The sequence below is a fragment of the Ammospiza caudacuta genome, chromosome 8, assembly GCF_027887145.1.
Source record: "Ammospiza caudacuta isolate bAmmCau1 chromosome 8, bAmmCau1.pri, whole genome shotgun sequence".
NCBI classification, from domain to species: Eukaryota; Metazoa; Chordata; class Aves; order Passeriformes; family Passerellidae; genus Ammospiza; species Ammospiza caudacuta.
In genome coordinates, this window is record NC_080600.1 from 28108499 (window position 1) to 28589537 (window position 481039).

Consider the following 481039-nt stretch of genomic DNA (forward strand, 5'->3'; position numbering starts at 1 on the left):
ATATTACATTATACAAAATGTGAAACACTAATTCTATTTTTAATGATTTGTTTTTAGTTTAGGTGGGTTTTTTTAAACTGCTTAAGTCACTCTAAACACTTTAGTACCCTGGACTTTCTTTGCTGTAGGAGATACATCTATAGGCCAATTTCCAGTCCTCCCCAATAAAAGATCTGGGTTTAATGACATTAAAAAGGTGTACATAGTTCTAGCTTTACTGCTGCGCTCTGGTCTAGAGTTTGAAGCAGATTAATCTTCCCTCACCAAGTGAACGAAAAGCACCATTGCATCTGATCAGCACCTAAACCCATGGATGGTCTGCAGAGATCATCCTCATGGCCAGTGAACAACAGCAATAGAAAAAAATGGAATCTTACATTACAGATTTGAGATCCCAGAGCACTGGTGTGGACAGTACATCACACACAGATTTTGAGGAACTATACAGAGGATTTGTTACATCCTCTTGGATTTTCCGAAATTCTGGATGCTTGAAATAAAGTGTCCTGAGGCATCTGGGCAAGACATTGCTGTTGAGAAATCATCAATTTCCCAAATCACATTCTGACTAGTGTGCATAAACATATGCACATCAACATATGTTTAAAGACTTTTTTGCTACTTTCACCAGACTCCTATTACCGCCATGATAGAAAGCAAAGAGTCAGAAAACAGGAAGGTTGTGTCTCCAAACAGTGGAATGAAAGAAAGCCTTTTATAAGACACTAAGTGTAAACATCCCCAACAGTGCATTTCAATGCCTTCAGACACCAGTAACCCAGGGTGGCAGGGATGAGAGCCTGAGTCAAGTGCAGTTTAATCAGAAGACAAGTCTGCACCCCGCCATGCACACTGTGCCCCAGTGCCACAGCACACACACCCTGTGTATGGCAGTGTGCCACCACCACAGCACCCTACACACTGCCCCTGGAGACCAGGGCATCCAGGTTACGCAGACTTCCCACTCCCTGAGCTCAGAAATTAACTTGGAGCTACAGGCAGTTGATAATCTGACACAGAATAGACAATCCATGGGCATGAATACTGTTATTTAATAGGTACTACTCAGAAGGGAAAAGGGAAGATAGGCAGTGGGATCACTCAGCTATCTTCAACACATAGAAATTATCTAAAAGTCCAGACTGATTCAGACCCCTTTCCCAGCAGAAGTCCATGTGCAAAAGTATTAACAAATACTCCTCCAAGGAGACACAGCTCTTTTGTACAACACCACACAAGCTTATGGCAGGTTCTTCTGTGAGCTGCTAAGGAATAGAAGGCAACTGAAATGCTGAAACTCCCAGGCCCTGTGATATTCCAGCTGCCCAGAATGACTTACTTCAGTTTACTCTGATGTTGTAGCTGTTTGTACAACAGCAATTGCCTCTGCACAGCAGAGTAACTGCACCCAGTTATGCTGTTTCCAAAAGGAATATTGTGCTGAGACAGCCAGAAAAGGAACCACAGAGCAAATAATTATTTTAACTTCTGCCCAGCATAGCCATAGCCCCATTTCCTGAAAGGCAGAGTTTGTTTTAGTGCATCTCCTTCCACCAGCCCTTTTCTCTAAACATGAAATTCCCCAAGGAGCCTTGACTAAATACGGGAGCAGATGGTGACACCAAAGAGACTGCCCCACTTTACTCCCCTGTCCCCCAATGCCACACATCTCATTGATCAGCTGAAAAGATTAAATTGAGAAGAAAACTTCCAAAAACTGCCAGGCAGCAAGGCTGAACTTCCATAGGAGGAGCAAGGTGAGCAGGACTGAGCAGTGCCCAGCAGTGATGTGCCAGCTCTGGGGCTGCAGGTCCCACAAGCACCATGATTGAAACCCTGCTCTTCTAGGACAAGAGAAAAAACCCTTCAATTTCCATTCTGAGATACAAAAGGTCCACCCTCACCCACAGACAAAACAGTTTAACAATGTGAAGCAACAAGCAACACCAATTTGAGAACACCTTGTAAGACAGAGGAGGAACAACAGTGATTTTGTGTAACCACTTTCCATCAAATAAAGCTGGCTGAATACTGATCATACAGTTAACTCAAGCCCCTTATATAATAGGCTCATCCCCACCCAATTATTCTTTTACTAGGAGTTTATTAGGTTGGTCTGCTGCTTTGGTTTTAAAGGGAACAAGGGCAGGAACAGAAAGGAAGAATGAAACAGTAATGTACCAGTTCCTATATTGAGGGCAGGTCACTCACATGTTAAACAAACTCTGAGACCAACATCCTCATTCCTATGGCCTCAGTAACAATCTGTCCATGAACTTGCCTTGCCACAAAGTGCACAGCAAAGCACAATCCTGAAAAGTGATCTTGTACCATGGGGTTGTGATTTAGAAAACAATGTTGCTTGCATACAGAGAGCAGTGTTTCATCAGTACTGGCCCAGGTCACACCATCATGCCTTCCACTGTGGACAGTAAACTCTAAGCTGCCATTTCTCAGTTCAAATAACACATGGCACTTTGGATCCTAGACTCAGAAATAAATAAAATTTCCTGCTATTCACGATATCAAAATTCAATTGAAGCCACAGATTTCTTGGCCTTCTATGCCTTTATTTTTTTTAAGAGTGACTGAAACCGGAAGTTCTCCCTTGCATTCACATGCCTGTATCTGATCTCAGGAGATGCACTATGGTGTGTCAGCAGGGAAAGAATAAGGGAGATCTTGTGTGCTGCACCCAGGGAATGGCAGAGAGGCAGAAAGGCAGCACACAGCCCTTACTGCAGCAGCAAGGCACCCACACATTAGAGTGTGTAGCCAGCAGCTACATCCTCATCAGTTGTCAGCTGTTGAAGGCAGCAAGGTAAGCTCCAGAGCACAAGACACAAAACCCTGCACATGCAGGTGCCTTGGCCTCTCCAGGGCCTCCCAGCCCAGCAGGAGACCCATTCATGGACTGACATGAAGGAAGCAATTCCACAGCTGTATCAGTCCTCAGAAACAAGTCTTCCTATTCTGTTCTCCTTACTCCATGTTCTGGACTACCTTTGGATCTTCACGTTTTCCCAGGACATCCTCTGTCGTCTGGGAACTGCTTCTTCCCAGGCACAAGCAAGAATGAGCTGTCCCACTGAACTTCAGGACACAGCAGGGTTGCCCCTCTCTGAGTGCACTTAGACATCCCACTCCTCCTTGTGCACAAACCTACACAACTGCCAGGAGTAACATGCTCAGGAGGGGCTAAACCAGGCTGGCTGCATCAATTGTCCAGGGTTATTCACAGAGGAAAAGTGGTTTTGTTTAAAAGACACCTTTCAGTGTGTGAAAGGTACATACAATTGTCTGCTTTTTCCCGTACAGGATGTTGTTAATGTTTTCTTTGTGTTTGAACTTGACTGTCTCAGCCTCCAGATCTACCTACAAACACAATACTACAAGAGGTTCTTGCAGTGCCTTCCTTGATTTAGGTAATTATACCAAATCACCCATTCTGCAAGGGGCAGGGATGTCTCAAAAATGTACACCCCTGCACTGAGAGTCTGAGACAAAAACCTCTGTGGGTGCAACAAATTTTCAACTACAAGTACTACCTACATAACTTACCTTTGTCCTCCTAGCACACTGAGGCTGTTCAGTGGGTATTGGGCATCCAAGCCTTGTGTTTCTCCTGGCAATGGATCCATATGCTCCCAGGCTTAGGAAAGGCTCTCCTGGCAGCACAGTGCTGAGCCAGCTCTTTTCCCAGCCCCAGTGGCTTTGTGGCTGCAAACCACGAGGCAGAGACTGGGCCAGAAAGGCCCTTGCGATTCAGACAAAGCCGGAATCAGGTTTCAATAAATGCACTTTCCAAGAGATTGATCTGGATGATCATGAATAAGTGATAGGACAAATATAAAGAGCCTTAGCTAATGGATGTAGGATTGGTGGGGAGGGGGAGTCCCTGGCAGCCTAGCCCCATATGGTAAGGAATGCAACTGTGCTGTTTTTCTGATGGCAGGCTGAAATTAAGCCATGGGCTGTGTCTGATCAGCAAAACCAGGACCAGCTCCTGGAAGGGAGGGGCAGCCCAGAGATCACAGGTAAGAGAGACAGAAGGAACAGCTCAGCTGGCAGCAGCCAGCATGGAGCAGCTGGCAAGAGGGACAATACCTGCAACAGCAGTAGGGACAACAGAAACTAAAGCCTGCTTCTTGTCAGGCATGAGGGAGACACAGTGCAGAGCAAAAAGGGGCTGGATTGTACCTGTCTGGTCCCACAATTCCCACAGAGCAGCTCACTGAGCTCGGGCAGCCCCTGCAAGCCAGCAGGGCTCAGAGCTGGACACAAACTGCAGCTGCGGGTCCTGCTGCTCCAGAGCTGCAGCCCAGGCTGAGCCCAGGACTCATCCTAGTTCTGCCAATTAGCAGCCCCATTCCCCACTAATTAAGGAGCAGAGCCCTCAGTCTGCCAGCAGCTTTGCCGAATAGCAGTATCAGGAAAAGGTTTGTGCATTTTAAATAATCTAAGAGCACTAAGAGTTTGTCACTTCTGGTCACTGATGTATATGCACTGCTTCCCACTCCCCTTTTGCCTCCCCCTCCCATCTGTTCTGTTCCTGTCTCCTCCCCCAGTTTGGCTGCTGCACAGCTTCTCTTCTCATTCTCCAGAACATCTCCAAATATTTCCTAGGAAATGCCTGGTTTGTGGAGGTAATTTTTAACCTTCTCAAAGAAGCAGCTACACACCACAGGAACCACACAAACTGCTTGTCATGGGCAGGGAGGGAACGAGTCCCCAGCTGTTTTCCACATACTTCAGAGCTGCCCTTTGCCATGAGCACAAGGTGCACAAAAGGAGGCAGGTGTGAATCCTTCCAGACTCCACTGTACACCCTCTCCAAGCTCAGTTTAAGATGAGCTGCCCCCTGCAATTCCACCATGGGCAGTGGAGTCACTCTCCTCAGATGAAGTAATAATCCTACAGAGTGTGCAACCACCTGAGCAATTCTCACCAGTCATGAAAATGCATACTGAATCTCATTATGTCCATAAAAATACACACCACTTCCATGCCTTCATTACAAGCTCTTCCCTGCCTAAAACTTCAGTTAGGAACTGAATTAAAATTAGTTGTTCCCTAAGCACATTAATCACACAGGTATCTACAGATGTATATTACCTGTCACATCAGAGCAGCACTGGCCTTCCTACAACCCTTCTGTAGCCCTGAAAGGAAGGAGGTAACGTGGCATCTGCTAAAGCCCAGCTTGGCCCCAGCAAAACTTCCCCTGACCAGCCTGCAGCTCCAAACTGAGCAAGTAAAAGGTATTCCTGCCTGCTCTCAACTTGGGCAGTGCTTCTCAAAGAAGCCTCTCCCCCTCGCCACCAAATACACAGTGAGGCGGCTCCCTTGCAGTTCCCTCCCTCTCTCAAATTCAGCCAATGGCTTCAAGGGTGAGGCTGGGCTGAGGGACAGTGTTTGAGGTGCACAGAATAGAGCCCAGGGCCTCAGGCAGCCACAAGGATACAGCGGTCTGTCACTGGGCAGCCACATGTTTTGTAAAAATCTCAGACAAAAGCCCTGAAACAGTATTTCTTCTGCAATGTTTATGATGCATAATTTGGGATTATGCCCAATAACTTTTTGCATCTTGCCACATCCTTGACTTTCCCTACCTTGTGGAGTTCTACCACCTACTCACACATTGTACAGAAACGTATGTTTTTAAACCAGTGTGAAGCACAAAATCCCTTTTTCTAGCAGAGGTAGAGACACAGAGGAATTCAATCCACCTTCTCTGTCTCATCCATTATTTTCTGCTCTTTTGCCATGTCTCCCTCTATTTGTCATTTCACTAATAAAGTAATCTCAGGTTTTTAAACTCTCCATGTGAGACATTTTCCTGGTTCTTGCTCGTCCTCTGTGTCCTTCCTTCAAATACCACTCAGAAAGCAAGTGGAGTGCCTCTGAGCTGGGATGCAGTGTTTCGATCTGAAATAGGAGTGGAAATAGGGAAAATTGGGGCAAACAACCCATGTAAGAAAGAAGCTGGGAGACAGGAAAGACAGTAGAGTCTGTTTCACTCTTTTCTAAAATAACTGGGTACAAAGACATGTGCTAGTAGCAGCTTCCAACTACTAGATGTGGATGGCAGCACTGGGATTTATCATAGAATCACAGAATAAGTTGAGTTGGAGGGAGCCTACAAAGGTTATCAAGTTCAACTCCTGGCCCTCCACAGGACCAAGAGTCACACCATGTGCTCCAGAGCATTGTCCAAACACTTCCTGAACTCTGGCAGGCTTGGTGCTGTGGTGATGGAGACAGACAGAAGTTTCTAATAAACATCCCTGGAAAGCACCCATCTTGCATCACATTGTGGTGCTGAAGTGCTTTCAGTAAATGGAAAGGACACAAAACATTTTAAAAATCAACAGGTCCAAGAGTTCCCAGAGATCTATCCAATAAAGTTTCTCAACAGTTGCTATTAGTTTTTTCTAAGTCTGGTAATGATGAGGAAATTCCAAGAGATTGAAAGAGTCAGAGTCTAAATGATAGCAGGATTATCCCTGGCAACCATGGGTTTCTGAGTCTGAGAACCCAAGGGAAAATACAGAGGTTTTGCTCTCTGCTGTTCCATCTTAAGGATACTCTGGCTTTAACTGCTGTCCAGTGCCAGTTAACATGGGTAAAGAAGTCTAGTCAAAAAGGCTTCTTCTTCCTTAGCATCCAAGCACATGAGATAAATAGGATCATGATTGACTCTCGTGGTGTTGCCCATGTAGAACACAGAATTTCAGTAAAAGTCAGCTCTTGAGGAGCAAACAGCAGCAAAGGGATCTCAAAACCGTTGTAATGATGGGGAAGATCACTACTAATTGAGGGAGTTTCCAACAAATGTCTGCAGTGACAGGGTCAGTAGTATTTTATATTCTCATCAAGGACCTAAAGTCTCATGTAATTCTGACAGTACTAGCAGATGCCAACATCTGGCAGATAAGTAAGTCCCCACAAGGGAGTGACCATCAGAGGAGCGTGGATTCCACAGCCCCCTGTTAGAACAAAACAGGATTAAAGTACAGCCAAACAGAAAGGTCATCATCAGGAGAGAAGGAATGCAAGGAGTACTTCAAACAGAGGAATGCCTTCTGGAAAGTCACAGACCCAAAGAAGATTGCAAATTGCTGAGCAGAAACTCCCAGGACATTTGGTGGTAACAAGAGTTGATGCATGTCTGGGATGTATAAACAGGAGTAAGGAAGTTTACTGCTTACTTATGCTTTGAGGTGTGAGAAAGAAGCCTTCCAGAGACAACATAAAAGGCTCAGTCATTTTTGCTATTCAGAAGGATCCCTTGTAGTGCAAAAGTATTTGTGAAGATGTTAATGTCATTATGTAGATTTGCCAGAGCTAGGGCTGACCTATCTAGCCCAGACAGTGATAGTGGGGGATCAGAGCAGCATGTGGCCCAGCATGGGCTGCAAACCTCATCTCTGCCCCTGCATCCTCACTGACTCAACCCTGCTGGGAGCACACGACAGACAGTAGCACTGAGACCCCTCTCTGCTACCTGCTGGCTCACCTTTGCCAGCAACCCAGAGGCAACCTGGTGCCAGAAAATCATTTTTTGCAGACAGAGAAGTTATTTGGGACAAAGCAAGTCTCATGAAGCAGAAGAAAAGTAGGACCCGAAAACGGATGGATCTGCCAGACACCTCAGAAATGAAGAAGGATTTATTTTAAAACAAGGTTGTGTAACCACTTGAAGAAACTGCAAAAAGCAAGGGATTTTCCAGAAATAAGAAGCCCTTCTAGAAAGTGTGATTCAGCCAAATCTTCATCATTGGCTCAAGATGCAAGTAACTGAAATAAACAGCACTAATACACCCCCCATCATCCTAACCCTAATTTCCACCTTCTCATCAAATAGACTGATGACTGGATCTGTGAGAGGCCCCACCACCAGTTCAGTTGCTGTGATAATTATTGCATTTGTATGACACGACCCTTCAGTCCCCTGGGCACTGTGCCAAGTGAGGCATAACAGGCCCTCCATAGGTGTTTTTCCTGAGACTTGGCTCTACATCACCACTGAACTGTGGGTGATCTCAGATGGAAATGAGGAGGCAGAACTGCAGAGTTTAGGGTAACTGCAAGATAACCAGGAAATCCAGACACTCACAAGTTTCAGTCTTAATAATCACATTTAGATAGTTCACATATTCTCCTTACAGCAAAACAGGAAAAAGAAATTGCAAAACATTTGTGATCATTCTGTTAAATGTAAGTGTGGCAAGAAGTGAAACCAGAGCAGAACAAGGTGGCTTTGGAGGCCACAGTGGGGCAGCTGCATGCTGGCCCAGGGCAGCCTGGCTTCCCTTCATGTGGGGCTCTCACTGAGAGCCTGTGCCAGCCCACCCTCTTGCTGCTGATGGGATGTGACAAGGTCACGGCTCACGCAGCCTGGCTCCAGATGAATGCCCTGAGGAGGGAGCTAGCAGGACTCCCTCTCTTCCGCCAGACACTTCTTCATGTCACCTTTGGCACAAGAGCTTTCTTCCTTGCAATTGCTGCTCCAAAACAGGGCAGTCAAACCCTTTTGTCCTATATCTGCCTCTTTATCACTCTGAATGGTTCAGGGGAGACACAGCTTGCATGGAGGATCCCGTGTGTAGGAACATCCATGCTACACCAGCTGCATGGGTATCTTCAAGGACTGTGGTACTGCTCTTCAGCTGCACTATACAGGCTAATTAAACAGAGACGGGGTGCTCTGTGTGGTATTGATACAGAGAGCATTACATATACAAGATGGATGTAACAGTCAGCATTTCTCTGTCTCTTCTTAATCCCTACAGGTCCTCTTTCTGAGAGGTCACAATATTCTGAGTAGACTGAGAGGAGGTTGTCAGGGGAAGCTGGCAAAGCACGTGTTCCTGAGAGGTGGAGACAGGCTTGGCCAGAATACTCCCTCGAAGAGCAGCCTCACTGCTAAAGAAGATGATGTTCTTGTACCTTTTCTTTCCAAGATGGCATTTTCCTAAGACAATGGTTGTTAACCCATGGGCACTCTGCTTACTGTTATCTGTAAAGACAGCCCATCACTCATGGTCAGCATCATCCACGTCAGCTGAACCATTTCCCTTATCTCAGACAAGAGTCTCTGGATAGATTCTCCTGGACATCTGGCCATGTTCCTCTCTCACAGGAGCTCCTCCTTCTCCCAACTGCAGGGAGCATGGGAAGGGCAAACCAAGCTATTGAGAAACCTAATCCAGCCATGTGCAAACCCTTCCCACCCAGCACAACCTGGGCTCCCTGGGGACACAGGTCTCTGGATGATGCATCCAAACAGCTTCAAGAGAGCCCAAAGGTGGTAAGAATTGCATGTGCAACCAAAAATCAGACCAGTCCTGTACCTGCTGCACCCATGAATCAGGCAGGCTCCACACTGCAAAGGTGCATTCACAGTCAAATCCTTTCAGTTGTTCTCCTTACCCATGTTCCCCATCTGCCTGCAGATGTTTATGCACATGACTTCACACCATGAGATGCCCAAAGCACAGCAAATTTAGTTGAGCGTCTTGTGGCCAGTAAAGGACCAAGCTCTGTAGATTCCCTGATGGCTTTCTGGAGCAGTCAGGCATTTTCCACTTGCATCAGGGAGTCAGCAGTCAGGGCAAAGCTGCCAGAGCAAAAGAAACCTGGCAGAGGTAGCTGCTTCCACCTCAGTTTGGGTCAAGAAAGCAGCTCAGGGCATGCATGATGCTAACTTCAGTAGCCTTAGTACTCCTTCACAGCCTTGACTCTGAGGCTTCTCCCTGATCTGCGTGCATTCCCCAGAGAGATGGATCCTCTCCCTGTCTCCATGGCAGATGTCTCAGGCCACAAAGAAGAGAAGGGCTGTGGCCAGGAAAGGATGGGGAACATGGGGAAGAGTAAGTGAAGACCATGACAGCTGTAGAGAGGACAATTCCAATCACCACAGCCATGCAGGAAATGAACACAGAATTACCCCGCCTTTCCCCATGTCAGAAAGCTTAAGAATTTCAGGGGATTTATTTTACAACACAGATGAAAAGCTTTGGATTTCACCACAAGAGCAATGAGGAAAACTGTTTAACACTTTAAATGCCAGCATTTCTAGGCCAGTGGCACATGAGAAGGAGAGCAGCATCTGTGACTCCACTGGATGCTGCTCCTCAGTGCTGACTGACTATGGGACCCAGCTAACTGGTCACTCCAACTGGAGTGCAGAAGGACAGGATGGGAGAAGTGTCTCCTTTAACCCTGTCCATAACATTCCTGCTCCTTAGGGGGAATTGGAGAGCGAGTCACATCCTCTGTGTCAACCCCACATCCTGCCCACACTCCAGACACACAGGCAAACCATCATCTGTCACCGTGCCACAGCCCGGGCCTCCAGGGCCCTCCTCCTGCCTGGGCACAGGACTCCCTGCAGCAGCCAAGCAAGGATGGCAGAGCACACACACATGGCTCCTCCACTCACACCCTGCTGCAGCAAAGGCCTCATCTATCACATACATCTCTGAGCCATGCTGCGCAGTAGAGCTCCCATGGCACAGGCACACACACATCTTAGTGCTGTACCACTCACTGAGGATGAAGGTTTTCTAATCTGACCCGCTTGGGACATTGTGGGAGAAGAGCAGCAGCACCCACCACCCCAGCAGCTCACTGCCCCTGGGGTCTGCATGCAGAGGAGGGCACAGCACATGGGAAATCCTCCCACAGTGTCGAGCTGGCACACCTGGCCAAAACTATTCCTCCCTTGCAGAACCAGGATGGCAAGCGGGTTGAACCCTCACAAAGCCATTTTGGTCTCCAGCATGCCAAAGGGGGAGCTAGGGGAGCTGTGCACACCCATGGCATCCCCACCTAATCCCAGATACTGATCCACAGCTGAGTGTGATAATCTAAATGCTGCAAGCACAGCATGGGAGCCTGCTAAGGCAGGACCAAGAGCACACTGGGGTTTAAGCTATTCACTCGAAGACATGACACGCATCTCCTGGGACGAGCTTGTATTCTGCTGCTGCAGAAAAAAGTGAGGCAACTCCTTTCTACTCAGGCTTTCCCTCCCACTAAGAACCCCCCATGGAGAAGGAGGAAGAGTGGCTGGGGTGCAGCAAATGCCAAACATTCCGGCTTTGGGGAAGTCACATTCCCTCTCTCCCACCCCCACTGCCTTTCCTGCAAAGCAGAGTCTGATGCTTTCCTGCACACACTCACCCCAGTTCTCCAGCCTTGCCTACCTTGCTTCATCAGGATTAGAGTCTGTGATTTACCAGAGATGTGTGACACTTAGAGAGACTCTGGCTCCAGGACTGCCCCTTAGCCCTCTCCTGGCAATCCCTGTTTCTTCAGATAATGGCAGAATCATGCCTGGAGAGCGTCCTGGAGCTGGACAAAGCAGGCAGTTCTCTGAAGGGTGCTACTTGCTGAGGCGTGCACCTCTGGGCGTCCCCTTTCCAGCCTCTCATTCCCATCGGTTCCTTCAGGCTCCTCAGTGGCTACTCCTGTTGCAAGAGGCCTGGAGGTTCCTCTTGACAGAGGGGTGGGCATAAAGGCTGTGGTGAAATGGCCCTTTGGGAAACTCTGTCCTCCATCTGATTAGCTACAGACGGCCCAGACTTCCAGGAGCAGCAGGTTAATCAGTTAATGGCTGAGGGATGCTGGCGATGCGCTGCGGGGCAGCCCCAGCCGCACAGCCCGGGGGCAGCCACTCCCTCCTCTCTGGGGCCAGATCTGGGAAAACATCTGCTCTGATAAAGAAAGCGCTTCGCCAGGGAGGGGGCAGGCCCGAGCCCATCATCAGCTGCTCCAGCCCAGCGACCACGGGCTGCCCCGAGCGCTGCTAGCTCCCCCTCCGTACCCGCGGCTCGCAGGGCCAGACACTGGGGTTAATGGCCTGGAAACCATCTGGGGCTGGAGGGGGCACATGTGTCATGCCCCAAACAGGAGGCTTTCAGACCTCAGCCGCAGACCTCCAGAAGGCCCCGTCACCCCACAGTGTCTGCCATGCCCACTGCCAATGCCACGGGCACCCACTGTCACCATGGGTCCAGAATGGGCTGCCCTGGCCTTGCACCCACCTGTCCCTCACAACCAAAGGCATCACCAGGCTGGGCTGGAGACCTGTGTTTGCTCGGACAAGAAAAACGGCACAGAGAATTTCGGAGCGCCTGGGCTGTGCCCGGCACCTGGCCCCGCGCACTCTGTGACTCGCTCCCCACGGCAGCACCGTGTCCGCACGGCCGTGTGCTCAGCCGGGGAGGGCACCGCGGCCAGGCGGGACCAGAGCCGCGGGTAACAGCACGGGTCCGGCCTCGGGAGCCGCTCTGCCCGCCGCCGTGACGGTGACTGGGCAGCGGCACGGAAGGGCAGGGCGCTCCCGCCGCACGCTGCCCACCGGCCCGGTGCCCCGAGGCCAGCCGCTCTGAGACACACACACGCAGGAAGGAGCAGGCTCCGGACCCTCAAGTCGTTCCAGAGCATTAAGGAGCCGGCACCGGGCAGCCATGACTATCATGCGACAAACCTCTCCTCCCGCAAGCAGCCCCGGTCGGCATTGCCGACACCGCACATCGGCCGGGCTCCGGCTCCCGCAGCCCCTTCAGCCCCTCGCTGGGTTGCGCGGTGCCGCGCCGGGCTGGGGAGCGCTCGGGGACAAAACCCTCCGCATCCCATCGCTCCAGAGAAAGTGCAACCGGGACCGTCTCGGCGAGGGGGCAGCGGGGGCGCGGCCCGCGGGGAGCGCACGTCCCACGGCCCCGGGGCGCTCCTGGCCCGGGCACGGCACCCCGATGCCCGGCTGAGACCCAATCCTGCCGGCCCCCGCCCGGCCCCCGCCTGTGCCGGCCCCGAGCGGGCCGAGCCCCCCGCCGCGCCCGTGCCGCCGCTGCCCACCTGGCGCAGAGAGGCGTCCATCAGCGGAGCCCCGCGGAGCGCAGCCCCGGCTCTGAGCGCCGCACCGCCGCGGCCGGGCGGGCACGGCTCCCGGCCCCGCTGGCTCCGCCTCGCCGGCCGCGGGCAGCGGGGAGCGGCCGGGCCGCCCGCTCCGCCCCGCTCCGCCCGCCCCGGAGCGCGGCTGCTGCGGCAGCGGAGGGGCCGTGCCGGGGCCGGAGCGCTCAGCAGCAGCGGGGTGAGAGTGGCGAGGAAGAGGAGCGCATCTCGAGAGGAGGTGGCTGAGAAGGGCTGGGGTGGGGGAGGCCCGAGCGGCCGGTGCCACCCACGGACACGCGGCGGGGACGGGGGACACCGGTGGACAGGGCACAGGAGCCAAGTGCGCACCTTTGTAAGGGCAACTGATGTCACCCAGAACAGCAAACGTTTCGGGTTTGGGGCTCCTTCAGCAGACCATCATAGCGTGATGCAGGGAGAGGAACCGCTAACAGGAATCCTGATAGAGCTTCGAAATGATGTATCTCAGGTTTGGAACAGGTGGCAAAGAGCAGTACTCTGAGCAAAGTTTCTCCAAATCATAGTTCAAAGATAGAACTCGATCACAGATTGAAGTGTAGCCAGAGCATGATTCACAAGTGCTCTGTGAAGGTGTTTCTTTCCATCAGAAATTATTTCTTTTTTCTGAAAGAAAGGAAATCTAATGGAGGGGTGTGGGGGAAGGGTTTTTAAATTTTTTATTATTATTATAGTCAATAATGGGAAGGTTTTAAACTGCTTAAAACACGGAGAGGGTTCTGAGGTAGATTGGCAGTATCTTGTTTGACATCTGCCACTGGACAGAGTCACACTGAGGCCACTGCCTAACCTGTGATGACACCCCCACCACTCTTCCACCCTCACTCTCTGGGCCTTTTGGTAATTTCCTGATATATGAGTCACTGTCACTGTGTCCTTCCATTTTAACACCAAGTTATTGAGAGCTATCCTGAGTGTGACTATGCAGGCTCTTTTGTACTTGTGCTGGATTAGTTTAATCTACACCACTTTCCCTGTCTTATGAAAGCACCATGCAATATGGCACCAGAAGCCCAACTGCAGTTCTTATCTCACATCTAATACCTCTATCCACAAGGCCAATCACTGTGTCAGACAAGGGGATAGATCTACTCACAGTGTCATTGACAGTCCTTACAGCCACACATTTGTCACCTGGCTGTTTCTGCCACAGCCAGCCTTCTCCTCACGGGAGGAGAGGGGATTCCTGCTGATGCTGTTTCTGCAGACAATTTTGGCTGCTAAGCTTCTCAGTTCTGGCTGGTCACCATGGGGCCGTGGAGCTCCTCACAACCAAGGGAAAGTTGAGGAGCACACTTCTTTCTCCTCTATCTGCCTGCCAGCCAGCAGTCTCCACCAGCAAGCGTCTCTGCCGCCAGACATCCCCTCCCAGACTTCTCAGGAGAAACTCTGGCCATGGTTCCTATCATGATTCCTGTCATCCAGGGTAGAAGGGAAGGGTAGAACCTTTCAAAAGGGCAAAGTTTTTAGCGTTTACACTATTGTTGACTGACACTTTCCAAGAGGAAATGGAAGATGCCTTGACCCAGTCCTTAGAACAAAGTAACTTTCCAGCTCTTCAGTCAATAAACATTGGATTCCCCAAATGGGACATCAGTGACAGACACTGTAAGCCCTATATCAGCTGAGTAGAAAAGGTGGGAAGTATCTTGACAAGAAACTTACACCTGAAATTTGTTCCTTTCTGCTACAGGATTAAAGCACTAGTCCTGCATTCATACAGCCCACTTGGAAACTGCAATCTCCGAACTGTTTCCTAGCTGGCTTTAGGTGCTGCTCCTGGCAAGGGGTGGCCGTGACCACCTACTTCTTCACAGAGCTTTGATAAGCAGTGATTGCTGACTCACTATCACATGAGCCCCACTGTGCAGGAAAAGCCCAGGACCTCTCCAGCCCATCAGCCCCCATCTCCTCCCCCCAGCCTTGGGGCTGCCTCCTTCCCCAGGCCTGGCACAGCAGTGCTCACTGAGTGTTTGGCAGCAGTGGCAGCGACCCAAGGAGCTCCCAACCCTCCTCTCAGCCCAGCACAAGAACCAGGATGCCATGGCTGTTCTCTGCCTGTCAGCAGAGTTCTGGGCTCGGGGAGAGGACAGCCAGGGCAGGCAGGTGCTGGTGGGTCTGAGCAGTGAGCAATCCCTGCATCCATGAAAGGAGCAGCCCTCAGGCAGCCGGCCCCGCACCCAGCGTGGCAGCAGCAGACAGTGAGTCAGCTTCCTGCTGGGCTTTCCATGTCGAGGGAAGGTCGGCAGAGGACTGGCAGGAACAAGCTGAGGCAGGAATTCCTCCTGGACTCCAGACAATATCTTAATTTCCTCTTCTGCCACGGGTCTGGCACATTCCTGGGAGGCAGGCAGGCTGGCATGCCCCACTGTGGGTGGGAAGAATCTGACAGACTTGCTCTCCCATCAGCTGTGAGGGGACAAGCTGTGACACCTTGGCTGCAGGTCCTCAATGGCTCATCAGAACTGTGCTCGTAGGGTGGAGGGCTGATTTCCTCCCCTGTCATTCCTGGCATGATCTCATTTGGGAGAGTCAGCAGCAGAGACAGGATACCTTGAACCAGACAAAGGCATAGGGAGGCACAGATGCAGAAAGAGGGCAGCAATTCTCTGCTGTGCATTGCCACCATCACAGCCCCCCTGCCAGGCCCTGCTGCTTCACTGAGGCAAATCCCCCCTCGCACAAAGCACAGGACAGCCAGGAATGTGTTCACCAAAGATGGAGAACTACTGAGAACAGCAGCCAAAAATCAAGCATGCCACCCACTGCCAGACCCTGATGCCAAAGCACTCTCCTAACACAGCCTGCATGCATGCAAGAGGAAGGCGACACACAGACCATGCAGTAGGGTGCAAACTGATCCCACACTTCTGGCCCTTTCCTTGTTCTAGTTTCACAATTCCTTGAAATCAGCTTATAAATCAACATTAGAAAAGTGCAGGTTCTCCCTTCTCCCACTCCCACACTGTGGGTAGCCCAGCCACCCCTCAGACTTGGTCAGTCTGGCCAGGCCAGCTCAGGCTTGGGCTTCTTGAGCTCAGCTGATGAAGCTGTGGATCCCTGCTGCAGCCCCATCCCCTGCAAAGTGACAGTGGTGATGATCAAAGCTCTGCCGAAGCTCTCCCTGCCCGGGGCTGCTCCGAGGCTCTGTGACAGGAATTAGCCTGAGCTCCTTGGGGACAGGATCATGTTTGTACCAGATGTGTCCCTGTTCCAGAGGAATGTGATTAAGGATGTCTGGAGAGGCTTTCACAGGGTCACACCAAGTACTGTGGCACCTGCTCCCCCAGAGAGCAGAGCATGAGGGGGAGTCCTGCTCCTAAGGGAGCACGGTGTGGGCTGGGAGGGTTTATTTGTCCTGGGCACCCTGCCGGCTCCTGTATCACTTCAGCCACCAGCAGTGAGCCCGTCTCACTGCAATGCACAGTGCTGCCTTGGCACACTACAGAGCTCAGGTCAAGGGTGGCTACACCCTTGCTTAGTCTGATCACAGTGGGAAAAGCTTCTTATCCCATCCAGGCACAGGAATGCCCTCCAGGGCTGCCCTTTCTCTAGGGTCAGGAAAACAGGATGTTGTCTTCATTTTCAGCCAGAGCACAAAAGCAGAGCACTGGAGCAGATGGGCCCAGAGGGTGGATGGTGGGCACACCCACGCCCCTGTGACCATGTGCCATCCCCATGTCCCTCTGAAGCAGCCTCCTGAGCTGCATCACTGGCACCAGCACCACAGCTGGGACTTTCTACCAGCCCCTTCTGCACTTGGCCATGCTGACAAACCAAACCCATAATCAGGTATCTCCAGCTTTCTCTGCAGATAGCAGTCCTGCTCCTGTTCCTTCAGCCCAACCCTTCCTTCCTTTCCCTTCCACATCCCAGGCCACACATCCAGCTCCTGGCAGTGAGGAGCTGAGGTTCCCTGCCACTGCTCCCTTTGTGCTGCTGCCACTTTGCTTGGGGCCACAACAAATCTGTGTGTGGCTTTTACACCTTGGCCACGAGAAATGCAGCCTCAGTGATGAGACTTGTGAATGAGGGAGCTGAATAGCACCAGCTATAATTACAGTAGAAGCATGTGGGGAGAGGCCAGCCGAGCGCATCCATCTCATTTCCTCTCCTATTAAGTCTGCCCTGCTTTTGTTTGACCCAGACCAAACCTTGCTATTAATGGCACAATGCTGTGGAGGTCACAGCTGATTCTGCTACAAGCAGCTTTGTGGATTCTGCTCGACTAAATGCATAAGCAGGGCTTTGCTTGCAGATACCATTACTCTGTGATTCATGCTGTAGAAAGTACGTCAGGCAGCTGTGGTGGAAGCAATTCCAGACTGGGCTGTTTTGCCAGAGGAGCTCTTTGTCTCCTTCACAACCAGCAACCCAGGCGAGCAAGCAAGGAGGTTAAATGGTGTCATATCACTACCCCTAGCTGTGGCTGAATTCTGCTGATGGGTGCTGGTAGCCTGAGCCATGCACGTTTCCTCTTCCTGATCTTCCCTGCACAGTTTCAGCTTGCAAAATCATTTTTGTGCTGAAGGAGAGAGCTCTTCTTGCTGTGCACCTGCAGCCAAACTCATGCCAATCCCTGTCCTGTTTTGTGCTCGTCCCTTATAAGTCCTGGGAGCCAACCTGAAATGGATTAGTGAAGGAAAAAAGCAGGCATGGCTGTGCTAACACCTCCAGGGCCAAAAAGAGAGTGCAGCCCCAGTTCACAGCACCAGTAGCTGGCCCCAGCCTCTGGCCAGGTGTCTGTGCTGAGGAAGAGAGCCTGGCACAGCACGAGGCAGCCCCAGCCTGTCCCAGCCCCAGTGAGGCTGCTGTACTCTGTGTGCTGGAGGGGGGGACATCCTCCAGGGACACTGGGCTGATGGATGAAGGAAATCATCCAGCTGGGCTCTTGCAGCAGGGATCACAAAGTCCCCCCTTCTCTGCAGAAATCACATGAGGAGGATTATTCTCCCATCCTGCTCAATGACAAGATCACATCTGGCAGCCCAGGGGGTCACAGAACAAAGTGGCAGCAGAGATGGGGGATGTTGTGCAGCACTGATGCTCAGCACTTCTCCTTGTTCTGACTCCTGCATGGCCCCCTCTGAGCCACGCAGGACACTCATGGGTGCCAGCCCACCTCCTTGCTGCTCCCTGCAGGGAGGAAGCTTTGGCAGTCATATTTCAGAGCTCAGGCTGAACCTTCCCTGTCCACACCTCACAGCAGCATTGCCCCCTCTCTGCATGGGAACTCATGAGAGCCATCTCTGCTGAGCAAGACACAGCAGCTTGTGACCAGGTATATCCCAGCCAAAAGTATGCACCTGGACAGGGGAACCTTACACAGGCACAGATTTGTCCCAGAAGTGCCTCAATCACTTCTGCAAAGTGTCCCAGCACAGGCACCTCAGAGAGCCGGAGGGCTGGAGAGCCTTGAGGGGATGATGAGCTGGGAGGGATGGGGCAGGGGCACAGGGCAGCAGCCAGGAAGCAAACCTCCCAGGGAAAGGAGTGAAGGCCAGACAAATTACAGGAGCACTCACCTGTACTGAAGAAACGTGCTGTCCGAGCCTGCACCCAGGATTCAGACATCCCTGCTAGGAAAATATCCTTTGCTAAGACCTGTGTGAGGGAGAAGAGCTCGATGGAGCTTCATCTCTGCCCTGTTGTTCTGTGGCAATGTCTGTGCAACTGGCTCTGGGAAAGGCTGGCTGCAGCACAAGGGACATGTCCAAACTTGCTGTTCCCATGGGAAAGAAGGTTTGTGTCCATGCTTGGAGAGGGCAGGTTCTTCCCCTGGTGGTCAGCAGGGCCCTGCTCAGCTCTTTCTTCTCTTCCTGGTGCTTCTCCTGGGGCTGGTGAGTCCCTTCTTTTGCAGGGACAAAGGGGAGGTGAATGGAGGGCACGAGACGAAGAGCATTGGGCTGGGGCAGTGGCAGGGATGTACAAGGTCCCCAGTGTTCAGCAGCACTTGCTGAGGGTGGTCCTTGGCATCTGCAACAGCCAGCAGGACCCCAGCACCGCTCAGCTGGGGCTGCTCTTGGAGCTTCACACACTGTCCTGCATCAGCTCTGCCCTCCCCAAAATGGAGAATTCACATCTGAACAAACCCACTTGTGTTGGGGATTGCAAACCAGAGCCACTCTCACTCCTGCCAGTGTGAGGAATGGACTGTGCTGCCACCTCCTGCCACCATTACCTGCCCCACACCCCCCAAACCCCTCCTCATGGGGAAGAGGAAACAAGGTTTTCACATTTTATTGTAATGAAGATTGAGTGTCTGAAAAGCAGAGACAAAACCCTCTGCAAGGACTTTCAGACACACAAGGGAAAGGGGAAACTTTGCCACTGGCCCTTCTTCATAGTTTTGTTGTAGAAATGGCTTTAGCTAGCAGTTTCCTTAACTTCCCAGCCACACAGCCATGTGAATGGCTGCCAGTGGTATCTGACAGAGGTGTGCCAGTCCCTCCTGGCTGCAGAGAACAAAAATAACTGCAGAAGATAACTTGAGTGTACTTGAACCCAGGTGGCAGAAACCCAAACAGTTTACTTAAACAATACAATTATTTGAAATAATAAGGTTGATAATTTTGGGAAAAGAACTTCTATTTTTAAGTCTCTGGACAGGTTTACTTTTGTAAATATAAACCCCTTCTCATACAGCAAAGAGGGAGAAACTTCTGGTAGAAGTGCAGTCCTGGACTGGCATGAGTCCCCTATGAGGGAGAAAGTGAACACTGGCCCAATCCCAGATCACTCCCTGGAGAATTGGTGGCAAACAGGCAGGAGAATGTGTTTCTTGTGGTTCATATGGTGAAACATGGGGCTCAGCCTCCTGTTTCCAGCAGCCAGTGTGGAGGCTGAGTCCACAGTAACCAGTCTGCTCAGTGATGGTAACAGAAAGCCCACCTCCATGCTGGGAACATGGAGACAGTCCCTGCTCCAGCTGGGGCCTGCTGCCTTGCTGGCTGTGGTGGGCAAGGAAGTTTTGTGCTGAGGAATTTCAATCCATTTAATTTATTGCCATTGGTGATAAAACCAGAAGCGCAGAGCCAGAGGCACAGTTCCTGTGAAGAGTTTATTGGTGTAGCTGTTTCCACTACAATCAGAAGAGTCACAATGCACAGAAACAACAGGCCTCCTACACTACACAGGGAGGACAGGACACACACGGCCACAGACACACAGAGACACTCGTCTCTCTGCCCCGGGCCCTGTAGGGGCCAGGCTGTGGGCAGGACCTGCTGTGGGGAGGCTTCTTTCTCTGATGGGATATTTCTGCAGCCTCCCGAGGAAGGCATTGGACCCTCCCGGTAATGAAGCACCCACCATCTCTCGCAGGAGCCAGGCTGGTACATGGGAATGGGGGCAGCATCTTCTCCCAAGTCCAATGGTGAAGTGAGCATCCCAGCTTCCTCTGGAAGAACAGTCCAGCTCTGACCATCAGGAAGAGGCTGAGCTGCCTTTCTCTCCTGGCACTAACCTTGGAGTTTCCAGGGGCAGCAAGGGCACCATCAAACAGTTCCTGGACCAGCTCTGCACAAAGGCTGCCAGCTCGGGGACACCCCAGGGAACAGGTCTGTCAGGTGGGAAGGTGTGATGCACAGCAAGTCCCACCTGAACATGAGGAAGAACTTTACTGTGCAGTGACTGAGCACTGGAACAAGTTGCCCAGAGAGACTGTGGAGTGTCCCTCCCTAGAGATATTGCAGAACTGTCTGGATACGATCCTGTGCTCTGGGATGACTTGGCTTGGGCAGGGAGGTTGGACCAGATGATCCACTGTGGTGTCTTCCAACCTGAGCCATTCTGTGATTCTGTGGAGCTGCCCAGAGGTGATGGGGGCTGAGTGCTGGGCACCCTGAGTGCAGCTCCTTCCTACCTGGAGGGCACCACTGGATGTGAAAGGCGATCTCAGTATGGCAGCAAAACTGGGGCTGGGGTTTCAGTGACTTCCTTGCAGGCTTGCAGGGAGCCAGACTCAGTGGATCACTGCACAGGGAAAAGGAGGGGACCCAAAGGACTGGTTTGTGCTCCAGCACTATATTTCATGTGTAGCTTCTTAAACATTGTTTGTTTTCAGAGACAGGAATGTGGGGATCAGGAACTGGGACACAGCCCTGTGATGAGTGTTTACTCCTGTAACTTCTGTGGAGGTGCAGAACGGCAGAGGGCTCCTCTTAATTCCTGCAAGAGGGCAAGCATTCAAGGCTTCTGAATACCTGTTTGTCTCCAGCCTTCCCTCCCTGTGCAGTTTGCCTTTGGAAATAAGGTTAGGAAAATTGAGAGGGAGAGGAGCCAAACAGCCTCTTCCATGTCAAGCAAGAGCTGAAAACAGTCAGTTGGGAAGGCGACTGGACAGAAAATGGTCTGGAGGACTGGCTAGGGTGCCAGTCCCTCTTTGCCTGTCTGCCAGGCTGCAGCAGCCTCATGGACCAGAAGCTGTGGCAGAGGCTCGGTGTGAGCACTCCTAGAAGTGCAGAGAGAAGGGTGCAGAGAGAGCAGGAGCAAGGCATCTGCCAGCTGAGTAAGGAGGTTGATGGCCTGGGAGAAGAGGCAGCTTCTGGCCCATTCCTGTGAGTGCTCAGTGTCGCGTGCTGAGATGCCCAAGCTACCCAAGCATCATGGTAGTGGAGGGGAATGCAGTGGCACCAGCTGGCATTGTTCCCCCTCACCGCCTGGAGACCAGGCACAGGCTGCCTCCAGCAGGGAGGGGACAGACCCCTGACCCAGGGGCACTCAAGACCCACACAGCTTTGGGATGTGAGAGGCATCTCTCAGCACACCAGGTCCAAGAGGAGAGAGACTCACAGCCTCTGCTGAGCGAGAGATGGGGCAGCCAGAGCCGGGCTGCATCCTGCAGGGCTATGGAACAGCCATTCATTGGTCCAGGCAAGAGACAGTGTGACTCATGGCAAGTCTCCAGTTAGTTCTTGGGAGGGGTGAGCAGGCCTGAGCCGCCTGTCTCACGAGCAGGGAGGGCAACTCCCAGCTCACACAGGCATGTGCAGCTCGTTGTACTCATCCCGGCCATCCTCGTCGAAATTTGGCTCCGCATCTTCCGAGTCCAACTGAGAAGAGGCAGAGACCAGGCTATGAAGGCCACAGCTGCCCCCACTGTGGGGTTAAGCCTGGCACAGAGGGATCAGTACACAGCCACCCAGTCAGCTGAGCTGTGCTGGGAAAAGCAAAGCTCTTGCTCCTTCCCCTCCCAACAGGCTCCTTCTTTAAACCCTCATGCCCATCCATGCATCCCCAGCCCAATGCCCTTTCTATTCTAAAGCCTGGGGCTTTGGTCCAGCACTGCAGCTCCTTCCTCTCCCCCTGCTGGCAGCACTCACTTCTGGGTGCTGCTCCAGGCTCTCCTCCAACAAAAGCTCAGGATGTTGACAGCAGCAGAGGAGCTGCCAGCTCTTGAAGAGCTGCCAGCACCCTGGCACTGTGGTTACATGCTGAAGTGCCTACAGCCATAGGCTCTGATGTGCTGCTGGGCTGTTCTTGCTACTGGTTCAGTAGCAAGGGAATTGGTGTGTTTCTTGATGAATGAGCCACAAGATGGAAGGGGAAATCCTTATTCCAGGCCTCTGCCTGGTAGGAACCTGTTTCCTTGCCCCAGGCTGCCCATCCATCTGTTACTGCACTCCCAGGGCTACAAGATCCAAGGAAGCAATCCACCCACTTACTGCTATTGAGCAAACACCTTCAAGACTTCGCTGGCCCACGATCTCCCAGCCTTTCAGGCTGCCAAATCTCCTCAACCTTATTCCAGTGTTGCAAGCTAGACTGAGGACAGCTCACCGCTTTGAGCTCCCTGTCGTGGAAGAAGCGGGGCAGCACGAAGCGTCGCAATGGCACTGTCATGATCAGGACAAAGGGGAAGGCCAGCGATGCCACTGTAGATTTCACCACCCAGAGCAGTACAATGCAGGCCAGTTGAATGCAGGTGAAGAGATTCATTCTCCAGGTCTTCACCTAGTAGGTAAATCCAGTCTAAGAACACATTATCTTTCCACACAGATTAACAAAGACCCAACTGGCAAAACAAAACTCTTCTGCATAGCATAGTACAGCAGAGTACTGCTGCTGCAGAGTCCATCCTCCTTTACTCTACAGCCAGGTAGAACTCCATAACACATCAGCCTCTGTGCTACCTGGCAGCATACCCACCTGGCAAGGCAGTGTCCCTCTACCCTCTCAAGCAGTGCATCAATCCTACAAATTATCTGTCAAATCCATACAATATCCTGGCAACACACTCCTGGGTGCAGCCTGCCAGCATTGTACCACCCCTCTGCATGCCTTGCACTTCTCAGCACAAACTTGCAGCCAAGCAGGATCACTAAGCCAAGTATCACTCTAACAAAATGCCATCCTCCCCTCACCTGTTTCTTCTTCCTCTTCTCCTCATTACCTCGTTCTGTGCAACCTGCCTTTGCTCACCTTGACAACGTAGATGTGGTCAGGGTGGTGCTTGGATGGCATGAAGATCAGGAGCAGGCGCTCGTAGAGCTGGATGCCGGTGAGCGATGTAACCCCCATGTAGAGGAAGATGCCGAAGAGCACGGCCAGGGGGATCTGCCTCAGCATGTTCCCCATCACAATGGACAGACCTGCACAGACAGAGCTCAGGGCATGCGTGTCCCACACCAGCCCCTCCACAAGGCACCTCAGCCTCCCCACCTCCTCTGTGCCCTGGAGCACAAGGGAAAGGAAGCTCAGTATGGGTAGGTGTGGGCACTCCTGCAGTGAGCAGGCAGAGCATGGACAGGCCCACGGGGCAGGGACACTGCCAGGAGATTCCAGTGCTCGGTGTTGACCTCTCCCCTCCCTTGCTCCCTGAGCAGAGGCTCACCGACAAGGGCAGCAATGAGCACTCCGGTGACACGCTGCTCCTTCACCTCCTCGATCCTGGGCTTCTCCCCGGGTGCGATGGCCTTGCTCATGACGGTCAGGGCATTGACGTGCGTGACGGAGCGCACCGTGGCCGCCGTCAGCCAGGGCAGCCCGAAGAGAGCGCACAGGCCCCCCATAGTGCCAATGAGCAGAAGGTCCAGGTGGAAGCCAGAGCCTTTCAGCAACTTCCTCTCCTTCTTGCTAACAATTAGCCTGGAAGAAAATAGAGCCTGGGTCAGTGCAAGGCCCAGGTCAGGGCCCAGGGACAGCACTGCAGCTGGGGACAACTCGCTCTCTGGAGGCAGCACACATGGGGATAACAAGAAGATGGCTGAGGAGGGGGATGGTGGCTGCTAGCCTCAGGTTAGCAGTTTCCTCCTGTGCCTGGCTGAGGCAGTCTCCACCACAGCATTCGCCAAGAGGGGAACCAAAGGATGATGGGAGAAGCCAAGGTACAGTCTGAAATGGCCAGAATCCTGCTCTTGCTGTTCCTCTGGGATGTCCGTTGCATTTCCAAGTGAACCAGCACCCATCCTGGCCTTGCCTGTCTAGGGGTTAGCAGTGGTTGAGGTTGGAGGGGGAGGTACTCACGTAGTGATCTGTGTCTCCATGAAGATAAGAATGAAGACCAGGAGGGCAGGGATGGCAGAGGCAAACATCATCCACAGTGGAAAGGTCCCACTACTGCCCATGGGGTGGATGAACCAGCCACGCTTGTGAGGGGATGTGACCGACAGGCCGGAGGGGACATTCAGCTTCTGGTGGTGTAGTTGCAAAATCCAGCAGTTACTCATTAATACAAACAAGCCCACAGCCTCACACAGCTTTGATCCTCCTGCTCTCCCTATTCTGAACGCCTCCGATGATGGGATAAGCCACCCTGAACTGAGCAGAACTTTCTCATGGATAATCCCCTTCAGTATAAAAAACCCCATGTTCCTTAACATAGACGTCTGTCATTTCCTTTTAGCTACATAAATTCCCTTCATTTTTTCCAAGAGACCAAGGAAATTTCTCTCAGGAACGTCGCTCCCATGTCAGTCCTTGCAGACCATGGTTCAAATGCTTCCTTGACCTCTGCTTGGACAAATTAAATGTTCTGAACTGCCTACCATTTTCTGAGGTGGCTTTCTAGACTTTCCAAGGCTTTTCTGAGATGTTTTACAGCATTGTTTTTGAAGTGCAAACCCCAGAAGTGGCCACATTCTGTGGAAATGACCTCACCCTGACCATGTTCAGAGGGAATATCATGTTTGTGCTCCCATCAGACCACACAGACTCCTAGCTGTACATCATCCTGACCCTGCGTTCATCAGCATTTGAACCCTTGGCTCTGTGCGGCTCTACAGCAATTTCTGCTATCTGCACTGCAGGCAGAGTTTATGATTTGCATTTATGTTAATAAGCATAAGTATGAATAATATTTCTGGAATGTTTGTCCTTGAGTTAAGCTGTGTAACTAAGTACCATTTTCTCGGAAAGCTTTGTACATTTGCTGAGTTAATACTAAAATGATAATGCTTTTGATATTAACTGGAGAAGTGTAGAAGGGTATGAAAAGAATGCAACAAAGTGCATGATTTTACTAATGTCTGATAGACTGAAATTTTTCATTGAAATTCAAATGAATAAAAATGCATTTGGATTCCACCAAGCCTTGGGCTGTTTTGATAAAAAGCTTGCATGATGAACAGGAAATACTTTTCACCCTCTTCCCAATCTTAGTGCAAAAAAAAACCCCAAAAAAACCAGAAAAACAAAAACCCAACCCAATATATAATTCCATATCTACTGAAAAAGGAGAAAAAAAATAAAACCTGTGAGATATGTTTGTTCGATAACATTAAGTTATGAAACTTAAGTTTGTGCATAAACTGGGAAAAAAATTGTATTTGAGATAAAGTTATCAAAATATTAGTATCCTACCATCAAGGAAAGAATAAGTACATTGAGTACTAAACTCATAACAAATACCCCATTGAAGCTATTCTACATGCCACCTTCTTCAGGGTGCATAAACAGTTTATGTCTTGTTGATTGAATGCAAGTGTTTAGTGTTGCAAAGAAGGAACGAGCTGCATTGAATCTCCCTAAAGCCCCTAAACTTTCTCCTACTAGCAGCTAGAAGAGCAGAAGGATACCGGGGCACTCCAGTCCCTGTAGCTCTGGCCTCAGCCTCAGCAAGACCCTTGGAGCTTCCCTTCAGCGTGGGAGTGAGGATGAGGGGAATGTTTCTGTTTGCTTTGTGCTGTTATGACTAAAGAGGCAGGAAATACAAATTCCCCTTTGCACAAGAGTAGGCCAGTGCCACAGGGATCACTGCTGGGCTGCAGGAAAGGCTCGGCTGGCACCTACCTGTGTGTATGTGTCAGTGATGGTGTAATCCACCAGCACCATGACCAGGATGGAGATGGGGATCCCAAAGTCTCCGATGATCCGCCGCGCCTGCAGAACACACACCTGTCATTAGCAAAGGAGCAGGGCAGCTCCGTGCATGCACAGGGAGCCTACGGCAGAGAGAAGCCCCAAATGGGGCCAACACCACTGCAAACCTGAGCACTGCTGATGGGCACAGCAAGGAAACCCAGCCTTAACCCCTGGGGCTGTGCATCCCACTGCCCACACAACATGCTCCTGTATGACTGGCTAATTGCTCCTGCTGGCCTATTTACACAGTGCTCCAGGTACTACACAGGTACCCTGCATGTAGAGAGATGTCCAAAGAGAAAAAGTTGTAAGCTCTTCTTCTTATATTCTAGTTTAACAGACTTGTATCCAATCCAAGGAGCTTTCCCAAGGTCCAGAGGACTTTCCAGCAGCCTCACTGGAGCAGGACAGTCCAGATACCATCATCAACAGTCAGCTCTTGTCTGCACCCTAGGGTGGACTACCATCCCTCCTGCAAGGTATTTAAAGGGTTTCTGGTGTTTCTTTGGGGGACGTCCAAGTGTTCTGGACAATAAAGATCTGTAGCCAGAAGCATTATTTGTTTGGTGTGTCCCTTGTCCTTGACATGTGAATCCCACACACTTCTCACCTTTCCTCCTAAGAAGCGGCTGTTCTTGAACTTGCGCATAAAGAAGGCAATGAAGAAGGTGCCCAGCATGAGGATGAGGGAGAGCAGAGCAGTGTTGGGCTGCATCCTGGTTCCCAGTGACATCGCATCCGTAGAGAGCACGCTGGCATTCACGCTGTTCTGCACGTTTGGTGGGTAGAACTTCAACAAAGGATGTTCTGCAAACACCTGAGCAGGTGAGAGAAGCAGCAGACAAATTACCACAAGGAGGGGCAGGGGGCACTGTCACTACTGGGGCAGGGGGAAGCGGAGCTGTCCTGCTCTGTGGAGAGGTGAGGGCAGTAGATGGTGGGCACGAACAATCCCAGCATCCGTCACCTTGCCTCGCAACCTACCCAGCTGGAGAGGGTTGGGGAGAGAAAAGTGGCCCCTCTTTAATGCCTCCTGCTGGAAGAGAAGGGGAGAGAGACATTAGGGCTCTTCCTGCCACTCTCTGTGGTGGCACAGGAGCCAGCTGGGCTGAGGCATGAGACCAGCAAAGAACTGCTCTGCAGAATGTCTAGGAAAGTTGTGGCTGAGCTGGCCCTGTTCCCTTGCCTCCTGTGTGCTAAAGCAGCAGGTTCCTAAGGGATTAAGAGATGCAGCAACCCATCTCCCCAGGGAAGGTTCACCTTGTACAGTTTGTAGAAGGTCTCATAGATAAAGATGAGGGAGATGAGGAAAGCAAAGATCTCCTGGGTGAAGGGCGAGATGTAGCGCACCAAGAAGCTTCCTTCTGCTGCCACGATAATGAAGATGAAGACGATGAGCCACAAACCAATCCACACTCTGCCTGTGAGATACTCAATGCCTTGTGTCTGGCAGAACTGAAATGGAAAGGGGAAGGAGTTACTCATGTCTCCTCAGGCTGCCTCCTGCATCCACTCCCCATTAAGATCAAAGACTGTCCTGGAAAAAAGCATCTACATCTGCTTGGGCATCCAGCACAGAAACAGTCAATTCATGGCTAGAATCACAGGTAAATTTGCAGACTTTGCATTAACACCTGACAGCTCACACCAAGCAGTCTTTGTAACAGTACCTCCTCCTTCATGCTCTGCTGAAGCCAGCCCAGCATAACACTCTCCATCCCACCCATATGGAGGTGCCATTGCTCAAACACAGCTCTCCGCTGTTCAATGCACTCAACAGCACAAGCCTGTTCCCTACAAAGGAGAGCCTGAGCATCCTGCTACATCCCAGTGCATAAAGGCCACAATCTCACACAGCACCCTGTGTACAGACAGTTGTATGTGTGTGGAGAAAAGGCCCAGGCTGCCACCACAGAGGAGACCATCTCCACTGCATCTTCTCATCTACACACCCCAGCTGTTTCCAGGACAAATCATACCCCTCCCTTTGCAGCCTCCCTCAGTACCACCACAGGCAGAGGTACTCCTCTGTTCACAGTGACTGGACAAAGCAAAAGTGGTCAGTGAGAAGTGCAGTCACAGGAGAGCAGAGAAATTCCCACTCTGCAATAGCATCACCAGCTCCAAACTCTTGACAAGGTGAAAATCCAGCTGTAGAAAAAAACATGCTTTTTCAAAGACACAGACATGCTGGGAGTCAAAGAAAAGGAGAAGAATTAGATCCTCTGCTTGAAGGTACAGTGATACAGGGATGCTTTCAAGAGCAAAGAGGTCATGCTACTTGAGAAAGAAACATATGCATCCTGGCTGGCCAGGATACCCCTCCACACACCCCATGGCTAATCCTTAGAGGTGGGAGTAATATATGTGGCACGTCTCAAATGGGTGGTAAACTCAATGTTATTGAGCTCCCATATAAGGAAACCTGGACACAGATAAAAGTGGTGAAATGGACTTCAAAGGAAGCCCCAAGAACAATAAAGTTTTAGGATGCAGCTACAAGTGCTCATTATCCCAATGAGCTGCAGCACCGGGCTGGGAGACAGTGCTCTCCTCACAATCAGCATGTAGAGGAGTGCTGTTATCAGTGTCACACCTCAAGGGATTATGGATACAATGGATACAGCAATGGGAGGTAGAAGTCCCTGTAGTGGGACTTGCCAAGGGTCAGCAGAGCCAAGGGCAGCCCTGGCTGAGCTGAGAGCAGCCTGGAAGGACTCAAAGAGTTCACAGTAACAAAGATCCTTTGTATAGCTGAGAAATGCCAGCTGCCCTCTCCAGAGCAAGGACACAGTGAGCAGGTGCCAAGCATAGACACTGTCTCACATTTACCTTGTAAAAAGCTTCTTCAAACACCAGCAGAGGCCCTGAGAAGCCAATGACCAGGAGTGGCTGGGCTCCAAGCAGGGAGAAGAGGATCCCTAAAACCGAGGTGGAGATTATCAGCTCGGAGACCCCCATGAGACCCTCAGTTTTCTCTCCTGGGAAAGAGAACAATGTATGAGTGTTACAGCCCGGACACAGGCACCATCACCACAGACAGGCAGTTCTGGACAGAGGAGGCAGGTCCCCATCCCATCAGTCAGAGGTGCCCTGTGTTAGGCAGGGAGCATGGAGGGAGCCCTGGCAGCCGAGGCTGGAGAGGCCAAATGGCAGGGAGGGAACAAGGCAGCAGCTGAGGCACAGCACTACCACTCTCCCTGAGTGAACAGCACCAAAGCCCACCCCAGAACAGCATCACACAGACACAGCCAGTGTCCCAGAGTGCAAAGAGCAGACCAGAAAGCAGGCCCATTACCTAGGAGTCCCCCGAAGGTGATGGCAGGAGAGAGAGCAGCAAAGTAGATGAAGAGAACGGCTGCGAGACACTGGCTGTGCAAGGCGTCTCTGATGTCACTGAGGTATTTGGGGTACCTGCGCTTTATGTCCCGAACCAGACCTCCAAAAAAGATCCCGGTTCGCTTCAAAGGGTCATCCTCAGCTTCCTCCTCTTCTTCCTCAGCTTTCACTTCACACAGCTCTGGAGGTGCATGGAGGGCAAGGCTTCAGCAAGGAACACAGCTGGGCCCTTGGGCTGTCCCTCTCCCCAGTACCTCACAGAGCAGCACTAGCCTGGTGGGCCTCTGCAACAGCACATCCCACTGCCTCCAGCTGTCCCCAGCCACCAGGGCTACCCACACTGTCCTGCTCCCCTTTCCTACTTCCCACTCCCCACTGCAGGAGCCAGGCCCTGCTCACCCTTCTGCCAGGCTCTGGGAGGGGAGGGCCCATTGGTGCACACAGGGCACTAGGCACAAACTTGCCCAAATGTGAATGGAGAGACCTTTGGCTTCCTGAGCAGTGCCCTCCTTCATGGACTTCTGCTCTCTCTCCTTCCTCTTCTTCAGCAGCAACTTCTGGAAGGTGGCAATGGATTTGAGCAAGTCTTTCCCCTCCACCTCTGATGGGGGAATGACAATGCTGCAGTCCAAGAACTCGTTGATTGCATTGAGGAGGTCTTGACGGTCATCTGCCATGTATGCAGCCTCATGGAAGTGCTGGAAGGGGCAGGGAAAAAGAGAGAGGGAGAAGGGGAGAAGGGTCATACCAAGGCTAGACCCAGCTACTACAGCCAGGAAAGACAATGCTTGCTGTGATCTTTAGAGGAACATTCTCCCCCTCCATCCACTACTCATCTCACTACTGCCACTCTGTGACCCACACTCCTGAATCCCACCTCCTGTTTTGAGGGAGAAGCTGGTAGAGCCCTAAAGCATCACAGTTAGAAAGCACAAGAACCACAAACTGAGCAGGGAGCATAAGAGATTCTTGGGAGTGTCCACATGGGAGACAGAAAGAGAGCAAGAAAATAGGCATCTACAGCATGAGGGAAGCCATGCAAAGGAAACTAGGCAGAAAAGGGGAAATATTTCTGACAGCAAGAGCAAGCTAGCAAGGAAGGACTAAGGAGACCAGGCAGGGAGCTGCTGGCAAACAGGTGGAAGTGCTGCAGTGCCTCTGGAACATGCCTCCAGAGAAAAGGCTGGAGGATGATGAATGAGTGAACAGCCTGTAAAGGAGGTAGGGGACAGCTAAGGTCCCTGCAGCACACAGACTCCCTGGAGCCACAGCTTCAATGTAAATGATACTGTGCTCTCTCCACGGCGCCAGGACTGTGTAACCTTGCTGTGGCCAGCCCTGGCTGCAGCAGCTGGCTCTGCTCTTCCAGCAGGAGCACCAGAGACTCAAATGAATGAGCTCAGCCCACAAACACAGCACTGGAGCTGGAATGGCACCTCACCTCTTCCGGCTAAAAACACATTCTCAGCTGAGCCCCACACAACTTCAGGGAAGGAATCTTTCAGTCTTGCTGCCTCTAATGCACTTTTTCTGATTGAGCCTTTTAGTCTCCAGTTCAGTGAAAGTTGTGCAATAGAGGCAGTACAGGAAGGTTTGTTACTTGCTTATAGTTACATGGCACCAGCAGGAAGGACCTGTGAACCTCTGATCCTCTTGTGCTGGATGTATGCAGCAGATGCTCAGATTGTCTTTCCTTTCTAAGGTAATCAATTTCAATTTCTGCCATCTAGACAGATGGGGGACTTGTAGCAGTGCACTTGCTTGGGTGAAAAACCTTCCTGTCTCCTCATCTCTCCTGTATGGATATGCTCCTCTGCATGGATGCCCCAGCCATGGGACTCAGCTAAAAAAGCTCCATCTAAACACCTGAAAACAGTCCCCAGGAACTGCTGGGTTTTTGTTAGTGTAGTCCAGGCCAGGTGCCATGGTCACAGGCACCACTCAGCCTCCCCACCTCTCTGTGAAATGTCAACTGAACACCACTCCTCTAACCCTGGGACATCCTTTTCTCCTGCTTTTACTCAGGGTCCCTTTCTTCACCCAGCCTAGCACACTCTGTCCCAGCCAAATAAGTGTCTGTCCTACTCTTTCCTCTCCACTGGAGCATTCTACCTTGGCCAAGCCAGGCTGATCTTAAAAATCCCAGGTGCTCACACCTGCCTACCCCACCTGAGCCATTCCGCAGCTCTCATCTAAGGGCTGTCTTCTGAGGAGCCAGCAAAGCTCCCTCACAGCATCACTGCCCACCAGCTCCTCACCTTGTCAGACATGAGGGTGGAGATTGAGCGGCCAATTTCGTGGTAGTCCATGTTGGTCTGGCTAGGTCCCAGCAGCACAAAGATGAATCTGACAGGAATTGGGACCTCCAAGACAGATTCCAGGAAGACAGCCTCATTCAGTCGGACGAAGGCCATGGTTGGCTGCTCCAGAAACTGCACACAACCTACCAGGGGGCAATGTTTGGAGCAGAGTTAATCATTGGAGTGGGCTGTACTGGGCTGCCTTTAACAGCAGACAGGGGTTTTGGAGGTTCCTACAAGCCCTGCAGTCATGTACTTTCTCCAGACCACAGACACAGCACTGAACTTCACACTGAGGACTGCTCCAAGCGCTTCACTGATCATTCAAAAGCAGTGCTACTTTGTTTAGCCTCCCAGTTAGCCCATTCTCAATCCCTACAGACGGGCTCTATTTACACTATAAGGGTCTAAGTTTAAATCAGAAGGTTTTTTTCCCACTTATGGAAGGAAACTTTCACATGTTACTTTTATCAAACAAACTTCTAATCTCATCAAAGAATGAAATCAGGTTTGTTTGACATGACCTATTTCCCATAAACCTTACTGCTTGGCAATAATTACATTCATATTCTTTAGCTCTTTAGTAATTGAATCCCATATTAGCTCTGCCACTATGCTGGCCGAGAAGGATGTCAGGTTAAACAGCCTATAGGAACTGGCTCACTGTTCTCCCCTCCTTGAGCTATGAGTTTTCTCTGTTAACTGGTACCTTCCCTGTATTCCTAAAGTTGTTTTTTTTTCGGAGAAAAGTAAGTCAGTGGTCTAAAGACTCATAGGTGCAAACTGCACATTTTGTTTTACAATGTCTGCATCTCATCAGTGCTTGGCAGTCTCCTTGGTTCCTAACAGATTGAGAAGTACTCCTGCATCCTCCAGCACACCAGCCACTTCCTTCACATACCCAGCACAAATGTTTATTGAATACTGGTATTTCACTGGCATTATTACTGATCTTTCTGCCATCTGTGTCCAGCAAAGAGCTGTGCTCTATGTCAGGCTGGCAAATGTGGGCCTTCTGAGAGTCAAAGCAAATCCCAAGACACAGCCTTAGCTCAGAAACAAGCCAATGTTTAGTTATTTGAGTACTCAAAAGTGCACTTATGAACCTGAGTTGGCCTCATCGTGATTAAGCATCAGTTAGGTTGAGCTGCCAAGCCTCTTTGCCTGAGCTTTTAATCTACTGGGTAGACAATGACATTTATTTTGCTTATAGTGTAGTTTGCTGAGAAGTTAATGCCAGCAAAGTGCCAAGAGGAATACTCTTGCAATCAGAAGGCACCAAGCCCACTGATGCTCAGGCCTGTCTGCTCACAGCCCTCCTGTACAGGGAAATACGTCCTGGTAGTGCTACAGTCATTACCTGAGACCTTGCCACCAGCCAGGCCCTGCTTCTGTCAGCTCAAAGCTTGCTGGCACACACAGCCAGCAGCCAACACTCATCAGGAACAGGGCCCAGCTGCTTGCAAGGTGTTAAGAGGCCAGACAAGAGAGCAGCAATGGTCAAGGGGCGGGGTGATGGCTTGGCCATCAGTCCCTCAGGCACCACTCACCTACTTCTGAGCTGCAAAACCAGACATACTGTGAGCCTGGCAGGACTTCCACCCCTAAGTTGGGCCCCAGCTCCCAGGAGCAACATCAGTCAACCTCTTTTTTAATTTAGGAAAAGAACTAGCCTGGCAGGCCATATATCTGCTATACACAAACAGAAGATGAACCATCACCAAAGGAGGGAGTGTACCAGGCTCACTCCCCAGCTGAAAACGTATGAGAGAACCAAATATCCCAGGGGAGTGAGGGCACACCAGGATCTGCACTAGTCACTGGGGGACTCTACATGCCACCTCTTACCCACAAGCACCACTGTGGCCTCTGCATCTTCAGGGATTTTCTCCATTAGCTTCAAGTATTTACGATGGCCCTCAGAGTTATGAAGATGTGGGTTTTTCTGCCAGGAAAGAACACAAATAAGTAAGGGTGAAGTCCCCATGCTTTGGTCTCCCTACACAGCCTCGTACCCCACTGGCACAAATGCAGCTGGGCTTGCCTTGGCTGCACACCCAATGCCTGCTTCACAGCAAGGCACCCTCACAGCAAAGGCCACCCCGCAAGTGCCAGGGCTGCTGCTGCCACTACATGCTCAAGCAGACATCTGCACACAGTGCAAAGCCATAACTAGGTACCAAAATCATAATGCAGCAACCCGATGTCCAGTGCTCCAGGTGATCCAGTCCTTGCATTACAAAGTTTCCCCACAAAGGGACTCAGAGGTGGGCACCATGGCCTGCCAACAGCTGTCCCCAGAGTGTGGAAAAAACACAGTAACCCCCCCAGGTCACCCTCACCTCCTTGCACTCGGTCTCATTGGCCTTGGGGTCAGCCATCTCAATGCGCTCCTCCCCCATGAGGGGCACACATGTGTCCGTGGTGTGGTTGTGATGGTGGTTCCCCACGATGGAGTTCATGCTGGAGCTGGAGTGGTTCCTCGGGAAGAAGCCCTCTTTCTCATCATTGGGATGGCTGAGGGGAGAGTGGTGGCCATGAGGCGACGTGCCTCCCTTGCCACCTGGGGCTCACAGGTAACCCCCAGCCCTGAGAGCCCGCACCCACATGCACCCACCTGTGCTTCAGCAGCAGGGCACGCAGCACGTTGGCTCGATCTTCTGCCCTGATCTGGTCAGAGATGATCATGGTCTCCACCATGAGGTGAGCAATGCCAGGCAGAGTGGTCTGCTCCAAGTCAAGGAGGACAGCACCTGCCAGCATGAGGGGAAGAGCCCTGCTCCTAGAGTGCAACACCCCCCATTGCATTCACACTCTGGAGACACAGCTGTTCCACCAGGAGCCAGGCTTTGGCTGGGGTACAGATTCAGCTGAGAGATTCCCAAGTGCCCCATGTCCTTTCTGTAAACCCTTGCCCCAAGAGAAACCAAAAGCTCCAAGATGCAGTTGTCATTCTGGTATCTCCTTTCATTTCAGTCTCCCACTCTGACCAAATTTACTGACCTCATCAAAGATGGGTCCAAGGCCTGCTGGCCAAGGCACAGCTGGGGGTTGCAGCTTCCATGTGCCTGAGACCAGTGAAGCAGAGTGTGGAACTAACACAGGCACCCTTGAGCTAATGCAAACCCTGAAAACAGACTGCAGAGTGTGTCTCCACAGACCCTACATGAAGCCTGGACACAGATGTTGTTTCATGCCTCCAGTGAGGCACCTAACAGTGGCAGAAGCTATCCAACAAAACCTGTTCTAGAGCAAGAGATAAACCCTGGTCTGCTCTTCCTCACTCACCGTGGGCAATAGTCTTCCTGAGCTCCAACAGACTGCGGAAGGACAGTGAAGCCACGTGGGGCTTCCCCCACCTTGCTGTATCCTCCTCCACATCCTCCTCAAACTTGATCCAGCGGGCTGTCTCCCTCCAGTGCATCTCCTGGTTCTTATCCACCACCAGCTCATTCAGCTCCACAAACACCTAATGTGGACCACAAGGACATGAGATGCATACAGCTCTACCAGCAGCACACAGAAAGCCTCAGCTCTCTTCTCAAGGTACTGCCTGGTCTGACAGGATACTGGAACAGACCTGCCATGGTTTAACCAGAGGTGTACTGCACAGAAGCAGCCAGGATAAATATCACTGACAGCATGGCAGGAGCTTCCATCAGCACATGGAGCACCAGAAAGCTCCAAGTCACGTGATGTGGGCAGAAAGGAGAGAATAATTCAATGCAGCATCCCTTTCTACCAAACTGCTGCAATTTTGTCCTCTGCCTTCCTCTTGGTGTCCCCCTAATTTTCCCACACTTACCAAAGATAGCGATGTTACTGTGCTGCCAATTGCCACAATAACATCACAATTTCTGTGACTTTTAAATGTCTTTCCTAAAGTCAGAGCTTTGTGGTTTCAGGGAAATCTCCTCTTATATTGAAAAAAGTGTATTTTCAGCTCTCATGGTAATGGATAACAGCATGAAATGTCACCCTCAAGGTCATGTAAACAATTAATTATATTGAAACACATCACTTTATAAATTGCATGTTTCTAGTCCTGATTTATGGCTTCTGAACAAATGTGGGAGGACAGCACATGGATACCTCGTGGGGCTTTCTATCCAACTTCTTCTTCTTCTTCTTTTTCTTGACAGATGGAGTTGATGCTAATTTTTTGCTTGTCCTGGTGACCTGACTCCGAGATGGTTTTTTCATCAGATGCCTCCTCACACCTGGGTTATCTTCAAAGCGGTGGCCTGAAGACATAGGAAAGGAAAAAAGCCACCAATTTGTCTAGTGGATATACACTGTCTGGCAGGGAAACACATCCAAGCACGTCCTTCTCTCATTAACTTAGGCTATCAAAGCCCTGGCAGCTGTAGAACTCACCATCCTCCGCCAGAATTCTGAAGATCCTTTCTGCTTCATTTGCCTACTTTCATCTCTTCCAGAGATGTGAGCTAACCTCTTCACAGAGAAGGCTTCCTCCTAGGCTGTGCTTACTCTTGGGGCTTCATCACAAATGCTTTTACTCGTGGCACTCAAACAAGTGGTGTGGGAATCCTCCCCATAATCTCCCAAAAAAAAGCAACCTGCAGCCTTGCCTGCACAGTTCTGCACCCACCCAGCAAAGGCAGGCACCTAGCTGGGCCTCACCCCTTGCACCAGGGAAGGTCTGGTGCTCAGCAAGCATGAAGGGCAATGAAAGGGAAGGCTATTTAGCTGCTGGTCTGGGAGACATAAGGAAATATCAATGTCTGTTTTATTTAATTGTGTGACGAGACTGTAGGATAACACTGCAGCCTGGGGCTGGCTCAGAGGCTGGCAGTGAAGTTGAGCTATCGCTGCTTCTAAATGATCCGCAGTGCTGCTGTAATGCCCTCAAAAAGGTCTGAGTTAGAGACTGGCTGGCTGAGGCAAAGCCTCACAAAGGCTGTTAAGGCTGCTCCACAGACCCATCACTGTGCTGCTGGCTAGCCAGTGCCCACCAAAATGCAGCCACAACCATGCCAGCCTTTTTGCAATGCCAGAGAAACAGCACCAGGCAACAGCCTGCCAGGGAGGATTTCCCTGGACACTACCCAGGGACAGCAAGTGTATCTTTCTCAGCACAGACAACCCACAGGAATGTGGAAACCCTCAGAGCCTCATTACAGGATGGGCAGGCTCACCCAACTAGATTATGGAGTCAGGGCTCTTGCTCAGCTTTGGTCAATTGAGGTTTGCTGGCTGTGCTTGTAAGACAATGCCAAGGGCAGCTCTCCATTGGCTGGGGTGAATGTTCTACTTGCATACAGCTTTCTGCACCTAGCTTCAAGACCTGCAGCTTCAGGGTATGAGAGACAGTAAAAAGCACAGGGTTTTAAGTCTGAGTGGCCTCTTTGATGTTGCAGAAAAATATCTGTACACCTCTGGCATGGAAAGACACACCCAACATCAGGCCAGGCATACCATGGCCTTGCACCTTGGAAATCTGGGTCGCTAAATTAAATATAAAAGGAATCAATGCTGAGCCTGAGGACATTTTCCCCCATTGGCTGCCCTGCTGATGCACGTCCTGCTGATGGTGGGACTCCTCCCTGCTCCACTTACTGCCCTGCAATGTCGATAGGAGCCAATACCAGCCCAATAACCACCACAAACGTTTCTGGGAGCCGGGCACGTGTGGGGCTTCCATTGAGTTTCACATGGATTTCTCCGTTCCTGCACGCACAGCAGCCACTTCAGCACACTCAGTATGAGCTCATGCATGAAACAAGCAGTCCAGCATGCTGATGATCTTGGTATCTGGCACCTTTGCTCCAATCCCTGCAGCTTCTGATTCTCCTATGCACCCTGGGACTCCTTCTCTCTGTGTCCCTGGAAAACCAGGCCCCAGGCACACTCTACTCAGCAAGACAAAGGACAGCAAGTTTTCCTCTCAGCAATGACAACTTATTACACAGTGCTCTTTAACAACAGCCCTAGAAAGCATCCACAGTCTTAGCCAGACAATGGCTGGAGGACAGATAAAAAGCAAGGAGCCACGTTTCCTGACAGCACCTCCAGTGACTCCCACACTCAGTGACAGGGACAGGAATCAGAGTGCTGCAGGGTCAGAGAGCATCAGTGAATGTATATCTCCAGAGCCCTACCTACAGCAGACTAAGGAGAGATCTACTTTGCTGCTCTTCCTTGGTAGTGTTTGTGGATATTGAGATGCCAGCTGGGGGATACAACTCATAGGAGCAGTGTGGGCACCTGGTCTTAATTTAGGAGAACCACTGGCTTAGGGAGTCCCAAGCAGAACCCAGCTGAAATGCTCCAGGCTGCTCTACAGAGACCATTTCTGGTGCATTCCCCAATGAAAGTCAAGCTCAAGAGAGCACCTAAAATTCCTTATTCAGGACAGGATCTTAGACTGAGACCAAAGGGTGATATGCTCAGGGCATACATCTGTCATTTTTGCTTGAAGCCAAACTCCCCAAGGAGTGCTGCTCTTGCTGTAGCTCCTCTCCAATGCTCCCCAGGATCTGAGTGTGAAGACAGTGACGTCAGAGGACAGAGAGCAATTCCTGTGGTAGCTCCACTACAATGAACTGGTATGTCACCCTCCCACACAGCATCTCCTACAGTCTCTTCCAGAAGATGATCTCGTCACATTAGCTTCCACAGTCAGATTTCTTCAGATGAACATCTGAATATGACAAATATGACTGCACTGGTTAAAGTCTTCCCCAAGAATGCCTTCGCTAGCAGGCAATTGCCTTCAATTTACACCTTCAATAGCTCCTGCTCCCCTCCTCTCATTTCCCTCAATCCACAAGAAGGAAGACCAGAAAGAGGCATCCAAGTATTTGTATCAGTACTAGACAGCAACCTGCTATCCTGGCATCACAAGGATAATGCACACTGCCCATTCACCCTAATGCTTAAGCTATAGCAAGAAAAAGGACTTTAAACGCAGACTCTTGAAATATATAAAAAAGATACTTAAAACTCAGATTCTTGAAATATTTGAAACTAGACTTAATGAAATGCTAATCAACATACTGTAAGACACAGCTGGCTTCTGGAAAAAGCTACTGCCCTGTCATGCACAGAGCCCAAGTCTCTCCTGGCTGATGCTGAGTTCAGTGTGATAGGGATAGCTCATCCCTGCTGCCAACCAGGTGCCAGGTCCAGCACTCTCCACACTCAAAACACTTAAAAGAATGCAAGGAGACCAAGGACTCCATTCTGTTCAAAATATATTCCTCCTGGATCTGAGCTGGTTCTGGAAGAGACATTGCCATGGAGTAAATAGGTGGGCAAGTGGCACTGGCTGAAAGTGAGCTGGCTCTACACTAAACAGACTCTGGTGTCTCAGCCATGTCTGACTCTGCCATACCTCTCTGCAGGATTGATCCACAATGTGGATTCATTATACAATTAAGAGTTTACTGTACAGAGCACCTACAGTATTAGCTGTAGCAATCAATGAATGTGTTAACTACTAGAAAGCCCATCTTCCCCACTTTGTAAGTGATGCATTATCACACTTTGCAGGGTGATCTGCCCCTTTTACCTTCCCAAGAATATCCATGTTTTCCAAGCTGAACCTGGAACAATTTATTCACACTTTTAATTTACAGCTCATTCAGCTTGGGACAGCTGATGGGACCAATTTGCTCCAGGTTTCTATTTTGAACTTTGCTACTATTATATGCCCTATCAATTTACAGTAACAAGTAGCAGAGTTGTTAATGTAACAGCCAGAAGCTGATCCCACTAGCTGGTCCCTGCAGAAGCACACAGGCAGACATTTTTTCCTGAAGGCTTATAAGGATGGAACAGATGACAAAGAGAACACAATATTGGGACTGAAAGGCAGGGCAAATTAAGTTTTTTGCCTGAGATCAAACAGTCTGTGGCAGAGGCAGAAGCTGAACCGAGGCATCCTGAGCTCCAGTTACAATCACACTGCTTTCCCACTCTTCTGTGTATAACTGTTTAGTGGGCTAGTTCTGGGACACCACCCTCTCATGTGCACTCCTAAAATCCCTTGAAAAATTAACACATGATCCAGATGAGGACACCCATGAGCCATGGCTATGAATAGTACCACTCCCAAGGTGGGCTACCTTTTAGCAACAGGTACCAAGGAAGGAGCCCTGTGAGAGATGGGAGTGAGGCTCTGGTTTCTGCATGGTCTCTGAAAGAGCTCAGAGATTGCTCTGCAGGGGATGTGAAGGTACAGAAACAGATGCAGAGAACAGGAAGACATTATTGACTCTCAAGATTCCTATTCTCTCCTTCCCTGCTTTTCCCACTCTTGCTTCCTTTCTTCCTCTTTTCTCCAGGCACACCAGCCAGCCTGCCATCAGCTAGTTTCACAGCCATGTTCAAGCATGCAGATACAAAGACTAGGTTATTTTTTTTCCTTTGGGCAATTAGGCTACGGTGCAGAGTTAGAACCTGATACCACCTCTGCTGTCAGATCTGCACCTCAACTCAAATTCCAGGAAAAAGAGCAGCAGCACACTGTCACCTTGTGCTACAAATGGAAGGGGAAATCTCTTTGTCTTTACACACCTCAGAGCAGCTGCTTTTTCTCTGCCCACGGCATGGGCCACATCCTGACAAGCACAAACAGCAAGATGCAGCTGCCTCTGGAGCTGCTCGAGCAAGACACACAGGGGAAAGCACCTCAGCACTACAACACAGATTGGTACCAAGACCTCACACAGACACACAGGCATCAGGCAGCTCCTCTGGTGTCCCCAGACACACAGTGGGGCAGACTGTACTTCCTCTAAACCAGAAGACCAACCTGACATGGAGAGGGTACAGACAACAAACACAGGAGGGGGTTATGCACTGTAGCAGGGGGCTCTGATCTACAGTTGCAATCATGGGGTCACTGCTCTGGTACTTACAGGTGGGCTCCCCGCCTGGGTAGCCCAGATGGTTTCTGATGGCCTCCCATAAATCATAGTCTTCAAAATTGAAGGCAAATTCATCAAAGTCTTCATAGCCGAGTGAGTTGCGAATACAGGTGCTTATCACTACCTCCGGGCTGCTGCCCCCTTCTGATTCCTTTGCTGGCTCCTCTCTCTCTTGAAGGGTTGTCATGTTGTCCTTGTGAAGGTCAGGGGTCAGGTGTCATGAATGACACGCCTTCAGATGAGGAGCCAGGACAGGCAGGCTGACGTGTGGGAAGCAAGCTGCCCCCTCTGGGGGATTCAGCACAGCCCTGGGGCCAGCCCCGGTGCCTCACTCCCCCGCTCACGGGGCATGAAGATGCTGGCTGCAGCAGCCCCGGGGACTGATGAGGTTCCAGGAAGCCTGGCTCCACCCAGGGATGCTTCTGTGGGGGGCTGCCCACCAGCTCCTCCAGAGCAGGGTCCTCGCTTTTCCGTGGGGTCTTGTGCCAGATGCCCAGGGATGCAGCACCCGTGGCCCAGGCACAGCCAGGCTGCATGTGCAGCACCGCTTTTCTCCCTCACTCCCCTCTGGTGTCTCCCTCCCTCTCCAGCCTGCAGAGCAACCTATTGAATTCTCCATGTCCTCAGGCCCGGAGCGTGCATTTCCATGACGTCTCTGTCTCTGTCCTCGTGCCACGCACAGGGGCAGTCCCCCTCTGAGGCGCTCCAGAGGAGGCAGCTGCCTCTGCCAGTAGAGCAGAGGAGAGGGGCGGCTCCTCACCTCAGGTTTTTGCAATAGCAGAGCTGGCAGTGTGTCATACAGAGGGCTGATCGCTGGGAAAGTGTGTCAGGAGAGGAGAGAGCGGGTCTCAGGGAAATGCTGGGAACCCTGAACTGGAGAGGACAGGGGGGTGGGTGGTGGAGCAGGCATCCATGGGGTAGGTGGAAGTAGAGATGCTGAAAACATAAAGATCAGCACTCTGGACAATGCAAAGCTGACAGAGATGAGACACTGATGGAAAAGAAGGATGTGGGGAGCAGGAAGGTGAGGACCAGGTCCTGTGGCAGGCTGAAGACCATGCCTGCAGCTGCTAGGGGAGAGCCAGAGAAGCATGGGACAAAGGGACACCAAGAGAAGCACAGGACAAAGGGACACAGGCACTGGTAAGACAAGTAGTGTTGTAAAGCCTCACTTTTCATGCCATCCAAGTCAGCAGATGCCAGCATCTGGGCCTCGGCCTCGTCAGTGGGGACGCGCTGGTAGGCCGCGCTCTCCAGGGTGGTCATGCTGCCGATGCACATCCTCTCCTTCAAGTCATAGGTACCCCTGGGGCCGCTCGCCACCTGGCCCCAGGCCTTGCGCTTCTCCCACCCACGGGACAGACGCTCTCGAGGCCCGGGGGGGCTGTAGGAACCAAAGAGACTGACAGTAGTAAGCAGGGTGAATGACAATGGCCAGTGGCCTCAGGGGTTGGGGTCCCATGGCCCAGCCCTGACTGGCAAGCCCCTGAGAAGGAGCAGGGCCAGGAGTCATCTCCTGCTAAACCTGAAGGCTGCTCCTTCTGCTCCTTCTCTTCCCTACCACAGAGTGGGATCAGCTTGTGCACAGTGTCAGGGACCTACCCCTGAGTCAATGGCCTCATGGTCCCCTCCTGGGGCTTCCCAGCTTGCAGCTCAGCATGACAGCACAAGTTAGCTGGGAGGAAGGGTACTCCAGGTGTGCAGCCCAGTGCCTCTAACCCTGCACTATGGGGATCCCATGGAGGTTGCAGGAGTCCCATGGAATCATCATCCCTCCAGAGAGCAGCCCTCTTGCTCACAGATGCTCTCCCTCTGGGGCGCATCCATGTCCATTCTGACTCAGCAGGCAAGTTTGGGCTAAGCACAGCCACCTCCCCTGGGGACAGACTCTGTGCAGTGACCTTGAGCCAGGGAGAGCAGCAGGGCAGCTTGGCACTGCTCACCTACCTGTGGAGAGAGGCAGGGCCCTTGTCCTGCAGCAGGTCAGCAAAGCGAGGCATGGGGGACAGGATGCCACACTCCTCCTCCACGTAGAACTGCGCGGGGGCCACAGTGCTGCTGGGCTCCTCCTCATCGCTGCCAACGGTGAACTGCAGAGACAACAGCCCTGACAGCAGGAGGTGGGCAGGCAGCCTTCACCCCAATCCTTGGCACACGCATCCTCCCCAAAATGGGCCACAGTGGCTCTCCCCACATGCCCCATACCCTGAGACTGCTCATATTGAGCCCTCCACTGTACTATAAAACTTAAGAACAAGACACACTGATCTTCCCTCATGGGTCTTACAGCCCCAAAATGCTCATGCACACCCACCCCTGCATCCATACCAAGCAATGACTTACCTGTCACTGTCCTTTGGCAGCCATCTCTACCAGACCAACTCTACTAGGCAAGGACAAAAACACTCTTCCCACAATACTGCACAGCTACAACTTCTTATCCCCGAGCAGCAACTTGCTGGCACCCTCCTACCACCTCCCTCCAGACTCCAAGCCCCATCCAGATAGGCACATCCTGGCCTTGCCTTTGGTTTGCTTGGGGACTCCAGCTTAGGGGATGTGTCCTTCCCACGAGCTTCGGCCTCAGATTTTACAGAGATTTCTTTCTCCTGGACCTCCTCTGCCTCAGACTCTCCTTCTTCCTCTTCTTCTTCTTCTTCCTCTTCTTCCTCCTCTTCTCCTCCCTCCTCGTCCTCTTCCTGGATGGTGGGGGTCACCTCTGAGGGAGGTATTGAGGTTTTCTTCTTTTTCCTCCTCCTTTTTTTCCTCCTGCTGGCACGGGGTGGCCTCTTTTGGAACTTGAGGGCAGAAGGGAGGTGAGTGGAAAGGGGATGATGGATGTGGTGCGAGGTTTGGCGGTGGACTGAGAGAGAAAAAGAGAGTCAGGGGCAGGAAGAGGCTGGGAGGAACCTGCCAGGCGCCCCTCCAGGAAACAGCATGGTCTGAAGATCAAGGGCCAGGAAGGGCAAGGAGAGCCACCAGCCCACAGGGACATAGCAAAGCTCTTTCACTGATGTGGCAGGCTGTGTCCAGCCTGGGATAGCTGGGGATAGAGCCCCTGTGCAATCCCAAACCACCCCAACACAGCTCCACTGCCCAGGGGAAGGCAGCACTCTCCCTGTGCTGCCAAAAGCCATCTGCATGGCTGTGCAGAGCTGCAGTGACCTGCCATGGGCAACATCCTCTTCCTAAACATGGGGAAATGTTTCTTGCATCCTCAAACAAGCATAATTTGGGCCCTTTACAAACTTTTTAGGGACATTAGTTATTGGTTAGGCCATGGCTTAGTGGTGGACTTGGTGTTAGGTTTACAGTTGAACTTGGTGATCTTAAAGGTCTTTTCCATCCTAAATGGTAATGATTTCTTTTCTGCATAATGTTTCTTTGAGTTGAATAGATGTAGCTTATTTATCCCCCAGGCTTTGACAAAAAACTCCTCCTACACAGCCACAGGAACAACAGTGCAGAAGTAACCTAAGTCCAAATCCCAGGTACTTTGAGAGTATGTGTTGTACCAGCCTCTGAAATTCAGGTTCAGTTAGGAGGCTGTCTTTTAAAAACCAGGGTAAAGAAACAGGGCAGAAGGACTTTTCTTTAAACTAATCTACAAAGAGAAATTCATACAGGTTTGACCTGGGTGTCATGGGAATTACAGAATGAGAAGAAATTAAGGACATTTCTGAGCCTTCATTCCAAAACAAAGGCAACACACCAGGCAAGGAAGAGGGTAAGTTCAGCACCCCACTGTGAGAGAAAGAGAAGCCATTGCTGCCAGGGCTAGCTGCAGGCACAAAGCCTCCCACGGACAGTCTACAGGACGCACAGGTCCTGGGGCTGCACCCAGAGAGGCTGAAATCAGGGGGCACCAGCCACTTGGCAAGGGGGTGTTGCTTGGCAGCTCTTCCTGAGCAATTGTTTCCAGACGGTTTAGGTTTGGTTCCTTCCCAGCTTTCCTGTGACATGGCAGCAAAATCTGTTTATAGTGAAAACTACCTTCAAAGGACATTTTCAATGTAGGCTGTAACCTTCTCCCTGGGAGAGCCAGGCAGGTTCATTGTTCTGCTGTCATGTTTCCTTTCCTTTGGTTTCTCAAGTCTTTTCTTCCTTGTTTCCCCCCTTGGGAACAGCAGGGATATTTCACACATCCCCCTGTTTCAGAAGAAGCAGCTTGTGGCAAGATTTGAGGAGATTTAGAATGGTCAGACGTCTGCACACTGGAAAGAGTTTGGGCTCTTTAGAAACACTTTTCTCTCAAAAGTGTTTTTTTCTTTGACTTAACTGGGTGTACCCTATTTCATTCACAAGATGTGGAAGATAAATCCTCCTGTCCTGCTGCTGTACTTCCATAGCATGCCACAGGTAGGTCAGGCACAAATTTCTAATGTAAGAAGCAAGGAAGACCCCAACTATACACATGTTACTCCTTCAATAGCACAAAGCTGCTTATGAGGACACAGCCCATCTTTCCCTTCTGGCTTGTTCACTTCAGTCCAAGACAGAAACATTTATGTTTTGGATCAGAAGGAAACTGAAGTCTTGGGCTGCAGAGAAGGGTAGTGATGGTGTGTGACCTGGCACAGAAGAGGGGAGCACTGCTCTCCTCTTCACCCCTGCACTCAGCCTTCCTCAGGTCAACTGATCACATCTCCACAGAGGTGGTCTGCAGGTAGGAAAAACACACCTCTCCCAAACACAAAAGGATTCATACCTCCCTCTTCTTCCTCCTTGTCCTCCTGTGCACCCAGTCCCTGCCCTCCCTCCCAGCTCCCTTCCTTGCACTGCCTGCCTGTATGGAAAGTTACTGCCAAACTAGTGTCCCAGATGTTTGATTACATCTCTTGGTGAACTTGATACAAGAGATATGAAAAAATAATTTAGACAAGGAGCCCAGAAGGAAGAGCCTACATATTAGGAATTCCTGGCTTCGACTGAGGCAGGAAACATTTCTAAGCCTAGAGAACATTCATCTCTCTGGGCTGGTAGGTTATCGTTAAAAGTCTAATGACCTAACCAGATATTCCAGCTTTATGAATACAAACTGCATAAAACTTTTGATAACCAAGGTTGATGTAGCCCTAGACAACAGAAATACATCAGGAGTTCAGAGGAAAACAAGCTTGATTCTGACAAAAGAAAAATTATTCTCCTATTAATAAGGGGGAAAAACCCAACCCCAAACAGTACAAATCTCTAGTTAAAATTTTCAAAAAGCTTCTGCCATGCATGCTCAAGCAGATCATCCATGTCCTCCAAGCCACCTGCACACCTGTGCACACAGGCAGAGCTTCTGAGCAGGTAGGTCCTACAGGACAGGAATTCAACCCACAGCAAAGCTATCAGCACCTTGCAGCCATGTGCACAAGTGACTGTGAGCCCAGATGGGAAGTGTTATTTAAATGGAGCCTCTGTAGAGAAATGACACAGGCAAAAAAACAGCAGCTGAGGTGCACTACAGTAATAGACTTTTACCAGCAAGCTTCTATAACAGCCATTGGAAATGAGTGGCCAAGCAGAAAACAGCCTGGTGATGTACTTGGGACATAATGTTCCCAAGGTTGTAGCTCATCAAAGCCAAGCTGGAAAAGAAGCAATATGTGACTGTGCAGAGCCACAGACTGGGAAAATCTCCCAACCACTGCTACGTGTCTGCCACACAAACAGGCTGCTGGATGGGGGCCTCTTCCTGCCCTTCACTGCTGTTACTACAAAGTAACATCACCCACCTACACCAGGCAACAGCTTATGGTCATTCTTGTCAGTACATTCTCATCTAACACACAAAGTGACTTTGGGCAGGCCAGTTGCCTTCATCATGAAAGAGCAGACAGAGGAATAGATATGCTGCTCAGATGAATTCAGGTGAGATAACTACAGCACTTTAAATTCACACTCCATTTTTATTTTGCAGTTCCTTTCTTTGATCAGATAAGCCCAATGGATTCTCGAGTGCTATTTAGAAATACACAGGCATGTCTGACTGGAGCCATCTGCTTTCAGACTGGGGAGGACAGCCTGGCTTCTGGTCATGTTTGGTTGTTTCTTTGCAGCCACATGGAAGAAAAATTGTTTCAAAACTGGAAAATTCAACTTGGAGAAGTAGCTGCAGAGGTCTCAGAGACTGGTCTAGAAGGTGAACAAACACCCTGGGCTGAGCTACGGCTGCTGGGTGGGCTGTGCAGCAGCTATGCCTATGGAGACAGAGAAAACAGGAACAGACTGGAAACAGGCCATGGGCACTGGTGCTAAACTGTGTGTACACAGCACCTTGGGAACGCTCTGGAGGAAGGAAGTGAATAGCAGGCTAATACAATCTGCAGTCCTGGCACAAGGCTGCAGAGCACATGGGACTGAGAGAGAGCTGGTGGTGAGGGTAGAAGGGGGTACAACGTTTCGAAACCTACATACATTCAAAATCTCTCTCACTGTAGCTGCGACTTTGCTTCTCCAGATTGCTCGATGCTGACTTGCTTATCAGGTCCCCAAATCTCTCGATTGACAAAGTCTTATCCAAGTCCTCATCGTCCTCGGCACCAGGAGAGGCTTTCTCTGCGTCATCTCTGCCCTGCACAGAAACCGCCAGGTAAGAATCAAACACGGCAGACCCCTAAAGCCCTCTGGATCCTCCTGCCCTTCCAACAGCACCAGACTCCATACAACAGGCCTGGGGCACAATGTCTCACATAGAGGCACAGCTCTGGTCAAAATCAAGTGCCAGAACGGACCATCAAGCTCCAAGGCACACTCTGCAGGGATACCTTAGTGGTCCTCCACACCTCTCTTGAGTGGCAGGTATCAAGGGAATATGCCAGCGCCAGTTTTCCCGTTACAGGAAATGCATAGCTTTTGTTTGGCTGGAATTGCTCTCTCCTGACATTTAACTGCTGCTCTCTGGTCTTCCCTTTGCCCAGTCTGCCATCTCTCTCATTCTTAGACCTCCTCTGTATTTCCCCTTGGGAGACAGCATTCCTGCTCTGGTAAGTTGCCCTTGGGTCAGTGACTACCCTGTGCCTTCCCACCTCCCCTCCACAATCTAGAGACTCCCCATTCCTCTTGGATGCCTTCTTCAGGCTTTTCTGCCCATTTTCCTCTAGTTTCAGACAATGGGAACTTCTCTGCCTTTTGCTGGTGGAAGTGCCCTGACATGAGCATCACCAGGTGCCTGCTGGCCTGCCTTTCTTTCTTTCTTTCTTTCTTTCTTTCTTTCTTTCTTTCTTTCTTTCTTTCTTTCTTTCTTTCTTTCTTTCTTTCTTTCTCTCTTTCTCTCTCTCTCTCTCTCTCTCTTTCTTTCTTTCTTTCTTTCTTTCTTTCTCCTGAGCAGCTGCAGCTGGTAAAATTTTCCATCAATATAGCCGAAATGCCAGCATGGAGCTGTTGTGGACTCCCGTGTTTCCATGGAAACAGAGGGAGGCCCAACTGTGACAAATCTGCTAGGCAGAAAGAGGGAGCAAGGTAGCTTTAGCTGAGAGATCCCTCTCCTCGCATCACTGTTCTTAGCTGTGGCCTAGGAGCAGCTTTGTGTCTGTGGGTGAGACTGCTTCTTCTCTCACCTTAGCACAGGTGTCCCAAGCCCAGCCTAAAGAGGGACAGTCTGTTTTCAAGCTGCTCAGCCCCTCTGTCACTTGTGTAGCCTACCCACTGGCATGTGGAGGCACAGGGACCTCAGAGAGCAATCTCTGGCCTTTCCTGGGCTGCAGTTTGTGGTCTGTGTGCTGAGGATCGAGGCTCATGGGCAGCTCGGTGCAGCCTGTCCCGGTAAGCACAGCTGTGTCTCCTGCCCTGCTGCAGCACGCTGCCAGGACACCCAGGACACCGGCCCTGCTCTCAGCCAGCAGGAGCACAGCCCCCGGGGAAGAGACAGCCCCACTGCTGCTGCTGCTGCTGCTGCTGGATTCCCAGCTCACCTGCTGCAAGTTGATGAAGACATCTCCTACGGGAGGGGACTCTCCAGCTGCCATTTTGGTTCAGGACCTAAGGGCCTGGGCAAAATATCAACCCTTCTCTTTCACCGGCAGGCACCCAGCAAACCTGGAGAGTGGCATAACCTGTGGAGAGAGGGCAGGACAAGGGAATGTCGTGGGAGACTGCTGGCCACTGCCCTCAAGCCCCTGGCTCCTGATCCAGAGGTCACCTCAGCAGCCCCTGGAGAACCTCCCTGGCATCACTAGGACAGGCCTGTCCCCGGCAGTGTGCAGGGACAAGTGGCCCAGCCCATGCTGCTTTGGCCACCAGCTCCAGCTGATCAAGGATAAATGGGATCCTGTCCTTCTCTGAAAGGTCACAGGGGCCAATGGAGACATCAGCTACATATAGCTCCTGCATGGGCTGTGCAAGGGAAGGGAAAGCTTCCTGCTCAGCCATCTCTACAGCAGCACACCAGTGCAAAGCTGGGGCGTGACTGACCACCAGGGAAAGAAAAAGTGGGAGAGATCAGGTGCTGGGGGTACATGCCAGGAGCAGGCAGCAGAGTGGTCCTGTGGCACCTAGCTTTAACTGGACAGATCCCAAAAAAGGCCAGAAGGAACCACAGAGAGAGCTGTGCAGACCACAGAGATAGGACAAGGACAAACAGTTCATCATTCAAACGCCACACACAAAACAATACATGTTACAAGGAGACCAAGGCTGCAGATCTGTGCTCTGTCAGCACTGGCAGGGCTAAAGGACACACAAGTCCCTGAGGACAGCACAAATGAACAATCTGCTCAATACACAACTGCAGGTGAGGAAGGCAAAGAGGTGCTATGCTTGACAAGGACAGCGATACAGACTAACACAGAAACACCTCAGGTCAAACCATCTACAGCAGCAGCACAGCCTAAACAGCATGGGCTGCACTCCAGGAAGAACTGGAGATGATACAGAAGCTGGCACTGGGAAGATCCCAAAAAACTCATCTGAAACAGAGAAGATGTAAGCATATACACAGTGATTTGGGCACAGGGAGAAGCAAAGTGTCCTCAGCTCACAGCACAAGAAAAGGGACATTCGTTAAAACTACAAGGGTAGAATACAAATGAATTCAAAATTGACAAAATGTTTTTTTTTCAGTGATGTCATCAAGAAGCAAAACACTGCAAGGTCAGAGGATAGCTTGGCCATCTCTCTGGTAACAACTTGTATTTATGGCAAATAAAATTAAGAGAAATTAAACCCATCTTTCAGAACAAGCTATTCTCCAGCTATGAAAGCTTTGGAGTAAGTACTACAGTCCATGTCCTGGCTATCTGCTGAGGGGCTTCTTACTATCTCATCTGAAGTACCTAGCATGGGACACTGTTCAAGACAGATGACCAAAACACTAAAGATTGTCTAAGGAGGAAACCAGTAAGGTCACTTCATCATTCCTTCTATCTTTGAAGATCTCCAGAACGTCTACAGTCTGCTTACTCTGCCGACATGAAGAGCTTATTCAAATCAAAAATCCCAGGGCCATCTGTAAGGCAAGATTTTGAGGAGCTAATCTGACCACTGGTGAACGATGGTCCTTTGCTCTACCTTCCTAATTATCAGGAATGAGGCAAAACATAATGGAAGAAACCCCTGAAACACACTTCATTGGACTCATCACTAATTTCATCCTCAGTAAGACATCAACAGCTCAAGAGAAATAGGCTGCCAAGACAGACATCTAAACAGCAAATTCAGCAACCAGGCCATCCTTTTAGTAGGAGACATGATAGAGAAAAGGTTAATACCTGTCCTTTTTTTTAGCTTTATTTTTTTTTTTTTAATTTAATTCAAGAAAAGGGTATAATTCCATGAAAACAAACAGCAGTACTTTTGGAACTGAAGGCAGGGAACATTTTATTCCAGTGGGAAGAGCTGGCAGGGGAGCCTCACTTTGCAGGGCCATGGCATCACCATGGTTAAAGAAAGGATTAGACATTTTTAAGGAACAGAACAGTCACAGCTACAGAATGACTGAAAAAAACATGTTGCAAGGACTATAACTTAGGGAGTAAAAAGATAATGGAGCTTTGGACAGCAGGTCCTGTAGAGGCAGAATCCTTAATACTTAGCAAAATGGTAAGGGTAATTTAACAAAAGAAATGCTAATGCTCAGCTTCACCTCTGTGCCACTAACATGCCTTGTGGGGCCTTTGAAGTAAACTAAAACTATCAGCAGGGCTGTGAAGTAATGTGCTTTGTTTCAGGGCAACTTTAGGTATGTCTGAAGCAAGGCAGAGGCTTCAGGGGCATTTTGTGCTCTGGGAGGGAGGAAACTCACATCCTGGAGAACTACTGGGTGCAACATATTTTGCTGACACCAGATTTCTAAGATGTTATACTGAGTTTAAAACTACAGCCCGACTGCCTAAGTGGAGTTAAAAGGGAGGGAAAATCCAGCACCTAGCCTTTCTTTACCCATCATAGCAGCACATTCAGAATTATGTTGAAGCCATCACTCTAATGAGGCTGAACAGCTAAAAGCCAGACAGTTGTAGTAGCAGTAAGAGAGCCCTGGGGACTTGCTTTGAAATTTCAGAGGGACTGGGAGATACCCATGGGGTTTCCATCAATGAAAGCACGATGCAGTGTGTGGGCACCTCAATCTGACAGGACTTGGGGCTGGAAGGCTCTGACGCTTTGGGGACGAGAGAGGAGGTGAGGACGAGAGGTGTGTTCTCTGATTCTAACCCTACCAGCTCTCCTGGTCCTGAAGAATGGAGAGCCCACAGCCTGAAACACTGCTGCTCCCATTCAGCACATTCACGGCTGTCCACGGCCACTAGAGGCCACTTGCCCCTCACTTTGTGACACCTCTGGAGGAAGGTGGGATGGAAACCTTCAGGATCCTGCCTGGCGTTTCTACCACCCTCAACAGATGGAGTTCAGAGAAGAGCAAAATTTTGCCAGTGGGCCAGAGGGATTGATTTATAAGGAAAGGTTAGGAGCTAATTTTATCTAGCACAATATGGGATGACTAAGATGGGGATGGAACAAACCAGCAGTCTGGAAAGATCTCAAGGATGTAAAACACAACTGAAGATTATTTTTTGTCAGGCAGCCCTTCATAAAGAGACTTAAGAATAGGTTAAAATTGAAAATAGAAACTTAAAAGAAGTATCAGGGAGAATTCTGCTAATAAGCACCATGCTGAAGTGCCCAGCCTGCTGGCATCACTGCCTGGGTTGCCATAAGAAGAGCACAAGATAAAATGGGAAAATAAAAAACCAAACACCACTAAAGAAAAGCAAATGACTGATACCTTCATCCTACTGTATCTCCTGGTTATGGGGAGTACATGATTCAGCATTCCCGCTAGAAGTAATTTTCAGTAATAGAAGCGTCATGCCAGCAGGCCAGATTCAAAGGGAGGCCAGAAAAATCCACAGCCTGCCAACCTGCGTGCACTCACACATCCCTGCTCTCTCCAGGAGCACATCAGTAAACAGAACTGGCTCACAAAAACCACCATACCTTGTACTGACCATTGTACCAACCACCTAGGCTTAAGGGATTCTGAAGGAAAGTGAGCAGGCACATCCCTGCGATGCTGGCAGCTACAGCATCTCCCACATGTTGATCACAGGGACTCCAGTGGGGCTCCCCCTCATCCCCAAAGGCTGCTTCACAGTGCCAGTGCTTCCCTGTTTTGCTGAGAAAAACAAAATTTGGCACATCTTTGAGGGCCAAGGCGAGCAGTTCACGCTGTCCCTTTGTAACAAAGATGAGTCAGTAACGCTGCAGGCAGGCTGCCCCAGCTCCGTGGGCAAGCGGCTGCATGGAGACAGCCATCAGGTCCCACATCCATCCCCTCAGCTCTTCCTTAATCCCTTGGCCATTGGCTGAAAATAATTTAGCTGTGGAGTGTCTAGACTAGGAGTGGATGTTAAGATAGGGATAAAGCCACAGGGGCAAAGCTGTTTTGAGGATAGGGGAGGAGAAGGGACTCTGGCTGATAGGCACAGACTGGAAGAGCTCACAAAGGAGAAGGATTAGAGGCCTTGGAAGATTTTCCTGGGAAGAAATACTGATGCGCGTGTCCACAGAGAAAAGGAGCAGGAGGGGTGCTGCTGCATACATCAAAGCATTTGGATGCTACTGTGACACTCACAGCCTCAAAGCCAAACAAAACAGGAGTGGGCTGCGCTGCCCCTACCTCTCCTCTGTCATGGCCGAGGAACAGGACACACATACCAGAATGAAAAGGCAACACATAAGACAGTAAAGGCACAAAGTTTTGTGGCACGAAGGTTTTAACCTGTAGATCTCTCTCCCACATGGCTATGTTGAAATCTGTATTATTACACAAACACTTTAGAAGGCTTAAATATTTCAATGAATCCTCTACTCCACTGAACTACCCTGGAACCATCACAGCCATTCACTCCTAAAGCACTGTCTGTTGCGTGACTCTCCCTCTCAACAGGCCCTTCACAGGGTACCAGACGAGACGGAGCCTGCACGGTCCACAGACACATAAACGAACACACGGAACAAAATTCACTCCAGAACGAAGTGCCAACACCAGACAGTAACAATAAGCCACCCCTCCACTGGACGTACGGACGGGTCTGACAGACACACGTACAGTCGGGGAAGGAAAGGGACACAGACAGCCACCGGGGTCACTGCACCACCTCCGTGCCGTGCCGTGCCGTGCAAGCCCGTACGGTGCGGAGCGCGGGACTGCTCCAAGCCGCGCCGCATCCAGCCCCGAGCACCGCGCTGCGTGCCGTACCGTGCCGTGCCCCGTGCCATGCACCGCCCCGCACCGTGCCGTGCCATGCACCATGCCCCGCACCGGCAGCCACCCGCACCGCGCCACGCACCGTGCAGCACCGGAGCGCTCCGCAGACGGGCCGGGGCAGGGCAGCCAGGCGGAGCTGCTGCAGCCGGGGCAGCAGCGCAGGTACAACCCACCCCCCGACCCCCTCCCTCCGGCCCGTACCTCGCACCGCCGGAGCAGGAGAGCCGCCCGCCGCCGCCGCCGCGCCGCGCCCCGGCCCCGCCGCCGCCGCGCTCCGCCCGACACGTGCCGTGCCGCGCCGCGCTGGCGGCGGGCGGCGCTGCTCCCCGGCCTCCCGCCGGCCCGGCCCGCTCCGCGCCGAGCGCCGCCGCTGCCGGGCCTCCGCCGCTTACCGGGAGGGCTGCGAGGCGGCGGCGCGGGGCGGCGGCGGGGCGGGGGCCGGGGGGCGAGGGCCCCGCCGAGCGGGAGGGGGACGCTGGGGCGGGCTCCATGGCAACCGGATGTGAGCGGCAGCCGCCTCGCTGGTGCGGCGGAAGGGCGCGCCTCGGCGGCAACGCGGAAGAGCGGCGGAGCGGCGGCGGGACCGGCCGGGCCGTGCCGAACCGGGCCGGGCCGGGGTCGCCTCGGCCTCCCCGCTGCAGATGGCGGCGGCCGAGACGCTGGTGCGCGGCCTGGCGCGGCTGCTGCAGGACGCGGGTGAGTGGCGGCCGCCGCGGGCCGGGCCGGGCCGGGTCGCGTCAGTGCCCCCGGCGTGTGGGCACTCACGGCCTGTCCTGTCCCTTCCCTGTCCTGCAGGGGACCTCGTCCTGGACGGCTCCAGCACGCTGACGCTGCTCACCTCCACCCTGCAGCACCTCACGCAGGTCTTCGAACAGCACCTGGGCTCCCGCAACCAGAACCGGGGCTTCGTGGCGCTGCCCTCGCACCCCGCCGAGACCGCCGCCATCCTCCAGGCGCAGTTCCTTTTCGATGTCCTGCAGAAGACTCACTCTCTGAAGGTCCGTACCCAGCGGGGCCGGGGCGGCCAGGGGAGGTGGCAGGCACAGCCTCAGAGCAGCCTCCTCTGGTGCCCATTGTCCCCGTGTGACCTGCGGGCCCCGTGGGTCACAGGGCTCCCCCAGGGCTCTTGAGTGGAGTCGTCGCTTAGCACGATAGTCTATAGCTGCTTACCTAGGGTCAGCCGTGCAACTCAGCAGAAAGTTTCTCGGAGTTAAAAACGGGGGCAACAGGAGTTAATTAAGTTCTGTCCTTGGTAAGGTGTTGTCATTGTTGGGGAAATTATTTCCTGAAGGGCTTGAGCAATTCAGGCAGCATCTGGCACCTGAGGACAGCTGAGTGCTCCTGGAGTGGTGATTGATGTGCCCAAGGCAGTGGAGCCAGGGAACTTGAGCAGATGGTCAGATGCTGTGCACACTCTGAGTCTGCTGCTTACTTCGGCAGCTTGGGCAGTGGTTCTGGTTGATGAGTTTCACAGCACAGGGATATGTCTAGTAACGTATCTTCATTAATTTTAACAGTAAATAGGCTGTAGTAAAGAGGCTGTAATAAAGATATAACTGCAGATCAAGAAATTCTTCCGAGAGGTTTTCGAAAGGTGGCATGTGCATTGATGCTGCACATGATTCTGCTCAGCACTGAGACATGCTGGGTGGGTAGCAGAGGTGAAAGGAGCCTGAAAGGGGGAAGAGGCATTAGCAACTGTTTTGGGCTCTGCCATGGGGCTCAAAAGGTATTGTGGCTGAGCACTAAAATCTATGGTGTCTTTAAAAACTTGTTTTCCCTGTGAGAGTGGAGCAGTATCAGAATGTTGTTGGGAGGATTTTGTAACAGTGTAGTAAAGAGGGGCACAGAGTCTGGGGAGAAACATGGGTCTCCTGGCAGGAGGGGGCAGGGAGGGACGCTGCAATCAGAGGGATGTTGTGGTGAGCTCATGTTGTTTGGAAAATGTGCTCTGTCTGGAACAAGCCTCTAAAGAAGCCCCTGCCCATTGATGTCTGGTAACTCATTTACTTGGAGAAGCTAATAATTTATATCAGCCTGACAGATTTTTAAGACGGTGGAGGGAGAGGAGATGATCAAGACACAGCAAGAATGGCATCTGAAATAAACTTTGCTAGACCTGGTCATTAAAGCTTGCCAGTGCAAGCTCCACTTACAAATGCTCTTGTTCAACGCGCAGCATTAGTGCTGGCAGGCAGTGGGCAGTGATTCATTCCTGGCAGGGCTGTAGCTGTGGGTGCAGTAGTGGTAATGAGACCTTAGGATGTCAGTTCTGCATCTGATGAGTTACTTCTATGTGAATGTATATGTAACTGGCAGAGATGGTCTTTCTGGTTGTACTTTGCTGTCCACAGTGGAAGTGGTAACTGTTTCATTACTCACTTTCAGTAGCAGCCAGAAATACTGTTTATGTCCTAGAAGGTTAGAAGGTGGTTTTAATAGGCTGCTTTATGGTGTATGAACACAGCCTAACTGCCCTGTGCTGAAAGGACCTCTGGCTGCACTACAGAATGCAAAGAGGAGGTTTGCAGGCACCTCAGTCTAACACTAACAGTTTCTTGGAGACCAACTCTGTTTTCCATTGTATCTGCTTGTGATTTGCCTTATTTGGCCTCTTGTGGTGAAATGTACATGCACACCTCCCACCAGAGTGCTAGTTCTACTCAGCTGCTTGATAAACATACCTCCAGCAGTTAGTTTTGTCTTTAGTAGATTTGCTGGTTGTGGCTGATGAGGAATCCAGCTGTCAGACCTCCCAGTGGCGCTGAAAGTGGCATAGCCATGTAGGCAGGGGAGATGAAGAGGAGCTCTGTGGGCTGGCAGACCACACTAACTAACATGCTATTCTCTGTGACCTCTACTGTACTATGGATCCAGGGAGACAGTGCCACTACCAGCACTGGGAGAGGGCTTTTAAGGGATCACCTGAGCTGGAGGGACAGCCTGTTCAAGGTGCTGCAGTTGGTGCATCAGGAAGGTGATAATGCAGCACAAATCAAGCTTGACATGAGACTTCTTTTCTAATTTCTCCAGCTTGTTCATGTTCCAAACTGTGTTTTGCAATCTGCTGTGAAGATCTTCCCTTTCAAGTCCCTCCGGCATCTGGAAGTAAGTATAGATGGCAAGAGTGATTTTGAGTCTTGCTGTTTGGGTTTTCTTGGCTAGTTTTGTGGCTGCAGAATGCCTCTGCTCCTAAAAACTGGGTAGGCTTTTGTGGCTTCCCTGGGAGGCTAAGATTAAGCAAGACTTGCTTGGGGTAAAACTTGGACCTGCTTCACCACTGTAATATTTTGATGTATGTTGTTCTTACTTTCTCATCACTGCTGCAGTTGAAGTCTGTCCCTCCACACTGCCTCCGGGGACTGCGATTTGTCTATTCTCAGCTGGAATCTCTAACCTGCTGCAAATGTATCAGTACACTGGAGGTGAGTGTCTACACAGCTTATGGGTCAATTGCAAGAGAAAGGCTGTCTTTATCCTACAGCTCCTATAGCTCTTCACACAGGGAAAATGTAGGAAACTGTGTCACTCCTTTTATTCATTCATTCATGTTGTGTATGGTTTCATCTCCCTTCCCTGTTCTGGGGTCCTACTCCTGTCTCAAGCAGTGTTGAAGGATTCCCTGCTTGCAAGCACATGTGCTCTGTAATCTTCTCTTTAGCTTCTTGAGAATTTCTGGCTCTAGATTACATTTGTGCCAGCTCTGTGTATCTGACTGTTTCCACATTCAAGGACTGCAGCTGGTCAAGGTTTATTTCATTATACCTCAGCAGCCTTCTTAGAGCTTATTGTCAGAGGAAATACTGTGCCACAGTGTCTTACCTGCACTGCTGCCCAGCACATTTCTGAGATGTGAAGGCAAGCTCCAGCCATGAAGAGCTGAGTAGCATGGGCTGTGCTGGCCATGGGCCTCTGGGCTTCTCTCTGGGATGTAGAAGCAGACACCTGCTGGAGAGCAGGGGCTCAGGGTAGGGAGTGCTTTCAGAGCTCTTTATCTGTTAGGATACAAGTGTGTATCTTGCTTTTATTTGAGGGAGACCTGGAAATGATTTTGTTAGCATGAATCTTTGTGCTCAGTGTTCTGAGCCTAAGAAATTTAACAGATTAGGTTAACTATTGCCACTTCAGAGGAAACAAAAGCATCTTCCTTCTTTCTAAATATCTGGCCATGGGATTCGCATCACCTCCAAATACTTGAATTAGGGACATAAAAGTCACTGCCTCTCTAAGCAAAACAAGTATGTCAGCCACCTTCTAGACTGTTCTCCTGTGTTCATCTGCTTTTACTATAGCAGCTAGTACTCACCAAGGTATGGCTCCTCTCTTCCTCCTAGGAAATAATTTCAGCATGCGGTGGAGATCTGAGCTGTGCTCTCCCGTGGTTGGAACTGCAGACTGTGAACTTCAGCTATAACTCAATCACTGCCTTGGATGACTCACTGGTGAGTGGGGCATCCTTCCTGCATGGCTGAGGAGAAGAGAGGAGGTGATCACAGCCAAGAGCCAGGCCTTCTGTTACTGATGCTGCTAGGTCTGGGTGGGAGGGAGCAGGCAGTGTTAATTTTGCTGGCCTCTCCCAGCAGGAGAGGCTTTTCATGCTGTAACAGAGACAGTTGTAGGATCTGATATAGTATCTTTTTGTCCCTCAGCAATTACTGAATGCTCTGAGGGTCTTGGATTTGAGTCACAACAAGATCCAGGATTGTGAGCACTATTTAACGGTGAGTATTTTGGGCTGACCAGCAGAGCTTCCTCCTATGCAGAGGATGCTGCTAAAATTCTGTAATCATTGACATCACTTTCCTACTAGGTGAGGTACAGTAAAAGAAGTTACAGATGTGATGTGACTTAGAGCTAGTGCTTGCAGCCTGAAAACCATTGCCCTGTGTGTGCAGTCTGAGTGCCACTGAGGCAGAGAACGCTGTGTTCCTCACCTCTAAGACAGAGAGTTAGCTCTAGTTGTCACTTGGCAGCCCAGCATGGCTGAGTGGTAAATGCACTGGTACACACAGGGTACTCTGGGTGTACAGCCCCCCCACAGGGTGGGCACTCCACTGTGACCAAGGCTTTGCTGTAATCTGTGCAGCCGGTGAGAATTATGTAGCCAGGCATGGGGCTGTAGTTCAGTTTGTCCAAACTGCCAGCAGCATTTACTTCCTGCTCTGAGAAACTGGTCAGTTACTCTAGAAAAGGAATAGTCCATCACAATGGCATGTGTGTTTGTGGGGAACAGCAGTGAAATCCATGCTTTGCTGGGCTGGTTCTGCTTCTTTGAAGGAAAGCTATGAAACACTCTTTTTGTGGAGTTGGTGGGCTCACAATGTATCATTCCCCATCATCTTTACAAAGGTAAGAAAGGGTTTATTTTGGTAATTCACTCCTTTTGCTGAGGCAGGATGTGCAGTCCTTTCCTATGCTCCGTCAGAGTTGGTGAGGAAAGAGAAAGGTGCTCCTGGTAAATTTTGTAAAGCAGTCAGATGATGCTGAGTGCCCCTAAACAAACCACTCCCAATGTGAACACCGAACTCTTTCTACAGAAACAGTCTAAAGAAACTCACTTGTTGGTTCACCTTGTTGGGATGAAAAAAAATGGTAGAAGCTAGTGCCCTGCCTTGAGTTCAGGGCCAGGCTTTGAGATAAGGTCCCAACTGATCCAATGCTGCTCTTCTCTCTGAACAGACCCTTACAGAGCTAGAATACCTCAATCTGGCATACAACTTCCTGTCCAAGGTGCCAGCCCTTGGCATCTTCAGCCGATCCAAGCTGGTGACTCTGATCCTGCGCAACAATGAGCTCGACAGCATCAATGGTGAGCCCACAGGGGAGAAGCATTTCTGAGTTTGAAGCCTTTCTGTCGTCCTTGGGAATGAACAGAACTTGGAATCTTGGGCACAACTATTTTTACTAGGGTTCAGTTTTGGGGAAGGTTATGCTGATGGCTTCTTGCTTTGTTCACAGGGGTGGAACAGCTTGTGAATCTACAGCACCTGGATGTGGCCTATAACCTGCTGCTGGAACATGCCCAGCTGGCACCATTGTCCACTCTGCACTGTTTAAAAAAAGTAAGCATAAAGCCTGATGATTTGGTAAATTAGGGATTTCATGGTCAGGGTGTGCAAGATGGAGACTTTGTAGTAACCAGAGAGTTTTGAAAGATAGGTTCAACTCTTGAGCATTTAATTTTATTGCAGGAAACTGATGGGGCAGCCTTACAGAGACACCTGTGTTTCAGCCTTCATTTTTAGTGACCCTTCCTCAAGCTAACCTTTTTTCATATATTCACCGCCATTTCCTTGCTCGCCCTTTCTGATTTTAACATTGCCAAGTTCAGTTAAGATCCTCCCATAATCCTGTTGTCGATTTGTGTGTTCAGAGAAGTCTGAAGGAGCATGGCAGTCACTATAGTGCTTGTGAAAGAAGATCATAGAATCAGAGAGTGGTTTTGGTTGGTAGGGACCTCAAAGGTCTAGTTCCAACCCTCCTGCCATGGGCAGGGACACACCTCCCACTAGACCAGGTTGCTCAAAGCCACATCCAGTCTGGCCTTGAACACATCCAGGGATGGGACATCTACAGCTTCTCTGGGCCTGCAAAGGACTGTTTTTTCAACACTTCTCAGAGTCAGTACTGAAAAAACTCATAATGATTTAGGTAATGAATAGGAGGTACTTTAATCTGCTTCTCTATTTGCTGAACTAATTTCAAGAAGAATTTTAAAAGCCTGGTCCTCTCCTGGCTTGATAACTGTTCCACTGCAAGGATATTTCTTGAAGCAGAGAGAAAGACTGGAGCCTGCAGGCAGGATAGACTGGGGTAGAGAATATTGCTTCTAATAACAACTTGTGTGTTTCCCTCACCCAGCTATATTTGGAGGGAAACCCAATATGGTTCCATCAAAATCACCGATCTGCAGCCCTTGTCCATGTGTCTCCCAGGGCAGCCTTCTCCAATGTGAGTATTAGCCACCTGCCTTCTGCCCCTGCTGTTGAAGGCATAGGGTGTTCTAACACTTGGGGCAAATGAGGGAAAAGAAACTTGTAGATTTATTCCAGCTGTGTAACAGTGGTGATTCTTTTGTGGTTGCTTCTTTTTCTTTTTTTTTACCTGCAGTAGAGTAGTTTAACCTTACATTTTTATGTCATGTGCTGGCCAGCACAGAGTTGAATACTGATCTCAGGTTTGCAACACCTCAAATCTTAATATGGTTTCACTGTCTACCTCTTCAGTTTTGCTCACTGATGGAACTTTACTCTGCTCATGCTAGATAGTAATGATGTAGCTGGACTGTGCAAAGAAGGAGCTCACGTCTTTGCCCACCTGACCAAAGTATGTACTGCTTTGGCAGCCATGGCCACCTCTTTGTCTCCTTCACTCTGCTCTCAGTCAGGTGTCATTACTGTTCCCTTACACTCCAGTGCTTAGGTCAGTTCTTGGTAATCTGATTTCAAATAAAGAAGCCAGCAAATCCAGTGTTTGGCAGTTTAGCAGAATAAACTTACTTGCTAAGGGTCAAAGGTGTTCCAGAGCTGGTCTGCCCTTCATATTAGTGGCAAATGGCTGGATTCATTGTCTTCAAACTGCATCTTGGAAAAAGCTCAAATTACTGGAAGCTATGTGAAGTCAGGCTAGAAGTAGGATAAAGGCTTTGAGGTGAAAGTGAATACCTTTCAAAACAATTTGAGTTGTTGTAGAATAATCCATTGTACCTCTTCCGTGAACTGTCTTGGATACGTCTCTGGAAGTTATAAAGTCTGTAAACAGGAAAACCACAACGGTCCCTTCTGGCCTTACATGCTGTTAGGTAGCTACAGCTAAAGGAGTGGTGGATAGGCAGGAACAGGGTTGTTTCTTTGCAGTTTTTTTGCCAGGGATCCCAACCCTAGGGTGGCCTGAAGGGATGTAGGAGTCAGCAGAAGTTGTCCTGAGTATGTGCCAGCCAAATGGAATCTGACTGCAAATGGGTCTCTAATTACAGTTCTTCTTGGACGGGGAGCCACTCTCTTCCTCAGACCTAATGGTAAGTATAATTGTTAAAAACTGATCTTACTGGCTTTGGGACTGGGAACTCTGACAGGTTTTTGCATTGTCATGTGTCCTATTAAATCTTTATGGGCTACCTTGACTTTGACACAGATCATTTTGTCTCAGTTCATGCTGATTCCTAATAATTGCTGGAACTGGCCAGTGTGATTTATTCTGGCTTATGTAGCCTTGCAGGACTTGGAGCCTTGCCTGTTTTCTCTTCAGGTACTGTATGGTACTTGACACTTGAGCTACATGTCAGCAAAATACTTATCAGTTTCCCATCTGCTATTTTTAAGAAAGGCAGAGATTGAGGTAAATGAGACTGGTTGTGATAAACAATCCAATCAATCAGGCAGGATCTGTTGTCAGTGCTTAGAGATGGTGAAAGCTTGAGGTGAGGAGCAGGAAAGCTGTCAGCCTGAATTGTGGCTCGGTTACCTTGTCTGCCCTTTGCACTCAGCTGGAAATACTCTCTTTTTCTTGTTTTAGCACCTTCCAAGACTTGTGCAAAGTGTGTCCCAGTCCATCCACACTTCTACCTCAGAGAAGACTGCACTGGACCGCAGTGCACTGGAGAGCTCCTGTGCTGCAGACTTCAGCGACAGCCAGTCCCCATCAGAGAATGTGGCTGTCAAGGTCTCTCGAAAGAAAAGCAAGGTCAGGGACTGACATAGCTTCTTAGCCATGTAGCTGGTGTGTTGGGTGAAGTGGATGCCTTGATGTGAAAGCCTTCTGCACTGAGATGTGGTCTGGTACTGACTGCGTGGTTAGTGAGCCTCTACATTGCTGTGTGTTAGGAAAGGGCTTTAATGTTAATCTTCATATACCCTCACAAGTGTTTCAGGGTGTGTCCCTATACTGTAACAGCTATAAACCCTTCAGCTTGGCAGAGCCCCTCATCAGGTGCTGTTTTCATTGTTCTAGTTTCACAACTACTTTTATCCTGTTTTTTTCCAGGGAAAAGTCAAAGTGCGCAGAGCAAGTATTTCGGAGCCAAGTGACACAGAACATGAGCCCCAGGCATTACCCCTCTCTGCTGGTGAGCCTTGTTGTCTCCTTAATAACATAGCAGCTAAAGTGCCCACAGTAAGAGTGTTCTGGCCTGGTGACTACCTTCATACTTCCCAAGTTTTCTCTTTGCAGGTCTGGTCCTAGAGCATCAGAAGGAGATGAAGCGCCTGGCCAGCTTCAGGGATCGCTTTGGTGCTGACTGGCTGCAGTACAAGAGACACCTGGAGGAGCATGACCAAGTGCCTGTCATGTCCCACAGCCACTCTGCAGAGGAGATCACAGGCACACCTGCTGCAATGGACCAGCAGAGTGAGAGCTCTGACCCAGAGCAAGGAAAGCCCCAGGTATCCCAGGAAGAAGGATCCTCTCCTCCTTTGGATGACACTGCAAAGGAGGAAGAGCCTGAAGTACAGCTGGATGAGCCTATGGAAGGAGAACAGAGAGAGGAGGAGGTAGATGAGCTAATGCTTGGAGAGGAAGAAGACGAGAAGGTAGAAGGTAAACAGGTCCTTTCACTGCTGTTTTTAAGGACTTGGATGAGAACAAAATAGATTAATCAAATGTGTTTTGTCTCTGAAGCTGTACCATGGTGCCCAGTATTGTGGGAATGCTAAGGACCTAGGTCCAGCAGGACTGAAGGCCTACTGCATGTACTGACCTGTATTGTGTCTTGTTTGGCAGTGGACCTGTGCCAGCCAGTGCTGGTGAGCCAAATAGAAGGAGAAGGGGACCCAGAGCCAGAGTGGATCTTCCTGCGAGTCACAGCTAAGCATGTGATTGAGGTGGAACTGAAGGCTGCCAGAGTCCTCCACAAGCTGGAGCTGAAATGCCTGAAGAATGTGGAGACCTCTGAGTTGACCTGGAAGAGGATGGTGAGTTACACTTCTCTGTGAGCCTTTGTCTTACTCCCTGTGTATGGCAGCATTCTAGATTTGGGCTCCTGTCGAGAATCCTGCAGGTCTTTCCCTAGCTCCTGCAAAGCCTGATTGAGCATCCCTTCAACCCAATGCATGTGTATCTAATGGCATCTCTATTGCTTAGACTAACTGTGATAATGCAGCAGAAGCCAGCATCAAATCTGTTCCAAAGATGGAATTTAAAGACAATGGCTGGAGTTGTTCTGGTGTGGAGGAATGAGAGACTTCTCAAGAGGAACTTAAACGAAATGGAGATCTCCTTCCCATCCATTCCTCACTGGGATATCACCCTGGTCTTGGAGGACTCTTTGTGGATTGCATTGTCTCTAGAGCAGCACAGAGGCTAGTTTGGCAGCTCAGTGGGCAGTGTGCCATCTGCTCTAGGTGCACACTTTAGCATTACCAGCCCTATTTGGCTTTTGTGGTTCTTTAGAAAGGGAGTCTGGAAATCCCTTTTTCCATGTGGTAAGATTTTAACATTCAGTCTGCATACAGACATGTTCACAGGTTTCTCTAATTCTGTTTTCTCTAAAAGCTCCAACTCATTTTTAAACCCTGCCCTTGTGCCTTTTTGAATGTTTGTGGTTTGATATTCTTCTGAAATACCTTTATGAAAAAGATGTTTTGTTTGAAACGCTTTGTTCTAGGCCTTGAGAGTTACTGTTGTAAGTTTCAAGCGCTCATGCAATTTTTCAAGCACTCAATGCAAGTCTTGTCAGCACTTAATAGCTTTATATTTGTTTATTTATTTCTGCCCATTTTACCAGACTCCCAAATGCTATCAGCTGTGGAGGGATGCTTAGGACTCACTAAATTAAGTGCTTGTATGGCCATGTTTCAGCCCTTTGCAAGCAAATGTAGTGTGTGAAAGCTTCTCCCTCATCCTAGAAAGGGTGTTTTCTGTCTCCTGCAGGACCTGGAGCGAGTTTTCCCTGTCCTCACGTTGCACTTCAGCTACATCCGCAAGGACCGGCAGAAGCGCAGATACGTGGTGCTTGACGACTGCCCCGAGCAGTGTCTGCAGGTGGGGGCCTTGGGGAGGGGCCACTGTCACTGCAAGGCACTGAATTATTCCAGCCAGCATAGGGCTGCTGTTCTCAGAGCACACGAGCACCTGCTGCCCATGTCTGGCTTGTAGGGATTTCTTCTTCTGCACAGGTGACCTGTGGAGGGCCCTGTGAGCATGGCTTGGGCAGTGGAGCTCCTGTAGCATAAACATTGCTCTCAAGGAGAGAGTCTTGCAGTTTCCTCCCTCTTGGGATGAAAAGTTTGTAGTCAAGCTAGTGATCATTACTTGTACACATGCAATGTAATGTTTTGTGGGTGCTAAGTGATGTGCTGGCCTGTGTTTGGTCCTCTGGACAGTGAATGTCAGTGCTATGTCCACACAGCTGCTGTAGGGACTCTGGTCTCTCATTCAGTAATTTCTCTCAAAATTTAAGTACATTTGAACAAGTTGTTAGAGACAAGGCACAAATAGATGGGACCCTTGTGATCAGAGTTCCAGAGGGAGCCTGTCAGTATGCAGCTATCGGGCACAGACCTGCAAAAACAGGTTGTCTTGGTCTTCTGCAGTGAAGCTCCATGCCCTTGGCAAGTCTTGCACAGCTGGGAAATATTCTTGCACCCCTTACACTCTGAAATGCTATAGTGAGGCATGTGAAAAGACTTGCTGGTGTCAGAAGCTTGATTTTATTAGTACAATCATAGCTACCTGACAGAACCCTTTTCCCTGTGCTGCTATTTATAGTGTATCCTTGAAGTGTTGTCCCCAGCTGTTGAGGAGAATCGGCGAAATCAGGACCAAGAGAAGGGGTCCATGAAGCTCCAGTGCCTGAAATGCAAGCAGGAGTTTTCACAGTCCCTGCCCCCCTGGCATCAAGGTTCCTATTCTTCAGAGCTTGGAGACACCAAAATCCTGGAGACTCTAGTTGCCACAGGTCAAGGTAGGCTGTAGTGCCAAGAAGAAGGATGTTTGCTAATTAATGCCCAGGCAGACTTCCAGGGTGGCAGTTGTGGTGCAGAGCATGGAATGTATAGGAGATGTGTTGTCTGTACTGGAATTTAAAACCTATTTGGGATGAATTCTCACTTGGCCTACTTGGACTGGGAAAAGCCTTGTTTCCTAGCAGGAATAAACCACTGGTTTAAGGTTAAGTAAACACCACTCCTGTGCTGAGTGGCCTGGGGGAGCACAAGGGTGCTGGAAACTGAAGTCTGGGAGAGGACTTAAAGGTCATGTAGTCAGTTCTGCCACAGAGACTTTATTTGTTCTAAAGAGCTTTTGCTAATGGAAGCTTCCAGGGAATCTGCATCAGTATTTCAGGTAAAACTTTGGCTGTTAGACATCAGAAAAACAACCAGAACCCTAATCTAAGTCTCCCTGTCTGTGATCTTAAGCCCACTCTTGCTGCCACTTCGGAGGAGCAATTTATTTTTTTCTTTGTACTTGAGGGCCATTGTTCTCCCCTGGCAACTTTTCCTAGTTTCTGTCCTCTAGACTAAATAAGCTCAATTATCTAGATAATTTACTTGTCAGTCATATCTCATACATTCAGTTTCTTGCTGGTCTTTGTACTTTTTCCCATTTGTCCACGCTTTTCTTTGGCTGTTTAAAACTAAATGTGGTATTTCAGCTGAGATGTGGCTATTCCTGTGTAGGCATCTTGTGATTGCTGTGTTTTTTGAAGCTCAGTTTATATTCCAAGTGGGGAGTGCCATAGCTGAGAAGATGCTGTTTTGAGAAAGTATCCTGGGATTGAAGTACTGCAATGAACACAGAAGTGCTGTCCTGACTGCAACACTTTTCTCCACCCCAGGATACTTTCTTGTCCCTGCCACAGTAATGGGAATCCCATGATCCAGCTGGGAGTCTGTTCTGGTGTGGGTGAAGGGAGCAACAGGAATCAGTGTCAGAAGGGATGAGGGCAGCTGGGAAAGGGACACAGCATGCTGGGGATGGAGATGGCTAAGGAAGATTGGATTGACTGGTCATGAGCTTGGGCTTCTGAGGTTCTGTGGGCACTTGCAGATGTGAAGTGAAGGAAAGTCACGAGACAAAGCCCTGGTACAGTTTCAGTTGCAACCACAGCACACACTGGGCAACCCTAAATCTGAGCAGAACTATTTCATGTGGCACTGATCCAGAATTTCTGGTTGATTTGTGTGGGGAGGTATGTAGGATATGCTTCTGAACAAGTTGCTTAACAAGCTGCTCAAGTCAGACTGTAACTATTCTCTACTTTGAAAAGGGAGGTTTCTGTTAACTATTCTCTACTTTGAAAAGGGAGGTTTCTTGGTTTGCAGAGGGGGTGGGGGGAAGTAAAATCCTGCCTTTTCTTTATACCTGACAAACTCTTTCACACGTCCTGCAGCAGCTGGTGAGCCCATAGCCTGTCCCAGTTGTTCCAGTGACCATGTGGTCATTCTGCCTTCAGAGGAGTGCTCCAGCACGCCTCTGCTGCCCGGTGCCGACAGCACGAGTGAGGACCTGTCAGACTCCGTGCTGGAGGGAGGCAGCCAGCAGGAGGGCCCAGAGGAAATGTCTGTCCTGGCCACTGGGAGCGGGCAGTTCTACATTGGTGGGGAGGACAGCTCGGAGATAGACACCAGCAACAGCGCCAGGAGCCCGGAGCTGAGTGCTGAACCTGAGCCTGGCAGCACTCTTCATCCCACCTGCCGTGGATCAGAGGGTGGCTCTGGGAAGGAGCAGGGTGTGAAGAGCCAATCCTTGTCCCTCAGCCACCCGGACACCAGCGGGGGCAGCCTGGTGGGAAGCTGCCGTCACAGCGCTTCTCGAGGGCCCACGCCTTCCCCGCTCTCTGTGAACTCTGAGTCCGAGGAAACATGGAATCTCAGTCCTTGTGAGTATGAGGAAGCTGTGCAGGGTTTAGGGGTGTTGGCAGCTTGTTGCTGGTTTTATCACTGGTGCTTGCATGCTATACTTTCTCCTGTTTAATGGGGAAGGGGGACATCAAGTGTGAGCATCCATAAACATGTGGTTCTTATAAGCAGAGATTTTCATTCCCCTCTCTGTTAAATCCTCATGCCTGAAGGTAGGAAAGTGAGTCAGCTCCTAATACCTATTATTGCTTAGACTCTGAGTAATAGGGTCTTGTTCTAGAAGCTGCATTGCTCAGTTATGGACACACTGGGTTCCTGTGGCATCCATGAGCTGCCAGCTGGAGCATTACCTTTGGAGAGTAGTATGCACAATTACTCTCTATTTATTCTTGGCTTAAGTGCAGTGTGAGGCTGGTGTGCTAGTAGGAGGCTCTGGTTTGTGGATCTACAGTTCTTGTGCTTTCCTCACTTTTTTTTGTGAGCTTCAGATGACAAAACCTGTCCAATAGACTGCATGCTGGCTGTGTGTAAGTCTTACATGACTGAGTGCTGTCATGTAAGACAGGAGGTCCACAAATTATTTTTCTGAAGGACCTTGGATTTCTGATGTATCAGATTGCTTTTGGCTGGGTAGCAGGTTGTGATTTACAGAATAACAAGTTGGAAAGGAGCTGTGGAGGTTATCTGGTCTAGCCCAGCAAATGACTCTACTGCAGCTGAGTGTAGTTCTGATTTATAACCTGTTGTTTTATTGATCTATAGAGGTCTCCCCCAGCCCTTCAAGACTGCTGTGCCTCAGAAGAGGAGTCAGTGTAGAATCAAAGTTTTAAGGTTGCTAGGTTCAGTCTTGTACAGTTGAAGTATGAGAAATAAGGCAGTCTCTTTTCTGGGGTCAAATTGCGAGGTCCCAATTTAAAACGGAGCCTATGGAAAGTTCCTGGTGAGGAGTGGTTGATTAGTGCAGCATTTCTGGTGGAGAACAGGCTCTGCTGGGAAGTGTGAACTCTCGGGCAGTACTATGGCTGTTGTGTAAATTTTTTGGTTATACAATTTCATGACAAACCTAATTATACTCTTTAGCAGTTTTATTGGTGTCTTCCTCAGGCCTCTTTAACCTTGCCACGATCAAAGCCAGTTAAAAAGTTGACCTGAGCTGACACCAGCTGAAATAAGAAATATCTTTCTGGCTTTGTGATAAAGAATTGTCTTCCTGCCAAATCCAGCAGCAAAGCAGTGTCCTTCTGTGACTAAACAGCCAAGAACAGTTTGAATCTGACTTAGACCAAAGCTTTGTATATCTGAAAAAAAAAGCAAGTGTTGGAGCAATGAATTCCTCTTTTATCTCCACATGGAGACCTGTGGCCTGTAAAACCCACAGGTTTGGCCCTTTGTCTTGAGGAGAGACCTGATGGAAGCAGGTGTGCAGAGGGGGTGACACTGTGCCCTGGTGCCTGTGTGCATGCTCAGGCAGCCCCTGGCCAGGGGACAGTGTCATTGCTGCCCTCTGCTCTCCTCAGCTCTAAACAGCGTCCTGAACACGAGGGACTTTCACGCAGTGGATCATCGCCTGAAGCTCTACCTGGACATGGAAGTGTTTGAGGAGAATGCTGAGGAGTTCCAGTGCTTCCTCAAGGTGAGCTCCCACAGCACCACTCCTACAGCTCTTCTGCTGTCCCTCTTGCCACCCTGCAAGTTCTGCACCGAGGTGGCATCTCAGAGACTATGGGGTGCGAAGGGAGCTGAAGTGTCTTTGAGTCTGGCCTTTCTGTGGATGAGCTGTCAAGGGGCAGGCCAAAGCTGTGACCCACCCTCTGTGTGCTCTAGGTGGTCATAGTGAAGTTTGGCCGGCCAGGAGAGTTCCTCTCAATCCTGGTTGCTTCTGACCTCAAGATTTATGTGCTGGAAGTCACTGGAGCTATCAGGTGAGGACCCTGCAGCAAGTCTGTGAGTGGTGGGTAGTGCCAGCCTGTGCCAGCCTTGCTGCCCTTACCCTGCAGGGGTGGTGACATGCACAGGGCCTGCTGGCAAACCCCTTGCTGCAGTGGGAGAGAAGATGGGGCAGCCTGCTGCAGCTGGGGGCTGTGCTCTGTGATTAGGGGACAACCTGCAGACTGGCTGAAGAAGAATGACTCTCATTACCTGTCTGATATTTCTCATCTGGAAGTGGGACTCTGCCACCAGACCTTGAGAATGGAGTTTGAGAACCCAAAAACTTCCTACAATCTGCTGATCCGGAACCAAAGCTGCTGTGACCAGTTCCTGCAGACCCTGACAGGTAAGAGTAGAGCTGTAGGGGCGTTGGGCAGAGGATTTGAAAGATTTCTTCTTGGGGAACTATCAGGACAGCTATTGTTGGATAGATGTTGGAAATAAACTTCCTGACAGGTCAGAAAAAGAGTTGGGAGAGAATCTCACTGCCATTATAACTTGGAACACCTCTCTGAACAGTAGAGAAGTGTCCTGAGCTGTTTTGTGCTGCCCTTGGGTTTGCAATGAAAGACACCTGCCTTCTCCCCCTCTTTAGATCTCATGCAAGAACTGCCTGCTAAGCACAGGAGTAAGGTGAAGGAAATCCCCACTGTGGAAATGAATCCCCAGCACTGGTTATGGTAAGAGCCTGTGAGAGGTTTGGATTTCAGGTAGGAAGGGATGTCTGCTTGTCCAGCAGACCCTGGGAAGCATTGGGGGTAGCACAGAAGGAGGCACCACTGGAGTTGCAGCCAGGCCTGTGTTAGTGGTTTAGGGCAGCTGTCTCAAGTGCCTGCTGCACAGAGGGTGAGCAGGCAAAGGGTGTCATGGGCTGAGCCAGGCAGGGCAACTTCAGCTCTTCTGGAGGAGCCAGACTATAATGGAGGGAGTAGAAGTGGGAGGCATAGGGCAGCCTTCTTGCAAGAAACATTTGGCTCCTGGCTGTCAAGGTGGTAGTCAGAGGACCAGGAGAAGGAGGACTTTGCATTATCTGGGAGGCATGGGTCCTTCCCTTCACTGGGAGGACTGGGAATAGTAGCTAGTTCACAGCAAGCCTAGACTGGAAACAGATTGCTTCCTTATCAGCCCAATGTTGTATCTCCTCCAGGCCTCTGCTGGACTCCAAGAGCACAGATTCTGCAGCTGCAGATGACACTTGTTTCTTCTACCTGCTGGCATACCTGATCCAAGGTACAGGAGATCTCAGCAGCCAGATGTCCTGCACATTGTGCTGTCTGCTTACATGCTTGTGATTTTAGTGCACAGTCTGGGGGAAAAGAGCTGTGCCTTTTTTCCAGCAGTGAAATGGGTTAGGGGCATGGGTGAGGGCTCTTTTCTAATGTTGGGCTGTGTATAATAGCAGCATACTTCTGTTCATCCAGCAAATCTCCCAGTCCTTTTCTACATGGAAGTCTAAGCTCTAGGGAGCAGCTGGTCCTGCACACCAGTTTTGGTGACAGCTTGAGAAGCTGGAGATTATGTGAGGGCTGGATCATTGCCTTGATCTGAGGGAAAGATGAGGAGTCATAAAAACAGATGGTTTGTCTGAGTTGCTGAAAGGCTTCTTCATTTGGGAAAACAGAAGTAGGTGACCAGAACCTGAGATGATAGTACAGGAGGAGCCTGCTTGGAGCCCTTCAGGTTTTGTTCCAGGCCTTGCTGAGGGACAGATGTGTTAAACTTGAGGTTTGAGTGAATAATTCCAGTGTTGTCATAGCTTGGGACACTGAAAAAAAGCAACCTAACTCTTAATCACATTCTGACCAATCTGCTAAGCTTTTGCACCCCTGATCACCATTGACCATCGGGGAGGCATGGGAGTGTGAGAATCAGAAGGAACCTGTGGGAAGTATGTTTATTGCTATCCTTAAGCTGAACAAATAGTATGTGAGAGGGAGAACTTAAAGTGTGTTTTTCTTACTCTAAAGTTTTCTCCTCTTTTAGAGTATGGTGCCCAAAACTGGACACAGTTCCAGCTGAGATCTCATTACCAAGTAGACAGGATTAATTAAACATCCCCTTTCTGATAGTCCTACTAATTCCCAAGAGTGAGATGTGATGAGAAAAGCAACATACTGCTGCATCAGCTTGTGATCCCCTGTGACCTCAGCCAGTTTTGCTAATGGTTTCTATTACTGTGCATCTAACTTATTCCCAAGTTGTAGTGCTTTTAATTTGCATCAACTGAAAGAGCTGGATTATATTTATGTTGCCTAAAGTTTATCAAAACTACTTTACTTCCTGTCGTATTTATGATGCATCCCAGCTTGGTATTAAACTTTATGTGTGTGCTCTCTGTTCCACCCATCAGATATCTGCAGCCAGAGAAATTCAGGCCAAAAAAGGCAGGCTTTGAGCTGCAGCTATCAAATTTTAACTAAGGAGTAGTAAAATGTTGTTTAAGAGGTCAAAGGACTCAGATGACTCTTCCTGCCTCACTTGAGGGCATGAGCTGGACAAGCCTTGCTGGGCAGTGGTCTTTCATGTGCATGCTCCTGCAACAACCTTGGATAAGCTGGTCAAGCCCAGCCACATTTCAGTACCCTGGTCCCCTCTTCACTCAGGAAACTGGATAAAGTCATTCACCCAAGTTATTGCTGCTGTAAAGGATTTCCCTAGGGGAGGAATGGAGAGCAAAGCTGGTTCTGTGGTGACTCAGGCTCTCAGCAAAGCATTTCTTATTCCCTCATATCCTTTTAGGGGCATCTGCTTTTCCTGTGACCCTGCTGAGTACCCGAAGCATGCTATTTCTGCTGGAGGAGAATCACCAGTGGCAGGTGCAGCCCTCCTTGGATGAAGACCATGAGGCAGAAATGCCTCCCAGGAGCAACATGCAGTTGAAGGAGAAGCAGCCAATCACCAGTATCAGCAATATCATCACCTATCGCCTCTGTCCTTGTGACATCAAGCTGATGCTTTACGATGAGGTAAGCGGGAGGTGCTCATGGGCTCAGGGTGCTGGGGGCTGACTGTGCTCAGATCCTGTTCCTGCAGGAGTGTCTTGGAGCTGTCATCTCCCATCCTAACCCAGGGCCTTGTACCACAGAGCCAGGGGAGCACACTGGAAAGTCTTGCAAGGGACACTCAGCTGCTGGCAGCAGAGAGGGTCGAGGAGGTCACAGAGGAATTAGGAGGAGCCGGCAGCTGTGCTGGGGGATGGTGGCTCAGGCTGATTGGTGCCTGTCGGGCCAGTCTGCTCATTCACCTGCCTGCCTTTCCTCCCTGCCAGGTGCTGAAGCTAGAGAGCACGTGGCACATCCGCACAGAGTGCCCGGAGCTCCTGGTGGAGCTGGTGGAGTGGATCCGCGGGCCCTGGGAGGAGATGTTCTCCATCGAGCTCCGGAAGGCTGTGCATGAGGCACTGGAGTGAGCCTGGGGGCTGGAGCAGCCGGGGCCTGCAGCCAAGTGCTGCTGTGCCAGCAGTGGTGCGCAAGTGTCTCCCATTCCATCTGGCCTTGCTGTCCTGTGGCCTCTGTTTTCCACTCTACTCTTGCCCCTGGCCCCTTCTGGTGGGTAAGAGGGGAGCACACGATGGTTCAGGCTGCACAGTCAGTTATTTGCACTGGATTGGACACCCAAGGAGAAGGTGGAGAGTGTTCCTTGTAATAAATAGTGTGTAAGGTACCCAAAGGCAGTCAGGTGCCGTTTCTGGCAGATGCATTTGCTGCCTTCTTAGCTGTTTCAGGACAGCTATCATCATATGCTGATGATTTTTTTTTTCCTCTCCCTCCTTCTTGTCCATGGTTTCCCTAAAGCTACCTGCTTCAAACTGGAGCCTGATTGCACAAGGGGATGAAGCATGTTGTACACAACCCCACAGAGAGCCCTTGCCTCTGTGCCTGATGGGGCATGGCTCAGTCTGCTGCTGTAGTCTTTCACTGTCACTGGGAGGAAGGAGCCTCGAGGTTCTCAGAAATGTGTTGCTCGTTGCTTAGGGGTCAGGACCTTGATGGGCACCAACAAGAATAAGCAAGGCTTAGGCTTTTTCTGAGAAGTCCAAAAGCAAGAGTCTATTTTAACATGAGTTTTACTATTTTCTATTGTAATAAAAGCTTATATTTATTGAATTGTCATTATTTCCTTGTTTCATTCTTTTGCAGTGGTGTAATGTCTTTCTAAGGGCTTCCATACTGCTGCCTCAAGGGTTCCCTAACATCTCACTGGATTTAGGCCATTCTCCCTGTCCTGTTCAGGGTGGGTGTGAATGGGATGCTAGGCTAATCTTCTCCACTTTCTTCCAAGGAGCAACAAAGGAACAATTTTAAACAGGATTAGACTGACACTAGGTACAGGTTGTGGTGTTCTCCTTTGACTGTTGCCCTTATGTGGGCATCCTTTCAGCCCCAGCTGCTTACTGGCTGCACAGGCCCTCAGAGGCCTGCCTGTCTCAGGAGCTGTTGTTGGTGTGGCTGTAGAGGTGGGAGGGCCTGCCTCTATGTTTTCCCCAAATAGAGGTTTACCTTGTCTCAACTTCTCCTACAGAGTTAAATGTGCCTCAAAAAATGCTGCTGCCTGGCCAGGGCTTTGCTAATTTCACAGTCTCTGCCCTTGCCCAGTGAAGAGCAAAGATAGAACTGTGTGTGATGTTTGATGCAGTTGAAGCTCCCTGTGGGGGTGGGCAGAAATGGACCTGTTACATTAGGTGCTGATAGTGGGATCTGATACCCTAAGTAGGGACCTTTACTGATGGTAGCTTTTCCCAGAACAGCTTCTGTTTTCCTATGAATGTTCAGTCTGCAGCTTCAGGGCAAGTTTTCTGACTGTTCAGTCCTTAGTGACAAACCTGTATTTTATGTCAATGTGATCTTGATTTTTATGAAGATGTGCATTTGACATTCAGTGACCTGATGCCTGTATTCTTTGGATATTGAATATAGCCGCTATTCACAGTAGTCTGTATGACATTTAAACTTTCCACATGTCCAAATTTGGTGTCAGTGGCTTCAGTTTCTGTCATCGAGAAAACAGCAGGGACTTGGCCCCACTGCATCCTGCTGCTTCCCTGAAAAGATGCAATAAAGTTTCCCTTCCTGCTCAAACCCATCTATGCCATTCTCATAGCCTTAGGAGAGCAGGAAGTTCAGTTTCCATCCTGGGTCTGAAGGCCACTCTTTCTTGGGGTCACTGTACTATTGGATGTTTTTCTGTCACTTCCAGAGGCAGTTGAGTTGCTGAAGGCCCACAGTGGCCAATATTTTTATCTAGCCATCTATAGACTTGATAAGATCTGTACTGTCTGGAGGCAGATGTCACAATTCATCCCACTTTCTTCCCTCTTCCTCAATCGGCTGCTGCTCTCTGTTCCTTTGGGGATCTCAGACTGAGTGAGCTCAGTCCCCAGCTTTGTCTGGGGGAAGGACTCTGGGAGAGCTGAGCCAGTAAACACCAGTAGGGTTTTATGTCTTCATCTTGCCATTTAAGGAGCTTGTGTAAGTTCTGCCTTCACCTTCTATAGCTGCGTTTTTCACGAAGGGCAAGAGTCAAATTTGGAGTTACTGGACCAGTTCGTTGATGTCTCTTCTGCTCCAGCTGATTCCCTGAGAAAACTCATCCCGAACTTGCTTTTCTGGTGCTAGCCAAGCTGCACCTTTGCTACTCCAGTATCTGGGTGTGTGTTGAGGGGCCTGACAAAGTGTGGACTGCCAGAACCAAAGGTTTTGGTTGTGTGCCTGTCCACAGCTCTTCTCACGTTTTATTTCAGAGGTGACTACTTATTTGCCGCTCTTCTTTGCCATGTCTGTCGTAGTCTGTGCTCCCAGCTCAGCACCAGCCTCTTGGTCCCCTTAACAGCACCCTGCTTTTCTGCATTCCTTTGGCTGCTGCACTGACAGGAAAGCTCACATGCACTGCTGCAACCTGTCTCTCCTCTTCATGAAACACTTGCTTTGTTTTCACTTAGCGTGTTCTCCTGGTTATTACAGATTAACCCCTTTTTGGTTACTCCATAATCACAATGCTTTGCTGTAGAGCTCCTGCACCTGGTGCAGTGATTACATTAACTGGTCTCCTTGCATCAGCTGGGTGTGTGCAAGGGCTCCCCTAACACATTCCACCATCCAGCACTGCAGGCATCCCACTGATGGCTGTGTGGGAGCTGGGGCTGTATAGGACAGCTGGGGTTTGCAGAAAGGTGGAATAGACATTGAACCAGCTGCAGGTACCTTCTGCCTGTCTCAGTTTTGATTATGCCATCCCCTAGCTGTGCTCTTAAACAATCTGGATTTTGCTCCTTCTTCTCCTTTTCTGGGTACACTGTGCTCCAGCACTCAGCTGCTAGCACAGAGCAAGGCTGGTCTGACCCTCTGTTTCCCTGCCTGTGCTTGCCTGTAGCAGTCTCTTCTCGAGGTGTATGTAGCTGCAAGGATTCCCAGGCCGGGGTGGCCACAGGGCTCTGGAGACAGGCTGCAGGCAGCCGTGGGCTCAGGCAGCCAATGCCACCAGCCTGAAGCTACCACCACTGCTCCATGGGCATGTACCAGCCCTGCTTTGCTCTGCTGTTATCAATGAAAATGATGCCTTCAGTCGTGGGCTTGGCTATTTCAGTGCTTCTTGCTGCATCTCTGCCCTCTAAAGCAGTGCTGCCTTGAGCATATGTAGTTTGTATGCTCATAGCCCCCTTGCACTGTGCTGAACTAGAGAAGCCTGGTGACTGGAGTGACTGGTCATTTACTTCTAGCAGAATATCCCTGCTGCCTCATCTCCAGGGGATGTGAGATGTACCAGCAAAGGGCACATGTTCCTCATTTGTCATGGACCTGTCTGGGCAGCTTCATCTCTCCAAGGTGCCAGTGATCCTTACCCAGCACACAGAGCAGTGTCCAGGGCCTGTGTAAAGCCCTTCCCTGTGGGCTGCCCTTCAGTTTGGCAGGCAGGGGAAGAGCAGCCAACGCAGGCTGGGCTCAGTGCTGTGCATGATGCTGGCAGAAGTCACCAGAAGCACCCAGGAACTGTGAAGGACACTGTAGCATGAGAGAGGAGAGCAGGGGCTGTGCCCCCACTGTGCTGCATAATCAAGTGGGGGGATAAAAGGGAAGGAAACTATTTTAAAGCCATCTTAGCCTTTGCCCAGCCTCTGATGGAGGGCATGGTCATTGCCCTTCGTGCTGCTGCAATGGAGTGTGCCTCTGCCCCTTATCAGAGGAAGGGTATTAAGCTAGTTATGGAGCTGTCCTGTGTCAGGACAAACAATCCCTAATAGAATTGTCTGCTCCCTGTCCCAGTGCCAGAGAAGTTGTTTAATCTGGGAAGAGTGTGTTTGCTGCCAGGGCTACGTGCTGCCTACCTGCAGTGCTACCTACCTGTAGTGCTGCCTGCTCGGCCCTGCTTGGAGATGGTGGAACTGGCTTCCTCAGCCTGCTGCCAAGCACCAGCCAGGCATTGTCCATGTCACCCCACAGCAAACACACCCAGGGCGCCCAGCCCCACCATCTGCTTACTGCCACTGTCCCCAAAATCAGAGGCAGTCATAGCAGGGCCCAGCCCATCCTGCTGTATTGATCAGAGCAGAAACTGAGGCTGCTATCAAGAGCCAGGCTGGGCCCTGCATGCTGTGTCTGGTGGCCAAAGCAGGGGCTGGCACTGGCATCTCAGAGGGTGCCTCTCTTGCAGCACTGTGCCTAAACAGAGAGGGAGTTCCTGCACCAGCTCTTGCCAATGTCCATCCTGAGCTGCAGCACTTGTCCAAGAAGTGGATGTTCTTCTTATCCCTCTGCTTACACTCCCCCTCAGCCACTATGTCCTCTTTTGCCAGCTCCCCTTGCTCTCGCTGGGCTGTGCAGCTGCCCTTCCGTGGCTCTGCCCCACAGACTCAGTGGTTTGGAGCTGATCCTGGTTTTTGCAGTTAGTGACAGTGCCCGTTTCCTCTGCAAAGCTGGTCTTTGGCCAGAGCCCACAAAAATGCTGCTCTGTACATCCTTCCTGCCCACAATGCTCAGCCTCAGCTGATGTGGAAAGGGATGAGGGTGGGCAACACCCTTCGTCCCCCGTCTTCCCTTCTCAGATGATGTGGGTTTTCCCTCTGCCCCAAGCTGAAAGAACGATGCCTCCGCAGGCATTTGGATTATGCAAGCTTAAGAAAAGGGTAGAGTGCAGGAACACCCAGGGCAACAGCACAGGGGAAGCTGGAGGGCTCTGACACCAATGCTCGGATGCTGACAAGCACAGTAATGCTGTCCGTGGGCTGTGTGACACCAGCCCCAGGCCTGGCCTGCCAAGGCCATCCCCACCCTGCAGCCCAGGCTTGGGCTGAGCTGTGCTGTACAAAAATGCTGCAGCAGTGGTGCCTGACCCCAGTGCAACAAGCACCTTCTCTCTGGGCACAAGGGCTTCATTTTGCAGCGCCCCAGAGGTCACACTCCCGGTTTAACATGAGGCTGGTGAAACAGGGGCTTGTTTTTAATGCACTGAGCACCAGAGTCAAGGGGTCACATCGGTCCCTTACCCCTGGCAAACTGCTCGGCTGCCTGGGGTTGAAGCCAGGCTGGAGGCAAGCTTTCCAGGCTGGAAGCACTTGAAAACAAGTGGTTACAGTGGGAAAGCCACAAGTCACTTCAACTGCCAGGCAAGAGCAGGAGGTTGAACATGTGCTGCTTGACCTCTCCAGCATGCTGGAATGCCATCCTCATGCTGGCAGCCCACTGCCCTGTTCCCATCTCTCCATGCTGCACTGCAGGTGTCACTTTCCTGCAGCTCTGGGTTCCATTTCTGGAGCTGAAAGCTTCCCTACATCCCTCCAAAAACAAAGCTTGAGTTTCCATGCACAGCTTGATGTCTCCTTGCGTCCACCTCTTCCGTTTCTCCTGGCCTGGGATGGAGATTGTGACCAGAGTGTTTGTGCTGAATCTGGAACACACTTTTCCCTTACAGAAATGTTAATGCCACGGTTGCATGCATGAGAATGGAATTCAATGGAAACTATTTCTTCACGCCCTGGTCAAATTCCTCTCCATTTGCTGCAGCTCTCCCTCCACAGAACTTAATGTGTTACCTGGGACTGACCCATCCATGAGCTGGGCAGAAGGAAGGAGTGAGCAAGAGCCCAAAGCAGGGCCCTTTCCCCCAACCTGTTGTGCACACACCTGCATCTCTGTCAGGGTACAGAGCACTGCTCTGGGGGGCTCCAGCTGCCCTCCCATGTCAGAGCACTAAGCCCGTGTCCAGGCTCTGTGAATGCTGATGCAATGCCCTGGTGGCTTTGCTGATTTACGGAAGAATAACCAAGACCCCACACTGGATGTGATGGCCACAGTCCCCATAACTCTCCTTGCCCCAGCCTCTTGGCCTTAGCCCTGCCCCAGCCAGCCCCAGTGCTGCACCAGAGTGCCAGTTCATAGAAACCCTTCAGCAGAAGGAGCAGGTGTTTCAGTAAGGAGAAGCAGTGCTTCATGAGCTTATGCAGACACCAGCTTTGGCATGACAATTCGGGTTGTGCAAGACTGCTCAGTATCCCTTTTCATCCCCACACAACGGGGCCCAGGATGTCAAGGGTGTGGTTGGCCCAGTGTGGAGACTCAGCCCCAACAAAATTCCCACAGAGCCAATTTTAGCAATGCAGAAGTTCAGTGGCCAGGGTCCCTCGGTGAAAGGACGGGGCACGTCTCCAGGGTGGTGACTCAAAGCCACTGCTGCCTCTATGCTGGCCTTGGCGGTGCAGTAGGCGACTCTAAGGGCACATCTCGAGGTGCTGCATGCTCAGCCCGGTGCTGCTGCAGGAACTTGGCCTGGGACACCAGAAGAAGCACGGGCTTCAAAAAGCTTGAGGCACTTTATCACCACACAGGCACGTCTTGTTCTGCGTTCCCACCATGTGTGCGGCCACCTCTCCTCTGTGCCACCAGATCTCTCCTTTCTTCCATCCTCGCTCTCCACTGGGCGGGGAAGAACGCTATTAGGAACAGGAGGTTATTGTGCAGAAGCCTCTCAGGCCGGAGCGGGGGCTCCCTCCTCTGACCCTGCGGCCGGACTCACCCCTGAAAATCCCGCGGGCTGAGCCGCACCTGCGGTTCGCAGCGAGCAGCGGGCAGGGAGGCTCCGCTTCGCCCAGGGAGGGAGCGGCCTCCCGGGAGCGCAGGGCTGCGCTGGGCGCGGACACAGAGCCGGTCAGCGGCGCCGGGCGGAACTGCTGGGGCGGGAGGCGCCTCTGGGAGAGTTTTGGCCGGCGCCGGTCCCGCCCGCAGCCCAGCGCGGCCTCCCGAGCCGCGGACCGGCAGCACCGAGGGCGGCACGGCCCGACGGGCGCAGGAGGCGCGGAGCGGAGCGGGGCGGGCCGGGGCCGCCGCTCGGGCCGCGTGGCGCGGGCGCTGCCGCCGCGGAGCGGGACCCGCGGGGCGGGGATGCAGCGGGGCGGTCGGTGCGCACCGGCGGGAGCGGGGCGGGAGCGGGGCGGGGCGGCCCCGGGCCCCTTTGTTCGGCGGGAGGCGGCGGCGCGCCGCCCCACCGCTTTGTCCGCCCTGCCGGCGGGAGCCGCTCGTCCCGGTGCGCCGTGAGTGGGGCCGGGGGGCTGCGGGAGGGAGCGGGGCGGCGGGGCAGGGCAGGCGGGCAGGGCACGGTCCCCGGGCGGCGGGAGCCCCAGGAGTGCGCTGGGGCCGCGGGCGGGCGGGATCGGACAGGCGGGGCCAGCTGGGCTGGAGGCCCTCGGGGCGCTGGAGTCGGTGGGAGCGGGGACCCGGGGAGGGCTGGGGTTGAGGGCTGGGTCCCCAGGGTAGCAGGGGTCAGTGGGACAGCGACCCCGGATGGGCAGGGGCCGGTGAGCCCCAGGGGAGGATGCTGCTGCTGTGCCCCGGGCAGGGGAAACTGGGGGTCTCCGGCAGGGCAGAGGGGACTGGGAGCCCCTCGCGGGGGGACTGGGGTCGGTAGGACTGAGGGGTGGGCGTGGGGCCCAGCCAAGGTATGTGGTGCTAGTCCTGACGCCCAGCGTGGCCGGGAGGCCCTGGGTGGCTGTGCTGCTTTGGAAACTGGCCTCTGGACACCTGCCCCGGCTGGGGGACAGCCTGCAGGTAGTTGTGCCCCGGCTGCCATCCCACGTTGCCAGCCATTCCCATGCCACACTTCCATAGTGTGCCATTGCCATCACAGCAATGACACCCTATTTTTGATTTCCTTGGGCTTGGTACCTGTCATGGTTTGACATAGCTTGGGTTTTAGTTCCTGGAACTGTCCTCCTGCCTCATCCTCTCACCTTGTTCTTCACCCCGGTGCCAGGGTGGTGTGCTGCTAGAGACTGGGGTAAAGGCAGACACAAAGCACCCACCTTCCAGGGAGGTGCTGGGGGAGAGGGGCTCACACCTGGGAGACAGGGCAGCACTGAAACCTTGCAGGGCATATCACCACAGGAGGATGGTGGCCCTGATGTGCTGAATTTGGGCCCCTGGTGCCGCCAGCCTGTGCCACCTTCTGCAGCAAGAGCATGTCCCCAGCACAGATGCTTGTGCTGGAGGGACTGTTCTGCTTAGGTGAGGTTGGTCAGGAGGCTGGCTGAGCTTGGTGTTAGAGATCCTCTTGTTCTGGACAATAATGGAATCAGTGCAGCATCAATCATCATCTGCAGGGACATGCCCTGGCCAGAGGTGATGGGATGGGGCTGGCAGGGGCTGCTGGGGGCTCTGTGCAGACACATACCTTCTGCTCCCCCTGGGCCATCCCTGCCACCTGCTGCCCTGGCTTGCATCATCTCATCCACAAGCTGCTGAAACCAGGGTGGGCAGTGGGTGTGGGTGTCTTGTGTCTTCTTTGGTCGGGAGATGTGACATGGTCCTTGTAATTTCCTCCCCAATCTCTAGTGTCAGCTGTTTTGCCAGGGTTTTGTGCAATTCCTTGGCTACCCCACACTGCCCCTTGCTATCACTGTCCTGTTCCCTGTTCCACCCCTCACCAGCCCTTTCCATTGAGCTGCAGGGTGCTGTGAGCACTGGCCACTGCAGGCTCTGGGGGCTGGGGTCCTGCAGGAGAGAGGGTGCAGTATGGAGGTTTGGTGGGAGAGTGATGCTGCATCTCTACTGGCCCTCGGAGGAGAGCTCTGTGGAGTGAAGGGGACCTGGCTGGTTAGCACATGGTGGGGGGGATGCTGCCCTGGGGACCTGCCCCCCTCAGCCAGGGCTCAGGGCTGGCAGCTGCAGTTGGCCAGTGGAGCTGCCATGTGTTGCCTTCCTCCAGTGGCCCATGGACCCCCGTGGGAGGGTGTGAGTGCTTTCACAGGGTGTGACGCTGGTTAGGGACCTGTTCAGTGCCAGGTGATAAAAGGGTGTTGTGTCACTAGGGGAAAAGGAAGTGGTTCTGCTCCTGCTTGTCCCCTCACAGTCCCCAGCTGGTGCTGCCCTACCCTGGCATGTTTGCTCTGGTTGTGACTGTGCTCACTCTTCCCCTAGATATGTCCCTGCAGGCAATCAGGATGTCCCAGCCTTTCCCCATCCCTCCACCCACCTGGCTGGTGGCAGGATGGGAGCAGGATGCAGACGGGAGCACAGGGAGGCGGTGCTGAGCAGGGAATAAAGTTTTGGGGAGGCAGCTTCCTGAGTAGGGCTGTGTTTATGGATCTGTGGGTAAGGGAAGGGACAGTGGTGCTGGAAGAGGGAGCGGGACAGAGCTGGGCTAACGGCTGGCAGACTTCAGGGTCACGGTGAGATGTGAGATGCCTGTGAAATTACTCAGTGCCTCTTTGCCTGCCCCTTCCTTGCAGGATTTGAGTCAACTGCCTGGTCAGGATGAGCTGGAGTTTCCTGACGCGGCTCCTGGAGGAGATCAACAACCACTCGACCTTCGTGGGCAAGATCTGGCTGACCGTCCTCATCGTCTTCCGCATTGTGCTGACGGCCGTGGGGGGAGAGTCCATCTACTACGACGAGCAGAGCAAGTTTGTGTGCAACACGCAGCAGCCGGGCTGTGAGAACGTCTGCTACGACGCCTTCGCGCCCCTGTCCCACGTGCGCTTCTGGATCTTCCAGATCATCATGGTGGCGACGCCGTCGGTGCTCTACCTGGGCTTTGCCATGCACCGCATCGCCCGCATGCCCGAGGCCTCGCGGCGCCGGCCGCCGGCAGCCCGGCGGGCGCGCATGCCCGTGGTGCGCCGGGGAGCCGGGCGAGACTACGAGGAGGCGGAAGATGACAATGAAGAAGATCCCATGATCTTTGAGGAGATCGAGGTGGAGAAGGAGAAGAGCCCAGAGGGCGGAGAGAAGCACGATGGCCGGCGCCGTATCAAGCAGGACGGGCTGATGCGTGCCTATGTGCTGCACCTGCTGTGCCGCTCCGTGCTGGAGATGGTGTTCCTCTTCGGGCAGTACCTGCTCTACCGCTTCGAGGTGAGCCCCTCCTACGTGTGCAGCCGCAGCCCCTGCCCACACACTGTCGACTGTTTTGTCTCCCGCCCCACTGAGAAGACCATCTTCCTCCTCATCATGTACGCTGTCAGCGGGCTCTGCCTCTTCCTCAACCTCTGCGAGCTCTTGCATCTTGGCGTGGGGCGTATCCGTGATGCCCTGAGCCGAGCCGATGGCCCCCCACTCCCAGCTGGCGACAGCCCTGCACCACAATACCCCAAGAAAGCGCCCAGCGCCCCCCCCACCTACCACTCCCTGAAGAAGGAGCTGCCGCAAGCCCCGCTGACCAACAGCAAGCTGGACTACCGGGAGAGCCTGGCCCAGGGGCGCTTCGCCCTGGCTGGAGCTCCCCCGGTGCACGAGCTGGACCGGCTGCGTGAGCACCTGCGCCTGGCCCAGGAGCACCTGGAGGTGGCCTTCCACCTGCAGCCCCCGCCACGGCCCCCCAGCCCTGCCCGCAGCAGCAGCCCCGAGGCCAACGGCATCGCCGCCGAGCAGAACCGCCTCAACCTGGCCCACGAGAAGGGGACCGCCGCCTGCGACAGGACCACGGGTGAGCCGGGACGGGGGATGGATCCCGCCCACTGGGGTGGAGGAATGGGTGGCTGCCCCGAGGCTCCCCTGGAGAGAGGATGCTGTTCCCCCTGGAGTGGGTGCTAACCTGCTTTTTGCTCCCCACAGGGCTGTGAGTGTCGCCAGGGACGACAGCGGTGTCTGCCGGAGTGGCTGCCACTGCCACCATGGGATAGGCGTCCTGCCAGGAGCACAGGGCAAAGGATGCCACACACCTGCCCAGCGGGGCAGTCTGGACAGCCCTGTCCCGGTGGGCAGCAGAGGGGTCGGGGGCCATGGGGTTCATTCCTACTTAATTTTCAAAAAGGGAATATCTTATTTTTGTATGTTTTATAAACTCATCAACATGTGTACCCTGACATTTTTATACTCCATCCCAATCTCCACTCTGGCCCTGTGCCCCCCCATCTCCTGTTTCACCCACTTTTCCTCCTCCCACACCCATTTTCCCCAGCATGTTGTTTTCACACCTCCCTGTGCCCCCCATGCCCTCTGCCACCCGTGGCAGCACTGGCTGGTGCTGTGCATGTGCTGGTGATTTTGGTACTGTTCCCTGAGGTGTGGGGGACTTAGGGGAGCAAGCTAGGGGTCTGGCTGGCCGGGCCAAGCTGTGGGACAGAGGGCTGGGCTGCCATTACTTTTGGAGGCGGTGGGAGAGGTTCTGGTGGCACTGCACTGCCAGAAAGTGACTTTGTACCCTGGGGGTCCGTGCTGCGCAGCATCCTGGCACGGGGCTGTGAGTTGCGTGGCTGGCCTGCTTGGAAATGTCTGTGCAGAGGTCAGGGGCTGTTGTTCCCACTGCCTCCGCCCTGTCCTGGCAGGCTGCCCTTGGACCAAAACTTGTCTCCTCCCACTCTGGCTGCAGGGCTGGGACCCCCTGCACGGAGCCAGACCCTGGCCTCACAGTGGGGACGTGGTGCCCCGAGCTGGGCTCGGCCGGGAGCCAGTGGAGCATTCCTCATCATCTCAGCCTGGGTCACATGGGGACTTTTGTAGCGTTGTTTTTTACTCAGAAATGATTGTCACTCTGTTTTTCTTTTTTTTTTTTTTTTAATATCTATATTAGTAAAGGCTGAAGACGTTTTGTACTGAACTGCTGCATCCGCTCATTTGGGAGGAAGGGGTGGGAAGGGAATCCTGTGCGTCTGGGCCGGCGCTGCCGTGCGTGCCTTGGGACCTCCCTGCTGCCCTGGGTGACTCAGTCGTTCCTGCCGTGAGGAGGCGGCTGCGGCCAGCCAGGGCAGCCGTCATCATCCTTCTGGAGAGGGATTGCACTGGCCACGTTCCCATTTGGCCCTATCCCTGTCAGGGGGCCAGGCGAGGGGCTTTCCTCTGCCTCCCCATCCTCCCACCATGCCCGTGTCTCCCCAGCCCTCCGCTGCCCCTGTTCCTGCACAACCTGCTGCCCAGAGCAGAAGGGATGTTGCTCTGCTCTGCACACCCCTGCCTGGGGCAGGATCAAACCCAGCCACACCATGCCCATTTTGGCCAGCATACTCCAGTCCTCACTCTGGTACCCCAAATCAGAGCTAGATTCCTCTCACAGTATTTGCCCCTCCCCTCATTTCTCCCTCTAGATAGAAGCTGGCACTTCTAGGCTGCTTTAGTAAAGGGAACAGGTTTATTTCACTCATCCCATGAAGCTTTCCAACAAGCTGTGCTGCTGGAAGAGGGCTCACTTGTAGTGCCATGTGTGCTACCAGCCCTGCCCACCAGTGTGAGGTTCATGGGCTCACCCAGGCACCTCCTGATTTTGCTGCAGCAGCCTGGCCCTGCCTGGAGCACGGGGGATGCTGTTGAACTCTGCAGCATCAGGAAGACACTGATCTTTGTGGAGGTGCAGAACTGCAGGAGGGAAGCAGGTGGGAGAGATGAGGGCTAATCTGGTTGCAGACGGCAGCCTGGCTTTGGCAGGACAGCGATGCCTTTGCCATAGGCTGTGCCTATCTATGCCCAGCCATGCCCTGATTTGCTCTGAACTGGGACTGGCCCTAGGCCAAGTCTGCCAGTGTGATGGTACCAGGGCCAGCCCAAAAATCCGGCGTGTGCAAGGGAGGGTGGTACAGCCAAACTGCCCCATCCCAGCAGCCAGGGTTCCACTGGGCAAGCAACTCCTCCTGGGTGGGCTCACGGTCCGGGGCTGGGCTGCAGGGTGCCCTAGACACAGGTGCAGTCCTGGGCCAGGATGTTGGGCACCGTCTCGTACTTGAAGGAGTATCCGCCGTCGGAGGTGGTGCGGACGCGCAGGGAGCGCATGGTGCCGGGCAGGGCGGCGCAGCACAGCTGCACACCCAGCCGGTGGCTCAGCCCGTGGCCTGCGGCGCAGCTCCCGTGGCAGTAGTGGAACACAAAGCTGCTGGGATGCACGATCCACTTGTCCCAGCCCAGCTCCTCGAAGGAGATGTTGAGGGAAGCCCGGCGGCAGTTGGTGTGGGCAGCAAGCTCCTCGGATGGACGCTGCAGCAGGCTCAGGGCGGCTGGGGACCAGGGCATGGCAGAGCGACGAGCCCTCTCGCTGCCCTTGGCCCGGGTGGTGGCCACCAGGAAAGGCATCTTGTCCCCATCAGCCAGGCAGGGGCAGCCAGGGCAGCGCACCAGGAGCACGAAGAGCGGCTGCCAGAGCTGGGGCAGCAGCACCGGGGCCAGGTGAAACACGGTCCAGTGCTCGGGCGTCTGCTCCACCATGGCCGGCACCGGCACCCGGCCCTGAGGTGACAGGGTCAGCACGTCAGGGGTGGAGTGGTTGGGGGTGGCCGAGGGGCCTGTGTAAAACCAGAGCTGGGCAGAAGTCACCACACGGCTCAGAGTGTGTGCCGAGGGCTGGAAGAGGTAGGTAAAAATCCCTTCTTCCTCCAGCAGCTTGTCTGGCTGTGTGGGCTCACAGGGAACATCTGTGGGGTGGGAAAACATGATCAGGGTGTGCAGCCAAACCTGGGGAGAATCCCCAATGCCAGATGGCAAGTGGGATGTTGCAGAGGTCCCTGGAGTGCTAGCAGGGCACCTGGCTGCTGGCACAGGCGGTGGCAGGGTGCAGGGCAGCTGATGTGCTGTGCAGCAGCTTCTGTGCTGTGCCCCACAGCTGATCCCTGCTATGCCCTAGGCTGGTCCATTACTGTCCCCTATGTCCCCTAGTATCCTGCCCCACAGCTGGTTAGCTTGCCCCTTTCCCCCAGAGTCCATATCATGCCCTGTCCTCCAGCATTCAGCCCCATAGCATTCAGCCCCATTCAGCCCCATTGCTGGTCATCCTGTCCCCGTGTCCCATCCTCTGCATCCTGACCATCTTCCCAGCATCCTGGCCCATCTCCCAGTCCTGTCCCATACCTGGTCATCCTGCTCCTTTCCCCCAGCATGTACATGCCATGCCATGCCATGCCATGCCATCCCATCCCATCCCCCAGCGTTCTGCCCCATCCCTGCTGTTATAGCTGATCAACCTGCTCCATGCTTTAGCATCCTGCCCTGTCCCTTAGTATCCCAACCCACCTTCCAGTATCCCGCCCCATTCCCTAGCATCCCACCCTATTCCACCCTGCTCCTCAGCCCTCCCCATGTCTCTGCATCCTGCCTGGCCAGCTGTTTCCCAGCCTCTCAGCACCCTCTTGTGCTGCCTCTCCCTCTGCTGTCTGTCCTGAGCTGTTCTGCGTGTCCCTGCCTGCCATACCTTTCCATCTCCGGGTCTCCACCAAATCTCACTTGTGCCCATGTCCCAGCCTGGCACACCTTCCTCCCCTTCTCCCCCAGACCACCACATCAGCCTCTCCATCCTTCAGCATCTGCCTTGCTCCAACCCTCCACTCTGCTTCACCCTTTCATCAGGATGTCCTCACCTGTGGCAGGGAACAAGATCACCTGGGAGGTGTCCTCCAGCTCCTCTGGCTCCACTTCGGTGCTTTCAAGGACGTCTCTCCGGTGCACCCTCCTGGCTTCCATCTGCGGCTCCTCCTGGAGCAGCGGGGGGCTCAGGTGTTCCAGCACCCGGGCCCGCACCTTGGCCAGGACGAGCTGCCGGTCGGGGCCGGCCGCGGTGCAGCTGGCCAGGGCGGCGCTGGGCAGCATGGCAGGCAGCAGGTGCAGCAGCAGCAGCATGGCCGTGGGGCGCAGGGCTGGCAGGCTGGCAGCTCGGGGGGCTCCTCTGCCGCGGCCTTCTGCCTGCCCGCCCGGCCCGTCTGCCCGCGGCGCTCCCCCCGGGGCAGGGTGGCATTGAGATCTATCTGACACTGACGCAAACGTCTGCTCGCCGTGAATATTATCTCTGAGCTGCGAAAGCGCTGAGACGTCTGGAATGCGAGGACTGCAAGGACAGTGTGGTCTGGGGGGGCCGGCGCCCGGGCAGGGGGGTGTGTGTGGGGGATGCTGCCGGGGCTGTGTGTGTGTGGGGCTGGGGTGGTGCCAGGAGCCAAAGCTGGCAGGGATGCAGGGGGGTACCTTGGGTAGCTCTGCAGCTGCTGATGCTGGGCGCCCCCCAGGCAGAGGAGTTGAAGGTCTAGGGCTTCTGGGGAGCTGGTGGGAAGTGACAGCAGTTGTGCACAGCAGGGATATCCGGGCAAGGACCTGGTGGGGATCAGAGACCTGTGAGGATCTGGCATGGGGGAGGCACTTTGCAGGTGGCAGTGCCCAGGGCAGCCAAAATGTGAGGATGGGGCCTTGAAAAGGGCGAGGTGAGGGGCAGGGTGGTTGTGGCATCTCCATGTCAGTCAGGCGATTGGCAAGGTCCTGGGGACATGAAGCAGGAGGGATGGCAAAAGGTTCGTGCTCTACCTGGGGCTGCAGAAGGCTGGCCCAGCTTCAGGGGGAGAAGAACAGATGAGACAGAGGCAGGCCCAGCTGGAGACCCTACAGCAGGTCCAGGAGAAGGATCCTAGGGTGCTGTTTGGCTGTCTAGCCACAGGCTGGCTCACAGGGTGGGAGCTGCAGGAGAGGCATGGGCTGTAAGGAGACCAAGTGCCCTTCCTCTCATCACTGCCTGAGGGGACAGTGCCAGGTGTTCCCTATCCACTAACCCTGCCTGCCCTGTGGATTGTGGGCAGCCTGTGCATCCCCTCCGTGCCTCTGACAGCTCAGTGTCCTGCACATCCCTGGCACCTCATGCAGCACCCAGTGCAGCACATCCCCCCGTGCAGCATGTCCCGGGTGACACGTCCTGTCCCACTGCAGTCTGGTGTCCAGCTCAGGGTACAGCACACCCTGCACACCATGCCATGCTCTCCACAGGGCACGCTGTCCCTCGCTGCTGGCTGGGGCAGCACAGAGGCACAGCCAGGCCTGCAGCACCCCTGCAGCTCCCTGGGGTGGCTGCTATACATAGGTAGGCCAGCCCAGCCTCGGCGAGGCGCTGAACGGAGCAGGCTCACTCTTATCAAGCCCGCGTGTCATCAGAGGGTATTTTTGGGGACAGCAGCTGCAGGCATTTGTAACATTTGGTCCCTGCGCACTGACACCCCAGAGGGGAGCTGGGGGAAGCAGCAGGAGCTAGGTGCCGGCACTGAGACGCAGGGAGACGCGGCACAGCGAGGTACCTGAGAGGGGCAGGGGCTGGGCTGGGGGCTGCCTGGGGCAGGGGGGCCGGGGAAGGAGGGGTTGTAGGGTGCAATGGCGTGGCTGAGCCATCAGAGCCGTCCCTTTATGTCCGAAGGAGCTACTGTGGGGTGGCCCACGGGTAAGGGCCGTGTGGATGGAGAGGTGGCTCTGGATGGGTGCACTGTCCCAGGGGTAGGGCTCTGGGAGGAGAAGCTGGCCGCAGTCCCTGTGGCTCCTTGGGGACCAGCCCTCTCCTACCCTCTGGCTCATTCAATAAGTATTTTTGTTTCCCCTCCCCCTGCCTGAGCAAGTCACAGACGACCCTGCCCCTGTCCTGGCCATGGTGTGAGCAGAGGGTGAGGTGCACTAACCGGGGGGTGCCACAGAGCACCTTGCCCCACTCCTGCTCCTGATGGTGGGCACGGTTACCCACAAAGCCGGGATGGAGGCAGTGCCCTGCAAAAGCAGGACCCACCTCCCCGGCTTTCATTTATTCTGCCTGGGACTGATGATTTCCAGCTGTAGTTTTGAGTGCACAAGGGCTGGATCCTGCCTGTGGGACCACTCTCTGGAAGGGGCACCCTTTCCGGAGCCCCATTTTGTCCCAGGGCACTGCCCCGAGGGGTGGCACAGGGGGTCCCCTGCCCACCCAAGTCTGGGAGGAAGTCCCAGCCCGGGTCCAGCCGGGGCCTCGGGCCCGTGACAGCCCCGTGTCAGCACCTGCCCGCTGAGCCGGCCCAGATGCTGCAGGAATGCGGCTCTGCCACCACCCGATACTGCAGGAATGTGAATGCCCGGCGGGTGGGGAAGGGGCGGGCGGGGGCCCTTTCGCCTCTGCTGTCCCCCAGCCCCAGCACCCAGCAAGCAGCTGCCCATGCTCCCTGTCTAGACAGGGGTCCCCCATCTCTGGAACTGGAGTCCCCTCTGCAACCCTGGGATAAGCTCCAAGTGTCTCAGCCCCCCGGGGTGCAAAGAGCCACCTTTTGTCACCTCTCCTATTGCCTTGGGCTGGGAAATGCATGATTTGGGTGACTCGGGGGCAAATCCAGTGGGGCTGTGCTGCTCTGAATGAGGGTGATGCCCCTGAAGCAGGGCAGGGGGTCCATGATGGGGATTTGGCTCCAGGTGTGGGTCCCTCCTGGCTGGGGGCTCCACACTGGTCCATCTCTTTGGTGAAGCCCAAGCCTCCAGTCTGGTCTGTGTGTACATCCCCCCAGGCTGATGGTCCCCACTGCTGCTCCAGCCAGCTGCCTGCTGTGACCCTGGGGAGCTGGTGATGGAGGGGTTTGGGGGAGCCCCCAGGTTCCTGGCCTATCCACGCGCCTTCACGGTCCAAAGCGGCACCGATGCGGTCCTGAGCTGCCAGATTATGGGTGATCCCCAGCCGAGCATCCTCTGGGAAAAGGACAAGAATGCCATCGAGCCCTCGGGCCGTTTCCACATGGAGTCCAAAGGGGACCTGTACAGCCTGCTGGTGTCCTGTGCCACCCCCAAGGACAGTGGACTCTACGTCTGCAGGGCCAAGAATAGCGTTGGCGAGACTTACGCTGCCACCATGCTCAGGGTGGAGCCAGCGGAGCGGCGAGAGGAGGAGGGATGCTCAGGCAGCGTCGCGCCTGCCTTCCTCATTGCCCCCTCGTCCCTGCGGGTGTGCCGGGGGGAGGACGTGATGTTCACCTGCAGGGTGTCTGGGCAGCCCTGCCCTGTGCTGGAGTGGGAGAAGGATGGGCACAAGCTCTCCGAACTCTTTGAGAGCAGCCACTTTGCAGTGGGGCAGAAACCAGAGGACTGGCACTTCCTGAAGCTGTTCAGTGCCCGGCCCCAGGATGGAGGAGTGTACGTCTGCCGGGCACGCAGCGGCTCCCAGGAGGCCCTGGCTGCTGCTGTGCTCCTGGTTGAGCCCCGGGCGCTGCCGGACGGGCTCCCCAATGGCTGCCCCCCGGCCGATGGTGCCGAGGCGCTGGTGGAGCGGCAGCGGTGGCGGCGACATGCAGCGGGACGGCGCCTGGCAGCGGAGACCTGGGTGCCCAATGGAGTAGTGCCAGCCAGGGTGCCAGGGGCCAAGGCATTTGCCGTGAGCGCAGGGAAGCACGCCAAGTTTCGCTGTTACGTTACTGGCAAGCCCAAGCCAGAGATCATCTGGCAGAAAGATGGTGAGCCCCTCGCCCCCGGCCGCAGGCATCTCATCTACGAGGACCGGGAGGGCTATTTCATCCTCAAGGTGCTGTACTGCAAACCTCAGGACCAGGGGCTGTACATGTGCACCGCTTCCAACACTGCTGGCCAGACCCTGAGCGCAGTGCAGCTCCAGGTGAAAGGTAGGAACACGCCCAAGGAGTGCCAGAGGTGGCCGGGCCCTGGGGGCTCAGGGAAGTTTCTGGCAGGGGTGTGTCTGTGTGGGAGCCCAGCATCCCTGGGCTCTTCCTGCCCCGTGCAGCCAGGGTCACCCCAGGCTCCTCAGGACAGAGCTGTGGGCTTCTCCAGGAGCTGTGTCCTGCTCCATGTCTCTCTCCTTGCAAACAGAGGTGTGGCTTCTCGAGATGACTGCAGGTGTCCAGCCACAAACAGGGAAGAGGGAGAGTGCCTTGGTGACAAATTCCCCTGGAAGTGCTGAGTGATTTTGGCAGCCACCCCTGCAGGGCACGGCTCCAACATTCTGCGCTGGCAGCTGCCCAATTCCCCCCGAGCCATCCAGCCAGCTGGGGACAGCCCGTGGCTGGGGTTACCCAGAACTGGTGCAGCCCCTGCCTGCACCCCACTGCTCCCCTCCACTGAGATGCCTGCTACAGCATGCTGGCTTCCATGCTCCTGCATCCCCCAGAACTCCCTGCTGAGATACTGGAGGCATCCCTGTGTCTCCCCAGGCTGTGCCCTGGTCCTCCCTGCTCTGGGGGATGTCCTTGTCAGGGCAGTGTCTGTCTCTTGCAAGCCAAAGGAGAGGGCAAAGGAGGGACAAGGGTTTGCTGCTCTTTGTGAGCTGGGAGCACCTTGAGCGAAGGGCTGACAGTGGATGCTGTACACCACATGCCCTAAGCTCCTGTCTCTTCTGTGGCAGAGCACCAGCTGCGGTTCCAGGTGCAGCTGGCAGACGTGGAGGTCGCAGAGCGGGAGGACGCAGTGCTGGAGTGCCAGGTGCCCTTGGAGACCATCCCCACCTCCTGGTACCTGGAGGACAGGGAGCTGCAGCCCAGCCACAAGTACGTGATGGAGGAGCAGGGGGTGGTGCGGCGCCTGACCATCCGCGATGCCCGCATCGACGACGACGGCATCTACCTCTGCCAGATGAAGGACAAAGGACGCAGCATCGCCGAGGTCTCTGTCCGAGGTGGGGTCAGGCCTCCGGTAGCACAGCTTTGCCTTCCTATTCCCCTTGCCCGGGGAATCCACTGCCCCCTGCAGTCGCCTTCCCTCCATTTGGCTGGTGCCTGCTGCTGCCCCTCCTCCTCCTCCTCCTCCTCCTCCTCCTCCTCCTCCTCCTCCTCCTCCTCTCCCACCTCAAAGAGCCTATCCTGGTCCCCAGAATTCCTCCCTCATATATCTCTTCTCATAGGGGTGATTGCGAAGCGGCTGCCACGGAAGCTGGATGTGATGGAGGGGGAGAATGCAGTTTTCTGTGTGGAGACACGGGATGTGGTGGAGGGCAGCTGCTGGAGCCGGGACGGGCTGCAGCTGCGGGAGTCACCCCGTACCGTGCTCAAGAGCTTCGGCAGGACACACCTCCTGGTGCTGGTGCACGTCACCCGCCAGGACGCGGGCATCATCTCCTTCACTGTCGGGGAGTCGCAGACATCCTCTCAGCTCCGAGTCAAGTGTAAGCTCCAGCTTTGAAGGGGTCATGAGCCCTCTCTCCTGCCTGTTTGAGAGGGATGATGCAGAAGGGGGGATGGAATAGGCACCCAATATGCTGGGGGGGTGATGCTGCGATGTGTTTTCTGGGGAGGGGGCTTTGAGCAGGGGTCCAGGATCCCAGCTTTACAGGCACTCACAAACCCCTGTAGCCAGCTACATGAGAGCAAGACTGTCCTCTCCACCAGAGAGAGAATCCCCAAAGAAACAGGCTGTGTATCCCCACTTAGCCCTTCTGCCGTCCCACCTAGAGCCTCCCCAAGCAGGCAACCTGGGCTGTGACTTGCAGGTGTGAAGCACGACCCTCCGAGCGCACCTGTGGCAGCTGAGATAAGCGTGGTGGAGACTAACACGGCTCTGCTGACTTGGTGTCCCGCACCCGATTCCCACCTCCACCCCGCCAGCCACTACCTGCTGGAGCGCCGGGAGGTGGCGGGAGGGGAGTGGGTGCAGTGCCTTGCCACCGACCTGCCCAGCAGCGTGCGGGTGCTGGGCGACAGCGTGCCCCGCGAGGCCGACTACTGCTTCCGCATCTCTGCCGCCAACAAGCACGGCAGGAGCAGCCCCGTGGAGTTCCCGGGATCCGTGCATCTTGGTGAGGAGACAGGCAAAAGCTGGGATGTCGTGCCACAGTGTGCTGGTAGTCAGTGCCACTGGGGCTGAATACAACTGTGCTCCAGCCCCAGCAGCTCGTGTGGAGAGGGGTCTGCAGGACGCGTGGGTGAGGGATGGCGAGGATGCACAGTTCTCCCTGGAGCTGTCGGCTGCGGTTCATGGGTCCTGGTTCCTCAACGGTGCCAGGCTGCCTGAGGAGGACACGGGCGGCCGATGGAGTGTACAGCGCCATGGGATGGAGCACTCGCTGCTGATCCAAGGAGCACGGCTGGTTGACAGTGGGGCCCAGGTCACCTTTGTGTCTGGTGGTGTGAGGGACTCGGCTATCCTGCATGTGCAAGGTGATCAGGGCACTCATCCTGGGGTCCTACCAGGACCCCAGCAGCAGGGGCTGTCATGCTGGAGGATGCTTCTCACCGCTCCTCAATGTCTCTCAGCCCCACAGGTCCACATCGCCCCAGTGTCTGAGGCTGAACGGCTCCGAAAAGTGCCAGCAGGGATGCCTGTGCTGCTGGAATGCCAGGTGTCCACCCCAGATGCCCCTGTCTGCTGGCTGAAGGATGGCAAGGCTGTGCCCCTGGATGACGTTATGGCAGTGCAGGCAGAAGGCTGCGTGCGGAGGCTGCTGCTCCGCTCAGCGTGTCCCTCAGACACTGGGGTGTACACCTGTGACACCGGGGATGATGCCGTGAGCTTCGTGGTGACCGTGACCGGTGAGCTGGGGACCGTGTGTGGGAGCCTGGCCCTTACCTCCTGATAGCGCTCCTGCCCTGCTTCTTGCCCCATCATGTGGCTGACAGCTGCAGCCAGTCATGCTGAGGCCCACGTTATCCCCGGCAGAGATGCCAGTCAGGATCATCAGCTCCAACGAGGAAGCCCCCCACACCTACACGGCCGGACAGTGTGTGGAGCTGTGGTGCCAGCTGTCCCGCCCAGCAGCCCCCGTGCGCTGGTACAAGGATGGAGAGGAGGTGGAGGTGGGCCAGAGCCTGGTGCTGGAGCAGGAGGGGCCACGGTGCAAGCTTGTGCTGCCCTGCGCTCAGACACAAGACACAGGGGAGTTCGTCTGTGATGCTGGTGGGGACTCTGCCTTCTACACCATCACTGTGGCAGGTGAGTGTGATGCAGGAGGGCTGGTAGGGTCTCAGGGGGCTTTCTTTGCTGGTGCAGGATGCCACAACACATGTGCTGGTGTCAGTACTACTGTCACCCGCTGTGATGGGATACTTGTCAGACTTGATCTTGCCAGGTGCTCACCAGCAGTTTGGTTGGTTGCTCAGTTGGGGTCCTTGTGGGACTCAGGGGCCAGAGGGAACAGCTCACTCAGCCTGTCTGAAACACTAGAGCACACGAGAGCACCCAGCACCTGCACACCAGGGTGTTTGCCGGACTTCTGCCATGGCTAGTAACCAAGCCCTCCTCCAAGGTCCTAAAAATAGTGGGCCTGGCACCTGGCATGGGGTGACTCATGGTTGGTCATTGCTCTGATGGACAGCGTTAATTGCTGACCTGAAAATGAGCAGTTGCCTGGAGACCGATGGCTGGGAGGTGTTTGCTGGATGGGAGCAGGGCTCAGCACCTGGGGCGGCTGCCCCGGCTGTGGAGCGGCTGCTGGCGTCACCGCCTGGCACAGGATAATGAAAGCTAAAAGCAAACTAAAGGCTTCCCCTTGCTGGCCCCAAAACCCACATCCCACAACCACAGGAAGGCAAGCAGGGGCAGAGCTCAAGCCCAGTTGAAAGGTGATGTGACCACAGTGGTAAAGCCTTGCTGTGATATTAACACACGGCAAAGGGCCAAAGTTGATGGCCAAGGACGTAGGAGTGAAGATAGGATGAGTGATAAGAGAAGCTGAAGAGTCAGTAGAGTGGTAACTGCTGGGAGGGTGAGGAAGGGAGGGGGTTCTAGTGAGATAAAGGTTAAATTGCCAGTGGGAAGGACAGGCAGCATGGGCTTTGGGAAGAGGCAGGAGTTGTGTGCTGTGTGGGAGTGTGGGGCATGGAGAGCTCTGCTTCCCTAGGCTGGGAGAGGGAACACCATCTGCTGAAGCTCAGCCTTTTGGCTGAGCAGCTTTGCATAACTTTGACAGAAGGGTCTTAGGGAGGTTGTCTTGGTTCAATCTGGATTTGGACATCAATGTCACTGCAGGGTTGGGGGTGGGTGCCTGGAGGCTCAGGCTGACACCTCTCTGGCACAAGTGCCAGGCTGGCTGCTGCAGTCAAGCACTGCTGTGGCACGCTTGGGTTTCCCTGAGGCATCTCAGCTATCAGGCTGTTATGGCATGTAGCCTGCCTGCCTCAAGTTCTGCCATCCCCAGCATCCTCTGGGTTTTCTGTCAGCTGTTGAGCACTGGAGCTCCCTCAGAACTAGCGAGAGGCTGAGGCCAGAGCGATGCTGCCCACTGCGGGCTGGCACATTATCCATCCCCTCACTTCAGCGCTGCTCAACATCTCCAGCTGCACTCCAGCAATGTAATTGCTTTTAGCAGGTCCTGGCAGGGAGGCGGCCGGCAGTGCTTTGATCAGGGGCTGGGCGGATGCAGGCTCAGCGTGCTGCAGGTTAATCGCTGCGAAGCGGCGCCGCACCGCTCCGCACTCTGCGGGGCAGCGCTGTGCTGCTGAGCCTGGGCAGCGCAGCTGGGAGCTGTCTGGGAAGCTTCCACCCGGACACCCAGCACGGAGCAGATGAGGGCTGTAGAGGGGCAGGTTGTGCTTGTCCACCATTGTGGCCCAGAGCTGGCTGTGCCTTGTGCCCGCATGGAGCCGTGGGCTCTGTGCGCACCAGAGTCGAGACCAGCTACGGCTGTCTGCAATGTGCAAGGCCAGGCAGGCAGTGCTGGCTCTAGATGGCATCCTGAACTTTCCCAGGAGAGAGGAGGGCTGGTCAGATAAAATTTGTGCTGGGAGCCCCTCTGTCTTTAGAGCTCTGACTCAATTCAGAGGGGCGGTGCGAGCAGTGGCACACATTTTATATAGCAAATTAATGGTGATTTTAGTGATTACTGCAATCTGGAATTGGGTCCTGGGTCCTGGTAAGCTGGAGGGATGGGGCTGCTGGCTGCAAGCAAACCACGTTCCTGTGCCACAGTATAAGCAAATGTCAAGGCTGAGCCAGGACAGAAGCACTGGCTGGCACTTGAATGGGGAGATAGGCAGAGGGGAGGGCAGCCCCTGGAAGAGCAGCTGCAGGGGCTGGTGCTGGCACCACAGACAGTGGTTATCAGTGCTGGGGCTTGCCTATATGCATCCTCCCTCCACAACCTTCAGCTCCACCACAGGGCAAAGCAGGGCAGGTACCGTGGGAGCAAGGGCACTGCAGCAATTTACAGCCAGTTCAAAGCTTGGTGCTCCTCCTGGTTGTAGTGTGTGAGGAGAAGAGGGAGACTTAGGCACGATGGTGCAGAAGCTTGTGCTATGTAGAATGTAGATGATTGGTGTCTTCCAGCCTTAAAGCCAACAAGTGGTGAAGCCATCACTCCACACAGGGCTGTGATGGCCACCATCACTAGCTCTGGTGCTTATGTCCTGGCTGAGCCCCACGTCTCTCCATGACAGAGGAGCCGGTGAGGATTGTCAGCTCCAACGAGGGGGCCTCCCACGCCTACATGGCCGGACAGCGTGTGGAGCTGTGGTGCCAGCTGTCCCGCCCGGCAGCCCCCGTGCACTGGTACAAGGATGGGGAGGAGGTGGAGGCAAGTGAGAGCCTGGTGCTGGAGCAGGAGGGGCTGCAGTGCCAGCTGGTGCTGCCCTGCACCCGGCCACAGGACACAGGGGAGTTCGTCTGTGATGCTGGTGGGGACTCTGTCTTCTACACAGTCACCGTGGCAGGTGGGTACAACAGACACCTACATCCCTCTGCCCCTTCTCCCTCTGCCCCAGCTCCTTGCTCACGCTGTGGCTTCAGCACCTCAGCTGCCTGTCATCTCCTTGAGAGCAGTTCCTTGCCCATGCCCCTGGGCTGGAAGGGGATGTGGGCAGGAGCATACAAGCTGGTCTGTCTCCTCCCAGAGCTCTGTGTCACACTGCCCCCCCTACACTCCAGAGCACAACCATCTGCCTGCCTCTGGGTGATGCCACCTCACACCCCAGCCCTGCTGTTCCCTCAGCTTGCAGCACTGCAGGGCTGGGATATCCATGGCCACAGCCGCCAGGGCAGGTAGGATGGGAGGCCAAGTGACACAAGGTCTTGGTCCTCTCAGCCCTGAGGGTCTGCCTCACCCCAGTGCTGGAGGCAGAGCAGCTCTGGGAGGTGTTAGCAGGGCGGCCCTTGGTGTTGGAGTGCCAGGTATCCCCTGCAGATGCCCCTGTCCACTGGCTGAAGGACAGGGAGGCTGTGGTCCCCATGCAGGTCCTGGCCATCTGCTCAGAGGGACATTCACAGATGCTGCACATTGCTGCAGCTGCACTGCCTGACTCAGGGGGTACCTGTGCCATGCTGGGGACAATGCTGCCAGCTTTGGGCTGACCGTGAGCTGTGAGCTGCCCAGGGGATTCCTGTCCTCACGTGAGACTCACTCAGGAGCACAGCTGAGCCCTGCCATGTCCCCAGCAGAGGTACCAGTGAGGATTGTCAGTTCCAACAAGGAGGCCTCTCACTCCTACATGGTCGGGCAGCGCGTGGAGCTGTGGTGCCAGCTGTCCCGCCCAGTGTCCCCGGTGCGCTGGTACAAGGATGGCAAAGAAGTGGAGGTGGGCGAGAGACTGGTGCTGGAGCAGGAAGGGCTGCAGTGCCGCCTGGTGCTGCCCTGTGCCCGGATACAAGACACAGGGGAGTTCCTCTGCAATGCCAGCGATGCATCTGTCTCCTACTCCATCTTGGTGGCAGGTTGGTGGCACAGCAGGGACATCCTGGAAAGGGTAGCACTGCCCCATCTCTGTGCTCTGGGGTCCCCAGCCCTGCTCCCTGCCCTCAGCATTGTGGAGGAGGGCATGCAGTTCCATCTCTGTGCCTGCTGCCCCTGCTCTGAGCAGTTCCATCCTCTTTGCCCTGGGGTGAGAGGATGTAGCATCCATACAGCCACGTGGGCACAGGGATACAGGTGACAGCAAATAGACACAGCAGAGCAGGAAGCAGAGCACTGAACAGGTCACACACTCTTCCTCTACACCCCCAACAGAGCCACCAGTGAGAATCCTGCAGCCTCCACAGCGCTCACTGGAGCTGCTGGTTCAGGCGCCGGGGTGTGTGGAACTGCGGTGCGAGCTCTCCGTGCCGGATGCTCCGGTGCACTGGTTCAAGGACGGCTTGGAGGTGGACGAGACTGACAACCTGCAGCTGCTGGTGGAAGGGGCCTGGCGCTGCCTCTTCATCCCCACGAGCAGTGCAGAGGATGCAGGCGAGTACATCTGCGAGACCAAGGACGAGGCCGTCTCCTTCGATGTCAAGGTGTCAGGTCAGTGCTGATGTGGTTCTGGCCACAGTGGGTGCCCATCCTCTGGGTCACCCAGCACAGGGGCTTACCTGGGGCTGGCAGCAGAGGGGTGCCCAAGGCTGTGCTGTCCCTGGGCTGCTCTGTATCACAGATATGCCATACCTGCAGAGCCCCCGGTGAGGATCCTGCAGCCCTGCAGACCTGTCCCTGTCATGACGGTGTCCCCGGGGGAGACAGTGACACTGTGCTGTGAGCTGTCCCGTGCAGATACACCCGTGTGCTGGGCAAAGGAGGGTGTCAGGCTCGAGGCTGGGGGTGGCCTGGTCCTGGAGGAGGAGGGTGTCCATCGCCGGCTGCTCATCCCCGCTGCCCAAGCTGAGCACTCTGGAAAATACACCTGTGACACCGCCAATGACACAGTGACTTTCACCATCCAAGTGTTGAGTGAGCATGAGGGTAGGGAAGAGCCTGGTGTGGGTGTTGGGTGCACAAACCCCAGAGACCTCAGCCCTATTGGTGCTGGATGCTGCAGATCCACTGATCAGGATCCTGGAGAAGGATGTCCTGCCTACCCACCGGCGTTGCCAGGCCATGGAGGACCTGGTGCTGGAGGTGCAGCTCTCACACACCCACGGGGAGGTGAAGTGGTACAAGGACGGGGAGAAGCTGCAGGACACGGGGCGTGTGCGGCTGGAGGAGGACGGGGTGCGCCGATCCCTCGTGATCCTGGGTGCTACGGGCAAGGATGCTGGGGAGTATCTCTGTGACACTGGTGATGACAGCATCGTCTTCTTCATCACTGTAGAAGGTGAGCAGGAGGTCCTGGTGGGGATGGTCGGGGGAACAGGAGTGAGGTGGGTCTGTGGCTGCTGGCAGGGTGGTGTGAGGCTGGGCTGGGTGGCAGTGAGCACAGGGAGGCTGGTGGGGGGCACATGGGGAGTGGGCTGCATCTGTATGGTGGCCCTGTGGAAACCCCTGCGCTGCTCAGCTGCAGCCAGAGGAGTCTGGACAGGGTGTGGCTATTGTGCCACCCAGCACAGGCTGCTGTTGGGCTGACAGCCCATCTCTCCAGCCCCAGAGCCACCGGTGACCATTGTGGGCAGCACGGGTGCCGTGGCACATCGCTGCCTGGTGGCTGGGGAAGACCTGGTGCTGGCTTGTGAGCTCTCTCGGCCCGACGCCGTGGTGCGCTGGCTCCGGAATGGCCAGGAGGTGCACCCAGGTGAGCGGGTGCAGCTGGAGGCCCGCGGGGTGCTGCGGCAGCTCACCATCACTGGGGCACAGCCCAGCGACGCGGGGTGCTACATCTGTGATGCTGCCAGCGACCGCATGGTGACAAACGTGGAGGTGTCGGGTGAGCTGGCTCAGAACCCAGGGACCCCCAGAATGGTGGGGTCGTGCCACAGACACAAGGGGAGGGGAAGCCTTTGTGACCCTGCTGATGCAGAGGCCGGGGTGGCAGCATGGCAGGGAAGGGTGGGAGCCCTGTCCCCAACCCTCCAGGAGCCGTTGGTTAGAAAGAGACACGTCAGGGTCGTGGCGAGACATGTCCCTGCTGCCTCCCCCAGCCAGGGGCTGTTTAAATTTAGCCTTGGCTGGCTCCCAGGCGCCTCTCCTCCTGCTTCAGCTGCCAAAGGCTGAGCTCAGCCTGGACCCTTATCAGCTGGAGATGGAGGGCTGTGCAGGGTGGGAGGGGGCCTGTTGCAGGCGGGTGTCCTGGCTTCCCAGAAAGGTGTTCTGGGTGGGCAGTACAATTAAATTAATGGTCTCAACATGGCAGCGGTGCTGCCTGTACAGGGAGTGCTGTGGGAGTGATGGGCTCTGCGGCTGTCCCTTCCCTGAGGGAACCCTGAGCTGCCAGACCTCTCTATCCTGCATGCCTGCCCCTTGGGACCCCTGTCTAGTCCCACTATGACCCCTAGCCAGCCCCATAGCCCTTCTGCCCCATGGTGACCCACTGAAGGATCACCTCTCCTCTTGAAGCATTGCTATCCCTGCACTGCCCCACACTGTGGGGACATCCCTGAACCCTGTCTTGTCCCCTGCACCCCTCAGCCCGGCCTGTGTGCATTGTCAACAAGGAGGAGGCGCAGAGCCCGCTGGAGGTGCAGGAGGGGGACAGTGTGACACTGGTGGCTCGGCTGTCCCTGGAGACAGCGGCAGTGCAGTGGCAGAAGGATGGACAGACGCTGTGCTCAGGTGGGCGGCTGCTGGTGTGCAGCGAGGGTCCCACACGCAGCCTCACCATCAAGCAAGCGGAACTGGGTGACGGTGGCATCTTCCTCTGCGACGCCGGTGATGATGAGGTGCATTTCACACTGCGTGTGAAAGGTGAGCCTGGAGGTGTCCCTCGCCCATGTCAGGGGCAGGTGCAGTCTCATCCTGCCTCACGCCGGGATGCTTGGCATCCCCATGCCATGCTGTGCCGCTGGCAGGGCCACAGCTGAGCGCAGTGCTCCTCCGGCAGAGGCACCCGTGCTGTTCGTGAACAAACGAGAGGAGCAGGAGAAGCTGCTGGTGCTGGAGGGCGGCAGTGCCGTGCTCTCTGCCGTCACCTCCACGGAGCGCTGCGATGTCACCTGGCTGGGCCCGCGGCAGGCGGCGGTGGCCGGGGAGCGCTGCGAGCTGCGCCGGGACGGCCGCGTGCACAGCCTCATCATCCTCAACGTGGCCATGGAGGACGCGGGCACCTACACCTGCCTCTCACCGCACGACCAGATGCAGTTCGACATGACCGTCCGAGGTGGGGGCAGGGGGGCAGTGGGGGTGCCCGGGGATCCCCCTGCGGTGCCAGCGGGTGCTGATCTGGGGGGTTTGACTGTGCAGAGCTGCGGGTGAAGTTCCTGCGCGGGCTGTCGGACGTGCGGGCGCGGCAGGGCGAGCGGGTGGTGCTGTGGTGCGAGCTCTGCAAGGCGCGGGGCGACGTGGTGTGGCGGAAGGACGGGCGGGTGCTGGCGCCTGGCCCCCGCCGGCAGATGACGGCGGAGGGACGGGAGCGGTCGCTGGTGCTGAGCCGCGTGGAGCCCGGGGATGCCGGCGAGTACTGCTGCGAGTCCAACGACGACCAGACCCTGGCGACGCTGACGGTGCAGGGTGAGCCCAAGGCATCCCCACCACCTGGGGGACGCCTATTCCATGGGGGTGGTGGGGATGCTGGCACAGCGATGTCAGGATTGCAGAAATGCTCAGCGTCTCCACATGACGGGGGGTCCCTTATGCTGTGCCCTGACAACCTGGCTGTAGTCCCCAGGGTGGTGGAGATCATCATGGAACTGCAGAACCTGACAGTGCTGGAGGGTGAGGATGCCACCTTCAAGTGTCTGGTATCCCCCGAAGATGTGGCTGTGACATGGCAGCTGAATGGCCAGCCCGTGGTCCCCAGTGAGCGTCTGCTGGTGACAAGGTGTGGACTGTGCCACAGCCTCACTCTCCGGCAGTGCCAGACAGGTGATGCAGGCACTGTGACAGCCAATGCCGAGGGGCTGGTGAGCACAGCTCGGCTGAGTGTGCAAGGTGAGGGGGAAGGACAAAGCTGGGGCTCAGCCCAGGACACAGCCCTGGGGCCGGCTGCTGACCCAGCACACGGGCCATGCAGAGGCACAGGTGCTGTTTGTGCGGAAGCTGCAGGATGTGGTGGCAGAGGAGCAGGGGGACGTGTGCCTGGAGGTGGAGGTGAGCCACGAGGCTGCCGAGGTGCAGTGGCTGAAGCAGGGCATCCTCCTTCAGCCGGGCAGCAAGTACCAGCTGCGGGAGTCGGGGTGCCGGCGCACCCTCACCATCTGCTGCCTCGGCCCTGCTGACCGCGGCACCTACCGCTGCGAGAGCCTGCATGACCGCACGCAGGCCAAGCTCCACGTGGAGCGTGAGTACCGGGATGGGGGTGGAAGGCGATGGGGACAGGGAGGGTACCCAACTGCTGCAATGGGAGCATGTGGGCAGAGCTGGTACTTGGCTGGAAGGGGTGCTCAGAGAGGTGGGTGCATGGGCAGGGGTGGGAGTCCTGTACAAACAACTGGATTTAGATGATCACTCCAGCAAGCACAGACTGGGAGCTGGGGTTCTGCAGTGGAGCAGACACCTACTCACAGACATGGGTCCCTCACAGCCCGGAAGGTGTCGATCCGGACACCGCTGACAGATGTGGAGACCTTTGAGAAGGAGACAGCCACCTTTCACCTGGAACTGTCTCACCCTGGCGTGACCGGGGTGTGGACACGGGACGGCATCCGGGTCAAGCCCAGTAGTACGTGCCAGATCAGTGCCACAGGCTGCGGGCACAGCCTGACGCTGGAGAGGCTCACACTGGAAGACTCAGGCACCGTCACCTTCACTGCTGACACTCTGCGCTGCAGTGCCCACCTGCGTGTGCGGGGTACGGTCCCTGGGGCAGGCTGGGGGTGGGTGGCACTGGCGCTGTCTGACCTGCTGCTGTTCTGCACTGGGACACACTGAGGCTGAGCTGGGCCACACTGGGCACATGCATTCCCCTGTCCTCAGCAGGGGTGATAGAGTGCTGGCAAGTGTTCCCCTGTCCTCAGGGAGGAGATGTGAACTGAGCAGTGGGGACACCCAGCCAGGGTCTGGGTCCAGAGCCAGCTGGAACACCACTGATGAGTGCTTGCCCATGGGTGGTGCCACTCTCACCCCATGCTGAAATGCTGCAGGCACAGCTACTCTTCCCTGCAGCCCCAAATCCATGCCTTGTCCAATCAAGCCTTCCTGTCCTGTGTCCTGACTCCTCAGAGCCTCCAGTCACCATGGTGAGGGTCCCACGAGACCTGGGGGTCCCAGAGACGGGGGTCGCCAGCTTTGAGTGTGAGCTGTCTCGCCCCAATGCAGAGGTGAAATGGTTCAAGGTGAGGGCTCACCCTTGTCCCCTCCACCAGCACCTGGCCATGTCCTCCTCCTTGTTTTGTCCCCTGGCCGCTGCCCTCCCTGCCAGGGCTGCAGGCAGAGAAGAGGGGCCAAAGCAGTGGGGTGCTGCCTGTTTGCTTCCGTGCAGGACGGGCAGGAGCTGCGGCCAGGGCCCAACTGCCGCATCCACTCGGCGGGACGGCGCCGCATCCTGCAGCTGAGCCGCTGCGAGCTGAGCGACGCCGGCAGCTACACCTGCGATGCAGGTGACTGCCAGGCCTCCGCCGTGCTGCACGTACAGGGTACGGTCACCCAGCTCCCAGCAGGGTGTACACCCCTAAACCCTGCGCTGCCTGCTCCCCCCATCCTTGGCTGCCCTGGCACCCTGTCCATTACTTGCAGAGCGCCAGGTCCACATTGTGCAGGAGCTGCAGGACGTCCAGGTCCGGGAAGGTGACAATGCAGTCTTCACCTGCGAGGTGTCACACGGGGATGTGAAGGGCGAGTGGTTTCGGGACGGGGAGAAGATCAAGCTCTCCAGCACACTGAAGATACGGCAAGAAGGTAGGGATGCAGGTGGCTCCACACCCGGTTTGGGGCTGGGATAGGGCAAATTCAAGCAAGGGGAGTTTGTGTAGACAAAGGGAGGTCCCTGTCCCCCTGCTTCCTATGGGTGTGCATTGCTGTTGCCTTGAGCCAGCCTCTCCCTCCCCAGGGACCCGGCATTTCCTGCTGTTCTGTGGTGTGCGCCCTGAGGACCAGGGACTCATCCGCTTCACAGCCAGGACAGTCACCTCGGAGGCCAGTCTGCAGGTGGAAGGTACCAGTGCAGGCTGCAAGGTCTGGCTGGGCTCCAGCACCAGGGCTGGGGTGTACCAGATCAGCTTGTGGTGTGCCCATGGAAGCCTGCTCACCCCATAGTGCTGACACCCTGTCCCCACCTCCAGCACTGCCAATCCGGATTGTGAAGCCACTGCGGGACAAGACAGTGCTGGCGAGGCACAAGGCGACACTGGAGTGCACCGTGTCCCACGCCCGGGGCCGCGTGCGCTGGCTCCGTGGGGACACCGAGATCTTTGCTGGTGACAAGTATGAGATCTGCAACCTGGACTGCTACCGCACACTCATCATTCACCACGTGGGCCCCGAGGACGAGGACTCGTACACCTGCGACGCCTTCGACGACCGCTCCACTGCCCGGCTCCTTGTGGAGGGTGAGTGGGCACCTAAGGGACACCCACTGACAGCTGCCAGTGCTGCTGTGCCTTACAGTAAAGGGACACCAGAACCCGTGTCCCTGTCCCCCATTGCTTGTGAGAGTCTGAGTGCTGGGCTGGAGGCAGCAGGTTGATACAGGGTCAGGGTTCTGATCCTCCTTGTCTGGGATACAACTTTTGGGTGGCACAGCTGCTCTGGCAATGCCCCAGCTCACTCTGACTCCCATTGTTCCCACAGGGAGCTAGAAGCCAGGATGCAGTTCTCAGGGCCTGCACGGACTGACAGATGCCACTGCTGAGAGATGGGGTCATGCTCCCCCTGGCATACACAGACACATGGACACCATCCCCAGCCTGCTTCAACCTCAGGGCTCTGCATTAAACAGCCTTTTTTTCTGACATGGCTTCCTCCACACCAGCAAGCTGGGGTCTCATTAAGAGAAAAGGTTGTGGCACCACTCTACATCCTGCTCAGCACCCCTGGAAGCCCGGCCCTCTGGGCCCCCTCACCCCTGCCCCCCGCTCCCCACAGTCCTTGGCTTTGCACGCCAGACTCCGAAAGGCTCTTTACTGTGTGGCCGAGGCCTCAACAGCGTTTGGCACATTTACAAAAGAGACTGAAAAGGGGTATGGCAGCACAATGCTGCGGGAAGGGGGTGCCTGGCAGAAACATGCAGTTCCTGGGGCAGCGGGGCCAGCTGGGCTGGGCTGGGGGGGCTCCCAAAGCCGAGGGCTCCCTGGTCCAGTCTCACCACCATCCTGCCTGCCTGGCCATGGGGAAATCCTGGCTCACTCCATAATAAGTTAATACAAATCACAGCAAGAGAAATATATACAAGGCGTGAGCCTCTGCCCGCAGCAGTGCTCTGGGCAGGGGCTCCTGCCCTGCCCTGCCCCAGGGTCCCCCGGCCACTATAAAAATCCAGTCGCCAGCAAAACAGCGACGGTCTCTGATGCTGCAGGGGTCCCTGCATCCCTGAGGCAGCCCAGCCTTTGCCCAAAGGCTGGAGCCAGTGTCCTGTCTCCCATCAAAACATTTTGTGGGGGATGCACCCTGCCAGCGCAGCTCCCGCTGGGCAGGCACCGATTGCCAGCATCACCTTGGGAACCACCTGGCCGTGGCAGTCTCTGCCCCAGGACCACCCCGGTCCAGCTTGGGAAAAAGGAGTGGCAAGCTGCTCTGAGGTGTAGGGAGGGTGGCTAGGGCAGGAGGATCTTCTGAGGAGGCAGATTTTGGGAAACACTGCCTGGGAGCTGCTCTTGGGGACAGGGTGGGACAGGGCTCACATGCTCAGGGGATTCCCTGCTGGGAAAAGGGCCATGGGACCTACTCTTTGAGGAAGGGACATAGGGGACAGGCACTTGGGGAGTTGCTGGGGGTGCAATGGGGTGGGGAGCTGCTCCTGGTAAGGGGAGGGACTCAAATATGGGGAAACGTTAAGATGCAGGATGAGCGTGCCCGGGCCATAGGGTAATGCACAGCAGTGGGGGCTCGGGGACCCACCACCCCAGCAGAGCCACTCGCACTGCACGTCCATGGGTTCTGGTCCTTGGGCTGAGTCCCTGCCAAAGGGCTTTCCCAGCACCTTTGGGCCCCACTGGCAGCTGGGGCTTCCCCAGACAAGTCCCATGTGTCTCCAAGAAGGGTTTCCATCTGCAGCCCCAAGCTGCATGTGGCCACTTGGGGCCGAGGACAAAGCCCTGCCTGTCTCAGGGGTTCTGTCAGAGCAGGCTGGGGTGCTGGTGTTGCTCGAGGTCACTGGGTTGGCTTATACCCTCACAGCAGGGCCAGAGCCCGAGGTGAGGGGCACAGTGGAGCTGCAGTCATAGTCCAGGTCCACCACGGCATGGGAGCTGGCAATGAGGCTGTTCAGAGACGGTCCTGTCTGCCGCTCTCGGAAACTCTGGATGTAGCTCTGTGAGAGAGGAACAGAAAGTGAGGGGGGCTCTGCTCCTGGACCACTCCACCCCATCCTAAATGCTGCTGAAGCCCCTCCCTGCCCCCCCCCTCAAAAACAGCCCAGTGAAATTCCCAGCACTCAGGCCCTCCACTAGCTGGCCACAGCAGGGAGCACAGTCTTATCCCTCCCCTGGGCATTTTGCACCTTGCCTACTGCTTATTTCTGCTATGCCAACAGTGCTCTTGGCCAGCAGTTTCCATTTGCTTGCAAAGGCTGAAATGCTCCATGGTAGGAATGGCCCATTCCAACCTGAGTTGCTCAATCCCTGGGACACCCCAATCCCCAGTCTCATCCCTCGAGAAGCTCAGATGTTGGCTGGTGCCTGGGCACCTCTCCATGCCCCAACCCCCAGTGTGGAGAAGGAATGAGTGTGGAGACTGGGGGAGATCTCTACCCTGGCTGCGGGACTCACGGGGGAGAGCACGTCCCCATCAAAGCGGCGCACAGGGTTGGGCTTGCGGCGGTAAGCAGGCTCGGGGGGGTGGGCCTTGTGCTGGTGGGGTGGGGGGTGGTGGGGTCTCCGCTTCTTCTTCTTCTCCTTTCGGTCCTCCCGCTGCTTGATGCGCATCAGCTGCACGCGGCGCTGCTGCCGGCTGATGATCACTGTGGAGCAAAGCGGCCTGTGAGCACTGGGGAGCACATCCAAACGATCCCCACAGCCAAACCAGCACCAGCTTTGTGCAACCAGGTCTCCCTTGGGTAGTGTGCCACCACAGAGTCCTGAACCCCGTATCTGATCTTGTGAACTGCATGCTGGAAACATCCACCCCAGTCCCCAGGTTCCCAGTTCCTACACTCCCCCTGTGCCATGCCCATCTGCCACACTCCCCACACACCTTCTGTATGGGAGTAGCCCTCAGCTGTGACCTTCCACTGGACCAGGACACCCAGTGTGGTGAGGAGCGGCCAGATGCCCAGGATGACCCAGCTGTACCAGCACACGGGGCGAGCAGGGGCCACCTTGATGCGCTCATAGATGTACTGCACCAGGAGGAAGAGCTCGATGAAGTAGTCGACAGTGACGGTCATGATGGCACTGCCGAAGACGGCGGTGGAGAGGGTGGTGAAGAAGCGCTGCCACTGCAGTGTGAGGACAGCAAAGAGCATGCCCACCCCCAAGAGCAGTGCGATGGGGATCCACACCGTTGGTGGGTGGTAGAATTGCTCCATCACCACCAGTGTGGCCACCGCCAGCAGCAGCCCCAGGAGCAGCCCCACCATGAAGAGGCCAACGCTGCGCACCAGCATGGTGACCAGCCCACACAAGACCCCAATGCCCAACCCAATGCCCACTGAGGCCTCCACGCTCAGCTGTGTGTCCAGCACCCGCTCCTTGTAGCACAGCATGAAGATGATGATAGAGCCGAACATCAGCCCCGTCAGGAACATGACAGCCTTGAAGCACCGGTAGCCTGTGGAGAGACCACCATAGTCAGGGAGGGGATGGCCAGCACCCCCCAGCTCCCCTCTGCCCTCCTCCCCACTTGCCCCACCAGCTGTTGGGCTGGCCTGGCTCACCGAAGAAGCAGTAGATGATGCCAAAAAGGCAGCACATGGCGCACACCACTGAGGGCACCACCTGGTAGCGACGCTCAATTTCCTGCTGGCAGCTGTGCCCCCACTCCTGGCCTGGCTCGTGCGGCAGCAGCTTGAACCGCAGTGTCTGCACAGTTGCAGTCATGGCTCTGGAGACTCCTGGGAGAGGCATCAGAATCTCCACTCCTGCCTCATAGCCCGCCAGCAGAACTGTGTCCCGGCACCCGCCCCACCTGGCGGGAGAGAGACAAGGAGAATGGAGGAACTGGTGGCACATGCCCGGCAGCCATCCCACCACTCACCACTGGCTACCAGAAATCCTGCTCTGTCCCCCCACTGTGTGGGTAGGAACAGAGGGAATGGGGGAACAGCCTCATCAGTGGGGGTGCAGACAGTCACCCAACCTGTGGCTGAAGGGATGTGCTGTCCCCAGAGAATCTGCCTGTGTCCCTGGGAGCTTCGTGTCGCTTAATAATTTGTCTGTGACTTCAATTTCCTGCCCATGCCTCTCCGGCACCCTTTCCCTGTTCGATTACCAGGAGACTTCCACAACTTGGTATTTTCTGCCTGTGAAGTAATTATGCTCAGTAATTAAGTCACCCCTCAGTCTTCTATTTTTATAGGCTAAACAGATTGAGCTCTTTAAGCTTGTACTCCAAGGCATTTTCTCCAATCCTCTAATCATATTTCTGGCTATTTTTCATCTCTTCTCCAGCTCCCACTGTCCTTGTAAAAACAAATTGGGCCTTCATGCTAGATCCAGCCCTCCCATGCCAATCCATGGGGCTGGAAAGGCACCAGCTGTAGCTGGCACTGCCCCTTACCCAGGGCTCACCCGTAACACTGTGGCTACGCCGGGATGCTGAGCAAACAGTTACCGGGCCCCCTGCAGCGCCTACACAGATGGAGGGGTCATAATCCCCTGCAAAGACTGATCCAGCTTCAGTTTAAACCTAATTACAGCGTCCGTCTGCCTGCTCCCACCTGGAGCCAGTTCCATCACCCCTTCACTCCCCTAGTCCCTTTATAGGCTCAGTTGGTTTAGAATGGGTTTATTGTCACAAATTGTCCCCAGGCCAACATCACTCCTTTCAAGTGCCAAGTTTATGCGGCCAGTTCAGGACAGCTCACAAAAACAGCACTCTGGGAAGGAGCTGGGAAGAGGGCAAAGGCTGTAGGCATGGCTTCCTGTTGCCCAGCATCTTGCTGCTGCCCAGACGGGCTCCACTGGCATCTCATCCCTTGCCGACAACCTCCTTCCTCCCTTTGGCTGGAGAAGGCAACACCAGCCCCGGCAAATCCCCGTGGGGAAGCCGAGCAGAGCCTAATCCCAAGGAAGCAGGCGGGCAGGGAGTGGGCAGCCAAGCGCCGGGCCCCTTGTCGAGCCCGCGGGGGGACGCTAAGCAGGATTGGACTTTACCCGCAGAGCCCAGACGCGACGCTCGGGCCCTCCTGGGGATGGGCGATAGTGTGAGGAGCGCGAGCAGGGCTCTGCCGGCCCGGGGGCCCGGGGATGCGGCATGGCAGGGCTGGCCGGCCGATGCGGGGATGGCACGGGCCGGCACGGGCTGCGGGGCCGGGCTGCGGGCAGCGGTGCGGGCGGCTCGCGGCGCCCATTGGCGCGGGCACTGTTGCTAGGGGAGCCCAGCGCCTGCTCATTGGCGCCGGGACTTACCCACCTGCTGCCGCCCGCCCCGGGCCCCCGAGCCCCCTCCCTTTCCCGCAGACCACGGCGCAGCGGGGGCCGGGAGCGGCGCCCGGGGCTCAGCCCCGCCGCGGCGCCCCCACCGCCGCCCCCCGGCCGGGCCCCGCTGCACCCGCCGGGCCCCGGGCCGGGCGCGGCGTTGCCGAGCGACGGCCGCAAAGGCCGCCGGGGCGCGGGGCCGCTCCGCCCCTCTCTTTGTTCGGGGCGGGGGTCCCGGGGGCGCTACGGCGGGTTCCCCGCGCGCCCATCCTGGGCTCCGCGCTCGCTCCGCCGGACGACGGAAGGATCGGGAACCGAGTGCCCCAGCCCTTCCCCCGAGGGGTCCGGCGCGTCACCCGCCGGCCGGATCCCCTCGTGCTGCCCCCCCTCTGCCGCTCCGCCCGCTCCCACCTGCGCTCCCGGCGCGGCAGCGGCGGCGGCCCCGCGGCGCCCGGCGCTCCCGGCGCTCCCGGCGCTCCCGGCCGCGGACCCCGCGCATGGTGGCGGCGCGGCCGCCGCGCGGTGCTGAGCGGACAGCTCCGCTGACGTCACCGCGCCGTCACCGCGCGCCGGCGGCGGGGCCTCGGTGGCCGGGGCGGGGCCTCTGCAGGGGGCGGGGCTGAGGTGGGGTAAATTGGGGGTGCACTGGGGTGCCCATTGGGGGTATATAGGAGTGCGCATTGGGGGTACACCGGGGTGCCCATTGGGGGTACACTGGGGTGCCATGGCCTGTGCCGGGGCCGCAGCCCAAGGCTGTGTGTGCAGTGTGGCACAGCACACCCTGCGCTGGGCCATGTGTGCCGTGCAGCTGCTGCGAGAGCTGCAAGCTCCTCGGCACAGTGTGCGGGGACAGAGCAGTACACGGTGCCGGGGTGTGGATGTGAGAGCTGCAGGATAATCTTGTGTCAGGTGGGACCTGATGGTGCACTGTGCCAGGGCCATGGGGACTGGAGTGCCTGCGTTCAAGAGGGCCAAACACACATGTCAGGAGCATCTAGAGCAGCTGCCCACCTGTCCCCCATGAGAGGATGGGAGATACGGCCATGGCAAGCAGGTGGGGGGACATGGTGCTCTGCAGAGGCAGAGCTCTCTGGAGCTGGCACCTCCTGGCTGTAGCGCCTAGGGACCCCCAGGAAATCCTGGCACACAGAAGACTGTTGGCAGCAGCTGCCGTTCCCTCTGGCAACCCCTTCTTAGCCCCTGCCAGCACTGGGGAGACAAAGGCGGGAGCTGCAGCTGGCAGGGGGCTGAGAAGGGGCTGCTGGAGGAACGGCACTGCTGCCTTCCCGCTGCTTCCCTACAGAATCTTCCAAGGCTGCTAGGCATGGGGGCCCTGGGCTCAGCCACTGCCAGGCAAGCCATGGGGAGGTGTGTGCTCTGCTCTCAGCTTCCCATGCATGTTTCCTGAGCTCAGACTCTGGAAACTTCTTTACTTTCTCTGATCAACACCTCTGTCTGAATATAAGTTTAGATCAACAGGGTCATTTCAGAATGAAACATCTCATCCCTCACATGAAATGATCTGGGTTTGTGTAAGGTGGCTAAAGTTAAATATTCCAACCCATAAAGGAAATCAAATACATCTATTTCTAATGCATTTTGCTATGTACAGAAAACAGGATACTTTGGGGGTTTTTTTATCATCACGGCTGTTTTTTGACCTCTGTGCATGGAAGATCTCTGTTCCTTTCTTAGCTCTGCATCTTTTTTTCCTTGTGGTATCTCCTCATCCCTTCGCATTCTCTCTGATTCTACTTTTTATATGTTCTTCATTAAACTGCCATCCACGTGACTGCTTTTGCCTATTGCTTGTCTTGGTCTATTCAAGAGTAAAAAGGCCTATGAAAAGCAGCCAGGCTTGGATGATGGTCTAGTATCTCAGGGGGGTGGGATGCTGCCAACTGCTTTCCGATGAAAACAGGCTGCTTTGTTTTAGAAAATGAAAGAGATCCTGGAGCTGAGTAGGCCCCCACATGCCCTCAGTGCCCTGCAGTGCTCCGTGGCTGCTGGTGCTCCCCGGGGCAAGTGGGCTGTGTTTCATGGGGAGAGTGGAATGGTCTGCCCGCCTAAAGTAAATCCAGAGGCGCTTGAGAGTCCCAACAGCTGCAAGGCTGTGGAAGTGAAGCCATGGGCTGGGAATGGGCAGAAAGGCCAGGTCCTCCTTCTTGCCCTTATTCAGCAATGCCTGGCACCGAGCAGCCATGTAGGGCTGCTTGCCTTGCAGCTTCTGGGTTGGATCATTCCTGTGCTGGAAGCTCCATTTGTGCAGCAAACTCTGCCCTGATACGGTTCTTTCAGCTCTGTCTGCCCCAGGGGCTCTTTCTGGCGGCCGGTGCGATGGTGCATGTATGCTGCAAGACAGCTCACACTGGGATGGTGACCCGACCCCAGCTGGAGGAGCTCCTTTCGCTCCCGTTTGAAACACATGATAAAGGCCCCTGCTGCTGGGATCTCCTGGTGTCTGCCTGCCCTCCGACTGCCCAGGATGGTTTGCTTCTGTGCATCCAAAGGACTTCTAGCCGCCGTTCCTTTGCTGCTATGCCTGCTCCACAGGCACCCGGCGTGCCCAGCTGCCTCCTGCAGCCCGCACTATGCTGCTCTGACCTCAAACACTCAGCCCCCGCTAGTCCCCCCGACGACTCAGCCACCAGCCACACCGAGGGGACGACCCTCGAGCAGCGGTCTGGGGAACCGAGCGCCGTGGCTTGGGCTGTCCCGGGGAGGGGACACACGGCCCTGCGGAGGCTCTCGTGTTCCAGGCACTAAAGGCCGGGGAAATGCTCCCTGAAGCCCTCTCAGGTGCCGGTTCCCGGCGGATGCGCTTTCCGCTCTGTGAGCCGGCAGCCGGGGCCTGAGGCTCTGCCCTGCTGGCCCGCAGCACCGGGGGCGCTCCCGGCGGCCCAGCCGGCGGGGCGCGGGGTACGGGGTGCGGGGCGCGGGATGCGGGGCACGGAGTGCAGGGCACGGAGCAGTCCCGCGGCTTGCGGGGCGCGGGATGCGGGGCACGGAGTGCAGGGCACGGAGTGCAGGGCACGGAGCAGTCCCGCGGGTTGCGGGGTGCGGGGTGCGGAGTGCGGGATGCGGGGCACGGAGCAGCCCCGCGCGCCGTCCCCGGCCCGGCCGCTGCCCCGCGGTCTCCCGGCAACCTGACCCGGCCCCCACGCTTGCCCCCTCCCCCGATTGGCCGCCCCGCCCCGTGACACGTCGGTCGCAGCGCGGGCCATTGGTCGGGGCGAGTGACGCGCGGCAGGGCGGGGCCCGCGGGTGACACGTCGGACGGCGGCGCCGCCAGCGGCAGCGGCAGCCGGCCCCGGTCGCGGTCCCTTCCCGGCCATGCGGCTGTCGCTGGTGTTGTCGGTGCTGCGGCCCGCCGGGCCCGTCGCCATCGGCGTCTCGCTGGGCTTCACCCTCAGCCTGCTCAGCGTCACTTGGGTGGAGGAGCCCTGCGGGCCGCCGCCGCGCCCCGCCACCCGCCCGCACCCCGACGGCGGCCCCGCGCCGCCCCCCGGCCCCGCCAACGGCAACGCGGCGCGCAGGCCCAACGCCGTGCCCGCCGCGCTGGGCGCTGACAGCTGGGAGCCCCGCGTCGTGCCCTACCGACCGCCCAGCCCCGGCAGGGCCGCCAAGAAGGCCGTCAGGTGCGGGGGGCCGGGCCGGGCCGGGCTGGGGACTTGGGCCGCCGCTCACCGGGGTTTATCTGGGGGTAGCTGCCGGCGAGCTTCCGGTCCCTGCCTTGGCGGGGCTGGGAGGCTTCAAAGGGGGCTTTACAGAAGGCTTAGCGTTAGGCTGTGCCCTCCTTTCAGCCACCGAGACGGGTTTTTCTCACTGAGAGTGCCTTTCCCAGCTGCTTCCTTTCCTCCTCTGTGCCCGACTTCACGTTGATCCCAGCCCGCAGCGAAGAGCCTCCCGCCCATGCTGGTGCCCGCTGTGCGAAGGTTGCCTGCTGCAGCACGTGCTGCCGGGCACCCTGCGACGGTCCCCTCCTGTCTGAGCAGGGACCCCTGCCGTGGTGGCACGTCCCCAGCCAGTGCTGCAAACGCCAGCCGCTCCGGAGTCGGCTGCAGCCCCATCCCAGCGTCCCCTGGATGACAGGGAGCAGGCAGTGAAAGGGCCTCCTTGTCCTGGCGAGGTGGTGGGCGGATGAAGGGGGCTGAATGGGGCCACTGTGTACCAGGCGGCGGTGGGGGGACGTGCTGGGGGGGGTCGCTTCCTGCTACTGCGCCAGACTGTGAGAATTAAACCTGAAAGTCATTGTGAGTGCGACGGCTGGGGGCCGTGCTGGGGAGGGGGACACAACCGGCCCCCTTGCTGGCTTCAGCAACCTGTGTGGGGCCTGGCTTTCCCCGGGAGGGCAGTACAGGCTCTCCTGCCTGCCTGCTTTAGAGTAGTATGACTGGCATGGATGGCAGGAAGGTGCTTCCCAGTTCAGACCTTTCTGGGGCTAGCTTCATGGTTGGGGTGTCTGGTGGGTCATGTCCCTGCTACAGCTGGGTTGTGCAGCCCTGTTTCCTGCTTTGAGCTGTGATCAGCCTTTTGAGAGCATCTGTTTTGAGCTGCACTGGCCAACTTGTGTGAAAGTAGGGTCCCCTTTGATGTCATGTTGACAGGGGACCTCATCAAAGTGCTCTGCAGTGCCTCTGAGGCAGGTGTAGTGGCAGCTGGTGACACTGGGTGATGTCTTATGTGCGTGGCTGAAGCCTGGGAACAGTTCCTGTAGAGGAACCGAGGTCAATGCCATTAGTTACAGCAGGGAGGTGCAGGCTGGGGTGGGTTGTAGTGCCCTAGGGGCCATACATTGTCTTCTTCTTGCAGGACCCGGTACATTAGCACCGAGCTGGGGATGCGGCAGCGGCTCTTGGTGGGCGTGCTGACCTCCAAGAGCACACTGAACACGCTGGGGGTGGCTGTCAACCGCACGCTGGCCCACCGCCTGGAGCGCCTGGTGTACTTCACTGGCACGCGGGGCCGCAAGGTGCCCCATGGCATGACGGTGGTGACACACAGCGACGAGCGGCCCATCTGGAACATGTACCAGACCGTCAGGTACCTTCTGGACCACTACGTGAACGATTTCGACTGGTTCTTCCTGGTGCAGGACGATACCTACACGGAGGCGCACCGCATCAGCCGCCTGGTTGCCCACCTCAGCATTGACACCCACCTCTACCTGGGCCGTCCTGAGGAGTTCATTGGCGGGGACACTGAGGGACGTTATTGCTATGGAGGGTTTGGCTACTTGCTGTCCCGCAGCCTCCTCCTGCTCCTGCAGCAGCACCTGGAGAGCTGCCGCAATGACATCCTCAGTGCCCGGCCTGATGAGTGGCTGGGCCGCTGCATCATTGATTACACAGATGTCAACTGTGTTGAGGAACATGAGGTAGGTCCTGAAGCAGAGGTGTCTGGATCCATTCCCAGTGTTCTCCCTGCTCCCTGTGGGCTCTCTCAACCCTGGGAGGACTAGCTGTTGCACCCTGACATCCTTTGAGCTTGCTGTGCTGGCATCTGGTGGTGTGGGAGTACAGGTTGGGGCTGGCTGTGACCTATCTTTCCTGGCTGGCACAGGGTCTGCATTACCACTATTTTGAGCTGGGGAAGAACGCAGACCCCGAACGGGAGACCGACCTCCGCTTCCAGAGCGCCTTCACTGTCCACCCTGTGCTGGATCCCCTCCAGATGTACCGGCTGCACAAGTACTTTGCACAGGTGGAGCTCGAGAGAACCTACCAGGAGATCCAGCAGCTCCAGGTGAGACCTGGCTTGGCTGGGAGGGTCTTGGTTCTGTTTGTCATCCCTGTGGGCTTTCTGGTTTCTCTGATCCTGCTGTTGGACAGGATCAGCCGAGCTCATGTGGCTACAGAGGCAGTGGTGCTGTCTGGAAAGCAGCTTTGGACCTAGATGGGTCCTGGAGATGCAGTGGTGGTTCAGGGTGATGAGGACAGAAGGCTGCAGAGGTCTGTCACAAAGGCTGGGTAGGGTGGGGGAGAAAATCTGAGGTGCTGGACAGGAGTCTGGTTGACAGCAGAGTTGTTCTGGCACTGCTTTTTGAGCCAGCTCTGGGTAATCTCTGTGTATCAGAAATCAGTTTGAGTGCTGCCAGAGCTGGAAGACCTGCTTGTGCCTGCCTTGGCTCTCACTCATCCATCTCTTGTCTTGCAGATGGAGATCCAGAACGCCAGCAGCCTGTCTGCGGATGGGGACCACATCGCCACATGGCCCATTGGCATCCCACCCCCATTCCAGCCCAAAACTCGCTTTGAGGTGCTGCGCTGGGACTACTTCACAGAGGAGCAGGTCTATGCCTGTGTGGATGGCTCCCCCAAGTGTGAGCTGCATGGTGCGGATCTGGCGGACGTGGCCGACGTGGTGGCCACGGCCATGGAGGAGCTGAACCGCAAGTACCAGCCGGTGCTCCACGTCCGCAAGCAGCAGCTGGTGAACGGCTACCGGCGCTTCGACCCCACACGTGGCATGGAGTACACGCTGGACCTTCAGGTGGAGGTGGTCACCCAGAAGGGACACAGCCGCTCCGTCACTAAGCGAGTGCACCTGGTGCGGCCCCTCAGCGAGGTGGAGATCATCCCCATGCCCTATGTGACAGAGGCCAGTCGCATCAATGTCATCCTGCCGCTGACAGCCCACGACCGGGACTACGCCGCCCGCTTTCTCGAGGCTTATGCGGCAGCTGCTTTTGAGAGCAGTGAGAACGCAGTGCTCACCTTCCTCTTCATCTATGACCCCTTTGAGGCCCAGCAGGTCACCCAGAATGACATCTTTGCCTCTGTGAAGTCCCAGATCACCGAGTATGAGCGCAAGTATGCAGAGGTAAAGATCCCCTGGATCAGTGTTAAGACAGACGCACCCTCCCAAATCAAGGTCATGGACATTATCTCCAAGAAGCATCCTGTGGACACACTTTTCTTTGTGGCTGGCGTGGGGACAGAGATCACCATCGACTTCCTTAACCGCTGCCGGATGAACACCATAAACAACTGGCAGGTTTTCTTCCCCATCCACTTCCAGGGCTACAACCCAGCCATTGCTTACCACAACCAGGTGCCACCCACCACACTGGACCTGCTGAGGGACATGGGGCGCTTTGACCGTGACGTCTTCCACGAAGCCTGCTTCTACAACGCTGACTACATGGCCGCACGCACCCGCATGGCGGGGGATGTGCAGGAGAATGAGGACATCCTGGAGACCCTGGACATCTATGACATGTTCATCAAATACTCCAACCTCCACGTCTTCCGGGCTGTGGAGCCTGCCCTGCTGCAGCGCTACCGGCACCAGGCCTGCAACCCCCGGCTCAGCGAGGACATCTACCACCGCTGTGTGCAAAGCAGCCTGGAGGGCATAGGCTCTCGCTCCCAGCTGGCCATGGTCCTTTTTGAGCAGGAGCAGGGGAACAGCACCTGAACCCTGGATGGTGGAGGGGCTGGCCCTACCATGTTATGCCTGCCTGCCCGCTCCACTTCTTCTTCTGCCCTAATCTGTCTTCCTTCTGCAGTGGCTGCAGAGAGTGCTGGTGTCCAAGCTTGTGACCTGCCCCACTGGGGCTCCCCAGGCCGGGGTCTGCCAGCCCAGGGTGCCTGGGTCTTTCTCAAGCAGCCATGGCTGTGCAGACCCCGGGCAAGATGGGGTCAGAGTCACTGAGCTGCAAGCTGGAACACCTGGCTCCTCACTCAGAGCTGGTGGCTGCTGGCCCCATCTGTCTGTCCTGGCCCTGCTGCTGAGCACTGGGGAGATGGGCTACTGTGTCTCTTGTTGTCCCCCCTTAACTGGGGGAATGTAGAGCCCAAAGTCCCCCTTCTGCAGGGCTGTGACTGCCACAGGGCCTGGAGTGATCCCTCGTAGTTCTCCCAGTGTCCTAGGACGGGAATGTGCTCCTTGCTCCTTTGGAGCATTGGCCTGGTTGTACAGGGAGGATGATGTCCCTGTGCCCGCCACAAGCTTGGACAGTGGAATGGGGCACATCCCATCCCAAAAGAGCAATAAGGATGTTGGTTTTGGGGTTTTGCCACTTGGCAATGAGCTGGAGTGCTCCTGGCCGGTTAGGGTGTGAGGAACTTGGGCCCCTGAGGCCGGTGGGTGTAGGGGGTGCTGGAGGGGATCCTGCTGATTTCATGTACCGTGAGCTGCTCCCCATGGGAACCATGACCCAGGCCGCTTCGGCCTTCGCAGTATTGATAGGACGTCGGAGGTCACAGCCCTCAGACGAGAGCCTCCTGACAGAGGTGGGATCCCTCCCTGCTGTGGGGCTGCCCTCAGGGTCGAGGGACATTGTGCCTGACACTGATGGGCATGGCAGAGGGTTTGGCTGTGCATCTCCTAAGGAGAAAGCGACTGAGGAGCTGCTCACTGCTCCTGGTTTGTATTTAATAGGGGGGAGAGGAGGGGGGATGGGGTGCATTTACACTAATAAAATGGAGAGATGTACTTGTGGGTCTGGCTGATTCTCTCATGAGGCAACTGTGGGTGTTGTGCTGTGGGTCTTTGTGGTGGTAGGTGCTGGCTGCTTGTATAAGTTCTGTCTGCAGCTGGCTGGACAGATTCCTTACAGAGATGCCTCTTTCCCTGAATACCTGCAACATCCTTTACCTGAGCAGGGAGATGCCTGCTTCTTAAGGAGGCTGTGGGAGCCCATTGCCTTATGGACAGGCTGGCAGATGTGCCAAGCAGACACTTGGAAATACCTGCTTGAACCCCTGCAGCTTGCAGTAAGAGTCCTGTGCTTCCTCTGATGCTCACAGTCTCTGGGGCTGTCCTGCTGGAGCTGCCTGTTGCCATCACTAGTGGTGTGGCAGGATGCTGAGCTCCTTGATGTGGGAAGTCCAGTGCAGTGTCCAGTGCCCTGTCTTTCCTGTTGCTGTAAACTTGTGGTCCCACTGACCAGTTCTCCTCAGCCCTGTCTGTGGGTGGAAAAGCACCAGTAAAGGGCTGGTGGAGCTGTGTGTCCTCCCACATCTGCTATCTCTGTAACAGCCTTCGTGGTCTGTATGTGAGTCATGGGGGACTCCTGGCCCATGTCAGAGCAGACTGAGCTGGCTGTTCAAGTGAGGTGAACTCTGCCCTCCAGGATCTGGGATCAGCTCTCAAGAAAGCTCCCAGGCTAGAAACTTGATCTGAGCACTGTGTTGGATCACTGGTGCTGGATCTGCTCTCTGCATTGTTCTCACTCTTTTTTTAGCTGTTTTACATCTCAGGGCTTCTCAGCACTTGTGTTTTCCAGTTCTTAGTTGGGTAGAGCACTGTGGTACTGTCCTGGACTGTTTCATCACCTAACACTCCTATTTGCATTATGAGGTGTGGGGACTGTGTCCCCTGCCTGTGCTTCCTGCTCCAGGCATGATTTTCATAACTCCATGTGCCCTTCCCACCAGCCCTTTACTCATCATGTTTTACTGCTCCATGAAACACACGTATCAAAGAGACACCCTCAAGAAAATCAACTGAACCTACTCACTATTACTTATCAAAGCTGCTAGTGCTCAGCAAAACTCATGGAGGACCCTGGGCTGTGTGGTATGCCTTTTCCAAGGATACCTCATTAATCTCTTCCTGCTCCAGTCTCTGTATCCATGGTGTAGGAGTGTATATGTTTAAATATAATTTTATTATATTTCAGACAGTAGTTGTTAGCTTGTTCTGAGGATTTCTATTTTTGATCTTCCCTGAGCAGATCCTTAATTCCCTTCAAGTGGAAATCTGGGGCAGAGGGAGTGAGGCAGATGCAGGTGTGTTACAGATAGATTTATCCTTTGAAAAGTGGACCAAGTAGTAAGATGTGATTAGGCATTAGAAGAGTATCCAAATGGTAATAAAGCAGCTTCAAATCAAGTTGGCTGTAAAAAGAAACCCAGAATTGTCATTTAATTATCATGAGACTGTCAAGATAAAGTTGCTGTTGCCTCACTGCTGTTCACCCAGACTGAGTTAGAGGTATTTGCATACTTAATGCTTTGCACTGTCAATACCAGCAGAGGCTCCCTCCTCTGGCATATGTATGAGCAAATGACTGCTTGTGGCACTCCCAGCACAGTTACTTCTCCCTTTCCAAGGGAGCTTGCAAGGTTTGAAGCTGTTTTAGTGTTTGCCAGGCTATCTGCAGCATCATAACATGTTGAAACCCCAAAGAAGGATGTGCAAAACTTTGGGAAGGGGGTTGGTGACGCAGGCAAGGTGAGCGCTGGCTGTGAAGTGAGCGCTGGCTGTGCTCACTGGGACGTGGCAGAGACCTGTGGCAACAGGGGCAAGGGCACAGGTGCACTGCCCCTCTCCTGCCCTCATAGGGCTAGCATGTGCAGGCAGGGTGCCAGATTGGGACAGTGACACCTTTGAAAGGGGCGGAAGGAACAGGTGATGTGGGCAGATGAGAAAACAGAGACATCTGTGATCCCTTTTCAGGCTTGACCTGTGCTTTCATGCAATGTGTGGATTTTTGCACTTATCCAGTTGCAGAGGCAGGGCAGTGAAAGGTCAATTTTACAAATGAGGCAGGAGAAAACTTGTCTCCTGCATTGCAGACTTCTGCTTCCCTTGCGGAAATGTTCTAAGTGTTACTGGCTCACCACAGCAATCAACAGAGACAGAGCAATGTTCCCTTGGGAACTATTTCAGAAGAGAGAGTGAAGAGGTGGTTCAGAGCACTCTGAAGCACAAGGGCATGTCTGAATACACTGGGCCTGGGTGGGCACCTGACTTCCCTCCTGCCTCCTCTCATTTTTGCACTGTGGCAAGGAAAGAGACTCAAACTAGGGAATACCCAAGCTACTGCTATTCTCCCCTCCCCATGGTTTGTTTTCCTGTGTATGCAAACACAACAGTGAGCCTGTGAGCAGGGAAGGCAAAACCTACTTCTCTAGCCTTGCTTGGGTCACTTCAGGCTGTGCTCAACTCTGTGGCAAAGCTACTTCAGGCCCAGCAGTATTAATTGGTTTGATGGCTGACCTTTGGGAGGATATGGGAATTGAGAGGATTGGGAATTGCAGCCGTGCCGCGAAAGGGCTGGAGGGCAAGGGGAAATGCAATGCCCTTTCTTCCCTGTGCTTTCTTTGGGAAGGGGCCAGGGGTGCCTGCCATACAGGAGCAGCTCTACCGACCATGGGCCAGGACCCAATTCCAGCAAACATTTCCTCCTCTCTCTAAGTGAAGGCAGAGGAACCTGATCTGCTTGAGGAGGAGCGGACAGGGAGGTACCAAGCTGTGCCTGCATCCAATACCTTGGATGTCCAACCTACTGCTAAGGCCCTCTGAAGGGTGAGAGGGGCTTTGGTTAGGGGGTTTTCTGGCCAAGCTCAGGGAAATCAGAGCATTTCAATGAAGAAAGAATGCTGTAGGTGCAGGCACAGCTGCTGTTGGTGTGTGCCTGCCTGCAGGGGTTTCCTTCCACAGGGTGTTGGCATATCTGGCTATGCCCAGGGATGTCCCTTCTGGGGCCACACCGCCCCAGCATTGGCAGAATGCAAGACCCTGAAACTCTGGCACTGGGAGAAGAGGCAGGCAGCTTGCTTGGACTTTTTTTTTAAATTGCCTCCTTAGTTTTTCCAGCCTCCTTGCCCACTGTCAGGAGCTGAGTACTGGAAAGTGGATGCTGTGTGTCCCTTACCTGGCCCAACTGATTGGCACCACCAGTCCATTTTTCCAGCAAGGGCGTCATGGGCAAATGATCAAACATCAAAGCAGTGAGCTTTGCACGTCATACAGACATGCTGAGAGTCACTCCTTTCTCCAGGTGCTGCCTGTCACCATCAGCATCTCCATGCTTGGGGAGGAGGTGACAGCAGTGAGGCCACATGTCCCATTGCATTTCAGGGCTTACTTTCAAACCCTCTGCTCCCAAGCTTTTTCTTTCATTGAAATGCAGCTTTTCTATGAGAACAGCTGTAATTACTGTTTGTGGCAGTGGAGGCATGTTGGAAAGTGCCCAGAGGAGATGCCTGCTCCATCCTGGTGCCTACTCCCTGCTGTGTCTTCTGGGGTTGTCACCTCTACGGTGACAGAAGCTGTTGCCAGTACAGCCGGTCCTGCTGTGATCAGGTACTTGGCATTTGTCCAGAGCACTGTGCTCATTAAAATTAAGGGCCTGTTTCATTGTAGTGGATCTCCTTCTAATTATGCCCCAGCTATTTCATGTGGTTCATTACAGGTGTTTCAAGCAGTGCTGTGCTGGGTGAGCCCCAGGTGGCAGCATCTCCATCTCTGGGCAGGACTAAGCCCCTGCTGGCCCTTGAACAGGCACAGCATGGGAGGGGGCACCCAGGAGCCAAAGCATTGGGGTTTGTGGTTGACCCTGGGGTGCTAAACCTGGATTGTCTCACTGGCCCTCCTCAGCCCAGTGCCATCTGTGCTGGGACATGAGGCATATCACAGGCGGGAGGTGGTGCTGGGTTCATGTCATCTGCCTGTCCTGTTTGGAGAAGTGGAAGTGACAGGAGCTGTCACTTCCAGATAGCACCTGGAAGTTGTCAAATTAAAGAATAAAGGTGCTGAGAGCAACAGAGAAAAATACCTGTCAAATCTTCATTAGGTTATCACTACAGGGCTCCTGGGAATGGTCCTGAGGCTGCTTTGTTGGCATAGAAGCCAGGATGGGCCATGCATGAAGCTCAGCCTTTCCTTCTGCCATGCTTCACTCCTGTGCATGGTGCTGGAGGAGCTGGAGGACATCGTGAGGAAGGACCTTGTGGGCCCACCACACAATCCTGCTCTCCTTAGCTCCTGTGACACGTCTTCACTGTAGAGCAGGAAGAACCATGAGGCTCCCAGTTACTGTCTTGGTGCAGGTGAAATGATGGGGCATCGTGGAGGGGCAGATGGGTCAGAATCTGGTGGCAGGGACAGTCTCATCCCAAAGGGATCCAGTCTTCTTACTTGATGATAACAAGATGTGGAACATGTAGCTATTTCCCTGCTTTTCCCTTTAGCACCCAAGCTCAATGCTCTTCTCACAGGGCATGGTGTGATCTGTGGGATGTGGCCCTGTGTCCCAGCTGCACCTAGGTAACTCAGGCTTTTTCAGCCCTCACTGCTTTAGAAGGAAACCTGTGGTGCCTGGTGCTGGCAGCCTTCTCCAAGAGGTCAGCTTCTGTTGAAGCTGGGGCAGATGGATAAATTTTTGGAGAAGGCAGGAACAGGAAGAGCATTTCTGCTGGGGGAACCCTCAGCAGGGCCCCCTTCCCCTCCACCCATCCTCTGTCTCCCCTGTTTCAGTTCCACCCTGCACCCCTCATACATGAGCACAAGGCTGTGAAGTGTTCCCTGGGTCCCACCACCATGTCCTCTAGGGTGGTGTCTCACCCATCTCTCTGCCCCATCAGCCCTCACAGGCATCTCTGGACCTACTTGTGCCTCTTTATTAGGGAGTATTTGTACATTTATAAAACAGTGACGCACATCTCTCACGTTCACCAGCACGAGGGCGGTTTGTGCTGGCCTTCCCACCATGGTGTCCGTGCCCACCCCGCTCAGGGCCTGCTGCTCCCACTGGCAAGAAGGGGACACATCCTGCACCCCCCTTGTCGCAGGAGACCTTGGTGTAAGGCTGGCTGGCATGGCCGTGGCACATTCCTGGGATAACATGTGGCGCCCCTGTGGGAACCCTCCTGCTTGCAGGTTGGCACATGGGAACCCCATGGGGAGCTGGCACAGGGTGCTCTGGAGGGCTCCCTGGGGAGCACCAGTGTGGCTGGCCTGCTGGGAGGCTCGCTGTGTATCCCCCACACAGGGGAACGTGGAACACCACGCAGCTGGGTGCTTGCACCCACGGGAACATGCTTACTGTGGGTGCATACTTCAGGGGAGCTGTTGGACCATGCAGACCCAGAGCCAGGGCTGCTGTGCCCCGGTCCCTGCCCTGCGCCTCCCATCTGTGGGGCCTTGAGGGCTGCAGGGATGATGGCTCCTCCTGCGTCTATGGCTTTGGGCACGGCACAACATGGCCGTGATCCATCTGTGGGCACCAGGGACGGGGACCAAACCAGCAGGGCCAGAGGCTGCCTGGCTCAGCCCCAGCCTTCCCCAGAGGTCCCAAATTCCTGCCCTGGGGTCCCCCTCTGCCAAGTGTGTGTATTGAGGGGGGCTTTGCCAGCTCGCCCCCCCTCCTGAGATATTTTGGGGCAGTTTGCCCTGCGCTGGTGTCTGCTGCTACAGTGGAGGGGGTGGAGGCAATGTACAACAGGACAGGGGAAGCGCTGCGGGTCCTGCCGTGAGTCCTGCCGTGCGTCCTGCCATCTCAGGGCAGGCAGGAGGGCTGTGGGTGCCAGTTTGGGCCAAGGCTCCAGCCAGTGGGCTGGACTGTGGCTGTCTGGATAGGGCTGGGCACGGAGCACCCTCCTAACCATGTGCAGTCTGGGGGAGGCACAGAGGGTGCTCAGCACCTGGGGCCGGGAGCATGGCAAGGGGTACGTGCACGGTGCAAAAGAGCAGCGACAGGCAGGGGAGGGAGGGCAGGACCCGCCACGCTGCCTGGGCTATGCCAGGCAGCTACACCAAGGGATGAGCCACTCTGGGCAATAGCTGGGTAAGGAGAGGATGGGTTCACAACAGATTGGGGCAGGAGATGGGGGAGGCAGTAGGTTTGCAGTGCTGAAATGACTGAGGATTATTGGGGGCCAACACTGGAGTGGCAGGGGGAGTCACAGTGCAGGGGTCTGGCTGGGAACAGTGATGGTGGGGCTGCAGCCCTGAGAGACTGCATGAGGTTGGGCAAGGGTGGGCAGATGTTTAGGGGAGTGTCACAGTGGTGGTGGTGGTGCCAGGGGTCAGGGTGGTGCCATGCAGGTGTGGCTGCAGTTGGGGTGTCCCTGGGCTGGCCATGGGGGCCATGCTGCTCAGAGGGGTGCCCTGCAATGCTGCCCTGCCCTGCAGCAGGAAGGGAAGGAGGTGGTTCCCAGGCAGAGGGAAGCTGTTCCAGGCACGTCTCTCTCCTAGGGAAAACCATGCAGGGCAGAGACCACCACCCAGGAGGGGTCAGCAAGGGAAGGCTTGGAGGGGCTCACAGGAACCTCAGCTTCCCCCTTCATGCGCTGCAGCACCAGGGCCTCTCTGGCCCACACCTGCTGCTCCCCCAAACCCCCCTGGCATGCCCATCGCCCTCCACGCTGTGTGCTTGAAACTGGGCTGAGCCCACGTGCTAGGGGCAAGCAGAGGGGACAGGCAAAAGGGCCAGGGGGCTGCTCCAGTGCCGGGGCTGAGGCAGCTCCAGTGGCATCAACTGGGGGTGAACGGTGTGGCTGGTCCTGGCAGTGGGGTGGGGGAGGCAGGGGCCTGTGCCCACCGCACCCAGTGCCACGGTCCCTCTCCATAACGCTGGGGAGGGGGGTGACAGGTGGCTGCCCCCCAAACCCAATCTTGCCTAGCAGGCGAAGTCCTCGAAGACTCCCTGGTGAGGGTAGTGGTGGCGGTGGTGGTGGTTGGGCAGGATGCCCGCGTTGTAGGCGCCCTCCACGTGCCGACCCATTGTCTCACAGGGGCTCTGTGGGGAAGGCGGGCAGTAGGATGGGCACAGATTCCATGCATCCTGCCACCTCCCTAGTCCTCCCACCCATCACAGCCTGTCCGCAGGAGCTCCCCAGGGGACACCCAGCTCCCTGCCCCCCTGGGACTGTTCTGACTCTGCAGCCTAAAGGCACCAAATACAGAGCCACACAGACCCTCGATCTTGGGATGATGTGCCCTCCCCAAGGAGTGGGGGCAGACACATGGCCAGGCCCTGTTCTCACAACCTCCAGACAGCCCAGCCCTGCAGGGGTACCTGGTCCTTCATCTCCTCCAATCCCAGTGTGGCGATGCTGCCCGAGGGCTTCTTCAGAGGTGGCTTGGAGCGGCGCAGGACCCGGCTCACCTTATCTCGGATCACCTGGGTGTAGATGGGGGGTCAGACCTAGACCTGCACACAGGTAGCACCCTGTCTACACAGAACTGCTGCCTGCTCCTCTCTCACCCAGGGATAGTGGGACAGTACCTTGGCACACCACCCTCCCTGTCCTTGGGTCACTGAGGAATGCAGAGGGACCCATTCTCCTCCCACTGCCTTCCTCCAGGTGTTCCCTAATTTGGGGGCTGCTACAGCCCTCTGGGGTGGCAACATGTTTTACGCCCTTCCCAGGAAGCGTGTCTCTGTACCCACTGCTGAGACACATCCCTGAAGGCTAACACACCTCATAGATGTAGTCCAGGATCTCCAAGATGGTGAGGATGCTGGCACCGATGAACAGGCCCATCTGCCCCCCGATGTCCCCTGGGGAGGAGGATGGGAAGATCGTCATCAGGAGATGCTGTGCAGCCCACTGGAAGCCTGGGGTGGGCCAGCAGGGCAGAGCCAAGGCTGCCAGATTGTGGGGTACAGAGCAGTCATGGGGGCAGGGTCAGCAGGATCAAGGGCATGGGGAACATGCAGGATAGGGGACAGTCAGCAGTGTTCCACCCTTCAGCCACCCTGTGTCTGGCTGCTGCTCTGTGTGATCTCTTCCCCTCCAGACCCTCATCTTCCCAGGGCTGGGACCCAGAGCTCCGCGCCTTAGGGCCCCAGAGGAAGGGGAGGGGAGTCACCGAGAAGCCCAGCAAGGTCATAGGCTTTCTTCTGCTCAATGGCTTCGTAGTTGAGCGCCTCAAAGAAGATGTCCAGCACCAGGAAGTTCTCCCTGTGGGGACACCATTGTGCTGAGCAAAAAGGGCTGATCTGGACCCTCCTTCATCACTTCCCACAAACCTCCCATGTCCCCCAGCCCTCCAGCTCTCAGGTGCTCCCAGATGCTCCCATGGCCCTCATGAATATTTGGGCTGGTGCAGTGGGGACATGGATGGGGCATGTCCCAGGCCAGGAGAGACAGTGGGGTGGGCAGGTGCTGGCAGGAGGGCTGGGAAGATTGGAAAAGTTGGGAAGAAGCTCTAGTGAAAACACCCGCGCACAGAGGATGCTGCAGCAACCAAGTATGCCAGGACCCTCTCTCTGCATGCTGCCAGGAGTGGAGTGGAAGTTCCCAGGGTCCCCAGCCCCCTGCCCATTCCCCTGGAATACCCCAGTGCTGGCAACTCACCGAATGTAGGTCTCGTTCTTGTTGTACTTGCGGGCAAGGTAGCGCGCTGAGCCCTTGTTGGGGATGCGGACCATGGAGATCTCCTTGCCATAGCGTGTCAGGTTGCACGGTGTGGGGCAGCTGCAGCGCTCCTGGCTGTCCTCCACTGCTGCATCTGGGGGCAGACACCCATTGGCACAGGCACAATCTCCAGCCACCTCCCTGGGGCACTCAGCCAGCCCCTAGATGCCCACCCACTGCCTCACCTACCCAGTGTGTGGTCAGCACACTCGATGTACACATTAGGGGAGCAGATGGACTCATTGCCTGTGGAGAAGCAGTGGTTGGGAGGGGGGGAGTCCAGTCAGATTCTGCCCCCCCACTCTTAACTCACTCCCTTGGAGGTAGTGCAGAGGGCAGGGTGCAAAGAGGATGGGGAGGAGTGACCCTTGGGTGCAGGTTAGTTGAGGAAGATGTGGCCCAGGTACAAGGCAAACAGGGAAGGTGCTGACCTGTGGTGTAAGGAGGGTAGGACAGGGGCTGAGCCAGCATGTGGAGAGGATGGGGTGGTCCCTGGGTAGAGAGAGATGGGGCCAGGGGAATCCTTGGGTACAGAGGTGATCTTTGGGTGCAGACTGCAGGGAGTTGGAGCAACCCCAGCAGGACTGTTGGGGCAGTGGGGCACCCCTCACACCATCATGCACACCCCTCACCTGGCATATGGACCATGCGGCAGTGGCAGCTCTGCACCACGGCCTCCTTCTCACACTGGAGGCGGCAGGCAGCGATGCTGTATGTGTCATAGCCGGGCAGCAGCTGCTCCCCCTGCATGCTGGCCCGGCAGTTCCCCCATGGCTGTGGCAGGTAGGTGAGCTGTTAGGGTGAGAAGGGCATTGCTACAGGGCTGTGCTGGGCTGAGTGCCAGCAGGCACTACCCCGGGGCTGTGGGGCATCCCGCCTTACCCGCTGCTCCTGGCAGGACACAAAGGTCTGGAAGCCAGGCGAGACACCAAAGCCCAGCTGATGGATATAGGGTGGCTCGTCCTGGCTGTGGATCTGGACCCGGATGCCAGCTTCAAATGATGTCTCATCTATGCGAGTACAGAGGTGCTGCATGCCTGCACTGACCCAGCACCTGCACCCCTCTGATGCCCTGCTTCATCCGTAGTCCCCTCACAGGGTGCTCTGCTTGCTCAGCAACCTGCATCCTTGCACCCATCACCTGTGCCCTGCCTGAGCCATAGCCCCACTTACTGGTCTCTCTCCAGATGGGCAGGTACTCTTCCTGCTGGATGTCCAGCATGATCTCCAGCCCGTTGCCCATGCCACCCTGGCGGGTCACACGTGGATTCCTCCGATCCCCATTGAAGGTGTAGCACTTCCCATAGCGTGTGTAGACCTGGGGATGGAGAGAGCAGTGGTAAGGGAGCAGGCAGGGATCTGGTCGAGTATTCTGCAAGCAGGATGAGGTCCAGAAACTCCTTTTTGATTCCATGGAGGTGATGGAAGGAAGGTACAGTCTTTCATGACCTTTGGAAAGGCTCATCACAGCCTGACTTCCTACTATACCACTCCTCCACCCTGGCAGGACGGGGGGTGAAGCATCATTCCCAGTACCCATGGGGCAGCCCAGCTGTCCTGCACCTTCCAGCAGGGAACTCACGGGAGTGAAGTGCTGGGGCCCACAGCGCTCTCCCTGAAAGCGACACTCCACCAGCATGTCCTCGATCTGGTGGCCCAGGCGGTGAAAGAAGCTCTGCATGGTGCGCTCGGAGCGGCGGGGTGGCAGGAAGCGCGAGTAGTTGGCCAGACGCGTCAGCCAGGCACGCTGGTCCTCCCCCAGCACGGCCAGCATCTCGGGCACCAGCGAGTGGTTCTCCCGGGCCAGCCCCAGCCACTCTCCCACCGAGTAGAGGTCGGGCTTGGTGAGGTGCAGGAAGCGTGCCCGGTTGGGGTTGCAGAGGGTGACAGCCGGGAAGCGGAGCTGGGGTGCCCAGGCGAGGCGTGCGCGGGTGTGCACGGGCCGCGAGAGCAGGTGGTGCAAGCGGTCGGCGGCGCCGGTAGCCAGCAGCCCGGCGGAGGCCAGGAAGGCCAGGCTCCAGAGCAGGCGGCGCAGGCGGGACTGGGGCCGGGTACACATGTAGTGCAGCCCGGGGATCCGGGTGGCTCGCAGGATGCCGACAACGAGCTGGGGCGCGCTGCTGTCCTGGGGTCGTGTCAGAACTTCCCCGTCCTGGCAGCAGGCAAGGGGCAGCGGCATGGCTGCATTCAGGGTGGCTCCTCTGAGGGTGGAAAGTGGGCTGCAGACTGCCCCTGAAGCTGTCCAGGGTCCCTGCTCCCCTCCAGGGATCTCTCCCTCCTGGGAGGCTTTTGCTCTGCACCTTCCTGGAGATGAACAAGGCAGGCGCCTTCCTGAGCTGCTTCGGTGATGGGTGAGGGGAGGGAGAGGAGGGGGTTGCTGCAAACACGCCTTTCCCCAACCTGCATTCAGGAATGGAAAATTCCTTCTCAAGCTGGGTCGGGACAGGGGTGTGTGTTGTCTTACCCCAGGCAAGCTGAACTGGCAGCCCCCAGTGTCCCAGCATGGTGGGCATCTCTGGATAGCAATGACCTGTCTCAGGCACACTGTGTGAACCCTGTGCCTAGGAATGTCATGCTTCAGCTCTTCCTCCTTGTCCCTTGCCATGCATTTCAGTGTCACCACAAAATATTGTCTGGACCTCAAGGGTTCCCAGTTGTGTCTGCTCAGCAGCTGGGTACTCTGCCCCATGGAGGCAGGACAGTGACAGCACTGGGAGGCCATCACCTGCTGCGAGTTCTGCTTGGGACCTTGTCTACCTTGTACCTTGGTCTCCCTGTCTCTGAAGCTGGGGTCCTCAGTGCATCTGGGCCAGGTGGGGCGGGAGAAGCGAGACTGTGGGTCAGGAGGAGCGGAACCATGGGGTAGGAGGCTGCACGACAGCCCACCTGCGCCTGGCGGGTGCTTTGAAGTGATGGGAGGCTGTGATCAGAGCGCAGCAGTGGCGGGGAGGGGGGGTGGGTGTCTGTACCCAGCTGTCAGCGTGGCTGGCAGCGCCCCGACAGCCTGTCAGCTGCCTTCAAAGCTCAGCACTGTACTCTCCTCAGCCTCTCATCTCCTGCTGCTGCTGCTTCTAGGCACCCACCTTCAGCGCTCACCCGGCGTGGGCTGGCATGGGGAGGGGGTGTCCCTCATGCTCCACAGCTCCAGGAGAAGTCAGGGCTACTGGGCCCAATCAAGAGCAGCATCACGGCAGAAAAAGGCCAGTGGTAGCAGAAGAGATTGGAACAAAGGGAACTCCTGATGACCTCAGCAGTGACTCCCCAGCACCATCCCTGCCACAGGCCTTGATGCCTGAGCAGCACGTAACTATAGCCACGATGGGGACACGGCCAGGATCCCATCTGGCAGCTTGGTTACAGGTGCAGGAGGACTTCAGGCCGGTCAGAAGCAGGACAGGCACCGAGGGGGGTGAGCGGAGGCAGCGGGCAGCACCCAAGGGCAGCAGGGCCGCCCATGCCATCCCTCGCAGGCCGCGCCCGCTGTCCCTCACAGGCCGTGCCTGCCGTCCCTCGCAGGCCGCGCCCGCTGTCCCTCACAGGCCGTGCCTGCCGTCCCTCGCAGGCCGTGCCCGCTGTCCCTCGCAGGCCGTGCCCGCCGTCCCACACAGGCCGTGCCCGCGGTGCCAGGTGCTCGGCGGGCGCTGCCCGGCAGGGGGCAGCAGCGCCCCGCGCTCCGCGGCCCCGCGCCCACGCCACCCCCGGGCCCGGCCCGGCCCAGCCCCAGGGCAGCCCCTGAGCCGCACCGGGCGGCCGCTGAGCTCTCCGGGTCCTGCTGTACACCCGCCGCCCAGTCCAGCGCTGGCACCATCCCCGGCGCGGACGCTCCGCTCCCTGCACGCTCGGGACCCTGCGGTACCCGCCCTGAGCTGTCCCCTCAAGCGCTGTATCACCGCAGCAGCGCCAGGACACGGCTCAGCCCCTCGCTGTGGGGCGGCTGCAGCCGGCTCGGCTCTTCTCTGAGATTTATCGCGGCTGTGAGCGCCGGCGGCTGCCAGCCTGATACCATCAGCCACGGCACACCAGGGCAGCTTCTATATTAGTTTTCTTTAAACGGAGGATAAGCTCTCCAGGCTGGAGAAAATGTCATTTCTGTGAACGCTTCCATCTCGTGTCAGTTCAGACATCTCCGGGCGGCATGGCAATCACCCTGGAGGGGGTGAGGGATGGGGATGGGATGCAGAGGCTGGGGCATATGGGGACAGATCTTAGGGACAGGGACCAGTGTTGGGCAGGATTGGAGGCCCAGGTCCAGCTGTGGTGGTGGCCGTGTTCCAGGCAGGTGGGCGCAGCTGTCGGGGAGGGTGAGGAGCAGGGGTGCCCATGGCGTCCAGCTGAGTTACTCACTTGTCGGCTACTGGGGTACTGAGGCCAGCTGTGAAATCATACTGGCGAGAGCACAGCGCAGTCCTGAAGGGCTTTGCCTTTCCAGCATGACAAATCCAATTAGATAACAGGGAGCGCATGAGGAGGAGGAGGAAGAAGAGCAGAGGAGAGCCTGCCTGTACCAGGAACAGAATTTTCTTCCCGCAGCTGACCCAGAAAAATACCTTGCAGGACTGAAGTGCACATGTCCAGCCAAGGATAGCAACTGAGATACGGGCCCTTGGGCACCCAGCTCTGCGTGTTGCAGTCTTAGGGCCAGAGACACAGGGTTCCCATGTTACATGCTGGTCTCCTTGCCCAGCCAGTGCATGCCAGCATCCCCACACCATGCTCACATGCAGGGGAGACCCCATTAGGGAGGTAATTTCTTGACATGATTCCTCATTTTCTTCTCTCTCCCATGGAGACACGCTGACCTTGACAGAAATAGCTGCCTGCGCCTCGGCAGGCAGATCCCAGTCAGTTATTGCTGGGGCCCCCGGCATCTTCTTCCCCAATCCACACAATTCTGGGGGCCCCCAAGTGCCCCCCATGCTCCCAAGACTTGCCTCCCAGCCCCCTTGCTGTGGGGAGCCTTTTGGGAGCAAGATGCTGACTGCCAGCATCCTCATCCTGGCTCACGGCAGCCCACCCGTGAGCACTGGGGGCACAAGGACCAACATCAGGCATTCCCAGTCCCCCATCCCCAGTGCTGCCAGCCCATTGTGCCAGCCTCGGGCTGATCCCAGCTCGTGCAGGTATTTCCACGGCTTACACGGCTCCCCATGGTATTTAGCCTCTGGAAGACGACGTTAAACATTGCAGGCAGTGACAAATCCTGATTGCTCTGAGGAGACAAGAGGCTGCACTAAGCTTCCAGCCAAATGTTTTCATGCAAGGGGAACGAGCTGCAACATGTGTGGTGCCAGCGGGGCCTGCTGCTGTGTGCCTGGGCCACCCAGCCCTGCTCCCACATCCCCACGGGGACAGCCAGCCCTGCTCCCACATCCTCACGGGGACAGCCAGCCCTGTTCTCACATTCCCACTGGGACATGCAGCTGACGGGCAGGCCCTGGGCATGGGCACATCACACAGGAGCAATCACCCCAGCATAGAAGCACCCCTGAGAACAGTCATCATTGGGGCCTAGTGGGGATGGAGACAGGAATGGGGGGACACCAGAGTGCTCCCCACCTGGATTTGGTGGGGATGCTAGCCCAGGGGTAACCTTGAGGGGCATGTCCAGGTACTTGAGCCCAGAGAGCAAATTAGCATGGGCAAGGCTGTGACACAAAGGAAAGCAGCCTCCAAAACCTGAAGTGCTTTTTCCTGCATGAGTGCAGGCAGCTGGAGCACAGGGATGTTCCTGGACAGGACACATGGCACAGGAACTGGGGCCAAAATGGGATGACACTGGTAGAGCTGGGGCAATGGCACACCCAGGCACCCTGCCTCCTGCTCTGCCCCTGCCTCACACTGTGGCCATCCCAGCTCTGCTGGAGCCCCTCCCCATGCCAGAGGCCCCCCCCGAGGCAGCCCCCATCCCCACCAGCCTGCTCCCCCCGCACAGCACAGCCAGCCCCGCCTGGGTGCCCCGGGAGGGAAGCCGCAGCGCTGACGCCAGCATTACAACTGCCCGGGATATGAGATCCGCTTGGATTCAGCAATTTCAACTCATTTCAAGCCCGATTCTGCAGCAATTTTCTGAGCCAGTGGGATGTTTTTGCCACTGCAAACGTCCCTTCTCATGCATGGTCGCACCATTTCCTTTCCCCGCTCCCAGGAGGATTTGGGGAACGGTGCCAGTTTGGCTCGACCCCAGCTCTGGCAGTAGCACAACCATCTCCCACACTAGCAGCCCCTCAGTGCAGCCCCTGCCCCACACGGAGCTGCTGGGATGCCTCCTGCAGGACACACAGCCCTGCACATGGGCTCTGGGGCTGCTGCCTCCATGGGGCACCAGGCTCTGCATCCTCAGCCCAAACAGAGCAGGGCACCTTAGGCACAGCACACACAAGTGATGGTTTAAAGCTTTTTGTTTCCCCTGTCCTGTGAAGAACTAAGCTCTGGAATATCTCCTGCAGCTCCCTGATCTACCTCCAAAGGAAGAGGGAAAACAGTGTGGGGCAAGGGGGCCAGAGGCTGCTGCAGGCATATCCCAGAAAGGCCAGGACCCCTCTGCCACTGCAGCTGTGCCTCTCTCTGTGCTACAGAACAGCCCTTGCCAGCTGAGTCCCCTTGGCTAGGCCTGAGCCAGCAGTGGAGCTGTGGGCGTGTGGGGCTGGCAGAGCCCCTTTCATGCCAAGCAGGCTCGCTGCTGGAATACCAATATCTCAGCTGTGCTGCAGGCTGTGCTGCTGGCCAGCCAGAGCAGGGGGAGACACCCCAGCCCCAGCACTGGGCAGGGCAAGCATGTCACAACCAGGCTGCTGCCTCAGGGACAGTGTGTAACCCATGTCCTCAGGAACAGGTAGGATCTAGACCAGGGCATCCTGCTCCTGGTGGCTTAGGAGAGTAGGGATGCAATGCAAGGCAGAGGGGTGCACATGGGCAAGGACACCCTCCCAGAATATCTGCCCACTACTGCCAGTGGCTGTTAAAGCAGGGGGACGTTGGCACCATCCAGCTTTCAGGATCAGCACCTGTGACAGCATGCCCAAATTCATGTGCCAGAGAAAGACCCTTCCCTGCAAACCATTGCCTCAGGAGTCCTGCTCTGGCCAAGCCAGAAGCTGCAGGGAGCTGTGCTGTTTATGCCACATGGAGCCAGGGTGGCTGTGACACAGAGGGGAGTAGCTGGGGACCCCAGCTCTTCATCTCTTGACTTCACTGCACAGACATGGCAGCACACTGCACACACATGACAGCCTGTTGTAGCAGGGGAAAGTGCCATCATGTGGTTGTGCTTTCTACTCCTGCTGCTCCTGGGGGGAATTTGTCCCAGAATCTCACTCATTTCCAACCTAAATTTATTCACGGCCAGTTTTTACCATTTGTTCTCATGCCAGCATTGTCCCTTAGCTTAAATAGCTCTCTTTCCTCCCTTGTGTTTACTCCCTTGATGTATTTATAAACAGCAATCCTATCCCCTCGCAGTCTCCAGCCTGCCAGCCTTCACGTGCCAATCGCTTCTGGTTTCCTCTCCTGATTCAGCCTCTGCCTGCCTGCACAGCCCGGCTGCCCAGCACAGCTTCAGCTCCAGCTCCTCAGCCCTGCCTGCCCAGGGCTCGCACACAGCTCTGCCCCTCATTCCACAGCAGCCTGCCTGCCCAGGGCTCGCACACAGCTCTGCCTCTCATTCCACAGCAGCCATGGGGCAGCATCCCACGCCATTCCGGACTGCTGCCCCAGCCAGGGGTAACCTGCTCCCTGCAGATTTCTCGGCAGCTTGTGCTTTCATACAGCTTGTTTTCATTGTAAGAATCCACCAAAAGTGACACCTGGGCAGGTGAAGGAGCCAACGCCAAGGGAATTGCAGAAGATGAAGTGACAGTGGCCAAGACATGCTGCAGTGCAGGGCAGGGATATGAGGAGGAGGGCGGGCAGGAGCAGTGAAATGAGGGGGCAGGGGCTGGGGAAGTCCAGTTCATCCTGTTGGCAGCCAGAAAACCCCTCTGAGTTGCTGAGCATGCTGCCCACCTACCCTGGTCTCCCCCGTAGTACGAGTGGGGTGCTGGAGCTGCAGAAGGTTTCTGAATGATGTTTCTACCTCCTGCTTCAGGAGGAGCTCAGGGTCCCCACGGGAAAGACTGCACCAAAGCTGCACCCCCAAAATGCCACAACGAGTTTGTCAAACTGCCAAGACACTCCCTAGCTTGGATTTGGAGTGTGCTGATTTGGAGTGTGCTGAGCAGCAATCCTGCCATCCCTCTGTGCACCCTCCGGCGCTCTCCAGCCGGCTTCCCACCCTCAGACACCCCCACGCCGGGCACGCCGCTCCCGGGCACACAGCACAGCACGCTAGGGATAAGCGCTGGAATGGGCTGCAGCTCAGGCCCCCTGCTGCAAACCCAACAAAACACTCACATACATAGACGGCAATAATGATGGGTTTGGGTAGCGGGCTCCCCTTGGCACTTGGAGGAGATCCAGCACCACGCACGGTACTGTGCAGACACAGCTGGCCCGTGCCACTTGTCCTCAGGACCAGAGAAGGATCCCCAGCCCTGTGGTTTCACAGAGATGTAGCACTGAGCCCACACGTCTTGCGGGCTGGAGGAAGCAGGGAACATCAAGGATACCGGAAAGCGGGGTATGCAATGTCCCCGGGGCTCCTTTGTGGAGTTTAGGCAGCCTCTGTTCTTCGGCTGTTGTCACCTCGCAGGAGCCCCAGTGCCTCTGCATGGTGCTGGTTGGGCGCTGGTGGCTTTTGGCTGCAGATCCTGGGCATCCCCGGCCCTGTCTTGCTGTCCTTCGCATGCGGGGCCCTGCGGGGATGTGGCCCCGCGTCCCCCTTGGCTCCCGGGCAGCGCATCCCCCGGGGACCGCTTCTCTTTGAAAGCAGCCGTACAGGGAGCTCTGCCGCCCGTCCCCAAAGGGTTAACAAGCAATTTCCTTTGCTGACAGCTCGGAGACCGTTCTCTATCGACTGCGGGAGAATAAGAGGGGAGAAGCAGCGAGATAAAAAGGCAGCAGAGCTGGCACCGCCTGCTTAATCCCAGCGTTTAATCTGCTGGGGCAGCGCAGGCAGCCTTATCTCGCCGTCCTTCTGCTGCTCCATCTCATTACTGCTCCCAAGGCTGCCGGGAGATGGGGGAGCTGAGCCGAGGAGCGGGGCCCGGGGCAGGGATGCCGCCTGCCGCCCCGCTCAGCAGCCCGCGCTCCTGGCACCGCCGCACCCCCCGGAGCCCGGCCGGAGCGGGGGGAGCCCACGCGGGGATGGGCACACAGCCTGCGCCCACAAAGCATGCTGCTCGCGCCAGGCGCTGTCACACGGCCTCGGGGACACGCTGCCAGTGTCGCACATTCAGTCACACGTTTCCCAATCACTGAGCTCCGGTGGGCCAACCAGCATGATGCCCAAGGCCCCCTGGGCTCATGAAGGATGCAGGGCTCCATGGGACAGTGCGTGTAGAGCACCCTAGGGCCAGGACAGCAGCCAGGGCAACGCCATCTTGTTCTGCATGTGCCCTTCCCTCCACCCTCACCCATCCAGGTATCCCCCTGCCGTGTCCCAGACCAGATCCGCTCTTCCCACCACGCACACCATGGCCACTGTCCCTGGGACACACCGGCCTGGACCTGGCAGCTCCCGCAGCCTCAGGGCAGGGTTAGGCGGGGGGGGAGGGGGTCCCTCCAGCCGTGGCATTTATCTGTAAATCCACAGCACTGACACGGTGAAGATGAAGCTCTGCTCTTGCCGGGTTGTCACGGGGGTTATCCTCCTGCCTACGGATGGGTTTGCACTGATAAGATTTATTGTCACCCTGGCGGAGGTGCCAGCACCTCACTGCATGCTGCTCTCGCAGGGCTGTGCTGCCTGCCGGGGGCTGTTGTGAGGGGGATGAGCAGCACCTCAAGGAGCAGTTGCCAGTAGAGAGGGTCCCCAAACAAAAGGACAGCCAGACATGACCCTCTGCTCCCTGCTGGTGGGGCTGCTGGGCTCCCTGCCCACCTGTCGCAAGGTGCCTCACACACTCTCTGACCATTTCAGCAGGATGCAGGGGATACTGGTCCCTGAGCTGGACCATGCAGAGCAGAGCACACATCTGAGCTTCCACAGATCTGCTGACAGTGCTGGCATTGCAGCTCCTGTCAGCTCGGCAGCTTCGCGGCACTCCTGCACAGTGTGGAGTGATTGGGACTCGTGGGGCTGCTGGGGCAGCCACCACAGGCAATATGGCCTTAGTGGGCAGCGGGGGACAGACAGCATCCTGCAGCCTCAATTCAGCACCAGAAGCTGGCAGGGTGGCTATGGGAACCAGGGCTTCATGCACCCCTGTACTCCAGGGTGACATGGGACGAGCAGGAATACCCTCAAAAGAGGAACTTGGCTCCAAAACACTCTGCTGTGCCATGATCCCTCAGCTGCTCTCTCCTGCCTGCCCCCAGACCACAGTCCCCACCACTGATTTCCCTGGGGCCAGCAGGGATTGCCCTAAGCCACCTGGTGCAACCAGGCAGGGGCTGAACCAGGCTAAATCCCCGAGTAGAAGGAGGGGCAGCCACCTGCCAGCATCCTCCCCTTCTCTGAAGGCACCACATCAGCCTCACACAGCTCTCCCACCACCCTGCCCCATCCAAACCCCCACCTCCTCCCTTTCTCCTCCCCTCCAGCCGCTGACCCCCGACACTGCTGTGGGCTTTGCTCTCTCTGACAACACGAATTTGACTCCAATATGTCAGAACTGAAGGAAACAACATGCAAGCAAACAGCCTGAGTGAGCCCTGGATGCAGCCTCCTCCCCAGGGCCAGGAGGCCAGTGGGGATGATGGTGCAACCCGACAGCACACAGGGAGTCCTAGTGAAGTGGGGTGATCACAGCTCAGTGGGAAAGGGCTCCTTAATAGCTGAGCCCTTTTAGCAGAGATTAGGGAGCTGCACGGCTTTGATCTTTGATTGCCAATTTGCATCTTGAAGGCGCTGGGACCTCATCCAGCCTCAGCACAGCCCTTTGTGGTTATCTCGTGGCTAATGGATTTGTTCTTAATGCCGGAGCGTGCAGGCTAAAGGCTGATTAAACCCTCTCCGCGGCGCTAAATCAATGGAACAAACATGATAGGGGTTGGCTTTCCCCAGCCTGGGTGCTCCCGGGCAGAGGGGCTGATGGAGAGAGCCCCCGCACCCGGGCACTGACAGGGGATCCCTCCTCGGGGCTGCCGGCAAGGGCAAGAGCTGCGGATGCTGGCAGGCAGGGACAGCCCTGCAGCCCATGTCCTTCTGTCCCCATTGTCTGCTCTCCATGGAGGTGATGGACAGCCCTGCAGCCCATGTCCTTCTGTCCCCATTGTCCGCTCTCCATGGAGGTGACGGGCTGGGTGTGTCAGGACTCCCAAGGCATCTGCTTCTCCTGCGTGTTTGGGCCACATTGCCCATTTGCTGGTCCTTGGCACCTGCAGGAGCTCCTCAGCTGTCCTCTTCAGCTCCTCCCAGCTCCCAGGGCTTGCTGTGGGAGCAGGGACAGGAATGGGGTCAGGCAACCTGCCCCTGCAGCTGGGGACCTCCTTCTCCCCTCTTTATACCACTTTGCCTCCCACATAAAGGGGAGCAGCACTGGCAGCTCCCACCTCCTTTCTTCAGACCATTTCCCCTTGCTTCTGCTTGGATCCAGTGCCTCATTCCCAGGACTGTATGCTGCTCCCAGCATTCCATACATCACATGCTGGGAGCAGGTATGTCTGTGCACACTTTCCATAATGCCTGAGGTGTCCATTGCATGGCCAGCTTCAGAAAAATACAATTCCCATTGTGTCTGCAGGCAGCGTGAACAGAGGGCTCAAAATGCACCCTGCTCACTCATGCCTCAGGAACAGCTGGTCCTTCATCCTAATCGCTGCCTGGGCTGTGGGCCTGGGGATGGGAGCTGAGCACCTGAGACAGGCTGGACTAAAGTTTTGGGGACGAGGAGCTGTGGGGAATAGGAGTGAAGATGAGGGTTGTGTGGCTGCAAGCTGGGAGGAGTCTGAGAGCATTTTGCAATTTTGCTTTTTGCAGGGCTCATGGCATTGGCCCAGCTGCTGCCAGGTCAAAGCTACCTGCAGGTGAGAGGAGCCCTGATCAGGGACCTTACTCCAGAGCCCCGCTCCTATGCTGGAGGGTGACACGTGATCTGCAACACAGGTAAGCTCAGAACAGCACCCTGCTGGGCACCAGTCCGTGGGGAAAAGGTGTTGGAAGCCCCCCATGGGCCCCAGACTGTGCCCATGCCAGGCTCAATCCTGGTGAGCAGCTGCCTCAGAGGCAGCTGAGTACAGCATGGAGCTGGTGGGATCACACACCGAGATTCCCATCGGCAAACCACTCTATTGAAACATCTCCTCTTTGCCAATATTTGCCAAGTACGGGAGATAAAGTGGCTACAAGTCATCAATGCCGGCATTTCAGTCCACTAAGGCTGGCAGTGGAGGAGCAGCCGGGCAGTCAGGCAGCTGCCAGGGTGGGGGGTCCTGCCAGCTCAGCCCCCCAAGCCCCCTGCAGCAGAGCAAGGAGAGCCAGGATCCCTCCACACTGGTGCACAGCACCTCTGGAACCTGGGATGGATGCTGCTGCCATGGGCACCACTGCCTCTGCCACCCTGCCCCGGGCATCAGCACAGCCCGCCTCCTGCCAGGACCCCCACCTCTGCACCATGAGAGCCATCTCCTGCAGGTCAGCATCTCCCTGAAAGTCTCTCTGCAGCACCAGTGCCCTGCCTCCAGCGCTGGGCATCCTCTCCATGTCATCCCAGTGACCTCAGTATCTCTGCCCTGCCCTGCCCTGCCTGCACCACACACTCTTTCCCCCCCTTGCTCCAGGCTGCCTGTGCAGTCTCTGCAGCGGTCCATATGAGGATGAGACAGGACACAATGCTGAGATACAGCTCCTGGAGGAGAAGCCCAGAGCATTATCAGCACAGGGAGTTAATTAAGGTCATGTCAGGCGATAAGGAAACAGGATGTCAGAGCAGCCGCAGCAGCACAGGGGGGTCAGATCCTGAAAAACTCCCTCTGAAAAGCAGCTCCACTGAGATGTGATCAGCCAGGTGCTCGGGGACAGAGCAGCTGTCATGGCCACGCAGGCAGGGCTCCATGTATGGCACTGTACATGCCGTACCATGCCCAGTACAGGATAGAATGGGATGGGCTGAAATGGGATGGGGATGGGGATGGGGATGGGCAGGAGGCCTGGTAATACACCATTTCCTGGGCCAGGAGAGCCTGCTGAACAGCCTGGTTACTTCCTCCTGTCCTTATGGAGAAGCAATGCATCTTGGTGTGACCAGTGTCATGCCAATAGGGCAGGAATTACTGTGAACCCCTGCCCATAATTAGCACATGTAATTGCAGACACTCTCTAATTAGCGGGATCTCAGAGCTGGGTATGGCAGACTACTTGACAGCGCTTGCATTGCTCCTGCCTCAGACTGTTCCCCCTCCTGCTCAGTGACGACTTCACCCCTGAGCCAGGCAGTGCCATGGGGCTGGGAGAGCCAGGCTGACCTGGCATGGCACACCAGTCACAGCAGGGTGGTGGGAGCAGGCTGTGGACAGGGAGATAGGCATGGGGGACACACTGCTAGTGCAAATCCATCTTTCCTGCACAAATTGCAGCACGACCTGTAGCCCTGCCTTGCTGGGCAAGTGCTGAGCTGATGGGACATAATTAATACTTGCATCAATCTCAGCTGGATTTGCATAGTGCCCTCAGTCCTGCGCTGTTCAGGAAGGCAGGCTGCTCCCAGCCTTTCCCAGGGGCAGCAGCACCAGATGCTGGGCTGGCCCTGCCTCCTCTGCAGGAGTCACAGTGCCAGCATGGCCCCTGACTTGCCCCCACATGCACCCTAGCCCTCCTTGCCCCACTGCAGTGGGGACACCTGCAGGCCCCTTCCCTGCCCTGCTCCAGCCACTGGAGCATTGAAGACAGATGGAAATGCTTCTCTGTGCTGTGGTCTCTCCCGCACTCCTTGTGCTATGAAGAAATTGTGGAGACAGCAGCTTGGGAGTGAAGGACGCAGCAAGCTTTGGAGGGCAAAGGGATAAGGCTGAGCTGCAAACACCCCCAGGCAGCTGGAAGGCACAGCAGTGCCCACCTCTGCATGACCAGATGGAGTTAAAGGTCCATGAGAGAAAGGCAGCATCCACAGACAGTGCCTCTTTCCTGGAACACTCAGCTCCCTCCTGCCCCTGTGCTGCTCCCATGGCCCAGGTGAATCCCCCATCCCACCAGTGAAGGGGTCTGGGAGGAAGAAGATCCAGGGGAGAAAAGACCCTGGAGTGGTGGCAGGAATGCCAGGATGCAGGCAGGGACCACAGCCCTCACCTTGCTGCCCTGTGGGTGCACAGGCAGGTGGAAGAGGGACGGGGCAGTACAGGGATGTGCAGGGTGTCACTGACCCCAGAGATGACAGGCTGATGACATATCCTCGTGCAGCTGAGCACAGTGCCTCTGCATGGCTGCTGACACCACTGACAGCTGCTCCCAGCCCCGTGACACCGCAGGGACCGCCACACTCCAGGCACAGCCGGACTATCGATGGATACAGGGTGAGACACAGGCACATCTCCAGCCCCTGGCCCTGCTCACAAGCTCTCTGCAGCCCCTGCCACCGATGTGTTCCACCCCTGCCTGGCCAGAGGACCCAGAGCACCTGCAGCACCTGTGGTACCTGCAGCACCTGCTATCCAGCCCACCCTGCACACGGGGATGTGGCCACTGATTGTGACTGTGACCAGAGTGAGGGTCACACTGATTGCAGCTGCCCAGATGAGTGCATCCAGCTCAATCAGAGCTGCACAGCCCTCCTGCATGCCGGGCACTGGGAATTAAACTGCTAATGAGCTGCTGGCTGGAGGGCCGGCAGTTAGTGATTAATCAGAGGCTCTGCTCTGACAAGGCTGTGCCTCCTCTCCCTTCCTGCCCTGCACATCCAAGAGCAAGTGGCCAGCAGTGACCAGGGTGTCCCTCAGACCCTACTCCCTGCCTGACTCAGCTCTCCAACACAAGGAGGGGTCCCCAACCCCCATGCCACTGGGACACAGGTTCTTCCAGCCACTAGCTTTCCTGTCCCCCAGCTCCTCCTGCACTCACCTCCCCCAGGCTGCCATCAGGTGAGAACCTTTTGTTCTGCTGGAAGAAAACCTGTTGAGCCCAGCTGAGCTCAGCTGATGCTCATCATGTGCAGAGTGTGCTCAGCTTCTGTCTGAGAGCCCAGAGATGAGCAAAGTGATCTGGAGAGCATCTGCAGAGGGGCTTCACGAGGGTGGCAGGGGAGGAGCAGCCATGCAGCCAGTGACATCTCCTGGGGACAGAGCGGGCACATGCAGCAGCCCTGAGCCCAGTGCATCAGGGTATGGGTCCAGTCCCCTGACCCAATCCAGCAGCGCCATTTTCCACCCTCACCTCCTGCCTTCTGCTGGCACAATGGTGGCATGGTGGGTGATGGGGCTGGCAGAGCCCAGCCTGTGCCTGGCACAGCGCAGAGGGCATGGTGGGGGAAGGCTTTGCAATGTGAGCAGGGGACAGCCATTCACAGAACAGTGCAGGGAGCTGCAGGGAAGCTACATGACCTGGAGCCTGCCTGCTCCCTGCTCGAACCCTTCATGGTCATGGCAGAGTCAGGACAGGGCAGGACAGGGCAGAGGTGTCAGCACCCTCCTGTCCTCACACCCTCCCTTGGCTGTGTGTTGGGGCAGTGCCTGGGAGAAAAGGCCAGGAACCGGCAAGGAGCAGGTTAGAGATGCATGTTTTCCTCTATTGCACAATTAATCATGAGAACTTTTTCCTCCTTTCGTGCATGAAACAGAATTTGGCAGGGCGCTCTGACCACAGGGACTGGCTGCATGCTCTCCAGTAAAAACCCAGCCACATCTGGCTAAGAAACAACCTCAGAGCATCCCTGTGTGTACAGGTGGAGAGAGACAGTGCTGGGCCAGGCAGAAAAATCCAGCAGGGTTTGGTTCACAGCCCCTCATGTAGTGAGCATCTTCAGCTCCCAGTGTTTGTGTCCCCCACCCCCATCCCCCAGCACACACATGGCCATGTTGAGTTGTTGGTGCCTTCATCCCTGCCTGCAGGCCCTGTTATTCCAGTCGTGGACATAAAAATGCCTAGGCAGGGACATCCACCCTGTGGCAGCATCCCCTGTCTGAGCTCTCATCCCACCCTGCTGCCTCCCCCTGCCCACTCCATCCACAGCCTGACTGGAGCCTCAGCCCATCCTTTCCCAGAGGGAAAGCGAGCTGAAGCCTCCCCAACAGCGTTCCAGTTATTTGTTATTGGAAAAAGGGGGAAATACGTTTTTCTACAATTATTGTTTTTTCCACCTGACTGGCTGCAAACTTGTTAATTTTTTTCTTTAATGTGTGAACAGTGTCGACAGCAGCTGCATGTCAAATGACTCTACGCCCTATCTGCGGGTCCCTGGCTGGCTTTCAGCACTCGCACCGCAAACATTGCCTTCTATAAATAAAGGCCTATATCTCATCAATGGCAGAACAGCAGAGCTTTATATAGTCGTCTTACATAAAACCGTCTCTCTTTATGGGCTTCAAACCATTTGCGTCACTTAGTGCAGCTCCGTAAACCTCCTTCTCCAGACACTCCCTCATGGAGGGAGACCCGGCAGGCTGCCCCATGCCCCAGGGAGGAGCTGGGATCCCCTCTCTGCCTGGGGCTGTCCCCTGGTGCCTTCGCAGGGCCAGGTGGCAGCTGAGTCCTTGTTCCCCTGCCCCACAGCCTTGGCACCAAGTGCCAGAATGGCAGCCGGCACTGCCAGGCACTCCAGAGCTTGGGGATGGCTGGCCAAGGGCCAACATCACTCACCCTGTCCTTGTGACCCTGTCCCTTACGCCTGCCCTGGGGCAGCACAGTCATGGATGCTGGGAGGTGCTGTTCTGTCCTCTGTCACTTGGGAATCAGGGACCTGAGGGTGCAGGGTGACTGGGGACACGGTGCCAGGTGGGGGGACAGACCAGCTCACAGCAGCTCTAACTCTGACATGCAGAGAGCACAAGTCTGGCCATGGCTTTCAACCCCACTGCCCAGTGAGTGCAGGATCCTGGGGGCTGCCCCCATGGCCACAGGTCCCAGCCCCAGGCTCCTGCAGTCCCCAGGGCCCCCGGCTCCATATGGCAGAGCCTTCCCTCCGGCTCGCCGCAGGCGCCTCCTGCACGCAGCGATGGATCGTGGGGGGGTGGCCAGGGGGTGGGGGTGCCGAGACTCCTGCTGGGGCTGCAGCAATGCCGGCCTGCAGGAGGCAGCCCACACCCCTTTGGGACTCTAGGAGCTCGGGGGTGTACGGGGGGGAGTGACAGAGCTGCAGAGACCGTGGTGACAAGCCTTCCTTTACCTCCATGACATCCCAGCTGACTACCCCAGGTGGCTGGAGCCAGAAGGAGACAGGGATATAACAGCATCATGGCACTGGAGCCTGTGGTGCACTCTGACCCATGGCTGTCCCCAGTGCTGTCCATGGGACCCCTGCCACAGCAGGCACTGGCAGAAAGGACAGAGCCACAGCAATGCCCTTCAGCACTGGGGCCACATGGCATCCGACCATACCGCTGGAACAGGGCACCTGCACCCAGCCAGCCCTGCCCCATGCCCAGCCAGCCATGCAGCACCCCATGAACCCCCCTGCCCCATCTGCCAACCTCCCCCCTGTCAGCCCCACTGCCCTGTGTCCCCACTGCCCCATGGTCCCACAGGCACCAGCCAGCACCAGCTCCTGGAGCCAATCCCCTCTGCTGTCTTGTTCCCATTCCTCTCACAGCCATCCGAGGGGCCCAGCCCCCTCTGCAGCCAGCAGTGCCCCACAGTCACCCCACGGGTGCCCTGGCCCCAGCAGTGTCCCCCCTCCCCTCAGCCTGGCACGTGGGCCCAGCCTCACGGCACGTCCCACATCCCTGGGGAGACACACCAGGCGCGGGCGTCCTGGCCGCTGGCTCCCCCCGTATCACAGACAGGCTTATTAAGTGTGTGATATTAAATTACCCAGATAAGAGCATAAGAGCTTTTAAAGTCAATTCATTAAATATAATTATGAAGAGAGCTTTTTTATGCTCACGGTGATCCGATCTCAATCAGGGAGACGGTGGGAAAGCCGTCGGCTCCTCCAGCATCTCTGCTCCCCCGCTGCGTCGCCTCCGCACCCCTCTGCTCCCCCGCCTCACCCCCTCCTGCATGGAGCTGGCACCCACCACCATGGCCCTTGATGCCCGCCCCACTGCCCTGGCACCCTCTCTGCAGTGCTGCTGCTGGTGTCAGTGCCACCCCACATGGATGGAGGCAGGGGGGGATGGTGGCACGGGGGTTTGCTCCTCAAAGGGAGGGGAAGGGGAGGGAATGGGTGTGAGATGGCTGGGGCAGTGGCAGAGGGGTGGAGGGCAGCAGGGTGTGGAGATGCTCAAGTGCAAGAGGCAGGGGTCTGGGAGCTCAGTATGGGTTCTTCCCAGCCATGGATCCCCTTGTCCCCATGATCCAGCCCCCTCGCTGTCCCCTGCAGACCAGCCTCCTCAGACACCTAATGATGCATTCCCACTACCCTGGCGGGAGGGGTGCATGCTTGCCTCCCATCCCACATTCATTAACGGCACTTTGTGACCAATTAGTACCTGGCGACCAGGTGGCACCTGCCCTGACCCACTGCTGGATTCCTCATGTGCAGCCCAGGTGGCTGCATGCCAGGCCTTTGCACCAGGCACCCCTCTTGCTCCATCCACCCACAGCCACAGCCCAGGGAGCAGCTGCCCTTGGGGCTGTTCCCGGATTTATTGGGGGAATCCATGAGGAAGCAGTGGTCCCAAAGACACCTAATGACCCCCCCAGCAAGAATATCTTCCCAACCATCTGAAAGAGAGATTGCCAAGATGCCTGCTTGTCCCCTTGTCACCCCTCCCCACTGTCATGAGGGACCTTGCAGTGACATCCCTAGGTGCAGCCAACCCCTTGCTCTCCCACCACAGTGTCCCAAAATCCCATTATCCCCAAATCCACACGCTTGCTGCCAGAGCCCGAGCACCTGGGACAACAAGGAGCAGCAGCATGGCTGGCAGGGAGCGAGGTGGGCTCCACACTGGGGTCCCTGCAGAAGACTTCGGTGGGGGCTGGTGGGAGCAGCTACCCGCTGCTGGGAGCTGCTGGACTGACATTTATTTTTAGACGTGAATTGTATAAATTAGCATTTCTCAGCGGATTAAGCAGCAGGAATTGTGTAAAATTAAATGGCAACGAATTGCATTAAAGTCCCCCGTTTTCTGGCACAAACAGCGCCTCGAGCCGTGCCCAGGCGGCTCATGTGTAACAACGCCGGAGATGGCGCTGCGCTGCTCCGGACAGCAGCCTGCACTGCCCGGGACACAGGGCTGGAAATGCACAGGCACAGTGGCCAGACTGCGAGGATGGAGGGCTCCAGATGGGCTGTGAGCCCCTGGGTAGCTGGTTCAGGAGCTGGGCTGGGACTGCAGGATGTGGATGCAGTGAGTGGAGTGCTGTGACCCAGATGGGCACAAATGGGCTCAGCTGAGCAGCTCACGGGCATGGGATCTGTGAGGTGCTCCAGTCTCTCCTGGGCACTGACAACACCAGCCCCAGCCCAGCCAGTCCCTGCCAGGCATGGCAGGACACTCATCAGGGTCACAGCCGTGTCACCCTCCAAAGGAGGTGATGCTGTGCTGGGACCTGTATGGCACAGCCTGGCCCAAGAGCCACTCTGTGCCCCAGCCAGAGCAGTTTCTGCAGTACCTGGAGCCCACTGGGCAGCTGTGGGGGGCACAGCCCTGCACAGGAGTACAGGGAAAATGGAGTGGCTGAATGCCAGGGGCTGAGCAGGCACCAGGCAGGGCAGGGCAGGTGAAAAACAATCAGTCCATCGCTTTTACCCAGTAAAAATAGGTTGAAAATGTGACATTTATTAAGTACGATTCTGGTGGAAAGGTCAGAGAGTTCCCATGTCAGGAACAGTGGGAGAGCCTTGTTGGAGGAGGCGACAGCCTGCTGCCCCCGCCCACCCCCAGCCCCAGGATCTCCTGTGTGCATGTGGAATGCAGCTGGGGATGTTGCCCGTCTCAGCACAGGGCTTCCCCCTCTGGGGTCTGCATGGGGCGCTGGGGACATCCCTCTCACAGCCCGAATCCCGGGCAGGCAGGAGGCCGAGCATGGAGCGCCGGGGCCGCTGCCAGCTCCGAGAGGCACTGCCAGCTCTCAGCAACCTCCCTGCTCCCCCCCAGCTTCCAGCCCCGGCACAACTGGCTTCGGCAGCCACACATCACAAACAAAAGGCTTTTGACAACGAATGAGGTTTTGAGAAAGGCACTGGGCTCCTTCCCGGCCGCGAGAGCGGAGGCTCCTGCTGCAGCCACTGCCGGCAAACAGGCGGGATGCTGCTGCCAGCTGAGGGGGCCCCTCCATGCGCTTCTTCCCACAGCCCCCAGACTCCTGCACACCCCATCTGGCTGTACCCCATCTCCAGAGCACTGCCGGGAAGGCTCTCCCTTGCCTCAGTGCCACCTGACGTGGCCAGAGCTGGCCTCGGGCTGTGGCTGTAGCAGGGTGCCAGGCAGGGAGGATAGGGGGATGCAAGCCACCCATGGCAGCTCAGCCCCAGCCCCGTGGGGACACTTCCCAGCCTGCTGGTGAATGGCATGTAAAGAGCACCATGGATTTCCTGCACCAGCACCCTCAGCTCTGCAGCCGCACTGCACAGCCAGCAGTGCTCCCCACCAAGGCACCCATGGCACAGCGTGTGAGCGGGCACCGGGCAGTGCCCAAGCCCTGCAGGGCCTGGGGGCTGTGCAGCACGGTGGGCACGGCTCTGTGGGTCACAAGAGGCTCTCCAAGGCTCCAGCACGGCCCTCCAGCAGCCGGCACGGGGCACATTTGTCAGCGGGGCTGCAGGGAGCCTCGCTGCGGCTCAGGGTTGTCCCTGCCGCTGGGGAGATTTACAGCCCAGTCGGGCTTTATTACATGGAAGATGCTTACGCTGGGGATTTTTTTTTTCCCGATAGTTTCTTAATTTGCTGTCCCATAAAGAATGTGGATTTGTGACGTTGAATAGGGGAAGATCATTTAGCACTCACGGCTCTTACTTAAAGGATCCGCATGAGTTATTTATTGCATGAGCACGGGCTGCAAGCAGCAGTGTGAGGGGACATGCTCCAGCCCTGGCACTGCTCCTGCTCCTGGACAGGCAGTCAGCGGCAGCCCCACAGCTTGGCCACTCTCGTGCTGAAAAACTTCCAGCCTCTGGACAAAGTGCACCTCGTGCCAGGAGGTAAGGAAAGACTCCAGCACTCCTGCAAGCATGGCTGCAGGGAAAGCTCCTTCCCTTCTCCAGTGTCATCAGGGGGACAGCCTCTGCTACACAAGCTGCTCACTGTGGGCTCGGTGCCCTGGGATCCCAAGCAATTTGCCCTGCTGGGATGTGCTGCAGTCTGGGAGCCCCCCATCACTGCTAGGACATGCTGTGACTCACACTCGCCCACAACAGAGCAGATACAAAAGCTTTCTGAACATGAAGGCTCACATGGGGACCCAGAAATGGGACCAACAAAGCTTGGAGCTCCCCACCACATGAGCAGCCTTCACTGGGGCCACAGCTACGAGGCACAGGAGTACCCAAGCCCACACAGCACAGCTGGGACTCAACCCGCCTGCCAAGAAGCCTGTGTTGTGTTTCAGTCATTCCCAGGAGGCACAAGGGACCGATTTGGCTTAGGGAATGGGAGTAGAAGGTTCCAGCTGCAAATGGTATGATGCCTTGACAGGTCCCACTGTTGGCAAGGCTTTGGGACATGTTATGTGGCAGAGAGTTGTATCACATCTTCACCATCTCACCCCACACTCATGTCTGCAGCCTCTCCTGCCCCAGATTCACCCCTTTGCTGCAGGCAAGTGAGAGGTGACAGGTACACCCCTTTCTGCTGACAGCCTCTGATGCCTCAAAGGCCAGAAATGTTGAGCTGTGGACAGGGTGGGTGGAGGCTTTAGGAGCTCTATACTCCCCTTCTTTGGCCATAAGCCCATGGATCAGCTGGAACTGGCCATGCTTACACCTGAAACCTGCTCCGGTGCAGGGTGCCAGCACACCAGAGCCTGGCTGCCTGGGCATCCCCAGGGCATTCTCGTGAGCAGATGAGGCAGGCAGGCCAGCTGGTCCTGCACAGCCACATGCTGAGAAACTGGGTCCCAGTGACTGTCCTGGTGGTCACCCTGCACTGCCACACAGCTCAGCACGTCACACACTCTGTCCATGCTGTGGGGAGCCTGCACCGCTCCATCCACCCGAGCTCTGCCCTGCCAACATCACAGTGCGGCTCAGCACACACCAAATCCCATTGCTACACTGCGCCTCTGCCCAGCACAAGGCTGGGCTCGCTGCCTCCCCCGCAAACCAAAGCTGTGCAGGATCCTACAGGAGGATCCCAGGGCTGGAGTCAGCATGGCCAAGCCACGTGCAGGACGGTCCAGCACCAGAGCTTCCTGCTCCAAGCGCTGCTGAACCACACTGCTCCCCGGCAAACTCCAGCAGCTGGCGTGGAGCAGGCACAGAGCCCAGCAAATCCCCAGGAGGAGGAGTGGGGCTGCCCGCCCGCTGTCCCCCGCTCCTTCTTCCCCCTCCACTGCAGTGTCCCCTGCCACCACCAGACCCCCGCACAGGGCAGCCCCCCCCCGCAAAGTCTCTTTCTCAGGGACAGCATCACTCTGCACATTGAGCAGGCTTTGTACCGATGGGCACGAAGTGAAACGGAACATGCTGCATCAGCCATTTCCAGCCCCACGGAGCCTCCTCTCTTCCCCAGGATCCTGCACAGCCCATGGCATCCCACCCCGCTCCCCGGAACGAGCGGGTCCGGCTGGCAGCGCAGCTCCTGAGAAGGCGGGAGCCAGCTGAGCAGTAGCCCCTGGCAGCCGTAGGAGAGAGGCGGCTCATTTCCAGAGTCATTAAGGTCTGAAAAGGGTCCCATCAGGTATTCCGCCCGTTCAGCACATTTATTTTCCCAAACCACAGCGGGGATTTATGATTCCAGGCTCAATATTGGTGAGAGCTGCACACTGGCGGCGGTCGGCCAGGGGGTCTGTGCCTGGGCAGGCTGGGCGCTGCTCGGAAGAGGCCGTGCTGCCAGTCCCGGGCAGCGAGTGGGCAGCCCCGGGCATCCCCTGCTCGCCCGGCTGTGGCCGTGCCTCCAGAGCGGAGCGTTTGTGCTCGCCATGTGCACACGTGCGTGTGCAAAGCCTGCAGTCCCCACATTTACACACACCCCAGCGCTAATCCCGCAAAGGCAGGAGGGTTCCCCTGTGTGCAAAGGGTCTCAGCCTGCCCCCCTGTTCCAGCCCCTCTCGCTGAGTGAAGCACCCCGTGTCAGAGCACTTCGATCCGGGGTAAGGGCAGGCTGGAGCAGGACTCTGTGCCACAGCTTTCCCCCTGGCCGCCGCACACCCACCCTGGGGACCGCTGAACCCTGCTGCTCACCCAGCGCGGCTCCTGCCCGTGAGCCCCTCAGTGACAGACCTGCGACAGCCCAGTCCTGTGGCGCAGAGCCCTGCTGAGAGCTCCCACGGAGGATCCTCTCCCTCTCTCCATGTGAAACTTGGAGGGAAACTCAAACAGAGAGAGATGCAAACTTCAGCAGCCGGAGTGAGCCAGAGAGCCCCGCTCCGGTGCGACGCGGCCGGGTGGGTGCCCCCCGTGCCGGTAGGGGCCCCTAGGGAAGCTGAGCCAGGTGTGCACTCACCACAGTGAAATCGCGGGATGAGCAGTTCTCGCCGCTGAAGTTGCAGCTCTTGAGCATATCGTCGAGTTGGTGGCCGGTGCGGTTGACAATGTCAGCCATGTCGGGGTCAGGGTAGAGCAAGTCCGTGGCCTTGTGACCGTCCCGGTCCTTGGGGGGCAGCCCGGTCATGTTGGCCAAGTGGAAGATGTCGGCGTCGGTGAGTGCCGAGTGGCGGTAGCGGTTGATGTTGCAGATGGTGATGGCCGGGAACACCATCTCACGGATGGCCTCCTCGTCCAGGGCCACGACGTGGGGGTGCTCCAAGTAGAGCAGCGCCGACTTGGCCGCCTGGTAGAGGAAGAAGGCGAGGGAGGCCAGGAAGGCAAATGCCCAGAGGGTCTGGCGCACGCCCAGCCGTCCCGACCGGCAGATGTGTCCCAAGCCATGCAGCGTGCTGGTGCTGGCAAAGGTGGCCAGATCCCGGGAGCGGGGCCGGGCAGGCTCCTCGATCAGGCTCTCCTTGTCCCCTTCTTCTTTCTCCTTCTGCTTCTCATCCTCTTCAGCAAATTTGATTTTACACACGATCTCAATCGGCATCTGCCCCGTGCAGCTGGTGTGCCCAGCCAGCGAGCTGTCCCCTGGCACAGGCACCGGCCGAGAGCCCGGCCAGGCGCTGGGAGGGGGTTCGGGTCCCCCCCAAGCCCCAGCACGGCACCGGGAGGGCCGAGCCGTCTCGGGAGGGAAGCGCAGCCCCTCTCAGCAGCTCCGAGCCGCCGCTTCCCTCTTGTCTCACTAGTCGATCGTCTCCTTGTGCCTTCGCTTATCAGCACAAATACAGCTGTCAAAAACCCCTCTCTCTCCTCTCCCTTGCTCTGTCTCTCTGCCTCTCTCCTTCGCTCCTCTCTGGTTAAGACCCCAGCAGATACAGGCAGCATTTAGGCATCATGTGCTAATAAAATCCAGGGAATACTTAATAATTCAAGACATGTCAACATTATTTCATCGTCAAATAAAGAGCAAGCGTCAGAGAAAAGAGGCAGTGTGAAGGGCCCGGCGCCTCCGGGGCAGGGAGCCACGCTGCGCCCTCTCCCCAGCTCCGGCCCCGAAGTGCTGCCGGAGCCACTTGTTTGAATGGCTCGGGAGCCGCCGGAGCCGAGCCGTGCCGAGCGGAACCGAGCCGTGCCGCGCGATGCCGAGTCGTTCGTGCCGCGCCGCGCCGCGCGATGCCGAGCCGTGCCGAGCCGTGCCGTGGCGGGCGGGGCACGGAGCCTGTCCCCCGCCGTCGCCGCTGCCGCCGCGCTCTCCGCCTGGCCCCGCCGTGCCCCGCCGGCCCGTGCGCCCCGGGGCAGAGCGCGGCAGGCTCGGCGGGGGCGGGCAGCCTGCGGGCAGCTCGCCCGGCGGCCCCCTCCTGCTCGCCCGCCTGCGGACTCCTCCTGCCTCGGCGGCTCCCTGGCCGTTAACCGCCTCCCTGCCGCGGCCCGCCGCGACCCACGGCGGCCAGCGCCGAGTCACGGCCGGCCCGGCCCCGGCTGTCCCGGCGGGATCCGGCCGGCGGGACGCCTCCGGAGTGGGGCTGAACGCGGGGCGCCAGGGGTGCGCTTTGCCGTGCCTCCCCCCGGCCCCGCCGTGCTCCTCGGTGCCCCGGAGCCAGGAGGGCGGCAGTGTCGCCTCCCGCGCCCCGTGTCCGCCGCCCCCCTCTCCACAGCGCTCGCTGTGCTCCCGGGATGGGCTCCCCCGGCTTCATTTCTGCCCCCCTTCCCTCCCTCCCTCCCTCGCTGCTCCTCATTGTTCCACGGCAGCGCACAAGTGGGGGGCACCACAGGCAGGGACCAACTCTGCTAGAAAGGCTGAGCCGGGGTAGCCCTCACCCTGTCCTGCCCTGCCGAGCCCTTGCTCCTCCCGGGGTCTGCTCCCTCCAGGGCACGCTGCCGTCGACCCTCGCACAGCCCCATCAGCACCCAGCCCCGAGGCAGCGTTGCCCTGCAGGCAGCGTGACAAGCAGCGTGTCCTCCTGCCCCGTCCTGTCCTGCCCGCGGCAGTGGGGCTCTGCCAGCCTGGCTCGGTCATGAGGTGATGGGTTCAACCTTGAGGCACCACCCACATGGCACCTGGTCTGTCTCTTCCCAATGCACAACACCTCTGCCAGGAAGTTTCGATCTCTCCCAGCTTCCTGCCTTGGTTTCACCAGCTGGTGATGGAGGGTTTGCTGAACCAACCAACTCACTCACAAGTCAAGCAACCCTCCGTGACAGTGCCTTGTGGCACAGTGGTGGGGGAAACACCATGTCCCTGTCCCCAGAGCGAGCCCAGTGCTGGGTACCCCCCCCAGCAGACAGGGCTCTGCTGAGAAGGTGCGTGCCTGGCAGGGAATCCAGGGTCTCCGGAGGACAAGTGATGAGACAGCCGCCCATGAGCGCGACAGAGGCCTCGCCTCTCCTCGGGGACTGCGCCGCAGGTCAGCGTGACCTTCACTGTGCTGCCAATGCCAACGGCAAAGCTTTCCCCAGCCGTCCGGCAAGCGCACATGCATCTTCAATCTTCCCATCGATCTGTGCATGGCACACATGTTTCTGCCTCTCTGTGGGTCAATACAGCATGATAGGCTGCCTCCGGCAAGGAGCACGCACAGCCCCAGCCGCCTGTTTCTCCCTGCCCAGGGGATGCAGCATGCACGTGCCAGCCCTGCACCTCCAGCTCCCAAGGATGTGGTGGGAGCAGGCTGGGCGGGTGCCCCAAGCGCTGCTGCCACCACAGGTGTCCCAGCCACACAGCCACCAGAGCCCAGGTGCTTCCACAGGGACCCTTGGCCCCCTGGGGGCTGCTTGGCCCAGCAGGGACCATGGGTGGAAAGAGCCTGATCCTGTGGAGCCAGCAATGGCCAGCCCTGTGTCTTTGGTCTGCAGAGCTGGATGTGTAGTCCCTGCCTGCACCTCTCAGATGCTGTGGTGGCGAGGGACATGAGGGCATGGAGGCTCTGCCAGGCAGGTTATCCCATAAGCACAGACCCTGAGGTACAGGGCAAGCTGAGCTGTGTGAGTGTGGGACCAGCTGGAGCCCAGGGTCCTGTGTGCTGGACAGTCATGGCACAGGAGCAGGACTGTCCCTTGGCTCTCCCCAGGACCCCCCCATACCAAGGGGATCACACACCCCTATTTTCTCTGTCCCCCATAGCAGGGAGACCACATACCCCTATTTTCTCTGTCCCCCATACTAAGGGGATCACATATCCCTGCTTTCCCTGTCCCCATACCAAGGGGATCACACCCCCCTGCTTTCTCTGTTCCCCATACCAAGGGGATCACATACCCCTGCTTTCTCTGTTCCCCATACCAAGGGGATCACATACCCCTGCTTTCTCTGGGCGTCTTCAGCTCCATTAACTGCCACGTGGACTGGGGACATGTTTCAGCCATCTCCACAGCATGATCCCCTCCTTTGTGGCCAAAGAGGTAAGTCCTCTCCCAGCTTTCCTGCCTCTCCTCTCCTCTCCTCTCCTCTCCTCTCCTCTCCTCTCCTCTCCTCTCCTCTCCTCTCCTCTCCTCTCCTCTCCTCTCCTCTCCTCTCCTCTCCTCTCCTCTCCTCTCCTCTCCTATCCTGTTGTACTCTGCTCCTGCCTGTCCACCCAGCAAGGGCAAAGGAGTCTTGGGGACTCATCCCCCTGCAGGATTACCCAAGGCTAGAGTGCAGCCAGGGTGGGTTGGGATCAAGCTGTGCCCCAGTGAGTGGCATGCACAGCACAAGCCCCATGCCCAGCTGCAGCTGCAGGCCTGTTACAAGCCATGGAGAGGGGAGGACTATGGCTTCACACCCAGGGAGCTCTGGGAGAGAGAGCATGCTGGGAGAGACAGTGGGATGGAGGTGCAGGGAATGGGGAAGCAACATGGCTTGGGAAGCTGGGCAGTAGGGCTTAGGGACTGCTTTCTACCCAGACAAGCAAAGAACAAAGCATGAGCTAGGAATGGCTGGTGCTGTCTGCAGTGTGTCAGTGTTTGCTGACACGTCTGCAGGTCCCCAAGGTTCCACACCAGAGCCTCTCACCTGTGGCTGAGTGCCTGCACATGGAGGCATGAGGCCACATGGGGGGACTCTGTGGTGTGTAGTGGGGCTCATCTGCCCCTTCACCCAGCCACATGCAGCTACAGAGTCTGTTCACCCCCCAGTAGTCCCTCATCCAGTGCTTGGATATGATGCTAACAGTCAGGAGAAGCACAATGCCCTGAGCTCCCATGCTGACTTCACTAGCCACCGTGCAAGCCAACAGGATGGGAGAGCCAGCCAAGGGCTTGCCAGCACACTGGGAGAGTGGAGTCTCTCCTGGTTACCCCTGTGCCCCCCAGCCAGGGGAATGCTGATTGTGAGGGACTTGGCACAGGGCCCATGTACTACACTCAGATGATGGGGGGAGGCTGCGGGTGCCAGGGAAGACAGGACTGGAATTCGAAATGATGTTGACAAATCGGAGAAATGGCCTGAAAACAATCAGATACAATTCAAAAGGACAAGAGCTGGGCTGGGGTGGGAAGCAAATCTGCCCGGAAAGCAGAGGGCGAGCGGCTGGAGGGCAGGGCTGCCAAGAGGGCAGGGGGGCAGGACAGAGCCTGGCCCAGCAGTGGGCAGCAACATCAGCTTGTCTGAGTTTAACACCAGACCTCGGGACAATCCCAGGTGGATAAACAAGGCATGCAGAGGGTTGGAACCCTCAGGCAGGACATGTTCTGTAGGTGCTGTTATCTGTGAGAGCAGGAGCTGTTTCCAGACGCCCAGCAGCCAGGCAGATGCTTGGAAAAGCAGCTGGGAGTTAGGAGAAAATAGGAGAAACCTCCTTCATTTGGGATATGGGATCGATCAGTTTAATATGGGATCTCTGGCAGCCCTGCAACTGCACTGAACTCAGTGAAAAGGACAATGTTGCTCAGGGCTGCGTGAGAAGGAGAATCATCGTGAGGCATCTGAGGCATTTGCTGGCGCCACGGCCTTACTGGGAGCCCTGTGTCAGGTCTGGGACACACATCAAGAACAATCCAAACTAACTGTAAAGAGTTTAGAGGATGGCAGTAACAGAGAGCAGTGATGGAGACTGGCTGGAGACACTGGAGCTTTGGGTGAGAGCAGAGGAGGTTAAGAGGCTGTATCCATGGACAAAATAACAGCAGAGAAGGACGGGGCTTTCTACAACATCAGGGCTCTGACACACCCACAGAACACAGCAGGAGACAGGTGAAGCCTACACATGGGAGAAGCTGGCCCCACAGTCTGCAGGGATGCTTGGTGAACCTAACCCTGCTGTGGTGCCCTCCATCACCCTCATGGTGATTCATCCCCTCCAAGACACAGGCACTGGCTGTTTCTATTCTTAGCCCAGTTCAGATGAGGATTTGGATGTGATTTCCCTCTCCTGTCACCCAGCCAAGGGATTGGATCTTCCATACCAAGACCCAAACTCCCACTGCGCTCCAGCCCTGGTGCTGTGCCCCTGCAGTGAGCTCACCCTCCCAGCCAGCCTGAGGGACTGCAGCTGTCACGAGGGATGCAGGGGATCAGCTCAGGGCACCACGAGTGAGGTGGCAGGGGCAGCCCTGGAGGGTGGGGACATGGGTGACCAGACTGTTGCAGACCTGGGTGGTCAGCAGGCAGGTGTCCAATGGGAGACCCCCATCAGGGAGCTCCCACCTGATACCCTGCTGGCCAAACTGGCCAGGATATGGAAGCAGCTTGCTGAGTGCTTTACTGCCAGCCCAAGCCATGAGCTGGCTGCTACATCTTCCTCGCCAGCTCCTCACACTCCAGAGCTGGCGCTGGCCACGGCCCTACGCCCAGAGGGAAGTGGATCTGGGGCAATCATTACTTTTGATCTAATTGAAGGGAACGTGACTGCGGAGCCCAGCTGGCCGCAGCACTCAGCTCTGCCTCATGCAAGTTGCATCCTCTGAGACCCTTGCAAGCACGTTGGCTTAACAAGAACAGCCTCCTTCCATGGCCTCTCCGGCATGCTGCCGGCGCCTGCCCAGCAGGTCAGTCTGTGCAGCAAGGACGGCAAGTGCCTTGGCTGTGGGGAGATGTGGGATGACAAGATGTCCACTCCAATTACAGGACAGCAGGGCTGGCGACAGTGTGATGAGCATGCCAGGCATCAGTGCCTGCTGTGGAACTGGCTGGGGGGAGGCACAGGAGCAGTAATGCTGCCTGCACCCCACTTGCTGAAGCCTCTGCAGCATCCTCCTGCACCCACTGGGAGTGGTGGGGCTGGGAGTGGTGGGAGGGAGCTGGACACACCAGGGTAGGAGCGGAGCCATTGATGTGAGTGCTGTTACCACCTGCATCGTGCTGGGATGGGGAAGATGGCAGCTCCAGTGCTGCACACCAGCCTCATCGGTGGTCCTGGTCCCCAGTTTGGCCCACTGTGACAGATGAAGGGTCCGCCAGGGTCAGCAGACACATGGGAGATGCAGCACCCCATTAATGCACTGACCCTGTTTACGTAAACTACCCCCATTAAACACAATACCTTATTAAATGCTTTACCCCAATTAAGTGCAATACCTTAATTAATGCAACACCCCAATTAAAGACAACACTCCCATTCAATTTATTCCTTCATTAAGCACAAAACCTCAATTACAAAGTCTCTTTTGTAAGCTGTGTGCATGAGCTCGCACAAGGTGCCCTGGACACCTTTTGCTGCTGCCAGGAAAGCTGCACTGAGTTTATGTGGCTTTTGAGGTCCTGCCTCCAGAAATTTAGGAGTGGGTTTCAGTAGGATCTGGGTGTAGGAACTTCTGTTTGATGGCTGAGAGGACAATGCATCAAAGCTGGGTTAAATCCCATGGACTCTCAATGAGATGATGGGTCCAATCCCTGCCTGATCATGGGAGAAAAGGGTTGAGCCCAGGCTGATTCCATGGTGTTTAACCCTGGTGAGTGGTGAGATCTCACTTGTCACCCTCCTGAATTCCTCTTCCCAAAAATGCTCACCCAGCCAGCTCTTGCCCCTGTGCCCAGGAAGAGGCAGCAGGCAGTGGACACTGTGGAGTTCCCACCCATGTGCAGCAGCTCCTGCTTCTGGTCTCCACCTGAGACACCCCACATGCCACAGACCTGTGCTGCCCTGGCTCTGCGAGGCTGAAAGCCAGCACCCCCTGTCTATGATTTTCTTTGACCCTGTCAGTGCAAACCACCCCCAAACTGAACCATTCACTTGATCACACTGCACAAATATTCTCACAGAGAGAAAACAAATCTAAAAGCCTCCAAATCTATGCAGAGGAACAAAACAGTATCCTCCCCAGGAGGATGCCCAGATGTCAGCACAGAGGGTGTTCAGCTTCCCCAGGAGGATGCTGAACCCAGCACCCATCTCCTGGCTCCGGATCTGGCAATGCTCGCTGGCCCGTGACCAGCAGGAGGTCAGGCTCGGCTGGCGCTGCCCTCCAATCCTGCGTGGGAGGAGTGAGGAAATGGCCTCACCACCCTCAGAGCATCCCCCACGGCTGGAAAGGCTGGGGCAGACGTGACCGGGGAGCGGCTGCATGGCAGCAGGAGCCCTGGCTCTGTGCATGGGCAATGGATGTGCACAGTCCCTCCTGCCCTCAGCACTGTGAGGAAGGGGAAGGCACCCTGGGAGCCATCGCTGCAGTGTGCAGAGACAGCCATTTGGTTTTACAGTCTTTTACTGCTGCAGCTGTTGGTGCTCCCTTGTCCCTGCCATCCTGAGGAGGGCAGCGGGGCAGGCTGGCACAGGGCCACACTGTGCTGAGCAGCTCGGCAGTGCTGCACCCTCCTGGGGTGCCACTGGGCTTCCACTGCTGGCAAAAACACCAGCACAGCAGGGAAACAGGCTCAGCACCCTGCCGGGACAGTCCCCAGCACTATTTCCCTCACAGCCCCTCTGTCCACAGCCTGAGACCCCCCACCTCCACCACTTGTCACCTGCCTGGCGGTTTATAAAATTTTAAAGTTAATGGTGTAATAAACGCCAATAATTATATTGCAGCTGCAGCAGGGCATCCTGGGATGAATACATTATGGGAGCTGCAGCAGTTGGGCAGAGAGGGCAGCACTGGAGATGCTCCAGCCAGGCAGATACAGATGGACAAGCTTCACCCAGGTCCTGCTGTGAGCAGGGCAACCCCTTGCTTAACTCCCTCCCAAGCGACAGCTGAGCAAAGGTGGCTGGAGGTTGGCAGAGTGGAAGGGTGATGAACGCTGCAGGGCTGAAGGCCAACACAGCAGTGTCAGGAAGCCCAGCACCAGGTTCTTCACGGGAGAAGTGCAGCCTGCAAGTAGCCCCAGTGCAGGGCACAGGAAATGCTGGCATTCCAGGAGCACACACACTGGGCAGCAGGACTGCACCCCACTCCTCCATCCCATCTCTGCCCCTGAGGGATGGGAGAAGCTGGATGGGAGTGTGCCCAGCCAGTGGAGCATGCCCTGAGAGACATCCTTCAGCTGCTCCCTCACACTCAGCTGTGCCCGCAGGCCCCATCCTGCCCCAACACCTGCAGTCATCGGTACACAGTCCTGGGTCAAGCACTCTGTGGCTCCTCCTGGCCCTGGACTGCTCCTCCTGCACCATCTGCTGCACTTCACCAAGGCAGCTCCTGCTTCCCATTTGGCTTTCCTAAAAACAACAGAGTCATAAACTGCCAGCAGAGCTGCCTCAGCACAGCAATAGGGCTGAGGTTTTAAATGCACCCAAGTCAGGAGGCTGGGAGTTATGGCTCCCCAGACAGCCATAGCTCAGCTGCATGGTGCCCATGACGGTCCTGCGCGTGCACAGCCGCGCGCCACGGGCAAGGGGCAGAGTTAGTGTTACCATGGGAACCATCGCTCCCCATTTCCAACATTTTGTGATTAAAACCTCAACCTTAATGCCACAGCTTCACTGATGGCGTATATGGTGGGGGCACCCTGCCTGCCCTCTCCAGGCTGCTGGGCAAAGGGGCTGGGAGCCCAGGAGTGCCCCTGCCCCCTGATGGCTGATGGAGATGTGGTGGGCAGACTGGGTCTGCAAGGTGAGTGGGAAACTGGAGACAGTCCCTGGGAAGGGGACCCTGGACTGAGTACAGCATGGGCACAGCACACACGTGGCCACCAAGCACACTGCATGGGCCCCTACTTTGGCCATGAGTGCTGAGGGCAAGGCAAGTGCCCACCTGGCTGAAGAGCACATGGCAAACACAGCACACATGCTGTGCCAGGGATTGAGGAACTGGTGCCTTCATCACCCTGTGTGCTGCAAACCCCAGGCACGCTGCTGGCACCAAGTGCATGTTGCAAACTCCAAACATCTCACTGCTCTTCATCTGTAGCACACTGCAAATAGGGAAAACATCCAACTGTGGAGCATCCTGGAAACATTGACCTCAAAGGTGAGCTGGGCCATTGCAAACATGTCACCATCAGGCACCAAGTGCCATCTCCCTGCAGACTCGCAGCTGGTGCTGAGCATGGAGGGCACTGCTGGTGCCATACGTGCCACAGACACTGAAAACTGTGCTGTAAGCATGGGATGCATGATGGACTGTGAGCTCTGAGTGCACTGGAGTGAGCCTCAACAGGGACAGCACAGGCTGCTGGCACTGCTAATGCAAGAGCTGGTGCTAGCAGTGCTCACAGACTGTGCAGCTGCTCCAAAGCAGGCGCCAAACACAGGCTGGACAGCAGGAGCACCTCTAACACTGTGCAGCAAGCTCTGTACATGGCAAAAGCATCGGGAACCTTGTGCTGACCACATCATGGGCTGCACTTACAGAGCACACTGCGAGTGAGCAGTACACTGGGCACTGGGGAGGGATGCAGGGCATGAGCTCACACCAGCGGGAGTGTGTGGGCAGCAGGAGCAGGCTGTGGGCACCCCACTGCAGGCACCAAGGCTGAGCCCTCTGCGGGCACCAAGGCTGAGCCCACTGCAAGCACTGCACATGCACTGGCACTGGGCACCAAGCTCAGCGCCAGCAGTGTGCTATGAACACTGATCACACCACAGGAACTAAAACACTGAGCACAGCACTGAGAGCTGGCTGGTGTGAGCATGGGCTGTGCTGCAAATGCCAAATTGAACAGACGCAGGGCACACCTTGAATGGAGAGATTGCTGAGCGCTTGGCAAACACAAACCACTGCTGACACCAGATACTGAAGGTGCTGCAAACATCATCAGCGGTGGGGTGCACACCCTGAGCACACTGTGTGTGCCGAGAGCTGCTGACACTGAGTGCAAGGGCTGTGTAAATAACAATGATGCCACAGGTATTAAGTGCTGAGCACTCTGCAATTATCAAGCAAACTGTGGGCATCAAGCGCCGCACACGCCATGACTGCAAACACACTGCAGGCACCAATTTGACAAATACACTCCTGATAACAAGCACATGGCTGGTGCTGAGGGCACTGAAGAGCGTGTGAGTGTGGGTACAGAGTGCTGCGGGCTATTGCAAACACCAGATCTAGCACAGGCAGAATGCCTGGGAAGGCTGCACACATCAGCTCAGGCATTGTGTGCGTTGCAAACACCCAATATAGCACGGGCACTGAATGCCAACCAAATCCTTCACTGGTTCCCAGCTATGTGCTGTGCTATAAGAAACGTGCCAAGTCACCACCCTCTAATGCTAATGCAAACACCAAGAGGATGCAGACACCATGCAGTCTCATGCTGACCATCGAGAACTGGTCATGCTGCAGCCAGACCTCCTCCTGTGCCATCCTCAATGCCCACTGAAAGGAGCAGCTTCTCTAAGTGCTGTGAACACCAGAGTTGGTGGCACCTAGTGCTGACACAGCACAAGTCACAAACCCACCCCAGGTGAGCCCCAGCAACTACACGGAAGGCAGTTCAGCCTAGAGGCTGCCAGCCCTGTGGTTCTCCCTCACCAGGGTGCGTGGGGTCCTGCCTGTCTCTTGGGGAGCGACAGCCACGCAGTAGTGCCAACAGTGCGGCGTGTGCCGGTGTGCTCAGGGCCTGTTATTTCATTTTCACTTGTCCCATCCCATTAGCACAGCTGTCTGCCACCAGAGAAGGGAAAATTGATGCTAAACGGGATATCAATTTATCATGGAGTGTGTCACCCGCCGCACGGCTCTGCCAGCCGAGCAGCAGCAACGCGCTGCACCAGCCAAGCAGCACCTGTAATTAACAGCTCGTCAGCCTCCCCCTCTCCTGCAGCCTGGGCACCAGCTGGCGGGTGTGGTACGGGGAATCCCAGCTGTGGTGCCACCCTCCACCCCTGCTAGGACCCTGGCACCACTCCTCAGGGCCATGTGTGCCTGCCTTCCAGCCAGGGACAGAGGCAGCCAGCAGGTTGCATGTGGGTGTACCGGGGATGCCAGCCTGAGGAATGGCTTGGAGAGAGAGGTTTGCCCCCTGCCCCAGCCCTGCCTCAGCCGTTTTCACCCCTGCCCTGATCCCTCCCAGCTGAGGTGCCCCAGCACCAGGCAGAGCTGCAACTCAAGTGGTGACAGTGCCCAGTGAGCAACGAGCCAGAGCCCGGCTCCCGGGCATGAGTTACAGTCGCTGCCTGTGCTCAGTGAGACATCAATCCCGTCAGGTGGCGGGGACAGAAATGGAGAGTTCAGCGTGCCGGGAAGGGGCAGCAGGATGGGCCATCAATCCTGGGCAGGAGGGTGAGATGCCAGCACAAGCAAGGCTGGAGGGCATCCACTGAAACAGCCCCTGCCCACATCCCCATGTTCACACCTGGTGCCCCTGGGTGCCCTCAGCCCCAAGAGAATGCAGGCTGTTGTGACCAGTCCGCACTGCCATACAGGGGTGCTGCAATCACACAGCCCCTTCCCCACTGGGGATGGCAGGAACAGGACTGAACCCCACCCAGCCTCAGCCGGGCACTACCACCCCTGCCCTGCACCCCGCGTGCCCGAGCGGCGCAGCGGTGGCCGTGGCAGTGGCCCTGGCAATGGTCGTGGCTGTGACAGTGGCTGTGGCAGTGGTATGGTGGGAGGCAGCAGGGGAGCACGGAGGCCAGCTGAGCTGAAGCTGTTTGCAGCTTTGATGTTAAACAGCCAGAGATGAAATGCATGGCCCGGGGCTGGGTCCCTTGCAGCCAGCCGCTGGCCAGCCTCTGGCTGCGGAGCCGCGCCAGCAGCGCTGGGGCCGATAATTGGATGCATGTTTCTTCCAATGAGTTTGTATCATTTTTATGTAAATTTGACATTTTCCTGATGTTCTGTAATGTGCACAAAGCAAGTGCCGCTCCTGCCGTCGGCAAAGCCTATTTCCTTCCTGTCTGAAGTGCTGTGTTGATTTAAGGGCCTGCTAATACGCACAGCCAGGGCCCCCCCGTGCACACACACGTGCTCACACGTGGCTCGCTGGCTCCGATCTGTCTCCACCAGTCTCACGTGCTGCTCCCAAGCACCTTACCCCATGTCCTGCACCGGGACACCATGGAGCTGGGCTCCCCAGGAAAGCAAAGTACCTTTATCCATCTCACGTGCCACCAAATGATGCTGCTTAGATGCTCAGCTCATCCTCATGGAGGTGAAGAGGTTCCCCCATGCCTTCCATTCCATGGAAGGAATGCTGCCAGCAGTCCCTCAGGGTTCCTTCATCTCCTATTGGAAAGTAGGAGGAATTCAGAGCCCAGGAGCCAGAGCAGGAAGAGAGGAAACAGTGACCAAGAGTCACCTTTCTGGCAGCACAAGGAGGTGCTGCCAATTAACCACTTTCAGGGGACCGTGCAGTGGGAGCTTTGGACACTGCTGCCTGGGAGCTGCCAGAGGGGCTGGGTGCATCTGCCCAGGCATTCCGTGGCACTTCTGGGCAGGGCTGCCGTGTCCTGGCCACAGACCATGTGCCTATGGGCAGCAGCTGTGGCACTGGGGTGCCTTCCTGGGGTAGGGGGCACCCCAGCTCCCACATCCCGGTTTCTCGTGCCGCACGCCTTTCCCGGGCTGTGTCTGTGGCGCAGGCGAGTGGGTTTCAAAGGCAGTGCTGCTATTTAAAGCCCTTATTGTTCGTGTCCTTGACACCGACAGCTACATCCTGCTGTCGTTCGATGTGAGCGCATCCTGGCCCGGCCAGCCAGAGGAAGGCAGCTAATGAAGAGCAAGTGCAAAGACGCCTCTTCTTTGTCCTGTTCACAAAGCAGCTTCCCAAACAGTCCCCCTCCGCCCTTCACTGAGCAGCTATTTATAGTTCCCCTTCCCCAGGGCATGCCGGGAGTTTCCTCCAGACAGTGATGCCCTGGGATCCCTTCAATGGGCCACAGGGACGAGGATTTGTGCCCCCTCAGCCCTGAGAGCTGGCAGCAAATCCCATCCCATCCTCGCATGCTCCCCTTCCAGAGGCAGCCATGAGGACAGCTGGGTCAGTCAGGGCCAGGGAGAGAGTGGGCTTCCCACAGGGTCATCTCCCTACCCAGCCCTGGCAGCCAGTGGTCCTGGGGGAGCTTCTCCATCTGGGCAGCAGAGCTGCCTCTCTCCTCCTCACTCCTGCAGGCAAGCACACATCTGCTGCTGCTGCTCCCCTGCCCGCCTCAGGCCCAGGGCTGCACAGCTGTGGGACCCAGCGGAGGGCTGAGTGCCCCATCTGAACCCTGCGTGCCCGGGGCAGCCTGTCTCCTGCCCCCCATCACAGCGGGCATCTGCTGTACCCCCGTGCCAGGTGCTGCTCTCTCCAGCAAGAGGCTCTGACAGGAAATTAAAGATTAATGTTCCCCGCGGCACCTGTGCCAGCAGCACCCACGGCGCTGAGAACGTGCCCAGCATGGCAACCTGGGGGCTGGGGGGGTGCTGGGCAGGCAGGGGTGCCTGGGGCATTTGACCAGAGAGCAGTGGGGCTAAGCAGGGGGCAGAGTGGCATGAGGAGGGAAAGGATGTGCCCTGTGCCCTGTCACTGCACTGGGAGCCAGTGCCAGGCAGGGAAATGCCCCTCTGCAGGCAGGGCTGCGTAGGGTTTGAAGGGGCTAGAGAGGCAGCTGCAGAGGCTCATAGATCTGGAAGTTCTGTGCAGAGCCCTCAGCCCCTTCCCTACCTCCTTCAGAGTGGGGAGCCACCAGTGCCTTGAGGGGACACCTCAGGGCAGGCCAGGGGATCCAGCATGTGGCTAACAGGCCACCTGGCACAGTGAGCAGGCCATGCAGCTGAGCAGGCAGCACCATGCCAGGAGCATTTCCTCCCTCCCACTGGGAGGCGATTAAACTCAGCCAAGCTCAGGCTGGCAGTGGCCATGCCCACACAGCTGCATGTGTGGCTGCAGCTGCCTCCTCCACTCCCGGTGCAGCCAGGTATTGCACCCTGCTGCACCACCGCCTGCTCCTGGGGCAAGGCCCCGCTGCTCCCAAGGCACAGGTCTGTGCCAGATCCCCTTGCACCCTGTACCACTCCCAGGGGCACATACTGAGGCCCACGAGGGTGGTGGCACCTGGTCCCCCACTGCCTGCCCTGGACACGCACCCACCACAACCACGGGTCTCTCCCCACAAACACCGGGCACCTTGGTGTGCAGGGCTATGGTTTTGTGAAATATGGCCCCTATAAATCCCGTCGTGTGCGTGCCATAATTCTAAATATATTTTCAAATATAGTTCAATTATTTTTCCCATATATCATGGGGAAATTGCATTGGCGAGTGGCGGCACTAAGCAGGGAGCGCGTGGCGGGGCGGCATTAATAGGATTGTGCATGGTATTATGCATGAGGTCGTTCAGGACACAGTGGGGAACCTCCCGTGCTCCAGAGAGACGGGAAGGAATAAATCAGGCTATTAGCCCAGCACCTTGCTCAGGTCTGCAGGGGATTAATCTCTACAGCGTGTAGAGATCCCAGCTGGGCTCTCTCCCTGGGAAGTCTCCCTGGGCTGTTCTCAGAAGCTCTGTCCCACTCTCTGCCCAAAGCACCAGAGAGCAGAGGCAGTGCTCAACGTGCCAGACTCACCCAAGTGGATGTGACAATCTCTCTGGGGAGCCATTTACCATGACCACACGCAGGGCCGTCCCTGGGCTATGTTTGGAGACACTCTGGGAAAACCCTGAGTATCTTGGCCCTTCTCTGGAAAAGCCTCATCCTTGGCTCGAGCTCACAGCCCTCGTCCAGCCCTGTGTGAGGCTCTAGCAGCCTCGTGCCCCACGCTGCAGGTGGGCACCATGGGCACTCTTGCTGCACCTCTCTGTGAGACAGCAGCTGGGCCAGCAGCACCTGAGAGAAGCCGCAGCCCTCAGGACAGGCGCGTATAATCAGCCAGGACAGTCACATTTCCTTCAGCTCGCCATGAATATTTATGCAATTTGTGCAGAGCTGCCAGAGCCGATCTGCTGAGCCAGAGGGGAGATGGCAGCCTGGGCCCCTGGGTCCCCTGGGGAGCTCCCTGGGGCTGGTCCCTCCTGTCTGGGCTGCTGCACACCCCTCCAGGACACCACTGCCAGCAGTGAGGTGGGATGTGAAGGTCCTGGGAGCAGTGTCCTTTGGAATGGATGTAAGGAACCTCTGTGTCCAAGGTGAGGCTGGAATCTGCTGTACTGGGTCTGCAGAGGGAACATTTGGACTAGCCACTAACCCCATGAACAGCACCAAAAGCAGGTCCTGGAAACTGGGCCTGTGGACTGCTCGCCTCCTGCCTGTTCATCTGGGAGACCCTGGAAGCATTAGCACCACGTGAGCTGCTGCCAGCTGAGGGGAGCCCAGCATGCAAGCAGCAGGAGAACTTGGTTCTGTCTCTCCAGGGTGTCTCTGTGTGAGGACAACTGGAATTCCTACAGAGGCCAGACATCCAGGGCTGCCTGTACTCTGGTAGCACACAGGATATTCATTCCCATGCACAGGGCTTGGACCTCTAAGAACAATGAAGAGGTTCCTAGTGCTTGGCAGATGCCAGCCTGGTTCCTGGTGCTTGGCAGATGCCACCCTGGCTGGGTCCTGGGGTGTGCCTGTCCCTGCAGTGGTGCCCCAGAGCAGGCAGGGGGTGAGGGACCTGCAGGGCCAGGGCATGGGTGCTTCCCAGCAGCAGAGCTGGCACTGCCAGAGCAAGCAGCGAGTGCAGGTGAGGTTTACAGTAAAGGGAAAAACAAATTATTAATCATGAGAGCAGCCCCAGCCGGGCTGTCAGGGCCGCATGGGCTCATGAATATTCAGCATCGGGCTGAGCACTAAATCTCATTTAAATGTCAGGGACCATTAGGCAGACAGTGAGGGGGCTGGGATGGCAGCTCCCCACTCTGTGCCAAGCCCTGCATCAGACAGAGGGGCTGGGACTGGGGTGCTGGCACCCTGCTGGCATGGCTCACAATAGTGCTCTGTGTGTCCTTAGGCCAGCACCTGGGTGCTCCTTGGGGGTGTCTGAGACCCCCTGACACCTCTGTTTACCCCAAATATCTCCTGATTTCTGATGGGGGCTGAAAACCCACACCAAACACCCTACAGATGCTGTGAACTGCATGCTTGGTTCCCATCTGGCAGAGGAACAAACCCTAAAGGATCACCAAAGGATCACGTTCAGCCTGGCAGGACAGTTTCCTGGCCCCTGGCATCCCAGCCAATCCTCCTTACTCCTCAAAGCACACACAGGAGCAGCTCCACATTCTTCCCTGGACACAGAGCTGGAGGGATGCCAGAGGGGCATGCAGAGGGATGTCTGGGAGGACTGAAGCCATGCCAGGGGGGTACAGGCAGCACACTTAGGGCTCTGCACTCTTGGAATTCTCCTTTGGAGCCCATTCTTGGTCAGTGCCCGGGCACCATCTCTGTTGAGCCACCTGCCATCCATGCTTGGGGTGGCTGGTGGCTCTCAATGGTGCCCACAGTGGGGCAATGGCAGGAGGCAGCAGCAGGCAGCAGGAAGGAGCAGGCACGCCTGGGCACTGCCTCCCTGTGCTGGCACTCACACTCTCTCCAGCTCAGCAGGGGCCTGGCAATTACACGGATACGTTTAAGCTCTTAATCCTACTGAAGATTATTCCAAGGTCGGGGCACCAGACAGGTCCCCATGCGCTGCAGGCTGTGGCGCATCCTTGCTGCCATCTGCCGGGACAGCCCAGCTCAGGGCATGCTGGCACCTGGCATACAGCGGCCCTTGACATGCCTGGGCCACCAGCATCCCTCCATCCATGGAGCTGGCCAAAGCCTTGAGCCTGCTGGCATCTCCTGAAGGCTGGACTGGGTGACCCTGCTGGCATCTCCTGAAGGCTGGGCTGGGTGACCCTGCTGCCAGGCTCTCCCAGGTGCCACTGGTACCTCCCCTGGCTCTCCAGCCTCCCAGCTCCATCAGCTACCTGGTTTTGTCTCATGGTGCTCCATGGGAAGCATGGGTGGCCTGAAGAAGAGATCACTCCAGCAGGGCACAGGAAACATCTTGGAATTGTCATGGATGTGGCTGGGGATCCAGAGCTGCTGTGTGCCCATCCAGGGTAACACTGAAGCTCAGAGCTGCAGAACAGTGCCTTAGCCTGGGTCTGAAGAACCTTGGCAGCCACAGAGATGGCTCACAAGCTCTAAAACTTTTATAAGTGCTGGCATTGGCAGGTGATGATCTGAGAGCAACAAGTGGCTCGAAGATGATGCAAGCCAACCTGGGAGCAGATCTGAAGCCCACTGCAGAGCACGGCCATTCACTGCAGCAGCTCATGCCCTGGGCCATGCTGGGTCTCCCCCAGACCCCTCCAGGTGAGCAGGGATGCTTTATGGGGCCATGGCCCCAGCCCCAGGCAGGCAGTGTGATTGATTATAACTAAAAGGAGGGAACATGCCCAAGACAGGCAATAGGTGCTCAGCCTGGGCAGTGGCACACGGGATTCCCCCTCCTGCCCTCTGCATTGCTCATTGGAAACCAGCACCCACTCCTCAGCATGGCCTCGGTTCCTCCCTGCCCGTGCTGACAGCTGATGGAGCCCTGCAGGACCTCGCATTTCCTCCCTGGGAAGATGTGTAAATGCTGCAATCCATCACTGTCCCATCTCCTGTGGCAGGCCAGCTGGCCAAGGACGGGGCTCTGGGATGGGTGTGGTGTCTGGCATTACCAGCTGGAGACAGTGGGACTCCCAGGAGTCTGGGAGAGAATGATGCATGCTGTGTCTTTGTGTGCTGTGTGTGACCACACTGCACCATTTGGATCCACAGCTGACATCAGGCTCACCCTGCTGGGCAGGGCAGAGCCCAGAGCAGCATTTTGTCCGATCATCACCTCCAGAACCCCAAAATCCCGTCAGCAAGGTGCTTCTCCAGCTTGGCACCCCATTCCTCCCGCTGCAGGGTGTGCTGGTGACCAGCGCTGGGCTGCCCTGCTCTCCCCTCCCAGCAGTGCAGCCACCCCACACAGCACACACAGACACAGCAGGGCACACACGCTGCACCCCCTCCTCCCACACGCCAGCCCTGCAGCTGCTGCGCCCCAAACCCCTGCACCTCCTCCTACCACTGCTTGGGAAGGTAGAAGAAAATATTAATGATTATTAGGAAGAGCTAAAACAGAATTGCAAATGTTATTTCTCTGGTAGATGGATGATAGCAGGATGGATGATAGATAGCTGGATGGATGGATCTCTTTCCCTCCAAGCTGTAACCCCCTTCCAATCGCTCCCTCCGGAGCACTGCTGTCACCTTGTCTCTGCTCAGAAGGGCTTTTACTGGCTCACTGGGGGATGCACGAGAACAGGTTATTAATACATGGAGAGGGGGATGGAATCCATTTGACTTGAAAATAGCTGAGAAACTGAACGGCACTTCTAAAATCTGCTTTTAATCAGAAGGAAAAGAAGAGAAGTTTGAACAATTAGGGAGTAATGAAGAGCTTTGGAAAAAAAAAAAAAGGCAGCTCTCTGAAGATTAGCTAAGATTTTTACAGCACTTCAAGCATTTAAAGAGCTATGCTGGTATTGAGCAAAACGATGCAAATATTCCCTGCGAAAATCAGAGGTGGTGGGATTGACAGTGAGTGCCAGAGCCTGGATGTCCACAAGCAGGCACAGCTCTGGTTTGCTGCAAGCAGCGATGCTGTGCTGTCTGCAAGGCATTCAGAGCAGGCCAGCAGCCGGTGACAGCAGCAGGTGACAGCAGCAGGGCTCACCTGTGCCCCTGCCCGTGAGGGCAGTGGGAGTGTGGCCAGGAGGCAGCCCCAGCTTGGCTGTGGGTGGTGGAATCTCAAGGAGAAGTGCAGCCACCACGCAAGGCTGGACCCATCCCAACCCTTGGCAAGAGCAGGAGGGGTGATTCCCTATGGGTTTGGCTCTTGTGAGTCCAAGGATGCCCAGCATGGGCAGGGACTGCTGACAGCACATCCCTGAAGGAGAGCACATGGAAAAGCTTCCTCAGGTGCTCCCTGAGGCTCAGAGAGGGGCTGGGCAGCCGTGACACGGGCATTCCCTGCCCCGAGCCGAGCCGGTCCGTCCGTCCCAGCCGAGCTGGCGGCTGCTCCGCGGTGCCAGTACCTGCCAAGGGCCCGTCACCAGGAGGTGAGCGCGGGGGCTGCACAGCCGTGCTCAGCAGCAGCTGGGTAATTTTCATGCTAAGTGAAAAGTAAAGTGCACAGACTCTTTATTAGAGCGAGCACGGTGCGGGGAACAATGAAGGCAGTGATGATCGTTAACTTTCTAATCGGAGGAGAAAAGTCCTCAATGCAATTTTTATGGTAATAACATCGACACTAAAGATAATTGCTCCCCGCGTCGCGCTTAGCGCCAGGAAACTGTTTGGGAAAAAAACATTAATTTGCAGGAACTGAGCCAAAGTTTCCTTAAGGCAGCTGTTCCCTGTGCCACCCCGTCCCCAGCCTATGCCGGCACTGGCCGCTGGCCGACCCCTTGCCCTTCCAGCTCTGCCTACCCCTCATCCCTTGTGCCAGCCGGGCTGGGTTTGCACCGTGCCGGTGCTGCCTTTCCCAGCATCGGCTCCTGGGGCTCAGCTCGGCAGGAAACGCTGGAGACGGTGCAGCCCATCTCTGCGGTGGTGGAAGAGGGCCAGGAACATTTTGGGTGATGTGATGGAGCAGCGCTCATGCCGCAGAGAAGGGAACGGGCAGGGCTGCCCCGTGCGCCGGGACCACCGCGAGCAGGGCGGAATGGGAGCTCGCCCTCCCTGGGGAATAATAAACACAGGAGGAATTACAGCCAGGTGACATTTTAACGAGCTGGCGTCCTGTGTGGCATTAATATTCCAGGGGCTGCAATTCCCTCGTGGGTGTTTGAGAGATGAAAAAAAAATCCCAGCCCAGTAAAATCAAATAAATAAATCTCTGCCTAAGCGTGGCGTCTCCCCCGCCCCCGGCGCGGAGCGGGTGGCACGCGGTGTGATTTCCCCTGTGATCCCCTGCCGCCGAGCAGGCAATCGGCTCATCTCCGAGCGTGGCGGCAGGATGGATGATTTATCCCGGCTCCCGGCGCCCCGGCTGGGGCGAGAGCGCGGGGCCGGGGATGATGCATTGGGCAGGAGCAGAGGTGGCGGCGGGGGGGAGGCAGGGGAGCAGGGTGGGCGCACAGGCCACCGCTCAATTCTAAATTAATTTTAATATTTGACAAATCAAATCTACTTAGGTGAGCCGTGGGCCATGCAAAGGAGATTTATGAGGGTTTGGGGCTGTGGGTTGCACGTGCAGCCCTCATTGGCCGCTGCCTGATGGGGCTCCAGCACTCACAGCGTCACCGGCTCCCCCTCCCCAGGAGCAGGGATGCACACAGTGAAACAGCACAGCAGAGGCCAGAAAAATGTCCCAGAATCTAAGTCCTGGTTATTAGGCTGGCAAGAGTGACAGACCCATTGCCTGCCCCAGCTCTAAACAGAGCTGGCAGCCAGGGCGCAGTCCTGGCTATAGCTGGATGTGGTACCTGATGCCCAGGATGTCCCTGGGAACTCCAGCTAACCTAGGGAAGAGCAGCCAGCTCCAGGCTGGTGGAGCAGTTTCCCATGGGCTGGGGGGATTTTAGGCCTGTGGAGGGAAGAGCCATGCGGGGAGCAGGTGGTGGTGTGCAGGCTGTGCAGAGCCATTTGCCTGCAGGACCATTTCAGTGCCAGCTACATCAGGCCCACAGATTCATGGGCCCTGGGAGGTGACAGGAAACCTGATAGGTTTTAAGACAGCAACATGCCCTGAATCTGCAAGGTGCCTGAGCACGCGAGGCAGGGAATCCAAAATGTTTACAGCCTCAAGGGACTGCGGAGCAGTGAAGGCAGGCTGGGCTGCCTGGGATGAGATTTCCACGCTGGGGACAGACTGCTGCCATCCCTAATGTGCTGCTGGAAATCTCTCCCTCCACATGGGCGTCCCCTCAGCAGCTCTGCAGAACTGGTAGGGGAGACTCAGGGAAGTCCACTGCCCCTGAGCTAAACCCTCTCCTGTGGCAAAGCCCCGGCATGGGGGCTCTCCTGGATTGCAGAGGTCTCTCACAGTGATGCTAGAGAGGGTCTTTAGTGCTTTCTGCCTCAGAGCCCCTCACACCTGTCTGTGGGTGAGGACCAGCCTGCACTTGTTTCTTCTTGCTGATTATTTGGCACAGTCGGGCAGCCATGCCCCAGTGCTCAGGCAGGGAGACCAGGGCTGCCCTCCACCAGCCCTCTCCTGCAGGATGCTATTACCGAGATGCAGACCAGCCCCATGTGTGGCTGCAGCCTCAAGCTGAAATATCTCAAGGGACCTGCAGCATATCCCTGTATTGAGGGACACACAGTGGTCCAGAGCCCGTGGCAGGGCAGGCAGCCTCTCCAGCTCCTCCAGCAGCAAACAGGCAAGGGGTGCACAAAGCTCAGGCCAGCCCAGAAGCCCAGGTGGCTCCATTTCCTGTTCTGCCTGAGCCTCCCCCAACTCCCACTCTAACAATGGCAGAGCCCTCAAGCTGCCCCAGGTCTGCCAGGGAACAGCCAAGGGCCAGAGATGTGAGGTAGAGCAGATCCAGCCTGTATGCAGGGATGACATGTACACCTACACCTTGCAAGCCTTACAGTATAAAACAGAGACCACAAAGGTCTCAGAAGACTTTAAGAAATCTCTGCAAGTTGCCTGGACCAGTAGGGACCAGCTTTCAGAGGTGATGGATGTAAGGAGAAGGCAGTTTCCAGCCCCTGCCTGGCCCTGTGCTTGGTCAGGCTCCCAGCTGGGCATGGGTGGCAGCTGCTGCATCCCAGCATGTCCCTGCACAGTGGGATGAAGAAGGATGGATGGAGGACCATGCCTCTGGGCTGTGAGCTTCATCCCCACAATGGCACACAGCTCCTGACAGCCCTCTCCAGCCCACCTTCAGCCCTACAGCTGCCCCATCCACAGCAAACAGTGCCAGCCCTAGTGATGCACAGCCCATGGGAAAGTGGGCACTGTGTTACATCTCCAGCTCTTAGCAAAGCGTATGTTCCCATAAAATATCTACATTTGGATGCAGAGATTTTCGGGTTTGGAGAACGCTGTGCTGATAATTAAACATCTGCTCTGCATTTGTCTGTCTTCCTGCCACGATGTCGCTCCAGCCCTCATTCTCCCTTCCCTGTCCTCTGGCAATCAGTCTGGACAGCATTCCCTGCTCAGTGCTCTGTGCTGGCCCTGAGCCACAGCATGCTGGGCCATGGGTGCTGGAAGAGAGATGGCAGCTCTGGGCACCCTCGGAGCAAACAGCAGCTCCACTGCCAGCACCCACAGTCTCTGAGAGGCTGCAGAGTCAACAGCCTTCTCTGTGGCTTGCACCAGCCCAAACAGTTCCTCCGAGCCCCACCAAGCACTGCCAGCCAGTGCTTGTCCATGCACTGTCCCCTGGGCTGAGCAGGCGGCTGCCACCGCCATGCTGCAACAGGAGAGCATCAAAACAATCTCCAAATTGATCCCAGAGACTCTCCTGTGAGCCCCAGCCGTGTCCTGCTAGGAGCAAGCGTCTGCTCTAGTTACTGTCTCCTAGGAGAGCACCGAGGCCTTCAGGCTGTCACAGGAGGAGCAGACCCAAACATGACATCTCCATGGAGCCCAGGCATGGCAGGCAGGGCCACAGCACCACTGAGCAGATGGCACCAGGACCTGGATCGATGGGAGCTGGCTGGGGCCCAGGGGGGCTCTACCAGCTCCTCCAGGGCTGGGCTGGTGCTGGGACGAGCTCAGCAAGGGGCTGGGTCCCTTTCCTAGCTGTGGTACCTGACCCCAGCTGTGCCCCTGCCTCTGGCCAAATACCCAGCAGGGCTGAGCTGGGGCAGACATCCCTGCCCACACTGCCTGCCCTGAGGAGCTGATTCCTGCTTGCCCTGAGAGCTGCACTCCCTGCCCTGAGAGCTGCACTCCCTGCCCTGAGAGCTGCATCCTGCCTGCCCTGAGAGCTGCATCCTGCCTGCCCTGAGAGCTGCACTCCCTGCCCTGAGAGCTGCACTCCCTGCCCTGAGAGCTGCACTCCCTGCCCTGAGAGCTGCATCCTGCCTGCCCTGAGAGCTGCACTCCCTGCCCTGAGAACTGCACTCCCTGCCTGATCAACAGTGGCAAGCTGGGGCACCTGCAGTGCTGTGCCACATGGGCACTGCCAGCAGCCACATGCCCACCTCTGCCCTGGGACCCAGAGCCCTGCAGGGTGCCAGCATCCTTGGGGACAGCACCCTGCTCAGGGTGGGGTTCCAGAGCCCAGCTGGGCACAAGGATGGGGAGGCTGTGTGGGGAGCACTGCAAAGCACCTGGTGCAGCACTCCAGCCTGTCCAGCAGCATGCCCCCCCTTCACCAGGGCTGCCCTTCCTGCCATCCCTTGTCCCCTGCCTGCTCCCTGTCCTGCCTCCAGGCCCACACACTGTTTGTCACACTTGTCACCATGGCAAGGGAGAGATTAGCCGTAGACCCTCCGCTCCTGCCCCAAGCCACTGATTCATATTCATGAGACTTCAAAGCATCTCTCTGGCTCTCCTGCACCAAACCTAATCCTCTACTGCAGCACGGTGCCAGCAGCCCCAGCCCTCCCCGCTCTCAGCTCCAGGCTGGGAGCTGGCAGCCCCACAGCCCTCCTGCCCTGGCTGGCCAAGGCCATGCAGCCACACACCCATCAGGTCATAGGGAATGCTCTGCACCGTGGGGTGGCTGCCGTGGGAGCCACAAAAACAGGGGTTAGGAGCACAGAGACGATGGCTTTTGTGTCCTCACCTGCACCTGCCCATCCCTCCAGCCCTCAGGGCTGTCCCTGCAGTGCCCTGCCTGGACTGTCAGCCCAGCAGCTCCACCAGGAATCACCAGCCCAGTCCCTGCAGGGATTGCAGTCATACCAACAGTCCTCTGTAGGGGATGGTTGATACAGGTGCCCCACAGCCCCCTACAACCCTGCCACAGTCAGCCAGCAGGCCTTGGAGGAGCAGTGCTGAGGGCAGCTGGGTATTCAGAGCACAGCCTTGCTGGGCACTCTTCCTGTGCCCACCTGTGACAAATCCTGCAGCACTGTACCAGCAGAGGAGTGACAGGGAATGTGCTGGAAGCATTTGGAGGTGCAGGCAGGACCACAGTGAGCTCCCAGCCTGCCCCTGCAGAGTTGTGGGGCAGAGGATGGGAGGAAAAGGCACCCAGGAGTGTTCTCCCACAGCCCATTGCAGTGTGGGGCCACCCCAGGGCCACCTGCAGGTACAGCTCAGTGCCCCACAGCAGGATCACATCGGGGCCAAACACAGGCAGCCCCACACACACAGCCAGTGGTACTGTGCCACCTGCAGGTGCTGGCAGCCCCGTGCCAGTCCTGGTGCAGGGAAGGTTCTGGTTCTGCGTGCAGGCCCTGGCCGTGGGCGGGCAGCGGGCGGCAGGTCCCCCACGGAGCCATCTCCTCCAGATGGCGAAGGCCATTAGAGCCGCTCTCATGCGCGTGGAGCCATAAAGTTTATGGGGCTCATCATTTAGCTGTAATGGAAATAGTTAAATCTGTCTCTCTTTAAGCAAACTCTGCCCTCGTGGGAGCGCTCGGCGCAGGCAGGCAGAAGCCTCCAGTGGCCAGCGGGCGCCTCCGCTCGCCATCCGTCACCCACACGCCTGGCACATCCAACCTGGCACTCCCTCCTGGGACATCCAACCCTGGCACTCCCACCTGGGACATCCAACCCTGGCACTCCCACCTGGGACATTCAACCTGGCACTCCCACCTGGCACCTGGGACATCGCTTCCATGTCAGGATGGGCACAGGCAGTGATCCCTGCACTACCAGCCCCGGTGCCTCAGTTTCTCCTCAGTACAGACAATGCTAGAACCAAATTTGGGACGACCAGGCAAGATTGGGACTGCATAAATTCCCTGGGAGCAGAGGCTGAGAGGTAATGTGCAGAGAGGCGGGCAGAGAGGGCAGGGAGCTGCAAGAAGGATGGTGCCTGTCTGCTTCAGGCAGAGCACCTGCAGCTGTGTAGGGGTGAGGTGGATTTGGGCAATGCAGAGCTGCCCCGCAGGGCTTTGGCCCAGCAGCCCCAGCAGGACCCAGCCTGGAGCCTGCCGGAGCACTCTGCACAGGGCAGAAGAGCAGGTGATACACCAAAAGCCACTTTCCATTCCTCACAGGCACCCTCAGAGTGGGTAAGGAGGTATGATCCCAGCACAGCCCAGGTTGTGAGCCTTGCAGCAGGATCTGGTCAGGGAGAAGGGTTAGAGCAGCCCCTCAGTGCCTCAGCACCCCTCAGCCCTGGCCTGGGAGTGTGGGGCTGAGTGCCCAAATGCAAGCTGCCAGTGTGTTTATGGAGGGCCAGATTCACCCATGGGGTGGGTGGGGGTGCTGGCCTGGGATGGGGTGAGACCCTGGGGCTGCTGCCTCTGCTGGAGACACCCATACTTAGCCAAGGTGGTGCTAGGAGCTGCCCCCCAGCATGCAAAGCATGATTAATTACAGAGTAAGTCATTAATATTCACAGCTAATTAAAGATCCTTATCATGAATAATGGAAATCACTCTCCAAATTATGGGACAAAGTTGGAGGAGGGGGGAAAAAGCCCTTTGAGAGGGGTCTACAGAGGGGCAAAGCTCTTGGACAGGGGCATATAGGGTAGGGGTCACACCCTCCTTGTGGGATGCACGGGTCTGGCAGTGTCCTGCTTGGGGTGCAGTGGTGGGCAGAAGCCAAGGCAGTGGGCATTGGAGCTGGCAGAGGGCTCAGCCACACTGGAACAGGTTAGACACGCAACCCTGCCTGTGGGTCTCCAACCTGCCACCCCATCATGTGCAGGACCCAGTCTCGCACACTTTGTGCTGACCCAGTGTTGCACATCCCCTCCTGGAGCAGGGATTGTCCTAATCCTGTGTCACACAGTCTCCAAGCCAGCTGGCCCCAGCAGGGTGAAGCTGGGATGGGGCTGCCTGGTCCTGGAGGGGCAGGTGGGAAGGGAGGGCATCAGCACTTTGCCTGAGCTCCTGTTATACAAATGAAAGGTTTTTAGTGGGAAAGTCTCTGGGAGAGTAATACATCTCCCATATTGATCGCAGGCCAGGGACCAAGGCACGGCTTAAACAGTAATTGATTTCTAGCCGCCGAGATGTGTTGGGGAGCATTGATTTAACAGCACTGCAGACACACTGCTACTAATCTGATTAAAGTATTTAGCAGAAATGTTATTCTTTTAAAAAAAAACAGAGGGAGGTGACGGTGCTGCCTGGGGCTGAGGCAGGCCTGTGGAGCAGGGACAGCCCAGCACCCTGCCAGCGGGGAGCTGGGGACACCTCTGTGCCCGTGCCCTGGTGAGGGTGGCACTGCCCAGGCACACATCCCCAGCCAGTTGTGCTTGCAGCCATTCCTGACGGGGCTGCCAAGGATTCCTGTGAGCCTGGCAGGATGCAGGCAAGGCAGAGCCAAGGATGTGTGCTGGGAGTGTGGACAACACGTGGAGGAGCGCCAAGGCAGTGACCCTGCCAGTGCAGCCACCAGCTGTGCTGGGGACAGGGCAGCAGTGGAGGCAGCCTGCAGAGGCAGCCCTGGGTGCAGGCATGCTTGGCTGGTGAGGCAAACACATGGGCCACACCAGAGCTGCAGCAGCCAGGGAGGTGCAGGAGCCAAGGCCTAGCAGTGCCTGTACTTGGAGGAAATACTGAGCAAGGGGACCGTGCAGGAACCATGTGCACTGCTGGCCTACAGGCCATGCAGCACCCCCATGTTCAGCCTTCCCCACATTGTGCCCTGCCACAGCTGGTCAGGCCATCTCCAAGAGCTCTGGCACGCTGTCCCCTCCTGGCCCTGTCCTGTGGGTGGTGATGGATGCTGGCCTACTGAGAATGGAACTCCCCCATGCCATTCCCAGCCCTTGTGGAAAGGTACCAAATGAGCAGGTGGAAGGGTTCCTGCCACTCCCCATCACACTCATCAGCCCAGTTAATTAACAGGCGATGTCAAACAAATAAATTATTCCTGCTTCCTATTGATTCTAATTTACTGGCCCCTGGAGAACCCAGGATCGTTTATCCCACCTGTCACCCCTGTACAGCAGCTGCACTAACATCTGCCCTGCTCCCTTCACCTCTCCTGCCCATCTAGCTTCAGGGCAGAGCTGGGCACAGCCATGGGGCCCACAGTGCCCCACATCGCCTGTTGTACCCCAGAATGCAGCTGAAGCCAGGTCTGCTTCTTCTGCTGGGAATGGCAGAAACACTGCTGCCAGCAGACGGGAGAGAAGCTGTCTGTCCATTGTTGTGGCACCCCTGCTTGCCTGGGGTTCAGCATCATTTAGGGGTTCCCTGGCTCCTGCCAGCCCTTTCCCCTCCCCAGCAGCACCAGAAAAGGTGTGGGTGTGAGTTGTGGCTACCTGAGCATCCAGGCCCCCAGCCCAGGCCATGCCCACCGAGACAGCAGCCGGGTTTCCCCGTTGTCCCAGAGCGGGGCCCCTGCTGCCCAGTCATCAGCCCTTGATGCCTGTCTCCTCTGCAGGAGGCTGATCAAAGCCTGAGCCCCTCCCAGCTGCCACCCCTATGGATGCTGGATCAATAAATCAATGCCAGCTCAGCTGCTGACTGCACAGTAAGCTCGGTTGGGAGATCCTGGTGAGGAACCTCCTGGCATCCACCCCTGCCTGCTCCAGGGCCTCAGCCATGGCTGATGTCACACTGGGCTAGAGATGCACCACACCAATCCAGGCTCTCAGGCAGGATGGGGATGGCTGCCAGCCCTCAGCAGCCAATCCTGTCCTCTGCTGGGGCCTGGGCAGCACCCAGTGCCACGTCCTGCTCCTGCCCTGGCCAGGGCACCACTGCCCAGTGCTGCCTGCACTGTAGGCTGGAGGCTGCAAGAGCCTCTGGGCTCACAGGCACTGGTGCGGGTGACAGCATATATGCCTTTCTCTGGCCATAGGGTCATCAGCTGGCTCATCTGAGGGATGCTCTGGGCTGCAGCCTGCCAGCACACAGCAGCCCTGGCCTCGCCACAGCTCCCATAAATGACAGACCTGGGGCAGCTGGAGCCTGGCCAGGGTCATGGAATGGGGTTGTGGGTGCAGCCTGCCTACCTGCCCACCTGCCTGCCTGCTGCTCCAGGCACTGGTGCTTTCCAGCTCTGGATAAACTGGATTTCCTTGGATTGGAGAGATTAAATTGATCCCGGCCAGATGCCAGTAGCAGGCTGCTTGCTACATGCCTGTAGTGCGAGCCTGCCTGGAGCATTCGCTGCTTGGATGGGGGTCACCTGGCATCTGGCTTGGGAGGGGACACACAGAGCACTGGAATCACTATTGGCAACCCTGCCATGTGTCTTGTGCTGTCTGTTCTTCCCCAAGCCCTTGGATATCTCCTCAGGGCCCTTCCCCTGCAGAAAGGGGAGCAGCCCTTGGATATCTCCTCAGGGCCCTTCCCCTGCAGAAAGGGGAGCAGCAAGAGCCCTGCTGCTGTGCCAAGGGGAGGGTGAGGAGGTGCAGGGGGTGCTGCTGCCAGGCCCTGCTGCCAGTGTGGCCAAGGCCAGGGAGCCAGCAGGTGACTCACTCGCCCTGGGTCATTCATCCCAGGTGGCTGGCAGGAGCAGCCAGAGAGCCAGGGGGGCTTCAGCTGCTTCAGGATGTCTGCCCAGAGCCGGTCCATCATCCTGGCCTCCAGGATAAATCCGCATGCCTGCTCCCACAAAAGTGCTCCTCATGGATGCAACCGGGCTGTACCAACCCTGGGAGGTGCCAGCCTCCCACCCCTGACCCAGCCCTCAGTGTGAGGACCGTGGGGTGCCCGGTGGGGCAGGGACACAGCTCCCACCGGGCCGGGTGTGCAGCTCCCACCGGGCCGGGTGTGCAGCTCCCACCGGGCCGGGTGTGCAGCTCCCACCGGGCCGGGTGTGCAGCTCTCACCGGGCCGGGTGTGCTCTCCCGGCAGCGCCTGTCGGAGGAGCGGCCCCGCAGCCGGGAGATGAGCTCCCTGCTCATCCTCATCGCATGTGACGGGAGCGAGATTTATGGCTCCGAGGCGCGATTTGTGCGCGGCTCCAGCACACCGTATTGATCACTGCTGGTGGCTCCTGCTGCTCCCTCACCCCCCAGCCCCTGCCTGTTAACCCTTGCGGACCCGCGGGCCCCGGGGGCCAGGCACCCTTCGGTGCTGCAGCAGCTGGTGCAGCAAGGAGCGCCCCGGGTCCAGGCTGGCGGGGATGCCAGGGCCCATCTCCTGGGAGAAAAGCAGAATTTTTCCTGGCTGGGGCTCAGAGCAGAGCAGGCAGGGGGAGTCTGGCTGGGTTGGCACCTAGGAGCACCCCTTGGAAAGGAGAAGGGCCAAGGGGGCAGAGAGGGGCTGGAGGAGCCAAGGGCACAGGGATGGCAGTCAGTGATAAGGGAGCGGTGCGGAGGGGATGAGGCACCGTGCCAAGGATTAGCGCTGAGCGGAGGGGGACGGCAGGTGGTGACAAAGGAGCGGGTCCCAGGGGACAGCGTGCGATGGCCATGGGCAGTGCCAAGGGCACACGGACAGCAGCGTGCAGCAGCAGTCCCAGGGCCAGCTGGGGGCTGATGCCAAGGGGATGGGGATGGGGCAGCCGGGGGGGGACGGGGATGGGGCTGCAGGTGGCTCTGCAGCAGCAGCAGGAAATGATGTGTGAAATGAAGAGTTCCTGCCCAGTGCCCAGAGGGAGCGTGCAGCATACTGAGCAGGGCCGGGGCTGGGGAGGGGGCTGCAGGGGGCGCACGGCTGAGGGGTCCCCAGCCCTGTGGGGACAGACAGAGGGGGCTGCTCTGCAGCACGGGGCTGCGTCCTTCCTACAGGAGGAGCGGGCAGGGGGCTCCTGGCATGGCGCTGCTGAGGAGCCGCTGTGGGGCTGGAGGCGGCGTGGGGCACACACAGCCGTGCCAGATCAAGCCCTCAGTGCTCCCCTGCTGCGCCGCCCCAGCGCCGTGTCCCCGCACCCCCTCCCTGCTCGCTGGTTTCCCGCTGCTCCGCGGAGATAATTAAATCCGCTATTTCGGCAGGTTCCGCATCCCCTGCCAGGCGGATCTGCAATCAGCCTCGAGAGGGCCGGGGGCCACCCACCTGCGCCCTCCGCCTCACCGCCCCCACGCTGGGGCACCTTGGCTGCCCCGACACCTCTGCCTGCCTCGGGTCCCTGCCTGCACCCTCGGGGACAGTCCTGGCTGCTGTGGCAAGGGTAACACACGCCTCTCCTGTGCTGTCATGTCTCCTCTCCAGCTCCAGGGTCACAGTCCCATGCCAGCTGCTCCTGAGAGGTGACTCCTGTCCCCAAGGCCAGCCTGGCCGCAAAGGGACGCTGCCACAGACCCTAAGGATGGGCAGGAGCTGCTCCCCACCAGCTGCCCAATGCCTCCAGCTTCCCATTCTTCCCCAGTTCCGATGTTATCATCTTCCTGCAGCACCCGGGGAAGATGTAAATAATTCAGAGAGGTGAGCTGGGGCACAGGTGCTCCCGCAGGCACGGCTGGGTGGCAGAGATAGCGCTGCTGTCCCCCCCGGCTGCCCAGGGCCCGCTGGCACTGCCAGCTGGGAGGGAAGGGCTTGGGTTGTTCACGGAGGAGAAGCACTGAGCACGTCATTCTGAGAGAGTTGAGCAGAGTCAGGAGGTGAGCAGGGCTCCCAGGGCCCCACACCGTGCTGCCCCCCTGCCCAGCCCCACACCATCCCTGGCCTGCCCAGCTGTCTCTCCTGCCTCCCTTCTGCCCCCAATCCACTATGCAGGGTGCCACATTGATCCCTGAAGCTGGCAGCTCTGGCTGTAAATTTTGATCAATAATTTAAGGGGGTAAAACTATTAATAGAATATTAAACTATCTGCTCTTGTGTGATGCATGAAGGTGGGAGTGAAGCTGAGGCTACCTGGAAGACCTGCACAGATACCTCCTGCTCCAGCCAAAACCCCCACCAGGCCCTTTCCAGCGCAGAGGGGAGAGTGGCAAGCACTGCTGTAGCTAATTGTGGGCTGTGCCAGGAGAGGGAAGGGCGGCATCCATCAGATAGTGCATTATTGATGGACTCCCAGGCTGCTATTACCTGCCAGCCCTGCTATTACACACACCATCACTCAGAGCGGGGCTCGGCCACCACGCCCGCCCCTCGGCGTGCCTTGCACCCTGCTGGCCGAGAAAACCACTGGAAGCAGCTATAATTACAACAGGAGTGTTCCAGATGCAGCTCCACTACCTGTCCTGCTGGCTACACGATGCATTGGTGCCGTTCAGTGCTGCCTGAGTTTTCCTCTAGGTGTTGTGTGCCCAGCCCCACCAGCGCTGTGCAAATCCCACGGCACATATCTGCCCCACCCCAGTGCCGTCTCCACTTTTTGCAACCAGGTTGGCCCCACACAGCCTGGCTGAGCCACGAGAGGAGGCAGCCCTGCCATCCTGGAGGGGGAGCCGGCTGTCACCAAGCAGGTGCTGCCCTTGGGAGCCGCCGTGCTGTGCTGCCGAGAGCCCAGCGCAGCCTGACTCATTCCGGGAGGATTAGCCCCTGATCCCCGCTGCCCGGAGCCAGGGAGGGCAGCTCCAGGAAGCGTGGAAGGGAAATCAGGGAGATTAACCTTGTTCCCCAGTGGGATGGAAAATGGAGGCACATCTGCTCATCTGGATGGAAGGAACAGCTGCCTTATGGGGGAGCAGATAAAAATAGGCTGACATTTACCTGCCAGCCCCAAGCAGGGCAGGCAGAGGGCACCACGACCAGCCTGTGTCCACAGAGGATGCAGGCATCCGCTCGAGTGCCAGGCACTCGTCACCCTCTGTCCTGCTCAGGCTGCAGTGTCACAGACACATTTTATGAAAAATCCTTTTGTTAGGATTTTTTCTCCTGAGAAGCTGAGAGGCCTCAGGAACAAAATGTAAACAATGATTATCTGCTGCTGTGGAATGCAACAGGTGGACCTTTGAATAGTCCATGTTGGATGTTTCTAATTAATGGCCAATCACAGTCAGCTGGCTCGGACTGTCTGAGAGTCACGAGCTTTTGTCATTCCACTCCTTTCAAGCCTTCTGATGAAATCCTTTCCTCTATTGTTTTCGTATAGTTTTAATATAATATATATCATAAAATAATAAATCAGCCATCAGAAACATGGAGTCAGATTCTCGTCTCTTCCCTTACTCTGGGACCCCTGCAAACACCACACTGCAGAGAGAGCCTGGGGCATTCAGCAGTGTGGCTGTGACAGCAGGACAGTGTCACAGGGCAGCACCAGTGATGGGAAGTCCTGCCAAGGCAGGAGTGCCTCTGGGCACACACAAGCACGGATGCTGGGCAATGGCACACAGGTTGTGAGAAGGGGATTTGGTGTGTTCAGGGCTGCCTGTGTGTGGAGGTGGGCAGCAGGGCAGCTGGCAGTGAGCTGTGGCATGGGAAGGGCAGTGAGCTCAGACTGGTCTGGGGCCTGAGCCTGGGGCCAGTTGGGTGCTATTGCTCCTGGAGGGGTGGTGGTGAGAAGGGCAGGCAGAGCTGAGATCCACAGTAGAGGTGCTCAGGCAGATGCTCGAGGATGTCGAAAGAAACCTTTTACCTGGGCATCCTTCCCTGCAAGCAGCAGGAGGAAACCTTTTCACCTGTCCAAAGCGCTGCAGTCTGGGCTGCCAAGAAGGGCTGATGGCACTCTCTGCTCTCCTACGCACCCAGGGGATGCTACAGCTGCTCTGAGCACCTCTGCACTTACCTGTAGCAGCTTTGCTTTCCCATGCACAGATCAGAGCTGGGCATCCTTCTACAATGGCTTTAACATTTCCAAGCAGTGCTGGAAGCATTTCCTTGGGATGACACTTGCCTCTTCACAGGCATCTGCAAGCAGCAGGGCCCAGCCATAGTCACAGAGGTCAGGCTGCCTCCTCCAATACTGCCAGATTGGCATCACACTTCTGACAGGGTTTACCATGAGTGCCTGCCCAAGCCAAGGCACCGTCCAGCCCAGCCACAGTGATCCCAGCCGAGGCACCAAGAAGCCAGTGCAGGGGTGGGAAGGGTTAATGCTGAGAGAGCAGAGCCTCCCCTTCCTCCCCCTGCGCTGTGTTTTACAGGCCGGAGCTATTACCAGGAAATGTTCCCATCAGCACCATTGATCCCCTTGTTTACAGCCCAGTAATCCTCCGATGTTGACTCAGGAGCAAAGAGGAAAGAAGGGAAGGGAAGGGATGGTTCCCACTGGGGCATTGCCCCTGCCCTGCCTGCGTCCCACCCAAGCCTGCCTGACGCCCTGGGCTCACCCAGCCACACCCGCTGGGCACCAGAGTCTCTCAGCCCGTGGGAAGGCTGTGGAGGGTGGCACAGTGGCGGGAGTCCTGTGGGAGCAGCCACGGCCCCCATGGCTCACCCAGGTCCCCCCTGCCCAGCCCTGCCCTCCTGCACACGGCTGTGTCCCCGCTAGCTGCCTGACACCTGCTGGAAGGGCCCACTGTGACAGCCCCGCTTTGTTCTCATTAGGGCGATGAGCAGAGGCGTCATGCTAGATTAGAGACCCTCCCAGCTCACAGCCCTGCATGTGCCAAGCTGGAGCAGCTGCCAGCAGGGACAGCCAGTGGCAGTGGGCACTCCTGCTCTGCCGGGAGAGGCTGCAGCCCCCAGGGTGCCCGCCGGGCAGTGGGATGGCAGGGCTGGCAGGATCATTGGTGTGGGCACTGGCCTGGCAGAGTCCTGCCCGCTACTCCCCTGTGTGTCAGCTGTCCCCAGCCCAGGAGGGCTCAGAGCCCTGGGCCAGGGCTGTAGCTCTCCCTAACCCTCGGCCCTACTGAGATCCCACAAACCTATGCCAAGAGCACTTGTGTGGTGTCCATCAGTGGGACTTCCATGAGCTTTTTACCTCTTCTGGCTCTGATAACACCAGGGGCTCAGCTACCTCCCTGTGCCCACATCCCAGGTTTGTCCCCATGCTGACTGGAAGGGCAGGATTGTGCCTTCCTCTGCTCACTTACTCTACTGCCTGGATTCATCTCCTGGTACCTGCTCTGCCAGGAGGGAATATGCTTTGTTCCCTACTAAAACCCTCCAGGCCCGGATTTACCTCCCCTCCCTTTGCAAGCCCTCAGGAGCCTGGCTCTCCCCCAGAGCCCACGGCAGAGGTGAGGAGCCAGGCTTGCCAGACAGGCTGGTGAAGGCCGCGGGTCACAGCCTGCCTCTGCTGGGGCTGATCCAGTTTATGCCAATCCCAAGGCTGGGCCCCCAGCCCACCCTTTCTCAGTGCCTCTCAGCCTGGCTTCACAGCACAAGCACTGCCAGAGCCCCCCCCAGCCCAGCCTCGTGCACCCCATCTCTGCATGGGCTCTGCCCCAGCCCCAGCAAACCCAAGGTCTTACAGTCCACCAGAACTGGTGCCTGACATCTTTCCCCTTCCCTGATCCCTAGTCACTGGGGGCTGGGATCTCCTTATCAGCACCACAGCAGTGCACTAGGCTGTAGTGCCAGCCCAGGGGCCATGCCTAGCCCTCCCTGCCCCCAGCATGTCCCACTCACTGTCTGGAAGTCGCTGCTGTTGCAGTCCCCCTTGGCGAACGTGCAGCGGACGAGCATCTCGCCCAGCTCCAGCTGGTGGCCCGCACGCTCATAAAACTCCTCCAGGTGGAAGGGATGGCTCTTCTCCTCCTCACTCGTGGCCAGCGTCCCCAGCAGAGCCTCCAGCCTGCTCCTCTCGGGGCTCTCTGGCACCAGGGGCCGGCCAGCGCTATCCAGGAGCCCCAGCATCTCCCCTGCCCAGTACAGGTCGTGGCTGGAGAGCTGCGAGAGGCGGACAGGGTTGAGGTTGCAGATGGTGACGGCGGGGAAGATCTTGTTGTGCTCCGTCTCCTCCTCCAGCTGGGTGCTGTGGGGGTACTGGAAGTACAAGCCCACACAGTTGGCATAGGCGTGGATCAGGAGGGCCAGCGAGCCCAGGAAGGCCAGCAGCCACAGCAAGTTGCGGGCGGTGTAGCGCCGGTGCCGGAAGATGTGATGGATGCCGTGGAGGGTGGAACGGCTGGCAAACTCCTCCAGGCTGCACGGGGGCTGCCGTGGGGCTGGGGCACTGCGTGCCGGCTGCCTGTCCCGGCAGTGCCCCGCGGGAAGGGCTGCAGAGGGCCAGGGGTGAGCCCAGATGCGTGCGGGAGGCCGCTGAGCCTCCTCCAGCCACATGCTGCCGGCCGGCTCTGCTCTCCGCGCCGAGCCCGAGGTGCCGGAGCAGGTTCCAGGCGTGGGGGACCGTGCCGGCCCCGGGCGGGGCGGCTGCGATGTGCGGCACAGCCGGGCGGGACCGGTGCCGCCCGCACCCTGCCCCGAGCGGGAAGCTCGCTGAGTGCCGAGATCGCAGATGTACTTAGCGATCACCACATCCTGCAGGAGCTGCAGCCAGCGCCAGAAACATCCTGCAAAGCTCAGGGCACTCTCACTGCCTGTCCCCCGGGATTGTGGGCAATTACTTGGAGTTCTGCTTCCACTTCCACCCCCTCCGTGCACTTAGTGTGGGTTCCCCAGGGAAGGGGGAGACAGGCAAATTCCTCATTTTCCCCCGCCAGGACATGTAGATGCCACCTGGGCAGGGCTGCATGGCCCTGGGCTCAGGAAAGATGCCTGGCCAAGCTTGTGTTGGGGGTCAGCCTGCCTTTGGCATGGAGATGTGGGAGAGCCCCAAGCTCTGCACCAGCTCTGAAGCACAGCTCATCAAGCTGGCCAAGGGGCCAAGATGTCAGGTGTCCCTCTTGCCACAGCTCCTGTGCCCTTGGACTCAAACACCTCCTCTGGGATCCCCAAAAGCTGAAAGAGCACAGGCAAAAGTGAGGGGTGGCAGAGCACATGGGAGCAGTGACACAGACCTCAGGGGCATGCCAGGTGCTGGCACCACCTGCATGCCACTACAGGACAATGCCAGGCTCTCTAGTATGGTGCTACCTCAAGGCCAGGACGTCTGACATGGTGGAGAGGCCAGCCCCACTCAGCATCCCTCACCTTCACAGTGCACAGGAAGATGCAAAATCTTTTATGAGGCCAGCGCTGAAACTGAAAGAAACAGTTGCTTGTGAGTGCTGAGAAGCCTTGTGTACCCAAAAGCTTGTGTCCCTTTCTGAACAATCTCAGTTGCTCTGGTAAAAGATGCTGCTTTCTCTTACTGGGCTCGCCATTCAGGACCTGTGTGAGCAGATCCCCCAGCCCCAGTTTGCTGTCAGGAGCAGAGCAGAGGCGCAGAGCAGAGCTGTGTCTGTGAGGCCAGGGAGGGCACACCAGCTGGGACAGCAGGCTGTGCTCTCCAGCCTCCCAGGAGAGGTGGTGGGGAAATCAGAGGTAAGGATGCTCAGATTCAGGGAAGAGGAGTTTCCCAGGCCCAGTGGGGCTGGAGGGGAGCAGGAGAACTGGGCTCTCTCCTGCAGATGTTTGGCCCTGGCTGGGCACCCACAGAGCCTCAGAGTGCAGCAAAAGGCACTGCAGGACGCTGGCGGTGTCTGTAGCCATGGGCAGGCAACACTGGCCCTGCCCAGCTGTGCTCCCCTGGCCTGTGCTCCCCAGCACAGCTTTAAATCCATTAGCTTTGCATAATTAGATTTTTCTCAATTACCAGATTATGATAATTAACAGCTCATTTGTAGGAGGCAGTGCCTAATCCCGGCATCATGCCTGGCTGGATGCCAGCCTGGCTCTTGGCTGCTGGTACTGGGACAGTGGGCAGCAAAGCAAACACCAGGACAGAGCAGCCTCAGGAACGCTCCCAGGACCCCCCCAAAACCTCTCAACCACTGCTGACCTCGACCTCCCCTTCACTGTCTGGGCAGCACAGCCTGCATGGAGGGATTGGTTCCTAAAAACAAGGGGAGTGAGAGCCCAGGCAGGGACAGCATCCTCTGGCAAAGGGAATCAGCAGGGTTTTAGAAATGGCTCAGTTGCCCACATGGCTCCAAAGATGCAGAAAACATCTAGAAAACATCCTGCAATGCCTCCTCCTACAAGCAGCCACCAAGGCAAAACATGGGAGAGGTTAGCATTGTGGGCTGGGCTGGCACGGCTGCAGTCATTAGGAGTCTCATTAATGAACTTTCCTAGTCAATAATGTTGTGATGAAGGACAGGAGAGCAGGGAGGCAGCTGCTGGTAAGGTACCAATCTTCATCACAGGAAGGCAGGGTAGTTCAGGCAATTACTGCCCATCAACAGAGCTTCATCCCTGGTAACATAATAGAGCAAATATTAAGAGAAAAATGCTGCTGAGGACCTCGAGGGCAAGGGAACAGGGAGCAATAAAGATATGCTTGGAGCTCACACAGAATAAATCTACCCAGTCCATCTTCGTAGCATTTTTTTGGGTAAAATTGCTAAATAAATAGATAGTGAAGAGACAAGAGGTATGAAATATCAGGCTTTTATTAAAGCATTTGATATAGCATCTCAGGGAACTAATTCCAGTTGGTGGGGACAGCCATCCCCGACTTGGGCTGGGTGCAGCTGAGGAGGTGAGGCAGATGGGGTGGCCCTGGGCACAAGGGGAGCATGGTGCATCCTGTGCCACCAGAGATGGCAGTGCCAGCAGGGCAGCCCCTCTTCTCCCATCCTGGTGAATGTGCTGCAGCTTCTGCTCCATGCTCTGCCTCCAGGGGTGGCTGTGACAGGAGCACCAGTGTTACACATGGATAATCCGGATGCATCCCTATGGAACAGTGCCCATAGCCAGCCCAGTGTCCCCATTGCACTGGTTTGGGGCCACTATGTCCCCATGCCTGAGGCTGCTTCAGGGCTCATCCGCCCCTGCCATGGGCTCTGCTTGCAGAGCTCTGGCTGGGAGGAGGCACTGAGCGTGGGTAGCAGTCATGCCCAGCCAGGCATGACTGGATGGGATGTCTCAAGCTGTTCCCATGTGCCTACTAAGCGTGGCATTTCTGCTGCTCTGCAATGAGCCTCTCTAGGCAGGGGCTCTGGTCCTGCCTCTCCCCCCAGCATGGGCTGCAATTTTGGCTCATGCAGGCAATAAATCAGCCTGCTTGCCCTGAGGTGGCTGTGTGGCCCCTGCTGCTCCAGCTCACATTTCCCAGCCTCAAATTACTCCAGGCTGCCATAGAGCTGGATGATTTTGTGCCGCTCCTTCAAACACCTCCTGCTCTGTTTGTGTTGCCAGATTTTGCCAAAGCCCCTGGAGTATGTGCGTGTCCAGGCACAGCGTATTCCAGCACATGATCCCAACTGGCAGCTCTTCTGGGGAGCAGAGCTGCACCAGCCCCGACTGCTCAACACCTCAGGGAGTAAGATGAGCCTCAGCAAGGCAGCTTCATTCAACCACAATGGCATTTGCTTCTAGACTAGATCAGGGTCAGAGGTCTCCTGCCAAATTTTGACATGTTTTTCTCAGTGGGGGAGCAGCCCAGAGTGTGTTTTTTGCTGGAAACCACCTGGAGCTTTTTTCTTTAAGATAGTTTTTCTCAATGGGGTTCCTTTGATGCTCACACTGGGAGCGCCACATGCAGCAGTTACACTCCCAGCTGGAGTCTCCTCTCCCCTCACTGACGATGGGAGGCAATGGCAAGCTCTCTGATGGAAAAGCCCTGCCACGGGCAGCGAGTGAGGGAATCCTTCCACTGGCAGCACTCACAAAGTGTTGGGGATCATGAGATGCTGGGGTAAGCTTGCAGAGAAAGGGCTCATGACAGCACAGCTCACCTCAGTGTCAGGCTGCCCCATAAGAAAAGCACTAAATCCATGAAACTAGTCAGACATCTCAAGTGGGTGTGATGAACAAAGCACAGTGATTCAGGGGCCAAGCAGAGAGAGGAGATCTGTGTTTGTGCAGCATCAGCAGATTTCCTCACAGCCCCCATTTTTGGGGCAGCAGAGGAAGCTACTAAATGAGGCGAATCCACAGTGGTCCCAGCAGGATCTGCTCCCTTGCATGCTATCTCCTCTCTCTACAGCCTGGCTTCTTCCCACACCAGCCTCTTTCCAGCTCCTTGCACTGGTGCTAATCCCCTAATCTGTGCAAAGCAATAATTTTCTGCATGGCACAGTGGCTGCTTTTAGATCTGCACCCCTCCTCCTCCAACAGCCAGTTCTCTTATCAGGAGCAGGTATCAGGTGAGCCAGGCACCATCTACTTCCGATAAACCCATGTTTTATTTTGCCCTATTTCCATTTATCTCCGAGCTCGTAATTATCCCTCATCTGGCGGCGCATTGTGCTGCCTTGCGTGCCGAGGCGCGGAGGTGACGCCTGCTCTGCCGGGCAGCCCTGAGCCAGAGCCTCCTGCCAGCGGGGTGCAGGGACCCCGTGGGATGGTACAGGGGGATGGGACCTGCCCACCATGCTGGCTGCAGAGCTGTGCTTCCCTTTCTCTGTTCCTGAGCTGCGTTGCCTTTAATCTCGCGCAGCGGTGGAGATGGATTTTCTCCCCGTGAGCCAGATGTGTTGCACGGAGCATAAACACCCGCGACAGTTGTTGTGCTCCTCGGTGTGAAGGCATCAGATGTCTGCATTAAAACAAAGCTCTCCACTTAATTACTCAGGCTGATAATTCAGCGCGTGGAGGCGGCTCTGGCTGAGAGCAGAGGGCTGGATCACAGCTGGGACTGGAGAGCCTTGGAGTGCACATTAATCCTGGCTCTTGCAGCCCTGATTAACGGTGCTGGAAACCTGCCCGCCCCATTCATTCCCAGGGGAAGGGTCTGTCACTGCCCCACCAGAGAGGGCCCAGAGTCGTGCCCAAGAGGCCCTGCTGGCCCTTCACTAGCCAAGACACCGTCTTCCCAGTGTCTTCAGGGTGAGGTGGCTGAGGATGTGAGGCACCATTGCTCTGAGGGTACTGTGCTGCCCTGGGAACACCCACCCACTACCTCTGAAGGCCACAGGAGCTGGGTCCAGGACAGTGAAGTTCAGGCAGGACCCGAGGATCACCTTGTGCAGGAACTGCTGCCAGAGCACAGCTGGAGAGAGCTGGAGACAGACCACGGCCGGGCTTAGAGAAAGTCAGGAAGACCATGCAAGGCTTTCTCTTTGCAGCCAAGGCTGCTTGCTCCTGCTAACCTGAATTTCTCCTTCCAGGTCCAGCAAACACCTTCTGCAAGTTATCTTTGCTCCCCTCAATGATCACCAGGGCCTAGGGGGACTCCTGGGGGAGTCCTTCCCTCAACCATGTGCCCCTGGCCCATGAGCACCCACCTGGCTCTGCCAGTCTGTCTGGATGTGATGCTCCCTTGGACCTCTCTCCCTCCTGCCTATTCCCCAGCCCAGCCCCTCCCTCCTTCCCTCTCATCATCCCTCTCTCTCAGTGCCTGAACATCCCTCTCCCAGCAGAGAGAACCCCAACCCCAGAGCACCCCGTGGATCTGCCTGTGGGGTCCTGCCTCTCCAGGGAGACTGATTTCTTCCAGCCCAGCTCCAGCCCTCTTATCTCTCCTCCCAGGTGTGCATGCTTTGCTCTGTGGCTGGGCTGAGTGGGAGTGACAGACGGCATCCTGCCAGGGCCGAGCACCCATGCTGGTGTGGGCACGCAGGGCACAGGGGCGCAAAGCAGCAGCAGGCAGCTGCAGGCAGCACCTCCCAGCGGGGCTCCAGGAGTTAAATTGTCATGTATTCAGGGCCACGCGCTGGCCAGGAATTACGCTTTTATCGGCATGCGGTGCTGCCGCCACTTGAATTGGGACTGGGAACTCTATTTCCGAGCTCACCCAAATTATTCTCCAAGAGATAAAGCGCGGTGCAGAGCAGCGCCAGCGCTTCATTAACATTCCCCAACCCATTCAGCTTTAAACGAAGATTGCCTGCCTTGGAAAATGATAAAATTGAACATGTGAAGCAGGGCATTATGTTCCATCAGCCGATATTATTTCCCACGCAGGGGCCGAGTGGAGACACAAACAGCTATTTATGCAGTACCTGGCCAAGCCAGGGTGGCTTAGGAGGGGGTAGCAGGCGGTGATGGGGACACAGGATAGGTGGCAAGTGCCCCCCACCCATCCCTGCGCATAGGAGGGGATGTCTGCTTGTTGCCAAGGCCACTCTGCCCTTCTGAGGGTTCTTGTGCCCAGGGTCAAGGTGGTCCAGGACCACAGACCTGCTCCATGCATTCAGTATGGAAAAGGGTTCAGGGGTGTGTGTGTGTGTTCTCATGGGCAGCACTGGCAAGGCTGGGGTATCTCCACCTGCTGCCCTGCTCCAGGAATGCATGTCCCCTGCTAGGGCTGAGCAGGCCCAGTGCTGGCTGCATATGCAGGATGGGGTCTTACCCCCTTGGCTGGGTGCTGGGCCAGTGGGATTGAGGAGCATCCACAGGGAGGGAGCACGTGCCTCCCCAGAGGCAGGCAGGGAGGGCTGAGTGGGCAGGAAGGGCTGAGCAGGCAGGCCCCCGGGGTTGCAATTGGATTTTGCTCGGCCATGCTGAGCCTATCGATCCAGTAGTAATTAAAGTCGCTCCAAAACCTGACTCATATTCAACCTTGGGAGGAAGGAGCTTTGCAGAGAGGCACCCTCTGTTCCCCATGGTCTGGCACAGGATGGAGCAAAGCCTTGCCAGGGTGCTCCCAGCCTGTCGCAGCCCCCAGTGGTCTCTGTCCCAAAGGGGGACCGTGCCTTGGCACTGTCTGGAGCCCAGGCAGCAGCACCCATCCAGCAGCATCGTGGCCAGTGTCCCCAGTGCCACATAACCTTGGTCACAAATGCTGATTAGGTTCAGCCCTTGGAGTGACACGAGCCCTATAGTTATTGTAGAGATCCCAGCTATTTTCTCACTGAGTGCCTGAGACACATCCCTGGCATGCAATAGTACTCTCCCATACCCCTTTCTTGTCACTATCTAGGCTCTCATTGAGGGACTGGCATAGACAGAGGAGCCTGCTGAGCCCACAGCCACTCCCAAGAGTCACCGAGGTGCTGGGATGGACCTGGTGCTGTGCTGTGTGTCCACAGGGTGCAAAACCTCTTCTCCAGCTCAGTGTCAGCTGGGGGGAGTGAAGGCCCGAGAGGATTCTGCGAGCTGTTCATGAATATTTCTGTGTGTGTGTGTGTGTGTGTGTGTGTGTGCAGGGACTTGCACGCCCAGCCCTGCCGCCTGCCCCGCTGCTATTCCCGGTATTCGTAGCAGGTCGGGACAGGCACCGGGGAGGGGGAGCTGCCTTTCACCGGCGCCCCCCGCACCCTGCCCCGACTCTCCTGCGAGAAAGCAGCGCCGCCAGGGCCCGGGGCTGCGGCAGGGAGGGGCACGGGCCGGGGGCAGCCCTGGCACCGCCGGGCAAGGGACCCCGGGCAGAGCACGGGCAAGGCGTGCAGCGACGGGGCTGTGCTGCGGGGAGGTGGCTCCATCTGCAGGACACGGGCCAGGCCGGGAGAGCCGGCGCGGGGGATCTCCGCCCGCCGCTCGGTGTGCGGGACACAGCGCGGGGGACAGCGGACAAGGACATCGGCTCCTCTGGCATACCCGCGCCGGTCCCGGGATGCGGGCGTGGCAAAGCGGTGCCCCCTCCAGCATCCCTGTACCCCCAGCGCCTCTCACGCCCCCTGGTCCCCCCGATGCCGCTGCACGCCCCGAGCTCCCCGCACCCACTGCCTGTGCACCCCTTAAGTGCTCTCATCAGGTACACCCAGAGCCTGGGCATCCCCTGCCCCCAAAGGCAACCCTCACCCTGCCCCGCAGCCCTGCAGCCAGTGCTGCGCCCGCACCCCGGGGCATCCCCCGCCTTGGGATCCCGGGAATGCTGCCCCAGGCCGGTGGGTGGGAGCCCTGTGGCGGCGGGAGGCGGAGGCGGGGCCGGGACGGGCTCCACCCCGGACCCCGGCCCACATAGGCCGGCCGGGAGGGCCCCTCGCCCCCTCGCCTGCGCCGTCCCGAGGCCCCACGGGGTATCCCGGCGGAAAGCGTGGGGCCGGAGCTGCGGCTGGAGACGTGCAAAGGGGGTGCCGGCTGCGGGGCCCCGATCCCGGCCCGGGCGGCGGGATGCTGCGGCAGCGTTGCGGGCAGCTCCTGGCCCGGCTGGAGCACGGGCTGCAGCTCCTGGAGCTCGGCGGCAGCGTGGAGGAAGGTGGGTGTGTGTAACCCTTCGTCCCGGGGCACACCGGCACCCTCGTCTCTGCCGCCGGGGCGGTCTGGGGAAGCTGGGGGCTGGCCCCCCGTCCCGAGTGACCACCCGCCGCTGTTGTGCCCAGACTGCATCCGGATCGCTCGGTGCTTTGAGGCGACACGCCAGAGATGCTGCCGGCTGGAGCAGGACGGGCGCCGTGCCCGCGAGCAGCTGGCCCGTGTGGAGGCCGAGCGGGCAGCGCTGGAGGTGAAGCTCAAGCACGCCCGAAACCAGGTGGAGGTGGAGATGAAGAAGCGGCACCGGGCAGAGGCTGAGCTGGAGAAGCAGGTCGGGGACTGGCCGCAGGGGAACCATGCGGGGCTGGCTGCGGGGCCCTCAGCCTGCTCACCACCACCCCGTTTCACTTGCAGGAGCGAAAACTTCAGCTGGTCCTCGAGTTGCTGATGCGGGAACCATGGGGCAGCGAGGCACTGAGCAGGGAGCAGTGCTCTGTTCTCAGTGCCCTGGCTGGCCGGCGCCTTGGGGCAGCCTTGGCACCCGGCAGGAGGTGAGCAGGTCCTCACCCCAAGCCCTCGGGCAGCCCTGGGGTCGGCTGTGCCCCTCTCCCCCTCATCCCTGCTGGGCTTGAGGAGCTGGCTGGGCAAGGAAGTGCCTGGACTCTGCAGAGGCATCAGCTGTGGGCTCCCAGCAGTGAGGGGGGAATTGCTCCAGCTGAACTCACTCTGCAGGTCATCTGCAGTGGACGAGTCGTGCCAGTCCCTCCTGTCCCACTCGGATATCAGCTATGACCGCACTGAGGATGACGTGGTAAGAAGTGTTTGGCTGTCAGTCTCAGGGCTTACCCCAATAGTGAGGGGGTCCTTTTGCCCCACTTCTGCAGTGGCACAGCTCCTTTGTATATCCATGGTTAGGGGTGGGCTGCTATCAGAGCTGGAGATGAATGCTGGGGATGCCCCTGGCCTGATGCAGCCCCAGACTCCCTGCTGCCTTTCAGGATGTTGATATGACACTGGTGCGGACCCTGAAGCGCAAAGCTCCGGACAGGCAGGTATGAGGAGATGCTGGGATGTGGCAGTTTTGAGGGCTGGTGTTGAGGTGGTATCTGTGCCTCTGTGTGGGTGAGGATCCCCCAGCTCTGATCACGCTCCCTCAATGTGCCCTTTGGGTCCCTCAGTGTGCATCCCAGGCTGGGGTGCTGGCCCTGTGCCATGCAAGGTGAGGACACCCAGATACTCCTCCGTCCCAGTACAGGAGGCTGCAAGGAGTCTGGCAGGGAATTTAATTTATTGATGCTGTGCTGGGAGCATCGTCTCTCGGCAAACCTCCCACGATCAATAGAAACTCCATTACGCTCCACCGTCACCCAGCTGGGCTCCTCAATAATTCATCACCATGTGCGGGCATCCCGCACCCCGCTCTGCTCACACCTCTGCATTGCAGGCCTGACCTGGCTTTCCCCAACCCCAGCGCTGGCTCTCACCTGGTGGGGAAGCCTCAGTCCCCACCCTGCCTGGTGTGGGGTAGGCAGTGCTTGGGGAGTAGCTGAGACTGGGACTTTTTGCTAGGCTGAGGCCACTTGGCTTGGGTACTCTGGGGAGTATGTCAGGGAGGGGAGCATCTCTGCCTGCTCTTCACACTGTCTTCTGTTTTCAGCGTGTGTCCCTGGCCCCTCAGGTGGGCCCTGTGGTGATGGCAAAGCGGCATCGTTCTTCTGTGGTACCCCATAATGCCGTGAGTAGAGACCCCAGCGTGCCCTGGGCAGGGATGGGGTGCAGGGGCTTTCCCAGTGCCAGAAGGCAATGCTGCAGCCCTCAGCCCTGTGGATGCTGTGGGGACAGAGCTCAGCTGTCTCCTCTGGGTGCCTGTGTCCTTCAGCCTGTATCACCTTGGTCTCAGTGGGGACAGCATCCCTGGCTATGCTGGACCACTGTCCTGAAGCCTGCATCCCCCTGTTCCCATGGTGGCAGCATCACTGGCTATGCAGGAGCACAGGGATGGGGATCAGGTGGACCAGTGATCATGTGGGAGATGTTGGAGAACTGTGGGGCTGCAGTCACATGTCTTATTGGTGTCCCATTCTGGCAGGTGAGTGTCCTCTCTGTGCCCCCTCCTGCTGAGGTCCCAGGCCCTGCTGACAACCTCCTGCCTGCTGTTCTGGTGCCTCAACGCTGCTCTCGCCAGGGACATCGTGTCTCTGCACATGCAGGTCACAGGAAGGGCTGAGGAGGGGTTTGATGGGTGGTATGGGACCAGCCTCAAGGTGCTGCTGTCACAGGAGAGGGAGGGGATCTGTTGGGGATGCTTGTCCCCACCATGGAGGTACTGGGGCCCTCTGGACATGCCAGATGCCACTCTCTCGTGCAGAGATTCCCTGGGAGGTGGGAAGCCTCCTCACATCCTAACTGGTAGATGGAGTGGCTTGCCTTTCAGGTGTCCCCCCACAGCCTCCTCCCTCTGCAGAGCTGACCACAGTTTGGGGCACCAGTGAAGATCCGGTTTCCCGTGCTGCGGGGCAGGAGAGGCACACTGAGGGCAGCTCAGTGGGACAGCCAGCACCAGCCCCCTTCCCCTCACCCCCACGGAGTCTCCCAGCAGTCCAGCACAAGTTCACCTCCAAAACGGTGCGTGACCCAGCCTTTCTCTCCTCTGGGGAGGTGGGCAGGGGGGACAGTTATGAGGTGGGAGGGCAAAGCTGTCCTACATTCCCCAACCCCTTAGCTCCACCTGCCAGGGAATGGATGGAGACAGTGGGACCTGGCTGGGGGAAGTTAAAGGAGTGTTACTGGGTATCTGCAAGAAGGGGAGCCCCTGATCCTGTTCCCCCTCTCCAGGTGATCCGCCCTGAGCCGTGTGGTGTCTGTGGTTCCCGTATCCGCTTTGGGAAGACTGCCATCAAGTGCTGCCAGTGCCAGCTGCTGCTGCACACCAAGTGTCGGGAGCAGTGCCCCAGCCTCTGCACGCCCAGGCCTCAGCACCACACCTGGCCCCAGGAGGTGAGGGGGCATCACACCAGTGCTTGGGGGGCCTCTCCACATCCTTATGAGGCTTCAGGGCTACTGGCCCTAGGATGCTGAGCCTCTGCCCACCGTGGCTGCAGGCCTGGCTGGTGGGCACAGCGCAGGTTGGCATTGTTCTCCCCAGGGTGTGCTGGCTGACTTCGCGCCCTCCACGCCGCCCCTGGTGCCCACGCTGGTGGTGCAGTGTGTGACCGAGGTGGAGAAACGAGGCTTGACAGAGGTAGGGGCTGGGATGGTGAAGGTGGCAGTGCTGTGGTTCCCAGGGGCTGAGCCCTTCTCCTTGTGCCCCAGACAGGGCTGTACCGGGTGCCAGGTGCCGAGCAGCTGGTGCGGGAGTGGAAGCAGAAGCTGCTGCGGGCCGGGGGAGCGCTGCCTGCCCTCGGCACTGTGACTGACATCCACGTGGTGTGCGGGGTGCTCAAGGACTTTCTGCGGGGACTCAAGGAACCGCTGGTCACCTTCAGCCTCCACCCTGCCTTCCTGAAGGCTGCTGGTGAGCAGGGGTCCCAAGGTGAGGGAGGGGAAAGGGACTGCTTCTCCCCTGACACTGCTCCCTGGCACCGCCACAGACATCCCGGATGATGCTGCCAGTGACACAGCCCTGCGCCATGTGGTGAGCAAGCTGCCCCCAGCCAACAGGGATACCCTGGCCTTCCTCATGCTGCACCTGCTCAGGTGAGTGTCTCATCCAGGCACAGGTCTGTCCCCATCTCCCCATCTCTCTGCCCCTCACCCAGGCTTTGTGACTTAGAGCAGGGAAGCTGCGGATGAGGAGCCCCTGAGCTGGGCAGCATGCACACACCCTCTGTTCCCCCATTGTAGGGTGTCACACAGCCCTGACTGCAAGATGGATGTGCTCAACCTGTCCCGTGTGTTTGGCCCTACACTGGTGGGATACAGCTCAGCCAACCCCACACCACATGCCATCATGGAGGACACGCCTCGGCAGTGCAAGGTGAGGGGGCCCTGAGGTGTGGGGTGCACCCTGGGCACTGCCAGTGTCCCCATCCTACACCTTTCTCTGCCCAGGTGGTGGCTCAACTCCTTTCACTGCCACCCAGCTTCTGGAGAGGCTTTGTGGAGACAGAGCAGGAGAACCTGGTGCCAGTGGCAGTCCTGGGAGGTAGTGAACGTGGTGAGCACAGGAGCCCCAGCCCCCATCCATCATGGCCTTCGGCTTCCTTGAAAGGTGTTGGTGTCCATGGCTGGGGTGAGATAGCTGTCCCCAATCTGTCCTGCAGGACCCTTCTTCCAGCCCATTGGCTCTCCGGAGCGCAGGTCAGACCAGCTGAGCCCAGCTGGCACCTGCTGCCTCCCCAGCACCCTGAGGAGCTGTGTGGGCAAGGCCAGCCGGCCCCCGTGAGTGCTGTCGGGCGTGGGTGGGGCCCAGGGGAGCTCGCTTTGTACCCCTGACTCATCTCTCCCCACGCAGGCAGGGGCCAACCCCGAGGAAGGTGGGCCGGTTCTTCCCTTCTCTTGTGTAGCCTGCAGCAGTGGCTCCCTCGGGACACGGAGCTGGCACTGGAAGAGGAGCAAACGCTGCAGGACCAGACAGCTGCCTGTGGGGTGACAGTGCCGGGCTCAATGCTCTGCTCTGCTTCCCTGGGGACTGGGGAGCAGAGCTGGCTCTGTCCAGCTGTGGTGGCAGGGACACTACACTAGTGCTTGTACTTTGAATCAGGTTTGTATTAAATCTTTGCAGCAAAACACACCTGGCTGTGGCTGCTGTCTGTCCTGCCCTGCTGCTGCAGGGTTGGGCTCACTGGAGCCTGGCTGTGCAGCAGACAGGAGCTGAGCAATGCTCCACAGAACCCGTGCTTTGGGAGGGCAGGCAGAGCCCCCTCCCACCCTGCTGAAGCCCTATTCTCCTGCTCTGGAGCCCTGGATGTGGGAGGCCCCTCTTTGAGCCCAGATTACTTGGCCTCAAGTAATTGGAGCTGCTGCCGCTCAGGGCAGGACAACCTTAAAGTGTTTCCAGACTTCCTGGCACCTCGGTGGAGGCCTCTTTAACTCCTTCCTCCCCTCCAACTCAGGCAGTGCTAGAGGTGCACAAAGCCCAAGCAGGGCTGGGCTGCACAGCTCCTTCCCTCCAAGAGGGGGAAGCAGGATCATGCTGTAACGGAGCAATGTCCCAGGCAGGGCTTGTCCCCCAGATAACTCTGCAGAAGGGGCAGCCAGGCAGAGGGAGTTTAGGGAAAAGAGGCATTACACAACAGGGATAAGAAATGCCCCTGTGCCACATCAAGCAGCCAATAAACCTTTGTCCCTGCTGGAAGCCAGACCAGATGGGGCACATGAGAGAAAATTCATGTGCAACCCTGAAAGCAAGTACTTTGGCTCAGTTTTCTCCAGTGCAGGAGTGTACACCAGAGAGCAAGGAAATTAACACATCCAAGGCAGAGGCAAAACTGAAGGAGTTTAATGTTATTAAAGCAAAGGAAACAGCTAATCCCTGCCCAGGACAACAGGAGAACTGGCACAGGAAGGCACAGGGCTAGGAGCAAGGATTTACTCCAAATCCATCAAACTGGGATGGTACTGGATGGATGGAGAATACCTAATACAGTGCCTTGCTGAAAATGAGAGGCATGATAATGGGGCCCTTGGTGGAGTGCAGGGCTTTAGCACAGAGTTCAAAACCAGGGAGGTAAAAGGACAAAGGGCAGCATTGGTTACTGTAGACAATCTATGCCAGGCTCAGGAGGAAACTGCCTTCCATAAAATCAGGTTTTTGAGGCAAGTTGAGTTCTAAATCTGTGCCACTTGCTCATATGTAAGTTGATTGCTCTGGTGCCCAGAGGATGTGGCTAGTGACAAGGGGAGATATGCAGTGAGCCCCCCCAAGCTCCAGCCATGCTGGTGTGAAGGAGGCTGTTGGCCCACCAGGGTAGCAGGGGCTTGCTGCCCTCACTCTGAACCCTGCCTAGGCAGCAGGCACAGGTCTCAGCCTGACAAGAGCAGGCTTGGTAGGGCTGGCAGCTCTCCTGGCACGCACTGAGCCCAGGGGACAGAGGTGGTACTGGGGGAAGGGGGTGTTCTTGCAGCTCCCCCCAGGGCCAGCAGGCCCCCAGTCCGACCCAGCCCTCATGTGTGTGTGCCAGTGCCCTTAGGACAGCCTGGCACTGCTGTTTTCCCAGCAACAGGCAGGAGCCCAGCTCAGGCTGTTGCAATCATGCTGAAATCGTGAGCCTCAATCTGTTACTGTGGGGTGAGCTGCCTACACATGACAGGCACATTCAAAGCTCCCAGGTCTTAGAGATGGGCCAAGACCTTCCAGGGAGTTGCAGACAGCAAATAGTGTAGGGATAGCCTGGTGAGGAGTGGCATGGTGGTGCTGGTAGTGCCCTTTGGTGGAGAAATACACAAAGTTGGACCCAAGACACTGCAGGCAGCAAGTACTCCCTGCATACACACACAGGCTTGTACCAGGGCAACGTACTGTCCCTAAAGCCTTCACCCTGGCCCAGGGCTGGTCCCTGGGCTGCAAGAGAAGCAGCATGCAAGGCTGATGCTCATCAGCTTTAATGTCTGTCTGGAGCAGTAGTCAGGCACTTGCAGGGCTCCTGGCCTGCACCTACCCTTCTGGGGGTGCTGAGAACCTCCCAGGATGTGAGGCCTCAGTGCAGGCTCTTGTTGTGGGGCACAGCAGGGAGTAGGGGGCTGGTGCTGCCCATGACTCACAGGATAATCTGGTTTTTGTAGCTTCGGCTCAGCTCCTTGTGAGGAAGGACAATGGAGTTGAGAATAACGACCTCAGCCGGGATGGTGACACTGCAGCCTGGGAGGGGAAGGCAAAGGCTTTAGCTGGAGGGGAGCAGCTGCCTCGGTGAGCAGGCCCAGGGTGATTCCGCACAGCAGCAACATACCCAGGATTGTGATGGACGGCGTGAGGCGCCCGTCCCGGAACAGGGTCTCGCTGTCGATCTTGGCATAGGGATCGTTGGGGTTGGGGTCGCTGGGCGTCCCCTCCACCCGCGCCCAGCGCCCAATCGTGCTGTCCCAGCCCACAATGGTATTCAGGACACAGGTGTGGTCCTGCGGTGAAGGAGAGGGGAATGCAGGGTGCTGCTGGCTCCCTGCACGGGGAGGGGGTCAGCACCGACTCCCTCAGGCAAACCCCACTTACATGGAGCGAGGCGCCGTGCAGGACGATGGACTCTCGCACGCGCACCCCGGCGCCCACCGTCACACCCTCCCCTATGGAGACGTTGGGGCCCAGCTGTGAGGACAGAGGCAGGTGATGAGGACAAGCACAGTGATGCCCTTGGCACCCCTGAGCCTGTCCCAGCCCCAGGGTCCCCCCAGCCTGCACTCACCACTGCAGTGCTGTCGATGGAGGCTGTCGGGTGGATGTACACGTTCCCTGCAACACAAGGCAGTGGATTCAGGGGAGGCAGCCCACAGGAGCCCCTGCCTCTCAGATAAAGGGAGGTCCCACTCGTGGGTCCCACTGCCTCCCCAGGCAGCCCCAAAAGTGTTAGTGTGTCAGAATGGTACCTCGGATGACAGGGCCTCCAGGTTTGTTCTGGGCCAGTCTCTCTGGGTGGCTTTTGCTGTACTGGTTCAGGTAAAGGCGGCTGGCATAGATAGCAGAGCTGGAGGAGGAAAAGCAGAAGATTGTTATTGTCACTCTGGTGCTACCAGGGCAGAGGAGGATCCAAAATCAGCACCACCCACCCGCCCCCACGGCTCTGCCTGAGCACCCTGCACTCCCAGCCCTGGTACAGATCACTCAATGCTCCTGCTACAGCAGCTCCAGCACTTACCCAGCTGACTTGATCTGGCTCCAGAAGCCATCAGTTTTGTAGACATAGAGTTTGCCACTCCCAGCCAGGGCAGTGAAAACGTCCTGCTCTAGTCGGATCACTTCTGCACGCTGCCAGCCATTGGAATTTTCCTCTCTGGAAGCAAAAGCCATGTTAGACACTCACCCCAGCCATGGCCTCACCCAAGGACCCCAGCAGACCTACCCTCCCCAAATTCAGGGACTCTGACAATCCCAGATTCCCACCTAGCCACGTGCTTCTTCTCGAAAGTGGGGAGAAGGCCGGCTGCCAGGCTGGGTTGGGACAGCCCCACTGAGCCCCAGAGCAGCAGAGGGACAGCCAAAATAAGCTCTGAGCCAGAAGCTGATGGTGCAAGAGCCCCACCTAGTCCAGGTGGGTGTATGATCCTGTCCCCAGTCCAGAGCCTGCACAGCTGGATTTTAACTTGGGTGGTGGCAGAGGGGTGAGGTGACAGGCTGGCTGGTGCAAAGAGCTGGAGAGGGGAGGAGAGCATTCCCAGGTGAAAGGATTGCTCAGCCTCTAGTCTAGAGCTGAATGAGAATGGGGTGGGAAGAGACGAAGGGAGAGGGAAAGTCTCAAGCTGACCAGGAGCAGAGCAGAGGAAACAGCAGCCTAGAGAAGGGAGGGAAAGCATGCATTACCACTAGGATCAATCCAGCCCAGAGAGCAGCGAGTGCAGACACAGAGGGAGACTTACCCAAGGTAAGGACAGCTGGTGCAGGACCAGGAAACAAGTGAGTGATGGCAGAGGAGGAGAAAAGATAGAGAAAGTATGGAGGATGAGTGTGCTGCTGCAGCCCCAGGAAGCAGGGGGTGGGAGGGACACAGAGCAGGGTGAGGCACTCACAGTGCTAGCTCCTGTTGGTTCCTCTGGAAGACTTCACCAATGTGCTGGAAGATTGCAGGTGTGAAGAGGTAGATGCCACAGTTAATAATCTCACTGACAAACGTGCTGGGCTTCTCCACATAGTGCTGAACCTGGAGGGGAGGGAAGAGACATGAATCCCAGGGTGCAGCCCCTCCATCTGGCACCACACCCTCTGTGGCACCACAGACACAGCACCTGCCACCCACACTGAGCTCCACTCCCCAAGGCCCTCCAGTACCTCCTGTGTGCTTGCATTTGCCACAATACAGCCATAATTCAGTGCCTGTGTCCTGTTGGCCTAGGAAACAAGGACAGTGTTAGCAGTGGTGGAGCAGGAGGCACAGGGAGGCAGAGCAGATGAAACCCAGACCTCTGGGACCCACCCACCACAGGAGCTGCTGGCTTCTAAGCCCACGGCAGAGCACTGCAGCTCTTCTGCTCCCCAGCACTGCCACTCACTGTGGTACCCAGAATGACAAAGCTGTGCATGTCCCCATGCTGCTGCCGAAACTCCAGCATCTCCTGTAAGGGGAACTCTGAGCACACGTCTGCGTTGAGGACAAAGAAGGCCTCAGCACCACCTGACAGGATCTGGTCTCTGAAGTGATAGATGCCACCACCTGTGCCCAGGGCTGCGTACTCCTGCAGATACCTACAAGCCAAGCAGGAAAAAGGGAGGGCTTAGGGAAGCAGGTGTCTAGTGGTACCAACCAGCAGCAGGGCTGGGAATGATTGGAGAGACATAATCCTGCCATCCAGTGATGGGTTTCATGCAGGCATTGCACAGAAGGAGACTCTGGCAGCTTAGAGCTGTGCTAGAGAGGCATCTCTGGAGCAGGAACCATTCAGGGCAGGGAACAAGGCAAAGGTGGTGGAACTAATGGGGGAGTCAGGCTGTGCTCATCCACGGTGGGACAGAGCCCACCTGACCAACGCCAAAGCGCTGACTGGGGGCTGCCAGGCTGGGGCAAGCAGGTGAGGGCTGAGCCAGGCTGTGCCACCGTGGGTGCCCCAGGGGTGAGAGAGCTCCTGCCCACCTGATGGGAACCTTGAACTCCTGCTGCGCCGATACGAGAAAGCGGCTGAGGGCCTCGTTGGGCTGGTAGAAGCCCATGAGCAGGATCTCCTTCATGCCGGGCACCTGGGGAGGGACGGAGGAAGGGATCAGAAAGGAAAGGAATGGCACTTCTCTCTTGGTTCTACAGTCCCAGCCCCCGAGTTCCGTACCTTGGCGCAGGCCTCGATGTGGTGCTGCACCATGGGCACTCCGGCCACGGGGAACAGCGGCTTGGGCACCTCGAAGGACAGCGGCCGGAACCGGGTCCCTGCGGAGCACAGCGGGGTCGGCCGGGCACTGCGCCGGCGGGGCACCCCGCGGGCCCGGCGCACTTACCCTTCTGCGGGCCCCCGATGAGGATGACGGCCTTGAGCGGCATCGCGGCTCCGCTCCGCTCCGGCGGTTCCGCACGGAGCCCCACCTCCACCACCGAGCCCCGCGGCCCGGCCCGGCCCGGCCCCGCCGCCACTTCCGCGCACGTGGCTGGGACACGTCAGCGCCGCGCCGGGCCCTGCGCCGCCGCCCGCCCGCCGCCAGGGGGCGGCCGCGCTCGCTGTGAGGCGCCGGGGCCTGCGGGGCGGCTGTGCCGGGCGGGGGCGATGGTCAGTGAGGGGCCGTGGTCAGTGTGGGGATGGTGGTCAGTGAGGGGCCATGGTCAGTGTGGGGATGATGGTCAGTGCGGGGGCGGTGGTCAGTGCGAGGGCCATGGTCAGTGCGGGGGCCATGCTCAGTGCGGGGTGCCATGATCCATTCGGGTGTGCGGGTAGCGGCTGTGGCCGTGTGCGGCTGTGCAGGGCAGCGTGAGGGTGCAGGGCAGGTGCTGCGGCTGTGTGTGTGCCCCAGCGCTTCGGCGCGACCTGCGGGGACACCACGAGCTCTGACACGCCCTTGGACACAGGCGTGCGGCAGGCACAGGTCTGCAGCCACGTGTGTGTGTGTGTGTGTGTGTGTGTGTGTGTGTGTGTGTGTGTGTGTGTGTCGGGAGCGTGTGACTGCCCGCAGGCACCGGGCGGTACGCGTGTGCCCCTGCCCGCCGAGGCCGGCACAGCACCGAGGGGCTGGGGGGACAGCGGGCTGTAACCGGAGCGGTCCCTGCCGGCACGGCACGGCCTCTTATGGGTAGCGGATATTTATAGCCAGGCATCAGGTCCCTCAGCGGCACCTGCCGTGCCCGCAGCAGGAGCCCTGCCCTGCTGTCCCGCTGTCCCAGCCACCATCGGGCCCTCTGGCACTCCGTATATTCACTCCATGACGTGAGGGCCATGTGAATCAGCCCCGTTGTGCTCGCCCCAGTGCTTCACAGCTTCTCTTTTTCACCAGGTTTCCAACATGGAAGTCCAGCCTCAATGGAATCCTTTCTGGACTCAGGTCCTTAGGTTTTGGGGCATGGACCCTCCCGAGATACCAGGGCCTGCACTTCACACTCATTCCCTCCCAGGAAGGCACTGAAACTGGAGGGGCTGCTCAGAGTCTTTATTGCTGCTCTGGCATGTTGCTTGCTCCAAACCATGGGGACATTGGCAACTCCAGAGCCCGGCAGAGAGGAGGGGACAGGAATGGGGACTGGAATGAGCAGACGCCTTCTCCCCAAAATCAATAAATAAAGCCCTATCACTACAGCAGCATGAGGAAGGTGAGTGCCCAGCCGCTGTTCCTGTGCCCCTGCTCAGGGCACCCCACATCGTGCCACCGGCCAGGGAGGGCTGAGGAGAGGGCACAGGGCAGGGCAAGGCACCTTGGGGTCAGGTGACGGGTCTGGGACAGGCAGGTGGGCTGGTACTGGGGTACAGAGCAAGGTCTGGAGCTGGGTGGGCAGAGCACGAGCAGCGTGGGCCTGAGCAGACACAGGAGATGTGCATGGCACCTGGGTGCCCCCCTGCAAAGAGGGAGGGCCTGCCAGTCCCCCACCCTGGCATGGAGCACAGCCGACAGCCCCAGGGAAGGCACCGGCATCGGTCCTGGAGCCACAAACCCACTTGCCAGGACCAGGGCTGGGAGGAGCAGAAGGTGGGGGGCTGGCAGCCCCCCCTCCCAGCTGTAAGGACTGGGGCTGTGCTGGCTGGCAGGGGATTGTGAGCAAGCCCCTCTCTGCAGGAACCGCTGGAGCAACCTCCGTCTTCTGGTGCTGGTGTGCAAACCAGGGGGAGCACGAGGACTGGCACACCGTGGCCAGGGACAGCTGCGGGCTGCAGTGTAAGGCACACGGCTGATGGGACCCATGTGGCCAGGGCTGGCTAGCAAACTGGCAGCTCTTCCCCTCCCACCCGGGGCTTCCCGTGCCTCTCTATCTGCATCCCATTCTTCCCCCGACCCTCTGCCACATTCTCTGTTCCTTGCAGCAAGGCTTCCCACCACCCTCCCACTGCCGGACCCCACTGCTGGTCTGGCTGCGGCAGTGCCTCCTCTTCATCAGCACTGCCAAAATGACGCCGCTGGCCACCATCACCCCTGACAGCAGCACGTGAGGTCCATGGACTCATCCTGGCGCGTCCCGGCTCCTCCTCAGCCGCCCCGTACTGCGGCCCATGGAATGTTCCTCTGGCTCCCCGGCCCCTGGTGGCCGCGGCCAGGGCAGCAGTTACTGTGGCCCTGGTGGCTGGCCGCCCTGGTAGGAGCGCAGTAAGACCTTGTGCTTTGTGACGGCTTCGCCGCGGCGCCTCTGGTGATCCACCAGGAATTCCTTGAGGCGGTTGGTGGTGAAAGTCAGGGTCTGGCGGCGCAGCTTCATCAGGTAGGCGTCCTGGAGCCAGGCATTGGCGAAGCAGTCCTTCACCGTGGGGCGGCTCCTGGGGCAGAGCCAGCTCTGCATCAGGGACTGCCAGGGGTGCCCTCTGCTGCTCCACCCCCCAAAGCCAGCCACCACCCTTGCCCTGCAAAACCCGGGGGTCCCAGCCCTCTCCAAGAGCAGTGATGGACTCCAGGCTCCCACTGAGGATATCTGGAGGGGTCCCATGTGGCAGGGGCTGGCTCAGTCACACACACAGTCCTGTGCCATGTGTCCTCCCTGGCTGGGCTGGGCACTCACCAGGGGTGGACAGTGAGGACCTTGCGGATGAAGAGGGCAGCAGTCTGCGAGACGTTGGGGTACAGCTTGAAGGCATCAAAGCGCCCTGCCAGGATGCGGTTCTCCGTCTCTATGGGGTCCAGTTCAAAGAATGGGGACCGCCCGCTGAGCCTGTGGTGATGGAGGGGGTGATGGGCTGGGGGGACAGCGATGGGAGGGTACTTGCTGTCCCACTTCCCCCCCATCCCTGGTTTGAAAAGCCACAGCTACCCAGGGTGTCTTCATCTCCCCATGTCCAGCTGGGAAGGGTCTAGTGGATTACAGCATCCCTCAGCCCTCCGTTAGCTTGGTGTCCTCTGTGGCGCCGAGCCCTGGGTGGGGCTGACTACACTTCAATGTTCTCATCCCCCTGACCCTTTGTCTTACATGATGTAGGTGAGGACGCCAACACCCCAGACATCTGCTGCAGAGCCCACCGGGTCTCCCTTCACCACCTCTGGCGCTGTGGGCAGGGGAGCAGGTCTGTCATATACACAGAGACACCGGCCCCAGCATCCCAGCACACATAGCATCCACAGTATCCCCAGCACTTACAGAAGTCCCAGATCCCCAGGATCCCAAACACCCACAGCATTCCCAACACCCATACAGCCAAGCACCCCCAGCAGCCACAGCACTCCACTACTGCACCCTCCAACACCCTCCCGACACTGCAGCACCCTGACAGAGCCCAGTCAGCCTCCAAGGATACCCCAACTGCCCCACAGCACCCAGATTCTCCCACTGACCCCAGCGATGCTAAAGAAATTCACAGACACACCCAGCACCCCAAAGGCCTCCCACCACCCCCAAGGACACAGTTCCTCCCCATTCCCAAGTCCCCCAGAGCATAGGCATACATGCACCCCTTTGGCAATAAGCATGCCCCAGTTCTGTCCCTGTCCTCCAGGCCACTACACCCGTGGTGCCCCACTCACACATGTACTCCAGGGTGCCAGCACGCCGCCCCAGCTGCCGCAGCACAAGTGGGTTGTAGGTCTGGGCACTGCCAAAATCAATGATCTTGAGGGCATTTGAGCCTGAGACGATAATGTTGTCTGGCTTGATGTCGAGGTGCACAATGCGGCGGCCGTGCAGGTACTCGAGGCCCTGCAGCAGCTGCAGTACGTAGCTCACCACATCATCCTCCGAGTAGCGGAACCTGGAGGCAGGTGCCATCAGCAGGTAGCCCCATACCAGCCACTGTCCCCGGTGGCCCTGTGCCCCCCTGTACCTGTCCACAATGCTGTAGAGGATCTCCTTGCCAGCACAGTTCTCGCAGATGAGCACCAGGTAGCGGGGGGTGATGTACGCCTCGTGCAGGGCCATGATGCGCTCATGGTGCAGCGCCTTGAGGATCTCATACTCCTGCAGCACGCTCTGCTTCCGCTCCGCCTCGTAGGGCACAATCTTGGCCATGAAGTGCTTCCCTGTGGCATTCTCCTTGCAGAGCCGGATCACCCCGAAACGGCCTCTGCGGCACAGGGCAGGATTCAGCATCCCTGGTGTGGGGTGCTGCAAGAACACCCCTGGCAGAGCATCTTGTCCTACCGCTACTCACCGTGCTTTCTCATCCAAGAAGGTGTATGGCTTCTGGGGGACACCCTGCCGCAGTGATGTGCTGTCTTTTGCCCCTGGGACCCCACTAGCAGCTGGGGGCTCCTTGGAGGGTGGGGGAGTGGTGGTGGCCTCCTGCGCAGGGGGTGATGTGGGGGGCATGGAGATGAAGGAGGTTACCATGTAGGGAGGCATCTTCCGTGAAGGCGTGGTGTTGGGGATGGGAGATGGTGTGGGGGCTGAGCTGGGCGTGGTTGACACTGGGGAAACGGCGGGGGTCTTGGAAGGAGACGGAGCCTGGGGCGGGGGGGAAGTGTCCATGGGGGGTGCAGGGGAGCCCGGAGTGGGGGTGTCTGTATGGGGAGAGGCAGCAGTCCGAGGAGGGGTGAACATCAGCTCAGGAGGCACATAGACAGTGATGTTGGGTGGAAGCTCAAGATCTGGTGGCACTCCCTCTTCATGGGGGGCAGGAGGTGGAAGGACCCCTGTGGGGGCACCCTCCTGTTCTGCTGCAGCTGCCTTCTGTACCACTCCCTTGTGCTTGCGTGGCGGTGTGGTGGGAGGGGCCCCTGCAGCCACAGGCTCCACGTGCTTCTCGGGTGTCTGGGTTGACCGGCTGGAAGCCACCTTCTCAGGAATGGGGACAGAAACATCCTTGGCTGGGGCAGCTCCGGCATCTACAGGGAGCAAAGGGAGGTGTGAGCCAGGTGGGGGTAAGCTAGGAGTGGGCTGTAAGTGGCACCTCATTTCCCAGAGCCCTGAGGGGAAGATGCCATGGGACTCAAGGATCCCCAAAGCACCCCAGAGGCCACAAGCAGCCCCATAGCCACCCCACGCCCATGGGACAGGGCTTGCTCACCTGCTGCCTCAAGATGCACCTTTACTGAGGGGTTGCTGTAGGGTCCCTGCCCAGCCTTGTTGACACAGGCCACACGAAACTTGGCAGTGCTCCCTGGAGGCAGCTCAGTCACATTGAAGTAGCAGTCAGTGATACCAGTGCTGACAATCTTCCACTCGTGCTCCCCTGCCAAAGCAGAAGTAAGGTAAGGGGAGGGCAGACCAGGGACAGGGGCAGCCCACTGTCCCCTGCCGTTGATTTGGCCAAGCCACAGGGGACAGCGAGGATATTGGGCACTTTTTTCCTAGGTGCCCCTCCGTGAGCCCATATTCCTGGCTGTGGCTCCCAGGGGATGGGAGGCAGCCCCACATACCTTCCAGTCTGCGCTCCAGTGTGTAGGTGCAGGGGGCTTTGCTCTCAGCAGGCTTCCAGAGCACCAGCACCGTGTTCTTGTACTTCTGGGGGATCTCCGGGGTGCCTGGCCGCCCAGGGAGCCCTGCAAGGGTACACACAGGGTGGGCTGGCTGTCCAGTCAGGGGCAGAGCAGAGCTGCTGCAGTGAGAGGGCATAACAACACATGGGTTCAGAGACGTTGGAAACACTCATGTAAAACCAGCCTGTCCTATTTCAAAAGCTCCAGTCTCTTGCACGCCCCAAGAGAGCAGTACTCTAGTGACCTGCACCAACTGATCCCCAGCCATGTGCCCGACTTGTGCCCTTCCTGTCTCCCGAGGACCCCCAGCCTCCTTACGTGCCACAGCCAGCGTGCAGGAGCTGATGGCTGTGCCCAGGATGTTGGCAGCTGCACACTCGTACAGCCCTGCATCCTTCCTGGAGACCTTAGCAATGGTGAGCATCTGACGTCCGTCCTTGCAGGAGACGACGTTCAGCCCACTGTCGGGCTGCAGGGACCTCTTGTCTGTAGGGGGAGAAGAGGAGTGGGATGATACGGTGTCTGTCAGAGCCCACCCACCGAGGCAGTGCGGGCAGCGCCCCACCTTTCATCCAGAGGATCCGTGGGGTTGGGCTGCCAGCAGGAAGGCAGCAGAGGGTCAGTGCCTCGCCCTCCAGCAGCACCTGGTCCTTCAGCTTGATGTGGAAAATAGGGGGGAAATCTGGAAAGCAGAGTAGGGGGTTAGGCTGGGGTGGGGATACACACCCGCCATCCCGTCCTGGGGCTGCACCTACCCGATTCACTGGGTGTGTGTGGCCGGCCGGCGGCGAGTCCCTCCTCCCGCAGAAGGCTGGAGGGGATGCTGGGCTGTGAGGCCATCTTCTCCTTCTTGCCCCGGGAGAGCCCCCAGCGCTCCCAGCGGGACCTCTTCTGAGTGTCACCCCCACCTGTGGGCACCCAGGGCAGGTGAGAGCGGGGCCAGGCCAGGGCGGCCACGCCTGCCGTACCCACAGCGACTGAGCCGTGGGCTGCCCGCAGGAGAGCCCCGCGGGATCGCCCTCATCGCTCACCTTTGACAGAGGCAGCGGAGCCGGTGCTGGCCTCGGAGCGCAGGGACTCGGAGGAGGGCGCCGGGGCAGGGGCAGGCCCCGGCCGCAAGCTCTCACCCTCGGAGCTGGCGCGACGGAGCTGCCGGGAGCCCTCGCCCTCCGGCCGTTCATCCGACACGCTGCGGAGCCGCGCCGAGACCCGCTCCATGGTGGCACTGATCTTCCTCCGCACGGCCACCGCCGGTGACTCGCTCTCCCCACCACCCCCCGGCTCTGACTTGAGGCTCTCTGAGTCCCTCCGCTCCCTGGAGCTGGCCAGAGCCATGCTCCAGGAGAAGCGGCGCCCACCAGGTGGGGGGGTCTCAGTGCCTCCGTCCTCCCCCATGCTCTTCTTCCTCTCAGCCGGCGGGGTCCGCTTGAGGAGTATGGACATCCTCCGAAAGAAGCCCCCGTCCTTCTCCACCTCATGCAGGTCCTGCACCGACTTGGACTTGGCTGCCAGCCCGGTGGGCCGCTCCCTGCGCAGCTCCAGGGGCACGCCGGCTGGTGTAGGACGGTAGATGCCCTCGTCAGAGGCTGGGGGGCCGGCCAGGTGCCGGTCCTCGGAGCGGGAACGGGTGAGGCGCTTCAGCCCCCGGGTGAGGGATGATTCGCGGCTCCGCTTGAACTTGGCCTCAAAGACCTCCTCCGAATCGATGTCCTGGATGACCAAGGAGCTGGAGGAGCCGGTGGGTTTCACCTCCCTCCTTGCTGCTGGTGCTGGTGTAGGGGGCTTTGCAGGGCTGGCTGGTGGGGTCTCCTTGATGGTTGGTGGAGGCTCGTTGGTGGTTGGTGGGAGCTCCTCTGTGGCTGTCTCCTCACCTTGAATACCTCCCATGACTTGCATCATCTTAGCATAGGAAGATTTTATGTGGGTTAGGGGAACAGGGGTTGTGGACTTTGGTGGGGTGGGAGCTCCTGTCCTGGCAGCCCCCTCCCCACTGGCTCCAGCAGCCTTGGTGGGTGTCTTGTCCTCCTGTCCCCTGTCCGTGGGCTTCTTCCCTGTGGTGGTGGCAGCCTTGCTGGCCCCAGGTGGGCCATGTTCCTCAGGGATGCGCCTCCTCCCTGAGGCGGCCTTTGCAGGGCCGGCCTGGGGAGCAGCGATCTCTGCTGGAGGGGGTGTTGGTGTGCTTGGGGTGTCTGGTGACGCTGTGGGCCGAGCATCAGAGAGGGCAGAGAGAGAGGGGGACTCCTTGAGCCGTTGGGCCTCCAGGCAGGCCACTGGGATCTCCAGGGGTGCACCAGAACGTCGGTGCCGGACGACAGGCTCGGCATCCCCGTGGCTGAAGGAGCTGCTCTTCTGCAGCCGGCACTCAGCGGGGAGGAGGCGCGGCGAGGTGGCTTCGCTGGAGGCTGCCCGCACCAGCCGTGGCACTGCTGGAGGCTCCAGGCGGGCTGACCGTGAGACTTTCTTATCAGGGCTGACCCCCAGGGTCTCCAGGAGGGGACCCCGCAGGCCACTGACCTTGCTGTCCCCAGAGCTTCCCCGCAGCAGCCGCTGGCGCATCAGCTCCAGGCGCTGGGCATGATCATCCTCCCCCCAGACCATCTTTCTCCTTGGCAACTCCATGGAGGCTGCCTTGGCTAGGGCCCCACGAGGGTCCCGGGCTGCCACAGCCCCCTCCTCAGTCCCTGGGAGCTGTTGAAGCAGCAGGGCGCTGTCAGCAGAGCTGCCCCTCTTCAGCTCTCCCCGATGGGCACTCCCTGGGGACTCCAGGCTGGAGCCCTTCCTCATGGCTTTGCGAGGATACTCCGGCCGCTTCTGGGCTTCGGCGGCTTCCTCATCAGAGGAACCAGCTGCCTCCACCTCTGCACATGATCGTCGTGGCCCAGCACTCCTTGGCCGCTTCCCTAGGGCCACCCCAGGCTTCCCTGTGCCCTGGCTCTGCCACTCCATGGCAGAGGCATCCCCCTCCGGCAGCAGCCCTTCGGATGTCCCAATGGTCTCATCGTCTGTGGGGATCTCATTGAGGGACATGCGGGAGCCAGAGAACTCCACCTGGTGTGGCATGGGGATGAAGGGCAGCTCATCCAGGTCATCTGAGTCTGAGGAGGATGACAGCGCTGGTGACTCCTTGAGATGCCGGGGCACAGCGATGGAGAGGTGGTTGGACGTGTCCTCCAGCAGCTCTGGGATCGGCCGCAGCACCATGTTGCACTTGTAGCTGATCTGTGAGCGCTGCAGCCAGCAGAGAGGGCTGGGTCAGGCTCAGGTGCGTGGCATGGCATCATCCTGCCATTACACATCCCCCCATCCTGCCCAAGACACAGTCCCACCTGCCCCCTCCCTGCCTCCCCAGCCCCTGCCTTCACCTGCCATTTCCGACGGGAGATGAAGAGCTTGAGGTGGTCGGTGCTGATGACCTTTCCTTTTGCCAGTGTCTGTGGGGTGAGGGAAGAACGGTGTCCCTTGGAGCCTGCAGCAGGCTCAGGGAATCCCATGGCCTCTTAGTTCTGAGCCCAGGCTCACCTTAAACCAGGGATGCTCCAGGGTCTGTTCTGCATTGGGTCTCCTGTGAACCGACACCATTGGGTAAGAACACCCAGGATCACAGGCTTTGGCCAGGGGAAAAAGGGCAGGAGAGTCTGGCTGCCCATGGTGCATCCCAGCAGAGCTGTGCAGCTAGCCTTGCCCTTGGGTACCCTGATGCATGGGGGTCCCCACCCTCCCTTGAGCACAAAGCTCATGCTGAAGGTGCAGGGGATGGGGAAGGGGACCCTGCAGTACTCACAGCTTGTCGTTGACCAGCACTTTGATGACAAAGCCCTTGGCTTCCCGGGTGAGCCCCTGGAACATCCTCTCCTCAAAGGCCACGTTGTAGTTGCGGATGTTCATCAGTGTTGTCTTGTCATTCTCCCCCACGAAGGGGGAGATCCCTGTCAAGCTGCCATGGAGGAGACACTGTCACTGGGCCATGTGGCCATGAAAAACAGCATGGAAAATACAGAGAACTGAGGACATGACCCCAGACCCCATCTCTGCAGTCATGGGGACAGCATGGGAAACAGCATGGAAAGTATGGAGACTGAGGACAGGACCTCAGACCACAGCCCTGGTGCCATGGGGAGGGCAGAGGTAGGAGCAGCTGGAAAGGAGGCTGAGTCTGTAAGGAGTCATGTGCATGGTCACAGCCTCAGCTCTGCAACTGGTGAAGGGGTGGAAAGGGTGTCCCTTCTGTGAAGACACACCAGGGCACTTACCAGAGGTATGCGATAACCCCCACAGGCCTGCAGAGAGGAGAGCACAGTTACTGCACATCACAAGCCCTCCAGGGTGCCCAGTCTCTCCTGGCATAGCAGGGAGCCCACCGACCACCCAAGGGCCACCCTTACCAGATGTCGGTGACGCTGGAGACAGGGGTCTGGTTGACAATCTCAGGGCCCACGAACTCAGGGGTGCCATACTTGCAGTACTGTGGCTCCTCAGACGTCAGCTCCTGTGCATTGCCGAAGTCACAGATCCGGATCTGCTCGCTGCTCAAATCTGCCATCAGGAGGTTTTCTGGCTACAGGACAGTGCAGAGCAAAGGGGAGCTTGGCAGGACGCAGGGGCTTTACCCAGGGCATGAATGTTCCCTCTCAGAGGACCACTCTCACCCAGTGCACCAGGAGCCCTTCACTAGAAGCACCGGGCAGGAGGAGTCTGTAAAGACTCTCACTCACTTTGATGTCCAGGTGCAGGACACTGTGCTGGTGCAGGTAGCAGATCCCTTCCAGGACCTGCCGCATGTAGGAGCGGACCTGCAAGAGATGGGGTGAGGAGAGTGGGCAGCCTAAACAGGAGTCAGCCACACACTGACCCTGTGCAGAGGAGAATGTGGGCTGTGGCCCCCTTAGTAGCCTGATACAATGAGTACTACACATATCTAGGCTGGGACAGACACTACTGTCCCCAGGATCCCTCTCTTCCACATCACTTTGCTCCCACAGTGTTCACTCACCTCTGACTCACATACTGAAGGCTTCCTCACCATCCTGTCCAGCAGCTCTTCTTCAGAGCAGCTGGGCCCCAGTCAAGGAGCATAAAAATTCCGTGCTCCATTGTGCCCCACACCCAGCTCCTCTGCACCCACTCTGCCCACCTGTCCCATGCAAAGGCCTCCCCTCCTCCCCTCTGCTGTGCACCCATGGAGCAGTGCCCAGAGGATACAGCTCCATGACCATGATGACGGCATTCTTCTTCTCAAAGGCATCGTGGAAGAAGACAATGCGCTCATGGTCCAGCTGAGAGAGAATGTGCAGCTCCCGCCGCGCCGACTGCTTGGCCTTGGTCCTCCCGGGGATGAACTTGGCGGCGAAATCCAGCCGGGTGCTCTTCTCTGTCACCCTCCTCAGATAGGAGAAAGCCCCCCTGCAATTCAGCAGCAGGGGTAAGGGAGGATAAGAACGTGCGTGAGCAGGAGACCTCCCCCTTCCCTGAGCAGCTGGCACAGGCACCCACTCTGCAAGGAGCTGCTTGCAGCCTCAGCTGCCTCTGTTACAGAGGCACAGAGAGCCCAAGCCTGGCTTTTCTCTGACCATGCCAGGTCCCCAGCCTAAGCTGGCACAGGAGCATCCCCTGACAGCTGAGAGGAGCCCCAGCACACCAGGATCAGGCATATAATGGAGCTTAGTGCCCTATGTTGGCGCCCCAGGGTGCAGCCTGGCTCCAGTGCCCCCATCCCTGCAGTGCCCAGGGTGCCCCATCATGCCAGGCCCACCTACCTCCCGATCTCCTCGTGCACATCATAGTAGTCAGTCAGGCGTCGTGCCTTGTGCAGCGCATCCTCCTCCATGCTGGCATCAGCAGTGGGCTGGGCTGGGAGAAGGAAAGGCGCTGGCAAGGGGCAAGCCAGACATCCAGACTCTACCCCCAGGGGCTGGGGAGCCAGTCAGCCGTACCTGCCCGCACCACCAGCTCTGCTTTGCAGGAGACCTCCCCAGCCAGATTCTTGGCTGTGCAGGTGTAGACGCCACTGTCAGGCTCGGCAGCACCCAGCACCACCAGTGAGCACTCATTGTCCTCATACACGAAGCTCAGGTGGCTGCTCTCCTCCAGCAGCTCCCCATCCTGGGGGAAACAGGGGTATTGGGGGCGTCCTGTCCCACCCCTGACCAACTCCCACCACCCTTTCCCCATGGGCAGGGCATGGGACACATCCTTTATCACCAGTGCAACAACCCCAGTGATGCTGTGAAATTTGTGGGTCTCGTGGGAATATGGTTCAGAAAGGGGATGGGGACTCCCAGCCCACCTTGTACCACATGATGTCCGGCAGTGGTTTCCCCTCCACCACCACAGCGAATCGTGGTGTCTCCCCTTCCTGGGCATCAATGTCCTCCATGATGGACTCAAAGCGTGGTGCCTCTGCCAAGAGATGGGGCATGGGGCACCATGGGGCAGTGCCAGTCCCCTGCCAGTGGCACAGAGCATACAGCTGTGAGGTGCTGCAAGTAGGGGTAGAGGCATGGAGTGACATGGGGCAGTGCCACTCCAATGCACATGGAAGTGGGAGGGCAAACCACTAATGGCATGTGTCTGCAGCAGTATTCAGCAATTCCCCTTTGGAGTGGCGCACTGTGGGGCAGTGCCACCCTCAGGACACAGGCATGGGGCACTGTGGTAATGCATCTCTCGTTACATATGGATGTGGGGCACTGTGGGGCACTGTGGAGGTGTCCCTTATGGTTCTTGCCTGTAGGGCACTGGGAGCAGTGCCTCCCAATTACATGCAGGGATGGGACACCCTGCAGCAGTGCCACCCATGGCATCCATGGCTAAGGGACACCATGAGGCACTGCCTCCCCATGTACACAGTTATAGGACACCTCTGCCCAGGTCAGACATGGGTATGGGACACCGAGCAGCAGTGCCAATGCATGGTTCATGGTTTATCATCCCCATGATTGCCACCCTACAGGTCAGCATTGCCACAACATACGAGTGTGAAGGACTGAGGACCAGTGTCACTCTGTGGGCCAGTGCCCCCATGGCATACAGGCATGGGGCACCATGGGGCAATGGCCCCCCCAGCCTATGGGCTTGGAGCAGCACCATAGGGTGGCACCCCCCAGCAGAGAGACACCCTCCCCGTGCAGGGGCACGTACCTGCGAGGCGGAGGCGCAGGGTGCAGTGGGCAGTGCCGTGGCGGTTGCTCACCTCACAGGCCAGCAGCCCCCCAGCCCCCCGGCCCACACGCAGCAGCCGCAGGCAGTGCTGGTCGTCATCTGGCATCATCATCTCACACGTGCCCTCCAGTTCCCCCAGCACCTGCCCAGCCCTGCAAGCACAGCGGCTGTCACATCATAGCTCCACAGGCAGAACCGCTGCCCCGTTGACAGATCCCACCCCACAGCCCAGGACCACCTCCTTACCCACAGTCAGCCCCAGTTCCCACCCCACAGCCTCCACAAGGGCTCACATTCTGTTGCTAATTCTGCCTCCCCAATGCCTCTTGCCCCTTAATACCCTACAGATAGCACCCCACAACTCCTCAGAGCCCTGGACATCATCCCTGTGTGCATACCCAGACCAGCCCCAGGGAAGGAGCCCCCCACCCACACACAGTGGGATGCATGGAGAGGTGGAAATCCCTCTATGTGCATCCTGTGGGGCGATGCTAGGCACGGGGCAGGCAACAAGGCACAGTGCCGTGTCGTACCTCTTCCAGGTGACAGTGGCCTCCACATGGTTGAGGGTGATGATGATGGACGCTGGCTGGCCTTCTACCACATACACCACATCTGGTTTGTCCAGGATGACTGGGGCCTCCTCCAGGTAGGGACCTGCCAAATGCATTTTCACCAACCCCTGCCCACTCCATGCCACCCAGCCCTGGGCAGCTTGTCACCCAACAAGGGACAGAGACCTCTAGCCCAGCTACCCACTCCCTCCCCACTGCCCTTCTCACCCCGGTCCAGGAGCTGCACGGGCCCCACAGGTGGGGAGGGCTTGCTGTTGCTCTTGGGAGTGGCAGTGATGACACGGAAGAGGTATTGGGCACCCTTGGTCAGCCTGTGCACTGTGTAGGTGGTGTCCTGCACATCAGTCACCAGCACCACCCACTGCATCGTGCCCAGCACTTGCATTTGCACCACGTAGGTCACCGAGTTAGGGTCTGAAAGGGGAGAGGGTCAGTGCATGGAGCTCCCTGGCATGGAGCTACCTCATGCACCCCATCATGGCACTGCCCACGCCCTGCCAGCTTCCTGCCCATAGCCTGCCCCCTTACCTATGGCAGCGTCCAGCCACTTGGGCTTGTTCCAGGTCAGCGTGATGGCTCTGCCAGTCACTGAGGCCACAGTGGGGGGCCCGTCTGGGGGGGTTGGCACCACATCTGCAGGGGGAGGTGGGCAGGGATGTAAGCATAGGAACTGCCCCAGCTTATCAGGGCATCTGCCTTACGCTCTGGGAGATACTGACTGCGGGGATGGATGAGACCAGTAATTCTTTCTGGCTTCCTGGTGTGGACTCAGCCTGCCAGACCCTGCAGGACTGGCACTGCCAGCAAGCTTCATGCAGAACCTAGTGGTCCAGGGATGGCTCCTGACCACACAAGATGAGAACTGCACTGCTGGCCCCACTTTTATGTTGGATTAGAGAACTCCTGAGGTCCTCTCCATCCAACCTAAGCTGCCCTGTGATCCTATTCCTCTAGGACCTCATGACAATCCTGGGTCACAGCCTGGCAGGGTGGCTGCAAGTGGCCACACATCCCAGGTGGTGTCTGCTCCTGCTTACCGGTGACATAGAGGTGTGCATAGCACGTGGCCTTCCCCACTTTGTTGGCAATGACACTTTTGTAGACACCAGCGTGTGCGTGGCTCACAGCCGTGAATACCAGACGATGGATGTCTTTATCTGGTGGAGAACAGGGGGACACAGGTAAGACCCTACCAGCTAATAAGCAGCACAGAGCTCCCCTTCCTGCCTCATGGGGTGAAAAGGTCTGGGGGGTGATGCCTCCTATAAAGGTATTCCCCTTTCTCCCACCCCATGTAGAGGGACCCCAGGGGGTGGGGAAGGCAACGAGGAGTCCTACATTGCATCATCTTGCGGTCATCGGTGCTGTCAATTCGGGAGCCATTGTGGTACCAGGTGATGGAGGGGTAGGGCATCCCGGCCACCTGGCACTCCAGCACGGCCTCTTTCGACTCCACCACGTCCAGGTTGTGCAGTGGCTTCAGGAAATCAGGCATGGTGAAGCACTCTGTCTCTGTCTCCACCTGCTCTGGCTCCTCTGGGATGGATGGCATCTTCTCCAGCTTAGAGCTGCAAGAGCCCACAGATGCTCACAATGGGAGCATGGTGCAATGCCCCCAGCTCAGCCCAGCCCTAGGCTTTGCATAAGCCTGTTGGATACCAGCTCCCAGAGGGGAGCGAGCATGGGGAAGCAGGTTTCAGTGACCATCCAGCTCTTACATCTGGGAGGCTGCAGATGGCCGTGGCTCCTCCACATAGAGCTCAGCAGAGCACTCCACATGGCCATGGATGTTCCTGGCAGTTGCCTTGTATTGCCCTTCATCTTCACTGCCCACGTGCACAATGACCAGTGAGTGCAGCCCTCCGTCCTGCTGAATCCGCACGTTCTCCCCCTCCTGCACTGGCAGGCCTGTGCAGAAACACACACCACCATCAGGAGCAGCATCCCCTCCAGCCTCAGCCAGCTGCAGCCTTTGGGTGCAGCCCCAAGGGAGATGAGGTCTCCCTGCAGGGCCCTTGGCAAGCCCTCTGAGCTTGGGGGTTACCAAAGTGAGTCCAAGTAACCGTCGGAGGGGGAGTCCCACTGATCATGCAGACAAAGCGCGCTGTCCGCCCTTCCACCACGTCCACATCCTCCAGCTTGCGGGTGAAGAGTGGCTGCACAGAGGGCTGCACCGTCAGCCGGGCACTGCAGGTCAGCTCATCTGCGAGGAGAGCAGGCCCTGTGAGCCACACAGCACGTGCCTGTGCAGGGCAGGAGCAGCCTGTGACACCCCCTGGCTGCAGCCCAGCACCCAGTATGCTGTGGGTGAGCATACCCCACACATGGTGTGGGCTGAGCCTGGGTGTGTGGGGTTCCAGGCTCTGTCCCTGTGCAGGGCAGGGGGCACAAATGTGTGCAAGGTCCCCATGCCCAGGGCTAGGGCTCTGATGGCAGCAGACTCCTCTTTCCCTTCTGCACAGCAGTACAGTTGCCAGAGCAAGGTGGGGTGGGAGGATGCCCTGTCCTCCTCGCAGGGCAGGAGATCACAGCTGGCCTATCCCCTTGGGAATGGGGAAGCAATGCTTGAGCAGGTAGTGCCAGCACATGCAGCATCCAAGGAGCAGCATGGGGACACGAGCAGGCTTGATGCTCCAGGGGAGGGGATCTCCAGCAGGGACCACTTTGCCATGATGGTATTGTCACCCACCCTGGGTAAGGATGGGCAACACCATTCTCAGGCACTCCCTCACCTGCCTGAGCCCCAAACTGCTGCTGCCTTCAAAGCCCCATGGGAATACAGCGCCTTCATGGAGGATTGCACAAGCACCAACCACAGGGTGCAGGGATTGCTGCTTCTCCCTGCAATGCCCTCCCAGCCCTGCTGCCTAGATGGGCAGGAGAGTGGATTCTGTGTGGGTCAGAGCTGTGGGCAGCATGCATAGGCACAGCTGTGCCAGAGCCATGGGACAGAGGCCCATGCAGCTCTTGCTGAGCTGTCATCAGTGATGGTTTGGTGGGAGAGGCTGGGAAGCTCTGACTCCTTGCCCATTTCCCCACCACCTCCCAAGCCAGCAGAGACACTTCAGTACTGGAGCAGCATGCCCACAAGCTCTGAAGCCAGGGGACAGGGACAGCTGGACTCCAGGTCTCCACTGGGTGCACCCATGGAACAAATGCATCTTCCCATGTCTCAGGGAGCCACATGCATGCTGGCAGAGGAGCTGAGTGGAGTGGGGTGGGACAGAGCTGCAGGGCTCAGGGTACTGGAGTCCAAGAACTGACACACACCAGGTTTCCCTGAGAAATCTTCCCAGCACCTGGGGCACCACCCACTCCCTATCCCCCTGTCTCCCTGTACCCTATCTCCAGCACTCACAGCTACATCCCTGGGAACAAGAGCCCTGAGCCCAAGGTAGGGGGGTCTTTCCCCCTGCTAGGGTCAAGCCCTGAGTGAGAAACCCCTGGGGGAGCTGCATGCCCACCGCTTACCTTTGGCAGTGCTGAGCTTGCAGGTGTAGATTCCGCTGTCATCTTCATGCACAGAGGTGAGCAGCAGCTTGCACTTGCGCCCATCAAAATGCATCTTGCATTTGAGCAGTGCAGGCTGGAGCAGCCGGCCCCGGGACAGCCAGTCCACGTCCATGTCTGGCGGGCCGGCCACCATGCACTCAAAGACCGCCAGCTCCCCCGCCCCGACCACCAAGTCCTGCAGGGGAACCACGATGGCCAGGGACTGGCACTCGGGGCGAGCTGCCCGGGGAGGGGGGAGAGAGAGAAAGAAAGAGAGAGATGCATCTCAGCAACTGAAAAGCAACCATGAGAGGTAGCAGGGATGGAGTGGGAGTACATGCAGGGCAGTGGTTCATGCGGGGAGGGGGCCTGGTGCAGCGGGCAGGAAGTGCAGCAGGGAAGGGTGGGATGGGAGGCGAGATGTGGAAAGCAGAGCTGAGCAGGGAGGGGGCTGGGGGTGAGGGGAGGTGTCCGTGCCAGGAACACACCACACAGCGCTTTACCAAACAGATTTTATTAGAGCTACAAAAAAAAAAGGGTCACGGCCTCGCAGCCCGCCCCCCCATCAAGCCCCCTCCCTGGGAAGATGAGACCCACAGCCAGGGGATGCTCCTGAGGGACCCAAGCCCTGGGGCTACAAGGGACGTGTCTTGGCGGCCAAGCTGGCACCTGAGTGGCCACCGTGAGCCAAAGGGGCCAATGATCTCCCTCCCGCCTGCACCTCACGCAGAGTGTTCCCCTGTGGGGTCCCTGGGGTCTCCTGTCTCCCGTGCCCCAAGGTGACTGTCACAGAGCTGCCACCGCCCTGCAGCTCCTTCCCTACAGCCCTGGCCGGCACGGCGGCAACCGCAGGCTCAGCTCCCTGCTCCCTTTCCCTGGGCAGCAAGAGAGAGGCAGCAGAACACACAGACAGGGACAAACGGATGGAGCAAGAGACAAGACAGCATCATATGGGCACCCTGGCCCGGCTGAGGGGCGCCTGCTGCTCCCCTGCTGCTCCCCCCGCCCGCCTCAGTGCCGCCTGCCCCGGCCATCTGGCGAGCCCCGGCCCGCAGTTGAGGCCCGCGCGTCCCCGCGGTGCGTCCAGGACGAGGCGGCGGATGGAGAAGGAGGTAATAACACAAGGTGAGGTCCACTGCCTAAGAGGTGTCCAACTAAGAGCCCCGCAGCCGCGGCTCTGAGAGATGCACCCCCTTATCGTACTCCCCCTGCGTACAGACAAAAACCGCAGTCAGCAAGCGGAAGGGTTAGTGCAGCGGCACGGACACACATACCAGCGCCAGCACGAGGGGTGCAAGTGGGCAGCAAGGCACGGAGCCATCTGCTGAGCCCCCCAAGAAGGGACGGGGTTCGACATCACCCCTCCAGCCCGGCTCCTGCCCGTCGTGGGACACTGGGACAGCTTCCGCTCCCGCCCCGTGCCGCCGCGCTTTGCTGGGGGCTGGGAGCGCTGTCCCGGCAGGCAGCGTGCAAGCAGCGCAGCCAAGGCTGGGCTGGGATCGGCACAGCTCAGGGGGCTCAGGCAGCCATCAGCGGGGAGGGCTGGGGGAGCAGGGCACACACAGCAAAGGGCAAGAGGAGGGCAGCAGCATCACTCATCCCTACAGGCCCCTTCCCTGGCCTTGGGGATACCAGGCCAGGTAGAGCCTGGCTATCAGTTCCAACTCCCCCCTCACCCCCTCAAAACTGCACACATACTTTGGGGTCCTAGGAGGATCACAGCAGGGCTGGGGAGCGATAGCGAGGAAAGGGGAGTGGACAGTTAAGTCCCGTGAGTATGGGACATTGCTGGAAATGGGCAGGGAGGGACCCCCTGCAATTGCCCTGTGCCTGGCACAGAGCTTGCAGGTAGCCTGGGGCAAGGAGGGAGCAAGCTGCAGGGCATGAGGACATGTTTCCTACAGAGCCCCCAAGGCCAAAAGCCCTCCCTGGTGAGCCAGGGGCAGCACTTCACCCCATAAGTGTGTGTGTGGGGTGAAGCTGGGCTGTGAGAAGCAGTTGGGTCTGGGTCAGATCAGTGGGGCTCTGGAACAGCAGGCAACAGGTGGGACCCAGGGCTGCACATCTGGGTCCCATATGGAGGAGACAGCAAGGCAGACTGCCTTCTGCTGCAGGGCCAGCCTCTGCGGACAGCCCCAGGCACGCAGCTCCACTTTCCTGTTCCCCACCTGTGCCACCACAGGGGGAGATGGCTTGTCCCCTTCTTATGTCACACCACCAAGTGGGGGGCCTGCAGTGGTGCCTTCCCCACAGCTCATGCAGGGCACTAGAGCCAGCTGGATTCTCACATTCTTGGGTGACATACTCAGGGAGTTTTACCTCTGACCTCCAGCTTGGCCTCGCACTGCTTGGTGCCATACTCGTTGACGGCCTTGCAGGTGTAGAAGCCGGTGTCGGTGTGCTCCGCCGCCAGGATGTGCAGCGTGAAGAGCCCCCGCACGCCCTCTGCCTCCTCCGCGTGGTGCCGGCGCCCATACTTCACCGGCTGCCTGTTTCTCAGCCTGCTCCAGACAGAGGCAGAGCATCGCGGTCACACCTGGCCCTGCACACACAGCCTGCCTGTCCCCAGAAAAACCCTTCTCCAACACTCCTTGCTCAGGATCAGAGCTCCATGCAACCATCCCCAAATGGAGGGGTCACTGTTCCTGTCCCCTCCTTTTCTGCCCAGCTGTGATCCCAGAGAGCAGCAGGACTCACCAGTAAATGATGGGCTTGGGCTCCCCACGGACGCGGACACTCATGCTAACATCCTGCCCCTCCAGCACCGACTGGTCCGACAAGGATACCTGGGGAAAGAGGGGTCAGAAAGCAGCAAGCACCATCTGCACCCCACCACTGCACCCAGGGCTGTCTGTCTGTCCCCTATCACAACAGGAGTACCAGGGAAGATGGTGGGGTGGAGCCTGCCCAGGTGCTGGCAGGACCCCACATCAGACCAAGGGCTAGGAAGCTCTGACTCAGCACCTCCAGGCACCGAGGACCATGGTACCGGAGTCACAGGGCACTGCACCCCTCTACCAGTCCTGGGGGATTTGCTATCTCACCTCGAAGGTGGGTGAAGCCTTGAAGGTGGTCTCAGGGGAGCCGCGCGCAGCCCCATGCTCGGCTCTTGGCTGCAGCTTCATGGCCGGTCGGTGCTGGGGGGTGCCGGACTCTGGGAACTCCTCCAGTGGGCTCAGGTACTCCTCGTCCGATGTGATGGGGCTGACCTGGCCGACGGCGGGGGGCAAGCTCCCATGCCGCTCCACAGCGGGTGCTAGCACAGGAGAGGCTGGATAAGGAGCTGGCAGAAACCGGGGCCGGACAGGCGGGGTAGGGCACCCCTTTCCTCTACCCTGCATTACAGGCGTGGACACGCACCCCGCGGCCCATCCCGGCTCGGCAGGGGCCGGCAGCGAAGGGGTGCGTGGCCGCGCCGGGGGAGGGGGTGAGCAGCAAGCACGCCGCGGGATGATAAGGGGACGCGATATTCCGCAAGGCGACAGCAGGGCTCAAGTGGCTCTTACGCAGCAGCCCGCGCTCCCATCCTTAAGCCGCCCGGATTCCCGGGATGGCTGTCCCTGCCCGGGCCGGCACGGCTGAAGGTGACATTGGCAGCTGCGCTCCCTCCTGCAGCCCGCCCGCCATCGAGGGCCGCACTGGGGGACTCGCGGGGTGCGGGCCACGGGGGCCGGCGGGGACGGGATGGGGAGCGGCGACCGGCACGGGGGACCGACAGAGCCCAGTCGCCACCATGGGGATTCCGGCCCCCTCCGGCCGCCCGCTCTCAAACTCCCTGCCCTGCGCCGGGAGTAGCGGGCGGCCTTCCCGGTACGGGGCAAGGGCTGTGTCCCCGCGGGTCCGTGCTACCCGCAGGCAGCTTCCAATGGAGAGCTGCGAGCCTGAGCCCGACTTCCCCCTGTCCGCACCCTCCCCTCGCCCCCGAAGCACCCCGCACTCACCGGGGCCACGGCGGCCCCGCGAGCCGCGCCGCGCCACGCCGTCGAACCACCCTCGCTCGGTGCCCGCGGCGCTGCCGGTGCCGGGCGCTCCCGCCCGCAGCGCCGTCGGCCCGCTGAGCCCTCCCCGCCCCAGCGCCGGCCGGCCCCCGGGGCTGGGCCAGCAGCTGGGGGAGGGCCCGCGGCGGGTCGGGGTCTGCGGGCCCCTCCCGGCCCCCACCGCTGTGCCCTGCCCGGCCGCGGCTGCCCCTGGGTGCCCTGTCCCGCCTAACCACGGAGCGGGGGAGTTTGGGGTCCTTCCAGCCGTCGGGCGGCTCTGAGCCTCTGCCGGCCGCCCAGAAACACTCTCTTGGAATGGGGAGGGCTTTGGGGCCGCAGCTGGCTGGGTATCCCCATGGCCAGCGCCGGGGGTTCTCCCCGGCCAGCAGCTCGGTGGGCGGGCAGGGTGTCTGTCCCCACAGGTTTGTGGGGCGGGGGTCTCCCCGCGGCTAGCGGAGTGGAGCACAGGGATATACCCACAATTTGCGGGGCGGGGAGCCGGCTGGGATATCCCCATGGTGCACATGCTGGAGGCAGCAGTACCCACAGGGTTTGCAGGCTGGGGACCGGGGTACCCACATGGTCTGCGGGTTGCAGAGCAGGCTGAGGTACCCCCATGTGTAGCGGGACACGGGGCAGGTGTGGGGGCCGGACACCGGGCTGCTTGCTGGGCGCCAGGGGATGCTCACAGCCTGACCCCGCTCCCCCCACGGCAGGATCCTGCCATGGCTGCCGGGAGCACGTCAGCTGCTTTGGTTCAGACCGAGCCTTGTAGGGTAAGGAAGCCGGTTTCTTCCCAGTGACAGCAGCGGCAGAGCTGGCATCCTGCCTGCCGCGGCGCCAGCCCTCGCTCCCTCCCTGTCTGCCTCCCTCCTTGCCTCCCGGGGTCCCTCCGGCCGCGCTACTCACCGGGCCGCACGCTGAGGATGGCGCTGCAGCAGGTGGCGCCCACCTCGTTGGCCGCGGTGACCGTGTAGAGCCCAGCGTCCGCCACCCGGGCGCTACGCACCAGCAGCGTGTGGCGCTCGCCCTCCGCCTTGATGGGGCGCGTCGTGCTGCTCCGCAGCGGGACCCCGTCCTTCCTCCAGGACACTGCCGGCAGAGGCGCGGGTCACGCGTGGGCAGCAGAGCCCGAGCTTTCCCGGGGCCCGCGCAGGGGCCCGGGGAGGCCAGGCGCTCCTTTGCCTGGCCTGAGAACCCATTTGCTATGGGGAGCAGCCCCGGGATCCCACGGCCCTCCGACGGAGAGACCGTGGCTGGTCCCTATCTGCTTCCTGACATCCTCCGGCTCTCCAGCGGAGGCTGGAAGAGGGAATTAGAGCGGCTTGGCTTCTGCCTGGCTTTGGCGACTGGCACCGGTCCTGGATGCCCAGCTGCCCCCGCGCACTTCCGGGATACAGCGTGCCCGGAGGCCATCAGCCCTAAGCTCCTGGCCCCGGGAAACCACAGGGTTTGAAGACACCCTGGTGTCTTCAAGACATGACGAAGAAACCATCAGGGTTGGAAGATACCCTGATGATCTTCTGGTTCCAACACGATCCCCCCCCCACCCCCACCATGGGCAGGGACGCCACCCACTAGATCAGGTTGCGTCACTCACAGCGCTCAGTAGCCCTTCTCCCACTTTCCCAACAGCCCTGCCCAGCACTGGGGGACAGCAGGCACCCTGTCCTCTGACCCCTGTCCTGGCAGGCAGCACTCAAGCACTTCACTCCTGTCTGAGAAGGGGTGCTCCCAGGGCGGGCACATCACCTCTCCTGAGACACCTAGCTCAGCCTGGGTGTCCCACTCACGCCTCACAGGTGGGACATGGGCATGCAGAGAGTCCCTTTGCCACACCGTGACCTTGACACCCCGCTCCAGGGCAGCTCACCTTCTGGCTGGGGATTGGCCGTGACAATGCACTTGAGCAGCACCTCTGCCCCCACGACAACGGACATGTCCTGGATGGGGATCTCAAAGATGGGGGCTTCCAGGGGGTCTTCACCCGCTGAGACATAGGAGTCATCTGAGGACTCTGCGCAGGGAGAGAGGGGCCCCGTGGCTGTCAGCAGGGTGAACTGGGTGGGTGCTGTGCCATGTGGGGCTGCATGCAGGCAGAGCATGGGTCTCCCAACCCACTGCTCAACCCTCTCTGGGGCTTGAGCAGGTACTCAGGCCATGCAGTGGATGGAATGGACACATCAGGATCCACCATGGCTCAGAGCAGGCACTGGGGACAAGACAGGGGACCGGGAAGGGGCAGGAAGCATACAGCTTGTTGTACATCCCCATAGGGCATAAGAAATGAGGTGACAGTGGGGTGTGGAAGAAGGAGGGTCATATAGCCTGCTGCATCCCCCACCCTGAACTTCCCCCAGTCCCTCATGGGATGGTGCCTGCTGCACCCCAATACATCAGCAAGCATCTCCCAGCTCCCTCCCCTCTCATGGCCCCAGCACACGGACAAAAGTCCTGGGGCTGTGCCAGGAGCCTCAGACACATGGGCCTGACACTTCTCTGGCTAGAGCAGAGCCTAAAAGCTGCCAGCCCAGGTATAGTCCGGTCTAACATGCTGGGATGGGCAGGACACCTCTCGCCCAGCCAAGCCACCTTCCCCTGGGGAAGCTTGGGCTGCATGCCCTGCCTGGACCACCGAGCATGGCCCAGACAGGACAAGTTGCAGTGGGTCCTTTGTGTCCCAGACCACAATTCAGTGTGCTGTATCTTTCCTGTGCCAGACAAGAGGTATGGAGAAGATAGCAAGCGTTGTAACCTCAAGGCCCAGCAAACTGGCAGCCAGGCTGGTCTGTCTTATGGCACTGCTTGGTGCCAACTACCCCAGAGTCTCATCCCTCCACCCCTGGGCTCACCACACCTCCCAGGGGCAGGATGAAGGTTCCCCAACCCACCCAGGGGCTGGCCAGGCCAGCTCTGTGCCTGCAGGAGGGCAGAAGGCCATGCCCATACCTAGCTCTGGAGAGGTGGGCCTGGCTCGGCGTCCCTTCCCCTTGCTCCGTGTGCTCCTGCCTTCTTGAGCCATCCGGCCACTCTCTTTCTTCTCTGACACTTTCATCTGCCTTCTCTCCACATCCCTGCCCACACCGTGCTGTCCTGCCCAGCTTCGCTCCAGACGAGCTTCCTGCTCCATGCCTGGCTTTGCCCAGGGCAGGAACCGCACTTCTGAGGGCGTCTCTGGCCGCCGGTACAGTCCGTGGGGCACGGCCAGCCGGGCAGCCAGAGCCTCGTTCAGTGCCCCGGGGCCACGGGCGGGGCCTCCATCGGGGTACAGACTGCCTTCGGCGGGCCCCGCCTGCGAGAGGGCCACCCTTCCCTGCGGACTGGCTTGTTTCAATGGCCACTGCTCCTTCTTCTTCACTTCCCCAACGCCTTCTTGCTGCAGGCCCCTCCTGGCATCCTCCGCTGAGCTGGGCTGTCCAGTCGCCCCACCTCCCCCCACCGGGGCTCTCTTCCCGCGCTGCCCCCCCGGCAGCGGCTCCCCGTCAGGTCCCACCAAGGCCACGCTGGAAAGCGCCAGGTGCTGGATGACGTGTGTGCTCTCTGCCGGCGGGCAGCTCTTGGGGGGCAGTGCCTTGCGTCCGCCGGCGCCCTGAGAGGAGGGGGCGCGGGGGGTGCGGGGGGCGCGGGGTGCGGGGGGCTCGCTGGCCGCTGGGGGTGAGGGTGCCGGGGGCGACCCGGCTTTGCAGAGCTCCTGGGAGCGCCGCAGCTGCTGCTTGGAGACCGTCCGCTTGATGCGGCTCAGCTCCTCCGCAAACTTGTGCTCGATGGCGTAGACGCGGTTGGCGAACTTGCCTCGCTCGTCGAAGGAGGCGGCTTTCTGCCGGAAGGCCAGGCGCCGGCACGCTGCCGTGCTGCCCGGCTCCCAGCGGCCGCCGTCCCGCAGCTCCTCCCGCGAGCCGCCCGGAGTGCTGGCGCGGCGGGGCCCGCTGCTGGGCTGTTCCAGGGAGCGCGTCTTGCGCAGCGGCAGGTGGGGCCGCGCGGGAAAGGGACTGTCCTGCTCCAGGCTCCTCTGCCGCTCCTCAAAGTACTGCAGCCGCTCGAAGATCCTGGAGCCGGCACGCACCAGCTTGGGCGATGCCCGCACGGAGATGCGGCCGGAGGTGTCGCTCATGGGTGTCTGCGGGCGGGAGTCCTGTGTGCTTCCCTGTGAGTACCCAGAGGACTTGGGCTTCTTGATCTTCTCCTCGTACTCCTCAGGAACGATGTCCTGGTACTCTACCGGCACCGAGGACTTCTTGCGGGGGGTCACGGGTGTGAAGGAGGGGACGCCAGGGCCACGGGCAGCGGGCTGGGATGCGGCGCCAGCGGGCAGTTGCAGACCTGTGCCAGCACGAGGAGATGGCGAGCGGACGATGGGTGGCTTGGCAGTCAGTGGCAGAGCAGCGGGGGATCTTGGGGCCTCTGCACCAGGCTTTGGAGAGACAGGGCCTCTGTGGAGGTCATCTCTCCGGTAGCCTCCCTGGGGGATGCTGCTGCAAGGGCAGAGACAGAGGAGCATGACTTAGAGACCACCCTTGTACCTGCTTGGCTGCATTCCAGCTTCCAGTCTGAACCACAGTGTCCAATGGGGCATGGCAAAGGGGTCAAACAGTCAGGGCAGCCTGGGGAGACCCAAGGGGTCCCAGCAATGGCGTCTGGTCACCCTCAGACCACTGGGAGCTGGCTGGGTGAGGTGAGAGTCCTGGGCTGCTGGGACCCCTTGCCCAGGGGTACTCATGTGGAACAGCAGGGTGATGCTGGGTTACCCAGTGAGTCCCTCCCCAGGGCCACCATGCAGACAGGACCAGGGGCTGGGGGGTGACTCAGTTTGCTGGGATGTCCTGGTGTGCTGAGGCAGTGCAGCCTGGCCAGAAGGGGTCCCCAAGGCTGCAAGCCCTGCCTGTGCACATGCTGCTGTGGGCACATCTTCCTATCCCACTGCCCCCAGAGGGGCTCAGCAAACGCAGAGTGGAAATCATAAGGTGGAGATGAGGTTCTGGTGGAAGAAGCAGCCTTAAACAAAAAAAAGAGCAAGATGGAGGTCAAAGGAGCAGGCCTGCAGGTATGGGAACCAAAGGCGGCAGGGAGGGACGGGGGCTCTGAGCACATCAGCAGGATCTGGGGAGGCAGCACCCCTGCACCATGAGCAGATGCCTATGTGTGTCCCAGGCTACTGTGCACCTCCAGTTCCCCACACTGTGGGCTGCACCCCACCATGGTGGGGTGGAAGAGGAAAATGCCCATGGTATAGTCTGCAGGTGGGGTACTGCACCTCAAACAGTGGCACAGGAGATACACCCAGCCTCAACCTGGCCACAGCAGAAAGGGACCCCACTCTACATCACCCCCAGGCTGCATTGCTCCCACCTTCTCACCGAGAACAGGCTGCCTACTGCTCAGAGTCCCCACTCCTCGTCGGGGAAGGTGAAGGCAAAGAAAGGCCGGGTGGAGGGAAGGAGATGGCTGCAGGGGTTGGAAGGAGATGGCCCCAGCGTGATGTCCCCTCCGTGTGCTCCCGCTGGCTACTTACACGTGGAGCGAGAGCGCCCGTCCTCGGTACAGGCTGAAGGCGCTGCCGTACGGGTCGCTGGCCACCGACAGGCTATCCTCTGACCCCCAGCTCGTGCCCACCAGATTAGCCCGTGATGCCCGCACCAGCGGCTCCACGCCCAGGTGCCGCACCTCGGCGCCACGCGGGGCCGGCGTGTTTGCTTGCCTTGGGGTTCCCTGCGGCTGCGGCCAAGCAGCGGGACGGAGGTAGGGTCCCCGTGCAGAGAGGCTGGCATCCGTCTCCTTCTCCACCACGGTCTGCTGGCTGCCTGACCAGCTGGAGCGCTCCTCTGCCTGTGACAGGGCCAGCACCGAGGTTGGCGTTGTGTTCATGGAGGCGTCCACGAGGGTGTCAGACCCACCTGAGAGAAGAGGTATGAGCCAAGACTGGGTGCCTGTGGGACAAGCTCAGCCTCCTCCTCAGAGAGGGCTGAACCACTGTGAGGTGTCCCAGCATGTCCTGAGCAGCACCCTGCTGCCTCAAGCCCTCCCCGCTTTGTATGGGTGGATCACATCTCCCTCTCCATGGACACCCCTAGAGCCTGGCCAGCAGAGGCCTTGTGGGGAGTCATGGCCAGCAGCCAGTGTCAGGGCTCAGTGCCAGCCAGGTGTCCCTGCTCACCTGTGGGGGTGCTGAAGGCCGTCTCATCCTGGAGATCACTGCGCTGTGTCACCTGGGGGTCGCCGGATTCATCCTCACCTGTCTCCGAGTCTGGGGTGGGAGGGGAGAGTAGGGAGTGAGGGTACAGACAGATAGACAGCAGACCACACTGGTACTGCCTGTTTCAGACCCATTGGCTCCAGGAGCACGACAGCAGTGCCCAGGCAGCTCCAGGGCAGGAGGAATGCCTGTGACCTGCAGGGACAAGCTGCCAGGAGGGAAAGGCAGGACTAGGAGCGGGAAAGTCCAGCAGGGCAAGGGCAGGCAGGAACAGTGTTAGATGATGGGAGGAAGGGAGGCAGTGCCAGCAGTGCGAACACAGCTGGCAGAGGTGGCACGGGGACAAAAAAGCAGAGCAAGGGGACAGTGGAAGTGACAGAGCAGGGTGGCAGGCTGGGGCACAGGGTCCACTATAGGGACAGTGATGGCATTGGGAAGGCGTCTTCCTACCGTAGCTTTGTTTCCTGCAGGAGCGGAAAACTTCGCTTCCATAGGGGCAGCAAGAGAGAGAGAGACATCAACACCCGGTTATCGGCCCGGCCTGCGGAGACGCGGGGGCAGCCGGGGGGGGCCTTGTCCCCAGCCCTTCCCCACCACGTCTCCACTCTGCATCACAGTCACTGCACACCGCTCCAGCGCTGCACACAGACCCTCTCCTCGCACACACCGTCCCACCGGTGAGTGCACAGCACCATTCCCTCCCCGTGCCACAGCCACATCCCTCCCAGCAGGACAGCCACCCCTACCCCTGGAGCTGTGCCCTCACCACTGCAGTATCCATGCATCCCTCTGTGCCTGCAAGGCATCTCAGCCTGGGGCTGACCCTCCCAGTCTGTGCCCAGCTGGGCACTCCTGGGGGTGCTGGGGCACACGGACATGTGTCCATGTGACACAGCCTCCCCTGGCATGTACAAGTCCATCCTCTGCCCCACCAGAGCAAGTGCTGTACAACACAGCTGTGCTCCACAGCACAACAGCGGTTGATAAAGCCAAAATTCTCAGGGCAGGGCATCACTAAGAGCTGCCCCCCACCAGGCAGGATGTGGCAAGGCCATTTCAATATCACCCTAATGTGCCATTCCAGAAAAAATAGTGCCATGCTTCCAGGGAAGGACTGACTTTCCTCCTTGCCACTGCCCAAGCCCTCACAAGCTGCAGCAAACAACTCCTGCAGTGAGAAACACATTCCCAGACCCACCACTGCTCCTGTCCATTGCACTCTCAAGGTGTGTGGGGAGCCACACTGCTTCCCCCCACTCCAAGCTACCCCTCTGCAGCCCAGCACTCGACCAACTGCTTCGTGCCCTGCTAGTGCATCAGATTCCCAATCCTAGCCACAACAGTCTGGCAGCCCCTGAGCAAGGAGAGCTGCAGGCCCAGTAGCAGACCAGCTGCATGGGGGACACTGTGAGCTCCTGGCTGACTGGGACCCTATTTTGTGGCTGGTAAGATGCAATTCAGCCCTGCCCAGCCTCTGCTTGCTGCATGGTGGTGGGCTTCATCCTGGCACACTCGGGGCAGCGGGGGGAGTCAGGTCCTGGTAACTCAACGCACCATGCGTGAAGCGCCCGAAGCGCCGCGAGTGGCCGGTCTTCTGCAAAGGAAAAGAGAACAGAGCATTACCCGTGGCACGGTGATAGATACCTGCCCTGCACTCACACTGCTGCCACACCACACACACACACACACACACACACACCCCATCCCAGCACACGCAGTTCCACTCACACCCACAACCTCTCACACGCACTCTGGCATGACAAATGTCGCCCCACTCACGCCCTCCCACAGGCAGGGCACACCTGGCAGCGCTGACATGCACCCCCGCTGCACACCCACGGCCCCACAGGCACACGCCCCCACGCACACGCAGAGATGGATGGCTGTAGGTGGGCACGTGCGGCGCATGCCCAGCCACGCACGCTCACACACCTGAGCGCACATGCGTACACGGGGTCCCCTCGGTGATGGCACTGTGCCCCCCAGCCCTCTGCTCCAGCCCAAGCTCGAGAGTGACAGTGGGGCACCCCAGATGCCCCAGAACTGCTGCCTGCAGCTGGCATAGCCTGCAGAGAAGTCTTTGCCTGGGCTGCTGCCCAAGCGCTCTACAGCCCCTTCAAAGCCACCCAGCCAGCATGGGGATTTGGCCAGCAAAATGTCTTCCAGGCACTGGCCCAGACTCCACCATGGCCACTGTCCCAGCACGGGGACAGCATCCTTCTTCCCCTGCCGAGGCCATGCCAGTTGAGAGAGGCTGCCTGGCAGCAGGGCACCAGCCTGTCGGTGCAGGGGCTGTGCTCACCCATGCCGTCTGTGCGGGCAGGTGGGAACTGAGCACGGGCTGGAAGCACCAGGAGCTCCGTGCCAACTTGGCTGCCCTCTGTGCTGCAGCCCAGGCCTGGGCACCTGCGTGCCTGGGAAGGGACCAGCTGAGGGCAGCCTGTCTGCCAGACCCAGTGTGCACTGACGCCATATCCCAGGAAAGCAGAGGGACGGGGTGATCTCCAAGGCAGGCAGGAGTGGGAATGTGGAGTGCAGACAGGCAGGCTTGGGCTGCCAGGACTGAGCATCCTTCCCAGCCAGTCTGGGTGACAGGGTCTCCGCAGGACACTGATGGCCCATGCCCTGTCTCCTTGGCAGTGGGGAGCCCAGGGCTGGACACCCCGCTGTCTCAAAGCTCTTTGCTCCACCAGCCCCTCCTGCCCCACCATCCCTCCACCTCCAAAGCAGGTCACAGACAGCCAGACCCCAGGGACAGCCAGACACCAGGGACGGACAGCCAAGCATGGCAAGCAGCTAGTTGCCCTTGAAGGGCAGCAGGCTCATTTCACAATGCCCAAAGCTGCTACCATTGCTGTGGCAGCCCCTGCACATGGGCAGCACTCAGGTTCTCACCAACCCCCTGCCTGCATGCAGTGCTGGCCAGAGGGCAGCGGCTGCACGAGACACATTTGTATTCAGGCTGAGCCAGGCTTCACCTCCCCTTCTCGGCTGACTCTGCTGGTTCTGGCTGGCAGCCCATCTTCCAGGCCAGGGAAAGATGAGTGATTAACTGCACCATCGGCGGATAATTCCCCCATTAAAAAATGAAAATGCAATTGAGTGCCATTATTGGCTACTCTCGTGGCTTCCCCAGGGACAGGCGCCATCGGCTCCCCCTCAGATATGGTGAGTGTACCCAGAGAGCTGGGCTGCATTGCCCAGAGCTGCAGAGGGGCTGAGCCCCTTCCCCTTCATCTCTCAACAGGTCCCTACAGGATCAGGGCACCCTGAGGGATCAGGGCACCTTGCAGGATCAGGGCACCCCAAAGACTGGACCGACCTCAAGCACAGCACCCACCTGCAGCCCAGTAGGGAGCAAGTAAGTGCTGGGTGATGCAGGGCCAGCCCCAGGCCAGGAGATGGAAAGGGGGCAGAAACAGCTTAGGGCTTGGTGTGGGATCAGAGTCTGCACAAAGGGGACAGACAGAGAGTGGGGGTAATCCTCCTGTGTGGGATTTCATTTGCATGTTGGGAAAAGGGGTGGAGGAGTCCCAGGAGCACACACTGTGCCACCCAGCCTGGAGCAGAGAGAGGAGCTGGCTGGGATCCACACCCAGCTTTGGCCCTGCGCTACGAGGCAGCTGGGTGAGACCTGGAGGTGTTTCCTTCCCCTGTGCCAAGCATGGATCCACCTGGCCAGGCTGGGGGTCTGTGCTGGCCCAGGCATGGGGCATCCCTCACCATGGCCATGGGGCCTGCAGGGAGAGAAGGATCTCCTGGGACTGTGGAGCTTGTCACCACCTAGCACGTGGAGCCCAGCACCACATGGCACTGCTGCCTATTGTGTGAGACAGGCAGACAGGGAGCAGGGATGGAATGAGGTGGGCAGGGAGTGAGTAACTTGCCTGGTGCAGAGGGACGGCGCTGTGGCTGTTGTGATACCCCTCCCGTGCTCAGCCAGCGCTGCAGGACCCTGCCCTGCCACACGGGCAAGCCCCTGGCCTTGCTGCCCCCAAATGCAGATGGGGCAGCCAGGCTGTGCGAACCAGCCTGCCCCACAGGGACCCTCAGCACCTGCTCTCCCTGGGGACCTGTGTCCCATCGTGCATCTCCCACCCCGGGAAGGTGCTGTGCCTGTCAGCCCCTTCCCGGTCCCCTCTGGGCCACCAGGCACAGTGACAGCGGGGATGCTGTGCGTCCGCATCGGGCCGGTGTGCCCGGGGGATGGGGGCGGGGGGTTGCTGGAAGTGTGCTCCCCATCCTCGCCGCCCCGCGGAGGCCAAGTGACGTCCTTGTTGCTCGCTCGGCAGCGGAGCTCGGCGGGCCCGCGAAGGAAGGAGCCGTGCCTGTGCCAGGCATGCTCCTGACGCGGAGGGGATGACGCATGCAAAGCCTCCTCTCGGGCTCCGTGACCACCGCCGCCGGGGCTGGGAGCCATGCAGCAGCCTCCATTTGCTCCAGAGGGCACACAGGGAACGGAGGGTGGTGCGGAGAGCCCCGAGGGGGTCCCGGCCCGGTGTTGGCACGGGAGGCGCCGAGCCCCTGCCCTCTGCCCCTCCTGCCCGGGCCGGCGAGGCCAGGCGAGCAGCCGGCAGCTCTGCAAGCGGGGCTGAAGCTGGCGCTGTGCAAAGCCCTGGGGAGCCCCGGGGGGCAGCGGAAGGGCTGGAGGGACACTCCCATCCCCATCCTTATTCGCATCCCAATTCCCGTCTCCATCAGCATCCATTCCCATCCCCAGCCGCTCTCGGCGCTGCCCCATTCTCCCGGCACCCGCCGGCACGGCAGCCTGGAGCCCTTACCTGGAATCGCTTCTTCACCCAGATCTTCTTCATGCTTCTGCAGAGCCCTGCCGGCCCGGTGACACGGACTCAGGCCCGGCAGGACGGCAGCCCGCTCCCGGCGGGGTCCCCGCTGTCAGCACGCCGCGGCAGCCAGCGATGCTCCGAGCATCCTTCACCGCCGGCAGCCAGAGCGGCGGAGGGAGAGGAAGGGGCTCGCCAGGTTGGGCTCTCGGGAGGGCTGGAGCTGTGAGCATGAAGCATCACTGGCGTGCTCCTCCCTCCATCCTTCCCCCGCCTGCCTCCGCCTCCGCCTCCCCGCCAGCCCTGGCACACAGTGACAGCGGTGGGGGACAGGCAGGGCACAGGTGGTGGGGGGCGAGGGCCACCGTCGTAGAGGGGAGGGAGGGATGGGGCGTGTCTGAGGCGGGTACGTGGTTTCTCCACCTCTGGCTTTGTCTGCATGGCAGGCAGGGGTCCGAGCCCCCTGCCAGGCGGTGCAGCTGTACCACTGTCCCCTGTCACCTGTCCATCCTGCCCCACTGCCCAGGACAGGGGTTGCACTCCTCTCTCAGGACACAGCCCCCCACTACAGCCCCCACATGCACACCAGCTGGGATGGAATCAACACAGCACAGCAGCACCCTGTGTGCTGTCCCCAAAGTGCTCTCAAACAGGGCAGACCCAGTGCCACAGCAGGCACAAGCCTGCACCCAGCAGCAGGTTTGCAGTGTGCCATGGCACTGCCCAGCCAGGATACAGGCTCACCATCACTCTGCCAGCCTCTGCTCAGTGCCCCACATCCCCCAGGCATCGGGAATGCAGAAGGATCCCCTTGCCAAGACACAGGTGTGGGTCACAGCCCAACTGTACATGGACAGGAGCTAATATGGGCACAGTGCTTCACATCAATTCCCCTGTTGGCAAAACACACAGCCTCCAGTGCCAGTGCTGCTGCCAGGAGAAACCTTGTACCCTGCGTCCCGGGTGCCTCAGGACCCACATGGGTGTGCAGGGCTGGGCTGCTCAGCCCTGTCACAGCACCATTGCTTTGTGGCTGAGACAAGCTGGAGCTGGGAAGGTAGGCTGCTGTCCCTGTCCCTGTGGCATGACACACATGAGACCTCCCTTCCTGCAGGGGTGAGGACCCACAGCACAGCCTAGAGCAGGACTCTGTGCCAGGACCCAGCTGGGATGGGGCTCCTGGGATGTGGGCAGAAGCTGTGGGTGGCAGTCCCCGCTGAGGCTGGCCAGGGACATTAGGACCTATAAGTGCTCCTGGGGCTGGCACAGCCCTGGCACACCTTTCCCAGCTGACCATCCTGAGCCCTGCTGCCTGTCCCAGTTTTCTGGGTGACGCTACAAATAAGCCAGAGGGGCAGTCCCAGCCTCACAGCCCCAGCAGGTCCTGTCCTGCATGCCATGCCCCTCACAGCTCTTGGTGCCCCATAGCTCAATACCTTCCCTCACCGACTCACCAAGCCCTGCAGCATTCACCAGCCCCCTTCCCAGGCCCTTGGAGAGGCTGCCAAGCTCCTGGCCTCACCTCTGTTTGAGCTGCCCCTTCCCACTGCAGAGCATCCTTGGGATGCTGCGGGAGGCCTCCCCACCCGGCGCTTGTCCCCACGCTGCTCACCTGTCCCCTGGGGAGCCAGCTGCTCCACAAGGAGCTGCTCACAGGCATCACGCTCCCCATGGTGCCTGGCAGCTCTGGGTAGCTTTTCTCTGCTTCCCCTCCCAGCTCATGACTCCAAACGTGAGGCTTTTCATGGCTCCATAATAAGTTGCAAATTACCCAGCACAAAAGGAGCTGTTTATACAACATTTCTGTCAGTCCCACAATCCGAGTGATGCTGCGGGGTTTCCGTGGAGACCCTGCACGTCAGACAAGTCCTACAAACACTACAGCTGGCATTAAGGGAATCTCCTGTCAGAGACAGAGGTCTCTGCTGCCCCCCACCAGCCCAGGGTAGGGACAGAAATGAGTACCCTTGAGCCAGATCTAGGTAAAGAGCTGAACTGTGGGGCTCATGTGTGCCAGGGTACCTGCACCCAGGGCTTCCCTGACAGGTACTCTCACCCTATCTGTGTCCTGCTGCAGACACACAGCCTGTGCATGCTTTTCACACTCAAGTGGGATTAAAACACTCATCAGGGATGCTGGGAAGAAGCACCAAGGCTCGGACGTTTCACACAGTGGTACCAGGGTGAGGGTGCTGCCACCAAAGCACCCACAAGGACAGTCTCAGGGAGGACCACCTTTGTCCAGCCAAAACACAGTCACTTGTATATCCTCCAGCTATCCTACATCTGCTCCCCATTGATCACAGCTCCTGGCTGGCTGGGCACACAGCTGTTCCCAGCAACTGTGACTCTGTAGCTATCCCTCAGCAAAAGCTTCACGAGCGACTCTGCGCTGTCCCAGAGATGCTGAACCTCTGGGAATAGCTGGGTCACCTCCAAGAGGCTGTGCCTATTGCAGGCACCAAAAGTCACTGCAGAAGGTGTCCTACAGTAGGTGATGGTCACCTGCAGCTAGGGCTGCCCTTCTGCCCTGCCCCAGCTCCTCTGCAGGTCAGGGACCAGGACAGAGAATGGCAGCCAGTGCAGTGTGGCATGGACAAGAAGCAGACCTGGAGCAGGTGGCCTCACTGCCACCCAGCTCCAGCTCTGCCTGCTGGACACACATCAGCCCCAAGCAAAGCAGACAGCAAACACTCGCTCAGACTGCAGCACTGATCCCACCTTTCCAAGAACCACAGCCCTCCATACCTTGTTGGCCTCCCAACTGCCCTGCACAGGTCCTGACCAGTCCCACAGCTCTGTCCTGGCATCAGTCCCCTGCCCTGGTCCCAGGCAGCAGCCCCTTGTCTCAGTGCCTGAATAATTGATGGTGGTGTGTGCATGCGGCGTCGCGAGTAGGAGGAGGTCTGGCCATGAATCTTTCATGCGTTTGCACCTCCTGGAGTGCTGGGGATGGTCGGCAGGAGCTGGGGATGTGCTGGGAGCCTGGGTAGGTGGCACCTTCCCTAGCTCTGTCCCCAGGGAAGATAACTACAGCAGAGGGATGTCCCTTGTCACTCGGCAGGGCAGTGCCACAGAATCCCTGTGAGCCTGTGGAGGGGCAGTGCTGTGCTGTCCCCCTCTCCCATGGGCTGGGACACCCCGGTGCCCTCTCCAGCTTTGCCTCCCTTTGCTGCCACAAGAAGGATGCCTGAGCTCACAGTGCTCACTGCAGGCAGAGAGCGCAGGGATGCAAGGCAGCAATGTGACCTTGGGTGTCTGGGCATGGAGCGGGATGGCACAAGGCATTCCATCCCTGGCCTGCCAGCCTCTGCCATACCCCACAGCTGGGAGAGGGGCTGCAGGCTGTGGGGGAAAGCAGGTAAGAGTGCAGGCAGCACGGTGGAAGCAACCAGCAACCTGGTGTCAGGAGGCAGGAAGGGCAATGGCAGTGATGGCAGCCCTGGAAGGAGGAAGAGGCTGCCGTCCCCTCCTGCAGTCCTGAATATTGGTGCTATATTTACCCAGCTGCAGGCCTGGGTTTCAGCCTCTTGCCTGTAACACAAGCCCTGCAGGCTGCCAGAATCCGAGGGGATGGCACATTCCTCAGCAAAAATAACCCTCCAGCAGCAGGCGAGAGGGCAGGGGTGGAGGTGACTGACTGGACAGCTGCACCCAGCACCCCGCTCACCACCGGGGGCAGACACCGCTCTGACAGACCCTGCATGGCAGTCTGGCACGTGTGGGCACCACACCAGACCCCTGCCCAGGTGAATGGGGGCAGAGGTGGGAGCCACTCTGGGGCAGCTGGCATTAAACACAGGCACGGAGCTGCAAGCTGTGAGACTAAAATTAGGCACTGAGATAAATGGCCAGAGATGCTGAGCCACCAGGGACACTGTCAGCACAGCCATCCCCAGTGGGCTCCATTGCCACTGCCATGCACCATCAGCTGAAAAATTATGCCAACGTCCCCCCACTGTAATTCCTCGCACAGCAAGGGTTTGTGCAGGGCCACCACACACAGGAAGTCTCTGTGCCCTTTCCTGCCCCAAATCCAGGCAGGTTCAGGCTGTTTCCTGGACAGAGGGAAGGCTCCAAGACAGTTTGATTGCTGAGTGCAGGTGGAGGCAAATGGAGCAAGGCCCTGCACTGGGAACCCAAGATGGACACAGCCAACCTTGAAATGAGAGGCAGCCTGGGTGGGGAGGATCAGGCAGCGCTGGCACAGTGAACGAGGGCTGGGCTCTAAAAGGAGATTAGCTCGGGTTCTTTAGAGGTGATTTAATCCAGTTTGCAGGGAAAAAATTCAGGAGATGCAGCTGAGAGGTGATAAAGGCTTTAGCAAGTCCAGGAGCAATGGAGCTGTGGCAGGGGCCAGGGCTCTCTGGAAGGATCTGGAGGCTCCCTGGGTGAACCTGGGAAGCCCCTGGAGCGTCCTGGTGCTGGTGTGAGGAGGGTCAATGTACTCTGCCTGCACCTATGGGGCTGTGGCACTAGGGAGGGCCTGCAGCAGGACAGGGACAGTGCAGTGGGGCATGGTGGGGACAGCGTGGGACAGTGGGGATGTGTGCCCCCGGCAGCACCTGCATCAGCCTGGCCAGCCCCACACACACTCTCCCCACTCCCCTCAGTGAGCACTGACGCACTCGGGGAACCTGGGAGAAGAGCAGGAGAAATCATTAGTGGGGTGGAGCGACAGATTCAGGGCAAGAGATTACAGAAGCTAAATCGGGCTTGTGTGAGCGAGGGGGACTGCTGAGCTGGTGCAGGAGGAGCTCCCCAGGTTGAGTACAGAGACTGGCAGCCTGGAGCCCTCCCAGGCCACCAGCAGAGACCTGAGCCACCCTGGGGAGAGCCAGCACTGGCCCCACAGAGATCTTCAGCCTGGCAGTACACCAGGGAGAAAAGGGGCTCTGTGCCCACCAGAGAGGGGCAGATGGAGCAAGGACACCACAACACCTCCAGACACAAAGAACCAGGACCCCAAGTTCAGAGAAAAAGCTGATCTTGCCAATGGAGCAAGGGCATTCCAATACCTCCAGACACAGGGCCCTGGGATGCCAAGTCCAGAGAAAGACTTTATCCTGCCTGGGGACCCTGCACACATCCCTCTTGCCCTAGAAGTGGCTGATGACCTAGCTCAGTGCCCCAGGAACAACGATGGGGTGTCCCTTCCCAGTACAAGGATTGCAGAGCTCTGAGTGGAACTTCCGTGATCCCTGCAGACCTGTCCAGCACCTGGCAGGATGGGGCACTCTCTTGGCACTGCCACAGCACACGACAAAGACAGCTCTGTGCCACCACAGTGACAAAGCCACACCAAGGGCCGTCCTGCTCCTCGCTCAACCCAGTGCCCCAAAGCCTGCACAGCTCCAGAGGTGTCTCTGGCCCAGGGATGCCTTTTTGGGAGGCTGTTTGCTCAATGGTGGTGCATCCATGGCCAAGAGCCTGCTGGGAGGAGTGCCCAAGGCAGGGTGACATTCACACTGCAGGTTAGGAAATCCTGGCTGCTCAGTCCCTCCCTCAGCTGCCCCAGAAAGGCGGTGGTGAGGGCTGGCTGCTGGGAATTGGGAGCAGGGAAGAGTGCGTCAGCACAACGGGAACGGGCACCTGGGGAAATCAGACTGTGCTGCTGCTGGGCAGCACCACTGGGGCCCAGGCTGCTGTGGCCATGGAGGGGTGCAGCTGCACACCAGAGCATGGAAACAGGGTGACCCAGCTGCTGTGTGCCCAGGACAGGCTGCCCTCCCCAGGGCAGTGCACATCTCCCTTTCTGCACACACTTCACCCCACACCCAACTGCACCAAAGGTGCACGGTCCCCAAGGGACCACTGTGTGATGCACAGTGACTCCACACAGGCTCACTGCAGGGCAGAATCCCTGCTGCACACTCCTCTGCTCCTCCCGCTACTCTGCCAGGCTCCTGACCTGCACATAAACCTTCCTCCATCCTCCAAACACCACTTCTCCACACTCCTGCCTCAGTGCTCCCCTTCAGCATTGTGACGGCTCCTCCTGACCTGCCACAGTCATCCAGCTCCCTGCTCAAGGTGCAGCACCTCTGGTGTGCCTCCTGTGCTGCAGAGTCCCAGTGCAGCTCCTTTCCTGGAGCCTCAGGGCTCAGTGCTGCTTCCCTCACTCCCATCCTCGCTGTCCCATGCAGACAGCACATCTCACATCTCAGAGCAGCGCCACCCGCCTCCACACTGCCCAACACTCAGGCCTTCAGTGTCCCAGGGAGGAGACATCCATCCTCCACGAGGAAGAATTTGTTCACCAAAAGGGTTGTCAAGTACTGGAACAGAGTGACCAGGGAAGTGGTGGAGTCACCATCACTGCATATTTAGAAAACACGTAAATGCGGCACTTAGGGACATGGTTTACCAGTAGGCTTGGCAGTGCTGGGTTAAGGGTTGGATTGATAATCTTAGAGGTCTTTTCCAACATAAATAACTCTATGATAGCATGATTCCACGGGGATGAGGCAGAGGGGGCTGAGCCCCAAACCTGCAGGATGAAGCCCACCCATGCAGGGCAGCAGTGCCCATGCACTCCCTCTCTGACTGCTGCACCCAGGGGTGATGGTGATGAGCAGGGGGGCTGCCACTGGGATGAGCAAACGCTTGTTAATTTGCCTTGGCTAATTAACTACCCGGTCTCGCACATCGAAGAGACACAGGCTCCGCCTACTTGCCAGCCCCACCTCTCACATTAGGCTCCTCCTCCTGCTAGCCCCATTGCCGTTCCAGTTCACCCGGCGCATTTCCAAAGCCTGGTAAAGCTGTTATGGTGACCCTACGGGAGTTCTGCCCGTGGGCAGCTGGTGGGGGGTGCTGAGGACCGTGTTGGTGGCTCTGGTGGGTGGTACCACCAGTACCATGTGCCAAATCCCCATATCTCTCTCTCTCTCTTCTCTCTTTTCTCTCTCTCTCCTCCTGACCCGAGCAGGCTTGGCATCACATGCTCCCAACACCTCTGTGCCCAGGCCTGGCACCCAGCCTGGCCTGGCAGGGGGTACTGTAGCCACATGCTCGCTCCAGGCTGGAGAGCCACCACAGCGGGGTGGGCACAGCAAAGCCCAGCAGCCCTGCCTGGCCCCAGGGCATGCACTGCAGCAAGAGCCTGCAAACAGTGCTGCCACTCTCAGCAAACCTGTGCCCAGGTCTGTGCCAGCACTGGTGCGGTGCTGGTGGCCACGTCACCCTTACCTTCCATGTCAATGATGGCCAGCACAGCGCTGGTCATGGCCTCTCCCTGCTCATTCTCGGCGACGCACGTGTACACACCGGCATCCTCCTTCTTGCTGTCGCGGATCCAGAGGGTGCCATACTCCTCCCCACCCTGCGCCAGCTGCTCCTCGTTTCGGTACCAGCGGAGGCTGGGCCGGGGGTTGCCCACCACCACCACTCGCAGCCGGATGTCACAGCCGGTGCCGATCGCTGCATTCTTCAGTTTCCTCACAAAGCTCGGCGCTGCCGGGCGAGCTGAGCCCTCCTGGGCCGGCCCCGGCTCCGCCGTGACCTTGGCGCGCTTCGGGGGGATGCCGGGGCTCGGCGGGGCTGCCCGGGGCTCCCCCGCAGCCCTGCCGGTGCCGCTGCGCCCCTGTGCCCGGTGCATGGTCTGCAGCTCCCCCAGCACCACCCGCCGCCCCTGTCACCCCAGACCCGCACGTTGTGCCCTTCTTCTCCCCCTGCCTGCACTCTGGGGGTGCCTGACTGGGGCGCTGGGGCAGTGGCGACCCCCAGCCCGAATGCCCTCCGGTGCGGTGCCTCCCCCCACAGGCTGCAGCCCCAGAGGTCGCAGCACGGTGGGCAAGCGAGGGACTATATTTAGGCTGGGACTCGGGTTCCTGCTCGCCCCGCCGCCCCTCACCGAGCACCCTGTGCAGCGTGGCGCTCACACCCCTCGCCCTGCGGCAGCCCCAGCCCGCCCAGCGCCTCGGCACCTGCTCCTCGCCGGCCCGGTGCGAGTCCCGCGGGTGCTGCCCGCTCGCCGCGCCGTCCCCGCGCTGGGGCCGTGGCGTCCCCCCCTCCCCTGGCCCGTCCCGCAGCCCCCGGCGAGCTGCGCTCCCTCTGCCCCCTCTCCTCAAGTGGCAGCTGCCTCTGATATGTCACATTCCTTGGCCGGGCTCCCCCTCTCCGCGCCTGCTGCCCCGTCCCTGCAGCCCAGCTCCACTTGCAAAGATAGAAAAGGGCCAGCACCTTTCCATATTAGCTGAGAGGCTCGGGGGGGACCCAGCCTTCCTCCCCCGCTTCCCCTTCGCCGGCGGTGTCATTGGATCGGGGCACAGAGGGACCCTGACGGCATGTGGAGGGAAAGGACACCGTCATGCTTCCTGCAACGCAAGGCCCGCGGCAGGAGCCAGCCCTCAGGGCCCCTCAGCTCCGATCCCAGCAAGCAGCAGAGCTGGGGCTCCCAGCATCCCTGACCGCCACAATCTTCCCTGCCCGGAAGGAAGGCTGCAAACACAGCAGGACTCCATTTCTCTCACTGGGCCCCTGCCTCTGCCCTGGGCAGTGTGGCTCCCGCCAGCCCTGCTGGAGCTGCTCGGCCTTGGGGCATCCTGTGGGAGCCACCACACGGCGGGCTCCGGGCAGCGAGCAGTCAGGCACGGTCTGTGCCAGGTGCTGCCAGGCCATCCTGGGCATGGCAGGGCTTCCCCATCTCCTGGAGCCTCGGCAGCCTCGGCACCCGGCCCCAGCCGCCGCGCCAGGGGCTGTAAATCTGCGTGAGCAGGAGGCCAGCCACACGACACGGTGCTTCCCAGATGCAGGCCAGCCCCGGCTGCTCTGGCACAGCCCACTGCCACCAGCCCAAGGGTGCCAGCATCAGTGGAGCATCACTGGCAAGGAGGAAATCCCAGGATTTCCCAAATGGGATGGCTGGGGCACAATGGACTGGGATGGGATGCCTTGCTAGAACCACAGCCTGGCTGCAGAGTGGCGGAGCCAGCCCCAGAAGGGGCCTGGGGGCCTCTTCCTGCTCTGCAGGCAAAGGAATGTTTGTCCCCAGCCTGCCCCCAGGGGCTGAACTCTGGCACAGCCAGCCTGGGCCGGCAGGGAGGGAGGTGTCATCCCAACCCATGCAACCTGGGGACTGTCCACGATGTCACAGGGCCACCTGCTGGAGACATCCCTTGAGATCCAACACCTCCCAGCTGGGCTTTGCCGCGCTGGCCTCTCCATCAGGGACGCCCCCAGACCACTCCCCACTGCTGGCGGTAGCTCACGCCTTGTCCCTAAAACATTACCCCGCGCCAAGCCCACTACCCCCCTGGCATCTGCTGCTGGCAGAGTTCTGTGGACCCTCCAATATCTCCCAGGGCAGAGCAATCCTGAATTGCTCTCCCACATGGGATGCTCAGCTCTGGGCTCCACTGCAGCATCCCCCATCGCTGGGATGAAGGAGCTGAAACCAAGATGCCCATAACCTGAGCACAGGGAGAGGGGCTTGTGTTGGGATGAAGAGAGCATACTGTGTTGGCAGGCTGGGGTTGGATGCTGAGCCTGGGATGCAAGCACAGGGTGCTGGGTCTGATGCTCACAGGGTGGAGGACACTTAGGAATGAGGATGGCTCTGCTTGCAGGTTGGTGACACTTGGAGGGGCTTGGAAAAGTCCCAGGAAGATGTGGATTTGGGTTGGTTCTAAGCGGGGGTATAAAGGAGGTAGCTGTGCAGCTGAGAGCCACCAGGACATGGTATGTGACCCTGGGTGTGTGAGGGAGATACAGAACCATCACCCCAGAGCCCCTTCAAACCTGCTCAGGGCTTAGCTGTCACTGTTCCCTGTCCCAGCAGGACTTTCCCACCCAGTGCAATTGGGAAACCCGTCACCTCAGGCAGCAAAATGCTCGAGAACCTTCAGTGAGAGCAACACACACCTTTTGGGGGGCCCAGCAGCCTAGGGAGCAGACAGCCCAAAGAGCTGCTGGCTCATCCATCCACCTGCCCTTGTGATGCCTCCCCACCACCCCAGCCCCTCTCTGTCCCAGAGATGCACTGAGACCACAGGGTGATGCTCCGCTGTTTATTTCAGCCGCCTGAAGAGTCTCATACACGTGGTGGGGTGGGGGTGCGTGGGGCAAGGGTTGGGGATGCCTGCCCTGGCCCCCCGGGCCTCTCTCCGGCTCCTCTCATCCTCTCCCCCCTCTCTCCCATTCACTCACTCCTCCTCTCTCCTGTGTCCACCTACGGGTACCCTCTCGGCTGATGAGCCTGGCCCCACGGTGCAGCCTCCTGCTGCTGGGGGTCCCCGCCACGGGGAGGGGCGGGCACTGCCCTCCTCTGCCCCACGGGGCTGCCTCTGGGGCCGGGGGGAGCGAAGGGCCGAGCCCCCCTGGGCTGGGGGGACACGCAGGCTGGGTCCCCCTCTCTGAGCTGGGCAGAGAAGAGGGGGCTCAGCCCAGACCATGCCTAGCTTCTCCCCATCCCTAGCATCGCCGCCGTGCACCTGGAGAAATGCCAGCTCCGGGGCGGCCGGCGGTGCTGGAGTGGGAAGGGGTCCCCAGTCGAGTGGGATGAGCCCCAAGCCTGTGCCCAGGGTGGGAAGGGGACTCTGGGGGGATCCAGAACCCGCTGCTGGGACCGTCCGGCTCTCCGTGGAGCTGGCCCAGGCCACCACCTGCTCCCCCCAGCCCCTGCCACCTGTCCCGTCCCTCCCTCCTGCCGCCCCCCGGCCCCGGCCTGATCCTGACGCTGGCGTTGCTGCTGCGAAGCTGCGAAAGCAGAGCGAGCCTTTAAAAGCCGGAGGAGAGAGCCCAGGGGGTGCGGGGGGCCCAGAGGCAGCTGCATGGGGGAGACTCCTCAGGCAGGGTCGGGGGAGCGCCGAGAGGCGAGCTGGGGGGCAGGAGGGGGGCATGGCCGAGGGACGGAGGCAGGGACAGAAGGTGCCGGTGGGCTGCTGGAGCAGCCTCCTCTACAGCACTTCATGCTGCTGCTGAGTCGCCTCGCTCACCACCTGCGGAAGAGAGGCACCGTGAGACGCCACGCCGTGTCACAGCAGAGCCCCGAGCGCGGGAACAGGCGCCGTCCTCGGTCCCCTCCCTCCCCAGCACCCTCCAGAGCCACCCCGTGCTCACCTCCCCGTCACGGGTCTCGATGGTTTTGATCATCACGGTCTTTTTGGTGTGCACCTCGGAGCCCCGTTGCTCTGGGCTGGTCTCTGCAGGAGGAGGACACAGAGGATGGCACCACAGGGACGTGTGGCATAGGGACAGAGGATGGCACCACAGGGACGTGTGGCATAGGGACAGAGGATGGCACCACAGGGACGTGTGGCATGGGAACACAGTCATGGGGCTGGGGTCACCGAGGAGCTTCAGCAGCCTTGGTTTAATCCCCCCTCAGTTCACAGCAACACCCTAACAAGTGCCCCATAGGAGGGCTCTGTGTGGCACCTGTGTGTCCCCAGCCTGCCAGCCTGGCTACAACCCCCCAGGAGAGACATTTGCCCCAAAAGTGGGGAACACGGGGGACGTTTCCTAGGTCCCCTTCCTCATGGAGTGAGACTCACCTCGGAAATTGAGTGCAGAAGCGAAGGTCTGGTGCATGGGAATGCTGATCCTGTGGGAACACAGAGGGGAAAGCTTAGTTCCAGCCAGCCCTAACCCTCAGATGTGTCCTCATAAAGTTGGACCCCCAAAAAAACGCTGACCCTGCCCGTTCCCCCAGTACGTCCCACCCCCCTTGCACTCACCGGTTCTCCTCTCCCTCCAGCAGCTTGCGGTACGTGGCGATCTCCACATCCAGGGCCATCTTGACATTGAGCAGGTCCTGGTACTCGCGCAGGTGCCGGGCCATCTCATCCTTCAGGTGCCGGATCTCCTCCTCCAGGCGGGCAATGGTGTCCTGGTACCCGCCGGCCTCCCCTGCAAAGCGCTCCTCCATCTCCCGCATCTGCCGCATCAGCGAGTCATTCTGGGGACATGGGGGTGCTCAGTGAGACAGGGGAGCCAGAGGAGACAGGGGTGGGAGCTGGGGATGCCAGGGCATCCTGGGGAGAGCCCTGGGCAGCCCTGGGCTGGGTTCAGCTGGTGTGGGACCATGATGAGTGACTGTAACCCTTCACCTGCCCAGTGCCAGGCATCAGGCACTCATGGGGGCAAGCTGGGCATGTACTGGGCAACCCCAGCGCTCTGGTGCCCAGGTCCCCCAGCAAAGCCATCCTACTCCAGCACAGAGGGCACAGAGAGCTGCAGAAGCACTGGATGGCTGCCTGGGGGTGGCACTGGTGCCTGCTGGCTGGCTCCTGCGACCATGACTGTGCCAGAATGGGACTGTTGTGCTCTGTTTGTTTGCAACCACCTTTCCAGCCTGCAACCAGACACCCTGAGCCCTTTGCCCGCCTGCAGCCTCCCAGGCTGGGTCACATTTTACAATCTGCACTTTTATTCCAGGACTCTGCCAAAATACTTTGCAGGAGCCCCGGCTACTGCTGGGGGAGGTGCAGCCCAAATGTGGGGTACAAGGCCCCCTGCAGCAGCAACTCAGAGAGCTGGGAAGAGCCCCCCCACCCCAGAGATGTCCCTGAGTAGCCTTGGAGCAGCAGGTCCCTGCAGGGAAGCTGGGGATTTCTCAGTGCTGCCCTTAGCTCACCGTGCCCTTGAGGGCATCAATCTCGCAGGTGTAGGACTGGATCTGGTGCCGGTACTCCAGCATCTCCTGTTTGGCCTGCCTCAGCGCATCGTTGTTCTTGTTGGCCGCCTGTGTCAGGTCAGACACCTGGGGACAGAGCACCTGGGTCAGTGGGGATGGCCAAGGTGGAGCCCCCTGTGCTGGGGCCAGCCCGAGCCCGCTGTCTCCCTCACCTTGGACTTGTACCACTCCTCGGCCTCAGCGATGTTCTTGGCAGCAATGCTCTCATACTGAGCACGGATGTCCCGCAGCGCGGCCGTCAAATCAGGCTTGGAGATGTCCATCTCCACCTGGATGTGCTGCTCCTGCAGCTGTGCCTGCAGCTCCCGGATTTCCTGCGGGGACAAGGTGACATCTCAGGGCACCCACTCCATTTTCACTGCCCTGTGAGTGCCATTGGAAAAGGGTGCCACTTCTGACCTACCTCTTCATGCACCTTCTTGAGGAAGGCGATCTCCTCCTGCAGGGACTCGATCCGTCTTTCCAGATCAATGCGTGCTAGTGTGGCTGCATCCACATCCTGGGAGGGACACAGGATGAGGGATAGTGAGGGGTGGCAGGGAGAGCACGAGGGCTGGAAGGTGCATAGCTGTGTCCAGGACCATTCCCTGGTGCTGGGGCCAGGCTGCTGGGGGGAGATGGGGGTGGAAAGGAGGGTAGGGTTCCCATGCCACCCTAAGGGGACAGGTACTCACAGCTCTGAATGCAGCGAGGTTGTTCTCAGCCTCCTCCTTCAGTTGGATCTCCTCTTGCAGCCTGTAGGCAGAGAAGGGAGGCTAGGGGGTCTGGAGGGAGCTCCCTCCCTCTGTGTTGATGTCCCCCCGAGCTGTCCTTAAGCCCAGCAAGGCCCAGTAGGAAGAAAACAGATTGTCCTGTGTTCCCGGCAGGCAGCAGGGGACTGGCGGGGGGCCAGGGGCTCTTCCTCCCATTCCCTATTATAGTCAACGCCAGAGAGATCACAAAGACATGAGGTCAGCTCAGTGCCACGCACACTGCCCAGCCCTTATAGGGGAGAGTGACCAGCAGCTGGGGGGACAGAGCGCAGGATCCAACACAGGCAGTCCAAGAGATGGCCACCAGCTGAGCTATCCCAGGGAGAGCAGCAGCACAGACAGGTTTCAGCAATGCTCTGGGATGGGATCTGAGGTGGGGACTGCTGTGGGGGAGGCTCAGTCAGGGCTGGAGATCCAGGCTTGTGTCAAGGAAGGGAACAGTACCTCAGGCTGCACGTCAGTGGAAAGGCAGCAGGGAGGAGATGGAGGCGCCCAGGTGGTGCTGGCACATGGGGTGGCAGAAACCCAACACCCGTTTGTTCTGGGCCCTGCTCCTCCCCTGTCACTGAGAGTTCCTCCATGCCACCACCCCCAGCTCCCCAGCATCAGGGAGGACCCCAGCGCTGGCTGTCTGTGGTGGTGGCTGGGGTTACAGAAAGGGGCAGCAGGCTGTGCCACCCCGAGGGAATGGTGTCCCCAGGGCACAGGGTCCAGGAGGGAAGGTGTAGACCATCACCAGAACACATAGCTCCCCTTGAGTATCTGCCCCTACTGCCAGGTTCCCCATGCTCATCAGTCCCTGGGGGTTCCCGCAGCCTGGCCACCCTTGTGAATAATCCCCACTCTCTTCCCTAGCACCAGCCAAGTCCACAGTATCTCTGGGGTGTCCCACTGCTCACAGGGCACCATGGACACCCAGGGCAGGCCTGGAGCATCCCTGGCCTGTGAAAGTGCAGCTGCTTCCACCCCTCCCTCCTTCACGTCTGGAGCTGATAGAGCCCCTTCCCTGGGTTACCTGTCTCCTCACTTCTGCCTGTCTGACTGCATCTGTCTGTCCATCCATCCCACAGAGCTCAGCTCACCCATGGGCCCAGCAGCCCTCCCCTGTGTGAGCAGAGATGGGGACCCCAGGGTGAGGTGCACTTTGATCTCCCAGTCCTGTGGTTACAGCCTGGCTTCAGGCTCACTGCAAGGGAGAGCACAGGGGACACCCCTGCTCTGGGAGCCACTCTCCCCTCTGGGCACTGCCCAGACAGTGGTCAAGGGGGACAGAGAACTGGGGTCATGGTGGGCTCTGGGCACAAGGCACGAGGGTGGCAGACAGCACCTGAAGAGCTGCCTGGGCAAGCCCTGCTCCCACCCACCCCTAGGGATGGAGAGGCACTGATGGATGCCCACAGGGACTCTCCAGGGCTCCCCCTACTCACTTCTGCTTGAGCTTCTGCAGGTCGTCGAGCAGGTTGTCACGCTCAACCTCCACACGCGCCCTCTGGCTGGTGAGCACGTCGATCTGGCGCCGCAGCTCCCGCAGCTCCTCCTCGTACATCTCGGCCACGCGGGTGGGCTCCTTGCCCCGCAGGCGGTTCACCTCGGCCACCATGAGCGCGTTCTGCTGCTCCAAGAAGCGCACCTTCTCGATGTAGTTGGCGAATCGGTCATTGAGCTCCTGCAGCTCCACCTTCTCGTTGGTGCGGGTCTGGAGGAACTCCTGGTTCATGGCATCGGCCAGGCTGAAGTCCAGCAGCTCCCCGGAGCCCTGGTAGGCGCTTTGGTAGGTGCGCAGCGGCGTCACGCGGGTGGTGCGGAAGGTGGACAGGCTGGGCACGGCCGAGGTGCGCGACACCTGGTACACGCGGGAGGTGACGGAGCTGCCGCTGCTGCCCTTGCTCCCGAAGGAGGCTCGGGGGAACACCGGGGAGCCGCCGAAGGTGCGGCGGTAGGAAGAGACCCGCTGGCTGGAGGAGTACGACTGGCTCATGGTGGCGGCGTGGGGAGGCGAGGCCGGAGCAGGGAGCAGGCAGAGGGCTGGCGAGCGGCCGGCACAGCTCGGAGAGGCGTCGGGAGGGGACGGCGCGCCGCTATTTGTATCCTGCGGACATCCCCGCCCCTCCTGCCGCCGGGCAGCTGCGGGATGCTGCCGGGGGGAGAGGGCCGGCAGCCCCCGCCCACTGCCCCTCACCTGCACACGCCCCCGCCGACGAGGAGCCCTGGGCACCCCCGGAGCTCCCCGGGAGGCCTCGACCCCGGCCCCCACTGCTCTTCTTGCCCCGACCCTGGGGGTGCGAGGGGAGGAAGTGGGGCAGACTGGTGGTGAACCCCCTATGAGGATGTAGTGGCACCCAAAGGGGGCCCGGACAGACAGACAGACAGACAGAGAGCCAGCCTAGGCTGACGCCATGAAGGGAAAGAAGGGAACCTTCACAGCATCACTTGACCCTCTTGAGCCAAACCTCATGCCAGGTAGCCATGATCCCCAAATTGGTCTTGAGCACCCCAAACGGCCCCGATGATGCCCTGACCCACTCCCTGCCAAAAGCACCAGGCTCAGGTCTCCATGTGGGGCCAGACTCCCATCCAGAGAGTGATCAAGGAAGGGCCTGGAGAGGGGTTGATGTGGGGGCAGCCCTGCCCTGAGTGTGCTTGTACTGACCCACCACCTAAACCCTCTTTCTGACATGGGGGGCTGAGCACTGGCCAGGGTCTGGGTGCTTTTGGAGTGCTGCTGAGTGACCCCGAGCAGGTGCTGGGTCCGAGCCCCAGTGACGGTGACGTCAGCCCCTGTCCTCGCTCCGGCACATTCCCAAAGCAGCAGGCACTCAACCAAAATAGCCTTCCCAGCTCATACTCGTGGGGTGTGGGACACACAAACGTGGTATTTATAGTGGGGGAGGCACTCTGTTAACCCTTCTTGCTCCAGGCGTGTGGAGAGCACAGCTGGATGGGGACCTTGCCTGGAGCAGCCCTAGCCCCTCTCTGATCCCCATCACCCTAAAAGCAGAACGTCGTCCCCAGGTTATTCCAAGGCACAGCAGGCTCTGCCCTGTCTCCTCAGTCTCCCCCTTGGCCAGGAAGTACACTGGGGAGCAGACAGCCCAGCCCAGCTCCCCAGAAACTCCCAGAATGGGGAATTTCTAAGTTCATGTGAAAAGCCCCACTGCAGCTTCCTGGACAAGCGGTGGGTCAGGTCAGGGACCCTTAGGGCCTGCACAAACCCACAACAGCTGAAAAGAACATCCTGAGGGAGGGTGCCTGTGCTGGGGGAAACCCTCCTGAGGGCTCCCCTTGCCTGGGCAGCACCCCCTCCTTCCCAGACCTCCAGCACACCTAGTGACCCCCAGCTCTGCCCAAGCTGGGCTGTTCTGGCTGACGTCAGCTGGCTCAGCCCCAGTGCCTTTGTCCCTGAAGGCCCTGCTGGAGGGGACTGCTGTGCCACTGGGCACAGGGTGACTCAGCAGCAGGACAGCACTCAGCCCTGCCTGGCCCTGCACCCCCAGCCTTCTGTCCTGGCTGTAACACAGAAGCCAAGCAATGCCACGGCTCACCCATGGCAGCATCAGGCGAAGGCCCGGGCTCGTTCATGGAAGCATTCTCTACTGCCCTGGCTCTGGGAGGAACTCCCCCCTGCTGCCTCCCTGCTCCATGTCACTTGGGCAGCCAGCTAAAGTCTGGGTGGGCGCCACAGACATGCAGGTGCTCAGTGCCCTGCATCCCTCCTACTCCTGCAAGCCCCAATCCCTGGAGCCTCTCCCAGCCTCCCATTGCAGAGTGATGTAGCGTCTTCCCAGAGAGTACAAGCTGCCTGGAGGAGCCTGCCTTTAAAAGGGAAGGTATTTCCAGATGAGGTTGTTTCATCCCAGCTCAGGGAGAGAATGGAAGAAAGGGGGGGCTTGTGGGGGGAGAGTAGATGGAAAAACAGACAGCATCCTTCCTCCTTCTGGCCCCATTCCGAGTATGCCCTGCACATCCCAGAGCGCCGCACGTGTGCCCTGCCCGTGCCGCAAGTTCCAGCAAGCGGCCCTTGGCTGGAGTGCTGAGGGGCAGGTGGGTGCCCTGTGAGGGGGACTCAGGGCATCTGGGACAGCGCAGCACCAGGAACAGAGTTCAGCTGTCCCTTTCCATGACCCCACCCCGCTGCTGTGCCAGCTGGGACTGTGGGGAGCATGGACTCCTCAGGGATAGTGTCCAGAAGTGCCTGGCACACTGCCCTGGTAGGTTTCAGGTAATGGAAAGGTGATGCAAATCCCACCTCAGGCCTGGGTAGCCCTTGTTCCCATCCTCATCCCACAGAGCAGGTGGGGGCAGGGTTGGGGTGCTCCAGGGAGGGGAAATGCACTCTTGGGCACTGCTGCTTGGAGGGGAAGCAGCGCAGAGGGGTTAACTGGGAGTATCCTCCTGACCCTGCCCTGTTTGAAGTGGCCCTTCCTCAGCTGTGGTGACAGCCTTCCGGCATGGCTCTGAGCAAGCAGGGGCCCCACATCTTGCAGAGGGCAAACAAGCTTCTTAGGAAATCCCCGTCATCTTGGGGGACCCAGCATGCCAGGAAGGAGGGATGAAGAGCAGGACCAGAGACCCTGCCTGAGTCCCACGGAAAAGGTACCAAACACTCTGTGCCAGCTATAGACCCAGAGGCTGCAGAAAATGAGGAGGCTGAGGAGGCCAGAAGAGCAGGGCTGCCTCCTGTCCTGTCCAGCCCATGCAGCCTCTCCACAGCTCCATCCCAGGCCGGGCTGACCCAGACCAGTGGAGCCTGGGAAGTGGCTCCTGAACCCCCGCACTGGCCTGGTCCCAGTTTCCATCAAATCTTGGATGAGATTGCTGCCGGGAAGGCGTTTGGAGCTGGAATGTCAAACAACTCCCTCTGGTCATGACATCCCTGTGAGCAAAGCCAGCTGCATCCTGCAGCTGCCCCTCCCTCCTGGCCCTCCCTCCCTGCCATTCCCCCAGGATTTAAACCCAGCACAGCCTCCTTGGGCTGTGGGTGTCTTGGGGCTTGAAGATAGACAGGATGTGGGGACAGGGTGCTGGCCCCTCCTTGTCCCTGTGCCCTGCCACCAGGACCCAATGCCCCCTTATGCCTGGCCTTAGCTTAAGGGTGAGTTGAGAAATGGGAATGAGAATGGGAATGAAGCAGCGGGGGTGTCCATTCCCCTCCCTCCTGACCCCTGGCTGTCTTCCTTCATCCCGCTCCTTTTACAGCCATGAGCCTCCCAGGCGCCTTTACCCTAAGAGGGAAGGAGTGTATGGCCCATTCCCCAGTGCTGACGGATCCATGGTGCATGCTGTTGTCTAAATAGGAGATGGTTCTCCCTCCCTGCCTGGACCAAGGCCCAGCCTGGCCTGATGGGGTCCCAGGAGCTGGTGGGTAAAGTCTCCAGTCCCCCCACACCCGCTGTTCATCCCAGCTGCCCCCATGCCTTTGCCCATTCCAGAGCTCAGGACCAGGGGGTGCACAGACTGTCTGTTTGCTCCTGGTCCCCACCCCCATGTCCCCAGGTGATGGGGATGCTGAGGACATTGTCCTGTCTGCAAGTGGCAGAGAATGCTGGGGGTGCCTGCATGCCCCCACGGCAAGCATGGATGCCAGGGGTGTCCAGATGCAACCTGTATAGATGCTGGGAGGTGTTTGATCACCTCCCTCGGTCTTTGTATGTCCTCTGGGCAAGTTGTTGCCCCCATGTGTGACGAGCATGCTGGGGGTGAGCTGTTGCCCTGTGTAGGTGATGGGCGAGACCAGCTACTTCCATGTCCATGCAGATGCTTGACTCATACCCCTGCTCCATCACTCATCTAGAGCTGGCCCTGTGGTCCATGGGGATGTTGGGGATGTTCCCCCATCCCTGCTGCCTAGGGGCAGGCTAAAGGGTGTCCTGCCCTCATGGTCCATGGGGACATTCATCTGCCCAGTGCTGTGGAGATACCAAAGTTGCCCTTGTGATCCACGTGGCCGTGGGGATGACGGAGTGGCTGAGTGTCCATGGGGATGCTGCAGGCCTCGATAGCGTCAGCCATGCCAGTGAGATGAGGTAGCAGCACCCGCTGCATCGCTGGCGGCTCACGTAAGGCATGGCGGCTGCTTGCCCAGCCTCCAGCAATTCCTGGGCGCTGATTTCACTTTCCCATGCTCAGACACGTGGGCCGGGATGCGGGGAACCGCCTCGATGGATGCCATCCCTTTGCTCATCCTGGCAGGGCTGGCAAGGGGGGGTCCAGCAGCCTGGCAGGCACTGGGAGAAGGGGGTGGCACTTCCTGGAGCTCTGCTGTGTTTACAGTCTCTGTCCTGGGCCATATTTCCATTAACCCCTTCCAGCAGGGAGGGCTAAGAACTGCCTGCCCATCCCCAGAGCCTGCTGCCAGCATGGAACACTTCTCTTACAAAGCCTGCCCAGAACCCCACCTGGGCTGCCAGGGGACACAGGAAGGACCGTGGCGCCCTGTCCCTGCTGGCCCTTCCCTGCCAGGCACCCCTGGGCACACACGAGCCCAGCAGCAGGGTGCATACATGTGGAGGAGGAGCTGATGCCGTTTTGGAAGGGCTGCCTGTGGCTCCCCGCTGCTCTGGATGATCCGTGGGGCAGCACGGGATGGGGGACAGCAGCACTGTCTTTCCAGAAGCACGGTGATGGGGTAGGGGGCAACCATAGCAGGTGCTGTGCAGCCCTTGGCACCCAGCCCGGGGTGAGTCAGAGCCCACCCGGATATAGCCATCAGGAGCTTTTTCTGGAAGTCCCGCTGTGCCGGGAATAGCTGTGGCACGCCGAGGCACTGCCCTTTGCTCACAGCGGCGGGGCTGGACAGAGGCCACACCCGGCCCTGCCAGTCACGGCTGCGCTGACAGCCCCGAGGCAGACACGCCCTGCCCCCGCACACACACCCCTCGGGAACCATCCACCCTGAGCACCCGCTGGGTACCCATCCCCTCTGGGCATCCACCGCTGGGGAGCCAGGGCTCTAAATGTCCTCAGGTGTCCCTCAGGCACAGCCTGGGAACCATTCAAGAACTTCTGGCCCTGAGCTGAGTTCTGGCAGCAGGGGGGTGATGCTGGCAGGAGGAGCGTGGGGATGGCTGCCTGGCACACAAGTGCCTTTGACACACGTATCCCAGCTCTGGGCTGGAGTGCTGGGTGCTCCCAGCCTGTCTCCAGCCTGGCCTGGGGGGGGTCTGGCCCTGTGTTGTGCTGTGGTTGACATGGAGACCCTCCAGCTGTCTGTTTGCAGGGTGCCAGGCAGTGGGAGAGCTCGTTCTCATTTGGTGGTGGGGAGAGGCAGGTGCTGGGGGCTGGGAGCATAAATCCAGAGCTGTCAGGAGCTCTCAGCACGACAGGTCACAGGGTCAGGGGCAGCAGGACCACGAGTTTCCAGTCCTCAGAACACAGACAGCATCTCCAGCTCACAGGGTGCCCACATGGGTGACTCAGGAGCTGGGAATCCAGCTGGCACCCAACACCTGGGCCCCATGCAGCACTCACAGGCTGCCACGTCCATATCCCAAGGCCACATACCCATTGCTAGGAAGGAAGGACCCTGCTGGGAAATGATGCACGAAGACTGATGAAACCCAAAACCTTGCTGCTGCACCCAGCCCATGAAGGGAACCCAGACAAGGGTGGGAGGCACCCTAATCCATGCAAGACCAAGGGGTCCTATCCCTTAGGAGTGCTCCTGGGGCTGACAGGCAGTTTGGGTGCTGCCCTGCCACCACGCCAATGCTCAGAACCCAGTGCATTGCTGTTGTTTAGAGACATTTGCCTCCAACATGGGACAAACAGGGTTTGTGCCCTGTTTCATGTGGGGGCCAGGCAGTGCCAAGGCAGGGGAGTAACAACGATGGGGGGCTGCAGCTTGGCTGTGACCCACCCCACTCCAAATATACCTAGCCTTAGAGCAAGTGTGTTTTCCTGTGCACCTGCACCCCTCTGCAGGCAGGCCAACCCCATTCTGGGGCAGTCCCTGCTCCCCCAGTTAGCCCTACAACTGTGGCACACTGGAGCAGGATGGGTGACCATCGTTGTGGAGCCTGTCTCTGCCCCTTGCTTCCCATCCCAGTCCCTCCTGGCTGTGTCCCTCTTCCACCCACCCTTAATTCAGCTGTACCCCAGCCTTGTCAGGCTCTGTGTTTGCCTGGCCTGGGCCAGAGTACGGGGTGAGGGGTGCAGGCTGAGAGTGCAAAGTGCATGGCAGGGAGTACAGTGTGGGAGGTGCAGGGTGTGGATCGCGGGGCGCAGGATGCACATTGCCGATTGCGGGGTGTGGATTGCGGGCTGCAGGGCTGGGTGCAGATTGTGGGGTGCAGGGTGCGGATTGTGGGGTGCGGATTGCGGGGTGCAGGGTGCGGATTGTGGGGTGCAGGGGGTGAATGCGGGGTGCAGGGGGTGAATGCGGGGTGCAGGGTGCAGATTGCGGGATGCAGGGCCGGGTGCAGATTGCAGGATGCAGGGTGCAGATTGCGGGGTTCAGGGTGCGGATTGCGGGGTTCAGGGTGTGGATTGCAGGGTTCAGGGTGCGGATTGCAGGGTGCAGAGTGTGGATTGCGAGGTGTGGATTACAGGGTGCAGGGTGTGGATTGCCGGGTTCAGGGCGCGGATTGCGGGGTGGGGATTGCAGGGGGCAGAGTTCGGAGTCCGGGCGCAGGCCGCGCGTTCCTCCAGGCCAGCAGGGGGCGCTGTTCGGGCCGGCGCGGGGCGGTAGCGGCCATGCAGGTAGCGGGCGGGCGGCGGGCGCGGGACGGGGTCGGGTCGGTGCCGCCCGGGACGGGGTCCCCGGTCCCGCGGGGGTCCCTGCCCGGGGCGGGGTTTTGCCGGCAATGTGCGGTGACGGCGGTGCCCACAGGCGGCGGCGCAGGGCTCGAAGGCGGCGGCGCAGGAACTGGTGAAGTTCGTGAACCGCAGTCCGTCTCCGTACCACGGTGAGCGCCCGCCCGCTCCCCTCCCCGGCCCTGTTCCTCTTCCCGCGGGCGGCCCTGACGGCTCTTTTCCCCTCAGTGGTGGCCGAATGCCGCAGCCGGCTACTGCAGGCCGGCTTCCAGGAGCTGAAGGAGACGGAGCACTGGGACGTGCGGCCGGCGCAGAAGGTGGGCCCGGCTGGGACGGGGCAGCGGGAGCCGGGGTGGACGGGGCGTCTCACCTCTGCCCCTCTGCCTCCAGTACTTCATCACCAGGAACTACTCCACCCTCATCGCCTTTGCCGTCGGCGGCCAGTTCCAGCCCGGGAATGGGTTCAGCCTGCTAGGAGCCCACACCGACAGCCCCTGCCTCAGGGTAAGGTCACCCGGCTGGCTGCTGAGTCTTTCTCTGGGTTCCTCCAGTTTCATGCCCCAAGCAGAAACTATCCTGACTACCTCTGTGCCCTGCAGCATCATTGTTGGGTCCCTGCACCTTCCAAATGTGTCATCCAGAGCAGCCCCTGCATTGCTCTGCCTGCTGCTGTCTCCTCTGTGTCCCTGGTCCTGAAAACCCCTCACAGCACCCTGTGCTGGCAGCATCAGCAGTGAGGCTCTGGGCATGAGCTGCCCAGTTCCCACCAGCTGCCCGTTCCCCAGCGCTTCATGGTGCCAGCAGTGACACCTCTGCTGCTGCCCAGGTGAAGCGTCGCTCAAAGCGGGGACAGGTGGGCATAGTGCAAGTAGGAGTGGAGACCTATGGAGGGGGCATCTGGAACACCTGGTTCGACCGTGACCTCACCGTGGCCGGGAGGGTGATCATAAAGGTGAGTCTGATTTAGGGCACGCATGGTTGGATAGCTGTGTGTCTCTGGCACTGGGTCACTGACGCCCACGCAGAGTGGGACCTGCTGCAGCCTCTCAGTTCTGCAGGCCTGGCCCCAGAAGGCCTCCTTGTGTTTCAGGACCAAGCCACGGGGCGCCTGGAGCAGCGCCTGGTACATGTGGAGCGGCCCATCCTCCGCATTCCTCACCTGGCCATCCATCTGCAGCGCAGCATCAATGAGAGCTTTGGGCCCAACACCGAGCACCACCTGTAAGGCCTGGCTCAGCCCCGACTCCTGGCCAGCCCTTGGGAGGGCTGGGACCCAGCTAGAGCAAAGCCCCACCTTAGCTCTCCCTTTGGCAGCCACTCATTGCAGTGGGGAGATCTGCAGTGGCTTTTAGCCCCACAGAGTACTTCCAGGAGATGCTTCCAAGCATTTGGGAAAGGACACTGGAGTGTCCTGAGGTGGCACAATAGATTTGTGTTTAAAATGTGCATTCTTCTTCCATTTGGCATATCAGTCATTCCCTGGAGGAGCAAGGCAAACACACCAGGAAGGGTTGGCAGTGTGTGACCCAAGCAGATGAGGTGAGCAAAGCTCTGGGAGCTAATGTTGCTGACCCCCACAGGGTTCCCATTCTGGCCACTGCAGTGCAGGAGGAGCTGGAAAAGGAGGTGCTTATGGAGTCCACACCTTGCAGTGCTGCGTCCCAGGTGAGCTGTGTGCCAGGGATCAGCAGGGACACTTGCAAGGACCTCATACTTGCCACCTTTGATTTTGAGTCCTCAGGGACCTGCCACCAGGTTCCGCTTCTCCCTGTGGACTGCTGGTAACCTTCCACTCTGCCTCACAGTTGGGCACACAGCACATCTGTTCAGCCATCTCTCTCTCTTCTCACCCTTGCCTGCAGCCAGTGTGGAAGGGTGCATCTCCCTGGGGAGGGAGGGAGGGCAGGGCAGGGAGGGGGGCTAGCACAGGGGCATAGAGCTGTCCTGGCTGAGGTGGGGGCTTGAACATGGGAGATGTTAGTAGGAGAGAGGACTTTGCCAACATAAGCAGGATCAGGGACAGCTTTGCAAAAGGAAACCAGGAGTTTCTCCTGCCATCCACTGCCTGCCCTGCCCACAGTTCTGCTTTCTTCCCAGACAGAGCGGCACAGCCCTGTTCTGCTTTCCCTGATCTGCCCCCAGCTGGGGGTGAAGCCAGAGCAGATTGTGGAGATGGAGCTATGCCTGGCAGATACACAGCCAGCGGTGAGTAAGGGCAGGAACCTCCATCTGTCTGCACACAGCCTGCAGGCTGGCACTACACAGGTCTTACCGTGTTACCTGCTGCATGTCCTTTGCCTGGGGCATGCCAGGCTGGGAGCTGAATGGAACTAGAGGGAGCTGCTCCTGAGGGGCAGAGATAAGGGTACCAGAATGGGAATCCAGTGGCAGGTACTTTTTGGTGACCCAGAGCTTGTGCCCCACTCCTCTTGGCTCTCTGCAGACGCTGGGTGGTGCCTTCGATGAGTTCATCTTCTCCCCACGTCTGGACAACCTGCACAGCTGCTACTGCGCCTTGCAGGTGAGAGGGGAAACAACCTGGAGACTGCAGCGTGGCCCCCGTGCACCCCAGCTCAGCTTTGGGCTGGCCAAAGGCTCTGCAGGGAGTTGTGTTCTCATGGAATGGGTCTAGATTGTTGGAGGACCTGGGGTTGGGTGCCCCCTTTGCTGGGTGTGTGGGATTCCCAGCAGCTCCCAGGGGTGACTCTTGCTGTCACTGGGCAATATGTGTGCCCACAAATCCTTCCTCCATGCTTTGAACTCTCCTGGGAGATTTCCTGATGGCTCAGTCCTGAGATTCCCAGGCTGGAGTGGCACTCATGCTGGTGTCCATTCCCCCCTAATCCTGCAGGCCTTGATTGACTCATGTGCAGCACCCTCGTCCCTCTCCGAGGAGCCCAATGTGCGTCTCATCGCGCTTTATGACAACGAGGAGGTGAGCAAGGGGCACAGCCGTGGGGTGGCTGGCACCAGAAGGTGCTCCATGTTCTCTGCTCTTCCCCAGCCATGCCTAGCATTGGAGAGAGCATCCTAGCAGGAGAGAGATCCCACAGCCCAGTGGAGGAAGCAGGGATTTGCTTACAGCCACGTGGAGCATGGCCCAGGCAGGGGTGGGAAGCGCTGGTGTGGCAGGAAGTTGCTTGGCTGTCCTTAGGGAGCAGCCTGACACTCCTGTGGCCCCTGTGGTGCTGCAGGCTTGTGCTGATGGTGATCCTTGGCAGGTAGGGTCAGAGAGTGCACAGGGTGCAGAGTCCTTGCTAACGGAGCTGGTGTTGCGCCGGATCTCTGCGTCGCCGCACAACCTGACAGCCTTTGAGGAGGCAGTGGCCAAGTCCTACATGATCAGTGCTGATATGGCCCATGCTGTGCACCCCAATTATGTGTGAGTAGTCTGAGCCGTGCCACAGGCCTGACAGCCTGCCCTGCCACCTGTGGGATGTATCCCCATCACTCCCCAGGTGGTACAGACAGGACAGTCCTTGTTGCAGCAAGGTATGAGTAAGAGTGTGAAACACTTCTCTTTTGCAGGGACAAGCATGAGGAGAATCATCGTCCAGCCTTCCACAAGGTGAGGGCAGCCCTCTGCTTGGCTCTAGGATGGTTGCTGTCTGTCTGTCCTGCAGTGCTGCTGCCCAGCATTCAAATGGAAAACATTTATCCTGCAATGGGATTTGACTATGCCACATGTCTGATGTTAATCACTTGGGATCCCAGTCTTGTCCATAGAGCTCCTCCCTGCTCTGAGCTGGGGCTGTCCCCATGGAAACACTGTCCCCATCCCCAATGGGCTCACCCAGGAAAGGGAGAATGGATGATATGTTGGGCATTGCCTGGGCATGGGTGTTTCCAGGGCCACTGACTGTTCCTAGGTCCCATCACAGGCCTGCCTTCCTTTGTGCAGGGCCCTGTCATCAAGGTGAACAGCAACCAGCGCTACGCCTCCACAGCTGTCACTGAAGCTGTGATCCGGGACATTGCTGCCCGCGTGGGTGTCCCTCTGCAGGTGAGCCGGACTGGGTGAGCCCTCCTTGAACATCAGGAGTTTGGGCTGCAGCCCTGCCCCTGGGTTCATCAGAGGGGGCCTGTGCCCAAGCTCCACCCCTGTTACCATGTCTGACCCCACTGGGGTCTCTGTGCTGCCTGTTGCTGTGAGGCTCCAGCCCCAGGACTGCCTCAGGGAGCAGGCTGGTGAGCAGAATGGAGCCTGGCCTGAGCGTGTCCTATCTCTGGAGCGTTCTTTGAACCCTGGCATGGGTTGATGCTGCTTCCCTGCCCCAGGTCACCTCCCTTCAGGGCTGAGGGCCCATGTGGGAGGCCATGGGGTAGCGTGTGGAGCTGCTGAGGTCTTGCCCCCATGCAGGAGTTCATGGTGCGCAATGACACACCCTGCGGCACCACCATCGGCCCCATCCTGGCCTCCCGCCTGGGGCTGCGCGTGCTGGACATTGGCTGCCCCCAGCTGGCCATGCATTCCATCCGGGAGATGTGCTGCACCTCGGGGGTGCTTCAGAGCATCACCCTCTTCAAGGTGAGCCCTGTGTCCCCCATCCTGAGCTAAAGTTCACTCCCTGCTCCTCTACATCTCCCACATCCCCATGTCCCCAACCAATCCCTGCTTTGGGGCTGAACCCAGCCATCCCACAGAGCTCCCCAGCTCTCTGGAGCAGCTCAGGTACTGGCTGCTTCCGGAGGTGCCCCCTCTCATGCCAGCCTTCTCCAGTGACTGCCATCCCTAAGTAGTTCCTATGGCAACTGGTGCTAGCCTTGAGTCATCGATGAGTTACTATGGCAACGTGGTGCTGCTCTCTGCAAGTAGCTGCCTGCTATGACGCTGTGACTGGGAGATGCTGCCTGCCCCCACTGCCTGTCCCCCCACCCTGCACCGCCTTGCTCGGCCCACCCTGACAGCCTCTCTTCTTCCAGGGCTTCTTCGAGCTCCTGCCAGCGGTCAGCAGCAGCCTGGTGGTCGACTGAACATGGTGGGGAGGGCGTAGCAGTGGGTTTAGTCCTGGGGCCATTAAAGCATTTCTGTCTCACCAGCGAGTGGTCCATGACTGTGGCTGGGGCTGATGTATGTGGCTCCCCCTGGGGACTCCCATCGCTCGCACCTGTGCTCTCCTCTGGAACCGTGAGCAAGGTCCATCCACAATCCCTTGTCGAGGGGTGCTGGGGGTCCCAGCTAAGGGGCCGGAGGACAGGGCTCAGCTTTTACTCAGGGAGAGCTGGTGGGAGGATGTCCGGTCTGGTGCAGCGCTGGGGCCGCCCCTTTCCCCAGGAATGAGCCTGCGGCCGTGTGCGCACGGATCTGCCGGCGCCAGACCCGGAGCTGCTCGCTGGGGCCGGTTCAGGGGGTCCCTGCCCGGGCCGGGGGCTGCCTTCTGCCCGCGGCCGATGCCCGGGCGGTGCCGCCGGGCGGGGCACGAGGGTGCGGCTCCGCGCTCGCCGCTCATTGGGCGGCTCTCAGGGGCGTGTCCCAGACGGGAGCCAGTGTGGCCGCAGGGCAGGGAAGGGGCGGGCGCTGATTGGCGGGGGCGCTGCTGGCGCTGTGGCACACCCCCGGGGAGGCGTGGCTCGCCCCCGGGGACGCGGCGATTGGCGGGGCGCTCGGCCGCCTCTCCCCGGAGCGAGGTGTGATTGGCCCCGCCGGACAGCGCGGGGCGTGAGCGCGGCGCTGAGGGCAGCCGCGCGGGTTTCTGATTGGCCGCTGCGTAGGGGGGCGGGGCGCCGCGGCAGCGCGCAGCGCGGCATTGGCGGGGCGGTGGCGGCGGGCGGGGCGCGCGGCGCGGCGGGGCGCGGGTTGGCGGCGGCGGCGGGGGCGCGGCCGGCGGGTGCGCCATGGTGCGGCCGTGAGCGGAGCATGGGGCGGCGGCTCCTCCGGGCGCTCCTCTGCCTCCTCCTCCTGGCCGGCCGCGGGCAGCTGCGTGACGGCGCCGCCGCCGCCACCGCCGCACACGGTGAGACCGCGACCCCGGGCAGGGCGGCTTTACCCCGGGCTGCGCGAGGGCCGGAAGGAGATTCCCGGGGAGTGGCGGGGCTGGGACTCCGCGGCCGGCGCGGTCGCCGCCGCTGTAGGGTGCTGTCACGGCGTGCAGCGGTGACGCCGGCCCCTGGCGGATAGCGGGACCGGGCGGCCCGGGACCGGCACCGCGGGTGCGCCATTGGCACCGGGGACGCCGCTCTCCCGGGACTGCCGGGCCGGTGGGTGTGCTAAACCCGGGGCACCCCGCCGGCTGTAGAGGTGCCGCCCCGCCGGGCCCGAGAGCCAGCAGCTACGGGACGGGAGCAGAACGGTGATTGCTCATGCCCGGGCCAAAGCCGGTGCCGGGGCTGCCGCAGGGTTGGGGAGCCCGGGCCAGCGGCCCTGAGCGTGGCTTGCTCCGAGACCGTGCCGCCCTTTAGCCGCCCTCCGCCTCTAAGTGCGGCCGCCCGGGCCGGTGCACCCGCTCTTCTCCAGGTCGGTCCGTGTGGGCCGTGCTTGGAGCTTTCGGGGACCCGAGTGTCGCTGTCGATAGCAGGGCTGCAGCCCACCGGCACGGCACGGCACGGCACGGCCCGGGCTCCGCTGACTCACTACCGGGCGCCCGAGGCTGCTGCGCCCCTCGTCCTCCAGCGGCCCGGGAGTGCCGGGGTGGATCCGGCTGGACCGCGGGGTCCGCTGCCCCCGGGAGCAAGCAGGGAATGGTGCCGGTGCCGTGACGGCTGCGGCCGAGCACTCCCCTGGCCGGGGGAGCCTCCCGGAGCCGGGGCCACCGCCCCTCCCGGCGGAGCGCGGCGTCTCGGCGGGAGAACGCGGCGCCGCTTCAGCACCGCGGACAGCGCCGGCCCTGCCGCCCTGCTCGGCCCCGCTGCCGCCGTCCCCGGGGTCTCCCCCGGCCGTGGGTCCCGTGCCCCGCACAGGCAAGGCCTCCGCCCCGGGGGACGCCGGCCGGGGGTGCCGGGGTTCCGAGGACCCTCATCCCCACTAGCCCCCTTCCCCGCGGCGGGCTTGACGGGCCCCTCCCTCCCCTCCCCCCGGTTGTTTTCTCGTTCATTCCTTGCCATCCGGGGCTGAGTCATCGCCTGCTGCCGTCTCGCTGCTGACGGTCTTGGACCGAAACGGGGGGGGAGAGGAAGGGGGAAGCCGCCCCCTGCCCAAGTGCTGCCCGCCGAAGGGGTTGGAGAGGTACACACCGCACACCCCCAAGAGCACTACATCCGTGCTTTGGGGTCCGCCTCTCAGGGAGAGTGGATTCCCGTGTCACTGGGTTGCATCCCTTCCTCGTAGTACCACATGTAGGAGGGCAGCAGATGTGGTTTTGCAGGTCTCTGCTGCCTCAGTCTTACCTTCCTAACTGCCATCACCCCAAAAAAACTCCGGGCCTTCCCCACTCTCCAGAGCCAAGGGCATACTTTCTACACAGCCCCCATCTTGTCTCTGAGGGGCAGAACAGACTGGCACCGAGCCTCTGCCATGGGCTACAAAGCTGTGTCCCCTCCCACCATCGCCACATTGGGTTCCTGTGCTGCTTTTCTGGAGCGTAGGGATCCCCCAAGCAGCTGGTGATGAGCAGATTCCATTGGAGTCCCCCTTGAATGCTGTGCTGACTGGTCTGTCTGTCTGTCTGTCCCAGGCTGCCTGTTTGACCGAAGGCTGTGCTCCCCGCAGGAGGTGTGTGTGCAGGGTAAGTGGCGAGCAGGGATGCAGGGATCCCCTCTCCCTTCCCATGTGTGTGTGAAGGGTACAGGGATGCCCTGCAGGGGTGCCTAGGGTGCACTGCAAGGAGGCATGGCAGGAGGAAGGTGGGGCTGTGCCTGGAGAGCCTCACATCGGGGTGTTTGTTCATCCGGTCCCGCTCTCTTCCTTCTCTGGCAGATGGGCTGTTTGGGCAATGCCAGGTGGGCTCCGTGCAGGACAGACCCTACTTTCAGGTCACATCTCCCGTGCTCCAGCGCCTGCAGGATGTCTTGCGGCATCTCATGGCACAAGGTGAGCGGGGGAGCGTGGGGGAAGTCCCTGGGATCCTGCAGGGAGGGGATGTCGGGTAGAATTTCCTATTGGCACTAGAGCTGTCTGTGGTCCTGCTGGCCCAGGGTGGGCTGAGGAGGCGTGGGGTCAAACCCCGGCCATGGGACACAGGGTCAGAATACCAGGACGGACCTGGGGACCTGCACTCACACCACGGTCCCCAGGCTGCCTCCATGTCTCACAGCCTCCTCCCATGGCAGGGCTGTCGTGGCAGGACGGCATCACCCAGTATGTGATCTCTCAGGAGATGGAGCGCATCCCCCGCCTCCGCCTGCCGCCCTCGCTGGAGCCGGTGGCCAGGGACAGGTAGGAGAGCGCCGGCAGAGCTCAATGGAGCAGCGAGGGCTTTGTTCCCCAGATCGGGGGGGATAGGGGAGGGACGTGTCCCTTTACCCGGTGAGTTACCCCAGCGCTGTTTGCCTTCGAGGTTCCTGCCTCTCCGCAGCGAGCCCCGGCGAGCCCCGCTGGCCCCGGACCCCGGCCTGCCCGCAGCTCAGCATCCGGAGCAGCCCCCAGCGCTGCTGCTTTCCCCGCTGGTGCAGCGGTACCTGGAGCACGTCCTGCTGCCCTCCCCACCCCAGCTGGCCTACGAGGAGGCTCTGCTCAATCCCTACTCCTACCACAAGGTAAGCTGGGGGTGAGCGCCTTCTCCTGGGCAGAAAAGTAGAGATTGGCAGGGAGCTGCTGCACTCCCAGCACTTTGCTGCAGGTGCTGGGGTACCCCCTGCCTCCACCGTGGGGTGACAGGGGACCTGTGAGGTTTGCCGTGTGTTTTGGTTGCAGTTCGGCTATCAGGATGGTGCTCACCAGCATCCCAGCGGCTCAGCCAGGCAGAGCTCTGAGACCTCCTCGCTGCTGGGCCGGGTCCCTGCCCAGGCCCTCTTTGGGGCTGGCCCTGTGCCCTCCTATGGCGGGCAGCCAGGAATGGATGGGGGGCATCTTTTCCAGGACTTGGGCATGCTTTCCCTGCCCAGAGAGAAAGCTGGCCGCCCGGACACTGCCAGCACCAGGCTCCAGCACAGCTTGCGGCTCCCCAGTGACTACAGAAACGTAGAGGAGAGGGAGCAGCAAGCACCCCTGGCTGCCCAGCCACCCTCTGCACAGACGGGTACCTTGTTCTCCAGCCAGGCACAATCCTTGTCCCTGTCCTGTGCCCACAGCCACGAGTTCCTCGTGGCTCACACTTTCCCTCCTCTTTGGGTTTATGCCCATGGGCAGAATGTCCCTGCAACCCCACCTGCTCCATCTGCTTCATCCCTGGCCCCTGGTCTCCCTGCAGATGCAGAGCACCCAACCAGATGCTATGTCCTCTTGCAGATGCTGCCCTGAAGAGACTGGCTTCTCTCCTGGCCAGCTATGGCCTGGGACTGCCAGAACTGAGTCCCCAGCAGATAAGCAGCCTATCCACCCTCCTCCAGCTGCTCCAGAGCTCTGGTGAGCTGGGTGCAGGGATGGGACAAGCAGGGGCTGGCAGCAGATGCCCTGTTTCAGGGTAGGGAGTGTTGCCTTTTGGGGTGGGTGTTGCAGGATCTCTGTCTCTCTCCTTTCCAGGTGTTACTGGCCCTGAAGTGCCCACAGCAAAACGGGTGGGTTTGCAGCAGGGTGATGCTGGAGGAGGTGCCATGGCACAGGTGGGATGAGGGGGAGGAGACATTTCCCCAAGGCTCTCCTCAGAGATTCCAGCTTCTCCTTTTTTCTCCCTTCAGGTGATGGAGGGGAACATGCAGCATGGAGAGGAGCCAGTGCCCCCTTCTTCTGCAGTGCCAACCCCCAAAATCCCAGCCAGCAGCTCCCCAGGGGATGGAACGAAGGGCAAGGCAGCACCCTCACCAGCTCCCCGGGCTGAGCCACAGCAGGGACACAGTGGGGATGCACTCAGCCCCGGGAAGAACATTGTGGTGGAGAAGAAGAGCTACACAGAGATGAAGGACAGTGGGGCACAACAGGGCATGCGGCCGCTAGACGAGTATGGCTACATCATCACAGACCAGAAGTGAGAGCTGGGGATCATGCAAGGGGGTCTGCATGTGTCAAGGGTCTGTATCTCCCCACCAACAGCTGTCACAGCTTCACATGCTTGGCTGAACCTGTTGGTTCTTTGGTAGGGCCGGGTTTCTATGGGGTCAGCTCCCACTGATCCATTCTCTACCCACAGCCCTTGTTCCACCCCAAAGCCTTCCTCTCCCAGCCCACACCAAGGCCAGAGCTCACTGTTGCAGGATGGAAGGCTGGGAGTGTGTGTGCACGAATGTCTCTGCACACTCGTGTGCAAGGGGGGTCAGCTCACCCCCACCCACAATCACCACAGTGTCACCTCCTGCCCAACCTGACATCTGCTGTGTGCTTGGGACTCCCTGAGCCTGCCTGTCCCTGCTCCCTGACTGTGGGGAGCACAGGGCTGTCCCCTCACCCCTGCCCCCTGCTCCTCACTGTGACACTGTCCCCACAGGCCCCTGGGGCTGGCTGCTGGCGTGCAGCTGCTGGAGCTCCTGGCCAAGCACCTCCACCTCTCCACCGCCAGCTTCATCAACATCAGGTGAGGTCCTGGTGCCACGGGGACAGGAGGGACTGGGCTGTGGCAAGGGTGGGTAGGGGGTCTGCATTTCCAGCTCTCACACTCTGAGAGCTCTCACACTCTCTCCCTGTCCCTGGCAGCGTTGTGGGTCCTGCACTTACCTTCCGCATCCGACAGAACCCCCAGAACTTCTCCCTGGCAGATGTGGCCAGCCAGACTGGTGAGCTGGGCAGCATCCCCCTGATCTCGTTCCCCTCTTCCCCTCCCAGCTGTGGGGTGCCCTTCCAGGCACCAGGGGGCGAGGGCTCCTGCTGTCCATCCCCCCTGCCTTGGCTGCAGTGGGGAGCTGCAGGGGCAGCTGTCAGAGCTATCCCCTGGCTCTGTTTCTGGGGGCTCTCGTGTGGAGGGGAGCATGCCTCTGACCATCTCCTCCCTGTCCACAGAGCAAGTGAAGGGAGAGCTGGAGCACGAGCTGGGCCTCAAGATTGTGCAAACAGGAGTGGGAGAGGTAGGAGTGAGCAAGGATTCCATCCTTGGGGCTGAGGGGGGCAGGGATAGGGCAGTGGGGATGCTGCCACTGGGTACAAGCCAGGGGCCCCCAGCCCTGGGGTACAGGCGCCTTTGTGAGTGAGTTGTCCCTGCCACTCTGTGGGGCAGCTGGAGAGTAGAGGAGACTGGGCAGTGTTTGGGATGCTGTGCTGGAGATAGACTCCAGTCCTGTGTTGGAGGACTCCTGTTGGACACTGCTCCACTCCTGTCTGTCCATCATCCCCCTCCACTGCCTGGCAGCCCCATCCTGCCCGAGGCTCTCAACTCCTTCCCAAACAAAAGCTCCACAGTGTTTAAAGGTGGTTTGAGAGGGGTTCCCATAGGCTTTTCTTCCCCCCAAGACCAGAGGGGTGCAGGCTGTATCCCTCAAGGCTCATCCTCACCCTGCCTCCCTCCAGCCTGCACACCCATCTCAGCTGTGGCCTGGGCACCCGAGCACTGGGATGTTCCCAGGGCACCCCACAAACCATAGCTAGGCAGGCAAAATGCCAGCATGTCCCCAGAGAATGGCAAAGCAGCTGGAGGCAGGGATGGAACAGGAGCCATCTGTTTGGAGAGGGGTTCCCCCTCCCCATGCTCCTCTGAGGAACCACAGGAACAGTCTCCTGGGGCAGGGAACCGGGGCTGGAGACAAGGACCAAGCCTGGCTCCTGTGTTTGCAGCCTGAGGAGGAAAAATGGTGTTGCACATCCCCAGCCCAGTGTCCCCATTTCTCACTTCTTGTCATGTGTCTGTAGTTGTGAGCAGGGAGGAAGGAAGGAGGGAAAGAAGGGGGAACTTTGCAGGAGGCCATGAAGAAGGGGTGGCCTGGCCACTGAGGCAACCTGTGTCTATCTGCAATATGCAGAGTGTGTCCATGGCAATGCCTTTTGATAAGGCAGGGGGCAGGAACTGGGGTAGATGTCAGAGATGACAAAGATGGAGCTCAAAGGAAGCTGAGGCAGCTTTGCAAACCCCCTTTTGCACTGACCTTCCCAGTTCTAACCAACTTGTGCTTTTCCTTCATTCCCTCCCGACTCTGGACTTGGTGGGGCTGGTGCAAGATTTGAGGAAGAGGGATGTAGGGAGGCAGGGAGACAGCAGGGCCTGGGCAGGCCTTGGGAGAGAAATCCCTTCTGTCCCCCCTGGCTCTGTGGACACCTCCAGGGGCTGCAGGGCTGCTGGGAGGTGCTGGGGCTGCTGGGTGCCCTGGCTGCAGGACTGGCTGCACCCTGTTGGCAGCTGGGTGCTGGGGGGCAGTGGCTGCAGGGACACCCAGGCTGGGGACATCCCCAGGCGATGACGAAGATGATGATGATGTAGTTGATGATGGTGCAGTGTTCCCTCGGTAACCTCATCAGGCTCACAGCCAATGGGAGGCCGTGGCAGTGAGGTAATGCAGGGCTCTGGCAGCTCATTGGGCACAGGAGGTTTGAATTGGTGATGGCCCAGGATCCCTGTGCTGCCCTAGCTGGACCTAGGCAGTCATGGCATTGACAGGAACGTCTTGTCCAGCAAGGCCTGAGCAACATCCTGTGCCAGCATGGGGCTGGCATGGGTTGGGGTGTCTCCCACAGACACAGGGAAGGAGCCCTAGAGACACTACCAGCAAGGTGGCAGGGGCTGCTCTGTGTCCAAACAAATGAGGGCAACAGGGAGAACTTGTCCCCTGGCTGCTACAGCTGGGATGGTACCAGCAGTGCTGGCATATTGCCCGCCCTGCCTCCCTCAGGGTCCTGCTGTGGAGCAGTGGCTGCAGGGGACAGGCAGCCTCAGTTGGGCAAGTCCCTGGAAGTGGCACAGTCTCAGTGCTGCAGTTGCCTCTCCTACACCGTTAACTCCTGAATTCAGCCCTTGTTGATCTCCAGCTGGGCAGAAGGTGGTCATGGAACCAGAGTACTAAAGGGCTATTGCTTGCCTTGTAGAAGGGCAGTCCAGGCTGGGTTTGCCTCAGGCAGCAGCCCTGAGTGCTGGAGGCAGAAGTCACTGCTACCTGGGCTTGGCTAAGCTCCTGCAGCTCCAGGGACACCATTGTAGCAGTTCCCCATGTGACACAGAGATGGGTGCACTCTGCCTCACCCCAGTGACACCAGCTCTGCCCCTGCTGAGGGTGCTGGGAGAATCAGCACCCTCAGGAAGGGGAAGGAAGAACCCTTGCTCTGTTTTAACCCCCAGCAACCCCAGATGTGCAGCAGAATAGGGTCTCTGTCCCCCAGCCCCACACTAACTAACCTTTGGCTTGGTCCCCAGCGCAATGAGGCTGCTGCCTACTCGCGCCCATCCCGCTTCGGGGACGGCTTCCACTCGGTGCTGCTGACCTTCATCGCCCTGGCCTGCGTGGCAGTCCTTGCCATCGCCGTGTCCGCCGCCCTCTGCCTCCGGCGCCACGCCAAGCAGCGGGAGAAGGAGCGCCTGGCTGCCCTGGGGCCCGAGGGTGCTGCTGACACCACCTTCGAGTACCAGGTAGGGCCCGTGGCATGCGGGACCCTGCGGGATGTGGGACCCCGCGGGATGTGGGACCCCGTGAGATGCATTTCTGCCGCGTGTCAGCATCACTCGGGGTGCACAGAGCTGCCCTGTGGTGGCACAGTGGCCGAGGGACAGGGCTCTTGCTGCCTTCCCAGGAGCTGTGCCGCCAGCACATGGCCGCCAAGTCTCTCTTCGGCCGCGCTGATGCTCCAGCAGCACCGGCAGAGACTTCGAGGGTGAGCAGTGTCTCGTCCCAGTTCAGCGACGCCCCACAGCCCAGCCCCAGCTCCCACAGCAGCACGCCCTCCTGGTGCGAGGAGCCTGTCCAGTCCAACATGGACATCTCCACTGGACACATGATCCTGGTGAGCCAGCCGGGAGGGAGGGAGCCAGCCCCCTCCCCAGCCCTGCCTCTGCCCCTCTGCTGCTGGGCTGACTTCCACCCTCTGCCCCAGGCCTACATGGAGGACCACCTCCGCAACCAGGACCGGCTGGCCAAGGAGTGGCAGGCGCTCTGTGCCTACCAAGCTGAGCCCAGCGTCTGCTCCATCGCCCAGAGTGAAGCCAACCTGAAGAAGAACCGCAATCCTGACTATGTGCCCTGTGAGCATCCCAGCCACCCTGCCCCACGGATCAGCCCCAGGCACCAGCTGTCCTGCTGGAGCAGGGCGTGAGGCATGGGGACGCTCAGGGCCGTGGCTGGTTGCAGCATTAGTGTTCCTGCAGCTCCTCTAGCCACTCACCAAGTCTCCTGGCCTGTTCCCTAGATGATCACGTGAGGATCAAGCTGAAAGCTGAGAGCAACCCATCCCGCAGTGACTTCATCAATGCCAGTCCAATCGTGAGTGATCACTCCTGCCCTGCCACCCTGCTCCTTGGTGTGTCCAGCCCAGGTGAGGTTTTCACTCTGGGATGGAGCTGGACTGAAGTTACATCCCTCAGGGCTATAGATGGGAGCTTTGTGCCTGCCCCATTCCTCAAACTATTGTTAAATCCTATTTTCATCCTGGCTGGGGCACCTGAATCTCCCTTCCCAGCCTTCCTATCACCCCTGGAGTATTTCTCTACTCCTTCAAGTGTCACCAACCCTTGGCTGAAGAGCATGAAGTGTGATACCCCCTTTCCTGCTCCAGATTGAGCATGACCCACGGATGCCAGCGTACATTGCCACGCAGGGGCCGCTGTCCCACACCATTGCTGACTTCTGGCAGGTGAGTGTCACACAGCTGTGCCAGCACATCGGGGTCCCTTTGTGTGCTGCCCACAAACTGGGTCACAGGGGCTTTACTGCCCTCCCCCCTGGGCTGTCCCCCAGCAGTGAAACCCCCTTGCCTTGCCCACAGATGGTGTGGGAACATGGCTGCACTGTCATTGTCATGCTGAGCCCCCTGGCCGAGGACAGTGTCAAGCAGTGTGACCGCTACTGGCCAGATGAAGGCTCCTCCCTTTACCACATTTATGAGGCAAGTGTGGCAGGCGGCCTGGGGCATGGACCATCTTCTGGTCCCCGTCCCCCTGAGTATCAGTGCAGCACTTGCCTGGCACTGATGCTCAAGCTCTGCCTCGCTTGGCAGGTGAACCTGGTGTCAGAGCACATCTGGTGCGAGGATTTCCTGGTGCGCAGCTTCTACCTGAAGAACGTGCAGTCGCAGGAGACCCGCACCCTGACGCAGTTCCACTTCCTCAGCTGGCCGGCGGAGGGCATCCCCACCACCACCCGGCCCCTCCTCGACTTCCGCAGGTGAGCGCCCACCTGGCACCGTGCCAGCCCTTGGGGAGCCGGCGTGATCCCAAATGCAGGCACTGATGGACCAGGTGAGGACATCGCTGCCACGATGATGGGGATCGGGGCCATGGCATGGACCAGGTGCAAGACTAGGAGCTGCCATGGATGAGGGGAGAGCAGAAAATATAGGTTTTGGCCAACTTGGGATGAGGCTCAACAGAGTTTGGTGGGTAAGAAACCTCTGGCTGACATTGCCAGGGCTCTCCAGCCTTTACAGGGAGGGTAGGAAAAGTGCTCTTCCCCTGAGCTGGCATGGAGGGCAACATTGACTGGCACCTTCCCCAGCCATGGGTGCAAGAAATCCCCAGAGCCAGCCTTAAACTGGCTGTGACCCATTGCTCCCAATGCTCTATAGCCAGTGGTGGATCCCTAGCTAGCCCAGGGCAAGGGCTGCAGGACTGGGACTGCTCCCAGGAGACTTGCCTGCCCAGGTCTTTAGGTCCCTGGTGGTGGTGGGCTCTTGGCAGGCACAGGCTGCTCACTGTCCCTGGGTTGTGTGGGGCAAGAGACCTAGCCTAGGGCAGAGGGGGTGTCTCTGAGCATGTTGCCCTCCTCTCAGTCCCGCTCACACTCTCTCTCTCTCTGTCTGTCTGTCTCTGTCTCTCTCTCGCAGCTGCCGGCGTCATTTTTGTGATTTGCAGCTAGTAATCTGGCTCCAGTTGCATAGTCACAAAAGTGATCGTTGGCAGCCGTGCCTGCTGCATGGAGCATGCCAGGAGCCCCAGCGGCGCCTGGCCCAGCCTCACACCCCACCGGACCAGAGCCGCTCCCGGGGGTCCTGCCACTGCTCCCCTCCCCAGGCTGGCACCTGAGAAACTCAACTCCTTTCCCTGCCCACTTTCCACTCGTGGTCCCCATCCCATGTCCAGCACCAATGTGGAGGCAGGAGGAGCCATGAGCGGGACCCCCAGGGCCACATCATGGTGTGCTGTTGCCCTGCCCCACCCAGCACAGCAAGGGACACCTAGCACAGCCTTGACCCGGGCACAGCAGGGCACTGACCTGTTCCCTCTTATCCTTGCAGGAAGGTGAACAAGTGCTACCGGGGTCGCTCCTGCCCTATTATCGTGCACTGCAGGTACTGCAGGGGATGGAGGGGCGTTTGGGGGTGACTGAAGGCTGGGACCTGCTGCCCAGGACCAGTCCCACTGCAACCAGCTCCCCTGGACCAAGCATCTGTGTTTTGCAGTGACGGCGCAGGCAGGACTGGGACGTACATCCTTGTCGACATGGTCCTGAACCGAATGGCCAAAGGTAGGTGCAGGGAAGCACCATTTCTGCCCTCTCCCTGAGCCTGGCCTGTGAACTCCCCTCCTAGCACCCCTCTCTCCCTCTGCCCCAGGGGTGAAGGAGATAGACATAGCTGCTACTCTGGAGCACATCCGAGATCAGCGGCCCGGTATGGTGCAGACCAAGGTACGCCCCAAACTGGGGATCCTCTCCCTGCACATCAGCATACATAACCCCTGGGGCTGAGGTGGCAGGGACCCTCACGTCTCCTGCTGTGCTCCTGCAGGACCAGTTTGAGTTTGCACTGACAGCTGTGGCCGAGGAAGTGAACGCCATCCTGAAGGCACTGCCGCAGTGATGGCAAGGAGCCCTCCCTCCCCTCCCCTCCCCTCCCCTCCCCTCCCCTCCCCTCCCCTCCCCTCCCCTCCCCTCCCCTCCCCTCCCCTCCCCTCCCCTCCCCTCCCCTCCCCTCCCCTCCCCTCCCCTCCCCTCCCCTCCCCTCCTGTCTGCTCCCTGCCCTGCGCTTCACACTCTCCTCACCGGCCTCTGGGCCGCTCTCCCTGTAAAATGGTGTCTGTGCTTCTGGCTCTGCTCCCCGTGCCCCCAGGCGCCCCTTCCCATCTCCCCAAGGACACTGACCTCAGGCCCTCTGTGTGCAGGAACCCCATCACACCCACTGTCACCTCACAGGGGACAGGGCTTGGTGGCCCTTATGCCCTGTGGAGGGGGACACCAGGTGGTGCTGCTGGGAACTGGCAGGGGGACTCCCCAACCTGTCAGTTCTGTTAGCTCTCTTCCTGTACCCATGTGGGGGGTAGAAGTGGGACCAGGGGTCCTCCACAGTTGGGGGGAGCATGGGGTGCAGGGGGGCCTGGCCCAGCCCCACTCCAGGTCCCCTCTGTGTGCTCCCTGCCTAGTCACTCAAGCAGAAGAAAAATTTCTAGAGAACTATAATTTTGTATCTTGATGTGAATAAAGTTCGTGTGTCACGTTCGTGCAGCTGCAGCCAGGCCTGGCCTCTGACTGTGTGTATTGGGATGGCACAGGGAGGAAATGGGACGTTCATCCACCTCTATCCCTGCACTCTGCAACTGCCAGACAAGCACGGCTCACCTGCAGGCAAAGACGAGAACCCTGCGTCTCCAGCCCAGAAAGACCCCACAGGCAGAAGCTACTGCAAACAGGTTTATTGACAGCTGTTAGCAGAAGGGGGGTAGAGAGGGGGGCTACAGCGAGGAGGGGGGCAGAGCCCAGCCCTGCTGGCTGAGCCCAGCCATGCTGCCCCTCGCTGCATACAGCCAGCAGCCTAATCTACAGCAACCCCCGTCACCACCCTCTCCACCACCCTGCGGTGCCCGGGGCCTCTCCCCCCAGCCCCGGGATTGCTTGGCCACAAGCCCTGTCGTGCCCCCCCTCACCGCATCCCACGGAGCCAGAGGGTGCTGGGGAAGGGGGTGGCAGGGGGTGGCCGTGCAGGGAGAAAGCGGAGTCCTGGCTGGGAGAACCTTCGTGGGCCAGTGGGCGTGCGCGGTCCCCGGGCGCAGCAGCCTCAGAACACACCTGGGGAGACAAGCGGAGGGGGTACACAACGGCACCTGTGAAATCCTCCTCGGCCAAGGGCTGGGGAGAGGCAGGGAAGGAGGGAGGAAGGTCCCAGGCGGAGGAGGAAGACAGCCAAGGCAGAACTACGGGCAATGAAGAGGGAAGGAACACTTGTGAACAGCACGGAGGGTCACTGCTGCTGTGGGAAGCAAGGAGGGAACAGTGCCCTGGAGGGTGTGCAAGGCATACGGAAGGGAGTGACCAGGCAAAGTCTGCAAGGAGACAGAGGAGCAGGGAGTACAGGCAGGAGCAACAGCATCCAGAGGGAAGAGACAAGACACAAGGCACCAAGCAGAGGCTATGTGCACAGCCCTCCTTGCAAGGAGGGGAGCTCAACTCAGCCCTCCCTGCAGCCTGGGCAGGGGCAGGCTGCAGCCAGGGAGGCACCCGCTGGACACCCTGCCTGCCTGCAGGGCTGGCAGGGAGAGAGGGGTGGGCACAGCCAGAGCATGCCTGCCCATGGGCCCCCCACACTTCCAGCAGACAGGGCAAGAAGCTGCCCCTCTTCCTGGGACCCCATCAAGGGGGCTCCTCTTCAAGCCACTACCTCCAAGTCTGGGAGCCTCCAACACTGGGATGCCACTAGCCATCCGCTCACCTGAGCAAGGAGGCAGGGCAGAAGAGACCCCCTCCCTTGCTAGGGGAGGCAGGAGCTAGGTTCCGAGCAGTGAAACTCCAGCCCTGCTTTCCTCTCCCTGTCTCACGCTCAGAGCAGGGGGCAGTGCCACAGCTTCACTTTGGGGGCAGGTTCGTGCCCCACTGCAGCAGAACTGCTGGCCCCCCGTGGCTCCTGCTCCAGCCCCCCCCGGGCACCGCGGGCTCTGCGGGCGGAGGACGGGCTGCTGTGGCTGCCCCCCGGTGCCAACAGGGAGCCGGGGCTGTGCCCACCTGCTTGGTGGTGCCCCGCAGCTTCCATCTCAGAGAGGCTGTAGGCCATGGCCAGCTGCAAGTCCTCATCCTCATCCTCGCTGTCCGTGTAGAGGCAGACAGGTGAGGAGCTTGAGGTCTGGTGGGGGGCCGGTGCTGGCGGTGAGGGGGGCCGTGGCCTGGGGAAGGCGTGCTGCTCCCGCCGGCTCAGCTCCAGCCCCAGCGCCATGTCATCAGGAACACCTGTGGGGACAGGGGCAGGGCTGGGGGACTCATCCACTCCAGTTCTCCAAAGATGGAGGGGGGCTCTGGCACCTCCAACCCACCCCACCAATCCTTCAGTGCAGAGCTCCAAACCAGGGCCAACCAAGGCTCAGTCCAAAACAAAGCCCGGATGCAGCACCTCCCAGACATTCCAAAGGGAAAGGGTGGAGACCTCAACAACTCAGTCTGCAGTGCTCCTTCTCACCATCAATGTGGATCGACTTCAGCTGCCCATCCTCCTCCACTTCCACCCGCTCCCGCCCATTCTCAACAATCCTGCAGACAGACAGACAGATGGACTGTCAAGGGCCATGCAGCCCATGCAGCACAGCAGGAAGCTGCAGGGTCAGAGGCCGGCTGATGGAGGGAAGTCTGTGGGAGCAAGGTGGGCTGGCACTGCTCTCACCTCTTGGTGGTGATACGCCTGCCGTTAACAAAGGTGGTGGAGGTGGAAACAGAGCGGAAGCCCAGTCCTGCGTCTGGACCAGAGCTGAAGGATGAGGCGAAGAAATCTAGAGAAGGGAACAACAAGGTTGGTGTCAGGGTGGGCGGCAGGAGTGCAGGGGACAGACTCTGTGCAGGGGAACATGGTGCTCTGGGACTCCCCTGCTGGGAGGAACGGCAGCATCTCCTACCTGAGGATCCTGGGAAGGGGGAAAAGAAGTGGCCTCCCCCATGGTGCCGGGGGCCAGGTCCTCGCAGCTCAGAGAAGGGCATCATGTCATCTGAAAGGCAGGGATCCCCCCCATCAGCATTACCCCATCAGCTTGGTGAACCAGAAGCAGAGCACTGACATAGGAATCCTCTGCCAGGGCCAGCCGTGAGCTCTATGCCCAGGCTCAGCAGCTGCCCCACAGACACACAGATGCCCAAGAGCCAGCCTCCCCTGCCCCACACACACCAAAGAATTCAGCAAAGGGGTCTCGTCCGCCAAAGAATTCCCGGAAGACGTCATGAGCACTGCGGAAGGTGAAAGTGAATTCGGGGGCCCCTGCACTGGCCCTGGAGCTGCCTGCTCCTGCTGGAGAGAAGACACTCAGTGTTAAATGGAGCCCTGGGTGACATCTCCCCTGAAGGGTGGGGAGCCCTGGTGGCACTGAGCCACCCTGGGTCTACAGGCAGGGATGTATCCAGAGCTGCACTCACCCCCAGGGCCCTGCTCACCTGCTCCCATGAGTCCATCCTTGCCATAGCGGTCGTAGATGTCACGCTTCTGCTCTGCAAGAAGAAAGGGGGCTGTGAGGAAGCTGCCTGCCAGGTGGGGACAGGAGCACTGACACTTCTCCCAACCAATGGAGGTACAGAACAGCAGGGAGCAAGAGGAGGTGGTTGGCACAAGCTCCAGCACTGAACTCAAAACCAAGTAAGACCACTTTGCAAGAATGCAAAAGCTTCAGGCCCACTGGGGAGAGCCCATTGTGGATGTCAACAGCTCAGCATCTCTCCCAAGGCTGTTTTGGGAAACATGTGAAGAAGTAACCAAGCCCCAAAAGCTGTGTGGTAAAGCTCTAGGGACCACTGCCTCCTGGAGACAGCCAGGGATGCAGCCTGGGCAAGCCCAGGAGCAGGACATGCCGGTGTGAACAGTCCCAAGGGCAGACACACACACACACACACACACACACACACACAAGACATCACTGTGGTCTCTTACTGTCCGACAGTACTTCATATGCCTCGGCGATCTCCTTGAACCTCTGCTCAGCATACTCCTTGTTGTCTGGGTTCTTGTCCGGGTGCCATTTCAGAGCAGCCTTCCTGTACCTGCACACAGGGCCAGTGATGGGCACGCAGCAACCTTTGGCCTCTAGGGCCAGCAACCCTCACCTGAGCATGCACCTCCTAGCCTGGGCAGGGGCACCCCAAGCTGCTTCCCCCAACACCCTACAGCCTCAGGCACTGAACAGGAGCTCCTGGACTAGTTCTTCCTCCCAACAGTATGTGTTTTCATATATGAATATATATACACACATATAGATAGATATATACATGTTTATGCATACACACACAGACTAAACAAACAAACCAGAAATTACCCCAGAACTGCAGCACAACCACAGCAGAGCAACGTGTGTCCACCTCAGCTGCCCTCATCAATGGCTCTGGACAATGCTCACAGGTTTGTTCTGGAGCCTTCATGGGCTCCACTGTGAGTGTGCATGGACCAGGGCTTGCTAGGGGCCCCCTGGGGCCAGGAGAGCGCCAGCAGCTCTCTCCTCCCCACTGCAGCTAGCTAGGGTTAACGCATGCTTCTCAGCTTCTCCCACTCCCCATTGGGAAGCCCCCCACGGGGACCTCTGCCACCTGTTGGCAAGCCAGCAATCTGCTGGCATTCCCCTCAGGCGATGCCTCACCCCAGTGAGAGCAGCAGCACCTGGGCAGGGCACCAGGCAGGAGTTGCAGACACTCAGGAGGCTCTGTCAGCTCCCCAGCAGTACCTGAGGCACAGCACCCACCTGCCCACATCCCTAAAAGGGGACTGCTCTTCACTCTGTGACCGCCAGTCCCCTGACTTTGATGCCAGCAGAGTCCCTGTGTCCCAACTATCTGCCATCCCTGCACCCTCTGGCAGAAAGAGAAAGGGGAGCCTCCAAACACCACCAAGACTTGCCTCCAGCCCCAGGCTGACAGCAGGGAGAGAGGAACCAAACCCCACCAAAAGATGTCTTTGTATGGCAGCAAAGCCCAACCCCGCTCTGGCATCCATACAAAGGAAACAATGGCTGAATTGTCACCTCTGGAGCTGGGCCCTGTCCCCACTGCCCCGAAGGGAGTCCCTGCCTCGCTGCCACCAGGTGGGGGTGCTCGGGGGACTCCGCCCCACAGGCAGAAGCACACTGCCACACACTTACGCCTTCTTGATGTCCTCGGCAGAGGCATTGCGGCTCACCCCCAGCGCTTCGTAGTAGTCGACCATGACGTGAGCTGTCCCACGGGGTCACTGCAGGGGGAGAAGGCAAAGTCAGGAATCCACAGGCACAGCCCGGTAGTGCTGGGTGTGGGACAGCAAAGGCAGGCTGCTCACCCTCTCTAGCGCCTCGGCCACCCCACTGCCTCCCGAGAGCAATCAGTGCCACAAGCCATGCCCAGCTCCCCAGCACCCTGCCCGCCCCTCGGCCCCCCGGGAGCACCGACAGCCCCGGCCGGGGACCCTTTGCTGCTGACGCACCGCCGTCCCGCTGGGTCACCCCGGCTTGCCCAGGCGGGGAGAACGGGGGAAGGGTCTCCGCTGCCGATCCCTGCCCGCTCCCCCGGGGCTCAGTGGCGGGGCGGGGGGCGGCGGGAGGCCGCAACTGCTAAGGTGCTTAGCGGCTGGAGCGGATTAAGGGCTCAGCGGGGACCGTCCCCGGGCACGCCGGGACACTTCCACCGGCCGGCCCGCTCCGGGTGGGGGACAGGAGCAGAATGCGGCCGCTGCAGCCCCCCGCGACCCCCCGCGGTACCGTCCCGCCCCCGGTACTCGCCCCCGGCCCGTGAGTCCCAGCTGACGGGAGGGCGGTGCTGGCGCAGGCACCGGCACCGCCGCGGCACTGGGCCCGCCCCCCGGCCCGGCCGTAAACACGGCGCTGCCGGGGCCACCCGCCGCTGCTGGAAGTTTCCGCACCCCGCCCCGTCGCCACCGGCGAGCGGCCCTGGGCCGCGGCCAGCGGATCTGGGGCACCGGGAGGGGCGGTGGTGGCAGCACGGCAAGGGACGGCGCCGGCCCCGTTCCCCCCGTGCGCCACGGGCCGCCTCTCCCCGGTGGCCGCTTGCGCCCCGCTCCCTCCGTCCCGGCCCGGGGCCCACCTGAGCGCCGCCGCAGAGCCCTCCCCGCCCGCCCGGGCCGCCCGCGGCCGGTGTCGCGCGTCCCCCGCGCCCGGGCCACCGCGGGCCTGGAGGCGGCTCCGCTGCGTGACGGGCGGCGGCCGCAGCCAACCGCGGGCCCTGACGTCACGCCCTCGCCGTTCGCCGGGTGACGTAATGGGAGGCGCGTGCGGGCCGGCAGCGCGGCCGCTGCGCCGGTCGAGCCCCCCTCAGCTCCCTCAGCCCCGGTCTGGCCTCGTGCCGGTCTCCGTCCCCGCCGGCTCCTCCGCTCCCAGGGCCGCGCTGGGCCCCGGACAGCGCCAGCAAGGTGCGGTGGCAGCGGCCTGTCCCGCCGGTGCTGACAGCGCACCGCGCCGGGGCACGGCTGCAGCCCGGGGCAGCGCCCGGCGCCGCGTGCCGCTGGCTGCCCGCCCGCCGAGTCAGCTGCCCGGCCGGTCCCGCCGGCAAGGAGGAGCCGGCCGGGGGGGACAGCCGAGGTGACTCAGCGCTTTGTCGGGGCGGGGGACATGACGGGGCGCAGCTTGCCGGAGTGGCAGGCACAGCTCTCTGCCAGCAGCCCGGGCCGGCTGGCACCGCTGTGGCACCGCTGTGGCACCGGCAGCCCGGAGCTGCAGGCCACCCGCGCACCAGGGTGCCCGGGCCCCGTAGAATGCACCGGGAGCTGCGTTGTTGGCTTTTCTCGCTCACGGCCCCGGCCCGGACAGCTGCTGCAGAGGAGCTGTGTTCACCCATTCTCAGGGTCCTGGGCGGTCTCGGTCAGCTGCACCTCTGAATGTGTCCTCGCCACGGGGATTTATGATTCCCTCTTGTGGCCTGGATGGGAGAAGCAGAGAGCTTGATCTTTCTGCAGGGTCAGAGATTTTTGGATCCACTGCCACACCTACACCACAGCTGGAAGCTTCATCGCCTCCCAGACATTCCTAGCTGGGAAGCCTGGCAGAATGAGGAGGCCTGAGACAGGCCATTCCCAGCACTCCTCAGGGACAAGTGCCAGGACAGATATCCCCGAGAAAAGCCTTCCCCAGCCATGAGTCGTGCGCCTGGGGTGGATGAAATGCCAAGGGCATCATCTCATGTGCCAAAGGCATTTCTCCCTCCAAGGGATGGGAGACCGTCCCCTGCCATCAGACGGCAATTTCCTTGATGATTTCCTTGAACAACAGCCTGAAGTACTTCCTGCCCCCGGGGATTTTTTCCCTGGATTCCATTGCCGCACTGTCCTCCTGTACCTGTTTGTCCACGAGCAGGGAGCGGCTCCCTGGGGGCTGCCTGTGGCCAGGGCCCCTCCCCGGCTGCCGGGGCTCTGGTTTGGCCCATCGGCCCTGCAGTGGGTGCAGAGCCGGCATGGGCACTAGATGGAGCCAGAGGCTGCTTCACAGGGATCCCATCCTGCCGCTGGGAGGGCGAGGAGGAGCCGAGTCTTCGCGCCTTGCTCTCCTTTCCCTGGCTTTTGCGGCTGATGTGAGGATAAGGAGGCTCCCGTGATGACAGATCTCAGCTCACTCTGTGCGCACCGGTGGGGAGGCCTCTGTGCCGGGATAGGAGAGAGCTCCATATGCTAGCTGTGAATCTGGAGCTGGGGGAGCACGTTGCTGATGCCTTCATGGCAAAAATTTCCCTCGCACCTTGAGGATTTGGAGTGAGGTGGACTGACACCTCCCCACTATTCTTAGGGGAGGCAGTGGAGAGCTGGGCAGTAGCCCAGCATAGCACTGGAAGGAGAGAAGGTGTGTATCAGCCACACCTCATCCCAGACCTGCCACACTCCCTCTTCTACTCCAAATTAAAGAAGCCCATTACCCACTGGTGCCTCACACCTTCAGCTGCAGCACCCTGTCCTCTTTACCTGCCCTTCCCTCCTAGGTCTGCCTGAAGTCCTGATGCTCACGTCAGCTTCGAATCAAGCACAGGCATCTTGAGTGTGTCTCAAGAAAACCTTTATTTCTTAACAAATTTTGAGTATTGCTGTGTTGCAAGCTTGTTTTCAGCTTTTCAGGGTCTCAAAAATGCTCATGAAATACTCTTGAGACTTTCTGAGGAAAGAGGTTTTGGGTGAGCAAAGCAGGATGCCAACGGACCAAATGTTTTTATCCTGGTTACCCAATCTCTCAGGAAGCCAACAGAATTGCATCATAAACCCATGATATATTATTACACAAACCACAAATTAAGCTATATATTTTTTTTCAGCACTGCACAACATTTCAGCTTTTGATTTCCACATGAAAATACAAGGCCTTTCACAGCCTTAACAAAACTGGCAATTATGTACTGAAAAATTGTATTCTTGGCAATTTTTGAGCTAAGAGGTGTTCAGCAAGTCGTGTGCCTGCTGCTCCCCTCATCACATGCAGCCAACTCCCTTCCTCTTCTCCCCATTCCCCATTCTCCCTTCTCTTCTCCCCTATTCCTTGCAGTGGAGCTGCAGCAGGGAAGGAGCAGGAGCCAAAGCCACTAGGATGGAGTTGAGAGGGTTTGAGCAGAGTCAGACAGGCTCGTGGGTGCCATTTCTGTGCCACCTTCCTCTGCCTGCCTGCTTCTAGGACAGATGGTGATGCTGGCCATCTCTTAGCATGGCCCAAAAAAGGGGTCAGTGGGAGCTCCAGGGCTTGCTCACCCCTGAAAGGGCTGCAGTAGACTGGGGACCCCCAAGCACAGGGGGCTGGTGAAGACATTGCTTGAGGAATTTTTAAAATCCCCATTGGTTCTTTTACTCCCATTTTTAAAATCCACATTGGTTCTTTTACTCACAGTCCTGCTGTCTCATCCAAAAAGCCCTGTCCACCCTGCCTAACTTCCCTGCACATCTAATTTCTTCACACCTTCATGTTTTTCATGTTCTGCATGTTTGTCTTGGAGGCCAGGCTCTCAGCCACCTGCCCATCTCCTTGTCCACTCTGTTCTCATTTCAGCTGGCTGTTTTAGAATTGTACCTTCTGGAGACTGGGGACAATCCAGGCAGGCAAAGTCATGCAGCTGCTCTTGGTTTGCATGGCAGAACAGAGAAGTAAGAAACAGCAAAGTCAGGGTGACTTTGGTTCAAGCAGGGCGATGACTTTGAGGCAGATTTAGCAATGTGACAGAGCCAGGCTGTGTGTCCCAGGCTCTGCCTTGCAGGGATGCTTGCGCGTGCTGACACTGGGGATGCTGCCCCAGCCAAAACCCAGGCAAAACTGAGGTGCTTGCAGATTTTAAATCAACAGAGTCAGAGGCTGGCAGAGATGCCAGAAGCCCATGACTGAACAGGTTATCCGTGATGAGCAGGCACACAGGCCCAGGGAGCAGCTCAGCCTCATGGCAGCAGGGATTTGCCCACATCCCTGGCGTGTGGTTGCTGACAGGTTGGGCTGGATAACCCTGTGGGGCACAGGAGCAGAACACCCCAAACTCATCCACAGGGAAGCTGGGAGCTGCATGGGCTGGATCAGATCCCAGGGGAAGGGAGATGAAAGGTAATGAATAGACTGACACCACACACCCCCTCCATATGCTAGGGAACCCTCCAGCTGCAGAGGGAGCAGAAGCTGCGCCTCACCCTGGACAGGAAGGGATTCTGTTGGGAAGCAAAACCTGATTTTGCTTATGCACACCAACATGTCCATGCCCACATCCTCCCAAGCTCCGCATCCCTGGTGTTCATCTGGCTTGGCCAGGATTTTCTGCAGTGCCTGGTAGGACTGGGGTCACAGGCTGGCTGGTACTCACTGTGCCCTCCAGCTCCATGCCCAGCCTTGGCCCATTGTCTTCACCTAGGCATGGCTCAAAGGCAAACAGTGAGCCAAGCAGGGACAGGTAAAAAAGGACATGGAGCAAATGCATTTGCATGAGAAGAAAACGAGAAAGAGGAAAAAAGAATGCCAGAAAGCAGCTTTCTGTGGTTTTCCACAGCCCTTGGTGCCTAACTACCTGTGCAAGAGTGGAACCTTGGAGACAGTGCTGTGGATGCAAAGAGAAGTCTGCAGTTTGGATGCCATCTGTAACATACCCACTGTAACACATTACCTGCTGAAATCGACATTTGCAGTTCATCAGGCCCACACTGAGAGCATTAGTGAGCCTAACCGAGGGTCTTGCTGAGCTGCTGATGGCAATTTTTAACTGAGCTGGGAAAACTGGGGTAACTCCAAAGGACTGAAGAACAGAAATCACTCCAGTCATTAAAAAAAAAAAAAAAAAAAAAAAAAAAAAAAAAAAAAAGGTTGACCCAGAAAACTCTAGATTACTGATAATACCAGAAAGAAATTACAGAATAATTATTTTTATTCTATCAGCAGAGAATACTGAAAAAATGTATTTACTACTGATATCCGTGTCTCAGGTAAGGAAAGTGTTGCTTTGCAAACTTGTCATCACCTTCAGCATGATTATATGTCTGGCTGATTCAGATCAACACCGCTGGTATGACACCCTTACCTGGAAGCTGCCACGAGATAATGCTAACAGTATTTGCATAAATCGTGGCATTGCTGCTAAGAGGGGTGAAACAATCAGTTTTCCGTGTCCACAGATGAAGGAAGGTCAGAGCTGCTGCCAATGGTCTTTCCAGATCTACTTTTTGTGTTGCCCCTATATTTATTTTATTTGAATATTTATCTTGGCATGCCAAGCCAGCGTGTTTTGCACCAGAGGCATCAAAGGTGTGCTTGTTAGCCAGGAGCAGTGGGGATCCCCAGGGCTGATTGCAAGGGCCACCGTGATAAGAAGTGTTTACTAAAAAAAATTTGGGATAATGCTAAGCTTGGTAGGGTAGTAGCTATTGAAGGGGACAAATCTCAGAGGTGGTTAAGAATTGTCTGATTAAAAGACCACATTACAGCAAAATTACTTGAAGTAATTACTTTGAGAATTTTAGGAAGGGGCAGTCTTGTCACTTATTACTCTGCACATCCTCTGGCCACCCTGACACTTGATCAGCAGCAGTGTGGGATTCATTTCAAGACCCTTGATCAAACCGTGGAAGCCAGGGGAGCCTGGCAGGAGTCCCAGCAGCTCTTTGTTGATGATTCACTGTTGCAAACCAGCACTTGGGTTCCTGCCTCGCCGGCACCACGCCCTCCTCACAGCAAGTTACATCCCAGCCTTTCTTCCTGAGCAGACCTGTCATCTCAATAACTGAAACCAGGAGTGTTTGGCAAGTGGGTCTTCCGTGTTAATCAGCACCTAATAAAGCTGCTTAGGGTGCCCCAACATAGGCAGGAGTGCTTGGTGCCCACCCCTTGCCAGACTCTGCATCCTCCTGCCTGGGAGGTGGCAAAGCTCTCCAGAATGTGCCCAGTGCCAGGCTATTAAGTGGCAGAACAAGAGCCAGGCTGTCCAGGCCACTCCATCACAGGGGAGGGCACAGCAGCCCTAGTTGTGCTCAGGGTGCCTGGAGGTGGCTTGTCCTCACGAGGAGGGACACATTAAGCATGAAAATTCAGCAATTGGTGCTCCGAGACTGTAACAGGGAAATTCTGCCAAATAGCTGTTATTTCACATGCACAGCCTGCCATCACCTGGCTTAACTCTGCTAGGAGGCTCTCAGATACCAGTTTAAGCCAGGTATCCTCAAGATGGCCATTGAGCTCAAGGTGTCAGCCCAGTGACTTGAGGCCACTGGCTCCCAGCCCCAGGCTCTGGGAGGAGCAGGAGGACAGCCCTTGTTTCACAATATCACACTCTCTCTGCACGCATCAGCTCCCGGGAGGAGTGCTCTGGGAGCCATTACCCAGCAGAGTTATTAAATGCATCTTTTATCACATTAACTGTTTCCCTCTGACATCCAACAGTGCTTGGCCAGCTGCCAGCACCTCCTTTCCACTTTTAACAGCCCTACAGCCATCCCCAGTACTCCAGGCTAGTTTCTCCAGGCCCAGCTCTTGCCCTGGGGCCAACAAGCTGTTTGCATTATTATACAACTCACTTCCACGTGTCAGTGTAAAACAAAACACCTTTCAGACATCTCTCCAGCCACGGGATGCTCAACTGCTCTCCAAAGGCCAGGGCACAGTGGGGCCGTTGTAAAGAAGCTTCTGTGACAGGAATTATTTATTTCCTTTCCCAGTGGGTGCAGGACTGGCTCACCTGGCTGAGGTTTATGTACCCCAGAGGAGAGGGTACACCTGCAGAGCTGCCCCATGTGAATCTGCCATGTCCCCTGTGCTGCCCGGGGGCTCACTGCTGTCCCACAGGCAAGGCATGAGCTCCTGGGAGCAGGGGAAGTGGTGGCTGCTTCTTGCCCCATCACTGCCAGCTCATGTCTCTGGCATTGCGACAGAGCTGGCCACAGCTTTGTTGCTGTTCTGAGAACTTGTAGGACAGGAAGGCCTAAAGGGCTGGGCATGAAGACATCACCATGCCTACATTTCTGTCTGGTGTATGGAGAGCCCCTTCAGCCTTCTGGGGTAACCCATATCCCTCCAGGAGCTCCTACCATCACACAACTTTGCACAATTCATTGCACTTCTATTTCCAGGTATTCCTGCACTGCTTGTGCCATCACCAGCTCTGAGAGCTGATGGAGAAGATGAAAAGCATCACTGACACCTCCACAGAAGCCCATCGGCATGGCACACGGGTATTCCCTGAGAATATGGGCCTACTCAGCCACTCAGTCCCTCTGCCACCCACCTGGAGGCAGATTGTTCACATCAGGCATGCTCAGACCTCTGACATGAAGTCACTGCAATTAGCCAGGTGAGGGTTTATTTTGCTGCAGTGGGTGTGTAGCTGCCTTTCCCAGGACATGAAGAAAGGCAGGTGACACCGCAGCCAGGGCAGCTGGCTCTGAGCCAGGCAGGCTGCTCCCCCAGGGCCTGCCCTGCCTGAGAAAGAGCTCGTTCCAGCTTGTCCCACAGCCCCTTTTAGCCTGGCAGGCTGGGGCTTGGCTTGCCGGGCTGCCTGTGTCCCGGGAGTGCCTCCCGCTCCTGCCCTGTGATTCAGGGTTTAGGACTGTAGCGAGGTCTAGAATTAGCTTCATTGTTTCTGTGCTGGGGCACACGCTCTGGGCAATGCAGCACGCCTTGCACAATTGACTTCATTATATCTGAACCAGCAATTATGCTGCTGCTGCTCAGCTGCAGCAGAAAACTTCTGTCCGATCACTACTGTGCCCTACATCCCAGAAGGTCTCTGGAAGTAAATGCCATGTGTGGGTTGCTGAAGATGTTCAGTGAGGCCTTTATTGAATCTCTTCTTGGTCTTCTGATTCTCCCCATTCTTTACTTGCAGGCTGTGACATCTGGCCTTCCTTCTTTCTCATCTCTGGATTGGCTCTACCTACTCCAGATGAAGGATGAGGCCCTCAGAGGGCCCTCTCTGACCTAGACAAGGCATGCATATCTTAAGGAACGGCAGAGGGAACATCTTCTGCCCATGCTGTGCTAGACTTTTTCAGGATGGCAAAGTATGTCCCAAGTGCTGCCATAGTAGAATCTCAACAGCACTGGGACATATGCTGCTGGGCCATCAGCAGGAGCCATCTGTGCTTTAGGGACCCTGCACAATGCTCAGTGGGACTCTGCTGAAGCAGTTGGCATCACAAGGGCCTTGCTGGAACTCACATCTGCAACATGCAGTCGAGCTCCATGCTTTCAGCAGACTTATTGGTTGCACCAGCCAACCTTGTCCAGCCTGTGCCACTGCTGGAGAGCAAACTGCACAGGGCACTGATGGGCTGGAGGTACATCCTGGCTTCTCCACCTCCCCACCTGCTAAGAGGATTAAGGGCAGAGCAAGGACAGAGGAGGGGTAAGCAGGGCAAGCATGGATACAACCTCTTTGGGAAGCTCCTGGCTGAGATTAGAGACACAGACAGGAGCCCTGCTCCTGAAGCACCTCTCACCATCTGGTCTTTGCTTTAAAGTGGGGGGCACAGTGGGCTTCCTTGCCAAACCCACAGCACAGCTGTGCTCTGTTCTACATTCCCAAGAAGAACATGTCCCCAAACTGCCCCATTACACTGTTTGTTCTGCCTGGAGCAGGCAGGGTGGAACTGAGGTCTGAAAACCGGAACAATAGTTTGGGCTTTCCTCAGCAAAGAGAGCAGGGAACTGGGGTGTGGATGGGAGGTACCAGGCTGGGCTCTGAACTCATCTCCTCCCCAGTTTCAGCTCTGGGTTCTTTAGGTGTGGCAGTCTTTAACATACTTCTGGGAGACAGCTATAGAGAGAGAGGCTTTGTTTGGGTAACTGCAAGCTCTGCTCAGAGGTGTTCCTGCACCAGCAGGTACCTGCCAAGAGCTGGCTGGTTTCTGACAGTGGCAAGCAGGGGCTTCCCTGGCAGCAGGCAGGGCTCTGCCCCTCAGGTATCTTCAGTGTTTTCCCCATCCTTCACTAAAGAGATGGTTGAATTCTGACTATATAGCCTAGAATTTTCCTTGCTTGCTATTTGCATCTCTCTGGTTGCTGATGCAGGATCTAACTATGTTCTGAGCATCGATGAAAATGTTTCCTGAGCAATTCTTGTAATCATGTGGCTTCTGATGTTGTCTGAAAACATTTGCAAGGCTTTCTTAGATGTGTGGGTAAGATCCCTGCAAGAGAGGGGTTGCCTCAGGACAAATCCAGCCAGAGTGAGCTCAGCCTCTGCTGTGTGCTTTCAGGCTGCTGCTACCAGCATCTGGCAGAGCAGTTAGGCACTGACAAGATGCAGCTGATTGGTGCTCCCTGGATTTAGCCAGATGTTCTTAAGCATTTCAAAAAAGCTTAGACATCTGTTTGGGCATTTCAGATCAGAGGCACGTGGGGATGCGCAGCTCCCAATGACTCACGGCTCTCTTGTCAGTTGTTCCCACTCTGATTGCCCAACTAAACAGCCTCTGAGTGGGCATTTTCACTGTGAACACGCATTTGCAGCATTGACAAATCAGGAACATTTCACTCTCAACTCTCCACCACCATGGTACATAAACTGATCCATGATTTTGCACCCCTGAGTACCACCAAATTGTTATATGAATCTTCAGAATTTGGGTGAACTGCACAGCCTGACATGCTGCTGGCTGCCTAGCTCTGCTTCCAAGCACGCTGAAGGTATTCATGCTATAAATGCCCCGGAATTAATTGGCACCGTGGAATTAAGGAGGGTTCCAGGACACACCCAGTGAGAAGTGACTCCCTGGCATCCACTACGTGTTACAATGAACACCTTGGTGAAGATTTTTACAGGGAAAATGATACCATCACTCATTTTCACTCCAATTAACTTCTGGGGCTCAAATTTTGATGCCTCAGTGCTACCGATTACTCTCTCACTCTCATGGACTGTCTGCATCAGCATGGTCTGTGTTATCTAGTGATCTCTGAGGTCACTCAAAGGACATTTATGCCACAGGGAGGCATTTCCAGAGTTATCCAGTCACCACAGAATCCTCTGCAGGTTCAGCAGCACTTACTACCTGGGGCATTTCTGTGGGGAAAAAAAAAAAACCACAAAACCAAAAAACACAAAATTCAATATTTTCCCATCAACTTGATTAAACCCACTCTGATCCTCTGGCTCAGCCATTTCAGCAGGTCTCAAAAATGTGTTGCTTAGACACCAGCACAGGCTTTGCAGCAGTGCTCTTGCAATCAGTCACTTTTCACATGCTCATCAGTGAAGGTGACACTTTCCAGGTGACTCAGGCACAAAGAAAGGCTATTGTGGGTGGATGATTTAGGTCCAGCTTTCAACTTTCAGATCAAGCTGAGAGATGACAGCACTTTTCAGTGAAAAATCATTAAGTCAGAATGCTGAGGCAGATGCAGGGCTGGTTCTGCACCACAGTGGATGCTTTGAGTATTTTGGAAGGGATAGGACACATTATTCATTGTAGTAAGGCCAGACATCAGTGAAGTCACTGTAGATTCCAATAAAACCCCTCCAAGGTGCTCCAAGCTCTCCCTGCACCCTCACTATTCATTTCATAAAGCTTTGTGAGATCAGATCAAACCAGTGAAGGTAATGCAGAGCCAGGATGGAGAAGCAGCCCTGTGGCAGGCAGGGCTTTCAACACAGCCCTGGGGCACAACTGTGCTTGAGGGGCTTGACACAAAGGACAGGATTGAGTTTTCCTGCTTTTTTTCTCAGTGATCTCCAAAGAGGTTAGGAAAGTTTGGGCTCGTCTCTGGAGGGTTTCCTCCACCAGTATTTCCTTCAGAAATTCTCCCAGGTGTTTTTCAAGAAGCCTTGGGTGGCTTCTTGAGACCTGGCTCACTGCTTGCTCAAGGATCACATCAGCATCTAAGCCTACCAGGAGGGGGGACCTGGGCCAAGCTCTTTGCTGGTTTTCCCGCTTCAACCCCCGAAGTCTCTCCTGGTTGTGCCTGGATGGTGCCTTTCACCAGCAGGACACCAAGCTGGAAGGTGCCCTCTCTGTTCTTCAGCAGCACCCCTCTGCCAAGACTGGCAAGCACAGCAGGAACAGCACTTATGCCCCACTGCCCTTTCTTCGGGGGGACCACCGGGTGCCCCACTCAGGGGATGCTGCTCCCCGAATGTCCCACCAGTGCACCCGCCAGACAGGACAGCCCCATTTATGCAAATCTATGCAAATGTTCACAATGCACGCAAATCTATGAAAGCGCTTGGGGCCGTCTCGGGCGGGGCGGCCCGCCCCGGAGCGCCGGTGCCGCCCCCGGTATAAGGCGGCGGCGGCGGGGCCGTCCCGGAGCGCGGAGCTGCGGCAGTTCGGGGACAGGCGGCTCGTGCGGCAGCGGCGGCATCATGGTGAGTGCCAGCCCCGGCTGCTCCCTGCCCCCGGTCCCGCCGGTGCTCCCCGCAGCGGGCCGGGCTCTCCGCGCCTTCCCGGAGGGCTCTGCCCGGAGCCCAGCAATGCGGGCAGCTGGCCACGGGAGCGCCCGCTGTGCTCGCCCTACCTTTGCCTGGCTTCAGCCTCTTCCTGCGCTGCTCCCTGCCCTGCTCTCAGCAGCCTCCCTTCTTTAGGCATCCCCTTGTACCCGTGGCAAGGAGGCCACCAGCGAGTCCCCCGGCTGCGGACACGCCGCGTCTCATCCCTCTGCAACTTTGAGTAGTGTCGGCTCCTGCCCGTGTCCCGCGGTGCCAACCCCGGTGCGGGGAGTCTGCCAGCCCCCCACGCTGCCGGCCCGCAGCTGAGCTCCGGCAGTAAGCTGTGGCTTCCTTCACCCACTGCCCTGCTCCAAGGGTGGGCATCACGGTGGGTGGGCTTCCAGGCTGCCCTGCCGCCGTGGTTCTGCGGCCATCTCTGGCTCATGAGCTCTCCAGCTGCCCTGGAGAGCATCTCAGCCCCAAGGTTTCCCGGGCACCCTGCCTGCTGTCCCACGCTCCCAGCCCTTCCTGTGCCAGACTTTGCCGTGGAGAAAGCAGAGTCTACTGGCTGGAGAGCAGCAGTGCTGTGTCCTGGTGCTGCTGGGGTCTGCCCAGCCTGGTGTCAGCACTGGGTCCCACGGAGCAGGTCCTGGCTGCTGCTTGTTGTTGGGCTGAAGTGCAGTGAGCAGCATAACCCTCTGCCACCCCCATGCTAAATCACAGGGTCCTTTGCCAGGGAGCACTCCTCTCTCATCTCCTCTTCCTTGAGGTGCTTGCATCTGTGCCAAATGTTTTCTGTGCCCTTCTGTAGAGGATCTTGGAAGACTTACCTCAGGCCTTAAGTCCTCAGGTCTTACCCTTGGCTCCTTGCGTTACACAACATTTATGGACCTGCTGGGAGGGATAGGTGGGGTATTGCTTTGCTCTTCTTGTACCTCAGCTTTGGGAAAGGCGAAGACATGGCCTTCTGCCTCTTATCATGGCTATCAAGGGCTTATTTTTTTGCCATCCTTCACTGTCACTGCTGGCTCTGAGAGCACTTTAGATGCAGAGAGCCAGGACATGCTGCATCCTGTGCAACTTTGTGGGACAGCAGCCATTGCCCTGCTCCTGTAAAATGGCTGGTTCCACCAGCTTCCTGCCAGCTGACTCATACTGGGGCACCACGGCTCTGGGAATCCGCCTTGATTTGGATGCTCCTCTGACTCAGTTGTGCCTGATGACACATCCAAATCCTTGGCAACAGCAGGTCTAAGACTGAATACTTTCATTCTTACCAAAAGAACTGCAGGCTCTGGGGTGCCTCATCTGAAGGGAGTGAGGTGGTAGAGTCCACTATCACCTGGCTTCTCCTGGGGGACCCTTGAAGCTGTGAGCTAGGAGACCCTCCCACCTCAGCCTTTCTGTTGACTTAAAAAGTGCAGCTAATGCTTCCTCCCCCTCTAGAGCTAATTTAGGGAAGCTGAGCCTCAGAGCATGGCAAACATTCATGTTTGTAAATCCCTCCTCTTGCTGGGCACCCATCCTCAGTGCCCTCAGTTCCCAGTGTCCTGGTGGTGCTCAGCCATCTCAGCCTCCAGCTCTGTTGTTGGAATAGCAACAGGGCCTGTGCCAGATGCGTCAGGGCCTCAGTCCTTAAGCCACATGGATGTTTGGGCAATGGAGAAGATGCTCACTGGATGCTATCCAGGGCTGTGGGTGAGGCCAGTGCAGGAGATGGGTGGCTTGATATCCTGGGCTGCTGCAGATGGGTCTGCATCTCCTTGAGCCCCTGAGGTGGTCAGTGCAGTGATGAGAGGCAGAGCACTAGACTTGGGAGAAAGCAGAAAACAGAAATGGACACAGGCACCCCGGCACGAGGGCAGTGTGGCTTGCCCCAGTGCTTCCAGGGCTGTGCACTTCCTGCAGTGATTGCATTTCTGACCCTGCCTCCCCTCCGCAGCGCGAGTGCATCTCCGTGCATGTCGGCCAGGCCGGCGTCCAGATGGGCAACACGTGCTGGGAGCTGTACTGCCTGGAGCACGGCATCCAGCCCGACGGGCAGATGCCCAGCGACAAAACCATCGGCGGCGGGGACGACTCCTTCACCACCTTCTTCTGTGAGACTGGTGCTGGCAAGCATGTGCCACGGGCCATCTTCGTGGACCTGGAGCCCACCGTGATTGGTTAGTGCACCCCAACTGGGCTCTGATAGTGGTCATTATTTTGGGCAACAGCCCATTGCAGGACATTCCCAAGAGCGCTCCTGCTACCTTTCCCCAGATCCAGTTAGCAAATCAATTTTGCCACTCTCTCCTAGATGAGATTCGGGGAGGAGTCTACCGGCAGCTCTTCCACCCTGAACAGATGATAACTGGCAAGGAGGATGCTGCCAACAACTACGCCCGTGGGCACTACACCATTGGCAAGGAGATCATTGATCAAGTGCTGGACAGGATCCGTAAGCTGGTGAGTGACTGCAGAGAGGGGATGTGTCTCCCTGGACTGGGGTCCAGCATCATTCGGGGGCGGGAGCGTGGCGTGAGCTCTGCTGCACCTTGGGAGGAATCTGCAGCTACACAAACAAAAGTCTAAAACTTCCATCCAGCCAAGTCAGAGCTTGAGGGAACCTTACTTGTCTCTCTCCACAGGCTGACCAGTGCACAGGCCTCCAGGGCTTCCTGGTGTTTCGTAGTTTTGGAGGTGGCACTGGCTCTGGATTCACATCCCTGTTGATGGAGCGACTCTCCGTTGATTACGGCAAGAAGTCCAAGCTGGAATTCTCCATCTACCCAGCACCACAAGTCTCCACTGCTGTGGTGGAGCCCTACAACTCCATTCTCACCACCCACAGTACATTGGAGCACTCGGACTGTGCTTTCATGGTGGACAACGAGGCCATCTACGACATCTGCCGCCGCAACCTGGACATCGAGCGCCCAACCTACACCAACTTGAACAGACTCATCAGCCAGGTTGTGTCATCCATCACGGCATCACTACGGTTTGATGGAGCCCTGAATGTGGATCTGACCGAGTTCCAGACCAACCTGGTGCCCTACCCTCGCATTCACTTCCCCCTGGCCACCTACGCTCCTGTGGTTTCTGCTGAGAGAGCTTATCACGAGCAGCTGTCAGTCGCTGAAATCACCAACTCGTGCTTCGAGCCGGCTAACCAGATGGTGAAGTGTGACCCTCGCCATGGCAAGTACATGGCGTGCTGCCTGCTGTACCGCGGGGACGTGGTGCCCAAGGACGTCAACGCCGCCATCGCCACCATCAAGACCAAGCGCAGCATCCAGTTTGTGGACTGGTGCCCCACGGGCTTCAAGGTGGGCATCAACTACCAGCCCCCCACGGTGGTGCCAGGGGGGGACCTGGCCAAGGTGCAGCGCGCCGTCTGCATGCTCAGCAACACCACGGCCATCGCCGAGGCCTGGGCTCGCCTGGACCACAAGTTTGACCTGATGTACGCCAAGCGCGCCTTCGTGCACTGGTACGTGGGCGAGGGCATGGAGGAAGGGGAGTTCTCTGAGGCACGGGAAGACATGGCCGCTCTGGAGAAGGATTACGAGGAAGTGGGCCTGGACTCCTACGAGGATGATGATGAGGGTGAGGAGTAAAGAAGCTACAGGCCTAAAAAGGACCATGCTTCCTGCCCCTGTTGTCTGCAGAAACCCTTTGCAATAAACCATTTCAGATCTTCCCTGTGTCCCAGTATCCCCCCCAGCTGTATCGGTTTCTTGCCAGGTCAGGTGTGTGGTGAGTGCTTCAGCCCTGCTACTGGTGCTGCTATGCTTCCTCCCAGCTCTTCTCCAGCTGCAGATCTTCCCTTGTGTGAGAGCCCCATAGCAGAGGGATCTGTCCAGGACACATGGCAGGCTCTAGGAAGGTGCTGGAGCACGTCCACCAAAGGGATCTGCAGGAGTGCTGCTGATGTGATAGAAGTACCAAACTTAGGCATGGGGTCCTCTGTCTGGGAGTACCTCTGCCCTCAGCCTGCCCTTCTCTGCCAGTGCTCTGCCTTCCCCCTGGGGCATGTGGCCCCACTCTACCCGGCCCAGATCATCTTCTGCATTTGTCCCCATTCTGAGTCCTGTCACTGCCCTGCCTGCTGGTAAGGAATCCCAGCATCAGCTCCTAGCTCCAGCTGCAAACTGGAGATTTCTGTTACCCATTATCCAGTGTGCTGTTTCCAGAGATTAATTTTCCCCGCTTACCACTAATGCTCCAGCTATATCGACCCACGGGGGCTGTCCTCCCCTGCCCTCCTCCTCCCAGCATGCACCCGTGTCAGCTGGAGGGGAGAGTGGGGGCCAGCCCTGGCTGCTGGAGCACAGCCAGGCACTCATCCCTCGGCGCAGGGCTGCTGGCACCGCTCTGCTTGCCTGAGATTGGAGCGCCAGGCTCAGACTGAGTGGTGCCTGCTGCTGCTATGCCAGGGCAGGAGTCACTGCCCCTCACATCAGGTGCTGCTCTGATCCAGTCCTTATGTCTTGTCTGATTGTGGGGAAAGGAAGGAATCTGGTCCTTCTGAGTAATTTCATTGCTGACATCTTCCTGTGTCTTCACAGACATGACTGCCACCAGAAGGATGTAGGAGTTGGAATTGTGTCCTATAGCTTTTTCTAGAAGTTATCCTGCACCTCTGACCTGGACAAGGGACCCAGTAGTGTCTCCTGGCATGCTGCTGAGCAGCAGAGGCCCATCCATCACCATGGCCAGGGAGGGGTAGCTGTGTGACCCAAAGTCCTGGCATCAAAGACAGAGCCCTCTCCCTGCTCAGGCAATGCTCAAGGCTGATGTCCAGGCATCCTCAGTAGCAGGATCAGCCCTGGTCTTGGCAGGAGTGGCTGCACTGGCCAGGGCTCAAACAGAGCTGCTGCTCTGAATGTAGTCACAAGTTATTAACAGCAAGCAGGCTGCAATGACCCTTTTTTGGCAGCCCAGATTTGTCATGCAGATCTGCAGCCTCGCAGCGTTGTGCAGCACTGCCTGTCTGTCCCCACCGGGAGAGAAAGGCAAACCTTGGCTGGAGCCTCCCAGAGCATCGATGGCAAAGGGAGGTTTGGGGGACAAAATGGGCTCCTGATTCTGATTCGTGTCTCTATCGTGTTTCTCCTCCTTTCTCCTGATCTAGAGGCCCAGGGGGACTCGGGGTCTCCCCACATCCCTGGGGGAGCTGGTAGCAGAACGGGTTAGGGACTGTTCTACCTGCTCTGCCTCCGGTGCGGGTGGCTCAGCACGGCCCGTCACCCCTGCGGGCTGGTCCCCAGGCCTCCTGCCGACAGCCTGGGCCGCTGCCCCCGCCTTCCTTCGGGCAGAGAAGGGGGAGCAGCTTCGGGCCGCGCACCTCGGGGCTCCTCCGCAGCCGGGAGGACCCCGCCGGGCTCCCGCGGCCCCCGAGGGGGGACTCCCTCCCGCATGCAAGTGTACCCAAATGAGGGGGCGGGGCGGCACAAGCCCCTCCCACCTATAAGAGAGCGCTGCGGCGGGGATTGCAGCAGCCGCAGCTCCGCGCCGAGCCGCGCCGCACCGAGCCCGGGACAGCCCGCACCGCCCGCCGCAACATGGTGAGTGCGGGCCGGGGGCGGGCACGGCGGCGGGGGCGCGCCCGGACCCCCGGCAGTGCCCCCGCAGCGCCGTGCCCGCTGGAGCCGCCGCGACGCGCCCCCTCCTTCCCGCCGTGACCTTGGGCAGCGCTGCCGGCCCCTGCCCGGGGCAGCCGCGCCCCCATCGCGCTGTGCCCCCCTCCCCGCCGCCACCGGCACCGGGGCGCCTGCCCCCCCCGCCACCGGCACCGCCACCGGCGGCGCAGCGCGGGGGGGCGCTGGGACAGAGCGGGGTGACCTCTCCGGCGGGCAGCGGTGGCCGCGGATGGACGGGGACAGCTGCCGAGGGCGGAGGCGCCCTCCGGGCACCGGGGGCCGGAGCGGGGCGCTCGGCGGGGCTCTCCCCGCGGCAGCGCCCGCCCCATCGGGGCTGGCGGCGGGGAACGGCGGTGGGGGTCCCGTCGCTGCAGTCCCGTCCCGCGGGCGGCTGTTAGCGGCGGAGCGGGCTGCGGACGCTCTCGGGAGCGGGCAGTGGCCGCTGCCCTCGCCCGGGGCCGCAGCTTCTATATTTAGCGGCTCAGGAGTGGGCCGGGGCCGTGCCAGAAGGCGCAGCGCAGCGCTCTGCCCGCCCCAGCGCTGCCCGGGCCCTGCCGGGGAACCTGCCCCCGGCTGCCCTCCCTTCCTCCCCGTGGCTGGGGCTGCTCTTGGCCCTCCCGCAGCAAGAAGGAGCCCTTGTCCTCCCCGAGTGCTGCACCGGGGCACGGACCCCATCGCGGCTAAGGGCACTGTGCAGTCGGGGAATGCAGGAGTGAATTGCTCCAGGAGCTCGAGGCTGAGTCGGGGTGTCCTGCTCAGGGAGGCAGGGGTGCCGGGAGCAGTCAAACAGGGATGCTGGGACTAGCAGAGGCGGGTGCCAGGGACAGCAGAGGAGGGATGCTGGAGTAGCGGAACAGGCCTGCACCTCCTGAATGGAGTGCGTGAGGCACATCTCCAGCTCACAGCCTGTTCCTCACGGAGCGCTTCTGCCAACACGGGTTTTGCAGCACAGGGTTAAGACTGTGTAGCCCAGGGAATCTGTGCTGCCTCAGAAACTGCTGGTCTTCATTGCCAGCCCTTACCTGGCTGCCACCTACCACCCTTGTGTCCCCAAGGCCCCTGACCCCATGATACTGCTTATCTGGCTCTGGAGCAGCAGGCAGAGGGGTTTGCCCATGTTGATTGCCCCTGATGGGTTAAATGTGTGTACCTGTCAGCTGAGCTCCTCACTGGACTGCTGTTGCACAGGGAAGGGGCTGAGGCTGCCAGGGACCCCAGCAGAGTAGCTGAGCCTGGCTCTGCTCCTCTTACTGCTGGAGGACAGGCCCAGCCAGAGTCCATTGAACTGGTGGCCCCTAGTGAGGGCAGGGGCCAGAGGGATGCCAGATCTGGCTTTTGATCCAGCATGGTGCCTGTGCATGGCTGAGAGCAACGCCAGTTATGGGGAGTCCCTCAGGAGGTCACCCAAAGGAAAATGCCCTCTCTGGGACCACTGACCAGAGAAGGTCCGGTGTGGGTGACTGTGTGGCACTGGCACCAGCTAGAGCCCTCCCTGGAGCAGGCAGGACAGAGCTGTGCCAGGATGTGACCCTGCCTCCCCTCCGCAGCGCGAGTGCATCTCCGTGCACGTCGGCCAGGCCGGCGTCCAGATGGGCAACACGTGCTGGGAGCTGTACTGCCTGGAGCACGGCATCCAGCCCGACGGGCAGATGCCCAGCGACAAAACCATCGGCGGCGGGGACGACTCCTTCACCACCTTCTTCTGTGAGACTGGTGCTGGCAAGCATGTGCCACGGGCCATCTTCGTGGACCTGGAGCCCACCGTGATTGGTGAGGGCACCCCAACTGGGCTCTGATAGTGGTCATTATTTTGGGCAACAGCCCACTGCAGGACGCTCCTTGGAGTTCACACAGCCTGAGGTGCCCCAGGGGTGGGTAGCAGGCAGCTGGTACTCATGGTCTTCTGACAATATCCTGCACCGAGTTCGACCCGAGGGCCCTTTTTTTTTCCCCAGGAGAACCACAAACATGAGCACCTGCTTTTGTTCTTGAAGTGTCCTAGAGTCAGCAGTGCTTGTACCACATGTGCACAGAGAGAAACCAGCCCAACCGGCACGGCAGCTCCTGAAGGGTGGGACAAGCTGAGCTGCGCAGGGAGGTGGCAGCCACCTCCTCATGCCAGAGAAACTTGATGCTGGCGTTGGTTCTGCTGACGTGTGGGTCCTTGGCCATGCCACGGGGGCAGGCGGAGCCAAGGGGAGGGATGGCTGCTAGCACCCATGTGTCTGCTTGGCGGCCGGCTCAAAGCAGCTGCCTCCCCTGGGCTCAACCTGCCCCTGTTCTCTCCTAGATGAGGTTCGGGGAGGAGTCTACCGGCAGCTCTTCCACCCCGAGCAGCTCATTACTGGCAAGGAGGATGCTGCCAACAACTACGCCCGTGGGCACTACACCATCGGCAAAGAGATCATTGATCAGGTGCTGGACAGGATCCGTAAGCTGGTGAGTGACTGCAGAGAGGGGATATGTCTCCCTGGACTGGGGTCCAGCATCCTGCTGGGGCTCAGAACACACTGCAAGCCATGCTGCGCCCTGGGTGGGATCCACAGCTGACCAGGGCAGGGATACACCAGGTCCTGAAGGGACTTGTGGACAGCTGGACTGTCACAAGAAATGTATCTCAGAGTAATCTCTCGTCATCTCTCCACAGGCTGACCAGTGCACAGGCCTCCAGGGCTTCCTGGTGTTTCACAGTTTTGGAGGTGGCACCGGCTCTGGATTCACATCCCTGTTGATGGAGCGACTCTCCGTTGATTACGGCAAGAAATCCAAGCTGGAATTCTCCATCTACCCAGCACCACAAGTTTCCACTGCTGTGGTGGAGCCCTACAACTCCATTCTCACCACCCACACTACACTGGAGCACTCGGACTGTGCTTTCATGGTGGACAACGAGGCCATCTACGACATCTGCCGCCGCAACCTGGACATCGAGCGCCCAACCTACACCAACTTGAACAGACTCATCAGTCAGATTGTCTCTTCCATCACAGCGTCACTACGGTTTGATGGAGCCCTGAATGTGGATCTGACCGAGTTCCAGACCAACCTGGTGCCCTACCCTCGCATTCACTTCCCCCTGGCCACCTATGCCCCTGTCATCTCCGCAGAGAAGGCTTATCACGAGCAGCTGTCAGTCGCTGAAATCACCAACTCGTGCTTCGAGCCGGCTAACCAGATGGTGAAGTGTGACCCTCGCCATGGCAAGTACATGGCGTGCTGCCTGCTGTACCGCGGGGACGTGGTGCCCAAGGACGTCAACGCCGCCATCGCCACCATCAAGACCAAGCGCAGCATCCAGTTTGTGGACTGGTGCCCCACGGGCTTCAAGGTGGGCATCAACTACCAGCCCCCCACGGTGGTGCCAGGGGGGGACCTGGCCAAGGTGCAGCGCGCCGTCTGCATGCTCAGCAACACCACGGCCATCGCCGAGGCCTGGGCTCGCCTGGACCACAAGTTTGACCTGATGTACGCCAAGCGTGCCTTCGTGCACTGGTACGTGGGCGAGGGCATGGAGGAAGGGGAGTTCTCTGAGGCACGGGAAGACATGGCCGCTCTGGAGAAGGATTACGAGGAAGTGGGCCTGGACTCCTACGAGGATGAAGAAGAGGGTGAGGAGTAAAGAAGCCTCAGCCAAAAAAGGACCACGCTCCTTCCCTGTGTTACCTGCAAACCCTTTGCAATAAACCGTTTCAGAGCCTCTGTGTCTCCCAGTATCCCCCCAGCTGTATCGGTTTCTTGCCAGGTCAGGTGTGTGGTGAGTGCTTCAGCCCTGCTACTGGTGCTGCTATGCTTCCTCCCAGTGCTCTGCTCCAGCTCCAGCTTGCTACCTGTGCAGGTAAGAGCCCTGGGGTCTAGTCCCTGGTGCCCTGGCACACATCCCACCCCACTCGTTGCTCCAGCCAGGGGTGGGAACTGCTTCCTCTTGTGATATATGGCCCCGCATTGTATCCTGGAGCTCAGGAGAGCAGATTTAGTCTGAGCAAGAAAAGAACGGCAGCTTTTAGGTCTTCTCCTCAAGTGCAGCCCAAGGGTAGGTGGGCTTGCCTGGAAAGATAGTGGTTGAAGCAGTGGGAGCAGTGCAGCCCTGCCCCTGTGGTCACCATCCAGGGCGAGGAGTGTGCCCGGTCTCTGGTGCAGTGGGTGCACCCTGCAATGGCACCCAGCATGGCCGGACCCTGCGGCTGCTGTACTGCTGTGTGCGGTGAGAGGATTAAAGGAGGGCAATGCTCCCTGTCAAACTGCTTGTCTGCATCTCATTTTTTACCTCCTCTCTGTGGGTAGCCCACCTGCTGGAGCCCCAATGAGCCCCTCTAGCCAAGGCTCCCCCCTGGGCTGGGGATGTTCTCAGTGTTGGGGTGGTTGTGCTGTCCCCATGCTCTGCATACCCCCACCAGAGCAGAGCTGCTGCTCCTGCCTCCCAAGGTCCGGCAGCTTCCCAGTCTGGGCATCTCCCTCCCTCTTCATGGGCAGCAGAGTTCTGCCTGTACCCGTGCCGCTGCCTGCCTGCCTTTGCTGATCCCTGTCCCGCAGTGCCCAGCTCTGGAGGTTCTGAACAGCAGTGTCTGGCTCCAGCTGCAGTTGTGTTAGCTCCCAATAGGAGCATTCTGGGGCCAGGGATTAACTTTCCCTGCTTACTGCTAATGCTCTGGCTATGCTGCCCCGGCTGGCCTCCGCTGCCCTTCGCCTCCAGCAACGCTTGGCTGCCTAACCCAGACAGGCCTGCTCTTCCCATGGCCCGGCAGAACCCCTCCCTGCAGACAGGGACACAGCCACAGCTCTGCAAGAACATACTTTACTTCAAACACAAGGCAACATCGGTGCCAGGAGCAATGGCAGGGTGGGCACTCCCTCTGCCTCCCTCCAGCACAGCACCGGGGTCCGGCCCGCAGCTCTGCTCCGGGCAGCAGCAACCTTCCTGGGGCACAGAGCTGCAGGACAGCGGCTCCATCCCCAGGAGGGGTCCCACAACATCCTCTTCTGCCACCCCCAGGGAAGGCAGCAGTTGGCAAGGGACCCATGTTTAGCAGCAGATCACATGTCCACAGGTCAGGGGCACAGACCAAGGCCCAGGCAGCAACATCCAGGGCACAGAACACTCCAAATCCAACACACCTCCGGCAGCTCTCCTACAGGGCATCAATCCACTGTGCAACAGGTCTGCAGGGCAGCAGGGATTAGGGCAGCTGCTTTTCCCCTGGCTCAGCCTCAGGATGTGTCATCACTGGAAGGGGATGGGCTCAGATCTGTGTGGTGTCCTGCCCTGATGGTGCTGGCTGCAGCCCCTCCAGCTGGTGGATGATTTCATTTATGCTGGGTCTCTCCTGGGGGTTCACTGTCATCATGGAGAAGAGCAGGCGTTGCAAGGCAGCCGAGTATCTGCAAGAAAGAGCAGGGGGAGGACCCATGTGGTGCACAGGACAGGGGGCCACCCAGGAACGGGGTCACCCTCCCCAGCCCCTCACCTGGTCGTGGAGGGCAACGTGAGGGGGTTCTGAACCGCCAGAGCCACACTGTCACCCTTCTGGAAGATGGCATCATAGGGGCCCTCTCCAAACATCATGCAGTACAGCACACAACCTAAGGACTGGAGCGAGGTGGTGTCAGTGCAGCGCTGTAGCAGTGGGATGGGGGAGGCCAGAGGGCCGGATCCTTACCCAGATATCCGTACGCTCGTCTATCACACACTGGCTCGGCACTGTGAAGAGCTCGGGGGCACGGTAAGAGATGGTACAGCGCTGGGCAGCCCAGTCCTGCAAAGGGGAGGATGGGGATGAAGGGATTGGAGCAGGGACAGGCTCATGGGGTGACGTCCCAGGGCACCCACCTGCACAGCCATGGCCTCCCGAGAGCTGTTGACTTCGATGCGAGCTTGGTTCATGGAGCCCAGGTCCATCAGCACAGGCTGGTCATCCTCATCCAGCAGCACATTGGTGGGCTTGAGGTCCCTGTGGGGATGGACATCACTGAGTGCCCACCGGGGCCCCTGCCAGTCCCCCCAGCCAGTGCTGCCACCCCTCACCTGTGTGCATAGCCCTTGCTGTGGATGGCCTGCAGCCCACGGCAGATCCCATGGAGGATGAGGAGGATCCGCTGCTCTGGCATGAAGCTGCCTTTCTCTCGCAGTGCTTCCACCTCTCTCCAGAGGGTTCCGCCCTGGCAAACACAAGCAGCTGGTCACCACCGCTGCTTCAGGGGTGGTGGGGCAGCCAGGAAAGCCCTCCTCACCTGCACATAGGGCAGGAGAAGCCAGGCTTCGTGCTTGGTGCCCTTCTCCACCATGCAGTGGGCCACCAGGCGCAGGATGTTGGGGTGGTCGAAGAGGCCGTGCATCTCCACCTCGTGCAGGGCGGCCTGGCGGTCCTCCTTGTCGTGGCACAGGATGCGCTTCAGGGCGTAGAAGCGCCCATCCCGCAGCCCCTCCACCAGGTCCACATAGCTGAAACCCCTGCAAGGAGTCAAGAACAGCGTGGGATTGTGGGCTGTGACATCGATGCTGGGGCCCTGTGCCCAGTCTCATCTACAAGCACCCAGGGGAGGGGGACAAAGGGCAGCATGAATTCCCCAGGTGTGCACATCTCCCCATCTTGCAGGCACCTGTGAGGAACCCAAAGCATCCCCTCTCTGTTTGAAAAACCCCACTGGCTCAAACATCCCTACTCCCACGGCTCCAAACACCGACTTCTAAGAATGACCAACCCCTCCCTGTCACTCAGCAGGAGAATAATTTGTCATGCACAAGCACCCCAATGCTGAAGCATCATCCTTCACCAAGCCCAAGTACTACCCCAAGCCCCAAGGTGACCTGAGCTCAGGCATCTCCCCACCCTGCCCGAGCATCCCGTGCCTGAGTATCACCCCATGCCCAAGCAGGTCCTCATGCACAATCACCTCCCATCCCTGAACATCACCCCAATGCCAAATCACCTCCCATGCACAAGCACGCCCAAGCATCCCCCCCCACGCCCGAGCACGCCCTCGGCCCCCCCTTGCCCGAGCATCCCTCCCGGAGCTCGGGAACCCCCGCCCGAGACCCCCGCGCCCCAGCCGGCCGCGCACCCCTCTGCCAGGCGGTGGAGCAGGAGGTACCGCGCTCCCCCCAGGCTGACGGTGCCCCGGGAGCAGACGCACAGCGTCTGCCCCATCGCCCGGCCGCGTCATCGCCCGGGGCCGCCGCGCGTCACCGCCCGTCACCGCCGCGTCACCCGGCGGGCGGGGCCGCACCGCCTCCGCTCCGATGGCCCGAGCTGCCGGCCCTCCGCCTTGCGGCGGGCTCGTCCTGTCCTGCAGCACCGCCCGGCACCCCTGTCACTAGCTCTGTCACCAGCTCTAGCCCTCGGCCTGGGGACGGTTTCCTTCCCCTCACCCGGCAGCAGCAGCCCTCAGTTTCCATCACCACCGCTCTGATGGAGCAAGCGGACTGAGTTCAATGGAAGGCTTCTGCCTGCTGGTGACGCTTTTACAAGGCTCCTTGTCCCCTCACTTTGATTGTCACTCCGCACCCCACTGGGCACCAGCGGTGTGCCCGCCGGCCGGAGCTGCATTCCCTGCTGGGGTGGGCTTAGCGGGGCTGGCCAGACCTGGAGGGTCGGAGCCGCCCATCCCTTTCCCGTGGTCCCGCCCCAGCTGTTCCAGCTGCCCGCGCTTGGGACCGAGAGAAGGAAGCGCTGGCCGAGATCCTTCCCGGGTCATGTGATGGTGGAGCCACGTCCAACCTCGTCCCCATCGCGGGCCCGCTGAGCGAGGATGGCACTGCCGGCCCTGGGCCTGCTGCTGGCAGCGGGGCTCCTGCACACGCAGGTCAGCAAACAGGGTGGAGAGTCTGGGCGAAGCGCACGGGACTGAGCTGTGAAGGAGCGGGTGGGCCGCCTCCCGAATCTGCCTTCCCGATCGTCTCCCTGCTCGTCATGCGGTAGCTCCCTCCTGCAGCTGCCCATGTCCTGCCACAGTATCCCAGCTTGCATTTCCAGCTCCTTCCCTGCCTTCGCAGCACCCACCCCAGCAGCACCGTCCCCACAAATGCCACCAGCCCAGCCGGGGTGTTTGATTAGCGGGAGGCTCAGCTCCTCCCTCCTGCTCTCGCAGCACAGTTCGGCACCCACTTCGGGAGAGGGCACCTCCAAGAACCAGCCCCGTCAGTGCCTGTCCCGGGAAGCACAGGAAGGGCGGCTGGGCTCGGGGAGGTTCTGCAAGCCTCCAGCTCTTCCCTTTTCCTGCAGGCCTCCCCTTCAGCACGCTCCTTCCAGCTGGATTACGAGCACAACTGCTTCCTCAAGGACGGTGCCCCTTTCCGCTACATCTCGGGCAGCATCCACTATGCCCGCGTCCCGCGCCCTGCCTGGAGGGACCGGCTGCTCAAGATGTACATGAGCGGGCTCAGCGCTGTGCAGGTGTAAGCCATGGCCACAGCCCTGATAGTGCACCCCCCACAGCCACCATGGCCTTTCTGGGATCACTAGGAACAGAGACAAGGGTGTTGTCTGACCACAGGGAGCAAGCACCAACATTTGCACTTGGCTGTGAACCCCCAGACCACCCCTGCCAGACACAAGCATGAATGTGGGCTAGTTCCAATCCAGCCCAAGTTGCCATACTTAGCTCAGGCTGCAGGGCAGCTCCCAGAAGCAGAGGGACCAGCTGGTGGGATGGTTCCCTGTCATGCTGGGGTGTCCTTAGCTCCTGCATGCTGATCTCTCCTCTCCAGCTATGTCCCCTGGAACTACCATGAGACACTGCCAGGAGTTTATGACTTCACTGGGAACCGGGATGTGGAAGCCTTCCTGGACCTGACAGCTGAGCTGGGACTTCTGGTGATCCTGCGGCCAGGGCCCTACATCTGTGCAGAGTGGGAGATGGTGAGCCCCGGCCCCAGCCTGGCACAGAGGGGTGACGGGGGGGGTCTGGAAAGGGCACAGCAGGGTTGGCCCTTCTGGCTGTCGTGCTGACTCCAGTGCCATCCCCGCTGTGCCCAGCCTGCTGCCCCGAAGGCCACAGGCCGTGCTGGTGCCAAGCATTAGCATTGCACTGGCTGAGTTCAGCAGTGTGCAGGGCCAGGCTGCTGAGCAGTTTCTCTGCCTCCTTCTCTGCTGTGTGTGTTTCTCCAGGGTGGCTTGCCTGCCTGGCTGCTGTGGAAACCAGACATCATCCTGCGTACTTCCAACCCTGGTGAGGCTCAGCACAGGGCTCTGGCCACGCTGTCCTTACAGCCTGATGGCAGTCTTGGCATTGTCTCCACACACCTACCAGCTCTGCCTCTGTGGTCTTTCCCATCATCTTCTCCATCCTCTGAGAACCCCATAGTTTGTGCTCCATCTCCATTTCCCTATCTCACTTGACCCTGCCCCATCTGCAGTGTCTTCCTCCTGCCAGGCTTGGCTGCAGGTGGATGCTGCAGCCAGCCCCTGCCCTGCCTCTGTCCCTCCAGCCTACCTGGCAGCTGTGGACTCCTGGCTCCATGTTTTGCTGCCCAAGATCAAGCCACGCCTGTACCACCAGGGAGGGAACATCATCAGTGTGCAGGTAAGGTGCTGTGAGGCCTAGCTCCGTGCCCTGCTCTGGGTTGTCTTTGGATGTGCCCCAAAAAGCCACCGGTATCCCCTACACAATGACCTTACCCAGCAAAGCTCAGATAAATTCCTTACAACTTCTAGACCTAGATTTAAATCCAAGGGCTGGGAATCTGAGGTACCACAGATATGGTCTGAGGGGCACTGACAGAGCTGGAGCTCATGGTGGGACTGGAAGGTTATGCTCAGGACCCCCTTGGGGGTTGTCAGGACATCTGATGATGTCCAGAGGACAGGGGGGAGGCTGGTGCTCATCCCCGTGGGCAGTGGGACCTGTCTGCAGCCCTGCCACATGCATACTGCATGCCAGTCCCTGCCCTGCTCACAGGTGGAAAATGAATATGGGAGCTACTACGCCTGTGACCATGGATACCTGCGGCACCTGCTGGGCTCCTTCCGGGCGCTGCTGGGCAGTGAGGTGCTGTTCTTCACCACCGACAGCACGGGAGCCCAGGAGCTGCGCTGCGGCACCCTGCAGGGGCTCTACGCCACCGTCGACTTTGGGCCAGGTATCCTGGGGGGGAGGAGGAGAGGGAGGATGGGGGTCCCTCCTCTGTCCCGCTCAAACCCCCCCGTCTGCACCTCCACAGGATCCAATGTGACGGAGGCATTTGGTGCCCAGCGCCACGTGGAACCGAGGGGGCCCCTGGTGAGCTTGGCATGGGTGATGTGGGGGGAATGACCCACGACGGCTTTGGGGAGACAGGGGCGCCAGGCAGTGCCCAGGCTGCAGGTGACAGTGTCTTTGTCCCCCAGGTAAACTCTGAGTACTACACAGGTTGGCTGGACTACTGGGGCGAGGCACATGCCAGCACCAGTGCAGCGTGGGTGGCCCGGGGGCTGGAGGACATGCTGCAGCTGGGAGCCAGCATCAACATGCAAGTAGTCAGCTGGCAGAGGGCACAGCCACCAGGGCAGTGGGCATCACCTCTTGCCTTCATGCCACTGGGATCAGGCCAGCAGGGACTGTGGGTGCTGAGGGGAAGGGGCAGTGCCTGGTGAGCCCCTGCTGGGCCTGTGGGGTTGCTGACCAGGCACTCTGGGTGTATCACAGGTACATGTTCCATGGAGGGACGAATTTTGCCTACTGGAGCGGTGAGTAGAGCCTTGCTCTGGGGAGGGAGGGGCACACTGCAGGGCTGGGGGCTTTCCTTGGCCATCCCTGAGAAACCTGCTTCAGGCTCTTGTTCTGTCCCATGGGGCAGGTTGACACATAGTCAAAGGCCCTTGAACCCAAGCTTGTCTTCTCCTGGGGACTCCTTTCGTGCCTATGCAGGGGCTTACAGTTCTGGGCCATGCCTCCTCACATTGCACTGCAGCCAGAGCCCCTTCCTTGGCCAGGTGCTGACTACAAGGGCCAGTACAAACCAGTGACCACCAGCTATGACTATGATGCCCCCCTGTCGGAGGCAGGAGACCCCACTGAGAAGCTGTTTGCCATTCGCACGGTCATCAGCAAGGTAACAAACCTGGCAGGAGTAAGGGGACAGTTCTGGGCACTGCTGCTTGTGTAGCAGCAGGGCAGGGAACAGGTCCCTGCTTGCCATGGGGCAGCTGACAGTCTGCTGTTCAGTTCCAGCCCCTGCCAGCGGGCCCGATGCCACCTGCCACCCCCAAGTATGCCTATGGCTGGGTGGCCCTGCGTAAGGTGAGTGCCCATCCTGACGGCCGTACTGCCCCAGCATGGTACTGGTCACCTGCCCAGCACCCATCCCTCTCTTTGCAGTATGCTGACCTCCTGGATGTCTTTGATGTGCTGTGCCCCTCTGGGCCCATCCAGAGCCAGTTCCCTCTCACCTTTGAGGCCCTGAAGCAGGTGAGAGGCTGGGTGTAGTGGTAGACACTTGAGATGCTCTTGTCTGCCTGGCCCTGGCTCTGGGGCAGAGGAGCAGAGCTCACTTCCAGCTCCATTTCCCTTCCTGTGCCACTGCACTGTGTCCTGCAGGTCCATGGCTTTGTGGGGTACCACACACAGCTGCCCTGGGATGTCCCAGACCCAGCCACGCTGGGTGCTCCTCCCCACAGCATCTGTGACCGTGGCTATGTGATGCTGCAGAAGGTGAGGCTATGGGAGCACACCAGTCTCTGGGACAGTGCTCCAGAGGGCTCTGTCAGTGGGCACAGGTCTTGGGTCAGCCAGGGTGACAAAAGCCATACTGAGCCTTTGCAGGGTGGCTCTTGGGACCAAATTTGCCTCCTTTGGGGGCAGAGAGCAGCCCTGGCTCTGGCAGCAGGGTGCTGTGTGCCTGCTAGCAGTGTTGGGGGTGGTGTGATCCAAACATGGGCCAGCAGCAGTGGCTTTGTGGCTTTAGGAGTACCAGGGAACGCTGGAGCGGGACGGGCAGACCACACTGCATGTAACGGGCAGGGCAGGGGACAGCCTGGACATCCTCATGGAGAACATGGGCAGGATCAGCTTCGGGGCCAACACCAGTGACTTCAAGGTAAGGGGAGGGCGCCGAGGCTCCAGAGGGGATGGCCTGGCAACCCATGTGACCAAACACCCTCTCTACTGCCACCTGAGACAGAGTCCAGCCTCGGTGGGGCTAATCCCAGTCCTGCTCCCTGGTTCATCTCAAACCTGCCAGGACAGGGCTCAGAGACCAGCACCCCTCTCCCCTTAGGCTGCTACAGCTGCCAGAGCCCTTTGCTCCTTAGAGGGGATCCCATCCCACCTTCACTGCTGCCAGGGCTGCCCCGAGTGTCCTGGCAGATACTGCTGCTTCACTTCCCCTCCTGTTCCATCTCAGGGCTTGCTGGGAAACCTCTCACTGAACTCCACGCCTCTCAGCAACTGGCTGATCTATCCCCTGGCAATAGACACCGCAGTCCAACAGGGCTGGCCCCACACTGCTCTGCCAAAATCAAGCAGTGGGGGCCGAGTGGGGCCAGCCTTCTACACTGGGACCTTTGAGACACCTGGCATTGCCTGGGACACCTTTGTGAAGTTCCCAGGTTGGAGCAAGGTAAGGCAGTGCATGACTGGGAAAGGGGTAAGAGTGGACCAGGACCCAGCTGAGTCCCATCTCCATCATCTTCCAGGGACTGCTGTGGATAAATGGCTTCAACCTGGGCCGGTACTGGAGCTGTCGTGGGCCCCAACAGACCCTGTTTGTGCCTGGCTCGGTGCTGCACGCTGACCACCCCAACAACATCACAGTGCTGGAGCTGGAAGGGGCACCTCCCACGCCCCTCCTGCTCTTCCTTGACCGACCCCTTTACAACAGGACACTTGGCTGCAGCACCACGGCCACGGAGTAAACACTGCTGGGCACTGGCCTTGCCTCTCACTGGGGCTGGGGAGATGGCAGGGGGCTGATGAAGCACAGGGGCTAAGGGAAGTGGCACAGGTCCTGGCACAGACCTTTGGGGACAGGCCAGGCCTGTGATAATGACTAAGGGACCCAGGACTGAGTTTGATTTGCATGTCAATGCCACACTCATCCCAAATAGTTCCAGTGACCATGCTGATTCCCCCATGGCCAGGGGGTCAAGGCACCTTTTTATTAACAATGTAGGCAGAGGAAGTAGCTGCTAACATGATGGCTGAGATGCTGATGGCAGCCAGGAGAGGTAGAAGCACAGCCTTGGTGGTGTCCACAGGCATGCCTGGAGGTAGCTCAGGGCTGCAGGGTCTGTATGTGTCAGGATCTGTCCTTACACCTACAGATAGCAACCTGTGAGGTAGCCATGAGAAAAGCTGGCAGCAGGACCCCTGGCTGAAGCCAGGCCACCAAACAGTCCCAGCCCCTCACACTAGCACATGGAGACCTCTCAGTTATTAACTGTGCCAGATTCACCACCCAGAGTAATATTCATGCTCAGGGAGTGACATGGCCAGCTCAGTACCTCTGACCATCGCTGCTGCACAGGCTCTCCCTTGCTGCACAGCCAGTGCTCAGCCACGTCCCCACCACAGTGGTCCTTGGCAGGTGGCAGCAGCCTCCAGTGTTAGGTGTGGCCAGCCTGGGCCCGGCGGTGTGTTTGCAGGCAGGCCGTGGAGCAGAAGGAGAAGTCGAGGTAGTGGAAGGGGATCCGTCCCAACAGGGACTCTCCACACTGCCAGCAACGGCTGCAGGAAAGAGCAGAGCTGGCCCTGAGCAAAGGGGACACTTGCAAAAGAGTTAGTAGAGGAAAGGGTTCCCTGCCTGGACTGTGACACAAACACCAGCAGCCTGAGGGAGCTGGAGCTCCTCTGGTCCCAAAGGGCTGATGTGCTCGCCCAGTGGCCTGGCCAGGACATGATTGCTGGGGGACATGGTCTGTCAGAGCGTGATGTGAGGTACTTTGAGGCAGAATGAACATTCAGAGGCTTGGCCCTATAAAGGTTGTAAAGCCCCTGCCCAAGTAAGCATGAGGAATGCTGGCTGCCAACAAACCTGGTGGGGTGGCAGAGGAAAGTAACCAGGGACACAGGAGTGGCTGGGGCGTTGGCTTGCTGCAGATCTGGCTGCAAGTGGACCAAGTCATCCTTAGCAAAATATTTCAGGGGAGCAGGGCAAGAGAGGGAGGAAACTTTTACACAAGCACTACTGGGAACTGGGTGGTCAGGAATAGCTTTGGACTGGAAATGAGAACTGGAGCAAGAAAGGCAGGAAACAGCTGTACTGACATGGGAGGATTTGTCTTCAGACCATGCTGCTGGGATGGTTACCTGATGTTATGAGGAGTCACGCTGGCGTCCTGCAGCTGTGCAGCCAACCTCCTCTCAGCAGCCAGTGCCCTCTGGGGAGCAGAGACAGCTCAGCCCTGCAGCCCTGGGAGCTGCTGTGCCCAGAGGCCACCACATCAGCACTGCCCTCTCTGGGCTGGATCCCCTTCCCAATCCTCACCTTCTCCCTGTCAGACAGGGCTGCAAACCACTGCTTCCTTTCCTGCTCCTGCTCCTGGCACTGCTGCTCCTTCCGCTGTGCTTGCTCCCGCTGCTTCCGCTGGGCTTTCTGTGCCCGCTTCTTCTCCAGCTTCTTGGCCTCCATCTCCTGTGTCAGGGGCCCTGGCACCTGAGGGCAGGCAGCATCACCCACTGAGCTGGGGCAATGCACGAGTGGGAAGGAAGAGCTTTGCTCTGGGGCTCCCCTGTGGGTGAGGGCAGTGGGCAGCACCCACCTTGGCACAGCTGTAGTCGTACTTGTCCGGATGGGCCACCATGAACTTGCGGAAGGCATTGCGGGTCCGTCTGTCAGCAGAGCTGCAGTAAGGGGTCCTCTCCTGCCTGTCCCTGTGAGACAAGGGAGACCATCTCGCTCACACTGCCATCCTACTGTCTGCATCCCACTGGGCTGGGAGCCCAGAGAACCTCAGAGATAAGCAGTGTGTACTGCAGGCCACAGTATCACAGCCAAGGAGGGGGAAGTTCCTTATTCCTGTACAAGAATCCTCCAAGTCCTCCAAGTCTTTCTTAACCTCTCAAAGCCCCTGCATGGGGCTTTTGTCTCATCCTGGCCTTTGAAATAGGCCACCAATAAACCTGGGTGCACTTTGAGGCACTGCCCACCTGCTGCCATGCCAGACCAGGCAGGCAGAGAGAAGGGTGGTTCAGCTCCTAGCCCTCCCATAAAAACCCCGACGTCCCAGGTCACAGAAACCAATACTGGCTGTCCCAGGACAAGAGTGGCACCAGTTTATTGTGCCTGAGACAGGAGTGAGTCACTGGACTCCCATAGCTGAGGTTGTGAACCACTGGGTGCCCTGCAGCCATACCTGAGGGCAGGGTCCGCTCCTGCCTCCAGCAGCAGACACACAGCCTCAGCCCTGCCAGCCTGAGCTGCCACGTGAAGCAGGGTACAGCCCTGCTCGTCCACGGGCTGGTTCAGCAGGGAGCGGGCCATATCCAGAGACTGCCCATCCTCACTGTGCTCTGGCAGGCCCCCATTCTCTGGCACTCCCAGGAGGTGCTGCAGTGTCTGCACATCCCCTGTCTTGCAGGCAGTGAACAGAGCGTCGCAGAGCTGGGTCTGAGGGTCTCCTGTGAGGAAAGAACAAGAGGGGAGTCCCATGGGCAGACTGGGCAGAGCAGCACTCTGGTCTGACCAGGGAACACACACAATGCCTCACCTTGCTAGCTGGATTTGGGCACTGCAGGATCTCCAGCACCTGCAGAGTCTGCAGCCATGTGCTATGGCATTGCTAGGCACTGTTGTCAGCAGCCAAGCCTCCTCCTAAAGCAAGACCCACTCCAATCCCCCCAGCACACCTGGCTTAGCCAGGTGCTGCCTGCCGCCCTTGGCTCCAAAACACACAGCTCACTCGAAGGCAAATGACTGCACTAAAGACTTCCCAGACCCAGCTGTTCTGGGTATCTGCATGACAATGTGCTCTTCACCCCACTGAAAAGCCAGCAGTAAATGGGGCGGGCATCCAGCCAGCACAGCTCCAAACATCACTTACCTCCATTGCTCCAGGGAAGCAGCCCAGCCTCAGCCTCCCCCTGCAGCTCTGTCACATCCTCCAAGCCAGGCTGCCCGTCCGTCTCTTTAGCACAAGGCCCTGCACAGGCAACACGTGAGGAAGAGGGTCAGAGTCAGCCTGCATCCCAGCCACGCCTTCCTACACTGCCTCTGCCAGTTCTTCCCCTCACCTTTCTCCACCTTCTTGTCCCTCTTCTTCCTCCTCTTGCGGTTTTGCTTGGGCATCACTTCAAACTCCCGGAGGTGCAAGGTCCCCAGTGTCACTTCCACAGTCTCCAGTTCCCCTGCAGGGCTTTCTTCCTCCTCCTCCTCTGGGGCTGAGGGGGGTGATAAGACTGGGGCTAAGGCTCCACACTCAGAATTAATCACTCAGGGCTCTAAGCCAAGAACACCCTGTCTTTCTCCTGTCCAGCCACACTCCGAAGCTGCAAATCTGGCCCATGCCATAACATCAGACCCCTCCTGCTTGCTCAGAGTCACGTCTCCCTCCATGGTTCAACTCACCAGTTGCGTCCTCCTGCAGGGGATCCACGTCTGCCTTCTGCTGCCTCTTTTGCCAGACCTTCCTGGGGGACCCAGTGATCTCCTCCAGTGGCGTGTCCTTCCCTGGGCAGCAAGGGTGCTCCCGTCATTGCCTGGGGACAGGGAGCACCCCATGTCTCCAGGGTCTGAGAGCTGAAGAGCTAGCACCTCCATCCCATAGGGTAGTGTCCCCTAATGCACAAGGGACCACGTCACCCCACCTGCCGTGACCCACAGGTATGAGGGCTGGCCCAACTCACCGTATACCTGCAAGCTGGCCAGCGCGGCGTGGACTCGCAGCACCTCCCGCAGGGTGGCCCTGCGGGTGCTGAGGGGGATGTGGCAGATGCGAGGGTCCCCTCGGGTGAGGGGAGGGCTCCTGCCACCAAAGAGCAGCGCACGGTTGTGATGAGGGGCCCGCAGGAAGATGCGCTGAGCTTCACTCAGGTGCTGTGCCCAGGCTGCCAGGAGGTCCTGAATATCCTGGGGAGAAAGGAGCTTTATGGGATCCTGAGCACACTACATGGGGCAAACATAGCTCCGGAGCAGGGATAAATCCAGAAGACAGTAGCCTCAGTCAGGCCCTGCCCTTTCTCCAGAGCCCACCGCCCCACCATGCCCTCCAGCAGCAGCGTGGCAGAGGCAGCAGGAGCACTCCCTGCCAAGTGCACCCTCACCTTGAGCAGAGCAGCCTCGTTGTAGCGGCGCAGGGAGGCCCCAGCGGATCTGGGGGCTGAGCCCGGGGTCTGGGCGTCCCGAAGGCTCTGCGCTGTGCCCCGCCGCGCTCGCACCGTGTACCGGTGGAAGGTCTTGTGCTCCTGCACCTGCAGGCTGTGGAGAGGGGCAGGCATGAGCCACAGAGCTTAGTGTGTGTGGCATTAACATGCAAGAGCAGCTCCAGCTGCCTGTGCCCAGAGGGACAGTCCCGCTGTGCCCCGTACTCACCCCCGGAACACTGCTCCTGCGAAGTGCCCACCACCCATCATCAGCACAACCCAGCACGTGCTTGCACTGAGGCTCTGCAGTGATGCTGTCAGCTCCAGCGGCTCCTCAATGTCACCCTGAGACACAGACACCCTTGCTAGTACCCATGGCATTACCTCCTTACCTCCTGCTGTCCCCAGGACAGAGACCAGCCTCTGTGCTAGCACCAGAAGCAGGTTTCTGGGAGCACCCCAGAGCCAAATAACAGCCACCAACAAGTCTGGGGCTCTGACCTGGCACCAGAGTCCACCCTTCCTACCACAGCAGGTAGACATGTCAGAAAGACACCTACACCCGAGTGTCACCACCCTATCTGGACTCCCTCTCCCAAACAGCTGGGCTGTAACTTGCCTTCCCTGTGAGCAGCACACAGCGGTAGGCAGAGATGAGCTGGCCCTTGGCATTGCGGAGCAGCACTTTGTGGGAGCGGGGAATCTGGGGGGTCCGGCCAGTGTCACTGACAGAGGGCAGCAACTCTGACTCGCTGCTCACATCAGAGCTATCCGAGTCAGATCCTGAGATGCTGGACACATCACCTGTGAGGAAAAGAAAGATGCAGTGAAATAAAACAAAGATTATCGAACAGCCTCCCCAAAACTCTCTAGATGACTTCAAGCACACTTGCAGAGTGTCCACAACCCCAGAAATGTTCTGTCAAATAACCCTATATATCACAAACAGGCTGTGACCTGGGGATATAGGAGTGTGGAGCTCTGGATCCCCAGACATGGTTAGGCAGGGGCTCAGTTAAAACATCCCCTTCTGCCTATAACAAATCCTAACAGCTCAGGAGCAGTGCTGGACCCTGAGAAGACGCCACAGGGACATAATAAAGGGACCCTGCACTAGCAGAAGGCTTCATCCCTGTACAGAGGAACCCCAGTGATGTTGCTGACAGCCCCTGGGTTCCAATGCAGACAATCCAGCTTCTCACCTGTGCGGGTTTTCTCCTCAAACATTTCCTCAGGCAGCGTCCGGCGCCCCAGGAGTCGCTGCTTCAAGTTGAAGCGGTGCCAGTCAAGACGGTAGTGCTCAGTCTGTGGAGCAAAAGCATGAGCTGGCAGCATCCTGGTGGTCCATGAAAGCCATCACCACCAAAGGGCATGAGGTGACAGAACCCAAGGACTAAACTGATGGTGGGCTCCTTCAGCAGTCCTGACTGGAAAATCACACTATATTAAGGAGTTACCCATGAAACAATTAACCTGGACAAGTACAGGCCTGTGCTGCACTTATCCTTTATTTCTAGTAAATGATACCTTTAATTGATAACATACAAGGTTTGAGTGCCAGATCCCAATAGGTCGTGAGCAGTGGGCAAACAGCCAGCACTTGGTTGCACCATGCTGGGGCTGAGCTTCCACAGCAGGATCCCACCAGTCATGCAAGCCCCAGTCCCACCTCACACTGCTCAGCCCGGCTCACCTGCTCCTCCCGACTCCCAAACACCTGCCCGCAGGTCAAGCAGCACATCCTCTCTGGCACCTCGGTGACACCATGGGGCTTCTCCTCACAGCTGGCTGCTGCAGGTTTCTCTGGAAGAACGAGAGAGGGCTGTGCACAGGCAGCCCCGCAAGGAGTGGAGAGTCCTCTGTCCCTCCTCAGCCAACCCAAAGAAACATATGGTAGAAGGAGCTTCGGGGACCTTGAGGTGTCACCGGAAGAAAACCCATTTACCCACCCACCCACCCACGCAGCAGGTAGCTCCCATGGCCAAGCTCAGGGGTGATCACCCAAGCTGAGTTAGGGACAGAACACAAATCTGTGGCGGACACGAGCTTAGTGAGAGAACCTCCCTCCCGCCGTTCCCGGGGAGCCCCACGCACCGTGGCTCGCAGGAGCCGGCGGGGCAGCACCCGCATCCGCAGCAGCTCCGGTGACCAGGCTCAGCCCGCGCAGCAGTTCAGGGTCCTGGGCGGCCTCAAACACCGACCAGCTCTCCGGCATGGCTACTGCTTTCAGGCACGGGACAGCGTCTGAGGAACGGACCCGTCGGGAACCACCCGCCAGCGACCGCCCCGACACCGGCCACACCGCTCTGCCCCGGTCCGAGCTCAGTGTTCGGGATAATCCCGGACCGCGCCCGGGGTCCGTGCGCGATCCCCCTTCCCCGAGCCGCCGCACCCCTGTCACCGCCGCATCCCCGTACCCCCGTCACTCCCGGGGCCGGTCCCTCGTGCCCGCCCCGCCGCTCACGCGCGGCCGCCGCCGCCGGGCCCGGAAGCGCCGCTCGTCACATCCCGCGCGCCCATTGGCCTCCCGCGTCCCACCCCCCGCTCGCCATTGGGCGCCGTGCCCGCCAGTCGCGGGCGGGGCCGAGCGGTCCGCGCCGGGCCGGGCCGGGCCTGGCCGCGCCGGTGGCGGCGGCGGCGGCGCGGGGCCCCGCCATGGCCCACTTCGAGACGCAGTACCAGCGCCTGGAGAGCTCCTCCACCGAGTCTCCCCCCGGCGGCGGCGACCTGCTCGTCCACGTCCCCGAGGGCGCCAAGTGTGAGCGACGGCACCGGGGGTTGGGGCCTGGCCGGCGGCGGGGTGCGGAAGAGGCCGGGGGCGCGGGGGAGAGGCCGGACACCGAGAGGAGCCGCGGTGGCGGCTGCGGGGCCGGTGTGGGGTGCCAGGGGCAGCGGGGAGGGGGTAGGTTGTGCTGGTGGCAACACCAGGGGTGGGTGTGCTCAGAACCCCTCACCCTGTGCTGCTTCTTCCTTCAGCTCCGTGGCATCACATCGAGAACCTCGACCTGTTCTTCTCTCGCATATCCTTTTGCAGGGCGAGGGTCAGGCGGGATGTATCCCCCTCGTCCCGGCTCTAAGTACAGGGAAAACATGGAGCTTTGTGTAACTTTGTGTCAGCCATCCCTGTAGGACAGTACACAGCTCCCGAGGGGCAGACAGAACCCCCCGTGCCTTGGGACGCTGTCACTTGACACAGGGTCATACAAGTGCTTCTAGGAATTCTTGGGAACGTGACGATGATACTGTTGTTACAGCTAATGTGTTATATTCTTAACAGAATTTTATTGCTAGCGTGGCATTTACAATCAGGGTAGTACAGGATTTCTGTAGGCAGAATCAGTGTAGTACAATTTTATAAGTAGCACAGAACAGAATTCTCTAGTATCTCTTAGTTTGTGGTTTCTAATCAGCTAGGCTCTTTACAGATGTGGACATATCTTAATATATGGTTTGCTGTATCAATATAATGATCGTAATGAAGACTCAAAAATCACATAAAAGAATTTGAGTCATTCACCTGGTCCTCATTGGAAGCAGATGATGGTGGGGGTATGCCTGGCTGCTGAGGGGTCCTGGGTCTCACTGCCCACCAGCAGCTGTGATACAAGTTCCCACTCAGGATTTGTAACTCCTTGATTTTGTGGATAGTGCTCTGGGTGCTGTTAATACTTCCCTCTTCTGTGATGGGGTCATCACCTCTCTTGGGTTGGCCAGATGCCTGGGACCTTCAAGGACAGCACGGAAGAGAGTAATCAGCCTGATGCCAAGGAATCTTGAGGCCCATGGGGAGGGAAAGCAGAAACCTGCTTGATTTATCTGCTTGGTTCACAGGACCTTCAGTGCCTGATAACTGGGCAAAGGGTGACCCACTAATAGGTGACACCCTTAGTGACACAGCAGGGCTGCTTGCCTTATGAAATGGTGTTAGTTATGCTAACGACATTGCTGGGGGCAGGAGCAGGTGCCAGGTGCCACTACATGCATTTTGTCTGTCCCTGTCTTGTCCTGCCCTGCCCACTGCTGTGCAGCCTGAGTGCAGGCTGAGTTTCTGCTCTGTGCTGAGCAGACCCCCGCTATGGGTGTTGAGTGCAGGAAGGAAGGAGCATGAACGAAGCCAAGTCCCTCTACCCCAGCTGTGCTTTACCTGGGACGAGTGTGTTTTCCTTGTTTTCCTGCACTGGGGAACCAACTTGCTGATGAGTAGGGGTGGGAGAGATTTTTTTCTTGGTGGTGAAGGGAGGCTTGGCTGAGGAGCTGTGGAAACCAGTGGGACAGAAGCCTCTTCATCCTTCATCAGAAAGGAGTCTCCATGCTGTTTTCCTTGACTGTGGCTTCCACGTCTATAACCTGCATCAGAAGAATGGCTTCACTTGCATGCTCATTGGAGAGATCTTTGAGCTCATGTAAGTGCAGGTTCCCCTCTGTTGTGGCTGCTGGGGAACAGCCACTGGCATTTGCCAAGCACTTGCAGATGTGTAGGTGGAAGGGCTCCTTTCAGAATTGTCCTGTCTCCCCTTCATCAGGGTTTTGCATACCCCAGACCTGCATTTCACTTTGAGGAACTGCTGTCTGTGGGTGTTCCTGCTGCCAGGGCTGTGGGATTGCATCTCCATGGCATATGACCCTGCTCCTTCACGTTTTGTGGTGGAGCAGAAGGGCGATTCCCTCACAACACTTCTCTTTTTTCACAGGCAGTTCATCTTTGTGGTGGCATTCACCACTTTTCTTATCAGCTGTGTTGATTATGACATCCTCTTTGCCAATAAAGCATTAAATCACAGCCAGCATCCCACTGAGCCCATTAAGGTGACTCTGCCAGATGCCTTCCTGCCTCCAAATGTCTGCAGTGCAAGGTAGGGGCAGTGGAGGGCATGTTAGCCACTGCTCTTGTTTTCCCATGTACTCAGGGCTCCTGTCTGGGCCTGTGTCCCACTACTTGCCTCTTCTTGTTGCAGAATCCAGGCAAACAGCTTCCTCATCTGCATCCTGGTGATAGCTGGGGTTTTCTGGATCCACCGACTCGTCAAATTTATCTACAATATCTGCTGTTACTGGGAGATTCACTCTTTCTACATCAATGCCCTGAAGATCCCCATGGTAAGTCGCTGAGCCAGGGGCGGCATGCAGGGCTGCCAAGGGCCATGGGAGGCATTTGCTGGCGGTTGCAACTTGCCTTCATGCCTCTCCTCTTCTCAGTCAGACTGAGCACTCTTCCCTCTGCTCCATGGCCACATGATCTCCTTTCAGCCTCTCCTCCAGCAGCCACTTTGTTCCGTGTTACCCTCTCTGTGCTCAGTCTGCCTCTCTGCCTGCTGGCGCGTGCCTCTGCCATATGCCACCCAATATGTGTATTCTTCAGTGGTGGCCTTTTCTGTGATGCCTTCCACAGAGACAGCATAAGTGAGGATATCCTCGTACCTCCCTGGGATGTGAAAAACCTCACCTTCCTTGTTTATTTAGGAGGCTTGGAGCTACTTAGTTGTGAAGGTCACACAGCAGATCAGTGTGTCACAGATAGGGTTGGAGGCTTGCATAGACAGCCTGGTCCAGAGTCCTCGCTCTGATGAACAACATGAAAAGGCGTGTGTGCATTCTTTGGAGGGAGAAAGTATCTTGAGAAAGGTGGGGTGAGCTGAAAGGCTTGGACTGTCCCCAGTTTTTCCATGGGCTCCCTCTGGGACACTGCTTAAGTCCCTTCCATGTTTGTTTCTCCCTGCTGACTCCAAATGGCAGCTCTGGGAGGAACCACGGAGGCCTGGACCTGTGTTTATGCCTCCAAGGAAGGTGGTGCATGCGTGGCTGGGAAACAGTCATCTGTGCTAATCTAGGGAGTAAAGGGCACCAAGGCAAGGTGTGGGGTTTGCCTGCTGCAGGCTGAAGTGGTGCCAGAAGGTGCCTCACGCCTTGGTGTCGAATGCACTCTGTCAGCACCCCAGGGTGTGTGCTGGGACCTGGCTTTTGTCCCTGGATACTTCTTGCTCCTAATCTTGCTGCTTGTCCACCTTCCAGTCCACCCTGCCCTACTACACCTGGCAGGAGGTGCAGGCCCGCATTGTGCAGATCCAGAAGGAGCACCAGATCTGCATCCACAAGAAGGAGCTGACCGAGCTGGACATCTATCACCGCATCCTCCGCTTCAAGAACTACATGGTGGCCATGGTGAACAAGTCACTGCTGCCCATCCGCTTCCGCCTGCCCCTGCTGGGAGACACTGTCTTCTACACGCGCGGGCTCAAGTACAACTTTGAGCTCATCTTCTTCTGGGGCCCCGGCTCCCTCTTTGAGAATGAGTGGAGCCTGAAGGCTGAATACAAGCGGGCCGGGAACCGCCTGGAACTGGCTGAGAAGCTCAGCACCCGCATCCTCTGGATTGGCATTGCTAACTTCCTCCTCTGCCCCCTCATCCTCATCTGGCAGATCCTCTATGCTTTCTTCAGCTACACGGAGATCCTGAAGCGGGAGCCGGGCAGCCTGGGCGCCCGCTGCTGGTCTCTCTATGGCCGCTGTTACCTGCGTCACTTCAACGAGCTGGATCACGAACTGCACTCACGCCTCAGCAAGGGGTACAAGCCAGCTTCCAAGTACATGAACTGCTTTATCTCCCCGCTTCTCACCATCGTGGCCAAGAACGTGGCCTTCTTTGCTGGCTCCATCCTGGCTGTGCTCATCGCTCTCACCATCTATGATGAGGATGTGCTTGCGGTCGAGCACGTCCTGACCACGGTCACCCTGCTTGGGGTGGGCATCACCGTGTGCAGGTGAGGTGGGTCTGTGCTGCCCCCGTGCTCCTGGCAGTGCTGTAGGGAGCAGTGGGGCTGGCAGCAATCTGTGTAGACATGCTCTTTGTTTGCAAGTGGATGTGAATCTGTGGGGATGAGGGGCATGGCTGGGGAGAGGTAGTGATCCTGGCTGCAGTGGTTGTATGGTGTGAGGGGCTGGTCTGGTCGGAAGGCTACAGGTGGAGCTGTGATGTGAGCCAGTCACCCTACCCTCCCAAGATGACAACTCCAGGAACTGAGGTGTAATACAGGTATTTCCCTGTCCTGTCATGCAGGTCTTTCATCCCTGACCAGCACCTGGTCTTCTGCCCAGAGCAGCTGCTGCGAGTTATCCTGGCACACATCCACTACATGCCTGACCACTGGCAGGGCAACGCCCACCGCTACGAGACCAGGGACGAGTTTGCCCAGCTCTTCCAGTACAAAGCGGTGAGCTTGGCTTAACTGTGGGGCTGGGGACTTACCCCCATCCATCACAGGATGGAGAAGGTGCTGGAGAGCTCAACAGCTCCTGGGCTTAGAGAAGAACAAGGCAGCATCCTCAGACATACCCTGCCCCAGAAGATGGAGGCCTACCTCTGGGGTGTTTTGGGATTGTGGGATTTTTGACCCTCAAGTTTGTGTGTTGAACCCATCATTTCTGTGCTTAGGTCTTCATCCTGGAAGAGCTCCTGAGTCCCATCATTACCCCTTTGATCCTCATCATCTGCCTGCGGCCCAAGTCCTTGGACATTGTTGACTTCTTCCGTAACTTCACCGTGGAGGTGGTGGGTGTGGGTGACACCTGCTCCTTTGCCCAGATGGATGTGCGCCAGCACGGCCACCCTGCGGTAGGTCCTGTGCTGCCCACCGGCATGTCTGCTCCTTTAGACCCATGAGAGGCTCGAACTCACCACTCCTGGCAGCCCACAGCCCAGCCACCCACCTCTTGGTAGGGTGTCTGGCTTTGGCAACACAGGTCACCAGCTCCAGAAGGCTCTTGTGGCCCAGCTGTGATTATTGACGAGATGCTTCGGGAATCAGGCTCTGTCATGTCTTTGATGTCATTGCACATTTTCACAGCCAAGGGTTCTGTGTCCTCAGGAGAGTGAAATGTGGACATTTAGAAAGTGTGGCCACTTCTCTCCAGCTTGTGCTCAGGAAAGAAGCAGTCTAGAGGAAATAGGAAGCATTTTCCATTATGAAAAATCTATGATGGAGGGAAAAGGGGTCCATCTGTTTTGTGTGCTTTGGTATTTAGGTTACTTGCCTAGGGAAAGACTTCCTAGTGACACAGTCATCAACTAGGAAGGAAGTGAACTCATTGTGGCAGGAAACTTTTAAGAAGAGTTATTTGTTGACTCTAATTGTTCCTGTCTGTGTGACTGTTCCCAGTTCCCCAGTTCCCTTGCAGCAATTCATGTCTGAGATGGAGTTGGAACAAACTGTGTTTGTAGCTTCTTCTCCTGAGATGGCTGAATGAGCATGGGGACTTCTGGTGTGGCATCTGCTACATAGGGTGCCATGGCCTTGCATGGGCTGGGTGTTGCATGCTTTGCCCAGACTGATTGCGGGATTCCCAGGGCTGGCAGAGTTGGTGGCAGGGTTGCAAAGCAGATCCTGTCTCTCATTACCTGTCTCTTGTCCACAGTGGATGTCAGCAGGAAAGACGGAGGCCTCCATTTACCAGCAGGCAGAGGATGGCAAGACAGAGCTATCCCTCATGCACTTTGCCATCACCAACCCCAAGTGGCAGCCACCCCGCGAGAGCACAGCCTTCATCGGCTTCCTGAAGGAGCGGGTGCACCGGGACAGCAGTGTGGCCCTGGCTCAGCAGGCTGTGCTCCCTGAAAACGCCCTCTTCAGCTCCATCCAGTCCCTGCAGTCGGAGTCAGAGGTGCCCAGGCTCAGGGCGTGTGGGTTGTTCTTGGGGTGCTTGCTACATGCTGGGAAATTCATCGTCAGGCCCTCTGGGTAATTTTGCCCTTGCCTGGGATGAATATGGGGATGAAAATGTGGTAGATCAGCACTATCTGGGACACTTCTGGGTTTCTAGAGAAGGTAACAGGCTGTCCTAGAGCCCTGTGAGATGGGAGAAGGGCCTAGATAGCCCAGCTCTGTGTGTCTGGTGAGATCAGTCCTCCAGCTCTTCACAGAACAGTGACACTTTCTCTTTGAACTCTGCAGCCTCACAGCCTGATTGCCAATGTGATAGCAGGCTCCTCAGCACTGGGCTTCCACATGAGCCGGGACGGACAGGCTTCCCGCCATCTCTCAGAAGTGGCCTCGGCTCTGCGTTCCTTCTCCCCACTCCAGTCTGCCCAGCAGCCTTCCAGTGGTTTCCAGGCATCGGGAAGGGAAGGAGAGGGAGCCCAGCCTCGTGGTGCCAGTGCCATGACAGCCTCTGGGTAAGCTGCTGGCTGGAGAAGGGCAACCTTGGACATTCCTTTACCCTTTGCCCAAATGCCATCCTTTGTCCTAGATGCACGGTGGCATTTATCTCTGCAGTCTGGACAGCAAGGGACATTCACAAGCAGAGTTAGACTCAGGTGTGGGTGCTGGTGCCAGGTGCTAAGGCTGGCCCCAAAGGATAGTGTCAGGGTCCTATTGCTCTCCTGTAGGTACTACAATGGTCAGAGACCCCCATGTAAGGAAGAGGCAGTGCCATAGCAGGGCTTGTGTATTTTGGGAGATGCTGCCGAGGGGCCTCCTCATACCCAGTTCAGGAGCAGATCTCTGTGAGCCTGACATTAGAGTGGAGAGGGGCTGGACATTGTGGGGGCACCTGGGCAGGAAACACTACTGGTGTGTTCTGTGGCAGTGCTGATGCAAGGACCGTGAGCTCGGGGAGCAGCGCCTGGGAGGGTCAACTGCAGAGCATGATCCTGTCGGAGTATGCCTCCACTGAGATGAGTCTTCATGCACTCTACATGCACGAGGTGAGCAACCCAGAGCTGGGCTGGCCTGAGGGGCCTGGAGCAAGGCAGGCAGGACTGGGCTGCCCTGGCCATTGTGACCAGAAAACCAGTGTGCATGCAGCGCTGTGGAGGGGGTGTGTTTGGGCATCTGGTTTCTCCCACGCAGCTGAGTCACTGTGTTTTGGTTTGCAGTTGCACAAGCAGCATGCCCAGCTGGAGCCCGAGCGGCATGCTTGGCACCGCCGGGAGAGTGATGAGAGTGGGGAGAGTGCCCACGAAGAGCTGGACACTCAGCGGGGCGGCCCCGTCCCCATTCCCCGCTCTGCCAGCTACCCCTTTTCCTCACCACGGCAGCCTGCCGAGGAGACAGCCACACTGCAGACGGGCTTCCAGCGCCGATACGGTGGCATCACAGGTACGGAGCCAGGGCAGAGGTCTGAGTCTGGGTCAGAGCTCTGTAACCCCTGTCCTTTATGGACTGGCTAGACACTGGCAGTCCCCCAAGTAGCTGATCTAATTTCTTGCCTCTCTTGCAGACCCAGGCACAGTGCACAGAGCCCCATCACATTTCTCCCGCCTTCCTCTGGGAGGCTGGGCCGAGGACGGGCAGTCAGCGAGGCACCCAGAGCCTGTGCCAGAGGAGAGCTCGGAGGACGAGCTTCCGCCACAGATTCACAAGGTGAGGGGGATGGCTGTGGCTAAGAGGGGCAAGGTGTACTCTGATGCCAGGCTGGGGTGCCGGCAGCTGGTCCCAGTCAGTGCCACATTGTCTCTCTATCTTGCAGGTATAGCCTGGTAGACTGGGGATCTCATGGGGCTTGCAGATTGGGAGCCACCTGGACAGCAGGATGTGGCATGGGCTTGATTCTTCTCCTGTACTGAGTGGATATTTTGTTGCCATCAATTGCTGAAGAGACAAAACTTGCCAGGCCAGCGTCTTTGCTGTGGCACCTTGTGTCTAGCCATGTGTCAAGTCAACAGCCACTCTGACTTGTGGGGTGAATGCATGTGTGAGTACATAGCTGTGTCTGTGTTCACATCTGTGTCGTCCGTGTCGGAGGATCTCTGCAGAGCCTGTGGAAACTGATGTGACGGGACTAGCAGTGAGGAGCTGCTGGTGGACTGCTTTGGAGGTGGCAGCAGGAGCTGCTCTTCAAAGGGGTGGGAGATGGCATCAGCTCCATCCAGATGTATGCCCGAAGCTGGGACCTGCCGTCAAAATGAGGGCAGGAGTTGTTGAGGGTGGTCTGAGGGAGCTCAGCCTGTAGCACCACACTGCCCTGCCTGCAGCCCTGAGAAGGTGCCTAGGATCATGTTAGTCCTCCCAGAGAGGACCAGTGTTGTGCCTCTCAGCCCAGAGCAGGACAACAGTGGGGCAGTCACCCAGCCCTCTGTCCCTGCACCCTGCAGAGGGAAGGGCCCTGGTGGCTGCTGCTGGTATGAGTACAGGTGAGATATAGAGCTGGTGGGAAGAGCTCTGATTCAATCCAGAATGCTGCAGCTCTTCCCTGACTCATGACAGCTGGCCCATTCCCTGCATGCAAGAAAGGGTCATTGGAGTGATGCCTCCGTGCCAGGGCAGCAGCGTCCTCCCAGGTATGGCACCTATGGGATGTGGGCTATTAGTGGGCTCTCCTGCAGTGCCAAAGAGACCCCAGTGTGGAGTAGCCTGGCATCTTCTGGGAGTGCTCACAGCCCACTCAGAGCCCACCCTGAAGGGCTTGTGCTCTGTGTGTTGGTTCCTTTTCCCCAGGCACAAAAAAGACCAGACCTTTTTCCCCATGCCCAGGTTCTGTTGTATTGGTTCTGCCCTGATGCAGCTGTTCCTGTGGAACTGGGCCTTTCTTCTTCCCCGGCAAAGGGTTTGGTTCATCTCAAATCTTGCCCAGAGGTTCCCAGCTCCTCCTTTCCTCCTGAAACCTTCCTTTTGCTTACAACATGGTTTCAGCTGCTTTGGAGACCATGCAGCTGTCTCATGCCTGGCAGAGCAAGGAGGGGTATCCTGAACCCAGAAAGGAGAGGCATGCCTCAGCCCAGACTTGGGATGGTGGTGGGGAATCAGGATCCTAGCTGTGCAATATAGCCTCAGACAAGACCTTCTCACCATCCTCCTGGTTTCCCTCTTTTCTCTTTGCAGCTTCTGGGGAATTGCATCTCAGCTAACTCCTGCCCACGACTTCCTTTCCATTCCCCTTGCCTCTGGCAGGGGCTGCTTGCTTTTGTCATGCGCTCTGCGAGCACTGCACATTCTCCTCTGCTGTTTCTGGAGTCCAGGGCCATCCCTCTTCTCGTGCCAGGGTTATTGCCCTCTGCCCTTTGAGCCTGGGACAGTTCTAAGCCACCTGCTGCCAGTGCTTCTGCACCTGGGTAGCCATGAGCAGGCCAGGGGGCTTGCACGGGGGCAGGCTCTTTGGGGTAGCAGTCTCCTTATTGCCATGGGGAGGGCTGGGCAGGGCTGGAGCTACAACTGCTCTGGGGTCTGTATGAGATCAAACAGAGTGTTCTAAAGCAGAGCTCAGGGTGGGGATCAGCTCTTCAGTGCTGGGGTCAGGGCTCTGTGGACTTGGGGGCTGCTGGGGTCCTTCCATGGAGAAGTGGCTGCAACCACTCCATAGCAGCTTCAGCTTGGGACTGTCATGGCTTGGTGAAAGAAAGCAGAAAGCAAATCTCCTAGGAACCCAGATTTTCCAGTGGCTTCTCTTGGTGCCCAGGCTGCTGCCTCCCCTCTCTGGGCCTATGGGACACTGTGTCTGGGCTTCTTAATGGAGTTGCTGCTGGTCTGTACAGCTGAACGGCTGGAAGCAGTGCCCTGGGGCAGGGGGAAACTCTGGATCTTGCCCTGGGCTGGCAGGAGGGAGAGGCCAGGCATAGCAGGCCCAAGTCTTTGCCGCATGTTTTGCTTGTGTCGTCAGTGTCCCATGTGCATGGCGAGCCACTCTTCCTCATCTCCTCCTGAGATGTGCGGGCACGGAGGTCCCTGTGGAGTGCAGTATCAAACCCCCGTGCCCTCGCTGTACAGCTGTATAGCCGTCTAATAAAGATGGGGTGTATCATCCCTGCCTGTGTCCGAGTCTCCCTTCGCTCTGTGGTACGTGCGGCCCACCTGCGCCTGCCTTGCGCTGGCAGCAGAAGGCTGGGAGGAGCCAGCCGCCTGCTCCGGCGGCACGGGGAGCTCCCGGGAGGAGACAGCGGCTATATTTATCCCGGGAGGGCAGTGCCCCGTCCTGCCTGACCTCTGTGGAGGCCCCGCGGGGACTCCTGGGGCTATCGCGGCACCGCAGGGCCGGGCTGGCGGCGGCGATAAACGGGAGCGGGGCGTCTCACGTCGGAGGCGGAGACCCTCCGTGCCTACCGGCTCGGGAGTGAACTCACGGCACCGACCGCTCCCCATCCCCGGCGCTGCGGGGAGGTCCGTGCCGCCCGGGGCTGGGCCGGGGGCCCGGGGAAGGGACACACGCAGGGGTGCCGGTGCCCGTGCCGGTGCCGGGAAGGAGGCGGGCGGCAGGAGCCGGCGGTGCCGGCGCGGGGCGGGGAGCGGGGCGGGGCGGAGCGGCGCCAGGGCCCGGCTGGCAGCGGCGGGCGGCGGCGCGGGGCCCGGAGCGGGCCAAGGCCGGCGGCCCAGGGCAGGTGAGCGGGCGCGGCGGGGCCGACACGGCGGCCGGTGAGACGCGGCGGCGGCGGGGCCGCGGCCGCCTGCGCCGGGCCTGAGCGGCGCCGGCACCGCACGGGCATTCATCCGGCGCGGCCTCTGCCTCGCCCTCCGCGGGCTTTTCCTTGATGCGTCCCTGTCCTTGCCCTTGCCTCTCCCCTGCACGGCCCCGCGGCTCCCCAGCATCCTCCGCATCCCCGCCCGCTCGCCCACCCGCGCCCCTGCCGCTGCATCACCGCCGTTGCTCCCTCCCACTCGAGACCGTTCCCAGCTTCACTCTGCCTTCCCGTCCCTGCGGCTCCCGCTGTTCTCGTGTCCGAGGGCATCCTCGGGGGCCCGGGTGGCTCTGGAGGGCCCAGTCTAATGTTGTGCCCCCGTCCAGGGCACACAGCAGGTTTGATGCTCATGGCCATCCCCATGCAAAGCTGGCCCTGCTGGCGTGCACTGCCTTGTGTGTGCTGCATGCAGCGTGTCACGTGTGTCCATGTCCAGCGGTACTTGCCCCTGCCCTATGAGGGCCCTTGCTGCTTGGCCATGCCATCCCACTGTGAGTCCCTCTGTGCAGGTGGTACCACAGCCCATCCTGAAACCTTGTCTTGGGTTCTCTTCTCTCCACAGCTGGTCACCTGCCAGGATGGCCATGCTGGGGGGCTACTGTGAAGGCAACAACTCCATCACCCAGGCCTGGGTCCAGCAAGGCTTCCAGCCCTGCTTCTTCTTCACATTGGTGCCATCTGTACTGCTGAGCGTCTGCCTGTTGCTGGGTGCCCTGCAGTATGCCTGCTACGCCCGCTTCAGCCGTGCCATGGAGCCCAAGTACATTCCCCGCTCTCGCCTTTACCGTGGCCAGGTCCTGCTGTCACTGCTCCTGGCCCTGCAGCCCTTTGGTGGGCTGCTGTGGCAAGGAGTGGGGCTGAGACAGCTCTATGGGTATATGTTGCTGTATGCCTGCCTCTGGGCCCTCAGCTGGGGCTGTGCCATTGCCCTCCTGCAGCTGGAGCACACCCGGGTGCTGGCCCATGACCGAACACGGGGCCACGGCACCGTTCTCCTCCTCTTTTGGGCACTGGCCTTTGCTGCTGAGAACCTGACCCTGGTGTGCTGGAGGAGCCCTCTGTGGTGGTGGGCACTGGAGGACACCAACCAGAAGGTGGGCTGGCGATCTGTGGCCAGAGAAAGGGGGCGAGGCACTTTTGGGGATGGGAGGGACTGCAGCATCATGGTGTGGGGCTGGAGTATGCATGTACTGCCATGCCCAGGGTGTTTACAGTTCTGGGTTGCACCCACACATCTGCCAGATATTTCAGTCCCAAGCTGAGTTATCACACATGTCTCCATGCCCCCACCCAGCTCCTGTCCTGCTTCTACCCAGCCCAGACCCAGGTGCAGAAGTAGGGCTGTTTCCCTGATTCCCACAGCCCTTTGCCCCCTTGTACCCCTTATGGTAGGTGCACCTTGAGCCAGAGGGCATGGAGCCAGATGATGTGGGGAGGAAGGAAGAAGTCTGGGCGCTGCCTGAGGTGCTGTGCTCAACCAGGGACTCCCACTGGGCTGTATGGGGTGTCTCCTGGCACACTGCACCCCATCCCCATGCTCTGCTCATTGTCTCTCTCAGATCATACCCATCCCATGCTCAGGGTTGTGCTCAGGGCCAGCTGAGATGCTGAACTCTCACTCTCCATTCCATTCAGGTGCAGTTTGGCTTCTGGCTGCTGCGTTACGTCTGCACATTCATGCTCTTCATCCTGGGCATGAAGGCCCCGGGGCTACCGCACAAGCCCTACATGCTGCTAATCAATGAGGAGGAGCGGGACGTGGAAAACAACCAGGTGAGTCCTGGGACTGAAGCAATTTTAGGATATGGCCAGGAAGGAGCTGGGGATAAAATGGAAATACAGCTGCCCTGGGATCAGCATCTTCATGAGATGTGGGAGGACAAGGTTTAGGGCTGCCCAAGCTCCCTGCTCGCTGATGCAGCCCTGTTTAGAGGATGGAGGGGCACTCTGGAGTGGGACTGGATTTGTTGGGGTGTTGCCCAGCACCATTGCCAGCAGGATTGGGTGCCAGGGCAATGACTCCTTGCTCTGCTCTCCCCCAGCCACTCCTGACTGATGGCAGCAGGACCACCTCCACCTGGAAGGATTTCCGGAGGAAGCTGCGGCTGCTGGTGCCGTACATGTGGCCGAGGGGCAACCACCTGCTGCAGGGGCTGGTGCTGTTCTGCATGGCACTCATGGGGCTGGAGCGGGCCATCAACGTCTTCGTGCCCATCTACTATAAGAACATCGGTGAGGCACCTGGAGCTTGGGGTGTGAGGCTCACCACAGCCTCACCAAGTGCTGGGGGGTGTTGAGGTGACCGGGAGGGCTGCAGGGGTTTGGCAGGAGCAGAGTCCAGGGGGTCAGGGTCCAGCACTGGCTGCTGGGGCTGGTTCCCACTGGCACCCTGGGATGCTCCCTGTCCCTCCATCCTGACCCTTGGCACACTTCCCACAGTGAATGAGCTGACAATGGGTGCTCCCTGGCACACCCTGGCCTGGACTGTCTGCAGCTATGTGGGGCTGAAGTTCCTGCAAGGTGGAGGTGCTGGTAAGGACCTTTGGGAAGGATGGGGCACTGACGAGAGATGATATTGGGCACATCATACCTATTCTGGGGTGGCCAGGGAAGTCCATATGTCCCATCACTGCTGCTCTCTTGGAATCAGCAACCTGGGCTGGTCCAGGTTAGGGAGTGTGAATGGGCTTCATCCCAAATCCCCCTTTCCCAGCTGGACTTTTGGAAGTCTTCTGCATGCCCCAATGGGGCTGATCTCGGTTGACCTCTCAATGTTGCCCTGCAGGCTCCACTGGCTTTGTGAGTAACATGCGCACCTTCCTGTGGGTGTGGGTGCAGCAGTTCACCAACAGACAGGTGCAGGTGCAGCTGTTTTCCCACCTGCATGGGCTGTCCCTGCGCTGGCACCTGGGGCGTCGCACTGGTGAGGTGCTGCGGAGCGTGGACCGGGGCACCAGCAGCATCAACAGCCTGCTCAGGTCAGAGTGTGCCCATGGTGGGTGGGGGGTCGGCTGGGCAGCCCCACCGAGCTGGGCTGATGCCCATTTCCCCTCCCACCCCCCAGCTACATCATCTTCAGCATTGTCCCCACCATTGCGGATATTGTCATCAGCATAGTTTACTTCACCTCGGTCTTCAGCGCTTGGTTTGGCCTCATCATCTTCGTGTGTATGAGCCTGTACCTGAGTGAGTGGGGGGGCTCAGGGTGCAGGGCTGCCAGGCTGTGGGGTGGCAGGAGCCTTGCAATGCAGCTTCCTCCTGTCCACAGCTCTGACCATCTTCATCACTGAGTGGAGAACCAAGTACCGTCGGGACATGAACACGCGGGACAACGAGGCCAAGTCCCGGGCCGTGGACTCGCTCCTCAATTTCGAGACGGTACCGTAGGAGTTGGGGGGGTCACTGAGGACTGCTTGGGTGCTGATACCAGCTCTGCTCCTGTAGGTGAAGTACTACAATGCAGAGAGCTATGAGGTGAACCGCTTTAACGATGCCATCGTCAAGTACCAGGTATGGGGTGCTCAGTACTTTTAGGGGCACCAAGGGGGAAGAAGCCAAACCTCACAGGCACCTGTGGGGATGATGGAGATCACCACGGGTCTGTTTTTGAGGCAGCAGCATCCCACAGGACTTTGTCTCTTCCAGGTCTCAGAGTGGAAGGTCAGTGCCTCGCTAGGCCTTCTCAACCAGACCCAGAACCTGGTTATTGGCCTAGGGCTGCTGGCAGGATCCCTGCTCTGTGCCTACTTTGTCACCGAAAACAAGCTGCAGGTAAGGCTGGTGCCAGCCTGTGCATATTCCTGCTGAGGTGGGGCCCTGGGGCTGGTGGTTACAGACCCCTATACCCTGTCCCTTCCAGGTGGGGGATTTTGTCCTCTTTGGCACCTACATAATCCAGCTCTACACACCACTCAACTGGTTCGGGACTTACTATAGGTAATGCTGGGAGGTGTGGAAGTGCCTGGTGTCCCCCTCTCCATGGGTGACTGGGTTGGTATGTGCTCCCCAAACCCTTTGCTCTGGTCTTTGCCCTCTTCAGGATGATCCAGAATTCCTTTGTGGACATGGAAAATATGTTTGAGCTTTTCCACGAGGAGCAGGAGGTGGGTGCCACCTTTCCTGGACCTTGCTCCCTCGCTGGGCCTGTGGTCCTGCCCTGGGGATTGGCTGGCTCTGAGCCTGAGCCTCTACTTCAACAGGTGAAGGATGTGGTGAACGCCAGCGACCTGCGCTTGGAGGCTGGGCAGATTGAGTTTGAGAATGTGCACTTCAGCTACATAGATGGGTATGGGGTAGTGGGCACAGGCTGGGACCTGCTACAGGGATGTGGGACCATGGAGTGGCCCTGAGCCCCTCTCCATGTCCCTCTTCCAGGAAGGAAATCCTGCAGGATGTCTCTTTCTCTGTGATGCCTGGGCAGACCCTGGCTCTGGTGAGAGTGGGACTGTGAGTTCACTGTGGGAGGGAAGGATGGGGATAGAGAAGGTGGAAAATACGAAGGTGGGAAGGATGGCCCCCAGCAGGACCAGCCCTTTCCTGTCCAGCCCCTGGCCTACAGCAGCTGGGAACTGGCCATCTCTAAGACCCTTTTCCTTTGTATGTAGGTGGGACCTTCAGGCTCTGGAAAGAGCACCATCATCCGTCTGCTCTTCCGCTTCTACGATGTACGGGGTGGCTGCATCCGCATTGATGGGCAGGACATCTCCCAGGTGAGGGGGAAGGGCCTCCAAGGACCAGGGAGAACACACCTCATCTGGGCCCCAGCTCATCTGGGCCTCTGGGCAGCGCTGCTCAGTGCAGACACCAGCACCTCCCCAGGGCAGGGGTGAGCATGCAGCCCCCACAGCCCCTCTGCAGGCTGATGGCTGTGACAGAAGTGGCAGAATGGCACGACTCCAGGACCCCAGGATGAAATGCTGGGTACTGACCATGGCTCCCTGGGAAGGTCCAGGGCACTGTCAGGGCCCCCTCACTGCAGACTGGAGAAGCAGCTGAGCCTGTGGTGCAGGGCAACCCTACAGCACATAGCTTGCAAGGAATGGGGCTCATGGCTGAGGGTAGGATTGGGTTTTGGAGGGATCTTTGCCCTGAGTGTGCCTGAGCCCTCTCCCCTGCCTCCCAGGTGAAGCAGGCTTCGCTGCGTGCTCACATTGGGGTGGTGCCCCAGGACACGGTGCTCTTCAACGACACCATCGCCAACAACATCCGCTATGGACGGATCCTGGCCACTGACCAGGAGGTACAGGAGGCAGCCCGGGCTGCTGACATCCACGACCGTATCCTTTCTTTTCCTGATGGTGAGACCCCTGCAGTTCCTGCCATCCCATGGTCCCCTAAGACCTTCTAGCTGCCCTCACAGGTATCTGTGGGTGACATCTCCCACTGGGACACTACATGACTTTGTCTTGCTTTGCCTTTCCCTGCCTTCTTTCCCGGGCTAGATCAGCCCCTGGGCAGGGATAAGCTGAGGCTCTACCATGTGGCTGTGTAGTCACAGCATGACCTCCCAGGGCAGCAGGTCCCCATCTCCATTTCAGAGGGCAACAGCACATGTTTCTGCTCTTGTGGCTACAGGATACAACACCCAGGTGGGAGAGCGGGGGCTGAAGCTGAGCGGGGGTGAGAAGCAGCGCGTGGCCATCGCACGCACCATCCTGAAGGGTCCCCACATCATCCTGCTGGATGAGGTAACAGCAGCAGCCCCAGCCTTACCCAGCTCTGCAGCTGCCCCCACAACATCTATCCCTTCCTTATGTTGTGTCTCACCTTGCAGGCCACATCTGCACTTGACACAGAGACTGAGAGGAACATCCAGGCTTCTCTGGCCAAGGTCTGCGCCCACCGCACCACCATCGTTGTTGCACACAGGTAGGGACAAGGGGAAGGGCTGATCTGGGAGATGCTGGCCAGATCCTGCAAGTGGCACACAGACCTGCCCCCTGCTCAGGATGTGAGAGCCCCTGGGGTTGCATCTCCTGGCACCGTGCAAACCCTCAGGAACTCTCTGCCACCCAAGTCAGCGTAAAACCTGCTTCTCCCTGCAGGCTCTCCACTGTGGTAGGTGCAGACCAGATCCTGGTGCTTAAGGATGGACACATTGTGGAGCGAGGGAGGTGAGCACAAGGGGAGGGCTGGGGGAGGGAATCCCCTCCCTGCCTCTGGGGCCAGCTCAGGACCCTGCATCCCTCTGCTCTCCTCACAGGCACGAGGAGCTGCTGCAGAAGGGAGGTGTGTATGCTGGCATGTGGCTGCAGCAGCAGACTGGGGACGAGGGCGAGAACAAGGAGCACCACACTGAGAAGCCCCAGAGCAGCAAGAAAGTGTCATAAACATGACCAGGAGTTCTGCTGTGATGCTGACTTGGGTCCAGGCCCCCACACTGCCTGGGAGTATTTTGCTGGCTGCAGGCAAGGGCCCTGCCTGCCCTAGAACTGCAGGGGCTTGGCTGGACACTCCACTACATTTGTACATGTTTATTTTGCTGTTGTGTAGTTTCTTAAACCAGGCCCTTCCCAGGTCCATGCCTGTCTGCTCTTGGTGGGAGCAGGCAGAATTAGTGCCTGTGCCCTTGGGTCAAGTGGCAGTTCTGCCACGAGGTTGAGCTCCTTGGGCTTAGGTGTGCAGGGGGCTGAGCAGCCTGTGAGCACCTGCCCCATCCCCACACAAAGGGCTGAGCTTGGCAGGGGGCTGCACCCCAACAGCAATGGAAGAGCAGGGCAGCTGGTGTCCCCTCATCCCTATGTGCCCCCCACTTCAACCACTATCCACAGAGATGTGCCCCAGTGGGCTGGACACCAAGTGACTGCTCCCTCAGGTACCTCTGTACCTTGTGCTATGCTTTTATTTTCTCCCAAGCAGCACTTTGACAAGTCTCAGCATTCCCTGGACCCAGCCTGAACCCCACTCCCTCAGCTGCTCAGAGCAGGACAGCCCAGTCCTGTGCAGAACCAGGCACAGCCCTGCAGGCAGGAATGGTTGCAGCAGCAGGTGGGAAAGCAGCACAGCTCTGCATGGCTGCAGACCCCCTGCAAGACGCCAGCAGGACAAATCCCCTCCGCCCAACCAGGCTCCAGGCTCAGGACTTTGTAAGGAGGGGTTCTGTTCTATTGCTGTCCAGGAGGGGATCCCCAGCAACACAACTGGAAGAACAGAGGGATTTCTACCCCAGCAGCATATAACAGGGCCCTGTTTAGGTTTAGGGCAGCAGGAAGGCAGCTGCAACCATCCCATGTGAGCGATGCTGCCATTCAGGTCACTGCCAAGGTTACTTATTCTATTAAACCAGAAAGGAAATGCAGCTCCATTCAGTCTCAGAGAGGTGTTGTGCCCCAGGCAAACAGGGTAAGGCCCAACGTCTCTTGGACATGCAAACAGCAGGGAGGCACCGAGGCTGTGGGGAGCGAGGAAGGGGCTGCTTTCACACTGCCGGGAGGCTGCACATTCAGCCATGCCATGCCCAGGCAAGAGACCATCCCAGCCACATTTGCTCTTTGCTGAGGGGCTGGCACAGCCCTCCCCAGAGCATGGAATCCAGCCCCCCACCACAGAAGGTAGCTACATCCCAGCTGTATGTCTGTGCATGCAGAGACATCCCCACAGCTCTGCCCTTGCCCCACAGTCCCAGCAGTGTTGGGACGTGGCTGTGCCAGCTGTGGGTAAGTGCAGACCCTGGGCTGCTGCTTGCTTTGGTCAGTGTGTACCCAGCCCCGTCCTGTACACTCTTCACCTCCCCAGGAGCACCAGCAATTTGCTGCATTAATTCATATAGGTACTAGGGCTGAAGTGTCAGTGTATATTTGGTTGCTTACAGCTCCCAGGGAGATGAGCTGTCCTTGGCAAGGGGCTCTTGGTACCAGAGCCCCAGGGCATCCATGTGGGAGGCCAGAGCCACTCCTCAGGTCACAAGCAGGATCCTGTGCGCGCTGGCCCAGCCTGCCTCCCCTGCCTACGACATGCTGCAGTTGGATGGCTTTGAACCGTGTGCCTGGAACAGAGAGAAGCACACAGTGAGCAAGGGCAAGCAGGCTCCTTCCTCTCCTACAAGAAGGCACTTCTAGTGCTCAGGTTCCCAGAGATGAGTGCTCAGCAGTGATGCTGCCGCTGCCCCAGGCTGGGCTGCCCTCCTGATGAGGAAAGCCAGGCTAGACAGAGCCCAGAGTAAGCAGAACCCAGGGAGGCCCCCTCCCTCCAACAGCCCCACAGCAGCAGAGCCCACGGCCAGCCTCACTCACCTGCCGCTGCGACTGCTGGTACTCGGCTTCGCTCGCCGACAGTGCCCGGGCCAGTGCCAGATCCTCCTCCTCCTGTGTGCTGCTGGGACAGTGAGGGGTGTATTGTGTGCCTCAGCCTCCCTCAGGCTCAGGGCCTGGGTGCTCAGAGCCCTTCTGGGCTTCAGCATCTCACTGCAACCCCCAAGCATGTCTTAAGGCAGGGAGCAACTGAGAATAACTTTGAACAGGCATGGGGCTGGGGATCCAGCTGGGGCTGGCAGCCAGGAATTTGGGCCAAGGAGAGCCCTGTTAAGTCCAATCAGTAAGATGGTGCTTTTAGCAGCATTGGGCACTGTGCCTGGGGACATGAGCTCCAGGTGTCCTCCATGAACACCCCTACTCCACCTATCACGCTCCAGCCAAACCCGTTAGCTGACAAGTGGTCAGACAAAGGTTTGCCCTACTGTGTGTCTGTCACTGTCCCCTACCAGCACCCCTGGGGCTGAGGGCTTGCTTGCTGAACAGTTAGTTCCCTGTCAGCTCTGGACTCTTCCTTTTTTCCCCAGTCAGCCAGAGAGGCATCATATGCAAACACGTGCTGAGAGGAATGTTATCCCAGAGGCACATGATGCTTCCCCAGGCACCTTTCACACACAGGGGAGTGCACACCACACCACACCACGTGCTTTGGGGCTGTACCTGGGCTGCTGTGCTGAGCTGCGTGCCGACTCTACCAGGGACATCTCCAGAGCTCGCTGCAGGGCCTCTTCCTCACTCTGAAACAAAACACCTTGTCACCAGCTTGGCCAGGCTGGGGGGCAGGAGGCAGCCCTGAAGCACATGTAGTAGGTACAGTCTTTCCTGGCCAAGGGTGGGCAAATCTTCTCTCTCCAAGAGACCAGACAAAAAAGGTGAAAAACTGGGGCTCTGGACAGACCAGCAGTGCTCTCCCACTGCCCAAGAGGACACATGCTTGCTAATGCAGGAGTATGCCAAGAGTACCAGTGGAAAGCAACTTCCAGTCTCCTTCAGCCTTTGGTGGTACTGCAGAAAGACAGCACCCAAGGAAAATGGCTGGTGCACTTTGTCCCTTTGGGGAAAGCTAAGCACCAAGTGCTTAGCTCTTAGTGCTTAGCTGAGAGCTGTCATTCACAGGCACCAGAGCAAGCTCTGGATTTCCCACAGAACATTCAGGATCACTGTCTGCTAGGGAAGACACAGCTGGGAGCAGTCACCTACAAAGAAAGCATTTGTTGCAGTCACATCCTGCAGTTCTTAGAGGGCACAGAAACCACCCCAAATGGCCAGGCCAAGCCACTCACCAGCCCATTCTGCAGCATGACAGCTGGAGGGGAGGTGCTGTGAGTCTGCGACGCAGCTGGTCTGCCTCCCCTGCAAGCAGAAGAAAAGCTGCATTATTGTCAAGGCAGGGAGCCCTAGTATGACTATCAGTCCTGCCGAGGCACAAGAAGAAGGGGGTTGTCACTCTGGCATTCCACAGAGAGCCAAGATGAGCCTGGTCATGCTCACCTCAGAATTACAAGTCAGGCCACCATCTCACCTGGCACAGGCCAGAGAAGAGGAGCTGTCTGCTGGCCGAGCAGCTCCGCTGCTTGATGCAGTGACTATTTTGGAGGAGGATGCCTGGGTTCTGGTAACTGCAGCATGCCTAGGACAGACAGGACACCTGTGAGAAACTGTTTACCATCATGAGCAATTCCTAGGCATTGAACACCTTGGGATATCAAGCTGGATAAGCAAGACACGCCCCTGGCTCCTCTTCATCCCATGTTGTGGCTGTTATTCCCAAGAGTTTCAAGTGCTGTTTCTCTCCCTAAAACCCTCTACCAGGACAGGCAGAAACCACTGCCTACAGAATAACGGGCTGGGGAAAGGAGCAAGAGCAAAGCAGTCAGCAGGCAGTACTGACAGCTTCTGCTGCAGGACAGACTGTGTACACCAGTGTGCTTGGTGCTACAGGAGGACACCCTGGCACACAGGGCAGGGAGTGTCAGAATGCAGCAGTCCCAGACAATGGGTCAGGAGGAACTGGGCTTCTTCCCTGTCACCAATCTGGCAAACACAGCCCCAGCCCTCCCAGCCTGTTTGTTCTCAGGCCCTCACCCTGCTTTGGAAAGGGGATGCCCTGCCCCACTGCAGTCATGGTCCAGGGGGTGCCGATGCTTGAGGCAGTAGTTCTTGTGGCACTGGTCACAGATCACCTTCATCATCTCCTTCTGCTTGCAGCCAGGCTTCAAACACTTGTTGGTGAAGATCTGAAAGATGACATGGCAGTGCTGAAAAGGAGCACATGCTGTGGGGCTGTCCCCTCTCTCCATGCCAGGCCCTGGGCACTGATCAGCCTTCCTCATCAGCATTATCTTCTGCAAGGCTCTGAAATTTGTCTCTGAATACTTTCTTTAGATGTCTCTGAATAATTTCTTTAGATAGTTCATTAGTAATTCACTGGTGCCTCAGCCTCCATAGACAGGAGTCTCCACAACCACACTCCAGAACACACAGCAGGAGAAAGAGTGCCTTGCCCAGGGACTCCTGCCTTCCATACTAGTGGAGTGATAGCCCAGGGCATTCCAGCTGCTGCCAGGCTGGATTCCTGCAGGGCCAGCTCCCTGCAGCAATTTCATCTCCTGGCAAGATGGGGTAGCTAATTGCCAATTGCATTTTCCTAATAGCAGCATGCAGTTTACCATCCTTACGTCCCAGGTGGCTGCCCAGCCCCACTCCATCACCACCTTTCTCCCCTGACAGCCTCCACAAAGCCCTGAGGATGCTTCCAGCTCACCAACGCTCCCTGGATCAGCCTGTGTCAGGGCTGAATCTGTGTTGTTTTCATCCCATTGCCAGGCTGTGTCAGAGCTCCCCTGGCAGAGCCCCACAGCTCCTACCTTGCGCTTGCGTTGTGCAGGGTCAGACTTGCAGTCACGGTCAATGTGCTCACCCACCACAACATCAGGCATCTCCCCCCGCCTCACAGGGACTGGGGTGTTGCAGAGGGGACACACTGGGACCTGCACATCCTGCAGAGACAACAACAGGGAGCTGGGAGCAGGTAGCTGGGCAACCTTGAGCACTGCACAGTCATCTCTCTCCCTTTCAGGACCTGCCTACCATGGCTTCCACAGCTTCAGCTGCAGTTTGAGATCCTGCTTGTGACCCTCCAACCAGCTTGAACAGCAGGTGCAGAGGCACAGACATACACTCTGGGAAGGGAAGATGGTGTGGCTGGGAGATGCCCAAACCACTTCACCCAGTGGGAGAGGGAGGGCTGGAGATTTGCGGCACTGAGACGCAGATCCTGGTTTTCAGATACATCTTCACATTCAGTACACATCCCAAGGGTGAGTGCTCAACTGACCAAAGTCACCACAGATTATTATGATGGGTGACTACAAAAGCTCAGCAGCTCCATGCAGGAGGGTGGATGAGATCTGCTCCCTGCACTTACCTTCTTGTAGGCAGAGGTGCAATCGTGCTGGGCATAAGCGATGTGGTCGGTGCAGAAGATCTGCTCGCAGGCATCGCACTTCAGGGGAAGGAAGTCTAGGAGCAGGACATGGCATGGGCAGAGAGCATGAAGATCAGCATTGCCCACCCGCAGTCCAGGGGCCTCTCCGACTTCCCAAAGACAAAACAGTGACCCCGCGGCAAAGCCAGAGCCGCACCTCTCATCCCCCAACACGAAAACAAAAAGGCTGCAGGTCCACAGCCACGTCTTCAGAAATACCCAGGGCTCCTCCTCAAAACGTGCGGTCCCCGAGATCGGGAGTAGCACCCTGAATCACACGGAGCTCCCCGCGGGCTGCCGCCCTCAAACCGGTGGGGAGTGATGCTGACAGTCGCTACGGGCTGAGCCCACCGGGATAACCGAGGTATGGAGGGGTCCCAGGGCACCGCCGCGTGCGGCCTCCCCAGCCTGCAGCACCCAGGCCTGGCACGGGGGTGCCTGTCCGGGCCCTGCCCCGCTATCCCCGGGCAAGAGCCGCTGCTCAGCCGGGTACAGCCGCGTACCCGGACACAGGCACCGGCGGAAACCCGGTGTACCGGCACGGACAGCCAGCCCCGCCCTAGCGGGGTGCCCGCGGGCAGCAGCAGGATCAGGGAACCCCTCCGCCATGGGCAGCACGGGCGACACGTCCCGCCCTTCAAGCCCCGCTACCGAGCGGGCGCCCGGCACCGCCCCGCCGCCTCCCCGCAGGCCGGGCTGCCCGCTCCGTGCCGCCCAGGCCCAAGGCCGCGGCCGTGCCGCCGGCGTGCGAGCCGTGCGCACCCCCCGGGCTCCCCAGCTCACCCAGGCGCTGGCAGGCGGGCCAGGAGCAGTGCGCGCCCAGGTCCGGGAACTCCATGGCGGCACAGCCGCCACCGGCACCTGCGGCCCCGCCGCGCCCGCTTCCGGCGGGGCGTCACGGGGCGGGACCGGGCACAGCCCCGCCCCGCCGGGCACAGCCCCGCCCCGCCGGGCACAGCCCCGCCCCGCCGCCCCCTCGCCCCTCCGTACGCCCTTGCTTCGGGAGCACCGCGGGAACAGCGGCTTCAGAGACCCGCCCGGCGCCCGGGGAAGGCTCAGGGCAGGGCAGAGTCCACGAGGGCTGTGGCCAGAGCCATCCTGCCTGCCAGGCCAGCAAGAATTGTCTGCCGCCATGGGACAGCTTGAACTTATCCCTCCATGCTGTCTCCCGTGCCCCAAGGGAAACCAACCGCGGATCCCGCCGCGTAACGAAGCTCCTGGCTCTATTCCAGTCACCTCGGAGTCTTCAGGTGCCATGCTACGATGCCCAGCAGAGCACAGATGGGGTGTTAGAAGGGTCAGTGGTGCGGAAGGCAAGAGATGCCACGGCAGTAAAAAACTGGAGTACTGAACAGGGCCAGGAGTGAATTTCATTGATTGCAAAAAAATCAACTCCACAGCCACCCATAACAGAACTCAAATGAGACAGGGAAAAAAAGCAGGAATCACCCAGCATCCTGTTCCAGCAGTGACACAAAAGACAGTAACAGTCTGCAGAAGAGGTCTCTTTGCACAACACCCGTCTGCCCTTGCCCCCTTACTGCTATCCTCTGCTTCAAAGACCCCTTTCCCTTTGCTTGCCCCTGAGAGCCACATTTGACTGTGCACCCCATCCCTCCCCCCAAACAAAACCAATGAAAGTTAAAATTATTTACACTTTTAGCCATTTAAAAACCCAATAAAATAAGATTGCATATGTCCTACTGGGGATGTGGGTATTAGCAGCAGCTACAGCTAGCTCGGTACTCAGCGTGCAAAACAAAAGACAAACAGAAGACAGACGGAAATACTGCACCATTACTAGGAAGCGTTTGCTGGGGTTGGTGTTTCAATTATGGCATAAGGCTTCTAGGAGCTGGCTCCTCCCCAGCTGCAGGGCCTCCTGCTCAGCCAGTGAAGGCCAGGCTCTAGAAGGATGGAAAGGATTCATTATTCCAGACACAGCACATTAACACTGATGCGTTTCCATCCCAGTCAACACAAACATCTAAAAACCCACTGCACGTTCACTGTGTGAGTTTTTCCTTCTTTCCAGTGATGATGGAGGAAAAGGGGGAGCACAGGTAAGACCTAAGACATAGATGTTGCTGTCATCACTGCCTCCTCCTCATCTCCTTGCTTTGGCAGCTCAGCAAGCATGGGAGAGGAGGGAGACGGAGCAGCCTCTTGTGCCTCCTGCTCCTCTCCAAACCCCAGCTCTACATCTATTTGCTCCAGCTCCCCCTGATCCAGTAGCTCAAAGTCATCTGCTTCCTCCTCATCCTCTGGTGACGCTTCTGTCTCTGTCTCCGCCACTTCGCTCTCTGACAGGTGTGCTTGGAAGCTCAGTTTCTCTTCAGGCTCCATGGGGAGGAACTCGGAGAGAGGGGGTCCCTCGCTGGCCTCTGAGGACCGCAGGAGGGCGGACAGGGTATTCTGCACCGCTGTGGTGATGGCAGTGGTGACGATCTCCTCGCTCAGTGTGTTAATGCAGATGCCCAGGCCTGGGGCAGGGACAGTCTTTGGCTCTGCATTGCCTCCTGCCGCTTGCCCGCTCCCATTGAAGTGCGTATTTACAAAATGGAGAGGAGACGCGAGGCGAAGGATGGAGAGGTCAGAGTCCGTGGCCTCTTTGTCTGCTGAGTCCAGCTCACAGGCAGCGTGGGCAAGCTCAGGACCCAGAGGCACACCAAACGCGTCTTCATCACTCTGTGGTCCCAGGTCTCTGGAATGATATTCTTCCACGGATGGAAACTCTGCCAGGTCCTTGGAAAATGACTCCTCTGGCTCACTGTGCAGGCTCTGCTGATCCAGGTCTGAAAGGCACCAGCATTAAGGTACATGTTCCCTCACCCTGACCTCCCACACACCTTCCCCAGCTGACACACCACAGCTGACTTTAAGGTACCTTCCCCGTCCTTGGAGGACAGCAGGAAGAGGTCTGCAGTTATTCCCTTCTGCCAGTGGCACGATTCATGTGTAATGTTTCTTTTGTGATCCTGTTCTATGTGCTCTGTGCTTAGAGAGGACTTCCTGCTCCAGTTCACACTCTCTGCATTTAGAGCTCCCATTAAAACTCCCAAGGGTCAGGGAAATTGTGTTTACATCACCTGCCTGCTCCTTCCCAGACACCCAAGTGGCCACTGAGTGGTTACCTCTATGTTCTTCACCACTAACCAGTCCTTCTCTGAGCTAGTAAGTCTGACCTGTTTCACCCAGCATCATATATCTGTGTGTGACTATTCTATTCAGTTATTTCTGTGGGACTTTGTGGGTGGCCTTGCTCCCTTGTTGGAGTCACAAGACTGCATTGCTTTGTGGGGCAATAATTAGAGGCTGATATCCCCTCAGGACCAGCTTATGATCAGCCATGAAGTCAGGGCATGCTGCACTGCTTTTTCTTCCTCCTTTCAATGCTCTTCCCATGCAAATAGCTGGGTTCTCTCCCTGTCCTCCCATTTGTATGACCCATTGTTCTGGGCTAAACCACTGAGGATAAGGGGGCAGCAAGGTGTTCCATTATGTACCTTCAGAAACGTCCGTCAGCTGTGGGGTGGTAGCCCTTGAAACAGAAAAGCCCCCACTCTCCAGGATAGAAGCCTCCTCATCAGAGAGCTCAGAATCTGTGATTGACAGTGCCAGGGCAGTTTTCTTCACATCCACCTGCATGGGATGAAGGCAGAGAGACAAATTCCTGTGTGTCTAAGTACCCATGATGCCTATGGGCACCTGCAAACCTTCCAGGCAGAGGTCCTTGCTGGAGGGACAGTATGCTGGCAAAGTGCTCCCTGCACTGCAGGGAAGGGTATCTCAGCTCACTGACTTTCCTGCAATAAATCACTGCCCAAAGGTTTGCCTGCTCTCAGTGAAGAACACAAAAGAGGCAGCACAAGATGAGATGAGACTGTAGGAGTCTCAGAAGGCTTTGATCCTTCTTCTCCTGGGATCACCAAGGAGAACACCCCTTCCCTTTTGCATTCAGAGTGCAACAAAGCCTTCTACAAGTAGCAGTGGTTCAAGTATCCACATTCCTTTGGAAACAAACTTCCCACCTCACAGCCCAGCTACGTGCCCAGAGCTGCTGCTCAGTTTGTTTCCGAGGTGCGAATATAGAAAGGTCACACACAATCTGTCTGAAAGCAGAGAACTGTGTAAGAGACACTAGAGCTGCTCAACTCCCTTTTCCGGTTTTGAGGAGCCTCTGCACATTACAGCAGGGAAGTTCATTTCTTCAGGAGACACTCACATTCTCTGAGCATGAAGCATAACCATCAAAGTAATTCTGAGGTCAGCACGAGGCTGGGGCATGGCTGGCCCTGCCCTACTATGGCATCATCAGCTCTGTGGCACCAAGTTCTCAATACCCAGATTGGAGACAATGCCCTTCATCAAACACATGACCTTTTCCCCTTAGAATTCTGCAAAGAGGTGATTTATTTCTCTGCTGTGTGTTATCATTGTTGCTGTACTCAGATGACTCCTTGGCTCTCAAGCTGCTATAGACCAGGGAGGAGGGACTGGCTGCTGCTAAGCTCTTTGACCTCTTACCACTGGGGAGAAGCCTGACAGCTCTGCTTCGCTCTCACTCTCTGTCTCTGCTGTTGGCTCATCACCTGCTGCAGGCTCGCTCTTCCCTTGTCGTTCTGTGAGAAACAGAAGAAAGGCTTTACATGACACTGAAGGAATTTTCTGCCTTTATACACCATTATCCCCTACTTCCCCTGTGAAAGTGCACAGGGTTCCTGGAGACAAGCATAATCTGTTGCTCTCATGTGCTGTTCTCAGGATCATCTGGGAGCACACAGTTGCTCTCCACAAAACCCTTAAGTTTCCACTCCTGCTCCCCTGCAGCCTGTCACCACACAGTGCTGGCAGACATGGTCTCCTATAGTCCTTCTGCTACAGCTCCACCCTAGGAATACAGCATCAAAAAAAACTAGAGAAGTTGGTTCCTTACTCTTCTTCTCGTGCTTGTGGTGCAGCGTCTCTGCCTTCATACTGTAGTCCAGTTTCATCAGGACAGGCTCCAAACGCGTGTACATCCTCTGGATCAGCTCATGGTAGACCACCAGAGGCCACAGCAGAATGCTGAGCACTGCGGACATGGAATGCAGCAGTGTGAGAGACAGATCAAGCGCAACCTGACTCTTCCCGTAGTGGCACTGAGAAAATCTTCAAGGGAAACACATTTCAATGGCATTTTCTTTCCCATCTGACTGCCTAAAAATCCTCATCCATGGTTCTTCTTACTCATTGCAAAGCTGCTTGATTAACCAGGTTTTACTGCCAGATCTTAGATAGAATATAGATTTATGTTAAGATGAAGCACAAGCCCTCCTCTTCAGCCACTGCACCCCAGACCCAACATGCAAAAGAAGCCCTAAAATGAGAATTAAAACTAAGTATTACCAAAATTTCTATATGGGTAGCTGCATCAAGCTCCTGTGTAAATGCACTCACAGCAGAGCACCAGAACGGAGTTATTAGGGACTCATGATGCAGTGGAAAAGGTCCATTTACCCAACATGCAGCTTTGCTAACAACACTCTCGATATGGATTTGCCACCTTAGGAACTGAGACTGTAACTTCCTGCTTCCCTGGAGCCTCGGCCAGCACAGCCTCAGCAGTGGGGAACAGAGGGCACCAATGTTTTAGTCACGGCTCCCTCTCCTGCCTTTGCAGGCGTACTGCATGCACGTGCTTACAGAGACTTCCTGGAACACATTCCCTGTAAACTGATTCACCATCTAGCACAGATCCCCTCGAGAAAACTACAAATCTGCTTTTACCAGCCTATCAACAGCACAGTTAGGTCATGTCTCAGCTTAAGTCAGACAAGAGCACTGCTTATACTCACAAATGATGTAGGAGATCATTATGCCTGGAACATAGTGTCCAACTATAGCCAGAATCAGGCAGCCTGAACAGACACTCATGCAGAACTGAAGGAAGAGAGAGGAACAAACAGAAGTGACAAGAGGCAGAGATACATCTATGCAACCCATGCCAGAAACCCATTTAGTGCAACATGAGGGATGGCCCTAACCAAGTCAGTCAGCCAACTCTGCACCAAGTACATTCAGGTGCTGACAGTCAGAACTCAGACAGCTCGGTTGGGTTAAGCTGTAAGCATTAGAGGTTCAAGTGCTGGATGACCAAGGTAACCCAATGCCCCAATAAACAAATCAAAACTTTATCAGACAGTTCTTTATGAAGTAAATTATATTCCTTGAGGATATGATGGAATATTGCAAATTGCCACTTGTACATCTCTCTGTAGAGCTCAGCACTTCAGGAGAAAACTGTACTGTCCTGGCAGAGACAGGAACCTGTTACAGAGTCACCAGATGCTGTGCCACTGCTGTGCCATAAACCAGCTGGCAGAAGCACTAGCAGAGCCCACGCTCCCATCAGACCAGGACCCTTCTCCTCTGGAAAAAGTGAAGTGTAATGGTGCAGCCCCTGACTTGTCTTACATTCTCCTGGGGGCAGGTGGGGGAAATGAGAATAGACAATCGGCAAACCAGGGCATGGGTTCAGTTATGGACTATATCCTGCAATCCTGCATAATGGAGAGGGTCTGCAAAAGCTAAGGTTCCTCTATGGGCTTTGCTCCCAATGATTTAATTCTTTATGGGCATCTTTGGACCTGGTCTTCTACTCCCTGGGACAGAAAAGGAGCAATAAGCAGGGTTAGAAACCCATTCCTTTCAGCACACTGGATGCCAGAAAGCCTGACACAATCCTAGTGGTTGGTCTGTCCTGCTTTTTCTGATGCTAAGGCAGTTCCTGTCTATAAATCCTTTCCAAACAACATATCACAGCCATTAGAGCATGTTTAATGACAAGTTTCCATGCACTCAGAAACAGCGTTGCATTATGACTTCACTAGCAACAATCCTGGCTAGTGAAATAGGACCAGCTTAAGAATGGAGCTCATAAAAGGGCCAGAGACTGTAGGCTTCCCTTTTTTCTCCCCAGTCCCAATCTAAGAGTTTCCTTTGCACACTAAGAAATGAAATCTAGAACAGCAAGCCATTCTCAGGAGAGGTTAAGTTCAGCTCCAGTTTACAAATACTGGAAGTCAATTATTCATTATTTAAACTTCCCATGGCATAGAATCTGCAAGGAACGAACAGCAAATATTGGACAGGGATAGTAATTGTAAAAATACTGAATTTACATTCTTCCATTTCTTAAGGCACAAGTAATGGAAATAAAAGCCCCTGCACAGAAGAGTAGGTATCTCCAGCTTACCTTGGCAGGATTTTGCCTCTTGTACTGTAGCAGTTCCTGCAGGTAGAGCCTGAAGGTGACCCAGCTCTCTGCCAGACAGTGGCACAGCTCAGGGACACTGAGCAGGTGAGGTTGTGCCCCTGAAGTCACCCCCTCACTAGAGACAGACAAGAGCAAGAAGACAATCTTTGAACATGGTCTGTTTTCCTGGGGGACAGGAACAGCTGCACCAGGAAGAAGAGTTCCCTACCAAAGCTTGACAATACTGACTGCATTTTCAACTGAACTACGTAATATGCTCGATTTGGTGACAGTTTTTCCCTTTAATCAGGAAGAAAGTCAAGAGACACCTGAGCAAAGCAGCAGCAGATACCACGCCACAGAATTCCCATGCCACAAGCCCAAGATGCAAAGCAGTTTACTCAAAGCCACACAGACAGAAGCACTGGAGGTGGAACTAGTTATATGGCCTCCTCTGGCACCAAGTCCAATGTGGCAGAATGCAGTGCTCAGACCTACAGCCACAGCCAAGGATGCCAGCCACGCCACCAGAGAGAGCACGTTCAGCCTCTGGAAGTCAGTCTCAGTGATCTCCTCCTCTTTGGAGGACTCTTAAAATAGCTCAGGACAGATCCAGGGAAGAAACCTAATAACTCCTAGCATCAGAAGTACTTGAGCTTTGTGGCTACTGAAAGAACACTAGCTTTCCCCAGAGTCCCAAACTGTGGCTCCTGAGCTGGTAAGCAGCTACCAGTGTGGAAGTCACTAGCAATGTTTCACAGTAGGAGCCATGCAGTTTATTAACAACAGGAAAAAAAGGCAGGTGAGATCACCATACTAAATTAAGGCTTCCCCACTATCCCCACACCAAGGAACACATCTGTGAATTTACCTCTCTCCTCCTGGCTCCTCTGATGGCTGTGCTGTAGAGAGAACACAGCAGATTAGTCAGCCAAGTAAAAAATACAACCCGACATTTTTACCAGTTGAACAGAGCAGAGCTGCAGATGTATCATCCCTAGTTCTGGATGCACCCTGGGGACCCTCTTTGTGCTCTCATGCAAGCAGGAATTGCTGGCTTGGAGCCTGAGCTGAGGAGGCTTTAACCAAGTGTGCCTGGAGACTTGGAGCAGCAGAGCCACCAGCACACCTTGCAGCCCAACACACACACAGCAGGGCACTCATATGTGTACCGTGGCGCTTACATGGGGCTGTCTGCTCCAGGAATCATGCAGCTTTTCCTGGTGTCCCACATGTCTGGGCAGTGCCATTCCCACAGTGGGTGCCAGCACTTGTCATTCAAAGGGGCCTGCCAGCACAGTTTTGGAGCTGGGCAAAGCTTCAGCTTCCATTTCGGAGCTAAACATGGCACCAGGAGGTCTGAGCTGCATTTCCCACTGACCAGGCCCAGTCCTTGGCAGAATGCTATGTACAAATACCAAAGATGTCCCTGTTGTCTCCATCCTCTCCCATGGAATTAAGTAACAAATAGCAGTCTTGTGCATAATTTTCTAATTTTAGGGCTCTTTTATGTCCCCTGACAGCCTTTTGTGCCAGGCATAGATATAACTATACTCCTAAGGTCCATCACTCTGGGTAAGGGAAAGGCTCTCCCATTCCCCTCTGACTGCAGCCAGTGATGATCAAACAGGGACTTAGTTAATGCAGTACTGAAAACAGGAGTGTTGTGTCAATAGCAGAGGTCATGTATGATTATGCTCTGCTTTTATTTACACTGAAAAAATTTCTACAACTGAAAACAATTTCAACAACTGAAATTCATCAGCCTGGTTGCTCATAGATTTGCATATCTGTGATATCAAGCTGACTGGTATCTCAGGATGTACAGGGCTCAACCAAAGCTCTTCTATCAACACAGTCTTTGTAAGTCTCCTGTGTTTAACAATGCCCTGTTCATGCTCTGATAGCTCACTGAGTTCTACCCTCCTGTACCAGTCTGCCTACTGTCCTAGAGCTGGCAGGAACTGAGATATCTTTAATGCTGTCTGACCAGCAGCAAACTTGGTGCATGAGGTTATCACCCTAACCCTGTCCCCTACACTGCACATCACCATGTCAACAGAACTGAAATAAAGGAAGAGAGTTTAACCTCAGAGACTAGACTTATAGTTGGAAATGGGCTAAAGAAATGCAACGTGTGCAAAAAGGGGTTTGAATCCTCCCTGAAGTCACCAGCCAGGCACAAAGCCTAAGAGTGGCAGCGACTCCCTCAGGCAAATGCACCAAAGATGTGAACAACCACCACTGCAATCACCCAGTGAGACTTCAGACTCCACCCAGCCCAAGCCACAGAAGAGATCAACTGCTTGTAGCAGCCCCGCCACTGTTCTCCCAAGACACAGGGTGCTGGGCCAAGTCTGCCAGACTCCTCCTCCCGCTGCAGGCACTGCACCAGCCGGCTCAGCAGTGGAGCAGGAGGCCAACCACCCGGGGAGGAGGCGATTCTTTGAGAGCGTGACCCAGATTTCCAGTAATCAGGCCTGACAAGAGGAGCCCACTGCTCTCAGCCTGGGCTGCCCATCCGCTCCTCTGCCCACGAGCAGTTGGCATGGCGGCTGGGGCAGCTCACAGAGGGAGCCTGAGCTGCAGTGTCAATGTGATGGAGGCAGCTCCACCCCCACAGGGCAGCTGCTCCCCTCCTGCAACCGCCATTGCTGTGCTTTGTTGTTGTGCTCAGGAATCTAAAGCTGCTTAACTGCAGCACACAGAAATCCAGCTCTATCTCTAAGCCTCATCCATCACCTGCACTAAATCACCACTGGCACTGGCAGTCTGTGAGGGCTGGCTACACCAGTTGTACAGTGTACCAAATGAGGAGCTAGGATGCTCTCCACCTCTGCTGGACAGATGTGCCAGCAACCCAGTAAGTGGGACGGCACAGGAACCCCACTCCTCTCGACTGGCTGCAGTCATCCAAGCCATCCAAAATACGCCAGCAGAGGGAGTGAAACAATTCTCAGTTGATCCTGAAGGTTTCAGAGACACTTTGGGGAGCGGAACATTTCAGCAGGCTGCAGGGTCTTCACGTGATTTCAGCTGGCAAAACACAAGCTGTCTTTAAGATCAACAGTATGTTGCTTCCTGTAGTAGAGCAGTCTGCCTGCTGGCCATCTCAAAGCATTGGAGTCTTAGACCAGTTGTAGGAACATCCCAATCCCAAAAAACGTAAAGCATTTCCAAAAGGAAATGTTCCCTTAGTTAAGGCTTAACTCCAACCTGTGCTGAAATACTGTCAAGCACCAGTATAACTAAGTTGGCAAACAAGACACCCAGAGCTGGTCTCAGATTATCAATAACTGGCTGAAATCTTTCTGTCAGCATTTCACACTGGACTGTGGATTAATACAAATCACTTGACACAGACCAGACTCTTCTGAGAGATCAGACAGCCATGCAGGAGTTTAGGTTACACGTTGGTACTGACAAATTATTGTTGATGGATTCCTTGGCTCTTACAGGTTTTCAATGCTTCTCCAAGAGACATTCTTCATCTGTGTGTAAACTTCAGCTAGAAAGCAGGGGCCCTTTTTAAGGAGTACTAGCATTCAATTGCAACACAACTTTTGCTAGAGCTCTTCCATGCTGCACTCTCCTGCACTGACCAAAACACAGCTGCTAAACAGTGATGCTACCAAAACATTCCTACTTGACACCCATTTCAGGTGAAACTGGAGATGCTTCCCAAGTCCTTAAATAGTATCTAAGTAGAACTCCATGTTGATATTGAGGAAATACCCTGCATGGGAGCTGAAAATATGCAGCCCCTTCTGAAAGGGCCTAAAAAGTTGCACATCTTGATGCTGTTAGCGTAACCCTGATCACAGTGTGTGAGCAACTGCAAAATACATGCTGAGGTTTTAGCATTCCTTCAGAAGTCATCTTATAAGCAGTCATCTGAGACACACACACTGTCACAAGCTGAGGTTTATATGTATGTGCTGAGTCTTGAAGGTATGGTACTGACCCATGTCCCAGAACTCCAGAAAAGACTAACAGGAAGCACTAAGGAGGGTAAGCCACAAAGGTGCAGCTCTGCTTCAGCAGGAAGTGGGAGCCAAACAAGAACCCCTAAGTGTTCAGGAGTACCAATTCAATGGGAGGCCCCTCAGGAATGCAAAGCACCACTCCTTCCTCATGGCAGCAAAGGAAGCACGGTCCAGTGGGTCATGTCAAAATCAGGGCTGTGGCCTAAACAGGCACATCAGAAAGGTGTCCCTGTTCTCTGCAGCAGAAAAGCAGGAAGGTGTGAAATAAGTGAAGAACACTGAGAAGAGGTGCAGTGGGATGTGCACCAACTTCTAGAAGAGCTGATAGCACAGGATGAGCCTAATCTCTGGTGTTGCTTTTTCGTTTGCTTTTCTTTTTTATTCTTCATGGTTCTGCTTCATATATATTGATTTCAGTATGAATTTCCTATTTCTTCTATGACAACACAACTTTTACAGGCCAAGTACTTGCTGGAATGATTCCACCCCCACCTGCCTCAATGACACCATTCTGTACTGGACACCAGGCTTTTGCATTTCTGGACATGTTTCAAGAGAGGTGGTTTGGGTTGGCTTTAAACTATTCCCTTAAAAAAACAATGTGAATAAGCAGGAAATTAAATTGGCCAGTCCAGTTTAACTGCCTGGTTACCTGAACCACACAAAGCAAACAGTTTCAAGACTACAGCTGTAACATACTAATCTTATCAGGATTTCTGTGAAAGCACCCTTTAAGTCAGTTCCCTTTTAGGTCAAATAAAGGGCACCTTACAAACACACATATAGAGGGGCTTTCATTCAGAAACTCTCCCTAGAGTAGAGAGGCAGGGATGGAGGGCCCTGAGCTGCCTTTGAACAGTGGCAGTAGATGCAGTAGGCAGGTCTGGGCTCTGTCATTTAATAAACTCCAAAGAAGGAGGCCCTCAAAGCAGACAGCAGCCAGTCCATGTCTACCATCTTTGTGAGGCCATTCCTCTTGCTGCTTTTGTGCCTAATGTTGGCACAGACCCTTCAATAAAAGGGAAAGATAAGAGAGGTGATCAGACTCACTGATTAGGTAGAGATCAGATGCTGTTCAGTACAGGTACAATACACTAACTGTTGCTGCTGTCAGACTTCATCATCCACTCTGCTACCTGCCACAAGAAGTGGCTCTCATTTGCTCTGCTTCTTTCAGGGTGCAAGCCCACATTGAACTTAACTAAAACCAATGAACTTCCCTCCCCTCAGCTCAGCTGGCCATAATTGCTCAGACTTGAAATGATCTTTTTGCCACATTTTCAGGAGAGAAGGGACACAGCAGAAACACATCATCCCTGTAATTAGCTTCCCTGGCAAGCTAGCTAGGCCCCTTAGTCACTCTCAAAATTAGCCACTCCCAGAATTTCTCAGCACTGGGAGCAATTCTCCATGCCCAGAGTATTAGAATACATGCTCAGAGTATTAGGATACATCCTAATCCTCTGACACAAAAGGATAAGAGGCAGCACCAGTACCTGGGCCTGCAGTTAAAGTAGGAATGGGGCTTACATGACTGCTGAGAGTGCCCAGGAAGGGCCAAAGGCACAGCCCAGCAGCTGGTAACACTAGAACCATATCACTGTCTACAGTGCTAATCATCACATACCTGAGAAATCAAACAGGAACCTGGGTTTCCACTTCTCCAACAAGAGGATGCCAAGAAGGGACATGCTGAGGAGAAAGAGGGGTCTCAGGGAGGTGGAGGAAAACAACCTAGAAAGGAAACAGAAATTGTTAGACAGGCAAAAGGCAGTAAATTACTGTTCCTGGTGAGCAAACAGATACAGCTCAAAGCAGAAATCCCCAACTGCTATGGGCCACTGTAGCAAGCATTGTACTCTGCAGACACCCACCCACACCACAGCACATTCTCAAATGGTGCCTTTGCCCAACACCAGACAGCTGACTCCCTGCCATCTTCCAATGCTCTCCTTCCCTGCTTCTGAGCTCCTCCCTAGGCTGCAAAACAAAGCTAATGCTCACTGGTACAGGTCCCTCCAAAGCCTCAAGGTGGAGGCTCTAGATAACATAAAGACAAACTGCTGTAGCAGAAACTGCTTGCCACTCAGCCTGTTTGCTGAAAACCTACATCCCATTTGTGATGGCAAGGTCCAGCATTACATGCAGGTAATGCATCTTGCCAGTCTATGTGCCCATTCTCTTATCACAAACCTCTCCCTGTTTGACCAGAGCCTAGCTAGCACTTAAATGGTCTAGTTGCTCACTTGACTTTATCATAAAACTTTTCATGTCCCACATCCACACACTGGCTCAAGCCACTTGCCAGCTCACACAATATTACTCACACACAGCTGTGCAATGCCACTCAAAGAGTTTATCTGTCCACTCCACAGAGATTTGACAGCAAAGGTGCCAGGGTGCCACCTGTGCCAGCAGTAGCTGTCTGCATTCATCCTTTTCCCTAGTTCAGAAGAACTGCTTTTAACTCACTCAGAAAAAAAAATACAAGGGAAATGAATTCACCTTCACCTCTTTAATGAATATTCCTTTCCAGAAAGGAGGAGCAGTTTTGCTTTTTTACCCTGCTCCTCTTCAGTGAGTGTTTGCCAGTAACTAATGACAAATACACTGAACAATGACTGTAGTCAGAGAGAATTTCACAGTGCAGAGCAGGGAGGGGTTTCCACCAAGTCACAGGTGGAGAACTGGAAGTGAAATGTGCCTCACTGGGCACACACAGAACAAAAGCTGCACTTTCCATGGGCTTACAGGACCTTTAATGACCTAAACAATGACACTTGTACTCCTCATTGAACAGCAATTCTGTAGCTTAACACATCATCTCTGGAAGAATTTCCTATTCCATCTCATTTATGTATTTCAGTTTAAAGATGCTAGCTGAATCCTCTGTGAGACCCTAAATGATTTTTCTTCCTCTATTTAAATCTCTCTCTGCTGTCCCATATTTTGGGACTCTTTGTTCTTCTCCACCTTTTCACGCAGTCTCTGGGCTGTCATTGTCTATTATCCCTGCCATCTCTCCTATCACCTGCCCCTCTCCCCCTCAGTCTCACTTCATAGCTCTGCTCTGACTTTTCAGCAGGTAGAGTAGTCCAAGAGTTTAGTAGCCAGAGCTACCACGTACACTTCTGATAATCGTATGGATGAGGGAACAGAACATAAGCTGCCTCATCAGAGAGACTTTGAAGGCTGTTTCATCACTTATTTTTCTTTCCCTCCTCTAACTCCAGAATCTGCCCCTTCCTATTTCATCTGCAACCAACTCTATCCCTGGCCACTTCTGACCTTTCCTGCTGGGAAGGCCACTGGCTGAGAGCATTTTCATCAGTAAAACTGACTCACTGTTTATACAAACAAACAGGATGTTTTTCATTCCCATCCACAGCTGGGCTCTGCCACTCACACTCCCATCTCCCCATTTCCCTGCCGAAGGGGCAGAGAAGGGAAAACAGGAAAGGGGGAAAGCTGTCGCGCCAAAGCGCCAAAGCCGAGTGAGAAATCAGCACCTCCGGGGAAAGATTACCGAGCAGAAGGGTTTAAATAAAACGCCCCAGGACAGCTGCCGATGCAGGAGGCCGTGGAGATCCCTGACCGCAGCTACCGAGTGAAACGAACTGATAAAAACACGGATGCAAAAATTAAGCAGAAACGTGCCCGGGCGAGGCTCCAGTTGGGCCCATCTGTATTTTATTATCGCGGGACAAGGCAAATCCTCCTGGCACTTTCTCCCTTCAGGGAGGGGCCTGTTTATGCCTGTCAGAGGAAAACAGCGCGGCTACTCCCGGCCGTGCACACCCCACGGCGGTGCGGGCTGCGGGAGCGCACGCCGCCGGAACCCAGGCACATCGCCGCGGGCCCCGGAGCCGTGCCACGCTGCGGCCACGGGCACGAACCGGACGGGCGGCACCGACGGCTCCCGATCCCCCTTCCCGCCCCAGCTCACCAGAGGGCCCCGCCGAGCGCGGCCGCGGTGACCAGGCTGTGCAGCGGCCTCTCCCACACCAGCAGCCGCTGCGCCGTCGCCAGCGCCGCCTCCCAGCCCCGCAGCCGCTGCCGCAGCGCCGCCGCCAGACGCGCCGCCGCTGCCGCCGCCGCCTCCTCCTCTTCCTCCTCGGCCGCCGCCGCCGCCGCCTCCTCGGCGCGGCCGCTCGCCATGGCTGCGGGGGGGGCAGAGGGCGGAGATGCCGCTGTCACCGGCCCGGGCGGGCGGCACCGCCTGAGGGACCGGCGGCCGCTGCCGCCGCGCGCGTGCGCCCGGGGACGGCCGAGGCGGGGGGGGGACCGGGTGACACCGGCCGCGCGTGCGCCCGGCGGCGGCAGGGGCGGGGAGCGGCCGCGCCCCCGCGCCGGAACAGGAAGGGCGGCAGGGCGGGCCGTGGCGGTCAGGCTGGGAGCGGCTTTCAGGGCGCCGCTCCCGACACTGCGCCGGGCCTCGGCCTCGGAGCGGACCGGCCCCGCGCCCTGACAGCCGGCCCTGTATCGCCGGAGGGGATCTGTCAGCCCCCGCCCTGCCAGCGGGTAGGATGGAGCTGGACGAGCTGCTGCTGGACGAGGAGGGAACCTTCTCCCTCAGTGGGTTCCAGGAGTTCACGGTGAGTGTCCGCGGCCCGGCCTGCTCGTAGCAGGCCCTCGGGGTGATCCCGCTGTCCCCCGCTCTCGCGGAGCCCCGTGCGGCCGCACGCCCCGGCCCGGTGTGGCCCCGAGCTGGGGCGGGGTGGAAGGCGCGGTATGGGAGCGCTCTGCCCTTCCTCACGTTCCTCTGTGTGCCCACAGTTCCTGCCCAGGCACCAGCAGCTGAGCGAGAGAGTGCGGAAGCGGCTCTATTATGGCTGGGACAAAGACTGCAGCCTGGATAATCTCTCCAGCCCTGTGGCAGGTGGGTTGCCGATTGTCCCCAGATGGTAATGCTGAGTCAAAGGGGTTGGAAGTAGCCCAAGGGGCCGAGACCAATAGGTCACCTGCTTCCTCCCCAGCGCCAAATCCCACCCCTGCCCAGCCTTTCCCTCTCTGTACAACACAGCAGGGCAGGTTGCCAGAGCCTCATGGTTTCTGTTCTCTGTTTTGTTGCCCTGTCTGGCTGTTGCTGCGTTTTTGACATCGTTATACTGGTGTATAAAGTCCTTTACGTTGCTTGTGAATTCCTTGGCAGAGCAGGTTGTGAACTTGCTCTTGCTCAGAGCTGTCTTAGATAATTGCTTGTGCTCTGCAAAACACTCAGGGCTTTGTTCAGCTTCTAGTCGTGAGCAGTAAGGTGACAAGTTCTTGCTGTGTTTGTCTGAATCACAATTTTTTTGCCTGTCAATTCAGCAGTGTTTTGGGGAACAGAAGGACAAGGTTGGGTTAAGGCTGAGGAGCTCGTGCAGGTGATGGTGGAGAGGAGTGGAAAAGGGCATGCAGTGGTTTGCTAGAGGGCCATCACTGTGTGGAGTTCTCAGCATTTCCATGAGCTGCTTGCTAGGCGAACAATCTGAAGTTGCCAGGAGGCTGTGTGTGGTGTGCCTTGGTGAGGAGGAGGATGCTGAGCATGTGGGGCCAGGGCAGCCCCAGGCAGAGCAGCCAGCTGCCTGGGCACTGCTGGGAGTCACGAGTTCCAACACAAGCAGTGTGAGGGGGGGTTGAGGCTGACATTACACTGGGGTGCAAGGTGGGACTGTTCCATGGAGGACAGTTCAAAGGGTACAGTCATGCAGGAACACTGTTGGGGGCTATTAACTGTAAGGATTGCCTTGCACTCAGGAAATGCTGTGGTTCCAGCAGCTGGGGGCAAAAGTGGCACATGGAGAATGTGTCCATGGGCTGTTCTGCTTTTACAGCCTTCCTTCACCAGCTGCTTTCTAAAAATGGGGCTCAGGGCTATGACATCTGTTTTGGTACACCTGTGTCATTGCTACATGGCAAGTTTATGGCACAGTCCTCAAACAAGGTAGAGGCTTATTGGGAGAGTGGAATAGCAGGAAAAGGTCTTTGGTGTTGGAGGTTGGTTGCAGAAGGCAGTATGGGGCTGGCTGAGGAGAGAAGTTGAAATGTGAATTTTTTCCTCTGGAGACAGAAGAACAGTAACCACGCTCAGTGTGCTGTGCTGTGAGATGGGAAACTGATCAGCTGCTGTCCATTCCCTCTAGGACAGGACCCTGTTCTGAGTTGGATTTGTGGGCTGAAGAATTTGGCTCATATCAGGACGAGGCTGTAGGGATCCCTTGTGATGTTGGTACTGCCTCTGTGGTGGCACAGTGGTGGCCTGGAAGGGCAGAGAGAGCAGCAGCAGTGGGAGAGGCTGGGCACAGCCAGGGGGTGGCTGGAGCTATGTGGCTGCACATCATAGTAGTGGTGTGGCCTGAATGGTGTAGGGAATTTCCTCAGAGCAGTGTGTTCTGAGCTTGGTGGCTGCTCTTTGGGCAAATCACTCATGTTAGTACAGCTGTTCTCTTAGTTACTGGAGAGACATAGAAAGGAGGGGTACAGTGATGCTTCCCCTGGTAGCTGGAAATGCAAGGCTGCTGGGATGAACTCTGCTCTCAATTCTGTCAGCCCAGGGCTCAGAAACAAAATGAAGTTTCCTGTCTAAAGCACTTCTTGCCTAGCATCACACTGTGGTGCTGCTTGGGATGCTCCAGCTGGTCCTGTTGTGTAGGAGAGTGAGATGGGAGCTGCTGGAGCCATGTGCCAGTCTGTCAGTGTCTGTGCTTGAATGCTGAGGCACATCCCTGGGTGCAGGGAAAGCAGGCTGGCCTGCAGTTACACCCTGTAGGTGCTTTGGTACCTGTTGGTGCCTTCAGGCTCCTGGTCACATGGGTGCCTCCTACTCCATCATCTCAGGGTGGTGTAGGGTGAGCTGGATGTGTGCTGATGAGATCTGGAGGGGGAAGATGCTGGTGGTTGGAGGGGAGCAAAGAACCATGAAGATGTGGTGTGACATCAGACCCAAGAAGCAAGAAGGCCTCCAGAAGGGTGTCTGAAGTTCTGCAGGGTGAGGGCAGGATGTTCCTCTGCAGCTGACTGCTGGTGGTTCCCTGTGACACAGACCTGCTGATCTGGCACTGCTGCAGGGCCTTGGTCACTCACATCCTCTTCCTGCTGTGATTTGCCTGCCCTGTGTGTTTGTTCCTCACTTCTCCCTGACCTCTGATAAGGCCTCATAGTTTAATTTAAACTTGAAGGGCTGAGCAAACACCAAGACCTGATGGGCTTGTAGGGAGAAGGGGAAAGGTGGGCATGGGCTGGACCACATGGGAATAACTCTTTTGGTGCTTTTCTGTCCTAGATATTGCTGTGGAGTTGCTGCAGAAAGTGGCTCCCAGTCCTATCCGCAGACTCCAGAAGAAATACGTGTCTCACGTATCTCGGTAAGAAGCAAAACCTGTCCCTTCATGTCCTGTGTCAGAACTTGGAGCTCTGGTCTTACCTGTGACTCACTTTGTCTCCTGGGCCAGCCACTGGCTTTGTGCCTACGCCTGATTAGTGTCAAAGAGAAGCACAGACAGCAGTCACAGCAACTTCCTGATGCAGCTGGCTCCGAGTTTATCCTGCTCTCTGGGGTGCATATGTGCTCTTGTTACTGGGAGTCTGCACTGGCTGTATCTGCAACTCCCTGGGTAACCAGACTTGAACCTGGAGTCTCCTCTTGGCAGCTGAGCCCTTGCAGCATGCCTTACTGCAGGCAGGGCTGCTCAATTTGGAGCTGACTGTGCCTGGGAACAGAAACCAGGGCTTTCTGCTCCCCACCCTGCATCCCTGGCACTTTCTGTTGCTGCAGCTCAGGACAGCTGGCACAGACCTGGCAAGGCTGTGATCTGTCTAGCAATTGCTAAACCTTCCTATCCTCTGCATGGGGAGGGAGCAGCCAAGTTGTGTCCTGGTGTCTGGGATGTTTGTAGCATTGGTTCTTGTCCTGTCCTACAGGGAAGCTTGCATCTCGCCCTGCTCCATGATGTTGGCCCTGGTTTACATTGAGAGACTCCGGCACCGGAACCCTGAATACCTCCAGCAGATCTCCTCTTCAGACCTCTTCCTGATCTCCATGGTGAGCAGTGGGCAGGGGTGTAACTGGGCTGCATGGCAGGAGGTGAGTGCACTGGAGGCTGAGATCCTGTCCTTTGTGCTACTTTCAGATGGTTGCAAGTAAGTATCTGTACGATGAGGGTGAGGAAGAGGAGGTGTTCAACGACGAGTGGGGAGCAGCAGGGAAGGTGGACGTCCAGACCATGAACACACTGGAGATGAACTTCCTGAGTGCCATTGTAAGTGAAACTGTAACTGCTGCTGACTGTTTCACAGAGCAGGGAAAAGAGACACCGAGGGGAGTCTGGGTTTCTGTTTTTCTCCCATATACTCCATGAAGGGATAGAGAAAGATGTGTCTGGGTGCTGGGTGACTGCCCTGACTGCACTGACCTTTAACTGCTGTCCCGGCAGGACTGGAGCCTCTACACAGATCCTCGGGAGCTGTTTGAAGTGCTGAGCTGGCTGGAGGGACGGTAGGTGTCTAGGGTGGGGGTGATCCCTTTATCTGTGTTGCAGCCTGGCTCTGCCCCTGCTTGGAGATGGCCCTGCTGCAGTGAAATAAAGAGGTTGGGACACCTCTGAGCCTTAGCTAGCCTCTGCAGCTCCCTTCTAGAGAGCTTAAGCAGGGTCTTCTCCAAGCCTGCCTGGGCTGAAGCTGCTTTTCTGGGGAAGGTCCATATTGTGTCCATCATTCCTTTTTTTTTTTTTTTTTCTTTCTTCTTGCAGTGTGGCTGAAAAACAGGGCATGTGGCGTGGCTGGTTCACCTACACAGATCTGTGTGTCCTCATGGAGCAGTCCATGTGGCAGCATGTGCTGGGCCAGTTCTACCAGCAAGTGGTGAAGGTAAGGGCATAGGAGAGCAGCTAATGCAAGAACATGGGACCCAGCAGGCTGTGGATTTGCAGCAGGACTCTTATTTTCCACTGAGAGCAGCACCTTGGTTTATTCTCTGTTGAAAAGGGAAGCTGTCAGAAGATGCAAATCAGCTGCACTGCGTGAGGCACTGCAGCCTGGTGCTGGGTAGTGTGCCCTGTGCCAGACCACAGCTCCATAAGTCATAGTGCAAGGACATGGTGGTGGCATGGAGGCAGCTGGGTACCAGCTAGGGTTTTGAACAGGAACTGTTGGCTTTTAGCTTTTAGGGCATTTTGGTTTGTGATATTTAGGCCCAGCTTTGGGCAGGCTGTGTGCTGCCCACCATTAGCAGTGTGGCTGCCTGCTCTCAGCATGCAGCCCTGGAGCTGGTGATGCTTTTTTCCTGTCAGGGCTGCTGGGTTGATCATGGCCATGCTGCATCATGGCTGGTGGGGGGTGCTACTGCTGGGCTAACATTTGCCTTCTCCCTAGCTGGCCTGCCTCCTCGGTGTGGTGTACTTGACGGGCTTCGCAGCCGTCTTCGCCTCCATCGCCGTGGTGCACCGGTCTGTGTGCCTAAGGAGTGTCAGCTCTGCAGCCCCCCGGCCTGTGCTGTTCCCCGAGGAGGGGAGGTGCCAGCTGGATGCCCAGCCAGCCCCAGCCCCTGGCCAACCCCAGCCCGAGCTGCCCAATGTCTCCTCAGCCAGCTGCACCCGTTGCCTGGGGGAGAACGAGACGACCAAGGAGACCAAGAAGCCCCATCGTGGGGGTGTCACAGCCACTGCACTCTACCTGTGGAGCAGCGTGATGACGGCCCTGTCCTACCCAAAGGCACCTGATCTGGCCCAGCACAGGCACCTCCCACACGGTCCTTTCCGGAAAGTGCCCACTGCCTGTGAGAGATCCAACCGCACCGCCCCCAGCACAGCCCCCCGCCAGCCTGGCCCCTTTGGACTCGCCGTGCTCCCGGCCCCCCCGGTGCTGCAGTGCCACGGCTGCTCAGCCGCTGCGGGCCCCACATGGGATGCTGCCCCCAGCCGTGAGGACTGGCTGGACCCCCTGGGGCTGAAACAGTGCTTCCTGCATACTGCAGTGGATCTCAGTAGAATCAAGAGCTTCATTTTTCCCAGCTAGGAGTATAGGACAGCAGCCCCTTTCCCCTTCCCTTGTAGTGTGGCACAACTCACTTCCTTGCACTTCTGGGACCCCTGATCCCTGGAATTGCAGGGGGCTGAAGGCCCCTGCATTACTTTCAAACCAGCACTTGTGTCCCCCCACCTAGGGCAGGGATGTTCTTCACTTGGGGCTGCTGGCACAGGTTGGCATAGAGCTGGCTTGCTGGGGTGGGAACTTAATAGCTGGAGGGTAAATATGGGTTGCCTTTGGGCTGGGGTGCTCATGCTAAAGGGGGGTATTGTACCTCTTGCTGTAGTGAGTGGTGTTGGACAGAGGTGGCATATGGGATGTTGGAGGCTGGGACTGTGTGTGCAGGGTGGAGGGGCTAAGGCAGAGACCACAGTGAGAAGGTGGGGTGCCTGGGGTACAGGAGAGGAGGTTGAAGGAGGTGGGAGTGAGCAGTTTTTACATTCGGGGGCTGTTAGGCCACCTCTTGGAACTTGCAAAAGTGACATCAGGCAGGTACCCCAATGCGGCTGTGCTCCGCTGGGCTTGGTGGGGATGAGGTGTGATTAGGGCTGAACTTCCTTATCCTGCTTGTCTTGGGTGTTCTGAATCTGGGGTGCTGTGTGACCCTATCCCAAACCCCAGCTGTCTGTGTCTGTGAGAAAACAGTGCCTGACGGCTCCTCAGAGTGGGAAGAAGGCACCTTGTCTTGCTGACCAGGCCAGCTCATCATGCCCCTTCTTTTTACTGTGGATTTTACACCTGTTTTTCACTCTTTTGTAGATGCAAATCTCTTCCAATAAAAGTAGTTCTTGCTGTGTGCCTGCCTTGTCCTGCTGAGCTGCTCCATACTGGCAGCATGCCTGCCCCAGAGCAGAGCCATGTCCATGCAGCTGTGCCTGCTCCTGCAGCTGCTGTGCAAGACAAACCCTAGGTGCTGCCAGTGAGCCCAGGAGACCTGCAAGGCCTGTCCCGAGTCTCTCTCCTGACAGGAGGGATATTGGGTCTGGTGCAGGCAGGGACAACAGGAGAGGAGGATCCCCATCCTTGGGAATGCGGGGAATGCATGTTCTCTTCACTGCTCTTTGCTCTCCAAAGCCTTACCTGTTAATGAGTGAGCCTTGAGCAGCACGGGCTTGACCAGGTCACTGACACAGCCACCTCTGGCCCGTGACAAAAACATGAGCATCCCTTTGCAGCCAAGCAGGCAGCTCCTGTCCCTGGCATCCTTGTCCGGTGGCAGGATTCAGTACTCTCCTAGGAGAATAGGGGATATAATAGACCCCACTAGAGACCAGGCTGGACCACGAGGGCAACAGATGCCCCTACAGATGCTGGGGTGACACAAGCATGAGCAGGGCATACCAAAGCTGGAGGATGCTGCTGGTGGCAGTAGTCTGAACACATGGAGGACAAGGTGTCAAGGCTGTGGCCTACCCAGTACTTGCCCACAGAGGCAATGATGGGACCCAGGCTGTGGGTAGTTGGCATTGTAATAGTGTCTGATGGCCTGCTTTTGGCTGCCTGTCACCTGGCCCTCATGGTGACAAACCAAGGTGACACTTACATTCCTGGCCACAAAGGCAGATAACTAACCAATCCAAGTTAATGGCTAACCCTGGGGCAGCTCCTGCAGAAGGTGGAAGTTCAGGCATGTGAGGATTTGGGAGGAGCTTTTGGCGGTGGGAGCCTGCCCACCCTCTGCACTGAAAACTGGGAGCAGTGTGGGGAAGGCAGCAGCATGAATGGGGGCCGTGGCAGAGCACCTGGAGCTGGGAGCCCCATGCTCACATCCTGCTCCTCCCAGAAGATGTGCTCCTGGATGATGAGCTGCTGCTTAGCTCTTCAGGTAAGGGGGGACCATGGTGAGCAGCCAGAGAGATAGGATGATGAGAAGAGGGCTGGGATTTTCTCAGATAGCAGGGCAGGGGCTGCATCCTGCCAGGCAAAGGGTGTGTAGGGCTCTGGTCAGTGTGGCTGGGAGAGGAGTGGGCAATAGTGAGTGCTACCCAGGTGGTGTCAGTGGGCATCCACCCTCTCAGGGGGCCTGGGCATGGGGAGCTGCAGCTCTGGGTGCTGCAAGGAGTTGTGACTGCTCCATCTCTCCCCTGCACAGCACCTGGCTGTGCAGACCTCCTTGCTCTGCATCTTCCACCTCCTCCTGCTGCCCACCCTGCCCCAGGAGCCACCTCATGCCCACACCACCAGCAAGCTGCTGGCACGAAGCCTCTTCGCCTGCGGCATCTCCACAGTGCTGCAGACCACCCTGGGGAGCCGGTGAGCAGGGGAAGTGGGAAGGGGCACAAGGAAAACCTCTCTGTGCTGCATCTCTGCACAGTTGTCACAGATGTCTCCTCCCTCTCACACACAGCTCTAGAAAAACTTTCCCTCTAGCTCCTCGCTGCCTTGCTCCAACATCATACACAGCTCCTTCATACCATCTGATGCCTGTGCAGCCCACACAGGCTGGTATGGGATTCAGCAAAGCTTCTGACAGCTGCATCCACTCCATGTGCTGTCACTTGAGATGTACTAGGGCACATGTAGAATATGGGGTAACCTCCTGCCAGTTTGGGGTTCTTATCTGCTTCCCTTCCCACCCCTGTTCCTCTGGCAGTCTGGGCTTTTGGAGCAGCCCTGTTCCCTTCCCTGTCCTTCCTCCCTAATATGCCATTGTTGTCCCCTTCCTCAGGTTGCCACTGGTTCAAATCCCATCCTTTGAGTACCTGGTCCCTGCCATGGTGCTGAGCTCCCACCTGTCCCCTGGTGCCAGCACAGACAGGAATGGTAAGCACAGCCCTGGAGCCTGTGTCCCTTAGGGCCTGGGCCATGCTGGTGCCAGGGGAGTGGCAATGATGGTACGTGGAGTAGGGATGAGGGGTAGCAAGGGGTCCTGCCTGCTGGCCCTTCTGGTGATGCTGCACAGCACCCTACTGACTCCTGAGTGCACTTGCAATGTATCTGGTAACCTCGCCAGGGCCAGGGCTTATGGGACGGAGATGCTGGCACACCTCCCCTTCTGCAGCCAGCAGTCACCTTACTGCAGCCTCTTGGACACAGCTCCAGGAGCCCAGGATCCAGGATCCACGTGTATCCCACCCTTCCAAAATTCCCTTCCAGGTACAGCCATGGCCAGTACATGCCTTGTACCTCATTGCAGAGACACAGGGAGCTGGGCTGACTCACTGCAAGAGGTGGGTGCTCCTGTGCTGGAATGGAGTGAATTGCTATCCCTCTCCATCAGCTTTCCACTTGTCACCTGTATCCCTGCACCCCCAGTCTCTTTTCCTGGGATTTGCCATGAAGAGAGTTGTGAAGGCAACGGGGATCATGATGCATGTCCATGTATATTTTTCTCTGTGCTTGGGGTGAGCAGAGCACATGAAACAAGTGCTTGTTCCCAGCTGCTGGGGCAGTGAGATTGGGGCCAAGGGAAGGTTGGACTGCTCTCCATGTAGCCTGCCCCACCGGCCCATCCTTTCCTCTTACAGGTCTCTGGAGCAGTGCTGATCTCTGGGCTTATTCAGCTGGCGCTGGGGGTGTCTGGCGTGTGTGGGTGGGCAGCACGGCACTGCGGGCCCATGGTCCTGGCCCCCAGCCTCTCCATCATCGGGCTCTCTGCGTACAAGGAAGCTGCTTTCTTCTGCTCCACCAGCTGGGGAGTAGCACTGCTGTATGTGAGCCCAGGGGCTGTAGTGGTGGGCAGCTCCTGGGCCTTTCTTTCACCAGCAGGACAGGGATGGGGCACCCCCGCAGTGCACGGTGCACATTTGGGGCCCCATCGGTGACTGTGATGCTGTGTGGTGACCTGTGCTCACTCTCCTAGGCTCGTGCTCCTCACTGTCACCTTCTCCCAACACCTGCGGTCCTGCCGCCTGCCCTTCTGTGCCTGGCCCCACGCCTGGGAGAGCACCACAGAGTATTCAGCTCCCACCCTGCACACATTCTCGGTACTGGGGTTTGTCTGCTCTCTTCACTGTCACCAGGCTTCTCTCTCCAAGCCTGGCTCTTTGGTGTGAGACCTGGTGCACAGGCAGGCATGAAAAGCTTGGTTGTAGCTCCCAGAACATGGATGCTTCTGGGGAAGTGTTGGGGACCTAGGGTGTTGGACCAGAACAGCTTGGGATGCTTCCTGCAGGGGTAAGGGGAGATGCGGCATGACATCCTTGGGAGATGTGACAGGACAGGGATGGGGTGCTAGCCATGGCAGGTAGGGGAGGAGGGTCCCCTGCTGAGGGTCCCCTTCTGCCTTGCAGGTACTTCTCCCATTTGGTGGTGTCTGCATTGTCTGTGCCATCCTCAGCTACTTCCACGTTCCCTGGGAATCACTGGATGTGACCATGGCACAGCTGTCCTGGGCCAACAGCACCTCCAATGCCCCTTGGATCCACATCCCCTATGCAGGTAGGGGGCAGAGGGTTGAGGGCAGACATCCACATCTGGACAGGATTTCTATCACCTGTCCCTCTTCCCTCCGCTGCAGGAGCGTGGAGGTGGCCGCTGCTCACGCCCCAGGCGCTGGCAGTGGGCATCGCCATGGCCATGGGCTGCAGCATGAACTCTGTGGGCTGCTACGTGCTGTGCAGGAGGCTGCTGCGAGCCCCCCAGCTGCCTCCTCACGCCTGTAACCGGGGGCTGTGCATGGAAGGGCTGGGCAGCCTCCTGGCGGGACTGCTGGGCAGCGCAGGGGGCACGGCCTCCAGCATCGCCAACACCTGCGCCGCCGGCCTCACGCAGGTATGCCAAAACAGGGGGAAATGGGCTAGCAGGGGTGGGGAGGCAGTCAAGCAGGTGGGCAGGACTACACATAATTGCCAGGCTGTCACCGAGCCAGCGCTGGGAAAGGCAGGTGTGTGTGTAGCAGAAGGGGGTGATGCTACCCATGCTCACTTTCCCACTCTTCTTTCCCAGGCTGGCTCTCGCCGCTCGGTGCAAGTAAGCGCCCTGCTGTGCATGGTGCTGGGCCTGTCCCCGAGGCTGGCAGGGCTCCTCACCCATGTCCCTCTGGCAGTTCACGGTGGGTACCCCGCCCTGCCCCTTGCTGCAGCACCTGCAGCCTGCCTGGCACCTCCTGACTCCTGCCCCTCGCAGGAGGGGTGCTTTGTGTAACCTACGCCGTGGCTGTGGGCACGGGGATCTCCTACTTCCAGTACACAGACATTGACTCGGGGAGGAACATCTTCATTGTTGGCTTTGCCATGTTCATGGCACTGCTGGTACCGCGCTGGTTCGGCACGGCTCTGGCTCCCCTGGCCACAGGTATGAGGGACACTCCCCAGGCAAGGCAAAGCCTTGAGTCCCATGGCATGGTAAGCACACATCTCCAGTGTTCTGGGAGCCTGGGTCAGCTCATGGCGGCAGGCAGCTACCTCTTAAATCCCTGATTCTGCCATGGCTGCTCATGCCCCTTTTCCCTGGCTGGGCTGGGACCTCCTGGCTGATTCTGGCACTGTCCCTGCAGGCTGGGTGCCACTGGACCTCCTCTTCCTCTCCCTGCTTATGGTCCCTGTCTTCTTAACTGGCTTCTTGTCATTTTTTCTGGAGAACACAGTCTCAGGTGAGGGGCTGCCCTAGGTGATCTGCATATGCCCTGCTCTGAGGACTGGCTCTGTCCATGAGGCAAACTACCAGCTCTGCCTCCAGGCTTTCCTACTGAGGATGCTGGGGCTGGTGTGGGGTAGGAAGAAGGGGGTCTCATTTCACTGCCTGCCTTCCTGCTTGCAGGAACACTGGAGGAACGAGGGCTACTTCCTGAGCAGCCATGGAAAGCCAGAGCTGGAGACTGTCACCTCCATGGAGAGAGAGGGGAAGCCAGCCAAGCATATAAGCTCCCTGCTGGGCTAAGGAGGCTGCTGCCATCTTCCTGCAAAGCCTTTCCATGCTGCTTCCTCTGCCCAGGGAGTGAGGAAGAGGAGGAAGGCAGCTGTGCCACTGAGGAGGGGACTGCTGGCCCCGGGGAAGGGACACACCTGCTCCCTAAACCCAGCTCTGGGGAGCTGCAGCCAGCAACAAGGCCAAGCCAGACAGACATGCCTCCCTGGCATACTATGGCCTGACCCGGTCATCTGGGGGTGCTTCGTGTGAAAACAGGGCTGTGCCCTCAAGACAGCTTGTGAGCCAATTTGCTCCTCATTTCTGAAGCCCTCCAGGACTGAGCTTCCACCTTCCTAACACAAACCTAATTTCCCTGCTTGAGAGCGAGATATACAAACCTTCACCAATGTTGCCTTTTCCAGGGGTTTTCTTTCCAGCTGGGATTTACCTTGGGGCTCCCCTGTTGCCCTGAGGACTGTGACAGGAGGGCAGGGCCACCTGGTGACACTGTAGCTAAGGATGTGGGTACCTGTAAAATCCACCCTCACTCTGTGGACATGACATTGGGAGGGTTCAGTGCTTTGGCCAGCCCCAAAGGACTGTCACTGTGGCTATGTTTACCTGCTGGCACTGTGCTCAGTAACAACTGGCTGTCCATCCCCTCCTCCTGCTGTGTCCCAGTTGTGTCTATGGCCCCTCGATGCCCATGGCACCAGGTATATACCAATCTCTGGCACTCCAGGATGCTCCAGGGTGGTGGTGCAACTCAGCTCAGTTTCCCACACAATGAACACCCTTTCACCTACAGTCAGATAGTCCCTGTAGTGCTCACCATATAAATACCTCCTAGGTGTTGCTCTTATGACTACGGTAGCTGATAGTGGATTTCCCTGAAGAAGAACATCTCCCTCCACTTGGTCCCAAGATGAAACACCCAAAGGTGGATGCAGAGTGGGAGGGATGAGGTGGCACTGTGTGTGCAGATCCTGAGGTGTAAGATCTCTTTCCCCAGCTCTCTGTGACCCCCACAGTTGTACACAGCAGGATAATGCCCAGCTCATCCTCATCCAACCAGCACCCCCACCTGACCTTAAATTTCAGCTGTGCCCGAAGTCCAGCTGGGTCCTGCACCCCCAACCCGATCATGCAAGCTAGTCTGTCCTGCACTGCAAAGTCCTTGCCTAGTCCCATGTTCCCTGATTCCCTGTCAGGATGCACACCCCGTGCCATGACCCCACTGCTCTGGGAGGTGGCTGCAGCTGGCATGCTGGGGAGAGGGGTGAGTGGAGGGGTGTGTGCAAAGAGTGTAAATGGGAGACTCAGGGGGAGTGCAGCAGGAGCAGTTTGTGGGCCCAGCCTGGATGGCCTCAATGCACGGCGTGCTGGTGGCAGATCACAGCCAGAGAATGGGTGATGAGGTTTGGAAATCAGTGCCTGGGGTTAGGGTGGGCCTCAGTGTGGAGGGAACTGGGATGTGTGGTGTGCCAAGCTGGCACAATGCTGCTCTGTGCGCAGGCATGGGGACAGAGGCACCCGCAGCCCCAGCCATGCAGGGCTCGCTGCGCTGCAGCAGCCGGGTCCCGCACCCCTGGCAGGGCAGCGGGGCGGGTGCGTGCCCCGGCACCCTGGGGCTCAGGGATACACCTGGGGCCAAGGAACAGGAGCAGCCCCGCGCTGCTTCTCCGGCTGCACAGGGCGCTGTACCCAGCTGGGCACTAATGCCAGGACATTTCGCAGCAGACGCAAGCGCAGATAAAAGTCCTAAAGCATTTCGATCCCCATCAGCATCTCGGCCGTGGCACTCCCTTCGGCAGCCGCGGCCGCTCTAGAGGGACATCCAGCTCGGCTCGCTGTCCTTATGAGCAGGCAGGGGAACACCAGGCTGTGGGGAAGAGATGGCCATTCTCGGAGCGCAGGGAGCGCACATCCCGGCGTGCCCCGGCCCCGCACGCCGCGGAAGAGAGCAGCATGCCGGGAGCTGTAGTCCGCCCTGCCTCCGGCCCGGCGCCGCTCGCAAGCCCGAGGAGTTTTGGAAAAAGAGCCCGAGGCTCTGCATCCCCCGGCCGCCGGCTCCTCCTGCCCCCGGGTAATGCTGCGGCTCCGCAGAGCCCGAGGCCCGCGAGCAGCCGCGATCGCTGGGTTCCCGAGTGCTTTGGGAGCGTGGAGCCCGTCCCAGGGAGGAGCGGGAAGCGGCAGTGGCTGCCGGCACCCTGCCGGTGTCCGTGCCGGTGTCCGTGCCGGCAGGGCTCGTCTGGAGCGCAGGGATGGGATGCCCCAGCAGGAGGAGGGTGCAGCGCCCAGCTCCCCGCCCGGTGCCGGCGGGGCAGCCTCACTGCTCATTTGGGCATAGAGGTCTTGGCATGTTAGATCCAGCAAGCAGCGGATAGCCCGGGGAGGCGGCAGTTCCACTGCCGTGCGCCTGCTGGAGCGTCTGGGGTGCTTCTTGTGAGCTGCGGCAGGACCTGCCCTGCAGCAAGCTCCCAAAACACACGGCCCAGCTCTGCTGCTTGCATGTGTGACCAGAGCTGGTTGAGTATCCTCACTTCTGTGCTGTCGGGTCACAAATGGGCCAGCTGGGACTGCCCGTCCCTTGAGGCCACCCCAGGGACCAGGTGTGCCTGGGCAGGGGTTGAGGCAGAGATCTGGTTGCTCTTTTGCAGATGGAGGGCTCCGAGGAGCTGGAAAGCAGCCTCCTGACCCAGCCCTGGGCTTCTGTTCGCTTTGGTGAGTCCAGTTTTCTTGCCAAAGTGTGCTTCAGGGATACCGGCTATATCCTGCTGATCTCTGACCTCAGCTGTGTCTGGTACGAGAGGGCAGACGCTGAGGCTGTGGGACAAAGGTCCAAGGTGAGTATCTGAAGAGGCCAAGGGCCTCTTTTTCTCCTCCCAGCAGCTGACATTCCCGCATAAATTGCTTGGTGACACAATGGCTGCTGGGTCTGACTGGGCTCGGGTGCAAATGCCCAACCTGGGAAGTCCTGGTGCGGCTCTGCCCAAGCCCTGTCACCCCCCTTGGCCAAACACCCTTCTCCTGGGAGAGTGGGCCACTCTGTTCAGCATGCCTGGGGCAGCCAGGTGGGTCTGCATACAGAGGCTGGCACAGTCTCTTCACTTGTGGGCTGGATGGGCAGCTGGTTTCCCCAGGGTCAATGTACTAAAGAGGAGCTGGAAACAAGGCTGCCTTCTACTCATGACAGAGAGATTCTGTTCACATTCATAGCTAGTAGTCTCTCATGGGGCATCCTGTCAGCTTGGCCCCCAAAAATGCATGGAGCTGTGCCTCATCTGCTCAGCCCATGTGCCCAGGCCCTCATGTGCCATTGGAGTGGCATGTCCCTGTGTCACATAATGCTGGTGGCAGGAGGGATGGGCAGATGGCTGCAGCCATCCCCAGCTCTGGCAGATTGTCCTGCTGTGGGCTCTCCAGGCTGTGGTGCTTGTGGTGGCATGCAGAACAGATGTGCTAGAGCAGACTGCTGCACCCTGCCCATTCTGGACTGGCAGGATAGGAGAGTCTTCCCAACATGGCTGGCTTGGGAGAATCAGTGAGGAATGTCATGTCAGCTGGAAGCCAAGGCCCAGGGATGGCTTTTTGCACTGGAACATGCAGTAGTTTGACTCCTTTGGTGCTGGGATTTCTGCTGGTTTTTCCCCAGTGCTACACCCCCTAACCTTGCCTTTTCCCAGGAGCTGAACAAGCGGCTGACTGTCCATGTGTCCTCCTTCCTGAACCACTTGTGCAGCTTGATGTGCCCCTTGCTGGCAGGGCAGCCAGGTGCCACCACTGCCTTCTCCTGCCACCGCTCTCCCAGTGGCCTCAGGCTGCACGTGAAGAGTGAGCTGTCAGGACTGCCCTTCTACTGGGACTTCCACTGCTGCCCGGCTCCCCTGGACATGGTGAGCAAAGCTGCAGGGACTTCAGGGAGGGGAGTGGCCAAAATTAAGGATTATCTCCTTAGGCCTCTCCTTAGAGGCTTTTGAGTAGTCTTGAGCCAGGCTGGTGACTATAGGTTACCTTCTGCCTCTCCCAAGGGTTACTGTCCCCATTTCTCCCCATTGAGGCTTTGGTTTGTGCCATGCAGTTACACAGGGATGTCCCAGCAAATGTTGCTGCTGGGGCATTAGTGAAATGTCCTTGTGAGAGCTCATCTAGAGTTCTGCATTCAAATATGGGGTGCTTGACACAAGAAAAACATTGATGTGTTAGAGGGGATCCAGAGGAGAGCTACAAAGATGGTAAGAGGGCTGGAGCTCCTCTCCTACAAAGACAAGACAGGTTGCCAGAGATGGGATTGTTTGGCATGGAGAAGAGAAGGCTCTGGAGAGACCTCATTAAAGCCTTCCAGTACTTGAAAAGGGCTTATTAAAAAGAGGGAGAACAGCTTTTTGCATGAGCAGATAGTGATAGGACAAGGGGAAATGTTTTTCAACTATAAGAGGAGAAATTTAGATTTGCTGCTAGAGAAAAAAATCTTCATTATGAGGGTGATGAGGCACTGGAGCAGGTTGCCCAGAGAAGTTATGGATGTTCTATTCCTGAAAGTGTTCAAGACCAGGCTGGATGGAGCTATCTACCTGATCTAGTGAGTTACATCAAAAATCCGTTCCAAAGCAAACCTTTAGATAATCCTATGTCCAGTGTGGGGTGATGCCCTGCCAGCACTCTGTAGAGCAGAGTGATGCTGTTCTCTTTAGGAGCAAGCCTTGAAGCGGGGCACAGAGCAGCGGGTACCCCCAGATGGCCCGCAGCTGGTCTGTCACGACGGGCGGAATTAGAGCGGATTCTCCCAGCTTTTAAAGGTTTGCTCCTACACGGGCGCGTTGCGTTTGCAGAGGCAGCCCCTGCGGGCCCGGCAGGTGGGGCTCCCCCGGGCCCTGCGTCCCTGCGCGCACAAGAGGGCGCCCGGCGCCCGCGAACCGCCCGCCGGAGCCCCGGGCCCGGCACGGCACTGCGGCCCCGAGCCGGCGGGAGGCAGCGCCCCGCAGCCCTGGAGCCCCGCAGCCCCAGAGCCCCGCTCCCAGTGCCGGCGGGAGGCAGCGCCCCGCAGCCCCGCAGCCCCGCTCCCGCTGCCGGCCGCGGATCCTCTGCCCCCGAACGGCTGTGCTTGGGCATTGCGGGGCGACAGGCGGGTTCCCCAGCTGCTGCCGGGGCTGCTCTCACCGTCAGGGTTGAACAGGTAATCGGGGTGCTGGCTTGGCTTGCCCCGGGGCTTGATGCCCCTCCTCGGGCAAGATGCACAGAGGCTGAGCTGAGGAGGTGCAAAGCCCCTGGTCCTGGCTGCTCCTCTGTCTTGGACACACACTGGGTCTCTGCAAGACTCCACGGAGATGGGAAGCAGATGGGGTGCTGAGTGTGGCTGGTGGGGATGCGGTGATGAGGATCAACTCTGCCCCAGCCAGGGGCTTGAGGAGGGCATAGAGCCTACCTGGCTTGGTCTATCCCACCTCTGCTACAGGTGGTGCACTCCAAGTGCTCCAGTGGCTGATGGCCATCACCTCTGGGCTCATATCTGGGGGTAGGCAAAGCACAGAGCCCACTGTGAGCTTGCCATAGGAGTGAGAATGCTTCAGGAACAATGCTGGGTTTGCTGTCCTCTCACCCATGGACTCAGCCTGGCCACAGAAACAAGGGGCACCATAGGTTGGGGGATCTCAAATACCCTTCCAGGGACTGAAGGAGGTGATAGGGGAGAGGCTGCTTTGTGTGCCTGCTGGGCCAGGATGGCCCAACTGGGCTCTGAGACAGAGGACATGCCCAGGGTTCTGCGTGGGGCTTGTGTGGTGTAAGCTTAGAGGGCATACTGCAATGGGGGCTGCAATGGAGAGCATGCACGAGTCCTGCCTGTTGAGATTCTTTTGCTTTTCATCTTACTTCCCTGGGAGTGCCTCTCCCGTTCATCAAGCCACAGTTTGACACCTTGTGTCTTTCTGGTTTTTCACCCAGCCATGCCTGTTTCCTGCATAGGAGCATGCCATGAGGAGTGCAGAGCTTGGGGAGGGTCTGGGTGGCACATGGGGGGCTCCTGTTTCCTGTTGCCCCCCAGGTAGTGGGTGGAGCGCTGCCTATCCCTGCTCTCCCACCTAAGCTCACCCCTGCTGCAGCCTGAGCTGTAAAAGGATGGGGCTGGGATGGGGGGATGTGTCCCACAGCATCTGGCCTGCCTTCTCCCAGCTCACATCTTTTAACCATTTCCCAGTGGATATGGGTGAGATGTGGGGTATTTTGTGGAGCCCTGTGTGAGCTGGGCTGCAGCTCTTGCTAGGACCTTGCTGGGTGCCCTGCTCTGACCACTCTGTGGACATCTGTGTGCTTTCCTGGACCCAGACCTTTCCTAGAGCACCTCTCCTCCATTGCAGGTGTCCCGTCACCTCGTGCGGCCCCTGATCCAGATGAACCTGGCTCTGCAGTGCCAGGTGCAAGAGCTGATTTCCCTGCTGCTCCAGAAGGATGCTGAGATTGAAGATTACAGGGAGAGCGGGGCCACTCTCAGCAGAGGTGAGGAGGGATGCCTGGGGCAGGGAGCAAGTGTCCTCCCCAGCACTGGGCTGGCATGCTTTGCTCCCTCTGGCTGTTACCCAGCCTGGCTTGTGTTTCATGTTTAGCTAAGCCAGCAGCACAGCAGTATCCAGAAGGCTGGGAGCAGCCTCTGGGGTGAGCTGGGGGAGGAGCAGCCCTTGACCGATAGCTGTAGGAGTTGGGGAGTGGCCAAGGGGCTCTCCAGTACTCTGAGGGCACCTGGCTGGTCCCCAGGAGCCAGGGGGGAAGCCTCAAGGGCTGGCCCTGCCGTGGTGTCAGGCTCCCTTTCCAAGGGCAGTAGCTCACTGAGTGCTTGGACAGCACCCAGGGGCTCGGGGCTCTCCCAGATGTGGGAAGTGCAGCCGAGCTCATGGGCCCCCCTCCAGTGCCCAGCCCACTTTGCCATCGGGGTGATGGGCACACAGGAGCCTCCCTGGGCAGGACATGGGGCAGGGGGAGCCCCTTGGGGGGCAGTTTGTTCCCCACCTATGGAGGTTGGCTGGGTGCTGTTTTTTGGTCATTCCTTGCTACTGCCATGCTTTGTCCTGCTGCCACAGGTGATACCTGCACTTCTGCAGGAGCATGGTGCCCTGGGCATGCAGAGACTCATGGGGGTCAGCCCGGGCTTGTGTATCACATTCAGGAAGATACTGTGGTCCAGACCCTGTCCCATGACTGGAGTCCCACCACAGGAGCCTGTATTTCCCCTGTAGGTGCACTAGAGCTGCATTGGCCAGCTGCACTTCCCTCTGTCCTGCTGCATGCAATCTCTGCAGGGCTTGGAGCAGCCTAGACAGCCTGTCTTGGGTTGTCCCAAGGCACTGATGCTGGTGAGCAGCTGGCCTCTCTTGTCCCTTACTTGGTGCAGGGCAGAAAGCTGGGGGAAACATTGCACCCTATGGCTGAGCAAATCCAGCCAGCTGCTTCTCCAGACCACATCTTGGCAACAATGTGCAAAAACTAGTGTTTTGGACAAGGTGCAGAGCAGAATATAATGGAATATAATGGGGGTTTGTCCCTGTCCTGCAAGAGAAGGACACAGGCTGGCTCACCCCTTCAGATGAGCAGCTGGACAAGCAGTGCCCTGTCCCACAGACTCAGCTTGTTCCAGCTGGAAGGTCTGGGAATGATGTTGAGCATATCCTGCCACTGTTCCCTACTCCTCAATGCAGAAGTGCTGCGACAGGTGTGGATGGACTATTGGCTCTGCCTGGCTGCTGTGTGCATCAGCAGGCTCAACCATGATTTTCCAACTTCCTTGTGGTCCTTGCATCTTCTGCTAGCCAAATTATACGTCCCTAGCCCAAGAGGCCTGCTGGTGTTTCCTGCTGATTCTGGGAAGAGCCTGCTGGAGCTTTTCCCCTGCAGCATCCTCACCCCATGGTCAGATAAAGGGGCAGCTGGGGTGGGTGGTGTGGCCCAAGCTGCCCAGGCTGATCCGTGTCTCCCTTGCAGACCGCCTGTGGACAGAGCCCTTCCGGGAGGAGGCGTTCCAGCAGAACTTCGTGGCTGAGGTAAGGAACGGTGCAAGTCCTCTCTCCTTTGCCCAAGGGGCGGTTTCATCAGCAGTTGCAGTGTGAGATGTGCCAGGCTGCATGGGAGCACTGATGGGGATAGCTAGACTTGCCCAAAGAGGGGTCATGCCCTCTGGCTCTCCCACAGCCCTCTGTGTGTCCTTGCACCTCACCTCTAGGGCTAGCAGAGCTGTGAACAGGCCTGACATGGCTGGATGGGAACTGCCTGGTTGTTGGGAGCTGCCAGAGGTGCTTCACAGGAGTGTGCCCTCACTGAGGCATATTCACCATATTCACCTGCCTCCCAGACTCACTCTGGACCCAAACACTGCTGCTGATGGCAGGCAGGGATCAGGTGAATGAGGAGAAGCCATCTCTTTTTAGTTCACCTGTTGCTTTTAGAGGTGATTTTGCAGTGACACGTTTTGGGAACAAGAGCTTTTCAGCATGTTATCCATACTCTGCCTATCACTGTCCCCTTGGCACACTCAGCTCTAAAATCAGACGTGTGCTTTGGAGAAACTGGGACTGGAAGGAGAGAGTCTTTGATCCTTTTGCATTACTGGAAATCATCACAGAAGCACTGAAATGATTCAGATTGATGTGTCAGGGTCATAAATGTGCGATGCCCATCATGCAAAAGGACTTTGGACATTTCTGAGTGTTCCTGTGCTCACTGTGATGGCACAGGAATGGGGGCAGTGGTACCTGCTGGGGTAGTTCAGCCAGGGTGCCAGTGGTATCACACAGGCTTTGGGAGGATGGTGCTTTATGAGATGAGCTGATGTTCTTTTGCAGCCAACAATAGATGATCTGCAGAGTTTCTAAAAATTAGAGATGATCCCTCTTTTATATGTGAGGCATTGCATCCAGTGCAGGCAACTTTCCCCTGGATTATGAAGGATAGAGATGAATCCACTGCTGGACTGCAACTTGAAGGTTGCCTAGGGACCAGTGATCTTGACCAGATTACATTCACCCTGGGCACAGAAAGGACATTCCTAAGCAGTAATTTATATCCTTCATGCCTTGAAAGAGCTAATTTCCCAAAGCAGGGGGGAAAATTATGAGTGAAATCAGCTCAGAGGAAACATTTAGATAGAAAAATGTGAATGAAAATGGTGAGCTCTTTCAGAAGAATTTCACAAGCCACAAAAAGCCACAATTCCACAATCAAGAAAGAGGGCAGCGCTGGCCCAGAGCCCGTTCTGGTTCAGCAGCAAAGTGAAGGCAGCAATTAGAAATAAAAGAGCAGTTTATAACAAATGGGAGAGCGGGAGTAGATAGCAATCAATATAAATTAGAAATTATGAAGTGTAGAAAATGGGTAACAGAAGCTAAAGACATCAGGGAAAAATCATGGTGATGAACAGAAGGAACGGCATTTATTTGGTGTAGCAGGAGAAAACCCCAAGCTCCCAGCAATAGGATAAGCTTATTAGTAGACAGAGGTGGTAAAATGATTTATACTGGACCAGACATGGCAGAAGCAGTCAGTAAATGTTTCAGTGCTGTCGCTGGAAGGGTGCAGGCAGATGTGCCAGGATAGGGGGATGGTGAAGTGTCTTTGTAGAAGAGTCATCTGAACAACATCTGCTAAAGATGAACATCAGGCTTGAAATTCAGAGTCCTCCAAGAGCTGGTCGGGTCTGGGCCATGGGGGAAGGTGCAGAGTGGGCAGGAGGGGAGTGAGGCAGAGGCTGGCAAAAGCAGCTGGTGTGGAGCACATCTGGCTCAGGCTGAAAAGATGGGATGGTGGTTGGTGCTGTGTGTCCTGAGAACAGTCCAGGAGTAGAGTCTTGGAGCCAGATAGGGAATGGAAAGCTCTGGGAGACGCTGCCCCTCTGCGTCCTCTGGTAGCCAGGTCTGAGCCCTGGCTGGAGGGGAGAGGCTGGTGGAAGGATGCAGTTGTGCTTTGGTCTGCTGGGAGGGTGTGTGTCCTCTCTGCATTCATCCCATTCTTTATAAACCCACTGGTGATGCCATCCTGCAGCAATGAGCTGTGAGATGCAAACAGCTGCTGCCTTTGGTTTGAATGTGGTACCCCATGGTTCCTCCTGATGCCTCCTAGGTCTTGTGTTAGTGAGAAACACCAAAAATGGCTTTTCAGCTCTTCACCACCAAAACTGGCTCTTCACCCCAGTCTCTCCTCTCATCTTGCAGCAGAAAGGTGGTCTGGGGGACCTCCAGGCAATTTAACACTCTGTTTGTCACTCCTAAAAGGAGCAGCACAGGGAGCTGGGGTCCCTAAGGACATACTGTGGGGAGCTGGGAATGCAGTGAGCAGCTCCCATGTGTAGGTTTCCAAAAGACGCTGGACAATCAGCAGAGTCACAGGAATGAACTGAGCACTGGGGAGAGAGCCTGGCATTGGGGGGTTTGGAAGGGAAGAGCTCTGTCTAGCTTATCAGGGAGAAAATTGAGAGTGCCTTGATTGTAGTGTGTGTGGGTCTTTAAGAGGAGAAAAGGCTGGTTGGGGAAGGGCTCTTTAATCCTGCGGAGAGCACTGGAGCACAAGCCAGGCACTGGGACATAGAGCCAGGGAATTTCAAGTTAGAATGGAGGCGCTTGGGTTTGCTCCTGCCAGTGATCACGGCATGCCTCCCAAGGGCAGTGGTTGATTGTCCATCTCTTAATGTCTCCAAAAGTGGGCTGGGAGTCTGCCTGGAAGAAAACCAAGTTGCTGGGTTTGGTCTTGTAGAACATCAGTGAACAGGAGGTCAAGAAGAGAGATCTATTGGTCCTTCCAGTATCTCCATCTGTGAAATGGGGCTGCAGGTTGTGGATGTTTGGTTGTGGTAAGCACCTCTGGGCTGGAAAGGGATTGTGATGATGTGGTACAGGGCTGGATGTGAGCAGGTGTTCCACAGCTTTATTCACTTCCCAGATATTTGCTGTATCCCGCATGGAGAGGAAAGGACCTGTCAGTCCCCCAGGGCAGAGCTGCAGAGCCTCTTGGCTTAGGCATGCCCTTTCTCTGGGCTTGTGTGCACTTGGCTGTCCAGGGCATTTTAACTAACCATGGGGAGTTTTCCAGCAAAGCCCTGGTAATATTTATACATTTAGGAAATGATGCTTTCACACACACAGTTTTTGGCAAGGGTTCACTGCTGAGCAGCTGCCTGGGCTTGAGCAGAGCTGGAAGGAGCAGTGGCTGTGCAGAAGCCGAGGCAAAGCTGGTGGCTTTTATTGGCAAGCCCAGGGGTTCACACCGTTAGGGGAAGGAGAAGGCGGCTGGAGAGGGCTCAGTGCTTCAGGGCTTCCCCAGCACCGTTCCCAGCAGTCTAGGACCCAGCAGGCTGGGGGTATTTTGTCCCCTGGTGTCCCTCTGAGTTACAGAAATGGCCCCACAGGGCAGGGTGGGGTGGCCACCCATGAGTGTTGAGGGCCTGCTCCAGCTTGGCTACGGCCAGCGTTTCATGACAGCTTATTCCAGAGTCTGCACTCCGACTGAGAGGGAGAAGGGTGAGCAGGTTCCTGCAGCGCCGTGCCCCATGCTCTGAGGAGGGCAGGCCCAGGTACACCGAGGACAGGCTCACGGATGCCATCCGTGCAAATATAGCCCCCGTGCCCCAGGATGCTCTGCCCTGTGTATTTTTATCTGCTGTGGCTGGCCGGGGGCGGCTGCTCCGCACCTCCGCAAGCGGAGCGCGGGACCTCGGCAAACAGGACGCGGCGGGTTCACGGCTCGACCCCGGGGCGCGGCGAGGAGGAGGAGGATGTACCATCAAAACAAGCAACGCTGCAGAGGAAGATAAACAAACAGGCAGCTTCCAGCGCGGCCCCGGCCGAGGGCGAGCGGGAGCCCCGGGGCCGGGGCTGGCGGGGGTGCCGGCAGCGCTGCTGGCTGACGTCAGGGCGGCCGGGGTCAGCATCCCTCGCATTGTTTCCCACCCGGGCTGGGAGCCGGGCCAGGCACCCGGGCCAGGCACCGGCCCCCTCCCGGCTGGGGACACAGGCCAGCGGGGCAGGTGGAGGGTGGCCGGGATGTGCTCTGCAGCCACAGGGCATAGCCACCGCGGGTACCTGGCTGCTGCTCACTGCCTGCCTCCAGCAGCCGCTCTCTGCTTTTTAACAGGAACTAAAAATAAGCCCTGGGTAGCGGAGTGGCCCCGGTCTGGCCGAGGACGAAGGCGGTGGTGGCCTGTGTGCTTTGCAGGGTGGGGACGGCATCCCTGAAACCCACGGCAGCTCAGGGCAGTGCAGAGGAAGCAGCCCTTGGGCTCCTTCAGACAAGGGATGTTTGTAATTAGCGCAAGGTGGCTGCGTCTTTGCAGCTGTGACTGGGCCAGACTGGGGCGATGGCATGTGTGTGACATGGACTGTGTGCACACAGGGTGCAGGGCTTGGGAGAACGTGCTGGGGGTGCTCTGCTGGGCTGGGGCCCTTGGCATGGGGCTGGGGAAGGAGCTGTGGCCACAGTGCTGCTGCTGGCAGGGCTAAACAGTGCAAAATTTGCACAGCCCTGAGCAGGTTGGCTCAGGGCAGAGGTGGCAGCATTGGGGTGGCTTGTGGGGCAGCTTGGATGAGCAGAGCAAGCTCTTGTGTGCTGCCAAGCATTTGTGCGGTGAGCCCCATGGGTAATGGCGTCTTCACCTGGACTGGGGCCATCTGGGTGGTCCTTGCTTCATTCCTGAGCAAGCTTTGGTCACATCATCCCGTCACTGCCCTGGGGTCTGAGTTGCACACTGGAAATGCAGTGGGCTGTGGCTGTGCTGAGCAGAGTGGGATACACACTGCCCTGCACACACGTGGTCTCAGGGAGCTTCACGCTGCTGCAGCAGGAATGGAGCGAGGGCTGCTTGTACTCAGTGTGAGCACAGGTACCAGAGCAGGAGTGTGAGAACAGCACTAGGAGTGTGCATGCTGCTACTGATAGGAACAAGGGGCACAGTGCCTCATCTGCTGCCTGGAGAGGACAGGGGACAGGGGACACAAATAGTGTCCACAGTGGTGCACCTGGGGAGATGCACTGATGGTTATCACAGTGTGGGTGCTGACCACCAGCTGGGCACAGCCCCCTGCAGTGTTTGCCATAGAGGCCCATGGTGGTCGGTGCTGTGGTGTTATTTATTTATTTGCTGAGGCCCCAGCAGGTGAGGGGCACCCAGCCAGGATGCACTTTCAGGGCTGCCACTGGCAGCCACAGGCTGCTTGCACAAGCAGTGAGTCAGTGGAGCTACATGCTGCTAAAACCAGACTTGGCACAGGCACCCCAGAGCAGCAGTCTGCCCCAAAGTGCCCAGACCATGGGCAAGCAGTGAGTCCCTGGCTGCTGGACCAGGGCTAGTCTGGCTGTGATTGCTCCAGCCCTTGCCTCTGCCAGGGATGTGGATGCTGTCCCAAGAGCCCTGAGGGGATGTTCCTTCTGGGGATCTGGGGGTTTCACAGCCCAACCCCCTGTGACTGTGGCTGTGACTGTAGAGAGTGGGTGGCACCTGGACCAGGTACAGGCAGCTGTCTGCTTGGTCCCAGCATCACCCCATGGTTTGTTTGGGGATGGAGGGATGGACAAGCACCATCACAGCCACCCTCCCTGGGGTGCTGCACAGCCCTTGTCTGGCATATGTGGTCTGGCATGTGTAGAGAGCCCTCCTTTGCAGTCAGGGTACTCCTCATCCTCTCCATGCCATGCCATGCTGTGCTGTACCATGCAAAGCTGTGCTGCACTCTGCTGTGGTGTGCCAGGTTGTGCCACGCTGTGCCATGCACTGCAGGCAGCAAGGGGGGTGTCACAGATCTTCTGGCAGAAGGGGCCAGACCCTGCTGCTGCGGGAGAGACCCCAGCCTGTGCTTGGGCACTGCTGTGCAGGGCTGCTGAGGAACAGCTCAGCTCGGGGGATGATTGATCTCGTGTCAGCAGGCAGTGGTTTGAGCCAGTGCCAGGCCTCAGCTCAAATGGGAGCATTGAAGGGGGAGAGCCCCTTCCCCCTCCTGAAAGCAGAGCAGCCATCCCCCTGCCACCAGCCCCAGCTCTGCTCCCACATCTTGGCCATTCCCAGCCCTGCAGCTGCAGGCAGTGCCCAGCCCTGGGGAGTGCCAGGGGCAGCAGGGAGCACGGAGCTGTCTGGGGTCCCAGCCCTACCACGCTGGGCTCTGTGGCTGTGTTTGGGCTAGAGGAGGGAAAAGGGGACATGCAGGGATGGCTGGCAGGGGAGAAGGTGTGAGGCATGGTCTGCCCCTCACCACTGTGCCTTGCAGCCACCTGTCCCAGCTCAGGATGTGGCAGCAGCTCCTGGAAGCAAAGGATCTTTTGGGGAGGAAAGCAAGGTAGACTTTGGTGAGGCACTAAAGGCACTGCTCTGTGTTAGCAAAGGATGTGGCAGCAGCTCTGTCCCCAGCTGATGAGGTTTGGACTGGGGTGTTGCCATCCCCACTGTCTCCAAGGGCAGGGGAACAGTGCTGCCTGCACTCCTGGTGCTGCCCTTGCAGCTCCCAGCACCCCTTCTGTGCTTGAAATGTCAGGTTTTTTCACCATGTCCCTGTGTGTCCTGAGCCCTTCACTAGCTTCCTCCACACCCACAGCTGCATCCCTTCTCCAGTGGCATTCTGAAAGCTGATCCCTCCCTATCCCATGGGCCAAAGCCTCTGTAGCCTCCTCCAGTTGTGCCAGCCCATGCAGAGGTGATACTGAACAGCTGAGACATCTGGGCAGACAGCAGCACCTGGGAATGGGCTGCTCTGCTCCCCAGGGGATGCAGCCATCGGATTCCTGAGTCTGCCTTCTGCCACTCTGCCCGGACCTTTGCACTCTCTGTGTGAGGAAACAGGGCCATTCATGTATTTCTCTCTCTATTTATACCTCTCCCTTTCCGTATTTAGTGTGTGCGCAGGCAGAGGGGGCAGCAAATGCCGGGGCCACTGATGTTCTTGGCTCCAGCACCGGCTGGAATTTCGTCCTGGAATGTATCCTGAACCGCTCTGAAAACACGAATAAATCTCTGTGTGTTGTGTGCATGTGTGTACACAAATACATAGACAACGTATAGACATGGAGCCATATAGGGCATTTGTGAGCTTTGCTATTTAAAGGAAGGAGTAGTTAGAGGGTTCTCAGCGAGGCAAACACCTCTGGATCAAAGGGATGCAGGGTGCTCTGCTAGTGACCAGGCATCTGAGAAGGTAGCTGGCACTCGCTTTGTCCTCTCCAGGGAGCTGAAGCCACCCTGTTGGTGACACAGGTCCCAAAGTAGCACGCCCTTCAAGCACCAAGCAGTGCTCTGATCCCATGGTGCCTACATTTGATTGAGATCTCTGCTTCCTGGCCTCCAGCCTCTCAGTGAGAGCCCCAGAGAACCAGCTCCTGTGCTGCTAAGAGAGGCTGCAGAGCCTGATCTGGAGCTGGATGATGTTAGGCAAGGATATCAACCCCTCTGTGGCACAAGGTGGGCTTCCAGAGCATCAGGGGTTGTCTCCTGAACATCAGCTTGTGCTCACAGCTCTTGAGGAGAGATCATGTAGGAAAGGAGGAAATAAATGCTGGGTAACAGGTCCCAAGTAGGTGTTGAGCTGGGCATCTCCTCGAGATGCTGCTGCATCTGGTGGTCATGGCTGTCTGGGAATGACAATGAAAAGGGGAAAATAGAAATTTGGTACCAGATCCCAAACAGGATGTTTGGCCATGCCAGTTCTTCAGGAGGTGCTGGCAGCTGCCTTGCTATGGATCCTGGATGGGGCCTTCTTGGGAGCACCCGTGGGTCTCCCAGCACTTTTTGGGAAGGAAAAGGCATCCTTTTTTAGCCCAGCTCAGGGTCACGGTGGCTTCTTTTCTTCTGGATGCTGAAAAACCTGATATCTTGGGTTGAAAATGCCCACGTTTGGTCTCTGGCCAAAGGCGATATGTTTGTGGGTGGGGGAAATTGGAGCAAATTCCTGCTGTGAGTCCTGCACGTGTGCGCGGGCGTGCGGATAGGGGAAATATAGTTTTCCTTTTGAAAAAAAGCCCTGCTTATTTTTATACAGAACTCCAGAAGGGCTGAAGGTGGAAACTTCATCTGTCAGCAGCTTTCATAGGGGAGCGGGTCCCTGCCTGAGTTTGGGGGGAAACCACAGCTGGGTGTTAATGGGACTGTTAATGAATTAATGTTGGCTGCTGGGGGCCAGCGGGGAACCTGGCTCAGTGCAGCCAGAGCACGTGGAGCCCTGCCCGCACGTGGGCTCAGCACAGCTGCAGAAAGCCCCAGCTCTGGGAGCCATGCACTCGGGGAGGTGTGAGTCTCTCCAGTCATGCCTCGCTCTCTGGGTTGTGGAAACACTTGGAAATGTGGCCACATTGCCAGGGGGAGAGGGTCCTACCCGTGGGAGTGTGGGTGTGCTACCTGTGGGCATCTGGGCTGGTGATACCATTTAAGGCTGGGTCTATTCAGCTGCTGAAACCAAACCTTTAAAGCAATATAAAGTGAAGTGAAATCCCCCCAGGTTTATTTATGGGTTGGAAGCCTGCGTTGCTCAGTCAGTGCAATGCCTGCAGCAGCACTGGTCTCTGCACAGCACTGCCTGTCTGCAGCCCTTCTCAGAGCTATTTCTTTCTCCCCAAAATGTGGAGGAGCACCTCTGTGAATGCAATAAACACAGCCATGCCCCATGCTGTGGACTTAGCAGTACCTTTGCAGATTTTTCACAGCTGGTTTGCTGGGAGCAGCTCTAGAGGACAACGAGGAGGTCGTGCTAATGTGCTCACCTGATGCCAAAACAGTAGCATGCAGTGAGGCCAAGTAATAGCATTGTATCCTGCTTGGACTGGAAATCAAAGGGGAAAATGCAGAGACCATCTGGGAAAGAGGGAGTAAATTCTTTTCTGTAGACCTCTCCTGCTGTGTCCTTCAGGCTCTGTGAGTGAGATCCCAGCCTGTGAGATCTGGGCAAGCCTGTGGCATCTCCTGGGATTTCTCCCTCCAGTATCAGACTCCTGGTGAAGCAATGGGAAAGACTGGCCATCCTGAGGGACAGCTGACTGTGCAGAGCAAGGGATGACAATGCCAAAGAAGGGATGGCCTTGCTGAGGAAGGAAAGAGTACACCAAGGAAGGGACAGCTATACTGGAGAAGTGAAGAGCATACTGAAGTAGAAATGACCACGCCCAGCATGGGACTGTGGATGGACTGGCTCCCCAGCAGAAGATGCTGTTATGGATGGAGAGAGAAAGAGACAGAGCCTCCTTCTCGGCTGAGACGAAGGCTGAAATAGCCTGAGTCCTTGGGAACTCTGCTTGCTTCCTGGGGATACTGTGCTTGGTGCAGAGGCCACTTGGTTAGACAGACTCTCACCTCAGTAAGGAAACCTCTCTGGGCATTTGGACCCGGTACCCTTCCTGGGACTTTGTGCTGGTTTTTGATTCATGATCAATCTCCAAGTATGTAGCCAACATCTGCTATCCAATGCCAAGCCCAGTGCCTGGAGAGGGCAGTGGCTGGGCCCTCTGGCAGGGCTGCTCTTTGCAAGGGTGGGCTTTACACAGCTTGCTCCCCAGCACTGGAGAAGGTCTTTCAGAGGATCCCGAATTCCAGCTTGGAGGGACTCTGAGGCGCTTCTGTGCCCAGCTGCCTGCTCTTGCAGTCCAGCTCTGGCTCCACTGGGCCTAGAGCCCTTCCCAAGCCTGTCTTAGACAGACGGATATCCCAAAACCCACTGGTCCCAGGGGCTCCCACTCTGGGTCCCTCTGGCTGAATGAGGTGGTGTGCGTGTGCCCAGACTGTCCCCTCCTGTGACTGTACAGTACACACAGCTAAATATATGTCCGTGCAGATACAGGAACTCAGAGGGGCTGAGTGATGCTCCTTTTCTATACCTCTTTTCATGGGGAGAGTTAATGAGATTCATGTCATTAAAGGGCTGATGTTTTGTGGGATGGGAACCTTTTAAACGGGATGTGTCCTGGCTTAGTCATGGCAAATATTTACCAAAAAAAAAAAAAAAAAGAAAAAGAAAAAAAAGAGAAAGAGGAAAAAAAAGGGACATACCATATAAAATTAGAGTTCTGAAAATAGTATTTAGACCAAGTGAGAGAGAGGAACCTAAAACAGAAAATACAGCCCAGTCTGTTCAGGAGTCAGGGGAAGAGAGAGCGGGGAGGTGGGGGAAAGCCAGAGATAAAACGAGAGAAACCTCGGCAGTAAAAACAGCATCTTGGTAAATAGACTATTAAAAAAATTCTGACCCGCTTTATGGCTTTCTTGGCTGCCGTTCAGCTGTGCTGCCCTGGCCGGCACGGAGGGAAGGTAGCAGGAGCCGGCGTCTGTGTGGATGCTCAGAGCCCCGGGACGCGGCTTCCCCCCACCCCCGCCCCGAGCAGCCGCACAGGGCGTTAAATTTAGCCGCATAATGATGGCCCTGAGGAGGCAGCCTTTTGTAGCCACACTATAATTACTGCCTCGCTTATAAATTTTATTTTTCTTATTATGTTTCCTCCTCCTCCTCTGCTAGGGAAGGGGTGGAGGGGTCTCCCACACCCCCGTCAAACCCACAGCTCTCTGGAGAGAAGGGGGTGCCATGGGATACAGGGGAAGGTGGGCATGGCTGCCCAAACCCTGCGCTGCTCTCCTGCCCCAGTACAGGGCTCAGCCCTGCCTTTGGGGTGGGCGAGGTGTGGAGCTGAGCCCAGTGTGGTAGGGTCCCTAAAGCATGGGTGTCCTGTCCCCCCTCATACTTATCCTGACCCTCTCAGGCTGCTTTGGAGATCGACTTGTGCAGGCAGGACCAGGGGATCTCTGGTGGGACTGTGAGCCCACGTCACAGCCAGGATTGTAGGGGATGCAAGGAGAAGCTGTCTGGCCCTGCTTGGCAAGTCACAGGCTCCAGCCCTGCTGCTGGCAGAGATGGGAAAGGCAAAAAGGGCGAGGGATGGCCAGGAGTGGACAGAGGGTTCGGCTCCTCTCCAGGCCAGTGCAAGTGGGGGACAGCTTCAGGCCGGGCAAGAACGTGCCAGAAAAGGTCTCGTTCCCCTCTTGTTTTCCCAAAACAAAGGAAACAGCCTTGCATTGCTGGAAGTCGCGTGCTTGGGCTGTGCTAGCTTGTTATCATCCGATAACCTGGCGACCTGGGAGCTGCCCTGCTCGTCACCCGCCAAGCCTACACTACGGGATGCGAACAGCTTCCGCATGAGCTGCCCTTTGCAGAGATCCGTTTTCCGCTTCCCGGGCTGGGGGGACAGAGGTGGGGGCACACGATGGCCCTGGCTGGCCCCAGGCTCACCATGTGCCACATGCCTGGGAGGAGATCTGCCCCTGCAGCTAATGATGGATGGTGAGGGCAGAGGAAATGCAGAGATAGCAAGTGCCTTGGCCATGTGCAGCGTGGAAGGAGATTTGCGACTCTGCTGTGTTTTGCTTTTTCCCATGCAAATTCCCTGAGAGCACAGTGGCCAGGCTTTGCTGTGGAGCAGGTTGGGCAGTGTGCAGGGCTGGGGGTGGCAGGGGTCCCTTGGGGCATACAGTGATGCCTTCAGGGAAAGAACCCTTGCAAACTGCCAAGGATGGCTGTCCAGCACCAGGACTGCCTGCTTTCCCTTCTCCCAGGCTCTTGCCTTGGGGAGGATGCAGTGATGCCAAGCTGCCCTAGGGACTTTGATGGTATGGGTGGTCACAGTGGTGTTCATCTATCACTGTGGGCACATGTGTGGGAGAGCATCTCCTTGGCAGAGCTGTGTATGGGCACGTGCAGAGCCACAGCAGTCTCACCCAGCTGTGCCCAGGGGAGCTGGCTCATCCCAAAGCAGCCCCTTTCTCCTGCCCCGTGCTACAATGGCTCTGTTCAGCACAACGATGACCTGAGGCAACCTCCATCCCTTGCTCAAGTACCCGTTTCAGGGCAGGTAGGACAATACTAAATCAACTCCTTTAAAGCCTCCTGACCTGCAGCCCCACAGACGTGCCGGTCTCCATCCCTCCCTCATCTCCTGCGGGCACACTGGGGTCTGGTGCTCTGGCCAGCTGCCCGGGCACGGGGCTGCCTCGGCTGCTGGCCAGCAAGCTCCTGGCCCGGCTGGGGCTGTGCCCTCACCCTCCACCCCACTGCGGGTCCGTGGCTTGCGCCAGGCGCCAGGGATTCAGCACCAAGGTGGTCGTGGGAGTCCCCAGGGACAGCAGCCACCACCTCACTGGTGGTGGCTTGGGAGCCTGGAGAGCGCTGTGGAGCAAGAGACAAAGTGCCCTTTCAGCCTAGGCCCTGGAAAGGTGTCTGCGTGTGTGTGCAGAGGGTAATGCCTTCGGCCCTGGGGAGGGGAGAGGAGAGGAGAGGAGAGGAGAGGAGAGGAGAGGAGAGGAGAGGAGAGGAGAGGAGAGGAGAGGAGAGGAGAGGAGAGGAGAGGAGAGGAGAAGAGAGGAGAGGAGAGGAGAGGAGAGGAGAGGAGAGGAGAGGAGAGGAGAGGAGAGGAGAGGAGAGGAGAGGGCATGGGCTGGCTCTGTCCCCACCAGGAGCCATCCCTGCACGTGTGCCTGTGCATGTGCTTGCGTGTGCCTCTGTGTGCAGGAGGCTTATGCATTTCCGTCTCGGTGTACTTACATACGTCATGTGTGTATCTTACTCATCACTGTGTTTTTCTTTCCTTGTTCTTGGGTCTTTCCCCCACCCCCGCCATGGATCTATAATTCTTATGGCATTTTATTCTTCGCTTTTATTTTTTTTTTTTTGTTCAAATCTACAGTTTTAGAAGTTGCTGCCTCCTTAGGAAAATAAACTGTATTTTTAGTGCCTGACTGCAAGGCTGATGCTGTCTGCCCCTGCTCATCACTTACTCACTACTTGTTTAAGCTTTTATTTACCCCTCGCCTCGTGCTGGGATGTGGGGACAGCCAGCAGTGTGCTGGGGCTGAGCACCATGGCAGGAGCACGCCAGAGTTGTCAATGAGTGAAAAGCAGCTCCAATCTGGCCTTTATTGAGGTCTGGGTTTGCGTAGCTCTGGAGCAGCCTGCCCTGTAATCAGTCAGCCACCAGAGTTGGCAGCCTTGTAATAAAGTGGCTCTATATTTATTTGTTCTGCTTATATGCTGCTCTGTAATAAGTTGGGAGTCTTCCCCACTCCCCCCATTTTCTTTGGGAAGTTCCTCTGGGTCTCCATGAGGATCTGCCATCCTGTGTGCAGGGGATGCTTGGGGCCCTGCATCCTGCCAGCTGCTCTGGCCACATCTGGGCTATGTGCCTCCAGATCCATGTGCCCCATACACCCCAATGTCCAGCTGTTCCCAACCTCTCCCCAGCATTCCAGCCCCATTCCCCAGTGCAGAGAGCCCCAGTGGCTCCCCTGGTACCCCACATCTCCCCATGGCCCCTTCTCCTCCATCCCTGTTGCCCCTAGTGCTGCCTCTGTGAGTCCCCCTCCCTCCCTCTCTATTTCAACCTTGGGTCTTTTATAATACATTCATTAAAGGGAGCTCAGTTGCCCTTTCCCCAGCGAGGCTGGAACACTGACAGCCTGTTCACCCTCGTGTCTGTAATTAAACTCAATCTCTGGGTGAATACAACAATGTGACTGCACAGAATAATTCCTGGAGATCCTGACGCCGAGGAGGAGTGTGGCCTGTAAGCAGCCCATTCACGCCTGGCTTTCTATAAATACTTTACTATGTGGCATTAAGAAAACTTCAAGCCCTTTCTCCCCCCCCTCTTTTTTTTTTTTTTTTCATTAGTGCTACATAATATAGTAATTGTGTGACTAGAAGGTCCCCCCTGTGCCTGCCCGGGTTCACAGGCCTGGGTGTGACCTTGCGCTGCACTGGCCGAGCACGGGAGCCATGCCCAGGGACTGCTGTGCCCAGGGACCTGCCAGCCTCACCAAGGGGATGCAGGTGGCCTGCAGAATCCTCCATCGCAGAGCTCTGCCAGGATAAAAGGCTTACATCCCTAAAATCCTTCCCAGTGGTGTCCCTGCTGGCAGCAGTGCTTGGCCGATACATGTTCTGTGGTGCTGGGAGCTGTGGCTGCTGGACAAAGGCGCTGATGGATATTGGGGAAGAGGGATGAAACCTCTAAACTTGTCCCACAAAAGCTGCCCAGTGCCTCTGGAAGCCCTTGGGCAGGGTCTGCATCTGGTGGTGCAGAGTAGAGTGCCAGGAGAATTTCAAGTGCCTCCCATCTCCTCCATCTCTCACCCCCCTGCATGGCCCCCACCTGCCCCACTTTATTTATTTTATTTTATTTATTTTGTGGGACAGCCCAAACTGCCCCCCCAGCCCCAGCACTAGGGGCTTGGACCCCAAAGGAGGAACAGCTCGGCGGCCTTTGCATCCCCATCACTGGCACGCTGCTGCAGACTGGATGGATGTCGGAGCCGCGGAGATGTGGCCGCCGTGGGTGACAGGGACGCGGCAGATGGCGCCCTGGTTCCGGTCGCCGCCTGCCTGATGGGCGGCGGCGGCGGGGCTGCGGATCCGGCACGGCACCTCCGCACCTCGGGCACTGCATCCCGCATCCACAGCATCTGTGTGTCCTGGCACTGCATCCTGCATCCACAGCATTGCAGCTCTGTGTCCCAGGCACTGCGTCCTGCATCCACAGCACTGCATCTCTGTGTCCCATCCTGCATCCACAGCATTGCACCTCTGTGTCCCATCCTGCATCCACAGCCCTGCATCTCTGTGTCCCATACTGCATCCACAGCGCTGCACCTCTGTATTCCATCCTGCATCCACAGCGCTGCACCTCTGTGTCCCTGGCATTGCATCGCCCTGGCTGCAGCCTCTGTGACAGGGATGCTTGAAGGCAGCAGGGCTGGTACCCACATTGTGCTGTCACCCTGGTCAGAGGTGCAGCAGGAGCTGAGCAGGCTGTCATGCAGCCAAGGAACTTCCCCCATCACTACAGCATCAGCCCCTTGTGGATTAGGAGCAGGGGTGTGCCTGCAGCTGGTCTTGCCCTGGTCTCCCTGCTGCAGAGCCCCTCCATGCTTACTTTTCTCAGGTCAAATGAATCAGGGCAGATGTGTGAGGTTAGGCTTCAAATTCAGAGGTTGTTGGCCTGTTTTTTCTTTTAGGAAGGCCACAAGAAGTGAAATGTTTTGGTGGGAGCAGCAGAGAGCTGGGGCCCAGCTTCCCAGCCCCTGCTGGGGCAGGGCAAGGACTGGAGCCAGCTGAGTGCTGCCCAGCACAGTGTGGGGAACAAATAGCATCAGTGGCTACAGCACACCTCCTCTCATTATTTATTGCTTACTCCTCAGAAAGGGCCTCTGTTTGCCTATTTGTTAATGATTTTGCTGCAAAATCTGTTGATAGAGAGATCAGAAATTTTACTTAAACCTCAGCTCTTGAAGTGATGGTACTGCTCCATCAACCGTGCTCATCCAGTGCTGGCTCTTTCATTCCAGCTGGGATCAGCAGTTGTTCTCTCAAACATCAACACCACTGTGGGCTGTTGTCATCTAAAGAAGAGACCTTTATCCATTTCCCCTCTGCTGCCTTTCACTTGTCACTTTGATAGCTCATCCTCAAGCTGTCTCCAAGTTCAGGGGTACTGCCAGGGTCTCCCCACAGCCAGGTCTCCTGCCTCTGCCCATAGTGAGGGCTTGGGCTTCTGGGAAGCTCTCGCAAGGCTTCCTGAGACCTGCACAGTGGTCTGTCCCCTGCAGCTCCACAGAGATGTCCCTGTGTTCTGGAGGCTTCCCTTGGGCTCAGGGCTCAGCAAAGCTGCACAGTGAGAGCCAGGGTGCCCTTCCCCTGGCTCCTTTTCTGTGCCAGCCTGTCTGTGCAGCTCCCAGTGCTGCTGCCTCCCCTGCCTTTCACTTATGTGTTTTTACGGCTCAGAGGGAGCCGTCCTGCCCCAATTCCCCGCATGCTCCTAATTTCATAGTTCTCTCCATATATCCATATATATCCATATGGCATTTGATACAGGTTTTATGGGCATTTCCATACATTTTACAGACACAGCCATTACAGAGCCAGGTTTCACCCGAGAAACCTCAGGGGAGCAGAGCACTGAATCGCCGTAGTCTTGGCCCCAGAACAAGGCTCTCTTCTCTCCCTTGCCGGGGCTGCCACTATCAGCGCTGCAGAGGGCTGGGGGATGGCTTGGGGCTGGTGTGCCAGCCTTGGGAGCCAGGATGCTGTCTGCAGCCTCATCCATCCTGATGCCTGCAGCCTCATGTGCAAACCCCAGGGCTGTCATTCTGCCCTTTGCTCCCTCTCCAGATGGATGCTGCTGGCAAGGGGCTGCTCTGAATTCAGGACCACAGTCTGTGTGGCTGAGTTGCCAGTATCCAGCCTGTGTGCCTGGTGTTGGGCTGTACATCTAGCTGGCTGTGGGGACTGGAAGCCCCTGGTGCAGAGAGTGATGCCATCCCAGCTCTCAGGGCAGGGACACCAGTGCACAAGGCTCTGAACTGCAGCTGCTGCAGTGCATGCAGAACATCTGACCTCTGACACAGGGGCTTCTGGCTGCTGGAGGGGCAGAAAACACACCCAGGTGCATGCAGCTCTCTGCATGTATTTTGGCCTGCTACAGAGGCTGCCAGCACTGCTGTAATGCCCAGCACTGCACAGGGGCTGATTGTGTTCCCAGCACAAGGGAAGAAGCCTTGGATCTTGTTTAAAAAGAAGTTGGATGGCATGTGTCTTCATCTTCACTGTGGCCAAACCCTAGAGCAGCCTGAAGTGCAAATCTGAGGCATCACCATGACATTGACATGGTCTCTAGGTGCTGGGCTGTTGAGCACTGTCTGCAGGGGAAGATGGACTGGACAAGTCCATCCAGGATTGCATGCACTTAGCACTCCCACAACCTATGGCTGCTTGACAGGCGCAAACAGCAGCATTTGGCCTCACTTCAGGACCCCAGCTCTCCTGGCCTTGCGCTGGACCGATGGGATGAGGAATTTTCCACCCTGTGTGTGAATTCGCATTTGCAGGGCAGATGCCCACTCCCACCCAGCACTGCCTCAAGGACTGCTCCTTGATGCTCAGCCATCCTAAACACGGCTGTGGCATCATCCAATCCAGCCCTGCATGTGAGCAGTGCCCTGGATCAGCTATTAATAGCAGCTCCCCTCTCCCCTTTCGAGGGCTGGTGGGAGTCCAGGGTACATCCCACTCTCTTTTCTTGAACAGATCCTGAAAGCAGTAACCATTTGTGGCTTCCCCAGCCAGCATGTCTTTCCTTGGCCTCCAGCATGTTCTATTTTCTGTGCTGTTTACTGTTCTTCTGTGGGCTGTCAGGTTTCCTTGCTGGGGAAAGGCTTGTAAATGGGGGGTGGGCAGCGAGTCCGGCCGGAGTGGCCACGGGAAGGCAGGGATGGAGGAGCACAGACATGGCCTTTATCACAGCCCAGGGGATGTGTGCCTCATAAATCCAACCCAGGCAGATAGGGGATAAATCATCCCAGCTGGGACACTGGTGGTTACCCATGGTTAGAAATTAACTTTGTGTTGGATGGCTCCCAGGCTGTGGGATGGGAAGGGAAGGCTGCTCTGGGCAGTGTGCCTCCTGCCTGGACAGCCCTGGAGCCAGGCTGCAGGCAGGCAAGGAGATGCCCACTGCTCTGGCCCAGGCAGGCAGAGCTGGTGGGCACAATTAAAGCCAGAGTGATGAAGCAAACACACTGGGATGGATACTGTGGATGAACCTGTGCTGTGGGTGACGATGCTCTGGAATTCACTATGACCTGCCTGGACTTTGGCACTTCGATAAGTGTCTGTAGCCACTGCGCTCGTCATCGTGGGGCTGCAGCACACTGGGCACTAGGACTGGTCTACATCAGAGGGGACAGGGAGGGAAGGTGGGAGGGAAGGCAGCAGGGTGTGCTTTCAGGGCAGGAGAAGGTGTGTGCTCACAGCAGGACTGTCACCTTCCCCCTGCAGTTTTGGCAGAAATGGAAGCTGCATCTAGTATCACAGCAACTTCCAGGCTGGGGCAGTCTCTGGCCTGGCTCTGTGCCTCTGAGGGTGGGAGGAGGCAGTGAAGCCCACAGACCCTGTTTCACTTTCCCTCTCTAGCTGCAATATCCTTCTAGCCCCAGTTCCCCTTTCTCCCATCCCTAGTGTTCCCTGCCCAGCTCCATGAACATCCCCAAACTCTACTATGTGGAGGGCCAAGGTTTCCATCACAGCTTTTTAGGTATGCAACTACAGCAACCTCTTCTTCTGCTCAGGTCAAGTGCCCACAGCTGGGACCGCGTCCCTCTTGGAGTCTCAGAGCACCCACTGAGGAGGAAGAGGGGAAGGGGCAGGGGTGATGAGGACACCCCTCCTGCAGTGGGTCTCCAGGCATCTGGCTCTGCTCACTCCTGGCCAGCTCTCTAATAGCTCCCCAGCTTTCCTTTCTAATGAGGCTCTAATTGGAAGCCGGTTGTGCTTCCCTTCCCCTCCTCTCAGAGCTCTCCAGTCCCAGTGCTGCAGGGTGATTAAGCTGAGGTTTTGGGTTTTTTTAATATGGCAGAATTATTTTGGAAGGGCCAGGATCGTTACATGACGGGCTTCTTGAAAAACCCCAGGCTTCGCCTTTCAGACGAGGCCTTTTCAAGTGGTTTTGCACAGTACACGTCTCTGGGCAGCGACCGTCTCGAACAGTTACTGTTAATTATAGATGCCTCTTTCCCGCTCGCCCATTACTCAAAGGATTTTTGTGTGTTTTAACAGTGTTTTACATCAGCCTGAATAAGACTCTATTCAGTATTTCCAAGAGCTGGAACTTGGGCATCCCCTGCTGTATGTGTCGTGCTCTCCTCCCCGCATCCCTGGGGCGAGGGACCGGGCAGCCAGCATGGGCACAAGCCTTCCTCCCGCTGCCCAGCCAGTGCATGCACTGCTCTGGATGCTCTGGATGCTGTGGATGCAGGAGCTGTGCCTGCTGCATGCACACTCCCTTGGCACGCTTCTGGCTATGTATGGCCTTGTGTCTGCATTCTCAGCTCCTTGGGCCATCTCCTGGATCCACTCTCCATCATCCTAACACTGAGCTCCACTGTGCGCTGGTGCAGGCTCAGCCACACCATGTGCTCACATCCGTGTCATCCTCTTTGCCCAAGGATTCAGAGTCAGCTACAGCCTCAGGCACAGTGGTCCCATCCTGGTCTCCTTGGGATGTCCAAGGTCATCTTCTCCTTGCTGAGTTCCAGGCCAGTGTGTTCCCCTTGCATTAACACAGTAGCTGGGGCTGTTCCCCAAGTCCTCCTTCATTGCCCAGCTATTCAACAGCAACTTACTGCACTGATGTCCTTGACAATGCTCTTACCTCCCATGCCATCCCATTTGTACCCTCTGCCTGCAAAAGCCACCATTTATTCCAACTTGCCTCCTCTGTTTTACCTTAGGTGTAGGCTGTGAGAAGAGCTTGCATCTTCTCCCATGACACCCAAGCTGGTTTAGGCATCCTTCTTGTGGAAACAGCTCACCTTAGGTATTTTCCCATTCCCACTTCAAACCTCCCAGATGCTCAGCTGGGCGTGCTGGTTCCTTTGGAGAGCTCTGGTGGGTTTGAGAGGGGTGATTTCCCAGTGCAGAGTGATGCTGTGCCTTCTCTCCAGCTGCAGACTGCTGGTGCTTCTGTTCCTGAAGCAAGGTGAAGAACCAAGCTCTGGGTCTTCCTTGAGAGATGGGAACTCTCCCCCTGCCAGGCTGTGCTGAGCACTCCACAGAGAGGGCACAGACTTTTGAGCAGAGCCACCTGCCCAAATGCTGGGCAGCTAGGCTTGGCACTGGGTGCCCCTGCCACTCTTTAGTCAGTGCAGAAGTCTAGAAGGGTTGGAAGATAAGGAACAGCACCAGGACTGTTCTGCTGACCAATTTCACAAGGCCACAGATGACAAGAGCTTCCCCTGTGTCCTCTGTGAGCTGGTAGCTGCTCCCCCAAGAAACCATAAGTTGGAGGGAAAAAGTGGAACCTCACACCCACCATCCATCCTCCTAAAGGCTTGAGTGGGGACTGGGGACAGTGAGGGGGCACAGTGGCACTGTTCAGGCAGAGCCACATTTAGGGAAGGGGGGGATGCACCTTGTTTGGGCACCTCTGCAGCCCTTACCTCCTCCACCTCAGCATACAGGGCACTGTGGTCAGGCCCATTTATAAAGCTGGTAAATATATTGGCAGAGTTTGTGTCCCCTCCAAAGGTCAATATTTGTGCAGAGTTTAATTTTAACTTAACAAGCAGTTGTTTGCAGAGGCTGCCCTGTTTGTGTGTGTGTGTGTGTGTGTGTGTGTGTGTGTGTGTGTGTGTGTGTGTGTTTCCCCAGTGCTGGGTGCCCGTGGGGAGCAGTGTGAGTGCTGGGCTGTGTGCACTGACTCACCGGGGTGCTCAGGGGGTCGGTGACACTCCCCGCTCCCGCAGATGCTCCAGATGCAGAGGCAGCACTGTGTGGTCCAGGAGATAAGGTCCAGGGTCTATGGCTGAGTCTATAAATGCAACCCACAAACCTCTCCAGGAGGTGACAGTGGGCAGCGTGTGCCCTGTGAGGCTCCCAGGGAACAGCAGCCAGTGGGGACAGTGGCTTTCCCAGCCTGTTCTGACCGGTGCTCTGGGCTTGCTACAACCTCACAGCCCCCAGCCTTGCCCCTTCTGAACCCGGGTGGCTTTTGTGGCTCTCATCCATGTTCTGGCAACATGGGTCTCCCAGCTGAGCATGTACTGTTATTCCAGTATCACTGCCCATGGGGATTTATACCCCCTGCCCACCCTCCCACCCCACCAGGTAAGGCAAACCTGCATCCCACATGCACCTGCAACACCTCCCCGAGGCTGGTGGCTCCTCTTTGGGAGGTCTAGAGCTGAAGTGCTCCTGTGCTGGCAGGGAAGAGGGGAGAGGTTCTGGCCTAGTCTGTGCCCAGACACCCAAGGCTTCTGTTTCTGCTAGACCCAAAGCTCCTCTAGCTGAGACCCCAGGCTGTGCTTTACCCAGAGGCAGGTACCGTGTCTGGGCTTGGGGACAGGCTGTGACACTCATTCACTCCATAGCATCTCATGCCTTGGAAGAGAGGCCAGGATCTCTCAGTGCCTGCAGTACATCCTGGCATCCTGGGGCAGGATAGGTCAACAAGCTGGATCCAATACCTTCCCCCAGCCCATCTTGCTCACAGTACAGAATGTGTTGTCTGTGGGTAAATGGGAGAACATCAGTGGGAACAGCTCTGGCTTCAGGAGTTTTTCCAGCAGCCTAGAGGCAGGAAGGGGGGGTGCAGCTGGGGGAGAGGCAGCAAGGACAGAGCCCACCATCCCCGCAGTGCGGCTGCTGAGGCTCCGTGTTTTGCAGCCTGCCTTGTGGGCGCTGAGGTTTGGTTTCCTTCTCTCGACTCTTTTCCTCTTCCTCGCCAGGCCCCGGGGCTGCTGATTGACCTCAAAGGGAAAAGCAGGCTCCGAGGGACAGCAGCAGGGATGGGCAGGGGTAAACACTGGGCTGGGGTCGGCCAGGCAGTGGGTGATGGAGGTGAAGTCATGCCGTGACGTCAGGCCTGTGGCTTTGGGGACAGCCGTGGTTAGGCTGCTCAAGGAGGGGCGGCTGTTTTCCTGCAGCTCCACTGCTTGCTCCTGGTGCCCGTCTAACTTATAAACTTTAATGGCCAGTTTAAAAGGTTCCTGCCATGGGCACCTTGTTGCCAGATTTAGGTTTTTAATTTGGAAACTTTCCCCTCTGTGGTCAGAGGAGGAAGGACTTGGGTCCGCTCAGGGCCAGTCATCAGGACACGCGGGTGCCAAAGAGACAATCCAAAAGGACCGTGCTGCCGTCACTGGTGTCGGGACGGGGCTGGCCAGCACGGGGCGGACGGGCTGCAGGAGCCCCCTGCTCCCCTCCCGCTGCCCACATATCGGTGGAATAAATTTAGCTCCTCCTCCGCCGCTGGCTGGGGAGCAACGTCAGCTGCCACCTGCTCCTGATCTGCACAGTCCTGCCCCTCGGGCCCAGGGGTCAGCACAGCTCTGGGCTCTGTGGGCAGCATCCCCATCCTGCAGCCCCCAGGGACCCACAGACCTCGGCTCACAGGGGTGAGCATTGGGCTGCAGCCACGTTTGCTTCTGCAGAGCTTCTGCAGAGCCGGGGTTAGACACAGAGCTGGGGTTAGACACAGAGCTGGGGTTAGACAGAGCCGGGGTTAAACAGAGCCGGGGTTAGACACAGAGCTGGGGTTAGACACAGAGCTGGGGTTAGACACAGAGCCGGGGTTAGACACAGAGCTGGGGTTAGACAGAGCCGGGGTTAGACACAGAGCCGGGGTTAGACAGAGCCGGGGTTAAACACAGAGCTGGGGTTAGACACAGAGCCGGGGTTAGACACAGAGCCAGGGTTAGACACAGAGCTGGGGTTACACAGAGCCAGGGTTAGGTACGGACATAGGATTGTGCACAGAGTCATGCCTGGATGTACTGCTTGGCAGGAGGATGGGATGCAGGGCCAGCACTACAGGAGACACTGAGGGCATGGCACTGCTGCTCTTCTTCCTCTTCCTCATGTCTCACCTTCCCTGAAGCCCTTTGGCAGCCCCTGCCAGGTGTGGCTTAGCAGAATCACATTTCCCTACTGCAAACTCAGCTCGCCTCTGCCTGCAAAGACTCAAGAAACCCTTGCAATGCCCAGGAGTTGTTGGGTGCTGGTACACGGGGTGAGGCCTAACTCTTGCAGTCAACAGGGAAACCGGCCTGTACGCTTGATGGGAGCGTCCCCACAGTCTTTCCACCCAGCCCTGGGGAGAGCAGGGACATCTTAACCCCCCCAGCTGCTGCCACTGGAGTTACTAACAGTGGGGTCCAAGGAGTGACCATGGCTTGGCTGGGTCTCTCCTTGTCACCAGATTGGTATGGTGGGGCTTGTCCATGTGTTCGTGCTGCACAGGCTGGATGTCAGAGAGCTCTGCATGCTCTGATCCAGCATGCTGATGTGATGGGCTGGATCAGAGCCCATCCTGGAGCATCTTAGCCACTAGGAGGGTCCAGGACTTTGCTGGGGGTCTGGGGAGATTAATGGCAGACAAGATGGCTGGCTTGGCAAAAATCAGCACCCCGGGGTTTGAACTTCCCCAGGGTGGGCACCCAGAGCACTATAAATAGCACATGAAGCCAGAGGAGCAGAGGAGTGGCCCTGGTTTACCAGCACTTTCATACCATGGCTTTCAAGTGGTTCCCCTGCCTCTTCCCCATGAGCCAGTGGCACATCTGGGCCTCCAGTGCTGTGCCACGTGCTCTGCGGCCGCCGGGGCTGGTGCCACGTGCCAGCCCTGGGGCAGCCCTGCCTTTGCCAGCCCTGTAATTGATTCCTGCTCTCCTGCATGGGTGGAGGCTGCAGATGTGTACCCTGGTAGGAGGCAGTGGGCTGTGGGCACCAACTGCAGGAGCCAGCCTGGGCAGAGTGAGGAGCAGCCCAGTCCTCGCCTTGGCTCTGATGTCGACTTGAAGAATTGCCTTTTGAGCTTCCAGGTGTTTGAAGAGGTCTCTGCCAACCTTAGTTCCTGGAGGCAGGGCATTTGAGGGAACCCTGTAACCCACTTTGGGGCTGCTGGAGGAGCTGGGGTACTATTTGAGATGATGGCAGCTGATGGCAGTGCAGGGTGGGTCTGTAGAGGTCCCTGTTATTCCCCCTGAGCCTGCAGAAAGACCTGGCCAAGGTGATGGCAGGGGATTAAGTTGGGGAGGATTTTGTAGCCTGGCACCATATAGAAGACAATATATTTGAGCATGTTATTGTGAATAAGGTTGAAGATAGATCAATTTTTAGACTGGAGAGTGATGGTGTTCCAGGAGAGAGGGACTGCAAACAGATGAGATCTTACATGAGCACAGGGCAGCTGGAATCAGATGTCCTTGCTACCTTGTTTTCCGGTGCTGCTGATGACAGCTAGTGCTAAATGGAAGAAAACTCCTAGAAAAATAGGCATGAAAATTGTGAGGCTTTTAAAAAACACTGTATTTAGTCAAAGGGCATGGTTTTGCTGTCTGGAGATGGCAAGGGGTGGGTGAACCCTTCTGAGCAAGGCAGGCATGAATGGAGAGAGTGAGGTGATGAGTGGGCAGGGGGCTGGAAAAAGAAGCAGTTGTCAGAGCTGAGGAAGTCTTTGCTCCTCATTGCCCGAGGGGAAGTGGTGAAGCTCTGAGCATCTCCCAAAACAGGCTGGGATCCCCACCCTTGGAAGTGAGCAACTTGGGCTGCAGTGCCTGAACCTGGCAGGACAGAGATGGAAGAGGCTGCAGCAACAAGGGGAAATTTGCCTGCCCAGGTGGAGTGGCACAGCATGAGGCAGGCTTGGGGCCACAGCTCCCTGCTCCCCCAGCCCTCTGTGCCCCCCAAGGGAGCACCACAGGGACCCCGTTCCTCTCTCCAAGGGCGGAAAGGGCGAAGGTGCCCTGACAGAGTGTTTTATTCGCAGCAGGTGCCTGAAATCCAACCGTGGTGGTGCAGTAATCCCTCCCCTCACCTGGAGATGAACCCAGCTTGAGAGCATGGCTGTGCAGGGTCAGGCCCTGCCGGTGTTGGGGTTGCCCTGCCACAAGCAGAGCGTGTCCCTGGCAGCCTGACGGGCTGGTCCTGCCGCGAGAGACAGGCGCGTAATGCCTGATTTCACAGCACTGGCATGCTCTGTTTGCTTGTGGCAATGATCTCTCCTGCCCTGTCCAACTCCAGCCCTTGGCCAGACCCCAAGTGCAGCTCTGTCAGCTGGGATTAGGTACAAGATTTGGGCTAAAATGTCTTTGCTCTTGGCTGGAGCAATGACAGAGGGGGGAAAGGTCAGCCTGCCATCTCTGGAGATGGAGTCCCTGCCCTGCCACCAACCCAGGTGTGGCATTCCCCAGAACTGCCTTCAGCCCTCACAGCCAGCACTGGGGCTTTGCAAGCCCCACACAAAAGAGGAGGAGGAGGAAGGCAGAGATTCCCCCATCTCTCTGATGCTGAGGTTGACCATGAGATGGGCATAGGTCCCTGGGCTGTCTGGAACAAACCAAGAGAAGGAGAGAGGAACAGGAGTGGTTCATACAGAGTCTCCCATTTGCTGTGTGCTCCCAAAGTGCTCCTTGCTGTGTCCAGCTTGTTCCAGCAAAGCCTTGTCTGAGAGTAGGATGTGTGCAGCAGCAGCCCCCTGCCCTCAATGCCTCCAAGAAGAGGACTGGGGGTAGCTTGGCAGCAGATAAGCAGTGATGCCCTGTGGGATGGCTGGCAGCAGAGCAGGATCTGTGACACCCTGGCAAACTCCAGCCTTGGACTTACAGGAGCACTCTATCTGTGTCTCCCTACTGCACAGTGCTGACTCCAAGCCAAGGTTCCTTATCACCTCACGGCGAGGTGCGCAGCCCTGAGCAGCCCTCCGTGTCCCTGCAATCTCACCCTCTCTCAAAGTGCTGCTTCCTGCTTGTCTTGCTGGACCCTGGCTTTGTTGGCTGAGCTTGCTTAGCTTTGACAAAGTTTATAGTCCTGGAATGCAGAATGGCTGCTGGCCTCCCTCCAGCCTAAACATCCCCACCCCAGCGTGCGACAGGCGCTGATAAGGGGCAGTGCCACAGCAGGCAGGTATCTCGTGCCCAGCCCGCGACCTCTCGGCCACACGGCCTTGAAGGATGTCACGGCTGTCATCTGTCACACGCGCATGTGTGTGTGAGCACACGAGCTTCTCCCATCCCCAAGAAATGTTCTCCACATCCCTGGCTTTCTCTCCAGGCCAAACCCACATGCACGTTGCCCGAAACCGACTCCGAACAGACTCCTTTGATGAGCAGGGCTTAAATATATATTTGGCATTCCAGCGGCAGCGTGCCGAGCGTGGCCAAGGGTGTGAAAGTGTTTGCTTGACAAACTCTGGGGGCTCTCACCTCTCTGCTGGCTCTGGGGATTTGCAGGAGAGAAATATCAAGGAATTTTTCACCTCTCTGTTTTGTTTTGTGTTTTTATTTTGTTTTCCTTCTGCGAGTGCATTTTTAGCTCTGGTGAAAAGTGCCTGATTGACAGTCATAGAGACTGAGTCCCCTCTCTTTGGGACAGCAGGAGCAAACACGGGAGAGGAAACAGCCCTGAGAACCTTGCACTGAATGTGGGGGCTCCCATCTCCTTTCCACTGTGCCTGTCCCCTCCATGAGTCCAGGGCTGTCAGGAACCGATTTGGGTACCAGCAGGATGGAGATGCCCCACATCCTCGGAGTCCCAGGCTGTGGTCTTCTCAGAGCTGGCTCTTTTGCAAAGACCCTCTCTCTGCTGAGGGCAGTGGGTTCCAGTCACCACTCATCTGGCCTCAGAGAGCTCCAGCACCACACTGTGGGGACACCCGTGCCCATTGCTCCACCGAGGATGTCCCAGCAATGTCCCCCCATGCTGTGGCACCAGCCTGGGGTACGTGCTGCTCTCAGGCACCTTTGAGGTTGCAGAGGGTTTGTCACCTTGTGCCTCTGGGTGGGGAGATGGGGCAAGTGGAGCAGAAGAGTGTCTCCATGGGCAAGTTGCAGATGGACAGGCTGGTTGCTTGCAGCCTCCTGAAATGATGCATGAGGGGTGCTGGGGGCAAGAAGTCAAAACCCTGAGCTTCACTTGTCACTCAGCTCCTTCTGGGCTTCAGCCTGTGATGGGGCAGGAAAGGCAGCTCCATCACCAATTTCCATGCGACACGGGATCCATGGAGGGGCTGGGATGTGCAGAGCAGACCAATGTGCAGAGCTGGAACCCTGGGCTTGGATGTGAGCCCGGACATGTATCCTGCATGGGGAGGAGGAGGAGGAAGGCAAATCTTCCTCATTAGTCCAGCCACTGCATCCCGCACCTATGGAAAATGGGGAGGGGAGCCCTGGGCAGTGGATTTGGTTTCAGGGCCCATGTCTGCAATGCCTGCCAGGGTAGCCTGAGAACCTGGCTGACTCCTGGGGAGGGGGCTGAGGGGGCTGCACCTGTGTGTTCCCAGCTGTCCCCAGTGTAATCCTTTATGAAAGAGAACCCTCTGCCCTGCTGCGTCCCCACTGTCAGGTCACAGTGCTGCCTGACCCTAAATCACCTGCCACTCCCCGCCTGATGGATCACCATGGAAAAAGGGGTGCTGCCCCCACACCAGCAGAGGAGAAGGGTCTGGGGTCTGTGGGGCAGAGGTCCAGACTCTGGAGGCTGCAGAGCAGGGGTTAGGATGCTGGTAGTCTGTGGGGAGAGTCTCGGTGCCCAGCGACTGCAGGGCAGAGGTTGGTACCATTTTGCAGAGGGATTGGGCTGCTGTGAATTACAGCTGCTGAGAAGGGGATATGGAGGGATTGTGGAGCAGGGTTTGGGATCTTGGGGGGCCATGAGTTTGGGGGCAAGCTGTGTCCCTGGGGTAAAGGCAGGCTTGGCTTGGGCTCCTCGAGGTTCCCTTCCTGGCCCACTGAAGAATCGCTGGCTTGTCTGAAGGATCATTGACCTGTGGATTTCCTGGGCAGCAAGTCCCTTTCATGTGGCCGCTTGCAAACTCTCATGACATCACCACGGGCAGCTCCTCCTGGAGACAAACCCAGTGCTTTTTAGGGTTTTGCCTTCCCCCCTCCCCAGGCTGTGTGTTTTGGCCAGGGGGGACCCGGCGAATCACGTCCAAGAGCAGCCACTCTGGCAGGGAGATGGTGCACAGGGCTGGGGGGCAGGGAGAGGGCAGAGTGTCCCCCCCCTACTGAATAAACATGGGCTGGCCAGTGATGGAGGGGGCTTTTCCAGCCTGGACCACACCCCGGGGGGCTATTTTTGCCATGAATGAAAGGGCTGTGTGCTCACAGGGCAGGCTGGCCTCCTGCCGCCGCTGCTGTGCATGGAGAGCTCTCCTGACACTCAATCCTGCTGCCTGGCCGGGGACCAACATCTGCACTGAGCACAGCTGGGCACTGCCCCTGGGACACCTGGGCACCTGGCACAGCTGGGCACTGCCTGGAGGGACACCTGGCACAGCTGGCACTGCCCGTGGGACATCTGGGCACCTGGTACCAACTGGGCACAGCCTGGGGTGACACCAGCAGGCTGCTATGCCTGGGAAGCACGGTCTGTCACAGGGCAGAGGGAAGTGATGGTGACTCAGTGGCTGTGCCAGCAGCAGTGCCAGGGCTGCTGGGGCATGTTGGACCCAACCCTGGTGGGGCCATGTGCCTGGGGACGTGCCTGAGGCAGCTCAGTAAGCCCTGCTGCCCCCCTGCCCCACACAGAAACGCTTCCTGCTGCAGTTTCGGGTCACAATGGGGCAGCATCCCCAGGGGCTGCCCCTGTGGCTGCACCTGTGCTTGGGAGGAACTGCAAAGCCACAAGGGTGGAGCAGCTGCCTCCTGCTCAACCTTGGTCCCAAACACACCCAGATTCTCCCTAAAAGCCCCTAATCCCACCTGGCTCAGCACCAGCTTCCTCTCTGGGCCCTGTTAGCTCAGCTAATCCCCTGTGTGCCAGGTTTAGGGATGTACTGGGTGCAGTATTTCCATGGCTGCTCCCCTGTCATCCCCAGATTTTGTTTCTCAAGGATTATGAGGGCTGCTTTGCCAGTTCCCAGCTCTGACCCACACTCCAGCTGCCTCTGCCAGCCCCAGTGCCCCACAGGTCCCAGGGGACCCATGAGTGCTTGTGCCCATGAATGAGTGGCCTGTCCTGGCTGGGTGGAGCCGAGGTGCTGGATCCCACCCATCACTGTTCCTTATCACCACACAGCATCCTTGTGATTCACCAGGTGTGGCTCCCTTTCCATCATCCCACTTTGCAGGAAGTTTCCTGGCCAGCCCCCCATGAGCTCTGTGCAAGAATAACAAGCTGGGATGAGCTGGCTGGCCTTCCTGAGCAACCCTACAATAACAGAGCAGCGCAGTGTGTCCAGCTTTCCTGGGCAGACAATAATAAACCCGCATGAGCTGGCACACTTTGCGGAGGAACCCTACGATAATAAGCCGGGATGATGTGTCCATACTCACCCAGTCAGCCTAAAATAACAGGGCAGTGTGAGCCACCCAACTTCCTCACAGATAAGTGGGGTCTCTGAGCTGTCACTCTGGGAGAGGAGGCATGCTGGGCGCCAGGTTTCCATGTCTTCTGCTCTTGACCCTGGAGGAGGCAGCCTGTGTCAGTGATGGGTCAGGCTGGTGGAGGGGAAGGCCATAGGTACTATCAGCCTGTGACTCTGCCTTCTTGGAGGCAAATCCTCACTTAGTCCTGGCATGCTGGGACCTGCTACACTTCAGGGCATTCTCCTTGTCCATCTCCCTTGCCAAACTGGCACCCGGTGCCAGTTTCCCCAAAGGCTCTCCTGCTGTTACCTCATGGGCTGCTGGACAGGAGGATAAACACTCATGGTCAGGCTGGAGCTGGGAGTGCCACTAGCAGCTGCCACCAGACCCTGCACAACAAGGCCCAGCATCTTCCAGCACTGCCCAGGTGGGAAGGCAATGCTAGTGCTGGGCACAGCTCTTTTTCAGGGAGTTTGTTGGCACTTGGGCAGGGGGAGGGCTTGGATGCCCATGGGTTTGCTTGGCAGCATGGCAGGAGGGCCTCTTTCCAAATGGATTTGGGTAAGGCCTGCCCACTGGGGCTGGAACCACTCACCTCCCCCAGGGTCTGTGCCAAGCCCCAGACTGCTCCCGCTGGGTTGGTGCTCACATGACTGGGGAGGAGATGCTGCAACCTCCTGCCCTACCTGTGCTCTGCCGCTGGCCCTCCTTTCCCTGGATTTATCCCTGTGGGTGCAGCAGTGAGATGGCAGGGCAGAGCATCCCTCCCTCTCTCCATGGGGATCCAGCATCCTCCCCGGCGTGGCGGCGGCACAATGCAGAGCCCCCGCTGCACCACGCCCTCGCTCAGTGTCTGCGAGAAAGGCTGTAACCCAAGCCACAGGAACAGCACAAGGGGAAAAGAAAAGGGTATTGAGCGGCGGGGCTGCTGCGGTCGCGGGGCAGCATAGACTGCTGGTTGTTAAGCGAGTGGCTCGCTTGCAAAGGCTGCCTTGATGAAGTGTGAGACAGCACTTACGGAGGGACGCGGGCAGGCATTCTCGCTCCATCTTCCGCTCACAGTGCCGCTCTTTATGTGCCTGACATTTGCTCGCTGGAAAGGCCCCTGAAGTCAGGGGGAAAGGAAAACATTGCAGGCAGCAGGGCCAGAACGGTGCTGGGAGGAGTGCTGTGCCGTGCCGTGCCGTGCTGGGCCGGGCTGGGCTGGGCTGGGCTGGGCCGGGCTGGGATGCTCCTCTGTCCCGGCCCCACCACCCGCTCTTCCCCGGGGTGACCCCTTCACCTCTCAGCAGCTCTCCGGCTGCCTTCCCCAGCCGGCACCGCCACTTCCTCCAGGTGTGCTCAGCCTGGCTGCCTGCCTGCCTGTGCAGCCCTGGCCATCCTGCCCCTGCCTGCTCCAGGGCGGGCTGGCAGCGCCGCCAGCTCTGCTGCTGCTGCTGCTGCTGCTGGTGCTCCTGTTGCTGCTGCTGCTCCTGCTTGTCCCCTGGAAGTGTATGACGGGGGATGGAGACAATGACAGAGTGAGCTCAGAGCTGGTCCTTTAGCCTCCTGCTTCTGGGGCATGCAGTGTCCCAGCAACTGCTGCAGGCTTGGGGGTTGCAAGTAAATCTAAGGGCCAGAGGAGCTGGGAAAGGGCATCAGCGGTCAGGGTACAGCACCTTGGGGTGCCTGGAGGTGGCTTTGTCCCCAGGGAGAAGGTCACTGCCCCATAAGGAAGCTGGGGCAGGAAACTGGGCTGATGTGGCCTGCTTCATCCCAGGGAATAAGCACTCCCTTTCCCTGCCCTTGATACCGGCTGGAAGGGGACAGTTCAACCCTCTCTATCTATGTTCTTGCAGACAGATCCTCTGCTGCTGGCAGAGGATGGGTGAGCATCTATCTGGATTCCAGAGGGGGCCTCTCCCTAGCCTGACATTGGCATAAGCATGGGCAGAGATGCCCAGCACAGATCCAGCAAGCCATTCCAGCCTCATTCCCAGGAGCATGCACAAAGCCTGTGGCAGGGTAGAGTGCCAAGGGCAGCCTGTGAATGTGCCAGCCACGGAGCCCTTCCCCTGCCCACCATGGACTGCCACAGCAGCACCAGCCTTCATCCATGCCAGTGTGTCAGGGCCGTGCCTGGTGCCAGAGAGCCACTCTGCCATTCCTGGTCTGTCACTCCACCACGCCGCTTCCATGGAGCCTACTGGTGGGGGCAGCCTGGGGAAGCCATCCTCCCCCTTGGCACATGCCCCTTGGCTCCAGCCCCGGCAGGAATTATTAAGTGTGCCCCTGTGGAGCATGTGCTGAGGCTGGCCACGGGAATGTGGGCAGATCTGACATACAAGCCACAGCAGCCAGGCTATAATTTCCAAACAGGCCCCATTCGCTCTGTTTTCCAGTTAAAAATATATTAAAAAATAGGAATGTGGGATTTGTAGTGAAGAATGTTGGTAACCGCTTCGAATGTCTGGTGTGATAATGAAAGGGTCAGTCCCCAGCTTTGAGCGTGACCGATTTAGACTCTGGTGCTTGGCAGTGCTGCAGGGGCCCAGCATGATCCAGCCTGCCTGCAAACCCATCCTGGGCCAGGCAAAGGTGATGCTTCTGTGCTCAAGGCATGGTGCTGGGCAATGTGCCCCTTCTGCTCATACTGTCAAGAGACCATCCAAATTGCTGTCCCTTTTGGCCCCTTGAGACAGGAGTCTAGGCAGGGGGTGGGGAAATGCAGAATGCCTTGGAGATAGATTTTGTACCCTGCTGCATCTCTGTACTGGGGTGCAGCCCCATAGCTGCCCACTGGGTTGGGGGTCACTGAGTGGGGCTGCAGCCCAGCTCCCCCTGAGCAGCCCAGCTCCCCCTGAGCTGCCCCTCCACACTGTGGGCTTGCTCTCAGTGTGATGCCAGGCACCTGCCCCCCTTTGGTGGGCACACTGCTCCCCCTTCTCCCCCAGCTCGCAGTTCAGGCTGTGCTGTGGAGTCTCCCGCAGCCTTGAGTCCCTCCTGATACTGGGGCAGCCCACTTGGCCTTGTGGCCAGGTAGTCATAACAGGCCCGACAAGCCATGCCAGCTGCCGAGGCATCGCTCCCTGGTGCCTGGGGAGTGGCGTGGAGTAGCCCAGCCAGCACTCCCCCGGCTGCCAGCTCTGCTCTGTGCCTCCCCGGACCTCAGACATCATGTTTATCCTGGAGATGGGTAATCAGGGAAAAACAAGTCACCAGAGGCCAGGGCTGATGTTGCAGTGGGGCCAAGCTGTCTGCAGCAGGCTTCAGCTTCGGAATGGAGCAGCGGGGCAAGGAGGAAGGGGAAAACCACCTGTAGCCAGGGCTTGTCCCCCCCACCCAGCCCTTTGGGGGACACTTCGTTGTCCCTCTCAGCCTTCAGGGCCATCAGGTGGCCGGTGGCTGGCACAGCATGCTCTGCTCCCTGCTGAGTCATAGCTGTGCAGGGAAATGCTTCCAGCTCTGGTTATAACCCATTTCCCTCCGGGGCTGTGAAGCGCAGCCTCCCAGTCCCGCCGCGGGCCAGCTCCGGCCACCCCATGGCCCTGAGCCCGCGGGCTGCAGCCGCCGGGAAGGGCAGCGGCAGGAAGTGGCTGCTGACTCCCAAATTCCACCCTGGGCCTGCTGGAGCTGAGCCCTTCCCGCAGGCGTGGGCAGCAGGTGCCCTGCACCTGCAGACCCCTGTGCCACCCCGGATGCCCAATGCCCCTGGTGGCGCTGGGCACTCTGCTTCCAGTGCCTCCCCACGGTGCCACATCAGTGAGGGGCTGTGTGCAGCTCTTGGGGACACTGGGTGGCTGCAAGGATGGTTTGCCCCATCCCCAGGGACATCTGGGCAGCTCAGCTGGGGCTGAGCACTGAGTGAGCAGCTGCCCTGCCCAGATCCTTACTTGAATGCTGTGAAGTGGAGCAGCCTGGGCAGCCCTGGGGCTTGGGGCACATGCCAGATGCCCTCCTGAGTGGGTTGGAGCAGAGGGGATTGGACAGCACCCTGCACCTGCAGGCACAGCCTGCCCCATTGCCCTGGCATTGCCCAGCCCCGTTGGTGGCAGGCAGAGGGGACGAGCACCCCGAGCACTGGCACCCAGGGCTGGCTGACTCTGCAGAGGACTCTCCTGCCCTCCTGGGGCACTGACCCACGCAGTGCTATCTAGTACACTTTGCTCACTTCACTGCCATTCCTGGCTTTCCTGGGAGCTGCTGTTTGCTTTTCTCTGAATTATGACTCCAGCTTGTGCCTTTGATCTGGGCTGTGTTGGCCACCCGTGACCAGGCCCTCTTCTGCCTTTGAAGTGCACTCACCTTCCCAGCCTTGGATGCTGCTTTTGCAGCCTTGGGTGCAGCCCTGGCTCTGGGGTGAGACACGCAGGGCAAGAGCATCCTTGGGGTGCCCGAGGTGCTCAGCATCCCTCCTTCCCTCTGGGACCTTGTGATGAGCCAGCACAGCTAACAGCTGGGAGGCTGGGCACTGAGGCATTGAGAGCTGTGCTGGCCCAGTACCAAGCAGTCCCAGGGATGCAGGTGGGATGCTGGTGGGTTGCTGGCAGCAGAGCATCGCTCCCTCCAGTGGCAGTGGGCAGGGACAGAGGAGGTGACCTGCATAGCAGCTGGTCAAAAAGCAGATGCCAGTGCATTTCCTGCTGCCAAAGGGTTTTCATGCCTGTGACTCCAGCAGAAGAGATGAGACCTGCATGGAAAGTGTCTGTCTGGGCAGCAGCCAACCCATCCTGGCATCAGCCCTATCCTGCCACCCAGTCTGGCAGGGAGCAGTGAGGAGGGCTCAGCCTACCTATCTGCCCCTGGGAAGCTGGGGTCAGGCTTTGGACTCTGGCCTTGAGTGGGTCTGAGCGTCCCCATCCCCTCCCCACTTTCCTGGCCAGAGAGGATCCTACCTTATCTGTTACACTTTGTTCTCCTGCTGTCTGGGCGTGGAGCAGGGCAGAGATTAGTGTGTTCAGACCTTTGGCACACACACACACACACACACAGGCACACAATCAGCCATGTGTGCACCCACAGCCATGCTTGTGTGCACACTACTGCACACACAGTCCCTGTGCACGTCATCATGGCACACTCACCTGCACTTGTAGGCCCACGCTGTGCCCCACACCCTCTCCCAGCACTCCCTCCAGGGCACATACCCGTTTCCCTTTCCCTGTGCATGTTTGTTTGAGCACTGTGAGCTATGCTATGTTCCCAGTGGAGTGTGGCACTTCCCCAGCCTGCCAAGATCTCTCATGTGCATCAGCACAGCCCAGCAGGAAAGGTGGCATCCTGCTGGCAAGGGGTGCAGGCAGGAGGAGGGAGGCTTCCCAGAAATAAAAGTGCATGCAGGCAGGCAGGAGCTGTTCTGGCAGACTGGAAGCAAACCTGGGCATCCCTCATCTCACTGTCACATCATTTTCACTTTCTGTGGGGCCAGCAGAGATGCCTTGTGCTGGAGGCTGTGGTGGCAGGCAGAGGCTACCTGTTCCTACCTCTTATTAGCTCATGTCCCTGCCCAAGGTTCACTGTCCATACTCACAGGCTGCAGCCCATGCTGCTCCAGGCAGGGCAGCCACGGCCCTTCCAGAGCCATCTTATCTCCAGCATTTCATGGATGACCCAAAAGCCTCTGCACAAGGCATCTGAATGGGAAGAGCAGGTGTGTGGAGGGGTGCACGTGTGTGTGTCTGTATGTCTGTGTGTCTGTCTGTCTGTGTATGTGCAGAACTGGGAGCAGCCACATCCCACCCAGTGCCAGAGCTGCCTGTTCCCACAAACTCTGCTGCTGCACTGCTGGGGTGAAACAGATGTAGCCTGACAGGCAGAGGGGGGCACAGCCCCTCTGTGCCCCACAGCATCCCTGTGGCAGGGTGATCTGCAGGTGATTTCCTGGCAGTGATGGTGTCTGTGCTTTCTCCCGCAGACCCTGCCCCGGATCTGCAGTGCAGGAGAAGGGCAGGCGTTTGCCTCTACTCTGCAGCAGCTCTACACTGCAGTGACACAGCAGGAGCTCAGGCAGGCTCGGAAACGCCATTGCTCTGGTGAGGAGCTCCCTGGCTGTGGATGGGGGCATGTGGTGCAGCTGTCCCCTCGACTGCTGAGCCCCATATCCTGGGGTAAGGGAAGTGTGGTCCCGCCAACAGCTCACCCCATGCAACAGTGTTCCCCTTGCTCTCCGCCATGGCCTAGGCTCCCAATCCAAGCACAGCTCCTGGAGTGGGTTTGGGTAATGCCCCATGCTCCCTTATCTCAATCCCAAATTGCATCTTTTTCTGGAACCAGAGGATGACGTGGATACAGCACCCACTGCAGAAACCATGAAGCACCCCCATTCACCTGCTGCATCCCAGGAGGATGAAACAACATCTTCCAGCGAGAGAACCTCGGTGAGTGCAGCTCTAGAAATTCTCTCTGTACCAAAGGCAAGGGGCCCACATCTCCTTTCCCTCCTCTCATCCAAGCACTGTGCCCATCCAGGATGGGCTAGGAGTCTCAGCTTGGTTCCTAGCCCATTCTACCCCATCCATCCTGAGTGTGTGATTGCACATGTGTGTATATTTTGCCCTCCCATGACACAGATGTCAGGAATGTCACTGCTTGCACACTTGCACACATCCTGCATGACTCCCCAAAGTGGAACTGACACTGCCTCCTCTTTGTTTCCAGCCAGCCTCCTCTCCAGCTCAGAAGCCCCGGCTGCCTGCAGCCAAGACCAAGCCAAAGAAGGCAAAAGGGCTCTTCAGCTGAAAGATTGCTGCCATAACTGATGAGGTCTCTGCTTCCCCCAGCATCCAAGAGAGGCAGTGCAGACAACCCATGCATTGACTGCTCTTCTCTGCATCTCCTCACGGGCCCTGCCCAGGTCATGGTCCCCTCCCATGATGTCTCCAGTTGGGGAGATGGAGCTCCTTTCTTCAACAGTGTTTCAGGAAGCAGCTTTTCTAACTCTTCCCTGGTGCAGAGTTTGCCCAGGCTTCCTCTCATGGCAGAACCACTGCTGGACCTGAGAGAAGTGGGAGGGATGCTGCCAGTGGGTGTGGGGCAGCTGGGGCTCTGGCAGAGCTGTGGGGTTTGGCTGCTCTTGAGTGGGTTTTCAATAAAGGGCTGTGTCTGGGTGAGATTCCCTCTCCTGCTCTGTCCCACCAGGCCTGTAGTGTCTAGGAAGGGATGTAGCCTTTGGTGCTACTGGGTCCCCCTCAGGCCAGTTCTGATGTCCCAGGTGCTTCAGTGACTCTGGACAGTGAGGTGAGGGCAGCTCATTGCTGTGGCACAGCACATAGCTCCCAGCCGTGCTCACCCTGAGCAGCAGTGTGTGTTTTGGGGTGTGCACCAGAGGATGCCCAGATCATGGGGACACAGCTGAGGGGGCTGGACCCATGTTCTTGTCCCATACCAGGATACACACCCTGTGTGCTGGTGCTGGCAAAGGCCCTGATAGGCTGAGGGACACCCTGCATTTACAGGCACCTCCACCACAGTTATTGGGCAGGTGATACTGGCTTGACCCTTGCTTTGGCCTCCAAGGAGCAAGAGACAACCAGAACACTGACACACTGAATGCTGGGAGCAGCCCTGGAGCAGGTTGCAGATGCTCCCTGGACACAAAACACCACTTCCATCCCTTCACACTCCATCCATCCATCCATCCATCCATCCATCCATCCATCCATCCATCCATCCATTCCTGCTCTCCTCTTCCAGCCCCTGGGTCCATATGCTTCCTTCAGGACTGGGACCCCCTTCCTGTGCCCAGCTCAGGTCTGAAAGCAGCAGGCAGGGAGCCAGGCAGCAGGCAGGCTACAGGCAGGGGTGCTGCCCTCCTGGACAGGGACCCATGCCCCCAGCTGCCCTGCTCCCTGGGGCTGGGCCAGCTGCAGTCATGCTGCCTGCTCTCCTGGGCAGCAAGGGGGAAACAAAAACATCCGGAGCAGTCCCTGTGTCTGTGGAGGGGAATGAAAGGGCCTTTGCTGGGCCACAGCCCACCAGTCCCAGTGCAACCAGTGGCTTTTTATATTTCCTTTCTGAGGGAGCAGCATGCAGGGCAGGGTGGGTGGGTGGTGGGAAGGGAAATCCATGGGATGGGGAGCTCGTGCCGACTGCCGTAGCTTATGTATCCTGCATTTTCCCATCTGCAAACATCTTATCTTGGCAGCTTTGAGCCTGCCTGCTAGGCACTTGCCCCCAGGGAGGGTCCTGCTGAAGGGTAGGACCAGGGCAGCAGGAGCTTAGCAGCTCAGCAGTTTCCTGTATCTTCTGTCACCTGGTTGTCCCTGGTGCAAGCCCTGCTCCATCCATATGCACTCCATCTCTGGTGCAGGAGCTGCTCTGTTGTGAGCCTCATCCCTCAGCTCTGTGCTGGCTCTGGGGTTTGTGTTCCCCCATATTCAGGAGGAGTGCTTATCACCCCAGGGAGGGCACCTGGTTTGTCTACCCCTTTGGGTCTGAGGAGACATCACAGGGAGAGGTAGGGCTGAAACAATCCCGACCTGGCTGTGCCAGTGGCTGGTGGACTCTGTAGAGGAGGAGTGGGTGGTGATGCACCAGTGGGTGGTGCATCCCTGGGTCATTCCTGTGAATTCCTGTGAATTCCTGTGTCTCTGCTTCGCCCTGGGGTGCTCAGCTCAGGGGAGCCAGTCCCAGAGATGCTGCAGAGAGGTTGCTCATGAGCCCTGTCCTGCTGCAAAGTCTGTGGAGTTTCCAGCAGCCCTAAAGACCTGCTGCAGGGACAGATCTTGTTACATTCACCTCTCTCCCAAGGCAAGGGGAGGTGGGGATGCGGAAGCATGGATGGGGAGTAAATAAAAGCAGCAGAGGGAAGACAGTAGGAAAAAGAGCTTTGCCAATGTCCCCCAGGGAACCGCAGGGACCCTGGCCCTCAGGGCTCCAGCATGGGGCCACTGGTTGTTGCCAGCGCAGGGGAATGTCACTACACATTGTCCCATGCTGTCCTGCTGGGGTCTCCTTCACTGTCCCCACCCCCTCCTCCCTGGAGCCAGCTGGATTTGAGCTCCCGACACACATTAAAGGCCACAAGTTCGGCCTCGGCTTCCATAAATTTGATTCCATAAATATTAGTTTTCGCAGGGTTTAATGAAGCCGTTATGCTGGGCACGGCCCAGCACCCCGACCCGTGCCCTTAATAAGGGCTCTGTGGCCTCGATTAAAGGGACCTTTCAATCGCTGTCAAGTATTTTTAGAAAAGGAAAAGAAAAAAAAAAAAAAAAGAGAGAGAGAGAGAGGGAGAGAGAGAGAGAAGAAGACGACCAAGGCAGCGAATAGGGAGAGGAAAATCCCAAACCCGTGCAGTGCAAAAATAGAGAAATAGCACCACCTAGACTGCCCGGCTCGGCTCCGCCGCCCGTGCCTGCTCCCTGCGCAGCGCCCAGCTCCGGGCAGCCCTGGGAGCCCAGCGAGGGGCGGGTGGGATGCTGCGCTGCTGCCAGGCAGGGACAGCGCAGTGCCGTGCTGGAGACAGCCGAAGGGCAGGGGAAAGAGGCACTGGTGCTCTCTCGGAATGCAGGCAGGAGCAGTGTGTCCTGGCGTCCAGGCCAGAAGTGCCTGAGAGGGGCCAAGTGCTGAGGGAAATGCCATGTGAACAGATGCTGCATCTCTCCCACTGCAGCAGCAAAGGTCCCTTCCCATCAGTTGCCCAAGCAGGACTCCCCCTCCCCAGGCAAAGTTTCCCCCTTTAACACTGGTTATCCCAACCCTGTCTCAGCCTCCAGCTGCCTCCCCGCACACCCAGCTTGGGTCCCCTGTTGTGCCTGGTGTCCCTGTCCCACTCAGCCCTGTGTGCCCCAAAGGCTTCGCCTGGCAGGAGAACTGGCTGACGTTGGGAATGCTGCATGGAGAGGTGATGAACTCTGCACCCAGGCACAGGGCACTGCCACTGCCTGCTGTGGCCAGAACCAGTGCACAGTGCCACGGGCAGGAGTTGCTGTCACCAGCAAACCCAGCTCCCTGTCTTCCAGCCTGGGCCTCCATGGGACATGAATGCTGTCACCAGCAAGGGCAGGGCTAGGCTGCTACTGTGAGCCTGGAGCTGCTGGGAGGGGGACTGCGGCTTGTGATATGCACACTGCGTGCTGGCAGGCTGCAGAGGTTATTGGGAGGTCTGGGTTGGTGACATTGGCATTCACAGGCAGCTTCTCCCTGGGGAAGTGCTGCAGCCTCTAGATGCAGTGCTATCCCAGATCATCCTGCTTCACAGGCTTGTTGGAAGCTAGGCTCTTTTTGTTGGGAGTACAAACCACCCTGGAGGAGCCTGTGAATCTAGTCTAGAGTCCATAGGGTCTAATTTTCCTGTGCTAGAGTTGTGTCCCTTCTGCATCCCTGAGAAGCCAAGGGCAAGGATGGAGAATTGTGCTGTGGTGCGTTCCCTCTGCTTTCTCTGCTGATGCCCTTAGGATGCTCCACTGGAAGGATCAGCCAAAGAAGTGTAGAAGTGGGGTGGCCTGGGGCTGCTGGTCAGACTCCCCAGCTCCATCATGTGCAGGGACAGTGGGACAGCTGTATCTCACCATCCTGCTCAGTGGCAGGTCTTCACAGAGGCCTTGGGCACTGCTTCTGGGTGTGCAGTGTGAAAACTGGTACAAAAACCTGATGGACTGTGGCTACTGAGTATGAAAACCTGATGGAGACCCCTCTGGCCAGCTGCACTTTGCCTGCAGCTCCTGCAAAGGGAATGGTCTGCTGGGGGCATGAGATAGCATCATCCCAAGTCTGTGGCTGATGCTGTCTTCCCAGCCTGCATCCCTCTTGCCCAGGTTGCCTGTTCCTGCTGAGAGCAGCAAAGCCTGCAGCCACAGCTGGATGTCTGTCTGGGCTATTCCAGCCTGGCCACGGTGTATCCCTGTGAGTGAGCCGTGCCCTGCGCTCACAGAAGAGCTGGTGAGGGAACATCCCTGGGAGAGCCTGTGTGTGTGTGGGCATCCCAGGCACTGCCTCACCTGGGAAGATCCCAGGGAACCAGAGGGTGCTCAAGCGGACCCGTCATGGACCCCTCCCCGGCACACAGCTGGGGGAGAACCGGGGGGGGCCCTTCAATCCCTCGCTCCTGAAATCAGGGTGTTATATTTACTTTCCCCTTTTGGCAGCTAGAAGGGGAAGCCCATCCCAGCCCCTCATTGTTGTCTCAGCGAGTTAATCAGATGCCATAATCCTGTTGTGGAAATATCGGGCCTCCCTGGAAACAATGGGGAGCGAGAATATTGTGGTTAAATTTCAACCAGCTGCCTCCCTGCTCTGTTTGATCCCCGCCCGCAGGCCCGGGCCCCTGGCGAGCAGGCGGCGCGGCGGGGGCCGGAGCCCCGGGGGTGCCACCCCGCGCCCACTCCGCCGCACGGGAGCCCCGCCGTTCGCCCCGCCGAGGGGGCCGAGGGTGCGCGGCGGCCCGGGCGCACCTTGGGGCGACGGCGGGGCTGCCCCGGGGGGCAGGTGGCGGCGGGCACCCCCGCTGGGGTGGGCTGCGGGGCTCGGCAGGGGGGAGGAGGCTGCGGGCGGCCCGGGGCAGGTTCCACGGGGAGGAGGCGAGAGAGGGAGGGCGCTGGGAGGCTGGGACACGGGCAGGGTGCGGTCCTGGCGGTTCCCGGTCCCGGATCTCTTCAATTTCCCCTCTCACTCCTGCCCAGGGAGCCGAGGCAGCGGCGGCTCCGGCTCCGGCTCCAGCCTTGCCGCGCTGACCGCCGAGGCGCAAACCGCGGAGGACTCCGGCAGCGCCGAGCCCCGCGCCCCGCAAGCGGCCGCTCGCCTGCCAAAACAAACGGCCCTTCGCTATTTATTGCCGCCGCCGGGCCACGGCAGCTCAGAGCGGGCCGACGCCAGCTCGCCGCACCGGGCAGCCGGAGCGCACCCGCGCCGGGCAGCCGCCGCGCCCCGCCGCCGCCGCCGGCACCGGCACCTGCCCGCCGGCTGCGCGCCGCATGGGGAGCCCCGGGCCGGGCGGCGGGAGCGGCGGCCGAGCTTAGTGGGACCCGGAGCCAGCGGTGCCCCGGGCCGCCCCGGGGCCGCCGGGCGCGCCATGAAGCCGGCGCGGCTGCTGCTGCTGCTGAGCGGGTGCGCGCTGCTGCTGGCGCCGGCCGTGCGCGGCTGCGGGCCGGGCAGGGTGGTGGGCAGCCGCCGCCGCCCGCCCCGCAAGCTCATCCCGCTCGCCTACAAGCAGTTCAGCCCCAACGTCCCCGAGAAGACGCTGGGGGCGAGCGGCCGCTACGAGGGCAAGATCGCGCGTAACTCGGAGCGCTTCAAGGAGCTGACGCCCAACTACAACCCCGACATCATCTTCAAGGACGAGGAGAACACTGGCGCCGACCGGCTCATGACCCAGGTACGGCACCGCTGCCGCCCGGTTCTACCCCCGCGCCGGGCATCTGCGGGCACCGGGGCCGCCTCAGAGCGCCCCGCCACCCGCTCTCCGGGGACCGTGTGGGCCCCGCGCTGCGGCTTCCCCGTCCTGCCCCGGGCATCCCGGTGCCGGCTTCGGGCTGCCGGCGTGCGGAGAGTGCATCTCCCTTCGTCGGGCGCTCTGTCCCTTCGGCTGCGCTGTGCGCGACGGACAGCACGCTGCGCCTTGGGACGGCAGCACCCTGCTCCCGGAACCGGCAGCACCTTGTCTCCCGAGGTGCCAGCACCCTGCCCCGCTGCTCCTCGGAGCCTGTGGCACCCGTGGCTTGCTGCACGCTGCCCCTCAGCTCTCGTCCCACTGGTCCCCAGGCTGGCATGACCCTGCACTCCAAGCTGGCAGCTGTGCCCCTGAGCTGTGCCAGACTGCCCCCGATCCGGCAGCATCCTCCCACATCCCCTCCATCCGGCAGGGCTGTGCTGCGCTGTTCCCTGGTCAGGCAGCACCCCGGCCCATGCAGCCATCCTGCCCCTCTACCCTGCCTCCCCACTGGCAGGGCAGGCAGCCTGCCTTTGGATCCCAGGGACAGACCAGAGCCTCGTGTGCTGCTGCGTCCAGGAGTGCCCTTGCTGACCTTGTCCCCACTCTGACACTGAAAGCCTCAGTGCTCCCCTTCCTGCATGTCTCATGTGGGATGGTGCAGGGTGCTCAGGGGGAGCTGCTTGCTGTGCTCAGGGCTGGGGACAACCTGTTACTGCCAATGCCTTGTTGCAGTCAGCTCCCAAGTACCCAGGGCTGGCAGGAAGGATGGGGGGGTGGATGACACAGACGACAGCAGAGGAGGGGGGTTGATGCTGGACGAAGGTTACTCTGTGTTTTAATATTGCCAGGAGAATGCCTGAGGGTTTCAGGAATGCAGATAAGGAGCCGCACGGCCTTGCTAAGAAACCTGGCTACCAGCCTCAGCAGGGTCACAGCCTGAACGAGCTCCTGGGGGAAGCAGAGGGGAGCTGGGCTGCCCTTCTGCCCACTGCACCCCCGGTCAGGGGCTGGCAGGTGGGTGAACGTGAGGGACTGTGATGGTGGGCACTGAGCAAGGCCCTGGCCATAGTGTCTGACCAAGGTGTTCATAACATTGGGAGGAGAAGCGTCTTGGGTGCTGGCTTGACAGCTCTGCAGCCCCGTGTGCCCTGAGAGCAGGTTCCTCAGGTCAGGGACCATAGTCCAGGTTGGTTTTCAGGCTGGGGACTGTAGCAGAGGGAGCGGGATTCCCTGCAAGGCAGCAAGCTTGGGGAGTTGCACAGGTTGTGGTTGCTGGTGCCTGGAGCCCTGGGGCTGGGCTGTAACCTGCCTCCCCTGGGGAACAGCTTCAGGGATATTTGAGGAAGCAGTGAGCTCCTCTGGTCCATACATCGGGGAAGTGGATGACATCATTGCAGGCAGGAGAATGCTTCTTGCTGTGTTTTCTCCTGAGAGTGCTCCCTCCACCTTCTGTAACCCAGCCAGTGTCCCTCAGCACACCTGGGAGAGGGAGATCTCCGTGTGCCAGCCTAACATTTCATGCTGTACCACTGCCATGTTGGCAGAGCACCCAGAAGCATCTTGGTCTTCCTGGGCTGCACAAATGAGGGTTCTTACTCCAGTAGGGTCCCTGACCACCACACATCCATGCACAGATGGGTACCACAGTGCTTTGGGCAGCTCTGCAAGGAATTGTTCCTCTTGCTATGGAGGTGGCATGATTTCTGGTAACTTGCTGCCATCTCACAGCCCTCTGGGATTTTCCTGTGGGCCCTGGCTGGGGGAGATCCCCCAGATACGGGAACTCTAGCTCTGGCACCAAGTCCTGTGTTGCTATGGGTTGGGAAAGGCCATTGACCCAACTCCTTGTCCCTTCCCCCAGAGCACTGGCTTTTACTGCTGTTGACTCACTTCAAACCTGTTTTCTTTCCCCAAGTCCAAGGGTCTGGGTGTCCCAGGCAGCCGGAAGATGTCGCCTGCTTAGAGGAGTGGGTAGTGCTGCTCTCTGCCCGCCTTTCCTTTATCGTTTCATCTTCCTCAAGAATTCCAGTGTGTTTGCTCTCACTGGTCCCACTCGGAGGTGCTGAGATAAGGCTGGAGGCAAAGCCTGCCTCACCTCTCCCCAGCAGCCTGGCCCAGGAATGCCGTGGGTCCCCTGCCCCCATGGAGTCCCAAACCCAGCCTCTCCCCACCCCAACCACCATCCCTTGCAGCCACTGCTTGTCCAACTGACCATGGAGACCATCCTTGCAGTGGTGAGGAATCTCTCATGAAGACCTTGGGGTAGGACTTTTGGCTTCCTTTGAGGGGAACCTCCCTTCAGGAGGAGATGCTAGTAAGACCCCTCTTCTCCTGACCAGGCTCTGGGAATGGGGGTAGCTGTGGCCAAGCACACTCCATTCACAACACCTCTGCTGAGACTGTGGTCACACCTGAGTGTCTTTCATACCTCCCCTGAGATGACCCTGGGGTCCCTGCTGACTGCCCCCCATCTTGGAGCTCTGTCCTGCTGCCTTCCCTAAAGCAGTTTGGCTTGCCCCACAGGGCATTGTCCCATCCCTGGGACACAAAAAGGGAGATGCAGAGGTTGGACAGAAGGTGGGTAGAACTTCTTTGCTCAGCCCAGCCCAACATCCCCATGATCTTCACCATGAGGTGCATGGGACAGCAGAGCCACCATGTGAGCTGGGGGTGCCTGGTCATCTGCACTGCTACAGGGACAAGCTGTGCCCTCCCTGCCATCACCATCAAACACAGAGCCCGTGGACAGCCCATGTTTATGAATTTTCTGGTCCCTGCCTACCTGTTCGTACCAGCAGCAGAGCCCCTGGGCAGGCACTGCCCATCCCTGCAGCTCGTGTTTGCTCCCTGACCACTGCTGGCTGCTCCTTACCCACCGCTGTCCATCCCTGTCTTTTGTTGTCTTCTCTCTGCCGCCTGTGCCTGCTCCCTGCCCATCCTCACCTGCTCAGCCCTGCCTGTCACTCCTTGCTCCCTGATTATTTTCCCTCATCCCTGTTTCCTCCTCACAGTGGCTTCTTCCCTGCCGATCCATGGTTGTTCCTGGTCCGCTGGTGCCCTGCTCTCCATTCCCCCCGTTGGTACCCGCTTCCTCGCCGCCCCGCCTGTGCCTGCCCGGTTCCCGTCCATCGGTCCCCGCTCCCCGCGGTCCCCGCCGGTCCCCTCCGCGCTCTGACACCTGCTGGCCACCGATGGCACCGGCAGAGCGGGGACAGGGCGCTCCTGACGCTGTCCCTGCCTGGGGGAAAGGCTGGCACAGTCTCGTTGTTTTTGTGCGCGCAGGGTGCCCCTGCAGGACACAAAACATGGCAGAGAGGGCCGGAGGGGTGCCCAGAGAGGGGTGCTGGCAGGGTAGTGCCAAGGGAATGCCTGGAGTGATGGCTGGGGGATGCAGGGTGGCTCCGGGGATTCCCTCCTCATTTCCAGTGCTGAATTCCCTTTTTGCGGGGTCCCAGTGGGGCCAGGGACCTTGGGAACAGCTTGTCACATGTGCCAAGTGGCACCACGGTGGTGCTGGACGGGGACAAAAGTCACTCTCCTCCCTATTCCTCCTCCCCTCACCTAGCAAACTGTTTGTCCAGCACCTTCCTGGCTTATCTCCCCACGCCCAGAGAGCTGTGGGATGACGGCAGGCCTCATGTGGGGCAAAGGCCTGCCTGGCACTGCCCTTCCCTGGGCCTGGACCCTGCCAAGGGAGAGCAGGGTTCCTCAGGAGCAGCAGCGCCCACCTTCCTGGGACAGGAGCAGGTGCTTGGGGACAGGGTGAGGACCTACATTTTCAGCAGCCCCTGTGTTGGGGCATTTCTGAGCCTGGGGATGTAGCCAGCATCAGGTTTTAAAGCCCTGGCTCATGCTTGCTGTAACTGTCTCAAGACCCAAGGCATGCTATGGTGGGGAGCTCCAGTTCTGAGCTGGGCATCATGCAGAAACGTCCCCAGCAGTGGCTGTGTTTTAAGCTGCTGTCCAGTCATTTCATTTAATGCTTCCCAGGACTGGCTTTGTGCCTGACCATGAATGCTCTGTCCTCTGCCCTGATTTTATGGGGCACCTTGTTTCCTGGGGAATGGCAGTGAGAGGAGCCCTGGAGGCAGAGCTCTCCCACCCAGCAAGCACTGGGTGGTGACAATGGGACTCCTGATCCAGCTGGCTGCCTCAGAGCCAGCTGTACCTGTATGTGTGAACCTCAGCCTTTGGAGCCGGTGTAAAAACACCCCAGTCTCACTTGTGTCTTTTAAATTGCCTTAAGTTTTACACAGTTTCACTTGGTGTGATTCTCAGGGTGTGCTGTGCAGGAGTTTGATCCTATGGGTCCCTTCCAACTCAATTCTATGATTCTTCAGGACCTCACAGAATCTCCTTTCTGGGCTGCACAGCCCTAGTCCATTCATCTGGTTTTATGTAGAACCTCCCATATTCCTTTTCGTACACCTTTTCTATTTCTCCTCCATCCCTTTAGCAAGGGACCAGAAGCTGGGGCTGTACTTCTGCAAGTCAAGCACAAAGAGTTTTGATCTCTCCCTGACCTTCAGCTGTGGCTGGGGGATGTGGGGCAGGGCAGGGTAAGGCTGGGAGGACTGTGAAACAGGCATTTGGGGCTGGCATCCCTCTGCTTGCTGGGGAGGACTGCCATGGGTACCTACTTGCATGTGTGACCTCTGTGGCCACGAGGTCTGGGGCCTTTAAGATCTGCTGCTCTTCCTCAGCCCAAGATTTTCAGCCCTAGTGCTGCAGAGAGGTGAAGGGGGCTTCACTCCACATTCTTTCTGTCCCAGCACAACAGAGGTCTTGGGCAGGTTTGGCACTTCCCATAGGAGCAGAGGCTGGCTAATGCCATGGGGCTGCCTAGTGTTGTGTCCTTGTTACACAGACTTGAGCAGCCACACCAAGCAGAGCTGTGTTCAAAACAGGGCAGGTTGTTTAATTTGTGCCTGGAGACAGCCCTAGGGTACCTGGGACCCCCTCCCAGGCAGCAGCAGGATTGAAGCTCCTGTATCCTCTTCGTGTCAGATGGGAACTGCTGGGGTGCAGTTAGCACGGGGCAGCAGAGCAGAGAGGGTGTTTCAGCCCAGCCCAGGCTGTGTTGCCCAACAGGCTCTCAAATGAGCCTGGGATGGGAAGAGAGGGAGGAGAAGGGTGCCCTGTTGGGTGCACTCTCCTCTGCCCAGCAGTGGGGTGTTAGGCTCTGCAGGGAGTTTGGAGAGCGTGGGGTAGACAAGGCCCCTCATGTTCTTAGATCTTCCTGTGCTAGACAAGCCCAGGGAGGATTAATGGAGGCACGGTGGGATGCAGCCTGCCAAGCAGGCAGCTAATTCCTCCCTCCAGAAAGCTTTTACTGACTCTGTCCCTCTGCCCCACAGCGCTGCAAGGACCGCCTGAACTCGCTGGCCATCTCTGTCATGAATCAGTGGCCAGGGGTGAAGCTGAGAGTGACCGAGGGCTGGGATGAGGACGGGCACCACTCGGAAGAGTCGCTGCATTACGAGGGCCGGGCTGTGGACATCACAACCTCGGACAGGGACCGCAACAAGTACGGCATGTTGGCTCGCCTGGCCGTGGAGGCTGGCTTCGACTGGGTCTACTACGAGTCCAAGGCACACATCCACTGCTCTGTCAAGTCAGGTAAGTGTGGGCTGGGGGCAGTGAGCGGAGCTGGGGGCCAGATCCCCTCTTGCAGCATACTGGGGAACATGGGGAGCCTGGCTGGCTGGGTGGGGTGCTCCTGCAGGGGGTGCCAGCTTTTGCATCCTGGTTTCCCTATCTGGGGCAGACAGTCAGGTGGAGAGTGAGTCACACACCTGTGGCCAGCCAGTACAATGGGGCAAATTCCCCATCTGGCTCCCATAGACCTACATCTTGACCCACCCGCTCTACCCTCTTCCTTTTCTCACCCCACATCCCTTTCTCCCCCAGCCTGACCCCCAGTATGTCCATCGCCCCTGTCTCCCTTGCCTCTGCCCTTGCAAGTCCCTTAGTGCCCATGCCCAGCCTCATCCAGCCCTGTCCCTCTCCACTGCTGGCTGCTTTTGAGCTCCTGCTGTCACAGCAGCATCTGTCCATCCCTGCCTAGCCAGGGAGGGGGTCAGGGCCATCCAGACAGGGAGAGGCCAGGGTACCCTGGGCTCGGCTCTTGGCTGTGCAGCACCATCTGCAGAGGGGAGCAGAGCTGGGTGGTGCTTTCAGGGCTGCTGCCGTCGCTGCTGGTGTTTGCTTCCTCCTGCGCGGTGCGCTGCAGCGGGGGCGGCAGAGTGGAGGACGGGGCGGGAGCTGCTCCCAGGCCCTGCCCGTGGTGCGGAGGGGATTGCGTGGGCTGCACGCCCCCCGTGAGGAGCAGCCGTGCCCGGGCTGGGCTCCGCGCTGGCTGCCGGCTGCAGAGGGCAGCAGTGCCCCGCGCTCGGCTCCGGCCGCCGGGAGGGGCCGCGCTGTGTCCGCGCTGCGGCAGCCGGGGAGGCTCTGCCCGGGCCTGGGCACGGAGCGAGCCCTGGCGGTTGCCGGCACCCGCACCCCGAGCGGCAGGGCCGTGCCCGCACACGGAGCCCTGGTACAGCCGTGCCCGCACAGCCGTGCCCGCACACCGTGCGCGGCGGTGCCGGGTGCCTGTGCCGCCCCGCGCCTCTCGTCCCCGGGCTCGGCTCAGCTGCCACGGCACTGTGCCTGTCCTACCGCCCTAGCCCGCAGCCAGCGGCTCGACAGCCCCAGACGGCAGCCCGGCCCCCCGCGCTGACCCGCTCCCCGTGCTGATGCCAGGACGGGCACCAGGCCGGCCGGCGATGGAAGCGGGGCCGCCGCGCCGCACAGAGGGAGCCGTGCACCCCCGGAGAAGAGGGACAAAACGTGGCCGGAGGACCAGGACTCCCGTGCCCCCGGGCACCCTGTGGGGCTGGCAGCAGGAGTGGGGCCAGGCTCCGAAGCAACGACCATGATCTCACAGCTATGAGGCTGGCCAGAGGAGTGGGGCTGTGCCCCTGGAGAAAGACAGAGGCTTTTGAATGCTCCCCTTGGACCAACTGAAGAGGGATGCCCTAACCCAAGCAGCAGACTGGGGCCCTGAGGCCCTGAAGGGCTTCTAGAAGCTGGTTATATTCCCCTCACTCTGCAGCAGCTCCTCAGGGCTCTGGGTGACCCCTATTTTTCCCCAAGGCCATGGGCAACCCAAGAGTGTGTGGTGGAGGCTGTGGGATACACACCCTGATCCCCTCAGAACTGTGTACAGAGGGCAGCCGGGCTGCTCCTGCCTCTTAGTAAATGGCTTTTATTTTTGTATGGATGGCCACATGGCCTGTTGTATGTATTGTGTCTCCTTGGGTCCTTGCCTCCACCCACCGAGCACTCCATGCCCAGCACCTATGCCATCCACTTCTGCCAGGCACCCCTCTCACCCTCCTGCTCTGCTGCCTGCCAGGGGATGCAGGGTGCAGGATTTGGGACCTGGCCTCCGGGGCAAGGACAGGGCAGACACTGCACCTCTTCTGAGCAATAAAAGGATTCTGTCCCAGAGATGGATGCCTCTCTTCATGGGCTTGGGGGCTGGGATTTGGCTCTGCCCAAACCTGGGGAGTGATGGGGGCAGTGCCATCTGGGAGGGCACATTCAGGGATTAGATGAGAGAGCTGGGAGAGGGCCCTGAGAGGTGGCTTAGAGCTCAAGGATGGAGCTGTGCAGAGCTAGGAGCAGGACCCTGAGGTGAGATGCCACTGGCAGAGGGTGGGAGGACACATCATATAGACACTAACTTGGGAGTTGCTGGGACTTGGGGGAACACTGCTGCTGGTATAGCTAACCACCATTCCTTGGGAAGCCAGGGCTCCCCTGCTAAGTGCCAGAATGAGCCCCTGGTGACACTTCATGTGGGGAGGGCCAGGAGCCTTGTGCCACCATCCCAAGAGACAAGCCCAGAGAGTTTGGGTCCTTTACCCTGTGGCAATCCCTAGGGAAGCCCTGTGCAGGAGGCTGGTAGCTTTTGCACGATGATGGCCACAGGTTGTGACCTCTCCCTACAGCCCAGAGAAGCAGGAGCTGGCTGGCATCAGTGGTGCAGGGGTGAGCAGCTGGGAGAAGGGAGCAGGACTGCCGCAGGGGCTGGAGGGCGCTGCAGTGCTGGGAAAGGGCGCTGCATCCTGCACTGCTCCTCGCAGCATCCTCCCAAGCAGGGCCCAGGAGCAGCTCTGCAGGGAACAGGGATAATGTGGGGGTATGCAGGGTGAGACCAGGCACTCTGCTCCTCAGCCTACCATCCTCTCAGGGCCCTGCCTCTGCTTTTTCAAGCTTCAGGTGCCCCCTGGCAGTGTTTTGCACATTTCAGGCTGTGGTTGTGTCCCATTCCCCCTGCCTGTTTTGGGGCTTGGCTCTGTACAGCAAGCTCAATGCCCTGGGACCATGCTGGAGTCCCCAGGTGCCACCTCAAGTGACGTGGTGGCTGGGGAATGAAGTGCCATGGGGACATTGGTGGCTGGGGGTGTGCAGGGGACAAGCTCACATTGGTGATGCGTGGGTGGGCAAAGCTGGGCAGACCGGGAAGGTGTCTGTGCCCAGTGGAAACGTGGTGGTGAGGGTTTGGCTGATGGGTAACCCTGGTGTCTCTCTCTCCTGCGCAGAGCACTCAGCCGCTGCCAAGACGGGGGGCTGCTTTCCCGGGTGGGCCCTGGCGACGCTGGAGGACGGTGCCCAGACGCCTCTGTGGGCACTGCGCCCGGGCCAGCGAGTGCTGGCGATGGACGGGGCAGGCAGGCCCACCTACAGTGACTTCTTGGCTTTCCTGGACAAGGAGCCCCGTGCCCTCACCACCTTCCACGTCATCGAGACCCAGGAGCCGCCGCGGCGCCTGGTGCTGACGCCCACCCACCTGCTCTTCGTGGCGGAGAACGCCTCGGCGCCCGCCGCCCGCTTCCGCCCCATCTTTGCCAGCCGCGTGCGGCCGGGACACTTCGTGCTGGTGGCGGCTGGGGGGGGCAGCCTGCAGCCCGCTCAGGTGGTGCGGGTGCGGCACCGCAGGGACGTGGGAGCCTACGCCCCGCTGACGCGCCACGGGACGCTGGTGGTGGACGGCGTGGTGGCCTCGTGCTTCGCTCTGGTGCAGGAGCAGCAGCTGGCGCAGCTGGCCTTCTGGCCGCTCCGGCTCTACCACAGCCTGCTGGGGTGGCCAGGGGAGCAGGGGGATGGTGTGCACTGGTACTCAGGGCTGCTCTACCGCCTGGGCAGGCTGCTCCTGCCCCCTGACAGCTTCCACCCACTGGGGATATCCCAGGCGGAGAGCTGAGGGTGCACCACAGCCCCAGCCAGCACAGCTGGCGGAGGTGGTGGCTGCAGGGTGACTCACTGGGGGCCAGCACCCCCTCCCAAAGCTGGGTCCCCGTGGGGAGCTGCCTCCAGCCCTGCCTGCTTGGGGTACAGCCACCTCCTGGCTGGGGGGCACCGAAGCTCCATGGTGTGCCTCCTCCATGCTGACCACCCCCTCCTCACCCCTGTTCCTGGGGACAGGAGGGAGGCATGAAGGGTTTCCCCCGGGACAGGAGCTGCCCCCGGCTGGATCCACATGCTGCTATGTGTGTGTGTGTGCAATGTGTGTGTGCGTGTGCCGAATTAGCTGATGGAGTCTGAGTGGGAGGGGGGAGAGCAGAGAGCTCTGGCTGCTCCACCAAGGTTCCCAGCCTGCCTGCACCCAGTGGGGAAGTTTTGGGAGAGGGGCCCAGGCCCTTTGCTAGGCAGCCTGGGTGGGAAGGCAGGCAATGCTATTTCCAGCCCTGGGATGTGGCAGCTGGAAGGAGGGTGACCCAGGGACTGGGACTGTGCCTTGTCCTTAGCCCAGTGCAGGGGCACCCAAAACAAGCAGGGGTGGGGGGTCTGGCACAGCTCTGGCATGAGACCTCCGACTTTGTGACACAAGTTCCACTGGACAGATAGACTGAGGAGTGAGGTGCCGAGCTCTGCCCAAAGTCAGCACCAGAGCCACCCAGCTGGGCATCCTGTGGGGCTGCTGTGACAGCGTGGGCTGCTCTGGCTGGCAAGGGGGGCTGTGGAGGCAGACACACGGGCAGAAGGGTGCAAATGCCAGCCAGGAATAGACACACTGGTAAGAGCAGGAATGGGGAGAGTCAGGGCTGCAACCCCAGCCTGCTGGAGCCTGAAGAAAGAGGCAGAGGAGAAAAGCACCCCAGCATGTGGCCTTGAACTGGCTCAGCCCGAAAGCTTTCCCCACCCCAAAGCTTAAAAAACTCCTCAAGCTTCAGACCCTGGCTGGCCTGACCTCCCCAAGCCCCCAGCACCCCAAACCCTCAGGGTAATTCATTGCTACTCACCCACTCTGGGACCTGAGGAGAGTCCCACCAGAGCTGCAGCCACAGTTCCCCCACTCCAAACCGCAGCCAGAGCCTCAGCTCCCCCAGCTGCACATCCGTGGAGGGGAGGGGGCTGAGGCAGGCAGTGACCCACGTCCCCCTTAGCATCGCGCGTCTCTATTTATTTATCTGCTCTTTGTATGTACCAGAGACGGGAGGCAGTGTGAGCGCGTGCAGGGTGAGATGGAAGGGCAGGGCGGGGGTGGGAAATCGTTTGGTTGGGGTGGGGTGGTGATTTTTTTTTTTTTAACAAAAAGCAGAAATTATTTAAAGATTATTTTAAAGCACAGCTTTGATGGTGATTGTTGTCCAGGATGAAGTGGGGGAGCGGGAGTGTGGCCAATGGATGGCAGGTGTGTTTTTGTCTCTTCACTGGATGCACCTCTCCTGGTTGGGGACACAGCCCAATAAATCCATTGTCTCCCCAGAGGGAGCTCAGAGCTGTGGTGTAGGGAGGGCAGGCAGGGATTGGGGGTGCTTACTGCACCCACTGTTAAAGGGCAGGCAGGGCTAGAAGGCACCATGGGCTTCTCTAGGAGCAAGGTTTGGGCACCCCAGTGCCCTCCAGCAGAAGGATGACATCTCTCTCCTCACCATCCATACCCGGGCGAGGTGGGTAACTGGAGGTGTGGGATTGACCCAGTCTGCACGGGACCAAAGTGTCATTAGAGCCAGCTGGAACCTGGGGCAGGATGTAGTAGGGACAGCCACTGTGGGACTGCCTGCCAGGGATACCTCTCCATCCCAGCCTGGAGTCACCACCTCAGTGCCCGTCCATCCTGCTGTACCACCCCCAGTCACCACAACACTCAGAAGATGGAGCCTGTATCCTGTAGACAGGTTTCCAGTGTCACTAATGTTAGTCAGTGCTGTCCCTCACTCCTTGGCAGCCCTCTCCCGCTCTACCCCATCCCCATGCCACCAGAAGGAAAAATCCACTAGGCAGCACCCCACCCAGGCTCCCCACACCTGTGCCAGCCCCACACCTCTCTGGACACACCCTGCCCCATCTCCACGCTGCCCTGCCGAGCTCCCCCGGGCCGTGCTGGGATCAGCATCGCCCTCGGGCTTTCCCTGGACCCCCCAGCCCGGCAAGTGTGAAGCAATTCGGCAGCAGGCTGTCAGCGAGGGCCCTCATCACAGGGCTAATTTAAGGGCTCTGCAAGGCGGCAGAGCTAATTTAATTAGGTTCTTATTACACAGAAGGACAAATTGGTCCCCGGGGGGCCACGGGGGTCAGGCTTTCGAGAAGTGCTTTGTGGAGTGAAATTTCAATCGGGCTGCTGCGGCAGGCAGGGGGAGCCAGAGGCAGAGGCTGCACAAGGAGGGGATGTGCTCTTTGGGGGAGATCAACTCCAGGTCCAGGTTTTTAGGGAATCACTGAGTGTGGGGGAAGAATTCTTTGCCCCATTCTCCATTAGGAGAATGCTGCAGGGTCCATGGCAGCCGCTTTGGGATGGAGGCAGGGAAAGCAAGGAGGGCCTGGCTCTGAGCTGGCTTCAGGGCAGTGAGAGGGAGGGAAAACATCCCTAAGAAAGATGCTAAGGTCTTTCTGAAGCTCCATTAACTCCCCCACAGCTCCATAACACCACATGAAAAGAATGTTGAGGACAAAATGATGTCCAGCTGACACCCAGGACTTATGGGGGTCTCTTCCTTGCCTGGATGTCATAATCTGCTTGTCACTCAGCCCCAGGAGAACCAGGACAGCCTGGGAGCTGCCCCGCTGCCGGTGGGCACATGAAGCAATCCCATCTCACAGCGTGCCAGGGCCAGGGGAGGGATGATCCCAGCAGGGTCCCAGCTGGGCAGTGATGGATGGGGCTGCTGGTGGGTGGCCGGCAGAAGGGCCGGGCTGGAGGGTCCCACAATGGCTGTCTCTCCATCAATTTGTCCTCATTACCATATAAATGGTGGGTGGGAGGGAGAGGAAGGGCATGTGGCGACAGGAGACACCCCCACATGTTCCCATCTGGGCTAGCACGTCCCCCCTCCCCATCCTTCCAGCCGTGTTAAACCAGCTCCAACAACCGCGGCCCCTAATTCAGCAGAAGAGAGGTACCACCCCCTATTCAGAGCCTTGAAAAGGCTACAGAGTCCGGCGCTGTTAACAAGGGGGGACACGGTCCCCGTCCCCGCCTCTCCCGTCTGTCCCTCGCCCCACGGCCCTTCTGCCGCGGCAGCGCCAGCCCGGCTCCATCCCGGCTCCCGCTGGGGGCAGCGCGATGTGTGCTGCTGAGCCACCCTGCACCCCGAAGTCCCTCCGCCTGCCCCTCTGTCCCGAGCCCCCCACCTCTTGCCCCTCTCTCCACCGTGGCACCTGTGTGACAGCATCACTGGGAACAGCCCCACCACAGGTGCTGCAGAGCCCCTCTGCCTGTGCGTGGCAGCTTCCCCCGGGCAGGGATGGAGGTGTTTTAGCAGGCAACAGCCTCTGGGTGTCAACCAGAGCCTGCTGTGCCTGTGTGAGCACCGCGGACAGACAGACAGATGCACGCATCCTGCCCGCTACACATACCTTTATTCCCTGGACAGGCACCTGCCCACCAGCGCACTGGACCCCCAGCAGACACCCTCCAGCTCTCAGAACCGCCACCCAGTGCCACAAAGCACTTTATTTTCAGCTTGTATCCTTTATATCCCAGGAGCACTCACATGTCCCTGGGTCCCTATCTCTGTTCCCTCCAGGAAGAAGCTGGAGGGTGCATGTTACTATAGGGACAGCAAGGACAACAGGACATGGGCACTCCGTGGCAGTGCCCCCCTCTGCAGCCATACCCAGCCCTGCAGCCGTGCCCACCTCACATCTGCCAGGTGCAGAGAGTACTCTGGACCCTTGGAGGGGCCTGACAACCTCTCCCAGCACACAGGGTGAGCCCTGCCGACCCTCCTGCTGGTGGGACACCCTTAGCTGCCGCTCCCGCAGTGTGGGGTACACGGCTGACACATCAAAATCCCCCTGTCCCTTCCCTCCCCCGCTCCCCAGGGACACACTCAGCACCCACAGCGGGTCCCTGCTGCAGAACTGGGGGTGATGCTGGTGGTCCCCACCCTCCAAAGGAGGGAAAGGCAGGCAGGGGCAGCCGGCATCAGTCACTACCTCATGTCTGGGTAGGAGCTGGGGGCTCCCAGCGCTCTGAGAGCGCTCAGCAGGGCACAGCCCCGGGACAAACGCCACGGCCATCGGCACTGACTGCAGCGGCCGCTGCGCGGTGCCACAGGGGCCGGCGGGATGCGGCTGTGTGAGTATGCAGCCACACGCTGGGGACGGCTAAGAATCTAATCAGGGTCCTTTTCCGTAATAAATCATTTGTCTTAATCCAACGCCCTCCCTCCTGCTCTAATAACTCCCAGCACTGGGCCCCACAGCCACAACAATGCAGCTAATGGAACAATTTATTTTCATAATGGTGCTGGTGGGGAGAAGGGGTGGCCGGGGTGGGGGCAGCATGGTCTAGGGCAGGAGTTTCTAATTAGTGAATGAAATTTGATGTAAGGCTGGAGGAAGATGGATTTGCTTCCTGACAAGGGGCCTTTCAGCTCATCAAAGCACCCGAACAAGGAGGTAAATTAAATTATTTCTAATTCTTCACTAACCTCCAGGGAGTCACCCTTCCACCAGCAAAAGATGGGTCCATTCCTGAAATGAAGAGGCACTTGAAGGACTGAGATTAGGTAGAAGGGACCGATGTAAGAGATGGGGATGACAAGATGGGATGGGGTGGGACAGAGAAGCAGGACAGGCTGCCATTGACTTTGCTGGAAAAATAGGGAGGGAAAAGGTGCTGATGGAGGGAAGAGTTGCAAATGGTCAATAAATAAACAACTCCAAGGACTAATGACTAATTTGCTGTGAGTTTTCCATCCATCCCTGTCACCTAAGTAGACCTGGAACAGGGCTGAAACACAGCTGGTGCTGGGATGGAGCAGAGCAGCCCAGCAGCAAGGAAACAGCATCCCAACCCTCAGGGAGTTTGAGCAGGGACAGCACTAGACTGTGAAGGGTGACTGATGCTGAAGTAGGCAAAGGGCCCAGTGTAGGGGATTGCTTCAGCAAAGGCTCCTGTTCTCATGTCTTTGTATAATTTAAGGCCAACACCAATGAGGTCAATGGTTGTGGCATAGAGCTGTTCCTGGGATGCAGTGTTTTTTTCTAAATGCCCAGCTCCTGCAGTCCTGTGATGGGATTTATTTTACAGAACAAGTGCACTCCCTCCCAGCTCTCCCTGTTTTACAGAACAAGTGCACTCCCTCCAGTTTTCTCCCTCTTGCAGAAAGACCTTCCACTGTCAACCTGCCCCTAGCCCAGATGTCCCCAGCACTAGAGTGGAAAGAAGCAGTCCTGGTGCTGTGGCTGGAGTCAGTCCCTGGCTCTCCATGGAGCAGGGAGCATCACAAGCTGTCCCCAAAGCTGTGTCACAGCTCTGTGGGGCCGAGGAAGCCCATTCAGGAACAGCAGGTGGGTTCCTGGGGACTTTCCCTATGGAATCATGGACTGCATTTCCTGCAAGACCTGCCCTCCCAACCATCCTCAGACTGCCAGGCACAGCCCAGGCAGTGAAACGGGGATTAGGGGGGCTGTGTATTTCTGCAGGGAGTGGGGAGGCACGGCAGAGCCTGGGCCCTGCAGCAGTGCCCGCGTTTGCTGCAGGCTGGGCGGCACAGTCCCCTCCCCACGGCTGGGACAGGCGCAGAGCCGGCTCTGCTGACCCAACACTCCAGGAATTTAATTTGTTTAATATATTCCCTGGGAAAAAAGAAAATAAATAAGTGGCACCTCGCTTGCCCCCGTGTCTCACTCTCGCAGGGGAGGTGTCAGCTTAACGAGCCGAAGCCCTCAGGCTGATTAAGCGGCGCAGCTCCGAGGCAGGGAGCGCCGAGCAGCGTGATGGATGTACGATAGCATCAGCCCCCCTGCCCGGGGCTGCACGGCTGCAGGGACACACATGCCTCCCCACAGCCTTTGCTCCTGCACCCCGCACCCAGCCTTGATCAAGGGCATGGCAAAAGCCTCCTCTTGCCCCAGGACAGATTATGCTGCCCCGTGGCTCTGTGGCACAGGCATACCCGGGAATGTGAAGCTGGGGCTGTTTTCGACTCTGGAGGCAGGGATGGACACTCTGGTGGCTTCTCACCGCCTGTGGGTCTGTGTGGCACATCGTCAAAATAGGGGCTGAGGACCAGAGGTGTGCAGGGCCTTTGTGCTGAGCTCTAGGTCTCATCCTCACTGTCCCCCGTGGGCTGGGGTAGGGACACTTGGGGACACTGAGGCACAGGGATGTGCTAGAGAGGATGGGGACAATCCAAAGGGAGCCCACGACTCTTGGTAGCCCCTTTAGCGCTTTTAGCAAGTAGCCCTTGCCAGACTGCTGGAGAAAGACAGTGCCCCTTTTCCCCATCCGCTCCTCTCTCAGGCTCTCTGCAGCCCTGTTTGCCCACGCCTTCCCCTCCTGGTGTCCCTGCAGGAGACGTCACCGTGTCCCACCATTCCTGTCCCATGGCATCACCGTCCCCTGCCCCCACCTCGGGAAAGGGTTAATCAGCAGCCAGGAGACAGGGTAATAAATGGCCGTTATCTTGTTAATGAGCTGACATTAATTAGAGCCCAAGGTCCTGGGAGGAGCAGCTGATTTATTCTGTCATCCCGGGAGCAGGTTAGGGGCTGACTCCATGGAAAGGCCATTAACAGCCAGGAGGTGAGGCTGTGTTTTTGGGGGAAAGAGGTGTGTGTGAGGGTGTTCCTCCTCCTCACTCCTGCACCCCCAGACCCCAAACCTGGCTCTGTCCCCCACATGCAGCAGTTCTGGCGTTGGGACAAGACACAGTGAAGCCAAACCAGAAGACTGGGGAGGTGACAGGACAAATCAGAGCTGGGGGACCCCCCTGGTGCCAGGGGAAGGTGACCTTGGCTGTGCCAAAGATGTGTGACCCTGGACACAAGGTGCTGGAGTGCTGTGCAGGGCAAGGGCTGTGGAGTGGAGCCGTGGGGAAGCAGCAGGAGGGACACAGACACAGTGCATTCAGTCACTTCCCTGCTTTCCTGGATGATGCTGAGCTATGGAAGGTGCTGGCTTGTTTAATCTCTCCCCCCCAAAAAACAAGACCTGGGGTGAGGACAAACACTGAGGATGAGCCAAGGTACTCCTCCTTCATTTGGGGGCAGTAGGATGAAGGAGATGTCTCTGAGGGTGCTGTGTGCTCCTGGTGTTTCAGACCCAGATGTTGGAGAGAGGTCAGGGGCTAACAGGACTGGAAATGTAGTGGTTATACTCCGAGTCCTTGTAAGAAATAGATCCAAGCTGTCTGTGTCCCTGTCACTCCAGTCCATGTGTGGATGTGTCACCCCATCCCACATGTCCCTGTTGCTCCATCCCCATGTGTTTACAAGGGGACAAGTCCTCTGTCTGCACCCTTGAGTATTTTGCAGTGCATTGCTGAATCCTGGGAACCCAGCAGCCCCAGGGCATCCCCTGCAGCGCTGAGGCTGGTCCTGAGGGGTGCTGCCAGTGTGGTGGGATCAGGTGTGACACTGCAGAGCTGCCCTGGCTGTTTGTACTGGGGCAGGCACCCTCCCTGCCCTGCCAGCCTATCTGTGCTGGTTTGCTATTCCCTGCTCCACAGTGGGAGCTGTTAACACGTTTTTCTGCTCAGCCTTGCCCTGTCCCATCAGAGATGAGGCTGCTTATTTGAGGAATTGCTTGGCTAAACAAACAGCTGCCCAGAGATCCCTGCAGGAGGCCTGTCTGGGAGGGACTGGGCCGTGTTTGCTTTCCCTGTTAACCCTTCACTGGGGGCTGGTACCTGTGGAGGGAGGGTGGGTGCTGGGTACGGGGGCAGGGGCATGGAAGCACGGGGATTTCTGCATTCCAGAACAGAGCCCCACCTGTTGGACTGAGCAGCTGATGTGCAGGATGCAGAAACCCTCAGGAGCCTGTGGCTGGCCTGGAAGTCTCTGAGGTGGGTAGGATTAGGCCAACCCACATGAGAGGGGATCCAGGCAGGGACAGAGCATGGCAGGGACTGAGCAAGGACCTTGGAAGCAGGCAGGGAGGTGCCTTCACTGACTTGTCCTCTGTCACCATCAGAGCAGGGGGAGTCCCCTAAAGTCAGATGAGAAGCCCTGTGAGAATGCCCTGAGAGCATTTCTGCCCTGCTCCCATGGCAGTGGTGTGGGTGCCCCGAACAGTGTTTCTGCAGAGGGGACAGCCCCCACGCAAGCTGGGACCTCGGAGCTGCCTGTGCCAGATCTGACACAAGGTACACTCAGCTCCCACCACTGCTGGGCTGATTAAGATCGATTATCTGGTTGGTTAATGGCCCCAAGCCACTCACAGGTGACTTAGACTGTTCATTTAGTCACAAATCATGGCTGGGCTGGCAGTTTATTTACCTTCCCCACCAGCCTCCTGTGGCTTCCCAGACTCTGGAGATAGCGGGTGGCCTGGCTGTAAGGGGCAGGGCAAAGGCAACGTCCTGCTGTGGGCAATGGCCAGGGCTCCCACAAAACCTGGGACACCCCAAAAGGGGCTCTTGCACCTAGCAATTCTTACCAGGGGCTCTGCCTGCTCAGGGATGAGGGTAGGGTGCTCCTACAGACTCTCTTGTGGGGAAAGAGCTAGAAAAACACTTCTGAGCAGGCTTACGTCCAGTCTCCAGTATTAGTGGTGACTCCAGGCTGTATTTCTCCACTAGCTGGCTACAGACTTTGGAAAGGCACAAGATGACCTGAGGCACCAGGTCCAGAGCAGCAAGATCTCTGCTTCCTCAGAGATGCTTTAACAAGGCTGACACACCATGGGTTTCTTACTGAGAAGTCATTTCTAAAGGTGGAAAGCTCTTGGGGCTGTGACCTGTGAGTAGCTAATGCTTAGCAAACAGGTACAGCCATCCTGGAGACAGACAGGGAGCTCTTTCAACACCTGAGAGCCTAAATGGCCTGGTTAGAAATCAAGGTTTCTGTCATCTCTCTGTGATGGGCTGAGCCCTGATTCCTGCACAGTCTCTGTGCCAAAGGTAATTTCTATTGACTCAAGACAGGAGGTGACCCAAAGCTGACAGGAGAACCTGGTGCTAAACTGTCCATCTAGGAAAGCCCAAAATGAAAGGCTGGGTGAAAATCAAGACGCCCCAGCATGGGTCATGTCATATATTGTGTCTGGGATGAAGACTCGATCATGGGAAAATGGGAGTCTGGTCCCAGTTGGGAATTTTTTTATCAGGGTATGGATTTTCCTCGGCACCCTTGGCTTTGATCTTGGGGCAGTTGCATTCGCTGAGGGACATTACGTTGCTTCCCAAGGTGACACTGAGGAAGTAGTGGGGCTGTAAAACTGAACTGTGGTCCCAAATATTACCTGTGATCTCCATGGCTTCTTTCTGAGGGCTCAGGTACTGCTGGCAACAAATTGGGGAAGTATGTGCAGTGCTATTGGTAGTGTTGTGGGACTCTGGAGCTGCTGAAAACTTGTGTACACCAGACCTGGGTGTCTTTGGTGGCCGTGTGGGGGTTTGTCCTTCTAGTTTTATTCCTGGTGCTTGACTTTACATGGATGGGAGTCACAATGGAGTCAATTCACTGCAGGCTATGGACACAGTAGGAGCTCCAGGTGTCTAGCTGTGTACCTTCCCATCAGCAGTAAAAAAGGCTTTGCAGGGTTCATGTGTGCCTGCAGGGGTGCTGCTGTGAGTGCTGCTTTCAGGTCACTCAAGGGGGACTGAGTTCTCAATGTCCAGCTGAGGCACATCCAGAAAATTACCCCCAGGATACTGAGGCAGATTAAAGAATCCCAGGAAGCTCAGGGCTGTGTGAACACTCCTGGTGATGCCCCTTGCCCAGCGTGGGATGCTTTGATCAGGGTCTGCCCCAGAGAGGTGAGGGAGCCTGGGCAGCATGGACCTCCTGCAGGTCTGTACTTTCTGGACAGAAACAGTCTAAGTGGTTAAAGTGAAGGTAGCTTTAGGGCACACTGAACACGAGGTGCATCAGGCAGGGGACAAATGGAGATACTGATGGGGTAGGTTTTAGCACAGAGGAGCTGTGGGGGGACTGGGAGCAAGATGATGCTGACAGGGAACATATCCCCTCGAACTGCACCTCATCCTGAACTGGGGGGGGTTTCCTGGGAGAGCTTCTGTCCACAGGGTCCTGAACCCTCAAACTGGAGATCTCTGGCTGGTATCTTGGGGTCTGCCACCTGTGCCTGATGTTCAGGGTTGCCTTACACCCTCCTGTGCAGGAAGGATGCTGGGCAGAGGTGAGGGGCCAGGCCACAGTCACATTCACTTATTACAATCCTCTGATTTAGTTAGCAACCAGGTGAGCTGTCACTGGAGGATTTGATGGATGGGAAAGAGAGTTCCCTCCTTCCTGAGGTGGGAAATGAAGCTAATCAGACCTCGGACACCTTAATCCAGCTCTGATCTGATTAATGACCCTGAACACTGTGAACTCATCAGCACCCTGGCATCTATCACTGCCTTGCATCCTGCCCCTTCTGCTGTCCACCACCCAGCCCAGCTCTTCTGCACACAACCATGGACACCATCTCCATGGGCTGTGTGCCAGCTGCTGTGGTCCTGGACAACCCTCTTACAGGGTCTCAGGCTCTGCTCCAAATATTGCCACTCATCATCCCTCCATGATTTCTCTAGTTTTCTTTGTTCAGGTATTTCCAAATAAAGAAATAAGCCAGGTTCTACGGCTCTGTCAGCAAAGGTTTCTTGCTTGTGCAGTTCAAAGGCTGCAGCCTGGCTGGTTGCACTTGCATCACCCTGGCATCAGGGAATTGGGCACTAGCATGAGCTGCTGATCCTTGAGAGAGTTGCTTGTCTTTGGAAAACCTCCTTGGGTAGTGTAGGGGACTTTCATGAGGACAGTAAGGCTGTGACTAAGAGCTATGACCAGACCCCTCATTCAAGCCCTGCTCCCACTGCCTGAGCTACACACTGGGTACGGTCACAGATGGTCTCAGGGCTCGCCAGGAGTTACCTGGGTTGCCTACCTGCCTGGTAGGGTGATTGAGGCGCTGATTTCTCTGTTGTGACCCAGTCTCTGCTCCAGGTCTCAAGGCACCTTCCCTGTACAGAGCTAACAAACCATTGCAATCCTTGAAGTCAGTCCTGAGGGCTCAGGCGAGGAAGTGATGGCTCCCCCTTCCCATGCAGGCTATTGATCTGCAGTGGAACACTTGTCCTACCTTCACTGTGCTCTCTGTTCCCTGGATATCTCTTGTAGTTTCCCCCTGTGCTCAGGAGTCAGTCTGCTCTGCTCCTCCCCAAATCTTGTCCTGTCTGTGCCTGCTGCTTGGCTGTGCTGGCACTTCCCATGGCAGGAGGGAGAAGGTGCTTGGTGTCCTTTTGCTTGTGGGGACATTGGCTTGTGTGCTGGCAAAGCAGAGGGGGATGGAGTGGGGGATTTTCTTTAGCCATTATTACATTTAGGCAGGGCAATAGCAGCTGCCTTACTTCCCTTTCTAAGAGCAAGACCCATCACAGGGCACAAAAAAAATCAGAGGCTTGTGTCACTGTGTCAGAAGGACAGAAAAAAGTGGGAACTAGAGACAAACAGGAGTAGACCCTTAATGACAGAGATTCCTAAAAGCACATTCCACACATGCACTTTGCCTCTCTCTAAAGGCAGGAGATCTGGAGCAGCTCTGCTCCTGCTTACCTACCATTCCCAGACCAGCCAAAGCTTTCCTCTCCATCCTTCCCAGGTGCTGTTCTCCAAGCTGTGTCTTGCCTAGGAAAGGTCAGACCAGGCAAATGAGTAACAATCTGCCTGTGTGCACCTGCTGGGCTGCATCTTGGACAGGCATGGGTGATGGAGGGTGGTGGTCCTTTGTGTGCCCAGCTCAGGTCTGTTGATCTCCCTGGATCACAGCAATGCAAACAGCACAGCTGGGCACAGGTGGTGATCTCGTGGCACGGGATGCAGGGGAGCCTGCTAGTGAGTGAGTGCCCCTCCTGCCCTCCCAGCTAAGCACTCTGCCCTCCGAGTGCCCGGGAGCTCCACGGTGCCAGGGCAGCACTGGAGCCCAGCAGGGCTTTGCCTACATGTGCTGAAGTCTCTCCGTGTCTCCTCCAGTTGCTGTAACCATAGAGCTGCGTCCCTGCCACGGGGCTCTGGGTCAGGATGATGGGCTCAGCGCCCTGGGTGGGTCCTGGCCGCTGTGGGGACCCCTGGCTGTGGAGGGGCTGGGGAAGGGGCAGAGTGGCCCCGGTCACTCCCTGGCGTTTGCCCACGGCTGCGGAAGCCGGAGGAGGGCGGCCGGGGGGGAGGGCGGCCGGGGGGGAGGGCGGGGGGCCGGAGCGGAGCCAATGGGGAACTGGGGTAGGTGGAGAGGGGGTTAAAACCCACCCCGGTGCCGTCGGGCGAGCGAGTGCCGGGAGGCGGAGCGGAGAGGAGGGCTGCCCTCGAGGGCAGCCCCGCTGAGCGCGGCGCGGCCCGCGGGTGGATGCCCGCCGCTGCCGGGGCTCGCCCGGGGCTGGCCGGCCGGGCTGTGCCCTGGCAGGGGAGCGGCGCGGCGCCGGAGGGCTCGACGGCTCCTCACGGGGCACGGCCATGCACAAGCCCATGGAGAAGTCCCAAAACTTCCGCATCGAAGCGCTCCTGGCCGAGGAGCCGGCGCGGAGCGCCTCCCCGCCGGGGCTGAGCCCCGGGAGCCCCGCGTCGAGCCCCGGCCCCGTCGGGCGCTCCGACACCCCCTCACCGCGGGCGCCCCCGGCCGCCGCGTCCCTCGCCCCGGCCGGCTTCGTGCCCAAGCCCGGCTTGCTGCACCTCTCTGGCCCCGGGCTCGGCGCCCTGCCCGCCCTGTACCCCCCCGCCGTGTACCCGCTCCCGACCCTGGGGGGCCAGCACCCCGCGTTCGCCTACACCGGCATCCCGCACCTGCCGCCGCCCGGCGCCGAGCACCTGAAGGCGGCCGTGGCCGGCTCCTTCCCGCTGGAGCACTGGATCCGAGCCGGGATGCTGGTGCCGAGGCTCTCCGACTTCAACGGTGAGTGAGTGACCGGGCACCGACCCTCCCGTCGGGCGGAACGCGGCTCTGGGCCCTTCCGCCCCGGCGGCGTCCGCCGGCACATCAGGTGCGGCTCCGTCCGACAGCCCGGGACCGAGCGTTCCCGACCCCACCCCTTCGAGGCCCTCCGGTGGTCCGGGTCGGGAGCCCGCAGGGACCCTGAGCCCTCCGCCCTGACCCCGATGCGCGGCTCGCTCTGTATCCCGGCAGGGCAGGGGTGGGGAGCCGGAGTGTCCCGCTGCTGGAGACCTCCGAGGGCTGCGAGGCCCTGGCGAACAGATCCGAAGGGCAAAGTCTCGCCGTACGCGGGCCCGGTGTTCCGGCAGAGCCCCGAGGAGCGCTGCCCGCGCCGCCGGCGGCACAGCCGGACCGCGCCTACCCGGGCTCCGCGGGGCGGGAAGGAAACGAAAAGAGAGAAACGGCGGCAAAAAACTGCACCGGGAAACGAATAAATCCCTCCCGGTGTGTCTGGGAACGAACCCGCCCCAGTCTCGCTGCATGCGCGGCCGGATCGGGCTCCGTGCAGGGCCGGCGCTCCGGGTCCCGCTCGCCTCGTGGGATGAGCGGCCGTTGAGCTCGTTCCTGGCGGCAACTTCGGGAACCGGGCGGCCCGACAGCGTGCTCGGCTCCATCCCTGCCCCAGTCCCTCCTGGTGGGCATCACCAGGGCTCGGGCAGGCACCGGACCCCGCACTGCTGCCATGGGTCCTGCAGGGCACGGACGGAACAAGAGCTGACTTCAGGCGCTGGTCCTGTTGACGTCTGGCACCCCAACCCGGACCCTGCCCTGTGCTGGTCAGTGAAAAGATGGGCATTAAACCGAGAGTGACTGGTTAATACAGCCCCATCAGAAGATCCATATTTGTTAGCTGAGTGTAAAAAAAAAATTCCTAAAATTCGGGAAGCCCATTTGCAAAATTATTATTAATTTTTAAAAGCTGGATAAATAACAGTGCAAAATTTACAGAGAACTACTTGAAAAATCACATGTATTACTCCAACCTCAAACTATTCCTGGTCAGGTTAAAGGGAAATTGGCTGTTTTTTTCCCCACCCTCTCTCCCTTTACCTGGCTTTCCCTAGACTTTAGGAATGCTCCGTCTGTGAATCTAGAGGTGTAGAATAAGCCTTCAGTGCTAGGGTTATGTATGCTCTTCAAAGATGTCACTAAGACAAAAAAAAATCCTGATTAGTTGAAGTCTTTATTATTTATTGCATCTTCCTGCATCTCTGCAGAGGCCATGCTATCTTTGAAGGGTCTGGGTCTGTTGGTGAATCTCAGCATCCTGGTAGCTTCATACAGGGCTGTGTTTCACCGCAGTGGGAATGCTACACAGCATCTGATCTGTAGCCCTGAGTGCAGCTTCTGACTGGGATAACATAGAGATATTTGTACATCAGCACCATTCCTTTCAAAAGCAGCATGTGATCTTCAGCTGGTTGTATCCAAAACCTCACCAAAGTCCCAAATTATTGGCATGAGAACAACTTGTGAAGGGAGCTCTGCAGAATGTGCTGGACCAGAATGTCAAAGGGTCTTGTGGGAAACACTGGGCAGGGCTCCTATGGAAGTTCAGAGGGAAGAAAAGCAGTTTCTGACCCAAGTGTTACTTACTTGGGTTCTGGAGATCCCAAAGCAGGGTAGACACGTTGAAGTGTAACAAGGATGCAGGAAAAGCTGCCAAAACTGTAAATTTTTAAATCAGGATGACCACTGCCTCATTCCATGTCCTTACTAAAAGGTGTTTGTTCCCAATTCCAGGGAGCCCTTTGCAGTGGGGATTCTTTCTCTCCAGAGTGTCTTGTCAGGTACTTCAGCAATTCTTCTGCTTATCCATCTTCACATCCTTATTTCTGTCCATTGGTAACCTTAGGGTTCTTAAGGGTGTCTTCAGCCCTTGCCCCTGTGGGCTCACTGAAGCTCTGAAATCAGGTCATTTGCAGCATGCCTTCTCCAGCTGCAGGCTGTGCCTGTGCCTGGGCTCAGATTGCCCCGGTGTGGTGGCAATGCCTGGGGACAGGGACAGCAAAGGGCACCAGCCTAGGATCTGCTGCCTCCACAGCCCTTCCTCACCTCTCTGAGGAGTTGGGTGGGCTGGGCAGGAGCCTTCCTTCCATTGTTGGCACAGGGCTCCTGGGCTGCCTCTAGTTTGTGGGAGCCCCTGTCCCACCACCCAGCCTAGACAGACAGATGGACAGACCTGCCTGGCTGAAGTTTCCAGAGTGACCAACTACAAGTGTCAAGGCTGCTGGTGCCTGTCAAGTTTAACTCTCCCAGGAGCAGTGGGCAGGTGCTGTAAGAGATGAATCTGAAAGCATTCTAGGACATATTATGGATCATTCCAGGGGGTGATCGCCCTTGAGATTTATTCAAAGGGAATTCCAGGAGTAAATTCTGGAGTAAATTCCGTCTTTGGGTGCATGTGTAGCAATGTTTTGCAGGTGTGGTCTGTTTTGATCTCCTAGAGACAGTCAGGAAGGGGGAAGCAGCAAGACAGCCCATGAACTGTAAGCTCTGTGGGTATTCATTGCACACATTCGCCCTGCTATCACCTGTGCGTGGGGCTGCCAGGGAGGCTGTCTGGGATAGTTGGCACCCCCAGGGCCTGGCCTGGGTGCTGGGCTCACTGAGAGGCAGGGTGAGCGCCTCTCCCTCCCTGGCTGTCTGTGCAGAGCCGCACGCGGTGCTGCAGCCTCTGCTGCAATGCGCACTCTGCAAGGCCTGGCTGCAGGAGCAGGTGTGCCCTGGCTGCAGGAAACAGGGATGCTGCCTGCCCAGGTTCTGCTATCCCCAGCCTGGATCCCTATCCTGGGCTTTGAGCACCTCCTGAAGCACCCAGGGGTAGCATTTGGCACTGGAATGCCAGGCCTATTAGTTTTTCTGGGAGCTGTGATTTATTTGCCTTGTTTGTCAGTGCGGAAATGTGGTGCAGTGGTGGGAGCCAGTGCAGGGACCCGCTGCAGCTGAGAGCTGTAGAAATGGGGAGCAGTGACATACAGCTGTGGGCTCTCAGGAGGAGCAAAGGATCCTCTCCGAGGGACCCAGTGCTTAGATGGCTTTGCTGGCACACCACTTCCTTGCATCACCAACAATTTGATGGCCTGGAGCCCAGATCAGAACCTGCCCATGATGGCAGAGAGCTTGCTGATGGGCTGTGCTGGGACAGGAGAGCAGGCAGAATAAGTTTTATCAAACTTGTTCAAAAAGCAATGTCTTTGAAGGCTCACCAGGTGTACAGTGGTCTGGTTGGAAACACAGGCTGGGAAATTGCATGCAGCAATTGAGGTTTAATGGTGGAGCAAGCAAGGGGCTTGCAGAGGTAGCAAGTGCCCTTACACATACTGCCCCACTGATAATGGCCAGGGCTCCTGGCAGGTCAGAAAAAGCCCGTGATGCTGACCCTGATGCTGAGACTACCTCCCTCCCTTGCAGCTCTGACATCCAGAGAAACACCTAAAGCAGTCAGGGTGTTAATTTCCTCTCCTTTATCTGCCAGACCACAAAGTGAAGTGAACTATAGTTAAACAAACCAAATTAAAAACAAGTGAGTTAATATCAACCTGGGATTACCCCTGTTATCAAGTAGGCGGAACTGTATCAAATAAACCAACAATTCTTTATAAGCTTTGTCTAATTATCCAGGAGGCAGCTGCCTTGCAGAGCTCCTGGCCTCAGACTCGGAGGGCATTCCTGGCCCCAGGCCAAGCAGTTTATTTACTGATACTGCAGCCAGATGCCAGGCACCCTTCAGGGGGTCCAAGCCTTGCCAGGCTGAAGGGATGGTGAGACAAGCTCTGATTCTGGGTGGAGATGGCTGAGCAGAAAATAAATCCTTTGGCAAGCAAAGGTGTAACACTGGGGCAGTCCCTGGTCTTCTGGTAGGAGCTGGGTAAGATGGAGAGCTTTCCCAAAGGGTAATACTTTGTGAGATGCTGATGCTGATGGTGATGGGTTCATAGCTTGCTGAGTGGAGAAGGTAAGCCCTGGGAGGCATGCTTGCTGTGCACCCCTTGGGAGGATTCTTTGTCCATGTGGCAGCCTGCCACAGGGCAGGGAGGGATGGGTCTCAGCAGAGCATGCTGGCAGTCTCAGCTTCTACCTCCTTCCTTGTTTCTTTTCCCAGTGAGAATCTGCCATCCTCTTCTGCCATACTCTCTCCACACAAAAGAGCTAGAGCCCTTTGGGAAAGGTAACAGCAGAGGTGATGCCACAGATGTTGATCATTCATGTCCATGAAAACCTGCTGCTGTGGGTGGCTGAAGGTCAGCTGTATTGCCTTGGGCTTTCTCAACGTGGTGTGGAGGCCAAACCTTGAACAAGTCACAGTAGGGAGCAGTGGGGATGGATAATTGTAGCTGCTGGAGGGTGTGTTGTCAGATGAGGTCACAGATGAGATGGCCAGCCACACTCTGTGGGCTGGGCACTGAACTGGTGCTGGCTCAAACTGTATAACAGCACCACAGAGGGATTTGAGGATTGTTTGTTGGGGTTTTTTTGGTCATCACTGGGGCAGGAGGCAGAGTGAGTTTCCAAGGAAGTTGGGCTCTGTACAATATTTGTAATGGGCACACTGCCCTGAAACTGAATTGGACACTGAGAAGGAGAAATCAGGGCTGGCAGCAGGGCCATGCTCCAGAAATCAGTCCCCTTGATTGGTAGTTCTTTGGGCTATATCCTGTTTGGGTTTATTTGACTTTTGGACAAACTTTCTGTTCTTCTTTTCCCTGCTAGACCAAGTAGTCCTCAGCAGCTCACGTCGGGAAAAGTGAGTCTCTTGAGATGGTGTTGTCAAAGCAGGCTGCCTTCCAGGCTCCTCTGAAGCTGGACAGATCAAACTTGCATTGCTTTTAGGATTGAGATTCTTCTGTGAGGCACTTCTGTGCCTCTACTATTCCTGCATCTGGTTTTAGTCTGGTCACATATGACCTTGATAGAGGAGGCACAGAGGAGCCTTTCAGGTTGATCTGAAGGATTTCTGTGCTCTCTGGAGCCAGGACACAATGCCCTAGGAGTTGAGCCCTGGGCTCTCTGTTTTGGAGTGGGGAATTCAGATTGGGAATATGATATCTCTTCACTCCTGGACCCTCCAGGTCCAGAAAGCTCAAAACTCCTGGATTTTTGGATGCTGAGAGGGCACAACCTCTTCCCTTCTCTTTCCCCAAAACATTCTCTGGAGACCATGCTCAGAAAGAGGAATTGATCAGAGGAGCCCTTCCCTGACCTGGTGCAGCCAAACTGCACAGGGCAGCCTCGTTGCAGGGAGGGATTCTGGGGCTCCAGATGCTCCAACCACCCTCCTGTCTCTGTCAACAAAGGAGGCTCACTGGGACCCAGAGTCCTTGGGCTGCTGGACACTGCCTGGGGCTGCTTTGTGATGTACCCCCACCAACAGAATGAATTTCCCCTCCAGTTGTCTCTGATGCATCTCTGGACTTTCCCTCCCCGAGGAGCTGCAAACGGTGTTAGCTTGGGCTGCCCCATCCCTGCAGATGCTCGTTCCCATAATACCTCCTTTTCTTAGCCAGAGGAAGCTTTTGCAGACCTGTTTGGTCCCATGTTTCCATGGGGGATTTGTACAGCCCGAGCATCCACAGCCAGTCAGAGCCCAGATGGCTGTTGAACTTTGCAGAGCTGAGACATCTCTCATCTCTGTTTTGTACTGGAAATCTTTTGAACCTCTCATTCAGTTTTAGCCTTGAATATGTTTCCTATGCAAAATAATGCATCATGTATCAGAATCATTGGCACAGTGTGCCTCTGTTTGGTCAGTTCCTTGTTTAACTGGCCAGTGTCTGCAAGGTGGGTCACACAGACTGTCTCTGCTGGCACTGAGGGGCTACAGGCAGAAGAAGGGGTTGTGTCTGTCCTGCTCCCAGGAGGCATTTGCACAGCCCTAGCCCAGCCTGTGTTCTATCTGCTTGACCCAGAATCCGGGTACTTGGGATCAAACCTGTGTTGTGATCACTTAATAGCTCTTTCATAAATTCCTGCCCCATGCGTCATCGCTGTGTTTGTGAAGGGCTCGGGGGACACCTCGGGAGATGGGCAGGTTGGGATCAAAGCTGGAATCTGGGGGAGATAACATGAATGGTGCCCCATGTCCAGCAGAGTGGGTGAGTTGGAGTGGCCCTTGCCAAGCACTGCACACTTTTGGGGCCAGGATGCTCCAGGATCTTGTTGCCCTAGATGTGGCAGCAGGGATGTTCCAAGGTCCTTTTGCATTAGTGCCCACCACCACCTCCCGCCATTCTCCCCCACGCCCCTCCCTGCTGCTCCAGCCCTTCATTCCCAGCTGCAAACCCCTGGGATTGCCGCCGTGGTGCTGGGAGAAGCAGTAAAAGCTGAACCCCAGGGGGACAATAAAGGCAGTGGAGAGGAGATAAGCGAGGATCAAACAGAGAGCGGCAGCCACCCCCTGCTGGACTCTCAAAGGTGCCTTTGTTCTGCTGCCTCCTGGTTCAGCGCCGCTCTGCCTTCAAGGGCTGCAGGCGAGATAGCGGCGCTCAGGGCAGCCCCAGCACAGCCCCTGGCCGTTGAGCTGCCACCTGTGCGGCCCAGCAATAAAAAAAGAGAATTAATTTCAGTCTCAGCACTGATCCCAGTTGTACACCGAGGCCTGATAACGTATCTCACTGGTTCCTATCAGGCAATAAAGCCATTATTGGGGTGGGAGATGATGGAGACATTCATCTTCCTCCTCATCCTGGGTTTGCTGAGGGTTTGTCCCCCTACCAGTGTGCTGTCCCCTGACCCCCACCCGCTGTCTGCTCTACAGCTGCCCCACAGTCTGGTTTGATGGGGAAGTGCCGTCGGCCCCGCACAGCATTCACCAGCCAGCAGCTCCTGGAGCTGGAGAACCAGTTCAAGCTCAACAAGTACCTGTCCAGACCCAAGCGTTTTGAAGTGGCTACGTCGCTGATGCTCACTGAGACACAGGTACCTTGCCCTGGGGGGATGAAGCATAGCACCATGGAGCTGCCATGGGGGCAAGGCAGGGTCATGGGCAGTGCTAATGGCATCAGTCCCACACCCCACTGCTCCCATCAGTGCCCCTTCAGAGCATCTCTTGCAGACACCTGCCTGGTGGGCTCCAGGTGAAGGGCATCCCAGATATACTGCTCCTCTTTTCACCTGGCACCCCCAACTTGGATTTCAGAGCCTTCCCATCCTTCAGCATGCTGTGGGAGAGATCTTTTTGTGGGGCTAATATGAAAATGTCTCTGTGGATATCCTTGGCTGGATGGGGGGAAAGGCAGCAGCCCCCATTATCCCTATCCCTGTGACAACCTCATCCTCTTTGTACATACCTGTAGCACCATGGGATGCCCCACAATGAAGAAGTTTTGGGGGAACCCTCCCTGCAGGGAAGGTGAGGGGGTGAGTGGGGACAGGATGCAGCAATATACATCCTCTCCCCTGGGGCTTTCCCTTGGCAGGTGAAGATCTGGTTCCAGAACCGCCGCATGAAGTGGAAGCGGAGCCGCAAGGCCAAGGAGCAGGGGGCTCAGGTGGAGCCTGAGAAGCAACGAGGGCTCAGCAAAACCTGTGAGAAGCTGCTGCCCGGCGAGCCCCAGGGACAAGCTGCTAAAAGCCCCGAGTTCATGGGGCACAGCCCTGACTCGGGCTTCCTGCACTGCAGCGCCGCCGAGCTGAGCTATGGCCAGGACTCGTCTTGCTCGGGGGGCGAGGAAGAGGAGGAGGACGAGATGGGCGCCACAGAGAGGAAGATTGGCTCTGTGTTGTGAAAGGCGAATGGAGCCAGCTGGGAGAGGGGCCAGGCTGTGTTGTGGGGGTTCTCTTTGCTGGCAGACACAGACTGTGCCTGGAAGGAGCAGGGGGCCGCAGGGCACCTGCCACCCTTTAACTTATGTGTGTTTGGATCCTATTTAACTTGTAATTATTCCTCTGTGTGTATCTGGAGGAGTCCCCAGATCCCTCCCCTATAAAGCTGTTATCTGGATGCCTGTGCTTTTCCTTAGGGGACAGGAAAATCCCCTGTCCTGCTACTGTGCTGTCCTACCAAGTCTCTGGGGAAAAGGTGGGGAGAGCAGACTTGGACAGCTGGCAGGCTGCTGGCACAGCTGCAAGAGGGAGACCCAGACCCTTCTTTGACTGCACTGCCACTTCCCTACAGATATGACAACGCCTGGAGCAGCTCATGCAGTGTGGTGCCAGCTTGTCCTTCCCCTTGGTGGCATGAAGAGCTGGCAAGGATGCCCAGGTTGCATGCCAGCCTGCCTTGCCTCCTCCTGCACCAGTACATCCCTGGGAGAGTCTGTGCTTTGCAGGGAAAGCTGTCCTGGGAAGCAAAGCTGATGCTGTTTTCCATGCTGCAATTGGCCTGCTTGCATTGGTGTGGCAGTGTCCCAAATAAACGTGGGGAAAGGGAAGCAGGAAAGTGCTCAGGCTGTGAAGGCTCAGTGCTGTGGTGAGCTCCCTTTGCCCCATAGTGATGCTTAACCTCTCTAGGTTCTTCTCTGGGCTTGTTTCATTGAGCTCTTGGCATGTTGCTCACTCTGACTGGGCTGAAATCAACCCTTGGCAGCAGGATGGTGACTGACACCCTGTTCCACTTCCCTGGAAACACTGGGGTTGAGCACTGACTCCCTGTAAGTCAGCAGGCTGCCCGTGTCCTCACAGGATGCTGGAGGGTCCTGGAAGATCCCCCGTGCTTCCTGTGCCTTTCTGGCTCTCCCCTTGGGGAGCTGAGATGGCCGTGGAGGCAGAGGGGCAGCGCTGCTTCAGCACTGCACTGCGCCGGGAGCTGCAGGGGTGGAGCGGGCTGGGCCGGGCTGGGTGACCTTTCCCAGACAGACCGTGATGTCCCTCTGTCCCACACCCTGCTGTCCTGTCCCCTCCCCGGCTCTGCTGAGCGTGCAGGGAGGGCTGTCTGCCCCGGGACTTGTGCTGGGGGTGGGAATTGCTGAAGCACAGCAGCCCCTGTGGAATCCTGGCCGTCTCTGGCAGTCAGTCGGTGACAAAGGGACAGGTAAGCGTTGGTGTCACACATCGCAGGGCTGGGAAAAGCCCGTCGGTGTCTGGGGGCCGCACCCTGGGCAGGGGGACAGAGGGGTGGGCAGGGGAAGCAGGTGACAGGAGAGAGGAGCATAGAGACGGACGGACGGACGGACGGACGGATGGATGACGGTCCTGTGCGGGGGGACAGTGACCTACAGTGGCTGCTGGCAGCTCAGCAGTTTCCCCCGGGCACATGGCATCCTCACTGCCCAGGTTCCCTCTCCCCTGGCAGTCCCTCTCAAGACACGCAGGTCTCCAGATCCCTGGAATTGCCCCGAGGGGATCTCTGGTTCTGGGAGGCTGCAGCCCTTGCTCCAAGGGGGGAGGTATGAGCTGGGGCAGCAGCAGGTGCCAGGAGCCTGCCATGGGTGTGTAATGTGGGGCAAGAGAGAAATAAATGTGGTGTAGGGGGAAGAAATACAAAGAAAGTAGGAAGGGAAGGGGAAGCCTGAAAGGATGGTACCCAATTCCCTGCCATTGCCGTGTCGAGACAACAGAGGAGGAGAGACCCATTGCTCCAGGAGAGCTGTGCCAGCTCTCAGCAAAAACACAGGACTGGGCACAGAAATGCTGGCACCTGCCAGCCCGTGGCTGCAGGAGCATCAGGGCCAAAGACATCTATCAATCCCCCGATGTGCAGCCTGGCTCAGCAGGCGACCACAGGGAGTACCACACACTGGAGCAGGGCTGAAAGGGGGGACTGGGATGGTAGAGGCAGAGAGGAAAAGGCAAGAAGGAAAGCAAGAAGTGCCAGGGAGGAGGAGGGGAGCTGAAGGCATGTCACAGGCTTAAAACATTCACCTTGATGGGCCGTGACAGGTTTAATTTGCAGAGTACAATCGTTAAAGTGATGGATGGGAGGCGTTCATCTCGCGCCTGCTGCACTCAGGCCCACCGTGGCTGCAGGAGGGTTTGTTTTGTTGCTGTTATTTATGAGCTTGTTTCTGGAGGAGCCAGGCACTCGTCCAGAGCTAGGGGGACAAAGGAGGGGACACAAGTGATGCTGGAAGAGTTAGAGTGCTGATTTACAGCCGGGCTGCTTAGCTGGATGACTCATTTGTAAACACTGACAAATGCCATTAAAGCTGCATCTCCTTCCTGCCTCTGCCGGGCACCCTCCCTGTGCGGTTTGATGCGGCCAGCCCCGCTCTCCACCAGAGCTGCCTGCGCACCCTGGAGGCACTATCTGTCTCTCTCCACCGGAAAAATGAAGGTCCTGTCTCCCTGAGGGTCATGCAGGGCACTGGGAAGATGTAGGACTGTCCCTAGGATGGTGGTGGTGGTGCCCCATGAGAATGACACCTGATGGGCTCACACAGTCAGGGCTCTCCATCCTCTGTGCCTTTGCTGGTCTTGACCCCGTAACTTTTGGCAATGATAACAACTTGTTACCTGTGTCACCAACGCTCCAAGGAGCTTAGGGTGACCCGGCCCCATTAAGGTGTCACTCCATCCCTATGAGAGCACCCTCCAGCCTGATGCACCTGTGACCCTTTGCCACCCAGCAATTCCCACACTGTCCCCACTCATCCATCCGATCTATCCACGGACTTTACGGCCCCTCTTTGCTGGCTCAGCACCAGCAAAAATCCTCAACACCTCTCACCGCACGCTCTCTCCCGCACCCCTGCATCCCTCCCTCCTTCCCCCGCCCTCCTCCATCTCCCTGCCCCTGAACGTCCCATCTGTCCCTGATTTCTGTCTCCTCCCTGCACCCCTGAGAACCCCTCACGGCCTCCTTCCCGGAGGGGTCCGGAGAGCTCGGTGCTCTCCGGACCCCGCCGGGCTCTGCCCGCGCCCTCTCCCTGCCCCGCTCCCGTTCCATCTCCGCCTCCCTGCGCGTCCCTCCGCCGCCCCCTGGCGGCCGCCTCTGCCCGCGCGGATTGACCCGAGCCGGCCGCCGTCGTCGCTCCGGGAGCCGCTGCAACCGCGTCCGGTCTCCATGGCAACGCGGGCCAGCCCGCCCGGCGCTGAGCGGCCGCCACCGGTACCGGCACCGGCAGCGAGGTGCCCCGGGCTCCCGGTGCTCTAGGGAGCCGGGCTGGGATCGAGGGAGCCGGCGGGGCCCGGGGGCGGTGGTGACTCGGGGCTCGGGCTTCTACTCCGCTCCGGGGGCAGCCGGATCATGCTGGAGATGGCCGTGCCCCAGGGAGCTGGGCGGCCGTTCACTGTGGGGAGCAGGGTCCCGCCACACTCATCCACACGGGGCTCGGGGCGGCCAGGCCAGGCCGCAGCGCACAGCCGTGCTGTACGGTGCTCTGTGGGCCGGTAGTGGGCAGGGCTGTGCTGCCCAGCGCCAGGGAGAGCCCCTCCGCAGGGGCTGGGCTGTGACCCACATGGGGACAGCCGTGCGCTCTGGAGAGGGCTGCACCGGGGACACAGCGGGGCTGGGGACACAGCGGGGCTGGGGACACAACGGGGCTGGGGACAGAGCCGGTGCTGGGGGCACAGCGGGGCTGGGGACACAACGGGGGCTGGGAACACAGCGGGGGCTGGGAACACAGCGGGGGCTGGGGATACAACGGGGCTGGGAACACAGCGGGGGCTGGGGACACAGCGGGGCTGGGGACATAGCGGGGCTGGGGATACAACGGGGCTGGGGACACAGCGGGGCTGGGGACATAGCGGGGCTGGGGATACAACGGGGCTGGGGACACAGCGGGGCTGGGGACATAGCGGGGCTGGGGATACAACGGGGCTGGGGACACAGCGGGGCTGGGGACATAGCGGGGCTGGGGACACAGCGGGGGCTGGGACACGGCGGGCGCTGCTCCCGGCAGGGAGGGGGCTCAGCGCCACCAGCAGCCTGAGCAGGGCCGTGGGTCGCTGGGAGTGCCCGGCTTTTGGCAGCAAAGAGTTTGTGGGCGCAGGAGCAGCGCGTGTGAGGACTTTTCCCTCTTGTTTCTCAGATGCTTGCTGAGCTGCATGATGAGCCCCAAAACTCTGACTGTTTTTGGAAGAGTGGCTATGACAGGAAGGTGAGCGAGGAGCAAAGAGTGCTACTGACTTGGGTGGGTTGCCTGGCAGGCTGGGAGAGGAGAAACATGAAAACGTCTTTCATCACACTTTTTAGTATCTGCTCCCTCTGCTGTTTGGGCTGTGGCCAGGAGGTGTCCTCTCTGGAGCCCGGAGCAGGGCTTTTGGAGACTCGTGCAGTTTTGCCGCGGGGTGGCTCCTCTCATCCGCTGCCCGAGTCAGAAACCCTTAGCGTAGAGAAAGGGCTGTTTATTTAAGTGATTTCTCCTCCCTTCCTCCCAAACTGCTTCTCCCTAAGGTGTCTCCAAGAGAGGCAAAGAAGAAGAAAGCCATATTCTGGGGCATTGAGGTCCCTGAAACACTCAGTTGGCATGACTGGAAACTTGGAAAAGAGGTGATCAAACACCTGACCTTGAAAAATGTTCACAGGAAAGTCCAGAAGCTGAGTTACAGGTGCGTGGGAAGTTTGTTTGTCCTTTGCACTCCTCACGCTCTCTCTGCATCCTCACTCCTGCTGTATCAGTCACATCTGCACATTTTCTCAGATTCACCTTCCCTCTCTCCCCTTGAGTGCTGTGCAGGAGACAATGGGTGCACCCTTACGTAGCAGGACAGAAACCTGCTAATTCAGAAACACAGGCCTTGTTCCTGGCAGAAGTCTGTTAAATGAAATGCCTTGTTTTAAATTCTGTTTTGCTGATACTTCTGTCTGTGAGGCATTTCCAGTCTAGTGAGATTTTAATTGTGGATGTATGCCAGCCAGTCACTAGTGTGACCTAAAACCATTGCTCCCGGAGTCCCTCTGCATGCTGAGCCATTCCAGCAGTCCCTGTGACCCTCCCTGCTCTGAAACTCAAATGTGTCTGCCCTATGTGGTGTGCTCATGCTGCATGTCCTGAAAACATAAAACATTGTTCAAGGAAGGGGTGGGTGCTTCGAGATGGGAATAGGTTTTCAGGACACCAGGGTTCTGTCCCTCTCTACTGTTTTGCTGCCAAAGTACCCCTGGGGTCCAGCATGTAAAGTGCTTTAAAATTGTGGGGTCTGGAGATGCTGGTTATTTATTCTCTTTTCTGCTCACTGAAGCTGCCCACTCTCAGACAAAATCTCTTGTTCTGATTTTGTTGCCTAGAGCTCCTTCCACGCCGTCCTTCCTCACCGTTTTCCCACAGCCCATCACTCTGAACCCTGGCATGTCTGTGAGCCTGCCCGTGGTTTTCCGGCCCAGTGAAAAGGTAAAGCAGCACCATCACAACTGCCCTCAGTGCTCAGGCTGCACTCTGGGGGACAGCAGTGGGCCTCTGCCTCTCTTGTCCTTTCTGATTTGTTCTCACTTGAGTGAATGAGTCCTTGGGGGAATTCCAGCATAGAAGGAGTGGGCAGAATGGCCTTCCTGATCTCTCCACATCTTCATTACCTGAGGGAGTCCTAATCCCTGACTTCTCTGCAGAGTTTGCCAGTAGTTATGAGAGGAATCCTCACAAAAAGTATTATTCCCAGTTTTTCATGTACTACTTCTGCCTTTCAACTCAGTAAGATAAAGTGCTTAAACTGTCCACACCGGTTTGATCCCAAGGAAACACATTTGGGTGGTTTTAGTGCAGAACCTTGAGCTGAGGGGCTCACTTTCTGCCTTCCCACAGGAGATTCCAAACCCTCTACATTCAAGGGCTACCTGTTTTCTAAGGGCTATGTCAGGGGCCGCCCTTCTTTTGGATGGAGGGTGTTTCTGTAAGCTTCATTTTAAACAGCAATGGTTCTTTTTATCCAGACCCTTTTCTTATTTTTCAGGTTGTTTGTAGTGTCTGTCTTGGCTCTGGGTGTTGATCTCTGGCTCTTGTTGATAGCTGTGTGTCTTTGATGTGTATCTCTGTCCTAGCCATAGAGCACGGTCATTGGACAGATTCCTAGTACCCTGCTCTCTTAGTATCATGATTTTCTGATGACTGTTCAGTGTTCCCTTTATGAAATAAGCTGCTGGCCTTGTTCCATTTTCAGTGAACAGTTTGTCTGCAGCACATCAATCGCTAAAACAGGAGGCTGCCTTTCTTAGAGAGAGCAAGGACTGCGTGTGCTGCAGTGTCCAAGGTCTCTCCTTACCTGTATAAGTGTTACTCAGGAGGGTGACAAATATGAAGCATAGAAAATAGATATGTTTCAATTCCTTCTATCTTGGCTTGTCAGCAGATGTCCTGAGGCTATTTCTACAGAGTGCTGTCAATGCTGCATCTTTAACTTATGTGTTACCTGCTTGGATCTCTAGCTGACAAAGCATTTAATCAAAGATTGATACTTCTGTGCTCATGGAGCTCAAAAAAAAGCTGTACATGCTTCAGTTCAGCTGAATTGAAAATAGTGAAAGAAATCCATCTGCCTCGAAACAAACCAGGTGAAACTAATGTGGCCTTCAACTGCTCTTCATGGGAGTATTTGTGTGTTCACTGACAGAGGAGTATGCCTGAGTACCTTCCACACTGCCTGCCCTTTCTGAGTGATTCATATGCTCTCTGTCCTGCACAGAGGCCTCCACTGGTGCCTCTGTTGCCAACATATTTTCCCCAACACTTGCAGTGGTGACAGGTATTCATGGGCAGAGCTGCAGCAGTATCTAACTGCTGTCTCCCTTTGCTTTTCTGTACAGAGGGACTATGAAGACAGCATCCTCTTTATGAAAGCTGAGGGTGAGTTCTCTGTTAGCCTGCATGCTCTGCTTCCACGCTGCTGTCTGTCCATCCCAGCTGCTGTCCAGTTGCCTGTCTGTGCTACCTACAGTGCTACGGAGGCAGCGTTTCCTATCTGCAATGTTGGGTGAGTGAGAGGGGCTTAAGCAGACACTCCTTCTGTTTTCTCAGGTGTTTTGCCACTTTCTTGGACTCTCCAGTGAATGCAGCTCATTCCAGTGGTTATTAGTTCTGTTGGCTGCCTTAACAACAGGCAAATCTGCCTTCCCTAAGGTGCTGGCAGAAAGGGCAGCAGAATGGTAGTACAGGTCATTGTGGGCACATCTTGGCATCTCACATCTGTTTGTTGCCAGCACATGCTGAGAACCATTCATGCACAGGAACTAGGTGGGGACAAGCACAGAACATCCCAGATTCACTGGAGAGGCCTGGGCTTCCGTTTAACCAAAGGCAACCTGCCCAGCATGAACAGGGAGAGATGAACTACCAGCTGGAAACATTTTAGTCACTTAGGAGCAGGGATGCTCCCAGTTACCAAGGTTTGTCCTATTTTAATGAGGAAGGACAGTACTGTAGAAAGGGATGCAGTGAAGTTCCCAGGCAAAGAGGAGGTGTACTTCCAACCAAGTGATTCCAACCATTTCAAGTGTTTCAGTCTCCACTTGGAGAAATAATTTGCTACCAGTGATAGGCCCAGTATGTTGGAGGATAAGGATGGTAAGCAGCACACAGCTTAGATCAATAAAATAGAAAAAGCTGATGGCATATCATGTTCTTTGCAGAAATCAAACAAGCAAAGGGGGTTCTGGAAAATTGAATAAGGTATTAGGGAAATGGCTCAATCCTCTTTTCTCACCTGAGCATATTACAGAGGAAAAAATAGTCATTTAAATTAAGTAGCTGCAAATTTAGATACAAGAAAAGCAAATATTTATATGTGGAACTGATTTGCTTGCTACCGCCTAATGGTCATTAATAAAGTTCTTAGCTGTAATAACTAAGATTCTTTAAAGTGTGAGCAGAGCAGAGACTAGAGACAAATTTCTTCACAGCATCACATATTTGTCCAGCTGCATTTGGGATTCTTCCATTCAGCACTGGTTGCTTCACATCCTAACTGAATAACCTATTGGGAAAGGCCCATCCTATGCATGATTGCACAGGCAGCAAGTGATCCATTGATCTGCTAAATATATATCTCCATTTCCTAGTGATGTTTTTTGCGTCTTTGACTGGGAGATATCAAGTCCTTTCTTCATGAGTCCTGAGAGTGGCACACTGAAGCCAGGTGCTAAGTGCTTGGTCAAGGTGATCTTCAAGCCCGAGGTGGCTGGGGTGCATTATGCAACAGCAACATGCTGGTTTGGAGGTGAAGAGAAACAAAAGAGGACAATCATGCTAAAAGCCCTGGGTGAGTCTTTCTTGCATTAAACACTCAAAGAAATGTGTATCACCCCTAACTCTGGAATAGCATTCCACAGGGATACATGGAAGGCTCTGTCACATTTGGCTCAACCCAGTGATGAACAAGCAAAGCTCACAGTTTTAAAGTGGCCTGTGGAATTCTCTAGTGTACTTTTGCCAATTTGGAAGTGTTATCTGAAGGGACAGAGGGTCCAATATGCCCTATGGCATGTTTTGGCCAAAACAGCATTTCTAAGGCCTGTTTGAATTGACACAGGGGAAGAAATTAGAGGAATTCACAGAAAAAAAGCCTCCACAAACTCCTGGCTTTGTCTGCACTCAGTGTCTCCTGTCTGTCCCTGCTAGACAGAGAAGCAGAGGGAAATTTCTAAACCTTTCTGGATGCAAGCTAAAATAAGCAATGATTTCATTAGCAAGTCCATGCCCGAAGTGACTTGTATGGCCACTGACAAACAAAAAAAAATGTGATTCCAAGTAAATTAGGGCAAGAAGGGAGTTTATTTGGTTCAAAACAGGGCCAACTTTGAAGGTAGGTCTAACTTCAGAGTTATCTGAGGTTCTTCAGACCTTTTCAAGTGTTGAATATTCAAGAGTAGAGGTTCCTCCTGTCTTTCCTAATCCAGTATACTATTCTCTTTAACAGCCAAATACCCCTGCCTGTGGGTGAGCGTGACAGGAAAGAAGCCTGGAAAGTTTCAAGATGTCCTGTATTTTGGATCAGTTCCAGTGGGGACAACTGTGGAGAAGTCTGTGGAAATCTTCAACGTGTCTGTGGTATGGGGAGAGGGAGGTTGACTTCTTGTGAGAAGCTGGCAAGCTGACACATTTCCCTGGGATATGTGGTCTTGTCTATCTCCCTTAAAGCTGCAAAAATAACTGAAGTGTGAGTGTGAATGAAGCAGACGTGATGAGCCTTCCCCTACCAGCCATGCCATTCACCCTTACCTCCCAGCCACAGTGCTATTGCAGTTTTCCCCTACTTCCCTTCTGTGCTTGGTCCACATCACCGTGTCCTTTGCACCCTGCAGCTCTCCTGCCCACCCTGGACAAGTCGATCAATCCTGTGTGACACTTGTGTCAGTCTCAAATTGCTGCCTGTGTGTCCCAGGCAACTGATGGATCTTCCGCTGCCCTCCGTGGAATGTAGCCCAGTGAATTGTTCAAAAAGTCAAATGGATTTGAGCACCTTGTTACCTGTGCCAGCTCAGCCCTTCCCAGCCTCTGAAGTGATGGATGTACTCAGAGACTGCTGACATAGATGACAGCAGTGCTGACTCCTCCACAGGCCCTGCAGCTTGGGAGTAGAAAAGACACACTCATTTTTGTGCTGTTATTATCCGCACTGCAGGGGTGCTCAGCATTGCCAGGCAAGCATCAGGACATTTTTTAAAAGGGTCTTGAGTACGGTGTCAGAGCACCAGCTTTGTTTTTTTGGGAAAAGAAGACCCATAAACAAGGTGGAACTGTGGATAGAGGGAAATAAGTTACCTGCTTGCATGTTCCCCTGGTCACAGCAGTCATTTATGCTATTTTGGCCCCTAGGGACACCTTGAGCCATCTTTCCACCTACCAGGAGGGGCACTCCAACCCCAGAGATCACAGGGAGTTTTGCTGCAGCCTGCTGATTTCTGACCATGTTGAGGGAGCTTGAGTTGCTTGAGTTCCTTGAGTTGCTTGAGTTGCCACCCATTCTCCATCAGAAAAAAATGGCAGAGGTTTGCTGCACAGTGGTTCTGTGGCGGCCTTGGTGTTCTTGGTGGTGTTCAGCACTGTTGAAAATGGCAGTTCTTACCTGATTAGTGTCCTTCATTCAGAGCCATCCTGGCTCATGTTGGCTCCTTTGTTAACCTGTTTCTTTTCTACTTGTAGGTTGATGCACCATGTATAATAGAACGAGCAGAAAACCCTCTGCTTTATGGTTATGTTTTCTCCTGTAATGCGTCCGGTGATGTTGTCCCTGCCAAAGGGAAGCTGCTCTTGTGCATACGGTTTCAGCCCCAAGTAGTAGGAGAGCACAGCACTGACTATTTCACGATCACATCTGCTGGATGCCACTTGAAGACTGTTCTGAAAGTGGTTGGCTCATGTACAGGTACCAAAGCCTTTCCTGTTTCTCCCTGTCAGCTTCTCTGGAGGGAAAAGGTTAGTGCTTGCGGAAGGGCTTGAAGTTATGATAGCCTGAAGTCACAGACTAAACTCCTGCTGGGATCTGGCTGTCCCTGGTGTACCATTTGAGATTTATACTTGCTTGACTGTTTTAAGTGAATGTCCAACTGTTTGCTAGGACCAGTAGGTTTGCTGAAGAGTTTAATCTGTTTGGGAATATCAGTTAAGTGCAGCAGTGTCTTGTGACATGTTGGAAGAAACAGCTATGACAGGTCCAGGGTCTTATCTTGCATGTTGTGCTAGGTCCTTCCGTGTCCCTGCACCAGCATTCTGTGAGCTTTGACTGGATCAATCTTGGAGAAAGTTTGATGCGGACACTGAAAATCAGCAACAGGTCCGATGTCCCGGCGTATTATCAGTTTGATATTGATTGCAAGGGGAGTGTCTTCTCCTTGGATCGCCCCAGCGGAGTCTTGGAGGGCGCAACAACTCTGACACTGAAGGTGACCTTCCGACCTACCCACCCCATAATCTACCACCGCAGAGTTGCGTGCCTCGTCCACCACCAGGTATGGGAGGTAAAGGGTGATTTCATTGCTGTGGTACTTTAGAGGCATCTTCACTGCCGCCCAAGAGGACTGGCCTGTCTCAGTAGTCTCTGCAAATCTCTTCCCACTGTATTTTCATTGATAGCTATCATAGACTCATCAAGATTGGAAAAGACCTCTAAGATCATTGAGTCCAACCATTAACCCAGCACTGCCAAGTCCACCACTAACCATGTCCCCAAGTGCCACATCTGCATGTCTTTTAAATACCTGCAGGCATGATGATTCAGCTACATCCCTGGGCAGCCTGGGGTGACAACCATTTTGGTGAACAAATTTTTCGCATTATCCAATCTAACCACTGCCCCAACTCGACTTGAGGTAATTTCCTCTTGTCCTATCACTTCTTACCTGGGAGAAGAGACCAGCCCTCACATAGCTTCACCCTCCTTTCAGGTAGTTGTAGAGAGCAACAAAATTCCCCCTAAGCCTTTTTTTTTTTCCAGGCTAAACAGCCCCAACTCCCTCTGCCATTCCTCATAAGACTTGTGCTCCAGACCCCTCACCAGCTTCATTGCCCTTCTCTGGACATGCTTCAGCTCCTCATTGTTGTTCTTTTACTGAGGGGTGCAAAACTGAACATAATAGTCAAGACACAGTCTCACAATTGCTGAGTACAGGGGAACATTCACTGCCCTGGTCCTGCTTGCCACACTGTTTTTGATACAAGCCAGGATGCCCTTGACCTTTTTGGCCACCCAGGCACACACTGGCTCATGTTCAGCTGTTGTCAGCCATCACCCACAGGTGCTTTTCTGATGAGCAGCTTTCCAACCACTCTGCTCCAAGCTTGTAATGCTGCCTGGGGTTATTGTGACCCAAGTGCAGGACCTGGACTCTTGTTAAGCAGAATCTCCATGGTGCAGGTTCCTATCAGCAATAGGATGTGGACAGTCAGTAATGCCTGCTTTACATTACAAAGGGCTTGTAAGTGCCATGAGGTGCATCCTCTGTGGCTCTTGTCTGTTTAGGTTTCTCTCCTAACTTTAGCTGCATGGCTGTGCACTGATTGCCTTTAATTTTAACTCCAGTTTCAAGAAAGTTATTGTCTGACATTGAGACATAAAGTTAATGGCAGCCAAAAACTGCAGATGCTAAGCCTTTCCCAGCATGGTTTTGGAAGTGATACTGGTATGGTGAAACTCTCAAAGCAATCACAGGACAGTTTACTTCTTATTATCCTGTCTTGTGTTTTCCCAGGAACCCCAGTATGTGGACTTTTTTGGTACCTGCCATTCAGACACAGCTAAGCCACCCATCCTTCAGAAAAGACACCTCTCCTGGTACCGAACCAACATGGTGAGGGGACTGACCTTCTACCCCCCTGATATCCTGAGTGAAATGCTGAAGAGTGAGAAGTTGCAGATGGATGAAAAGGGAGCCCTCATGCTGCCCCCTGAGGTATGAGCTGCCCTCCCTAGAATCTAAGAAACTTTCAGCTCTTCTCTATAAATGCTGGGTATCTGTTGTACAGAAGACATATCTAGAAGGGCTTGCAAGTGCCAGATTGATTTCTTTAGTATTTCTGCTGTTGATGTTCCCAGTACACACCAACACTATCTTTGTCAGGTGGCTTTTACCCTAGCTCAGCTTCTTTCTGGCATTAACTCAATCATGGGGTCATTTTTTGCTTCCTCTTTAGTCTCAGACTGAGGCTTACAAACAGAAGCCTCCTTGAAGCCTAGACTTTGAGCTGTCCTGGGAACTCTTGCTGAGGTGCATCTTGCTGAAGTGCCTTCTTGCTCATGAAGGCAAGCAGCACCTGGTGTCTCCCACAGGCACACTTTCCTGACTCACACTGAGGTATTTTCATCCTGTAGATTTCTGAGGACCAGCCACCCAAGGAATACTTGGAACCCAATGCCATGGCTGCGTGTTTCAACAGTGGTGAAAACAGCAACCTGGCCTTGTTTCCTGCTCATGTTAGTGTCAGCCCCAGGGAGTATGACTTTGGATGCTGCGTGCCACCACAAAAATCTCTTTCTCTCTGTGTGACCAACCACACCAAAGGAAATATCATTGTTGCCTGGACTCCAAACCATGACAGTGCCTTCTATGTGCGCCCTGAAATCTGTGAGGTGCTGCCATTGAAGTCTTCAACCTTCCATGTCTTTTGCATGCCCACTCAGGTCAACAGTCTTTATGCAGCAGAGCTGGAAGGTTTTGCTGTTTATAAGGTTAGTAGGAATTACTAAGACTAGAGATGACCTAGCAAGAAACTTTTTGCAGAATAAAGTATTTCAGGGGAGTTAAAATTCAGTTTAAACCCTATAAAACTAGCACCTCTATTAACTCTTTTGGCCACTGCTTTGATACACTGTTGGGTTAAAGTTTCTCTTTCACCTGTGTCCTGGCAGAGTGAGAAGTTGCAGAGAGAGAAATGACAGAACAAGTCACAGCTCATGCACCTGCACAGCCACACTTACTCTTACCTCTAGGAAACATGAAGCGTGGTACACCTCACTGAAGGAGGAATTACTATGAATTACTGCACTATTAGTGTAGATGTGAGCCTTCACAAGAATGGTTATTTTGGCCTGGGTGATGGGCAAGAACTTGGTCTTTGTGTCAGGCCCTCCACAAGTAAAGCTGCTGAGGGCACTTTCTCTCTTCTCCCAAGTGACATGGGATTCATGTTACACGAGTCTGCAGTTACAGGAGATTTAGCACCCAGAAATGTCCTGGTAAGTGAAACTTAGCATTTGCCATCTGTTTCTCATCTGGCACTGGTCAGTCCTTCTTCCCTGAAAATGTCAATTCCTTAGTCCCAGGGCTGTCACTGAACAAGCAGCTGCTTGAGGTAGTATGTGCACTTGGTCTCTTCCAACTCAGATTAATCTGTGATTCTGTGAAACACCTAGCCACACTCCCTTCCTGCACACACCGTGTTGTCCCTTGTGTGTCTGCAGGTGATGAGACACTACAACAACATTGAGGATGATGCCACCATCTGCCCGTCATGGTGCCTGACTGTGAGGCTGAGAGCACACACATATGAAGCAAAACAGGAGCACATCATTCCACAGTACATCCTGGATGTCCCCAAAGTGTGTAACTGATTGACCTTTGGATCTTTGCAGAGACACTCAGTGTTCTGAATTCTTTACTTTGTCTCCCATTGCACTGAGATGTATCTTTGGTGGTTTCTGATGGTGTGGAGGCTCCTGCTGTGGTACCATAGTTGGCTGTTTCTCCTGCATTAGCTTCCCAACCTCCACCATGTCAGCTGTACTAACCATCTCAGTAGTTCTGAGAGAAAAGCTGTTGGGATCACCTTCTTTTCTGTTTAGGTGGACATGGGCACTAACAAGGGGAACCTAGGAGCCTCAAAAACTGCATGCACTTGGGCAAACAGAATGCTCATGAAAGACAAGTGGTTGTAAGATAGAGGGGAAGGTTCTCTCTCTCTCTTCCTGCGGTTTCTGTAGCACAGTAAGGTGTTTTTCCTATGACGTTAGGGGAGGTCTGATCCTAAGGCATAAGACTAGTCTTGAGAACCTCTTATCTCTTCAGCTAATCTAGGCCATGCAGCCTTTATTTGATGTGCATGAAGTGGAGCAAATTCCAGCCTGCTGGAATTCTTCACCCAGGATGTCACTGTCCATGCAGAAACTGCAGGCACCAGCAAGCAGCTCGCTTACTGGATGGGCATAAAGCATGGCATGATGGAAAATAGGTTCACCAGTCCCATGAGGACCACTATGGCAAGGGAAAAGACCATCATTTGTGTACCCTTAGGTGGTTTAATTTCTTTCCTTGAAAGGAAGCAGTTAGAAAGTTCTCCATAGACACAGGATAGTGCTTATTGGAACCTGGAAATTAATGCAGTGAAAACTTTTTCTTTAAGCTGCTTTTTAAACCCAATGAAAGCAACTCTTTTTGTTTGTCTCCACCAGACTTTTCCTCCTGCAGTTTGTGACACTGATACCTACTGCAGCATGCTGTTGTCCAACACGAGCACCTCTTTGATAACCTTCAGTGTGAACTACACTGAAGAATGTCCCTCTGTTTTGGTCAAGCCCAGCTTAGGACACGTCATTCCAGGAGGCCACCAGATTTTCCTTCTCTACACTCACCCAGTTACGACAGTCTTGCAGCAGCATGTCCTGTCTTTGGAGCTGAACTCTTATCCTGCATACACCAAGGTAAGGAGAGGGAAGTGGACAACGGTGAGCAAAGTTTTGTTCCCTTGTAGTCTTCCCTTTTCACAGTGACTTGCACTGGGATGCTTATTACATCTCCTAATGGTTAGTTTAGATTTTTCTCTTTGGAAATAGGAATGAAAGAATATTTTAAAAATTTAATATGGAGTAAACATTGCAGAAAAAAAGGCCTTTGTGGTGCCAAACATCCTGTACCCCTTGTTCCTTACATTTCTATCTCTTGGAATACACTGTATTATGCTAAGGGTCTAAATTGACAGCACGGCCTAAAGCCCTTCCTCTCCTAATTAAGATCCAAATTTTTCTTGCTTCTCTCTTGGAAGGAGCAACATCTTTGTAAGGTTCCTCCAGAGGCAGCTGAGACTTCTAGCTAATGTCTGTTACTTTTTCTCTTAATTCCACAGGAGATTGTTCTCCAGAGTTGTGGGCAGTCCCTTCATTTGCTCTTAGAAGGTGATGGAATTCTCTACTTCAAGCCTCTCCAGATAGGGACCTCCTCTACACGAATGTACACCATTAAAAACTGCACAAGGCTACCCATGGTTTTCACATGGAGGATCCGTCACTCAGACAGGAAGATCCTGTCTGTCAGCCCCACTACAGGGATCCTCCAGCCCTATGAAGCCATGGTAAGTTCAGATTCTACCAAAGTTGTGGTTTGATCTCTACAACACAACCTCAGCCTGGCTTTGAATCTCTGGATGTTCATTCCCAGTGTGAATCTTTGATGCAGATGGAGGTGGTGTGTCTGTAAAGAACTAGGTTAGCTGCAGTGGAGGAGAGGACTAAATGCAATTGTTGAGGTGTTTGGGTTTATTTCTGGACTGGAGCTCCTGTGGGCACTCTTCCCTCTTGTGATTGCAGGCTCAGGCATGGACTTTTAGTCCTGACAAGGAAACCAAGTATGTGCTGCGAGCTGTGGTGTTTGTGAAGTGGAAAAGCCCAGAGTCTCCCACAGATGCCCATTATGTCTTACGGGTCATTGGAGAAGGGGCACTGGGCACCATCAGGGTAAGGAACAGGAGCCCACTGAGTACTAGGAGGGGGGACCAGGGTGGGATGGGGGTCTTGGACTTTCTCTTTTCCCTGTACTGGAGGGAGCCAACACGGATTCACAGCAAAATTCCCAGACACTGTTTTCAGTTTAAATGACAGTAGTCATTCTAGTGGCCTAATGGCAACATGTTGTAAATGTCCTGCCAGTTCAAATGCAACCTTAACAAATCCTCTGGGAGTGCTCTGTTCCAGACTCAACCAAGCAAGCCATTTGGCTCCTTGGGAATCATGGTTCTCTCCTCTCATTCTGTCTGTTCTCCTTCTCCATTTGTTTTGCTGTTAGTCTGATTTCAAAGTGTAGTGGACCTTTTAAAGTGGTATAGCCAGTACACCTCCATGTGGCTCTCCTCCTGTTATCTGCAGGTCTGTGCAGCCACTTCCATTTTTAGTCAGGTTTCTTAATGAACCAGAGGTAAATAAAATAATACTTTGAAAGTCACTGCCCAATGTGAATCATGTTGATTGATGGGTGATAATTTCTTCAAGGTATGTAGTCATTATAAATTGTATGTGAGTGCACAACTAACCAAAAATGAGGGGCACTCTTTAAGCAGTCACAAAAGGGCCAGCAAAAACCTCTCAGCCTTGACCCAAGTGCAGCTGGCCAGCTAGTGTTCTCACAGCCCTGAATATGCTACATCCTACCCAGCAAACAGCCTAAAAAGCAGTAGGAGAAAGCATTTGGAGGAGGGATTGAGTCCCTCACAGATGTGTTCCACATTTTATTGTGCTCCAACTACCTGAAAGGAGTTTGTAGCAAAGAGGGTGTTGGTCTCTTCTCCTGAGTAATAAGCAATAAGGAAAGAGTAAATGACTTTAAATTGCATCAGGGGAGGTTTAGATTGGATGCTTAGAAAAATTTCTTCAGGAAAGGGGTTGTCACTCATTGGAATGGGCTGCCCAATTAAGTGGTTGAGTCATCATTCTTGGAAGTATTTAAAAGACATGTACTCAGGGACATGGTTTAGTGGTGGCATTGACAGTGTCAATGGTTGGACTCAGTGATCTTAGAGATCTTTTCTAACCTCAACAATTCTATCTCCCAGGGCATGCCAGGTCCTACACAAAGCAGGGAGTCCTTTGCACTGCACTGGCCGTGCCATGTGCCAAGGGATCAGCATGTGGTGAGATAAGTGGTGGCTACACTCAACCACTATGTTTGACATGTTAAAGTGACCTCAGCATGGTGGGTTTGTATTCCAGGCACACAAGGACTATCTGGACCTTGGAAATGTTCTAGTTGGTGATCAAAAAAGCTACAGCATTGTACTGCTAAATGATGGGATCTGTACTCTGAATTACATTCTCAGTGTGGAGCAACTCTTCACAGGGCCCCATGACCCTGAGGAGGTCCGCAGCGATCTACTGGGTACTGTAAAGGAATTAACATGGGACAGGACCTTAGTTTTCCCCTCTTTTTTCCAAAACCAATCTAGAATTAACCTGGAGGTTGGACTGCTTGCTGGTTGGCTTGCACTGATTCTCTCAAATCTTAAGTTTTCTGCCCCTTTGTACAGGACATGACTTTTCTATCTTGCTGGAAAAAGCATAATCCAGAGTCTGACAATTGAAGTTAGACCAGTCTGGACCTTGAAATAAGATACAATTTCCCAGCAGAGGAGGAGGTTAAATAAAGGACCTTACCAGAAGAAATGTTGGAGCTCAGCTCTTAGTTGCCTATCTAGAGGACCTCCAGTTGGGAAACTCCCTGCTCTTTGCTGGCCAGAGGCAATCTGGGTAGTCCCAGTAAGCTGCCTACAGTTGTAGTCTGGGAATCCCAAGTTCAGCACTTGAAGCTAATCCTAACTATTAGGCAAGGGGTGGCAGTGGCTGGAGTGCTGGTAGACTTAGGGATCTGTGTGCCACAACATATGGTGTAAGAGACAGTAATGCCAAGAGCTCATACCACCTCTTGTATCCTACAGCTCTAGAGCTGGAACATTCCAGAGGAACAATTCCTGCAAGATCAAAAGCTTCTGTTAGAATAAAAGTAAGGCCAGCCCGTCGGCTGCAATACACCTGGAAAATCAGATATGATATTTGTGCACCCAGAGGTGAGATGGATGTTTTGGGGTGTTCAGAGATGGGGAACAGTGTTTGTAAAAGAAGAGACTGGCAAGACAAGGAGTTTTCAGCTTGGAAGGTGAAAAATGTAATGTCATTTGAATGAAAGGGGAACACAAGATATAAGTAACTGTTTATGATTTTTTAGTGTGAAAACAAGGGACACTTCATAAAATGTTTAGACTGTAGGTTTAAATCAAAAAAAGTTTTTCTCACATAGTGCAAAACTAAATTGTGTAAATGCACTGTTGAAAAGGATCACATTCATAGTCTTCTGATGATGTCTAAATGCAGAAGTCAAGGTACAACTAGAAGTCAGTGGTTTAGGGGTTTTGAGAAGCTGCCAAACAAAAGACTATGTACAATGCCCATTCTTTCATTGTTCTTGGTAGGGTCTGTTTCCTCTTTGCTGCAGTCAAAATGACCCAGGCAGCAGCCCCTTAATGGTACATGACTACTTTTTGGTGTTTCTTTCTCCCCCAAGCTGAAGGTCTTGCAAGTGTAAAAGAGAAGGAGGAGTTCCTGTGCCGCGTTGTAGCAACAGGCGTCTACCCAACTTTGCGCATCACAGACGCTTGTACAACAGGGACTGCCAGGCGTAACACCAAGATGCACATCTGGAGGCTCTTCTCCTTGGACACACTGAATGAATACTTGGAGCGAGACCCAACTCCTGGCGAGCTCACCTACAAAGTCCCCACAAGGCACAGGTGAGATGAGGAAATGGCTCAGTGGATCTTTGAGTCCCTTGCATGAGCCAGACAGAGATGCTGTGGCTTATTGGCATGTGTTGTAGCTCCTTGCTGCCTGGTACCCTGTTTTTCCATCCTAACTGCTGCAGGCAGTTGCTCACTTCCACTTTTCTGCTTAAGCTCCCTTGAAGGGAGCCACAGAAACAGAGATAATTTAATTGTAATAACCTTCAAAAGTCTCTGATGTAGCCCCTCGCTCAAAGCAGGGACATACAGATCAGGTTGCCCCGGACCTTATTCAGTTCTGAATATCTGAATATTCAGGGCTGAATATCCCTGAAAATGGAGAAACTACAGCTTGTCTGAGCTCCTGTTGAACCATTTCCGTGGTGAAAACCCTTTCCTTAGTATCTCATCAGAATATCTTGTATTGCAACTTGTGCAGTTGCCATCCCTGACCCATCGCTTCATAAGGCTGAACAAGTCCAGGTCCTTTTGTCCATCCTTGTAATCACAGAATGGTTTGGATTGGAAGGGACCTTAAAGATCATCTAACTCCAACCCTTCTGCCATGGGCAGGGATGCCTTCCACTAGACCAAGTTGCTCAGAGCCCCAGCCAGCTTGCTCCAGCTCTCAGCCATTTTAGTGGCCCTCCATTGGGCCTGCTCGAGTACGTCAGTGACTTCCTGATACTGAGGAGCTAAAGAGAGACTTCAGGCTAAGCAGACTCTCTTATGTCACTCACTTTCGTTAGACATACATAAAAGATTTTGAAAAGAAAATCAGGTCTGCCTTATGCCCAGTGTCCTTTCTCTCTAAAGAGTTAAGAACATAAGGTCAGACAAGAATTATAAGGAAGACAGCCAGAGTGGAATGACCTTTCCCCTGTCATGCCCTGATGACCCTTCCTCCTGTTTCAGTTTAATATCTTCTTTCTCTCCTGTGACCAGCACATGCTTGATCCCTCCAGTGTATACCCCTCTCCTGCTGGATTTTGACTTTGGGTCTGCCCCAGTAGACTCACAGCCTACCTGTGTGATGCTTCTGCTGGAGAACAAGGGTGTGGTACCTGTGGACTGGTAAGCAGTGCTCACTGGAGCTCAGCCTTCTTTTTGGGGGTCTGGAAGTGCTCAAAGGGCTGTGAGAAATTTGCAGGTTAATAGGGTGGGTTTTGTAGATACAGCTGCAGCTGAGGTCTGTTGATGAGTCTAGCTGGGTAAGCAAACAGGGAGATACAGATCAGACCTGATGAAAAGTAATGTGGCCACTAGGTGGGCTAAGCCCATTTGGATTGAATATGTGACCACAGCCCCGGGGAAGTTGCATATCCTCGTTGCTGACCAGCTGATTGGCTCCCTAGGGCCTTCTTGTTTCCTTCTGATCAGAAGATGGACTTAGAGCGCTGGGCAGAAGATGTTGACTTTACCCCCCAGGAGCTGCATCAGATGAGAATTCAGGATAACCAGCTCTTCAGTGTTTCCCCCAAGTCAGGAACACTTCTTCCAGGGCAGGAGGAATCTGTCCAGCTCACACACAGGTGATGACAAGCACCTGTTCTTCAGAGCCTCATGCTGTGTACCATAACAACACATGCCATCAGTCTCCTGAGTTTCCATGCCAGATTTTCCTTCCTCATCATATGTTCCTCAGCAGAGGCTGGGCAAGTAAAAATTCCTGAACATGTCCAGTTTCTGGACCCCACAGAGCTGGTCTTCCTCAGGAGAATGTTTTAATGTCCTTTAACACTATAGAGCAAAAGGCATTTAGTGGGATATGCTGGGGACACTGCCTTGACCTGACAGTTGAGGAGATGAATGATGCTGAACTTCCTGCACTTTTGATTACGTAATGATATTCTTTTTTTTTTTTTTGTCATCAGCTAGAACTGCTAGCCCTTGGGTGCCTGTAGAAGGTATGAAGAAAGCTGAATGCTTCCCCTCTCAAAGCAGACCATATCTGAGAAGTTCTGGCATTTTGTTGGCCAAAAAACTTGGGTCCCTAAATAGGTGTATGACTAAAATCAACATTGTATCACTCATTTCCACCCAAACACCCTCTGGGTTCCCCCACCTCCCTGCGGCCCTTACGCAGCAGTGACTCTTTAGCTGGGAAGTGAATTGTCTCTAATGTTCTGTGTGACTCTGTTATCCTGGGCACAAGGTTGATTTCTACTGTTTTCCCCTCTCTCCTCTTTCACTGCTAGACATGATTTCATTGGCAATGATCGCCTCCCTGTCCTGCTGAAGATTTCCTATGGCCATGAGATTCTGGTAAGATAGCAGGTGTCCCTTCCTTCCATTTGCTGAACAACAGCAGGTAGGAACTGAATTAATAGGTGTTTTCCCCAGAATCTGCATAGTTTACAGGGGGCTGTGTCCTTCCCCTGGAATTTGCACTAGCCAGGCAGTAAGAGAGGGTTCAGCAGAGACATAAAAACAATGTTCTGACAAAGTTGTGCTTCCACCACAGAGTGATGTGGGCAGTGCACTGGCAGAATGGCCCTTGGATGTTGCATCTGCTGGATTCTTCATCAAGAGCACTATTATTTATTTATTTATTTATTATTAACCTTTGTATTTTATTAATGGTGTTAGTGCAGAATTGCTTCTTCCTTCAAGACAACTCCAAGTCCAAAACAGCCTTTCCATGTTTTACAGTCCCTGCATGTTTTCCACACTCTGATGTAACTTATGGTCAGGATTCCTGTGCATGCCTCTCCTCATTTCATCTGCCTCACTGTGAGTTGTTCCATGCCATTCCTGGAGTTCAGATCTGCAGCCCATCCTGCTTCTCTCTTATGCAGCTTTCCCGAATCTCTCCATCTCATCAACCTTCCATACTCTACAACCCCCCCTGGAATATGCTTTTCTCCAAATATGCCACCATCACCTTCTGTGATGGTAGTTTGGGAATGCACAGGGTGGCAGAGCATCCTCCACCTCTGGGGTTACAGGGTCAGCTCCTTCCCCAAGCCCAGAAGATAGTCCCTGGGTTCCTGGTTGGCTGCAGCCTTTGTCCACCCACTTATTTCTCCTACCAATGATAGAGGAGATTCTTACTCATTCTTCCTGCTCGACTGCTTTCTAAAGCATCCCAGAGCTGATCTGTGGTGTGTTTTCCCTGAGCATCTCCTCAGGCTTGGAACTAATTTCTCTCTCTCCCCCTCTCTCAAACTGTCAGTTAGAGTCAAAGTCACCTTGTGCTCTGCCAGGCACCGCTCATGCCCGGCTGAGCCTTCCTGTCTGTCTCTGAAGTTTCCTATGAGACCATTGTGTTCACATATCTCTTTTATTTTTCTTTTCTTTCAGGACTGTTGTCCGCTGAAAATCCAACCCTTTGACCAAGCTGTTCAAACAGTGGCTTAACTGTGCCTTCCCTCAAAGCCCTTGGACAGGCTCCCTGTGCTCTGCCTGCCTGGCACAATCCTGAGAGTGACTGTGGGGAAGAGTTGGCCAGTGAGGGAAGAGGCTTTGGAGCACCAGCAGCCTATAGGGCACACATCCTCTCTTGTCATATAGCCAGTGGCTTTGGTGGCTACCAGAGGCCACCACCCTCTGTCTTTCTGTCCCTGCAGAAAGGGCTAGAAAAGCGTGGGATAGCCTGGGGATGAAAAGATCCCATGGTGCCTTTGAGCTCTGGCAATAGGAGCTGTAGAAGCCAGTGCAGAGAGATGGAGCAGTGCAGGTGGTTGCAGCCTGCAGAGATGGAGTGTCAGTACTGAACTGCTGAATCAGAAAGTAGGAATGGGAAATACTTCCTGTGCAAGGAGGGCAGCTGAGGGACTGAGCTGTGGGCCTGCTTTCCTTGCAGTCATGGCATGAAGTGCACAGAGTTTCCAGCTCCTGGGGCAGAAACTACCCTAAATATGCTTTCATTCCAGGGCTGAGCAAATCCTCACCTGTGATTCTGGTGAAATGTACAGAGCATATGCTAACCTTAAGCATATGTTAACCTTAAGCAAATGCTGTAGTGTCTCCTCAAAAGTTAAGCTTTGGAAATTTCCGAAAGCAATAAACAGAGGAGGAGCCCCTTGGGCTGGGGTATTGCTTGGTTACTCTGTCAAATTCCAAATTAATTGGCTTCAGAGCTGTGTGTTTAGCCACCTGCAAGCCAATGCCTGTGTTTCCTTTGGGTTTAAAATCACTTCTGTGATGACTTTACCTACATGGATAAATTCTGACCTCCTGTTCCTCTGTTTCCCCAACTTAATTTTCAGGAGAAGCTTCTTTTCTGTTATTCCTTCCCCATTCAATGGCCAATTTTTAGTCCTCTGATGATTTATAGGTACTCTGAATAACCCAAACTGATTTCCCATTGGCAATTTTTTCTGGCTGTAGGAGGAAACATCTGTAGCACTTCTGTTTCCAATTCCTTGTGCAGCAGGGAAACAAGGCCTCCCACTGCCTAATGCTTTCACAGATTGTCCTTTGCCTCTTCATCTGTAAGACTGCTTGTTCTCAGAGCTCTGAGATTGTTTGGCCAGGCAGAATTTGCAGCCCCCAGCAGTTTTAGTAGGAAAAGCCCATCCAGCTCATGTGTTGCAGGCTCAGCTAGGCTGGTTCACAGAACTCCCTGGAGAGAAGGGCTGGATCCCAAGGAGAATCCCTGAGCACACAGGTTTTATAAACTGCAAGTGTTTGCACTTCACTTCATAGCTGCTAGTTTGGCATTGTGTGATGTTATCACCTGCAGCTCATGTTCTCCAGGCAGCTCTCCTCCCTGGGGAATCTGGCATCCCTTTATGATCTTAAGTCTTCACCATGAGATGAAGTCTATGCACTCTAGAAGGAGAGTTGATTGCAGCAAGTCTTCACTTTTCTCCATTTGTCTCTCTTTAACTGATAATCCTCTAAATGTCATATCCTGTGTCAAATGGAAACTGATGACAGTTTTTCCTGAGCAGTTCTGGTCTGTTGGAATGCAAGGTGGGTTTTTGATCAAAGTTATATAAATAGATCTTTCACTCCCAAAGCTCAGGGAGGTTCCTATCCCTTTTTCTTTTGAAGTTTGAAAGCAAAGCTTTTGTCTTTCTCCTACTTTCACTTCGTCTGGCAAGCTGTGGTTCTCAGGAGGCTGAATACTCATGTAGTGCTTTGAAAAGATCCCATGTGGGACCCTGCTAACCTTGTATTTCTAGTTCTTTTTCACTCTGCATTTTGTTTATAGATCTGAACTGAAATGGGGTTTTTTAAAGAAGTTTTCATTCTCTTCTCTTTTTAAAGTGGCTGATACAGTATCTCCTGCAGGTGCCTATCTTTGCAAATATTTTCTCTGTCTTTTACACATCTATTTGAAAAATAGCCATGCTTCAGGCTTAATTACTGTGAATTGCAGAAACTTGGCTCCTGTTGGCCCATGCAGATACATTTTTGGGTGACTGCTTTGCAGCCTCTACCCCAAAGCAGACAGCTCAGGGGTAATTTGGAGCGATCCTGCAGAAAACAGAGCATCATCAGTGCATCTTCAGCCTGATTGTGGTTTTCTCAAAATGCAGGAGCCTATGTGAATGCAAAATCTTTCTGTGAAATAGCTCTGTAATCTCTCCACTTTGCCTGGAGTGGCTGGTGGCTGCTTTGCCAACAGGATACTGTTGATTATCACTTGGTCACTAAAAGTTCAGCTGGAATCTTCTTGCTTTTGGACTTGCTTCTAGCTTTTGGGCTGCTAGACACATTCTTGGAACACTCTAGAGTACATGCAGATGATCCTTTCCAAGACGAGGCCATTACTTACCTAAATCCTGTCTTTCCAAAGTATTTGGCTGTGATGGATGCACACTCTCCTATGTACAGTCCAGACACTTTCATTCATGGAGAATTTCCACCATACACTTGCACATAGAAGCACTGATGCTGGCATAGCAGAGAGAGAAGTCTTTTCAATAAAAGAAGAGAAACTTTCAGAGAAAATCTGGAACAGCTTCTCCATCTCCTTGATTTTTGTCTTAGGACACGCTATCCTGGTATTACCAATTAAAGTTTGTAACTGTGTGGCCTTCCATTTGCAAAGTACTTCAGAGTCCTTGTGCAGATGTTAGTGATGGGACCAAGGCCCTGTGAAGAAGTGACTGCCTTTCTCTCCACTGTAGCTGACCTTCAGTGGTGTGACAGTGGAGCACGACCAGCGCTACGTCCATTTTGCATCCACCAAGCACGTCTTTGCACCCGTCGCTGTGGGACGCTCCCACCCCCCCACACAGGTGAGCATCCTGGAGCCAAAGCCAGCAGAAGTGTAGGGAAGGAGCTACACTGCTGTGTCCCAAGGACAGGCAGTGTCTGAGGCAACTCTCAGAAAATGGAATGGCCTCTGTAGTGAAGCGTCACAGGAGAACTCTGAGGATAGCTCTAGGCAGGGTTTGGAAATAGCTGCTGGGAAAGTACTTCTCACCATCTGCAGTTTGACAAGATTTGGTGTTCACTCTGTAATCAGAATGCTTATGAGGTGTGTTGGGCTGTTCACTTATTCTCTTGCATTGTATCTGAGTGAAAACTTGCCTAGCTGCTCCAAGTGCTCTGGAAATAAACCCTAATTAGTTTTTTAGGAAATTAATTTTACTTCCTTAAACGCTTATTCAGCAAAAAGGCAGCTTTGATTATGTTCTGCCTAATTTACTTGGGAAATGAACAAGTCTGAATTGAATTAAGAGCACTTTAATAGAAGTTTTTTTGCATTTTATGTAATCCGCTTTACAATGATTCCTTCAGCTAATCTGTATGAATTTTCCCCTAGTGTGAATTGACAGGACACCATTTGGAAAGGCACTTTGCTTATCAATGTACATGTGTGGTGATGAACCTTCAGCACAGCTGCCTATCAGAGCCTTGGTGTTAAATCTTGACACTATAAGGTCTTCTCAATCTTAGGAGATAAGCTGATTAATTAAGTATTAATGCTTATCAGCGCCCCCTGGGGAAGCATTAACTAGTTTAACTTGTACCTGGTATAAAAAGCACTGCTCTTTCTGACTTCACTTCAGATTTATAAACTCTACAATGGTGGCTCCATGCCCGTGACATTTGAGGTTCAGCTGGACAACCTTATGAAGACACGGGAGGAGAATTTTCAGCATCCTGTGTTTGCCTGCCTAACTCCTAGAGGAGAAATCCCCCCTGGTGAATCAGGGCACATTGGGTGGATCTTCTCACCACTGGAAGCTAAAACATACACGGTAAGAGCCTCCTCATGACTGAAAGAAACAGATTCTGCTGTTGACCTAAAATTCTTTAGGTTTCTTACAGGTGGTTGTAATGTAATGCTACAGCTGAATTGAGTTCTATGCCTCCAAGTCGCAGAGTCGTGAGAGCAAATGAGTGGCTGGTCTGGAAATGGAGCAGATAAATTGGTCTCGTACATTTTTTCTTCCCAAGAAGAGATATCTTCCACAACCAGAGTCATCCCAGTATTTATTTTTCAAGTAGCAAACTGGGGATATCAGTAGTATCTGTTCAGATTTATGGTTCATTGTTGGCCTCCAAAAATTCCCACCGAAGAGACTGAAGTCAGTGTCTTCTATCACTGCAGTGTATACTGCTGCAAACTTCTGAAAACAGCCTTCCCAAAGACCTCTGTCCTGGGCTGCAACAGGCAGGCAAGGCCAGAGCTCTTGCACTACTTGTTGCTTCAGTCTGTGGTGAATGCATGGATAAATAAATAAATTTAACTTTAAAACTCCAACCTTTGCTCCAAGACTCTGTCCATCTCACACTGTAACTGGCTAATTGACTACTTAACCAGCTTTCCTGGGCTAGCAGGAAAGGCCAAGGCCAAGGCCTGAAAGAGCGAAAGAGACTGGATTTGTCTTTATCCATGCATGGGGTGTATTTAGACCAGTCCATTTGCAAGTATGCTAGCTTATTGCACATCTCTCCCAAATATGACTTTGGACTTAAAACTTTTATCTTGTCCGAGGCAGGTTGATGTTGTCATCCAGATCCTGGAGGGTGACTCGACCCAGATTACTTTCCAGGGAGTAGGCTACAATCCAAATGATGTAGAAGAGGCTGCCACATCCAGAAATTTTTTTTCTTCTGCAGTCATTCCAGGTTCTGCCAGGCTAACTGTGCCTGGGCAGGTAAGTCCAAGTGTGGGATATGAGCAATATGATCAGTCCAGAAATGTGTGAGAGACTGAAATATACAAGTGGCCCCATCTTGCAGTAGTCTGTGTTGCAGGAGAGTTCATTTGCCATGAGACAGAACAAGACATTTCCCTTCCAGCAGGTGATCTAGAGCTTAACTCATGGATGCTGAAAGGTGTCTTCTTTCCAGCTTGTCACTTCCATAGCCATTAGAACAAAAAAGGGTTTGTGTTTATTCATGTAATTTTTTCTTAGAAGTTACCTCCCATCACAGCTGCCTTTCTTCTGTGCAGCTACAACACCTTTTTCTTTCCTAAATCATTCTCAAAAAGACCATTATACTCCTGCCGTGCTCTGTCAGGGCTTGGCTGCCACCATTTCCCAGCCAAACTCAGGTGATTCATAGCCTGAATGCTGACTGCAGGATGGACACCTATTCAGGCACATACAGAGGAATGCACTGGTCTGACCTGCTGCTGGCTCAGCAGGAGCTTGGCTGGCCTGGCTGGAGCTGGCCTGCCAGCCTGGACAATCTGTTAAACTCACCCACAGATCCAAGCACAGTGAATGAGCATTACACAGCAGCAGCAGCAGAGGCTTTCTCCTGGCAGGTAAAGGATTCAACCTGTGTGACATTAGCATGCCTTCCTTGGAGCCAGCCACAGCTCCCCCTGCTTTTCTGCTTCCAGCAGGGCAATTACATTCCTGAGAAGTGCAAAGAAAAGATGATTGAAAACTGCCTCAGTCTGACAATGAAGATGGCATTCTGCAAGGCTCTGTTGTCTGAAATGAAGTTTCTTTCTCTAATGATAACTGTACTTAATTAGAGATTGCATTGTGCCTGGAGAACAGGACAAACTAGTAGCTTACTAGTGGCAAGGTGTATTAGGGATTGATTTCCTAAAGCTCACAGTCAGATTGATAGGGATTTTGCACAAGCACACACCTCATGTTTCTCAGCTGAAGTAGGAAAAGGCCTGGATTGCAAGTGCTGCACAGAGAATTGGGATGTTACTGGTCCTCTGTGCTCCTGAGATCCTTTCCTGTCCAGCACCAGTGTTATGTCTTATTCATTGCTCACTCAATCCCACTGCAATCCAGCTGGCCTTCTGATGTAATGCCACTGTAACCAGAGCAAAATTGAGAGAATTGTTACACTCTCTCAAGTTCCTAAAGATACCTGATTATTGTATCTGTGAATTATCTGTGAATTGCTGGACTTAGAGATAAGTATGACTTAGAGATGACTGTATGATTAGGTCCCATCTTCCTTCCCTGCTGTTCCTTCTGATTTCTCCTTGCTTCCTGCAGGCAGCCACCTTGTCCCATAGTAGGATTTGCCTTGGAAATATCCCAGACTGCACCAAAGCTGGTCGTCTTGTCTTTCTCAACAATATCTCGAAGAGCAAGGCAGTGGTGTTTAACTGGCAGATAAATGCTAAAGAAATGGTGAGTCCTCTTTGATCTACAGCCTTCCTGCCCATCTTACTGTGCCATGAAAGGACCTTACAGCTCCATTTTCAACAAGGCACTCAGTTCTAGAGAATTGGCTTTCTACTAGGTGATGAAAGGAAAAGTGAAGGCAATGTTTAGGACAGATGGAACAACAGGAATTCAGAAGGGAAATCCAAAGACTTTGGTGAGGTTATATGAAGCTGGAACTACAAAATGTGATAACAAACCTCAGGACTCTGCCAGCAAAAGCCATGTTTGTTGTTAGAATGTATCAACTGCATCTCTCTCATGCCACATAGCTCTGAGGAGAGGTGTGTTCCTTGCAAAGAGAAAGCACACAGGAAGGTCCCAGGACACTGAAATAGCCCCTCTGGGTTCTTTTCTTATTTAATTTTTTTCTCCTCCTCCTGCCCTTCACCCAGGTGTTGGAGATTGCTCCAAAGTCAGGAGTTGTGCAGCCTGGAGAGAGTATCCCTTGCTTCATCACACTGCAACCTACAAGGAATCCCTACTTCTGCAGAATAAATCTGGCGTGTGAGGTGAGACCCAAGAGGTACCTGTGTATTACCATGGCCTGGGCATGTTATTGTGGTTCCCAAATGGCTGACCCCAGCAGTCAGCTGCCTGCTGCTTCCAGCTGAAACAATCCTTCTCACACACTTCTCACTCCTGAAGACACCTAGCTTCATCCTTCCTGATGATTTAAGCATCTTTCTGTCTGTGTGGCTCACTAGATGAAGTGTAATTGTGCAATGTATGGATTTGTGAGGGGAGCCCAGCTGCTAGAAGTGATGGTTTGAATGGGAATGGCTTTCAGTGGATGCCAAAGACTTGATATCTGTAAAAAACAAGTCTTGCTGCTTTAATATTATTGGGGGCACAGACCAACAGTAATGTCCTCCTCAACACTTCCCAGGTTTTTTTTTTGCAAGAGAATATATCTTCTCTGTCTCAGACTTAAAATACCACTGTTTTTTCCTCTTCCTGCCACTGGAATACATGGAAAGCAAGTGGGTTTCTTCCTGGGACCTCCTGAAGGGGAGAAACAGGCATGGGCTTGAGCCACGGACTGTTATTTGCAGCTCTTTTCTAGCCCTGCTCCCTTCAGTTATGGTTTGTTTCCTAGGTGTACATCCAGGAGTCCCTGATTCAGTATGAGAGGGACCTGCACGAGTGGGAAAAGGAGAAGGAACGGCAGGCTGTAGAATTCACCATCACAGAGAAGGACCTTGACACCAAGAAGAAGCTAACATCTTCCTCAGTGGTAAGTGCTCTCAAAACCTCGCACCAGCTTAGCTTGGCTTAAGGAACAGCAGCCAGTGTTGACAAGAAACATTCTTTAGGAAAACCTAGGCAGTTGTTAAGAGGACATGAGACTCTGATTTGTTAAAGACCTCAAAGCTGATCTGTGGTTAGAGGAAAATGAGATCTTGTTTTCTAGCCAAGAATCATCTTACAAACTCTGAAATTTCTAGTGACCATCTGAAGTTTGGAAGTGCATGAGAAGCCTTTGGAAAAACAAAGCCAGTGGCTCTGGAAACCAATGGTTGGATTTTTAACCATGAATAAACACTGGAGAGAAATGTGTGGCTAGCAGTAAGAATGTGGTCTGAGTGAAGAATGGAGGATGAGATCATTGACTCTCAGCTGGCACAAAGTTTAAAAAAGATCATAAGCTTTTGTTCTTCTCTATATCTTCCCCACGTGGTAATTCTTCTTCCCTTTTTTTTATTTAATATTTTATTTTTCAGAGGTTATCAGATTCTGCTGAAACAGAATATCTTTCAAAATCCTCACCTGTGATGAGGAAATACAAGGTAAGTCAAGCCTGTCTCACTCGTGGTAGAATCAAACTGACTGCTTTAGAAAAGAGGCAAATGCTGGATATCACAGTGTGGAGTCTGGACAGAGAGCACAGCAGGATTTGTAGCTTCAAGGCTTTGGGAGACAGACTGTTTGGAGGAGGCAGAAGAATCACACTGTCTGGCTGTGTTCTCTGGCCAGTAACTTTCCAGCTGAGATGAACGGGAACTGAAATTGGCATCAAATGTGCACCCATGACTGGAGAAAGGGGGAAAGGTTTCAAATAAACAGAAAAAATGCACACAGACAGGGCAATTGGTGTCTGTACTGGTTGCATTTTGGGCCCACAATGGAATGTGTGCCACAGCAGAAAGCAGGACCCTGGCAGAACATGGTGCAGACACCTTAAGAACAGCTGTGCTCTGTTCCTCAGGAGAAGCTGCAGACAGGAACTGCCTTGGTTTAAATGCACAGAAAGCTTTGAAGTTCAATTTGCCTGGTTCATCAGTTTCCACTCAAGTGCACAACTGTATGCACTTCCAGAAGACAGCTTTTCCAGCAGTGGTGGGAAGGTGTGAAACAAGGTCCCAGTGAGTGCTCTGCAGAGCTACCTGGGCCCCAAGGAAGAGCCAGCAGTGCCTATAGCCATCAGCAGGATGTGCTGTGGGAATGACAGGGCTCAAAGCTAACCCAAGATGTGGAAAGATTTGGGGGAGCTGAGGGGAGGCTGGGTCTGAGAGGACTGAGGCAACAAGGAGATGCAGCTTGTTATCTCAGGAATGTCACTGCAGTGAGGCTGTAGCAGTGCTTCTGAGACTCCATGAGCACCTTTGCATGCCTTGCACTGTTCTGTGTGAAGGAATCAGCTCAGGGCAACTCTAGCTTAGACTGTTTTCTCTGTGCTGTTTGGTGTGATCAGTGATGCAGGTCAAAGCATTCACTGGATGAACTACAGAAAGATAACAAACATTGTCTTTTAGTCCTCTAGTGTTTTAACCTCTAGTGATAATTTGGAGCCTGCTGTGTCTGTGTAAGGAGAAGTGCAGGCCCCTAGCCTCATTCTGAGAGGCAGCACAGCCATGTCTCAATGATCATTGAAGTCCTGCAATGCCTGAGGACTTCTCCGGATCTCTGTTGTGTTCTTCTGGCCCAGGCATCCTGGCTACTGCTCTAAGGAGCTTCCCCCAATCTGACTGCTGCTAATGCAACCCCAAGTTGGCCCATGTAGTGTGACTGGGGTCAGTTCCTGGTTTCCCTTCAGGTCTGGGGAGGACAGTTTCCCCACGGATTCCATCCATGTACATCGCTTCTCCTGCAGCACTGCCAGTGTGCTTGCAAGAGCTTCCATGGTGATGGATTGGAGAACAACAGCCCCAAGTACCTTAGGGAGACCCTGAAACCCTGTTGACACTTGGGGCTGGCACACTGGTCACTGAGAAGGGAACAGACCTGACTTCCATTATGGCTGCTCCTGCCTGTTATCAGTACTGCGGTGCTAAGATCATTTTGACACCCAGGATCTGGTGGCTCTGCTTGCTGGGCTTTCAGCTCTCATGCCTGTGCTCAAACCTACACCAGCCTACTTGTGGCCAAAGGACCAACGATATACCTGCCATTTCTTTCTCTCCAACAGACATTACCCCCTATTAAAAGCCAGCCTCCACCCAGTCAGCCACCTGGATACACTGAGAGGAGGCTGCCATCGGACAAAGATGCCAGCCAGGTGTGGGTCAAACCAGAGCCTCCCACGCCCTTGTCCTTACACCTTGATGTGTCAGCCAGGTCCTTTGCTATTGAGGACTTTCTCAGCAACTTTGCCTTGGATTTTCCCAGATACTTCTTGTCCCGGTAAGAGATAGAGTTTTTTGGATTGGCTGCTTCATCTGAGCCAGGGCTGCCCCATGCTCTGATATGCACTGAACTTGGTGCTCTGCTCTGCTCCTCTCTGTGCCTCAGTATTAAGAGGTGTCTTGCTTTCCCCAGCATTAGCTGACATGACCTGTTTCTCTCCCCACCTTAACTGTCAGAGCTCAGTGTTCCTCTTTCATGACAGCGTCCCTGCTCCTGTCAGAAATACAACAGCTCCCACCCCTCCCCTGCTTGCCTGCACTGCTTGCCTGACATGCTGCTGCAGTGCTAGCAGGGTGCTGGTCTTTGAGAGTTTGGTTCTGTAGTGCTGCCACTGATGGAACAACTCCTCCTTTCTCAGCCCTTACAGCGCCAAGCCCTCAGACAGCAAATTGGTGGATGGGAGTGGGCACAGAAATAGGACAGACACGGAGTGCGAACGGCTGGCCCTGGCTGCTGCTTCCAAAAAAGAGCTGGAGGTGGTGACTGACATACTCGCAGGTGTCATCAGGTGTGTGCTCCTTCACCCTCACCTGGTCTGGAGCCCCTGTCTTCCAGAGAATGATTGCAGCATGGTCAACTCTCTGTTAACCCTGGAGGAATCTGTGCACTCTTGTTGCCAGAATGGGGGTATCCCCCTGCTAAAAGCTGTCTTGGGGACTGTGAGCTCAGCTCTTGGAGTTACAGCTAAGGCAGGGGCTTCCTCCCCAGCCAGGGGGGCTGAGCCCATCTTTCCAGAGTTCCCAGGAACCAAGGAACTCTACCTACTGTGATCTTAGAAACAGGCTGCATTGGGGTACACCTATTTGATTTGTGAGCTGTTCAAAGAACCAGCACAGGGGAAACAGAGGTGGTTTCACTGGCTCAAGCCCTCTTGCTGCTTCCCTTAGGCCCAGAAAGCAAGAAGGTACAGACTAAACACTGACATCAGCCAGTGATTTCCTCTGCCTTGTGGTGTCTTGTAATAATCCTCTGGGTCATGCAGATAGTCAATTTGCTGAAACTTATCCTTTATTTTCCTCTTCCTAGAAGCCTCTTGGAGAATGGCCACTTCCAGAAGTCAGTGAGAAAAATCGAAGATGAGCCTATTCCATATTTCACCCAGTTCCACTCTGCAAAATCAGCAGAACTCCAGGACAGTAGACAGGGCTCCACGATCCACTCCAGGGTCTCTGCTTCCACAGATCTTGACCATGAGAAGGATGGAGAGGGGAGAAAAATGAGTCAGGAAGCCTCTCCCAGTGATTTGCCGGAGTCTAGCGAGACTTTTCACCATAAGCAGTTGAGGGTAAAGGAGATAATAAGTAGGTGAGGAGGAGCTCACACGTAAAAACCAAGAGCTGCACAGTCAAGAGAGCCATGGCAGCACACTGCCTGGCCAGAAATCCATTTCTCCTTCAGCCCTGCAGCATTTCTGCAGGTGTATTATGTGTTGTCTGGGTGGAAATCAATGCTAGCCCACCTAGCCACCCTCTCCCAAATGTGGTTGTGGGGAGAGATGGTTTGTTGTGTCTGGGGTTGAGCTGTGGGCAGTGCCAGGAGGCTGGTAGTGAATGATGTCTACTCTCAGGCACTCTAGGCCATATTAGACATTGGGGTGCAGTATGTGCTTACCTTACCTTTTATTTTCATGGCAGTATTTCACCACCTTTTTTTTGCTGTGGCTGTTCCTTTGTACACTGCTACAAGCTTCAAGCATTATTCACTAATAGCAGCTACAGCACAGCTTGGAGGGAGAAACCAGTAAAACTGTAGTCACCAAGCTTTGTCTAAGGTCAGGGCCTGACACCAGCTGGTGACAGTTCTGGGACAAGGGTCAGCAACCCATTGTTCAAGTCTTTGGTTCATTGGTCTCAGCGTGTAGGAAACAGTGTGTGCTCCACTGCTGTGCCTGATGATTCCTAGCAGGAGTCACAGCAAGCAACCTGCCTTATCTGCTTTCTGATAGCTGTCCTCTGCTGTGCTTCTGTCCTTCTAGGCAGCCAGCTGTTGGGAACCTTGTGGAGCTGCTGCTGGAAAACACACTGCAGAACATAATGATCGAAGCCAGTCGTGGGGAGGTGGTGCTGACAGCCCAGCCCAGGGTCATTGCTTTACCCCCCAGTGCCTCCCAAAGGTAGCAGAGTGTATGTGTGCTCCTTAACATGTCAGGCTGAAGCACAGCCCATTTTCTAGACCATGTGGGTTAGCTGAATCCCTGCCTATCAGTGCCAAGGCTGCCTGTGCAAAACAAAGAATCCACTCCCAAAGTCTTTGCCCCCTCTTGGCTTGTCCTGTGCCGCAGAGCAGAGGTGGTAACAGTACAGCCTGTCTGTGGACCTGAGACCCTCATACAGCTCTGGGGTAGGGCCCTATGTGGGAATGGCTGGCCTGAGGCACTGGAGAGCCTAGCACAAGGATGGTCCTTTGGGAAAAGGGGTCAAGGAGCAGGCAGCACAGCCTTTGACAGCAGAAAGGGAGCAAGGCTGTCATAGTCCAAGGGGGTGTGGGATCTAGTTAGGTTGAGGGAATGGCCACTGGTGGGGAAATTAGATTTGGACCTGAGTGAAAAGCATAAGGGTTTGCCCTAGCTTGGACAGAAGTGCAGAGAGATGGGATTGAATAGGGTTGTTGGATGTAGATGTCATCTCCAGAGCTGCCATCTCTTTTTCAGAATCACCATCCCTGCATCCCCACCCTCCAGAGTGTAGCTGCTGGGTACTGTGCTGCTTAAGCTCCTCAAGCACATCAGCTCTCTCCATTCTTCATCCCTGTGATGTCCAGAGCAACTCAAACCCTCCCACACCATGACCTTAGCTCAGCATGCTGGCTGTCTCTGGGGAGGTATGTCCTGATTATGTTCTCAGCACCGATTTGCATCCCCTGACAACTCCACGGCAGAGTTCATGAGATATCTCCTTTCTGTGGCTGGCCACATCATCGGAGAAGAACCCTGTGCTACAGGGAGTACATGTCCAACCACTATGACAATTCCCACTATCCTCAGTCTGCACCGGCTGAGAGGAGTGGAATCTGCTTTGGAATGTAGCTGAGGAAGGACTGACATCTGGGTAATGAGGT

General features: G+C 57.1%; 29 protein-coding genes across 44 annotated transcripts; 18 read left to right on the forward strand and 11 right to left on the reverse strand.

Annotated features, from left to right (window-relative positions):
* Positions 1-21417: 21417 nt before the first annotated feature.
* Positions 21418-48815, reverse strand: SLC4A3 (solute carrier family 4 member 3). 2 transcript variants are annotated; one of them, XM_058809999.1, is made up of 22 exons: positions 48676-48815; positions 47180-47336; positions 43300-43637; positions 42722-42864; positions 41947-42158; positions 35973-36124; positions 35169-35349; positions 34498-34633; positions 34223-34397; positions 33729-33825; positions 31839-32023; positions 30065-30278; positions 29540-29761; positions 29074-29222; positions 27502-27696; positions 26852-27058; positions 26170-26259; positions 24406-24572; positions 23774-24027; positions 23362-23531; positions 22720-22893; positions 21418-21992 (listed from the first exon to the last, which is right to left on the reverse strand). In XM_058809999.1, exons 1-22 carry the CDS (start codon positions 48727-48729, stop codon positions 21915-21917), a joined length of 3750 nt encoding a protein of 1249 aa, XP_058665982.1. In that variant the 5' UTR covers positions 48730-48815; the 3' UTR covers positions 21418-21914. The 2 variants fall into 2 exon arrangements, with proteins under 2 accessions (XP_058665982.1, XP_058665983.1); XM_058810000.1 differs by having other exon boundaries at positions 34217-34397.
* A 5210-nt stretch (positions 48816-54025) lies between these two features.
* On the forward strand, positions 54026-73249 carry STK11IP (serine/threonine kinase 11 interacting protein). Of its 2 annotated transcripts, none has more exons than XM_058809553.1 (24): positions 54026-54164; positions 54264-54466; positions 56502-56576; positions 56798-56893; positions 57803-57910; positions 58118-58189; positions 59148-59277; positions 59427-59530; positions 60330-60419; positions 61444-61485; positions 61983-62150; positions 62451-62532; positions 62637-63002; positions 63186-63376; positions 64335-64445; positions 65172-65367; positions 66796-67284; positions 68782-68897; positions 69089-69186; positions 69361-69539; positions 69789-69873; positions 70341-70423; positions 71933-72159; positions 72462-73249. In XM_058809553.1, exons 1-24 carry the CDS (start codon positions 54110-54112, stop codon positions 72600-72602), a joined length of 3507 nt encoding a protein of 1168 aa, XP_058665536.1. In that variant the 5' UTR covers positions 54026-54109; the 3' UTR covers positions 72603-73249. The 2 variants fall into 2 exon arrangements, with proteins under 2 accessions (XP_058665536.1, XP_058665537.1); XM_058809554.1 differs by having other exon boundaries at positions 66799-67284.
* Positions 73250-81918: 8669 nt separating this feature from the next.
* LOC131560526 (gap junction gamma-1 protein-like) lies at positions 81919-84073 on the forward strand. Its single transcript, XM_058809319.1, has 2 exons — positions 81919-83101; positions 83230-84073. The coding sequence occupies exons 1-2, from the start codon at positions 81931-81933 to the stop codon at positions 83235-83237; spliced, it is 1179 nt and encodes a 392-aa protein (XP_058665302.1). The 5' UTR covers positions 81919-81930; the 3' UTR covers positions 83238-84073.
* A 1205-nt stretch (positions 84074-85278) lies between these two features.
* Positions 85279-87210, reverse strand: INHA (inhibin subunit alpha). Its single transcript, XM_058809321.1, has 2 exons — positions 86952-87210; positions 85279-86012 (listed from the first exon to the last, which is right to left on the reverse strand). The coding sequence occupies exons 1-2, from the start codon at positions 87208-87210 to the stop codon at positions 85279-85281; spliced, it is 993 nt and encodes a 330-aa protein (XP_058665304.1).
* A 1503-nt stretch (positions 87211-88713) lies between these two features.
* Positions 88714-104943, forward strand: OBSL1 (obscurin like cytoskeletal adaptor 1). Its single transcript, XM_058809730.1, is given in 25 exon segments — positions 88714-88833; positions 89296-89442; positions 89885-90959; positions 91697-91966; positions 92192-92452; positions 92777-93082; positions 93168-93443; positions 93540-93815; positions 93943-94215; positions 96657-96929; positions 97325-97519; positions 97522-97572; positions 97651-97926; positions 98219-98494; positions 98642-98917; positions 99006-99281; positions 101717-101986; positions 102069-102335; positions 102579-102845; positions 103217-103329; positions 103476-103629; positions 103730-103891; positions 104043-104147; positions 104275-104541; positions 104783-104943. Coding segments are annotated over 25 exon segments (6240 nt in total). The 3' UTR covers positions 104791-104943.
* A 239-nt stretch (positions 104944-105182) lies between these two features.
* Positions 105183-110220, reverse strand: TMEM198 (transmembrane protein 198). Its single transcript, XM_058809320.1, has 5 exons — positions 110137-110220; positions 108024-108274; positions 107342-107917; positions 106918-107108; positions 105183-106460 (listed from the first exon to the last, which is right to left on the reverse strand). Exons 2-5 carry the CDS (start codon positions 108211-108213, stop codon positions 106314-106316), a joined length of 1104 nt encoding a protein of 367 aa, XP_058665303.1. The 5' UTR covers positions 108214-108274; positions 110137-110220; the 3' UTR covers positions 105183-106313.
* Positions 110221-113058: 2838 nt separating this feature from the next.
* On the forward strand, positions 113059-118090 carry CHPF (chondroitin polymerizing factor). The gene is made up of 4 exons (XM_058809632.1): positions 113059-113363; positions 114538-115102; positions 115288-115470; positions 115882-118090. The coding sequence occupies exons 1-4, from the start codon at positions 113059-113061 to the stop codon at positions 117142-117144; spliced, it is 2316 nt and encodes a 771-aa protein (XP_058665615.1). The 3' UTR covers positions 117145-118090.
* A 6927-nt stretch (positions 118091-125017) lies between these two features.
* On the reverse strand, positions 125018-151130 carry ASIC4 (acid sensing ion channel subunit family member 4). Of its 2 annotated transcripts, XM_058809667.1 has the most exons (10): positions 150555-151130; positions 127998-128142; positions 127707-127834; positions 127457-127616; positions 127014-127070; positions 126765-126918; positions 126277-126368; positions 125886-125965; positions 125480-125584; positions 125018-125200 (listed from the first exon to the last, which is right to left on the reverse strand). In XM_058809667.1, exons 1-10 carry the CDS (start codon positions 151128-151130, stop codon positions 125081-125083), a joined length of 1617 nt encoding a protein of 538 aa, XP_058665650.1. In that variant the 3' UTR covers positions 125018-125080. The 2 variants fall into 2 exon arrangements, with proteins under 2 accessions (XP_058665650.1, XP_058665651.1); XM_058809668.1 differs by lacking the exon at positions 127014-127070.
* Positions 151131-193573: 42443 nt separating this feature from the next.
* On the forward strand, positions 193574-198339 carry LOC131560813 (rac GTPase-activating protein 1-like). The gene is made up of 16 exons (XM_058809788.1): positions 193574-193760; positions 193885-194087; positions 194171-194307; positions 194489-194567; positions 194755-194808; positions 195414-195491; positions 195846-195966; positions 196191-196381; positions 196592-196753; positions 196902-196997; positions 197069-197270; positions 197347-197452; positions 197600-197732; positions 197807-197912; positions 198019-198136; positions 198210-198339. The coding sequence occupies exons 1-16, from the start codon at positions 193676-193678 to the stop codon at positions 198259-198261; spliced, it is 1923 nt and encodes a 640-aa protein (XP_058665771.1). The 5' UTR covers positions 193574-193675; the 3' UTR covers positions 198262-198339.
* An 834-nt stretch (positions 198340-199173) lies between these two features.
* Positions 199174-203938, reverse strand: GMPPA (GDP-mannose pyrophosphorylase A). Its single transcript, XM_058809506.1, has 12 exons — positions 203826-203938; positions 203660-203757; positions 203470-203573; positions 202892-203084; positions 202671-202730; positions 202412-202542; positions 201544-201678; positions 201275-201372; positions 201094-201140; positions 200904-200996; positions 200644-200812; positions 199174-200555 (listed from the first exon to the last, which is right to left on the reverse strand). Exons 1-12 carry the CDS (start codon positions 203866-203868, stop codon positions 200455-200457), a joined length of 1272 nt encoding a protein of 423 aa, XP_058665489.1. The 5' UTR covers positions 203869-203938; the 3' UTR covers positions 199174-200454.
* A 1011-nt stretch (positions 203939-204949) lies between these two features.
* Positions 204950-243136, reverse strand: SPEG (striated muscle enriched protein kinase). The gene is made up of 41 exons (XM_058810024.1): positions 242728-243136; positions 230714-230803; positions 230072-230453; positions 227512-229034; positions 226436-226579; positions 225472-225654; positions 223630-223841; positions 223283-223371; positions 222905-223086; positions 220565-220825; positions 219138-219296; positions 218812-219001; positions 218432-218661; positions 218131-218250; positions 217622-217726; positions 217301-217507; positions 217052-217175; positions 216498-216670; positions 215644-215756; positions 215291-215459; positions 215114-215207; positions 214560-214760; positions 214351-214411; positions 214073-214150; positions 213743-213915; positions 213611-213637; positions 213142-213294; positions 212880-212922; positions 212723-212791; positions 210392-212588; positions 210116-210268; positions 209926-210042; positions 209679-209846; positions 209301-209423; positions 208949-209113; positions 208094-208766; positions 207767-208006; positions 207471-207694; positions 206920-206995; positions 206515-206664; positions 204950-206275 (listed from the first exon to the last, which is right to left on the reverse strand). Exons 1-41 carry the CDS (start codon positions 243134-243136, stop codon positions 206068-206070), a joined length of 10458 nt encoding a protein of 3485 aa, XP_058666007.1. The 3' UTR covers positions 204950-206067.
* Positions 243137-246239: 3103 nt separating this feature from the next.
* On the reverse strand, positions 246240-250963 carry DES (desmin). The gene is made up of 9 exons (XM_058809142.1): positions 250353-250963; positions 248848-248908; positions 248577-248672; positions 248326-248487; positions 248114-248239; positions 247215-247435; positions 247032-247081; positions 246598-246680; positions 246240-246476 (listed from the first exon to the last, which is right to left on the reverse strand). Exons 1-9 carry the CDS (start codon positions 250901-250903, stop codon positions 246435-246437), a joined length of 1392 nt encoding a protein of 463 aa, XP_058665125.1. The 5' UTR covers positions 250904-250963; the 3' UTR covers positions 246240-246434.
* Positions 250964-257608: 6645 nt separating this feature from the next.
* DNPEP (aspartyl aminopeptidase) lies at positions 257609-262700 on the forward strand. Its single transcript, XM_058809566.1, has 15 exons — positions 257609-257622; positions 257753-257828; positions 257905-257993; positions 258067-258180; positions 258503-258628; positions 258767-258897; positions 259257-259341; positions 259774-259881; positions 260120-260197; positions 260528-260611; positions 260898-261058; positions 261205-261244; positions 261578-261679; positions 262037-262204; positions 262600-262700. The coding sequence occupies exons 1-15, from the start codon at positions 257617-257619 to the stop codon at positions 262648-262650; spliced, it is 1419 nt and encodes a 472-aa protein (XP_058665549.1). The 5' UTR covers positions 257609-257616; the 3' UTR covers positions 262651-262700.
* Positions 262701-263506: 806 nt separating this feature from the next.
* PTPRN (protein tyrosine phosphatase receptor type N) lies at positions 263507-274612 on the forward strand. Of its 2 annotated transcripts, none has more exons than XM_058809527.1 (23): positions 263507-263630; positions 265287-265337; positions 265529-265642; positions 265882-265987; positions 266109-266307; positions 266465-266789; positions 266999-267115; positions 267233-267312; positions 267388-267674; positions 268131-268217; positions 268337-268416; positions 268640-268704; positions 270975-271187; positions 271349-271558; positions 271649-271796; positions 271961-272034; positions 272327-272404; positions 272537-272656; positions 272768-272934; positions 274004-274057; positions 274169-274233; positions 274322-274395; positions 274496-274612. In XM_058809527.1, exons 1-23 carry the CDS (start codon positions 263534-263536, stop codon positions 274565-274567), a joined length of 2883 nt encoding a protein of 960 aa, XP_058665510.1. In that variant the 5' UTR covers positions 263507-263533; the 3' UTR covers positions 274568-274612. The 2 variants fall into 2 exon arrangements, with proteins under 2 accessions (XP_058665510.1, XP_058665511.1); XM_058809528.1 differs by having other exon boundaries at positions 267233-267267.
* A 769-nt stretch (positions 274613-275381) lies between these two features.
* Positions 275382-280975, reverse strand: DNAJB2 (DnaJ heat shock protein family (Hsp40) member B2). Of its 6 annotated transcripts, none has more exons than XM_058809358.1 (10): positions 280729-280975; positions 279795-279883; positions 278597-278706; positions 278089-278160; positions 277844-277960; positions 277578-277667; positions 277349-277454; positions 277148-277218; positions 276700-276921; positions 275382-275769 (listed from the first exon to the last, which is right to left on the reverse strand). In XM_058809358.1, exons 2-10 carry the CDS (start codon positions 279857-279859, stop codon positions 275759-275761), a joined length of 864 nt encoding a protein of 287 aa, XP_058665341.1. In that variant the 5' UTR covers positions 279860-279883; positions 280729-280975; the 3' UTR covers positions 275382-275758. The 6 variants fall into 6 exon arrangements, with proteins under 6 accessions (XP_058665341.1, XP_058665342.1, XP_058665336.1 ...); XM_058809359.1 differs by having other exon boundaries at positions 278107-278160; positions 280729-280972; XM_058809353.1 differs by having other exon boundaries at positions 275382-276921; positions 277844-277963; positions 278107-278160; positions 280729-280960.
* A 10425-nt stretch (positions 280976-291400) lies between these two features.
* On the forward strand, positions 291401-295161 carry LOC131560499 (tubulin alpha-4A chain-like). The gene is made up of 4 exons (XM_058809276.1): positions 291401-291435; positions 293438-293660; positions 293795-293943; positions 294126-295161. The coding sequence occupies exons 1-4, from the start codon at positions 291433-291435 to the stop codon at positions 295095-295097; spliced, it is 1347 nt and encodes a 448-aa protein (XP_058665259.1). The 5' UTR covers positions 291401-291432; the 3' UTR covers positions 295098-295161.
* A 1796-nt stretch (positions 295162-296957) lies between these two features.
* Positions 296958-301360, forward strand: LOC131560483 (tubulin alpha-5 chain). Its single transcript, XM_058809237.1, has 4 exons — positions 296958-297047; positions 298670-298892; positions 299413-299561; positions 299770-301360. Exons 1-4 carry the CDS (start codon positions 297045-297047, stop codon positions 300739-300741), a joined length of 1347 nt encoding a protein of 448 aa, XP_058665220.1. The 5' UTR covers positions 296958-297044; the 3' UTR covers positions 300742-301360.
* Positions 301361-301935: 575 nt separating this feature from the next.
* On the reverse strand, positions 301936-316604 carry STK16 (serine/threonine kinase 16). 2 transcript variants are annotated; one of them, XM_058809186.1, is made up of 20 exons: positions 316425-316604; positions 316024-316133; positions 315533-315635; positions 314950-315134; positions 314560-314675; positions 314292-314445; positions 313875-314097; positions 313597-313698; positions 313263-313409; positions 313073-313171; positions 312386-312650; positions 311792-311903; positions 311518-311685; positions 311340-311410; positions 303348-303567; positions 303142-303275; positions 302947-303067; positions 302777-302872; positions 302585-302706; positions 301936-302498 (listed from the first exon to the last, which is right to left on the reverse strand). In XM_058809186.1, the coding sequence occupies exons 1-20, from the start codon at positions 316543-316545 to the stop codon at positions 302360-302362; spliced, it is 2808 nt and encodes a 935-aa protein (XP_058665169.1). In that variant the 5' UTR covers positions 316546-316604; the 3' UTR covers positions 301936-302359. The 2 variants fall into 2 exon arrangements, with proteins under 2 accessions (XP_058665169.1, XP_058665170.1); XM_058809187.1 differs by lacking the exons at positions 311340-311410; positions 311518-311685; positions 311792-311903; ... (9 more) ...; positions 316024-316133; positions 316425-316604 and adding an exon at positions 304179-304272.
* On the forward strand, positions 304771-309958 carry GLB1L (galactosidase beta 1 like). The gene is made up of 16 exons (XM_058809188.1): positions 304771-304919; positions 305339-305511; positions 305824-305974; positions 306224-306284; positions 306544-306638; positions 307014-307194; positions 307276-307334; positions 307442-307563; positions 307740-307780; positions 308027-308145; positions 308259-308333; positions 308412-308501; positions 308631-308744; positions 308998-309129; positions 309436-309651; positions 309728-309958. The coding sequence occupies exons 1-16, from the start codon at positions 304866-304868 to the stop codon at positions 309944-309946; spliced, it is 1902 nt and encodes a 633-aa protein (XP_058665171.1). The 5' UTR covers positions 304771-304865; the 3' UTR covers positions 309947-309958.
* A 314-nt stretch (positions 316605-316918) lies between the features above and the next one.
* Positions 316919-327061, forward strand: ATG9A (autophagy related 9A). Its single transcript, XM_058809653.1, has 14 exons — positions 316919-317088; positions 317307-317349; positions 318668-318733; positions 319022-319183; positions 319286-319427; positions 320340-321088; positions 321385-321538; positions 321760-321939; positions 322740-322985; positions 323276-323496; positions 323910-324027; positions 324199-324421; positions 324543-324685; positions 324792-327061. Exons 1-14 carry the CDS (start codon positions 316986-316988, stop codon positions 324795-324797), a joined length of 2556 nt encoding a protein of 851 aa, XP_058665636.1. The 5' UTR covers positions 316919-316985; the 3' UTR covers positions 324798-327061.
* ABCB6 (ATP binding cassette subfamily B member 6 (Langereis blood group)) lies at positions 324667-334561 on the forward strand. Of its 3 annotated transcripts, XM_058809654.1 has the most exons (21): positions 324667-324685; positions 324792-325016; positions 328274-328805; positions 329347-329484; positions 329754-329943; positions 330151-330243; positions 330497-330689; positions 330776-330897; positions 330980-331089; positions 331156-331221; positions 331357-331482; positions 331571-331647; positions 331751-331814; positions 331911-331996; positions 332086-332143; positions 332316-332420; positions 332834-333008; positions 333286-333398; positions 333485-333579; positions 333756-333824; positions 333914-334561. In XM_058809654.1, the coding sequence occupies exons 2-21, from the start codon at positions 325009-325011 to the stop codon at positions 334038-334040; spliced, it is 2547 nt and encodes an 848-aa protein (XP_058665637.1). In that variant the 5' UTR covers positions 324667-324685; positions 324792-325008; the 3' UTR covers positions 334041-334561. The 3 variants fall into 3 exon arrangements, with proteins under 3 accessions (XP_058665637.1, XP_058665639.1, XP_058665638.1); XM_058809656.1 differs by lacking the exons at positions 324667-324685; positions 324792-325016 and adding an exon at positions 327346-327415; XM_058809655.1 differs by lacking the exons at positions 324667-324685; positions 324792-325016 and adding an exon at positions 327576-327633.
* ZFAND2B (zinc finger AN1-type containing 2B) lies at positions 334244-340861 on the reverse strand. Of its 4 annotated transcripts, none has more exons than XM_058809660.1 (9): positions 340638-340861; positions 339388-339482; positions 338828-338959; positions 338046-338197; positions 337483-337590; positions 337244-337313; positions 336621-336697; positions 335943-336021; positions 334244-335695 (listed from the first exon to the last, which is right to left on the reverse strand). In XM_058809660.1, exons 1-9 carry the CDS (start codon positions 340819-340821, stop codon positions 335657-335659), a joined length of 936 nt encoding a protein of 311 aa, XP_058665643.1. In that variant the 5' UTR covers positions 340822-340861; the 3' UTR covers positions 334244-335656. The 4 variants fall into 4 exon arrangements, with proteins under 4 accessions (XP_058665643.1, XP_058665642.1, XP_058665645.1 ...); XM_058809659.1 differs by having other exon boundaries at positions 335943-336024; XM_058809662.1 differs by lacking the exon at positions 340638-340861 and adding an exon at positions 340231-340335.
* A 119-nt stretch (positions 340862-340980) lies between these two features.
* RETREG2 (reticulophagy regulator family member 2) lies at positions 340981-354849 on the reverse strand. The gene is made up of 9 exons (XM_058809658.1): positions 354617-354849; positions 352298-352404; positions 347556-347586; positions 346685-346820; positions 345285-345369; positions 344384-344521; positions 343975-344069; positions 342954-343089; positions 340981-342242 (listed from the first exon to the last, which is right to left on the reverse strand). Exons 1-9 carry the CDS (start codon positions 354826-354828, stop codon positions 341518-341520), a joined length of 1665 nt encoding a protein of 554 aa, XP_058665641.1. The 5' UTR covers positions 354829-354849; the 3' UTR covers positions 340981-341517.
* A 196-nt stretch (positions 354850-355045) lies between these two features.
* CNPPD1 (cyclin Pas1/PHO80 domain containing 1) lies at positions 355046-361465 on the forward strand. Its single transcript, XM_058809550.1, has 8 exons — positions 355046-355265; positions 355447-355549; positions 357935-358016; positions 358573-358693; positions 358782-358910; positions 359085-359146; positions 359400-359517; positions 360022-361465. Exons 1-8 carry the CDS (start codon positions 355197-355199, stop codon positions 360661-360663), a joined length of 1326 nt encoding a protein of 441 aa, XP_058665533.1. The 5' UTR covers positions 355046-355196; the 3' UTR covers positions 360664-361465.
* Positions 361466-362380: 915 nt separating this feature from the next.
* Positions 362381-366873, forward strand: SLC23A3 (solute carrier family 23 member 3). The gene is made up of 12 exons (XM_058809884.1): positions 362381-362500; positions 362768-362928; positions 363344-363438; positions 363772-363845; positions 364143-364324; positions 364478-364601; positions 364908-365055; positions 365135-365388; positions 365563-365668; positions 365743-365910; positions 366113-366208; positions 366376-366873. The coding sequence occupies exons 1-12, from the start codon at positions 362393-362395 to the stop codon at positions 366705-366707; spliced, it is 1848 nt and encodes a 615-aa protein (XP_058665867.1). The 5' UTR covers positions 362381-362392; the 3' UTR covers positions 366708-366873.
* Positions 366874-368480: 1607 nt separating this feature from the next.
* On the forward strand, positions 368481-410125 carry NHEJ1 (non-homologous end joining factor 1). Its single transcript, XM_058809913.1, has 8 exons — positions 368481-368551; positions 369126-369311; positions 370152-370361; positions 372822-372960; positions 374437-374495; positions 409200-409317; positions 409559-409662; positions 409943-410125. The coding sequence occupies exons 2-8, from the start codon at positions 369126-369128 to the stop codon at positions 410021-410023; spliced, it is 897 nt and encodes a 298-aa protein (XP_058665896.1). The 5' UTR covers positions 368481-368551; the 3' UTR covers positions 410024-410125.
* Positions 410126-415295: 5170 nt separating this feature from the next.
* Positions 415296-424908, forward strand: IHH (Indian hedgehog signaling molecule). The gene is made up of 3 exons (XM_058809841.1): positions 415296-415598; positions 421013-421274; positions 424247-424908. The coding sequence occupies exons 1-3, from the start codon at positions 415296-415298 to the stop codon at positions 424906-424908; spliced, it is 1227 nt and encodes a 408-aa protein (XP_058665824.1).
* A 12641-nt stretch (positions 424909-437549) lies between these two features.
* Positions 437550-445751, forward strand: LOC131560913 (motor neuron and pancreas homeobox 1-like). The gene is made up of 3 exons (XM_058809921.1): positions 437550-437985; positions 444782-444942; positions 445443-445751. The coding sequence occupies exons 1-3, from the start codon at positions 437550-437552 to the stop codon at positions 445749-445751; spliced, it is 906 nt and encodes a 301-aa protein (XP_058665904.1).
* Positions 445752-449933: 4182 nt separating this feature from the next.
* Positions 449934-480768, forward strand: CFAP65 (cilia and flagella associated protein 65). The gene is made up of 32 exons (XM_058809783.1): positions 449934-450002; positions 450299-450453; positions 451133-451235; positions 452642-452808; positions 453893-454092; positions 454750-454880; positions 455976-456198; positions 456516-456781; positions 458021-458221; positions 458641-458997; positions 459730-459867; positions 460717-460965; positions 461388-461612; positions 461848-461994; positions 463243-463408; positions 463965-464093; positions 464588-464813; positions 465747-465875; positions 466157-466333; positions 467000-467066; positions 470885-470995; positions 471773-471964; positions 472709-472867; positions 474185-474322; positions 474751-474867; positions 475455-475592; positions 476080-476145; positions 477765-477979; positions 478350-478490; positions 479009-479287; positions 479958-480105; positions 480633-480768. The coding sequence occupies exons 1-31, from the start codon at positions 449934-449936 to the stop codon at positions 480097-480099; spliced, it is 5223 nt and encodes a 1740-aa protein (XP_058665766.1). The 3' UTR covers positions 480100-480105; positions 480633-480768.
* Positions 480769-481039: the final 271 nt, after the last annotated feature.

Excerpts from the sequence above, each read along its gene's own strand:
- DES (XM_058809142.1), bottom strand. The coding sequence starts at position 250,903 with ATGAGCCAGTCGTACTCCTCCAGCCAGCGGGTCTCTTCCTACCGCCGC. Across the intron at positions 247,082-247,214 it reads CTGGAGGGAGAGGAGAACCG|GATCAGCATTCCCATGCACC; the intron begins GTGAGTGCAAGG and ends GTGTTCCCACAG. Across the intron at positions 246,681-247,031 it reads TTCTGCACTCAATTTCCGAG|AGACCAGCCCAGAGCAACGG; the intron begins GTGAGTCTCACT and ends CTCCTCCTGCAG.
- LOC131560526 (XM_058809319.1), top strand. The coding sequence starts at position 81,931 with ATGAGCTGGAGTTTCCTGACGCGGCTCCTGGAGGAGATCAACAACCAC.
- ASIC4 (XM_058809667.1), bottom strand. The coding sequence starts at position 151,130 with ATGCCGATTGAGATCGTGTGTAAAATCAAATTTGCTGAAGAGGATGAG. Across the intron at positions 127,835-127,997 it reads GCCCATCTGGAGAGAGACCA|ATGAGACATCATTTGAAGCT; the intron begins GTAAGTGGGGCT and ends GTACTCGCATAG. Across the intron at positions 125,585-125,885 it reads TCCTGGACTACATCTATGAG|GTGATCCGAGATAAGGTGAG; the intron begins GTGTGTTAGCCT and ends ATCTACACCCAG.
- PTPRN (XM_058809527.1), top strand. The coding sequence starts at position 263,534 with ATGGGGCGGCGGCTCCTCCGGGCGCTCCTCTGCCTCCTCCTCCTGGCC. Across the intron at positions 268,417-268,639 it reads AGATGTGGCCAGCCAGACTG|AGCAAGTGAAGGGAGAGCTG; the intron begins GTGAGCTGGGCA and ends CCCTGTCCACAG. Across the intron at positions 274,058-274,168 it reads CCTATTATCGTGCACTGCAG|TGACGGCGCAGGCAGGACTG; the intron begins GTACTGCAGGGG and ends TGTGTTTTGCAG.
- GLB1L (XM_058809188.1), top strand. The coding sequence starts at position 304,866 with ATGGCACTGCCGGCCCTGGGCCTGCTGCTGGCAGCGGGGCTCCTGCAC. Across the intron at positions 306,285-306,543 it reads CCTGCGTACTTCCAACCCTG|CCTACCTGGCAGCTGTGGAC; the intron begins GTGAGGCTCAGC and ends CTGTCCCTCCAG. Across the intron at positions 307,564-307,739 it reads CTGGGAGCCAGCATCAACAT|GTACATGTTCCATGGAGGGA; the intron begins GCAAGTAGTCAG and ends GGTGTATCACAG.
- SLC4A3 (XM_058810000.1), bottom strand. The coding sequence starts at position 48,729 with ATGGCAGCTGGAGAGTCCCCTCCCGTAGGAGATGTCTTCATCAACTTG. Across the intron at positions 35,350-35,972 it reads TGGATAGAAAGCCCCACGAG|GTGTTTGTGGAGCTGAATGA; the intron begins GTATCCATGTGC and ends GGTCCACATTAG. Across the intron at positions 21,993-22,719 it reads ACGACAGGGAGCTCAAAGCG|TTGGACTCGGAAGATGCGGA; the intron begins GTGAGCTGTCCT and ends GCCTCTTCTCAG.
- ABCB6 (XM_058809654.1), top strand. Across the intron at positions 328,806-329,346 it reads TGGAGGACACCAACCAGAAG|GTGCAGTTTGGCTTCTGGCT; the intron begins GTGGGCTGGCGA and ends CATTCCATTCAG. Across the intron at positions 330,898-330,979 it reads GTGTATGAGCCTGTACCTGA|CTCTGACCATCTTCATCACT; the intron begins GTGAGTGGGGGG and ends TCCTGTCCACAG.
- GMPPA (XM_058809506.1), bottom strand. The coding sequence starts at position 203,868 with ATGCCGCTCAAGGCCGTCATCCTCATCGGGGGCCCGCAGAAGG. Across the intron at positions 201,679-202,411 it reads AACCAACAGGAGCTAGCACT|AGAGGAAAATTCCAATGGCT; the intron begins GTGAGTGCCTCA and ends TTTTGCTTCCAG. Across the intron at positions 201,141-201,274 it reads TGGAGGCCCTGTCATCCGAG|GGAACGTGTACATCCACCCG; the intron begins GTACCATTCTGA and ends CTTGTGTTGCAG.
- ATG9A (XM_058809653.1), top strand. The coding sequence starts at position 316,986 with ATGGCCCACTTCGAGACGCAGTACCAGCGCCTGGAGAGCTCCTCCACC. Across the intron at positions 318,734-319,021 it reads GGAGAGATCTTTGAGCTCAT|GCAGTTCATCTTTGTGGTGG; the intron begins GTAAGTGCAGGT and ends CTTTTTTCACAG. Across the intron at positions 319,428-320,339 it reads ATGCCCTGAAGATCCCCATG|TCCACCCTGCCCTACTACAC; the intron begins GTAAGTCGCTGA and ends TCCACCTTCCAG.
- LOC131560483 (XM_058809237.1), top strand. Across the intron at positions 298,893-299,412 it reads CCTGGAGCCCACCGTGATTG|ATGAGGTTCGGGGAGGAGTC; the intron begins GTGAGGGCACCC and ends GTTCTCTCCTAG. Across the intron at positions 299,562-299,769 it reads TGGACAGGATCCGTAAGCTG|GCTGACCAGTGCACAGGCCT; the intron begins GTGAGTGACTGC and ends ATCTCTCCACAG.
- CNPPD1 (XM_058809550.1), top strand. The coding sequence starts at position 355,197 with ATGGAGCTGGACGAGCTGCTGCTGGACGAGGAGGGAACCTTCTCCCTC. Across the intron at positions 358,017-358,572 it reads TACGTGTCTCACGTATCTCG|GGAAGCTTGCATCTCGCCCT; the intron begins GTAAGAAGCAAA and ends CCTGTCCTACAG. Across the intron at positions 358,911-359,084 it reads TGAACTTCCTGAGTGCCATT|GACTGGAGCCTCTACACAGA; the intron begins GTAAGTGAAACT and ends CTGTCCCGGCAG.
- NHEJ1 (XM_058809913.1), top strand. The coding sequence starts at position 369,126 with ATGGAGGGCTCCGAGGAGCTGGAAAGCAGCCTCCTGACCCAGCCCTGG. Across the intron at positions 409,318-409,558 it reads TCGGAAACGCCATTGCTCTG|AGGATGACGTGGATACAGCA; the intron begins GTGAGGAGCTCC and ends TTCTGGAACCAG. Across the intron at positions 409,663-409,942 it reads CTTCCAGCGAGAGAACCTCG|CCAGCCTCCTCTCCAGCTCA; the intron begins GTGAGTGCAGCT and ends CTTTGTTTCCAG.
- INHA (XM_058809321.1), bottom strand. The coding sequence starts at position 87,210 with ATGCTGCTGCTGCTGCACCTGCTGCCTGCCATGCTGCCCAGCGCCGCC. Across the intron at positions 86,013-86,951 it reads GATCTTGTTCCCTGCCACAG|ATGTTCCCTGTGAGCCCACA; the intron begins GTGAGGACATCC and ends CCCACCCCACAG.
- TMEM198 (XM_058809320.1), bottom strand. The coding sequence starts at position 108,213 with ATGCCTCTCCCAGGAGTCTCCAGAGCCATGACTGCAACTGTGCAGACA. Across the intron at positions 107,109-107,341 it reads GGGCTACTCCCATACAGAAG|TGATCATCAGCCGGCAGCAG; the intron begins GTGTGTGGGGAG and ends TTTGCTCCACAG. Across the intron at positions 106,461-106,917 it reads ATGGGGACGTGCTCTCCCCC|AGCTACATCCAGAGTTTCCG; the intron begins GTGAGTCCCGCA and ends CCTCTCTCACAG.
- CHPF (XM_058809632.1), top strand. The coding sequence starts at position 113,059 with ATGCGGCTGTCGCTGGTGTTGTCGGTGCTGCGGCCCGCCGGGCCCGTC. Across the intron at positions 115,103-115,287 it reads ACTGTGTTGAGGAACATGAG|GGTCTGCATTACCACTATTT; the intron begins GTAGGTCCTGAA and ends TGGCTGGCACAG. Across the intron at positions 115,471-115,881 it reads AGGAGATCCAGCAGCTCCAG|ATGGAGATCCAGAACGCCAG; the intron begins GTGAGACCTGGC and ends CTTGTCTTGCAG.
- LOC131560913 (XM_058809921.1), top strand. The coding sequence starts at position 437,550 with ATGCACAAGCCCATGGAGAAGTCCCAAAACTTCCGCATCGAAGCGCTC. Across the intron at positions 437,986-444,781 it reads GAGGCTCTCCGACTTCAACG|CTGCCCCACAGTCTGGTTTG; the intron begins GTGAGTGAGTGA and ends TCTGCTCTACAG. Across the intron at positions 444,943-445,442 it reads TGATGCTCACTGAGACACAG|GTGAAGATCTGGTTCCAGAA; the intron begins GTACCTTGCCCT and ends TTCCCTTGGCAG.
- CFAP65 (XM_058809783.1), top strand. The coding sequence starts at position 449,934 with ATGCTTGCTGAGCTGCATGATGAGCCCCAAAACTCTGACTGTTTTTGG. Across the intron at positions 452,809-453,892 it reads TTTCCTATCTGCAATGTTGG|TGATGTTTTTTGCGTCTTTG; the intron begins GTGAGTGAGAGG and ends TCCATTTCCTAG. Across the intron at positions 459,868-460,716 it reads ACATCCTGGATGTCCCCAAA|ACTTTTCCTCCTGCAGTTTG; the intron begins GTGTGTAACTGA and ends TGTCTCCACCAG.
- DNAJB2 (XM_058809353.1), bottom strand. The coding sequence starts at position 279,859 with ATGGTCGACTACTACGAAGCGCTGGGGGTGAGCCGCAATGCCTCTGCC. Across the intron at positions 278,707-279,794 it reads GCCGAGGACATCAAGAAGGC|GTACAGGAAGGCTGCTCTGA; the intron begins GTAAGTGTGTGG and ends CCCTGTGTGCAG. Across the intron at positions 276,922-277,147 it reads GAAGTCGATCCACATTGATG|GTGTTCCTGATGACATGGCG; the intron begins GTGAGAAGGAGC and ends CTGTCCCCACAG.
- IHH (XM_058809841.1), top strand. The coding sequence starts at position 415,296 with ATGAAGCCGGCGCGGCTGCTGCTGCTGCTGAGCGGGTGCGCGCTGCTG. Across the intron at positions 415,599-421,012 it reads CCGACCGGCTCATGACCCAG|CGCTGCAAGGACCGCCTGAA; the intron begins GTACGGCACCGC and ends TCTGCCCCACAG. Across the intron at positions 421,275-424,246 it reads CCACTGCTCTGTCAAGTCAG|AGCACTCAGCCGCTGCCAAG; the intron begins GTAAGTGTGGGC and ends TCTCCTGCGCAG.
- LOC131560499 (XM_058809276.1), top strand. Across the intron at positions 293,661-293,794 it reads CCTGGAGCCCACCGTGATTG|ATGAGATTCGGGGAGGAGTC; the intron begins GTTAGTGCACCC and ends ACTCTCTCCTAG. Across the intron at positions 293,944-294,125 it reads TGGACAGGATCCGTAAGCTG|GCTGACCAGTGCACAGGCCT; the intron begins GTGAGTGACTGC and ends CTCTCTCCACAG.
- DNPEP (XM_058809566.1), top strand. Across the intron at positions 260,612-260,897 it reads CGCTTTATGACAACGAGGAG|GTAGGGTCAGAGAGTGCACA; the intron begins GTGAGCAAGGGG and ends GATCCTTGGCAG. Across the intron at positions 261,245-261,577 it reads ATCGTCCAGCCTTCCACAAG|GGCCCTGTCATCAAGGTGAA; the intron begins GTGAGGGCAGCC and ends TCCTTTGTGCAG.
- ZFAND2B (XM_058809659.1), bottom strand. The coding sequence starts at position 340,821 with ATGAAATTCACTCCTGGCCCTGTTCAGTACTCCAGTTTTTTACTGCCG. Across the intron at positions 337,314-337,482 it reads TCTTCTCTGGCCTGTGCCAG|GGGAGGCAGACCAGCTGCGT; the intron begins GTGAGATGGTGG and ends TTCTGCTTGCAG. Across the intron at positions 336,025-336,620 it reads AGCTCAGCACAGCAGCCCAG|CAGCACACAGGAGGAGGAGG; the intron begins GTACAGCCCCAA and ends TCACTGTCCCAG.
- STK11IP (XM_058809553.1), top strand. The coding sequence starts at position 54,110 with ATGGCGGCGGCCGAGACGCTGGTGCGCGGCCTGGCGCGGCTGCTGCAG. Across the intron at positions 56,894-57,802 it reads AATGTATCAGTACACTGGAG|GAAATAATTTCAGCATGCGG; the intron begins GTGAGTGTCTAC and ends TCTTCCTCCTAG. Across the intron at positions 69,874-70,340 it reads AATCCCCAGCACTGGTTATG|GCCTCTGCTGGACTCCAAGA; the intron begins GTAAGAGCCTGT and ends TATCTCCTCCAG.
- SPEG (XM_058810024.1), bottom strand. The coding sequence starts at position 243,136 with ATGCACCGGGCACAGGGGCGCAGCGGCACCGGCAGGGCTGCGGGGGAG. Across the intron at positions 230,454-230,713 it reads GGCCTTCAGCACCCCCACAG|GTGGGTCTGACACCCTCGTG; the intron begins GTGAGCAGGGAC and ends CTCTTCTCTCAG. Across the intron at positions 208,767-208,948 it reads GGTGCATCTTGAGGCAGCAG|ATGCCGGAGCTGCCCCAGCC; the intron begins GTGAGCAAGCCC and ends TGCTCCCTGTAG.
- RETREG2 (XM_058809658.1), bottom strand. The coding sequence starts at position 354,828 with ATGGCGAGCGGCCGCGCCGAGGAGGCGGCGGCGGCGGCGGCCGAGGAG. Across the intron at positions 344,522-345,284 it reads AATGATCTCCTACATCATTT|TGCTCAGCATTCTGCTGTGG; the intron begins GTGAGTATAAGC and ends CCATGTCCGCAG. Across the intron at positions 344,070-344,383 it reads CCACAAGCACGAGAAGAAGA|AACGACAAGGGAAGAGCGAG; the intron begins GTAAGGAACCAA and ends TGTTTCTCACAG.
- LOC131560813 (XM_058809788.1), top strand. The coding sequence starts at position 193,676 with ATGCTGCGGCAGCGTTGCGGGCAGCTCCTGGCCCGGCTGGAGCACGGG. Across the intron at positions 197,271-197,346 it reads TGCCTTCCTGAAGGCTGCTG|ACATCCCGGATGATGCTGCC; the intron begins GTGAGCAGGGGT and ends GCACCGCCACAG. Across the intron at positions 197,453-197,599 it reads CTCATGCTGCACCTGCTCAG|GGTGTCACACAGCCCTGACT; the intron begins GTGAGTGTCTCA and ends CCCCCATTGTAG.
- SLC23A3 (XM_058809884.1), top strand. The coding sequence starts at position 362,393 with ATGAATGGGGGCCGTGGCAGAGCACCTGGAGCTGGGAGCCCCATGCTC. Across the intron at positions 362,929-363,343 it reads CAGACCACCCTGGGGAGCCG|GTTGCCACTGGTTCAAATCC; the intron begins GTGAGCAGGGGA and ends CCCCTTCCTCAG. Across the intron at positions 363,846-364,142 it reads GGGCTGACTCACTGCAAGAG|GTCTCTGGAGCAGTGCTGAT; the intron begins GTGGGTGCTCCT and ends TTCCTCTTACAG.
- STK16 (XM_058809186.1), bottom strand. The coding sequence starts at position 316,545 with ATGCCGGAGAGCTGGTCGGTGTTTGAGGCCGCCCAGGACCCTGAACTG. Across the intron at positions 303,568-311,339 it reads GTGACTCCTCATAACATCAG|GGGTTTCAGCTATGTGGACC; the intron begins GTAACCATCCCA and ends GACTCCTTGCAG. Across the intron at positions 302,707-302,776 it reads ACGAGCGTACGGATATCTGG|TCCTTAGGTTGTGTGCTGTA; the intron begins GTAAGGATCCGG and ends ACCTCGCTCCAG.